General features: G+C 40.5%; 1 protein-coding gene and 1 pseudogene across 2 annotated transcripts; one reads left to right on the forward strand and one right to left on the reverse strand.

Annotated features, from left to right (window-relative positions):
• The first annotated feature begins 42,473 nt into the window (after positions 1-42,473).
• On the forward strand, positions 42,474-455,740 carry Syt4 (Synaptotagmin 4). Of its 2 annotated transcripts, none has more exons than XM_067137157.2 (8): positions 42,474-42,688; positions 374,510-374,781; positions 387,554-387,804; positions 403,185-403,401; positions 409,140-409,289; positions 420,523-420,670; positions 438,825-439,018; positions 450,373-455,740. In XM_067137157.2, the coding sequence occupies exons 1-8, from the start codon at positions 42,649-42,651 to the stop codon at positions 450,490-450,492; spliced, it is 1,392 nt and encodes a 463-aa protein (XP_066993258.1). In that variant the 5' UTR covers positions 42,474-42,648; the 3' UTR covers positions 450,493-455,740. The 2 variants fall into 2 exon arrangements, with proteins under 2 accessions (XP_066993258.1, XP_066993259.1); XM_067137158.2 differs by having other exon boundaries at positions 420,547-420,670.
• LOC136858826 (uncharacterized) lies at positions 244,653-246,847 on the reverse strand (annotated as a pseudogene).
• Positions 455,741-505,393: the final 49,653 nt, after the last annotated feature.

Consider the following 505,393-nt stretch of genomic DNA (forward strand, 5'->3'; position numbering starts at 1 on the left):
GACCAAATGGAAGTAACTTTCAAAGCAATCCTCTTGACAATATCTCTACCACAGCCGTACATTGCAGCGAATGGAAAATCTGCTCTGAATCTTTCACCTCAACTCCTTCATTAGGAAATCGTAACTACATGTTTCCCTCGTGGTCAATTGTATGCAGCTTGCGCCAGGATTGGAACTCCGAAGAATCGATATATTTACTCTCCCACCAGTGTGACACGTAATGTTGGTTATCTTGCGGCAATAGATTAATGATTAGAAAACATGTATCAAACTAGAAATGGATATCAATAATTCGTAATGAGTTCAAAACGTTGCCAGACTGGAGAAAAACAAATATAATTCCATTTCCATTTGTGATGTATTTTCAAGTGTTAGTTGATATAATATTACTTTCTATTACCACAACAGATAATGCGTATTATTCCATTACTTCGAAACTTTGCAATTTGCGACGTGATACATTGCGGGTGGATCCCACGATAACTGCTAGGTTTTATACTTCTGAGAGTGAATGTTAATAGCTTTGTTCGTAGTACAGTCACAAACTGTTGCCAACTATCAGACGCATGCGCACATTAAAATTCCCGTTCGTAGTAGCGATCATCAGAGTTGCTGACTACTGATGTGTTGTTCGTACAAGCATCAGCAAACCGTTGAAACAGTTTTTGATCCTGGACGAAAACTCTTTCAGTCATCGAGTCGGAATATGCGCGTGCATTCCCAGTGCCCTCTATGTTCGTTTCAGAAGTAACCTTCTGTATTTACTGTATGTCTTTCAACTAATATTATTTGGTCATTCACATTATCTTACCGTCTTCATCAATTTTTAAACTTGAAGTTGCGAATATAATACTAATTAATTTCTGAGGCTTACACAACACGTTGATTAAAAACAGCTGACGTCTCTAAACACTTCCGTTCGTAGTGGAAATTAGCTCGTCACGTTCCAAACCAGTTGCCAATCGCGCATGCGCATATGGACGATACATCGAACTATCACGGATTCGTTCTGCGAACAAACTTAGTATAATGCAAATCTGCTAAATTATAGGTTAATGAAATGGCGTATGGCTTTTAGTGCCGGGAGTGTTCGAGGACAAGTTCGACTCGCCAGGTGCAGGTCTTTTGATTTGACTCCCGTAGGCGACCTGCGCGTCGTGATGAGGTTGAAATTATGGTGAAGACGACACACACACCCAGCCCCCGTGCCAGCGAAATTAACCAATTATGGTTAAAATTCCTCACACTTCCAGGAATCGAACCCGGGACCCCTGGGACCAAAGGCCAGCACGCTAACCATTTAGCCATGGAGCCGGACTATAGGTTAATGTATCTGCAGATAAGTATTGTAAATGCAGTAAAGTATAAAAGAGGGCCTGGCGCTCTAACCTTGCCACTTGAAGGAATCCCAATTTTTTTAAAAATGACCATTGTGATTATTATTATTATTATTATTATTATTATTATTATTATTATTATTATTATTATTATTATTATTATTATTTAAGTGTTCCATTTTAAAACTCCTCGTAACCCTCTTCTTTAAGAGCAGAATGTTTCTGTACGATATTAGCTAAGTAATTACGAATTTTTCCATCTTAACATGTTGCTCACAGCTTATACCGGGTAAAGTCTGATGAAAACAAGACAAGAACAAAAAGCGCAGAACAAAGCCTTCTTCCCTCACACCTACTTTCTGCGGCTAATTACAGTATACGGACTCCTGTGAGTTTAGACAGTCCTTAAACCTTTTTGTTACTCGGCTCCTTTGTGGGATCGTGTTCGCAATATATAATGCAGTGAAGAGAAGGTTGTGAAATTGTTTTATATCGATCGTGACAAACATACACTAGACAGTTAGGTGGCAGCCAGGCAGCTTGTGGTCAGTGACAAAAGCAAAGGCTGAAATAATGCCAGATGACATGACATAGCTTGGCAAATAATGTCGTTCTGTAAAGAGTGAACACAATAACCTATCGCAATATGACAGTAGTAATAGTATAGTTCAGCCTGAAGCACGCGGGTTCAATTACCCGTCAGGAATTCTAATATTCAAACACGAGACTTCCAATTCTCAAGAGAGACGTGACCCTGGAGTTCACTCAGCTCGCATTACAAATATGAATCAGGTAAATTCTTGAGGAAAAGGACGGGGAGAGAGCTAATCAATATACGTTATACCACTTAATTCCGGTTACGGATAGTAGAAGCCTTTACCTTCCACTGTATGGTTTGAACGGAGATGGCTAGATCCTTCTTACTACTTGCCAAATTTTGTAGAGCATAATTTATATTTTCTCTCGAAATGGATCAATTTCAGAAATACAGTATTTGTCATTATTTCCGTATTGTGTCATATGTACAAATGTAGTGTAAAATTTTGCACTAACATGATCTTCGACCTGTGACGGCAGTCACCCTTGAGGTCCGGGCTTCAACTCTCTCGTCTGCACTGCAGAAATTGGCGACATACATATTAGGGCATGATCAGAAGCCACGGAGTTCAATTTAAGGACATCTACAGATATTTAACACAAAAAAATTACAACACATATTTCAGACCTCGAAGGAAGCAACCACTACGGGTGAATAATTCTGTTGCACTACAGGCCCTTTTTTTGTTTGAGAACTCACCTGCTGAGTGGACCCAAAAGTCATGTGTTATTAGGGAAACGCTATATACCACAGAAAAATTCATAATAATGCATGCCAGGAGAGGTAAGAACAGAGGTATAGTGCAGTTGTTTAAATCACCGAGTCTGAGTGCTCTGGAAGAGGTGGTGGTGGTGATTATTGTTTTAGGAGGAAGTACAACTGGGCAGCCATCCTCTATATAACATTAATCAGAGAGAAAAATGGAAGGGATCCGACGCTTCGAAAAATGAATGGCCAAAGAAAAACAAGGGCCACGAAGGGCGTGAAGACTCCCTAGGCCTCGAATGCTGTAATTCCGTCGGAGTCGGAAAAGGAGTTGACCAAGGGAGGTCAGATAGGATAGATGAAAGTGAGAAGCCTGGCACAAATAAGTGGAAGCAATGCAAGGACTCAGCTGAGGGACCCGTGGTCGTCAACTCACGTTCCTAGGTTAACAGCCCCTGTGGCCCCTTTCAGTCGCCTCTTACGACAGACAGAGGATGCCGTGGGTTTTACTCTACTGCCCCCATCCACAGGGGGAGTGCTCTGGAAGAATCACTGGCCCTGCGAGAGCCACCTTCCACAGCCAAACCTATATTTTACTCTGACCTGGACTAACGAAAAAAGGCAATTTTACTATTCAAGATATAGTAAAGGGTAACCAGGTTTCAAAACATTGGAAATCAAACAAAAAAGGCATTGTATAAAATTATCTTCATTTAAACATAAACAACGAAAAAACAACGGACCTGTTGTTTTACGTAAATTTCAATCTAAGACATTCAAATTAAAAGTTTCTTTCATACTGACGGCCACTATCCAGTGATCGTAAAATTATACACAAAAATCTGGTTTCAGTGCACATTCAGAAAAAATGTAAATAAATAACTTTTTTGGAGTGTCCTATACCACAATGGAAATGGTCATTGTTAGCATCCTTACTTGCTATAATTTTCTCGAATGCTGATGAGGCGACTCCGACACGGTTCAGTATGATAACGCATTTTTCATTTAAAATAATGTAGCGAAGTCAGTTTAATTATACATAGATCATTTCATTTTTTCGTTTGCATAGACCTCCATACGAACCACGACCGCAATGATGAGAAACCGGTCACGGTATAATTGATCAGTCGTGGTCAGCTTTGGAAGTGATAAGGAAAACCATCCAGTATAAAAAAAAGAAAGGTTGTATTTCTAAAACCCTATGGATATGGATGACCCCGATCTGTTTCGATTTCCTGCTTAGGAACATGATCGGTTATCACTAAACGTTGTACACTGACAGAAAATAAAATCCCAACACCAAAACAACATTAGTTTAGAGGAATGCAGCTTAGGTTAAGCATTTGCCTAGGTTACATATTTACCGGGCACGTTGGCCGTGCGGTTAGGTGCGCGCAGCTGTGAGCTTTTATGCTGGAGATAGTGGGTTCGAACCTCACAGTCGACAGCCCTGAAGGTCGTTTTCCATGGTTTCCCATTTTCACACCAGGTAAATGCTGGGGCTGTACCTTAAGGCCACGCCCGCTTCCTTCCCACTCCTAGGCCTTTCCTATCCCATCGTCGCCATGAGACCTAGCTGTGTCAGTGTGACGTAAAACAAATAATAATAACGAGCTCGATAGCTGCAGTCGCTTAAGTGCGGCCAGTGTCCAGTATTTGGGAGATAGTGGGTTCGAACCCCACTGTCGGCAGCCCTGAAGATGGGTTTCCGTGGTTTCCCATTTTCACACCAGGCAAATTCTGGGGCTGTACTTTAATTAAGGCCACGGCCGCTTCCTTCCTACTCCTATCCCCTTCCAGTCCCATCGTCGCCATAAGACCTATCTGTGTCAGTGCGACGTAAAGCAACTTGCAAAAAACAAAACAAAAAAAATAATAATAAAGGTAACATGTTTATTTGATTAAAGTTTTCAGGTTATAGAATGCCCGAGAAGATATGTGACATGGCGGTACATTAATAACCGCTGTAGTCGCCACGACATTGAATGCAAGCATGCAAACATTCATGCATTGTGTCGTACAGGTGCTTTATGTCATTTTATGGAATGGAGTTCCACGCCTGTTGCACTTGGTCTGTCAAATCAGCAACGGTGGTGGCGCTGGATTTGTCGTCCCATACGTACTCAATGGGCCAAAGGTCTGGTGATCTCGCCGGCCAAGGCAACTGGTTGACAGTCTGTAGAGCACGTCGGGTAACAGTAGCGATATGAGGACGAAAGTTATCCTGCTGGAAAACACTCCCTCTATTACTGCGAATAAATGTCGACATAATCTGTTCAGTCACCAGTTTGACGTACAAATCCACTGTCAAGATTCTTGGGATAATGACAAGTGTGCTCATGCTGTCAAAGGAAATCGCTCCCCAGACCATAACTTCTGGTGTAGGTCCAGTGTGTTGACGCTGCAGACAGCTTGATTACGAGCGCTCATCTGGCTTCCTTCTTACCAAACTATGGCAATCACTGGCACTAAGACAGAAAACGCTCTCATCTGTGAACACAACAGATCTCCACTCCGATCTCCAATGAGCTCTAGCTTGACACCACTGACGTCGCAGATGGCAGTGATTCGGAGTTAGTGGCATGAATACTACAGGATGTCTGGCTCGGAGCTGTCCCTCAAGTAATCGATTTGTTACAGTTCGCTGTGTCACTCTGGTGCCAACCGAAGCTCTAATAGCTGCTGCAGATGCAATACTATCCACCAAAACCAGGGGGCGAATACGGCGGTCTTCCCTCTCCGGTCTTCTTGAGAGAGTGCCCTCCCGTGACCATCGTCGCCATCAGCGATGCACTGTGAATACATCCCTGCCAAGTCTTTCTTCAACATCGCGGAGAGAACATCCACCTTCTCATAGCCCTATTACACAGCCTCGTTCAAACTCAATAAGCTGCCGTCAACACCGGACGATGACTAACGCTCACAAAGTGTACAACACGTATTTAAAGCAAACTTGTTTTGCAAGGTCATAGTGACGCTGCTAAGTCCACTCTTCGTCAACTACCGCGCAAATTTGAATAGACGTCATCTTTCGTATGTGCAAACACGCCTCCCGAGCAAAACTCCCTCTTGGTGTTGGGATTTCATTATCCACCACTGTATTATTTTCTGTCAATTTTCGTCATTGATAATCTCCGCGATTGTATCAAAAACATGAATGGAATATGGACAAAATTTCCATTTCATTGTAATTGCATCTGTCTTGCGAAACGCCCAAAGAATTTTTTTGAAGTTCTCATAAATCTATAGGCCTTTATGTCGTTATTGTTCCTATGAGACAACGTTCTAGAAAACATCTAGAAGCACCGTATGTAATCTATGGTGACAGAGTCTTAAATATGCTTGAATATCTGTGCCATCCATTTCTTAATGAAGGCTTTCTAAATGAGAGTAGGTTCACCGCACAGTGGAAAGAGAGTGCGTCATCGCAGCTTTTACATTACCAAGACAAACTGCACGTCACAACTCTCAGCCGCCCAGGTCTTGGGTTTTCTATTCCTCTCATAAGAAAGTACGGGCAATATATCTATATATATAAAATAAGAGTTTTGCCTGTACATTGCTCAGAATTTGAAAATAATGGTATTTCTGTATCGGTCATGTCCATAGTAACAAGAAAATGCACTTTTACTTTTCCGTAATTTCTGTCTGTCTGTCTGTCTGTCTGTCTGTCTGTCTGTCTGTCTGTCTGTCTGTCTGTCTGTCTGTCTGTCTGTCTGTCTGTCTGTCTGTCTGTCTGTCTGTCTGTCTGTCTGTACACGCATCACGAGAAAACGGTTGAAGAGAATTTAATGAAAATCGGTATGTGAAGTCGGGGGATGAGCCTCTACAATCTAGGCTATAAATCATTTTACTCACGCTGAGTGAAATGGTAGTTTAGGGGAAGGCCTAAAATTGAATTCTCAACTATTTATGTTATTAGTGGTCTAATGAAAATCGCTATGTGAAGTCGGGGGATGAGCCGCTACAATCTAGGCTATAAATCATTTTACTCACGCTGAGTGAAATGGTAGTTTAGGGGAAGGCCTAAAATTGAATTCTCAACTTTGTTATTCGTGGTCGTATTTTAAAGAAAATGGGTATGCAAAGTTGGAGAATAAATTGCTACAATCTAGGCTATCAATAATTGTATTCACGCTGAGAAAAATGGTAGTTTAGGGGAAGGCCTAAAATTTAACTTCTCAAATATTGTTGTTATTAGTAGTCATATCTTGATGATAATCGGTATGCAAAGTCAGGAAATAAGTCGCTATAATCTAGGCTGTAAATTATTTTATTCACGCTGAGTGAAATGGTAGTTTAAGGGAAAGCCTAAAATGTAATTCTCAAATATTTCTTATTAGAAGTGTAGTCGATGAATGCTAGATAACTAAGGTTAGTATTAAATTTCTTATTATTCATGTCTTATACACTGTTACCGTACTGGCTATGATCACCAAGATATTAATGAATTTGGATTTTTGTTACTAAGTCCATATCAGCGGCGAGTAACGAGAAAATCGGTAAACAGTATTTAATGAAAATCGGTATGTAAAGTCGGAGAATAAGAAACTACAGTTTACGGTATAAAATATTTTACAAATCACAGAGTCGAAAGAAAACTAAATGTGTAGGCCTACAATATAGAAAGCTCATAACATTGATCAACAATAACATTACATTGACCATTGTTTGTCGTGATGTGCTTTGTGTCTTCTGTTGCCCCTCATCTCCGGTAGATAAGATTACTGCTGCGTACAGAGTATTTTTTATTTGATTTCCGTCGCAACGACATAGATAGGTTTTAGGCGACGATGGGATAGGAAAGGACTAGGAGTGCCTTAGGCCTTAATTAAGGTATAGGCCCAGCATTTGACTGGTGTGAATGTGGAAAACCACGGAATACCATCTTCAGCGCTGCTGACAATGGGGTTCGTATCTACTATCTCTCGGATACAAGCTCAGAGCTGCGCACCGCTAACCACACGGTCAACTCGCCCAGTCGGACAGAGTGTAACAGCCTGCCTGAATAATGATGGGAAGTAGCTGGGGAGTTAGATAACTTTCTTCTTTAGCATGCCATTCCCCTGGTTTATAAATTTTCTGATACTACTGGTACGTAACACACTGGATCAGCATAGCATTGGGGCTATTCAATCCCTACTCTGAGGCAGTGATTCGAATGAACAGTGTGCATATTTAGCGGAATAATGACAGATGAGTGTTCATGGCAATCTGCGGCCTGGTCATTCCAGCTCTGGAACTTTGGACTATTAGACTGGCACCGCAATCTAACCGCAGCACTGTTCGTTAAAAGTGATAAAACGTGCGGCTTTCCATTTGATCAAATATTTTATATGATAGCATTGCTTTCAATCGCTATATTCATACTTACGTTTTTGTAATGACCTATGTTGATTTCAGTTCGGAAAACCACACAGTCAGTCTTTCTGAGAATCCCGTAGCGAAGCACGGGTACATCAGCTAGTCTTCTATAAGAACTAATTTCTACAGGTTAGAAAAGAAGAGGAGCTGTAATACTGTCTCGTTCATTATGGAAGTTTATTTGGAGCGTATGGTTGGTTAATTTTTTCCTTTATTTCTTTCTTTCTTTCTTTCTTTCTTTCTTTCTTTATTGCAATTATTTATTTATTTATTTATTTATTTATTTATTTATTTATTTAGTTAGTTAGTTATTGTCGATATTTAGAAATTTATACTAGTTTAGTAGCTTGTACAGTATAGTGTAATTGTGAGCTTGTATTCGGAAGATGGTTGGTTCAAATCTTATCGTCGGTAGCCCTAAAATGGTTTCCGTGGTTTCTCATTTTCACACGAGGCAAATGCTAAAGCTGTACCTTAATTAAAGACACGGCCACTAGCTTCCCTATCCTAGTCCTTCCTATCACTGTGTCGCCGAAAACCTCCGGTGGGTTAGTGCAATAATAAACCACTAGCACAAAAAAAGTTGTCACCGATCAGAGTGAGCGCACAAACCACCTTTGACGCGTCACCCTCACCGTGTCTTCAACGTTCACAATGTTGGTGCTACGTTACTTCGTATTAGAATGGTGACGTCCGGCTCATGGCTAAGTGGTTAGCATTCCAAGAGGTCCCGAATCCGACGATTCCCGGATCGGTTAGAGATTTTAACATTTATTGATTGATTCCTCGTGCTCGAGGATTCGTGTGATTGTCATTATTATTATTATTATTATTATTATTATTATTATTATTATTGTGCGATGGTGATCGTCCCCTGTGAAGTATGTGAGGCTTGAGCGTCCCAATGAAGCAGGTAACCGAGCCGCAAGTGCAACCATTTCGGATAGGTAACTGTCGAAAAACCATACTAACCTATGGTTCATCGAAAGGGCGGTAGCAGCCTTTCGAAATTTTCAATAATGGCATTCTGCATCATTGACTGATATATCCTTGTGGTAACACTTAACATGATTTAGTTATGTTGGTACTACTACACGCCTGAAAGCAACGGAAAACTACAGCCGTAACCAACACCCGAGGACATACAGCTCTCTCTGTATGAATGAATGATGTACTGACTGCTGCTCCCCGGGAAAAGAAAATATTCCGGAAGTAAAATGGTACCCCATTGGGATCTCCCGTGGAGACTACACGAGAGGGAGCAATGATCAGGAAGATGGTACCCCATTAGGATCTCTCGTGGAAACTACACGAGAGGGAGCAATGATCAGGAAGATGGTACCCATTAGGATCAAACTACACGAGAGGGAGCAGTGATCAGGAAGATGTACACAATTACGATCTCCCGTGGAGACTACACGAGAGGGAGCAATGATCAGGAAGATGGTACCCCATTGGGATCTCCCGTGGAGACTACACGAGAGGGAGCAATGGTCAGGAAGATGGTACACCATTACGATCTCCCGTGGAGACTACACGAGAGGGAGCAATGATCAGGAAGATGGTACACTATTAGGATCTCCCGTGGAGACTACACGAGAGGGAGCAATGATCAGGAAGATGGTACACTATTAGGATCTCCCGTGGAGATAACACGAGAGGGAGCAATGATCAGGAAGATGGTACCCCATTAGGATCTCTCGTGGAAACTACACGAGAGGGAGCAATGATCAGGAAGATGGTACCCATTAGGATCAAACTACACGAGAGGGAGCAGTGATCAGGAAGATGTACACAATTACGATCTCCCGTGGAGACTACACGAGAGGGAGCAATGGTCAGGAAGATGGTACACCATTACGATCTCCCGTGGAGACTACACGAGAGGGAGCAATGATCAGGAAGATGGTACACTATTAGGATCTCCCGTGGAGACTACACGAGAGGGAGCAATGATCAGGAAGATGGTACACTATTAGGATCTCCCGTGGAGACTACACGAGAGGGAGCAATGATCAGGAAGATGGTACACTATTAGGATCTCCCGTGGAGATAACACGAGAGGGAGCAATGATCAGGAAGATGGTACACTATTAGGATCTCCCGTGGAGACAACACGAGAGGGAGCAATGATCAGGAAGATGGTACACTATTAGGATCTCCCGTGGAGACAACACGAGAGGGAGCAATGATCAGGAAGATGGTACCCCATTAGGATCTCCGGGGGAGACTACACGAGAGGGAGCAATGATCAGAAAGATGGTACCCCATTTGGATCTCCCGTGGAGACTACACGAGAGGGAGCAATGGTCAGAAAAATGGTACCCCATTTGGATCTCCCATGGAGACTACACGAGAGGGAGCAATGATCAGAAAAATGGTACCCCATTTGGATCTCCCGTGGAGACTACACAAGAGGGAGCAATGATCAGGAAGATGAATACTGACATTTGCGTGTCGGAGCGTGGATGTTATAAATTCGAATGGTTGTGGTACGTTGGAGGGTCTGAAAATGGAAATGGATAGACTAAAGTTAGATATAGTTGGTATTAGTGAAGTACGTTGGTCAAGCGGCAACAAAATCAAACACCAAGCAAGTGGCTGTGCAGTGTGTGTCACGTAACTATCAGCTTGCATTCGGGAGGTGGTGGTTTCGATCCCCACTGTCGGCAGTTCTGAAGATGGTTTTCCATGGTTTCCCATTCTCGCTCCAGGCAAATACCTTAAGTAAGGCCACGGTCGCTTCCTTCCTACTCCTAGCCCTTTCCTATCCCGTCGTCGCCATAAGACCTATCTGTGTCGGTGCGACGTAAAACAGATCGCAAAAATTTAAAAAAAATCGAACATGGAAAATGCAGCCCAATATTTTGTTACACCATGTATAATCTAACCTCGTATCAATAGATTTACTTTGCACGTAAAGGAACTGAGGTTCAAATTCCGGTACTCTGCATTTCCAAAAACCGTAAAAGAATTAGTGGACATTTTATTATTATTATTATTATTATTATTATTATTATTATTATTATTATTATTATTATTATTATTATTATTATTATCTGCTCACGTTTCGCATGCAAACGCTCTGTTAATATTAAAGAAGTTCATTTCCAACACGAAATGATAATCAACCTCCAGCAAGTTAAAGTATGGCCTTAATTGTCATTTGAAAAGTCACCTGTTGGGTAGTTCATTAGTTGCCAAACTTAACTTGTATTTTGCTGATCCAGGTCGCTGCTGGGGTGCACACTAATTGGGCTGGAGCAATGAAGCATGAGACACCATTATTGTGCTGCCTGCCTGCCTTCTGGGAACCCTCGCTGCTTTGTGCGGCTCTCTACTCCGGTAGCTGAATAGCCATTTTATTACTCCAAAGATTATGAAGTGCAATGTATGGATACATTTATTTAATATTACCTTATTTCCGTAGTATACATTACTGGCAGAACTAGAGTCATATAAAGATGAATGTTGCTTCTGTGTGGCCAGTCAATACATGATATTCGGAAGTTTCCATTGCAAACACCCACAGCTTGAACAGGAGACTAAGTAGATAACGTTTTGAATAGGAACACGTGTCTAGAAAAGTGCCGTTTCCGTGCTACGTCTATATTAACTTCAAACCAAGTGTTTACATCTCCCTGTTCCGCTGGGTGGAAGAGAGATTACATCTGTGTACCTTATGTACCTGCTCTTGTATGCCAGTGGGTTGACAAAGTGCTAGGTGTTCAGGTTACGTCATTATAGTTGGACGATCACCTGATGTCTGCTTTGCTTCCGCATCGAATGGTACGCCTCATTAAGTTGTCACAGCGTCACCGATGAACGTGTTTGAATACACGTAATTTCCTTAGTCCTAACTAATTACATTACTATCGCTCCTTCTTCGCCCACAGAAGAGGGAGGTTTAACAACTCGTTTTGAAACCGTACCTGTCGCTCTGTACCGGTTTGGGTTCCTTATCAATTCAGTATCCTCTACACGGTGTATCGTTGATGATGTTACAAACTTTCACTGTTGATGGGGGGCGGCAGATAGATCAATTTCAGATAAGGAACCATACTTCGGAAACGATCGAGTCAAAAGTTCAGCAAAATTCTAATCATTTAAGTCCGTTTCCTGGACAAGTTTCACAAGCTGTTCCATTTACAACAAATGTTAGAAATGGCGTCCCCCTGCGTCAATGCAGGCATGGCATTGTCGCACAAAGTTCTGTCGTTCTAGTATCCCCGGTGTCGTTTGAACAGCGTCGCAGGCAGCGAGAAGTCTTGCCAAGAGATCCTCTTCAGTCTCAACAGGTGTCTCATTCTCATGGCCCCACAAGAAGAAATCAAGCGGGGTGAGATCAGGTGAAATTCTGTTAACAACGGACGGACGTTAAACAAATTCGATTATTAATAACTACGAATTACGGTTCCTTATCTCATATTGAACCATCATCCATGAAAGTTTTTAACATGACCACGGATACACCCTGTATAAGCCCAAGGAGTTCGTAATAGGAATTTCCGAACACCCAGCGTGTTGAAGTTCCTACTGGTAGACTGCATCACCAATCAGGAGGATCTCTGTCCCACTAGGAAATCTTACAAAGTCCTAGCCCTCTCAAAATACAGGAAAGTAGTCTATTTCGGTCACATCTTGCGAAACAAAAAAATACAACCTAACAAGACTGATCATAAAAGGCAAGACAGAAGTGGAACATAGACATGGGTGGAGAAGTTTGCACGGGGTATGGAACCTCTGGCAGTGGATCGACATCTACGATACAACAATTCTAATACGAGAAGCTGAAACTAGGAATAATACTTCATGATGACCACCAACCTTCTGGGAAAAGAAGATACAAGAAGGAGAAGAACTTTCTATCTCATATTTGCTAAGTTATTTCGTTTAACGGGAAAGTTTATAAATTGTACTTGTGAAGTTAATTTGCCAAATATCTCTGTTTTCATAAATCTGTAAGATTTATTCCAAATTAGTCCTCAGAACTCAACGACCACGCATGAGTTATGCTCGAATGAGGAGGCTTCACATGATATGAGAGTCTTGTTTGAAGGAGTTCCCCCTTAATTCAGGAGATGTCGGTGAATATGTATTGCCAATTATCTGGAGAGGGGATTTGTAGTGTGGAGCGCTTGACATTCAAACCGTAAGCCCCTTACCGTGAGAGAGAATACCTCTGTACATCGGTGAGTGTGGCGGTCGATTTCCCCTCGATTCCCTCGAACTGGGTGAATCCCTGTTCAGTGCAGCCAACTGGATGTAAGTACCAGAAGTGTCATTGACACTCCTTTAAACTAAAATTGAGTCGTTACTAATGGGCCAAGACAATCACCATAGCCGTGTATTTTCAACTATGTAATGAGAGAAAATCTTTGAGTGAATTATTTCCAAGTGTTACACCCAGTGTTAGGTTTTGCAGGATTCTTCGGGCATTACTACATCCCAATCTCAATTTATGACAACAGTTTCTTCTGTTACTATAAATCATTCCATATTGGTCGATAATAGTTTGCAGTGTTTCTTCAAACATTTTCCGTGTGGCCTTGTATGAATCCTAAAGAAAGGGAGCTTGTTGGCCGTTAATAGATCCAGTCATTGTCCAATAAGTGAGACAGGTTTTAGAAACGTCTGTTTGTCTGAGAACCTCAGATAGAGCTTAATGGACCTGAGAACAGAAAACCATAACAAAATGTAAATAACAACGTACACTGTGAAGAATACTTCACTTGCTCAAGGGTAACATATATATTAAGATTCTTCCCCTTCTATAACATAATGACTGAATTATCAAAAAATATTCAATGCGATAATAGTAATGTTAAAAATCGTATTTTTATTTTGTTATGGTGTTACAACCTTCCAGAGCAGATACATGTACTGCAATTGACAAACAAATGGTAACTGGTTACAACTTAGATAACAAGAAAATGAATTCTATTCCATATTTACTAAAGTGTTTTATTTTATTTAACTGTGTTAATTTGTTAGTTTTGGATTCCATTATAAAAACGCGCACTATCACTATTTTGAACACCCAGTGTACATTGAGGACTTAAAATAAAATTGTCTTTATTCAATGTTTATCAGCGCATTTGACATGAAACATTTAATCTTCGAGCACTCTTCGTCTCTGTAAACTAAGACTAGTGTTGGGACGTTTAATCTAAACTCTATCGACAATATTAATGTTTCCAACGATGTTACATGAGGACTTCCGAATACAAGGAACTGAATATATAATTTCGTTCATTTCTGCTAACACAAATACTGTAGGTACCCTTCCTTACGTTCTTGTCAGCGTCACTGGTAGCAGCATAACCCAAAAGAGCAAGCATGCATACGTTCTCAGTTTCATATAAGTTATTGGTAATGAGTATTCTTAATGCATCATAAAATCTATCGAGTTTAATGAATTTATATCTGGCAGATTTTTGTATAATTATTCAGAAAGGAAACATTGTGGGCCATGGATATTTCATTTCAAATCATTAAGCAAACTGATAATATATGTACTCAAGATTCATCAGTCAAGTCCGTTTTCCCCTTAATATAACAGATAAATAACAGCCATCGTTGTTTTACATTAATATTATGTTCTAAATGTAATTGCATTCTGCTGCCTCGGGACACGGAACTTTCGCTCTCCATCGATCTTTGCGCCATGTTCAACTGCAACGAATTTCCTGTCACTATCAGAAAAACTCATCAGCAAAGCTGTCATTAAAAGGTTTGTAACCTTACGTGAGGACAAATGACTTCAAATCCCTTTACACATCAATTTGAACATAAAATGACTAACGGTCCTCGCGATATTAGATACCGTCCGTACCATTTATTTGTGCGACTTCCAAATTGATCCTCGTTTGATTGATACCTGGCGCGTATAACACAGCATTCATCTCAAAGGTTCACACCAGGCAAATGTTGGAGCTGTACCTTAATTAAGGCCATGGCCGTTTCCTTCCCATCCCTAGTCTTTTCCTATCTCACCGTCGCCATAAGACCTATCTGTGTCGGTGCGACGTAAAACAAATTGTAAAAAAATGGGTCTTAATTTTGCGACTTTCCTTCCTATCACATTTATTTTTAACTACGATAAAAACGCTTCGTGGTCACTAATACTACCTATTACTTCAGTTTCTGTATAGAGATCATCTGGTTTTTTCCAGTACCACGTCCACAATATTCTTCCATCTAGTTGGTTCCATCAGTTTCTGATTCAGATTCTACGGTTGCAGGCTTTACTTGTGCAACCTTAGCTTAATGGTCACGAGCATTTGGAACCTCAACTAACCATTTACTTGTGTTATATTTCATATCGTCAAGGGTGATTATTTCACACAGTGTGTGTTGTGTTCTATTCGACGATGTCTACATTGTACCGTTATTGATTTCATACCAACGTAATTTTTTTTTTTTTGCTAGTGGCTTTACGTCGCACCAACACAGATAGGTCTTATGGCGACGATGGGATAGGAAAGGCCTAGGAGTTGGAAGGAAGCGGCCGTGGCCTTAATTAAGGTACAGCCCCAGCATTTGCCTGGTGTGAAAATGGGAAACCACGGAAAACCATCTTCAGGGCTGCCGACAGTGGGATTCGAACTCACTATCTCCCGCCTCTAACCGCACGGCCAACTCGCCCGGTAATTTTTGTAGCTAGGCCATGAGTTAAGTACTACAGCTAGTATAATTAACGAACGTTTTCAACAAACCACCATGTAGCTTAACATTAACCTGGATACAAATTTCCTGGAAAGCTCTTGAACAAAGTGTAAACCAGAGTAATTCCGGTTTCCATTTTAGGAGATTTTTGGAGACTGTATATATATTCAGTCCTCAGCCCGAAAGCTGGTTGGATCCTCAATAGCTCCACCATTAGCTGTCACAGATAGCCTAGGCATCACTTATTGTTAAATTAACTACCAGGAAGATTGTGACATAACAAATGAGCTCACGATGTGGAACTCTGGCTCCCGCAAGATATGTATAATATTGTTTTGTACAGGTTTAGTGAAGCTGACCATCACGTTGAGTCAGTGAATAACGGTCATATGTAACCATTTTTTACCCCACTGGCCAAAGGAGTCTGTTTTGTAATGTTGTTCATCCATGAGAATGGATTTGAGTTAAATCTTGCTCTTAGTCATTTTTACTTCTATAAATCTCAATTAATTTACGAAGTGTTTCATTTCAACTTATATTTAATTTTGTCTACCTGAAAATGCAAGAATAACAGAAAGATGCCTGAGATATACAAGAGTACGTACGTATTCAGCCCATCGACTGGATAACCGTGGAAGAAGTACTCCGAAGGGTAAGTACATTATTTCCGCATTCAATCCACAGATATCTGAGATGGACAGAGCGTCTCTACAATCATCTATGTGTAACCAATTCGGTGGCCTCTATAGCAGTATACTTCTTAGCTAGACATCATTAAACACTGTATAACCATCGTCTGCTAGGTCTCCCTCTACTTCTCCTAATCTTCTGGGTAGCCTGGCCTTCTCCAATCAATCAATCAATCAATCAATCAATCAATCTATCAATCAATCAATGATCTGCACGTAGGGTGGTTGCCCAGCTGGCAGATTTCCTATCAATATTTTACCTCATATTTACATTTATTTATAATTGTTCACCTGGGTTTTTGTTAAATATTTTCAACGAACTTGGACATTTATCGAACATCTTCCTTGATAATTTATTCCAATCCCTCACTCCTCGTTCTATAAATGAATATTTTCCCCAATCTGTCCTCTTGAATTCCAACTTTATCTTCATATTATGATCTTTCCTACTTTTAAAAGCTCCAAACCAAACCAAACCCCATGGCACTACAGCCCTTGAAGGGCCTTGGCCTACCAAGCGACCGCTGCTCAGCCCGAAGGCCTGCAGATTACGAGGTGTCGTGTGGTTAGCACGACGAATCCTCTCGGCCGTTATTCTTGGCTTTCTAGACCGGGGCCGCTATCTCACCGTCAGATAGCTCCTCAATTCTAATCACGTAGGCTGAGTGGACCTCGAACCAGCCCTCAGGTCCAGGTAAAAATCCCTGACCTGGCCGGGAATCGAACCCGGGGCCTCCGGGTGAGAGGCAGGTACGCTACCCCTACACCACGGGGCCGGCTTTAAAAGCTCCACTCAAGCAAATTTTTCTACTTATGCTATTCCACGCCAACTCTCCACTGACAGCTTGAAACATACCACATCGTCGAGCATCTCGTCTCCTTACTCCCAAGTCTTCCCAGCTCAAAGTTTGCAGCATTACAGTAACACTACTCCTTTGTTGGAAATCACCCAGAACAAATCATGCTGCTTTCCTTTGAGGTTTTTCCAGTTCTCTATCGAGTAGTGCTGGTGAGGATCTCATACACTGGAGCCTTACTCGAACTGTGGTCTTAACAGAGACTTACACGCCCTCTCCTTTACATTATTACTACAACTCCTAAATACTCTCATATTCATGTGAGGAGATCTGTAGCCTTTCTTAACTACTGTGTTAATAGGATTACTCCATTGAAGATCATTCCTTATATTAACACCTAGGTACTTATAGTGTTCCTCATGAGGTACTATCATCCTATAAACACAGCAATTAAAACTGAGAGGACTTCTCCTCTTTGTGAAACTTACAACTTGACTTTTCATCCCATTTACATTCATACCATTGCCTGTTGTTCATCTCACTACATTATTTATGTCCCTCCTGCAGTCGCTCATGATCCTGCAACTCATTTACTACTCTATACAGTATAGCATCATCCGCAAGTAGCCTTATCTATGATTCCAGATCTTTACTCATATCAATTATTCGCCATACTTGTCCCCACCATCGAAGTTCATGAACTCATCCAGCAAGTTAATTCCTAACGTTTCGTCCCATTGCCAATGCCCTCCTGCCTATAGTTCACACCTGTTCATATCGGCAACTATTCTCCCTGCATTCATGTATCTTAACTCCACCTTAAAATTAAGATATCCTGAGTCCATTCAGCTTTCACTACTATACAGTAAAGTCGATCTGAAAACCGAGGGATATGAGGATATTTTCGTCTTCGAAGTTACTTCTTTCTTGGAAAATATCATTGGCATATTTTCATTTATTTTATCAAAAATTATTATGTCCCTTTATCAGTAATGCCAACGGCCGTAGCCGTGTTGAAACACCGGATCCCGTGAGATCTCCGAAGTTAAGCAACATTGGGCGTGGTCAGGAGTTGGATGGGTTGCCACGCGCTGTTGGTGGGGGGTAAGGTAATGGAGGAGCGGAAAGGAACTGGCCACCCTACCGCACGTAAACTCCGGCTCAGGAACACCTCTGCGGAGGTTCGAACCTGCCTTCGGGCAGAATAACCCTTACCTACCTTTATCAATAATTTCTGTTTTTCTGTATACGCTATTTTATATTATACAGAAGTCGATAATTGGTACGGATCCATGCTTGTCTTACTTTCTTTTTTGACCTCATCTATAAATATCTGTTTATAATCTTATGAAACTCGGTATTTAGGTTGGAGAAAAGAGGAGTTGTAACTTGAGCACAGTTATAGTTGTAGAGTAGAAAAGGAGGAAAATGCTGTTCATGTAACACTAGAGGGAAAGAAATTGGAGCAAGTAAAATCGTTCACATATTTAGGGAGCTTGTTAACATGGAATAGAAGCAGAATATCTATAGGAACAGCTTTCGGAAATATGAGAGAGCTTTTGCCATCTAAAGCAATCCCTATTAATTCAAGTTTGCGATGTGTTTTGTGTGGAATTTGGTGTCATACGGAGCTTAAATATGGACATTAAGAAAGAAAGATGCAAAGTATTTGGAATCTTTTGAAATATGGTTGTGGAGAAGAATGGAAAAAGTGAAGTGGACAGATAAAGTGAGAAATGACGAGTTGCTAAGAAGAGCAGGAGAGAACAGAGACCTGATTGAAACGATAATTGTAGTACTGAGTGTAATTATAATCATTTGAACCAGCAATTTGAATGTGGTTTTCAGCAGTACACGTTCACTCCCTTCCCCTCCTTTTCAGTAGTGGAGTGGCCTTCAGTACTACCCGTTTACTCCCTTCCCCTCCTTTTCAGTACTCGAGTGGCCTTCAGCACTACATGTTCACTCCCTTCCCCTCCTTTTCAGTGCTGGAGTGAGGCTTGGTGGTTTGTTTATGTCGGGCCACCATTTCTGTGCATCCGTGTACTTCCCCACGTTGGTGTCTCAGGGGTGTGCAGTGTACTCGCCTACCGACGACAGGCTCCAGTTACCTGTTCTGGTCTACATGTAGTGGTTAAAACACGTCGAGTGGGAGCATAAACTGTAAACGGAAGACATCTTCCAAATACAACGAGGAATGCTTATTCCTTTCACGACAGTGCCTTGCATGTTAAAAATATATCATACGTGAGAAGTTTGAAGTCGGGAGGTGCTATGAAGTATGTCATTTTCGTGACTACAAGGGCGTCACAGGAGAGAACAGGAAACCCCTTTATAGCCGAACTATCAAGTGCTGTTGAATCAGCAGCGTATTTTCTTTTGTTTATGTCGTTTTAACACGTTGTTTTGCTACAGAAGTGTAGCGGCATATTATTAGGCATTATTTCGCTTCATGATTATTCATGGGAGAGGTGTGCATGTTAAGTTAGTAAAAAAAGGCCTTTAATTTGTTCTTTATTACTTATAGCCTTTACAATAATTAGTTTTTCCTACTACACAGTGATTACAAAGCATGTTATTTCGCACATGATATCTAAACGCCATGTTGAACTCATTTAACTATGCGTGTCCTTATATGAAATAATATATGCATGTAATGTACGGAGTAACGTAGTCATGAACATATAATGTACACCCACTTCACTATTTTCATCTTATTCTGAATAACCTCCACCACTTTACAAATTACGTCCACCTTGCCTTCCTTCTCATCTTCCTGGAGTCCATAAACAAATATGGATTTCGTCCTTTCCTGGTTGCATACTTCTGCTTCTTTCTTCAACTTCAGCACGCCCTCTTCTAGATATTTTATTTTCCACCTTAACAGATCTACTTCGTTTCTACACGTTTTGTTCATCGTCTCTTCTGTCTTTGCTTCCAGCCATTTCTTCAAATTCCCTATCTCATTTGACTGCTGGCGTCAAAGAGAAAGACCTGCACCTGGCGAGCCGAACCCGTCCTGGGATATCCCGGCACTAAAAGCCATACGACATTCCATTTCATTTGACTGCTCTTTCATCATTTCCTTCATCTGGTCCAAGGGCAGGTTTCTTGTATAACTTTCCCCACTATCACCTTGATTGCTACCAAGTCTTCCCAGCTGAAATTGTTGCTGGTATTCGGGCCAGGGTTTATTTCCACACACACACACACACACACACACACACCCAATGAACAGAAGCAAAGCTATCACTGCTGCCACCAGTACCGCTCCACCCATATTTCCCAACTTTTGTTTTCTCTCCACACCATTCTTAGAATTCTTCCCCTACTTCCACTTCCACCTCCCGATAGTGGCCCGGTACTGTTCAACTCCCACCATACTTCACGGCACGCACTACGCTACACGTCCTCTCTCTCCGCTTGCTCAAGCTAGACTGTGTGTAATGTACGCCCCTCCAGGCTTGCGCTAACTGATAACGTCCTGGGCTAGCGCTCGTAACAGCTGTTTCTCATGCACTCAAACCCGTCAGTCAGCTCGTGAATTTGGCATGCCTGAATGTAGAGAGTATAGGGTACGTCTTGAAAGCTGAGCGTCAGCATGGACAAGAGCACACTGCGCGAACGACTGCAGTGTTTCTCGTCTGTTGTGCCACATATCGGCATTTTTTTTTTTTTTTCAGTTTTGGCTTTCGGTCTTAACAACCATTTAGCCAGCTGTAATTTTGTATGTTTCCGATTACTCATTATGAATTGACATTTTTTTATGTTTCTGATTATATTAATTATGAATTGACTTTGATGAATTGAACTTTATACATTTAAGACGAACACAAACACCCGAGCCGGAGAAATTATAACCAGACGAAGTTAAAATCACCAACCCGGCCGGGAATCGTACCTGGGACCCCAGTGACTAAAGACCAGCACGCTAACCATTTAGCCATGGAGCCGGACCATATCGGCATTAAAAAGGCATCGTGAGAATTCAAGAACAACCTTGCCAAACGATTGTGTGTTTCTAAAAGTAATGCATAGTACTGTAGACCAGGGGTTTCCAAATGGCAGCCCGCGGGCCGCATGTGGCCCGCGAAGCCATTTTTGCGGCCCGCGAGAAATAATGTGAAGAAAAGTCAAAAAAATATTTTATTAGCTCGTTGGAAAACGTATTAATTTTTATATACCTTATAGACCCAAGACATAACTAATTATTCTTTAATACCAGTTCTTCTTTTCAAGCATTCACTTATTCTCAACATATTTTTGATTTTAAAACATTTAAAATCCAAATTTCAAGTAATAATGCCATTATTATTGCGTCCACTGATTACATTTGATGGTTTCCGGAGACGCTGAGGTGTCGAAATTTTGTCCCACAGGAGTTCTTTTACGTGCCAGTAAATCTACCGACACGAGGTTAATGTATTTGAGGACCTTGAAATACCAGCGGACTGAGTCAGAATCGAACCTGCCAAGCTGGGGTCAGAAGGCCAGCGCCTCAACCGTCTCAGCCACTCAGCCCGGCTCTAAATTTCACTCTTTTATGTAATTTTAAAATATTTTTAAGCAATTAAAATGATCAAACCCTCATTTCAATTGAACTATACATGTTATTTCATAATGGTGCTTCTGTACTATTTGCAGAATTTTACGAAAATTGGCCTATTCAAGTGCGGCCCGCGAACATGACTAAGGTTTCCAAAATGGCCCTCGAGCCCTTACAAATTGGAAACCCCTGCTGTAGACAGTACAAAGTGTCCGACTCGTTGGCTGAACGGTCAGCGTACTGGCATTCGGTTCAGAGGGTCCCGGGTTCGATTCCCGGCCGGGTCGGGGATTTTAACCTTAATTGGTTAATTCCTACGGCACGGGGGTTGGGTGTATGTGTTGTCTTCATCATCATTTCATCACGACGCGCAGGCCCCCTAAGGGAGTCAAATAGAAAGACCTGCACCTGGCGAGACGAACCCGTCCTGGGATATCCCGGCACTAAAAGCCATACGACATTTCATTTCAGTACAAAGTATGCTTAAAAACGAAGCGCCAGATGGACCGCGATAGCACGCTCAGAGACCAATGAAGGCGCTCCTACGTCTGCGGCACTTATGAATACCGACGACAATGATCCGATTGCTAAAGTGGAACGTTAAGAGGGCTTCATGGATCCTATTGTTATGAAACGATAGCTGTAAAATAGACCGCGATCAATTTAGATCTGATGGTCAAGTGTGCGACCACTCTCGCACTTTTTCAGTCCTCCTCCATTGGTGGGAGACTTTACTGTAGAAACTTTGGCATATATGCCATAATTCTCAAATCACATGCCTATCCTTCATAAGATTTGTAACTATTATTGTAAGTATTTTAACGTCACGACGGCTCCGATCTTTTGGCCGTGATGGGTGAGAATAGACCAGGACTGGGAAAGAATCTGCTGTGGTCTTAATTAAGTTTCAGCCCCAGCACCGACAGTGGGGCTCGAATTCAACACCTCCCGAATGAAAGCTCACGACCACATGACTAAAACCGTGCGACCAACTCACTCGGTGAAATGAGAAAACATGAGAAACTATCTTCAGGTCTGCCGACTATGGGGTTCGAACACACCATCTCCCGAATGCTAACAGTTACGTGACTCAAACTGCGCATCCAACTCACTCAATACTTTGTAAGTAGTGCTAAGTTAGAATCTCAATAAACGAAACAAAATAAACCGAAAACACTTCCGGTTGTATCCGATACAGCCTAACCCAGATCTTTATGTGTTTAAAGTAATAATTCCCCCTTGGGTGCTAAATTTCAGGAACGTGTGGCAATATTTACAATTTGAACTTGTGTTGTTATGCATTTCCTTTTCTAAACATCTCAGTATATCGCGGGCTAGATAGTCTACATACAGTGAGTGTATTTTGTTATCCAAATAACCTTATTGTCTGGGATTGGAGAAAAATCTCCTTCTCCTCCTGGTTGGTCTATTACTCCTTCTTATTCTTCTTATTCTTCTTCTTCATCTGTTTACCCTCCAGGGTCTGTTTTTCCCTCGGACTCAGCGAGGGATCCCACCTCTACCGCCTCAAGGGCAGTGTCCTGGAACTTCAGACTCTGGGTCGGGGATACAACTGGGGAGGATGAGCAGTAGCCTACCTCACCCAGGCGGCCTCACCTGCTATGCTGAACACGGGCCTTGCGGGGGATGGGAAGAGTGGAAGGGATAGATAAGGAAGAGGGAAGGAATTGGCCGTGGCCTTAAGTTAGGTTCCATCCCGGCATTTGCCTGGAGGAGAAGTGGGGAAACCACGGAAAACCACTTCCAGGATGGCTGAGGTAGGAATCGAACCCACCTCTACTCAGTTGACTTTCCAAGGCTGAGTGGACCCCGTTCCAGCCCTCGTACCACTTTGAAATTTCGTGGCAGAGCCGGAAATTGAAGCCGGGCCTCCGGGGGTGGCAGCTAATCATACTAACCACTACACCACAGAGGTGGACCTATTATATTTGCCTCGAAATAATAACACAAGGAACAATCGCGGTGGATAAAATGGGGAAAATAACGAAAAAAATTCTTAGTTCATTGAAAGTAATTGACATAAGCAGTTCCCACAATAAGCTAAAAGCGCGCGAGTATGACCCACTTTCAGACCCTTCTCAATTTTCCTTCACTCACACAATAGATCAATTTCTTGGCTGTAAGACGTGGCCTGCATTCTGTCGAGAAGTAAACATCAGTTTGCAGCACCGCAGATCAGCGTGCCCCAGGGGCCTGTATTAAACCCTCTTATATTTCAGCATGCCTGACCCATAGCAAATACAACTGGTGGGCTGCAGATCTTTCACATCTGTCACGGTTGCATTTGACGTGACCTACCTGAAGAACAAATGGACAAACGGATAAATTGAAATGGAATTTGTGTTCAGCGAGCAGATACGGTTTTTGAGCAAAATAGTCACGTACGAGGGGTGTGAACTTGTTGAAAACAATGGTTCTCACGTTTATCTGCAATGACTACCAATATTATTTAATGCTAGCACAATAACCATGTATGCGAAATGTATATCGATAACAGATGTGCTAGAAGTTCAGGATAGTTACAATTAACAAACATTTATATTTTAAAACTAAAATCACTTTCATTAGAGAGGAAACAAAGTCATGTCATAACAGCCGTAATGGGCCTTGGTCTACCAAGCAACCGCTGCTCAGCCCGATTATGAGGAGATGCGTGATCAACGCGACGAATCTCCTTGCCGAGCGAATTGGCCGTGCATGTGTGATCTTATATTCGGGAGAGTGGGACCGAATCCCACCATCGCCAGGCCTAAAGATGGTTTTCCGTGGTTTCCCATTTTCATAATAGGTACCTTAAATAAGAACACGGCCGCTATCTTCCCAAACTTAGCCCTTTCCTTCCGTTGGGAGATAGCGGCAAAGATCGAATAGAAAAAAGTTGCTACATCTGAATCTCACCCTCTGTATGATCACCAGACAGCTTGTCCACGTTTGACTTCAAGGTAAAATTTCCTCAGAATAACGGTGGCTCTCATAGGGACTGCACACCAAGCCCAAATTTGCAAAATGGCGAGGGACGTTCAAACGCTCAGACGAATGGCTGACTCCAGTCGAAGAACTAACTCCTGGTCAAGCAGAAGGTTGGATAACGCGGAAATCTTCCAATAGATTGCAATCAGGCGTTAAAAGATGCAAATCTAACCTGTTGGAGTGGGGTATTCGCGTAGACTCGCCGTTATGTGATTGTGGTTCTCCACAGACAACGCCCCATCTTTTCCAATGCAAACTGTGTCTAATTAGATGTACTATGGAAGACCTCATGCAAGCAACACCTGAATCCCTGAAAGTGGCTAACTACTGGTCAGCAACCATATAAGTTTGTTCTTCTGCCATGCTCTGTGACTTTTATACCCTTCCATTGTGGTTCGTCATTTCTAAAGACAGTCTACACATTAACGAATCAACGCAGCATCTACTTTTCCAAGCACCGTGCTCGACAGGAAGTCACCTATATAGTCCAGATCTATCACATTGGGATATTTTTAATGTTGTATGTATGTATGTTCAGTCTTCAGCCCTAAGGTTGGTTGGATCCTCAACAGCTCCGCCATCAGCTGTCATAGATGGCCTAGGCATCACTGAAGAGGCGTACTAGGGAAATGAGGAGTGAGGTAGTTTCCCGTTGCTTTCCTCACCGAGCCAGAAGTTGCTATTACATATCAGTTTGTCAAGCCCATTGAAATGCATGCACCAACCGACCCTATGAGCAACATTTTCACGCCATTCATAGCAGGGACTGGCTGCATAAGGAATGGCATTACTAGCATCGTTCATACCTCAGTCACTTTCATATTGTCAAAGCCAAGGATAAGACACAGATCAATGAAAGTAACAAAATTGCTCTAGCCCATACCAGAAGACATGGTGCACTGTAAACACTAGGTCCGGCCAGCAAAGGCAATTTTTAATGTTATGATTTCATGGTTCAGGGTACTTACAGGAGTTAGACAAGGCTGTAATCTTTCACCTTTGCTGTTCGTAGTTTACATGGATCATCTGCTGAAAGGTATAAAATGGCAGGGAGGGATTCAGTTAGGTGGAAATGTAGTAAGCAGTTTGGCCTATGCTGACGACTTGGTCTTAATGGCAGACTGTGCCGAAAGCCTGCAGTCTAATATCTTGGAACTTGAAAATAGGTGCAATGAGTATGGTATGAAAATTAGCCTCTCGAAGACTAAATTGTTGTCAGTAGGTAAGAAATTCAACAGAATTGAATGTCAGATTGGTGATACAAAACTAGAACAGGTCGATAATTTCAAGTATTTAGGTTGTGTGTTCTCCCAGGATGGTAATATAGTAAGTGAGATTGAATCGAGGTGTAGTAAAGCTAATGCAGTGAGCTCGCAGTTGCGATCAGCAGTATTCTGTAAGAAGGAAGTCAGCTCCCAGACGAAACTATCTTTACATCGGTCTGTTTTCAGACCAACTTTGCTTTACGGGAGTGAAAGCTGGGTGGACTCTGGATATCTTATTCATAAGTTAGAAGTAACAGACATGAAAGTAGCAAGAATGATTGGTGGTACAACCAGGTGGTAACAATGGCAGGAGGGTACTCGGAATGAGGAGATAAAGGCTAATTTAGGAATGAACTCGATGGATGAAGCTGTACGCATAAACCGGCTTCGGTGGTGGGGTCATGTGAGGCGAATGGAAGAGGATAGGTTACCTAGGAGAATAATGGACTCTGTTATGGAGGGTAAGAGAAGTAGAGGGAGACCAAGACGACGATGGTTAGACTCGGTTTCTAACGATTTAAAGATAAGAGGTATAGAACTAAATGAGGCCACAACACTAGTTGCAAATCGAGGATTGTGGCGACGTTTAGTAAATTCTCAGAGGCTTGCAGACTGAACGCTGAAAGGCATAACAGTCTATAATGATAATGTAATGTAATGTAATGTAATGTTATTTTGTTATATATTTGTCTTTTGGTTTTACAGTTTATATTTATATGTTAGTGCTTTTGATACGATAAATAAATTAATTAATAAATCCTTCCGTTGCCGAAAACATTCGATGTGTCACTGCGACCTTAAATAAGTGGCAAAAAAATGAATCTCATCAGCCGTTATATTTGACTTTCTAGGCCGCGGCCGCTATCTCACCATCGAAGGCTTGGACAGAATAGACTTCAAATCAGCCCCTGATCCAGGCAAAAATCCTTGACCTGGCCGGGAATCAACTTCGGGGTCTCCAGATAAAAGACAGGCTTGCTTCTGCTAGACTGCGGCCAGCCTAACGTAATCAATAGAACTGAAAGTCTATTAAAGGATTACCTATGAAATTTGTTTAACGAAGGCTCAACACCGTTCGAACTTTACTTTGGAACGGTGGAAAACTCGGTTTAGTTTAGGACTTGGCCGGGAGTTTGACTGGATTACCTTCCCGTCTCCGTGCGCTATCCTGTAGAAATCCCACCCAAAGTCACCAGGAATAGAACTCGGGACACTTGAGTTGGGAGCTGAGTAGCTATCCCGCTTAGTGATACCTGTATTATGAATGCATTTCGTAGGTCCGTGAAATTCCCCAATAAATAACCAAGAAATTATGTTTTGTTAATCAACTATCGGTACAGCTTCATTCTTGGAAAGAGCGCAGAATGCTCTTCTGTAGGAACAGAGATTTATCAACAATCTTTCACCTCCCACATACATCCTGGTCGACTCAGCTAGCTAATTAAATGGGTATCAGAAGAGTTTCCACCATTAGTAAATTGTCTCTGGAGCAGTGGCCGGTCCGGGCACTACGCTGACCAGTGACCTCTCCTTCTACACCGGAAATGAAACCTCACATTACACATAACTACAAGTCTTAAGATCACAAGAACCTTACGGCTGGCTCCGTAGCATAATTGGTTCACAAAGCTCAAGGCAGCCAGATCGAGTCAGATTCATTCGGTTGACTTTTCAATACAACTTCAGGAAGTACATTCACCTTTCAAGGTGAAAAGAAATTAAATTTGTATATTTACAATATTAAACTGGCATGAATTTTCACCTTCATATCTCTAAAAAAAAATTAGATACCTATACAAAATGAGCAGATTTTTTTTATTTTAAATGTCCTCCCATGTGTTCTGAGGTGGTGGGCATTTAAATCAACTCCAACCTGTCGTCTACATTTATGCTTGTTTTCTCGGAACCGTACCTTTTTAAACAATTTACACCATAACTTCTATAGTTTTGAAGGTAATTGCATGAAAATTTGCATGACTGCCCATCCCACTGTTGCCTACAAAACGTAGCACTAAGGTAGGAAGGAGAAGGAAAGCAAGCCAAGATGCCGGTAGCCAGCCCATGTTGTGTTGAGCTTGACCTGAACAGGAGTGGTTTTAATCTTTTCGTTTTTTGTTGTTGTTTTGTTTTTGTTTTTGCTATTTGCTATTTGCTTTACGTCGCACCGAGACACGCATAGGTCTTATGGCGACGATGGGATAGGAAAGGCCTAGGAGTGGGAAGGAAGCGGCCATGGCCTTAATTAAGGTACAGCCCCAACATTTGCCTGGTGCGAAAATGGGAAACCACGAGAAACCATGTTCAGGGCTGCGCGATCCTAACCGCTCAGCCAACTCGCCCGGTAGAACAGGAGTGTAGCAGCCTGTCTGTAGACTTCTGTTGTTCACGTACGACTAGCTTGTCTTGCCTCCTCTCCAGGCTGCTATTACTACTCAGTGGTTTTATTCCTCTCCTGAAGGGGAAGGCGACCCTCTCAGACGGTGACGCCGTCTCTCAGACCAGGAGATTCGCGGTGAAGGTGAGAGGGGTGGCGGCCGTGGTCTATGAAAAACCACGGGAAACTATTCTCAGGACAACCGACGATGGGAACCAGCCCATTTCCATCTCCCGAATGCAACCGCGGTCATCGCTCCTCTGCTCGGTTGGTCGGTCGGAGTGCAGAGCTTTTGGAGCACGGACCAGCCGTAGAGCAACCGCCGACGCTTCAGGCAAGCACAAGCAAATCAAAATTCTGCTCTCAACCTCACCTTGGCCGCGTGTTAATACAAGGAGCGTCTCCACATGTACCGGGTGTCCACAGTTAAACTGACAGTGTTCAGCGCTGTTAAAAGTATACTAGACAGGTTTGGATTCGGAAATTATTGGGAGAAGGACCTCGAGAGGTTGGAGGTATCTACGAGTAAACTAATCATTATACGACTTAGGGATATTCAAAGACAGTGGTTGATATCCGAATGTTGGAGCAAGGCGACCCTCTCAGAGTTCAATTGGATAAGGCAACTCTAACAGTATCCTCTAACAGTTGTAATGGAAACAACTACTTCACCAGATTAGGGTTAGCTGAGGAGCACGGTAGTTCAGTGGAACTATCACTATCATCAAAGTGACGTTGATTCGGATCTAGTCAGTGGATATAATATTTTGAAAATAAAATAGCGTAAATATTGTGAATGTAAAGAGAAGAGAAACCCGAGGCTTGATATGGTGAACGATGGGAATTTATAATAAGGGATGGATTAGTGGGAAGGATACAGTAAGATGCCTTCTTTGTAGTGAACATAGAGAAGAATTTCACATGCTGAAATCCTGTAAAGAAACCCTAGCGGTTAGAAGGAAATTTTCGAATAGCAAAGAACAACATACTGTATGATAAGTGAGGATGAGGATGGCTATATAATTATTAGGATGATATGCAAAGAATGGTATAAGCCTAGTAATCTCAGTAAGTTATTAATTGTAATTAGAAATGTATATAGAAGAAAGTTGCAAGATCCTGTAATGCGGGTAGGGCAGATTACGGATGGATGTTTGAGTTATGAACCGGTTAGTTAAGAATCTGTGAATAGTGGTAATTAGTATAGTGAGTATTAGTATCACTGTATTTTCATTGTTGTTGTTAGTACTCCATAATGTAATTGTTAAATTGCATGTAATGGGTCAGGGTCCAATAGATGGAATGCTTCTTCCTCAGCTGCTGGTGTTCCGTTGTTGTAGGATGAGAATATTCATTCACTCATTCACTCATTCAATCATTCAGTACCCCTATTCATTCACTCATTCATTACCCCATACATTCGCTCATTCATTCATTTATTCAATAATGAGGACTCTCTCCGCAGTTACTGGGAGTGAAGAGTTTCTTTGCTTTTCATGCATGCATGAGCATTTAATTATCCATTCATGCATTCATTCTAAATCCATTCATGCATTCATCCATCAACTCATTCAATTTGGAGTGCTCTCTCCTCAGTTGGTGATTATCCGTGACTGGGAGAGAAGTGTTTATTCATTGATGCATGCATGACAATTCAGACTCGAAGTTATTCATTAATTAATTCATGCATTCATGTAGCCATTCAGTTATTCAGTTCATGTATAGTGGTTGTTGAATTTGGAGGAGAACTCTGCACAGACTTATGACAAATAAATATTTGCCTTTAATCTCTTTACACTAGTTCTATGTGCTCTTCAGCATTTTACTAAGTGTAAATTACGTTGCAATAAGAAATATAAAATAAGGACGATAGGTGTTACTTTCTAGACATTTAAATAAAACGCCACACATGACGAATGAATGAAAGAAAGATGCAATTGGGTCCCAGTTCTATTACTGGAATTAAATATAGCTTCTGATGTAGCCTACTACGCATAGTTATTAAGCATTCTTGAAACCCTCAAGAATATTGACTCTAGAAAATATGATGACAGTAGACCCTATCATAAAAATGTATCCTTAGCACATAAATGTTGATTTGAGATACGTACGACTTTGGACATATCTGACGTTGTTATACCTTGTTGTGTCAGTCTTCCGTAGATGCAGAACGTGCTCATTACCCTTGAAAACTGCATATCATTATGATAACCTCCTTGTATCAGTATCCTCTAACAGTTGTAATGGAAACTACTACTTCACCAGATTGGGGTTAGCTGACAAAGGTGCCCATAGGAAAGTTTGTAGGGGGGGGGGGACCTAGACCTAGGGGTATATAGTAATTTTAATATTTTGGAAGATGAATGGCGACTTGTATTCCACGGTAGAATACCGCCCACGGTATCCCCTACCGCTCCTACGTAATACCGACTTTTAAATCATTTTCTTGAAAGAAAAACACCTGACTACATTAGATTTTTTCCTTTCCCTGAGAGCTAGGGGGAGGGGTGCGTCCCCCCCTTGCCCCCAGGTATTGGCGCCCTTGACAGCTAAGGAGCACGAAAGTTCAATGGAACTATCAGTATCATCAAAGTGACGTTCGTTCGGATCTAGTCAGTGAATATAATATTTTGAAAATAAAATCTGTCTCATTACAAAACAAACTACTCGTTGTGTATGCAGCCTATTATGGACCTTGACCTGCCAGGACGACTGCTGCCCAGCCATATATAATTGGCTACATTGCTTAATTTTCATCACTGCCGGGCTGAGTGGCTCAGACGGTTAAGGCGCTGGCCTTCTAACCCCAACTTGGCAGGTTCGATCCTGGCTCAGTCCGGTGGTATTTGAAGGTGCTCAAATACGACAGCCCCGTGTCGGTAGATTTACTGGCACGTTAAGGAACTCCTGCGGGACTAAATTCCGGCACCTCGGCGTCTCCTAATACCTTAAAAAGTAGTTAGTGGGACGTAAAGCAAATAACATTATTATTATTAATTTTCATCACTGGCTCCGCTGCCCCCAGGAGCTCGTCAGTTGGTCTTACGAACATGAGTAGATTTCGTTTCAGTCACTCCAGAAGCAAACCTTTACACAAGACAGGAATTTATCCGAGGGCTTTGTAGCAAAAAATAAAGCAGGCATCCTACTGCTACGCAATGGGGCTGTGTGTCCTTCTGATTCCAATTCTGATTTTTTTATCCAAAGCTTATTATCACAATATATGATTTGGCTATATTTCAGAGGATTAGGTGATTATAGTGTAGTTGTTTAGTTGCTAGCTTTCCACCCGGACAGCTGATGTTCGAATTTTAATGGATCCTGGCTTGAAATTTTAAGCTGAAAAATCACGGCCAGGCTGAGTGACTCGGGTGGTAGAGTGGCAGCTTGAACCTCACTCAGTCCGATGGTATTTGAAAGTGTTCGAATGTGTTAGAATCGTTTCGGAAGATATTCTAGCACATTTAAGAACACTCGTGGAACAAAATTTCAGGCACCTTGACGCTTGCAAAGACCGTGAAAAGAGTGGGATGTAGAAACAATAGCATTGTAATGAAGAATCATGTGGCGTCAGAAGAAGGCATTCGGCTTTGAACCTCCTGTCCAAGCCCAATATATATTAGTGGATTATGATTAGCGGTCACAGACTGTACACTTAGATAGCATACAGGATGAACAGAAGAAATAACGGAAAATCACTACAGTGGCCGAGTGAGAATTGTGTTCCCGAGTCGGGGTGCATTGGTCGAGCGCCTGCACTGTACTTTTAGATGTTAGGGTTAGATCAAATTAAACTCATGATTTTCCTTCTGAACTCAATATCTGAGCGAGATTTAAATGAAAAATCAGCACATCCTTTCAAAGGTCACTTTCACGAGAGAATAGTCGCATGTTGAACTTCACCTATATTACGTTGAAAGTTATTTAATTTAACATCATACGCCTGTCTTCTTCAGTAGATTTCACTGACATATTTCTAATAGCAGAGGCCGTTACAGCTGGACTCCCCAGAGATTATCGGAAATGGTCCCCAGCCCACTTTCCGCTTTCAGGCATGCTGCAAATAGACAAAAAGAATTTTACGAGACTAGCAAATTTTATTCGTAAGAAATGATCCTATCGACTCATCGTTCATTTTCAGTGCCAGCATGTTCAGTAGTGTGTATAAGTAGATATTAACTATTTTAGTGCATATTTCGATATTAATTCCCATTTCGACGGAACTATGAATGCACATCGAAACATCGTTTCTTTAAAATTTGAAGCGTTGTACCTGAAACTACCTACTTTCTCAAGAGAAATGGGTATGAACAAAGGATGCCCACAATTGACAGACGTGTTCTTCAGCAAGGGAGTAGCCTTGATGGGAAATTAATAGCTACTGTTTTCTGCTCCAAAAACATAGCAAGAATAAAATATAAATGTATCATTTTTTATTAGACATTAATAAGTATTGCCGATAGAATTCACTATCTAAATACGTAGTATACAGCATAGCGTTTTTGTCTGTATATTTAGAATTTTCAGCTAATTCATTGTTTTATCTCGGGTGAGAGACAAAAAATTTTCCACCTTCGTTTTAGGCCTATATACTATTTCTGCCCTTTTGTGGAAATATCAAGTGAGATAAACGGAAGCATTGACATGTATGTTGATATTTGTGTGGAACACATAGGCTAATGGAAAGAAAACTAGGACACAAATTAATACAGCATTGCTAAGTAGAGAGGAAGTGAGGTTAGAGGAAACCCTTCAGAATATTTCCAAAACGGTTACGAAAGTTACTGGAAAACGCCCTTTGAACATTATTGTACAGATCATTATCTGGTAGTACGAGCCATTCATGGTATATCTCTGGAAAACATTTCCTAATATTTCCTCACATTGGGAAATAATAATAATAATAATAATAATAATAATAATAATAATACGAAGAGAAGAAGAAGAAGTCAGTGATGCGGTTCTACTGAGTGTGGTTCTTTCCGGGAGTATTCCTCACTCATTAAGTTACCGGGCGCCGCGTATATCCTAGCCCTGTTAATTATAACCTTGGTGCATACACAACCCGGAGGTTCCCAGTTCGATTCTTGGCCAGTCGAGGAATTTAAATTCTGGACTGAACGGTGAAACGGAGCGCAGTCAGCCTCGAGAGACCAACTGCGGAGCTGTCTGATATGAGAAGCAGTGGAACCAGTAACGTGAGCCAAGCAATAAGGCTGGGGATGTCGTGACGCTGACCACGCGACATGCAATAATCAACATAATATCCAACTGGTCAGGTTTTGTTTGTTTGTTTGTTTGTTTTTTTGTTTACCAGGCGAGTTTGCTGCGTGATTCAGATCATATAGCAGTGAGTTTGCATCCGGGAGATGACGGATTTGAACCCCACCCTCGACAGCTCTGAAGATGTTTTTCCATGGTTTTCCATTTTCACACCGGGAAAATGCTGGTGGTGTACCTTAAATAAGGGCACGACCACTTCCTCCACAATCCTAGCCCTTTCCCATCCTTACGTGGCCGAAAACCTTCCATTCTTTGTGGGACGTTGAACACTAGGAAAATATAGTTTTTAAGGTAACTCGTTTGTTCTTTGCCTGTACATACATCGCATATCCACCGCTTGTCGGACACCCAGCAACACATTCAAAACAAGGAGTCACTTTTACAGAGCTCGATAGCTGCAGTTGCTTAAGTGCGGCCAGTATCCAGTATTCGGGAGATAGTAGGTTCGAACCCCACTATCGGCAGCCCTGAAAATGATTTTCCGTGGTTTCCCATTTTCACACCAGGCAAAAGCTGGGGTTGTACCTTAATTGAGGCCACGGCCGCTTCCTTACTACTCCTAGCCCCTTCCTGTCCCATCGTCGCCATAAGACCTATCTGTGTCGGTGCGACGTATGCGACGTAAAGCAACTAGCAAAAAAAAAAAAAAAAGAAGAAATCACTTTGCCCCTAGGCCCTGAACTAACATGAACAGCATCATCACACTGGATACTGTTAGTTGAGATGTGTTATGTCTCCTGGTGCCATTCATTTCCGCTAGACGGCATTGTACCGAGCTCGATAGCTGCAGTCGCTTAAGTGCGGTCAGTATTCAGTATTCGGGAGATAGTGGGTTCGAACTGCACTGTCGGCAACACTGAAGATGGTTTTCCGTGGTTTGCCATTTTCACACCACGCAAATGCTGGGGCTGTACCGTCATTAATGCCAGGGCCACTTCCTTTCCACTCCTAGCCCTTTCCTGCCCCATCGTCGCCATAAGCACTATCAGTGCGACGTAAAGCAACTTCTAAAAAAATAGATAGTATTGCTACTGAAATTGTAAAAAATATAACCTGTCTACGAAGGGTACAACTACTACTAGTTACCTAAAGAAGTTTATATTATTCTTGACATCTTCTATATAAACTGTAGGTCTTTATATATTTATGTACATTACTTTATCTGTTTACTTTCCAGGGTTGGTTTTTCCCTCGGACTTAGCGAGGGATCCCACCTCTACCGCCTCAAGGGCAGTGTCCTGGAGCTTGAGATATTGGGTCGGGGGAACTGGGGAGGATGACCAGTATCTCGCCCAACCGGCCTCGCATGCTATGTTGAACAGGGGCCTTAGTGGGGGATGGAAAGATTGGAAGGGATAGACAAGGAGGAGGGAAGGAAGAGGCCGTGGCCTTAAGTTAGGTACCATCCCGGCATTTGCCTCGAGGAAAAGTGGGAACCACGGAAAACCACTTCCAGGATAGCTGAGGTGGGAATCGAATCCACTCTACTCAGTCGACGTCCCGAGGCTGAGTGGACCCCATTCCAGCCCTCGTATCATTTTTCAAATTTCGTGGCAGAGCCGGGAATCGAACCCGGGCCTCCGGGGGTGGCAACTAATCACACTAACCGATACACCACAGAGGTGGACATGTACATTACTTACTGTTTGATTTTAATTTAATAACAACACAACCATCAGCACTGTTTTAACACAACGGCTTTGATATTTTATGATGATTATAATTCAAAATTATTTTTACACATTTTACCTGATAAGTCATTTATGTATTGAAATTGGTGTATATAACAATGTTGTTTAATATTATTATGTCCTGCTCCATGGCTAAATGGTTAGCGTGCTGGCCTTTGGGTCACAGGGTTCCCGGGTTCGACTCCCGGCAGGATCGGGAATTTTTACCACCATTGGTTAATTTCGCTGGCACAGGGGCTGGATGTATGTTTAGTCTTCATCATCATTTCATCTTCATCACGACGCGCAGGTCGCCTACGGCGTCAAATCAAAAGACTTGCAACTGACGAGCCGAACGTGTCCTCGAGCCCTCCCGGCTCGAAAAGCTATACGCCATTTCATTTCATTTTCATGATTGTTATTATTATTATTATTATTATTATTATTATTATTATTATTATTATTATTATTTTACTTTACGTACCACTAACTACGACGGTTTTCGGAGATACTGAGGTACTGAACTCTTTTCCCTCAGGAGTTATTTTACATCGTAGCGGTAAATCTACCGACATGAGGTTGGCGTATGCCAGTAGTTTCAAATACCATAGGACTTAACCGGGATCAAACTCGTTTATTTGAGTTAAGAAGACCACAATCTCAGCGTCCCTAATAAGATGAGTCATTGGAAGGACTGTGAAAACCATACTATTATTATTATTATTATTATTATTATTATTATTATTATTATTATTATTATTATTATTATTATCGACAGAAGGCTGACATTTGAGCACCTTCAAATTCGCGATCGAGCTCGTCAGTTTGGGCTCAGAAAGACAGCACTCTACTGTCTGATTCCTTAAACTGAGTATTCTCGGTCGTTCATTAATGTGGTTAACTTTGATATACCTAGCCTATAACAAGGATCAGGAGAGAAAGGGATCCAACACTCCTGCACAAAGAAGATGGCTGAGGAAACAGATCACCGGGGCTAATACGGCACTTGTTTGCTACCAACGTAAGGAAATAAATACCGCTCAAGTACATCCTGTCTTGACAACCACAGTTGTTACTTTCATAAAATAGAATTTTTCATGAAAGGAAGACTCTTCCGATAGTAAACCAGCAACATAGCAAAGTTCCTGGCATGTACATCAAAAGTACAGGATGACCCAAAAGTCAGTTAACATTTGACGAGGCAATACTTTACGAAATATTGGAAGTAGAAAGGTAATAGTTGACACACATGACTGGCATGACATGGGGTTTTATTGACACCAAAATAAAGTAAATAAAGCTTCATTAACAGTGCCTTTTCTGGTAACGTCAATGTGGCGTGATTGCAGGCGCTCTTAGGGAAGGTTTTCATTCCCCTCCCCGAAGGGGAGGGGCGGGTGACGCCTTCTCTCTGGCCAGGAGATTCGGCGGGTTTGGTGGATTGTTGGAGTCTGTGAGAGGGGGGATGGGGCTTTGATTCGGTGAAGGAGTGGTGGGGGGTATCGACCTCTTGGCTAAGTGCTTTCTTGAATTTCAAGTTTGTACAACTGAATTTCGGTTTACATGGTTTTGTGTTTTTACATTTGCCCTTACATGGTAGCAATATAGAGTTACTGTTGATCTTTTACAATTTACAGTTGATAGAGTATCCATAACCCCCTTTTATTTTCTTATCTTATTTTTTCCTAACTTTATTGGGCATTGTTCTGATGGATTGCATATCCATATGTGGCTGGGAGGCGTGACCAGTCTTAAGGAGAATAATCGATAGGAAGAGCTTTGTGGATTACAACCTTTTACCGGTGAAGCGACGATATTTACAATTTTCAAAGAGTACATTATTTACAATATTTGCATGGATTTAATTCTGGATATTTACAGTTTGTTTGGGTACGGATGATTCTGTGTGTTAATATTTATAATTTTTATGGTATACACGGGTATAGCTTTACAATATTTACCTAGTTATTTACATATTTACATAGTTTTGAGACTGGGTGTTAATAGTTTGTCTAGATACAATTGGTTCATAGATTATTTACCGTTTCTTGTATTTGTTTGGTTGTTGTGAACTGACTTCTGAAACATATGAGAATATGTTAGTACAATTGTTTTCATTGATATTGTTTGTTTGATGGAGGGGAAGAATTTGACGAGGGCTCACAGGGTCTTATGCCGTTGTTTGGGTGTCTTGCTGGGGGTGGGTTGGAGGTTGCGGTTTTCAGGGGATTATGGGAGTTGGGGTGGTGGGATTGGTGTCACAGCTTCTATCTATCCTGTGTGGCACCACCTACGGGTGGGGGGAGAGACCGGTAAAGGTGGAACGGTGTTTGGGTGAAGTGGGGTTGGTGGTAGGGGGAGGGGGAGGGGTCCGCGGAGGAGTTGGTTGAGTGATGGATTGTCGCGGTCTAGGGATCGGCTGTAGGATTGTTAGAATTGTGTAAGGATGTAGGAGTCAAGAGGTGGAAAGGGGAATATGTCGAGGAGGTCAGCCGTGGGGCAGCGGAAAGGGAGTCAGAGGACGTGGCGGACTGTGCGGCGTTCGATGGCGAGTAGGGAGTGGTACAAGTTCGGGTTAGAGTTGGCAACGGCCGCCCAGATGATGAGGCCGTAGATGATCGGGGGTCATACGAAGGATTTGTAGGTGTAAAGGAGGTGTAAGGATTTGAGACCCCACCGGGTCCCGGCTAGGCGGCGCACTAGTCGGGCTCGGGCGGCAGTCTTGGTTTTTTATGACGCTCTCTCTCACGGCAGCTCCTTTTATACCGTACACGGGTCTCATGCGGCATCATTGACGTGTTGCTGTCCAGAGCCATCCGTTGGCCTGTGTGTGCACTGATTGTTGGTGTCAATAATACCATGTCGTGTCAAGCATGTGTGGCCACTTGTACCTTACATCTTGCTGTCCAGCGCCATCTGTTGGTCATTTTGAGTACTTTATTTTGGTGTCAATGAAACCTCACGTCATTCCAATCATGTGTGTCAATTATTACCTCTCTACCTCCAATATTCCGTGAAGTATGGCCTCGTTAAATGTTAACGCACTTTTGGGTCACTCTGTACATCGCAATTATTTATATACTGGTAATCGTTCTATTACGAAAAGTTTTCTCGTCACTTCAACGTTCGCATTTTACTTTAATTTTCTTCTTGTAGATTAATACATGCTTGATTGTTGTAGATTATAGTGATATTCATAGTCTATAAGCTCAGACATTGCGTACGTTTACCAAGACTGTCGGTCTCGCATAACCTTATTCTGTCATACATTCCTTCCCGACCATGAATCCATTGCCCTAATGACAATGGAACAGGATCAAGGAAATCTAAGCACAAAATACACGGTTTTGTCTTTTAGACATATATACACTCATTTGTTCAAAGACGAGGAACTGAATCAAGTGCATACAGTACACACGTGTTCTCTCCCACTAGACCTACATGTGGTACTGGCGATTAATTTTTCAGTTTCTGAACGCGTTGATAATCGTAATAAACGCTCGCCCTATAAACACGTACCATTCAAACCATAGTACTTACGAAATTCTATCCCTATAATTAAAAAAAAAAATTCTTACGAAACAGAATAATATATCGTGTACGTTCACCACATAAAGACAACATATCATGTCATTGTAAGCTTGTAGGAACCATGACTCAAAGTAAATTGTTTCCTGCTATGAAACACAGAATTTTTTTGCTATTTGTTTTACGTCGCACCGATACAGATAGGTCTTATGGCGACGATGGGACAGGAAAGGCCTAGGAATGGGAAAGAAGTGACCGTGGCCTTAAGGTACAGCCCCAGCATTTGCCTGGTGTGAAAATGGGAAACCACGGGAAACCATCTTCAGGGCTGCCGACAGTGGGGTTCGAACCCACTATCTCCCGGATGCGAATTCACAGCTGCGCGCTCCTAACCGCACGGCCAATGAAACACAGATTTAAGGAGGGAAACGCTCAATACGGTTTGTATATTTCACAACATCATTTTTTAATTTCAGTACTAGGGAAAATTCAGGATGTAAGTTCCCCAAGAGGAAAAGTCCTCTCAGTTTTAATTACTGTGTTAACTGGGTGAAAAGACCTCATGGGATCACTGTCTATGTGAAATTCCAGTAGAAAGTCTTTTTCGCAACTATCGTATGTTAGTAATTTTTTAATTATAGCCAAGCTTCCCTTCCCCTCACATTTCGTCTCCGCGTGTGTAATTGACTCAGTGGAAGAAAATTCCCGTTTTCATTAGTTGCTTAGGTCCAAGTTTCCCGCTCCAAGTCGCTTTCGATATTCCATATTGAGTGTCGGGGGCTTGGTGTAGAGCAGTTTCGCTCACGCATGGTTACATCGCAAGCCGTGAAGGTCAATGACTGGCGAAGGTCTGCCAATCGGTGTCGATCACTGCGGCGATACCCGCGGATAGAGGAAAGTGAGAAGTCTGGCACAATAGTAAGTGGAACAAATGTCAGGACTCAGTTAAGGTGGTCGCCAATCCACGCTCACAACTTAAGAACCCGTGAGGCCTCTTTTAGTCGCCTCTTACGACAGGCAGGGAATTCTGTGATTGTCATTACCTTATCTAAGTTGTTACATCATTATTTCCAGAAAACTGCATCCTATGGCGAGATATTTAATCATATCTACTGTACGACTTGTTATTGTTTTTTATCACTCATTTTTATCCATTGACATTATTGGTAATCAAGCAAGTGTAGGCCTACTTGTATAGGCAATACAACATTGGTCCTAGACTAGTTTGTTATCTGTAAGCGGTGGTTGCTAGATTTTCTAGCTTCATCCAACCAAGCAACAATGTGACATGCCCCAGGAATGCTGTGCAATTGTATTTGAAGTTAGCGAATGTATCAGATACCTGCTTAAAACAGAGTCGTGGCTAAACTCCACAGAGCGGAAGAAATTTGTCCGATTGAGAACCACAGTCGACTCAAAAATGCTTATGGTATCAATACCGTTGAAATCAGTACAGTCAGAATCACAGACATGTTTATCTCTCCTAAAAGTTGGACCTCTTCCACTTTACCCTTATGATTATCAAGAGTGCTGGATAACCTCACAGCCACTACAACGGTGGTGCCGGTACATAAAACAGTATTTATTTCACATCTGGAAGATAAATAACCTATTTCTCCTGTACATATAAAAAATATGTCAAAGATCGACATACCCATTCGTCTCAAACATAACCTACTGTAGCTTACACTGTCTAACACAAAACTTGATCGACTGAAAATTTTTAAGTTCCAGGGTACAAACTTGACCGGAAATAAAGAGCACGTTATTAATTTCTTGTTTAGTTACAATAATAGACCTACTTAGAGTTTTGTCTATACTTAGCCAATAAGAGGGTGTATTTTTATGCTTTTAGAACGAATATAAATGATTGCCCTAACCACTTGTTAGTGTCCTAAATAAGAACTAAGCAAGTTTATTGTGTGAACTGTACAATAAATTATCACCATATCGCGTTCAGGCCCAGACTCAGTGAATCTCGCTTATTCTCGTCCGTCGTTAGTTTCCAATGGCAATCTAACTCAGGTCTTCATGTAGTCAGTCACTCCACCTTTTCCACATTTCCTCGGTCTACCGCAGGAAACAAAATCCATCAGGCTTACAGGAAAATGTATATTAATGATTATATATTAAATATTTCAGCCCGCCTGGTGGCCGTGATCGTTAAAGCGCCAAGTCTATATGATATGACACCATGGTTAGCCGGTTCGAGTCCATTGGTTGAAAAAAATCATCAGAATGTTGGCCGGCAGGGTAGCCGACGTGGTGGTATACCATTTCTAATCACTAGCTTGCGTGCCAAAAGCCAAGATTACGTTCCAAATCTCTCCGCAGTGCTCATATGGAGTGAGAGCATATGACGTTCGTGATGGTGATTCGTCTGTCGGATGGAGACGTAAAGCCTTGAGCAGACCCCTTGGTGCTATTCGACAGGAGTAGGCGATGTGCCGGTACGAGGTTTCATCCTCTCCCTTCCTACTATCATATATCACGCCATGCCGGGCTGAGTGGCTCAGACGGTTGAGTCGCTGGCCTTCTGATCCCAACTTGGCAGGTTCGATCCTGGCTCAGTCCGGTGGTATTTGAAGCCTCGTGTCAGTAGATTTAGAAGCACATAAAATAACTCCTACGGGACTACATTCCGGCACCTCGGCGTCTCTGGAAACCGTAGGAGTATTTAGGTGGACGTAAAGCCAATAACATTATTGTGATCACGTCATTAATTTCATCTCATTTAAATCTTCTGATGAGGTTGACGTAAGGAAGGGTTTCTCTAAGAGGTCGAGTATGAAGTAAGATGAATTTTTGGAGCGTTATGTTACGACCGGATGCCCTTCCTAACGTTAACCTCATGAGAGGAATTAATGGGATGAAATGAAAAATTTGATATATGACAGTAGGAAGAGAGAGGCTGGCGCGCGGTGCCGACACACAGCCTAGTGCTGTCGAATAGCAATAAGGGGTCTGTTGAAGGCTCGACGTTCCCATCCGACGGACGAATCACCATTAACAGTGGCATATGCCCTCACTCCATACGAAAATTGCTCAGTGGTTTGGAATTGACTCGAAGCTTTTGGCACGCAACCTAGTGATTAGAAATGGTAAAGCCTAAACACCTCCCCGACCCTGCCAGCCAACATTCTACTGAAAATGGAAGTTTTGTGAGATAAGTGAAAATTTCCCTAAAAAGGAGTGAATGAAGTCGGATTATAAAATATTTTAAATCAAATGCTTCATTTGTTTCATTATTATAAGAACGTGCGGTATACTGCGCATGTTTTCATGAAAACGGTTTGTGTGCTCCACGGGGTGCGCATATTAGGTATGTGCTCTGCTCAGCTGATGCTGTTACTTTAGAGTCATGCATTGGTAATGTCCTCTATAGTTCATATGCCCGAAGGACGGCTTGAGTGTGGTTACTTGAGGATCCGGTCGGCCGTGATTAGGGCAGAGATAGCAAGCACGGCCCCCTGAGGCTAGTCAGAGTGCACGATATTGGCTTTGACATGAGACGGCCTCCTGTGTCTACAGCCACTCAGCGCCGCTGTTTCCTCCAACGGCCCCCCGTAGTAAACCGTCAGCGAGAGACGAGCGGACAGGCAGGCGCGGGCGGCTACACCTGACGCGCCCCCCCAGTCGACTGCAGCACGCCGAGCTGACAGGATGCCACCGCGGAACGCTTGCTACACACTGTCGAGTACTATCCGAGTGTAACATTTCCTGCTTAAAGCATGCATCTTACGTCTCCGTCGAATGTTAGTGGCTCTCGTTAATTTAGTGACGTGATGGTCTGCATCATTTGAAAGTTCTTTCTGAAGTACTAATTCTCTATCATGGTGCTAGAAGTTCTTGCTAGTGTGTCACACTTTGCAGGTAAAGTATGTAATTCTATATAAATTGCTGGTAAAAATCATAACTATTCAATGGAAGGAAATATTAACAGACTCGTTAAGCAATTAGGTGCACTTTTTGCGTTGAAGCCTGAATAATCACATAAGTAAGTTTCATTCATTTACGTCTTCTAACTGCGATCTTGTGAGCGAAGAAGTAGCCAGACAATAGTTATTTACCTTTTGCTGGATCATATTACCAAGCACCTTGACTACAGTGATATAATTCACAGTTTATCGTAGAGGAATAAAAGTTGAAATATCAACATTTGCATTTTCAGATTAAAATCAATTCTTGACCACAGATTTTCCTTCTTTCTCCTTATGGAGAGGAAACAGTTTCTGATCAGATTCACAGGATTGTATCTCCTCTTCCCGATATTAAATTGTTCAAAATTTTTATCTGCGAAGAGAAATATGATACCTATAAATATCACAAAACTATAACTCGTTTTCTTGTCTGAGTACAGTAGTGACCATCGTGGAGATGCCATCGGCTACTATTTATCCTTCACCTTAACTGCTCGCCACTTCAGTCAGGAAATACTTTAAAATGTAACCAATGGTTGAAGTACTAGCGACATCATCATTCAGGATAACGGTTGAAAGAAATTACATGCCTCGATACTCGGTTAGGTCAGCAGTAAAATTTTGTTTCACAGAACCGTTTGCGAATGTTTCCACTGAACGTGTGCCACTAATCAACTTTCTTCATAAACTCCAGGAGTGGTCTTAACGATCTTTACCTATTTGTTTTGTTTGTCAGATAAAATTCGCAGGACTGTATCACCTCTTGTTGATGTTAATAATCCAATGGTTTTTTCTGTAGTCAGAAATACGACACACATAAATATTACAAAATTGTAACTCATATTCTGGATTGATTAGAGACCTGTATTATTTTGTCGCACAATCTACAGCTACTTATATCTTCTTTTTTCTCCTAGAGTTCTTCTTTCGTTTCTTTTCGGCTCACACAGCCTTATATCTCGCAGATGATCTGCCATTATTATCCTCAAAAGATCAAATAACACATCGCTGTGCAATATTCTATATCTCCTCGTAAGTATACTTTACAAGACACCTGCGATTGTATTTATTTAAAAAGACTTGCTGCTAAGCAGCTTACAAAATTCTAGATCCAGAGCCGTAATCCCCTGTCGAAGGCAGGCTTAGTCCACCGTTTGTAACGCAAAGGACGACATGACGAACAGGTGCAAAGGTTTCGTTCAGTATGTGGTTTTATGCTGAGTTATCTTGTATATATTTCAAATTCACTATGAAAATATTGCTGAAAGAATAATTTCAGGCCGAGGAAAGTGGCAGCCACGACATTGTTGCAGTCGGATGTGACGGTGCCAGGAACCACGTCGGTCTCTATGTTCCTATGCTTATTTCACTCGCTTCTCTCAGAAATGAGGAATAAGTTTTAGTTAAGACAGACTGTAGCATATCTGATCCGATTTCGTTTTCTATGCTCAAGATTGCGCGATCGAATTCCTGCACGGTCGGTTGACATTCAAGAGTGCTTGAATGTGAGAGACCCGTGTTAGTATATTTCATTATAATTTGAGGAGCATATTTTATGGCAGTTCCGATACTTCGGAGTGTTTTCAAAATGTAGTTGTTGAAAATATTTAGGCGCATAGCGTTATGTGTTTAATTTAGACTCTTGGAGCGTAGTAAAACATATTTCGTTAGTTTAATAACAGTTGTTCTTCAGTGCATGTAAATGAAGTTTTCAGAGTTTTCTATGCCAAATGGGAGCGGATAATCCTGTAACTCGGCTCCTTAGCTGAATAGTCAACATAGTAACATTTAGTTGTCTGGTTAATTCCTCTTGCTCAGGGACTCTGTGTTTTCATTTGTTTCAACATACGCCTTCATTTACATACAACACACGCTATAAACCATCATAGAAACATGTAGTGAAAACATCCCTCTTCATATGGTTGGCGCCAGGAAAGGCATTCGGCCATAAAACAGAACTGAATCTGTAAGATGTGCCAATCCCAGTTAATTAGTAAAGAATCCAGGAAGAAAAAGAATCTCGTAGATTTTCTATCCATTACTAGGACAGAAGTTCCTACCACCACCATCAATGTACAATTCACTACAAGCTCATGGAATTTTGTAGACACCAGTGTGCTTTGTCTAACTGACTTTTAGTTTGACCAGGAAATGTCTGGGTCTTACAGAAGTTATAATGATCATATCACATATTGTCACAAAAAGTCTTGAAAACGCCAAGTATTGCATCTGGTGATAAATAACAATAATAATCATATGAACTCAGCCACCCTATACAGGTATGTTTACTTGACACAATGATTTGGGCTGCATGCTTGCCAAATTCAGCGTTCCGTTATACCCTACTAGATGGCAAGGAAACTGCAAGTTTTTTGGCGACAGCTAACTGAGATCGGACTAATTAAACACCAGATGTGTCACCAGAGACATTATAAATGTTTACTTCATGTGGCTATTGCTAGACCAGTGCAGCCGTTGTAAGGCAGACCCTCCGATGAGTGTGGACGGCAACTGCCGTGAATGGGAAACTGCGTGTTTGTTTGGTGTGGGATTATGTGGTATGTGAGTTTCAGGGGATAGCAGACACCCTGTCTCTGGGCTAAGGGGATTCAACGTTTAAGATGTAAATCCCTCGATCCAGCCGGGAATCGAACCCGGCACCTCTAGGACTGAAGGCCAAGATGCTGACCACTCAGCCATGTAGCCGGACATTCACATGTTTACATCGTACGGCATACAAATATATTTTTTCACCCTTAAAATTTCGATTAGGAGGTATGAACCGGCGATATTCGCATCCGACAGACTGTACTCTACCCCTGATCTGCGCTAAGGGAAATATTCAAAAACTATGTTTCGTTTGACAGTACTCCTTCTAACAGCCCAACTTCATACGCTTATGGCTCAGCGTTCAATGTTATTAGCAGTGCTCTCTGATGATGCCAGGAGAACATCTCTTCTAGCAAACGAATTTATCTTCATCCAGCAGACAGTAAGTAAACAAGCTGCTCTAACTTCTTCCTTCCCCAAGTGCAAGTTTAACAGACTCCCACAACTCTTGCTCGGCTTGTCACGAACATGAGCTATTCGTTCATAGCGACGTACTGTCACTATTGATATCAAGGGTAACTCAAGTTAATGTAATGGCCTGTAAAACGTTGAACACACGTCACCATGGAGCAATAAAATCTGTGTTACATGTCATAAAGATACACTGAAGAACAACCTCTTGCAGTTTAACGTGTTCCTCTTTAATAACGGGCACAATGTCCGGCTCCATGGCTAAATGGTTAGCGTGCTGGCCTTTGGTCACAGGGGTACCGGGTTCGATTCCCGGTAGGGTCGGGAATTTTTAACATCGTTGGTTAACTCCGCTGGCGCGGGGGCTGGGTGTATGTGTAGTCTTCATCATCAATTATTCATCCTCATCACAATGCATGGGTCGCCTACGGGCGTCGAATCGAAAAAGACCTGCACCTGGCGAACCTAAGTCCTCGGACACATAACCCCCTCCCCCAGGGCACTACAGCCCTTGAAGAGCCTTGGCCTACCAAGCGACCGCTGTTCATCCCGAAAGCCTGCAGATTACGAGGTGTCGTGTGATCAGCTCTAACGAATCCTCTCGGCCATTATTTTTGGCTTTCTAGACCGGGGCCGCTATGTCACCGTTGGATAGCTCCTCAATTCTAATCACGTAGGCTGAGTGGACCTTGAACCAGCCCTCAATCCCCCTGTGGGTGGGGGGCAGTAGAATAACACCCACGGTGTCCCCTGCCTGTCGTAAGAGGCGACTAAAAGGGGCCCCAGGGGCTCTGAACTTTGGAGCGTAGGTTGGCAACCACGGGGCCCTTAGCTGAGTCCTGGCATTACTTCCACTTACTTGTGCCAGGCTCTTCACTTTCATCTGTCCTATCAGACCTCCCTTGGTCAACTCTTGTTCTTTTCTGACCCCGACGCTACAGTATTAGGTTTGCGAGGGCTACGGAGTCTTTCATTTTCACGCCCTTCGTGGCCCTTGTCTTCCTTTAGCCGATACCTTCATTTTTCGAAGTATCGGACCCCTTCCATATTTTCCCTCTGATTAGTGTTATATAGAGGATGGTTGCCTAGTTGTACTTCCTCTTAAAACAATAATCACCACCACCAGCAGCCCTCAGATACCAGTAAAAGTCCCTGATCTGGCCGGAAATCGAACCCGGAGCCTCCGAGTAAGAGGCAGGCACACTACCCGTACACCACAGGACCGGCCTTCGGACACATTCCGGCACTAAAAGCCATACGCCATTTCACTACGGGCACAATCGTTACCATGGCATGTTATTTCTTCTACAGTGACGGGTTCAAGCGTTTTCGTGTAAGTTTATTGGAGTTGAAAATGTGTTTCTATGACAACTATGTGACTTAGTATTTAATAAACCTAGTTTATCCTCCCTTTCCGATTTTCCTTCGACATTTCTTAGACAGCTAATACCCCGAGTACAAGAAACTAATCTAATTTGAGATGAAACGTTATCGTGGACTAATCATGTTAATTCTCTCTTCGAAAAGACAGTCCCAGCATATGACGTGAATTCGGTCCAGTTTCACGGGCGAATGCCCTTCTTGATGCCAACCCTATTGCGTGTTTCTGTGATGGTTTGTAGTGTAATGTGTTGTTGTGTGTATACGAAGAGAAGTATATTAAGCCAAACTCGAACACCCAGTCCTCGAGCAGAGGAATTAACCATACGCAGTTAAAATCCTCGACCCTACCGAGAAACGAAGTCGGGGCCTTCTGAACGGACGAGCAGTGCGCTGACCATTCAGACACGAATCGAGACAGTTAAGTTATTCAATATGTTATCATATTCCCTGTTTCTTCTCTGGACATTGACTGTTAAAACTTCTTCATCCTCGTCATCACCACCACCTTATTCATTCGTAAGAATAAGACAATCAAGAATGTGGTTCAGTGTAACAGAGGGTCAAGTTCGCTGATAAATGCATATTATTATTATTCCCTATTATTACTTTTATTATTATTATTATTATTATTATTATTATTATTATTATTATTATTATTATTATTATTATTATTATTATTATTATTTTAATTGCGTTTCCCCGATGTTCATGTGCATTACGCAGGGATTACTATCTAAGCCTCGTGAAGCACTATTGATCTCCTGAATATAGGTATTCATAGAAAGATGCTTCAAAACCCTATTCCACAATTTCCTCATAATGCTGCAGTTTTCTAATACCACAATCTTCTGCAGTTCAATGTATGCAGATGTTCTTGTTCAGCTTTATCTGGTGGGACATTTGTCCTAGTGTTCTCACTATTATTGGCAGCTCTATCCTGATGCCAGATTTCTCTTATTTCATTGGACAGACCCAGGTGGTTGCGGACGTTTCTCCTGACCTTCTTTGGATGTTCGCAGGAGCCGGGATTGCCAAGTCGATTAAATATATGACGTTTGATGCCTTGACTGTCAGTACAATATCAGGCTGCTTGTAACTGGCTTTTTCTGTTACTCTGTACTTTTCTGTTCCAGTACATTTTCCTTTCCTGGTTATCGTAAACCAGTTGCAGATAGTATCTATAGTAATGTGTATGATCGGTGATAGTATCTTTGCTCAAACATACCGGCTGATGAGTTACTTTGGTAACCACCGAGCTCGATAGCTGCAGTCGCTTAAGTGCGGCCAGTATCCAATATTCGGGTGATAGTAGGTTCGAACCCCACTGTCGGCAGCCCTGAAGATGGTTTTCCGTGGTTTCCCATTTTCACACCAGGCAAATGCTGGGGCTGTACCTTAATTAAGGCTACGGCCGCTTCCTTCCCACTCCTAGCCCTTCCCTGTCCCATCGTCGCCATAAGACCTATCTGTGTCGGTGCGACGTAAAGCAACTAGCAAAAAAAAAAAAAGAAAAGAAAAGAAAAAAATTAGTAACCTTGTCAAGTCGCTGGCTGTACTCAACAGGGGCTAGGGTAGAGCAGCCTCTTAGGATGTGCTCTATATTTTCTCTACCCGCGTTAGTCTTGGTCTGTATGGTGTACTTTCGGTAGTTTTTGTGACTACCACTTGACCACCATGAATGGTGAATCAAAATCAAAATATGGCTGGTTGAAGGAGGACGTTTCCTGTTTCACAGTGCCATTGTCGATCTTGCTAGTCTGAGGGGTGTAATGCACACAGCGACTTTACATGGTGCATTATGCAGTGTACTGTTCCTTCTTCGTTCACAGAAATACGTCCCCAGTGCACTGATTTGCCTGAGGTGGAGGGTGGCAATGTCAGTCACCCTTCTCCAATCGTGGAAGGTGAAATTCTTCCATAGTAGTCTTTGGATGATTCATCGGGTGTCTTTTAGCTCAAACCCTAAATTTGCAATGAATTTCGTCAAGTTTGGTACAAATTCATTTCAAGATCGAAAGGAGTAAGTTATTATTATTTGCTAGTTGCTTTACGTCGCACCGACACAGACAGGTCTTACGGCGACGATGGGACAGGAAAGGGCTAGGACTGGGAAGGAAGCGGCCGTGGCCTTAATTAAGGTACAGCCCGAGCATTTGCCTGCTGTGAAAATGGAAAACCACGGAAAACCATCTTCAGGGCTACCGAACCCACTATCTCCCGAATACTGGATACTGGCCGCACTTAAGCGACTGCAGCTATCTAGCTCGGTATTATTACTATTAAACTTACGTCAGTGTTTACCGCTAAGCCTTTAGGGCTGATAATTTCGTTGTTCTTTCGCCTCTGTTTTACATGTCTGTTGATATCGTGATCATAGCCGGGAACTTCGTAAAACGACTACCACTAAGCTCCGTTATTCATTATTTCACGTTCTGACTCGTAGCTTTTAAATATATATAGCTACCACCTATTGTTATGGAAGTTTCTGTGACAGCTTTGTCTGTAATTATAATTCCCATTGCCGCCATCATCTTCAAAAAAAAAAAAAAAATACAATATGAAGTCACACTTTCTAGCGGCAGTTTGAGTTTGTGATTCATTAGGAATTTTACAGAATAAGCAATTTAGCCAGTAACCGAAGTACGCTTTTAAGTTTTCAACTATAACACTTTCCACAAACTCTAATTAAAAATATAGATAAGTAATCATCGGTTTATCACAAATCACATTACAGCCATTAACAACTGTGTAATAGGCAATGAGTAGCAATTCAATTCGCACTTCCCATAAAAATATGTTGATTTCATAGATAAATTGATGCATCATTTTCAATCTCCTTGTTCTACATTTAAAATACTTACCAAGTATTCTGTTCACTCTACTTAATTCCTTTAATTCCATCAAGAACTCAAGTGCGACTTATTGAGTGGGCTATTCTTGAAACTTCTTCATTGCTAATTCACTTCACTCCCTGAACAGCAGTTTTTGCATTTACAATTTCTATTCCTCATAGATAAGCACAGTTCGCAAAGAAAGCTGAATTATCATGAACTAATCTTACTAGTCGCGTATTTCAATTTTGTACATAAAAAAACAGATATACTGCAAGGATTATCTGATAACTCATTTTCAGGGATTATCTGATAACTAATTTTCACCTTCGTAAATAAATGATGGGCCATACGGTAATTTAATAAACCGAAATCGTTCAGCCCTTTTGCATGTAGCTAAATTTATTTTCTTTAAAGTTTGAATTACCTATGGAAATAAGTCCAAAGGTAGAGTATTAGGTATATTACTTATATTACAAGCCTTCCGGATGAAGCTATACCGGCACAAGCGTCTATGGGCTCTGCATGAAGACAGCACTGACCGACATATCCAATAACATGTGAACGATACGTAATGCAGCACTGAACGTTTGAGAAGTGCGTCGATTCCTCGTTGTGAGCTTGAATATTTTCGCGAACCTTTCCTATAGGCCGACGTGTAAACTATTGCCCTTCGTGCGTGTATACCACTGCGCGGTTCATATTTCCTATTTTCGTTTCACTCAAATTTTCTAATTTTCATCCCGATTTATAAAGTTTATTCAGTTAAAATTCATTAAAAATATCAGATGTGCATTGAAATAACAGACCGGGCGAGTTGGCCGTGCGGTTAGGGTCGCGCAGCTGTGAGCTTGCATCCGGGAGATAGTGGGTTCGAACCCCACTGCCGTTAGCCCTGAAGATGGTTTTCCGTGGTTTCCCATTTTCACACCAGGAAAATGCTGGGGATGTACCTTAATTAAGGCCACGGCCGCTTCCTTCCCACTCCTATCTCTTTCCTATCCTATCGTCGCCATAAGACCTATCTGTGCCGGTGCGGCGTAAAGCAAACTAGCAGAAAGAATTGAAATAACAGTGGGCACATTTTTAACAGGATTATTATTTTGAGTGGAGTGCAGTATTGAGTACACTCACTTGTTAACCAATCTTTGTAAATAAGATCATCAGATCGTAGATAATCATTGAGCATTATCGTACTTTATAAACGTCTTAGTGTTTGATGTGGCAAAGGAATATCTCAATCGTACGCGGAGATACATTTCATATTTAAGGCAAATAGGTATACGCGCTCTTCTGAATGTTTATTTCAAGGGAAAGGTATGGCAAAGAATGCGTAGTTACCAATCCGCTATTTTGTATCAAAAATATTTTCCACATTTTATGCGAAGAGTAATTGTGGTTCGATATTCCGATTTTATAGAACCTCTGTAGAGATATTCTCATCGTTAAATGTATCTCACAGATATTGTATCTGAAAATTAATAGAAAGATTACCAGGAGTCTAAACATTGTATGCATTTAGCCCATACTTGCCTGTAATCCATGGAGCGATGTATTAACTGTTGAGTGTTTCTATAGTAACTTGCAGTGTGATGTGTTGTATTTAAATACAGATGTATATTGTGAGGAACACAAATGCCAAATCCCTGAGCTAGCGAAGTTAAACCAGACACAGCTAAAATACCAAAAGCTAAGGCCATTACGCTGACCTATCAGCCAAGATGCCAGACATACTATCTGAACTAATACATGCAATTAACTGGAATATTGTTGCCAACATAATATGACCCAAAATATGAAGTAAATTTCGTACCATTCAATCTAGTCCCCTGCCTTACTGACACGACTTAAATGTTTTAAATAATTAGTCTCATGTTATACACTTCACTTAACACTGCAGTATTTTAGACTACAAGTTTAGACAAATATTATTATTATTATTATTATTATTATTATTATTATTATTATTATTATTATTATTATTATTATTATTGTTACCGTGTTTTTGTGGTAGTTATGCATGAAAGAAGGTGCTGGGTGGTGAATAGGTCTCAAGCTACTAAAGTGAAATTTTAAAATTTAACAAGGTTATATTTTCTTTTCAAAATTAGGTAACAACAAATAGAACAGGTACTTAGTAGCCGAAACACGATTAAAAAAAATACATTTACATAGGTACCCCATTTGGGGCTTCAAAAGTCAGAAACATAATTCTTGGGCAATCAGCTCAGTTTTACCCCGAACACAATTTTAACAGAGGGGCAGAAAACCCCATTCATACCTAGGAGCCCTTGCTCCAAATTACACTGAAAAGCCTCCTCGAGGCATACAATATACAATTTTCAAAAGAGCCACTCGCTCTCAATTTTAAGCCTCTCCCAGGCCACACCAAACTCCACCTTTAAGCTGTCCTCAAAGGACATATACACAGGGGTAAAATACCCAACCTACTGAGGTCTATTAAATGACAAGAAGGTTAATACATGACCTCTAAAATACAATTTGAGGGGAGGCGAACTTGCACTCCTAATACACTTTGTTTAAGACCTACTTGGCCTTAGGCCGTTAGTGCAAGGGCTAATCCCATACTACAGAGGTGACTTAAGAAAATAACAATTTACATTACATTACGGAAGAATTGGTTGAGAAAATAAGTTCACCTCAAGACAATGTGAGTGGGAGCTCGAGAGGGTTAGCACTCTCTATTCCAGTATGTAGCTTTACAAGAGAATAGATGAAAAGAGAAGTTACATTTTAGGAAAAGGTTACATAGTGGAACGCTTAGAACCCGCCCCGAAAGTTAAACTGCTGAGCTAGCAAAGAAAGAATTTATTAATCGGCCATTACCTTGTTGTTGACCGCTGCCGAGGAAAGAGGCGCTTCCCGCCTCCTGCTAAGTACTTAATACACTGAAAGATGGAACAGAAGTGGCGCAGAGACCCAAAAATTAGCAGTTTAAATACTCTCGCGGAAGTTTCTAGGCGTTAGGGGAATGAAAACACCCTCCCACAAACACTTTATTGGGTAGGACACAGCAACATATTCAAGTTGGGGGAAGATACATCTGATTGGATAGAAATTAATTTAAGAAATTCGGGATTGGTTAGGTTCAACACAAGGGGAAAGAAGGGGTGAATATTGCCAACTTAAACAATGACTGAAAGAAATTTAACAAAGAACAAACTCTTGAAATTAAATTTTCTCCAAAAAACAGTTCTTTCACTTCGCACTAGAGTGCACCGTTGTTGATCTTCAGTAGTGTCCTCTAGAAGAGAAAGTTCACACTTCTAACTACAAATGAAACAAAAACACATCAAAAATGACACAGTTCAAAAACTCAAACTTTTCCACGTGGTGACATCTTCTGAGAAAGTAGAAAATTAATACCGTCAATAAAGTTCAGACTTCCTCCAGCAGAGGAGTTTCAATTGGCGCACATTTTAAATTAACGGCGTGGAGGTGTACCGCCTGGTACAATTATTATTATTATTCACCCCTTGTTATGCTCATCGAGACTCAAACCTTCCGACTTGCCTGAATATTATTTTTATATTTTCTGGATAGTACTCAATCACCCTCCCCTCAAATGTACGTATAGCCTACTTCAAAGCAAAGTTTGTCATTCGATCCTTTAACAGATTCTTTCCAATATTTTTGTACTTCTCTGTTCTCTTCTTTATTAAGAACTAATTTAATTCATTTCTAACTTGATTATAAAATATTATATTGATTGTAATCCATTAATGTTACTTCCTTAATGTCACTTCACCTGCTATAGCATTTTAAGAGGCGACGGTATGTCGGAATGTTGCCCTGTGGAAGTATTTTAAAGTGCCGGGACCAGGTAATAACATGGATATATCAGATTTAAACACCTCCAAATGCTACTGACCTCAGCCAGTTTCAAACCCATAATCCTGTGAATATAATGACGTTTAGCATACTGAACCACTAAAATTGGAAAGTTCGATGTATTCCTGCGGTGATATAACTTTTCTTTCACTTCCTGAATTTGACCGATATTATTCTTTTTAATTTCCCATTATTTAGAACCAAATTCTTTTGTTATTGCTGATTAATTCAAGATAGTTAGGACATAGTGATTATCAGCATGTCATGACTGACTGATAGCAAGTTTGGGGTCCAAATAGTGTGTTTATTTGCTATTGACTGAGGCCAGGCTTGTGAAGGAAACGGTCGTATCTTGTACTTCATGCATCATCCTGGCGTTCACTTGGAGATGAAGTATGGACTTAGGGAAAGGAACCATATAACAGAGCGGAAACAATTGCTTCGGGAAATGTTGGGTTCGAATCCCATAGTCGGCAGCCCTGAAGATGGTTTTCCGTGGCTTCTCATTTCTACACCAGGCAAATGCTAGGGCTGTACCTTAAATAAGGCCACTGCCACAACCTTCCCAATTCTATTCCTTTCCCATCCTTCCCTTGCCGAAAACGTTCAATGTGTTAGTCTGTCGCTGAACAGCTAACAAAAGAAAGAAAAAACAATTATTGTACTGCAATGAATATGTATCCCCGTTTACTTCTGGTACAAACGTCACAAGAGGAATTTGAAGATAAAAAGTAAAATAGCGAAAGAAACTGTAGATAACTCCTCGAAAATATGCGACAGAAGGAAGACTTAAAATATGGATACAAATTATTAGCCTAGAAGTGGCATTCAATTGGTCGTTGTTTATATTTTAGGCGTTTGGGGCGTAGTAATTAACATTTTCAAATACCCAGATGTGTTGTATATTCATGCCAGTTATTCTGATATTAGTTTCCAACATTATCTGACACTGATGAATAACAAGAAATGTCAGACGCATTAGCAGACTATGAGCCCTTCGTATCAGAGGGTCCCTAGTTCGATTCCTGCATGATCTGGAAATATTAGCCGTGTCTGGTTGATTCCTCTTGCTCGGGGACTGGGTGTTTGTGTTTGTCTCAATATACACTTCTTCACATACACACAGAACAACGCAGTACAGAGACACGCAATGGTGAATACATCCAGTTACATATGGCTGGCTTCAGGAAGGACATCCGGTCATAAAACTAGCCCAAACCATTATATAGTGCAACCTCAAATAATCGGGAAGAAGCCAGGAGAAGAGGGAGGTAAAGAAGGTGTAAGTATACTACTTTGAAGATGTACCTTTGTTTTCTCCCAGTATGAGGAAGATAAGAAGAAATTAAAGGAAAAGAATAGAAGAGGGAAAGCAACTGAAAAACAAACATGCTAACATTACCTAAGATGTTACACCAAAATAACTTCTAATCTATTGAAGATATCAATATTTTGTTTTAATATTCATAAATTGTATTAAGAGGCACCTAAAGCACTTAGCCACATTTTCCGTGGGATTTGATTTTTTAAATGGAACTGTATTAGTTTCTGCCTTTTGCAGAAAAGTTCAGACTTTTACAAATTCAGACATGTAATTAATTCATACATTACTTTTTGAAATAGCAATAATAATGTTCAGTGGCTGGGTTCTGGTCTTGTCTTATCAGACCGTTCATTGGCGCAAGGTCTTGTTGACACGTAATCTCATTCGTTGTTGTGATCCCAGCCACAGAACTGGTAATGTAGGTATGTACAGGGCAAGCATGTCTCGTATATACAATGTGATGTATCCCGTGGGTTTGCAACGTTTTCATGACAGGCGAACTGAAGTCAGGAACGGGAAGTTTGTGTTTTTAAAATAAATAAAATAATAGTGTTGGTTAGAAAGGAATGTATTAAAGCATTACTGTCTCTCTTTTGATACTACAATATATGTGAAATGAGGAATAAAGACAGCAAAATTGAGCCAAATATTTTTTTCGTGTTAAGGAAGTTCATGAATACGAAATGTTTATATGCTGGATGACTACTGTTAGGTAGTAGTTCATGGTATTGGAAATGTGGCGATTTCATGCAATCGCAGATCGTGTCGGATAACGCACGTCTTACACGTGGAAACGCAAGGACAAATCCAGAGGGTTTCAAACTCCGTATCATCGCAGCGTGTGCTGGATTATCTAGGGAAATTCTTCGGTCTGTGATATCATGCGTCGAGAAAAGGCTGCAAATGTCTGTTGATGTTGATGGTCAACATTTCGAGCACATAATAATATTGAAACATTTTGTATGAGGATCACTAATTCGTATATTATAACGCTGACTTTAGAATGTTAAATTAGTAGTATTTCATATAATACTTTCTGTCCATTGAATTGCTTGTTGTACTCTTGCTGTTGTTGTTTTGTTGTTGTTTAATTAACTTTACTTCATTATCACTTGTAATGCTAAGCTCAACCTATAGTATTGTAAGACGTAGTCTTAAGGACTGAAAATACTTAAGTTGTGTGCGAATTTGTATATGATGCTGGATTTAGAATGATAAATAAGTAGTATTTCTTGTAATATATTTTTCATAGAATTGCTTGTTGTACTTTTGTAGTTCTGTTGTTCTTGTTGTCGTTGTTGTTGGGTAATTATGTGTCAACTTTACCTTATTATCATACTACTGTAAGTGACCATTGCCACGGGATTTTTTCAATTGCGATGTATTTGTTAGTAATAATAATAAACTTGAGGAGCTCCTTCTTAAATGTCTCATGATTTAATTGTTTTTGTGATAATTACACCGACAGTCGAGTAACAATTGATCGCGAGAAGAGAATCAGTGTAGTGGCCTTGTCGCATAAATAGAAAAACTCGTGTACAAGTCTCTAAATGCAATCCGCATTAATGTCATAACAATTAAACAGACGATACTGTATTAGATAGCCGTGTACAGTCCCTGCCATCATTTTACCAATGCAGTCTAACTGGTTAATTTCTCTGCCTCAGAGACTGTGTGTGTGTGTGTGTGTGTGTGTGTGTGTGTGTGTGGGTGTGTGTGTGTGTGTGTGTGTGTGTGTGTGTGTCTCAACACATATGTGTTCAAATACACACAACACATCACACTACAAACCATCTCAAAAACACACAATAGTGAACACATTATTTAAGGATATGTTTAGTTTTTCTGTGTTAATTTCATTTCTCAATTCTCATGTGCCGTACAGTAATCTCAAAATAGAGGAAATAAAGCTTTACTTACGTTCCTTTGCATTTTAAACATAAGCCTCCCTTTCCACAGTTCTATTAAACTAACTTTGTAATGCTGACATTTAGTGATGACAGCCCGAAACTACGTAAAAGCCAACCGTTGCCTAGGCAACCAGTTCCGTCCATGAAAGCAGCCAATCGGCTTCTTGTTCCATCTAGCCCTCCTTTGCCCTTCTGTCTACAAACTTCAGCCGGCTCCGCTACACACGTTCCTACGCGCATCTGTCTGAACTATAAATTAGATTAATTCTTCTGTACTTTCCCTGTCATAAAATCGCTGTAAACCTAAGGGATACATCGTATATATATAAGGCATGCTTGTACTGTGTAGTACATACCTACAGTACATTTCTAGTTGTGCGGCTGAAACAGCTGGGCTCACAACAACCAAGCACCTTTACGTGTTAAAAGAGCTTGCGCCAGTAAAAGGTCTAGTACCCGCTCTCAAACACTAAAATCTCAAGTTGAATTATTATCGATACTTCAAAAAATAACTGCCTGATATATTAATTTCTTACATGTCTGAATTTGTAACAGTTTAGTTATTTATTATCCTGTCATAAAAATTCATAGTCCCATTTTAAAGAAACGAAGTTGATGTCAAAAATCCGTTATTGAGATTCCTTCAGAAAAAAGTCCCTAAAAGATATGAAAATAGAATATCGACATCTTCAGTTGATTAGAAGTCAATTCCATGTACCATCATAAGTGAATACCTCAGTATATGATAATTATTATGACGGTAGTTACAGACATTTTATAATATAGTTGATTATTGAAATGTATCCGGCTCTTTGGCTAAACCAGCGTCACGGTCTTCGGTTCAAAGTTTCCTGGGTTCCATTCTCGGCCGGGTCAAGGATTTTAGCCTCATCTAGTTAAATTCTCTGCCTCGGAGACTGGGTGTGTTTGTCTCAGCACATACCTCTTCACATACACACAACCCATCCCGCTACCAACCATCTCAAAAACACACAATAGGAAGGCCACCCGGCCATGAAACAGGGGCAAGTCTACACGTGCGCCACAGTTCGTACCCGTGACCACACCAAGGTGTGAGGAAAGTGTAGTTGTGTATTAAGTCTGTATATAACAGAAATATTAAAGATTTGATCTTCTTAACTATCAACACACAGTTGTAATAAATAACATACCAGAAACCTTGAATGTTCCCAAAGATGTATAATCTATCATATCTATCAGAGCTACAATTTACTGTTAGCTGGTGTGAATTTGACAAGACTAACACCACGCTAAGAACGATGGATCACACCAGGCAAATGCCTTAAGCCCACGGTCACTCCCTTCACACTTCTAGCCCTCTCCTAACCCATCGTCGCCATAAGGATTATCTGTATCGATGCAACGTAACGCAAATTGAAAGGAAAAGAAAGAACGGTGAATATTGTGACAAAACGAAAATAGGGAAAGTGGTAAAAAATTGGGTTTCTCTTTGTATGTCGTTTGGCAAGCGTGAACAAAATTAAACATTCCAGACTAAAGGAAATATCCTTTATGTTCAAACCACTCGCGCACAAAATTTAGTATCGCAACTTTTATTGATAACTCTCGTATTGAAAACCAACTGTGGCGTGGAAGTCACATTTCAGCTTCAAAGTGTTTGAAGCAAAAATAAAAAAAACCAACAGTATCGGCAGTATTCTCAAAGCCAAGTGATTTGATCAGATACATTGGTACAGAACGCAATAGACGGGAAAAATTGACAGTTGTTTTTGGAAAATTGTTCCACTGAATTGGCACTGTTCTCGTCGCTTTATTCCTTCTTAGTCAGACTATATCATTCCAGCACATTTGATTATTTTAGGAAGATATCATAAGGCAGTCTTCTCTAAAAAGATAGTCTACTCCCAGCACTGTATAGTAATTAAATTTCTACAACCAGTGTTGAGTTTAGCATTGAAGATCTGCAGAGGTGCTTCGAGAATTCAGAAAGGAATACCTAAATTGTATTAGAGTTAAGCATTACGACCATTAAACTCAGGTACTGAGTTATCAGATGGTAGAGCGCTGACTTTCTTAGTGGCAGTTCGATCCCAGTTCTGTCCGGTGGCATGTGAAGGTGCTGATAAATTTACCGGCACGTAAAAGAACTCTTGTTGCACACATTTCTGGCACCTCGACATCCCCGAAATCGTAAATGTACTTCATAGTACTTAAAACTAATTACAGTTTGGCCAGTACATCTTGCCGTTTTATGAATTCTAACCTATATACTTTGGCTTCGGAGTGCACTGATGGTTCTAGGTAAAAATTTCGCTTGAAACACTTCTGTTTACTCCGCATCAGTTACCTTAACCCATATCTTCCCGCCGTTCCATCTTTGGAATATTACTATACTTTATATTATAGATTTTATGGCGGATAAGTTCATTATTGGCCTGTTATGTTGGTACCGGAACACTAAATTTCATAAATCTTTCTTATATTTTCAATTAAATGTTTGTCATCCTTTTGAACCGAAGTATTCTAGACACGTTTCTCTTTGATAGTTAGGAAGATGTATGTACTTTGAAACGCAAAATATGTATTAACCTGGTTCTTACATTGAATATGATTTAGTTATGCGTATTTAATGACAATTTCGTCAACGTAAATGACCGAGCTCGATAGCTGCAGTCGCTTAAGTGCGGCCAGTATCCAGTATTCGGGAGATAGTAGGTTCGAACCCCACTGTCGGCAGCCCTGAAGATGGTTTTCCGTGGTTTCCCATTTTCACACCAGGCAAATGCTGGGGCTGTACCTTAATTGGGGCCACGGCCGCTTCCTTCCCAGTCCTAGCCCTTTCCTGTCCCATCGTCGCCATAAGACATATCTGTGTCGGTGCGACGTAAAGCCAATAGCAACGTAAATGATGTAGCGTTAAGAGGAAGGTGTTTTAATTCATTACTCTAAAACTCTCTTGTAAATTACTAGCAACACAGGGTGGTCGGAAACATCGTGTATATGAGCGTTGGAGGGTTGGTCATACTGATAAATAATTTGAAAAAATATAATTCTATATCTGGCGCCATTATCATTTTATTAGCTGCTAAAGTTAGCTAAACGGATGGCTTCGCGGGTGAATTGATGGGCTTTGAGAGGCAGTGTTGCTAAATCTGCACGTAGCTTAAGAACGGCATGAGAACACCAATCGAAGAAAAATCTTCGCCAAGCGTGGGATTTGAACACGGACCTCCGATCTGAGAAGATTTTTTTTTTTTTTGCTATTTTCTTTACGTCGCACCGACACAGATATGTCTTATGGCGACGATGGGATGGGAAAGGCCTAGGAAGTGGAAGGAAGCGGCCGTGGCCTTAATTAAGGTACAGCCCCAGCATTTGCCTGGTGTGAAAATGGGAAACCACGGAAAACCATCTTCAGGGCTGCCGACAGTGGGGCTCGAACCCACGATCTCCCGATTACTGGATACTGGCCGCGATTAAGCGACTGCAGCTATCGAGCTCGGTCTGAGAAGATTGAGGAACGGCGACACCGGCTGAGATCTACCGTTGTTTTCTCGCTACTGGAACTACTGGGTGATCGATCATTTACGGAACTACTCGTTAAATGGACGTGTGGCATGCGTACAGTGAACTTGGACTCTCACTGCAACGCACCCCTAGTCAGTGTCGACATCGCCGTCCAGTGTCGACGCCGGTTCCTCGAATGGTGCCCTCAGCCCGGTCTTAAGCCACATGCAGATTTAGCAACACTAACTTCCAAAGCCCATGCCCGTGGAGCGATCTGATTGGCTAACTGAAATAGCTGATAAAATGGTAACACCGACAGATATCGAATCATTTCTTTAAAATTGTCTATAAGAATGACCAACGCTCTAACGATCCTATACCCACTTCGCGTTGTTTCCGACCACTCTCTATGAAGGGTCAGGGGAGTGGGGGAGGGGAAGGTAAGTCAGCTTCCTTCAGAACTCAGAAAAAGGACATTTTAATTGCAGAACGTTACTAGATAATCTAGTTACAATAGGATATGCTTTGAATAACCGAAGTTTGAAATGTAGTCAACTGAATTAAGCCTGGTCCGATTCCGAGTATATCACCGGTAACTCGATCACGACGAAATGCTGACTACCTGTTCTTTTCCTCTGGTCCTTCATATATCGTTAAAAGCAGCGCTTTCCCATTGTTAAAATAAGAATGTTGTCGATAAACAAACAGTATTTTTAACATATACGTACCCGTCAGTCTCGTTTCTTGATACGGGGTTGGTGATGAGGTGGGTTTATATTTTATGGCACTGTTTTACGGCCAGAACCCCTACCTGATGTCAACCTCAGTTCAGGAGCTAATGAAGATGAAAATAATTATTGTGACAGAAATTGGGTAAGGAGATGTATGGAATCAGCTGTGGCCTATGAATAGGAACTGCTCCGGCATTTGCGTGGAAGTAAAAATGGGAAACACAGAAAAAACATTCTCTGGACAGGCAACGGTGGGGCTCCAATCCACTCGCCTCGCGAATGAAGAGCTTAGCTGCATACCCGTAGCGCGTTATCACGCGCGGACACACTGTTCAATATATAAATCGTATTTTTGTCTGTACTTTCTCAGTTGACCTGATACTTGGTTTTTACACCGTACGGGACAAATAATAGCCTAGGTCTGGCTCAGTTTAATATTTTTGTCTGGCTGTGTCCTATAATTCATTCAAAAATTCATTAGAGGGCGCTTTAAACATAAAACTCGACGTGTCTCTTTTTTACCGCTGGTTTTACTGAAAAATTTCTCATTACAAAAATTATTTACAATAGTATGTACAAGTTTTTTGTTCTATACCTTTAACCACTAACGGTAATATATAAGGAAATATCAGTGTCAGTCGTGTGAAAGGTTTAATTCTGTGCTGAATTGCTTTGGAAATCTTGCAACGTTTAGAGGCACATCTGTCTGTAGCCTACTTTAGTAATATTAACCTACGTGGGTTTTATACCAGAAGGGGTAGATCAAATGAATAGCTACAACACAAAAATGGGCCGCAGAGAACCAGGAAGGGATTAACCTACGTCACAAGCCACTGACAGCTGCATGTCTACCTACGTACCTGAGAAGATCAGGAGCAATTTGAGGGGTTGACAACAATTAAATCATGCCCACGCTAAGGGACTGTCCCATCAATTACAAGTACATCAACTAACATCACTTTCAGAGCATAATAATTTAAATTTAATTTTCAATTTATCCAAGTAAAGTGAGATGTAGAAAAGAAAACTTAAAATAGATCAAAGTTTCAGGCGGGGAATATCTTGGGCACATACTGTTGTATGCAAAGAAGCAGATTTGTACAACACAAAATGTTTATTGTTGAAGGTTTTCTTTTTAATCCATACAAAATAAAAGTTTCTCTAACTTGTTCCTAGTGCTGAATGTACATTAAATACGTAATCTGAATAAGCTTGAGGATGTCTTAGAAAAATGATACATATATACAAATCTAACCTAATATGCACAATAAGCTTCTCGTTGCCACAACACAACGCCAATCAATATCCCTAGAATTGACTGCCTAAGTTGATCACGAGAAGAGTTCTAGCAGAAGACTATATAAGTTTACAATCTTAATATGGCTGATGTCAGTAAAGAAAATGTATCAAGTGATAGTCATGCAAAGCAGATAGGATGAGACTAGAGAGCTAATCCTGAGGTGAAACCTCCCGGCTAAGGTTAGTCCACCGGTTCGATGCAATTATCAAGAGGCGTGACCTCCGTGCATGACTTACGGTGTACGCTTAGTCGTTGGACAGCTGCTAGCAGCTTGCCTGTCTCTTCCTTTTTTTCTCGGGGAGGCCCCGAAGCCCGCTCCCCCCGCGTAGCAATCGACTCTAATCTACATTGCCCGACATGCTATTAGTTTCTAAGGAGAAAAGAGATAGCAGGGAGGAGTGGAAAGTGGTACAAGGAGTATCTGCCTATTTCCGTGTTAAACACGCTACCAAGGCCAGAGTTTGTGTTGGGTAGGAATGGTGTTGAAGCGTGGTATTAAGGGTCAGGAAAAAACCACATAGGCGGAGAAAGAAAGAGTTTACATGTAAAAACTGACAAATTTTGATAGCACCCGCAAGGATGTGATTTCTGGATAGGTCCAGGTGATTGTGTTAATTGAGAAAAGATATAATGTACCAGTCATGAGCCATTTACTCGCCAGTCCAGTTATCAGGGATCAGTCCGTCTGGGCACTGCCGTGATTAGCGCGGGCATTGTCGGTTGCGGAGCCATGCGCGAATAGCCACTAGGGCCTGCCGCACCGCTACGCCTCCTTGGAGTCCCTCGTACCTAGTCTCCGATGAGGCCAAGCCCGCTAAGGCGGGGGCCTCCTGGATTGGGGTGGTACATGATGCCGGACCTCCTTCATCTCTGCCCGCGCCATGGCCCGGTAAACAGGGCAACTGCGATGAGAGGCTGAGTGGCCGCCCGCGCATCTGGCACACACCGGCGCCTCTTTAAGTGCCACGCAGGCCGTGTGGTGGTGAACACCCCCAGAACGGTTGCACCTCACTAAGATCCCACACCTATCCTGACGGTGGCCCCACCCCAGGCAGTGGAAACACTGCAAGAGCTGCCGAGGGGGACGTTTCGGTCTCACCTGACTGCCGCTACCCGCTGAGGTCCTCTTCTGATTGGTTCCTCGGTCGACTGCTGTCCTGGGAGCGGTCCTGAGCTGCGGCTGGGTGGCCCTCTCCTGGTGGGCGGGTGGCGTCTTCTTTCTGGTGCGGGGGCGGCAACTGCTTTTTAGCTGGTGTTGTATCTTCTCGGCTGGGGAAGAGGCCTCGTCCTGGTGGCCCTTCTCCCTGGCTGGTGACCCTGGGATAGCGGGTGACCCCGCTGCGGCGCCGGCTTCTCCCTCGTCCTGGCTGGTGGCGGCGACGGTGGCGGCGGCGTCATTTGTTGCCGACACCTGCTTGCGTTTCTTTTCCTGTGGGGCGCACGTCGATGTCTGCAACATGGTATACTCGCCGGGCCTCGGTGGCGGCCTCTGAAAGCCAGGGACCGTCCTCCACCGCTGTGCTGCCTTCCGCTGTGTGGAACGCCTTCCTGGATTGCGCCCTGGTAGTAGGCCCTTCCTGGTGGGCCTTGGTGTGCGTCCACCTCGCAGGGGTAGCCCTTGGGAGAGCCATCTGCGTCCACTTCGCAGAGCCGAGCCGCTCGGCCTGGGTCGCCCAGTCGTGGCGCCAGGGGGCGGCGTGCTCCACCTTCGTGGTGGCGTCGCTTGTCTCCGGCGTAGACGGAAAGACTAAGTCGGTATTAACCGCCTTATTCCTCGTCCATCTGTATTTCCCAACCATCACGCTGACGAGACTGTGACATCAGCCCGCCTGCCGTATAGGCCTATATATAGGGGAACAGCTGTGAGCTTGCATCCGGGAGATAGTGTGTTCGAACCTCACTGTTGGCAGCTATGAAGATGGTTTTCCGTGTTTTCCCATTTTCACACCAGGCAAATGTTGTGGCTGTGCCTTATATAAAACGACAGCCACTTCCATCCCATTCCTAGCCCTTTCCAAGCCCTTCTTCAGTATGAAATCTATCTGTATCGGCACGACGTAAAGCAAATTGTAAATAAAATGAGATTCAGGGGAGCGTGATAGCTGAGTGACATCACTCCTAGCTTCTCACCAAGATGGTCGTGTCGGTAGATTTATTGGCACGTTAAGGAACTCTTGCAGGACAAACTTCCGGCACCTCGGCGTCTCCGAAAACCGTAAAAGTAGTTAGTGGAACGGAAAATCAATAAAACTTATTAACGAGGTGGCTACGCTTGCAATGGGAGGTTTGAAATGAAAACTCACATCTCTGTGCATCGTACTCCTAAAATTGAAGGTCCCTCGGCTATGATCATAATATCAGTCAAGTAAAAGTGCAAGATTTTTCTACTACTTTCATTTGTCCTTATGAAGCAAAAAGTGGTACTTATTGTTTATGTTTTACTGTATAGAATACACTTTCACCTTTAATCTGGCAAAAAATTACATTATCTTCAATACTTTAAGACATGTTCGTAAATGTCCATGTAGGTCTATATCTTTGATATGTTCAACTCTGATATCTGTTTGTTCCTTATTAACCGCAACTTCCATTTTCATCATTCAAAAACCATTGAAAATGTTTCCATGAAATTTAGCATAGTACTGTTGTTTAAACAATATACTTTAGGCACTTTCCTATGACACAATAATGTTCTTCTTTAAACAATTACTGTAGGTAATTACTACACAGGCATGAAGGATGAGAGTTTTCCACCTAATCAATACTTTTTTACACAAAGTGTCTAATAATTTAAATACATTAAAACACAGTACCGGTTTCGACCTGCTAAATTCTTGTTTAATCTTAATAATGTTTTATTCTGTACAGTCGCTATTGAATAAGAAGGTTCATCAAACAGCTGGAGCATAACGTTCCCCGCATATTTGCGACCCAAAAATGCACTTTTTTCTGGCATTTCAGCATAAGATATTTGAACTTGACACAATAATATAAGTGACTCTTTAAACTCTAAGAATTGTTTCCTGTTTCGAACATTATAGCTTTTTTTTTTTTTTTTTTTTTGAATATGTGTCATTCGTGGGACTCCAGGAAGTTAAAGCCGTTTAACTTCAAAAACTGTACCATATGTATATATTTTGACATTAAGCATTACATTTTATTAGAATAGTGGCATTCTTGTTTAATCTTAGTAATGTTTTATTCTCTACATTCGCTATTGAATAAGCAGGTTCATCAACAGCTGACGATGACCTATTTAATAGGTCGAAACCGGTACTTTTTAATGTATTTAAATTATTAGACACTTGGTAAAATAAAGTATTGATTAGGTGGAAAACTCTGATCCTTCATACTTGTGTGGCCAAATTATCAATACGGACAATGAAGCTGACAGATTATAGGTAATTACTAATTAATATGAAAAGTGACGATTGTAAATATTATCTGAGGGAATATTTCAGACATGCTTTTTATATCAGTAAGAGTCGTGTAAGCATTCAGTGTGAATTGTGGTACTTAGAATGCAAACTCCATTTAGCTATAATAATAATTTCTAGCCGAGTGCAGCCCTTGTAAGGCAGATCCTCCGATGAGGGTGGGCGGTATCTGCCATATGTAGGTAACTGCGTGTTATTGTGGTGGAGGATATTGTTGTGTGTGGTGTGTGAGTTGCAGGAATGTTGGGGACAGCACAAACGCCCAGCCCCCGGGCCATTGGAATTAGTCATACGTACAGTAGGCTCTAATTGAAATTTTTGACCCGACCCGAGCACGAGGTCCTTTGAACCGAAGGGATGTAGGCTGACCAATGAGCTGGGCTTAGTGCAAAAGATTAACACATTTTATTTTCAAGATACCGGTAATTATTAAATAGAATGGAGGGTTCGGTGGAAGTCAGCAATGCTCATGATAGAGGATTATGCCGGCGCAACGGATACAATCTGTGAGGATTGGGCGGGGGGTAAATGCCGTCGAGAATAGTTGAAGCTCGCAATAAGGAAACTCCTTATGAAAAGCCGAAAGCTGTTTAACAGTGAAGCAGGCACTCAGAACTAAGTGGAAAAGGCGAGTCTTCTGCGGGCTTACATAAAGAGCGCAGTTGGCGATCGCCAGTCAATCTCAAGTGAGTCAGACGCGAGTGAATGCAAGCAGTTACTATACTGAAATTCAAGTCAAGAGCTTAGGAAAAGTATCCTTCCGCACGTGAGCACGTCCCCTGTTCCCCCTTCCCGTCACCGTTCTCCATCTCCGCCACAACCAGCTTATCATTAACGGCGTGCGTCTATCTGACAAGTACAGTACTTCATTCTGAAATAGTGAAGCATCAAACGAAATCACTTCCTTTCACATAGCTGTACTTTGATTACGTACCATACCTATTTATTCCTTTATTGGCCATGTCAAACCTACAGATTACTGACGAATACCGAGGCAAGAGAAGCAAGATTTATTTTTATTTCATAATGCAATTTGTGTGAGGCACATGGGGACTTACAACATAAGTATACGACTCTCCTCTCGTGCAACGATTGTCAGTGGCAGTTTCTCATAGTTCACAAAGCTGGAAAACCCACCCGTGACTGGGATTGCAAAATACAATGCTTCCAGGAATGTTATAAATATTGTAGTCTCGTCATTCGGATGGTAAAAACGAACTCATGATCCCCTCATGACAACATTTCTGCAGGTAGAGGGCGGTTACGAACATAAACCAAAGTACTTATTATTATTATTATTATTATTATTATTATTATTATTATTATTATTATTATTATTATTATTATTATTATTATTATTATCGAATACGCCAAGAATCCTATTCCCATACCGTGTTAAGGCCCATCCTGCTTTATTTACGGCGAGTGCTGAGCTGACACATCGACCTTTCTCTGGAAACTTGAATTTTCCGTGGAATTTAAATTCCACGCGAGCGGCGTAAACACTGTACACAGAAACGCCGGTCAGCTGCGCGGTCTTTTTCACGTCTTCCACAGTCAACAGCGGATTCTAATCTCGTAGGCTACTGTAAACATTTAAAACAATTTGGTTTAGATTTCCTACTTAATTTTTCTCCACTTTTGTTAGCTTTAAAGTATTTCACAGGGGACTCAAGCGTCACAGCATCACACATGCCTTGCTCACAGCTGGCAGCCATTATGAATACTGAACATGTTGTTGCAGCCAGTATTGCCAACAGTTTTCTTGGATCCATCTTCAACGTCGCACATATTATGCGAACTTATCAGCAATGGAATGAACTCGAACAAAGCTTACTAAATACAGTGCAGTAAGATATCAATATCATATTAAATAATTATTATTTTGCTACATACACCACTGAGAACAATAACTATTCATAGCCATCTACGTACGAAATATAAGATTTGGTAACGAACCCGAATAACATACAACCTGTGATATATTTTCCATATTATTTTATACAGGGCAAAAATGTTTAATTCGTCAAGTCAGTTCACCAGAATATCTAACCAAACTGAAGGAAGCTCCTGACTTCAGGAACAAGTAACAAACCTAGGGAACTATATGGCGCTGCGGAAGCCTTTTCACCGACCAGAAATCTAACATCAAAGAGACCGCTAAGGTCTTAAGTTGACTCTCAGTATAGACGGGCGCGAATCCTTGACGAGGAGTGAGTCAGCCATACGGGTACGCGGAATTCAGTGCAGCTTGTTAGAGTGAAGTGAACTCTTCTGGAGAGACATTACATTGTGGAAGTCACATTGCAAAGCAGAAGTTCAATACACCTTAGGACTGGGTGTACGAATATAATTATTGTGAATATAGACTGTGTCGAGTGGAAAACTTAAACACGAGTGAACTTGTAAACAATTATTAACAATAGTTCAATGAATGTAGTGGGTAGTAAAACAAGCAACTTCTCTGAATAGAGATTTTAGTTTTTAATGGTCCTGGTAACTCGCCACAGTATGTTAAGCATGTAAAATTTTATTTAAGTAACCTTTGACGTTGCTCAGTTATAAAAGTGTGAACTTTCATGAAATTTAAATTAGCGGAAGGTATACCTCCTCCCCAATCTAACTCAACTAGTGCGAAGGGATATCAGCTTTGACCCTTCGGACTGTTTAGTAGTTTTTTGTAGATTTTTGTCTAATTTGACGTTTACTTAGAAAACTTCTCATTTCGAAATCTTCGCAACATAGATGGCTACCAAGAGACTATACTCACGATAGTGAAGAAGTAACGTAAAACACTCTAACATGTCTTTCCACACACTTTAAAACTTATTTGTTTAGTTACGCATATTTGAGAAACTTTCAAAGTCAACAGACTTCAAGAACTTCCAAGCATTTAGCACAAATATGCTTCTTTAAACTGATCCGTTAAATGTCAAAATTAATTTGATTGATTGATTGATTGATTGATTGATTGATTGATTGATTGATTGATTGATTGATTGATTGATTGATTGATTGATTGATTGATTGATTGATTGATTGATTGATTGATTGATTGATTGATTGATTGATTGATTGATTGATTGATTGATTGATTGATTGATTGATTGATTGATTGATTGATTGATTGATTGATTGATTGATTGATTGATTGATTGATTGATTGATTGATTGATTATAATTATTACTGGGTGACTTTTAGAGTTTGAAATACAGACTTTAGCATTTTGATTTGAACATTCAGAATGTGTATCCTTTATACGTTTGTAATTGGAATTGCATTTGCATGGAGTTAATAGTAAAATAAGAATTCATAAAGTGCAAACATATGTGTATTTATTTTAAAGTGATACAGGCTAAAACATAATAGAAAAGAACATTTGTATTGATGCAAAATCGACATAATTGAATACTATACAATAATACTATACAATATTGATTTAAACTATGCTCATAAATCAGTGAATCTGTGGACGGAAATCATAGACATGCCTCAATGTTTTGTTCTTCAATTCGTGTTTTTCTATCACTTTCAGTTAAATGGTGCCCGACTCGTTGGCTGAATGGTCAGCGTACTGGTCAGAGGGTCCCGTGTTCTATTCCCGGCCGGGTCGGGAATTTTAACCTTCATTGGTTAATTCCAATGGCTCGGGGACTGGGTGTTTGTGCTGTTCTGTCCCCAGCATCCCTGCAACTCACACACCACCCATAACACTACCCGTCCACCACAATAACACGCAGTTACCTACACATGGCAGATGCCACCCACCCTCATCGGAGGGTCTGTCTTACAAGGGCTGCACCCGGCTAGAAATAGCCACACAAAATGAATTAGTTGAATGGTATTTACTGAAACATCTGTCAGCATGTAGAACCCCAAATATATTGCAGAGTTGCTTTGGCAAACTCTGGGTATCTGAGCTTAACAGCCAATAACATTTGCAGTCAGGGGAAGGATATACAAACTCTTCCGTTTACATTTCCAGAAGATTAAGAAACATAAAAATAAATCTGCATTTGAAGAAATCATCGGCTTCGCATTTATATCGCATTTTAGGTTAAATTTTACATGTAATCGCCTTTTCAAAACGCATTAAAAAGTGGTTTACAGGACATGAAAACAAGAAAATACAAATGTATGAATATTCCGTATAATATCGCTATTGAAAAATCACCACTTTAATTATTACCTATGTCAAGAATAAACAGTGATCAAATAATACTGAATGGTACTGGCACCACAGAACAGAACACGTGGTACTTACAGGGTTAAAATGCAGCTCAATAAGTCCAAGCCTTCTCCGAAAGATACACGTTGTTTGAGTGCTTTATCTCCTATTATTCATACCCTGCAACAGAGTGTTATCCGGGGGGAGCGAACAAAATTGTGAACAATAGACAACGGGAATAATCATCAAATGGAAACAAGAAATACGAGTGTCGGTATCGCTGGATGAAGCTCCTGTAGATTGGGATTAACAAGATATGAGAGCCGCCCAGCACAGCATACAGCTCATACAGGGATTATTTGAGCCGTATAGCTCATTGTGTTACAAGGCAGTGGCGCATCACGTAACTTTCCACTCAAAGTGCCCATTCCACTGACCACATCCTAAGTCGTAACGAGCAGCGCTTAGACTCGCCCGCACAACAGACATGGTGCCATGTAACCTATAGCACGAGTGTGATTAGGGAGAGGATTTTAAGGTGGAAAGTATGGTCAGAAAAGGGAAAAACAGGCTCTGAAAATACACAGAGAAAGGTGCAAAAAGAAGGTGATGAAATCAGTTTATTAAGGTTTTTAGGCTGCCAGTTACGTGAAATGAACTTCTTATAATGGATTATCTCAACATTTCAATGTTTTTGAATCAATTGTAATATTTAATTCACAGAGACACATTGAAGAAAGATACCATCCGTTTCGATACATTTCATCTCGAATTATTCAAAAAGTGCATACAACTTCTTCTTATCCTCTGGCGTGATTTTGTGTTGTGAAAAGATTGTTCTTGTGTGAAATAGTTTGCCCCATCAAATGTTAACGGACTTTTGGATTATCCTGCATATAGTCATGTAAAACTGCATGCTTTCTTTTTGGACATGCTTCTACTTAGGGACTTTGAAATTCACAGTCGATCACTTTTTGTGTCAGGAGGTATACATTCACAGTCTTCAGCAACAAACGCATTTTCTTCTCTCTGTATAAACGTATAATAAGTTACCAAAACAAAGTTGCCTTATCTGAACATTGAAGAATGTAGTGGCTGTATAGCAGCAGAGATCGTGTTACGAACTGTCACAAACTTAAATGAGCTCTATAATTCACACGCTACATCGCGATACCAGCGGCCACCTGGACAAGACACTGGCAAATATGAACTCCAAGGATCGATAACGTCTCTCCATTGCAAAACAAAGAGTCTGTAAAGCAATCAATTGCTACTTACTTCGAGATTTTGGTCTGTTCGCCAATAAAGACCGCCGGTGTGTGTGATATATCATTATTTCAACGCCATATAAGTTACAGGGATATTTACTGAGCTTTCCTAAGCCCCATAAATGAAACAATAAATTAAGTAACAACGTTATTGCAGTTTTGATTCTTGCGAACTTGATTATTAATCAGAAAGGTCATAAAGGTGTGTTCGGTTTACCAAGCCAAGAGAGGCGTGGTCTGATTCACCGCCAGGAAGTCGAGTAATTTAGAAACGAGGAAGTGAACAACACTGCGTCTGGATGCTATTAAAGGTGCTACTGATTGGGTCAACAGTGCTTGACTCAGAGATTAAAGTAATGGAAAAATACTTCAGTCCTCATCGTACAGTACTATGTGCGCCTCATTACGATCGCCATCCATTTTTGTGATGAAATGAAATGGCGTATGGCTTTTAGTGCCGGGAGTGTCCGAGGACATGTTCGGCTCACCAGATGCAGCTCTTTTGATCTGACTCCTGTAGGCGACCTGCGCATCGTGATGAGGGTGAAATGATGATGAAGACAGCACATACACCCAGCCCCCGTGCCAGAGAAATTAATCAATGATGTTTAAAATCCCAGACCCTGCCGGGAATCGAACCCGGGATCCTCTGAACCGAAGGCCAGTACGCTGACCATTCAGCCAACGAGTCGGACGATTTTTGTGATTAAGTCATTAGACCGGAGACAAGTTGTATTCTCAGTTGGTTTTACTGGAGGTAGCGCAGTTATAGGATTCGATCCTGGCTCAGTCTGCTGGTATTTTGCACCAGCTTGTTGGTAAATGAAATGGCGTATGGTTTTTAGTACCGGGAGTGTCCGAGGACATGTTCGGCTCACCAGGTGCAGGTCTTTTTTTATTTGGCGCCCTTAGGCAGCCCGTACGTCGTGATGAGGATGAAATGATTATGAAGGCGACACATACACCCAGCCCCTGTGGCAGCGAAATTAATCAATGATGGTTAAAATCCCAGACCCTGCCGGGAATCAAACCCGGGACCCCTGTGACCGAAGGCCAGCACGCTAACCCTTTAGCCATTGGGCCGTAAAGCTTACTGGTAGACTATCGGTACGTAATAAAACTCCTGCGGAACAAACCTCTGACCCAATCGGGAATCAAAGCCACACCTTTTGAAACGTAAGCCACTAGGCTGACAAAGGAGGCGAATAATTATTAAACATACAAATGTTGATGTTTAGCTGAAGATCTCAATGGAGTCCATGTAGAGTTGTTACAATGGCGTGATCGATCACTTGGCATATGAACTAACAGACGGCAACCCTCATCTGTATATTGTATATATTATAAGGCCGCCACTCCACTCTTAAATGATGCCTCGGCTATGTTCAGAGTTATATTCAGCGCTATTAATATTCCAGGCTTTCCCTGCAAGAGCGCGTGTTTGCCTCGAAATGGAATTTAAGATCATTTCTGTTTTCTAATGGAGATTTGGGTATAGAGCGAGTTATTTTTGGATTACATATTCTCTGTGCTCTCCATCTCACTCTCATTGATAAGTAAAACCAGCCCTGATAAATATAAAAGCTCGGAGTGGCCAACATGAACATGTGAGCTGCTGAAATGTCAAAGGTAGATAACGAAACTGCTAACGGCATTTTGCTCTCTGAAGAGAGGGCTTCGTGGGTTGGAGCTTAATGCTGGAATACCACAACGGGGTCTGAGAAACCCGACGCACCGTCCTTATTTTTAGCAGCGGAATTCGGGTTCATCCATTACAACTAGGTTGGCACCTCTCTGTGCGCTACAATTATTCCTTTCAATCTTTTTAACAAGTTTCTTTACGCCGCACCGACGCAGATAGGTCTTATGGCGACGATGGGACAGGAAAGGGCTAGGAGTGGGAAGGAAGCAGCCGTGGCCTTAATTAAGGTACACCCTGCTGTGAAAATGGAAAAGCACGGAAAACCATTTTCAGGGCTAACGACAGTGGGATTCGAACCCACTATCTCCCGAATATTGGATACTGGCTACACTGCAGCTACCGAGCTCGATCATCTCTCTCCATCTTTCTTTGATTGCCTTTCCGATCTTCCTCTAATGATGTTACATAATCTGTTGTTACACTTAGTTTTCTCCATTGTCTGTTTATTAACAAGAGTGTAACCATCATCTTAAATTCTATCTATATTTTCCATAAATTAAAACTATCTTGTGAACTTGTGATCACCGTTAAGTAAAAAGATCATGTATAGTAGATGATCCACGCAAGTCTAACTTCGAAGCATGGAGCTAAGAGGATGAAGAATAGAAATTGTACTATGGGATGCACTTAAAGAGAAGAGGGAAACTTGTAAAAAAGAAATGAAGTGAGCCGTACGTACATGATAAGGTAAGTATTACAGTTCAATTTTAGTGTAAGTCTAGCTGGCAATTCAATCAACGTCTTGCGTAGGACACGTTTTTTGTAGCAATGAAACGGCAGAGAAACACGTAAATGAAAATAATATTTATAACATTTTATTATCTGACTTCCCTCACTGCTTGTTTTTTGATTAACTTCCACTTATCCCAAGTTTCAGCTACTAAGGGATTAAGCTCGGGCGTTATTGTTTTAACATTAAATTACCGGGCGAGTTGGCCGTGCGGTTAGGGGCGCGCGGCAGAGAGCTTGCATCCAGGACATAGTGGGTTCGAGTCCCACTGTCCGCAGGCCTGAAGATGGTTTTCCGTGGTTTCCCATTTTCACCTGGGTACCTTAATTAAGGCCACGGCAGCTTCCTTCCCATTCCCAGCCCTTTCCTGTCCCATCGTTGCTGTAAGACCTGTCTGTGTCGGTGCGACGTAAGGCATCTTGTAAAAAATTATTTCCTACTTCTGCATTCCTTTATTTTAAAATAGATTAGCGATGTGTGTTTAACTCGCTACGTATATGGAGAAAATCTCTGCATTCGGAAGACGAGTGGTTCGAGCCACGCCGTCGGTTGTCCTGAGAATGGTTTTATGTGGTTTCCCATATTGACGTCAAGACAAATGCAAACGTCGGCTCAATTCCTATTCGTAGGCCATAGTTGATTTTTTCCACCTGTTTACCCTAGTTTAGTCACCAATAAATCATTAATTTCATCTTCATTAACTCCTCAACTGAGGTTGACGTTAGGAAGGGCATCCGGCCGTGAAATAGGGATACATAATTTCATCTCAACTCATTCCCAACCCTGTATCAGCAAACGGGACTGAGCGGTAGACATACATCTCAATAACTAAGTGATAACTCGCACGTAAGTCACTTACACACGTAAAGTAGTGTAACCTACCGAGCGAGTTGATAGCACCGGGCGAGTTGGTCGTGCGGTTAGAGGCGCGCGGCCATGAGCTTGCATCAGGGAGATAGTGGGTTCGAATCCCACTGTCGGCAGCTCTGAAGATGGTTTTCAATGATTTCCCATTTTCACACCTGGTAAATGCTGGGGCTGTACTTTAATTAAGGCCACGGCCATTTCCTTCCAACTCCTAGGCCTTTCCTATCCCATTGTCGCCATAAAACCTATCTGTGTCTGTGCGACGTAAAGCCAATAGCAAAAAAAAAGAAAAAAAAGAAAGAGTTGATAGCACGGTTCGGGCCCTCCAGCTCTTTGCTTGCATTTGGGAGATGACGGATTAGGACCCCGCTTTCAGTACAGCCCAAGAGATAGTTTTCTTTGGTTTCCCACTTTCACACCAGGAAAATGCTGGGACTGTACCTTCATTGAGACCGCTGTCGCTTCCTAGTTCTGTCCTATTCCATTGTCACCATAATACTTGTCTAAGCCAGTGAGACGTAAAAACAAGTACAAATTATACTAATCCAATATCTCCCGTGGAAAAAATTCATTTTGCGCACTAGTTGTTGTTGTTGTTAGTTTTTTTTTTATTTATTTTTTTTTTTTTTTTACAATTTGCTTTGCGTCGCACCGTCACAGATAGGGCTTATGGCGACGCTGGGACAGGAAAGGACTGGGAGTGAGAAGGAAGCGGCCGTGGCCTTAACTAAGGTACAGCCTCGGCATTTACCTGGTGCGAAAATGGGAAACCGCGGAAATCAACCTGCAGGGCTGCCGACAGTGGGGTTCAAACCGACTACCTCCCGAATGTAAACTCACAGCTACGTGAACCAAAACGTGCAGCCAGTTGCTCGATAGTAGTTGTATAAATAACTATTATAATGAGATGGAAATTCAATAAGAGAAACACAGTTTCTTCTTATATTTTAGCAAATATTGTACACTCATGTTCATAAAAGAATAGAACACCTTGAAAGAGTAGAGATAGGAAGTTCATATTCACAGGACATGTTCATTAGTATGTTCTGCAGAAACGATTAGCATTTCAGACACCTAGGATCATCATGTGTCCTGTTGCCTAGTAGACACTGGGTCCTCCATGGGCACTGATAACTTGTTCCATGCGTAATGGCATCGACGCGTATAAGGCGCGAATTGCGTCCTGGGGTATAGCCATCTATGTTGCATTCACCTGGTACCACAGTTCTGGTTTGGTGGTTAGCATTGGGTCACAGCGCCGCAGCCGTCCTTTCACCATATCGCACACATTTTCGATTGGCGACAAGTCCGGTGATCGGGCGGGCCAGGGCAACAGTCTAACATCCTGTGACAACAAGAAGGCATGTGTTCGTGCAACAATATGTGGTCGCGCATTGTCCTGCTGAAATTTGGCGTCTGCGGTGTCGTGCAGAAAGGGTATGGCTACGGGTCGCAGGATGTCATTCACGTAGGTCAAACTGGTCACAGTGCCGTGGACACGGACCAACTGTGATTTGTGGTTGTACCCAATATAACCCCCACACCATAAGGCCTTGAGTTGGCGCTGTACGTCTTGTGCCAATGCAGTCAATATGATGCCTCTCGCCCCGTCTGCGGCGATCCAAAATGCGGCCATCATTTTCAAACAAACAGAACCTGGATTCATCCGAAAACACTAGCTGCTGTCATTCGTGTCCCCAGTGACGTCCTTCCATACACCATTGCAGTGTAGCATGCTTATGCACATTAGTCAAAGGTAGGCGCAGAAGTGGATGACGCGCCGGTAACCCAAACTGTAATAAATGGCCACGGACTGTCACTCCTGATAGTGCATGATGTGTTACACTATTCCACTGATGCGCCAGAGCCGAGGAGGACGCAGATCTGTCCTGCGACGCCATTCGGATGACGAGTCGATCTTCTCGAGGGGTGGTCTTGGTGCTGCGACCAGACCCATCTCGTCGTGTTCTACGGCCTTCTATGAACCATTCTGTACACACCCGTTGCACTGCCGACACACTTCGTCCCACACGGGCAGCAATTTCCCGGATGGACGCATCACGTTCTCTCATGCCAATAAGGCGCCCCCTTTCAAACTCATTCATTTGACGGTACGGTTCTCACATACGTCTGCGAGGCATCCTGCACGTCTGCTCAAGTCGCACTGATCCATTACCTTCGTTTTATAACGACAACGAGAGCCGCAGGCACATTTTACCACTCGGTGGTGGTGCGCCTAGATATAAATGTGTACCTTGAACCTGAGAGCCGACATAGTTCAAATGCTAACCGTTTCTTCAGAACATACTAATGCATACGCCTTGTGAATACGAACTTCCTATGTCTAGTCTTTCAAGGTGTTCTGGTGTTTATGAACATGAGTGTATTTTTCCGCTGCATAAGATATTCTATTGTGTAACTGTTTCCAACACTTCGGGGATATGTTTGATTACTGGTTTCTACAAATTAGTGGCTTACAATGTTATCAAATAATGGCCTGTTACATAAGTAAGAAAATAGTCTATTATCCTAGACTGCCTATTGGTTTAAAATTAAATCTGGTTTAAGGGTGTATCTGGAACGGGATTTGCCCAATATTCACAACACTACCGAGTTGATGTTCGGGTTCAAATCTCATTCAGCCATCCTGAAAATGTTGACTCTGCTTCCCTGTTCTATTCCACCGAATGCTGGGATGATATATGATATGTTAACTACTGTCCTTCTCTTCAAAGTCATAATTACAAGTACACGAGCCCAGGCACTACAATTCTATAGCTATAGGAATATCACGCACACCAAGTCCACGAGACCGCCAACGATACAGGACGTAACAATAAGGCAAGGTATGGCCAAAGTTCCAGGACACATGCTTCACACGCAGAAGAACAAAATACTCATATCATATATGGGCATGGGTCCAGGAACACTTTGTGTATCTACACAGTACATTAACCAGAATTCAGATCTGTTCTTGGTATATGGAGTAAGTTTCATGTTTCAAGTTTCCGTGAGAGACTCAGCCAGTCGTTCCTGGAAATCTGCTACCGAATACCGAGTACCGGTTCTCATCTAAGCTGTACAACAAACTAGTCCACGTTTATCACAGAAAAACTCAAAACAACTATTCTATATTATTATTATTATTATTATTATTATTATTATTATTATTATTTCTATTTTCCTTTTTTCTTTTCCTTATACTTTCCTTCTTCACTAGTATAATTCTTAAACTGGTCTTCTTCTTCCTCTTCGTTCTCTTTGTTCTTCTCCTGCTCCTCATTGTTATCCTTTTTCGTATTACTATCCTCTTCTCCGACTTCTCCCTTATTTTCCTCTAATATTTCTTCTTATCCCTTGTCTTCTTCCTATTCTTCTTCTTCTTTGTGTACCTATCTTCTCTCCTCACCTCCGCCTTCTTCTTTCTTTATTTGTTATTCTCCTTCCTCTTTTATTTCTTCCTCCTCCTTCCTTAAATTACTTCAGATATTGAGAAAATGTCATACATTTCTACTGCTACACGTATTTTGTCTTTAGATATCAATTCCATGAAGTCCATATAGTCTCATCTCAATAAGGGCAGTGGTGAGCAGTTCAGTTGCACAGGCAATTCAGTCCAGTAATTCACTTCTGTAGGTCTCGTGTACTGATTTGATCTGCCCGCCATTAGGCAATGAGCCCAGTACGGGCCATTACCAGATTGGAGCATACAATCTGTGAGAGAACAAAGATATTCAGTGAGCTCTAGGTAATGTCTTGTTTTGAGTAAGATCTCCCGAGAAATGTATCTAATAATAGAGCTAGTCAATAATAAATGGCAAATCAGCAAAACCGTTCATATTATTGCTACATTTCATTTATTTTCTTATCGTAAAATTGTAGATGTAGTGCATTGAGAATAGGGATGCCTAACTGAGACAGCAAAGCCGCACTTGGTCCATAGAAAGGTTGTTGGATCGATTTCCGTTCAGGTCGAAAATGTCGAAACAGATCCATACTTTTGGCACGACACAGCCCTAGGCGTTCTTTTACGATACAGCATAGATGAATACTAGTTTAACTCCTGTGATCAAATTTGGTTAGACATAGAACTAACTGGGAGACGTGATAGCCGAGTGCCGTCGTCTCAGGCTTACCAGCGCAGCTACAGTTCAATACCGTATGTGTGCCTTATGAAAATGAAATGGCTCATGTATCTTGTTCAGATTCCGTGTAAAACTAGATATCTCATGGCTATGATCTCGATATCAACAGTCAGCTAGCATACAGCTGACAACCGTATCTCACCGAGAGTTGGCTTCGGAGTACGGGTCGGGTAGCTGTGAGCTTTAATTCGGGGGATGGTTTATGGTGTGTCCGAACTTCACCATCGAGAGCCCTGTAGATGCTTCTCCGTGATTTCTTTTTTCGCAAGTAAATGTCAACCCTGGACCTTGATTAACTCTTTCCTATTCCAGCGTTACCGAAGATCTACAACAATTTAACACATAACAAATAAAGAATATCTGCTAGTAAGGAAGTAGAGACATTAAAGAAAAAGTCATGCGATGGGCCTGGAAAACCTAAATACCGTCAATATAGGAATTATATAGGATGACTCAAAATAACACAGACAGCATGTTGTGAAGGAATGTAAACTAATGATTCTTCAAGAGGGAACCCATGCCCGGAAATGCATGGTTTGGGCGATTTAGGCTGGCAAAGTTTGGGATGTAGCAAAGGGTTTGCGTTCTACATTGTATCAAGAAACATCCAGCGACGCAACAAGTGCATCATATCGTGCATTAAATTTAAAAACGAAGTTGGAAGTGCTGACGCTCCGCAGCGCCCAAACCATGCATTTCTGGCCATGGGTTCACATTTGAAAAATGATCAATTTACCGCTCGTTGTTTTAAATCACCCTGTGTAAGAGCTGACCAAGGATGTTGTTCGAGTCATCAGTCCATAGACTGGTTTGATGCAGCTCTCCATGCCACCCTATCCTGTGCTAACCTTTTCATTTCTACGTAACTATTGCATCTTACATCTGCTCTAATCTGCTTGTCATATTCATACCTTGGTCTACCCCTACCGTTCTTACCACCTACACTTCCTTCAAAAACCAACTGAACTAGTCCTGGGTGTCTAAGATGTGTCCTATCATTCTATCTCTTCTTCTCATCAAATTTAGCCAAATCGATCTCCTCTCACAAATTCGATTCAGTATCTCTTCATTCGTGATTCGATCTATCCATCTCACCTTCAGCATTCTTCTGTAACACCACATTTCAAAAGCTTCTATTCTCTTTCTTTCTGAGCTAGTTATCGTCCATGTTTCACGTCCATACAATGCCACGCTCCACACCAAAGTCTTCAAAAACATCTTTCTAATTCCGATATCAATGTTTGAAGTGAGCAAATTTCTTTTCTTAAGAAAGCTCTTCCTTGCTTGTGCTAGTCTGCATTTTATGTCCTCCTTACTTCTGCCATCGTTAGTTATTTTACTACCCAAGTAACAATATTCATCTACTTCCTTTAAGACTTCATTTCCTAATCTAATATTTCCTGCATCACCTGCCTTCGTTCGACTGCACTCCATTACCTTTGTTTTGGACTTATTTATTTTCATCTTGTACTCCTTACCCAATACTTCATCCATACCATTCAGCAACTTCTCGAGATCTCCTGCAGTATCAGATAAAATAACAATATCATCGGCAAATCTCAAGGTTTTGATTTCCTCTCCTTGGACTGTGATTCCCTTTCCAAATTTCTCTTTGATTCCCTTTACTGCCTGTTCTATGTAAACATTGAAAAGGAGAGGGGACAAACTGCAGCCGTGCCTCCCTCCTTTCTGGACTGCTGCTTTTTTCAAAGCCCTCGATTCTTATCACTGCAGACTGACTTTTATACAGATTGTAGATAATTCTTCGTTCTCGGTATCTGATCCCTATCATCTTCAGAATCATAAATAGCTTGGTCCAATCAACATTATCGAATGCCTTTTCTAGATCTACGAATGCCATGTACGTGGGCTTGTCCTTCTTGATTCGATCCTCTAGGATCAGACGTAAAGTCAGGATTGCTTCACGTGTTCCTACATTTCTTCTGAAGCCAAACTGATCTTCTCCCAACTCAGCTTCAACTTGTTTTTCCATTCTTCTGTAAATAATACGTGTTAAAATTTTGCAGGCATGAGATACTATACTAATGGTGCGGTTGTTTTCACACCTGTCAGCACCGGCTTTCTTGGGAATAGTTATAACAACATTTTGCCGAAAATCGGATGGAACTTCTCCTGTTTCATACATCCTGCACACTAAATGAAATAACCTTACCATGCTGGTTTCTCCTAAGGCAGTCAGTAATTCAGAGGGAATGTCATCAATTCCAGGTGCCTTGTTCCTATTTAGGTCACTCACAGCTCTGTCAAACTCTGACCTCAAAATTGGGTCTCCCATTTCATCAGCATCAACAGCCTCTTCATGTTCCAAAACCAAATTATCTACATCGTTACCTTGATACAACTGTTGGATATGCTCCTGCCATCTTTCTGCTTTGTCTTCTTTCCCTAGAAGTGGCTTTCCATCTGAGCTCTTAATATTCATGCACCTAGATTTCCTTTCTCCAAAGGTTTCCTTGATTTTCCTGTATGCAGCATCTACCTTTCCCAGGACCATACAGCCTTCGACATCCTTGCACTTCTCCTTCAGCCATTCTTCCTTAGCTACCTTGCACTTTCTATCCACTTGATCCTTTAATCTCCTGTATTCTTTTCTGCCCTCTTCATTTCTAGCATTCTTGTATTTTCGTCGTTCATCAATCAGGTCTAGTATCTCCTGAGTTATCCACTGATTCTTAGTTGATCTTTTCTTCCTTCCTAACATTTCTTCAGCAGCCCTACTGACTTCATTTTTCATGACCCTCCACTCTTCCTCTATTGTGTTTCCTTCAGCCTTTTCATTTAGTCCTTGTGCAACATGTTCCTTGAAACAATCCCTCACACTCTTTTCTTTCAACTTGTCTAGATCCCATCTTTTTGCATTCTTTCCTTTCTTCAATTTCTTCAACTTCAGATGGCATTTCATGACCAACAAGTTGTGATCAGAGTCCACGTCTGCTCCTGGGAAAGTTTTGCAATCCAACACCTGGTTTCTGAATCTCTGCCTAATCATAATGAAGTCTATTTGATACCTTCCAGTGTCTCCAGGTCTCGTCCACGTATACAGCCGTCGTTTGTGGTGTTTGAACCAAGTATTGGCAAGGACTAAATTATGATCAGTGCAGAATTCAACGAGCCGACTTCCCCTTTCGTTCCTTTGTCCCAATCCAAATTCTCCTACTGTACTACCTTCTCTTCCTTGGCCTACCACTGTATTCCAGTCTCCCATCACAATTAGATTCTCGTCACCTTTTACATATTGTATTAAATCTTCTATCTCCTCATATATTCTTTCAATTTCTTCATCATCCGCTGAACTAGTAGGCATATAGACCTGCACTATTGTGGTGGGCATTGGTTTGGTGTCTATCTTGACGACAATAATTCTTTCCCTATGCTGGTCGTAGTAGCTTACCCGCTGTCCTATTTTCTTATTCATTATTAAACCAACTCCTGCATTTCCCCTGTTTGATTTTGTGTTGATAATTCGGTAGTCGCCTGACCAAAAATCTTGTTCTTCCTGCTAACGTACTTCACTTATACCAACTACATCTAACTTTAGCCTATCAATCTCTCTTTTCAGATTCTCTAACCTACCACAACGATTCAAACTTATAACATTCCACGCTCCGACTCGCAGAATGTCAGTATCCATCTTCCTGATGATCGCCCCCTCTCGTGTAGCCCCCACCCAGAGATCCGAATGGGGGACTAGTTTACCTCCGGAATATGTTACCCGGGAGGAAGCCATTATCAGTACATCATTCATAGAGATCTGCATGTCCTCGGGAGTTAGTTACGGCTGTAGTTTCCCGTTGCTTTCAGCCGTGTAGCAGTATCAACACAGCTAAGCCATGTTGAGTATTATTACAAGGCCGTATCAGTCAATCATCTAGACTGCCGCCCTTGCAACTACCGAAAGGCTGCTACCCCCCTTTCGATGAACCATTCGTTAGTATGGGCTCTCAACAGATACCCATCCGATATGGTTGCACCTGCGGCTCGGCTATCTGCATCATTGGGACACGCAAGCCTCCCCACCGCGGCAAGGTCACATGGTTCCCAGAGGAGGCTGACCAAGGATAGGAAAGACGAAAGTGAGAATCCTGGCACAAGTAAGCGGAAGTAATGTTAGAGTCAGGGAGGGGCTTGTGGCCTTGACTCTAACTTTACAATCTGTCAGCTAACCTCTGTTGTACTTCTGTTCCCAAGGTAACCGGTTCGACACTGGCTGAGTTAGTAGCATTTGAGAGTGTTAAAATGCCGTAACTCCCAATCATTGATTTCCGGCACCTTAAAGAACTCCAGTATAACGGATTCTCTTTAAATCGACAGCAATTGAAGCAATTGACAACGGTAAATAAATATTATTAAGGAATAATTCTACATTGGACAAACCGGTTATAGTTTTAAAAGAACGTACTCAGAGAGTACCAGGTCACTAAAAAATAAGGCAGTATATATACTTGCCAGTTAATAAGTTACTACACTCTGGACACGGAAATACAGACATCAACATAAGCATAGAATTTCTCAACATCACTGAGGGATATAGCCTACTCCTAACTCTCTCGAACGAGTGCCTGAAAACAGTTTTGCATGTTTTGCTACATGTATACGTACACTCAACCGGAAAAAAGTACCCGTTAAATAAATATTTAATTTTATACATCCTCGAAACGCGGGAATATTCATAAACTGTGGATAACCAGTGGCCAAAGAGATGATACTTGGAATCCTACCACCTGCAAAATATGTTCATCCTATTTCAAACAAAAGGATTTTGAAATAAAGTTTCTGCGACGGCCAGTTTTTGCGCGGAAGAGTGTACGTACCCGGACAAAAAATTAATCATCCCCTTGAAAGTGTACACTGGTCACTTTGGAGTGTCGCAGATGGTGTTGCACTGGTACCAGGTGGTCATGCGACCCTTCACCTCCGGCATATGTCCATGGCAATCAAGTGGTGACTTTGGGCCATTCGGTTGTATGAAAACAGCGTATCATGAATCAAACGTGACAGATCGACAAAAGAGGGCTACTGAGTTTGGACGTACCCATGACAACACAGCGAATGAAGTTGCCAGATTTGCTGATGAATGAACACGGACTGTCAAACCTGTCTACCGGCATGAAACATGGCGTACGAACTTTGGTCGTAGGAAGATGGTTACCGAATGGCACCGGACGCGACTGTCACTCCTTGTCAATGAAAATCGGTTTCAAACCCGACAGGAATTGCCTCTGTCAGTGAAATAAGGTCCATTCCAAGTGGCTCTTGGCGTATTTCAATGAATCTACGGGACAGCTCGTTAAATGTATCAGGCACGCGGAAAGAAAATCGGCAACAGCAATCCTCGGCACCCTATAATTAAGATTCCTTGCGAGTCCCCAGATGGATTTCTCCTTCTCGGACGATAGTGGAGGACGTTAAAAAGAGTTATCAGTGGCCCAGGTAGAACTGGAGCTACCCTGTTCAAATAGGGATGTAAGACTTCATCATAATGTGACTGCGGAGAGGAGGAAAAGACAATCTACCATATTGCATTTGAGTGCCCTTTATACTTGTGTTGGCTGCTGAGTAGGATTCGAAGCAGTGTTTCGGTTCATTCAACTGTCCGAGTGAATCGAATCACAGCAACAGCGAGTTCACGGCACACTATTCAGCGATACACACACAGTTCATTGTCGGAACACTGGACATTGGCGGCGAACCGAACTTCCGCTGCGGGCGAGACATGCAAAGACTGAAAGAATCGTACGCTATGACGGACTCTCGCTCTCAACTCATTTGAAAATAATACGCACTTGCATTCACTGTCCTCTTCTTACAGGAAGTTTTAAATAATAGTTGGATTTATTTACAGTGTTCAAAAGATAGTTAAAATATAATTCCAAAGTACCTGGTAAGGAGGTAGGCTATCAGGTTATTAGGTTTATTAGTTTAATTAATACCGAGCTCGATAGCTGTAGTCGCTTAAATGCGGCCAGTATCCAGTAATCGGGAGATTGTGGGTTCGAATCCCACAGTCGGCAGCCCTGAAGATGGTTTTCCGTGGTTTCCCATTTTCACACCAGGCAAATGCTGGGGCTGTACCTTAATTAAGGCCACGGCCGCTTTCTTCCCATTCCTCGGCCTTTCCTATCCTACCGTCGCCATAAGACCTATCTGTGTCGGTGCGACGTAAAGCAAATAGCAGTTTAATTAATCTTAGATTATTTGTTATTCGACAATTAATTTAACTCAGCTCTCTAGCCTCCCTGTGATCATGAGTCATGCTCACGACCTCTCAAAATTATATGTTTTATGTTGGAAAGAACCGCTCAGTATTCTCTGAGTTCGTATGTCGCGTCATTGCCCAAGACTTCAATCATCGAATCACAGGATCACTGGTGTACGTGGACAGTGAGTAAGTGAACCAACTGACGAAATAACTAAAAATGTGTTGAATCAGAAAACCGTGAATACAGTGAAAATTTGCCACCTGGGCGACAGCCCTAAATGCAGATCATGGTCCTAATACACATCTTCTTGTTCAGACAACACATCACACTACAAAACCATCATATAGAAATGCAATAGTGGGTACATTCCTCTACATAAAGTTGGTGTCACGAACGACATCCGGCCGTAAAACGGGGCTTAATCTACATGTAGTGGCGACCCCAAGTGCTAAAGTTGGAAAAGACTAAGGAATACAAGAATGTATGTGTCACTAACAACTTTTACAGTTTACGAGCACGCTGAGATCCCGGAAATATTTCCCAGAGGAGTGCTTTCCTGTGCTAGTAAATCTGCCAACATGAGGTTGGCGTACTTAAGCAAGTTTGATACAACCGGACTGACTGAGCGTATGAACCTGTCACAGAAAACCACCACATTACCTTCTGAGCCAGTCAGCTCGGCGGCGGAGCAGTCAGTAGCCTATTTACTGGATAAACAGGATCATTTATATGCGTCGGAAAATCTAGCAAATCGCGAATTTGTTGGAGGAAAAATAACACAGTTCGTTTCGAGAGACGGGACCTTTCCATGAATTTTTTCTCACTCAATTCTTTTAAAAGGTTACTCCTCTCAACTATCACCGTGTTGTCTGCCCGATTATCAATATACTCGAGGTATTGTAGATACAAACTCATCTTCAAAAATCGTTGCCTGCAAACTTTGCCGCCATTTTGAATTTCCGCTGCTTTTTTTGCTATTTGCTTTACGTCGCACCGACACAGATAGGTCTTATGGCGACGATGGGATAGGAAAGGCCTAGGAGTTGGAAGGAAGCGGCCGTGGCCTTAATTAAGGTACAGCCCCAGCATTTGCCTGGTGTAAAAATGGGAAAACTACGGAAAACAATTTTCAGGGCTGCCGATAGTGGGATTCGAACCTACTATCTCCCGGATGCAAGCTCACAGCCGCGCACCTCTACGCGCAGGGCCAACTCGAATTTCCGCTGCTAATCATTGTTTAGCATTCTTAAACGCACGAATTTGAACGATTAGATTTGAATTAGCGATTAAGGGCATAATCGGGGTAGATGCACCATAAGTGACAATTGTAAAGTTTAGTGCACTCGGCCATTAATGTTTTATTATTGGAATATGTATTGCACCCTTGCTTATCGATTGCCAACATCTGTCTCTGGCTCTTGCAAATGTAGGTTCTTCTATTCTCAGGGGGCCCGGGTTCTTCAGTCACTTGTTGACATGAATCGGTGAGTGGAATAGGGAAATCTAATTATTAATTGAAATACAATTCAAGAAGTGGGCTAAAATGGATTTATTATAAAAAATAGTGAATACTACGTCCAATATATATGAAGCATCGAATAAAAGAGATAACTGTATTAACGAAACAGCTGACAGAAAATTTGACACAAATGTAGATAAAAGTAAAGTCCTCAGAAAAAAATAGTATTATTGTTATTTAATTAAGTTAAACGTTAGTTGCCATTCCAGAATAGAGCCTGATACTTCTATCGAAATGCATGATCGTAACATGTTGTGTCACAACCAGACACCCAGAAATATCTTTATTTTTTAATTAATTATTTGAAACTATATATAGAATATTGTTCCACTGAACTGCAATATTATAAAATGTAATTTAAAGCTTGAGTTTACATTTAAGTTAACATACAAATAACTTTCAGGTTATGTTAGTTTATAATAGACCAATTTAAATTCAATAAACCAATAAGCACGCTGTTTATGAAAGGTACCAACAAAACTGAACTAAAAGAGTAACGTCAATGGACGGTGTCATAATAAGCATCGTCATGTCATCAGTAGTGGCTAACTTATTAAACAAATGGTCTTCATCAAAATGTGGAAAACATAGTTCATTACAATAGTCACGACCACTACTGTGGTATGAAACAAGGAGAAACGTTTCACTCATATAAAAGAACGATTTGATATTTATTTCAGTAATCACAACCATCATAATGACCATTGGAGAAATGTGCTACTCAAAATCTATGATCAGTACTATCATAAACAAATTCAATTTTGTCTCAAACATTTAACTTCAGTGATCAACAGCAATAAAATTTATCTAAAGCACTATCATCGCAGACTAAACTGATCATATAATGATTAACCACAAAATGTTAACTCTCACTGAAATAAACTAATCACAAGTCCTCGCAGACTGAGCTAACCATCTAACTTGGATAACGAACATTTAAAATAAAACGGGCACTGATCACTGCAGACTGAGCCAACCGTCTAATTGAACTAATGAATGTCACTAACACAACTATCATTATACACACAAAAAACTTTGTAAACTGGTGGCCTTTCCCGTGGTGGATGTTAATTCTTTGCTATTACAAGGTATGGAAATAATGACATGACAAAATCTTTTTCTGCATCGTTACGTCCTTTTAACTCTAAATATATTAACATTACTTACAACTATCCGTGTGGTCCACTAACCAACTAATAAAACTACGTATGAGTCTAGCCGCAATCACTGTTTTAACAGACCGCTGCTGTACTACTCAAACAACATGATGGTCCATCAGACAGCCAGAACTGATATCATGTAATAAGTAAACCACATATCCTAACTGTTGGTGCGTGACAGACAAGTACCGTCATGTACCTGTAACATTCGATATCTTCGCCACAACAAACACTAATAATTTACTGCCCCAACAAACTGTGTCAAGATTTCACGGTAACAATCTCTTCTACCTCTCAATAACCATCAATCCAGTATACAAAATATCGTGTCTATCATTCATGAGGTTTGCATAATATTACTATTTATTTTGACATTCTTAAATATTCCCAGTTGTCTGATAACGGGCTCGCAGTATTCTAAAAATATTATCCCTTCGGGCGAATGGCTTTCCAGTCCTAGCCGCATAACACTTTTCGTTTTTATACCTGCGGTAATTCCACATGGAAAGAATCACTTTGAAACAAGCCAAATTACAACACACTCATTTCAAATGAATTTATTTCTCATAACATCTAACTTTTGAGATCACGTAATTCCTTAAACCAAACGGTCTTCGGACCCTCGACATTGCAAATGCCTTTCATAACATTCTAACACATTATTTCCTCAGGCATCATCCCGGAACTCATTCACTATTATTTCATGCCGGAATTCAACTCTCACTTATTTAACACTGTCTGTACTGGTTCGTCTTTCCCTCATCATGGCTATTGGATTTATATTTTATCTCAGAGTAATTTCTTACACAATTTTATGTGGCCTATCTTGATCATATTTTATTGTATATTTCATTTTTATATTCTGGCTTATTTCACGGGTTCGTCGTCGTACTGAAATTACATAAACTACTGGAACGAACTTCGAATAAATATCATTCAAATCACAGGATTATCACGCCTACCTTGACTTAATTTAGACATTACGATATCTCTATCCAATACCTACAAAATAAAATTTACCAACACTCAACTGCATGCATACATTATAATTTGGCACGAAAGCTTGACACACTAATTCTTTAACGTCAAACTGGCATAGAACTTATATTTACCCGATACCTCCTTTAATCCGATTTGAAGTAATAGTCTGAAATTTGAGATTTTAACGCAAACTTCTCATTACTGACCACACGCGAAACATCTCTGTGCCACACAGCACGTAATATTTGCACAAAAGCAAAGAAAAACAACAAGCTATCGGCCTGAAACTTCGGCCCTTATTTACACAGAACATAACGATGCAGAATACACTTTAGAAAATACAAATCATTTCACCCTCCTGGATTTCTGCTGAGCAGCGGCATGTTATCAGACATTTCCGTTCGCCGAACGCTCAATTATGGATTAACGCACCATGTTGACACACATTATGTACATTTCACACATTTCTTCTCGGAGATTCTTAATTAACAATATTATTCAATTTGACTTCTTACATTCTACACACTGAAAATTTTAATACTTAATATTGAAGATTCACATATATATTTTTTCACACGTTCCTTCTTGGATTTTCTTACCTTCTTTTCTTACATAAAACACTACACTTATAACATATAATTCATTATCAATTCACTTAATATTCCTACTATAATATTTACACCATCCGATACATTTAACAGGCAGAAGGAATGTATTGAATGTATTGAAATTAGCGTGCCGAGAAATGCCGTTGATTTTATACTTCTCCCTCGCTAAACACGGGCAAATTTTATATTCACGCGAATAGGAGTTTTATTTCATTTCACACTCCACCAGTTCTTACCATACTACTGGTAGGCTGGTATTCACTCATACCCTGACTAATCTTGAGTATCCGACACCATCCGCACATAAATAAGTGACCTAGAGGAAAACAGGTCTCGACATCCGAACTGCAAATGATAGACTGCTCCGGGCCTCAGTCGTCCATCCTAGTATACCTGCCTTTTAGCGCGAGAAAGTGATATAAAGATCGCACCACATTAAACAATTCTATTATCCCACGGGTCTCATCTTTGTTGTTGATGTCCATGATGTTCAGAAAAATTCGAGGATTATGAATCTCACGATTTTATAATTTTAATTTTCTTCTAAACGGTCTAAAATACTGAAGCGTGGATTGGATAAATAATTTTCTCCCACTATGACGACATCCACGTGTGACTTCGAATCTTCCCACTGTCTAGCACAATCTTTCCATCATTGTCCAGAAGAGATTTGATAACATGATAATTCCTTCCAATTTACTTTGCGTTCCACTCTACCAAACAAAGTTTTAATTTACATCTGAATAATCATCGTATTTTAGAAATTAGCACGAGTATACTCGAATCCATCCGAAATTCTCCTCTAGGATCTTATAAATCTGGATTCCTTTCCTGCCCAAACAGATCAGAGTTCAACCTCAACGCTCTTGTCTCGCGGGTACTAAACATGTAAAAGACACAGGGTGCTCCTCAAGTAATGATGCACAAATTGATACTCCTTTCCCAAGCACGTATCTCGCGGCTAGGTGGCGAGTAAGTTTAAGGTCCCTTTTGATGACTGTGAATGATGGGTTTAATATGGGATAGTTGGTCTGCGTATATATTTCGTGTAAAACGATTCCCTTAGAAGCAGTATGTTTCCAAGATATATCAGTAAAATTTCTCATAATAACTCGGAAAATGTTAAGTATCAGGAAGGCTGTGACTGAGCAAGAGGTAAAACTATCTTTGTAGTATTATATTAGAGCAGTATATTGCAGTAACACCACCCCCCCCCCCCCGTGTCGTGATAGCTGACCAAGTGCGTTTCTGTTTTAACACAGATATGATCTTGGGCTTGGCGACTATCTAGAATTAACGTGGACAGTTTTGCGTCCAAAAGTTTTGGACACCACGGTAATCATGGCAACCAGTGTACGTCATCTATGTATACTAGGAGAGAAGAATATTTCCCCATGCTTCTCCGTCTAGCGGAGGAGCATAGATAAAATGTTTGTTTTGTCATATCGCTTCTTTAATCTATTTGTTCCTTACCGATCAAAGGCATTTAAAGTAAGACAGACTCTCACGCGGCGCTAGTGCACGGTCCTCAACTTGAAGCGGAGTCAGTTGCATGTGGGTTGTACTTGGTTACTGCGAAAAGTAAAGAGAAGGCAAGAGCATGAGTGGGCGCCGAGAATCTCTCATGAATGTGTACAACAGTAATAGATTTAAATGGTGTAGCCTCCGCCATTTTTGGCTTTTATAATTTGTTCAAAGTAAGGACATCACATTCCAACCCTCAAAAATGTAAGTATAGCATTGTTTTATCGGAGATAATTAGATTTACGAAGAAAATGCATTACTTTCTGGTGGCAAATGAAATTTTAATTACACCTGCTTTGTTCCAGTGTTTAGTAGGTCTAACCGTTCAGGCAGCTTATTCACTTTTAAGGGTCCCAGGCGTACTTTTTCCTCAGACTTGCTTTACATCTTCATTCGCTTCACGGCCCGCTTAAAAAACAGTGTGATAGTAAAACACAGAAAATTGTTTCTGGAATACCGGTACTGTTAGAATTACGAAGAAAATGCTTAGAAACTTCTTTCTAGGAAATCAAATTTTAAGTACACTCGCTGACTCCATTATTTAATAGATATAAACTGTTAAGATTCCCACGCGAATATTTTCCTATGACTTGCTTCACATGATATTCCCCTGTATGGCCCTCTTAAGATACACTGTAATAGTAAGTAGCCTATATGTTAACCAAAGGTTCCAGTTGTATGCTTACCAAATTTGAACCCAATCTCTCAATTAGTTTCAACGTAAAGGAAACTAAGACAAAAAGACAAACGATAAATAATGCGCCAAAACACAGCAAAACATGTTTTTCTCGAAAAGTAGGGCCTATTAGAGATACGAAGAAAATTCATATAAGCATTTTTCTGAGAAATAGAATTGCAAGTGCGCTTGGTGTGCTCCATTTTGTCCCATTGTTCAATAGCGGCTTATTCAATTTTAAGGGTCTCAAGGGTCCTCTGACTTGCTTCACATTTCCTTTCGCTTCGTAGCTCACTTAAAAGACAGAGTGATAGTAAGCAGCCTATGTTTTAATCAAAGGTACCAGCCATAGGCTTGAGAAATTTGAGCTCCATCAGTGAAGTAGTTTTTACGTGAAAAACACAGACCGACAAACATACAAATTTTCGGATTTATTATTGCTGCTATTGTTTCCTACAATTATGGTTCTCGCGGGAACATTTAATATTCCTGGATGATGCATAGCCTGCGTAAACCGGAAATATATTATCTTTCAAACGGTGGAAGAAATTTCAAAATCGATCCAGTAGTTTCTGAGATTACCCATTACATAAAACCAAACTGCCTCTCTTTATATATTAGTGTAAATTATTATTATTATTATTATTATTATTATTATTATTATTATTATTACCCCGTGAACCTCAGTGGGGTTTGTGGGTTTCGCATTCGTGACTGACCACTCTGGTGAACTCGTAATCTCTTCTTCACCTGACAGTATTACGAAGTACAGTAGCATTACGTAACCTAGAGACATAGAGAATCATTTTCTAGTCTTTTTCACCCCTTCCCTATATTTTTCCGTCTAGCGGAGAAAAATATATGAGCGCTTTTCTCCATCTTCATTCTTCGAAAGTTCATGACTCCTTCAGTTTTCCTCCGGATCAGTATTAAGAGAGGCTGGTTGCTCAGTTGTACTTCTTCAAAGTTGCAGCCCCACACTCTCTATCGTTACGGTAAATGACATTTTCCTCTCCTTTTGTCAATGTTAAGGAGACCTGATAATCTCGTTCCTTTGTTTCCTCCGACATCTCCACCTGCCAGCTCGTTACAGTTATAAGATACACTGCTAATCCCACATGCAGTGATCGCGGAGCCCAATATACCTCCTTACTGGGGAACAAAACGCGAACGCTGCCTCTATTATGGAAATGAAGTCGGAATTCCTCAAGTTCCGAGACAGCAGAGCTGAAATATTACACCGAGCAATCAAAATGCTCTCACACAGTCGGTATTTGCATTAAAATGTTCATTAGAAGTGACTAGCAAGAGCATTCAGACCCACTAACCATAGAGAATTATATATCCTTCAAAATAAGAGCACGGGATTTCTCTCCTGCTAACTTATATAAAAACGCCATGTGAACAAAGACCTGGATAAACTTGCCCATTTATTAAACCTAAATTACTCAAATATACTCCATTCTGCATTCGCATTGCAAATGAGATCATTACCAGAAAAAGTTGTATCATCGTGGGGTGTCATTCTCCTTAAAGAGCTTTATTCCCATTCTGAAATGAATTCCAGGAAGGCGACTACAGGAAGTAGCTGCGCGAGTGGTTGAATGGTAGGCTATCTTCTTTTATTTATGCTCGCGGGGTCGATCCTGGTCAGGATTAGGACAAGCTTGAAGACGGGAATAATAATAATAATAATAATAATAATAACGATAATACGTCCTACTAATTATCTTACGGTTCTCAGAGACGTCGAGATGTCGGTTGTCCCAAAGGAGTCCTTTCACACGCTGGTGCCGCGAAAAATTGCGTTCGACAGATGGTGGGTTCGAAGCCTACCATCGGAAGCTCTGAAGATGCTTTTCCATGGTTTCCTAGTCTTTCCTATCCCAACGTCGGACAGTTAGAGGGTGCATTTAAAATACTTGCAAAACAAATTCTAGTTCTTTCTTATCCCATTCTCATTGAAAACATATCTGGGTTAACGTGACGTTAAACTGCTAAAAGGAAAAGCCTCGTATCGGTAGATTTACCTGTATGTAAAAGTACGTCTCCTGGAAATAAACCCTGCACCTCCGGACTCCGAATCCGTCCGTTACGGGAGGCACGAAACCAATAACAATATTATTATCTATACAAAACCAAACTTAAGCTTTTAAACCGGATGGAATTAAAAGACGCGGGTTTTACCAAAATCTTCCAAATCGTCTCTATAGTACAGGAAAAATCTTGCATTTCTTCAAACGTCAACGGAAACATATTTATTTCATATAATTAACTGGCATATGCGCCTGTTATTCGCACGATAATTGGTACTGGATTTCACGATTCCTTGATGAATTTCTGCGAAGTTACATCCCTGTAGTCAACCGTTTAATACGACAAGTTAAACTGGTATTCTTTTACGAAAGCACGTGGGAATAGCGTGAAGTACGATAAAGCTGAACAAAGTGGAGACAGAATGGGGTCGATCAGAGTTTATTGAACGATACTGTACCGGTTGGTACACCTATACGCCGCACATTTGAATTTTCCGCCTTAAAGTACTCCTCTACAGCTGAAACTCTGAACTTTAAAACTTAATTAATTCAACCGTTTTCCTGCGAAGGCCCGGTAGATTGGGTACGAGATACCCCTGTCCCATTATAAGTTGTGCCTACATGGCAGTTAAGTGTAAAGTCTGTTATTGCCTTTAATAGGCTTGAAGGATTGAGAGCGGTCAGCTCTTTATGGTGTTTTGTAAGGTGCCTCTAGGAGGCTTGACATTACTAGATATGAGCAAGTGCTCCATATAATGAGGGATTTTCTGCCCTTTGGTAATTTGTGGTCGTGAGCTGAGAGCTCAGAGATTGTAAAAGGTGGGGCTTGAAGCCCAGATCATTAATTTGTCTCTAAATCCTTGCTTTTCTGGTCTTGTACCTGATTATTGGATAGCTGTTGACTTGTTGTACTCGTTAAGTTTTCAAATTCTATGCAATTTATTTTAAAAAATTTTGTTGTCTATTGAAAATATAACCTTTATTTATTTTTTTATTTTTTTTGTATTCATCTTTCGGACTTGTAGTTAGACCCATTCCAGCCCGCACCTTCTTTCACATCTGCTGTTCCACTAGATACCTCGGAACAGATACAATTACTGGTCCGAAGTTGTGCGTAATTCTCCCCATTTCTCGGTTACACATTGTTGTTCATCTGAAACCGCGAGTGGCTCTGTGACTGAAGATTCATGAAACCAATCGTTGACCGTAAACTCCCTTATTATCTGTTCTATCGAAAAGAGTAAAAGGGCTCTTTAGTTAAACTATTTAACCCAACTTGAAATGACGTGACATCCTGTAAAACAGTCCGTTAATTATATCCCCTTGTTATCCTCCTGTCGATAAGGTGCACATGAAAAAGAACATTTTAGGAATGTATTTCCCTTAAGGCTGGTAGTTCTCCATTAAAGCTGGTCTTGTATATTTTGTGGGAGAGTAAAATCACTGTTTCTACTTCCAATTAACCCCCAAAGCAATCCGGGATTTAGAAATAATATTAACCCTAATACCTATCCAAGGACAGATATAAAGTTTGGTAGACATATATACAGCAGTTTACCACTTATAAGAACTCAACAAACGGACGAACAGACAAATCAACAAAAAAAAAAGCTTAAAAAATAGTCCGCTCGAAGTTAAACTGAAGAACGGTCCGTTAAATGATATCTCCCTTATTAATCCTCGTATCGAAATGATGCACATGAGAAAAAGTATTAGAAACTGATTTCCATTAAGGCAGGTAGGTTTCCATTAAGTTTGGTTGTCCATATTTTGTGGGAGTACAAAATCACAGTTTCGGTTTCGTATAAACACCCAGTCAATTCGGGGATTTAGAAACAATATTGTTGCTTGAGTCATCAGTCCACAGACTGGTTTGATGCAGCTCTCCATGCCACCCTATCCTGTGCTAACCTTTTCATTTCTAAGTAACTATTGCATCCTACATCTGCTCTAATCTGCTTGTCATATTCACACCTTGGTCTACCCCTACCGTTCTTACCACATACACTTCCTTCAAAAACCAACTGAACAAGTCCTGGATGTCTTAAGATGTGTTCTATTATTCTATAGCTTCTTCTTGTCAAATTTAACCAAATCGATCTCCCTCACCAATTCCATTCAGTATCTCTTCATTTGTGATTCGATATATCCATCTCGCCTTCAGAATTCTTCTGTAACCCCACATTTCGAAACCTTATATTCTCTTTCTTTCTGAGCTAGTTATCGTCCATGTTTCACTTCCATACAATGCCACGCTCCACACAAATGTCTTCAAAAACATATTTCTAATTCCTATATCAAGCGAGCAAATTTCTTTTCTTAAGAAAGCTCTTCCTTGCTTGTGCTAGTCTTCATTTTACGTCCTCCTTACTTCTGCCATCGCTAGTTATTTTACTACCCAAGTAACAATATTCATCTACTTCCTTTTTAGACTTCATTTCCTAATCTAATTTTACTTGCATCACCTGCTTTCGTTCGACTGCACTCCATTACTTTTGTTTTGGACTTATTTATTTTCATCTTGTACTCCTTACACAAGACTTCGTCCATACCATTCAGCAACTTCTCGAGATCTTCTCCAGTTTCGGATAAAATAACAATGTCATCGGCAAATCTCAAGGTTTTGATATTCTCTCCTTGGACTGTGATTCCATTTCCAAATTCCTATTTGATTTCCTTTACTGCCTGTTCTATGTAAACACTGAAAAGGATGGGGACAAATTGCAGCCTTGCCTCACTCCTTTCTGGATTGCTGCTTTTCAAAGCCCTGGATTCTTATTACTGCAGACTGATTTTTATACAGATTGTAGATATTTATTCGTTCTCGGTATCGTATCCCAATCAACCTTCAGAATGTAAAATAGCTTGCTCCAATCAACATCATCGAATGCCTTTTCTAGATCTACGAACTCCATGTAGGTGGGACTGTCCTTCTTAATTCGACCGGTAACATCAGACGTAAAGACAAGATTGCTTCACGTGTTCCTACATTTCTTATGAAGCCAAATTGATCTTCTCCTAACTCAGCTTCAGCTTGTCTTTCCATTCTTCTGTAAATAACACGTGTTAAAAGTTTGCAGGCATGAGATACTAAACTAATGGTGCGGTAGTTTTCACACTTGTCAGCACCGGCTTTCTTGAGAATAGGTATAACAACATTCTGCCAAAAATAGGATGGCACTTCTCCTGTCTCATGCGTCTTACACACTAGATGGAATAATCTCGCCATGCTGGTTTCTCCTAAGGCAGTCAGCAATTCAGAGGATATGTCATCAATTCCAGGTGCTTTGTTCTTATTTAGGTCTCTCACAGCTCTGTCAAACTCTGACCTCAAAATTGGGTCTCCCTTTTCATCAGCATCAATAGCCTCTTCTTGTTCCAGAACCAAATCATCTACGTCTTTACCTTGATACAACTGTTGAATATGTTCCTGCCATCTTTCTGCTTTGTCTTGTGAATAACCAGCAATGATAGTTTAAACCCTGCAATATTTAAAAGACAATTCCACACAAAGTATCCACACCATCGACTTTTTTAAGTGTCACAAGCAACAAGCGAAAGAAAATATCAAATTTCTAGAAAACCATAAACTCACTGACAAAAAAAAATCATTTGAAATGCTACAGTTACCAAGAAAGCACTAAGAGCATCCATAAAGGTATCTTACTTAATTTGCTAAATGTATGATACGCAGTTATTGGTGATAAATTACTTCTTCTTCCAGTCATAAACAGCGCACGATCGTACATGGAAAAGAAGAATGGCGAGAGTCTTAACGCTGATAGTAGATACAGTGGCTAAGCGTACTGATGTAATGTCCTCAGCTGAAAAAATACGAGCATTAACAAGCCTTCATGGCAGTCCAAAATGTGTCTTGCAAATTGACGGAAGCATGGGGGTTGTAAATCTTGCCCAACTTCTTGTACTTATTCACTACTGCCGGGAAGACATCCACAACGATTTTTTATTGTATGAAGCTCTAAAAGGAAAACTACAGGAGAAGATAATTTATCTCTTGTGAATTTTTTTTCACGGACAATCTCTCATGGACTAATTGCATTGGCATATTTACAAATGAGGCACCGACATTTACTCCAACTAAAAGGGATTCAGAGCAAGAGTCAGTGCTGTTAATTCAACCGTAATATTCAAATTCACAAAATTTTCAATTTCAAATGTTGAAAATATTCTAACTGAACTAATACTAAAGGGAAACGCAGATGTGGGTTTGTAAAAAAATATTTAGTGACAACGTTCCTGAAGTAAACTGGGCCAGCTTTTTCATCCCTAGATCATTGTACATCCAACCATTAATATTTCCGAATTACAATAGTTGTAACATTGAAGCTTCAGTGCCGTCTTTAAATAATTATAATACAGAATTCTTTTCTACAAAGATATTGAAATTCCGTGTGCTTTAATCATACTATTTAATTTTGGTGCAAGTGAAGTTTCTGAATTTGTCCTTTCCTTCGACGAATGCTTTATTTTATGATCACATTGAACGTGCAAGCTTACGTTAAATATGTTTATCAGTCTATTATTTTTCAAAAAATTAACTAGCATCATTTGCAGTCACAGGTATTATTATTATTATTATTATTATTATTATTATTATTATTATTATTATTATTATTATTATGAACAGAAGTTCTCGTGAGCCGGATTTTTGTGCAATGTAGTGAGTAGTCAGAGGGAAGAGGAGATGAAGAAAGTTAAGAGTAAAGGAGGGGCTGCAATAAACTGTATACTCCAAAACAGGGGCACAATATAAAAAATTTAGATTATAACAAACAAAAGGAAATATTCCCTTTTTCGTATCGGTATATTGGTATACAATGATGAGAAATGAATTAGAGATAGCTTCAGTTTTGGCAAAATGGCGCTGTGGTCAACCTGGCAATGTAACAGCACGGCGTGGCACTTGAGACCGAAATGTCGTGTCCTTGTGAGTAGTAGGTGAGAACAGAGCGGGTAAAACACGAGATCTCAGCACATTTGATCGTGGCCATATTGTCGGTGCCGTGCATATGGGTCGTTCCATCTCCGCAGTAGAACAGGCACCGGAATTTCCACGGTCCATCGTTTCAGGAGGGTATGGTGTGTATGTGGACTCGGGCAAAACCACCGGCGGCAAGGACAACCGCCTTGGCGTACAACGTGTGATCTCTGCCGTCTAGCTCGGATGTTAAGTGCACCAAATCACCCCCAAAATCTGTATCGGATAGAAACTAAGATAAAAAGACTCATATAAGCAAAGGAGCATCATTATTGGACTCCCGAAGCATAGAAAAAGGTCGCGGTTGCGGTTCCAGATCATACACGCCGAGGGCAAGGTACAAGTGCATCACCAAATACAGGAAGCAATGACTACTCCCTCTTGCCACCAAGGTGTCGTTTCAGGCTGGTAGTGGTGGTGGTGGTGGTGGTGGTGGTGGTGGTGGTGGTGGTATTTTCGTGTGGAGACTGTTCACACGGGATGAATTAGAATTTACTTATCTGCCAACGTCCTGAACGATACAGATATTTGCTGTCAGATAATGTCTTTCCATTACTTGTCCTCCAGACACTGCAGGAGATCTGTATCTATAGCAGAAAAGAAAACTGGTCCATCGCTTCCAAATTGTGGCCAGTGGTGTGATGTACACTCCATGGACGTGAGGATGCTTGTTGGCCCCCAAGGTCACCCGAACTCAGTCCTATTGAGAACATCTAGAATGCTGTGAGGAGGGATATGTGCAGCCTGAATTCTGTTCTGACCAGTTTTATGACCATTGTTCCCAGTTTCGTACGCCAGAGTCAGTGGAATATATACTTTATACCTGATTGTTTTTACGATCTGAGTTGACACTTCATTAAATACTCCTACTTCGCTGACCTAAAACACCTGCAACGCAGTAACTGCTTCCTTCTCAGGGATATTCTGCTGCAGAGTGTATGACAATGAAGAAAGGAAAGCGGTATTATCACGAAGAGTATGTATACCAAAAAACACACTAGCGAACAACCCACACTCTATATGAATGTTCTTATTTATCGCGTTGTGTGTAATGACTTGAGGTAAGTGTAGGGCTCACAGCATTGCATATAGTATTATACACGCCGGACCCTGGAGCAGAAAATGCATTTCAATTCCTGGAAGGCGAGCTTAGTCGACTGAACAGATGGAGGTGAGCGTCTGCGGTTAAGTCTCGCGCAGAACTACCGAAGTGAAGGGTTGTGGTCAGCCCCAGGGAGCTACGGAGAGTAAGAAAATGTGCCACCTTCAAGTTGCAAGCTGTGCAGAATGAATGGGACTGTTTATCCTCATTAATAGTCTGTACCGGACACATGCGGTATTAGTAGTTAATTCCTTCCGCAACACTTGAGTTATTACAGCTGGTGATAAATCGACTAGAGCATTTTCAAGGAAACTCCTTCTAGTATTTAGGCGGAGTAATTTGTGACACACTACACCGTCATAAAATTAAAATCAGAAACATCTTGCAAGTACACTATCTGATGAAAAGTATCCGGACACGTTCCTCAAACTGAAGACCGAATTAGCTAACAACATACTTAGTAACAGTCGATATTAATATGATGTTGGTATGCCTTTTGCCTTTAACATAGCCCTGAAACTTGCTATCCTGGTGTCGGAACGTTTCCATGAGAATGGCATCCTCTTCTTCCCGTAGCCAGAGAATATTTTGATGTTGGGTTTAGGTCGGGACTCTGGGCGGGCGACTCCAGTTGTAGAATATTTTTGTCATTAAACCATTGGCTCAGAAAGCCCATTTTATCTCGGAGCGTTGGTGTCCGGCTCTGTAGCTAAATGGTTAACGTGCTGGCCTTTGGTCACAGGGGTCCCAGGTTCGATTCCCGGCAGGGTCAGGAATTTTAACCATGAATGGTTAATTTCGCTGGCACGGGGGCTGGGTGTATGTGTCGTCATTATCATCATTTCATCCTAATCAAAACTCGCAGGTCGCCTACGGGAGTCAAATCAAAGACCTGCATCTGGTGACCCGACAGAGCAAATGCAACACCAAGAAGGAGTGGTCAGAACTTTATGCCAATTGCAGGGTAGACTGACGTCACTGAGGTATGCGCACGTAGCGAACTATAAATGGCGAATGGCCCACTTCGTACCGTGATTTCTCAGCCGACAGTCATTGTAGAACGTGTTGTCGTGTGCCACAGGACACGTGTATAGCTAAGAATGCCAGGCCGTCGTCAACGGAGGCATTTCCAGCAGACAGACGACTTTACGAAGGGTATGGTGATCGGGCTGAGAAGGGCAGGTTGGTCGCTTCGTCAAATCGCAGCCGATACCCATACGAATGTGTCCACGGTGCAGCGCCTGTGGCGCAGATGGTTGGCGCAGGGACATGTGGCACGTGCGAGGGGTCCAGGCGCAGCCCGAGTGACGTCAGCACGCGAGGATCGGCGCATCCGCCGCCAAGCGGTGGCAGCCCCGCACGCCACGTCAACCGCCATTCTTCAGCATGTGCAAGACACCCTGGCTGTTCCAATATCGACCAGAACAATTTACAATTTCCCGTCGATTGGTTGAAGGAGGCCTGCACTCCCGGCGTCCGCTCAGAAGACTACCATTGACTCCACAGCATAGACGTGCACGCCTGGCATGGTGCCGGGCTAGAGCGACTTGGATGAGGGAATGGCGGAACGTCGTGTTCTCCGATGAGTCACGCTTCTGTTCTGTCAGTGATAGTCACCGCAGACGAGTGTGGCGTCGGCGTGGAGAAAGGTCAAATCCGGCAGTAACTGTGGAGCGCCCTACCGCTAGACAACGCGGCATCATGGTTTGGGGCGCTATTGCGTATGATTCCACGTCACCTCTAGTGCGTATTCAAGGCACGTTAAATGCCCACCGCTACGTGCAGCATGTGCTGCGGCCGGTGGCACTCCCGTACATTCAGGGGCTGCCCAATGCTCTGTTTCAGCAGGATAATGCCCGCCCACACACTGCTCGCATCTCCCAACAGGCTCTACGAGGTATACAGATGCTTCCGTGGTCAGCGTACTCTCCGGATCTCTCACCAATCGAACACGTGTGGGATCTCATTGGACGCCGTTTGCAAACTCTGCCCCAGCCTCGTACGGACGACCAAGTGTGGCAAATGGTTGACAGAGAATGGAGAACCATCCCTCAGGACACCATCCGCACTCTTATTGACTCTGTACCTCGACGTGTTTCTGCGTGCATCGCCGCTCGCGGTGGTCCTACATCCTACTGAGTCGATGCCGTGCGCATTGTGTAACCTGCATATCGGTTTGAAATAAACATCAATTATTCGTCCGTGCCGTCTCTGTTTTTTCCCCAACTTTCATCCCTTTCGAACCACTCCTCCTTGGTGTTGCATTTGCTCTGTCAGTCAGTGTATTTTGATATGGTTAACTTCTTACCCGTTATCTAGGCTTTTATCAGAAAGACAGACAATCAGTTACCCTGGGGGAAAAACTAGAATTAGGAATAAAATGTATACGGGCATTTTTGCAGGAAATTTCAATCTCAATCCTGCATGTTTGTTCCTTTCTTGATGGGACTTGCAGTTTATTTGTTATTTTGTTTTGTTTTTATAGGATAAAGCATACACCAAAGCACAAAAAGGCGTTGTTATGGAAAACTGTTAGCGTTAGAAAGAAAATTCACATGAACTTTTATTTTTCTCTAGAAAAAGTAAACTTGGTGAATTTCATTCTTGATAGCACTAACATTTCAGGCACAGTATGCACTTTCAAGGGTCCCAGACGCACAATTGTTCCGACTTCTACTTTTTTAAACCACTTGTTCCCCTATAAGCTATAATGATTATATATCGTCTATAATAATATGGAAAAAATATTCTTTCTAAGAGTGAGAGAATGACCTAAATCTGCTGAGTGGTTCCGGAGATTAGCCTCTACATAACAACTCGCGAAATTACTATCTTTATATTATTGTGACAATACTTCGACCACTGCTGAGATATAGACGGGCTGAGTGGCTCAGACGGTTGATCTCAACTTGGCAGGTTCGATATTTAATCTCTTTCCTCAGCCTCCACGTCAATTAGCACGTCAGTTCCCGTAATCGGCTGCATAGGTTGCTTCTGGAAGAATTACTGTTTTATAGTGCCGTAATTTTGCAGCTATCGAAATGCTTTTCTTGTTGCAGAGAGCCCACGTTAGTTTGTAGGCCTTCTGTAGATTGGTGATTCTTTGTTCATTGACGATCCAGTTGAGTCTCGAGGACTGTATAGTTTCACCAAGGTATTTAAAATGACTTACTTGTGCGATTTTACCGTATTGTGTGATTAAAGGGGATTATTTATTTATTTATTTATGTATTTATTTATTTAATTATTTAATTATTTATTTAATTATTTATTTAATTATTTAATTTATTTATTTATTTATTTATTTATTTATTTATTTATTTATTTATTTACATGATTGTTCGACTTAAGGAGAGCGATTGAACTCGAATACATAATGTCATCTTCGGGCGTTTTTCCTCTTATATTCCCAAAATCTCGTCATCCTCTCTGAATGCTTCCTCATCCGCTCCTCTGTCCACTTTTTCCCAGGTTATCGTGATATTCTTGACCCAAATTTTACCTTTGTGATTTTATTTCGGCACTCGTGCGTTCCTCGAGATTGGCTATGTTGATCTGTTGTAGATCGCTCTAAACCTCTTTTAAACATTCCGTACCGCATTTACTCTTTGTTACGATGTTGAATAGTTGCTTTGCCGTTCTGGAGTTCTCCATTCTGTAAACGTATGTGTAAAACTTTGCTTGGCGTTTCCTTATTACGTCCCTAATGGTGTTTATCTTTTCATAGAGGTCGTTCTGCGGTCTCTTCATCAAGATGTCATTTGTATTGACTGCCCCATAAATCTTCCGAGGAATTATTCTTTTCTGTTTTTCTATGTCCTTAATTTTAGAATGACCATCGATTACCATTGTTTCGGCTGCATAGGTTGCATCTGGAAGAATTACTGTTTTATAGTGCCGTAACTTTGCATCTATTGAATTATTTTCTTGTTGTAGTGCGCCTACGTTGGTTTGTATGCCTACTTAGCTTCGTGATTCTTTGTTCATCGGCTATCCGGTTTAGTCCCGAGGACTGTATAGTTTCACTAAGGTACCGTATTTAAAATGCCTTACTTGTGCGACTTTACCGTGTTGTGTGATTAAAGGGGATTATTTATTTTCTGGCCGTCTTTACATATACTGGGTTTTCTCATAAGAGATTTGTACTCCGGTTTCATGCGCAATTTCATGTAGTTTTCCTGCGTGTATCGTTTCAGTTCTGTTGTCTGTAATAAAGGCAATGTCGTCCGCGAAAGCGAGACACTTCACTATAATTCGATTATCACTTTTTATGCCTAGTTGGATGCCCTTTACATGAGTTTCCCATTCTCTAATGATCTTTTCTAGGACAATATTGAAAAATATAAGGGATAGTCCGTCCCCCTGTCGGATTCCGTTTTTATTTCAAAGGGCTCCGATATTTCACCCATGAATTTCACTTTGGACACTGTTCCTGTAAGTCTCTGTTCAATGATGTTTCGAGTCTTTCTGTCTATCCCGAATTCATCCATGATTTTGAAGAGGGTTTCACAGTCTACTGAGTCATATCGCTTTCTGAAGTTGATAAATGTAATTACTGTATTTCTGCATTTCCTCATTTGTAGTATCGTGTTCAAGCTCCAAATCTGTTCAGCACATGATCGCCCTTTTCTGAATCCGGCTTGGTAATCACCAGTTAGTGGATTCGTTTGCGGTTCTATCTTGTTTAAAAGTGCTTTGAAGAGGATTTTGTAAGCAACCAAGAGCAAGGAGATTCCTTTGTAATTGCTGATGTCCGCATCATTACCCTTTTTGTGTAGGGGGTGAATTAGAGTACATTTCCAGTCTTCTGGTAAACGCTCTGTCGTCCATAAGCCCGAAATGATGTTATGAAGTTTCTTCCATAGTGTAGAGTCGTTTAGTTTCCAAAGTTCAGCAACGATCCCATCTTCTCCTGGTGCTTTGTTGATGATCTCTTCAATTTCTTCGAGGTCGGGGGCTTGTGAGTCCGCGTGTCTGAACACCGGACGGTTGAAGACAAGTTTTTCTTGGGGTGGTTCGCAGTTAAGAAGGGAGTTGAAGTATTGCGCTAAGGTTTTGCAGTTATTGTTTATGTTGGTTTCTAATGATCCGTCGGGATTTTTGAAGCACAGGCTGGGCACTTCATATCCCTGTAGATTCTCTTTAAAGGTCTTGTAGAAATATCTGTATTGTTTTTAGGTGATATCCTGCTGAATCTCGCGGAGTGGGTTGTTATATCCTCGTTTTTATTTCCTAATTATTTTTGAGGCATGTTTCTGTATTTCAGGAAAGTTGTCCCAGTTTTGTCGGTCTTTTGACTGCTTAATATCTTCCACGCGGTTATGCGGTTGTCAATTGCCTAACCGCAAATTGCGTTCCACCAGCATGTTTCCTGGTGCGAGGGGTTGTCCTAGTTTCATGACTTCCCGAATTTCCTTTCTTATTTTCTGCCAGTCTGTTTATTTCTCCTGATTAATTTGCATTAAGATTTCTTCTTTGTTGAGTTTCAAGTACTCTGGATCCGTTTTAATAATTTTAGGTGGGCCATTTGGTCGTCTATCGCGTTGGAACTTCATCTTTATTTGGAGAAGATAATGGTCCGATTCAAAGGGTCCTTTGCGAGCTCTAGCGTTAAGAATTTATTTTGTGTTTTTCTTTGAAATAGCGATATGGTCAATTTATTATTCACCCTATCGAAGACTGGGTGATCTCCATGTTGTTAATTTTTGTGAAGGTTTCTGAAATTGGATACTCATGATTTTAAGTTCAAAGTTCCTGCAAAAGTCAATTTTTTCACCATTCTTGTTGGTATGCGTGTGCTTGGTATGGGGCCCTGCGGTATGTCGGAATTTTCTTTCTTTACCTAGCTTTACGTTAAAATCGCCTAATAACATTTTCACATGGTGCCTTGGTATGTTGTTGGTTGTTTCTTCTAGAGCAGGGCCTCTCAAACGCCGAAAATCTCATGCGTGCAAACTGAGGGGCAGAGTTCCTGTGCACAGTGCATCGCTCCCACTCGGCTCGGCTCGGACCAACACTTCGTCTCTGGGCCACTGGGCTAAGCTCGGCTCAACTCGGTTCGGATTTGGAGCGCTATGGAGCAAGTGAGGAAGAGGGAGATTTTTTTATTTATTTTTTGCTAGTTGCTTTACGTCGCACCGACACAGATAGGTCTTATTGGCGACAATGGGACAGGAAAGGGCTAGGAGTGGGAAGGAAGCGGCCGTGGCCTTAATTAAGGTACAGCCCCGGGATTTGCCTGGTGTGAAAATGGAAAACCACGGAAAACCATTTTCAGGGCTGCCGACAGTGGGATACGAACCTAAGAGGGAGACAGGCGGAACGAGCGAGACAGGCGTGGGGGAAGAGAGAGACAGCGCTATTGCTCCAAATCGAGGAGTGGCGGTCTGCATTCTGGTCAACCAAGGCGAAGTCGTCTTTTGCACCGTGCACAGTGCACCCTGAGAGGCCCTGTTGTAGAGTTTTCCAGAAATTTTCCACAGTTTCAGGGTCAGTCTTGTTGTGCTGATTTGTGGGAGCGTGCACGTGGATCAATGTGTAAGCTTTATTAGCTATTTTAACGGAAAGCAGAGAGACTCTTTCGTTGGGAGAAGTAAAGTCATTGACTGAGTCTAGTACGGAATGGTGTATGCCGAATACGGATCCCAGGAGAGGTAGTTTCTCTTTCATGGGAGGTTTGCTCTTTCAGATTCTGAAATTCTCTGTATCAAAGTGCCCTTCATTATTATTACTATTATTATTAGACATGGACATCGACATCACATCATCGCAATAAGACCTATCTGTGCCGATGTGATGTAAATCCAATTGTAAAAAAGAATACAGTTCCCACACACAAAATGTTCATGAGGCTGATAACCGATGTGTTTTTTACTTTTTAATATTTGCTAGTGGTTTAACGTCGCACTAACACAGCGAAGGTTTTCGGTGACGCAAGAATGGGAAAGGACTAGGATTTGGAAAGTAATGGCCGTGGCCTCAAATAAGGTACAGTCCTAGCATTTGCCTGGTGTGAGAATGGGGAAACAATGGAAAACCATCTTCAGGACTGCCGACGGTGGGATTCGAACCCACCATTTCCCGAATTCAAGCTCACAGCTACGCGACACTAAACGCACGGCCAACTTGCTCGGTGAATTTCATTATCCATCAAGATACCGGAAATCCAGAAAGGCTGGCTAGTGCGAATATTAACCGAGGTCTTAAATGGACGAAACTATTATGATAATGATGATGATGATTTTCTTTAGTTCGTACGGTAAAGGGATACAAGTTTACAAACAATGATAAAAATGATTTACATGAATATTCATACTGTAGTCTCAAAACGTATAGAATGAGACTTAGATCGCATGATGTAGAATGAGTTGAATGTTCATCATGCTACCGGGTGAGTTGGCCGTGCGGTTAGGAGCGCGCAGCTGTGAGTTCGTATCCGGGAGATAGTGGGTTCGAACCCCACTGTCGGCAGCCCTGAAGATGCTTTTACGTGGTTTCCCATTTTCACACCAGGCAAATGCTCAGGCTGTACCATAATTAAGGCGAGGGCCGCTTCCTTCCCATTCCTAGCCCCTTCCTGCCCCATCGTGACCATAAGACCTATCTGTGTCGGTGCGACAGCTTCATCAGTAGCCTCATGGATGTCATGCATTGTTCCGTTGAACTTCCGGAGTGGGCAATCCATAGCGATATGTTGGAGAGTCTGGGGCACGTCTGCACAGTCGCAGTAAGGGTTCTCAATTACCTTCACTTCCGTAGGTTTAACCTTAAATTACCCTACACGTGATCTCCGGGTGGTGCTAACAACATTGTCTGCTGGACCTAAAACTCTGCTTTTGGATATCCCAGCAATTTGATGATTCACTAGTATGAGTACTACGATTATGAACATGATGACGATGATGAAGATCGTAATGAATTAAATCTTTTCAACTGCCATCGCTTCTTATGAGATAGAGAAACTCTTGTCACGAAAATTGGTTTTTTAACGTAATATACGTCTTCCGTATCGTACATCCAGTACACTTTGATCCTACAACGTCGAGCAGTGTACGCAAGCACCGACCACCAATGGAATTAACTGCGTTGCTTGGCGGATCAAACTTCAGTAACAACATACACTTTTGTTCCGAATAATGAACGAAAGGAGCAATTTTCTCCACTGTTGTAATTCTGTTTCCAGGTTTATTAAAACAGGATTTAATGGGAAACATAAGGTAATAAAATAAGAGAAAGGACAGAGAAATAATTCTAGTTGGAATAGCGGGCTCGTGCTGTCGAACTGTGTGTAGCCTTATGCAGCCCAGGGGACTACGATAAGAACAAATAAGAACAAGTTACTGCTTTTACTAGACTATTCTTATATATTTATTTATACGATTGTAGTTTCCTTTCTGAAAAGATGAGCAATAAACGTTTTCGCGTTGGGAAGCTTTAGGAGTAATATTGATGAAGTTCCATAACTTCAGCGAGCGAAGAGAATAAGAAAGCAATTCCATGCTTTGAAACTTCGTGTATTTCATGCATATTGTAGTAGTTTGTGTTCGACTGTCGTCTACAGGGCGCTGTACAACTCTTTATGAGAGAGGTATTAGTGGAGAGATAATGAAGTGAGGGAGTAAAGTTCACTAGGGGCTCAGTTATCTTTGGTCTACATTAGCCCCGTACACTTGATACTCTATTGTCTGCTTAAAACCAGGTATTGTGGGATATGTGACGGTATATGAACTGATGCAATAAGGCCACACAAAAATCGTGGGATCAAGAAAGAAGACGTAGGAAACTAAAGTGTTCAGAATCAGCATTGCAGGTTTTGAAAATATTCACCGTTCGTTTCGAGACAGATGTTGCAATGTTTCTAAAATACGTAATTATGCTTCTAAAATTTTGGATATAACTTTTCTTATATTTTTCTCTAGTTCCCCCCCATTTTCATGGATTTAATGGTACCTCCAGAGCCCCCGTGTCACAGGCGACTGTGTTTCATGGTTCAAATCACGGTCACTGCATGTGAGATTTGTGCTAGACAACGCGGAGACGAGACAGTATTTTCTCCGGGTACTCCGGACTACCCTGTCATCTTTCATTCTAGCAACACTCTGCAATATCATTTCATCTGTCAGTCATTAATCATTGTCCCAGAGGAGTGCGACAGGCTTCGGCAGCTGCCACAATTGCTATCGTCACCGCTAGATGGGAGCTTCATTCAATCCATTCCTGACCCGGTCGAATGACTGGAAACAGGCTACGGATTTTCAATGGTACCTGCACTGTGGTGGTGAGGGACTGTCCGAGGAGAAACTAAACTGAAGAACTAGACTGATATATATAAAGCCGGAGGATAAAGGAATACTAGATAAAGAGAAAAGATCTTGAGAAATTGAAATAAATTATGCAATCACAGCGCGTAGACGACTCAGAAGAAGACGACACCAGACTACGAACAATGGACTTTCTTGGCTGTAATTACTAACCCTCCTGCGAGCTTCATGTCTTGTACAGAAATGGTTTATTTTTCTGTTACGTTGCATTGTTACTGAGGATTAAGAAGTGGTTTTTTTTGGACACTTCTAATTTTGGCTGCAATACCATATTCTTGTAGGTGCTCTCGAAGGTTCTGTTCCCATAATATGATCCTGTTGGTAAGTTTACATAAGCGACGGGAGTATAACATTTTGGTGGTGCTGGTGGTGCAAAACGCACACTGATAGTCTCCCAGCTGCCTTTCTGCAAAGGTATCGAGTCTCCTTCGAAAAGATCGTGAAGGCCACACACTGAGTAGTGAGACTCCTCGGTAGTTGCTGCGCATCGTCTTGTCGCCGTTCTTGTAAATAAGGGCTGAGCTTCATTCTCTCAGCATCTCCTCGCTCTCCCATACAGATCGGATCCGGGCGTGCATGCTATCTACAAGCTCGTCTACCGCTCTGCAGGTAGGCCGTCCTTTCCTGGCGCTCTCTTATTTCGTACCTGTGATTAGTACCACTGTAGGAGGAACACCATGGTTCTGTTTCACTAGTGATTAGTACCTTCGTGAGAGACCGGTGACCTGGATTTTGGACCCCTTTGGATCCCTTTCACGATCATTTTCTCATCACCATTCGTTTCAGATTTTAGTCAATGGATGCATTTCAAAGTTTTAATTTGCATTTCGTTACACCTCGTACCATTAGGGGCCGATGACCTAGTTGTTAGGCCCCTTTAAACAACAACATAATCATCTCCTCCTTGACCCCATTCCTCGTCACTTCGGGGACTGGCTCATGCTCGTTGTCTGTAGATGAGTGTCCAGCCGCCACCTGATAAGGTATCCTTCTCTCCACCTCGTCTGTGTTCAGAGGTTCTTCGAAATGCTGCACCCATCGTGACAGGTTCTCCTTCTCTTCAACCAAAAGACCCCTGTTGTCCTTGTAGTATGATGTTCCGGGCTTGAATCCATTCTTTATCTATTTACAGCTCTTCGTTTGCCTCGAGCTTCTACTTCTCTGCCCGTCTTTTCTTCCTCTTTGCTTCCAACCTCGACGCATAGTACTCTTCTTTTGTTGACCTTGTCCCTTACTTTGGTCCTCCTTTAGATGACCACTCGGATCTTACACGTGGTTCTTGTAACCTACAGATTCTGTCAGCGTGTACGTGATGGCTTTCTGGATTGTTTTCCATAGATCTTCTGCGGTGGTGCCTTCTTGTCTTTTCCTCTGATCTGCAAACTTTGCTCAGACCACCTCCCTGTACCCATCGTTGGTGGCGGTATTATTCTTCAAGGCTCCGACATCGAGCCTCCTCGGCTTCTTGACGTGAGTTTTTCTGATGCTCGCTATGCGAGTAGTGATCCAAGTAGTGATTCTCACCTCTCACCGTCCTCATATTCATAATATCCGATCTATGCTTCTGTTCGATGAGGACGTTGTCGATCTGGTTCTGTCTCTCGCCATTGGGGGACTTCCATGTTACTGTATGGATCCTCTTGTGCGGAGAGGACTGCTGTTAATGCTTATTTGATGGTCGATGGCAAAGTCCACTAGTCTGAGGCCGTTGTCATTGCACTCTCCTGCTCAATAGCTGGCCTTGTCGCCAAGAATGATCTTTACGTCGTGGTGCGTGGCAACAGAGTACTCTCGGTCAAGGGGAGCGTAGAAGACGTCCTGTTTTTCTTCAGGGGTATCTTCACTTGGTGCATGCGCGCTAAACACTGTCACATAGAACAGGGAGTGATTCAGTCTCAACGAACGCTATCTCGCGTTCACGGGCTTGAACTCCAGTTCTACCGGTTTGAGTCTCTTGGCAACCATGAATCCCATGCCAACTTTGCTACTCGCTCCTCCACTGTAGAAGATGGTATAATTTCGTGAGTCCATGATGTCAGCGCCCTTCCATCGAATTTCATGCAATGCGACCACAGAAATGTTCTAGCTTTTGAGAACTTCCTTCAGGTTAGTGAAGGCTCCTACTCTGAGGATACTCCGTACATTTCAGGTGGCAAACACAACATTTCCTTTTCCATGCTTAGTCGTCATCATTAAATCCATACGGCTTTTACTATTGTTCTGTCTCGTAACAAGGGATTTTTGCATGATTAGGTCGTTTGCACAGCGCACAACCATCCGGGACAGCGGGGAGGGCTGCTCCCTTTCAGACCTTAGAATGGCTGCCCATTCTGTCTGGGAAGTCCCATTGCCTTTGTGGATCCCTCCACATCCCAAAAGGCAGCAGATCCCTCTGCTTGTACTCCCTGCTCCACCTAATTCACGGTCTCAATCGCCCTCATATCTATAAAACCAGATAATATCCGATCCATACCTCCAGTCGATGAGGACATGATCGAGTTTGTTCTGTCTCTCGCCATTAGACTCCCATGTTACCTCTTGCGCGGAAAGTAGGTTCTGCTAATGCTCATCTGGTGGTCGAGTCCCGTATTCTCCTAGGTAGCCTATCCTCCTCCGCTCACTTCATTTGATCCCACCGCCTAAGAAGCTTTATATCCTCTTTCATTCATCGAGTTCATTCCTAACTGTACTGTTCATTGCGTGTACCCTCCTGCCATTCTTTCCACCTGTTTGTCGCAGCTGTCATTCTCACCACCTTCATGTTTGGCACTTCCAGATTTTTTATAAGATAGCCTATCTGTCTACCTAGTTTTCACTACCGTACAGAATAGTCGGTCTGAAATCAGGCCGGTGTAAATATTAATTCGTCTGAGATCAGTTCTTCCTAACAGAATACCCTTAATCGCAACTGCGAGTTCACTGCATTTGACTTACACTAACATCCTACGAAACTTCATACACTAAGTCGGTAATATTGAAGAGATACCACTGGTGATAAGCCTTTAGATTCCGTCATTCTGTTTTCACCATCAACTAACAGCGATTCAGAGAACCCTGGCTTAACAAGTGTTAAGACTGAGGATGAGGGCTCCAAGTCTTCCGTCTTTCACGATAGGGAAAGCAATTAATTATCTTATCCTTCACAATTCCAACAAACTTGACAGTAATCAAATCCAAAATCTTGGCAGTATGAAACAGACAGGCTTATCAGAACTACTTCTTCTGCATCTTCTGTGAATCTGTCTTGATACAGGTATTAACTAGACATCCTCCATGATTCTCTGTCCTGAGCATCTTGCTTCAGTTGTTCATAGCTTCTCCCTTGTTTGACATCTGTTAACATTCCAAACCTTCTTCCTTTTCCTTTTCTTCCGTCTATTTTTCCCTCCATCACTCTCTGTTGAAGACAACTACGTAGTATGTGATCATACCACGATATTTTTCTCTTCCTTGTCGTTTTCATCAGGTGTCTCTTCTCTCCGACTTTTCTTAGCACTTCGTAATTTCTCACTTTATCCATCCACTTCACTTTTTCCATTCTTCTCCACAACAATACTTCATAACTTTGCAAATACTTTGTTTCTTTCTTCCTTAATGTCCATGTTTCAACTCCATATGACACTACACTCCACACAAAACACTTCGCAAACCTCTTTCTTAAACCAATAGGGATTGCCTTAGATGTCAAAGCCCTCTCACCTTTACGAAAGCTTCTTTTCCCACTTTTATTCAGTCCTTCTTAGATAAGTTCCGACAGTTTCATTCTTCAGTTTTGTTACGTCCCACTTCCTTCCAGGGTGTTTACTTCTGATATGTTGCAGTCGTGTTCTTACGTCTGCCACTAGCAAGTTGTGGTCTTTATTTGAATCTGCCCCAGGGAATGTTTTAGCCATTTTGATGCTGTTTATGTACCTTTGATTGAATATAATAAAATCTATCTGATATCTGGCTGTATCACCAGGATTCTTCCATTTATACAGCCTCCGTTTTTGGTTCATATACCAGGTGTTAGCAATCCAAATGTCAGGCTCTTGCAGAAGCTTTTCTCCTCTTTTATTTCTTCTCCCTAATCCATAATGTCCGACCACATTACTCTGTCTTCCACTTCCTACTACACTATTCCAATCTTAGCATTACAGTTCTTATTGGATATTTTCCATTCTCCTCAAACAACTCCTATATCTGCTCATGAATCCGGCCTACCTCTTCCTCCTCCGCATCCGTTGTAGGCATATACACTTGAATGATCAGTGCATCAACAGTACCGTATCACTTAAAAGCATCACCTTAATTATACATCTATCTAGAACTTCTCTATACAATAGTCCTCTACCTCCTTGCCTGTGCTCTCCTCACTTATAAATCATCTTGTAATCTCCAGATACAAGCTCTCCTTCTCCTTCCCATCGCACTTCACGTAATCCCAAAATACTGATGTTGTATTTCTCCATTTCCTCCTTCACATTCTCCAGTTTAACTTTCTCATTCATCGTTCTGACATTCCAAGTACCAATTCTCAACAATCCAGATGTCTTCTTCTTCCCATTCCATTCAATCTTCATAACGCATGGTTGTCGGGATACAGGCCCACCCGGAGATCCGAAAGTGGGCGTATTACTCCTGAATTGAATTTCTTCTCAGGAGCAGCCGTATAAATAGTATTTGTCCAGTGGGACTAGGGATGCTACAAGAGTCTTTAATGTGGTGGTTTCCCCTTGCCTTCCGCATCCTATGCTGTTGACCTCCAGTAAGTTCATCTACCTCTAGGGGTGATTTCTCACTCCGAGGATAAGAGGGTGCCCTTTCCTCCACCCGTTCATCCACCCTCATAAGAAGCTGTTGGCCCTTTGTAGAGGGGGACCACTTACAGCGGTGGTCGCCGGGTTCCTTTAAACTGTACCCGAGTCAAAGGTTGCCTCTTCCGCCATCCACCGTACCGAAGTCCACCTTCTCCGCCGCAGATGTCGTTGAGTTCTTCACTCGTAACCCTGAGCTGGGGCCCATACCACATGTTACACGCCGGGTCAGTATGCTCTGGGACTCTCATAGGCAGAGGCGCCACTCTCTGGGTAGAGCTGCCTCCAAAGAGGGTCCCTACCTGCTACCTATACCGAAAAAAGTATTAGGGATGCTCTTCGTGTTATGTTAACGATGGTGCAATCGGCGGGGAAAAAATCCTTTTCGAGAGAATGAGGTTATTTCGGGCGCGTAATTAAAACGGAAGAACTTGCCGTATTTGCTATGCCAGAGAGCCTGTTGCTGTGTGTCAGTGGGAAGGGAAGGGAGGGGAAGTGCACAAGTTTCTCGTTCGTTTCGTATAGTCGCTCCCCAGTCCCAATAGGCAGTGTATATTTCTTTCTGCACAAATTAACTACTATGCGAAGAAAGAGAAGATAAACTTGTACCAAGTACACAGGTCGTTTGCGATACACTACACATCTATTGTAATCAAACCATTGGGCGTATTTTTTCCTTCGTTCAGCACTTCATTCCATTTACAATGTTGTGAGTGAAAGAGTAAACAACTGTGCGGCGGCTGCGTTGCATCTTCCAACATGTTAAATAGTAAGGAACGTTACCACGACCAACAGATGAGTGGAGAAGCGGTCTGGTGCATTCCTTGACTGACAAATGTGTCTTCATCACAGTGCGTTCTTGTGCTGTGTGTGCAGTTACGGCTGTTTAATAAGCGAACTGTGGATATTGCCCGTAAGAGACTAGGACAATTCCGTACGAGTCGAACGAGGAAACTTGTGCATACGTGCGGAGCATTATCTCTGTCTCCACCATATGCCCCACATCCCCTCCCTCCCAATCTCCTTCCTTGTGCTCTGGCATAGCAACTATGGCAAGTTCGTCAATTTGAATCGCACGCCCGGAAATAAGAAAGTAACCTCATTATCTCTAAAAGAAAATAGTTCTCCGTCAATCCCATTACATCATCGTTCTTAACATAAAAAGAAGAGCATGCCTGAGTTTTTTGTTACTTTAGTTCTGATACACTATATATATAGACGAATTATTTCTTGTGCTTTAAAATCATTTGAAGTGACATTATTGTATGTACCTGTGACCTGTTTCTGTATTTAAAATAGCCTGCTGTTCGCTAGCCACATCAAACAACTGGACCATCATTAAATCTCCAGGTCAAAGCGCCACGCAGCATGTAGTATTTCACTTTACTCTGTGTTGGACTTTCTTGCTGCCCTTAGGGCCAGTTCAAACACAGAGCAGGCATGCAGTAGACTAGTCCAGGGTGAAGTACATTTACACAGTGAATACCTAATTCAAGCACGGAACTGAGGACATTCCTTTATCTGCGGAACTCGTGCACATTATTGCATGCTGTGATACGCCTGGTTTTATAACCATTTTTATAATATGGTAGTTGGTTGTCGGTTCAATTCCAAATGCAGATGGTTGGCATGTTCCAGAGCGAGACAGACGTGTTTGTAGCTTTGTTGAATCCGAACCATAAGAACGTTACTTTAAATTCCTAAATTCCCACATGCATTGCCCAAGATTCGATTCGCGATCACCTTGTTGTTGAGACCAGTGACATTACTATTCGGTTAATACGCTCTTCCGCCCACACCTAGGCTTTCTTATAACTTGTCTTCCCGATCAAGTCTCAAAAATACTTCTGTTGGAATAGGTTAAGTTTAATTATGTTTAGCACAGGATTGACCATGCAACTTTCATGTGTATTTTCTAGCTGTTTAAAATTAATTGAGGACAAATAATGGTAGTTAACTTTGATTTGTGCTGATTCAAATATCGCTTCCAAAGTGCCCGTCCGTAGCCTACCCCAAACACGACACCTTTGACTTTCAATTGGTCATGGAACAAATTTTTTGCGAAGAACGTGACATTTCCACTCGTAGACTGAATCGTTGAACATATAAGAGATGCCAGGAATTATTATTATTATTATTATTATTATTATTATTATTATTATTATTATTATTATTATTATTATTATTATTATTATTATTATTATTGGATAAATATGGAAAGAGATCGTTAGAAGTTCCAGTGCACAGAGCGAGCAGGCTGCTTGGTATGGACCGCGTAATTGTAAGCTTGCAGAACCCCACCATCGGCAACTCTGAATATGGTTTTCCGTAGTTTCTCATTTTCACACCAGGAAAATACAGGGAATATACCTAAAGGCCATGGCCTATTTCTATCAGGTCTAGCCCCTTCCTATCGTATCGTCACCCAAAACTTGTGACTTAAACCTTTAGCAAACAAAGAATAGGCCTACTAATGCCAATGTTTCGAATTCCCAAAAAATTGTATTGCAAGAACAAGAAGATATTACCCGAATCCTTACTACAAGAAATAGGGACAACACCATAATTAATCTGAAGCCGGGCTGAATAGCTCAGACGGTACAGCGCTGGCGTTTGGAGCTCAAATAGTTGGGTTTGATCCCGGCTCAAACTGCTGGTATCAGAAGGTGCTCATTTGCGTCCGTCTCGTGTCAGTAGATTTACTGGCACATATCATAACTCCTGCTGGGAAAAGTGCCGCATCTCGGCGTCTCCGAAAACCGTTTAAGTACTTAGTTGGACGTAAAACCAATAACATTTAAAAATTATTACTGAATTTGAAATATTAAATACAAAAATATATTAAAATGTTCATTCAATTGTGACATATTATGTATTCCTTTTAGTACTGAATTGTATTTATACTTAAGTGAATATCTAGACTTAGAGGTAAAATACCAGGTCATCCAATTAGCTGATGACTAGGCGGCCACGTGGGCTGTGTCGGGCGAAACCCCTGCACTTAGGCCAGCCGCAGAACGCGATGTAAGAGGGGTTGACGAAGGGGAAACCATAGGATTTTAGTCTTCTGTCACTCAGCCAGTGTCGCTTAGTGCTGGGAAAGGAGCGGTAGGAGCGGAGCAGTTGTTCGCGCAACATGAATCGGTATCTCCGATTACCTCCGTTGCCTCCGCTTCCTCCGATAAAACCGTTATGCAAGGAAAGGAGCGGTAGTACCGGAGTAGTTTGTTTTAGTATGACCTATTTTAAGTAGAGTGTCAACGCGGCCAAGCCGTTGGACTGTTACGTATGGTACCGTTTTTAAGCAACAGATGTAGTAGTGTTGTTTTGAATGACGAAACTACCGTATACTATATAATACCGATACATCATTTAATGTAAAAATAATTCATAATTTTTGGTATATTAAAGAGAAGTATGTTATAAAAAGGCAACCTCATAATAAATACACAAAATTACTTCGGAGCCACAGACATACACCAAACAAAGACATAAATGAATAAATAAATAAACAAATAAATAAACAAGTAAATAAATAAATAAATAAACAAATAAATAAATAAATAAATAAATAAATGTTTCAGTCAAGAAGAAACGAAGTTCAAGGCTACATACGTTACTTGAAGAAATATTTAGTTTCCATGTAAGAAAAGCAAAGTGTTTGCTCGTTCTGGCGATAAAGCATTTATTTTTGCTATGATTATTTGCCCGGCAGCAGAAAACATTCTCTCAGCTGGGACAGAGGTAGCTTGAATATAAAGGTAGTATCCAGCTATTTCATGAAGCAGATTAGATTGGTTCGCCATTTGAGCCCAGTACTTGACAGGGTCAGTCAACCTATGCTCTGGCTCTAATTCCACGTAGTGCCTTAGTAGTATCGTGGTATTCGACGTAAGCGTCGCAGCACGTCGCTTCTGGGCCAGCTTTGCATCCAAAAACGCTAAGAGATTACGTCTGCCTTCGTTTCTTCCTGCCGCAGGCTTTTCTTCCAACGATGTAGAACTTTCTGCTGCTGCTTATAGCCTATCACGCCTTTGGATCGTAGTCCTTAGCTCGACTTCAACCTGAAAAATTGTCATATGCTTGGTTTTGAGAAAGGGATAAGCTATATAGACTGCCAGTTCGATTTTCAGATTATTGCGTACTTCGTCGTGTATTTCGCCTAGAATTCCCAAAGAAAAATTTAATATAACATAGGTATCGATCACAGAAATAGCTGGCAATTAATTGTAATATTGTACAATAAATGGTGCAATATGAGGTTATTTTCCACCTACCTCAGACAGAGTTCGGCGACATGGTAGTTCATACCTCGGATTTAAAACGTTAACAAACTTCCTGAAGCTTTCATCCCGGACAATTTCGGGCGGTTGCATACCTATAGAAACAAACATAGCCACACTCCGATTCAAGCGCTTATGCCCTTGACTGCCTGGGGCGTACACCTCGCTACTTTGCTCAGTTGTTGGTTCCAAACACTGCTTATGACTCATCTTTAACTGATCAAATAAATTAGATGTGCCGCTTCCCGTTGAAAAACTACGTGCACATAATTTGCACTTGGCAGATTTCTTCTGATCGCCTTCTGCATCGAAAAACTTCCGAACAACTGATGGTTCTCTTGGCATTAGCTATACAGTGAAGGTAACGGTGCCAGAAAGTTCACCCGTCACACGCAGCAACTGAGAGGAAGGAGTATTTTGTCTGAATGAGCAGAGCACGTTCGCTCCGTTTCCTCCGCTACCCTCCGTATACCTCCGCAATTCTCCGCAGTAGTACCGGAGAATACCGGTGGAGCGCTTCACTTGCTACAACCGATTCAATCACTCGGAGGACTGCCTCCTCTCCCAGCACTAGTGTCGCTTGAACAGTGAACGAAATAACACGGGCCACGTCCTTGAGCAAAGCCTACTAAGAATTTGAAAATAGCAAATAATAGACCTAAATATTATTTCGAACCCACTATCTCCCAAATGCAAGAGCCTCTCCCTCGATTCCTTAGAGACTGATCACCTCGGACAGTCGACTTGACAAAGAATATACAACCTAGTTCGAAAGAAGAATGCATATTTAAAATAATCCAAAATTAATTACATCTGCCTTCACTTGTTTGCCGTTGCGTTCATTTTTTATATGATTTATGTGAAAGACGATATAAAAATAATTATAAAACTCCGAGAATATGAACTGCGGGAGGAGCTAATGTAATGAAAATAATGTGCCACTTTACGGAGCTGAATGCTGAAGTAATTCGATTGAGAATTAATTTACTAATGCTGTTCACAATAATCCGATAGCTAATGTAAATTGATTAACCTCAAGGCGCGTGTTTACTATTAGCAGCTTCACTATCCCTCTATATCATCATTATTAGAGATCCACCTCAGCTTTGCATGTGAACAATTTTAAATTTATGGTGAAAGGTTTTAAAACTTTTTCTTGTAGACAACATTAGTTGTTTTCTTCCTGTTTATTTTGGTGCCAGAAGTGTCCGAGGATATGCTCGGCTCACCGGTTCTGCAGCTGAGGTTCCCGGCGCTACATCTACCTCTGTGTCAGGATGTTATCTGTGGGTGTGGTGTAATTGTATGGGAAGGGAATAGGAAGGAAGCGGCCGTGGCCTTGAGAATGGTTACCATTCCGGAATTTGCCGGCAGTTCAAATGGGAAACGACGGAAAACCATATTGAGAATGGCCGACGGGAATTCGAGCTCACCTGTCCCGAGTACAGAGCTAGCAGCGATAACTTATTCGGTGATTCCCCTCATGTAACTTATGTTCGGTACGTAGGTGAATGCGGTGTTTTACTAAGCTCCTTCTGGCTGTCTGCCTCTCAAATAACGTACTTCTCCGCATGCGATTTTTTCCATTCCTGTACCTTCACGGTTACTCCTAAATCGTACATACAAATTACTTACGGTAAGGGGTATCTTAAGATTATTGACGTGAATAAGCAATGTATTTCGATAAGTATTACGTGATTAATCTCACAATATAATTTCTCATTTTACGTTTGATTTTTCACTGCAACTACATGAAATATGCCAGCCCCGTGGTGTAGGGGTAGCGTGCTTGCCTCTTACTCGGAGGCCCCGGGTTCGATTCCCGGCCAGGTTGGGGATTTTTTCCTGGACCTGAGGGCTGGCTCGAGGTCCACTCAGCGTATGTGATTAGAATTGAGGAGCTATATGATGGTGAGATAGCGGCCACGGTCTAGAAAGCCAAGAATAACGGCCGAGAGGCCGAGACCACACGACATCTCGTAATCTGCAGGCCTTTGGGCTGAGCAGTGATCGCTTGTTAGGCCAAGACCCTTCAAGGGCTGTAGTGCCATGTGTTATGGGGTATAAATAAAATATAAAATCGGTAAGTCAGGGCTACCTTTTACAGATATGTATTTACCGTCACGGACTCTTTTGTACGAGTTCTTTAAGTAATAAATTTGTTATTTTTTATTTCCTCTTTAGATACCTGCTCAACATTTTTATTCTTCATTGAAGAAACGCGGAATTTAAATTTCACTTTCCGACATTGACGACCAATACTGATTTTAACGATACTCCTCCATCAAACCAATTATTATTCAACTCTGGACTTATTTCTAGTAAAATCAGCACTAATTTTAATCACAGCAAGACTGGACAATGACAAATATTTTAAACAATTTAGTTTTTATTTTAAACTGAAAAAATCTTTATTATTAGTTTTATTCCTATGTAGTCTAGTGCTGCTTTATATGTGTGTCTTATTTCCTGTACATCAAGTTGAAGATGACCTTAAAATAAGCCGAAATATGTCCTTTAGACATAAGTTTTAGACAGACCATTTAAGTGGTAATATTTCGTTACATTGATCAGGTGGGCAATATATATCAATTCTTAGAAAGATTGTTTTAATATATGAGTTCTTTATACTCAAAAATTCTTCTACACATAGCTGAGGCCTATCGCTAACGATTTAGGCACCATAAAGCAAAGAAAGGCTCGGATGGCCGTTTAATTTTTTGAATGCATTAATTAAAATCGCTATTGCTCGTCCCCCTTTTGCTATAGATGACTGTTTGAAACACTCAGACCTTCGTCAGTAAATGCTGTATATAATGGTTAAAATCCATTCGGTACCGGTAGTTCTCGAGATTAATCCGTAGAAACACAGACACCGACGGGGGGACAATTTTATAATGTACTGTATATAGATATGCATTTGGTATTTAAATGTAGCATTTTTGTACATATTATTATTATTATTATTATTATTATTATTATTATTATTATTATTATTATTATTATTATTATTATTATTATTATTATTATTATTATTATTATTCTACCAGTGCTCATTGAACGATCCATAAAACTCGTTGTTCTTCGCGAAGATCGAATCGTAGCGGTCGATATTTGTGTACTTCCTACGAGTAGCGTGGGTGAGAGCACCCGAATTCTATCCAGAATTTCCATCGCTTACAGTTGAAAAGTGCATTATGATGCAATAAGAACTATTGTCCAAACTTCAGATGTCACTTACAGTAGGCCATCATGCCCTGGACCATGTGTTTTTGGAGTAGGGCCTACATAGATCATGACTATGGTCCGGATTCTTATGTAATTACATATTTCATTCCTTTACTAGTACACAACTGAAAATGAAACATGTCGGGGAATTGTGGTTCTGATATGGTTATACCTGTGTTTCTTCTTCTTTCGTTTCAACTTCTTTGAGGTACGTTGAATTAGTTCTTTCTCTGTGTGCTGTTTTTTTTTTCTTAGTGCCCAGTATTTCATCATTCTTTCTGATCTTCGTTTCCTCTCGTCTTACGAAATAATGGGTTTGACTTTTAATGTAGATTTATTTTGGAATCTTGTATTTTGCTTCATTTCACATATTTTTTCATATTCTTAGTAATAGTACATATTTTTACATATGATATAAAGAATGTAACGTTCTTGTGCATATCTCGGTAATTATTTAAAAAACTGACAATTGTATCAGCTCGTTTAATTTTTAGATAATAATAAAATAACTGGCGAATTTCATCTCATATAGAATATACTCCAATTGCTAAAGCTGGATTTGAAATTCCTTTGAAATTCTGATTTCTAACCCTTTTCCTGTGTGAGTGCCTCAACTGCATACAACAGCACTAAACCATTCTCAGTATCGGGGATGGTTAGGTGTCACCCATTGGTCAGAGCTTCTAACAAACTCTATGCAGTCTTCAAACGAAATATAGGTTATTCAAGCTGTTTGCAAGATCATTAGTGGCGAAGAGGAAGAGCCCCTGGAATATATCTCATCCAGCTAGTTTTATTTTTTTAAATATGCGCCGATGACTTCCTGCGATGTTAAACGGTCCTTCCAAGCCTAGAAGATAATTTTATTGGATCAGCAACAAAATATCGTAATGAAAACCACGGAGAAGTACTTGGTGACATACGGCGCATCGCGATAAAAAATGTGTCCATACTATTAGTTTAAAGATATAGGCCTACTAGTGCACCCGCCCTGCTCCACAGCATTTGTTATAAATAGTTCAGATAACTCGTCTTGATATGCCTGCCGTAGTCACATTGTTTGCCTGCCCTTTTTAGTAGTATTATAAACATGTAATACCGGTATATAATAATTGATTCATTCGTAATGTAGTTTATAACACTTCTTTCCGTACGATATTCACTGTGCTTTGACTATTCGGGCGTATCTGGAACTTAACATTTTACGGCGATCTTGCCCGAGAGAGTGCAACATACGATTGGTTGTGACTGGATACTGGTTCAGGTAAGTAGACGCCCACTTTTTTCAAGAGTTAGTCCCTGCGCTTTATTGATGGTCATACAGAAGGCTAAACAACTTGATAACTTCCCGTCTGTGCGTACGTCAACTGTCGTCTCTTAGCAGCATGTAAGTTATTAGGAACATTCTGCCATATATCGAGTATATTTAGAAGCTGGGGAAGGGCAGAGAATCAAAGAGTATATAACAGAGAATAGTACTCTTCAATGATCAAAGGAAGTGTATACTCTCTGTCTTGACAGGTAGTAATCAAATATGGCTGCATGCAGTGGCATTACTAAGAATGAAAATCAATATATATAATAGCAAGTCGGTCCGGAGCGATGTATATATAAATATTTAAAAATGAAAAAAAAAAAGTGAATTAATGAGCCACTTCCAGAAATCTCAGAAATTTGAAACTTGGTACGGGAGAGGCTGATGTCCCCAGGATCCCTAGAAAAATCGAAAATTCTCAAAATTCCCTCAAGGGGGCACGCTGGGGGGCCTCAAATTTTGGGCTCAGCATAAGAACGCAATCGTCTAATTTATCCAAAACGACAACCTATAGGTTTCGTGGGCTTAAAAATGTTCGGGAATTTCCTAATTTTTATCCCCCGTCCTCCCAAATCAAAATGGCGGCACAGCCTGCCAGACGAGGTAGAAAATTGAAATTCGGTGAAAATTATAGCTTTTGGTCCCTACCCGACGGAAAAATTCCAAGATTTGCAAATTTTTCACTTTTTACCCCCCCACCCCAATGATATCGAAATATGGAGGCAATTTTAATGACTGTGCAGACATTCCTTTTGAGCTGTTTGTTGGCTAAACGGTAAGTCGTATCACAAAACGGATGGCACAATCTCCATTCAATTCGGAGTGATCTACAACTTTGGTCCTATGACATTTTGTCCTATCTCTCTGCCTTATACGTTAGATTTGGCCGTATTTCTGGATTCTTCGTAAATTTGGTGATTTTTACAAGTATATTTCATTGTTTGACACACTTATATGAACGATAGGATCATCAAGGTGGGTTCGCTCATTGGCACAATTAAGGGCCATATGTGGACCAAATTTCATGATTCTAACTTATACATAATTAGGCAAAAAGTAATGTAAAACGTTACAAATGTACCCAAATTTCACCCTATTCAAATTTTGAACTCAATTTACCCACTAAATAAGGGCAATACGAGGAAATGGTATAGAAAGCAACATGTAGAGCGATAAATGAGGCGCCTGATGGCGCAAACCGTTTGTTAATAGCATGCACCGTTTAGGAGTTATGAATCTCGATGTGGAAGTCTGAACTTTTCAACGTGCTCATGCTTATCCCTCATCTATATATATAAAAGCAAGTCGGTCTGGAGCGATGTATATATAAATATTTAAAAATGAAAAGTGAATTAACGAGGCACTTGCAGAAATCTCAGAAATTTGAAACTTGGTACGGGAGAAGCTGATGACCCCAGGATCCCTAGAAAAATCGAAAATTCTCAAAATTCCCTCAAGGGGGCACGCTGGGGGGCCTCAAATTTTGGGCTCAGCATAAGAACGCAGTCGTCTAATTTATCCAAAACGACAACCTATAGGTTTCGTGGGCTTAAAAATTTTCGGGAATTTCCTAATTTTTATCCCCCGTCCCCCAAATCAAGATGGCGGCACAACCTGCCAGACGAGGTAGAAAATTGAAATTTGGTAAAAATTATAGCTTTTGGTCCCTACCCGACGGAAAAATTCCAAGATGTGCAAATTTTTCACTTTTTACCCCCCAAAGATATCGAAATATGGAGGCAATTTTAATGACTGTGCAGACATTCCTTTTGAGCTATTTGTTGGCTAAACGGTAAGTCGTATCACAAAACGGATGGCACAATCTCCATTCAATTCGGAGTGATCTACAACTTTGGTCCTATGACATTTTGTCCTATCTCTCTGCCTTATACGTTAGATTTGGCCGTATTTCTGGATTCTTCGTAAATTTGGTGATTTTTACAAGTATATTTCATTGTTTGACACACTTATATGAACGATAGGATCATCAAGTTGGGTTCGCTCACTGGCACAATCAAGGGCCATATGTGGACCAAATTTCATGATTCTAGCTTATATATAATTAGGCAAAAAGTAATGTAAAACGTTACAAATGTACCCAAATTTCACCCTATTCAAATTTTGAACTCAATTTACCCACTAAATAGGGGCAATACGAGGAAATGGTATAGAAAGCAACATGTAGAGCGATAAATGAGGCGCCTGATGGCGCAAACCGTTTCTTAATGTCATGCACCGTTTAGGAGTTATGAATCTCGAAGGGGAAGTCTGCACTTTTCAACGTGCTCATGCTTATCTGTCATCTATATATATAAAAGCAAGTCGGGCTGGAGCGATGTATATATAAATATTAAAAAATGAAAAAAGACGTGAATTAATGAGGCACTACGAGAAATCTCAGAAATTTGAAACTTGTACGGGAGTAGCTGATGACCCAAGATATGGCCAGAAAGTGCGTCTTATCGTACAATCCGTTTTTCATTTTGATGTACCGTTTAGCAGCAGTTATTCTGTAAATGATGGTTAACATCCTTATACTTCCGTATGACGGCTATATTCTTTCATTGACGTCGATTTGTAGCAATCTAGAAAGGGTTTGTCTGCCATTGGTATTAAACACATTCCAAATCGATAGTGACTGTCAGAAGGAGGGCTTCTGCTATTGTTTTCAGTCCTCCCCACATCGACTTTGACTGGCAGTAAGAATGGGGTCGTCCTCCATCTCTTTTGCACTATTTTAATGCAAAATTCCCTTCTCGATTCGACTAGCAGAACTCTAGGGAGCGTGCAATTTTTTTTCAAAACTATTTTACCCGATCCTGTTTGTGAGTAGGCAAGGGTGTCTTCCATTATAAACAAATTGACCCATCTAAAATGTGACTGACGATAGGCATAGTGGCCTGCTATTATAATGGAATCTCACCAACTTGGTGTGACTGGCAGGAAGCTGACTGTCATTAGAAAATGCGTCTGCCATTATAAAGATAAGAACGCAACTCACTTTTACCTGGCAGTAAGGAAAGTCCTTGCAAATATAATAAAAGTTCCTCAACTGTAATCTATCTGAAAATAGGAATTGGGGTCTTCCATTGTAATGAAACCTCCCCAAATCGATTTTGGCCGCGCACTAGGCAATGGGGTCTGCCGTTAAATGAAAACTACCTTCTTCGTTGTGAATTGCAGTAAACAAGTTGACTTGCCGTTATCATCGCAATTCCGCAAATCACACTTTCATTGGAAACAACGTCTGTGGATTTCACAATACTGATTCTCGGATAAAGCCAAGACAAACCCAATTTAAAAATCTTATTCACTTCATGTGCACTAATTTACTTCGATATCCGTATACAATGTAGAGTACTGTAGCGAAGCAAGGGTACATTTGCTAGTTACATCTATAAGAATATTAATGAAAGTGTTAGTCGCTTAGCAACGTGCTAAGTACAGAATGTATTACGGGTTATGGTAAGCCTTCACCTCACATTATTGGAGTGATCATTTAATGACTTTATTTCATTATTACTCAAAGTTGGCTGAACTTACAGAGCTATCAATGTCTCATGAATCACCGGCAGGTGATTCCGGAGAGAATAAAACAAGAATGCAGCAAATCGGTCGATTAGAACAGACGTACAGAATAACCAGAGATGTTATTAGCTCTTCCACTCCCACTTCCGAGTTAACTCGGGAACCTGTGTTACTTCTGCTGTCCCAACTACGAGTTAACTCGTATTTCAAATTTCACGCTCTCTCCCAGTCCCGTTTTTAGTCTCTTCTTCTTTGACAGCTGCCTTTAGTCGAGCAAGATGGCTGCATCCACTAGTAAGCAGAGTTAAATGGAAGATGATGTTTTAGGTAACGATGATGATTCGGACTATAACGAGGACAGTGAAGGTTATATATCAGTGAATGATTCTGTAGAAAGTTATAGTAGGAGTGATTTATCTCTAGGTGAGGAGGAGGAGGAGGAGGAGGAGGAGGAGGAAGCGAACAATCAACCTGTTCATATGGAGTAACCCGAGCATTGAAATAGTCGTGAAATTTAGATGAAAATTGAACAGATAATGTTTTAATGTCATATTCGTCCTAAAATCTTGTAAATAGGTGTAAATATCAGCCTATTTCATCTAGTGTCAAAATATCTGAAATAACCTGGGATAGAACATATATCAACAGGGAAGGTACCTGGGAGTGAAAAGGTTAGTAACCTCTTTTAATATTTACGTAGTTCCTATATCAACTTCATCTATTAACTTTTATTTATTTTATGTTCAGGGCATGAGGCAACAAGAAATTTGCTACAATAATACGATGTGTAATATACTCCGCGATTTAAAGTCCAAAACATTATTTTTTAAATTTGAAATATTTTGATTATGCCTTTAATTTTATTATGTAATACTGTCAAAATTAGAAAGTAGTTCTGAAATATAGAACCAGTATTCCAACTCTTACTGCAAAAATTGTATGTCAGCTGAGTCACTCATCTCCTTTACAGTCCAAGGTATTCATGGTAATGAGCATCCATGAACTCGGAAGCCTGGTTGACTTCAGTTGCCCACGACCCTCTATGGCTTCATATTTCTACTGTATAAATGATTGTAATCCGTGATTCTTCAAGCTAAGGCAGACATTTTTCCAAGCCTAGTTCCAGGTAAGAAATACAAAACCTCCAGGACAGAAATCATACGAACGCAGGCTGTGAGACCATCCACAGGACTGGTGAATTTCTTTTATAGTTGGCAGCAACATAAAATTATGAAAATCTAAAAGTTCGAATAGAACGTTTCCCATAGAGAAATTAATACTAAATTGATTTAATATTATAAAAAAGACGCATGGCAAAACATAGGTCCTTTGGTCATAAGTATACTAGTTAATCATATGGCAATCAGAACGTTTTCCGAAGTGATAAACAGCCATAGTTACTTTGTATAAATAGGTGTAGTTAACAAGTACAAAATTAAAACACCAACATATTTTATTACGCTACTGCACAATTCCACAGTTCTTAGGTGTCAACACTGTTCGAACAGCATTATACTTTAAGCGGATCGTAATTGACATACAGATAGGCCTACAAGCACACGTGGAAATGATCTAATCCAAGACGACTGCGCGAAGGATAATAAACATCAGTTCGCTAAGGAGCAGTGTTTACGCCATCTGATTTTCCTATCGGACTTCCCCAAGGAGACATCTCCCATTGACCGCTCCAGATGGCAGGTTAGTCTGAGTCGAGTTTTATTCTTTGTTTAACTTAAGAAGTTTGTGCACCTGCTCGTCAGACGTTAGTTTGCTTTTCTCTCGTCTAACGGCAGAAAAAACTGTGAAATGGGTCTCACAAACAGAAAGAACTCCCTCAGCTCGTCACCACACGTCAATAGTTATAGAAGATTCTCTTTGTGTCAGTAACTTTAAATTCCAAAAATCATGACTTCTTTGTTTAAGTAAGATTCACCTTAATGTTATGAAAGGCGGACTCCATTTGAAGCTGGAAAAAAGGTGGAACTATTCTTGAAAATTCCTCAAGTAGCACTAAATTCGATCCAGCGCACTGTCAATATCAGTGAGATCTAAGGAAAGAAGAAACTAGAATTGACGGAGTCAATTAGTAGCATCTGTCCTGATTACAGTACTGATTTAATATGAAGTACAAGTGGAGATTCATCCTATTTTAAAACTAGTCACATGAAAAAAGAGAGATTGCAGTTATCAGTAAGAGGAACTAAAGGGTAACAAAATACGTGAAAATGAAAGTGTCTAGGCCTCGTAAAGCTAATATCGTTGAGGTCGGAAGAGAACTATAGTTGTCCAAGGAATGTCAGATAGGAAAGATCAAAGTGAGGAGCCTGGCAGAAGTAAGTGGAATGCAATAACAGACTCAGCTAGGGACCTAATCCACGCTCCCAAGATGAGAGCCCGTTGAGATAGGGTGGAAGAGGTTGAATATCATTAGGCCTTCTAAGCAAAGTTTGGAGTAAGATAGTCTCTCAGAAAAACTGAACGACAACATACAGAGCTCGTGAATCATCTAGTTACATGGATAGGATTAGGTGGTAGCAGAATTAGAACTAGAACTATCTCATTTTGCTCATCATATGAAAGAGTACATTTGGAATAGGTTGTCATGTTTTAATGAGTCATTGAATTATGAACTTGTGAGAGTCTGTATTAAATATAATAGACAGCTGAGTGTAATAGGATTGGAAATAGAAGAGTACGAAAACGCATTACGTAAATATGGGGAATATTTGGAAGCTATCGAGAAGGAAAAAAGTCTTCTTGAGTTTTGAACTAGTATGAGATTAATAATTGTAAATTCACTTTCTAAGCATAAGGCTTTTCAACGTTGCAGTTAAGAAATTAGTAAGTAAGATACTGGAATGCTGGATACTGGAAGATGCTCATTGTGTTCAGTATTGAAGTCTTACAGCATGTAAGTACCGCAACATAATTCTGTATAGATTAGAGCTGAGTGTCCATGGGAATGAAACGAAGGCATCACCAACAAGAAGATCCTTGTGTTCTAGAGCAACATTTCACAAAGTTGATATTTTAATGGTAAGAGACACTTGTAGTGGACGGCATAACTTATTAGCATTTTAGACAAATGAATCTGGGCAAAACGAGGTGTGTCACACACTTGACAATAGGTTGTAACGTTGACAAGAAGCTAGAATGTGGAACAGGTTCCCAAGTATGTAGTGCAACATCGAATTTCGAAGCAATAATACCGCGTTAGTTGAATTATTTTCCAATATATGGATTTTCAATATGACACAGCATTACATGCCAGAAAGCCGTTATTGAAGTACACGATTATGGTAACTGAGAAAAACATTTACGGTGTATTTTAAATACGAGTAGTTTGCTAATCTTCTTCTTTTTCTATCGCTTTTCCTACATCTGTGTGGTCACGGTCATGAACTATATCGACATGTGGATTTGGCCCTGTTTTACGGTCGGATGCCTTTCCTGACGCCAACCTTATATGGACGGATGTAATAACTATTGCGTGTTTCTGCGGTGATTGGTAGTATAGTGTGTTGCCTGAATGTGAAGATGAGAGTATTGTGACAAACACAAACACCCAGTCCCCGAGCCATAAGAATTAATCAGACATGGTTAAAATCACCGACCGGCCAGGAAATGAACCCAAACCCTCTAAACCGAAGCTTACAACACTGACCATTCAGCCAAAGAATCGGACATTTGTTTGCTAATGATTTAAAAATCTGAAGCATCACAAAATACGTTGCCTAATTAACGTTGTACTTGCGTACTGCGTTTATTTGTATAAAGTTGCTAAGATTGGCCATTTAATATATTAGAAAATGTTCTGATATCATACGTTTAGCTGGTGTACCTACGATCCAAAGGGTTTATGATCTGGCATGCGTCTTTTTCATACCATTACGACGCTGGAACACATTTTATTCAAATTTAAGATTTTCATGATTTTATTGCGGGTAAATTATGGAAGAAATTCATTATGTTAGCCCATCAACGCCAGTACGCCTGTCCTGAAAAATTTGTTTGCTTATACCAAAGTAGGCGCAAAGTAGAGTACGTGCTTTTGAACTACAGTATATGTTTGTTGAGTGCATGGTGTTCATCAGCTGTCATAAATAGCGTAGGAATCACTGAAGAGATATACAAGGGAACCTGGGAGTGAGGTAGCTTCCAGTTGCTTTTCTCGCCGGGCCAGACGATGCAGTTACAAAGCCCACAGAAATGTATACAACTAACCGATCATATGAGCAAAATTACACACCATTCATCATCGGCACTGGTTGCACAAGGAATAGTGTTACTAATAATAATCATACCGCAGTCGCCGAGCGAGTTGGCTCTTAGTTTGCATTTGGGAGATTTTCTTTAAATCGTGTGGCTATTTCTAGCCGAGTGCAGCCCTTGTAAGGCAGACCCTTCGATGAGGGTGGGCGGCATCTGCCATGTGTAGGTAACTGAGTGTTATTGTGGTGGAAGATAATGTTATGTGTGGTGTGTGAGTTGCTGGGATGTTGGGGACAGCACAAACACCCAGCCTCGAGCCATTCGAATTAGCCAATGAAGGTTAAAATCCCCAACCTGGCCAGGAATCGAACCCGGGACCATTCAGCCAACGAGTCGGACATTTGGGAGATAGTAGGCTCGAACGAGACTGTCGGCAGCCCTATAGATGGTTTTCCGTGGTTTTCCAATGTTGCAACAGGCAACCAACTGCTGGAGATACCTTAATTAAGGCCACGGTCGCTTCCTTCCCAGTCCTAGCCCTAGTCGCCAAAGAACCTGCCTGTGTGGTTGCAACGTAAAACAAACTACATACCTCAGTCACTTTCAGATCAACAGTACCAAGGATGAGACTGAGACAACAAACTTGATCTAGCCGATACCAGGAGAGACAGTGTATCCCATCAGAGATGGATGAGGGGTATTATAAAAGCATTCACAGCAGTTAGAAAATATCACAAGAGATTAAATGAAAGTCGTAATTAAATAAATGTGTTATAAGTTATAACGTATACTTCGTTAACTCATTGCTTATGTTATCAACGGTTTGACTAACGGTAAGAGGAAAGTGTACAAAGGGCACTAAGAAAATTTTGCTATGTGAGTGAACGATTTAGATTTTTTCAAAATAATTTCCACCACACTCAATACACTTCTCCATACGTCGAAACCAGTCACTGAACCAACTCTGCCACTTTTCTTCGGTTACATTTTTACACTCTTGATCGCATGCTGCCAGAAGCTCCTCGTCGGATGCAAAACGCCGCCCTTTCAGCTTCATCTTCACTTCTGAGAAGAGTGCGAAGTCACATGGGGCAAGATCAGGACTGTATGGAGGGTGATCAACCATAGTCAACCCTGATCTGGCAAAAAAATCCATTGTTACATTAGCACGATGTGCTGGAGCATTGTCGTGATGGAAGTGTCAAGTGTTAAGCCGTGGCCTTGGACGGAATTGCTTGAGAGCCTGCATGACCTGAGGCAGACAAGTCTCACTGTACCACTTCGCAGTAACTGTCCTTTGTGTTTCTAGCACAACCCGAGTCAGGATGCCCCGTTTAGTGAAGAATACTGCAATCACCCTTTTTTCACTGACCTTGACTTTCACACAGTCACAGGAGCACCCGCATATTCAAACAGCCACACCTTGTTCTGGGATTTTGTTGGGACATCGTAATAATAAAGCCAAGTTTCGTCACCTGTAACAATGCTATTGACGTTACGCAAAGTCTCATTTTCAAATTGTTTTAGCATTCCTCGGCACCATTTCACTCTGAAAGTGAATGGAGCACCCAAAGGGAACAAACCTTTCTAACATGGAGATGGTCGAGTAGAATTGAATGAATAGCTGGTGCAGGGATGTGGAGGGTCTCTTCTACCTGCCGATGTGTCAACCGCCTCTCTTGCTGCAACATTTTCCTCACAGCTTCAATGTTTTCCTCAGTCATTGATTCAGACGGTCGCCAGAACAAGGATCGTCTTCAACCCCAAAAGTTCCCCTCTGGAACTCTTTGTACCAGCGGAAAATTGTTGTCCGATGTGGACAGTCTTTCCCCAGCACAGGAGTCATTTCCTCCAAGCACTGGTCAACAGTTAATCGACGAGCAAAATTGTAGCGGATAATTGCGCGATATTCAACTTTAGACCACACTGACATCTTAACTTGCTTTCAGTCCCACTGCTTGGTAACAACTGGTGTGAAGGTCGCGCCTTGCTGTCTTCTAGACCGGTTTTCACCCCTCTTTTCATCCTAAAACTTTCCTAGTGACCTTTGTATTGTTTTCCTTTTCACATTCTCATTACTAGTTACGGAATTTTATTTTTAAACGTCCGGCTCCTTGGCTGAATGGTCAGTCCAGCGCTCTTGGGTTCACAGGGCCCTCGGGTTGGAGTACGGAGTGGGACGGAAATTTTAACCTTAAATGGTTAATTCCCTTGACTCGGGGACTGGGTGCTTTTGCCGTCCCCAACATCCCTGCAACTCACACACAACACTACCCTCCATCACAATCACACGCAGTTACCTACGCACGACAAATGCTGCGCACCCTCGTCGGAGGGTCTGCCTTACAAAAGCTCCACCCGGCTAGAAATAGCCACCGACCTCGATAGCTGCAGTGGCTTAAGTGCGGGCAGTATCCAGTATTCGGGAGATAGTGGGTTCTACCCCCACTGTGGGCAGCCCTGAAGATGGTTTTCCGTGGTTTCCCATTTCCACACCAGGCAAATACTGGGACTGTACCTTAATTAAGGCCACGGTCATTTCCTACTGCTAGTCCTCTCCTGCCCATCTTCGCCATGAGACCTACCTGTGTCGGAGCTACGTAAAACAACTTGTAAGAAAAGAAAGTAGCCACAAAAATTTGTATTGTTATTGTTATTATTATTATTATTATTATTATTATTTAAAATCCCACCATTACCAATATTTTAAGTCATTTTTGACCTGAAACCACGGAAAACTATCTTCAGGGCAACCGAGAGTGGGGTTTGAACCCACCATCTCCCGAATGCAAGCTGATAGCTACATGACCCAAACCGCACACGCACTTGCTCGGTAGCACCTTATAACCGAATATGATACTTACTGGCTTCAAGAAGATCGTGGATCGAATTCCGGGCAATGTAAGTGGCATTTTTGAAATGTAAAGTTACTTTCCCACGGATCGGATTCCACGTGAATCTGTATGTAATAGCAATGTAATAGATTTGTGACCCGCTCGACTGAAGGGTCTAATTTCAAAATAACGTTTGTATGATATCTTGATTTCATTCACAAGTTAGTTTTTAATGTATCATTTTAGTGTCCTCAAGTTATATATATCGGTGATTATGATGATGGTGATTCTTGTTTCAAGGGGCTTAACATCCAGGTCATCGGACCCTGTCTTGAAATGAGTTTTCATGGCTTTCCCAATAGAATGTTATACTGAGAAGAAGAAGAAAATCTTCCTTGAAATGATTGTTCTTGAAATGTATTTTCATGACTTTCCCCAATTTAACTGTGTGAACAATAATAGGCTGTAATACCCCCATGGCACCAGAGCCCTTGAAGGCCCTTCGCCTACCAAGCGACTGCCTGCTCAGCCCGAAGGCCTGAAAATTGCGAGGTGCCGTGTGGTCAGCACGACGAATCCTCTCGGCCTTTATTCTTGGCTTTCTAGACCGCGGCCGCTATCTCACCGTCAGATAGCTCCTCAATTCTAATCACGTAGGCTGAGTGGACCTCGAACGAGCCCTCAGGTCCAGGTAAAAATCCCTGACCTGGCCGGGAATGGAACCAGGGGCCTCCGGGTAAGAGGCAGACACGCTACCCCTACACCACGGGGTCGGCAATAGGCTCTAATAATGATAATAAAAAATAAAAAATTAAGTTCACAGACAGGAAATCCAAACCAAACCCCATAGCACTACAGCCCTTGAAGGGCCTTGGCCTACCAAGCGACCGCCTGCTCAGCCCGAAGGCCTGCAGATTGCGAGGTGCCGTGTGGTCAGCACGACGAATCCTCTCGGCCGTTATTCTTGGCTTTCTAGACCGGGGACGCTATCTCACCGTCAGATAGCTCCTCAATTCTAATCACGTAGGCTGAGTGAACTTCGAACCAGCCCTCAGGTCCAGGTAAAAATCCCTGACCTGGCCGGGAATCGAACCCGGGGCCTCCGGGTAAAAGGCAGGCACGCTACTCCTACACCCCGGGGCCGGCTCACAGACAGGAAACATAATTAAATGTTTACCGATTACGAATCTTAAAGTATTCAAGCTCTTTAGGTCTCATCAATCGTGAAATTACCAGCATTTCGCCCTTTGTAAGGTAGACCCGGCCATGCACGTGGGTGGCATCTGCCACCTATTTGTTCTATTTGTTTTAAGTTTAATCAATACAGGCAGGTCTTACGGCGACGATAAGATAGGAAAGAGCTAGTACTGGGAAGGAAATGACTGTGGCCTTACTTAAGATACATATGTCTGGTTAGAAAATGGGAAAACACGGAAAACCATTTTCAAGGCCGCCGGCAGTGGGGTTTGAACGCACTGTCTCCCGAATGCAAACTTATAGGTACGTGACGCAAACCATGTATCCAGCTCAATCGGTGGCAAATTGCGTCCTGGTATGTTGGAGGATAGCGTTGTGTGTGGTGTATGAGTACAGGAATTTTGGTAACAATACATATACGCAGCCAACGAATTCCCAATTTCAGATTTAATGCTCTGAAATTGAATCCACGTTCTTATGAACCGAATACCTCACGTTAACCATTCTGCCGAGGAGCCTGACGCCGGAGCGCCTGAAAAGAATAAATGAACTACACGCTGTTTTCGATATGTATTTAACGTAGCTCTAGGCTATGGTGGGGAAAAAAGTGGAATATGGGATGGTAGAAGTCGTAACCTGAAGACCCAGTCAGAAGTGAAAATTAGAAAATCACTGAAAAGCTATCTTCAGGCTGTCAACGGTGGAGTTCGAACCTCCCATCGCCCGAATGCTTCCTTAAAGCTACAAGATCCGCACCGTGTAGTTACAGTAACTCTCTTGATACTAAAATTTTTATTGCACTACATTTCTACTCAGGGGAATATTTTTGAGGCATGTAGTAAAACATAATATTGGAAAAATCATTGAAAGCTACCATTAGTAAACTACTAGAGATAAGCTCTGAGTTCCATAGGTTAAAGGACGATCATTAAAGTTACTTCAGTTTCTGACGCATTCTATTGTTAATAAACAGAATAACACGGCTCTACAGCCTTTCTAAGCCTTAAGTGACCTCTACCTGCAGATTACGAGGTGTCGCTGGTCAGCGTGATTAACCCTCTCGGTCGTTATTCTCCGATTTGTCGACGGAGGCCGCTCTCTCACTGTCAGGTAGTTATTCGATTGTTCTTATATAGGTTGAAGATGACCGTGAATCACTCCCCAGATCCAGGTTGAAATTCTTCACCTACCCGGCAGTCGAACCCGGGGCCACCAGATGAGAGGCAGGCTCCTTAGCCCTAAACCGCTGGGTCGGCATTCCTTTTAACAGCCGAAATTAATTTCAGCCCGAAGGCTGGTTGGATCCCCAACAGGTCCACCATTAGCTGTCATAGATGCCTAGGTGTCACTGAAGAGGCGTACTAGTGAAATAAGGAGTGAGGTAGTTACCCGTTGCTTTCCTCACTAGGCCAGAAGTTGCTACTGCATATCAGTCAGCCAAGCCTACTGAAATTCGCGCACTAAACGACCCTATAAGAGACATTTTCACACCATTCATAGCAGGGACTGGCTGCATAAGGAATGGTATTACTAGCATCGCTCATACCTCAGTCACTTTCATATTGTCAAAGCCAAGGATAAGACTTAGACAGGTCATGAAAGTAACAAATTTATTCTAGCTTATACCAGAAGACATAGTGCATTGTAAACACTACATCTTGCCAGCAAAGGCACGTTAATTGTAAGAAGAAGAAGAAGAAGAAGAAGAAGAAGAAGAAGAAGAAGAAGAAGAAGAAAGCATGATCGTTAAGGCGTTAAAGTCTAAACAGTCTGACACCGTGGTTAGCCGGTTCGAGTGCCGTTGGTCGAAAAAAATGTTACCATCTGAATGTTGGCCGGCTGGATAGGGGAGGTGGTGCTATACATTTTCTAATCACTAGATTGCCTGCCAAAAGCGTGGATTAAATTCCAAACCTCTCCATAGTGCTCAGATGGAGTGAGAGCATATGACGCTGTTGATGGTGATTCGTCCGTCAGATGGGGAGGTTAAGCCGTGAGCAGACCCCTTGGTGCTATTCGAAGGAGTAGGCTATGTGCCGGTACCGGGTTTCATCCTCTCCCTTCTTACTATAATACATCACGTCATTCATATCATCTCATTAACTCCTCTCATGATGTTGACGCCAGGAAGGGCATCCGTTCATAAAAGCCCGCCACGACAGATTTATCTCACCTCATAACTGACCCCATAGATAAACGGGACAAGAGCTGGACAAACAACAAAGCAACAGAGAAACTGTCTATCTTGGCAGCGAATATTAGAAAACGAAGATTGAGATTGTATGGACGCGTTCAAAGACTCCCAACAACAAGACTTGCACACAAGATCATGAGATACAGCAGAAAATTGAAGAGTCTACCATGGATCCAAGAAGTCAAAAAAGGACCTGGAGAAAGCCCAGATATATATATTAGAAATATTAAACAGAACTATTCCGTAAAAAAGTAAAAAGATGTGTTGTAAAGACAGAGAATGAAGTTCGAAGGAAACCAAGAACCAAGTGGACAGAAGAAATGAAGAGAGCCCACGGAGAAAAAATAAAAGCCAAACGGAAGAACAGAAAGCCGAATCATAGAAGCACTGTGTGATTCAACAGGGTCCATATGCAAATAATAATAATAATATAATGGCGTGTGGCCTCTGGAGGCTTAGTGCATGTCTTCCAAGTTGACACCGTATAGGTGAGCTGCACGTCTGTGAGGATCGAGCCCTACCCAATATGAATTCTAATGCTGAAGAACACTCGCCCCCCACACACACCCAGCCAGAGGAATTAACTAATCACAATTAAAATCTGCAACTGGGCTGGGAATCGAACCCGGGACCGCTTGGACTAGTGATCAGCATACTAATCGTTTAGCCATGGAGCCGGACGGAGTAATTGAGTTTAAAATCCTGGGAGGGTTTATATTGCTTTAATTTTGGGTGTAAACTGCAAAATTGAGTAACATCCCTGTAGCTTCTCTATCACTTGAAGTTCAAATACGTCGGCGTGTCATCCTAATGTATTCCCTCTTCTGTGAGCGAATCAACCTAAGTGAATTCTTCTGTCAGCTCTCTGAAAGTTACTAAACTTGAAAAGATGCATATTACTTATGCAGCTCTTGGATTACTCAGAAGATTGATTACCACCCCTCAGCCAACGTTCAAGCCCATTTAGCAAAAATTGATGACATATTCATCTTGCTTAGGGTAACAAAGAAAGCCCTTCTATAACCAAACTTTGCTCCAGGTTCCCAGTTTGTTATTGAGTATATAAAAGCCAGGTTTCGCATGAGATATTGAAGATAAATGTTAGAACTTTGCTTCTGTTGACTAAACTTGCTCTAAATAAGGACTCAGTATACGAGATAAATTGAAGTTTCTTCAAGCTTTAACAATTCTCCAATACCGAACCATTCATAGATCAATAGTATATACCATTGGGCTATGGATTAGAATACTAGGTCCGCTCCCTCGTGTATGAAGTCTGCTTGACCATCTGTTTCAAAGTAGTGCCTGTACTGCTACGTGTATTTATTTATTGATAACTTCCTGTTATGGTACGTAATTACAATAGTCTATAAATTGAACAAATTCATAGACTAAAAGCAAAATAATAATTAAAGCGAAAATAAGGCCCAAGGTAAGAGATGAGGTCCTATCTATGTATGTATGTATGTATGTCTATTATACGTGGTGCGCTGGCTTTCTGAGCCCAAGTTGGTGAGTTCAATCCTTGCTCAGTCCACTGATATTTGAAGGTATTCTAATACGCCAGCCTCATGTTCGTCTCGCTAATTCTTCTCACTAACGAAAAATAACCGTAAACATGTAGTTAGTGAAACGTGAAACTAATAACACTGTTATTGCCTTTGAATGAAGCCACTGTCCGGCCCCATGGCTAAATGGTTAGCGTACTGGCCCTTGGTCGCAGGGGTCCCGGGTTAGATTCCCGGCAGGGTCGGGAATGTTAACCTTAATTGGTTAATTTCGCTTCCACGGGGGCTGGGTGTATGTGTCGTCTTCAATCCTAGAGGCCTAGAGGTACTTTTACATTTAACTAGAATCATGAGAAGGAAATAAAGAGTATATATTAGGCATAACTACGACATTCACTTCGTGTTCAAGTGGAAAAAAATTCTAAAATTGCCGAAAGTGAGATGTGAGCCCAGTTCTCTTCTCAGTTGAGTTATGAGAGGCTGATAACTAGAGCTCTAAAAAGTTGGAAAACAGTAACCACCTCAAAAACAATGAAAATAGAACCTACCTAGAAAAACAGATGTATCTCACACATTTTTAAAATTATTTGAAAACTGCACGCTTTTCCAAATGTCTCCCCTCTTCAAAATTGAATTTTAGTCAGTACTGGGAAGTTTCGTAAAGTTCATCTACACAAGCCGAGCGAGTTGGCTACACGATTGAGGTGGCCTAACTATGAGCTGACGTTCATGAGATGGTTTGTTCGAATCCCACCCTCAGCAACCTTGAAGATGATTTTCCACGGTTCCTCATTTTCACACCACACAAATACCGGGGCTGTACTTTATGAAAGCCACATCCACGTCCTTCCTAATCCTAGCTCTATCCCATCTTTGCGTCCATCAAAACCCGTGAATGTGTTAGTGAGAAAAATTGTCACCAAAAAAATAATCTGCACAATTTTTGTTCTGTTAATACTCGGATAATATTTCACTGAACGCATTAAATAAATATTACACAATGATTAAATGTCACATTGAATTGCTGTGGCAAATCGCATACGTTTTAAGGTGTTCAAATGAAAAATGTTCTGTTTCCAGTCCTGTCTCCTCCCTGAAATCGGTCTTAAATTAGTATCAAGTCATAACCCCAAATCGAACCCGGTTCCACTGAATCAGAAGTGTGAAGAAGAATGGAGACATTTCTGGAGAGAAGATATGGAATAAGTTTCCGAAGTTACCCACTGGAAGTCACTACAACCCAGGATCGAACCATTCAGCCTGGCTCGCTAGTCTCTACATAAGTTAGTCTACACCATGGTATTTCTTTCACTGAGGCCAAATGTTGGTGACGAATTTCGCACGTGTTACCTCAGCCACAACTATCAGAGTTGACCTTTGAGAGAGTTGAGCTCACGACGTGACTCCAGCTTCCTAGTCATTACAGACGCGTGACTTGTCGAATATTTCCTCTCTCCCTAAATCTGCTACATTAATTATCTATTGAATCTTTCTTAAATAATATATATATTCCATTAAAATGAATCACAAATTGACTTTAAATTAGCTTTGTTATTTCAACATACTGTATATTAAGAATAACTTCTGCAACATCCTGGTGCATTCTTCCTTCATCTAAATGGGAAGCAGAGAACTAGATCACACCAACCATAACCGTGGCTCGAACGGTTAAAAACAATACAGTAACTGATAGAAAAATGTGTACAGCACTCATTCTCATTGTACCTCCCACATTCAGTGCTGAATATGATTCCGAGATAATATTTTTCCACACAGTCACAAATAAACCAACACAGTTGTATATAAAATCGAAATTATTTAAAAGCCACATATTTCGGTGTTATAAGCCATCAGCGGATGAACCGGTTAGTCTTCGACTTTTCACCCTTGTGTGTAGGATTCTAATCCCGGTGACTCCTTGTGAAATTTGTGCTGGGGGAAGTGGAGACAAGAGCAGTTTTTTTTTCTAGGGGCTTTACGTCGCATCGACACAGATAGGTCTTATGGCGACTGTGGGATAGGAAAGGCCTAGGAGTTGGAAGGAAGCGGCCGTGGCCTTAATTAAGGTACAGCCCCAGCATTTGCCTGGTGTGAAAATGGGGAAACCACGGAAAACCATCTTCAGGGCTGCCGATAGTGGGATTCGAACCTATTATCTACCGGATGCAAGCTCACAGCCGCGCTCCTCTACGCGCACGGCCAACTCGCCCGGTAGAGCAGATTTCTCCGTGATTCTCAGCTTCCTCTATCAGTTAAATTCTGGTGTTCTGTTTTGCTTTTCCTGATCGAGATGGTACGGACCTGTTTGGTTGACCTGGAAAAATATTGCTTTTGTTCTGGTTCAAGAAGTCTGTCTGTTAGGTCATAAGCCCAGAGGCTGGTTGGATCCTCAAATAGCACCACCAAAGGTTATGCGGTTATAAGGGAACCCCAAAAACCAATGGCAGCACCAAAATGAGGCGTACTAGGCAAGATGAGGAGTGAGGTAGTTTTCCATTACTTTCCTCACTGGGTCAGAAAGTACTATTGCAGCACGACTGACCCTATGAGCAGCACCTTTCATAACACTCAGATGCACTAGTCATGCTCTGAATGTCATTACTCAGCACTACCCATACCCCAGCAACTTCCATATTGTCACAGCCATGGATGTTGACTGGGACTTCGGTGGAAGCTACACTTTACTCTGGCCTGTGCCAAGAGATGGGTGCAAAAGTACTGTATCCATTAGGAAATGACAGCAGGCAGTTCAAGTCGTAACATTTAGAAACGAGATTATCCCACTTCTGCAAAGGCACATAAACCTGACATCCACGGTGTCCCCTGTCTGTCGTAAAAGGCGACTAGGAGAGCTCTAACGGGCTCTTAACTTGGAAGCGTGGATTGTCGACCATGGGGCCTTTAGCTGAGCCTTGGCATAGCTTCCACTCACCATGTGTCAGGCTCCTCACTTACATCTATCCTAACCGACTTCACTTGGTCAACTCTCGTTCTTTTCCTATCCCGAAGGTATTACGTATGGAGGCCCAGGGAGCCTTTCATTTTCACGTCCTTGTGGCCCTCGTCTTTCTTTGACAGACACCTTCATTTTTCGAAGTGTCAGACCCCTTCCATTTTTCCCTCTGATTAGTGTTACCGGACTGCGGCCTACAAGTGGCAACGGCTGGACTGTGGTCCGACAGCTCTGCACTACGTCCGACCAACCGTGCTGGCCACGGCTCTACCGTGGCTCTACACCTCTACATTCGGGAGACGGAAAGGGGAGACCACCGTCGGCTGTCCAGGCTGTCCTGAGGATGGTTTTCCGTGGTTTTCCATTCACCTGCACTAAGACGAATGTCGCGACAGTTCCTGGTATAGGCCACAGCCGCCCATCCCCTCCCCTTCTCCACACATTCCCTTCAGGGGAGGAGTGAAAAACAAATCATTATTATTATTATTATTATTATTATTATTATTATTATTATTATTATTATTATTATTATTATTATTATTATTATTATTAATAGCAGCAGCAGCAGTGGTGGTGTTAGTGGCAGTCTATATGGGAGCACTTGAGCAAACAGAATCTTCAGGATATTGAGAATGTAAAGAAAATGCTGTGCGTGCCTAATCTCACCCAATCCAGGCCATGCTATTAGGCGCCAATGACCTAGATGTTACGCCCCTTTAAATAAAAAGGGTTATCATTATCAGGCTGTGCTATGTACTAACAAGAGAATTATACAATAAATAGGAACTCTGCTAGGGACTTTGTTCTCTACTACTGCAAGTAACCAGCTGCAAGCAGAACTACAAAACGAAAGAAGAGAAATATGAGAAGTTTTCTACACAACGGAAGCGATGGAGTAAGGCAGATTTTGAGCTACGACATCTAGTGACCAGGATGGCAACCTACGATTTAATCGTTTCTGCCAAGACCAAAATGTTTAGCATTCCAAACGTAGAGAGAGAGAGAGAGAGAGGGGTGTGTGTTTTTGTTTGTTTGTTTGTTTGTTTGTTTGTTTGTTTGTTTGTTTGTTTGTTTGTTTGTTTGTTTGTTTGTTTTCGTTTTTTATGCGGGAAAACTTGCCGAAGGTACCATGTTGTAAATTGCTCCGTGCGAATGGCTTCACTGACCCTTTTCTGTAAAAAGTAAATCTCTTTTGGTAATATTTGCACTTAATATTTGCATTTCCACTTTAAAAATTTATGTAATCGGAGCATTTGTGAAACGTGACATAAAATAAGAATTCATAATAGAAGGCCGCGGTGGTTGTAAGGCATTTGATATTGGTTTAATTACTGCACCCAAGTCGTGAAGTGCACAACAATCACATTTATTTGCTCCTTTTGTTAATTGAAATGTCTTTAATAGACAAGTTATCGGGTTCCATCTTCATCTTTATTAAAGTTCACTGGATGCGTTTCCATTCATGAACGATATATCGTCGGCCTCGGTTCTCACAAGAATGCACGTACGGACCCGGCACTCCATGTCGTACGATATCTGAATCTAAAATATATCTGGTGATACCAGTAGCGGCTCGCTCTAAAGGGCAGAGGGGCACGTGACCCTCCAGCTAATTAACTGTTAATGCATGGTTTTACAAGTACTGGCAACTTGAATGTTGATACATTCAGCTTTTGATATTAGGCGCCGCATGCAGCTAGTGCGTCAATGTTTTCATCAGACACGTACTTTGCTTTCTCCGGCGGGCTCTTCGCTGGCCGGTCATATTGGCCCTGTGCCCTTAGCTGTTGACTCTTTCTTAGGTAATTTTCCTTCTCGCATGCATAGAACTATTTTTTAACATGCACTGAATGGGAGATTAGGTCATTGCCGAAGTCAGCCATCAACGATTCCGAAAATACGCGAAGATTTATCGCACCGAATAGACCATCCGTTTCATATTCGTGTTTCAAGTCTGTCAACTGGGGTCTGATAAACGTGCTTTACTGGCTAATGAAATTAATTAGCCAGTATCCTATCTCGTAATATTCAGTGTGGTATCCTTAAAAGTAAATCTGTCGCGTGTTGTGTGCGGATATATAGAATACCTATGAAGAGTCGCATAAGGTACATCAACGATTAACCTGTAGGCTACGTACAATGAATTATGTGAGTAATATTTTGAGTAGGCCTTTTCCTCAACTGTCCCTAACAGAAAAGGCGGAGGAAAGACACTCGGTCGACCAACACCTCATTTACAACTAGAACAAGTCGGACAATATAAAGGGCGCGAATATCGACGTAGATTTCAGCCAGGGGTGTATACAGAATGCGAGTGGTTGTGTGGCTGTGATTCAAGGAATGCATTTTTCCGTGCATATTATTCGGACATGACCTGACGTGGACGGAAACCGGAGTAACAGATCTCAAACACTCAAAAAAGAATTAAAAGCACGAAAGTTTCTTCCAACATATCAATTCATGCATGGAATTATCTGTGCTAGGGTAAGTTAATATAGTAACTCAACTGGATTCTGCTTATCGCCAATCCATTAACAGGTTTTGCGTGGTTTCCCATTTTCACACCAGGCAAATGCTGGGGCTGTACCTTAATTAAGGCCACGGCCACTTCCTTCCAACTCCTAGGCCTTTCCTATCCCATCGTCGCCATAAGACCTATCTGTGTCGGTGCGACGTAAAGCCCCTAGCAAAAAAATCCATTAACAAACACAATGATCAGGTTAGGAAAAATAGGCACTTTTTACGCAGAATTATTCGGTGCATAAAATTCTGTGGCGTATTTGAAGTGGCACTCCGTGAGACAGAAAATTCTCTAAATCCTGGAATTTTCAAAGGTCTCATTAATTTTACAGCTGAAATAGACGTTGCTATGAAAGTACCTGTCCAAAGCATCTGTATTTAAAGGTACGTCAAAAACCATTCAGAACGAGCTTTTCGGCGTATGTTGAATGTATGTAGGGAACACATTTCTTCAGAAATTGAGGAATCCCAATTCGTTGCAATAGAAGCAGATGAAACAACGGATGTTTCATACAAATGCCAATTGCTACTTGTTTTTCGATATATATTAGAGAATCGCGTTCATGGAAGGTTTTGGAGGTTCATGAATCCAACCGACATGGCAGCGGATGGATTGATTCAATGTATGTTAGAGCAAATTAATCCCTATTAAGGGGCACACCACATAAACTTATTTGTCAAAATTATGACTGAGCCAGCGTAATGAACGGAAGTACAGAGGGTGTGCAGGCAAAATTGAAAGTAGACCTACACTACCCCAATGCACATTTCATTCATTGCTATGGACACCAACTAAATTTGACAGTGCAGAAAGCTTGTTCGTACAATCCCCAAATTAAATTATTTTTCTGTAATCTGTCCACAATCCCAACTTTTTTTTTCAACTCGTCTCACAGAAGTGACCTCTTGAATGAAATAATGAAGACTAGACTCCCTCGGACAATCACCGCTCGCTTAAACTACAACATCGGTACGGTGAATGTAGTTTACGAGAATAGAGAGAAATTGCGTGTTTTCATAGAATAGAAGAAGAGGGGAAAAAGTCTGTTAGCGTAAATGAAGCCAGTGGACTGCGCTGTGTTCTTGAGGATACCATATTCACTTTCTGGTTGTCTGTTTTTCACAAATTAATGCCGCATGTTGACATACTCTATAATCAGTCATTAAAACGCTAAGCAGATTCATTCCAAATAAAAAAGGCTATTTCTGACTTCGCAAAGTGTGTAACACAACAACACGAAGAAATAGACACAATTTCATGTGATCTCACGGACTATGATTTATAAACGAACAGATTTCAGACAAGTCAAAGGAGCTCTACCACTTATCACTTTTATTTTAGAAAATAATCTCAAATCAATGTTCAAAGAAACGCTAAAGCTTCTCAGGATAATTGTGACAACGCCCATGTCTACAGCCGAAGCAGAGCGCTGTTTTTTTGCCACTGGTTCGTATTAAGACATTTCTACGCAACACAACGACCGAAGAACGATTGTCTGCAATGGCAATGATTTCTATTGTGAAATACCTCATTTACGATATGCCTGACTTTGACGACAAAATAATTTCTAAGTTTGTGGATTTACGGCATAGAAGAATGGAATTCATGTTTAAATAAAGGAACAACACTTCCATTGTCGAACAATTCACAGGCCCTTCATCTGTATGGCCAAAGCGAGCAGACTGTACTTCGATGATGATGATGATGATGATGATGATGATGATGATGATGATTTTTGTTGTTTAAAGGGGCCTAACAGCTAGGTCATCGGCCGTAAGACTGTACTTCGTTCGTCTTCTAGACTCAGTAGTAGGTCTATCAGCGCTACAGTAATTTTAATGGACTTAAGGATTACGCGGCCATCCAACGGTAGTTCGATAATGTATATAGTGCTGTGAACATATTTCGGATAGACTTCAGTGACAATAGGTGCATTTAAATAGTTCAAGGTACTTTAGTGTCAGTAGTTACTGTACATGTAAACAATTCAATATACTTGGATGAGGTAAGAGTCTGAATCGCCGCCTTCTTTGAATGGACTAACTGACAGTGAAGTAGGTGAATAATGAACAAGTATTTAACATTGTATGATGTATATCCGGGTATGCATTTGTTTATTTTGTGTGTTTAGCAAGAACGTAATGAACCCTTTGGTCCATATTGAGGGATACCTACCTTCCTTACCTATCAGCAAAGTTCATGAGATCTGTCTCTTGGGTCGTATCGGGTTCTTCGTCACTTGCTGAGGTGAAGGTAGGGTTCAGTAATTCTAATCTATCTACTGGAATGAAAGGTCTATTTAAAAGATTCCTATTTATTCAGGAAAATTCTGAAACATTCTATGTCAACGGTATCATAGAAGTCAATTGTGTCCACTGGACACCACAATCATTTTACATAAACGTCAGAACACTGGTGTGAGACTTTAACGTAACTGCCTGACGGGCATTCATACTAGAAACCATTGTCTCAATTATTAATCATTTAAGAAAGGAAAGTCTGGAAATCCTTAAATTCGGCTTCCATGTGAGACCACATGTACCATCATAGTGATTCATTATGGTCCAGCCCTCGTAACACGAACTCTGGACTCTGGGTATAATTAAGGCCGTCCAATCGGTGTGTGCCACACAGTGGTTCTACGGCATGGACCCTTAATTGAATCGATGTGACCTGCGTCTATGTCATGGACCGACATCTAATCTTCTAAGTTACTTTAAAGTCATTGTGGATGATGACCGCAAGGAAATGATGCTACAATGGCATATGGCCCTAATCTAAGTCACTGAGGTTGATGACCCCTGACCATCCAAGTTTCTAGGCTGAAGGCTAAACACAATTAAGTTACATCGGTTGATGACCTAAGTTTCCACTTTACTATCCCCAGCACATTCACTGCTCAATCAATCAAAGTTCAATCATTACAACAATAGCAATGCTCACAAACTTTGTGGCAGTAAAATCCATTTCCTTCGGATATGTCCTTTTGATCGTTACTTTATTTTTTAATATTCCCCAGAAAACAAACTAAAATTTCCAGAATGCATCTCCAAGTTATTCGCTTGATTAAAGTTATTTCAAAATGCGGTTTCACTGAATTTAATAATTAAATAAATTTAAATGATTTTAACGAAATGTTAAAGATCAGTAAATTTTATCTCCGCGGACTCTGGTTTCTTCACAAATTCCTACGCAGCTGTGATGTAAGTTCAATATTGCGATGTTTATCTGGCTGGAAAAGAATTGTTACATAATTCATGTCCAGTTATATATCTTGTCTCCTGATCTCGCACTTTTAAAATCTAATCTAGTCCTAACCGTTATTAACACTTGGATTACCGAGCTCGATAGCTGCAGTCGCTTAAGTGCGGCCAGTATCCAGTATTCGGGAGATAGTAGGTTCGAACCCCACTGTCGGCAGCCCTGAAGATGATTTTCCGTGGTTTCCCATTTTCACACCAGGCAAATGCTGGGGCTGTACCTTAATTAAGGCCACGGCCGCTTCCTTCCAACTCCTAGCTCTTCCCTGTCCCATCGTCGCCATAAGACCTATCCGTGTCGGTGCGACGTAAAACAACTAGCAAAAAAAAAAAACTTGGATATCCTAATAATCTACGTACAAACCAAACAACTCGCCATATAATTACGATGCCATATCTCGTCATTACCATTTATGAATTTTGCACACCCCTCACAGACAAACCGATCATCATGGGTCGTATCTATATTTTGGACAACCCTGAATTTGGTTACTCTGTTCCTTATACTCAAAGTTCGTGATTTCAAATGTTCATTACGTCCCCAATTACAGTATTTCACAATACTCAGATCATTACCGGCTATGAATTTCAACTAAATCCAGCATTTTAACGTTTTCCCTGGCCGAGAAATACAGTACAATCTCAATTCCACGCCTGTCCCGTTATATCCCCGCTGTTTTCCCCCTATCAGCTGAGGCCTCTCACCCCAAGTTCGCTTGGCAGTTACATGAAACACCTGGTTTATTCACAGTTGACTGGCTTCTCAAAATGCTCTCTTTAAACTCTGCCGACAAAATTTAAACAAATACGATATTCTGACCAACAAAATGCACAGATTATGCTTCAAGATGCCCACACTAATTATACGCGTCGCCAATTAATATCGCTATGGATTTCTATGAATTTCTTTCCATTCCCAACATAAAACATTCCTCGGGCTTCCATGTCCCGGCTTCAATGACAGGACTCTAACCTGATTCGCACATCTCACCTCAACTCATATAAAACATTCCTCGGGCCTCCATGTCCCGGCTTCAATGACAGGACTCTAACCTGATTCACAAATCTCATATCAACAAAACTAACCTCCGTTTCCCAGCTCCACAATTATCATCGACAAAGAACTGGAATAAAATCCTTACTAGAAATCTCGACGTCTAATATGGCACAATGCATTACTCATGAATAACTTCGCATAAATGATATCGTATTTAATAACTTGATGTTTACGAGAAATGACTGAAACATTCTACTAGATCTTTTTATTGTCAGTCAGACACAGTTTAAAATGGGCATAGAAAAACGTTTCTCTCCGTGACCAAATTCATCACCCTAGGTTCTCACCCGACAGCGCGCTTCCACTCGATTGAAAATGAGTGACCATGGATTATTATTATTAACGTCAAATTGCAGACAGAAAAATTTTACGTCGAATGAACATCTTAATTTGGCATCACAAAATATAGGCAGTACACTTCACACGGATGACGATCTACATTGGACGTGATATCACTTCGGAACCCTATTCAATAACTTTTTACAACATTATACGGCACTCGCAAGACTTCAAAATTTTATCCAAGTGGAAAATAAAACAAATGACTCTTTTAGTCGTATTCTCACATTTACAAAACTTAGTAGGGATGACCACTGCGTCGTATATCCCCATTCAAATACACTTTTAGAGATCACGAGACAAGATATAAGAGGTAGTAAGATGGAAAGTCACCTACCTCATGTCGTCACGCCAGTGTTCGTCATAGGGCTCACCTGCGACCCTGGCATTTTATTTAGCCATTTTTACATTCATGGCTTTACAAACCATTTTTAATATCTTCAGGTTTCCTGGAATAAAGCATAAAAAAAGAAAATACCCTTCACTTGTTTGCTGAGTGCACACGATGGACTATAATTATTTCCGCACACGAATTCTTAATCACATTAGAATTTATTCAGTACTTTGACCGTCCTATCTGGTACAATTATTTCACTCAAGAAAACTATCTCCTCATGGAGTCAAGACCTAGCCGCAATGGCTAAAATCTGCAGTTGAACTCAGTCTACATTCGTTGTTTGATTTCGCAGAGCAGCTCAACAATTTTTCGTCCGCTTTGTATCACAAATGCCGGAGAAGGAGACTTCGTCATGGCGTCCCTTCATATTTTCGGATCTCTCCCTTTGCCGCCAAGAAAATTTCTATAAATTTTCTGACTTACCTAAACTGTAATTTCAAGAGTTTTGAAAGTGACTACATGCTTGCTACATTTCTGGCGGTAGTGTTCATGGACATTTAAAATTTTTACGGGTTCGATTTGCGAGATGATTGACCTCCTTTGATAGGCACTATATGTTTTTGACTTGGCTTGGATCACGCCATGTACACGCGCTTTGAAATAGTTCACAAAAATGACTTGAGATTCTTCCGCCGTTGACACGTGTGGCTGACGTCACGTACCCCAGAGCGTGGGACCGAAGGTAATCACCTCCTCGTCACGTGTCAAATCCATGCTATCAAGAATCCAACTTTTAAATGATTGTCGATTTATGCATAATGTTCTTAGGGCACAAAGGTCAAGGGTTCAGTAAATTTGTGAAAAAGTAGTGCCCCTCCGCCAGTTCCCCTCAGCAGCCGTTGCTGGGTGATACACTCAGTGCTCTTGCCTACAAATAGATTAGTAGTTTCTCTGAAAGGAAAACGAAATGTCAAAATTGACACGATGGCAACTCAAATGGCATCGAATCAAAATGCCTGAACGCTCTGAGTTATTATTATTATTATTATTATTATTATTATTATTATTATTATTATTATTATTATTATTATTATTATTATTATTATTATTATTGTATGTATATCTCACTGGGGTGGATTTTTATTTCTGTTGTAAAATATTTCGAGTGTGTTTAACTGTGCTATATTCATTATTAATTACGGTAGTGTTGACTTTGATTCTATGTACTGCACCCATAAGCGAATTTGCCTAATTTAATTCAAATTAAATTGTATATTTCACATATGAGATACCACAGTGAGGCTGTGAAACTCGCAGTCACAAAGGAACTTTCTGGCGCCAGCCTGACGGCGAGAGAATCCATGAAACTCTTCTCTAGACACGACCAAATTGTAAAGCACCCTTCCAATAAATTTTATGACACCGCCGGGGAGTGGTCACTTGTTGTCCGCTCTCACGAGAAAAGCACGCGGTGAAGCCTGACCTATTTAGCTAGGACAATAGAGGACCAACGACAGTAACCGCCAATTCGTGGGAGGAAGCGGATGCACCACGTTTTGGAAGAGCGCGAAAGTCTCAACCAATCAGAATATTCTAAATTTGAATGAGCTGTCATACCGGGAGATCTATAATCAGTATCTCGCGACCTGAAGCCCGAGGTGGTAGTAAAAACCAGTGTCCTAACTGCTTTATAATATTTGGTGAATTATCAGTGCCAATCTGTGGTTAATCAGTGCCTAATTAATAAAATTCAACTTCGAACGGAGGAGTAATAGAACCCAGAATAAGGAGCCATCATGGCTGAACGAGGCCATCCACCGGAAGAAAATAACACCAGTGACGCGCATCATCGTGTGGATTATTCTATGATCATTTCCCGCGGCGCAACATCACATGTGAGTCGGACAGAATTTAGGAAGTTTTGAGTATAATTTGTGGAAACTATAACCTACGGATGTACGAGAAAGCGCTCCCGTGGACTAGATTATTACGCCACATCCCTTCCACGGAACTATTTTCCAGGTGGTGGGAGAAATTTCATAAAACCAGCTACCACAGGGTCGAACTGTCAGTCTCAGTTACTCTCAGTTACTTCACAGTGTTTTGAGTGTCTCAGTCGTTCACAGTGTTTTACTCTCAGTCACTTCTCAGTATTTTCTAGAGTTCTCAGTGTTTCTTGAATTGGCAGTCATTCCAAGTTCTAAGTTCACAGTTGTTTTGAATACTCTCAGTTATTTGTCTGGAGTACACTTTAGTGATACTTCAGTATTCTTAGTGAATCTACGTTTTGACAGAGTGACAGAGTGTATTAGAAAATGCATTTTTTTAGTCAGTTTTATTTTGGCTGGTAAGAAGGCGGTTAGACACTTGTAGGCATTTAGAAAGCCTTGTTGTATTTACGTGAGAGAATAGCATTTCAGGAAATGAACACTTTCACAGACTTTTACTGGAAATGCAGGGAGTGTAGGGAAGAATTACACTTTCAACTTAAATGAACTCACATTACTAGTCGAGGGAAACAAGTCCATGTTTCCAGCAGGTTTACATAAAAACATTTCTAACCAGCGGGGAGTGTTACATGTGAGATCAGTATAAGATTTTCTCCACAACATAAATTGCATTTTTAGCTTGTTTCTACCATTCTACAAACTGTTTGGCAAGCGAGATGTTTATGGGCAGAGACTAGTAATACAGACGGGAAGGTGATTGACTTTATTCAATGGATGCCGCAATGGCAAACCTTGAGGGGAAAGTTATGTCCCAGTAAGGTGAACGTACTATAAGCTGAAGGTAAACAAAGCTGAGGGAGCGAAGGAAGGCCAGCAGGGTTTGCAGGTATAGAGCGAGGCGACCTTCATCTACACAGCAAGCAGGAGGCTGCAGCGGCATCTTCTAAACTTTCACGGGAGTGAGAGAAATGCGAGTGTTTTTATGCTAATATAATCGTGTGTCACGGCATGGCAAGAATGTGTCAAATTTGCGTGTGTAATAAAAATCTGGAATACCACATCAACCTGAAGATGGAATTCTAATTTCCACCATGACGGGGGCCGGTGGGTGAACTGACCTGCTTCCACCATACAGGTATGAGCATAATTAAATCATGTAAATAATCTGTAGGACCGTGGCAAAATCGATGATCAGTGTAGTTTAGAGTACTAGGTAGAGTTGTAAATAATTCACAGTTTATAATACTACTAGGAATAATAATAATAATAATAATAATAATAATAATAATAATAATAATAATGTTTATGTTGCACTTTCAGATAGGCTTATTTTGTGCACTTTGTCTAAGTAGATGTTTGTTTGCGCGTATTTTATGGTTGATTTTTGTAGTATGTCATTTGGACAGTTAGGCAGATATGATTTTGATCTACGAGTGTAATGTCAGTTTATTATTATTTTTTCTTCATGATTTTTTTAGATCGATGGTTTTTGAGTCATACTTTCTTTTGTTGGAGTTTTGATCGTGCGGACGCCATCGCGATGTTTTCAATGTTTATTTTTGTGTTGCGCATTTCAGTTGTTTTATGTTGCGGAATCATCCTTTAGATGACCGGTTTCGATTTGTTTCTTATCCCGCGTATTTTGCGACGATCTTGGGTAGACGCGAGTATTTATTTTGTGTAGTTGCGGCTACGCACGTTTCAACATTTGTGTTTTGAGAGGCAATCTCGTCATTTTCTTTTATAGTAACAATGAGCGCCATTGATGAGTCAGCTCTGTGATGTTTGTGATGTGTTGACAGTGAATGATCGAAAGATTGAGCTAGATAATTAATATCCCTGATGATCTACGTTGATGATGGAAATATGAGATTTGAACCATGTCTTAAATTTTACATGAGAAGTCGTAATGTGCACGACAGAGATATTTTTGCCCGCCGGGTACGAGCGAGGCTGTATTGTGAGAATAATGAGTAATAATGACGTCGCGAATTAATGAGGAAATAGAAGTGTGAAATGAAGAATTTAACCACGTGCGTTAAATGTGTTACGACATGGGTATGATACTACAGGCAGGAGCCTGTCTTTGTTAAATAATTCCAGGGAGAATAGATGCTCGACAAATAATGCTAGCCAGTGTACTATGTGAACAGAGAGATGAATCAATGTGTTTTGAATATTTATGTAGAGTCACGGATAACGTGAAATAACAGTAATTTTTCCATCAAGGTTAAATAATATTATGTCCAGACATTTGTCGTCTGAAATTTGAGATTGCCGTCAAATTCGCAATATTTTGCTACTCGCAGCGGGGTATATTTTTCTGGTAACTCCGAGTTTGTTTTGCGCATTTCTATCTTTATTAATTTCCAGTAGGCCGCGATGGTGGGATCCAGTTTGTTTATTTTGTTTCTTTTCTGTGTGCACTGTTACCGTTATTTGTAGGACGCAAGCGTATGTGAATTATTTATATTTGTTGTTGTAAATAGATAAGTGCAGCTAGGCTAGTTTGTTTTGATTTCTGTATTTTATCGGAGCAGTGTTTCTCCGTTAAGTAACGTAATGATGTAAATACCATTTCAGATATTAGGTTTATTGGGTCATCGATTATGTCACCGTCGAAATAGTAGTGGTATGCTCATACCAGGCATATAAGTAATTACCAAGCTTTCTTTTAAAATCCACTACATTTTTATTTTGGAATGAAGCGATCTTTAAATAAACCAATTGTATAAAACTGCCGCAATAAATGGTAAATAAGATGGTACCTGCCTCCATCCAGTGGTGATACCACAAATATGAATTTATAATGAAATGCAGTTAGCGGCAAAGTCAATAGAAATTTTAATGTACAAAGATCGCTGTCATTCGATAATGTTAACATCAGGCAGTTGGCCTAATTTTGTTTTATTTTAAGAGTCCAGTCTATCACAGGCAAGCAAGTGGAGTCTAACGTAGATGAGTGGTTGGATACACTCAGAGTGATGTTTCGATAATTGATTTGTTTAATCATGAGGTGTTGTATGAGACAACGGTTATGTAGGATATGAAAGTGATGTTCATGGTTGTTTTGTTCTGTTTTCTAAGAATTATTTCCTTAAGTGTTACACTTGCTTAGGGCAGTCCAAGTTTATTTAAATTTGGGTATTTTTTTTCCCAAATGAGCAACATGTGTTAAACATTTATAACTCTGATAGGTCAGTGGATTGATCGACGTAACAGAATTTAGTTTACTTTATTGTGAGTCAATTTATTAATTTGGATATTTGAGAGATTGTTTCTCTATTATTTATTTTTGTATTTCAAGAAGGTGGTTTTTCTGACCAGAGTTTTAATGGAGTCATTTTACTTAACTTGAATACAATGTCAAGATAGTCTGGAATATGTAGTTCAGGTGTTTTGACCTTCAGTCAGGTTATTTAGGCAGTTATATTTTGTTTTGGAAGGCAGACCTTCAATCTTTAATATTTATTAGTTTCATTTATTTCATTTGTCTACATTTTTCACTAGTTCAATCTACGTCCATTTTAGCACTTTGCATTTTATTTGAATAAATTAGTCTTTTATTTAAACTTTAATTCAGTCTTGGGTACCGTCATTTTAGTTAGTTTACCCCTTCTTTTCATTCCCTCACTCCTGATATCGACGTGTGGCCTCTCTCCGGGGATATCGAACGGGCACGACTGAGAAGAAGAGTCTACATGCAGCGGTGAGTATGATTTATCTGTCATTTATTACAGGAGCAGCCGGCGCAAAGAAGAAAGAAGAGATCACCGCAGTTGGTGCCTTAAAGGGCACAGGGGCCGGAGTGAGGAGTGAAAAGCGTGGCGCCCACCTTTGGGGCTAGTTTTGCTTATCCCCGGGACTTTGCACTTAACATTTTATTTATTTTGTACCCAGACTGACAGCCATGAACATAGATTTACTGAATGTTGATAAATATGAATGCTGTGATAGTACTGTTTGACAAGTAGTGGTATTAATTATAAAATGATATGTTTTGTATAATTTTATCCAAGTTTAGGATAAAATTGTTTTGTATTGGTAATTACTGTGTCTTGCATGTGTTGGAAGTATGTTGGGGAACCTGAAGGTCTCAGTCGTATTCTCTCAGCACATAGAATGTCGATTAGCCAGGAGCAGTGGGACAGGTTGATTAAAACCATTAACGATTTAAGTGTAACAACTAGTGAGTTGAAATCAAGTCAGGCCGAACTATCGAATAAGATAGAAACTAGCCAAACAGAATTAGCTACTGAACTTGTAAACAAGGTAGAAAGTAGCCAGGCCGAATTAGCTAACGAGTTAAAAAACACACAAGGCGAATTAAAATCCAGCCAGGTAGAACTTGTAAATAAGATTGAGAGTAGCCAAGCCGAACTTGCGAATAAAGTAGAGGCAGTACACGGACAGGTCTTGGAAGAATTTAAACAGTATGAGATAAAACTCGAGGAGAAATTCATAAAAAGCCAGGTCGAACTGAAAAAGGAGTTACGGGAAAACCAGGATAAACTCATGCAGGCGTGTAATGCAAACAGGCAGGAGACGATGGAAGAAATAAAGAAGTTAGCCGATGCACAAGCACAGATACAAGAGCAGTTAGACAGCCACAGCGCGACTGTTGAGGAAAGCATGAGGGAAACTAGGGAAATGGTGCAAGACCAAGGCAAGGACTTAGCTCGAGGTTTGATACTCTTGGAGGAACGGATAGATAAAATTGAGGACGAGAATAGGAAAGAAATGGATAAAGTATGCGTACAGGTTGTAGAGACCCAGGAGAAAACGAGCCACGAAATCATGACCTTAAAGTCGGAGACCCAGGATATTACCAAGAGGTTAACCGAACTGACAGAAAAGATAACAGAGACTGAGGGTGCGATTACACTCAGCGAGCAGTCAGTAAGACAGGAAGTTAACGAGGTCATAGAGGGAAAAATCCAGGCAATTAAGACCCAGAGCGAAAACTTGTCGACCTTGGTCAAGATGTTAGTTGACAAACAAGCCGAGTCCCAAGTAGCCAGAGAAAGTAGGATACAGCAGCACGAGCCGACACAGACCGAGCCGATAACCCAAATATTTAACATGGAGAGGACAATGCCCGAAAGTACGCAAAGAACTGAAGCTTCCACGCAAATCATAAACATCGTGCGTACGAATGACGACCAACCGAAAAAATTCAGTGGAACGTCACAAATAACACCAAAAGTCTATCTTAGGGAATTGAAACAATATTTCCAAGACATTAAAGCCCCTGAAGAAAAGAAACTACGCATAGTAGAAAAATATCTCGAAGGACAGGCGAAGACCTGGTACTACGGTTTCGTAGATACTTTTAAGACGTTCGCAGATTTCGAGAAGGCTTTCCTCGAAAGGTACTGGTCCTTATCCACACAACAAGCACTCAGAATGGACTTGTACACTCGGAAGTACATGTCGACACAGCCCACACGATACTTAGACTTCTTCCTAACACAGCTCGTCAAACTTAGGCAATTAGATTCTCCAGTGTCAGACGCAGAGATCGTTCAGACGATAATCAAACAATTTCCGTCGGACGTGCAGAGAATGCTCATTACAGCGAGGGTCGTAGATCCAGCCCAAGTTGAGGCTATATTAAGGGAGCTAGATGCTACATCCACTAATAACGTACCGCAGAGAATGACCAGGCAAACGCAGGAACATAGGGCTTACCTAGCTAATGCCACAAATGAAAATGCACGAGGCAATGTGCAGGTAAACGGTCCGAATTCAGGTGCTGTACCGCGGCGAGATACGAACACGAGACGCCAGGAGGAAGAAATCCAACGTCCGTGGTTTAGAAAACCTAACTACCCAGACAGGCGACCGCGCTACCAAGACAGGCAGCCGTACCAAAGGAGGTACCTCTCACGTGACAGAAGGCGATGGGAAGAGCGAGGAAGAGATAGACCTTACTATCGCAACCCTGAAAGGAGATGGAATGAGAGAAGGAATTACCAGCGAGATAGGAACTCGGACCCGAGGTATCAAGAGGGGCGCCGATACATCAATGACCTGTGTAACAAACAGCAACGCGATCCATGGAAGCAGGCAATCGAATCCCAAGACATGAACCCGGATATCACAGGAGCCGAAAGCCTCGAATTCCAGCAAACAAGAAGGAGAGGAAGCGAGGACCGCAGACCGCTCAATCCGAATGCACCGACGTACGAGGGGACCGGTGCTAGGAAAAAAAAAACTTCAATTTCGAATTAGTAGCTCCATTAGACACTGACTCAGCCACAAATTTTACCATTGAGAATGAAGAGTGGGAAGTAGCTAAGGTAGACTCATGGATAGCGCAGCCTGAGGACTTATTAAGTGATGAATTCAAGCAGGAGAGCCCACAAATTTTACCTCTACCTGTGATTAAAGTCAAAATTAATGAAACAAGCATTTTAGGACTTTTAGATACTGGTGCGAGTATCAGCATTATTTCGAGGAATCTGTTTAATGATTTGAAAGAGAAAATGAGCCTACCTGAGATCCCGGTCTCGACAGTAAAAATAAAAGGAATCGTGCCAGACAGGGTGACTACCTGTAAGTCCCAGACATACCTGGAGATGACAATAGGGAGCTCAACCTACAGTCATACATTTATAATAATGGCCAGAGTTAATTACAACGTAATTCTTGGAGCTGATTTTCTAAGGGATACACATGCCGTCATTGACCTTGCAGGGGGCGTGGTTAGATTCCGAAGGAATGGAGGTCACGACAAGGTGGCAATAAATCCGGAAACTGATGAGGACGAAGCAGATGACAGTACTGACGGAGACTTCCACGATATCTTAAGAGCCGAGCATGCGGATGAACAGTTAAATATTTTGGACCATGAGGGGATTTTTACCGACATTTTATTGGTGGATACTGCAGAAGATATTGAAAATTTAATCAATGACAAAGTTGCAGAGTTTAAAGGAACGAAAGAACAGAAAGATCAATTAAGAGCCTTTTTAATTGAACATCAGGCCGTATTCGATTCCAAAGTAGGCCTTATCCCTAATTTTACATATGCTTTCAATGTTTTGGACTGGGAACCATACAAACGTAAGCCGTATCCAGTGCCGGAGAAATACCACGAGGAGGTCAAGCAAATTATCAAACAAATGGAAGAAAACGGGATCATCTCGAAGCGACCTACTCCGTACGTGAACAGCCTTGTCATAGTAAAGAAAGCCGACAATTCCCTGAGGCTGTGCCTCGACGCGCGTCAATTAAACTCCAAATTAATCCCGGAGAATGATCAAGCCATGCCTATTAAGGACGCAATTCGTCGATTTAGAGACATGGAAGTTTTCACAGGTGTAGACCTGACCAGTTCTTTTCACCATATCCTTCTGCATGATAAGTCGAAATTACTAACAGGGTTTATGTTTGATCAACAGACCTATGTCTTTGAAAGACTTCCGTTCGGAACACGCAACTCTTCCAGCGCTCTCATACGGGCACTTGACAGGAACCTAACAGACGAAGTAAAAGCAGTTACTACTTTGTACATCGATGACATGATAATTGGAACTAAAACCTTTGAAGAAAACCTCCAAAATTTAAGTAAACTGTTTAAAAACCTTATAGAAACTGGATTCAAGGTGAATATCAAGAAATCACACTTCTGTCAGCCGGAAATCCTATTCCTAGGACACGTGATAGACGGCAAGGGAATCCGACCGAATCCAGTAAAGTTAGAAGCCATAAGTAACTTCCCTAGACCTACCAAGGTGAAACATATTCGACAATTCCTTGGTATGTGTCAATTCTTTAGAGAACACTGTAAAAATTTCACCGAAGTCGTAGCACCTCTACAAGACCTGCTCTGTAAGAATAACAGATGGAAATGGACACAGGAAGCAGAGACAGCGTTCTCAAGTACTAAAGAACTGTTAGCCAGGAGCATACAATTAGCGTATCCTGATTTTAGCAGACCATTTATCCTTCAGACAGACGCATCTAAAGTGGGCATAGGTGCAGTCTTATTCCAGGAACAGGACAATGAGTGTATAACCAAGGACTATTTAGGCTTTTATAGTAGAAAATTGAGGTCGCACGAACGGAACTACACAACTACAGAGCTGGAAATGCTAGCCATAGTCCAAGCCCTACAGCACTGGCGGAAAGTTATTTATGGGTTTCCAATCGTCATAAGAACTGACCATAAAGCTTTAACGTTCATGTTAAAATCAGCTGTTTCATCTGACAGAATTACTAGATGGTCACTGTTCGTGCAGCAATTTAATTTTACCATTGAACACTGTACCGGCAAGGCAAACATTCTAGCAGACGCCTTGAGCAGGAACCCAAATAAACGTGAAGAGCAGGTAAATTATGTGGACTTAACACAGGAAGACCGAAATGTACTGCTCCGACTGAGCCAGTTACCAACCTTTCAACAGGCTGATCCAATCTTACAGCCGGTTATCCAGTATTTCCAAGGAGCAATTCAACAAGGAGACCCTCGTTATGACGAAATTCACAAGGCCGCACAAGAATACAGACTGTTAAATAATCAATTGTTAAAATATGCAGATAAGGATCATACTAAATTAAAGATTGTTGTCCCGAAAGAATTACAAGAAGAGCTAATATGGCATGTACACCGTGTTATTGGGCATGGAGGTATTGATAAGACCGTCGCCACAATTCAGGAAACTTTCACCTGGAAAGACCTAAGGAAAACTGTCAGGGATGCAATAATTACATGCGACACTTGCCAGCGTGTCAAGGCGAACTCCTACCTTTTAAAACAGAAACCAATTCCCATTCTACCGTCAAAGCCCCGTGAGTTATTCGCGATGGATATTTATGGAAAAATCCCGAAATCACGGAGAGGCAACCAGTTCATATTAGTCACCATGGATGTATTTTCCAAATTTACAAACCTTTCTCCAATGCAAAAGGCCAATACTAGGTCAGTTTTAAGATGCATCAATAGAGAAATAATTCCGGCCATGGGAAAACCGGAGAAATTATTGACAGATCACGGAACACAGTTCACCTCCGCTGAGTTCAAAACAGGTTTAAGGCAATTAGGAATACAGCATGTTCTGAGTTCAACACGTCACCCAGAGTCGAACCCGGCAGAAAGAGTAATGAAAGTCATCGCAAAATTCAGCAGAATTTATATCCCAGAACAACATTGGCGATGGGTCGATATTCTCCCATTGATCACTGACTGCATAAATAATACTGTCCATGAAGCAACAGCGAAAATCCCAGCCACAGTGCATAATGGCTTACAACCGGCCAGAACGTGGAGCCCAGTCGTCAATTGTCCGCCTGAACCCCAATTATCTCCGGAACTATGTATACAGCAGGTACGGCAGCACTTAAGAGAGCAAGCTGACCGCAGGCTAAGGAGAGTTCGTAGAAAAAAATTCCACAAGCCATTAAGGGAAGGTGAAATGGTATTGATCCGTAGACCAGCCATCTCCGATCCTGAAAGGAAGTATTACGCAAAATTCGCACCATTGTACATCGGTCCTTACCGCATTGTCCAGGATATGCAAAACAATGCGTATAAAATTAGAAGTTTAGACGGGGATAATGAAATGATTATGAATGCAGCGAATCTTAAAGAATACAGAATAGCACCAGGCGCAGCTCAAGTGAATATCGTGGAAAAACCAAGGAGCTCAAACGCAGGAGAAGACGCAAGTTCCGGCACGGAAGAAGAAGATGAGGAGGATGACCCGTGTACCGAAGCAGAAGAAGAAGAGGATGATGACCCGTGTACCGAAGCAGAAGAAGAAGATGACCAGGAAACCCGATCAACGAACCCAGGAGACGACAGTCATTTCGAGATTGAAACAGATCAACAGACAGAAGAGAATTGTCCGGAATGCGAACAGAACTCAGCCGAGATACTAGCGGTCATGAAACAGATTGCAGATGACCTCGAGAAAGAGAACAAACTTTTAGAGAGAGAAATCAGAGAAAAACTCAGACATAAGCAGAGGTATACCTCCTAAGTTAGGAGTATACATTCGCTTATGGCTGCAAGTATGTCTAGAATATTATTGGTTGAATTGAGAAATCTTCCACTTTCGCGTAAGATTTCTAACGGCGTAAGGGGGCATTGCACCCATAAGCGAATTTGCCTAATTTAATTCAAATTAAATTGTATATTTCACATATGAGATACCACAGTGAGGCTGTGAAACTCGCAGTCACAAAGGAACTTTCTGGCGCCAGCCTGACGGCGAGAGAATCCATGAAACTCTTCTCTAGACACGACCAAATTGTAAAGCACCCTTCCAATAAATTTTATGACACCGCCGGGGAGTGGTCACTTGTTGTCCGCTCTCACGAGAAAAGCACGCGGTGAAGCCTGACCTATTTAGCTAGGACAATAGAGGACCAACGACAGTAACCGCCAATTCGTGGGAGGAAGCGGATGCACCACGTTTTGGAAGAGCGCGAAAGTCTCAACCAATCAGAATATTCTAAATTTGAATGAGCTGTCATACCGGGAGATCTATAATCAGTATCTCGCGACCTGAAGCCCGAGGTGGTAGTAAAAACCAGTGTCCTAACTGCTTTATAATATTTGGTGAATTATCAGTGCCAATCTGTGGTTAATCAGTGCCTAATTAATAAAATTCAACTTCGAACGGAGGAGTAATAGAACCCAGAATAAGGAGCCATCATGGCTGAACGAGGCCATCCACCGGAAGAAAATAACACCAGTGACGCGCATCATCGTGTGGATTATTCTATGATCATTTCCCGCGGCGCAACATCACATGTGAGTCGGACAGAATTTAGGAAGTTTTGAGTATAATTTGTGGAAACTATAACCTACGGATGTACGAGAAAGCGCTCCCGTGGACTAGATTATTACGCCACATCCCTTCCACGGAACTATTTTCCAGGTGGTGGGAGAAATTTCATAAAACCAGCTACCACAGGGTCGAACTGTCAGTCTCAGTTACTCTCAGTTACTTCACAGTGTTTTGAGTGTCTCAGTCGTTCACAGTGTTTTACTCTCAGTCACTTCTCAGTATTTTCTAGAGTTCTCAGTGTTTCTTGAATTGGCAGTCATTCCAAGTTCTAAGTTCACAGTTGTTTTGAATACTCTCAGTTATTTGTCTGGAGTACACTTTAGTGATACTTCAGTATTCTTAGTGAATCTACGTTTTGACAGAGTGACAGAGTGTATTAGAAAATGCATTTTTTTAGTCAGTTTTATTTTGGCTGGTAAGAAGGCGGTTAGACACTTGTAGGCATTTAGAAAGCCTTGTTGTATTTACGTGAGAGAATAGCATTTCAGGAAATGAACACTTTCACATACTTTTACTGGAAATGCAGGGAGTGTAGGGAAGAATTACACTTTCAACTTAAATGAACTCACATTACTAGTCGAGGGAAACAAGTCCATGTTTCCAGCAGGTTTACATAAAAACATTTCTAACCAGCGGGGAGTGTTACATGTGAGATCAGTATAAGATTTTCTCCACAACATAAATTGCATTTTTAGCTTGATTCTACCATTCTACAAACTGTTTGGCAAGCGAGATGTTTATGGGCAGAGACTAGTAATACAGACGGGAAGGTGATTGACTTTATTCAATGGATGCCGCAATGGCAAACCTTGAGGGGAAAGTTATGTCCCAGTAAGGTGAACGTACTATAAGCTGAAGGTAAACAAAGCTGAGGGAGCGAAGGAAGGCCAGCAGGGTTTGCAGGTATAGAGCGAGGCGACCTTCATCTACACAGCAAGCAGGAGGCTGCAGCGGCATCTTCTAAACTTTCACGGGAGTGAGAGAAATGCGAGTGTTTTTATGCTAATATAATCGTGTGTCACGGCATGGCAAGAATGTGTCAAATTTGCGTGTGTAATAAAAATCTGGAATACCACATCAACCTGAAGATGGAATTCTAATTTCCACCATGACGGGGGCCGGTGGGTGAACTGACCTGCTTCCACCATACAGGTATGAGCATAATTAAATCATGTAAATAATCTGTAGGACCGTGGCAAAATCGATGATCAGTGTAGTTTAGAGTACTAGGTAGAGTTGTAAATAATTCACAGTTTATAATACTACTAGGAATAATAATAATAATAATAATAATAATAATAATAATAATAATAATAATAATAATAATAATGTTTATGTTGCACTTTCAGATAGGCTTATTTTGTGCACTTTGTCTAAGTAGATGTTTGTTTGCGCGTATTTTATGGTTGATTTTTGTAGTATGTCATTTGGACAGTTAGGCAGATATGATTTTGATCTACGAGTGTAATGTCAGTTTATTATTATTTTTTCTTCATGATTTTTTTAGATCGATGGTTTTTGAGTCATACTTTCTTTTGTTGGAGTTTTGATCGTGCGGACGCCATCGCGATGTTTTCAATGTTTATTTTTGTGTTGCGCATTTCAGTTGTTTTATGTTGCGGAATCATCCTTTAGATGACCGGTTTCGATTTGTTTCTTATCCCGCGTATTTTGCGACGATCTTGGGTAGACGCGAGTATTTATTTTGTGTAGTTGCGGCTACGCACGTTTCAACATTTGTGTTTTGAGAGGCAATCTCGTCATTTTCTTTTATAGTAACAATGAGCGCCATTGATGAGTCAGCTCTGTGATGTTTGTGATGTGTTGACAGTGAATGATCGAAAGATTGAGCTAGATAATTAATATCCCTGATGATCTACGTTGATGATGGAAATATGAGATTTGAACCATGTCTTAAATTTTACATGAGAAGTCGTAATGTGCACGACAGAGATATTTTTGCCCGCCGGGTACGAGCGAGGCTGTATTGTGAGAATAATGAGTAATAATGACGTCGCGAATTAATGAGGAAATAGAAGTGTGAAATGAAGAATTTAACCACGTGCGTTAAATGTGTTACGACATGGGTATGATACTACAGGCAGGAGCCTGTCTTTGTTAAATAATTCCAGGGAGAATAGATGCTCGACAAATAATGCTAGCCAGTGTACTATGTGAACAGAGAGATGAATCAATGTGTTTTGAATATTTATGTAGAGTCACGGATAACGTGAAATAACAGTAATTTTTCCATCAAGGTTAAATAATATTATGTCCAGACATTTGTCGTCTGAAATTTGAGATTGCCGTCAAATTCGCAATATTTTGCTACTCGCAGCGGGGTATATTTTTCTGGTAACTCCGAGTTTGTTTTGCGCATTTCTATCTTTATTAATTTCCAGTAGGCCGCGATGGTGGGATCCAGTTTGTTTATTTTGTTTCTTTTCTGTGTGCACTGTTACCGTTATTTGTAGGACGCAAGCGTATGTGAATTATTTATATTTGTTGTTGTAAATAGATAAGTGCAGCTAGGCTAGTTTGTTTTGATTTCTGTATTTTATCGGAGCAGTGTTTCTCCGTTAAGTAACGTAATGATGTAAATACCATTTCAGATATTAGGTTTATTGGGTCATCGATTATGTCACCGTCGAAATAGTAGTGGTATGCTCATACCAGGCATATAAGTAATTACCAAGCTTTCTTTTAAAATCCACTACATTTTTATTTTGGAATGAAGCGATCTTTAAATAAACCAATTGTATAAAACTGCCGCAATAAATGGTAAATAAGATGGTACCTGCCTCCATCCAGTGGTGATACCACAAATATGAATTTATAATGAAATGCAGTTAGCGGCAAAGTCAATAGAAATTTTAATGTACAAAGATCGCTGTCATTCGATAATGTTAACATCAGGCAGTTGGCCTAATTTTGTTTTATTTTAAGAGTCCAGTCTATCACAGGCAAGCAAGTGGAGTCTAACGTAGATGAGTGGTTGGATACACTCAGAGTGATGTTTCGATAATTGATTTGTTTAATCATGAGGTGTTGTATGAGACAACGGTTATGTAGGATATGAAAGTGATGTTCATGGTTGTTTTGTTCTGTTTTCTAAGAATTATTTCCTTAAGTGTTACACTTGCTTAGGGCAGTCCAAGTTTATTTAAATTTGGGTATTTTTTTTCCCAAATGAGCAACATGTGTTAAACATTTATAACTCTGATAGGTCAGTGGATTGATCGACGTAACAGAATTTAGTTTACTTTATTGTGAGTCAATTTATTAATTTGGATATTTGAGAGATTGTTTCTCTATTATTTATTTTTGTATTTCAAGAAGGTGGTTTTTCTGACCAGAGTTTTAATGGAGTCATTTTACTTAACTTGAATACAATGTCAAGATAGTCTGGAATATGTAGTTCAGGTGTTTTGACCTTCAGTCAGGTTATTTAGGCAGTTATATTTTGTTTTGGAAGGCAGACCTTCAATCTTTAATATTTATTAGTTTCATTTATTTCATTTGTCTACATTTTTCACTAGTTCAATCTACGTCCATTTTAGCACTTTGCATTTTATTTGAATAAATTAGTCTTTTATTTAAACTTTAATTCAGTCTTGGGTACCGTCATTTTAGTTAGTTTACCCCTTCTTTTCATTCCCTCACTCCTGATATCGACGTGTGGCCTCTCTCCGGGGATATCGAACGGGCACGACTGAGAAGAAGAGTCTACATGCAGCGGTGAGTATGATTTATCTGTCATTTATTACAGGAGCAGCCGGCGCAAAGAAGAAAGAAGAGATCACCGCAGTTGGTGCCTTAAAGGGCACAGTACAATAATTGGTTTAGTGTAAGAGAAGGCCTAACGGTCTTAATACACTAATAAAGACATTTATCTATCTAATCAACATACAGCCCCAGCATTTTTTTTTGTGTGAAAATGAGAAACAATGGAGAAACATCTTCAGGGATGCCGACAGTGTGGTTCGAACCCACTATCTCCATGCAAAGCTGACAGTAGCTACGTGACCCAAGCCGCACAGCCACTTGCACGGCTTTACCAGTCCCAACTTATAGAATGTCTCTAATATCTTTGTTCGGGTTGAATATGTATAGTTAAACGATGTGGAGGAAGGGACTCCATCAGAATGATTGGAATTGGATTGGATGCAATTTATTTAAATACTGTATTAATTTTCAAACAAACGGTTTACGTAGACAACAGAACATTGCAAGGACAATGCGATCAGCCGGATAGAAATATGTCATCATCATCATCATCATCATCTGTTTACCCTCCAGGTTCGGTTTTTCCCGCGGACTTGGCGAGGGATCCCACCTCTACCGCCTCAAGGGCAGTGTCCTGGAGCTTCAGACTCTTGGTCGGGGGATACAACTGGGGAGTATGACCAGTACCTCGCCCAGGCGGCCTCACCTGCTATGCTGAACAGGGGCCTTGTGGAGGGATGGGAAGATTGGAAGGGATAGGCAGGGAAGAGGGAAGGAAGCGGCCGTGGCCTTAAGTTAGGTACCATCCCGGCATTCGCCTGGAGGAGAAGTGGGAAACCACGGAAAACCACTTCCAGGATGGCTGAGGTGGGAATCGAACCCTCCTCTACTCAGTTGACCTCCCGAGGCTGAGTGGACCCCGTTCCAGCCCTCGTACCACTTTTCAAATTTCGTGGCAGAGCCGGGAATCGAACCCGGGCCTCCGGGGGTGGCAGCTAATCACGCTAACCACTACACCACAGAGGCGGACATAGAAATATGTACTAAGAAAATTAAATCGCATTTCGCCAGCATTTCATCTCACTGTGTGATGTATGGGAAAGAAATTATTTTCTCTCAACTCGTGCTTTCTAATAAAGATAAGAGCTCGATGTAAAATAAGAACGATGACAGTTATATATATGGTAGTGAAACAGGGCATTGCTGAAGTGATGTAACTCTATACAGGGACATTTCCCGATTCATCTTAGAATTGGTTACCTTGTTACTATTACCGCCTTCGACGTGCAGCTATTGACGTCATCTTTAAATAATCACTTCTAAAACTCGGTGCTAATCTAGGTGACTCGGTCGGCTGGTTGTTATCCTTCAGTTTCTAAGATGGAGGGTTCGACATCGACTGAGGTAGGTGATTCTCAGGTTGTTAAAATGCAACAATCCTGTATCGTTAGCTTCCAGCGCGGCAAGGAACTCCTGTGGGTCTAAATTCTGACATCCTGGCGTCTCATAAAATTTGTAGGTATGGAATGTTGAGCAAACAATATAAAATAGCATTACTAACTCGAAACTCTTGTATAGTAGACCGATTATTTTTATTTGATATAGCAAAGATAGGTAAAATTCAAGGTCAAAGGTCGAATTCAGCTCAATGGTTCTGGAATTTTTTTAAAGAAAAACTATATCGTGTGATACCGATTCTACGCATATTCAACTTACTTGGATATCAACAGTCAGTCCATGGTATAGGGGTAGCGTGTCTGCTTCTTATCCAGAAGGTAAGTCCAAGGAATTCAATCCTGGACTGATTGTGAGAGCTTGAATGAAGTTCACTCAGCCTCGTGAGAACAAGTGAGTAGTTATCTAATACGAGAGAAGCAGGCCCGGTCACGAAAGCCTAGCAATAGGCTGAGAATTTCATCACGCTGATCAAGTAACGCTCCAGTATTTGCAGGCAGTTTGGCTGGGCAGCAGTCTTCTTGCAAGGCCATGTCCGCTCTGTGTGCCTCACCCGTTATTTTTTATATCAATAGCCTCATTGAACTACATGAGCTTTTGATTTCAGTTTTTAAAAAATCCTTCGGTCTTTTCAACCGTAAAGCGAGCCTCTGTTTGTACTTCGACACATGTTGAAACCCATTTCGTCTTTAAAAATTGGTTGTACAAAATACGATGTAACGAACTTATATTCAAGACACACACCCAGTCCTCTCCAAAGAAATTAATCAGATGGGGATAAAATCATCGACCAGGCCTGGAATCGAATCTAAGGCCCACCGAACCGAAGATCGCTATGCCGACCATTCATCCAAGACACCGGACAACTATGAGCTCACTGGCCTCTTTCTGCCTGCATATTTTTAGTTATGTTCGTTTCACATAATTTAAAATTATCCCTCAAGAAGTTGCAGCTGTTCTGCCCAACTGATTTCCGACAAAAGAGTATTGTTACATAAATATTGCAAACTTTGAGCTGGGAAGACCTGGGAATAAGGAGACGAACTGCTCGACTAAGCGGTATGTTCCGACCTGTTAGAGAAGAAATGGCGTGGAATGACACTAGAAGACGCATGAGGTGGAGTGGAGCTTTTAAAGGTACGAACAGAAATGTAGGTGAAATTGGAATTCAAGAAGACAAACTGAGACAAGTAATATTAGGTTATAGATACTGGAATAATTTACCAAGGAAAATGTTAGAAAAATGTCCAGTTCTTCGAAATTATTTAAGATTAGGTACACAAGTGATGGAGAATTCGCCACCTGGGTGAGAGCACTAAATACAGACCAATGATTCACTGAGTGTCCGCCTCTGTGGTGTAATGGTTAGTGTGATTAGCTGCCATCCCCGGAGGCCCGGGTTCGATTCCCGGTCCTGCCACAAAATTTGAAAAGTGGTACGAGGGCTGGAACGGGGTCCACTCAGCCTCGGGAGGTCAACTGAGTAGAGGTGGGTTCGATTCCCACCTCAGCTATCCTAGAAGTGATGTTCCGTGGTTTCCCCCTTCTCCTCCAGGCAAATGCCGGGATGGTACCTAACTTAAGGCCACGGCCGCTTCCTTGTCTATCCCTTCCAATCTTCCCATCCCCCGCAAGGCTCCTGTTCAGCATAGCAGGTGGGGTACTGGTCATCCTCCCCAGTTTTATCCCCGACCCAGGGTCTGAAGCTCCAGGACACTGCCCTTGAGGCGGTAGAGGTGGGATTCCTCGCTGAGTCCGAGGGAAAAAACCCGACCCTGGAAGGTTAACAGATAAAGAAGAAGAAGAAGATTCACTGAATATAACTTACGTATAAGTGTTCTAAAAGATAAATGTGTACAGTTTCATGTTCGGGATATTCTATTTTCCTTTCGTGGTAATTATTTTACAATTCGGAGATAATTTACTCCCCACGCTGTCAACACATTCAGGGAAATTATTATTCCATCTCCCTGATAATTTCAGCTTCGGACTTGTTAACATTTACATTCAAATATGTTTTCCCATTCCCCAGTTAATTTGAGCTCCAGACCATGAATAGCTAAACATGGACAAGTATTTTCCCATTCCCCCGATAATTTTCGTGGAAACTGTTAACACTGGGCTACCCAGACAGGTAGAATGGGCTAAAATTCTGGAGGTGGGCTGTCCACTGAGACAGCAGCAGCAGTTGTCCTCGCTAACATCTGTACACCCTCACTAATGATCTAGACGGGGATACCTGCACGATAGCGAAGAGCTCGCACGGAGAAGTTAATACTCGCCGCATTACCCCAACTTCAATTAGAACATTCCTTTTGTAGTGTTGTGTTTTAATAGCGTGGACATTTTACTCTGCTCGCATTTAAAGCGAACACAGTATAATGGAGAGCAATATTGTTCCCACAGAACAAGGCCGCATTTTAATGAACCTATTACGAAGAGCTGGGTTGAATCTTGCGCAACAATGGGGTTAATGGAGCGAGGTAAGATTTTGTATGATGTTCTATTTCTGAGATTTCATTAGCTCGATGGATTGCGAATCGGAATTTGAAATGGTGATTTCGTCAGTCTTCTCGAGTAGAGATTTATCCTGCCTACTGGCTCTTCTAGGAAAACTGAGCGATTGTTTATCTACCATTCCTAAACCACAAAATTGTATCCCATGTACTTCCTCCTCTCCACGTCATACAGAGCACAATTCCTTATTTCTCCAAAAACATCGTCAAAACCCACTCACGTGAAAAAGACGAACTGAAGATATATTGCCAATGGCCGATCAACGAGGGATTTTATTCTACGAACTCTGAACTTAGAACACATCCTCCTGACGTTGTGTTCCCAAGATGGCGAGTTAGATCCTTGCTGGGGTGGGTGGAATTTTGAGTGTGTCTAAATACGTTCGATATATTCAAAACCTACTGTGGGAAAATTGGCGTCTCTAAAAATCTATAGCAACTGGAAGGAATTTAAACAAATAATAATTGTACTACAATCATCGCCATCATCATCAGCATCATAAATAGCTCCCTCTGTAGCTCGGTGGTATAGTGTAAGCTTCCAGATTCTTAGATCTCGGGTTCAAACTCGGTAGAGGTAGTCGAATTTCTGGATGTTTGAAGCGTGGAAAAATATCCATTCGACACTCCATGTCGTACGATGTCGACATGTCAAAGATCTCTGGTGAAATATTTGGTGTTTACCCAACAAAATTCTTTGAAAATCAACCATAACTCCCAAGGTTTACACTGTCATCTGGTAGAGTAAACCGGAACGTCGAAATGACGCGCAAGCAGCCTAGATGGCATCCACCACACGCTAACTGACTACATACGGTTATTATTATTATTATTATTATTATTATTATTATTATTATTATTATTATTATTATTATTATTATTATTATTAGCGTCTGGTACATGATAGCCAAATGACTTTATCACTGGCTCCTTACTAAGGCGACCGCAGTTTGAATCGCACTGAATATGAGGAAGTTTGAAAAGAATAATAACTGTCACCATTTCACCACCTGATGATGGAGCACTGTATTCGAAACACGTTATGAAGCGAATTATTTAATCAAACTTCAAAGTGACTAGTAAGAGTGTATTTATTTATTTATTTATTTATTTATTTATTTATTTATTTATTTATTTATTTATTTATTTATTTAATTTTCCTTAAATTGTACATGTACAATCAAGGGATGGTAGATGCAGAAAAGGTTCTTTTTTTTTTTTGCTAGGGGCTTAACGTCGCACCGACACAGATGGGTCTTATGGCGACGATGGGATAGGAAAGGACTAGGAGTTGGAAGGAAGCGGCCGTGGCCTTAATTAAGGTACAGCCCCAGCATTTGCCTGGTGTGAAAATGGGAAACCACGGAAAACCATTTTCAGGGCTGCCGATAGTGGGATTCGAACCTACTATCTCCCGGATGCAAGCTCACAGCCGCGCGCCGCAGAAAAGTTAAGTGGCTCCATGTGCACATGCATATTTACATAAACTCTACTGAATATTTGCATATGTGTAGACAATTTTAAATTTACATATTTACACTCCAAACACCGGTACTATTAGAACAATATTATCTTGGTTTATGCTACACATATTATAGTAACAAGACCCAGCCAGATTCACAATGAAGTATTTATTTATTTTCCACCTAGTCGATACAATGATTGCCTAAGGCAATTTTTATTGGTCAAAAGTGGTACATGTTTCGTATATTATCAACATCTTCAGCCACATAACACAGTTTAGATGAAAAATATAAAATTGACAAAGTAATGCTTTAGAGGAAGTGTCCTTGAAATTAACATAAGATTGACAAGATTAAAACAAACAAATAACTCAAGAGAAAATATATAAATTATTTCTACAATAGAAAGCAGTCGTCAAGGAAACACTTGTACAATATTCCATAGAGAAATTGTCCTAATAAATATTCTTTTCTTAATAATCCATGAAAAAAGATCAATTTATAAATTAAAAATTATACATTTTATAAGTAATTATCGAAATGAAGAAATCCTGATATCACAGTGCGGCTCTTATTATTAATGTAGAAGAAAATATAACTAATCCCTAGTTGACAAATCTTATTAAGCCTACTTTCCTTTGGAACAGTAACTCCTGTCATTCCTTCACAGTTTTGCGCCGGGTGTAATATTGATGATGCGTTCTTCCTTGTTCTTGCACCTGAGGAGGAGGAGGAGGAGCGGGGGATATAGGTGTGTCAAGAACTTCCTTGCTGTCACCTATAGCTTCAACTGAGGAGGAACAAGTTGTAGGGCTATCTGTAGGTGGAGAAATTCCAATTCTTTTTTCTTGATCCTTCTCAAGCATTTTCAAATATACTAGAATTTGATAATATAATGGATTCTTATATTCTACAGCCTCATTAAGGTTATCATTTTTCTTTACAAGTTGGTCTAGATGAATGTACAGGTCTTCATATGTGTTCATTAAGCAGCCCTTTTTTAACTTTTTTATGATGGTCAGGTCTTGTTCTATGTTTGTAAATTTATGACCTGTGGCAGTCATGTGTGATCCCATTGCTGAGAATCTTCTATGTTTTTCAGCATTCACATGTTCCAAATATCTAACTTTAAAATTGCGGCCAGATTGTCCTATGTATGTGTTCTTACATTCAAAGCATGTGAGTTTATATATACCGGAATCAAAAAATTTATCTTTTTCCGAGAGATTTATTGTATCATGGTTGAAAATACTATGTTTCATGTTGTTATTGGTGGAAAATGCAATTTTGAAATTTTTTCTTTTAAATAAATTTGTTATTACATGAATGTTTGGATTATTATATGTGAACTTGATATATTTTTCAGTTTTACTAGGTTCGACTGCTAATTTAGATTGTTGCTTCTCCGAAAATTTATTAATTATTTTATCAATCATGTTATTGTTGAAACCATTCAAGAGGGCTTGTTGTCGGATAAACAACAGTTCTTTATTCCTTTCAGATTTGGATAAAGGAATACTAAACGCTCTGTTAATGTAACTATAATATGCTGATCTTTTCTGTGCCTCAGGGTGTAACGAGTTGTTCTTGATAGTGGTCAGTGTGAAAGTGGATTTTCTGTGTATTTTGAAAGAAAATCCTTTTTCTTCTCTTGTTGTGACTATGTCCAGAAAATTCAGTGATTTTTCAACTTCTTCTTCTAAAGTGAATTTTATATTGGAATCCAAATTATTCAATATATTTAAAACTTTATTGCTATCGGTGAGTCTGTTATCTATTATAGCGTAAACATCGTCCACATAACGTGTCCAAAAATCCAAACCCTCTATTTGATTAATAATTTTCGTGTGTTCCAAATAGTCTAAGTATATATTAGCCAATATTCCAGATGCTGGGGCTCCCATTGAAAGTCCTTTTTGTTGGTAAATTTTATTATTAAAAAAGGACTTTCAATGGGAGCCCCAGCATCTGGAATATTGGCTAATATATACTTAGACTATTTGGAACACACGAAAATTATTAATCAAATAGAGGGTTTGGATTTTTGGACACGTTATGTGGACGATGTTTACGCTATAATAGATAACAGACTCACCGATAGCAATAAAGTTTTAAATATATTGAATAATTTGGATTCCAATATAAAATTCACTTTAGAAGAAGAAGTTGAAAAATCACTGAATTTTCTGGACATAGTCACAACAAGAGAAGAAAAAGGATTTTCTTTCAAAATACACAGAAAATCCACTTTCACACTGACCACTATCAAGAACAACTCGTTACACCCTGAGGCACAGAAAAGATCAGCATATTATAGTTACATTAACAGAGCGTTTAGTATTCCTTTATCCAAATCTGAAAGGAATAAAGAACTGTTGTTTATCCGACAACAAGCCCTCTTGAATGGTTTCAACAATAACATGATTGATAAAATAATTAATAAATTTTCGGAGAAGCAACAATCTAAATTAGCAGTCGAACCTAGTAAAACTGAAAAATATATCAAGTTCACATATAATAATCCAAACATTCATGTAATAACAAATTTATTTAAAAGAAAAAATTTCAAAATTGCATTTTCCACCAATAACAACATGAAACATAGTATTTTCAACCATGATACAATAAATCTCTCGGAAAAAGATAAATTTTTTGATTCCGGTATATATAAACTCACATGCTTTGAATGTAAGAACACATACATAGGACAATCTGGCCGCAATTTTAAAGTTAGATATTTGGAACATGTGAATGCTGAAAAACATAGAAGATTCTCAGCAATGGGATCACACATGACTGCCACAGGTCATAAATTTACAAACATAGAACAAGACCTGACCATCATAAAAAAGTTAAAAAAGGGCTGCTTAATGAACACATATGAAGACCTGTACATTCATCTAGACCAACTTGTAAAGAAAAATGATAACCTTAATGAGGCTGTAGAATATAAGAATCCATTATATTATCAAATTCTAGTATATTTGAAAATGCTTGAGAAGGATCAAGAAAAAAGAATTGGAATTTCTCCACCTACAGATAGCCCTACAACTTGTTCCTCCTCAGTTGAAGCTATAGGTGACAGCAAGGAAGTTCTTGACACACCTATATCCCCCGCTCCTCCTCCTCCTCCTCAGGTGCAAGAACAAGGAAGAACGCATCATCAATATTACACCCGGCGCAAAACTGTGAAGGAATGACAGGAGTTACTGTTCCAAAGGAAAGTAGGCTTAATAAGATTTGTCAACTAGGGATTAGTTATATTTTCTTCTACATTAATAATAAGAGCCGCACTGTGATATCAGGATTTCTTCATTTCGATAATTACTTATAAAATGTATAATTTTTAATTTATAAATTGATCTTTTTTCATGGATTATTAAGAAAAGAATATTTATTAGGACAATTTCTCTATGGAATATTGTACAAGTGTTTCCTTGACGACTGCTTTCTATTGTAGAAATAATTTATATATTTTCTCTTGAGTTATTTGTTTGTTTTAATCTTGTCAATCTTATGTTAATTTCAAGGACACTTCCTCTAAAGCATTACTTTGTCAATTTTATATTTTTCATCTAAACTGTGTTATGTGGCTGAAGATGTTGATAATATACGAAACATGTACCACTTTTGACCAATAAAAATTGCCTTAGGCAATCATTGTATCGACTAGGTGGAAAATAAATAAATACTTCATTGTGAATCTATTGAAGTGCGATACGGACCATGAAGCTGATTTTATGTAAGACCCAGCCATTTATACCCTTACTCATACCTCCGTATACACACTCATTCACAACCACTCCCACACGCGCACGCATACACACTCGCCCACATTCAACTGTACTCACACACATTATTCTTGAAATTCTAATTTCTACAAGTTATATACATCACATATGGGTTTCTTTTTACATATACATTGTCTTTACTGAGTGGAAAAAGTGAGGAAGAGGAAGCAGTTTTACTTCAGATGGTAGAAGATTCCAGAAGCGAGCAGACCGTGCGTAAAATCCATTTAAAATGAGGTGGTTCTGGCGAGGAGTGGAACAAGAGTAACTCCTTGGTCTCTTTTAACGGAGCGGTAATTAAGTTGCAGGCGGTGGAAAGAGGACAGGTGTGTATTGTTTGGCAGGGATTTCTTAAGGAAGGCTTACGTCTATCTGTTTACATAACGAGTTCACTGGTGGCAATGGCCTGGTTGTGTTTAGAGGGATGTGTTTGTTAATCATACGTTCTGCTCGTCACTGGACACCTAGTTTCCTCATATTTTCTGTTGTCGTTGGGTGCAAGGAAGGAAGATAATGTAATAGTATGGACCGTACCAGGGAAATATAAGCCGTTCGTGCGGCTTTTCTTCTTCCTCCCGAGAGACATCTACGGACAAAACCTAGTGCTCTGCATGCCTTACACCTCACCTCCTCCATGTGCGTATTCCATTTTAGATTTCCGTAATATGAATACCGAGCAGTTTGATTATACCAGTCTGATATTGGTAAAAGCATCGAAGATTAAAAGAGTAAAACGTGAATACTTACCAAGGGTTTTGAGTAGTTGTGATAGGCCTAGTCAATGTGTTTAGATGGTCCTGATCGACTGCTTGTTGGTTCGTTGAGATAAGCACTGATCTGTGCAGTCTGCTGTTTCGTTACGTAGTGGGGGCATATAGTTAGGCTTCAGTCGTAACACCTGTGATTAGCACGTTAAAATGGGTAAGAAACACATGCCGTATACCGGTACTTTGAATATCAGTAAATATCAAACACATCCAGATGCATAACAAACAACTGTTTGCACGTTGTGAAGGTTTGTACGTACTTAAGAAGAAGAAGAAGAAGAAGAAGAAGAAGAAGAAGAAGAAGAATAAGAATAAGAAGAAGAATTGTTACGGGGAAGCCGTGGTTTACAGAGGTGAAAGAAGGTGCGGGCATGAATGGGTGGATATACGAAAATCGAAAGCTTGATTTAAAACTCTAAAAATTGGCAGTTTTATTTCTTTCCTTGACCTTTCCTTTTTTTTTCTTTTCATATCTTAAATATTTATACTTTGCTGAACAAATAACAATAGACCAGAAACGAGGCTAGTTCGTAATTTTGCGAGACAAAATTAGAAAAACCAACAACAATTTACAACATGAGCTTGAAGTTCCCAAATTACAAACTTTACAGTACATGAGCACAACTGTTCCCTTTTAATCAATAATCAAGGAGATGGATCTCCCAATTGCTTTTACACCATTAGTAAGAGCATCTTTGCTCCAAAAATGTATATAGGAAGCTAATCTCCAAACATTATACCATTTCAGCCTCCCAAAAGCACCATACAACCTTTACATCAATACCTTTACAATTACCAGGGAGAGCGTCCTTGCTCTATGAATTTACACTTAAAAATCCATTTACGAAAATTCACACTTTCGAGGCCTGTCAAAGGCACACCCTATATTTAACAAAATTTCTCTCTCTTCCAACTGCTCAACAGTCTGATTCCTCTAACATGAAATAAATGGAGTTAAACAGGGGTAACAAGTACCCATTCTAAAAGGTCTATGGTTAAAACTAAAGGTTAAATTACTGGCCCAAAAACCAAAATGGTAAGGAGTCGAACTCTTGCACTCCTAGAAATTTACAATTGAATGCATAAAATCCTATTTGGGCTTATGGCCCGACGTTACAGAGGCTATGCCTATACTACGGAGGTGACTAGATGGAGAAAATTATAAGTTACAGGATTTACAAGACAGAAAAGGTTACAAAATCATAGTCACCTCACAATCAAGTAGAGAGGGCACACAAGAGGGTACCTCACTCTCTATTCCCTGCTTTTGGTTAAGTTCTTTCGGCTTGTTTGAAACTTACATTTAGAGTTTGAAATGTATACTTTTAGAAAATGAAGTTACATTACTAAAGACTTGAAACCTTCCCCTCGAGCTAGCTTTGAAAGACTTCAGGATCTGCCATTATCTTGAGCTGGTGGACCTCTCGAAGATGGACGAGACATCTCCGCCTCCTTTATAAACGCACTCTAGACTGGAGCGATCACTAAGACAACCTGGTCCGAAAATGTGCCGGCTATTATAGTAGAGGGGAAGATTCCACAAACCTCAGGGCTAAGACTCGACATGCCCCCAATTCTCATTGGATAATCAAATAACTACCAGAAAATTTTGATTGGTAGAAAAATAAATAATTGTTTTCATTGGCCCACATCATAAGTTGGCAGGAAGAGACAGAAGTATTGTAAACTTTTGAAAATTAAAAAACGCTAAACATTCTAGTTTAGGAAACCTTTGAATACAAAATTACTCCAGGATTTTAACAGTTCATCTTCACACCAGAGGGCACAACATGAGTTTATAGTAGCGACATCTGTTGAGAAATGTTCAAACTTCTTGCATTAGTTGTTGCAAGTTTTATATTTTAGATGGCATTCTCCAAGGCGCTTAATTTAAATGCGCGGGGTGGGTGTATTATTATTATTATTATTATTATTATTATTATTATTATTATTATTATTATTATTATTATTATTATTATTATTATTTACCGGGAGGTACATCTCAACTCCGCTCATTCAAAAGAAGCGCCTTAAAGAATGCTGTCTGTCTTACAAATCTTGAAACAGCTACGGCATTAAGTTAGGACATTGACCAGAAGATGTTACCATTGAATTATTTTGTAATGTGTTATTCTGAAGTTGCCTAAACTTACTGGATTTATTGGTTTTGTGTTTGTTTTCTTCAAGAAATTTGAACTTTTCTCCATAGATGTCCTTACAAATTTGTCGTCATGCACTCTGGTGCAAGGTAAAAGAATTAGTGATTTAAAGAAGTTTCGGGTTCTTATGTTTTCCCAACTAAATTAACTTTCATTTATTTTGTTATTTCAAGGTTTGCAACACTTCTTTCTCATTCTGCCAGTTTTTGAATCTGGCCAATCACTAATTTTCTGTAAATATTGTTCAGCCAATCTCTGGCTTCTTGTAGGTTTTTGGTGTACCCAATAAAACTGAAAGGGTGTGTCCGGATTTAGTCCAGAACCCTCTTGAACCGTCCCCTTGGGGATGTAAGCTGCGGGCTTTTCAGCCTACCATGTCCTTTGATCGCTGAATTTCTCTTTCTCTCTCTCTCTCTCTCTCTCTCTCTCTCTCTCTCTCTCTCTCTCTCTCTCTCTCTCTCTCTCTCTCTCTGTGTGTGTGTGTGTGTGTGTGTGTGTGTGTGTGTGTGTGTGTGTGTGTGTGTGTGTGTGTGTGTGTGTGTGTGTGTGTTTTAAGACAGGAGGCGGGGCGCGTCATTCTTCGCCAGGGAGTTCAACAGTCAAGGTAATGGCCACAAGTCATAGCTCTCTGTAGCTACCTCCGCAGACTTACACGAGGGGAAGGTTCGAATTTCTAACTATGTAACCACCTGTTTTCTAAAATGTAAATTTTCCTTCCGCTAATGTACAATTTCATAAAGTCTTAAACTGTAAATCGGGGATAGAGATTGCGTTACCCTCTCGAGTTCCCCTTCAATTTAGTTTGAGGTGACTACGATTTTGTAACTGCTTCTCTTTCTGTAAAGCGTTTAATTAACCTTCATTCTAGTCACCTCAGTAGCTCGGGATTAGCCTCTGCATCATCGAGCCGAGAGCCCAATTAGGGTTTTATATTTAATTTTCAAGGAGCGCAAGTGTACGCCTCCATTCATTTTGTGTTCGGGTCAGTAATTTAACCTGTTCTTCTTTCCACGAAGGCCCAGTAGTTTGGGTACTAGTTACCCCTGTGTACTAAATTGTAAAATTGTAAGGTGGGCCTAGAGAGGCCAGAAATTTGTAAGATTTTTGTAAGAAATTGGGAGCCCAGTCTCCTTGGTTAATGTTGGAGATCATGTAAGCTCTATTCTGAGATTGCTGTAACATTGAGGGTGCCTTTGGAAGGCCGTATTTGTAACCTGTGGAGCAAGGTGCTCCTATTTTGGGAGATTTCTCCTTGTCTATGTAAACGCTAATTGGCGATATTGTAAAGGTGGAAATCAGGGGTTGAAGCCGAAATCGGTGAAATTCCCTATTCTTGGGTTTTCCAATTCTTGTATCAAGATTGTCATTGTACCTGATCTTTCTTTTCTTCACCTAGTGAAGAAGCTTGTTAAGTTTGAAATTTGAAAAGAAATATAACCTTCATTTTTAAAGTGCTAAGTTAATCTTTGATATAGTAGATAGACCCATTCCACCCAGCACCTTCATTCACCTCTTTCTGCTCCACGGAAACTCCGTAATAATAATAATAATAATAATAATAATAATAATAATAATAATAATAATAATAATAATAATAATAATAATAATTGATTCCTGCACATTGCGGGCTTGCTGTGCTATGCTTTGGGCGAATAAATGCTATGTTGTATCAGAGATGGATAATTGTTGAGAATATAATAATATCTATGCGAGTCTTACACGGACTAATATTTATTTCTAGGGCAATCATGGGAGGAATTTGGAGGTACATTTGAACAGCACGACAATTCCATCCACACTAAGTGTCGAAAGACGTTTCGTCATTAAAGTAGATAGTTCTTCCTCATCGTTCCAACTTACGCAGTGACATAAAATATATTTGGTTAATCAGGACTAATCCACAGTAAGCGTTGTTGTCTGGTTATCATAGCACTCGAGAATACATGCACACGACATTTATTCGTGCTCGATGTGTTTGTGAAGGCATAAAAACAAATGAAAAGGCACTAGGACTTTCCACTAATAACTAAAAATTTATTTTCCTTATTTAATATTCAGGATAATTTTTTCTTCGACTCGGTACGGCTAGGCTCACTAGTGTGACCTATTTCATTAACTTTTACTCTGGATTTTTTTTTTAGCTAGGGGCTTTATGCCTTTGCTGGCAGGACGTAGTGTTTACGGTGCACTGTGTCTTCTGGTATGGGCTAGAGCAATATTGTTACTTTCATTGATCTGTCTCTGTCTTATCCTTGGCTTTGACAAGATGAAAGTGACTGAGGTATGAGTGATGCTAGTAATGCCATTCCTTATGCAGCCAGTCCCTGCTATGAATGGTGTGAAACTGTTGCTCATAGGGTCAGTTGGTGCATGCATTTCAGTGGGCTTGGCAGACTGATATGTAATAGCAACTTCTGGCTCGGTGAGGAAAGCAACGGGAAACTACCTCACTCCTCATTTCCCTAGTACGCCTCTTCAGTGATGCCTAGGCCATTTATAGCTGATGGCAGAGCTGTTGAGGATCCAACCAGCCTTCGAGCTGAAGACTAAACATACATACAGGGGCTTTATATCGCACCGACACAGATAGGTCTTATGGCGACGATTGGATAGGAAAGGCCTAGGAGTTGGAAGGAAGCGGCCGTGGCCTTAATTAAGGTACAGCCCCAGCATTTGCCTGGTGTGAAAATGGAAAACCACGGAAAACCATCTTCAGGGTTGCCGACAGTGGGATTCGAACCCACTATCTCCCGGATGCAAGCTCGCAGCCGCGCGCCTCTACGCGCACAGCCAACTCGCCCGGTACTCTGGAATCTCTCTCTCTGTAATCTATATTCCATCGCGGCATTTTATACCGGTATTGGATGCATTTTACCTGCAATAATAAAGTTTTACAGTATTACGGTTATTGTATCCGTGATGATGTTACAAACATTCAGTGATGATGCAGGACGGAAAATGGATCAATTTGAGATAAGGAACCGTAGTCTGGAAACGTTCGAATCAAACGTTATTAATAATCCAAGTTGTATAACGTCCGTCCGTTCTTAACAGACGCCGGGGTGTCGGAGTTTCGTCCTGCATTAGTTCTTCAACGTGGCGGAAGCCAACGGCATGGGGTTGTTAACCTTTAAACGGCATTAAATAGCCACTGACCTCAGTCGGGTTTGAACCCGTAACTTGGGATTATTAGACTAGCGCCATATCCACTACACCACTGCGGCCGGCACTCAAAAGTTAAAGCAAAAATCAGTCTCTGGCTGTACTGTGCACTACATGTGCTAAGAGTACAATAGGGGAGACAACCCCGACGAGTAGAAAAGGCTAGGATAGTAACTCTACGACTCCAATGCAGGTGGCTTAACTTTTGACTCGATCGTTTCCAGACTACGGTTCCTTATCTCAAATTGATCCATTTGCCGTCCTCCATCATTCCTGAAAGTTTGTAACGCCATCACCGATACACACTGTATATGGGCGCGTGTATCGTTTAATACTGGTACTCTATCGAAACCTAAATTATTCCGGTATTCGGTATCTGTTTTAAATCATTCGTTGTAGAATCTGTCACGTTGTTTTTTCTTATCTCACTCTTACAACAACCGAGTTTAATTTACTACACTTGGTTGCAAGCTAATTTTGTTAGTTCTTTATTGTTAAATTTATTAAAGCCTGGCATTACATATAATGCCGACTAATGTTCCCAACCGTTACAGTTCTCCTCCAGATACCGCATTTGCACTGTTGTTAGTGAATTCTACAAATTAAAAAGAAATTATCTGCTGTGATTTCATGAACTATTCTATTGTATGATATCAATAAAATGATTCCAATTTGCTCAAAAATTGTCAGGTTAACACTTGTGCAATGCTCTTCAGGACTTTGCAGACAGCATGAATACGCGCCAAACATGTCTTGTGTAATTCTTTCTTTCTTTCTTTCTTTCTTTTTCTTCTTTCTTAATCCGTTTACTCCCCAGGGTTGGTTTTCCCCTCGCACTCAGGAGAGATCCCACCTCTACCACCTCAAGGGCAGTGTCCTGAAGCGTGGTCAGAGGGATACAACTCGTGAGGAGGACCAGTACCTCGCCCAGGTCGCCTCCCTTCTATGCTGAAGAGGGTACTTGTGGGTGGATGAGATGATCGGAAGGGTTAGACAAGGAAGAGGCAAGGAAACGGCCGTGCCCTTAAGTTATGTACTATCCCGGCATTTGCCTGGAGGAGAAATGGGAAACCACGGAAAAGCACTTCGAGGATGGCTGAGATGGAAATATAATCTCCCTTCTACTCAGTTGACCTCCCGAGGCTGAGTGTACCCCGTTTTATTATGTAATACCGCTCGTATTTACTGTTCACATTCGCCAGTCTGTGTTCGCGATATGAAAGTTGTCTTATAACCCTATAAATAGAAGGATTACTACATTCTTACTCTAATTTTGTTGTGAGAGTTGTGACTTGCTGACTGACTATAATTATTTAGTGATTCGGTGGGAGTGTGTATCGCTGAGCTTCTTTAATACATAAGGTAAGTTCCTGTATTGTTGACTTTTCTGTCTACTTTCAGCTAGTGTGAACACCGAGCTCATTTGTCCACGGGACACCGCTGCTCTATTTGCAATTTCTGTAGTGCTTCCTTGTATGGTACGTGGTATGGATGTGTATTCAGGCGCTCACAAACACCCAGGCCCCAAGCTAGAGGAATACGATGTGTACCTCGCCGAGGTGGTTGGTTAGTAGTTTCAAGAATCCTCCGTACGTTGAGTACATCTAGTCCTTGGACGACCTCTATCCACTAGTTGTATACGAAAAATTACCTGTGTTCCGAAGGTGAAGCTCCAGACGACGAAAAGCATTCATATTGAGATGACGCCTTTGAGGATATCGAGCAGCTACAGCAACCTGATTATGCGATGCACCCAACGCTAAAAGCATATCTACGTATTCATTGTGTGTGTGTGTGTGTGTGTGTGTGTGTGTGTGTGTGTGTGTGTGTGTGTGTGTGTGTGTGTGTGTGTGTGTGTGTGTGTGTGTCAACACCAGCATCCAGAAGACCGCATTCGACAAGTACAGTTTTGTGAATGGTTTCGGCAACAAGTAGGAGCTTATGAAAATTTTATGGACTGACGTTACAGCCACTATTGGTCTGAATATAACTCGCATGTCACCCGAGAACGTGGCTGCCAAACTCGTTTTGGCATAAACTTGTGGGCTGTAGTCGTGTGTATAGTACTTCTGGGCCGCTACTTATTGTCGGACATGTTGAAGTTCCACTTCATTGTGTGTTTCTTTGCATCAATTTGCCTGACACACTCGAAAACGTGCCATTTAATGTTCGGCGACGACTACAGTTTCAACATGATGGTGCATCCCCGCACTTAGGAATGAATTTGCGCAGATATTTAAATTGAGCCTTTCCAGGTAAATGGATTGGTCGTAGACGTCAAATATTCTGGTCTCCACGTTCCCCGGACCTTATTCCGCGTAGGGACACTTTAAGGAGCACGTGTATGCTACTCCGCCTATGAATGTACAAGACCTAGTAGATCACCTACATGCTGCTTCGGCAGTGCTGGATGCAGATGTGTTGAGCAAAATCCAGCAAAGTATGATCCAACGACAGGCCAAATGTTTGGAAATGCAGGGTGGTCGCTTAGAACATCTTCTCTGAAGACGCCGTTACCCGTAATTATATGTACTGTCTCCGGTATTCGGTATCTGTATTGTGCAGCAAGTTTCCGTCTGTGCAATCTACTGTAGCCTACCTACTGTATTTCATATTTGACCTCATTTCAAACATCTTATGTTACTGTATCCTCTATTCTCCATTTCATTTATTTGTGCTATGAAGTAACATGTGTGTTTTTTACGTCTGTTACCGTTTGATTTTATGATTCAATATTGAAATAAAGGTAGCAGTAAAAGTACGAAATATAAAAATACTGCATTGTACAAAATGAAATTACACATTACCTGAAGGAAATAAAGAACGACGAAAAGCAGACGTGCGAGCGAGTCTCGAACACCGGCGTTTGTGTTTAATGCTTTTCCGCGTCCATCTCGAGCTAATCAAACAGCTGTGGTATAGACTTGTGTACATGATAGGGTAAGGTGGCGAATTGTCGATGAAAATTTAATTAATCGTGCACTCACACTTCATTTGCGGTACTACCAACATTATTTTATATCCACAATGAAGTAGACTCATTAAATCGATTACTATGTGGTCTATTTGATTAAGGGTGCTACCATCTGGTGAACACCAAGAGGCTTTCCGGATATTCTTCCTCTGGAACCATGTACCCTTCACCACCATCGAGTTTCCTATAGCAAAATCAGTCAGCCTCTGTCCATTATCATTTGACAAATCATGTAAGCTTTCATTCCCAACTGTCTCCCTATAGGCTTCTTCTTTGCCTACCTTAGCAATTAAATCTCCAAGTACGATTTTTACATCTTGTCTTGGGATGCATTCCATTTCATGTTCCAATTGTCCATAGTACATATCTTTCTCTTCATCCTCAGCATCTTCTGTAGGTGCATACACACACACAAAGGTGATATTGAAAACTGGGCCTTCATCCTTAGAGTACATATTCTTTCATTTACAGGTTTAAAATTCAAAACCACTGACTTACATCTGTAACCCACAAGAAATCCTATGCCACCTATTGTAACTCTAGCTACTCCACTAGGTAGAACTGTATATTTACCACCTCTGAAAACACCACTCCCTTTCCATATGACTTCCTGAATTTCTGCTATTCCAATATTGTATTTCTCAATTTCTTGTTTCAGACTGTTCAGATCTCCTGGTTTATTCAAGGTTCGTACATTCCAAGTTGCTACATACATATATTTCCGTTTGCATCTTCCATTTCCTTGCACGGATCGTTTACCATTATCATCAGTCCGCCTCTTCTTGTCTTTGAGTTTCGTAACGATGTGTTTTTCCGATATGGAGCTGTTAGCCCCATGATCAACCCCCAGCCTGGAGGTCCAGGGTATCTCTGTTAGTCTGGCCTATCATCTCTGACCTGTCCGGCTTGGGAGACCTGCAGGAGCTTACGCTCCCACTGGCATAGCTCTCAGGATCACTTAGGCACGCAAGCTCCCACATTGCGGCAAGATGAAGATACCAGCGTGGGAAGGATCCACCAACTAGTTACAGAGAAATGCAATAAATAACTGCTTGCAGTATCATACTCCCGTCGTGAGGTTCGTAGAGATACGGCGTTATTATAAATAGCACTTTAGACTTCAAGGAAAGGTCCCAGAGCTTAGCTAAGACAGCTTCAAGTTTATAACAACGTGAAATGCAGCGAAGCATCGCTCACCTTGCAATGTAAAACGGGCAGTTTCTTGCAAACTAATAGAAAGAGAGGTATTATAATTCACATTCACAAAGAAGCAGCTTCACTCTTCCCAGCACACGTCAGTGGTAGTAACATTGAAGAATGAAATACAGCGGGTTTTCTAAGTTTGATCGGAATTATACTTGTATCAAAATTGTACCACTCTACTGTACTCGTTCTTAGCCACAGAACATGCAGTTACAGTGTTGCCAGGACCTCCTTTGTAAATTCCTCTTCTATTAAACTTATGGGCCAGACAAAATGTTGCTAACCACCTGTGTTTTACAGAGTGGGATACAACCTTATGGCGTACTCCGACTGTCACTTTTTATTCACCCTGTATATATTTTAATAGAGCAACACTGTTTTGTAGCATGTGTATTGCTCGCAATATGTATGGAAATGTTCTCAAATATCAGAAATGGGAGGGACTTTAATTGAATTGTACTTCGTAATTGATTGCCAAAATTGTTGCAATAAATAGAGTTCTGTTAGAGAAGGACCACTATTTCGTACTTATCTCATACCCAGATATATGCCTTAAAAAGCTCTCCCCAAGGTAACATAAATGTGTCCGCTTAATCTACATGAGAACAATGGTCTCTAGCGTGAAGTAAGAAACACTGCTGTGTCCTACTAACTCACGAGTAAACCACGAGATATGAGAAATTTCCCAAGCTTACAGTAATCCTGGCGGTCACTTTGTCTCAGTGTATTGTCGTGCTCTTGGTGTGGCACTCGGGAGATTTCGTGAACGTATGAAACACGTCATCCAAGAGAAAATATCTCCAGAAAATCTCAGTCGAATAAACAAAAGTAACAATGTAACAAAAATGTAAAAATGTAACAAAAGTTTTGCATTCTTCTTACTTGTTGCCTTATAAAACACTTCGCAGGTTTTTATACTCATTTACAACATTGTGGTATACATCACTAGCTCTATCCCCATTATTAACCCTTCAATTCATAATTTAAATAGCCATCAGCTCTCTCCAAAATGATCAGGTTCTAAAGGCTTCGCTTAGGGGCATCCAGTCTCTTCCATTTCACGCTGTTATTCGTAACCCTTCATATCTTAGAACCCTATAATGTTCTTCACCTCATCCACCTCATCGGCCGCCTTTCCCCTCTCTTCCCGGCAATTTTCCTCTCTATGATGTTCAGAGGAAAATTGCTTTGCCGTATTGTGTGGCCAATGAATTTTATTATTTTATGTCTGTCCATCACACTTAGCAGTGTTCGGTCTGCTCTGAGGACCTGTGACTTTATTCTTTTCTCTTGTGGTTCTAATATGGTTATACCTGAGTTTCATTTTACATATTTTTACATATTTTGCTAATATTAGATATTTTTACATATTATATGAAAAATGCCAACATTTTTTACATTCAAAAAAGGTAATTATTCAAAAAGTTTAAAAATCGTGTCAGCTCGTTTAATTTTCAGACTACAGAAGAATATCAGATCAGCGGCAAAACATCACAAGCAGGCCCTACTTGGTGACTCACTACGCATCACTTAACAGGGGTATTTAAAGACAGACTCTATATTAAGTTTCTCTATATTAAGTTTAGACGTGATAATAATATTTTGGCCTTTTGCCGTGTCGGAAGACAAGGTGAAATTTCGTACGTTTCGCAGAGAAGTCTTGCTTGTGAACAGATGAGATTTTCTTATGAAGATGCGGAGAAAACTTCTCTGCGAAACGTAAAGAATTTCACCTTGTTTTCTGGCACGGCAAAAGCTTATATCGTGTCTACAATTTCGGTCTGTGAAAGTATCAATCTAAAGATCTTAACTTTATTTAGTAACATTTATTTGTTTTATTTTCAGGGCACGAGGGAAACAAGAAATTAGCTATAACAAGACATTATACAATATACTCGGCGATTTACAGCGCTTAACATTATTTTTAATATATTTGAAGTATTTTGATTATGCCTGTAAGTTGATTATTTAATACTGTCAACATTAGAAAGCAGTAGGATATTTAAATTATCTAAAGCTAGGGGCGCGCAGGTATGAGCTTGCATTCGGGAGATAGTGGGTTCGAACCACACTGTGGGCAGCCCTGAAGATGGTTTTCCGTGGTTTCCCATTTTCACACCAGGCAAATGCTGGGGTTGTACCTTAATTCAGTCCACGGCCACTTACTTCCTACCCCAAGGCCTTTCCCATCCCATCGTCGCCATAAGACATATCTGTGTCGGTGTGACGTAAAACAAATTATTAAAAAAATCTAATATCACAAAGATCACGACATAATACAAATATGCCCCTTCTAGTAGGCCTCGCTGGCGAGACCTAGCGTTCATATTGTACTGTCTCTTCTGGATAGGCAGTGTTGCCAGGTCTCCCCAAATTTCAGGATATCTCCCGATATTTTTTGTAGCACTACAGAAAAACCAAAAGGGAAAACTTCCGAAATTTCGTTTTATCCAAATTTCAGGAAAATAATAATGAATAGTGGTGCATAATATATTTGTGCCGAAAACCTCTTTCCTCGTCTCACTGCGTGACGTTTTATTGATAACATCAGTCGTTAGGTACTTCCCCGAATTCATTTTAGCCTCAAATTACGTGATCTCCTCCCTCTAACTGAACTCAAAACTCGCGCTTGACTTCATCATTCGAAGGGAAATCACCGACCCGTATATAGAATATAAAATCTGCATCCTGATACGACTTCAAAATTGGCATACAAGAAAAGAAGAAGAATAGACTAGCCAGAGAGTACGGGTGAGTGAAATTATATATTCTTCGTATAAAAACTTCAAATGACTATTGCATTCTTTAATTTAGTTACATTATAACTCTTCAGTGCTCGAGAAACTACCGAAATTTTCATAAAATGTTTACGTACAATTTACCAACTTTTTATACCTGCAACACTGTGTATAGGTTAGAAAAAATTTGTTACTTTAGTGACCTGTCTGTCTCATCCTTGACTTTGACAACATGAAAGTGACTGAGGTGTGAGCGGTACTAGTAATGCTATTCCTTGTGCAGCTTGTCCTTATTATGAATGATGCGAAGACATCGCTCAAAGGGTCGGTTTTTGCGTGCATTTCAATGGATGTGGAAGACTTATATGTATAGGCAACTTCTGGCTCGGTGAGGAAAGCAACGGGATACTACCTCACTCCTCATATCCCTTGTACGCCTCTTCAGTGATGCCTAGGGGCCACCTGTCACAGCTGATGCTGGAGCTGTTGAGGTTCCAACCAGCCTCCGCTCTGCCTGAACAACGTATTTGTAGGCTCTATGCCGTAACTCGCGAATCAAGAGGCCTTCGTATTTCTCACCTGCAGTATTTCATATGTCCACTTGTACTCTACAGAAAAATGGTGAATATGAAATACAATGTGTTATTTCTTGCTAAATGCAAAATACACATTTTTTGTGTTTGACGTTCCTTCACTTACTATTAAACTTTACATACTTCTGAGTGTCGAAACTTCGCCATTTCGTGCAATTTTTTTTTAATGGAAAAAGGAAATGAAATGTCGTATGGCTTTTAGTGCCGGGATATCCCAGGACGGGTTCGACTCGCCAGATGCAGCGTCGTGATAAGGATGAAATGATGATGGAGACAACACATGCACCCAACCCCTGTGCCATTGGAATTAACCAATTAAGGTTAAAATCCCCGACCCGGCCGGGAATCGAACCCGGGACCCTCTGAACCGAAGGCCAGTACGCTGATCGTTCAGCCAACGAGTCGGACATTTTTTTTTTATACTGTTCTTTCAATGTTGACTCGACGCCGAAATTCGATCTAATATAACTTACAGAGTTGCACAGCCAGTTGGATGCAAATAAACCAGTTACGACAGAGAATTTGTGGTGAGTGTATGATAGTTCTGAAACTATCGCTCGTTCGTTATTGCTGATGTATTGACTTTCAAAATTGAAACAATACATATTTGAACGGTCATGTCCTACAACCTTGTGCAGCTAGCTTGTCAAGTACACACACCCGCGTGCAGAGAACGAGCGCTGTCAGACCCAAGCACAGTACACATTGTTACCGTCCTCGCCTAAGGAAATTAACTGATACATAATTTGTAGCGACCAGGACCCGCTTTAGTGAGAAACTTTAAACATCATTGTGTCCATATCTTGATCTTGCAGGCCCTGAATACTCAATATATAATGCACGAGTCACTTTCTGAAGTACGTTAGTGTTTATGAAGGCAGAACACAGTGACAGATTGGTTATAAGCGTCGTATATTCACATGATAGACTATCAGGGGTCCCGGGTTCGATTCCCGGCAGGGTCTGGAATTTTAACCATAATTGGTCAATTTCGCTGGCACGGGGGCTGGGTGTATGTGTCGTTTCCATCATCATTTCATCCTCATCACGACGCGCAGGTCGCCTACGGGTGTCAAATCAAAAGACCTGCATCTGGCGAGCCGAACTTGTCCTCGGACACTCCCGGCACTAAAAAAGCCATACGCCATTTCATTTCATTTCATTTCATGATAGACTATATCATTCACATAGTGATGAATTAATTATTGGCATTCCCTTGTCACACTCGTCAATTCTTCTTCTTCTTCTTCTTCTTCTTCTTCTTCTTCTTCTTCTTCTTGCAAGTTTGATGGCCACCATGGCGTAATTTTTCCTATTTTTTGCTTCCTATAACAAAGTACTGGTCAAATGTGTAGATAAATAATATTAGCGCGTGGTAGCTAACAGATGTCATCACTGGTACTTTATCAGGGCGTCCGTGGTTCAAATTCTACCAATTATTAAGAAATACATTGGAATTAAAATTCACTATCTTACGGTTCGAGTTCGACGTTAAACTGGAAGTCCTGTGACTTTGATCACAACATCAGCAAATGTAAAACTGGAGATTCTGAGACAATGATGAAATCAACTGTCACGTAATAATGGAGTAACATTGCTATGTTCATGACATTACAATCGCGTAAAAATGAAGGTCTCATGGCTATGATCATGATATCAATATCGTGTACATTTACAGCCGTCCTTCCTTTCTTGCAGAAATATGCTTTGTGTACTTAGACCCTGACTTGTACAACGTGAGAAACGTACAGTATATGGACAACAAACTAAATAATATTTTAGTGATACCTTGAGCAACAATTACACGCTCAATATTTACTCATATACAAACTTCATCAACATTTTATGACAACAAATCGTTACTTGATCCTGTCACACACATTTATAATTCGACAATACCGTATTTACGCGAATAATCCCCGCACAATTTTTAAAAATTTGAGGCACAAAATTTGCGTCAAGGTTGGCAACACGCTCCTGCTCGCCTAGTTTTCGATGTTGGGTATATAGTTATGCATTGTGGCGAAGTGTGTTTCATAGGGGCTACGTTCGAGTGAAATCGTAATTCTTTTGTATTCAGCGTGTTAAGGAATGCCACAATATCACATAACAGGCAGTGTGCGGAGAAGCAGAATCCGCGAACACTGGCGATGCCGACAGTTGGTGAAAAAGCGTGGCTCATAATACTAATCAATTCGTACGCACCGAACAATATTGGCAATGCCAATGAAACTGCATTGTTTTTTATGCCTAGCCCAAACGGACTTTTTTTTTATAGGAGACGGGGCCGCTGTACCGTGTTGCAATGCAGACGGAAGCGAAAGACTTCCTCCCCTCGTCATAGGAAAGTTCGATAAGCCACGAAGATTAAGGGTGTCGGGTACTTCCCGTGCAAGTACAAATGCAAACAGTACAGTAATCCAAAAAATAAAGCACTTGCACAGGGGAGCCAGCATAATTTGTCCTCGTCTTTCAATCGTGTTTTTTTTTTCTTTCGTCGCACGAGTTTATGTTTGTCAGTGAGATATCCAGGTGCATTATTTGAATAATGTAAATGCACCTTGTTGGATACAATTTAGAAATAGTTCTTTTCAAAGACATTTAAAAGGTATAAACTGTGAATCAATGTTAATTGCATGGAGTAATGGGTCTTAGAATATTTTGTGATGAGGCAAGTGTTGGCATTCCTGAAGTACGAGTTGGCGATTAATTCGAAATCATTTAATTTGAAGTCCGATTTTTGCGTCCCAACGACTTTGATTTAACGAGGTTTTACTGTATCGCAAAGCACAAAATGTAAGCCTATACATACATACATACCACTAGCCGCTGATAACATAAAAGATTTGCAAAACGGAATGGAGCTTGTCACGCAATGGGCGGATGACAACGAGCTAAGGATGAATCTAAAGAAGACAGAATTAATGGTATTCAGGAGAGGCGGACACTTATCGAAAGGTGACTACATTGTATGTGGGGGACACACATTAACACCGATAAACCAGTTCACGTATCTAGGGATCACACTACAAGTCTCAGGGATGACCTTCTCAGTACACATAAAGAAGAGATCAGCTGCTGCACTTAGAAGCATAAGTGAAATCAAACATCTGCAACCGAGCTCGATAGCTGCAGTCGCTTAAGTGCGGCCAGTATCCAGTATTCGGGAGATAGTAGGTTCGAACCCCACTATCGGCAGCCCTGAAAATGGTTTTCCGTGGTTTCCCATTTTCACACCAGGCAAATGCTGGGGCTGTACCTTAATGAAGGCCACGGCCGCTTCCTTCCCACTCCTAGCCCTTCCTGTCCCATCGTCGCCATAAGACCTATCTGTGTCGGTGCGACGTAAAGCAACTAGCAAAAAAAAAAAAAGAAATCTGCAAAGAATATCACTGGAGACGGCCATGAAACTTTTCCAATTCAAAGTGCTACCAACGCTCACATACGGATTAGAAGTAATATGGGAGTACCTATCATGTAAACAGTTACGAGAACTGGAAAGCATGAAACCGAGATACCTTAAGAGGGTCCTAGGGGTATCTAAATTCACCCGTTCCCGGTACGCATATGTCTTAGCACGGGAAACCTTCTTGATAGAGGATTGCCTCTACAGCAAACTCCGGCATACGAGGAGCTGTTACGAGAACTACGAGAGGAAAGGGACTCGATCGAGGAAAGCTTTTACAGTACAGAGGCACTGATAAATAAGGATTGGATGAAAGAGGAATATGAGTTGAGACATTTGGTGACACGCTTTGCAATACACGGCTTTCATCACCGTATCTGTGCCAAAAAGTCCTACCACCGGGTCAGCCAGGAATGTGTATGTTACTGTGCAATGAACAGTGTGATACATATCACGTAATGAAGTACAAGAAGAGAACAGTCTCTCTGAAGCAATTTTGCTCTGAACAAAGTGCTCCTTGAGTGAATTGTAATTTACTTGATGTAATATGTAAATTTTGCACATTGTGCGCAATAAAATTTATTATTAAAACTAACATCCGAGTTCGCCGGTGTGTCTGTTTCAAGTGTTTACATTGCACGAAAGGTATTATCCACCATCGGTCGTGTTCATATCCGACTAATGAGGGACCACGTGCGAAAAGTGTTTTAGACGTGGAGTGGGACCAATTTGTAAGTAATTGAAGGGGAGATTCTAGTGATGCAAGAGACAACGAATCTTCCGATCTACAGAGAATCCAGCCTATTGCAAGTTCATATTAATGAAATCCTAGGCCTACTTGCTAATTTTCATGGCAAATATATTTGATATCAGTGATAATGTACTTCTATCATCTCAAATATGTTCAAGCAAAGCAGCTATATCCGTAAATTTACACGTTCAATTTACGTAAAGACCACATGGACCTCGCGCAGTGTTATGAAATGTTTGTTTGTGCCTACCTACGTCACTCTTTCGATGGAAGGAATTTTACTTCATTTCGCTTTTTTTTTTTTCAAAATGATTCTTCCTAAAATTAGAGTTCGGGGATTATTCGGCGGTGGGGATTATTCGCGTAAATACGGTAATCCGATGTTTTAGCCGATCATTGCTGAAAACGTCTTATCCTTTATGGATGTAACAATGGTTACCGACATCTGCGGCCTACCATTGCCCATGGGCGCCCATATGACAGTTTCTAGAGGGGGGCCCAGACCTGGGGGTACGTAGTAATTTTAATGTTTTGGAAGATAAATGGCGATTTGTATTCCGCGGTAGAATAACCCACGGTATCCCCTGCCTGTTGGTGGTGGACGGTACTACCGCTTTTACATAGTACTGACTTTTAAATCATTTTCTTGAAAGGAAAACTCCTGACTACACTAGATTCTTGCCTTTCCCGGAGAGCTAGAGGGGGCCGGGGCCCCACCTTGCCCCCGGGTATGGGCGCCCTTGCCATTGCCTAGCACAAAATATGGCCTTTGAGCTACCCTGAAAAAGTAAAAACATTTAGAAGTGATCGGTACATAAGATACATAAGATTAGATTTTTTTTTCTCGCTGCCCTGGCGCTGCAACTCCAAGCAGCCTGTTGTATCATGTTCGGAAAGAGTACCGCTATGTGATGCGCGTTTGTTTTCGTTTCTCGGAACGTCCAGTAGGGTTCAGCATTGATTTGATCCCTTATTACTTAAGGGTTCCACTCATGTGTAAGTGCTGACTATGAATTCGGCCCTAAATGATGCTTGTAATGATTTCTCCAGGGGTGAGTAAATTTTCGTCCGGTGAGCATATGTACTAGGTATCGCCAGGAATGAATATGGGATAACATGTCAGTTAGGGAACACGTTATATTTATGAATGCTTAACCTATCATACCTGTGTAAATAACGGATCCTTTTTCACTCGGCATCACAGTTGGTCGCAATTAAAGAGGGAGGGATTGTGAAATATGTCATATATGATAACTATTCTGTCATTACTTTCACATTCGTTTGAGAAGTGTTACGTGCTGTAATTACTGACGAGAGGACGAGCTCATTATCTTGACGGTTCTGTGATGTGTTGGAATTCGGATGAGCGCTCGCTAGTAATGAGATATAATTGTTCGATGACTGTGGAATTCAATTTTAGCTTCCTTCCTATTGCTATTGGAGTTTTTGTCAAATCAAAGGGATGGCATCCGCTATTTCAAACGCCAGTGATTTGCTCACTCTACGTTTGGCTTTCTAATTCTATAGAAATATTTTATAGACGCATATTGGGAGCGAAGCGCTCCTGTGTCGGACAATATGAGCGTGAAACAGATTAAGGTATTCAATAAATTTGGAAACATTGTAATAAGTTACGTATCTCCTACAAACGTACATAGTACACACCGAGTGACTTGGCTGCGCGGTTAGCATCGTGTAGCTCTTAGCTTATATTCGAGAGATGGTGAGTTCGAACTCTTCCGTCGCTAGTTCTGAAGAGAGTTTTCCATGAATTCCCATTTTTTCATATCAGAAAAATGCTGAAGATGTACATTATGTAAGGCCCCGACCGCTTTCTTCCCAGTCCTAACTCTATCCCATCGTTGTTAAAAAAAATATCTGAGCTAGTGTGGCGTTAAAACACCAGTACCGGGCGAGTTGGCCGTGCGGTTAGAGTCGCGCAGCTGTGAGATTGCATCCGGGAGATAGTGGGTTCGAACCCCACTGTCAGCAGTCCTGAAGATGGTTTTCCGTGGTTTCTCATTTTTACACCAGGCAACTGCAGGGACTGTACCTTAATTAAGGCCACGGTTAGTTCCTTACCACTCCTAGGCCTTTCCTGTCCCATCGTCGCCATAAGACCTATCTGTGTCGGTGCGACGTAAAGCAGGTTGTAAAAAAGAGAGAGAGAGAGCATTCCTCACGAAAAAGTAGGAAGAAAATTGTCCTCCTCATAATTTGGCTCAAGGAGATGCGAAGTTTTTAAGTACATATATATTTACCTCAATGTACTGACGTACTGGCATTGCATACTTGAATATTTAACACAATTCTAGTCATTATTTCCATAATTTAACAATTACAAAAGCCTTTTGATCATCATAAACAAACCTAAACGCTTGACACTGAAGGCTGTAAACTCTTGTGCAAAGCAAAGAGCAAGGTCATCGCCGTACAGAACATGAAGGCCCTTGGAGGTGTGGAAGGTACCTCTACTATCAGCAACCTCGGCACTTGATCGGGTAGAGAGGTTAGCTCTAAGCCCGGCCACCTTTATCCCAGAAATTAACTTGGTACTCATCTTTGTGTAGGCTGAGTAAACCTCAGGGCCATGTGAACCTCCAGAAATGTTTCCACTTCCTGACGGGTAATCGAACACAGAATGCCTTCCGAGTGACACACTCTTATCGTGTCGGCCAGACGACCCCTATAAACTCTGGTGACTCCAGCTAATTTGTACCTCTGGAACTGTGCTTTGGCACGAGACAGCGAAGTGACCATCATTTCATATCAAAGAAAACCATTTTCCCAACAGCTGATACACACATGTACACACAGTTATTGTTTTTGCTAGGATTCAATTTTTTAAAATAAGTGTCCTCTTAAAAGGACGCTAGATCTCAGGAGGATAGACGATGGAGTGTGATGGCTCTGTGACATCGTCACTGGCCTTTGACCAAGGCGGCTGTTGATCGAAACTCAGCCATTGCACACAAGAGTTGTGAAAAGCAAGGTCCCGTCCTTTTTCTTCCAAGTAAAACTTAAGGTAAAGGATCTATGATCACGAAGTAAACATTTATATAAAAGTACAGCATGATTGCTTTTCGGCGCAGACGAAATCAGAGTCAGTCAGCTAAGGCTAATCGGTACAGGATCGTGCAGTTTTAATCACTGTGAGACAAAATGTTACCTACAATTACTGCAAGATTTCAAAGGAATAGCTCTTGCACAATCCATTATCTTAATTTTATTTTAAAATATAGAGAACGAAGAAATATATTTCGCTTGTAGTTAATATAGTCTCTCTTTTCCTATAGCGAGTTTGATCTCGGTGGTATTTGAGGGCGTTGAAACCGAGCGAGTTGGCTACGCGATTTTTGTCACATGGCTTTCAATTTGCCTTAGGTAAACAGTGGGTTCGAACCTTACTGTCAGCAGCCGTGAAGAGGGTTTTCCGTGGTTTCCCATGTTCACACAAGCCAAACGCTGGGACTGTACTTCAATTAAGGCGACGAGCCAGTCACTTCCTTACAATTCCCAGCTCTTCCCTATCTTATTGTCGCTATAAGACCTGTCTGTGTTGGAGCGACGTAAAAAAATAAGATAGAGAAATAAAAAAGAGGGTGCTGAAATGCGAAAAATACTCTGACATAATAAGTAACGCCTACAATACAAAGTTCCAACAGCCTGTATCTTTAAAGTGAGGAGTCGTTAAACAACAACAACAACTACTACTACTACTACTACTACTACTACTACTTACTATTTAGTTTTTATTCCTTACGGCTTCTTCCTATTTAGTTGGAGTCGATACCACATATATATGTTGAACAGCTTTACGACCGGATCCCCTTCCTGACGGCAAACTTATGAAGAGGGATATACAGTATAACTACTGTGTCTGTGGTCGTTGATAGTGTGAATGAAGATGCGTGTGTTAAGAAGAACGCAAATTCCTATCCCCCGGACCATGAAATTCCCCAGACGCAGCTATATTACCCGGCTCGGCCAGATAACTCTGAACTACTTGAACCAAAGGCCACTATTCCGACCGTTCATCCATGGAGTCGGACAAGAAAACAGTACCGCTTATTCTCACAAAAACTATTATATTTTCGATCATATTTAACGCCGCTTTTCTTACCTTCCTCCTGTATGTTTAAAATAATTCCTGAATTAACATAAGGTTCAACCTGACCTATGATTTAAAAGCAAGCATAATAGGCGCAACATTCACACTGCAGTATGAGTGAGAGCTTAACCAACAATATACGTACCATACCTCTGTAAGTTTGTATTCGTCTTAAACATAGTGGCACCGAGCTCGATAGCTGCAGTCGCTTAAGTGCGGCCAGTATCCAGTAATCGGGAGATAGTGGGTTCGAGCCCCACTGTCGGTAGCCCTGAAGATGGTTTTCCATGGTTTCCCAATTTCACACCAGGCAAATGCCGGGGCTGTACCTTAATTAAGGCCACGGCCGCTTCCTTCCAATTCCTAGGCCGTTCCTATCCCGTCGTCGCCATAAGACATATCTGTGTTGGTGCGACGTAAAGCAAAAAAAAACATAGTGGTAAGATGTCATAAAATGCTAATTTCATCACCGGTTCCAGAAGATCACTTTCTACGACATTAAAGTGGAATAGTGGCCCACCTAATGTCGTACATCTAAAAAGTAGCATATTATTATTGAAAAGGTTTCATATCTCATCGCCTTCTACTTCTTTTCCAGACTTGGAGTATTTTATCCTACAGGTTGGAGGATCATCGTCCATATTATCATAAAAGTTTTGCAAAGATAAGCACGAAATAAGGACCCTTAGGGTAGAACGCTCTTCATCTACGTTGCCTAGGGACATGGCTTATCGAGCACACTGTAGATGATGAGCGGCTGGCTGATAACCAGGTATTGTGTAACGAGTGATCACCCAGCTCTTATCAGTTCATTATACCGTAGAGACCTATCTAGTGTACATCACGTAGTGTGTCACTGACAGTAGCACGACCTAAATTATATAGAAAACTGCGAGCATTTCTCACCTTGAAAATGTACTCAAAATAATTTCTATACTTCTCTAATATAGTATCGTGTGTTTAACCATCTTATGGGGTAGTTTGTAATTTAGCCCGCCAGGTAGTCTTGATCGTTAAAGCGTTACATTTACAGTATATGGTCTAACACTATGGTTAGCCGGTTCGAGTCCCGTACATCGAAAAATGTTCACATCCAGAATGTTAGCCGGCAGGGTAGGAGAGGTGGTTGTATAATCACTAGATTGCATGCCAAAAGCCTGGATTCAATTCCAAACCTCTCCTCAGTGTCCATGGAATATGACGTCCGTCGGATGGAGACGTTAAACCTTGAGCAGACCCCTTGGTGCTATTCGACTGGAGTAGACCATGTGTTGGCACCAGGTTTCGCCCTCCATCTTCCTACTATCAACATTCATTCATCTCATTAACTTCTCTGCTGCGGTTGACGTCAGGAAGGGCATCCGGTAGTAAAATATCGTTAAGAAGTTTCATGCCCGACCTCGTAGATAAACGGGACAAGAGTTGGTCACACAATAATTCTGTAATTTCTGTAAGATTCATCACTATAACTAAATTGTCCTTTTCAATGAAAGATAATGGTACGGTACTTACAAATAACTTTCCTTTTCTCCCACATTGGAGTGTCTCAGGTGTGATATGTTTTACACATAGGGATCTGGCCCTGTTTTACGGCCGATTGCCCCAACTAATTCCAATCATATGTGTAGGAATGTATTAACTGTTATGTGTTTCTCTCGTGGTTGGAAGTGTGGTGTGTTGCGTGTGAGTGAAGAGGGAGTGCATTAAGACTAACGCAAACACACAGTTCCTAGCCAGAGGAAATAACCAAAAAAGGTTAAAATCTTTGACCCAGACGGTTATTGAACCCAGAATCCTCTGTAAGAAGCCCTCAAATACCATTCAGGTATGAAAAAATGAAACAGCGTATGGCTTTTAGTGCCGAAAGTGTGCGAGGACAAGTTCCGCTCGCCAGATGCAGGTCTTTCGATTTGATTCCCCAACGACCTGCGCGTCGTGATGAGGATGAAATGATAATGAAAACGACACATACGCCCAGCCCCCGTGCCAGCGAAATTAGCCAATTATGGTTAAAATTTCCGACCCTGCCGGGAATCGAATCCGGGACCTCTGTGACCGAAGGCCAGCACGCTAACCATTTAGCCAAGGAGTCGTACACCATTTAGGTTAAATATAACAAAAATACTGTTAAACAGTTTGTCCTACTCGCTACCGAACCCGAAATTCCCTAAATAATGCCAATACCAATGTTGTAAGGCATGTGAAGACATCACAACATGTCCTGAAAGTGGCCACCATTTGCGTCTAGACAGATTTGAACCAAATTCTAAAAATTCTTTGCCATTACGTCCGCTATCACTGCCTGCATTTATCGACACGTTTAGATGATCTCCTGGAATGGTTTTTCGATAAAGACCCCTTGATTTCCTGTTTTTCGACAAGGACCAAGTAGTGCATTCGCTCGATGGATGTCAGCCTCCAAAATTTTCCAGAATTTGCTGATGACATGACTTCATCGACTATGTTTCTCAGTAACTGTAGACAACAAACACACTCTTACCCAGGGTGTAGCGGTTCATTTTCCAACTATCTTGTATGAACTCACGTGCACCCTGCACTGCATTAACACTCAGAAATAACAACCATCTGTTCGGTATTGTGTAAGTGCCACAGCAAAATGACAGAGAACAGCAGTGAAGCAGGCTGGCAACAATCAAGGTGATTGGCTGGCGGTTAATCCCTGTCGCAACAATTAGGCGCTTCTTCTTCAAATTAAGTGCTAGACACATTTCTCTCTCGCCGAAAGTGTTCTTGTTCACAGTTCGTTGCAGTTTCTTCATTGGTGTTAGAATTATTAAATATAACAACATCGTTTAGCACAACGAATTACAGGTGCAAATTACATATATTTGAAAGCTCAGGCATAACCCATCCTGTGTGTTTACATGTTAAGTTATTTTTGAATAAAAATGTGTTGAATACCACAAAGTGTGACTGAGAGTTGTTTTAAATATATTAAAACGCTAATCTTGAATTCTGTCCCTTCTTCATAATTGAAGCCAGCAAGTCATGCAGAATGTCACCAATTTTTAAGGAACACAATATCCTGCTGTGGTCTTATCGCAAACACGTGCAGATATCGTTGATCTCACGTGTACAAAACGAGTGATACCTCACAATACATTCTATGAGGTCTCAGATTCAATTAACCGCACGCTCAGAGCTCCGATTTCACCACAAAATGACGGATGCGTGAGCCACTCACTAGTGCACCATCTAACCTTGAAAGATTTTTTGGTAGGTTTTTGGACCTTCCTGTCTTCATGTTGGATTTTTTCAAGCTTTCATAGTTTGTAACTGTTGAAGAAAGTCTTGTTGACACTTTTCTGGGAGACACGAATTTTTACTGACGGTCTCAGTACTGGAACAAAATTATAGACACATTACAGATAAAAAATATCGGCACCTCAGTGGCTCCGAAAGTCGTAAAAGTAGTGAGTGGGATGAAAATCCATTATTATTATTATTATTATTATTATTATTATTATTATTATTATTATTATTATTATTATTATTATTACTTCTATCACGTTAAATAATATCTGTAGGATGAAATTCCGGAACTCTGGCATCTATTTAGACTTGTTAGTATAATGAAAAGAGGTATTCTAGCGTACAGTTATACAAACCACTTCGTAGCTTGTCCTCTAGCATAAAGTCAAATTCTGATAGATATATACCGGTTGATTCAGAAGCTTGTACAAAAACTGAAATAGCCCGTGGAACAGGCGTAAATACACCATATTTCGAATAGGAGCGAATAGTCTAGGACGAAACACTCTGCCTAAATTGAATGCGACAGTTCAAACCGTTTTTGTAAACAAAATTAGTGTCCAATGTCTAACTTCACTGTGTGCACAGGTGACTATCACTTCATTGATTGTCAGTTCTGAATTTTAGGAATTTCGATCATTTTTGGACAATAAATCATAAAAATTGTTCCCTGACATACCCACAAAATATTGGTCTTCTCTTTTCCGTACCGATACCTCTTCGAACATTTCGTAAAGTTCTTTGCTTCACCTCATGTGGAATGTGACAACACCTTGAGGAGTTCTAAGTCCCAGAATTCTGCCTGGGAACTTCCTTTTCTTCTAATCTCCAAAATATATGGCTAAGGTTTATGCTGTGTACGGACACTCTGGTTTGACTGCTGTATTGTTGTGTCTGTACTTGACCTAATAGCAGAGGGATCTTAATTTGTATGCGTTAAGGCAAAACTTTCACCATTAAGTTTTTCATTTCACACATTTATTATTATTATTATTATTATTATTATTATTATTATTATTATTATTATTATTATTAAAAATAATTAATAAAATGTTATTTCTTGTATGTCCCACTACCACTTTTACGATTTTCGGAGACGCCGAGGTGCCGGAACTTAGTCCCACACGAGTTCTTTTACGTGCAAGTGAATCTACAGACACGAGGTTGACGTATTTGATTACCTTCAAATACCCCCAGACTGAGCCAGGATTGAACCTGCCAAGCCGGGGTCAGAAGACCAGTGCCTCAATAGTCTGAGCCACTCAGTCCGGCTTTATTATTATTAGACTATTATTATTATTATTATTATTATTATTATTATTATTATTATTATTATTATTATTATTATTATTATTATTATTATTATTATTACTTGATTGAAACAGATTTAGGAAAGCTTTATTCAGCATTCTCATACATACAGCCTACTCGAGATGCGAACTTGGATGAAAGGCGGCTATCTAAATGTCTGAGCTGTGAATGTCCATTTACTCAAAAGGTGCCTAAACCAAACCTCTCCCTGGACAATTCAATTTTCGACCTCTTGTTACATGCAGCCACACAATGACCTACTTTACTCTCCACAAATGCCGTCACGAACAAGTATAACCCTGCATGATATTATTTTCCCATACTTGATCAATATCGCCGTGGCGTTTTAACCGTGCTACTCACAGACTGGAAAATATCGTATTGCGAACGCCAAGAACTATATCGAGTTCTCTAAGAGAATGACAATATTGACCTCAAAGCTCGAGGGAAACTACGTCATACAAATATATCTAGTACCACAAACTTAGGACTTCTGTTCCCAAGATAGCAGATTCAATCCTTACTGAGGTAGCAAGGTGTTTAAATGTAACAAATCCGCGTCATTGCCTTCCAGATCGTTAAAGAACTCCTGCGAGACAAAACTAGTAGAGTTAAGATCCTTAGCAGTTAGAACGGACATTACAACTATTATTATTATTATTATTATTATTATTATTATTATTATTATTATTATTATTATTATTATTATTATTATTATTATTATTATTATTACCCTTACTCGGATGATGTAGGATAAGAAAATACTGACAAAAATAGATTCCAAATATAGAAAAATTTTACGCTTGAAACAATTAACAATCAACTACTAACAACATTTGAAACCTTCGTAAAGGATTCTTTACGCTGTTGAGAAGATACTTTCCACTTCGCATGACGTTTTTTTTTTTTTTTTAATTTTTTTTTTTTTTTTTTGCTTTACGTCGCACCGACCCAGATGGGTCTTATGGCGATGATGGGATAGAAAAGGCCTAGGAATGGGAAGGAAGCAGCCGTGGCCTTAATTAAGGTACAGCCCCAGCATTTGCCTGGTGTGAAAATGGCAAACCACGGAAAACCAACTTCAGAGCTGCCGACAGTGGGATTCGAACCCACTATCTGCCGGATGCGAGCTTACAGCTGCGCGCCCCTAACCGCAAGGCCAAATCGCCCGGTGACGTAATTCTTATATTGTGAAAAGTTACATTCTAAACCGGCTTAATATTTGATGGAATTCATGTAACATTACTTTGAAGTATTATCTTGCTCTGACTACTAAACGGGAAAATATAATAACAGTTTGTAATAGCCCCTTAATTTTTGTCTATACCTTCTGGATGAGCTCGACCCTCACACCACGCTGCTGCCGTGCCCGGCGTGCAAGGCATTATTTTTTATTTAATTGACCTTTGTTGGAACAATATTTGGTCATCCTCCATGTAACACTCACAGGACATATTCAAAAATATACATTGTCAGTGCAAAGTGCATATAAGAAATGAAAATCAAATCGTCCACATTCTTCAAGCACATAACACCACACTGAATCTCTCTTCCGGGAGGAGAGGGGGAGAACAAACAAACTACTGGCAACAATGCGACGAACACAGAGTCAACAGAGTCAAATTCTTACATCCGCGGTTTTCGAAAAGTCCATCACAGCATTCAGAACTGAATTGTTTTCACCTTGCAACTCCAATGCAGCGTTGGTCGGGAACGGCACTTGTAGATAACATAGTTCAGATAGAAAGCGGCTTCGAGAAACATGAGAAGTATCATAAGGCCACACTTAAACAAAATGTGGTTAAGATCTCCATCCTCCGCATACTGACATCGACAGCGCGGTGAATCCAAAGCCCTATGCGATAGAGATGTGAAGGGTATGATCGCGTGCAAGGCAGGAGCAGGCCGGAGCGTTGCTTGGCCACGCCTGGATTACTTTCTATTTAACCTTCGCAAGGGGAACGTGGCATATTTGTGGAGTGTGCGGCATTAAACTGGTAACCCGTTCTTATCGCCTGTATGCAATGAAGATACGCAAGCATTTGTAGTTCAGCTGCTGGCAGATTACTTTTACAAATGTAGGTATTTGTCCGAACAGCCTGCATCATTTAACTCACCTTTAAAGTACTGCTTCGAACCTGATCTCTTCAAAGCACACGAACATGAAGACTCTTTCCACACTGGCATTTGTTTCTTAAAAGAGACGTTGGAGGTTCTCATAGAGAATAAGGAAGAAATTTTTTTTTTTTTTTTTTTTTTTGCTAATGACGACGTAGTTCTCTGCTACTTGGCATTGCACCGATACCGCTAACAGGCATGATGCTCCTGAGCGAGCCTGCACCGATACCGCCTGCAATACATCGCTTATGCTAATGGGCATAATGCTCCTGAACGACCCTGCGCTGATTCCACCCGCAATACATCGCTGATGCTAAAGGGCATGATGCTCCTGAACGACCCTGCGCTGATTCCACCCGCAATACATCGCTGATGCTAATGGGCATAATGCTCCTGAACGACCCTGCGCTGATTCCACCCGCAATACATCGCTGATGCTAAAGGGCATGATGCTCCTGAACGACCCTGCTCCGATTCCACCCGCAATACATCGCTGATGCTAACGTGCACGAGTGACCCTGCGCCGATACCGCTCTCAATATGTCGCTTGATGCTAACGAGCATGCTGCTCCTGAGCGACCCCGCGCTGATACCACCCGCAATGCATTACATGATGCTGACAGGCAGTTTGCTCCTTAGCGGCCGCAAGCCGACACCGCCCGCAGTGCATCGATTACCACGTCGAACGAGCGACTTGTACAGTAGTGCGTCTCGCCTTCTATAGGTAAATATGCAATAAAAATCTGGGAATAGGATCGGTGAGTATATTTGAACACCAAAATCCATTAAAGCAGCAACTACGATCCATGAAACGGTAGCCTTGCACTAGACCTCATCCTGAAAGAATTCCGCATTTAAATGATCAAAGAGGAACACAAATAGTAGTTATTTTTCCACAGTTCAGCTTTAGTGACTTAGAACGTTGCAATAATCATCCATTACATTGTATACTAGCAGCATGTGTGAATGTCGTCAGACAACCAGCATTATGTTTATTGAGGTTTGTCTGCACGTTTGTCTGCCATCATAAGTGGTAGGATTTCTGCTGAAGGCCTATGTTCAACTCCAGATCTCCTTCCCCTCCCCAATGACGAACAAGAAGTAAACGGTTATGTTAAAAGTGTATTGGTATTCAAGATATTCAAACTAATAAATTCTGTTTTATAAAATGCATCTACTTGTTAGCCGCCCCTACTAGGGAATCGAAATTATCGCCTTTCTAACCAGTACTATACTATGTTATTTGATATGTAATTTAGATGCAAGCGGGGTTTGAGTTTTGACTCAAAATTGAAATTTCAAGTATCAAACGGACTTATTTATTGGAGAAAAAAAGAAAATCCAATACACGGCACTTCAGACTATGGAGTACAGATTGTGTCTAACAATCCCCAGGGAATTGTTCAGCTATGTCTGGATGATGATGTCCGGGATTGTTCATTCTTAGGAAGGCCAGCGTCTCCTTAGGAACTGTCCCTCCAGCGCCAATCATAATTCCAATGTCATGTTATTTTTCAGTCTCATTCTTTTTTCCGATATCCTCAATGCATGGTTCCTCCTAGTGCTCTAGACGATGCTGCTAGTCATATTTCTCTAATCTTATAGTAGGATTAACCAGCTTGCCCGTATCTTTTGCCCGGTCAATGCCAACAATATAAGACGCATACAACTTCCTCAAAGACCTCAATTTTTGTTGTTGTTTACGGGGGCTTCCATTAATCAATGTGCGAACTTTATTGTGCAGATTGATTCTCATCAGCTCTTCTTTACGACAGAACCCTAACACATAACGTACCGTAAGTGTTTCGAACTCATCGCAACTTCTACAATGGAATACATTAAGGCTCCTTCCAGGGAGATAATGAACTGGGATGACCCATGGCACTATAGCCCTGCCAAGCGACCGCTGTTCATTCCGATGGCCTGCAGATTATGAGGTTACGCTTGGTCATTGCGACGAATCCCCTCGGCCGGTATTATTCTTATTTTTCTATACCTGATAATTCGTGTAAACCACCTCCAAATAGTTACACAAACATACGATCGTATTCGAATATGAATAAATTAAAGTATAATAATTATAATTTCGTGTGGCTATTTCTAGCTGAGTGCAGCCCTTGTAAGGCAGACCCTCCGATGAGGGTGGGCGGCATCTGCCATGTGTAGGTAACTGCGTGTTATTGTGGTGGAGGATAGTGTTATGTGTGGTGTGTGAATTGCAGGGATGTTGGGGACAGCACAAACACCCATCCCCCGGGCCACTGGAATTAACCAATGAAGGTTAAAATCCCCGACCCGGCCGGGAATCGAACCCAGGACCCTCTGAACCGAGGGCCAGTACGCTGACCATTAAGCCAACGAGTCCTTGGGAAAATGTCGATGTGTTTTCACATTTTCTCGTAAAACCCACTGTAAATCGATTTAAACTTTTTAGACTTAAGTAATTGCTTGCTGATAATACCCACTACTCGATATTACGAGAGTATAGCACTTGCACCAATCAGTTCACATGTGAGGAAATATCCCCGATGGCGACAATTTAAAAATTGAGGAAAAACGTGTACTTTGGTAGGATATTTTAGCATTTAAAATATTTCGCTCCATGAGCTATGCAAAATAACTCATACTCTATTCTCACGTCTAATAGAAATTTTATTCCTTTTTCTACTCTAAAGTAATAACTAATATATTCTCGCAGCCCGTTTTCAAGTTTCCTCGAACAGTTTACCGAGCAAGTTGGCTGCGCGGGGTGCGGGTCGTGTAGTTTTTAGTATGCATTTGAAGACGACGGTTCGAATGCCAACGTCGTCAGCCCTTAAGATGGTTTTGCGTGGTTTACATCTGAATTAATGCCTACCGGGCGGTCAGGCTGTGCGGTTATTGGCTTGCATCCGGGATATAGTGGGTTTGAACCCCGATGTCGGCAGTCCTGAAGATGGTTTTCCGGGTTTCCCATTTCCACACCAGACAAATGCTGGGGATGTAGCGTAACTAAAGCCACGGTTGTTTCCTTCCCACTCCTACGCCTTTCCTATTCCATCTCCGCCATAAAACCTGTCTGTGTCGGTGTGACATAAAGCAAGTTGTAAAAAAAAGGAATAATGCCACAGCCACTAACGTGTTATGTTAGTAAGATGTAGGAAAAAACATAGGAGTCCAAAATAAGAGAACTTATAGCTTAGTGTGTGCTGTGCATTGCACCAACTTATCAGGTCACCTTGTTGACAACTCGACAGTCATGTTGTTCCACAACTTTGAAATGTGTGCAAATTCAAGCGAAGAATTAAAAGTTACGAGTATTGCAGCAACTTAATTGGCATATCCCCTGTTATGAGAATTTAAATAGATCAATATCTCGTTTGTCCGGGTTATAAAGTCTACAAACAAGTATGTATTGCGACAGTAGATAATGAATATCGTTGTATATGTTGTGTTCATATGAATATTGATTGCGCATGGCGAGAGTTAATCGCAGAAAGGAAATGTGACGGACAATGTAAACAGTAATTACTCTGGTGGAGACACAATGGGGTCGCTGGCTTCCTGTGTCAACAATGTGTGTGCATTAACACGCTGCTCACCGGCCGACAGCGTAACTCTGACTGCTGCACCAGCCCCGACAGAATCTTCTCAAACCATCCTTTCTACGAGACAAGAGAAATCTGTTTCGTATTGTACGTTATGAATTCTTATTCATGGAATAGTAATGTCTTTGTTTTGTGATTTAAAGACAAAAATTCTAACAAATAATCAAGACAGTGTCTGGCCTTCTAAGCCCAAGTTGGCGGGTTCAATATCGGCTCAACACGGTGGTACGTAAACTTGCTCAAACAAGTGTTTGTAGATTTACTGACATGGGACGAAATTTTGGCACCTTGAAATCTCCGGAAACGTGGGACTTAGGGCTGAAATTGAGGTTTTGCGTACGAGTAGGGATGTTCAAAATTTCGAGGCGAATGCGTGAAACAATTTTGCTCGTGCAACGTAATATATGATGTAACATACTATTGAATTTATCTATTGTTATTTAAATAATATTAAGATTTTAAAATACAAAGATCGAACCAGGAACTCTATAAATATAGTATTAAACACATTCTGTCCATGCACTTTACATATTTAAATTTTATGAGAACACAGTGCTTTTCCTGCAGTCCATTGTCTGATACCTTGAACAGGTCATGCCATAGAGGCGACAGATATACCTTTCGTCCGGAACATGGAATCTGGAGTTTACGCGTATCCTTCCATGGAATTCGTGGACACGAAATCTTGCGAGGACGTGGCGTAGCCTGATCCTCTCCATTCGTTGCTTCTCATTATTTCTGTTACACAGAATCCTTCAGGGGTCTTCTGGGCTTTCTGCCGTCTTTCTTCCACGGCAACTATCGATGTGGCAATGTCAGGAAGCCCAAAAGCGAGTTTTATATCTTCTAAGAAGAAAGAAACCATCGAAAAATTTACGACGACGGTGAGGAAAAGGAAACTGACCTCTTATGGACACAAATAAGCTAGAAAGGCTGGCCAACAAAATACTCCTTCTGCAAGTGGAAAAGCAGCGTGGATGGCTTACAAGGATGCACAAGAACCTAGCTGAGGTAGGTGTCAAGGAGGAAGAGATAGACGGACAGTACAGCATTTACAAAAGTGTTTGTCTGAATGAGGAATGCAGCCGAAAAGGCACTGACCAAGCCATAGAAGAGCGAGAAAGGAGAAACTGAAGACTTAAGGATCTTTGGCGAGAGTGGAAACAGAAGAGCTTGAAGCGCAGGTAGATTGAATACAGGTGAGTCACAGACGGTGTTATCGATGGATGAATGAATGAATGAATGAATGAATGAATGAATGAATGAATGAATGAATGAATGAATGAATGAATGAATGACGATGAACACATTATGCTCACTTCAGGGTCCAATTTCCAAACAGCCAACGTCATCCATAAAAAGTATATAATTCAAGAATTAGTCGACGGATATATTGCATTCACTCGCTCACATAACGAAGTGTATCCATCTGGTAGTATCTACTGTAAGTAACTGTTTTACATTAATTGAAATCTAGTGGTATTTTTTTTATGTTGGTAGAAGTTGGGTGCGGTAAGCAACTGAAATGTCATAAAGTTTCACTTTTATGGATTATTTTCAAGACCGCATAAATATATGAAATTTGACATAGAATGGAGTTAATACAACAACAATAATATTATTATTACGAAGGCTGGAAAGGAAACAGCGGCTACACTGTCGTCACTTTGGCCAGAAACAATTGAGGATGATGCTGTTGGCAGTCCATAAAATGCCAGTCACCTTTTTCTCACCGATGTCGTAATTTTGTTGATGGTTTTGTAGAGTTCTGGAGAGTTGGACCTACGCAACACATCTTTTTGCGCTGCAGACGAACAAGTGCGAAGCCGTCAATTTTGCAGTGTCAAAACGGGCCGTCCCAAAGTAATGTTTTCGATGGAGGAACAATAAAGATCGAGGTGGCACGTGGAAGGTTACCTGATCATCTTCATCCTGCACTGCGCAGGAAACGGTCCCAGTTCCAAATGCATCCGCTCACCGGGCGAGCTGGCCGTGCGGTTAGGGGCACGCGTCTGTGAGCTTGCATCCGGGAGATAGTGGGTTCGAATCCCACTGTCGGCAGCTCTGAAGATGGTTTTCCGTGGTTTCCCATTTTCACACCAGGCAAATGCTGGGGCTGTACCTTACTTAAGGCCATGGCCGGTTCCTTCCAACTGCTAGGCCTTTCCTACCCCATCGTCGCCAAAAGACCTATCTGTGTCAGTGCGACGTAAACCCACTAGCAAAGAAAATACATCCGCCCATTGTGGAGAAGTGAAAATCTAGTTTTCTAATGTTCGACTTTCTGATAGTAAATTGAACCTACGTTATTCCACGTGAACCGGACACGTATTTACCGCCCGTGTTTAGTCTTAAGTGACATTACAATCCGATTGTCTTTTATTCATTCTTCTAGAACATCCCGTTGTGTTTGCTACATTAGAGTGTAGTATTGTAAGTGCGCTTCGTGTCCGACTCGTTGGCTGAATGGTCAGGGTACTGGCCTTCGGTTCAGAGGGTCACGGGTTCGATTCCCGGCCGGGTCGGGGACTTTAACCTTCATTGGTTAATTCGAGTGGCTCGGTGGATGGGTGTTTGTGCTGTCCCCAACATCGCTGCAACTCACACACCACACACAACACTATCCTCCACCACAATAACACGCAGTTACCTACACATGGCAGATGCTTCCCACCCTCATCGGAGGGTCTGCCTTACAAGGGCTGCACCCAGCTAGAAATAGCCATACGAAATTATTATAGTGCGCTTCGTTCCACGCTGCAATATTAAATTAGACTTGTATAATTCATGGATGAATGGAGCACGCGTTTGGTTGTACGATATTAAGCCAAACCCTTTTAGACGATAATGTACTGTACAGTATCGAGCAATGAGCTTGTGCGTGACTCCTCATCTCGCTGATAACATCTGGAGCCACGGAGACGCACGCTATTCTCCCACTCGCCCCCGGGATCTGGACGGTGTTTTTGGAAAAGGTTAAGTAGTGACAATTCTAATGGAATTCTATAAAACAAGAGAAAGCAACAAATATTACTATCAACTTTCCAGCTCATAACAGCCTCGTCAGGCTAAAGGACTTTCCTCCAGATCTAATTGTTTTGAGATTCACCCGTCTATTGTGGAAACAGGAAAATGAACCAGATACCCTTTCATGTCCGTCCGTTTTCAACGGAACGTTTGGTAATTTACGATGACCGAACGAGGTTTCTACGTCGTATGGACCCCGTCCTATCAGAAGATGAAGGGATCGAACCCCACAATCGACAGACCTGAAACTGATTTTAATTCCTTGCAAATTTTGGAACTATGCCTTAATTCAGACCATGGGCACTATCATATGCAAGCACAGTGTTTTCAAAAGCTACTGTGTTAGTGTAACGTCAAACAGCTACCAACCAAAAATTGCCTTGAAAATGAAATTGGTGATGGAAAATTTTCCGAGAATGAATTCAAAAGAAGTACGTGATAACTGCGTGATATCATCAATCGCTTCTTACCAAGTAAGCTGTGGTTCGAATACCGGTCAATGATTGTGCAAGTTTTCTAATTTTCAGTTAAAATCCACATAGAACTAGAGGTCCTGAAGATCAAAAATTAAGAGTCTTACAAAACTTCCTGCTAGGTTTCTTGGCTTCTAAATTGTATGACTTGTTTAAATCGCTGAAAAAATCACGCCTGGGTACAACAGCGTAAGCTTTCAGGACCGGCATCTTGATTAAAATAGAAGGAATTTTGAAGGTTTGTAGACGTTTCACCAGAAACTGTTCCCGGTGTTATCTCTCACTCTCATGGTCAGTAGTAGGCTGTACAGCTCCGTGGATAACTGGTTAGAATGCTGGTCTTTGATGTAAGGGTCCCGGGTTTGATTCCCGGCCGGTTCAGAGATTTTAACCTTCACTGACCAATTCCTCTGCTCAGGGGCTGGATGTTTGTGCTGTCTTTACCATTAGATTGTCCGGCTCCATGGCTAAATGGTTAGCGTGCTGGCCTTTGGCCACAGGGGTCCCGGGTTCGATTCCCGGCAGGGTCGGGAATTTTAACCTTAATTCGTTAAATTCGCTGGCCCGGGGGCTGGGTGTATGTGTTGTCTTCATCATCATTTCATCCTCATCATGACGCGCAGGTCGCCTACGGGGGTCAAATCAACAGACCTGCATCTGGCGAGCCGAACTTGTCCTTGGACACTCCCGGCACTAAAAGCCATACGCCATAGATTGCATTATAAGTAGGACCCTATCTCTGCAGGAGTGTAGGTCGCCAACGGGCGTCATCTGGAAAAACCTGAGCCAATTCACCCCGGAGGCCATACGCCATTATATACGAGGGTTGTAAATAAAGTAGTGGCAATATTGATAGAACACAGTATTTAATGAACTAAAAGGTACAATTACATTACATTTCTTCAATGTAGTCATCCGTAAAGTTTATTACCAAATGTCGGGAAGCCGTTGGGGAGCGTTGGCAAGGCGTTTTCTGTTGATGACAGCGGTGGAGCGCAGTACAGATGCCACGTCAGGAAATCGGCGGCCTCAGAGCGGTCCCTTCAACTTCGGAAACAGGACCCATGTCTGGCGAGTACGGAGGGTGGTCCAAGACCTCCCAATGCCACCGTTGCAATAAGAGTTTGTCATTGTTTGCGACATGACAACGTGCGTTGACATGCAACAAGATAGGGCGATCATCTCTCAATAAATGTGGATGTCTGCACCCATAACCGGTCGCAGATGTCGCTCCAGAAATCGGCAATAGTAGTCACTGTAGTAGTCAGCAGAAGCTTCAACCGACTGGGTTCCTGTTGAAACTTCTGTGGACGTTGCGATCGTGGGCGACGTAATTATTCGATTGACACTTTAATTCAGGGTCGTGCCTACGTCTCATCAATGGCGACAATACGCTGCAGTCTCCTTCGTTGCGGTATCTGCCCAGGTGCATACCAGTGTCATTTCTGTACGTCGCTGGGTTGATGTGGAACCCACCGAGACGTAATTTTCCTCGTGTTAAGACATTTCGTCTGTATACACCGCACCGTTTGATGACTGAGACCAGCCTGTACGGATAATTCCCGGACAGTCCATACCGATGGTCTACGAAAGAGACCACTCACGATGTCAACTGATCTTAAGGAATGGACGGCCAACCTGTGCAGTGCAAATCCAGTCTCTTTCCGACCCGCACTAAACGCCTTGACCCATCGTGCTACCGTCCTGTATCGTAATGCATTCTCCCCACAAGTCCATGTACTTCTCGATAATATTCTGATGCACTTTTGCCACGGGAAACCTCGATTTTATTCCACGAACGGTGATCATTTTTTTAAATACTTTCGAGAGGTGAAATCGACACTCTTCACTTCAACGTCACACAGCATCCCAACTGGATGCCCATCATCGATAACAGCGCCACCTGACCGCTCCCATATCCTATCTGCGCATGCCAGATCTCCTGCGAGAATCTCGACTACGTTGCCACAACTTTTTGTAAAATTCTGAGATTTTTATATTTTTTCCACCTTTGTGGTTCCAACTTATTCTTCCTGTCCGTAAAAATATACTTACGTGCATAAAATGTTTTATCAAGATCAGGAATGAGAGGCAAAACCTAAAATCGGGCAGTAAGCTAAGGTGAATCTCCGCATCACCATCCCTTTGCACAGCATTGCCAAGAATGCTACGGTGATACCGCCTTATTAAAGTTGTGTGCAACATGTTATAAATTTACTAAAATTCAGAAAACTCGAAAATAACTGTCAGACTGGCACAGGCGATACAAGTGTTAGCCTTCTGACCCCAACTTGGTAGGTTTGATCCCAGCTTAGTGCAGTAGTATTTGAAGGTGCTCAAATAAGCCAACTTCGTGTCGGTAAATTTCCAGCATGTTAAGTACTCCTGCAGGACAAAATTCCGGCACTTGATCGTCTCTGAAAACCGTTTAAGTAGTTAGTGAAACGTAAACCTATTATTATTATTATTATTATTATTATTATTATTATTATTATTATTATTATTATTATTATTATTATTATTATTATTATTATTATTAAAACGGTAGCCTATTCGCCGCAAGAAAGTATACATCGACGACCGAGAACGAAAGGGTTACAATTCAAAACCCATGGTTTTTCAGAAGAAAAGTTTGAAGTTTCAGCAGTTTACATCATTGCCTCTCAAAAATACACCTGTTACACATTTTTTAATGATAATAGGTGTGTACGTAGTTCTTTCCTGGCCGTTGTATGTACCCACTCCCGAGCTCGCTCAGTGTTGGCACGTCTGACTCGGAGGGAGTATGTCCTACGTTCTTGCATCAGACCTAATAGTACTTTACTTTTCCTTAAGGCAGGATAGTTCTTACATCATTTATTATAATCTGGATTAGAGTTAGAACTCAAAATGACCCTTTCGAATTAAGTAAAGTGACTGTCAGAGTCAAACTCTGTGGTGTAGTGGTTAGTGTGATTAGCTGCCCCCCCCCCAAGGTCCGGGTTCGATTCCTGGCTCTGCCACGAAATTTGAAAAGTGGTAGGAGGGCTGGAACGGGGTTCACTCAGCCTAGGGGGGTCAACTGAGTAGAGGTGGGTTCGATTCCCATCTTAGCCATCCTGGAAGTGGTTTTTCGTGGTTTCCCACTTCTCCTCCAGGCAAATGCTGGGATGGTACCTAACTTAAGGCCATGGCCTCTTCCTTGTCTCTCCCCTCCAATCTTCCCATCCCCCACCAAGGCCCTGTTCAGCATAGCAGGTGAGGCCGCCTGGGCGAGGCACTGGTCATCCTCCCCAGTTTCATCCCCGACCCAATTTCTCACGCTCCAGGACACTGCCCTTGAGGCGGTAGAGGAGGGATCCTTCGCTGAGTCCGAGGGAAAAAGCCAACCCTGGAGGATAAACAGATTGAGAAGAAGAAGACTAATGTCAGAACATTTAAAACCGACAAAGTGATTCCTAGCATGAATACATTAGATTTTTGTTTTAACACTTTCGGAGGTTGTAGAGGTCCAAATAGCCTATACATTGATGGCAAAATCTCAAAAATTGCATTTTTTTTTCCTAGTTGTAATCTTTTCATTCTCAGCCTTAGAAATATACTTTTAACACCAAAATATGCATACACACTGTACAGAAGGGCCCAATAAAATGTATACACTCTTTATTCGTCAATAACTTCAGAACAAAATGAAATAAAATTATCATTTTAGGGAAATGTGTAGCTTAGTTAGTTAGTTGGCAGTGAGCACATGAGTGCGCACAGGTTTAGTGTTTTGTTTGTAAATCAAAACGTGGATGCAAGGTTGTCGTTCGAACAACGGAAGGCGGTTTTGAAGAGCATCGTATGAAAACATTAGTGAGCTACGGCGAGAATGGCGGAACGAGTTTCGAACAGAACTACCGACACACGTCTAACAATTGCAGGTATTCGGGACAAATTCGAAGCCGACTGTATTGTTAGAGGCGTAGACAAAGGACGTTCCTTGCGACCTGTAACAATAACAATTGTAACTACTTCTGCAGCTGTGTTACAACGCTCAATACACAAGTCGAAGTCTGTGACAGTATCCACGTGAAGACACCGCAGATTCGGTGACCATAAAGAGTCTCCACAGGATGGCACGTTGTGCAACTCGTCATGTGTAGATGCTCTAATGAACATTGTCCCCATTGTGGTCGTCTATTCACTGGTGCTCGTGGGGTTAAGCAAGGCTCATCCTTCCATACATCTCCATATCTCACCTGCCTTCACCTCGCTGCTGACAATATCTTGAATGATCCTAGTGAGAAGACTACATCCAATATGGTTGTCACTTTCTTCGAGACCAAGACCATCTAACCGTAATAGGCTTTGCGAATGATATAGTTTATTATTATCAACAATACTGAGCCTGCTCTATTGCTCGCTAGTAATGGTATTCAAGAATTTTCCGAAAATTGTCGTAAAATAAATAGCAATAATAGTTTTTTAATTTGTTTTACGTCGCACCGACACAGATAGGTCTTCTGGCGACGATAGCAGCAAGAGTCTTGCGTGATATTTGTTTTGAGAAAATTTGTCTGATAGAAAAGAACTTTATGGTCTCTCTCAAAAGTGAAATAAATTATGTGAAAGAGGTAGGAACCATTTGTTATCGAGGTGCAAATTTCTCAGATTAAATTAACTTCGACTCTGACCTTGAACACTTTAAAGAACGCTTTTGACCTGCTCATATCATCGCCTCTTTTACAGGCGAATCAATAATTTGTAATCATGAATGCTTCCATATTTTCTAACTTACTACACTCTTTTCAGACAGAACACCAAACTAAAATAACACGTAAATGTGTATATGGCGCTGATATTATGACAAGAGAAGCACTTGAGGAATTACTACAGCTTTCGTCTGATATACCTAATGATATGCTTTACGCGACTTGAGTACGTCCTTCTCTAAATGGGTGGTGCATTTGCAGCATATTAATTCTTGTTGGATTTTGCTGTAATCTTACCACCCGTTCTTGAATTCTTCAAATTGACATTCGGATTTTATCAAGCCTGATTGATCTGAATGTGATAGAAAACGCGGCGATTCATGATAGAAGAAGTGAAAAGGACACACCCGAGGAATGTCAAGAGTTTAAAACCTTCCGACAGCCCTGAAGATGGTTTTCCGTGGTTTCCCATTTTCACACCAGGCAAATGCTGGGGCTGTACCTTAATTAAGGCCACGGCCGCTTCCTTCCAACTCCTAGGCCTTTCCCATCCCATCGTCGCCATAAGACCTACCTGTGTCGGTGCGACGTAAAGCCCCTAGCAAAAAAAAAAAAAAAAACCTTCCGAGAACTGGAGTAAGAAAGAGCACGGAGATCACCTGAGGGGTGCTAGTGTTGTAGTCCACTCCAGCCAACAAATGTATTGAGAACACTAGGGCATGGCATACAATGATGGAGAGAAACATTACAATAACCATGAATGTGTCAGCTCTTAGTAATATACCAGGCAGAGAGCAAAATGACAACCCCTGTAGGCACTACTACAGAGAGATTGAAACACTTGTCTATATTCTGGGAGCCTATCCACATGGTGAACGTTTACAGCCAGATCTTGTAACGCCAATGAATTGGTAGAGAAAGGGTTTAAAGTACATGAAGAGGCGCCTGATCTATCCACAGATGTCAACAACAGACGTTATGACATCACTGCTTTTCAGCCACGTTCTCCCCATGGTTGCATTATAGATTCCATCATCGGAGTCGAGACTCATGATTGCCAACCTGAAAAAGTTGACAGAGAAAAGATCCGTATCTATGAACCTAACCATACTTTCGAGAAAAATATTTCGAGTATATGACTGCCATTGGTTTAATAATAGGAACAGGTGGGACTGCCCCTATTTTTTTGCAGAAAGTTCGGCCTCACCAAACAGTTCACTGCAACACTTGCTTTACTTACACTCAGAGGTTGTATTTAGTAAACACACTTTTGCTCCTTAAGAGCACTGTTCCGTGAGTCTTTAGTACCACATTTAATAATCTATTCTATTTCTTTCGCAATATTTACTTCCACTTATTTGATTTATTTTTCTTGGATTCGGTACTCTTTACAACCAATAAATACTGCAGAAAGGTTTTGAAATAGTGTCTCTAGATCAAATTACTTTTAGTCTTCCAAAGAAAACAGAATTTGTCCTGTTGGTCCCAGAAATTTCCACATTTAAGGGTTCTTTCTATCTTATTTCGATTTTCTGCAAGATCTAGGCCTATTTGCATTATTTTTGAGGACATGTTATGGCGTCCAGGTCTCCTTGTTTCGACAAGTTTTCTTCGTATCTCATGGTTACGGTTTGATTGTTTAGTTGGTGTTCAGACATATGGAACTTAACCATTCAGCAAGGAAGAAAAATGAACACTTAAGCCCTACGACGAATGAGGATATTAAAAGTAGGAAAATTAGACATTCATATCCTTTAATTGGCACAGTGTCGGGGTTGCAAAAGTATAAGGTGTGAATAACGAACGCTACATGCCAGTACATTCACGAATATGTGAAAAAATGCAGTATAGTCTTGACTCGTTATCGTTTGAACGTGGAAAGTCGAGTTAATCTCTGTCCAAGTTATGCGATCGCTTCTAACTCAAATTTGCATTACTTTAAAATTTGGGAGTTTTTTGTCGACATTATTGTCTGATTTCCTTATAGCCTATTCGCTGACGAACAGAGAATGGAACGAAGAATCAAAACGCACCATGATATGGCTATTTTCTGTAAGAAAACTTAACTTGAAAGAGGACCATTCCTCACGCTAATCGAGCTCTCTAAATACAAGGATGTTTTTAGATGCTCGTAGCAGTTGCAAGCATCTTCTTGCTGATCCTCACGTTCCACGGCGGGTTTATTTCCAACACAGCAGACCACACTCAAAGCCCTAATTCTCAGTGTAAGCCCTACAAGGGCGTGCACGTGATATCTCAACTCTCATTTTACATGCAAAGCTTGTTGCTAGCCTTTTCCACTTGCCGCGGCGATTCAGCTCAACTACCTTTAAGATATTTTAACACTGTCGCGTTCAGATACTAACCATAAAATGTATACATACATACATGCTACGGGCTCTCAACAACCTGGTCAAAGTTTTAATAGTTCTTCTTGTTAATGTTTCTAGGTTTGGAATAGCACAGGAGCCGTGAAAATACCCATAACAATTTGTATTTCATTATTTATAACAATTGTGTAATTTTCTTTGGTTGAATGGTCAGTGTAGTGATTTTTGGTTCAGAGGGTCCTGGGTTCGGTTCCCAACATGACTGTAGATTTTAAAAGTGTCTGGTTAATTCCTCCAGCTCCGGGACTATGTGTTTGTCTTAATTCATGTCTCTTAACTCTGACAAAGCACACTATATTACCAACCAACATAGGAACATGTAATAGTGAATACATCCTTCCCCTGCGGGTGGCGGGCAGTAGAATAACACCACGCTGTCGTCGTAAGAGGCAACTAAAAGGGGACCCAGGGGCTCTAGGCTTTAGAGTGTGTGGGTTGGCGACCGCGGAGCCGTTAGCTGAGTCCTGTCATTACTTCCACTTGCTTCTGTCAGCTTCCTCACTTTCATCTATCCTATACGACCTTGTTTGGTCTTCTCTCGTTTTTGATCCCAACGATATTACGTATGGAGGGCTAGCGAGTCTTTCAGTTTCACGCCCTTAGTGGTCCTTGTTTTTCTTTGGCCAATACCTTCATTTTTCGAGGTGTTGGATATTTTCTATTACTTCCCCTCAGATGAATGTTAATAGAGGATGGTTACTCAGTTTTAATTCCTCTTAAAACAATAATCACTACCGCCACAGGGAGACATCAGGAAGGACATCCTGCCGTAAAACTGGGTCAGGTTCGCACGTTAATCATAAATCGCTCCAGCGACCCTAACAGGTGAAGGTAAATGACAGAAGATGAATTCTGAAACTGTAGATAACATAGGTATAAAGAATAGAAAGAGTTTGGTAGCTCCTGCTTACTTAATATAGTTCAAAATATCTTTGAGAAGTATCGGTATTGTTGTTTGCCTTTTTAGGTGAATCGTGTGATTTGATGTTTGTAATAACTGGATCATTTTTTCACAAGGAAGTTACCAGCCATGTTCTTTCTCTTTTCAGGTCAGTACTCCCTCTAAGTACAAGGCTGGAATTCTTCACTGACGTAAGTAATTAGAAATAAGAAATATCCGTTCACTTTGTTCATATTTTAGGTTTGTCGTTGACGTATATTCGCAGATCGTACACAAATAATCTTCCCAGCATGTGTCTTCTGGTAAACAGCATTGGAGAAGAGCACCACCCCTGTCCGTTCGGATGTAGTTAGTCCTCTCAATTTATTGTTCTATTTTCTAGCTACAGTCTTTGTATAATTCAGTCTGCATCCTTTATTTTGAAAATAGTATTCATGAAATAGACTTCGTCTCCTTTTTCTTGGTCTTTTCCCACTTACCTGAAGTCGATACGAATTCATCCAGTTTTACGTCCGGATGCCTTTCGTGATGCCCACCCGATGTCGTAAAAGTTTTCATTCCTCACCCTGAAGGGGTGGGGCGGGCCACCTAGAGGATAACGCCCTCTCTCTGCCCAAGAGATGCGGGCGGGTTGGGGAGATGTGACGGAAGAAGAAGGTGGGTAAAGGATGTGAAGATATAGGAGATGGGAGAGGAATTGTGCTTATGCCTAAGTATTGTAGTTCGTTGAGTGAGTTTATTAGCATTGATGGTTACAAAGTAGTGCAAAAGATATTACACAGATTTAGGGGTATGTAGTAGGATGATATAACGGCTGTAGGACGGAGAAGGGGTTAGTGCTAGAGGTAAGGGAAAGGGCTAAGATGTGAAAGACACAGGAGAAGTTATGCACGGAAGTGAATAAGGTTTGGAGGGTATTTGTTGGGGGTGATATTGGAGGAGAAAAACCGGGGCCCACCAAATGTGCGTGTTCCTGTTGTTGTTTGTAGTGTGATGTATTGTGTGTAGGTGTGTTTTGAGACAAGTACCTACACCCTACCACTGATACACAGGGTAAGTTGTTTTTAGTTTACTTTTCATAATTCTGAACCATCAATCTCACTCTGAAAATCAGGAGTTTAATAGGATTCCGCCTAGTCAATACTATACACTCGTAAACAAAACACTTTGTTACATTTCTCTACTCGCACGTGTTTCGAGAAAATAGTCCAATCTCTTCAGCAGCGAAAATAATTCCCTAAAAATCATTGATGACTTGATTAAAATTGCACAATAAATTTCCCTCCCCCCGCCAAAACAGGTACATCTGTTTGAGACTCGCAGTTAGCTATATGTATTGAGTTTTCCATCAAGCAGCGACACCTATACTCGAAGAATTTTATTTTCAAACTGGCTCGAATTTTAAGAACTTCATCCCACACAAGAAGAATAAGTCATTGGAACCGAGCAGTGATTTTTTTAACAAGATTTGATATGCATACAGTTTTATTTTTAGGAGGAATTGTGTAGAGTACGCACGATACTTTATTAATAATAAAGAACAGCAGTTTTTAAAAATAAATTTGATTTTAAAATTGGAAAACAGATTATATCTATCAACTCAAGTTTTATTTATAATCCCGTAGAGGGACCGAGACAGTTTTTATTAGAAGAAGAATTGTCATAACAGTCATAATTGTAATAATTAGGTGTAGTGATTTGAAATCATAAATTGACCATTTTGATTTGTACATCTAGCATATTGCAGCATTTATGTATTATTGTAATTTAGCGATTTATAGCGTTTTGAAGAAAAAATAGAATTTGAGTAAATTCTGAAAAAAAGTTACTATTTTATTAAAACCATCTAATTTGGGTTAATGTATTTTGTTTGAAAACATAAAATTTGGGTTACTCCTGACAAATAGTTAATGTATTTTGTTTAAAACATAGAATTTTAGTTAATTTTAATAAATAATTAAAAACATAGAATTTAAGTTAATTCTTATCAATAGTTAATGTATTGAAAATATTAACATCAAATAAAAATCGCGTTTGCATTAGGCTAATAGTAAAATAAAAACTCAGAAAATATAGGCCTAATAGAGTTGTATTTTAAATTGATGTAGGCTAAATCGTAAAAGAAAATATGTATATTGTTGTAAAATCAGAATAATGAAAAAGAAAATTCAAAAAAAAAAACCTTGTCATGTTTGTGAATCAGTGAGATTTTGAAGAAAATCATAGAACACACTTAATCATTTTCTTCTCTGATTCGTGTTCTCCCATCACTTATAGTTAAATTTATTTGTTCAAACATCTTCCAGTCTGTTCAATCGTGGTAGGACCCCAACTACTATGGGTATCTGAGCCTAACAGCCAACAGCATATTCAGACTGTCCAGGTGTGCACAAACACCTCGGTTTAAGTTTCCAGTTTAAAAAATATATCGTTATGGCGTCAAGTCTATATGATCTGGCACCATGGTTGGCCGGTTCGAGTCCCGCTGGTGGAAAACATTTTTTACCATCAGAATGTTGGCTGGTAGGGTGATGTACAATGTCTAATCACTAGATTGCGTGTAAAAAGACTGGATTCAGTTCCGAACACCCCCGCATGGATAGTGACGGCATATGATGCTGTTGATCGTGATTTGGTTGTCGGATGGAGACGTTAAACCTTGAGTATACCCTTTGGTGCTATTCGACAGGAGTAAGCAATATGATTACACCCTCTCTCATTACCATCATCTCGCATCCAAGTGCGCAGGTCGCCCTACTAATCTGTAGTTTAGTCTGTTCTTGGTTGTCAACATCCATTCCTCGGCTGGTCCACGACATTTCAAGAACGTTTTCTTTATTATTTCGCGACAGTGTCAGATCGTCAGTTTTCTGTTTAAAAACTATTGTACCGAGCTCGATAGCTGTAGTCGCTTAAGTGCGGCCAGTATCCAGTATTCGGGAGATAGTAGGTTCGAGCCCCACTGTCGGCAGCCCTGAAAATGGTTTTCCGTGGTTTCCCATTTTCACACCAGGCAAATGCTGGGGCTGTACCTTAATTAAGGCCACGGCCGCTTCCTTCCCACTCCTAGCTCTTTCCTGTCCCATCGTCGCCGTAAGACCTATCTGTGTCGGTGCGACGTAAAACAACTAGCAAAAAAAAAAACCTATTGTAATTTTGGGGCTGTTTTCATATGCAGTTGTGAAAATTGTGTAAATAAGTTATTCCATCCTCAGAGCATCCTTGTTGTCAAGATACGTTCATAAACAGTAGCAGTGGCAGCGACGGTCACCGGTAAACAACTCTGTTGCTATGACCACGATGAGTGTTGCCGGATGAGATCGATATCCCCCTCCTCCACATATCGACAGATGCTTCGTGCATATGGGAATTGACCGGATTACCTTGCAGTCATTTCCGAAACATCTTCATAAACATTCCCCTAATTATTTTGTTGCCAGTACAGTTTGGTTGTTAATTCCGTTCATAATACTGTTGTAGCGCGAACTTTGTAGTACTTGGAACAGGGTGAGATAGCCGTGCGGTTAGGGTCACGCAGCTGTGAGCTTGCGTACGGGATATAGTGGGTTCAAACCCCACTGTCGGCAGCCCTGAATATAGTTTTCCGTGGTTTCCCATTTTCACACCAAGCTGTACCTTAAGGTACGGTCGCTTCCTTCCCACTCCTAGCCCTTTCCTATCCCATCATCACCATAAGACCTAACTGTGTCTGTGCAACGTGAAGCAAATAGCAAAAGGAAAAAAGTCCTAAAACTAAAATTTGAATAGCACTACTGTTCTTCAGTATCACTGCACAACACTTGGTCTACTATGAACCATGAGGATTCGCCTTGGTGTCATTTATCCACAGCGATAAACAAACACTACCGCCTCTTCGTCCCAGTGCCATCGAATTTACTTCTTTTGCTTATTATTCTTATTAGTTTATTTATTGGGCTTCGCTTCTGCGTTCTACCCAGCCACCAATCGTTCCTTCACTTGGATCCAAATCTATGCAAAATGTAATGTAATTGGAAGTAAAAGATATAAGCCGTGAAATAAGATACACATGGATAACATATACTGTACCGAGAAAAGAAAACAAAGCGAAGAAGACAAAACGCTAGGGATTACAATACACAGGGACACAAGGTTCTAATCTTCACGCCAGTGTGATCCATCACGATGACTATCTACAGCAATAAAATAAGATCGGATCAGCATATGGAGAATGAGGCCTTAAATTCTATCATTAGCTTCTGACAAACACACAGAGAGAGATTCAGCAATGTGAGGTATAGGGTCCATTACCAGTCAAGAGATTTGAGTAGGAAGAAGGAATTTTTACCTATGAGTGGATTTAGTATAGTTTGCAAATCGCTTCGAACAAGGAACATTGAAAAATAATGTGATTAATCGTACCTATTTCTGTTCGGCATTTATATAGTTTGACTCCACCATTTTTACTCGAAACAAGTGAGACGGGGTGCACATGTGATTTAATCTCATGCGTATCAGACGGGTGATTTGACGTCTAGTGTAATAGTGAAATTAAAAAAAAGGTTCCTTTCGGAATCGCTGGTAGTGTCTTAAACAAGTGACGACCGTTCTCCATCGCATGTCTACTCCAATCCGATAGCCAAATCTTCCAAATATGCAATTTACAATAGTCGTAAAAATCAGTGTATGGTAAAGCCAAGTTAAAGGTTAGCCCGTGTCAATTAGCTGCTAGGATAGCTGAGGTATCGGCTTGACAATTACCTGTGATGTTTGAATGACCGGGGACCCAAATTAATTTTACAGTAGATCCTAATAAGTGGATATCAAAGCAAATCTTTCGTCCGTTCCGAATATACCAGTTTGAATGTGTAATATCACAAACATTCTCAATGCATCCAACCACTGCACAGCCAATATCAAAGATATTCTGTTATCATAGAGTGCATGGGAGGCACCCACATTATTTTCTACAACCAGGTTGAATACATGCTACGCCATACATTTAAGGATTAAGTTCTATGGCAAATAGAGAGATGTTAAACAAAACAAAATAACCTTGTGGAGTTTATTTTACTAATGGTTTGACGTCGGACAACTCAGGTCTTTAGGCGCCGATGAGATAGGAAAAGGCTAGGACTAGGAAAGAAACGACTGCGGCCTTAATTAAACCATACATGTATCAAAATAATTTGGATTGCAATAAATGATTATTCTGTCCCCAGTTCCTGGCGATCCGGAACTAGGGGATGACAGTATTCTATTCTATTCTATTCTATTCTATTCTATTCTGAATGTGTATGAAGAACAGAGTGTTAGGGAAATCCCAAACGTACAGTTCCCGAGTCAAAGGAATTAACCAATCACGATTAAAATACAAAACCAACCGTGAATTGAACCCGGGACCCTCTCAACCAAATACCTCAACGCTGACCATTCTTTCAAGTAGCATGATGATGATGATGATAATGATGATTATGATGATGATACGTTATAATAATAATAATAATAATAATAATAATAATAATAATAATAATAATAATAATAATAATTGTTACGGGGTTACCCGTGGAATGCAGAGGTGAAAGAAGGTGCGGGCTGGAATGGGTCTAACTACAATGCTGAGAAATGAATCAACATTTTATTAAAGGTTATATTTTCAAAAAAAGCTTTTAACAAATAACAAGTCAACAACAAGCCAATAATCAGGTACAAGGTATAATTTTACCAACGAAACACAAGTTTCGGGGTCTTTACAAGGTCTGGGCTTCGAGCCCCAATTTTACAATCCTTGAGTTACTAGCCCAACTTTACCAAGGCACACATTTGATCAAAAGGCAGAAACCCCCTTCATTCAAGGAGCATTAGCTCCAACAACCATATCGAGCCTCCTGGAGGCACTTTTACCACATCAGAAAGAGCTGACCCGCTCTCAATTTTCTGAGCCTATCAAAGGCCACAACAAACTTTACTATCAACTGCCCTCAAGGCACACTGGGCCTTCGTTGAAAAAGAATAGGTTAAGAAAATGGCCCAAAATGCAAAACAGAATGGAGGCGTGAATTTGCACTCCTGCATGAAACTTCTTAAAACCTAAGAGACGCAAAGCCAATGAAACAGGGGTTATTCCCAGACTATGGAGGTGACTCGTACACAGAATAATTTTAACACATTAAGGAAGATTTAAAATTGCGACGTAAAGGTGTACCACCCGGTATAATAATAATAATAATAATAATAATAATAATAATAATAATAATAATAATAATAATAATAATAATAATAATAATAATAATAATAAGTATTAGCAGTACAACTACAGTCTTCAAGCCTCTATGAATAAACTAAAAAAGCAAAACAAAGTCATCTCCGTACAGGCCATGAAGGCCCTTGGAGGGGTGGAAGGTAAAGGCTCCCACTATCCGTAACCTCGGCACGTGATGGGGTAGAGTGGTTAGCTCTACGCCCGGCCGCCTTTGCCCCCAGGAATTAACCTGGTACTCATTTTGGTGTAGGCTGAGTGAACCTCAGGGCCATGTGCACCTCCGGAAGTGCATATTAAGTCCTGAGTTGAAATTTCTGGTACAGGTGTCCGTTCGTGTTGTAATAGATTGTCCGTATTCCTTACAATGATTAAGTTGATTGTAGTATGTGGCATAGGAGTGTTGTGTGTAGGGAAAGTTTACAGGATACTCATATTACATGACGTAGCCTTGTTTATAAGCTGCCGACATTCGGCATTGCTTGTTTCCAGTTTCTTAAATTTTACGACTTCCTGGCAGGGATTCGAACCCACGTCCTTCCGGGTGAACCGAGCACGCCTTTACCGCCTCGCTACAATACATGTGCCGGGCGATGCACATGAGGTTAAGTTGGCACTCACTTCTACTATGGTTCCTACAAACAATCGTATCTCTCTACTCGAAATTTTCAGCTCATCAAATTGAACTACTTCAGCTTCGATGTTCTTGGTTTAGGACGGACCAGATCACGGGCACATTCTCCCGAACTGAGGTGCTATAGAAAAACCTGCCACATCGTTCAGTCTACCGTGATGTCTGTGTAGTGTACAAACTACCTACGATTGGACATTTCGAGGACATAGAGAACGTATCGTTAAGAGTTCTTCCACAATACGGACATGTAATTGTCATGGGTGCCTAATACAGACACTGGAAACAAGCAATGCCGAATGTCGGTAGCTTATAAACAAGGCTACGTCATGTAATATGAGTATCCTGTAAACTTTCCCTACACACCACACCCCTATGCCACATAATACAATCAACTTAATCATTGTAAAGTATACGGACAATCTATTACAACACGAATGGACATGTGTACCATAAATTTCAGCTCAGGACTTAATATGCATGTCCTGTTCCTTAAAAACCGGAAAGACTAAAGCAAGGACTATCACATTCAGAGATCCTTCAACAATTGACTGCACTATGTTTACTGAAGACGCTCTAGCTGTTCCATGACGTCATGTACTGGCAGTTGGCGGCATTGTCATTAAAGTAAAAAAAATAACGAATATCTGACCGCGCTGTATGATGACACGCCCCGTTGAAAATAATACGGGCAACACGCATCCCAGCACCGTGGCTAAACTCGGAGCATAAAAAATTATGAAAAGACGAGATGCTGCACACAGGAAGTTTAAGCAACCAACGCAAGACAATTTTGAAGCATTTAAACAAATATAAAATAAGACATCGCAAGTGACCCGCAACGCTAGAATCTGACATGCACATAGCCTCTTAAAACACAATACTGGACCTGCTATGGCATGGCAAGAACTAAGAGGAGCAAGTAAACAAAGAGACGACCATCCTATTGACGATTGTGGTGGTGATTATTGTTGTACCTATGGACTCGTTCAATACATAGTTCACCATCTTGGACGTACAATTGTCGAAGAGAGAAGAAACATGGAACGCTACATAGCAATAAAAAATCCCCTCCACCTGACAGAGAAAAATTCGACTTTTTCATGTGACTCCCTCGCAAGTTAAACAAGTCATATTTAGAACAAAATAAAAATCCAAAGTGACAGACAACATCGAAATAGAAAAGAGAATAACTATCATAATTTTATGTACTATAACTCACATATTTAGTAATTCACAAATGACTGGCACGTATCCCTCCGTATGAAAAGCTGCCATTGTTGTGTAGCTCTCTAAAAATCCTCACCTGAAGACATAACTGACTACGGACCGGTGAGTATATTATCGACTCTTTCAAAAGACTTAGAATATGGTGTACACAAACAAATTTCCAACTACTTAAAACACACGATTTCTTGGCGAATATCAGTCTGGTTTTCGACGCACTACTTAAGGTTACAGATGACATTCGTAATGCAATGGACAAGACAACTTAAAATCCTAGCTCTTCTTGAATTATCTAAGGCTTTTGACTCAGTTTACATAGACATATTACTTTCCACACGATTTAAGCTCTATTGTTCAACAAACAAGCTCCAGTGGATGAACTCATACCTGTTGGGTCGTCAGCAGACATTCAATAAATAACAATAACGTGTCATCCTCGCAATCCATATAGGTTGGTATCCCACAGGAGTCTGTCCTAGGACCACTTCTATTTTCAGTCTATATCAACGATATTACATCATCGATTAACAACTACAGACACCACATGAACACTAACGATATACAATTATTCTTGAACTAGGAACCGGCGATATGAACTGATGAAATTAAGTACAAGAAATACAAGTACGAGAAGTACAAGAAATTTGTAACTGGACTGGCACGCATAGACTTCCATTAAATAACGTAAAATCTCAAGTTATAATAATTTCTGACCCACGATTTCGTTCAAAAAGCATAAGCAATTTCTCTTTACCAAACTCTACCAGTTGATTTCAGTGAATCGGCTAAAGTTCTCGGTGTTATCATAGACGAACATAATTCATGGAATCAGTAGATTATCAGCGTTTCTAGAAACGTGCTGGCGACATGTAACTCACTTAGAAGATTCAGCAACATATTTTCTCAAGTATTACATGAAAATCTCATTTTCACTCTGGTATTACCTCATTTTGATTATTGTGACGCCGCCTACAACGACCGGACTGCTACTGTTAATGGCAAACTATTGTACAACACGCGCAAAACGCCTGTGTTCACTACATATGTGAACATTACTGTGACCAAGTTACATTTGCCTACGATGAACTTGGTTGGCTGAAACTCAAACAGCGCCGTAATTTTCATGCTTTATTATGCCTTTTCCATCGAATATTCCCTTCACGTTTACCTTCTTACCCAATCACAGTTTCAAAACACGGTATAAAACTGATACCGGTACGATCATTTCGATACCACCTCATTGCACCACGAGGTACACAACCTCGTCCGTTATTTCTTTAGCACGATAGGAGAAAACACTGTTAGAGGGGCCTCATCTGCTAGCTTCAGGCAATATCTACTAGGTAAAAGATGAAGTTATTGTTGTTATTGCATTTCTCCAAGCTGTACACTGTATATAAACAAACTGGTATTATTAAGGATAATTACTAAGGATTTATTTCTTTCTAGTTGTTTTACGTCGCACCGACAAAGATAGGTCTTACGGCGACGATGGGACAGGAAAGGGCTAGGAGTGGGAAAGAAGCGGCCATGGCCTTAATTAAGGTACAGTCCCAGCATTCGCCTGGTGTGAAAATGGGAAACCACGGAAAACCATTTTCTGGGCTGCCGGCAATGGGGTTCGAACCTACTATCTCCCGAATACTGGATACTGGCCGCACTTATGGATTTCTTTTAGATAGAAATTGGGCAAGTTAATATTCTGTGAATACTGTATTCATGTTATAATTGTGTGCATAATTATTTATTTCTTATTTCTTTCGTCTTTTTTTTACTTGTTCAGAGGTTGTAAGATGTTTCATGTGTAGTCTACTTTATTTTAATTCTGTAATGTACATATTGTACTTTCTGGTTAGATGGAAGAGAAGGCCTGATGGACTTATTCTCGCCAGACAAAATAAATCTATTCTATTCTACTGCAGACCTTAAGAGTGTTAACAGAATTTACGAGCAGTGTGCTGGTTACGAACTCTTATGGTTGTTAGCAGAGAATTTGCCATGGTGCTTCACGCCACTGCACTTTCCTTTATCACTTCTTCCTTCCCTGTCAAGCAAGGGTCCTGAATATCTGTCAAGCCCACACTTTCCTTCAAGAATATATTAACATTTGCTAGTTGCTTTACGTCGCACCGACACAGATAGGTATTATGGTGGCGATGGGATGGGGAAGGCCTAGGAGTGGGAAGGAAGCGGCCGTGGCCTTAATTAAGGTACAGCCGCAGCATTTGCCTGGCGTGAAAATGGGGAAACCACGGAAAACCACCTTCAGGGCTGCCGACAGTGGGATTCGAACCCACTATCTCCCGGATGCAAGCTTACAGCCGCGACCGCACGGCCAACTCGCCCGGTGAACATATTAACATTGCGCCCACCAGTATGGGAATGAAATATTGCAACTAAGACGTTCTTAACTGGAGTGTTAAGTTTGCCCGATGGTGCGGAAGTACAATGTTTGGTTTACTGTCGCGTCACAGTTATCTGTATCAGGTTCAACGCGCCTCCACAATCCTCTACTTGCAACAAGTTCCATAACCTAATTTAGGTCCACACGTCTTACCTTTAAATCGTTAAAGACCGTGTTTAACTATTACCTTTTTGGGCTCCCTTTGCTTCTCTTGCCGTTCATCGCTACGTGCATCGCTTTCCTTGTTTTCTATTCACTTTACATGACCCCCACCATCGAAGCTGGTACATAGGCCTACATCAAGTTTCTTCTTAACTTCATCCTTATGTCTTCATTCCAAGTATCCTCTTGCCATTGTTCCAGCAGTCAACCTTGTTACTTCCCTGACTATTTTTTTCTATCTTCTGAATTATATCCTGAGTCCACCCAGATTTCACTCTCTTACAACAAAGTTAATCTGATAACAGATCGATGCACATTTCGTACAAGAGCTCATTTCTATCGTACAGAAAACCGTTGATCGCAACTGCAACCTCACGGTATTAGCTTTGCTACACCTTGACTTATAACTCTGCTTTCCTAGGAGAATCCATATCGTAAGTAGTAGAAATGATCAGCTTGTTCTAGTTCTGTATTCCCTACCTGACATTCAATCCTCTTGGGTTTCTTCCCAACTTCACTTTACTGTAATATCATTCTTCTTTATGTCCCATGTCCGTAAGCAGACGTTGGCAATCTTGTAAGCTAAGTCATCTTATTGATGGCTGATCTGAAGAGAGCAGTTAAGAGAACCCCGAACCACTGACACAGCTTTCCCAGCCATCAGATCCTTCTTCTGCCCGGGCCGCGTCTTCCGCATTCTTTATTTGCAGGATGAGATAGAACAGACAGTACTTCTCAGGGTGTCGCACCACATGATCGAAGTAAGAGATTTTCCGGGTCTTGGTGGTGTTTGATAACCTCCTATTCCTTTCCCATCCGTGTCAGAAGGTCTTTGTTTTGAATCCGATGTACCGACCTAATCCGGAGCATACAACGGTAGCACCACATCTCAAATTGCTCTATTTTTCAAAACATTTTCTGTTATTGTCCATGATTCTGCTCCTTAAAGAAAGACCGAAAAGATATTTAGCAACGGATAACACGTACTCTGAACTCCAGGCTGAGGTCGCTGCCTTTGAGGACTGTCTGGAGATTGAGGAATGTGGTTCTCGCCTTCTTAATGCCGCACTTTCATGGATTGATTCCAATTCTCACTGACTGAAGACCTAAAGTAGGTCATCTTTATAGGTCTCTTGAGAGGTCTTCTTGCCACTGACATGCCTCGATCTGCCACTTACTGCTTGGCTACGATCATGTATTTGGTCTTGTTGACATTCAGCATTAACCCGAATTCCTTACACGCCCTCAAAACACGATCCAGTAGCCTCTGTAGTCCTACCTGGCTATCTGCAATCGGCACGATGTCATCTACATATCGAATGTTACTCATGAGCACTCCGTTGATGTTGATGCCGTATTTGATACCATCGAGTGCTGTTCGGAAGATGTGCTCGGTATATCAATTGAAGGTCGAAAGTGACAGTATACACCCTTGTCTCACTCCCCTCATGTTTTGCCTCTTCTGTCGTGCGATTACAAACTGTGGCATTGTCTCTCGGCTGCTAGTGGAACTTGGCTATACTCTTAGAAATGTTCATTTTCATACCATATTCGCTGTAGTGAAGCAGCCCATTTACGACAACACATAGTACTTGAAGGCGTTTGCTTGTATTCCTTTGTGCCCTTATTTCTTTCATTCTTCTGCTGTGGACTTCTTTTCTCTCTTTGGTCCAAGTTGTCCGTGTCGTTCCCTATGGTTTGTCCTCTTCGTCAACTTACCATTTGTGAATTTTGGATCTAAAGATCTCCCTGTTTTGAATGTCCTCTTGACTTATTCCTGCCAATGTAAGATCGATCCTTACTTCATAGGTTCATTTCAGAGTGTCTGTTTTGGCCTTACTCCGGTTTTCATAAAATTCAACTACAGTAAAACTACAATTATCCGGATTAATGAGTGCCGGACGTAACCCGGATGCGCAGAAATCCGGATAATTGCATTATTCATTAAATTAAAACAATGCCTTCAAATAAAATGCAAACTTTACTCCTAAATCCATTTTCTAAATTGTTTTTGCAAAAATACAGTGAACAGGGATCATGTTATAATACTGTAGTAAAAAGAACTGTAAAAATTATAGTACTGCACAAACATTGAACAATTAGCTGTAGTCACACACAACATGTCCAGCAAAGTTAATTGTTTTAACGAAGAAACTCGTTTACGAGCAGCGAGGTTCCGCATACACTTGACGCTGAGAAGTTGTAGGTACTGCGTAATCGTACTGGGGCTGTCTCTATCCACTCGATAGCTGCAGTCGCTTAAGTGCGGCCAGTATCCAGTATTCGGGAGATAGTAGGTTCGAACCCCACTGTCGGCAGCCCTGAAGATGGTTTTCCGTGGTTTCCCATTTTCACACCAGGCAAATGCTGGGGCTGTACCTTAATTAAGGCCACGGCCGCTTCGTTCCACTTCCTAGCCCTTCCCTGTCCCATCGTCGCCATAAGACCTATCTGAGTCGGTGCGACGTAAAGCAACTAGCAAAAAATCTATCCACTTTAAGGCACTGTCAAAACAAGCGAATGCCTCCCAAGCCTTGGGAGCGTGACACATTTTCCGATATTGACCCGGTTATTTGGCGATCTGGATGATCGGAGTTCGGATAAATGGAGTTCTATTATATTTTTTGTAATCCTGTTAGATTTCGTCCGTGTGTTTGTTAATCTACCTTTTCTAATGTCGCTGTGAATGTCTGTGTATTGTTTGTTTCTGAGTTTGTATTGTTCACCTGTGAGTTTGGGGCCCATGCGTTCTCTTCTCCCGATGTTTCCGATGTCTGCTCTTCTGTTCAACATTACTGTTTTCTGTCTATAGAGATATTCTGGTTTAATGACTGTATTGTAACATCTTAGGTTCATGTGCTTGAAAATGCATTTTGCGGGAGTCGATATGCCGTTTTAATTTCCTGGCTTTTTGTTTCGGTATAGTTTTCTTGAATTGTGTCGTGAAGGTATTTAAATAATTGTACTGCGTACTTTGTTCCCAGGTATTTAAGGGCTTATTTGTCACGGATAATGTATTCTGGGGTTTTCTCTTAATGATACCTGGATGCTGACATCCTATGATGTTTCTGGGGTCTCATAAATTCGGACCTAAGCACCCCTATTATGTACTGCTTCCAGGGAAGTGAAAAGAGTAATGGAGTAACCCCTCACCATAGCTAGCCTGTTGAGAAAGTGGGGCCACTTCGCATGATGGGGAAGCCCTTGAGGCCACGCCCATTAGGCACGCCCGTGCGCTACTCAATGAGGGATAATGTGGTTAAAACTGTGTTTTCTTCCTATTCAAGCACAATGCACCTAATTATAATATATTACACTATACACAAAATAAACATATATAAAAATGTACTTTTGATCAAACTAAAGCCACTCCCTAACCACAAATTGGCAAGAACAAGCATTGCAATCACAGTACAACTGTGAGTATTACTGTCCTTTGAACTGCGTAAGTTTGGTGAAATGTTATCTAAATTTTGTTCCTTAGATCGTTTCATTTTGCATTCTGAATATGTGTCTTAGTTGAACGCCTTAAATATCAGTATGCTGAATAGCGCACTGATTTTTAACTGAACTTTTCGATTTCAAGTCGTGAAATAAAGTTTTCAAAGTTGTCGCTTTCTTTTTTCACCCTATACCTCTAATATCTAAATATGAACTCTGACAGTTAGGGCTGGAGGGAGGAGCATTGCACGTGCCATTCCACGATGTTTCCAAGTTCTAGCATTCCTTTCTGCTACCCCTTGCTTCTGGCTCACTTGTTCCCTCGTTTCAGGCCGCTGTGTTCTGTTGTTGACACCTGGCCCGACTGTGACTGACTTGGACTCATGTTCCGTTATCTTTAACAGAGGCCAGACAGATAAGCTCAGACAGTAGAGCGCTGGCCTTTTGAGCCCAAGTTAGCAGGTTCGATCCTGATTCAGTCCGGTGGTATTTGAAGGTGCTCAAATACGTCAGCATCGTGTCGTTCCCTTGTGAGAGTCATCGGTCCAGCTCTTATTTCTGGTATGGCCAGCATTGACCCATGTCTCGTCTAGCCACACAATAGACATTAGATCTCGCCTTCGAATCTTTTGCAGGAACGTACTCCTTAGAGCTACTACATCACCTCTCTCCAACAGCAGCTTCCTACTGTTAATAGTTTTATATTTAAAACCAAGGTTATGAACCACTTCAGTAAGGAAGAGTAACTGCATTTAAAAAAGTCGTTCGAAAGTGTAAATAGCAGTTTTTGAATTCTTGGATGTTCCCTCCTGGAGTAGTAGGAATATATATGATGGCGAATAGCTTCCTCCTTAAACGGATCAACTTTGTAATTCTGGAAGTTCTAGGCCGCTTCTTACCAGGCGTGGACAGTTTAGATGGCCCCTCTTCTGAGTTCTTATGTGTCTCCATCGTAACTATTGTCACAGCACTTTTGCTAACTCTAAGAGCTTTCCTGGACTCTCTGGAATGGAATTAAGGGAGCATTCCTTTCCGAAAAACTTGTAGCCTCCTCTTCAAATAATTCCCTTGCGGCACATATCATTTCTCTTCCTTGGTGATGAATTGTCACACCTCGGCCGGCGGTATTTTTTCGCGAGGTGGACGAGTCCTGGGCCTTCCTCTCTCTCCCGAGGAGTATTCATCGTACTCGAAATATATATTAAAACTAGCGAATGTACCCGTGCTTCGCTACGGTATTCTACATTGTATTCGAATATCGAAGTAAATAGTGTACATGCAGTAAATTTTTAAAATTGCATGTCTCTTAGCGTTATCCGAGAAAGAGCATGGGGAGGTCCCCGTACGTTGTTTCCAATGTAAAGTGTTTGTTACGCATTTGTGATATAACGGCAGGCTCGCTTGCCTACTGGCATTCACAATCGAGTTGGGAAGTTTACATTATCATTGCAGGCCCCATTGCCTACTACGGGGACAGAATCGATTTGGGGAGTTTTCGTTAAAATGGCAGCCCCCCTTTCCTACTTCTAGACAGATTACAGTTGAGGAGTTTCTATTATAATGGCAGGCAATTACCCTACTATCACTCGATATTGAGTTGTGCAGTTATCATTATAATGCCAGGCCCATTTTCCTACTGCCAGCCAGGTTACTGCCAGTCACACCAAGTTGGTGAGTTTCCATCAAAATAGCAGGCCACTATGCCTAATGCCAGTCACATTTTAGATGAGGACATTTCTTTATAATGGCGGGCACCCTTGCCTACTGCCAAACACAATCGGGTAGGGGAGGTTTAAACAAAACTGCATGCTCACTTGCCTTCTGCAAGTCAAATCGAGAAGGGAACTATTCATTACAATTGTAGGCCTTCCTTACTAATGACAGTTACACAGGAGTTGGAGAAGGAACCCTTTCCTACTGCCAGTGAAAGTCGGTGTGGGGAGTACTGATTACAATAGCAGACCCACCCTTTCTCGATCGCTAAAAATCGACATCAGTGAATATATATAGATCGACATACGAAAGTATATGCGTGTTTACAATATTGAAGACCTTCATTTACAGATTAACTGCTACTAAACGTACGTCATATCGACAAAGGATTATACCATAAGACACGCCGGATTTAGTGGCCTAAATGGCTGGCCCTATGATATGTCATCTATTCTTGGGTCAGATTGAGTTAGAAACGTGGAACAGGGTAAAGGTTTTGTAAGATTATCTCACATTACATTACTTTTCGGATAATTATGTGACAGCTACATACATAGCATTTGGCTCACATATTGCTACTGGGAGGGCCAATTTTCGTGAAGAGTTTGATGATTCTGTATTTCATATAAGTAATTGAAAGTATGAATTATGCAAGTGAAAATTCCAAATTGACTTAACATCGATTAATAGAGAAAAATCAAACGTAAAAGGGATACAGATACGGCAAAAAGTCATAAGACCAAGGTTGTAGATCATTCCAAATTGAACGGAGATTGTATTGTGCAATCCGGTATGTGATAGGAATTTCCGAAGGTCTGCACCATCATTAAAATTGACTGCATATTTCGATATTCTTCGGGCATAAAAAGTGAAAAATTTAATGATCTAGGATGTTTTCCGTTCGTTACAGGCTAAAACGTATAATTTTGTCAAATTTCAATCATCTTCTTTTTCTTCTGGCAGATTATGCCGCAATCTGGATTTTGGGCGAGGCGGGAAAAATTAGGACTTTCAGGAAACTAAACCAAAAATTATGGAGATGGTCATTATTACCCCTTAAATGGAAAGCTGTACGAAAATTTCGCCAAAATAGTCAGTGTAGAGGCACATAGTCGTTACGATTTGATTTATATAGATAAGGAATCTGCTCCATGTAAAACACCTTTTGGGCTATGTCCGCTGGACTTAACCTGCAAAAGTGACCATTCATGATATCTCCATTATTAAACCTCCTGACGAAAAAATGCACATGAAAAAAAAAGATTTAGAGTTGGAATTCCATCACGTTTGGTCGATTTCCAGTCAGATTGGTCTTGTTCTGTATATATTGTGGAACAGTAAAATCACCATTTCGGTTCCCTATAAACCGCCAGTCCATTCCGGAACATGAAATGTTATTTACGTTTAAAACCTATCTTTGGACAGGTGGATGCTAAATATAAATTTTGGTTCGAATGTCTTCAGTAGTTTTCAAGTTGTAAGGAATACGCTTTACACGCACCCGCTCGTGAGTTAAGTCCGATAGGACTTGTACAGAAAAACGGTCCGTTAATGATATCTCCCTTATTAATCCTCGTATCGAAATGAAGCACATGAGAAAAAAGGTTTAGAAATTAATTTCTACCAAGGTAGGTAGATTTCCATTAAGTTTGGTTGTGTATATTTTGTGGAAGTGCAAAATCACTGTTTCGGTTTCGTATAAACCCCCAGTCAGTTCAGGGATTTAGAAATATTATTTGCCCTAAAACCTATCAAGGACAGGTGTATTCTAAATATGAGTCTTGGTGGAAATACATCCAGTAGTTTGTAGCACTCGCGTACACACGGCGTAATTAAGGAAGAAAATAATACAGTTAAGAAAGTTGAAAGTAATAGAAAATGGATTATAACTGAGGACAGCCGGATAACGACAAATATGTAAATGCCAAGTGAATGTATTGGAAAATCAAATGCCCCTCAATAAATTATGCTAGTGTGAGTTATGGATATAATAAAGCGGTAACAGAGGAGAAATTTAGGTCCAGTGATTCTCACGTAAAAAAGTAATAAGAAGATGACTAATGGTGTTATTACTTAATCTATTCGAGGGCGGTTATAACATCCAACAATATTCCGCCAATATCCCGCAGATAGGCCGATTGACGCCACTCTTGCATTCTACCCAAGGAACAACCACGAATTTAAAAGCATGATGAGGAAAATGGCAATACGTTACTTCCCTGCTGGCATGCGGTCAGAGACGTTGCCATGGTAACCTGTAGGTTCGTTGTCGGTCTGTCGGTCACTCAATGCAGAGCATGATACCAGCGGAAAATTGTAAATTTCTCCGTCATGTAAAGAGTAAGGTAAATTATGAACATAACGAAAGTTGTTTATAATGAAGAGACGTTTCACGTACGGTCCACGGAGTTTACAGAAAATCAATAGGATAAGAGAAAATCGAGGAAAACCATTTTGGTTTTCCTATAAACACCCCGTCTATTCAAAGATTTTAAAATAATATGCATATCGAAACCTTCCCCGGGATGAGTATACTCTAAATATGAAGTTTGGTTGAGATCTATCCAGCCGTTTCGAAGTGATGGTGGAAAAACCATTCAAGTTTTCCTATAAACCCCCGTCTATTCAAAGATTTTAAAATGATATGCATATCGAAACCTTCCCCGGGATGAGTGTACTCTAAATATGAAGTTTGGTTGTGATCTATCCAGCCGTTTCGACGTGATGGTGGAAAAACCATTCTGGTTTTCCTAATAAACACCCTGTGTATTCAAGGATTTTAAAATGATATACATATCGAAACCTTCCCCTCGATCAGTAAACTCTAAATATGAAGTTTGGTTGAGATCTATCCAGCCGTTTCGACGTGATGGTGGAAAAACCATTCTGGTTTTCCTATAAACCCCCCGTGTATTCAAAGATTTTAAAACGATATGCATATAGAAACCTTCCCCGGGATGAGTATACTCTAAATATGAAGTTTGGATGAGATCTATCCAGCCGTTTCGACGTGATTGTGGAACAGACAAACAGACAGACACGAAACGTAAAAACCACCGATTCGGTCTTGAGTTGACCTAAAACGGATAAATATCTGAAAAATTGGCAAAACAAAAGAAATTACAGACAGCGGACCCCCTACAATTTTATTTATATAGATACAACAATTGTACGTAATTAGTATTTAAAATACCGTTAGCTACTTCACAAAACAGAAACAGAATGTCACTCACACTGAACTGCTTGCGACATCTAACTCAGAAGTGAGAGGTTTGGCAACTCCAAGCAAGACGAGCTGGCCAGAAGATTTATCTCCATGGCAACCGCAGTCGCCCCACACTCGTTTCCAGGGCAATCATACCCCCCACTCCCTTTATCCCACCCCGGCAGGTAGTAAACGGACCTCCCTCTATGAACTGTCAGAATGCATCTTTAGATATTAGAGGTATATCATTCCTTCTTCGTAAATGGTAAATGATCATTCTCGCGCGTCTCAATGAAGCCCTCATTTTCCTAACTTATCAATTTCAGTTTCCCTTCTTTCATTTGACACTGTTCATGTACAAAGTTTTCTCCATTGTCCTCGCCCGAATAAGACCCTGAATAAACAAACGAGAATATTATTAGTTAAAATGGGGACTACCGAACTATGAAAGGAGTATATTGTGTTCAAAGCTCTTCCTGTAAGAAAATAGGAAATGTTCTCACCTTTTGCACCTGAACGGTATTAATGACACTGATAGGCCCCTTCAGTACGATATTACTTGGCTCGAGCGTGTCAACATCCGTCGATTGTGGTTCTTTCCTTTCCTGCAAACCATTATTATTTAGAATTTCATCCAAACGGAACAATGAAGCATATCAGCCACTATCTTAAGTCCTCAAGTGATAATTACCTTAAGCGCTGATGGCCGTAAGTAGATGGGATAGGCAGGTAATACGTTCGGGAAGGCATTCTCTCTCTGTCTCGGCCCGGATAAGTATATAGGCTATCATTAATTTGGCCAGGCCTAAAGTGCCCCGTACAAATAACACTATGAACACTGCCTTTGTCCACAGGGCCCGACGGTCTGGGTTCTTAGGCAACCTACACCAATCTATATTTTAAAATAATGACGTTGTTGTCCATGAAAAAAATAAACATGCGTGTCTACGTTTGAAACACTTATCGATGAAAAGCAATGCCGGGTTGTCTGTTCCTATCACTTCTATTATTTCACCCATACACACAACAAAAACCCATGATAAACAACCGTTACTTTAGGCAACTTGTCACAGGTAACTCACTGGGTGAATACAAACTTACGACTAGCAACTAGCTCACACTGCTCCCCAGCCGGCCTTGGTGCCGAACAATATGGCTGCCGCTTACAAGGAGTAGTCCCGTTTGACCTGGCTAAGGGCCACTCCACTCTTCTCACTTGCCTGATTGCCCCCAACGATCACATGGATTCGTCCCCGGGATTTCTTTCCCATTCCCCTTTTTTTTTGCTAGTGGTTTTACGTCGCATCGACACAGATAGGTCTTATTGCGACGATGGGATAGGAAAGGCCTATGAGTTGGAAGGAAGCGGCCGTGGCCTTAATTACAGTAAGGTACAGCCTCAGCATTTGCCTGGTGTGAAAATGGGAAACCACGGAAAACCATCTTCAGGGCTGCCGACAGTGGGATTCGAACCCACTATCTCCCGGATGCAAGCTAACAGCGGCGCGCTCCTAACCGCACGGCCAACTCGCCCGGTCACTCCCATTTTAACACATTGTCCAGGTAAAAACCTATTCCCATTTCAAACAGACTTAGGACTGTCAGCACTGACACTGCTAGTATGGTTTAAAATGTTGGGTGTCATGACATTCCGATTGCCCTGATGTTACTTTGTCCAGTGGAATAATTTGACAGGTAGGCTTATATTCCAAACAATTCATATAAAATAGAATGTATAAAATATGGTGCTAAAAGGAGTTTTGAAAGTTTTTAAGGAATATTTACTTAATACTCTGTCAGAAGTTCATCTTAATCTCGGGAGAAGTTCAGAAACTACTCTTCTCACGAAATCACATTTCATTATCGTACACCCCTACTCGGTGACATCACTCGCGGCTGGGGCCAGACTGGATCGCTCACCCTTAGGCTGTCCGTATAAAATGCCGAACAGTTATGATTGTTTAATCTTGGCTCCATCCGATTGGCCTGGGTTTGATTTCCGGTTCTGCCAAGAAATTTTTTATAATGTTTACTTTACATCGTACCGACTTTACGTCTTGTGGCGACGATGGAATAGAAAAGGGCTAGGAGTGGGAAGGAAACGGTCGTGGCCTTAATTAAGGTACAGCCCCAGCATTTGCCTGGTGTGAAAATGGGAAACAATAGTAAAACATCTTCAGGGCTGCCGTCAGAGGGATTCGAACCCACTATCCCCCGAATGCAAGCTCACAGCTAGGTGACCCTACCGCACGGCCAACTCGCTCGGTATGAATTTAACTTTGGACTTGGAGTCTGTTAGAGTCCGTTTTATAATTACAGTGATTTTGAGGTCTAAATATTATTATTTCAGTACATGGATCAGTGATGGCTATTATTATTATTATTATTATTATTATTATTATTATTATTATTATTATTATTATTATTATTATTATTATTATTATTACCGTGTTTTGTGGTAGTTATGCGTGAAAGAAGGTGCGGGCGTGAACGGGTCTCAAACTACGGAATCAAAGTTAATGTAAAATTTAACAAGGTTATATTTTCTTTTCAAAAACAAAGAACTAACAAGCATGGCAGGTACAAAGTAGCAAGTCAAAGGGTAGTTACAATATTTACAGGATTTGGGCTTCGAGCCCTGAAAACACAATGCCTGGGCAATCAGCTCAGTTTTACCTCCAAACACAAGTTTCAACAGAGGGGCAGAAAACCCCATTCATGCCTAGGAGCCCTAGCTCCAAATTACACTGAAAAGCCTCCACGAGGCATACAACACTCAATTTTCAAAAGAGCCACTCGCTCTCAAATTTAAGCCTCTCCCAGGCCACACCAAACTCCACCTTCAAGTTGTCCTCACTGGACATAGACACAGGGGTAAAATACCCAACCTACTGAGGTCTATTAAATGAAAAGGGGCAATTACATGACCTCTAAAATAACAATTTGAGAGGAGGCGATCTTGCACTCCTAATACACTTGTTTTTAAAACCTAATCTGGCTCTAGGCCACTAATGCAAGGGCTAATCCCATACTACAGAGGTGACTTTAGAAAAGAGCAGTTGGTTTTACATTAACGAAGAATAGGTTGAGAAAATAAGTTCACCTCAAAACAATGTGAGTGGGAGCTCGAGAGGGTTAGCACTCTCTATCCCAATATGCAGCTTAAAAGAGAATAGATGAAAAGATTGGTTACATTTTAGGAAAAGGTTACATGGTGGAAACGCTTCGAACCCGCTCCGAGAGTTAAACTGCCAACCTAGCAAGAAAAGAAGTTATTAAGAGGCCATTACCTGGTGGTGAACAGCCGGAGAAGAAAGAGGCGCTACCCGCCCCCTGCTATGTACTTTACACACTGAAAGATGGAACAGAAGTGGCCCGGAGACCCAAAAATCAGCAGTTTATATCCTCTCGCAGAAGTTTCGAGGCGTTAGGGGAATGAAAACACCCTCCCGCAAATTCTTTATTGGCTAGGGTACAGAAACATATCCAAGTTGGGGGAAGATACATCGGATTGGTCGGAAATAACTCAAAGAAATTTCGGGATTGGATAAATCTAAAACAAGGGGAAAAAGAGGGGTATACAGCCAACTTAAACAATAACAGAAGGAAATTTAGCAAAGAACAAACATTTGAAATAGAAATTTCTCCAACAAAATAGTTCTTTGACTCCGCACTAGGTTGCACTATTGGTGATCTTCAGTAGTGTCCTCTAGAAGAGAAAGTTCACACTTCTTACTTCAAGCGAAACAAAAACACATCAAAAATGACACAGTTCAAAAACTCAAAGTTTTCCATGTGGTGACATCTTCAGAGAAAGTAGAGAGTTAGTAGCGTAGATAAAGTTCAGACTTCCTCCAACAGAGGAGTTTCAACAGGCGCACATTTTAAATTAGCGGAGTGGAGGTGTACCGCCCGGTACAATTATTATTATTATTATTATTATTATTATTATTATTATTATTATTATTATTATTATTATTATTATTATTATTATTTCAGCCCCAGGCACTATCAATTACGAAAGTACGAGTTCAGAAGTAACACAATACAATACAACACAACGCAGTTTGTCTGTAAGTACATGGCACTGTTGACCACAATGTTTCACATGAAACGATAGCAACATGTCCACAGTTCAGGTTTTGTTGTGTGACGGTCAGGATGTGTATGTACACTCTCTAATGTTTTTGATACCCATGACTAGATGGAAATCCAAGCAAACCCCCGTGGATAAATATTTTAACAGAAGCCACATCACAGTGGATCTCTCTGAGGACATTCCACAGAGAACATTTTTATTTTCGTCATCCCTCTCTGACGTTAAGCCTCTTTCAAAGAAGGCCGCGTGAACACACAAAATCCCTGAGGAATGGCCCGTGTTTCCATGGCTCACACACATTTCAACTCTCTGTGAACAAACACTGAATGGGCAACCACTTGTTTTGAATACGAACAATACAGCTTCATCAGGTACGAAACATTGTCCATCGTTGAGCCCAGTGCGACTATTATTACAAATAGTACAGTTAGTAGTAGTAGTAGTAGTAGTAGTAGTAGTAGAAGAAGAAGAAATGGCTTTGAATAAAATATAAAAAATAACAAACCGAGTTAGTTGGCCACGCGGTTTAAGTCACATAGTTGTGAACTTGCATTCGGGAGATGGTGGGTTCGAATCAGACGATTCACGGTCCCTAAGGTGGTTTGCGTGGTTTCTCATTTACATACTGGCCAAATGCTGGAGCTACGGCCATTACCTTTACAATTCTAGCCTTTTCCCATCCACACACATCAGTGTATGCCTTAGCTTTGACCACAGCTCTATTTGCTTCCTTCTATACTAAATTGCATTCCCCTCTGGCCTTTTCTCCTTGCATATCCCATTTCTTCATAACTGTTCGCCGCTTTATACGGACGGCTTAAGGGTGAGCGATCCAGTCTGGCCACAGCCGCGAGTGATGTCACCGACTTGGGGTGTCGTCACTCACCATACAGCGAACCAATCAGGAGAGAGAGCCGGGCGCACATTGGCCAGCCTGCCTCCCACCACTGATGTCTTCACCCTGTTACCTGACTGTAGGCGTCCGGCAATGTGAGAAGGATCTGGACAGTACTCCCAGAGCATTCGCTTTCGAGAAGACACAGGAGGCGCCTCTATTCCCGAAGCTTCAGGAAGGGCCTGCCTCACTATTTAAGGCAGAGTAGATTGGTTTCAGTTGGATCGAATGGAGAGTTCAGTGTGAGTGAGTGCCGCTGTGGACAGTGACAACCTGAATTGAGGAGGCAGTCTGTGCAGTGCTCTCTCCGAGGAATTGAATGTTGGTTCTGCTTGTCTGTCGTCAAGGAGTTCAGTCTCTCGGTCCAGCTGCTGTGGAGTAAACGTTGTGTCTGGAGCAGCGTGGGAAATATCGACTGGGCATCGGCATGGATCACTGAACGAAGTCGGTACAGACAGTGTATGTCAAAAGGGGCTGTGTGACTGTCGTGCGCGGGCTGTGAACTGTGCCATTGTGATAGCGACAGCGAGAATGACTCTAAGTGTAACATCATTCTTAAAAAATAGCAACTGTGATAGCTCGATAGCTGCAGTCGCTTAAGTGCGGCCAGTAACCAGTATTCTGGAGATAGTGGGTTCGAGCCCCACTGTCGGCAGCCCTGAAGATGGCTTCCCGTGGTTTCCCATTTTCACACCAGGCAAATGCCGGGGCTGTACCTTAATAAATGCCACGGCCGCTTCCTTCTGACTCCTAGCCCTTTCCTGTCTCATCGTCGCCATAAGACCTATCTGTGTCGGTGCGACGTAAAGTAAATAGCAAGGAAAACAACAATGGTAATAAGTAGAAGTTGAATTATATTGATATTTCGGTATCCTTGTGGGTGTATGTGTTGATGATTATACGAGGGATGCTTCTAGTATAAGGGGGACTGGTCGATTTTCAAATGCCTCAATAGGGAACATGCGTAAAAAAAAATTGAAAATTACACCAATGATATATTATGTAAGAATATTAAATTTCTACCATTAAAAATAGATTTAAAATTATCTTTCCGCAAGGCGAGTAAAACGTCCACTGACGTAAACGGCGGGCTGTGACGTCACGATCCAGAGCCGCATGCAGCTCTACCAACCATTGTGCATCAACTATTGCTAAAAGCCGATTGTTTATTATTCGTGATCGCAGATAACTTCAAAATAACAGAAGAAGGATTCAAAAAAGCACAGTTAGACAGTCTACCACGTGGGGATGCCAACATAGTAATGTCATTCTTGAAAAATAGCAACTATTTTGTGGCCGCAGAAATTCGCGGATCAAAAGCAAATTGGTAAGTGGCATCTTTTATATATATGCAATGTATTGTAACTCATAGTATTAGGAAAACAATGAATATGGACAAAATCACTTAAATCAAATTTGCCATTTACTTCTAGATTGATTCCAATATTAGAGAATAACATTACATTTTCGGGCTTTCACCGTTACTAAAGTAGCAAATCGGACTTCAACACTAACGTAAAAATGTAGCTAGTATTATAGTACTATAGTTCTATAACCTATCATTCCTGAAAAATATAGATTTATGGTTTCGGCAACTGGCCTCCCACTTCCGGGGCCCAAGAAAGACAAACATGAAATATATTTAGCTCATTTTTTGTACACCTACCGTAATACTGAAAAGTAAACTACATTCATGTTACAGTCCTGGCAGATAAAATTATGGTGACAGTATAATAGGTTATGTTCAAATGAAGCGACAAAGTAGGAAATGTATAGTAAAATGCAAAATATGCCCTGAGCACAAGGTCAGATCCAAAGGTTATACAGTCACACTAATTTTGGATGAGGAACAGTGCTACATAGACAGTGTAGAATGTCATAACTGTGCTGCATATTCTGGTGAGTAAATAACCTTAGCAAACACTATAGGCCTAAAACTGTTTAAGTCTTTTGCTAATGAGTAGACCCTGTGGAGGAAACAAGTTAAATATGACAAAGAAACATATAAATATGACTTCATTTAGTTTTTCACAAGCTGATCATATCAAGCAAGTGACCTTTTGACATTTTAGTCACTCAATATTGGAATGTCTTTGGGCGCTGTGATTTTTACCCTTCGATTTATTGATTTAGCATGTATAACCTAAAACTTAGGCTAAGTTTGGATGATATTTCAAACACCAGCATCACTATTATTTGTACTACCAGTAATGTATTTCCACTGTTGTGTGAAATTATGTTATTTATTTCATTAATATTATGATAATAATTGAGCATAGTTAAATTGTAAGACTGTCACCACTCCAACTGACAAACATTGGTTTTGCAGAGATATACATTTGTTAAATTCGCGTTGTTTTCTTTCATGATGTACGCGCCTACATTTTTATGTTATAGAGTACTCATATTTAGCTATAGCCTAATTTGTTTACAAATGTAAGCTCTTCAATAAAGAAACAAATAACTGTCGCATGCCAAGGTAAACTGGTGTAATTAGAGCTGCCAGTTTGTTCATAAACCCTTTGATTTATTACTTCGACATGGATCACCCAAAACTTGGGTTAACTTTGCAGAATATTTTAATAATCAATTAATTTATGCACTGTTTATTACTTTCGTATTCCAAGATGTAATTGAAGCATTTTATTAAAGCATCGTATATTAAAATCTAAACTTTTACCACTAGAACAGCTGACATGGAAAAGCGACTGAAAATTCAAACATATTCAACAAATTCAAGAAGAAAATCAGCATCTTCTTCCCGTTCCGCTTCTTTCAATAACAAATCCAATTTTCTTTTTCAACAGCCAACAGTTCAACTTCTTGTGTTTTCTTTTGTTTTTTAACACGTGAAGACGAACACGAAGATTTGCTTCGTGGCATGGACTCTTCACTTTGTGGTAACGGTGACTGTATTATTTCATGTTCAGTAGAGTCTTCGGATATTCCTTCCTGACTTCTGTCAGGTTCTGATCCTTCTTTTAGACTTGATTCGACTTTGTCAGAAGTTGAAAACATCTTTAATGAAGAGCATCGCGTCAAAATATTGACACGATCATCGGCTCCTGCGCGAGATCTCAGATGATTCAGTTTCTTGCACTCACATTGGAAGTAATCTCTAAAATATTTCCATTTGGCTTTCACGCTTTTAACTGAAATATAAACAAAGAATATATCTGAATGAGAAAATAAGTCGTTCGTACTGACTTTTCAAATTATACAATATATTATGAAAGAATGTGACTTACAGATTTATCTAACTTTATTTACTACATTTTAAACAACTATTTATAATTAAATGAACCTGTTTGCTATTTCTTTCTGATATCTTGCTACTGGAGAGTCATTTCATTCTTCGGCGTTTAACTTTCGATTGGGCGTGTCGACAGTTCATCATATTATTAAACGGACTTGTATAGTAATATAGACTGTTTGACGGGCGACATACCTTCCAACCCCTACAATTGAAATGTTGCGAAAATAACTGAAAATTAATGGGAGAAATGGAATTTTCCCAATTGTCTGGGAGCGTTGGACGGCAAAAACGTAGAAATTAAATGTCCGGCTAAATCCGGCTCTTTATATTATAATTATAAAGATTACTTTACAATATTGTTACAAGCTCTTGTTGATGCAGATTGCAAGCTGTTGGTTGTTGATTTTGGGGCGGTTGAACGCCAAAATGATGGAGGAAATTTTAGAACTACCTCTTTATACAAATTATTGGAAAATAATACCCTAAATGTTCCACCTGCACGAGAACTCCCACAGACTCAGGATGTCGCTTCTTTTGTCATTATTGGTAATGAAGCATACCCTCGTTGACAGTACTTGATGAGGCCATATCCCCAAAGAATTTTAGACAATCGAAAACGTTTGTAATTATCGACTCTCAAGGGCAAGAAGAAATGTAGAATGTGCCTTTGGTATTATGTGCAGTAAGTGGCGGGTTTTACTGAAAGCAATAGAAACTGATGTTTCCAATGCAAGTAATGTCTGACTCGTTGGCTGAATGGTCAGCGTACTGACCTTCGGTTCAGAGAGTCTCGGGTTCGATTCCCGGCCGGGTCGGGGATTTTAACCTTCATTGGTTAACCCCAATGTCTGTCCCCAACATCCCTGCAACTCACACACCACACATAACACTATCCTCCACCACAATAACACGCAATTACCTACGCATGGCAGATGCCGCCTACCCTCATCGGAGGGTCTGCCTTATAAGGGCTGCACTCGGCTAGAAATAGCCACACGAAATTAGTATTATTAATGCAAGTAATATTGTGAAAGCTATTTTCGTCCTTCACAACTTCATTTTAATCCACGAACCTCTCCAGACGGTAGGTGGTCAGAACCTGATTGCTCACGTCGGTAATTCATTACGGACTAACACACCAACACAATGTTGTTTCTAGTACGGAGTTAAAAACATCCGAGGTACTTTCTACGATTTATTTAATAGCACTGGATGTGTAGCCTGGCAGAATAATTACATTTAACATATACATATTACTACCGATACCAAAGTGGAGGAAATTTATGACAATTATTATCGTTCATAAATAGAAATATTTACTTCCAAGCCCACTATTAGCCTGCAGAGCGATATAATTCTTCATGTTACCACCTGCCGTCAGTAAAATTATAAACCGATATGACAGAGTCTGGGACATTCTATGCACTATGTGACAAAGTTACCCATCCTGTCACAATGTTAATCCCAGTTTAAAGTGTCAGAATATTACTGTATATGTTTACTATTGGAATACAATAAAACTTGCCCGTTTATGCCAACTTTGTAGATACTTCAATCCACTTCTTTTGCAAAACAGTTATATTTTAATAGTTTTTGTGTCTTGGGTTCCATATTTCTTCTCTTTGAAACACTGCATGAATAATTTCTTATTCCATAGCTTCAGGAAAAGCGACGTAATGCTAAGCAATTAACCAACACTGCTCGTTATCTGGAGCTTCGCTTAGCTGTAAGAGCGTGCATGTTGTGAACACCTGGCTTAGCACTGGTTATGCTTAGCGTTGAGCAACACGCGACACACTATGCGAAGCGCGCTCGGTGTGCACGCAGCCTAAGAGCGTGCATGTTGTGAACACCTGGCTTAGCACTGGTTATGCTTAGCGTTGAGCAACACGCGACACACTATGCGAAGCGCGCTCGGTGTGCACGCAGCCTAAGAGCGTGCATGTTGTGAACACCTGGCTTAGCACTGGTTATGCTTAGCGTTGAGCAACACGCGACACACTATGCGAAGCGCGCTCGGTGTGCACGTAGCATAAGAGCGTGCATGTTGTGAACACCTGGCTTAGCACTGGTTATGCTTAGTGTTCAGCAACACGCGACACACTATGCGAAGCGCGCTCGGTGTGCACGCAGCCTAAGAGCGTGCATGTTGTGAACACCTGGCTTAGCACTGATTATGCTTAGCGTTGAGCAACACGCGACACACTATGCGAAGCGCGCTCGGTGTGCACGCAGCCTAAGAGCGTGCATGTTGTGAACACCTGGCTTAGCACTGGTTATGCTTAGCGTTGAGCAACACGCGACACACTATGCGAAGCGCGCTGGGTATGCACGCGGCCTAAGCAGTTAACCAACACTGCTCGTTATCTGGAGCTTCGCTTACCTGTAAGAGCGTGCATGTTGTGAACGCCTGGCTTAGCACTGGTTATGCTTAGCGTTGAGCAACACGCGACACACTATGCGAAGCGCGTTCGGTGTGCACGTAGCATAAGAGCGTGCATGTTGTGAACACCTGGCTTAGCACTGGTTATGCTTAGCGTTGAGCAGCACGCGACACACTATGCGAAGCGCGCTGGGTATGCACGCGGCCTAAGCAGTTAACCAACACTGCTCGTTATCTGGAGCTTCGCTTAGCTGTAAGAGCGTGCATGTTGTGAACGCCTGGCTTAGCACTGGTTATGCTTAGCGTTGAGCAACACGCGACACACTATGCGAATCGCGCTCGGTGTGCACGCGGCCTTAGTGTTTGATGCCGTTCTCGGCATAACTCTCAAGCCAGTCTTAAGTTACGTGCAGATCTAGCAACACCGCCTGGCAAAGTCCATTTGAAATCGCCCGCGAAGCGATGTGATTGGCTAACTTCTGTAGCTGATAAAATGACAACGGCGCCAGATATCAGACTAAATTGTTTCAAATTACTTATCAGTATGGCCAAACCTCTTACGCTCATATACCCGACCGCCCTGCACAGCCCGAGCACGCACTCCGTATCACTCCATACCTGTCGGTGTCTGTGCTGAAACCTCTGCCGTAAATGTCCTAAGCTTACTGCAATGGTTTCGTTACGTCGGACAAAAAATATTCAACGATAAAGGCATCAGGGGTCGGAATTTACAGTCAAAAGTTGATATGAAGCAAATTATTTATCATATTTTCTTCTTTATTTCTTTCTTTCTTTCTTAATCCGATTACCGCCCAGGATTGGTTCTTCCCTCGGACTCAGCGAGGGATCCCACCTCTACCGCCTCAAGGGCAGTGTCCTGGAGTGCGAGAATTTGAGTCGGGCGTGTACAACTGGGCAAGAGGACCATTACCTCTCCCAGGCGCCCTCACCTTCTTTACTGAACAGGAGCCTTGTGAGGATATGGGGAGATTGTAAGGAGATAGACAAGGAAGAGGGAAGGAAGCGACTGTGGCCTTACGTTAGGTACCATCCCGATATTTGCCTGGAGGAGAAGTGGAGAAACCACGTAAAACCACTTCGAGGATAGCTGAGGTGAGAAATGAAAGCCCCCTCTACTCAGTTGACCTCCCGAGGCTGAGAGGACCCCGTTCCAGCCCTCGTAACACTTTAAAAATTTCGTAGCAGATCCGGGAATGGAACTTGGGCCGCCGGCGGTGGCAGATAATCACACTAACCACTACACCACAGAGGCGGACTTCTCATATTTTCCACCACATATAACTTGATCCTTAGGATCGTAGGCAGGTGTTGTGTTACCATTGTATCGGGCGCAGAATCAGCTTTCTAAGAATATCCCACGTAGAGTGAAGGGAAAAGAGGGGGAGGGGGGAGGGAATTGATATTTCGACTTTTAAGTTACTAAATCGCTTATTTGGCTTGTCAAGTTTAAAGAAAACGGTTTTCGTTATAGAATCATTGTGTGTGCTGTTATTTATGTTCGTTCTTTTTGTTGGTTATTTTAATAGTTACAGTATTCTGTTCGTTTGCGAACAAAGTGACACCAGAATTGCTCCGATCGGATCGGCCATTCGCTCGTTGCAATGGTTCGAAGCGTATTGAGTCATTCGAAACCACAGGTTCGCGGAGTAGATTCCCCGGCGACCTGATGCCATCTGTGGAATGTGTATCCCAAGGACTCGAGAATGAAATTTCGTGACGCTAGCTTTCCAAACATGAGTGGCTGACTTGTAAGACGCCGTCACGTCAAAACTGGATCTCGATTAGTCAACCTATTGCTGATTTTTAATATTTTCAGAAAAACGTAGAATGTGTCGTCAGAAATCATTTTCATGTCGTTATCGTATGACATGAATTGTCGAATGGACATGTTTTCTCCTAATCAGAAATACCAGTACTTATATCTGCCGGATTTGAACCCTGGGAGGCTGATACTCGACCATTGAATCACAGAGAAAACTATTATAATAATAATAATAATAATAATAATAATAATAATAATAATAATAATAATAATAATAATATGAGTTAGGAAGAAAACAGAATAATATCAACGTTACTTTGCTGATGATCTGGCAATCCTCTCCGGAGATGAGGAGACGGCACTTCACTAGATTGAAGTCCTCAAAGAATGTGCTGGGGAAGTTGGTTTACAAATCTCCTTCACAAAAACTGCATTCATGGCTACAAAACACATTGAACCACAAACGTTGATAACAAAATACGGCACAGTAAACAAGGTTAATCATTTCAAATACTTAGGTGAAATCACTGGACTTGCAGGTACAGAAATAATAGCACAAAAAACACGTGACCTCAAAATACGGAAAGCGTATGGGAAAACCGCGAACATCTACAACAAGAAACGCATGAGTATTAACACAAAAATTCGACATTACACGACGGTCGTCAAACCTGAAACACTCTATGCCAGTGAAACCTTAAACTTCAATTACAAAGGGAATCTGTAAAATATCAAGAAAGCTGAAAGGAAAAATCATCCGAAAAATCCTTGGCCCAAAACTTGCAGATGAAGGATATCGTCTACAATCACACAAGGTCACAGACAAATACTCAAACATTGAAACAGACTTCCGTAAACGACGATTGAAATTTGATGGACACATTTGCGGCTAGATGGCGACCGACTAACAAAGAAAATATTGATGTAATCAGTCTAATCACAAACAATAAAGACGAAAACGGTTTGGATCAAACTAGTCCAAACTGATCTCAATAACGCCAACATCACACCTACAGATATGGAAGACCGCAGAACTTTCAGACATAAGATCTACACTTGAGAAATTGCTTCAGAAGATAAGCCCAGCAGATCTAGGAGAAAATGGCCTGACGAATGTCCAGCTAAACATAGCGACATATGAAAGAATTCTGGAAGAATAAGAAAAATTACAAGAAGTCATAATTTACTTTATGTGATCCTTTATGGGTCGAAACAAACTAAATTAAATAAGAAATATGAGTTTAATTTCCATTAATCAAATCGTTTAGAGTGTCATAGAAGTCCTGTAAATTTGCTCTGAAAGGGTTCTTTTACGTGCCATAAAATATAGCCTACTGACGAAGATTCCCACGTTTACGAGGTCTTCAAATTCATTGCAAAGCGCCAGACTTGGACATAGAAGACTAACTCCTAACCAAGTGTGGTACTCGGTCGATCTCATACACATTACTGTTCGTTGAAGCCATTGAAGGTTCTCCCGAAGTAACCATCTTCTAGAATTAAGTATAACTTGCTAATAAGGTTTGGAGAGTAAAGAGGCGGCAGACATGAAAGTGAAGCCTGCCTTCTCGCTAATAACATCAAGATTTGGGGAGAACAAAGGTTTAATAATCTAATGAAAGCCTGGAGACCTCGCCCCACTCCTCTAGAGCAAAGCGCCTCGTTCTGCACGACTCTTAATGTCCGCGTGAGAATAATTTAAAACTCTCTTATATTTATAGACCGTTTAGAACGTGAACTCTTTTCACCAGTGTTCCAAAATTAAACTCAGTTTAATAAAGGACGGCATTAAAGAACGTTCAATCGTTCCATTATCGGTCTACTGCAGATACCGTACTATGAGTAAATTCCACACTTCGGGAGCTTTATACTATTCCCTGAGTTATATTTCGAAGACAGAGACATTATGAACTTTTTTCATGGTTATTCGCTGAATTTTTTAAACTATTAGGGCATTTTTGCTGTTATATTTGGTAGATGAGAAGTTCTAACTGCAGCGTCTGTAGTTATGAAGATTGGTTTTAATAATTCCCATTTTCACACAAGGAAAATAAAAACTACGGTCGCTATCACCCCAAACCTAGCCCTTGCCTATCCTTTAAGCCCCCAAAACGTCTATGTGTTTATATGATGTTAAACTGGTGGCAAGCAGGTGATACGATGAATTTGTAAAGTTAATGTCCAAGAAGGACATGAATATATCAAAATTTTAGGGTTTTAATTTTTCTGTATAGTTCATGATATATATATTTTTTTATTTTTTATGTTTTGCAAGTTGCTTTACGTCGCACCGACACAGATAGGTCTTATTGCGACGATGGGATAGGAAAGGGCTAGGCGTGAGAAGGAAGCGACTGTGGCCTTAACTAAGGTACAGCCCCAGCATTTGCCTGGTGTGAAAATGGGAAACCACGGAAAACCATCTTCAGGGCTGCCGACAGTGGGGTTCGAACCCACTATCTCCCGAATACTGGATACTGGCCGCACTTAAGCGACTGCAGCTATCGAGCTCGGTATATGATAGAATCTAAAATACTGTAAGCTTATTATGTAGTATGAAATCTTGGTCATCTATATATAAACACGCATGCTATTAATATAGCACATACGAGTAAACGGGCTAATTTCTGTTCAAAATCACTCCATGTAGATTGGAGTGGTAAAATACATCCACAGTAACCAGGAGCTCTGAACGTGTGAGAGTAGGCATTGCTTCCACTTACTTATGTTAGGCTCCTCGCTTTCATATTTCCTAAATGACCTCTTGTTCTCTTACGATCACAACGGTGTTGGGTTTGTGAGCCCGAATGAGTTAATTTTCACGCTCTTCGTGTCCGTTCTTTTTCTTTTGCCGATACCTTCATTCTTGGAAATGTCTGACCTCTTCCCTTTCTAACCTCTGATTACTGTTAAGAGAGGATGGTTACCTAGTTGTACTCCTTTTTAAAACAATAATTACCACCATCACCACTGTTCAGATGTTCTGGTGGCTTAATTGATTATTTCAATCGGTCTGGCCCAAACCAAACAGTTCCCATTAGTTTTATACTTATTTTAACGAAGGTTATCTATATATTTTAAAAAGTTTACTAAGAACAGCTTTAGCAAATCCGTCCGTCCGTCCAATCGTTCCACTGGACCGGTTTACTTCATTATTTTTTTATTCTCTCCGAAATAACTGACGGCGAATCATCAGACATTGATAGGTCCCTAAGTTCACTCAATGTTGAGTAATTCTAAAATCGAATCAATAAATGACCACTCCAGTAATTGCAGGCGAAGGCTTACCCTAACCCGCAATACATTCGGCACTTAGCAGTTGACCGGGTGAGTTGGCCGTGCGTGTAGAGGCGCGCGGCTGTGAGCTTGCATCCGGGAGATAATAGGTTCGAATCCCACTATCGGCAGCCCTGAAAGTGGTTTTCCGTGGTTTCCCATTTTCACACCAGGCAAATGCTGGGGCTGTACCTTAATTAAGACCACGGCTGCTTCCTTCCAACTCCTAGGCCTTTCCTATCCCATCGTCGCCATAAGACCTATCTGTGTCGGCGCGACGTAAAGCAAATAGCAAAAAAAAAAAACTTAGCGGTTGCTAAGCGACTAACACTTTCATTAATATTCTTATAGATGTAATTTTCATCCTTAGTAATGTGATTCATTGCGTGCAGCCATATTTGATTACTACCTGTCAAGCCAGAGGGTATTCACTTCCTCTGATCATGGAAGAATACTATCCCCTGCTAGATACTCTGATTCTCTGACCTTCCCCAGCTTCTGAATATACTCAACAGATGGCAGAACGTTCCTGATAACTTACATGTTGCTAAGAGAAAGCAGTCGACGTACGTACAGACGGAAAGGTATCAAGTCGACTGGCCGTTTGTATGACCATTAATAGAGCATAGGGACAAACTCTTGAAAAAGTGGGTGTCTACTTCCCCGTACCAGTATCCAGTCAGGCCAATTGTATGTCGCACACTTTCGGGCAAGTTCGTTTGAAAATGTTAAGTTCCAGATATGCCCGACTGATCGAAGCACAGTGAACATTGCATGGAAAGAAGTGTCAAAAACTGCATTACGGATGATTCAGTTATTATTTACCGGGAATAAATGTTCATAAAACTATTCAAAAGGGCGTGCAAGACAATACCACTACGATAGGCATGTCAAGACGAGTTATCTGACCAATTTACAACGAATACTGCGAAGCAGCACTGATCCACTAGTTGTTTATTAAAGCATTTTCCATCAATGGAATGCTATGAGTCTCGCCTGCAGCTCAGTTCTAGGGTATAATAAGATCGCGCTTCAAAAAATCCCAGTACACGATCGTGGATCGGAGTTAAACACGCCAGGCCGAGCACAAAGCATTCACTACAGCCCATGTTATTCACTGTCATTTAGTTTTCATGAAGCATGACAATGGATGTCCCCGGGCAAGCTACAAAGGGTGAAGACTGTCAAGAACGTGGCGCATAATGCTCTGACAACACGTACTATGGCAGCGAGTCTCGTGCAATGTGGCCAGCGTGGTACTGCGATTACCTAGTAGTTTCCTGGATTGTTGTCTTGGGTTGAATTACCCGCTCACTAGACCCTTTGTAGGCTAATTACTAACATAGCAGCTTCCCACCGATTGAGTTGGCTGCACATTTCGGATTACGTGACTGTGAGCTTGCATTCGGGGGTTCAAACCCGCCACTGTCGACAGCCCTGAAGATATTTTTCCGTGGATCCCGATTTTCACATAAGGCATGATGTGGCTCTACCTTAATTAAAGCCACGGTCGCTGTTTTCCCAGTCCTAGCCCTGTCATACCCCGTCGTCGCCATAAGAACTGTCTGAGTCTGTGCGATGTGGAACCAATAGCAGCAAACATGGCTTCCTATAGGTTGACCTGGGTATGCATCCTCCCTCAATGGACTAATGGTCATTATAGTGACTTTCTGCACAGTTGACCTGAGTTTAAATCCCCGCTCAGTAGTACCGTATTTACGCGAATAATCCCCTCCGCCGAATAATCCCCACACCGTAATTTTAAGAAGGATCATTTTGAAAAGAAATGAACTAAAATTCCTTTCATCGAAGGAGTAAAGTTGGCATAAACAAACATTTCATAACACTCCGCGAGGTCCACGTGGTCTTTATGCAAATATGATCGTGTACATTTACGGATATAGCTGCTTTGCCTGAACATTTTGAGATGATAAAAATACATTATCACTGCTATAAAATATATCTGCCATGAAAATTAACAAGTAGACCTACGTATTTCATTAATCTGAACTTGCAATAGTATCGATTCCCTGTAGATCGGAAGATTCGTTGTCTCTTGAATCACTGTGGGGTCACAGGTGCGAATTGCGTCGCACATCTGGATTTGGCCCTGTTTTACGGCAGGATGCTCTTCCTGGCGCGAAACCTCTATGGAGGGATGTAATCAATATTGTGTGTTTCTGGGGGTGGTTGGTAAACTGGTGAGTTAAAATATCGTCTTAAAACTATATTCTGTAGTTAGTGCTTGCATTTTATGTTCAAACTGATGATAATGTATGTTGAGGTTGTTGGCTGAAATAATCCAGCACTGGGGTCTCACCAACCTGTCCAAGAATTACTTTTAAAAATTATTTTTCATTATGACAAGCCCTCTAACACTCACACACCCGGTTCACGTTAGTATTTCTTGAAAGTAGCATGTATTTATGTTAAGAATACACCAGCACGGTTAACAAATTGCATTGAAATATCGCCAGTTGTATCCGAATTGCGGCAGAACAAACCTGCAGACAAACATCGACAGGTTTATTTTACCTAGAGATGATAATTATTTTCTCACTTCACGTAAATGGTTTTCGAATGAAAGAGCATGTTAAGTATCGAGTGCACTCGTTCATTCTTCTTCAGTTTTTCATAAAGTGTCATACGATGTGGCATGTGTCGAGGATGATAGATTTCTATGTGCTTACTGGTATTATCAATTCCTAGAGATTCTTATTGTTATACTGTGGCGTGGGAGGCCTCCGCTACGTCATTTTGTAATAAAGCCTGCGTGGAGCAAATCAGCCTGGCTGCAAAGGCGAGTGAATCGCCGAGTTACAGCCGCCACCCTCTCGTTCCTACAGACAACCAGTCAGAGACGAGACGGGCGCGCAGTGGCTATCCCACTACCGTTCTATTGCTGCCGTTCCAGCGGGGAGAACCTGAACCCAGAGCTTTCCTTTTCCAGAGATTTCCACGGGTTTCTGTAACCCGAAGTATCTCAAAGATCCAGCCTGGCCTGTATCAGGAATGCGAGATTTGCCCGAGTAGTTCAGTGTGTGAACTGAGTAAGCGGTTGAGAGCAAGTGGTTCAGTTCTGTGAGTGACAGCGCTGGGAAGTTAAAGCTTTGGGGCACATGAGCACTGCGTGTGAACCGAACGACGAGGGAGGACAGTGCCGAGCGAAAAGGAATAACGGAAGCAGACTGAAGACTTTGTACCACGTACAAACTTGTGTGACTGTGTAGCGGCCGCTTACTCGCGAACTGCCCTAGGGCTCGAGTGACAGCCACAGATGTAATCGTAGTGTTAATGTGTTAGCTTGTGCCTAGGCAACTACTTATGTGATTGGACATTGAGAACAAAGGAAGAGCGCTAACTGGAGTGATTGTGTACTTGTGCGATGGTATAACCGTGAGTGATAATTAATAAATCGTAGAGTAGACTCTACCAGTAGACTATTTATTTATCTACTACACCGTCGTCACGTTACAGTATATAGGATCAGTCTAGTTGGAAGCACAGTGAAATAGATTTCATATCACTCAACATTAATAATAATAATAATAATAATAATAATAATAATAATAATAATAATAATAATAATATCTACTAAGCAGTAAGTACATAAACATAGGAACAAGGAAGGAACTTTGTCTGGGGTGTACTTACATATCGATGTGAAAATTGGACACTGAAGAAACGTCAACGACAGAGATCGGAAACAGCACAGATTTGGATGTGGAGAAGAATGACCCGAACAAGTATATAATTATAATAATAATAATAATAATAATAATAATAATAATAATAATAATAATAATAATAATAATAATAATAATAATAATAATAATAGTTAGATACATTGAAAACCTTGAGGACAGCCCAATAGTAACAATAGATTCTATAGATGACGAACTTTACTCCAAAGTTGCAGAGATCCTTTATCATGACGGAGCAGTCCACGGTGATAACTTGTGGCTTACTGAACACTTGCCGAACTCGGAGTAAACTCCTTGGGTATTCTACACGTTTCTTGAAGCTTGTCGTAATCGGCGGTACGCTGTCGTAAGCAGGTGGTGGAACAGTTCTCAAACTTGTACAAGTGTGCCCGCAGAAGACTTTTGTATTGTGAATGTTAGCCTGAGTCACTTAATACATGTTGGATATCAATCACTGTAAGAATAGTACCGTTACAAAGCCTTGTCACTATTCATAAATATTTTGTTTCCTAGTATTATTCGGAAAACAGCGGCTAATCATATAATGGTTTCAACTACTTTAATGTCGTAAAATATATATACAGCTCGATTTGTTTTGGGTGATTTCTGGCAAAAGCGTAACATTACAAAAATGTTTAAAAGTTTGAGCTAGGAAGACTTGGGAGAAAGGAGACGAGCTGCTCAAGTACGTGATATGTTTCGAACTGTCAGTGGAGAGATGGCGTGGAATGACATTAGCGGACGAATAAGTTTGAGTGGTGTTTGTAATAGTAGAAAAGATCAAAATGTGAAGATAAGATTAGAATTCAAGAGAACAAATTGGGGAAAATATTCGTTTGTAGGTAGGGCAGATGGGGATTAGAATAATTTACAAATGGAAAAAATGAAAATCCACGACCTGTTTTCAGTCATTCGACCAGGTCAGGAACGGAATGAATGAAGCCCCCATCTAGCGGCAAGGATGGGAATTGTGCTGGCTGCCGAAGCCTGTCGCACTCCTCTGGGGCAATGATTAATGAATGACAGATGAAATGAAATTATATTGGAGAGTGTTGCTGGAACGAAATATGACAGGGAAAACCGGAGTACACGGAGAAAAACTGTCCCGCGTGCGCTTTGTCCAGCACAAATCTCACATGGAGTGACCGGGATTTGAACCACGGAATCCAGTGGTGAGAGCCAGTGCGCTGCCGTCTGAGCCACGGAGGCTCTTACCAAGGGAGATGTTCAATAAATTTCCAAATTCTTTGTAATAATTTTAAAAAAGACTAGGAAAACAAATAGGGAATCTGCCACGTGGGTGATTGCCATAAATGCAGATCAAGATTGATTGATTGATTGATTGATTGATTGATTGATTGATTGATTGATTGATTGATTGATTGATTGATTGATTGATTGATTGATTGATTGATTGATTGATTGATTGATTGATTGATTGATTTTTGTAGGAAAATTGTAGTGGTTGCCATCGTTGTTTTAAGAGCCAGACTCTGACGCTCCTGAACTCTGAATGTGAAAACGTGAAAAAGATTGGAAGCAGCAGAGATATGGGTTTGTATGTAAAGAAGAATGATCCAAACAAATTCGACACAAAATGAAAGTAACACCCAGCTTATCCAAATAATAGACGAAAAAGTTGACTCCACGGAGACCGGACTCTGTTCGATAACATTTGAAGGGTTTCTAAATGCTACAGCTCCGTGACATTGTTTTCCAGCACGTTAAAGAACTCCTGGAGATGGAACTTCCGACAGAAATATTATAATAATAATAATAATAATAATAATAATAATAATAATAATAATAATAATAATAATGGCCTCCACTACCCTGTGCAGATATTTTAATCTGACGCCATTTAAGTTGCTTGCGTTGTCCATGTCGACGTTTACTCTACCAGATGGCTGAGTACACCAGATCTCTGTTGGGTGAACTAGCGCTGAGTAATCATTCATTCTTTCATTTGTCGATTAATCATCAAATGTGTCACCAGAGACCTTTTACATGCCGACACCGTACGACATTGAGAGTCAAATGGAAATGTTTATGGGCCTCAAAAATCAGACTACCTCTGCCAAGATTGAACCCACGATCTTGCGATCAGGAGGTTAATACCCTATCACTGATCCACAGAAGGGTCTTTTTGTGAAAGTGCAGTTGTTTTTAAGCGGAGAGGACTGAAAGCTATTATGTTGACTCTAATCTTCCTAAAGTCCAAAACCTGTCGGTATGGAACATTTTCAACCTGTACTCGTGACACGGTTCTACAAGTATGTCTCCAGGTAAATGAGGATAGGGAGCACTACAGCCACTACATGGCACGTCCCACGTACTCTCAACGTACGGCCAAAATCCAGTATTCGGGGGATAGTGGGTTCGAACCCCACTGTCGGCAGCCCTGAAGATGGTTTACCGTGGTTTCCCACTTTCACACCAGGTAAATGCTGGGGCTGTACTTTAATTAAGGCCACGGCCACTTCCTTCTCACTCCTAACCCTTCCCTGTCCCATCGTCGCCATAAAACCTATCTGTGTCGATGGGACGTAAAGCAACTAACAAAAAAAAAAAAAAAAAAATAGATACTCTCAACAAGAACTCTAAAGGAGGAGGAACGATGACGTGTAGCTTGAAATAAAAGTCAAATTCTCAATGTCGAATTCAACCGCTCGTTGTGTACTCTTAATTAATGGGATGCCGCTTCTGTGCAACTATGTGGCATCTCACAGCCTCCGAATTTCAATAAACAGTAGAAGTCTGTACTGAAAGAGAGCATGATTACCTAGTTCTTATTCATTTTGAAACAATAATCATCATCACATCACCATATCTATCAAACTGAAAGCAATTTGGAGATCACTAATAATACTTTCTTTAGGCTGTTGCTAGCTTGGTGCAGCCCTTGTAAGACAGACCCCCCGACGAGGGTGGGTAGCATCTGCCATGTATGGGAAATTGAATGTTTCTTTGTGGTGGAGGATAGTGTTGTGGGTAGTGTGTGAGTTGGGCCGGCCGCGTGGTGTAGGGATAGCGTGCCTGCCTCTTACCCGGAGGCCCCGGGTTCGGTTCCCGGCCAGGTCAGGGATTTTTACCTGGACCTGAGGGCTGGTTCGAGGTCCACTCAGCCTGCGTGATTAGAATTGAGGAGCCATCTGACGGTGAGATGGCGGCCCCGATATAGAAAGCCACAAATAACGGCCGAGAGGATTCGTCGTGCTGACCACACGACACCTCGTAATCTGCAGGCCTTCGGGCTGAGCAGCGGTCGCTTTGTAGGCCAAGGCCCTACAAGGCCTGTAGTGTCATGGGGTTTGCTTGGTTTTGGTGTGAGTTGGATAGAGGAGTTGGGGACAGCACAAAAATTAACCATTTAAGGTTAAAACGCCAGTCTCGGCCGGAAATCGAACCCGGAGCCCTCTGAACCGAAGGCCACTACGTTGATTATTGAGTCAAGAAGCCGGACTGGAGATAATTTATAGGATTGTTGTTGTTGTTGTTGTTGTTGTTCTTATGTTGGATAACGTTGTTCTTCAGCGTGTTCGTTTACACGTGTATCGAAAATGACAGGTCCAACGACGCCTCTGCATGAAACATCTGCACTACGTTGATTCAACCGTTCCTCAATTGTAAAATGAAGATTTTTCTGTGAAGAAGTAGGCAGACTTGAGCCTGTTAACGGCGTCTAACAGTTTACTTCGACGGACCATTAATGCCATCACCTTCTCGTTCTTCATTTGGCATTGCCTCGCAGAATTTTGACGAAAATCGGAATCCTCTTCTAATCTGTACACTAATCTTGGCCGATACACCTTCAAGCCTAAACGTTATAACAGATGACCCAAGGATCTACGTTCAATGTCCAACTCGCTGGACGCTCTTCCTTTTTTATTCTTTTTTGGTTTTGGATAAATGCCTGAACAACTAGCATCTCATTGTCCGGAGTAGTAACGTTGACTAGTCGACCACTCTTTGGCGCACTGCAGATGAACCCAGATTGTCACGTAGCCTGTAAATTGTTAGTCTAGATCAGGGGCTCTCAGAGTGCATGCACTGTGCACGGTGCAAAAGACGACTTCGCTTGGTTGACCAGAGTACAGACCCACTCCTCGATTTGCAGCAATAGCGCTGTCTCTCTCTTTCCCCACGCCTGTCTCGCTCGCTCCCCCTTTCTCACTCTTCCTCACTTGCTCCGCAGCGCTCCAAATCCGAGCCGAGTTGAGCCGAGCTTAGCCGAGTAGCCCAGAGACGAAGCTTTGGTCCGAGCCGAGCCGAGTGGGACCGATGTACTATCACGGGAACTCTGCGCCACTGTTTGCACGCGTGAGATTTTGGGCGTTTGTGAGGCCGTGGTCTAGATGAAGGAAAGGTACCAAATGCCCCATGTCATTCCTCTCGAACTCTTTCAGCATTCTGTTTTCCAGACATCCGTTTCCATTGGTCGCCGGTTAAATTACCGGCGATGACACAGAAATCGCTGCAGAAAACAACCACAATGGAAAGCCATAGACCTACTTTCCTACCGCTCTGTATAGTGGCTCTCTCCCTAATGACATTTAATGTTTGCTGAATATCCAAAATCAGTATTTTTTCTACTGTTCTGATGTTGCCTTAACGCATTGAAGGTTTTCGACGACGCAGGAATGGAAAATGAGTAGGACTGGGAAGGTAGCGGCCGTGGCATTAATTAAGGTACAGCCCCAACATTTTCCTGGTGTGAAAATGGGAAACCACAGAATATCATCTTCAGGGCTACCGACGGTGAACTATCTCCCTATGCAAGCTCACTGCTATGCTACCTAACTGCGTGGCCAACACGCTCGGTAATTATTATTATTATTATTATTATTATTATTATTATTATTATTATTATTATTATTATTATTATTATTATTATTATTATTAGCGTATTCTCCCAATAATGGAAGACGTTAATCAAACAACTCAATCAAGCTTTCTTTGGGTTCTTCTTGTTCTTCCAATAGGCTTTCATTCTCTCTGAGAAGGCTTGTTTACGTTCTTCCGACCATTTCGGTCTGCACTGTTTTTGCTTTGGTTGCTCTGATGTAACTTCCCACGTGTTGACTTTGTGTCTGAAGGTGTCTCTTTCTAAAATGTCTGTTGCACATATGTTTGCGTTTTTGAGGTCCTTTCGAAGTTCGTTCAGCCAAGGTGTTGAATTCTTAAGTGAGCTAACATAATTTAATATTCTTTTTGACAGTCGATTTTCTGGTAATCTTGTTGTTATTATTATTATTATTATTATTATTATTATTATTATTATTATTATTATTATTATTAATATAGAATACGTCTTTCGGAGAACCTGATTGGTCAAAAGCGACACAAGGAACAGGGTTGACAATTGTCGTATAGTGCATGCGAGTACTGCGCGTGATCATAGTTACCATAAACCATTGTTAAATATACATTTAGAGTGTCAAAAATAAGCGTATTGGTATATTATATGTTCCGTTTATCTATTTATGTCCCAGTCACTTATATTAATAAACCGAGTGAGCTGGCCGTGCGGTTAGGAGTGCGCAGCCGTGAGCTTGCATTCAGGAGATAGTGGGTGCGGACCCCACTGTCGGCAGCCCTGAATGTGGTTTTCCGTGGTTTCTCATTTTCACACCAGGCGATTGCCGGGGATGTCCCTTAATTAAGGCCACGTCCGCTTTCTTCCCATTCCTAGCCCTTTCCTATCCCACCGTCACCATAAAACCTATCTGTGTCGATGCGACGTAAAGCAACTTGCAAAAGATTGTATATTAATAGGCCTATAATTAATAAAACAAAACGTCCGAGCGTAATCCCCTGGCAGTTGAAACTTCGGATAAGTGAGAGTTCCTATAAAAAAGAGTGAGTGAAGTCGGATATTATAAATAAAATTTATTTAAATTGTTCACTTCTACAAATGATCTGTTCATGAAAACTGTTTTAAAATTGTATTTTATTATACTTTTTTCGTGCCAGTACATCTACCGGCACGAGGCTGTTGTATCTGAGCACCTATAAATACCATCGGACTGGGCCCGGGTGAACCCACCATATTTCTGTATTTATAATGATTTATAGTGTTTCCTTGAATAATAATAATAATAATAATAATAATAATAATAATAATAATAATAATAATAATAATAATAAAGTGGAATGAAACATGTGACAAGGCCATAAACTATTATTATTATTATTATTATAATATAGAGCCTGTTACAATTGGAATTAAATTCCTATAAAACTGAACAAAATTGGCATAATTTCACCAAAATCTGGTAATAAACTTCAAAAATCATTAGGTCTGTAAAACGTAAATTTCATCAGTATAGACTGGCAGAAATTGAACAAGATTTTACAAACACAACACACAGAAATTCTATAAAACAATCAGAGAAGAATTATCAAATTATCAGGCACCTAGTCTTTGTTTCAAACGTCCCGATGGAACTCTAGAAAGGAATAATCAAGGAAACTGACGCCTTGCAAATTACATCAAGGGACTTTTAAACTGTGAATCGCCCATAGATCAACTTACCAGTGAAAACCCCATTCCGAATCTAGATTCAGAGCCTACCACATGGGAAGAAATCAAACAAATAATCCGTGAAATTAAAAAAATTACAAATCCCCAGGAGAGGATAATATAACTACCAAAATGTTGAAGATGGGAGGCAAAAGCCTTGCCCAAAACATTCATTAAATTCTTAAGAATATCTGGATCACGGTAGAAATGCTTGGAGAATGGAAGTGTGCACTAATCCATCCTCTGCACAACAAAGGGAATAAAACAGACATCATTAAATACAGATGGATTTCCTTGAATCCAGTTACTTACAAAAATTCTCTCCAAAGCCTTGCTCTCAAGGCAGACTGGTCATCAAATAAGTGAATATCAGGCAAGTCTCAGAAAGAGCAGGTCCTGTACTGAACAAATTCTGAATCTCAAAACTTCAAAATGCGTAAAACCAGACGAACAGTGATCACTTTTGTTGATTTCAGGAAGGCGTATGCCTCTATACACAGATGTACACTTTTCAGTATACCAGTAGAATTCAAACTAGACAGGAAAATAAAAGGACTCATCAGACAAATATTAACTGACACAACTTCGAAAGTTAAAATCCTAGATGAAAAGATCTGAGCCTTTTACTATTAACACAGGGGTCCGCCAAGGAAATGGACTATCCCCTCTCCTATTCAATATTGTACTTCAAAAACTAATCAGATCCTGGGGAAAGGAAATTGAAGCAGTGACCCCTGGCAGACTACTGAAGGATAGAATTCAAGTGTTGCCTGGCCTTTACAGATGAATTAGCAATTATTTGCAATAATAGGCAAGAAGCAATTCATTCACTTTAAAAAAATCCATAAAATTGCCGGCAAAACAGGACTTCAGATCTCGTACGAGAAAACTCAGTACATGGAAGGAGCCCCACAATATTTAGATGGACAACCTTTGATAACTAAATTCGGCAAAATTTCTGAAATAAATAAGTTTAAATACATAGGAGAAGTTGTTCAACCCTCCGGGTTAAATTGTGAGGCAAATAAAGAGAGAATATTTAAATTACACAAATCATACCCAATCACCTGGAATTCATATAACAAAAAATCAAATCTAGGTAAGCAAGACAAGGCATTATAATACAGTAATTAAACCAGAAGCATGGGCTTCGTAAACATTAATCATGTGTGGTAGATCATTAATCAGATATAGAAAAGCAAGAAAGGAAAATTCTGCGGAAAATCTCCGGCCCTATTTGTAGAGATATATATCAAATTTGACATTCCGTATTTCTTTACCAGATGAGAGAAAAACAGTTCCCTGTTGGGCGACCCGCGGCTGAGTTTTAATTCATTTTGCCGGGTAAACACTAAATGTGTTGCCAGAGACCTTGCTACATGCTTAAATAGTGTGACATGGAGTGTCGAATGGACTTTCTTCCACCCTTCGAAAATCCGTTTACCTCTGTCGGGTTTGAACCCGCGATTCTGGGATGCAGAGGCGGACACTCTACAACTCATATAAAACATACCAATTAACCAGCAATGTTTTTACGAGTAAGGAAAAGTCTCAGCGCAGCATCATAATTATCTCGTGGAACCAGATAAAGGGGTTAAAAGTGTGGAAACATACAGCTGTCTGTGCTCCAGTAGAGGCGACACTTGTTATTGATTGGTTCTGCATGGCTGTGGCCCCTGACGAAATAAAACAAGAAGAAAGCTATACTGTACTTTTAATGGTTGCCGTCAATCAAACCAGCCTGCATTATGGTCCCCAGAGTTAGTGTCCGCAATGTTCACGACCGTTTATCGCCATATTTTATGACTGGACAACATGTCAAAATGACAGGATATTTTTTAAAACATGAAACAGAAAACACAAGTACGACACACAGAAAGTAAAATTCTATACCGGTATATGGAAGTAGGTGGAACAGAACAAATGTATTGTTTTGTCCCTGCTACTCATGTTTAATTCCTTGCCCATGGTCTCAGAGGTGGGTATCACCAAGGATGTTGTATGTCGTTGTAGCAAGGATTTTACCAACACAGAGAAGAAAATCTCTAAGAGAACAGGAAGGATTGCAACAACTATCGGGGTATCTCATTGATTAGTATACCAGCAAAGTATTCACTGGCATCTTGGAAGGGAGGGTGCGATCAGTGGTTGAGAGGAATATGGGTGAATACCAGTGTAGTTTCATACCACAGAGGGGCTGTCAGGATCAGATTTTCAGTATGCCCCAGGTAACTGATAAATGCTACGAGAGGAATATGCAGTTATTTTTATGTTTCGTAGACCTAGAGAAAGCATATGACAGGGTATAGAGTGGAAAGATGTTCGTCATACTGGAGGACACTGAGATTTAGGGTAGATTATTAAAATCAATCAAAAGCATTTATGTTGTCAGTTGGACTGCAGTGAGAATTAGTGGTAGAATGTTTTCTAGGTTCAAGTACTTACAGGGGTTAGACAAGGCTGTAATTGTTCACCTTTGTTGTTCGTAGTTCACGTGGATCGTCTACTGAAAGGTATTAAGTGGCAGGGAGTTAAGTAGAAATGTAGTAAGCAGTCTGGCCTATGCTGACGACTTGGTCTTAATGCCGGATTGTGCCGAAAGCCTGCAGTCTAATATCTTGCAACTTGGAAATAGGTGCAATGAGTATGGTATGAAAATTAGCCCTTCGAAGACTAAATTAATGTAAGAGGTAAGAAATACAAGAGAACTGAATATCATATTCGTGATACAAAGTTGGAACATGTAGATAATTTCAAGTATTTAGGATGTGTGCTCTCCCAGGATGGCGATATAGCAAGTGAGATTGAATCAAGGTGCAGTAAAGCTAATGCAGTGAGCTCGCAGTTGCGATCAACAATATTCTGCAGTAAGGAAGGCAGCTCCCGAATGAAACTATCTTTACAAAGGTCTGTTTTTAAAACCAACTTTGCTTTACGGGAGTAAAAGCTGGGTGGACTCAGGATATCTTATTCTTAAGTTAGAAGTAACAGACATGAAAGTTGGGAGAATGACTGCTGGTACAAACAGGTGGGAAAAATGGCAGGAGGGTACTTGGAATGAGGAGAGAAAGGCTACGTTAGGAATGAACTCGATGGATGAAGTTGTACTCTTAAACCGGCTTCGGTGGTGGGGTCATGTGAGGCGAATAGAGGAGGATAGGTTACCTAGGAGAATAATGGACTCTGATGTGGAGGGTAAGAGAAGTAGAGGTAGACCAAGACGACGATGGTTAGACTCAGTTTCTAACGATTTAAAGATAACAGGTGTAGAACTAAATGAGGCCACAGCACTAGTTGTAAATAGAGGATTGTGGCGACGTTTAGTAAATTCACAGAGGCTTGCAGACTGAACGCTGAAAGGCATAACGGTCTATAATGATGTATACATGTATGTTGTTATTATTATTATTATTATTATTATTATTATTATTATTATTATTATTGGTATTTATTTACGTCGCCGCGACTCCGAGAGATCTTAGGGCTACGATGGGATAGGAAAGGGCTAGAACTGGGAAGAAAACGACTGTGGCCTTAATTAAGGTACAGCCCTAGCATTTGCCTGGTGTGAAAACGGGAAACTATCTACACGAATGCCGTCGTAGGGATTCGAACCCACTATCACCCGAATACAGGCTCACAGCTGGGCGACCGTAACCGTACGGCCAGCTCGCTCGGTAGAGCCTTTAGTCCAAAATGGACAAGGGAGGAGGGGGGAGAACACCGTCGTTATGAGAAAAAATGGTTAGGCCTATGTTGTATTTAGGGATGAATTACATCTGCAGCATATCCAAGTATGCAGCTGTATTTACAGTATCGTCAAAAATGTGCTGTCCGATGATGGCGTGACTGGATATGGCTACCCATACACTCACTCCTCGCAGATTTACATCCAGCTCAAAAATAGCATGTCTTTGGACCAATCAACACAATTGTGACGATTGATATATCCATTCAGCTCGCCTTGGTCACGACCTCTACAACCCCCCGCCCCCCAACACACTCACACGTACAAAATATTTGGATAATCGTGAATCCCATCACTAACAATTTCTGCAAATTCCATCTTGAATTCATTCTGGACTAATCCCCTTTTTATTAATCGCTAAATTATTTTATCTGCTCAAGATACGAGCCACGTTTCTCTCTCCTAACGTGACTTCAGTGTGTCAGCCAATGGACCAGGATGTTTAGGAAGCATTGAGGAAGAGATACAGATGAAAACTTCTTCTCTTGTCTTAGCCGTGGAGGAAGTGTGAGACATTATCAATAAACTATAGAAAATAGACATGTTGGGCGTACTAGGGTGGATATCTGAACCTCGGAATGAAATCGAGTATACATGTCTTGTTCATTCCTGGAGAACGTTGCTCGACCATTCAAGAAACGAGTTTCAAGAAAGCAGGAAAGGGACAGAAAATTGTGAAAGAGTGGACTTATTAAAGAAAATTCCAGGCTACGAAGATGTTACTGGTGGTGATGTTGGAGAATGGTTGGAACAGGATGAAAACGGTGAAGGTTTATTTGGTGGAATAGTCGTACTAGTGAAAAAGAACTAAGGTAAAAATGAAAATGAATCAGAAGACGAAGAGATGGAAGACAACGGAAAATGTCTTCAGTTTTTATCCAAGTTTACTTTTTTTAATTTTTAACAATTATTTCAGAATATGTTGTACTTTTCGGTTTCCTGTATTCTTCTAGAACTTTGATTAGAGTAATATGCAGTGTTATGAGTTGTGAATAACCCACCCCTTATTCCGAAAACCTCGACATTTCGGAAACTCGACACTCTCTCAGTCCACATTAAATTGAGTTTGTGGGACTCTACCGTACTACAAACACCAAACCGGTACCTAAAAAAAAAGTTTAAGACCACCAGCGAAAATCAATTAATGAACTCCTGCTCCTACATTCATTGTACGAATTTATCTTGCAAAATATTGTGTGGCTTATTCGTACTGATATACACATTATGGGAAAAAACGTTGAAATGTCGGAGTTTAAGAGTTATAATTTTCCGAACATTTCGAGAACTTGTAAAATAAACCACTTTTGAGTGTGAAGACCATCCTGTTCGCTAAACTACAGAATGTATATGGCTACTTTACTGTTTTCTAAATAACTATCCAGTGGACTGTATATTGGCATAAATGCCGATAGATGGAAGTAACATAGGGTCTTTTATCTTTTTTTTTTATTTTGCATTTAAATAATAACTAACACCGTATTTAGGAATGCTTGAAAAATCTTTGGAATTAGCTACCGTCACCAAATTTGCACTCCTCACGTACCACATATCGCAGGGAACGATACATGTTGTATGTTGGGTATTCAGCCCGAAGGCTGGTTTGATACTCCACAGCTCCACCATTAGCCTAGGCGTCACTGAAGAGGCGTACTAGGGATATGAAGAGTGAGATAGTTTCCCCGTTGCTTTTCTCACTGAGCCAGAAGTTGCTATTACATATCAGTGTACCAAGCCTACTGAAATGCATGCACCAACCTACCCTATGAGCGATATCTGCACACCATTCATAACAGGGACTGGCTGCATTACTAGCATCACTCACTTTCATATTGTCAAAGCCAAGGATGAGACTCAGACATGTCAATGAAAGTAACAAATGTATTCTAGCCCGTAAACACTACATCTCGCCAGCAAAGGCATCGATACACGTTCCAGATTGTGAATCATCGTTGACTGGCGTCTTATCTTTGAGGTCACAGTCACCGTCCGAACTGGGAAGTGAGTGTCGTGAAAAACGCAGAAAATCTGACCCTGTGACACTTCCATATTACGGTTTTTACGGAAATATACTCGCTAATGGAAAGTTATTTAGAAAAAATTAATTATCCATAATACCTTCTGTAGTTTAGTGCACAGTGTGGGCTCTACACCCAGAAGTGGGGTTCGTTAATAGGTTCTCAGAATGTTTCAAAAATTATAACTCATAAACTTCATTCGTTATTCCAACAGTTCTTTTTCATAAGTTGTATATCAACACGAGTAAGCTAAAATATATTTGCAGACCAGTCCGTACCATAGATACTGTATAGAACCAGAAGTTATCTCGTGGTCTTGAACTTTTGTGACAGTAGGTACTGTAGTGTTGCCACCCCTTGGCACCGTTCTGTCAGTTATTTGCAGTGTTGCCACCTCTATGTTTCAATTCAACATTCTTTATACAAGTGGAAAAGGTAGATTTACCCTTGTTATAACTAATATTAGCAATATCCCTCTAGAGCAGGACCTCTCAGGGTGCATGCGCCTGCTGTATACACTGTGCACGGTGCAAAAGAAGACTTCGCTTGGTTGACCGGAGTGCAGACCCCTACTCCTGTCTCTCTCTTTCCCCACGCCTGTCTCGCTCACTCCCTGTCTCCCTCTTCCTCACTTGCTCCGCAGCGCTCCAAATCCAAGCCGAGTTGAGCCGAGTTGCCCAGAGATGAAGCGTTGGTCCGAACTGAGCCGAGGCGAGCGGGACCGATGCACTGTGCACAGGAACTCTGCACCGCTGTTTGCACGCGTGAGATTTTGGGCGTTTGAGAGGCCCTGCTCTAGAGTACGATTTAAAGAAGTCTAACGATCATTATGTTAAAACCTGCTCAAAGCTAGGATCTAGCCATTAATAATAGTAACAGACGTATTGTTTTCATGACGTTTAAACCATGGCAGAAGAGCAGAATGATCACTAATCCCACCATAGAGTGGTCAGACGGATGGAGTAGACAATCATTTACGAGCAGATCATTCCTTATTGTAATTACAGGAACGTTCTTCATAGATACACGAGGATCAGTTGCACTAGTTCTACATAAGTCGAGGCTATGCTATTATAGCCTTAAGAGGATCTAGGATGAGAAGAACCACACTTACAGTAGGTGATTATATTAAGATGATTGTGACGTTAGGTAAGGGTTTATTATTTTAAGATGCCTTTAGTTTATCAAACTTTTGTTGCGATTCCCCCGGAAAATGTAATTATACCTAGGTAATTGTGAGTTTATTTTGTCTATTCTCTAATTAGCGTCATGATAATTTTCGATAATTTAATGTAATTGTTCTTTAATTTGCATGTTATTGTTGATCGTCTCCAAGTCTTCATCATCAGCAGCTAATTCTTGTATACTTCGTGGTATGACAGATCTTCAATGAGGAAAGTTGAACAAATAAAAACTGGAATGTCATAATTTCGTATGTATGAGATAGAGTTTAGCACAGAATAAAGCAGCTTGGATAGATGCATCAGACTAGTCAATAGACTGATAATCCCCAGAAACAACATTATGTACAGTCGGGAATTGAAGGCCAGGTGAGAGGACGGAATATCGACACAGTGACTTCTTTAATATTATCGGAACTGGTAGAGTTGTAGGTTTCCCTGGAAATAAGCTGTCATGTATGCATCATTCAGTCGGCATTAACATGTACATTCTTCCCACTATTACTATAGATGAAGTGACGTAGGTTACAATGGCAGTAAATATCACAAGATTCTTTACTTTTTTTTTGCTAGTGGTTTGATATCACACTAACTCAAGCAGGAAAGAGCTAGGACTGGGAAGGAAGTGATTGTGGCCTTACTTAAGATGCAGCCCCATCACTTTCCTGGTGTGAATATGGGTAAACCCCGGAAAACCATCCTCAGGGCTACCGATATTGATCTTGACACTTGATGCTATTTGCTTTACGTCGCACCGACACATATAGGTCTTATGGCGACGATTTGCCCACCATCTCCCAAATGCAAGTTAACAGCACGTGGCCTAAACCACTCATCCAACTCGCTCGGTAAGAAAATTCACTGTAGCGAATTGACTGGGAATTAATATTTTTAAAAAGGAAACGTAAAAGCTGGAGAAATATACAAGAAACATTTACAAGTAAGTTAAATTCTACCACGAATTTCTAAGATTCAGCTAAGTCTGATTACCAGTAATGAACGACGATCTTTTTCGTCTTTCAAGTACTTGACGAGAGAGCCGCAGTGTTAGTGCAATTGCTTGTCACTTGAGGTCGGGCGTGGTCCGAACCAAGATCGAACTCCGGAAGGCTCTTGCTCCCTAGGAAGCGAGACATTGATTTATGTTCCACCCTCCCTACTTCACATATCGGAGATGAAAGCTGGCCTCCTTCAACACAGATTAGCTCAGCGAGATGCAGTGGTACTTGATGTGCCACCTGACGTTAACCGGCCTGTCGCAGTGCTTAAGTAGCAGCCGCGTTTCCATCACAGTTTTCGTAGAATATTGAACGTTCTTATTCAAATATTGTGCTGGAAGGAGCCAGAGTCGTTTTAAATACGGTTTCAAAGCTCTTTGATGAATACAACCAATATGAATTCGTAATTTCCCGAGTAAATCACCAGGTATTGGTTGGTCTCGTGGAGAAATATACATAAAGTATTTCTATACAAAGGAAGTTATTACCATATCTATTATTTATTAATTTAAATGAGTTTCAGTTGAATATTACCACGATTGTGGAGCAGGGACGAAGAAGAGGCATCTTGTAACGTTATTAGAAATCTACACTCAGTGGCAAAAGAAGAATCTCAACAAGTAGGAGTGGAGGAAATGAAATTAAACTATACATTTTTTAAAGATCATGTAAAAGTATTGTTAATACCTATTTTGTCTGTAGGCTGACATTAGAAATGTCCAGGCGTGAGCTGGTGGACCCTGGCAGGAGTACTCGCCAAATCGCGACGGTGGTAGAAATGTCCTACGAACATTACAAGAAGACCTCGAGACATCCGTATAATGTGCAGCGTGTTCAGCACCTACCGAAGACACATTATGCGCCGCGCATGGCCTTCTATGAATGGGTCCATCATCAAGCTGAAGACTTCGTGCCAGATAGGTCTTATGGCGACGATGGGATAGGAAAAGCCTAGGAGTTGGAAGGAAGCGGTTGTGGCCTTAATTAAGGTACAGCCCCAGCATTTGCATGGTGTGAAAACGGGAAACCACGGTAAACCATCTTCAGGGCTGCCGACAGTGGGATTGGAATCCACTGCCTCCCGGATGCAAGCTCACAGCCGCGCGCCCCTAATTGCACGGCCAACTCGTCCGGTTGTTCATGGATTTGGCCTCGTTTACGAGGAGTGGCATCTTCAATTTTCACAACACACATTTATGGTCGGAGAATAATCCTCATGCTAAGAGACGTTCCTACCACCAGGTTCGCTATTCCATTAATGTTCAGACAGGGATTTGGAAGGCATTATCATAGGACCTGTGGTATTAGCTCATAGACTGACTAGCGTATCTTATCTACGCTTTTTGGAAGACACTCTACCACTAGTAATACAGGATGTTCCACTGAATACCCGACGGCACATGAGGTTTCAACATGATGGAGCACCCTCGCACATTACCAACGCAGTGCGCCGCCACCTGGACGCCACTTATCCGCAGCGATAGAACGGGCGTTTGGACCGTATCAGCTGACCGGCAAGAAGTCCCATTCTAAACCTTTTATTTTACTTCTTCGGGGGGGCACATGAAATCTAAGGCGTATCGCGGAGAAGAGCTCCACGAACGTGCCTTGGAAGTTGCTCAGGACATGAATCAAAACCACGAGATACTACGGTAGGTTCAAGTATATTTTCGTCGAAGGTGTCAAGCATGTGTTATCGCTAATGGTTAAACATTTCGAACACCTGCTGCAGAAATGCACACCATATCCCAAGACCGATCTAATCGAGTGTGTAACTCTCTAAAACTTACATACGCGTTTTGCCGTTGTATTCTCATTTTTCTATTAAAAAGGTAAACTACTCTTAGAGTTTTACGTCACTTTTACTTTAGGTCCATTTGTATGTGGTATCCGACCCATAAGAGCTGAGATTTCCTTTCGTAAATCCCACATGCATTGGCCGGGAATCAAACTTGCGAGCAGCGATGCCATAGGGATTGTTTCCATTGCAGAACATTGTATCTCGTTTTCCCTGCGGGTTCGTGGATTGTAGGATATTTGACAGAATTTTACGTCCGGATGCCCTTCTTGACCCAGCCATTAGAGGAGAAATGCGGTCTGTTAATAGGGTGGTGGTGAGTGTCGTTCCCTGTTGTTATTGCGTATGTCTTGAAGATGACAGAAATACCCAGTCCCTGAACCATAGGAATGCACTTGGCCCTGACAGGAATGGAACCCGGGGCCTCAAGGACGGAAAGCCAGTACGCTAACCATTCAACTATGCAGCCGGATGGTTGTTCTCAGTATGGTATTATTTATTAACGTTGTGGCCAATCCGAGCAGCATGGCGCACAGTTGTCAGCGGCACGGTATTCCGGCTAGTTTCCTGGAATCAGATAGTGAGTGCTTTGAATCCTAATGCCGACCGTCTTGAAAATAGTGTTCCGTGGTGTCAGTATTCATAGTGAGAGAAATAGAGCAAGAGGTAGGACCATCACGTGTAGTGAAGCACAAAAGAGGGAAAACCGCTCAGAAGTGACCATAGGCAGTGCATTGTGAATGTGTTCAATAAACTAAGTGAACAGAATCCAGGTTTAGGCATTTATTCAGAAGTTCAGATCTTCGCACTGTTGTCGTATGCTATGCGCAGCCCTGTACGTCCGAACACAAGACGTTGACGGGGTGGAGGTCGGTACTACACGCTCAGCGAATCACAACTCTTTCTTTGACGGAGGCGTGGACATTCCATGTTTACATCAGGATTAAACTCTCGTGAAAAGACATATAGTGCTAGTCAGTCCTCTGGAAAGACGATATGCATGTTGTTATTGTTCTTGATAACAGCGGACGCTCGACCTTAAAGATTCAACAGAGGCCGCAACCGATTTGAACACTTGAGTACGTACTCCGCCAGCCTTATCAGTAGCTACCACCAGCCGCTTTTCATTTCTTGTAGTTTCCAAAGCACGACTTTCCTCAAGAATGGTACAAACTACAAACCTGAAATATGTGACATTGTGATCCTCTTCCCAAGATCTTTTACTCGTGTTACTTTGGTGCATCAGTTACCTTCCACCCCGTATATTGTCAGTTCTCAATCTTTCTCTGAAGTGTGACTGGAGTCTGTCCAGGATCAAGCCCATTCCACCCACTTCGTAATTCATTTTTGCCAGCACACCTGTCTAGTATTTAGCAACGTTAAGTTACGCGTCTATAACTGTTTGGGTTTAATGTATCTCCTTCCTTCTTATAGATTGCTCAAATCACTGCCCTGGCCAAGATATTGTAAATTTACCCCCTTCAGTTACTTTATAAAATAATGTGACAAGCTTTCTATGATATACCTTTTCTTCACCACTTGCTTCCAAAATTCTTTAGTGATACCCGAAATAATTCCTGCTTTCCCTTTCTATATGACCTTTCTTAATTCTTCTATCAATATTTCCTTATCTAATGTAGGCACAGTGCATCCCAATCATATAGATACTTCACTCCCTTTATTTTAGGTTCCACCTGCCTTCACCAACTAATCATTTCCTGTAGTACGCCACCTAGTTTCAGCTTGCTGAGCAGCTTTCTGCTCACCACATAAACGATTGATTGTACTCCACACTTTCCTACTTTCAGTATGTCTGCCATTCAAATTTTATTATATACAACAGTTATCTTTATTCTTTTTAGTGCAGAATTCTATTCTTTGATCGTCTCCTCCAAGTTTTCTGTATAGCTTTAATTACCTCAGTACTTCGTTCTTTCTTTTATGGCTTTCTTATATTCCTCTTCGCCTCCTTTACCCACTTTCTTTCTCCCGACACTTTAATAATGTTTTCATTCTCTTTTTTTTTTGCTATTTGCTTTACGTCGCATCGACACAGATAGGTCTTATGGCGACGATGGGATAGGAAAGGCCTGGGAACTGGAAGGAAGCGGCCGTGGCCTTAATTAAGGTACAGCCCCGGCATTTGCCTGGTGTGAAAATGGAAAACCACGGAAAACCATCTTCAGGGCTGCCGACAGTGGGGCTTGAACCCACTATCTTCCGATTACTGGATACTGGCCACACTTAAGTGACTGCAGCTATCGAGCTCGGTAATAGTGTTTTCTAACAGTTTTACTGCCCAATGGATTTTTTTTATTCTCAATCATTGAACATATTCCAATATTCACTATTTGACATGTTTTTTCCTTCATAACAATTGTTTAAAAATCCCTAGCTCCTCTTTCCACTCGTATTTAGCCGCCGACCTCTCTTTTTAAATTTCCTCGTGCGGTTTGTTGAGGCACTTCTCTCCCAATAGTCTATTCTAATGATAGTTGGTAAATGATGTGACTCTCCCCAGTCCTCCACCTTCATGATACTAATCATAGACAACACATTCATTGAACATAGCACCAAATGTATGACACAACCCCCATGCATCTGTTATGTGCCAATTTCCCCATTTCATCCCCAAACAACCACCCATTCAAATATATAGTTCTTCAGTACCACACAACTCTAACAGTTTTTCACGATTTTTGTTACATGCCTTATATTGACTTACTCTCTTTCGAAGAAATATTTCCTCTGCGTCTTTGACATACAACGGTCTCTGGTCCGCAACCTTCGCATTGAAGTCTCCCAATATCACAATGCCTGTCCCCAATCTGATTAATTTCTAATAGGCTACTAAATTATCGAAAAAATTTATTTTACGCAAATGGAGAGACCTCCGGAGGGTTGTAGATACCGATCACTCTCCTCATACAATTTTCTTTTTTTAATCCAATCACTTCCTCTGTTTCCGATGCAATATGCCCTATATTAACCTTCCTACATTCTCCCTCACCAGAGCCATTATTCCACCCGGATATCTCCCTCTACATACTCTTTCTTTTGCCTTGGAATAGATTGCAAATTCTTGTACTTGTATCTTACTTCGTACAATCCAACGCTCTACACAAGCGAGGGCATGCAAGCTTCCCAAAGTTCTTTAATTCCCTAATTTACTCGCGAAACCTCAATATTGAGACAACCTACTGTTATATCTAGTTATGCTTTTCCTGCGTTTCACTCTGACTGCCAGTATTACTCCTAGTAATCGTAGTTATTCTCATTTCAACACAGCTATCATCTATCGAGCTAACACTTTCCCTATCAATAACTTCCTCCTTTGGTTTACTTTTCTCCTGACAGAAGTTCTTCAAGCTCGAGCGCAAGTGCCTGCGTCTGAAAGTTAAGACCTTCCTCACAGTATCCGTGCTGCTCTCCTTGCTGACGGAATCCGAATCAGCATGCTCGGTTCGCGCACTGAGGTCAGCCGGACCATACTTTCGCATTCCTCATCGGCCATCGTCCTCTCGACGCTGCCCATCTCCTTCGACAGGTCTACTGACGATGAGTGTCTCCACTTCTCATCACCCACCACTGATAAATTGGTTTCCCATTATGTAGGTGATGAGTCCAGAACGTGTGCAAATGAAATCGAAGCATTTTTCTGATTGCTAATGTATTTTCTCTCAATTTCCTGCTTAATTCGTACTTTCCCGCCTTTCAAGTTGCGTATACTGTCCAAGTTCTCACTTTCACTGGTCGCTTATTAACCTCTCCAGCCCATCGATCTTGTCCATGTAAGCTTTCCTACAGCTAATCTCAAACTTTCATTATCAGTTCCATTACTTTAGTTCCTAGGTCTTCATTGGCGTCCTCCGGTAACCCATATATAAAGTTGTTTTTCTTGCGGGTTTCCTGCTGGAGCTTTCTCTCTTTCTTTATCTCCGCTTCCAGTTGCTTCACCTTGTCCTTCAAACTTGCTAATTCTTTGTTGTTCTGAAACACTATTTCTGTTACAGTTGAGCTCCTCTGCGATGCAATGCTTTAAAGGGCCTGTACTACGACTGTCAGATAAACAGCCAGATACGTAGGCTGCAGTTTTGCAAACTAGAAGTTAAATATTTTCTTGCATACTACCAACGGATATTAACGACGGTATTGTTATGCGGAAGATGCCGTAATATTTTTATTCCATTGGTAATAAGGTTACTGAAAATATAGTGAAATTTAGCGCGGTGGTATATGCGTTCCCTGGTGTTTTCATTTGTTTAGCGCTATTCCTTTTTGAAATTGTAATATTAGAGTGGAAGTTCAGGTAAAATCAGAATTAGGACTGAAATCTACACATACGAAAAATGTTAAAATTAATTAACTATATAACAAAACTCAGAAATTGTTGTAGAAAATAAAAAGACTGAAGATATAACCTGGACGCAAAAGTTAAGATTGAGGTTATGTATGTTATAAAATAATTCCTACCCTACGGTATAATTTTGTTTTTGTCTACTTCTATTAACGAGGATGTGCGTTACGGTGAAGTAAAGTTTATATTCGTAATTAGTGCCACTCTGTACGGCGTAGGATTATTAATTGTATTATTAATTCAATTTATTGTTGCTAATTTAGTAAGTAGTTAGTTTCTTTTTCTCCAAGACAATGTTAGAATAGTAACTGACAAGCATTTTTCTGGCTTGAGTGTAAATACTTAGTAACAAGATGTTATGAAGTCAAAGAAATATAACCTCCTTAACGTCCTCATTCTTTTTTCCTTCTTTCTTAATCTGTTTACCCTCCAGGGTTGGTTTCTACCCCGGACTCGGCGAGGGATCTCACCTCTACCACCTCAAGGGCAGTGTCCTGAAGCGTGAGACGCATTGGGTTGGGGGATACAACTGGGGGAAGACCAGTACCTTGCCCAGGTGGCCTCACCTGCTATGCTGAACAGGGGCCTTCTAGGGGGATGGAAGAGGGAAGGAAGCGGCCGTGGCCTTATGTTAGGTACCATCCCGGCATTTGCCTGGAGTAGAAGCCACATCGAGGATGGCTGAGGCGAGAATCGAACCTACCTCTTCTCAGTTGACCTCCCGGGGCTGAGTGGACCCCGTTCCATCCCTCGTACGCAAAACCGGGAATCAAACCCGGGCCTCTGAGGGTGGCAGATAATCACGCTAACCAATACACCGCAGATGCAGACAACGTCCTCATTCGACGGACGAATCACCGTGAACAACGTCGTATACCTTTACTCCATACGTGAGTCGCGGATAGATATGGAATAGAACCCAAGCTTTTGACACGCACTCTAATGATTAGGAAATGTGTACTATCACCTCTAGTACCCTACCAACTAACATGTAAAAGGTATAAAAGTGTTGGATTATTGGGACTCGAACCGATAAATAACTGCGTAGCATCATCAAACGATGTTGCCGTAACGACTACGGCTACATAGAAAGCATGCTGTGGAATTGCTTGAGTGCGACTCATATAATCAGTTGCAACAACTTTCTAGCTTGAGAAATCTTTAAAAATTCTGTGATAGCTGGACAGGAAGATTGATACATATTATAAATATATATATACATAGATTACAGTCTTACCTAGACAGTTAGCAGGAGTAGACGTGCTGAGTCGGGTGTGCCGGTACAGCGGGAGTGGAGTGCGAGCGGTGCGTGGAAGAAGGAAGACGGGAGTGAAGAGGAAGATGATTGGTGTCGATCAGTATCGGGCAGTTATCGGAAGTTGGCAGGGGCGAGGGAAGAAGAAAACAGCCAGGAGTGAAGGAGATAAAATAGAATCAAGATTGAAGGGTGAGATCATATTGGTGGCAACGTTGATTATGCTACTGCTAGTCAAAGGGGGGTGTGGAAGTAAACTCCGGACCGACCCCCAATGGCAACATGAGCTGGGAAGATGTGGAGGTAATAAGGAGGGTGGTTAGGGAGGTTGTGGAAGAAGTATGCCCATTTGAGCAAATTATGATGAAGGAACAAGTGAAAGAACTTGAGAATATGAGGCGATGGATACAGGGAAAAACAGACGAAACAAGGACCAAAGTAGGAATCAACGAGAGAGAAATTGCGTCACTCAAGGAGAAAATAAGGGACATGGAGGAAGAGGTGGTGAAGCTGAAGGCTGATATAGAAAGCAGCTGCCAAGAACGCAGGAAGAAATGCTTATTTATATATGGAGTGCCGGATGAAAAAGGAGAGGACAAAGTGTTGACGATCTACAAGTTTGTGGATCTCATCCAAAAAAGGATGAAAATTAACTTCAGTGAAGTTGACATAGACGATGTAGAGAGAATAGTTAAAGCACGGGGCTACAGGCCGATAAAAGTGAAGTTGTTTCCACCCTGATGGCGGAAATAGTGATAAGAGGTGCGGATAATCTACGGAGCACAAAAATCTGGATTAAAAGAGACATGAGAAGAGAAGGGATGAGGAATATAAATACCCTAAGAAAATATTTAGTCCGGGCCAGACTTCATGGGTTAAGAGCTTACATTAAGGGTCAACAACTAGTGGTAACCAATGGCCGTTGGACCAGGTTTTAGACAGTGACGAAACTACGGGATTTGGAAGAGAATATGAAAAGAGAAGAAGAAATGGGGAAGAGAGAGGAAGAAAATCAAGTTATGGCCAGTAGCGTTAGAGAAGACGGACACGGTGATAAAGAAATAACTAAAGGAAATAGGAAGTTAAGCGAGGAAAGACAGGGAGATGAGCATAGTGAAAGTGCGATCGTACATAGTGAAAAGGAAAGTGCAGTCGACAACGGAGTAGGGATACAGCTATGGACATAATCAGAGAAGAGGAAAGTCGGAGAGGCGAATGCAATGAAGGAAGGGATGTGCAGAATGAAGAGGAAAGAGCAGCGGAAACCCGGCAGAGAATAGAGCTGTATATGAGGAAAGGAAGAAGCAGGAGCTTAAGAGACATATGGGGAATTAAGAAAAATGAAGAGGGTAGAGTTACAAGAAGTAAAAACTCTAACAAGTTAGTAAATAAGGGAATGGTGGCTGAATACATGGTGGTAGTATAGGGAAAGATAATAAAGTAGTTTTAGATCGTATGTGTCTGTATTTTAGGGTTTGGTTGGTGAAGAATGATGAAATTATAGTGGAGTGAGGTTTTGATATATTCGAGATAAAAGTAGGAAACAAATATAAGTTGGAAAATGTCGGAGTGAGGTTGTTTTGGTATAAGAGGTAGATTTGTTGGTATGTGTCGGTATTTTGACTGGGTTTTCTTTTGCCAAGTATAAAGGCAAACAGTATTAGTAAGTAAGCTAGGTGATACGAGGAGGTGGTAGAATGTGTGTATTGATTGTATGTGAGCTAAGAGAGAGAAAGCCATTGAATTGTAATTTAATGTGGAGTTTAGATTGGTGTAATTGGATTGTTATTCATAAGGGATTGATTTGGTGATACAGTATGTGAGAGTGATTATGGTAAGTGGTAGAGTCTTTATGTTAGTTGTATAAGAGGAAGTAAATTTATGGTGGAAATGTATTGTCATTTGAAAAAGATAGATTTGTAGTTGAGATAAGAGTGATTAAATTATAGAGATGGTATGGTAATTATTCTAGGAGTAAGAGGAGGTGGTATAATTGAATGTGGAGGATGATTAAGAGTTGGTGTTAGTGGAGCGTAAAGAATGATGATATTTAAGGAAAGGTGAAGAGGATATAGTTGGAAGTTGAGTGGAGTTTGGTTGTTAAAGTGCTGAAGGTGGAGAGATTTGGTGATATGTATGTTTATAGTGAGCAACGAGAGGTAACGAGAAAGTTGAAAGTTTGAGATAATGGAGTGATTGTTATTAAGGAAAGATGGTTCGGTTGTTAAGAAGGAGGAAGTTATAGAGGCTGTGATATTATAGTTAAGTATATGTGAACGGTAATATGGTAAGAAGTTACATAATGAGGATATAGCGAGTAACAGTGATGATGATAAAGTGATTTAATGTGTAATCTAATGTGGAGTTTGGGTCATTGCGGATTAGAGGTGTTACCGGTTTGCTAAGAGTGATAGATGTATCTAAATGATAGTAGAAGTTTGGAGTAAGAGTGATAAGAGTTGTGTTTGTGAACTGACAAGAGAAAGCAAGATAATGGTGGATGTAGTGTTATTTGTAAGGAGTTGATTTGGTAGTTTGTGAAAGTGATTATTTATGAAGTATGGTGTTATAATGAAGGGCGGCGGCAAGGTGGTTGGAAGTTGGTCTGTCAGTGGTTAGAGGTACTGTTAAGAAGCCAATTTAGGTAGGTAGTGGAGTGTGTTTGTTAATTGTATTTGAGTAAAGAGTGAATAAGTTATTTAGTGTGAAATTTAATATGGAGTTTGAGTCATTACGGCCTGGAAGTGTTTCCGGTTTGATAAGAGTTAATAATTGAGCTAATTGGTAAAACGTTGGAGGTTGAGGTCATAAGGAATAACGAGAGGTAACTTAAAGTAGAATAGTGCATATGTTGTTGCATAGGTAGGCACAGCTCAGCAGATTGAGCAAGAGGTAAGTTGGTGTCAGCTAGCCTGGGTCAGTGAGGAAGCAGATTTCTGGGTTTTGCTGACATCACAGGATGAGGAAAGGCATTAGCCTTCCATGGTATGCCGGTGTGCGATTCTTATTTTGTTCCGTCTTACCGGAAGGTATTTTACACTTATGCCGAGTTGCCAGCTACTGTTAAATCAGAGCTTAATTTTGTTTGTTTTGCCATTGCTTAATTACTGTTTTATTTTCGTTGCCATGTAATTTTGTAATATACTTTTTAAAATTTTGTTTTGATACGTTGGTTGGTGACGTGTTGCCATGGCGATCAGATCTCCATTAGGAGCTGGCCAGGGGCTACCTTGCCGTGGTGACGATTAATTATCCTAATTTATCTTATTTTGTTAGCTCGCTTATTTAATTTAATATAATTTACTTTCTTCTTAGTTTTACCGAGATATCGCTTAGGTTAGAGTTAATTAATGTTATTTCATTTATTTTATGAGAATCTATTATATGTGTATGTTAGTATAAAAGCCTGTCTAGGTTGGGCTTATTATTTTTGTCCATTATTGGATCAATAAGGTAGCAATACTGTAGACCTGGAGGAAAATAAATAAAGATGATAAATAAATAAAGATGATACATAGATTATATTATAAAAACTTATTTTTCGTATAACATCATGCAGATGTAGATTCATCTTGCATGTGCAGTCATCTTGATTCTTACAGTAGCGTTCCCAATAGGAGCGAAGTCCCAAATAAGAGCGTTAACTGACTCTCCAACTTCGGCATAGCTAAACTCGAGAATATTCTTCCAGACTGCACATAAATGAAAGTCGTAGTACGCGTTTTCAATCGAACTTTTATCTGGCTGTCGTAGCACAGCCCTTACGTCTCTTCACTCATTAACTTGCTCCCGTAGATGATCTCTGGTCTGTTCTGCTTGGAAAACCTACTTGTATCTTTTCCAGTTCGTCCCATCCCACGGCGCCATTAGGACCGGGTCTAGGGTTTATTTCTGAGCCTCCGAAGAGCAGCAACACCGCCACCACCGAGGCTGCCATCGGAATTGTGGTGAGCCCCGCTTGCTGCCCAATACTGAATTCTGTAGCACGCTGGGCGAGCCTTCCTCACCCCTGTCAACAACCTATCCCTGCTCGGTACTTCTGAATAGTGATCCCCATGTCAGCATTCGCTTACTATAACTTTCCTTTTCGCTTGCACGGTTACAACTGAGAGTGAAAATGATTTTCCGGGGTGAATCGCCCGTAAAAGAATCTCCTCGGGACAAAATTCTGACACCTCGGCGTCTCCGAAAACCATAAACGTAGTTAGTAAACCAATAACATTATAATGCTCTTCTTGATACAACTGTATGTTGAGGAATATATTCTATTATTGCGTGTTTCTGTAGTAGTTGACAGTGTACTGCGATATGTTGAAAATGAAAATGAAAACCTACAACCTGTTTTCCAGTCATTGACCAGGTCAGGGATGTAATGAATGAATCAGATATAGGCTATTATTACGATGGGGTCGCCACTCCCAAAGTGATTTACATTAATGAGTGATAGATGCTATGAAATGAGAATGGAGAGTGTTGCTGGAATGAAAGATGACAGGGAAAACCGGAGTACCCGGAGAAAAACCTGTCCCACCTCCGCTTTGTCCAGCACAAATCTCACATGGAGTGACCGGGACTTGAACCACGGTATCCAGCGGTGAGAGGCCGACGCGCTGCCGTCTGAGCCACGGAGGCTCACTGCGATATGTTGTGTGTATTTTAAAAAAAAACAGTCCCAGAGTCACAAGAGTTAACCAAACACGGCTAGAATCTCTGACTTAACCTGACCAGGAATCAACCACGGGACTCTTTGAACCGAAGGCCACTATGCTAACCATTCAGGTAATGAGCAGGGCAAACAACAGAACAAACGAGAAACGAGATTTCCACTTCCGGAGGTGCGTATGGCCCTGAGGCTCACTCAGCCTACACCAAAAATAAGTACCAGGTTAATATCTGGGGGCAAAGGCGGCCGGGCGTAGAGCTAACCACTCTACCCCATCATGTGTCGAGGTTAACAATGATGGAAGCCTTTACCTTCCACTCCTCCAAGGGCCTGCATGGCCTGTACGGAGGTGACTTTGCTTTGCATTTCCATTGTATACAAGTATCTCCCAGTATCTGCCTCCTACACCATTTCAGGATCATATATTTTCCAACTTAATGAAAGGCGGGACAGAAGCAGCTCTATCGGAACGTACTAACAACTCATTTTGAGATATCGTTGACAAACTAAATGTGACATTAACAAATGCATATAACTACATTATGCATCTAAATTCAATACAAGGATGTCATAAGAGTAGCAAGGTGATCTAAAGGTACACACGCCGAGCGAGTTGGCTCCGCGGTTCGAATAACGTACGTAGCTGTGAGCTTGCATTCGGGATATGGTGGATTCGAACCCAATGTCGGCAGCTCCGAAGATTGTTTTCCGTGGTTACCCATTTCCACGCCAGACAAGTACTGGGACTGTACCTTTATTAAGGCTTAGGCCTTTTCCTACCTAACTTGCTTCGCCAGAAATTTTACACGTGTTAGTGCGAAATTAAACCACTAGCAGAAAAATTAACGAGCTCATTTAATATTTATCAGAACTTAATTTTAATTATTATCGAAAGATAATTCACCTCGCATGTGCATACAAACCTGTGGATACCTGCGACAAACATTAAATTTTTAGGCTTGTTTGTTTCTCAGAAAAGTGTACCTACGAGCAGTGTTGCCAACTTAGCAGATTTTCCGCTAAATTTGGCGGAATTAGAAGACTATCGGCGGAGAAATATATCATTTAGCGGACAGCGGAATATTTGGCGGAATTCTAGATTTATTACAGCGGAATTTAGTGTTTTATCCATTTTACGTTCTTTCTTAATTTGTACTCCAGTCTGTCTCCGAGCTGTTCTGCATTTCTTGTCAGGAGCTAGCAGTCACATGAGGAAAACATGTTATTTGGATTTGATGTTATGAGATCATGGAATCATAAACTTCTAATGCGTGGGGAAAGGGTTCTTATCTCTTAGTTGACGAATGACGACAGATAATGAAACTGTGAGAGCAGCATTTATATTTATGCTACGAAGGAAGACCGTTTAATGAACTGGCCTGTTTTGTGTGTGGCCCTTGAGGTAGGGGATTCACCTAGTTTGCACCCGGCAGTGAAACGCCTACAAGTTTTAGCTCGCCGGCTCGCAGGCAGGGGGTTAATCCCATTGAAACTCACAGGTCAGGTGAGTGCAGACATTTACTTGTATTATTATTATTATTATTATTATTATTATTATTATTATTATTATTATTATTATTATTATTATTATTATTATTATTTCATGTCGGATTTCCTGGCGAAATTTTAGCGGATTTTAAGTAGTATTTAGCGGATCTTAAAAATATAAGTTGGCAACACTGCCTACGAGGAACATATATAATACTGTGGTCTCGTTCTGTTTTTCAGTGATGTTTTATATCTCAGAGATAACATATCAGAAATATGGAACGGTAACTTCAGGAATCTTTTGACTAAAACTGTGATTGAATTAGAGTGACCACTTTACTTTCATATCTATATCTTCCCTCTTTTATGCGTATAATTTTTGGCATCATCGCCTCAAAACCAAGAGTCATTAACTAAGATATTTCTCCCCTTTAATAATAATAATAATAATAATAATAATAATAATAATAATAATAATAATAATAATAATTGTACCGGGCGGTACACCTCTACGACGCAAGTTCAAATCTTGCGCCAATTGAAACTCCTCTACAGGAGAAACTCTGAACTTTAAAAACGGAATCAACTCAACTGTTTATCAGAAGATGTCACTGTGTGCATTTAGATTTGTTTTTAATTTCTCATTTGATCAGCAAGTGTGGACATTCTCTTATAGATGTCACTGCTTAAAAACTATGATCATGCACCCTGGTGTGAAGTGAAGGAACTTTTGGAAGAATTTTTGTTTTCATAAGTTTGTTCTTTATTAAATTTCGTTTTTTCATTTGTGGGTTGGCAATATTAACCCTTTCTTCTGCCTATTTTGAAGCTAGCCAATCAATAATTTATGTATTTAATTCCCCACCTATCACAGGTTTCTTCTTCATTTTTTACGTGTAAATTTTAACCGACCAATAAAAGGTTGTGGGTGTGGCTGTTTCATTCAGGAAAGGTCTCGAATCTTCCACGAGGGTTTAAAAACTGCTGATTTTCTTGTCTCCGGGCCAATTCAATAACATCTAGCTTTGCGTGTGGATATGTAGCAGGGGGCGGGAAGCGCCTCTTTCTTCGGGCAACAGATCTTCAACAAGGTAATGGCCATTTAACATATTTTATTGCTAGCTCAGCAGTTTAACTCGCGGGGAGGGTTCGAAACCTTTAATATGTAACCAACCTTTTTAAAATGCAAATCCTATTTCAGTCTATGTAAAAACTACAAATCTCTAACTGTAAAGTGGGGATAGAGAGTGCTTTACCCTCTTGAGTTCCCCTCCATTTTGAAGTTGAGGTGACGACGTTTTCATAACCGTTTCTTCTCTTCCTTAATGTATTCAAGTTTTCTCATACGAGTCACCTCCCTAGCTTGGGATTAGCCCCTGTGTAATCGGCCTAGCGCCACTTAGGTTTTAAAATGTGTATTTAGGAGTGCTTATTCACGCCTCCATTCCTTTTACGTTTTGGGCCATTTAAATTAACCTAGTATTTGTCCACTAAGGCCCAGTAGATTGGGTACGAGATACCCCTGTTTCTTTATAAGTTGTGCCTTGATGGCAGTTTAGTGTAATAGTCTGTTGTTGCCTTTAATAGGCTTGAAAGATTGAGAGCGGGTCAGCTCTTTATGGTGTTGTGGTAAAAGTGCCTTAGAGAGGCTTGAAATGTGAAGTCGGGAGCAAGTGCTCCATGTAATGAGGGGTTTTCTGGCCTTTGGTAATTTGTGGTTGTGAGCTGAGAGCTCAGAAATTGTTAAAATTTGGGGCTCGTAGCCCAGAATTTGTAAAATTTTCTTAACTTGTGCTTTCGTTTGTAAAGTTGCATTGTACCTGATTTTTCTTTGTTATTTCACCTAGTGATAATTGTTAAATCTTGTTATCAATTGAAAATATAACCTTTATTTAAATTTTAAAAATCATCTTTCGGACTTGTAGTTAGACCCATTCCAGCCCGCAGCTTCTTTCACCTCTGCTGATCCACCAAAACACGGTAACAATAATAGCAATAATAATAATAATAATAATAATAATAATAATAATAATAATAATAATAATAATAATAATAATAATGTCGGGCTGAGTGGCTCGGCGCTGGCCTTCTGACCCCAACTTGACAGGTTCGATCCTGGCTCAGTTCGGTGGTATTGGAAGGTGTACATATAGCCTACGTCAGCCTCGTCTCGGTAGATTTACTGGTACGGTACGTAAAAGAACTACGGGACAAAATTCTGGCACATCGGCGTCTTCGAAAACCATCAAAATTAGTTAGTGAGACCTAAAAACAATGTCGTGTGTCCTCCGAGAGGCCTGGTGCAGGTCGTTTGATTTGACTCTCGTAGGGGACCTGCGCGTCGTGATGAGGATGAAGTGATGATGAAGACGGCACATACACCCAGTCCCCGTGCCAGGAGAATTAACCAATTATGGTTAAAATTCCCGACCCTGCCTGGAATCGAACCCGGGACCCCTGTGACCAAAGGCCAGCACGCCAGCCATTTAGGCATGGAGCCGGACGTAACAACAATAAATAATAATAATAATAATAATAATAATAATAATAATAATAATAATAATAATGTGTGGCCTGGGCTGCCGAATTTGAATACCGGTAGAAGTTTACACGAATGAATACCTTATCTGTTCACGAGGATTTTTCTAATACAGTCGACACCGTTGGAATCGAATCTGCGGTCCTGAGTATGAGACGTATGCTAACCACCAATGCAGTACGCACGATACCAAACAGCAGTGTGATTGTCGTAGCTACTACTGCAGTGCGAGCTTGTAGATCTACCAGTAGCTCGTCCAAGTGGAAACTCGAAGAGATATTTTATTTCACTTCGTTCCTCGCTCTTTTTCAATTACAGCCACATTTCTTCTCCGATATCGGCGTTAAAAGCTCATTTTAGAAGAAAAATACCAGCAATAAGACAAAGAGATATATGTGAGAACGAAAGTCGTAATGAAAGTAACGCCAGCTGGCGAAAATGTGTACGACTCATCAGTTCTTCAAGATAAGGCCGCTGTTTTCACTACTTTGTAACGTGGTAATGAATGTAACCACTAACGTCTTGCACATTGATGAGGAGACCTCTGCAGACCATCGTAGGCCGGCGTCTTCCATCATTAGTTACCCTAGTTGAGTATCCACGGGCCCAAGTTTGTGGGTTCGATGCCGACTGTGGTAGCCTATTGTTAAAGGACGGTTAAAAATCTAGGCACTCCATGTTCCGATTATTGATATGTTTAAGATCTCTAGTTGAGCACTCTGCACCCAGTTGACTCAGACTGAGGAACCTTCCAGTAGGGATCAGTGATAAATAATGTTACCGGACGAGTTAGCCGTGTGGTTAGAGAGCGCAGCTATGAGCTTGCATCCGGAAGATTATGGCTTCGAACCCCACTGTCGGCAGCCCTAAAGATGGCTTTCCGTGGTTTCCCATTTTCACACCAGGCAAATGCTGGGACTGTACCTTAATTAAGGCTACAGCCACTTCCTTCCCATTCCTAGGCTTTTCCTATCCCATCATCGCCATAAAACCTATGTCGGTTCGACATTAAACAATCGTAAAAGAATAATGTTATTCGTTTTTCGGAGACGCCAAGGTGTCAGAATTTTGTCTCGCAGAAGTCATATTACGTGTCAGTAAATCTACTGACACAACGCTGGCTTATGCACTTTCAAATACCACCGGACTGAGTCGGAATCGAACCCGCCAAGTTAGGCCAGCGCTCAATCGTCTGAGCTACTCAGCTCGGCAGTAGAGATCAGCTTCGCTGACATATGTCAGCAAATTACTTCTTCTTCTTCTTCTTCCTCTTCTTCTTCTTCTTCTTCTTCTTCTTCTTCTTCTACAACGAGCTTGATAGCTACAGTCGCTTAAGTGCGGCCAGTATCAGTATTCGGGAAATAGTGGTTTCGAACCCCACTTCCGGCAGCCCTGAATATGGTTTTCCGTGGTTTCCCATTTTCACGCCAGGCAAATGCTGGAGCTTTACCTTAATTTTTTTTTCTATTTGTTTCACGTCGCACCGACACAGATAGGTCTTATGGCGACGATGGGATAGGAACGGCATAGGAATAGGAAGGAAGCGGCCGTGGCCTTAATTAAGGTACAGCCCCAGCATTTGCCTGGTGTGAAAATGGGGAAACCACGGAAAACCATCTTCAGGGCTGCCGACAGTGGGGTTCGTACCCACTATATCCCGAATACTGGATACTGGCCGCACTTAAGCGACTGCAGCTATCGAGCTCGGTTTACCTTAAGGCCACGGCCGTTCCCTTTACACTTTTAGCCCTTTCCTGTCCCATCATCGCCAGTGGGGTTCGAACCCACTATCTCCCAGATGCAAACTCACAGCTGCGCGCCCCTAATCGCACGGCCAACTTGCCCGGTATAAAGTTGAAAGCTATCCATACTGCCCTTATTGCTTTCTGAATATTTGTTTTGCTTTTCATATGGCACTATTATTTTTTCCCAACTACGAAGAGTAGTCGGTTAGGTGTTCATCTTCTACTTTCTAGGTTGTGAGAACAGATCCGACCACAGGTGGTTGTCATGTTGAGGTCTTCATTCGTAGGGTTACGTGGCAAATGTTGTTATGTGATGCACATTCTGGCGTGGACCGCGTCAATTTATTTGAACTGCCAGACGTTTCGCCCTTACTATGATGCCAATGGGGTGAAAGTTCCTTTTGGGGATCACTGTAAGTAGGTCTCAATATAAGGAAAGATCTTCATTGGGGCAATCACATAAATGGGGTTGGAAATAAAGGGTACAGATCTCTTCACATGGTTATGATAGTGTTTAGGGGTTGTAGTAAGGATGTAAAAGAGAGTGCATATAAGTCTCTGGTAAGACCCCAACTAGTGTATGGTTCCAGTGTATGGGACCCTCACCAGGATTACTTGATTCAAGAACAGGAAAAAATCCCCAAAAAAAGGCCGCTCGATTTGTTCTGGGTTATTTCCGACAAAAGAGTAGCGTTACAAAATTGTTGCAAAGTTTGGGCTAGGAAGAACTGAGAGAAAGAAGACGAGCTGCTCGACTAAGTGGTATGTTCCGAGCTGTCAGCGGAGAGATGGCGTGGAATGACATTAGTAGACGAATAAGTTTGAGTGGCGTCTTTAAAAGTAGGAAAGATCACAATATGAAGATAAAGTTGGAATTCAAGAGGACAAATTGGGGCAAATATTCATTTATTGGAAGGAGAGTTAGGGATTGGAATAACTTACCAAGGGAGATGTTCAATAAATTTCTAATTTCTTTGCAATCATTTATGAAAAGGCCAGGAAAACAACAGATATGGAATCTGCCACCTGGTTCTAAAATGCGGTGGACCCTGCCGATTACTATTCTTAGAAAGATACGGGTGAGGCAGAGGAGGACTATGTCCACCTCCGTAGCGTAACGGTTAGTGTTATTAGTTGCGTCCTCGGGGGCCCGGATTCAATTCCCGGTACTGCCAGAAATGTAAGAATGGCAGGAGGGCTGCTATGTGGTTGAAATGGTACATGCAGCTCACCTCCAGTGGGGGTGTGCCTGAAAAGAGCTGCACCACCTCGGGACGAGGACACGAGTATACTTTACTAGAGGAGGTCTGTGCCGCTGTATTTCCGTGACAACGTGACTCTACGTAAGTTTTGACTTAGAATGAAATAAAAGACACGTTAAATAGTCAATTCAGTATTTATAAGTGGCTGATGATAACTGCAGTGAGACCAATGGCACCGCAGTGGGCAATTATCAGGTCAACATACAAATGAAATAAAAAATATATTAATTTTATCTTTACGGCTCTTGTGTTATTATATTATTTATTGCGAACTAACTTATCTTCATGGACGCCTAACAACAGGGATTGCTAATATTATATAGCAAGAGCATACGTTTCAGTACATTTGTTGACTCAAATTTTCGTACACCATGTAACGTCTGCCCTAATTGTCCTGAGTCTCCCGCAATGTACTGCAATCTCCTGTACAGAAATAAGATGAAGGAGTTAGTGTTTGGACAAACGGTACGACTATTAGGAGAGTTCTCCATAAACATTTCCAGCGACATCATCGAGGCATCAGACTTTGTGAGAGCTCTGCGAAGTCGATCCAGAAAACTGCGTCCTACCTCACCGCGTCTTCACTGTGCACGACAGGCTTTTGGTTTTCGTGAACTGGACACTTGTTCACATGTGTTCGTACGTCATGATGCAGTCCGTAGGACATTGCAATATCCATACGGTGGCCCGTTCAATCCAAGTCGTTCTGCGAATCCCTACGATTTTGAAATCCGTAGTACGCGAGTAACTGTTTCCATTGATCGGCTACTACAAAAAATTTTCATTCCTCCCCTGAAGGGGGAGGCGGGCCTCCTAGACGGTGACGCAGTCTTTCAGGCCGGGAGATTTGTTTTCGGAAAAGGAGATGTGCGGAGAAGATGAGAGGGTGGATGGTCGTGAGCTATAATAAGGCATTCGCCTTAGTGCAGGAGAATAGAAAACCACGGAAAACCCTTCTCAGACAGCCGGCGGTGGGAACTAATCCCTCTCCGTCTCCCAAATACGGAAACGTAGAGCCACGGTGGAGCCGTGGCCATCCCTTCTCTGCTCGATTGGCCGGTTAGAGTGCAGAGCTGCCGGATCACGGACCAGCGGTGGCCACTTTTGGGCCGAGACCCATTGATCAATCAATCAAGGAAATTCTCCTCCTATCAGCTGAAACCGACCTTTATTACAGACCCAGATGATTCTACGACACAGAGCACCTCAACAATTCCTGCTACACTACAAGAAAAAACCGACAGATCCTACACCTCACACGACATCACCTCCAACTGTGACAACCCGCTATGGAAGACGTGTTCATTTTAATAAGAAGTATAGTTGAACACTCGTGGGGGAGAAATGTGGTGTTCATCACCGTGACGCAATGTTCACAGCGCCAACCGGCACCATCTACTCAATTACGAACTACCTTGCCATTTATTATTTTTCTAGATTACGATAAACAATTATTCCAGCTCCATTGTCTTTATAGACGTAGTGTTAATGTAACCTAATAAAGAAATACATATTATGTCCGTACTGGATACTACAGTACCATTATTTTGGGCGTAACACACTATTCAATGTTACACACATCAATGGTCAGAATTTGCATTCAGAAGTCGATATGAAGCAAATTAAGAAATTCTACATATTCTAACCCGAACAACTTTGTCCCTGCGGGTGTATCATCTCTGGCTCAAAGAGAACTTTCTAATATCAGAGGTCAGAATTGATATTTAGACGGTCAAATCTCTGAATTTTGAACATTTTTGTTGCAAATTTTTAATTTTCATTATATTTGTTGGTCTGTCTCTTCACACTGATACAAGCTTTTCAATCGGTCTACACGTTCACTCACCACAGCGCAGCGCTCCGAAACGTACTCAGTGCACGTAATGAGCGCTGGTAGCATGAGACCCCCATGGTTAGAGGTTGCATCATTGAGCTAAACAGTGTTGCCAACTTAGCGGATTTTCCGCTAAATTTGGCGGAATTAGAAGACTGTCGGCGGAGAAAAATATCATTTAGCGGACAGCGGATTTTTTGGCGGCATTCTAGATTTATTATAGCGGAATTTAGTGTTTTATCAATTTTACGTCGTTTTTTTTTTTTACTCCAGTCTCTCTCCGAGCTATTCTGTATTTCTTATCAGGAGCTAGCAGTGACATGAGGAAAACGTGTTATTGGGATTTGATGTTATGAGATCATATAGTCCGACTCGTTGGCTGAACGGTCAGCGTACTGGCCTTCGCTTCAGAGGGTCCCGGGTTCGATTCCCGGCCGGGTCGGGGATTTTAACCTTAATTGGTTAATTCTAATGGCACGGGGGCTGGGGGTATGTGTTGTCTTCATCATCATTTCATCCTCATCAAGACGCGCAGGTCGCCTACGGGTGTCAAATAGAAAGACCTGCACCTGGCGAGCCGAACCCGTCCTGGGATATCCCGACACTAAAAGCGATACGACATTTCATTTCATGGTATCGTAAATTCGTAACGAGTGGGGAAAGGGTACTTATCTCTTAGTTGGCGAATGACGACAGATAATGAAACTGTGAGAGAGTAGCATTTGTATTTATGCTATGAAGGAATACCGTTAAATTAACTGGTCTGTTGTGTGTGTGGACCTCGAGGTAGGGGATTCACCTGGTTTGCACCCGGCACTAAAACGCCTACAAGTTTTAGCTCGCCGGCTCCCAGGCAGGGGGTTAATCCCAGTGGAACTCACAGATCAGGTGAGTGCAGACATTTATTATTATTATTATTATTATTATTATTATTATTATTATTATTATTATTATTATTATTATTATTATTATTATTATTGCTCATTATTTGAGATCGGATTTCTTGGCGGAATTTTAGCGAATTTTAGTAGTATTTAGCGGATCTTGAAAATACAAGATGGCAACACTGGAGCTAAATTTGTTGTTCTGCCATTTATCTGGGGCTTTGAATTTCCTAGCGATATCAGAATATCGAACGTATCACCTATAGTTTGTTAAAAAGGAAGCCATATATTTCCAGTGTCGGCTAAGTTAATAACAATTTTAAGTATGTCGAAACACCAATTATAGCACTATAACACACCTTACACACTAATGAACAAATAATGAGATGTTTCGTTCTACAAGAACATCCTCAGATTCTATCAAATCACTTTTTGCCATTATACTGCATGTACAATATTGTTTATGTTGCGTAAACTTGTCAATGATTGTGAATTGGTGATTTTATGAACAAGTGAGGCAAAGTTTTGAATGCAGGAAATGCAAGAGTCCTCCACTGTCGCCTTACTAAAATTTGAGAGGTTTTTTTCTGCTTATCTTAAACAGGTAACTGTCCGTTATCACCAAGTCAAACTACTGCATTACGGAACCTAAAACTATATTGTACATATAGAATATAAAAATCAAAGTCATCTCCGTACAGGCCATGGAGACCCTGGAAGGAGTGGAAGGTAAAGGCTTCCACCACCCGTAACAACGGCACATGGTGCGATAGAGTTAGCTCTACTACGTCCGGCCGCCTTCCCGCGTAGGAAATAACCTGGTACTCATTTTGGTGTAGGCTGAGTGAACCTCAGGGCCATGTGCACCTCCGGAAGTGGAAATCTTGTTTCTTAAATTTTTCGAATTCCTGACGAGCAATCGAACCCACGTCCTCCCGGGTGAACCGAGCATGCCTTTACCGCCTCAGACAGGCAGCCCCTATATAGTATACATATAGTTAAAATTTTATATGACAGAATCTGAAGTTGTTCTTGTAGAACGAAACATCTCATTTTTGTCCATTGGTGTGTTATTTTTACAGATATGTTACAGTGTTATACTGTAATTGGTGTTTCGACAGACTAAAAAGTTTAACAGTTCTATCACTTTGGTACAAAAAGACTGTCATAAACAGGCTGATTTTGTTAACGCCGTTACGTCAAAAAAAAAGTTTTATGTAGCTGTTGACTTCATGATCATAGCCATGGGATCTCCAGTTTATGTGGAATTCGAACCACAGGGATGTAATATTTCATTTCAAAAATCCCACTTTCATTGGCCGGAATTCGAATCGCGTCCGCCTTGATGAGAAGCCTATGGCGTTACAACTTTGCTAACGCGAAAGCATTCCACTCCCCGACCTCCCAGAACCGTAATTCGTTTCCTGCATTAAATAATATTCTCGTGAAAAATTAGTTGTTGAGCATAAGTACTGCATGTTGAGTCATCAACCGGAAGGCTGTTTGGATCCCCATCATCTCCACCATCAACAGTCATCCACTGAAGAAGTGTTCTAGGAAAGTGAGGAGTGATGTAGTTTCCGTTGCTTTCCTCGCTGAGCCGAGCGTCGCTATTACATATCAGTCTGCAAAGCCTATCAGTGACACGTTCACACTATTCATAACGCCATACCTCAGTCACGTTCACATTGTCATAACCAAGCATGAAGTTCAGATAGATCAATGAAAGTAACAAAATTATTTGTTCTAGCCCATACCAGAAGACTGTAAACAATACGTGTCACGAGAAATGAATCTGGGCTAATAATATGACTGTCCTCCTCTGAAGCTCCCTACATGCTGCCCGCTTCGCGAACGATCAAAGTAGAGCTCACAGTATTCACTTGAGCGAGCTCACTGTTCATTTCAAACAGCGCTTTGTTGAACTCGCAATACATTACGGTATTTGGGATTATCACGGCCGCACTCTCCGCCCGGCCTTCTGCGAGTTGGCTGATCGATAGGTACACTATCACACCCATCTCCCTGCAGTAAAAGAAACTAATTTCAAACCACAAGCTCTAACCGAGCGAAACCCAGGCGCGGTACCAGGCAACGGCCATGACCGCATAGCTGCTATGTCACCCACTAGCATGCTACCTTCTCTCCTATTCCATTTAATTCAAACGTCCATGTTACAAACACAACAGCTGCTTTAATTCAAAGTGCTAATTTAATACTATGTAAAGAAGTCGATCTTTAGACATAAAAATCGTTTATTTCTAGTACTGAGCTGCTCCGTAAAAGAAAAGTCCGTGCATTGCAAAAAAAAGTATGCACCAGACTTCTTTGACGAATTTCAAAACTATAAAGAAAAAACCTAAACAGACCTCTTTGCACTATAGCCTTGAAGTGCCTTGGCCTACCAAGGAACCGCTGCGCATCCCAACGGCCTGTTGACTACGAGGTGACACATGGTCAACGAGACGAATTCTTCCAACCATTATTCTTGGCATTTTACACGGGAGCTGCTATCTCTCCGTCAGATAACTCCTCAGTTGTTCTCATGTAGGCTGAATGACCTCGAAACAGTCCTCACATCCAGGTAAAGATAATCTTTAACCTGGGCGGGAATCGAACCCAGGACTTCCGGGTAAGAGACAGGCTCGCTATCCCAAAACTTTCTTCTTTTAATTTTTACGATGTGCTTTACGTCGCACTGACACAGATAGGTCTTATGCCGATGATGGGATAGGAAGCGGCCGTGTGAAACATGGGAAACCATATTCAGGGCTGCCGACAGTGGGGTTCCACCCACTATCTCCCGAATGCAAATTCACAGCTGCGCGACCCTAACCGCATGACCACTTGCTCGGTATATCGCAAGACCGTGGGGCCATTTCATAATAATAAAAAATATAGTAACCGACTTGAAAAGAGAAAGTTCCAAAGACTCTATGCAAGTATCTTTCAAGTTCAGATGGCGCGCGGCACGTGCACCCACCCTTTTGTGGTGTAAAATAACGTGTAACTCGCGAAAGCGAGGTGCCACTCATTTCATCTACGCGAGAACTATCGATATCTGTATGTGAGAAAACTTCCTAGCTGTGTCAAGAAATGAAGGTTCCAGGGGAAGAACATGCTAAATCGCATTTTACTCATTTTACTAGAGAGCATTATTAAAACTTTGTAACACCATGTTGTCTGGCTCCGTGCTAAATGGTTAGCGTGCTGGCCTTTGGTCCTGGGAGTCCCAGGTTCGATTCCCGGCAGGGTTGGGGATTTTAACCTTTATTGGTTAATTCCGATGTTTCACGGGCTTCATCATTGGAATTCGTCACAGATAGGGCCCCATCCTCATAGACGCGCAGGTCGCCTATAGGGAATCAACTTGAAAGACCTGCACCAGGCTTCTCCGGAGGCCACACGCCATTAAAAATGAACATCATGTTCTTCCCTGTTTATGGTTTATAAAATCGCTCAAATCTAGGAACTTAACAGGTTACTTCCCTTTATAGGCCAGAGGAATTAAACTAGATTATTAGAGCCACAAGATGGCAGTAATATCGGAAAAAATTAAAACGTGGACTTAGCATGTTCTTTGAGAATTTTGTGAAAATTTCTCAAACGTCGCAATATCTTAATTTAACGAAAAAACATGAAAAGAATGAAACAGAGAAAATAGAACAAACCCATGATGACCGAGGTTGGGCGTAAGAGAGCCTTGCACAGGCGGTTAGAAAAATAATGTGTAAATTTTATAAGTTCCTCGCATTTTTATAAGCTATAAATGTCATTATTGTTCCGTATTGAAGTGCAATTATAAAAATAAATTGACAAGTGGGTCCACCTTTTCAATACGATATATCAAGTAAATAATACTACATCCAGTCTTGGATATTCAACCAATTCCGATGAACCTCAAAATCTGTATACCATGTGTACTATGTATACCATGTTTACATATCATGTGGCTGTGATTTTCGTGTGAATTACGCGCATGTTCTTTCGTTGATCAAAGAGCATAATGTTTTGGAGTGTTGTTGCATCAATTTCTTGTGTGAAAATACTTATCATACCTTCTTACCGGTCGAAAGATTTTGAGGTTCATCGAAATTGGTTGGCTATTATTTACTTCCTATTATTTACTTCATATATTATGTTGAAAAGGTGTCTCTTGTTAATTTACTTCTTATAAGTTCGTCGCAGGTACACTTTTCTCAGTAACAATTGATCCCATAGCCTACATATAATCTTTGTTATGGGTATCCACAAGGGAAGTAGCCTATATTTCTCATAATAATTAATTAAGAACAGCCAGCCTGGCGGCCATGAACGTTAAGGCGTCAAATTTATGTGGTCTGACACCGTGGTTAGCTGGTTCGAGTCCCGTTGGTAGAAAAATATTTTCTCCGTCAGAATGTTGGCTGGCAGATAGTATAAAATCACTAGATTGTGTGCGAAAAGCCTGGATTCAGTTCTAAACCTCTCCGCAAAGTTCATATGAAATGATGGCATATGACGCCGTTGGTAATTTGTCCATCGGATGGGGACGTTAAGTCTTGAACAGACACTTTGATGCTGTTCGAAAGGAGTAGGCTATCTGCCCGCACTCTCCCCCTTCCTTCTATCGTGTATCACATCATTAATTTCATCTCATGAACTCCGCTAATGAGGAGGATGTCAGGAAGGGCATGCGTTCGTACAAGGTCGCTACGAAGATCCATCTTACTTCATACTCGATCCCGTAGAGAAACGGGACAAGGGTTGGACACATACTATAATTAAAATTAAGTGTGATAAAAAATTAAATGACCCCCTGTGAGTGGGGGACGCAGACGAAGAATAAACCCACGGTATCCCCTGCCTGTCGTAAGAGCCGACTAAATGGGACGCCCAAGGGATGATTGCATTAGAACCATAAAACTACTTGTGATTAGTACCACCACGCAGGGAACAACATGGGTCGCTTTTACTTGCGCGTAGTACCACTATGTTGGGTACCAAATAGGTTTGTAATTAGTAGCAAACGAGAGCGCGGCGGCTTTTACAGTACCTGTGATTAGTACCACTTTAGGAGCGACACCGCGGTTCTGGCTTGACTACGTATGATTAGTACCCACTATATGAGGAACACCACGGGATAGCGTGAGTCCCTGTGGTTGGTACACTTATGTGATGAACACCATAGGTTTACGTTGCCTGTAAATGGCGCCGCAATGTGCGAAACACAGTAGGTCTGTATGACATGTGCGAATTTCATTACCTGTGAGTAGTGCCATAATGTGTGGAACACCGCGAGTCTGCGCTACTTTTGATTCGTACTGCAACATGACAAATACCATGGTTCTACTTTCCTAGCGATAAGTACCATTATGAAGGGCGATGACTTGGATTTTGGACCTCTTTAGACTACAAGCATCATCGATTCAGTATCGTGCTATAGGAGCAGTCCCTCGGTCAGTAATACTATTGTTCTACGCCAGTTTCTGTGGGTCGTTTCCACTGATTGTTTTAAATTCATATCCATGCATCCATTCATTCTTCGTCCTCACGTTTTAAATTCTGGTCAGTAGAGGATTTTGAACTTTTAATTTTTCATTTCAATTCGTACCATTAGGAGCCGATGTCCTAGATGTTAGGCCCCTTTAAACAACAAGCATCATCATCATCAAAAATTAAATGCGATGAACATAACACCATGCGCTCATGTTTTTCAAGGTAAGAAAGTCGGGGTGTCGGAGCGCCGCGAGCCGCAGTCGAGTAGGTCTTTAACTTACCGCTCCCGTCTAAGCCTAAGGAGACATGTAAAACCGGAAACACCCATTAAACGTAAGGGGGTCGATGAAGATTGGAGAGTCCAGTCAGAAAGGAAAATCTCTAAGCCTTAACTCTGAGCTTTCACTTGTTTCTAACACCCATGTGACGTATCCAACGCCCAAAAGACCTTCACCAAAGACCCCGCACATTGTTTACGTGTAACGATGCTCTGCCGTTGTGGTCGAAGTTTAACATTGTATCTTCCTGCAGAGTTGGATGCTAAAATCGATTCCCGACTCTGCTACGAATTTAAGACTAGTCTGTGTTACTGGAGCAGGATGCTGTCGGCTTCAGGTGGCAATAGAAAATGAGGTGGCGTAATAGCCAGTAGCACTATCACTGGTTTCTCACCAGGCGGCCGAGATGCGAACACCGGTCAATGCAAGATTCCCTATCAGCTGGTACCTAGTATTAGTTAAATTATTTCAAAGAAGTTGGAAAATTATCAAACATCCCCACTGGACAATTATTTCAGTCCCTAATTCCTCTTCCTATAATGAGAATTTTCCCCAATTTGTCCTCTTGAATTCCAACTTTATCTGTTTCTCTGTATGTACCTCCCTATAACTCTTCTAAACAAGCCTATCTTACACTACCACTGCGGTTTAAGTGAAGGCCTTCTGAGCACAGATCCCTATCTCGTACCCGCCTATTAGGATCTACTACTCACACTCCCAGTTTCCCACATACCCACTCCATATTCTCATTTAAATCCCCTATCAGTTTACTGTCGGTATCCCTGCTACAGAGTATCCCACTGATAACCATCTCCGTTCCCTTAAACTTATTCTGCACTTAATTAACCAGAACTCACATAATCCTCTACTAGGCTGATACCTATTCTTGCTTGCCTTACATTGTTGATGCTAGCCAACGTGAAAGTCTACTAATTTCTCGCTATCCTCCTCGTTTCCTTCGACTTTCGTCAATATCTACCTTAACCTAATTCCTGGATAACACTGTACCCTGGTTCTCTTTCCTCACATACTTTCCCCGCGTGTCTAACAGTAGAGTGATATCCCCCCCCCCCACCTCCTCATATGACCGGAACCTTAACTTCTCCCTCCGCATTAGACTCCCTCCCCTCCTGGTCTCTCTTTTCTTCCCTGATGGCTAAAGAACCTACTACCTCCTCCCTTGTCTCACACTCATGAAGCTGTTCTACCTCCTCCTTCCTATCCGCTAATGGGCCCTTCCCTTCCCAGTCCTCTCACCGCCACTCTCCTCTGTTACACTTCGCTGTTCTTCCTCTTCTCCCAGCTGTTCTACCTGCAGTGACTCATATCGATTCCTTACAGAGACCTCCCCTGAACCACAGTCTGTGCCTGAACACTGCCTGAGTAGATTCCTTGGCCCTCAGTCTCCTTTGCCTTGAAACTTTAGCCCACCTGTCTTCCACAACTTCTCCCCTGCCTTCCAGTACCTCTTGAATATCTATAATATCCTTTACATCGCTGGAGGCAGACCTACTTCACACCCGTCCCCCGATAGAATCCTAACTATTTTCGTCAAACTCTCGAATTCTTCCGTCACACTCCTTAATGCCTGCTCACAGTTCTTGCACCTGCATTATTTAGCCATTCTGTAATCTTCTTTACGAAAATGACTTTTCAATCAACAAGAGTTTAAGAAAAACGTATTCTGTGAATAAAAAATCAAACGAAGGAAGTGCTGTATACGAGGGTTGTAAATAAACTACTGGCAACGTAGTCCAGACACTCGCAGGCGATCGGGCATGCGCAAACAGGATATGAGAGCGGTCAGGTGGCGCTGTTGTCGATGTGTAGCGTGCATTTTGACCGGCATCCAGTTGGGAGTGTTGTTTCTGGGTGGTGATGGTGTTGGTGGTTATTGTTTTAAGAGGAAGTACAACTAGGCAACCATCCTCTATATAACACTAATCAAAGGGAAAAATGGAAGGGATCCGACACTTCGAAAAATGAAGGTGTCGGCCAAAGAAAGACAAGGGCCACGAAGGGCGTGAAAATGAAAGACTCCCTAGCCCTCGCAAACCTAATAGCGTCGGGGTCGGAAAATAACAAGAATTGACCAAGAGAGGTCAGATAGGATAGATGAAAGTGAGGAGCCTGGCACAAGTGGAAACAATGCCAGTACTCAGCTAAAGGCCCCGTGGTCGCCAACACAGCTCCAAAGTTCAGGGCCCCTGGGTGATATTCTACCACCCCCACCCACAGGGGGATTTCTGTGTGGCATTGAAGTGAAGAGTGTCGATTTCATCGCTCTAAAGCATGTTTTCAAAAGGTGATCAGCGTTCGTGGATTAAAATCGAGGTTGCTCGTTGCAAAAATACATCAGAATGTTATCGAGGATTACGTGAATCCTGTTGAGAGAATGCATTACCGTGAGGATGGTTGCACGATGGGTCAAGGCGTTTCGTGCGGGTTGGAATGAGACTGTAGATTTTTACCGCAAAGGTCGGCCGTCCATTCCTCAAAATCAGACTGACATCATTAGTGATCTCATTTCCCTATACCATCGATGAAGGAACCCCTCCAAGCCTGTCGATTTCCTGACGTGGCATCTGCAGTCCACGCAGTAGGACCCTTCGTCGCTGTCGTTAACAGAGAACGCCTTACTAACTTTCCCCTACGATTTCCCATTTGGCAAAAGGTAGTAGACTTTGCGGGAGCCTCCGTGGCTCAGGTGGCAGCGCGCCGGCCTCTCACTCGGCCACTCCATATGAGATTTCTGCTGGACAAAGCGGAGACGGGAAATGCTTTTCTTCGGGTACTCCGCTTTTTCCCTGTCATCTTTCATTCCAGCACCGCTCTCCACTATTATTTCATTTCATCTGTCAGTCATTAATCATTGCCCCAGAGGAGTGCGACAGGCCTCGGTAGCCGGCAAAATTCCTATCCTCGCCGCTAGATGGGGCTTCATTCATTCATTCATTCCATTCCATTCCATTCCTTACCTGGTCAATTGACTGGAAACAGGCTGTGAATTTTCAGTAGACTTTGCGGATGATTACATTAAAGGAATGTAATAATAATAATAATAATAATAATAATAATAATAATAATAATAATAATAATATACCAAAACCCACTTCACTTCTAACATCATACATGCACCGCCACATCTTCTGATCTACCCACAGTAGAATCTTGAAAGTGGAGAGATTCACGTAGGCTACCTTGGTGAATGGGTTGTATCCAATAATTCTGAGAAGTTCTCCGTCTTAACACGTGTCATAAAGTTTGAAACAGCCTTCCGACTCACTCAAAACATATACCGTATAGAAAAATGCGAAAAAAAGGACATTATCAAACTGTAATTTTAGACTTGAAGCCTTATATGCAGCAGAATGTTTAACCCTTAGAACACATAGCCTGCTTGAAAAACTGGCGATTAAGGAAAGGAGGATTATCCGAAAAATTCTTGCTCCCAGTCTCAAAGATGGTGTTTACAGACTTAGAAATGTACACCCACACTGAAAAGATATCAAGCGTAATCCGGAAAATGGTAAGAGTTTACGCTCACCTCTTCAGATTGCCAGCTGAAAGAATCTGTAAATGTTTGTTATCCTGCTTCAGAAGTCTCAAAACGATTCATCCTTTGTTGCTGGAGATCGATAAAGATCTTTTAAAGTATGGAATCTCAGAAACAGGCATTCAACTCCGAGCATCACTCTAACACAAACTTTGACAGGTTCACCAAGAAGTAGTCCCAACTCGACTGAAGCATGTACATTCTGATACTTGGAAGAAAGCACACTCCGAAAGGATGATAATCTGGTGGGCTCGCAAGAAGACAAACAGTTGAGATATCACGGTCCTTAGTGGCCCTAACGATGAATAATAATAATAATAATAATAATAATAATAATAATAATAATAATAATAATAATAACTCCTACGCCCTAAGATAAATGAAAATTGCCGTTAAAATTTGATATATGGAAAGAATCATACAAGAATCACACAGCAATTAAGCAGAAAAGACCGTATCTAATGAAATAACTACACTACTAGTTTTCTAAACTGTTCTTAAGAGTAACACGTTAACAGACGCAATAGAAATGTAGTTTAAACTAAATACTTTAGTAATTCAACGAGGTGGTATAAACTGCACTGAAAATACTATGGACTTATGTTTGCAAAAGATCTTAATGGTGTGTAGAAGGGGGTAATAAATGATGCTGTTCTGTGCGATTTCTTTAACATGTTCACTGTCGTCTTAATTAAACGTATAAATTTCCCCTTGGAGCCGATATGTTTTCCTTTCTATTAGTTAGAAGGTAGTAATTGTAGTTTTAACAGTACACGCGAAGTTTTTACACATACACATCGATGACGGACCGACACTGAAGAACGATATAATATCCTAGGTGCAGGTAGGCGCACATATGCGTCATCCATGTGCAGCATATGTAGCATTTCATTAGAACAAATGATGTTGACATTGTTATGTAATAATCTTCCACACTAAGAATATCCTTCAGTAATTGGTTTTTCATGTAGTAGTAAAAAGAAATGGCTTCTAGTGCCGGGAGTGTCCGAGGACACGTTCGGCTTGCCAAATGTAGGTCTTTTGAGTTGACACCTGTAGGCGACCTGCGCATCGTGATGAGAATGAAATGAAGATGAGGACTACACATACACCCAGCCCCCGTGCCAGCGGAATTAACCAATTATGGTTAAAATTCCCGACCCTGCCGGGAATCGAACCCGGGACCCCTGTGACCAAAGGCCAGCACGCTAACCATTACTGCACACACTATCATGTATAGCACTAGTGGTAAATCCTAAAGCAAGTCTCTAAGCAATGTGCAGGATTTTCAAGGAACTGAAGGTAATAATAGTCTGCCTTCCACCTCTGTGGTGTAGTGGTTAGTGTGATTAGCTGCAACCCCCGGAGGCCCGGGTTCGATTCCCGGCTCTGCCACGAAATTTGAAAAGTGGTACGAGGACTGGAACGGGGTCCACTCAGCCTCGGGAGGTCAACTGAGTAGAGATGGGTTCGATTCCCACCTCATCGATCCTGGAAGTGGTTGTCCGTGGTTTCCCACTTCTCCTCCAGGCATATGCCGGGATGGTACCTAACTTAAAGGCCACGCCCGCTTCCTTCCATCATCCTTGTCTATCCCTTCCAATCTTCCCATCTCCCCGCAAGACCCCTGTTCAGCATAGCAGGTGAGGCCGCCTGGGCGAGGTACTGGTCATCCTCCCCAGTTTTATGCACGACCCAGAGTCTGAAGCTCCAGGACACTGCCCTTGAGGCGGTAGAGGTGGGATCCCTCGCTGAGTCCGAGGGAAAAACCGACGTTGGAGGGTAAACAGATAAAGAAGAAGAGGATAGTAATATATGGAGTCAGTTCTTTTCTCCTTTCCCTGGCACAAGTTACTGTACATCGCCTTCTCATTTATTTGCCTTTTGCATTTACTTTTTTTGTTGCAATTTGAAGGACCGGTAGAATTGTCCCTGCCACTTTCATACACAATTGCACCACGTTTGAAAGCAAAGGTCACGAACCAATAACCCGAACACATAACTCGAACCTCAGTTTGAGTGCCGTTACAGAAGAACAAAGCCGGCGTGAGTGGCTCAGGCGGTTCAGGCGCTGGCCTTCTAACCCCGACTTCGCAGGTTCGATCCTGGCTCAGTCCGGTGGTATTTGAAGGTGCTCAAATACGTCAGTCTCGTGTCGGTAGATTTGCTGGCAAGTTAAAGAACTCCTGCGGGACTAAATTCAGGCACCTCGGAGTCTCAGAAAAGTCAGTGGGACGTAAATCAAGTAAATTAACATTAATAGAATAACAAAGCGTAATCACAGTGACGGCCAGTAATACAATGAGGCACATGGGCGACAAAAAACGTGTTAAATATTTAACACAAAGTTACTATTTAACAAACTTATTAATGAGAGCACACATGTAATGAATTCAATATGGCGGCTCAACAATTAATGACCAAGATGTCTTCAGTAACGTGTAACCTTTTCAACATGGACCATTGTAGAGTTGGTGCCGCTGAGGAATTACCATGACAAGCTACGTCTGAACAAGGATCATTATTCTTTTCCACGTCACTTCCTTTCCTCGACATTTCCGACGGAGTCCCTAAATGGCTTATGTCTTGCCGCTTGACTTTCTCTACGTTTCGTTCATTCGCTGGTCTCTTGTTAGTTAACAGGCGGACAACTAACTCTCCAACAGTCCATTGCAGGAAAGCAAATTACGATGAACGATACCTACTACACTGCCACCACTGTAAGATGAGGATGCAATTCCAAGACAGGAGCTGTTAATCCTCACAGTAATAATTCATGATATATCGCCAGTGCCTTTCCGAATATCTATATTATTCAAAATATCTGTTTTTCTTGAAATGTCTGTAGAAAAACAAGAGATGACCCAGAGAGGTCATCAGGAAAGATGGGATGGAACCTGGCTCGTGTAAGTGAAAGCTGGAACTCAAGACATAACGGCGTTGAGGAAAATCTGTGACAGATGAAGACACCCAGTGAAAATGATAGGTCTCCGAGACGGTCAACTGTAGAGAATTAAAGGCAGTGAGCGACTCGACAAACCTTCTAGGACCGGATATTTTTAAGAAGAATGCGCCTAAACGGTCCAACATCTTACCAGGTGGGGTGATGAAAAGGACTAAGGCATATTTTGTATTTTAAAAATCAAGCACATAGGTTGTAATTAAGATTTCTATGGGATTTGTTCCCGCTATATTTACACACAACAAATCATACTGACGACCAGTATAGAAACACAAGCTAATTGAATACATACCTCTTCATGGGTTAGCATCAGAAAGGGATGTAAAATAGCACCAAACAAATGAATAAAAAGTAAATAAATATAAATATAGGTCGTGATAACCGAGTGATATAGTCACTGGCTTCTTATCGAGTTGGCCGCGTGATTAGGCTCGTGTAGCTGTGAGCTTGCATTCGGGAGATGGTGGGTTCGAATCCCACCGTCGGCAGCCCTGAGGAAATTGTCTGTGGTTTCCCATGTTCACACCAGGCAAAATCTTGGAGCTGTAACTTAAGGCCTTTCCCATCCTCGTGTCGCCTTCAATGTGTTAGTAAGACTTTAAACCGCCAGCAAAAGAGGCTCACTTTTCCTTGAGGTGGTGCAGCTCTTTTCATGATCACCACGAATGGTGGTGAGCTACGTGTACCTCTTCAAACGCATATCATCCTCGCAGTCAATCTTAAATCTCTGTCAGGGCTAGGAATCGAACCCAGGCCTCTAAGTACGACAGTTAATAGCGCTGTTATAGTGCAGTGGTGGCATTCATGATAATTTAGGTCTACAATGTAATTAAAGGAGTGTTTGTTTGATTTGTTGTTTTTTCTCCTCAATCAGTCACTACTGATCTGCATTTAGGGCAGTCGCCCAGGTGGCAGATTCCTTATCTGTTGTTTTCCTAGCCTTTTCTTAAACGATTTCGAAGAAATTGGAAATTTATTGAACATCGCCCTTGGAACTTATTCCAATCCCTAACTCCCCTTCCTATAAATGAATATTTGCCCCAATTTGTCCTCTTGAATTCCAGCTTTATCTTCATATTGTGATCTTTCCTACTTTTAAAGACGCCACTCAAACTTATTCGTCTACTAATGTTATTCCACGCCATCTCTTCGCTGACAGCTCGGAACATACCACTTAGTCGAGCAGCTCGTCTTCTTTCATGAACTCTTTTTTTCTTTTCTTTTCTTTTTTTTTCTTTTTTTGCTAGTTGCTTTACGTCGCATCGACACAGATAGGTCTTATGGCGACGATGGGACAGGAAAGGGCTAGAAGTGGGAAGGAAGCGGCCGTGGCCTTGATTAAGGTACAGCCCCAGCATTTGCCTGGTGTGAAAATGGGAAACCACGGAAAACCATCTTCAGGGCTGCCGACAGTCGGGTTCGAACCCACCATCTCCCGAATACCGGATACTGGCCGCATTTAAGCGACTGCAGCTATCGAGCTCGGTCATGAACTCTAACTCAGGTTACGTTTAACTCGGACAATTCTTAGAACCATTGCATGTTCATATTCGAGTACATTCGTGTGGCTCTTTGGCTGAATGATCAGCGTACGGTCATAGATATACTATTGTATTTTAGCCTTTGTATTTTTGTCTGGCTCGGGGATTGAGTGTTTATTTATTTTAATATTCATCTATTCATTTACATACAACATACCACACTGCCAATCACCAGACAAATATGTAACAGTCAAATATATCCTTCCCATAGAGTTAGCATCGGAAAGGTCATACAGTCGTAAAACTCGGTCAAGTTCAATCACATCCACGACCCCGCCAGGCTGTGAGAATAATGTTATTGATCTTGCTGTATGTCCCACTAACTTTTACGGTTTTCTGGAAAGTCCATGTGCCGGAATTGTCTCGTAGGAATTGTTTTACGTGCTGGTAACTTGGTCTCCGTCTCAGCCACCCAGCCTGGCGTGTGTAAAAGTGGCAGAAGAGAAATGAATATGATTTTTAAATATATGAGGATGAATTCAAACAAATCATCTTTATTCTTAGGGCAGGTTGGCAACCATATTTTGTTACCCTCTCACTTTCTGTCCAGAAGTGGGATCTACTGACCACTTAAGCCTATTAATACCATGTGATGTACTGTGGTGTCAGAAAATGAGTTTCAAAATTGATCACTACTCATTTGACTCTATTACTGATGTAGCTTGGAACTATTATTGGCATTTACTACTTTAATCAAAGGGGTAAAATTAGCTAAGCCACTCGTTTTTCACCCTGACAGATGATGTTCGAATCGTGGTGGATCCTAGATTGGAATTTTCACTCGAAACATAACATGGCATCCTGCCTTGAACACTGTCCGAAATCCAGAATGATCCAGAAATCCAGAAATACCTGGGATAAGCTGATCAAAGCCTTGTACAACGGAGCAATTAAGTAATTCGGAAAAGTATGTAGAGTTCATACATTTTTTCCGAAATATTTAACAATAAGTACCAAGCGCTGTTGATAATTAAAAAAATACTTCAAGTTTTTTCATTTGACGTTATTTCTTCACTTTCGTAAGTAATGGGGCATGGAACATCAATTTTCAAAAAGTGTAGTGGTAGTTTTACAACCTATGCGGTTAGGAGAATATCACATTCCTATTGGGTATTGGAATGGTCTCATGCTGCGTTCTCCAGGAGCAAAACTGGAAAGTGTTTGACGAATAGATAGCTGTTCGCTGTGATTTACGCTTCATGAACGGTAAATCAAAGCAGTATCTTGTCACCAGCCGACGTGTGGCAGCTAGTTCAGATTTAGCTCCCTAGATAACAACACTCTCTGCATTCACGCCCCAAGATTAACGACTTTGATTACCGCCGGTAATTGCTGTTATTTTTCATTGCCAGTTTAATCTGGCTTTATTGATGCCAGTATGATTCACGAATAGTTTATGGTCTAACATGGATTATTAATTCATTTTATCATATATTTGGTAATCAATACGTGATATGCCTAATAAGTTACCAATCCACGGGGCCATACATTTCACTAGACCCTTGCTGTCAGGTGGGAATCCTCACCCAGGCGCACCGATTTTGGGTAATTAGTGGTGGGCCATGATTAACAAGAACACAGGCATGCAAAATGATATGCAACTATTAATGCAAACAGTACTATATATTCACGAACAAACAGAAAAGAACAGAACAATAATATCGCTTGTTTCTCAAACTCATCTTTGAACGAGTTCTATGTACGGGGTTTTCAATAATATTTGCAGGTAAACAGTAAAAAAAAAAAAAGAACTTGATCCATAATGAAATATTTTGAAGGAATGTCTTAAGTACGACGCTATCAAACATGATCACAAGTTATAAAAAGTAGTAAATACATTTTCTGAATAAATGTCCTGTTACTGTATATTGTTCGTTTCATGATACGAAATGTAAAATTCCAGATTTGATTTTTTTTTTTTTTTTTTTTTTGCTATTTGCTTTACGTCGCACCGACACAGATAGGTCTTATGGCGACGATGGGATAGCAAAGGCCTATGAATGGGAAGGAAGCGACCGTGGCCTTAAGTAAGGTACAGCCCCAGCATTTGCCTGGTGTGAAAATGGGAAACCACGGAAAATCATCTTCAGGGCTGCCGACAGTGGGATTCGAACCCACTATCTCCCGGATGCGAGCTCACAGCTGCGCGCCCCTAACCGCATGGCCAACTTACCCGGTTTATCCAGATTTCAAACTTTAGCAGCCTCCTTGAATAGTCCTATATGCAGAAGGCTGTTGAATTTTATCTCTACTATCCTGTACTTGTATGGAAATAAGCCTAAAGCCTACTGCCTGAAAAAAACCTCTCAGCTGTTGAAGTTGTTTTCATTGTCATCACTAGTTTTATAAACTTGAACAATTCCGAGAGCAAATCCCTAAGATAATAATGGCGTATGGCCTCCGGAGAGGCGTGGTGGAGTTCCTTTTCTAGTAGACGGCCTATAGGCGACTAGCATGTCTGAGGATCGGGCCCTACCTAAGATAATTTCTAATTATGAAGGCGGAACACATGCCCAATTCCCGAGCCAGTCAAATTAAGAAAATAAGGTTAAAATCCCCGACCGGGCCTAGAATCGAACCCGGTACTCTGGACCAAAGAGCAATATGCTAACCATCTAGCCATTGAGCCGGACATCCTTAAGATGAACCATTTTCCTGAAGTGATCGGTAATGTCCTCACCAATTATTTTTCCTCCATTCAGCAACGACTCATAAAACATTTCTCTGTAAAGCAAAAGACGATCAGAGTCCACCATCTTAATGTATTGTATGTTTGCAAAACTCCCCAGTAGAAACTGCTCGAATTCAAGTAAGAATTTGTAAGATGATGTGTCAAGACGGTAAGCCAAGCAAGTAACATTGGTATCTATGATTGCAGTCCGGCTCTGTCGTGTAGTGGTTAGTGTGATTAGCTGCCCCCCCCCCCGGAGGCCCGAGTTCGATTCCCAGCTCTGCCAAGAAATTTCAAAAGTGGTACGAGAACTGAAACGGGGTCCACTCAGCCTCGGGAGGTCAGTTGAGTAGAGGTGGGGAGGAACGGTTGGATTCCCACCTCAGCCATCACCGAAGTTGTTTTCCGCTGTTTCCCACTTCTCCCCAGGCAAATGCCAGGAAGGTACCTTCCCTCTTCCTTTCCAATATTTCCATCCCCCACAAGGTCCCTGTTCAATATAGCAGGTGAGGCCGCCTGAACGAGGAACTGGTCTCCTTTCCAGTTGTATCCCCGACCAAATGTCTCCCGCTCCAGGACACTGCCCTTGAGGTGGCAGAAGTGGTATCCCTCGCTGAATACGGGGGGGGGGGGGCAGGAACCAACCCTGGAGGGTAAACCGATAAAATAAAATAAATATGATTGCAAAGAATGGACACCTGTACATTTGTTCAACCTAATCAAACTGTTCTGCTGAATTATCTTCAGAATCGTCGTACTGTTTGGGAATCTTTCTCCTTCTAGGCAGAGTGGCTGGATGAACTTCTGCAACTTCAATGGCTGTTCACATAACTCGTCACGCACCTTTCTTTTTACACTGTTCCACATGAAATCTCGATTGTTCGTACTTCATGGTTCGTGATTGTGAGACCCACATAAGAAAAAGTTGCCTGGAGAAGAAGTGGGAAACTACGGAAAACCATTTCAAGGATTGCTGAGCTGCGAATTGAACCATTGAACATGTCTTGCTCGAATACTTCCACTTCAGACAGCATGATGTTAACTCACACTTATGAAACATATTTTCCTGTATGTTCAACCCACAGTCCGAAGGCTGGTTGGATCCTCAACAGCTCCACCATTAGCTGTCATAGATGGTGTAGGCATCACTGAAGAGGCGTACTAGTGAAGTAAGGGAGAAAATTTCGCGTTGCTTTCCCTGGGAAGCTAGAAGTTATTACATATCAGTATGCCAAGCCCACTGAAATGCATGCACCAACCGACCCTATGAGCAACATTTTCACACCATTGATAACAGGGACTGGCTATTAAGGATTGGCATTACTAGCATCGCTCATACCTTGGTCACTTTCATATTGTCAAAGCCAAGGATAAGACTGAGACAGAGTAACAAAATTCTTCTAACCCACACCAGAAGGCAGAGTGCACTGTAAACACAAAGTCTCAACAGCAAAATCTCGCAATTCGGAACCTCTTTCGACTGCATATAGATACATGCTAATTACACTAGTTAGTTCTACGGAATGTTGGGGATGTACTTTAATTACGGCCACAGCCGCTTCCTTCGCACTCCCAGGCCTTTTCTATATCATTGTCGCCATAAGACCTACCTATGTCGTTATGACGTAAAGAAAATTGCAAAAAAGTGCCGAGCGAGTCTGACCGCGTGGTTTGAGTCACATAGCCGTAAGCTTACATTCGGAAGAGACTGGGTTCGAACTCCACTGTCAGCAGCTGTGAAGATAGTTTTCCGTGGTTTCCCACTTTACAGCAGGCCTTAATTAAAGCCACGGTCGCTTCCTTCCCGCTCCTAGCCCTTCCTTGTCCCATCGTCGCCATAATACCACAATGGGACTGCCAGTATCACGTTTTCAGTATGCGCCAGTTAATTGAGAAATTCTACTAGAGGAACAGTCAGTTATGTTCATGTTTCGTAGATCTAGAGAAGGCTTACGACAGAGTACCGAGGGAAAAGATAGTCGCCGTACTGAGATTAAGGGTAGATTATCATAACCAATCAAAGGCATTTATGTTGACAATAGTCCGACTCGTTGGCTGAATGGTCAGCGTACTGGCCTTCTGTCCAGAGGGTCCCGGATTCGATTCCCGGCCAGGTCGGGGATTTTAATCATCAATGGTTAATTCCAGTGGCCCAGGGGCTGGGTGTTTGTGCTGTCCCCAACATCCCTGCAACTCACACACCACACATAACACTATCCTCCACCACAATAACACGCAGTTACCTACACATGGCAGATGCCGCCCACCCTCATCGGAGGGTCTGCCTTACTTACAAGGGCTGCACTCGGCTAGAAATAGCCACACGAAATTATTATTATTATTATTATTATTATTATTATTATTATTATTATTATTATTATTATTATTATTATTATTATTATTATTATTATTATTGTACCGGGCGGTACACCTCTACACCGTTTATTTAAAAGTTGCGCCAGTTGAAACTCCTCTTCTGGAGGAAGGTTGAACTTTATCTATTCTATTAATTCTCTACTTTCTCAGAAGATGTCACCACATGGAAAATTTTGAGTTTTTGAACTGTGTCACTTTTGATGTGTTTTTGTTTCGCTTGAAGTAAGAAGTGTGAACTTTCTCTTCTAGAGGACACTACTGAAGATCAACAATAGCGCACCCTAGTGCGGAGTCAAAGAACTATTTTGTTGGAGAAATTTTTATTTCAAAAGTTTGTTTCTTGTTAAATTTCTTTCTGTTATTGTTTAAGTTGGCTGTATACCCCTCTTTTTCCCCTTGTTTTAGATTTATCCAATCCCGAATTTCTTTTAGTAATTTCTGACCAATCTGGGGTATCTTCCCCCAACTTGTATCTGTTGCGGGGTCCTATCCAATAAAAACATTGTGGGCGGGTGTTTTCATTCCCCTAACGCCTAGAAACTTCCGCGAGAGTATATAAACTGCTGATTTTGGGGTCTCCGGGCCACTTCTGTTCCATCTTTCAGTGTATTAAGTACATAGCAGGAGGCGGGAAGCGCCTCTTTCTTCTTCAGCCGTTCAACACCAGGTAATGGCCTATTAATAACTTCCTTTCTTGCTAGGTCGGCAGTTTAACACTCGCGGCGGGTTCGAAGCATTTCCATCATGTAACCGTTTCCTAAAATGTAATTACTCTTTTCATCTTTTTCTTGTAAAGCTACATATTGGGATAGAGAGTGCTAACCCTCTCGAGCTCCCACTCACATTTGTTTTGAGGTGAACTTATTTTCTCAAACTATTCTTCGTTTATGTAATGTAAAGTGTTCTTCTCTAAGTCACCTCTGTAGTATGGGATTAGCCCTTGCGTTAGCGGCCCAGAGCCAGATTAGGCTTTAAAAACAAAGTGTATTAGGAGTGCAAGATCGCCTCCTCTCAAATTGTTATTTTAGAGGTCATGTAATCAACCTTCTTTTCATGTAATAGACCTCAGTAGGTTGGGTATTTTACCCCTGTGAATACGTCCTTAGAGGACAGCTTGAAGGTAGAGTTTGGTGTGGCCTTGTGATAGGCTTACAATTTTGAGAGCGGATCGCTCTTTGAAATTTGTTTCTGTATGCCTCGTGCAGGCTTTATGTGTAATGTTTGGAGCCAGTGCTCCTGGGCATGAATGGGGTTTTCTGCCCCTTGGCTAATTTTTTTTTTGGAGTAAGGCGGGGCTGATTGCCCAAGAGTTATGAAGTAAGGGCACTGATCCCGAATCCAGTAATATTGTACCTACTTTTTTGCTACTCTGTACCTGTTATGATTGTTATCTCTTGTTTTTGAAAAGAAAATATAACCTAGTTAAATTTTAAATTAATTTTACATTGCACGTTAATTTCGTAGCTTGAAACCCATTCACACCCGCACCTTCTTTCACCTCTACCTACCACGGATATCTCCGTAACAAGTGGTGGCAGAGCGTGGTTGAATGGGTCTCAATTTAGCCCCTTTTGACGGCTAAACATTGCTTTGATTCGAACTCTAACAATTTTCTCAGTTGCTGGAATTTTTTGAGTTTTTCAAAATTGTTCTGTCATCATGCCCGGCCCTCGCGATGTTCTCCTCCTTAACTACTTGCGCAAAGAGGAGTTGATATACGAGTTAACTATCAGAAATGTGCAATCTGGAGGCACGGTTGCAATCGACACCAACAAGCTTAGAGAGTCCCTTGATTTGCCCATTTCCATCCCCAATTTGGGAGAGAAAGAAATTGATGACTCTCTTTCCACGATCGTCGAGAATATTACTGGGCTAGCATCTGTAGTCAGCTTTTTTGATGAAAACGATCCGTCTCCTAATCAAATTAAGCGTGTGCAAGGCAGGCTGTATCACTTTGCAAATAGAGTTAATGATCTGTTGTCTCTAAAGGTGAATGACGTTCAGAGGAAGGACGCTAATACGCTCCTTGAAACTATTTCTGAATTGTCTAATAAGGTCACTCAATTGATAACCGGCGAAGTTCCTCCCAAAACTGATCAACCCGCCACGGTGAATGTAGGTAACGAGGAAGAGCCTCCTCAGGGAGAAGTCAATAGGATAACCGTTGCTGCTCAAACTATCTCTGCCCCATCGAACAACGAATCTGAACGCCGTGCGTCATTGGGTAACATCCGCTCTGAATTAACTTCTTTGCCATTGAAACCTTTAACGACTATGTCACCTGGGTTCAGTAGCTTGCCTCATCCATTGGCAATGTTGCTTAGAGGTATCTCTAAGTTTTCCGTCAACACCACCAGTGATGTAATTTCATTTTTAAGATTTCTAGTGGAATTTCAGGATCATGCTCTTGTTTTTTCTCTTTCGCCATGTCAAATTTTGCAAATTATCTATCCGTATGCTATTGGTATTCTCTCTGATAAAATCGTAAGAGCCATTGCCGAGCAATCATCTATTGAGGATTTCCATGCCCATTTGCTAGCTAACTTCATCCCGGCTAGGGCCAGGTCTTCCCTGATTCAGAAGTACTATTACCGTGTACAGCGCTTGGATGAAAACTTGGCTGATTTCATTCAAGATATCAAATTCTACACTAGGGTGTTTGCTCTGCACTTTCCTGAAGATCAGATTGTGCAGGCTATTGTAGAAGGTATTTCGCCATCCTACAGGTCATATTTGTGTTTCGCGGCGTGTCCGCAAACCTTCTCTGAACTTGAAGCATTGGCCGTCTCAGCGGAAGGAGTTAGATACGCCGATTCTTTGCGTGTCGCGAAAGAACCCCCGCCTTCCTTTAGTAACACTCGGCCTCCACCTCGCCGACCAGTCAATCCCCGTAAATGTTATGCTTGCGGGTCGCCTGACCATCTGCGGAATAAGTGTCCTCTGATCAAGTCAAGTGGGACAAGGAATGGAGCAGGGTCATCACAAGGCTGTTTTAAGTGTGGGGCCTTCTCACATATCGCCAAGAATTGCCCAAACTCAAATAGCACCCCCTCCTGCTCAACTTCTGGTGCAAATTCCAGCTATGCCAATAATAAAAAGTGACTAGTGGCGTCGGCTGAGCCGACTAATCCATCTTCCCGAGACTTAGCCCCTAGTAAACAGGTTGTAAATACAGAGAACGACCAGCCTTCAAATTCATCTTTTGAATGCCCTAAAGAGTGTCTCAGGATTGCGGCGGATACCCCCGCACCTGTTCCTTTTCTTAAGATTGAGTTAAATAACGAGCCTATAACAGCTCTCTTAGATTCAGGCAGTGTTTGTTCCATTATTTCGGCTGATTGGTATTCTAAATTGAAATCTGTTTGTAAACTCCCTGACTATGACTCATCTCCTGTTAAATATGTTTCGGCTAATTCATCTCCATTAGAAATTCTAGGTTCCTTACATGTCAAAATTCGGGTTTTTAAATTTACATGGAAGATCAAATTGTTTGTGGCCAAGCGTTTGTCTTGCCCCATCATATTGGGAGCGGACTTCATTTCTCACACTGGTCTTGTGCTCGATCTCCAGAGTAGGTCGTGCACATTCAAATTTGCGTCCAATTGTAGAATTCCCTTGTTAAAGTGTAATTCTGTATCATGTTCATCTATTTCGCCTACCCAGGATGAGATGTTGTTAGACCTTAGACATCTACCTGAGGAGCAGGCTGATAGTATTCGGAAACTGTGTCAGTCGTTTCCCGAGGTGTTCTCTGATACTCTTGGTGTTACTGACCTTATTGAATACAAAATTGAGGTCACGGATTCGATTCCTGTCCGTTTTCCACCGTATAGGCTATCTCCACCTAAAATGAAGGCTCTGAAAGAAATCATCGATCAGATGTTGAAGGATGGTATTATTAGGCCCTCTAAGTCAGCGTATTCTTCGCCTATTTTTCTAGTCCCGAAACCCCAAGGAGGCTTCAGGCCTGTCATTGATTACAGGGCTCTCAATCGGAAGGTGGTGTTGCAATCTGTGCCCCTTCCCGACCTTCATTCTTGTTTTTCATGGTTTCGTAAGGCCAAGTTCTTCACGATCTTGGATTTGAATCAGGCCTACAACCAAATTCCCCTTGCCGAAGAGTCTAAACATCTTACAGCGTTTGCCACGGACTGGAATTTATATGAATACAACCGCGTGCCTTTCGGGCTCCCCACGGGGGCAGCTGTGCTCACTAGGCTACTAGATAGGGTCTTCTCCGACATCAAATTTGAGTACTTATATCACTACTTGGATGATGTCGTATTTTCCGAAACCTTTGAAGAACATCTAGATCATCTGCGAGAAGTTCTCAATCGCCTTCGTAAGGCTGGGTTAACTGTTAAGTTGTCCAAGGTTGCCTTTGCTAAGCCCTCTATGTCATTCCTAGGGCATATTGTGTCACCTGATGGTGTAGCAGTCGATCATTCTAGAACACAGGCCATCCGTGATTTTAAACCTCCCAAGGACATTAAAGGTATCGCCAGGTTCATTGGCATGGTGAATTTCTTCAGGAAGTTCATTCCTAATTTTGCTAATAGAGCGGCGCCCTTAAACCTTCTCCGTAGGAAAGGCATCAAATTCGAGTGGGGACCGTCTCAACAAGCCGCTTTTGAAGACCTTAAATTAGCTCTCTGTAATGCCCCTGTACTTGCTATGCCTGATTTCTCGAAGAAATTCATCGTCCAAACCGACGCGTCGTCGTCGGCGGTAGCTGCAGTCCTTCTTCAAGAGACTGAACTAGGGAGGCGCCCCATCGCCTATGCATCTAGGACTCTCTCGGCTCAAGAAGCAAAGTACTCCATATATGAGCTTGAAGGTTTGGCAGTTTTATTTGCCTTAGAAAAGTTCCGTCTCTATCTGGAACATGTCAAATTCGACTTGGAGACAGATAATCAAGTCTTAAGCTGGGTCTTAGGTAGGCCGCGTCGTACTGGTCGTATAGCCCGTTGGGCCATCCGTATTTCTGCCTTCCAATTCGATGTACGACATATCAGAGGTACTGAAAATGTTGTTGCTGATGGACTCAGCCGTATGTTTTCTAACGACGTCGAGACCCATGAACCTGTCGACAGTTCATCACCTTCCGAGTCCATACTATCTGAGGTTAATGCCATCCTAACAGATGCTCCCATGCTCTTTAGGGATATCGAGAAATACCAACGTGAAGATCCGACGCTGGGTCCGATAATGGAAACCCTTTCTTCTGGGGAACATGTCGTCCCTTATGTTCTGAGGAATGGTGTTTTATGTTGCCCATCGAGGCATGATAAGATGATGAAGGTTGTCGTGCCAGCGGTTCTTGTGCCTATGATCTTCAAGTATTATCATGAGACCCCATTAGGAGGGCATCTTGGAATCTTTAAAACCCGTGAAAAAATTCGTGAAATGTTCATTTGGAAAGGTATGGACGGTGAAATCCGTGAACTTGTAAAAGCTTGTAAATCTTGTTTGCTTAGTAAACCCACCATGTCCACCAAGGTAGGCCTTTTGTCTTCGCATCAAGCGTCGCGCCCCATGGAACGCCTGTATATCGATTATGTAGGACCCTTCCCCCAGTCAAAGGGTAATGCTAACAAGTTCATCTTTGTGTGCGTAGATGGCTTTACTAGATTTTCTTGGTTATTTCCGACTAAGCTGGCTACCGCTCAGTCCACCATTACTTGCCTAAATTCTATTTTTGCTTCTTTTGGTCCGTGCCAATACATTGTATCTGATAATGCTAAAGCTTTTACATCAAATCTGTTTCGTAAATTCTGTTTTGACTTGTCCATCTCTCATGTAACTACATCTGCTTATTACCCTCAACCATCTCTGGCTGAACGGGTTAACCGTAATCTCAGGTCCGCACTTATTGCCTATCATCATGAAGATCATTCTAGGTGGGACACGTCCCTGCATTGGTTAGCTTTTGCTTTGAATTCGGCGGTTCATGAATCACACAAATTTACTCCAGCTTCTTTGATGTTTAAGTTCGTTCCCAACACGCCGCTCTCTAACCTCTGGTCTCTGAATGACATTCTGCCCGAGACAATAGATCCGGATAACATTAAAGATCTTTGGAAGAAGGCTAAAGCCAATCTTAAAGTATCTCATGAAAAGGTTAGGGAAAGGTATGATCGTGGACGGAGACCCACCACTTTGAAGGTAGGTGACCAGGTTATGGTCAAAAATTTTGTTCCCGCGGGCAAGCTTGCCCCCAGATTTCATGGGCCTTGTATCATTCTCGATTTTCTTACGCCGGTTACCTTATTGCTAAGTAATCCAGCCACCGAGAGGATATTTAGAGTTCACCTGTCCCAGGTGAAACCGGTGTAATTTCTGTGTTAACTTGCTTCATATTATTTTGAAAGGATATGAAGGTTATATTTTTATTTTTTTTTTTGAGTTTCACTTTTAAGGCATTCTGCCCCTTCTGTAATATTTTGGTTTTAGATGTAAGCCTTGTGTAAAACCTGCCCCGACCCGTTAAACTGCCATCCTGTTCTTGCCACGGCCATTACCACGCTCCCGTCTCCTGCTCCACCTTACACTGTGGCTTCATAATAGTAAATGCCATGGATATCTACACGCCGCTGGCCCCTCAACCTCTCCACAAGCCTGTACCCTCAAAGAAGATGATAGTCCAACACAATTCTGCCGCCTAGCTTTAATGTTTCAGCGCCCCCGCAGCCGCGCAGCGCCGTGCAGCGACTGGGGAGGGGGATGGGCCCCCTCCTCTCCAGCGAGGACGACATGTGCACGGCGAGCCGGAGCTCTCCTCCCGGCCAAGGCTGATGTGCGGCGCACGACCTGCTACATGCCCGCAGCCTGTATCTGTTCACCGCGGGCGCGGCGTACTTCAACACCTCTGCTCCCCTCATAGTGCGGGCGAGCGGTATCTCAGGGTACTTGAGGGGTCCGAGCGGCCTCCGTTGGACGCAAGCTGCAACAGCCGGTCTGGCCATCCGACTCAATCTACATCAACTACATGGACAGTCACCATAAGCAATAACTACACTTGGGAATTCAACAACAATATTTGGTGGACATTGCAAAATTTTTCTTCACCTTTAAGTATTAAAAGTTTATCTTCAGAAATTCAAATTCTACAAACATAAAGACTTTCATTCACCTGCAACAACAACATTTTGAAACTGAATTAAGAAAGCTTCTGCTATCTATCTTCGTATCAACATCATTACTTGGACTTTGTTTCAAACTGATTTCATGTGTCACCCCTGGAGGAACTTTTGGGGGGGGAGGTCTGTACCGGGCGGTACACCTCTACACCGTTTATTTAAAAGTTGCGCCAGTTGAAACTCCTCTTCTGGAGGAAGGTTGAACTTTATCTATTCTATTAATTCTCTACTTTCTCAGAAGATGTCACCACGTGGAAAATTTTGAGTTTTTGAACTGTGTCACTTTTGATGTGTTTTTGTTTCGCTTGAAGTAAGAAGTGTGAACTTTCTCTTCTAGAGGACACTACTGAATATCAACAATAGCGCACCCTAGTGCGGAGTCAAAGAACTATTTTGTTGGAGAAATTTTTATTTCAAAAGTTTGTTTCTTGTTAAATTTCTTTCTGTTATTGTTTAAGTTGGCTGTATACCCCTCTTTTTCCCCTTGTTTTAGATTTATCCAATCCCGAATTTCTTTTAGTAATTTCTGACCAATCTGGGGTATCTTTCCCCAACTTGTATCTGTTGCGGGGTCCTATCCAATAAAAACATTGTGGGCGGGTGTTTTCATTCCCCTAACGCCTAGAAACTTCCGCGAGAGTATATAAACTGCTGATTTTGGGGTCTCCGGGCCACTTCTGTTCCATCTTTCAGTGTATTAAGTACATAGCAGGAGGCGGGAAGCGCCTCTTTCTTCTTCAGCCGTTCAACACCAGGTAATGGCCTATTAATAACTTCCTTTCTTGCTAGGTCGGCAGTTTAACACTCGCGGCGGGTTCGAAGCATTTCCATCATGTAACCGTTTCCTAAAATGTAATTACTCTTTTCATCTTTTTCTTGTAAAGCTACATATTGGGATAGAGAGTGCTAACCCTCTCGAGCTCCCACTCACATTTGTTTTGAGGTGAACTTATTTTCTCAAACTATTCTTCGTTTATGTAATGTAAAGTGTTCTTCTCTAAGTCACCTCTGTAGTATGGGATTAGCCCTTGCGTTAGCGGCCCAGAGCCAGATTAGGCTTTAAAAACAAAGTGTATTAGGAGTGCAAGATCGCCTCCTCTCAAATTGTTATTTTAGAGGTCATGTAATCAACCTTCTTTTCATGTAATAGACCTCAGTAGGTTGGGTATTTTACCCCTGTGAATACGTCCTTAGAGGACAGCTTGAAGGTAGAGTTTGGTGTGGCCTTGTGATAGGCTTACAATTTTGAGAGCGGATCGCTCTTTGAAATTTGTTTCTGTATGCCTCGTGCAGGCTTTATGTGTAATGTTTGGAGCCAGTGCTCCTGGGCATGAATGGGGTTTTCTGCCCCTTGGCTAATTTTTTTTTTGGAGTAAGGCGGGGCTGATTGCCCAAGAGTTATGAAGTAAGGGCACTGATCCCGAATCCAGTAATATTGTACCTACTTTTTTGCTACTCTGTACCTGTTATGATTGTTATCTCTTGTTTTTGAAAAGAAAATATAACCTAGTTAAATTTTAAATTAATTTTACATTGCACGTTAATTTCGTAGCTTGAAACCCATTCACACCCGCACCTTCTTTCACCTCTACCTACCACGGATATCTCCGTAACAATTATTATTATTATTATTATTATTATTATGTTGACATTTGGGTTGCAGTGAGAATTGATGCTAGAATAAGAATGAGGAGATAAAGGATAAGTTAGGAATAAACTCGATGCATGAAGCTATACGAATAAACCGGCTTCGGTGGTGGGGATATATGGAGCGAATGGAGGAGGATAGGTTGCCTAGGAGAATAATGACTCTGTGATGGAGGGTAAGAGAAGTAGAGGGAGATCAAGACAACGATGGTTAGACTCTGCTTCTAAAGATTTAAACATAAGAGGTATAGAACTAACCGAGGTCACAGAACTAGTTACAAATAGAAGATTGTGGCGGCAGTCAGTAAATTCACAGAGGCTTGCAGACTGAACGCTGAAAGGCATAACAGTCTATAATGAAGGGTGGGTGTGTGTACCCTTTAGTCCCGTTTCAAAAGCACGTAAATGAAAACTGAATCAAATGTTATCGTCATTACCAGAACTGACCCGGCATACTTTATTGTTCAAGGTGTGATAGAGAAAATTTAGTTCAAAATCTGAATAACGAAACACAAGAGGAATAATTGAGCGCAACTTATTTTAAACTCCGAAAGTAACGAGTTTTCTAAAGTACACAGTTTAAAAAATTAGGGGAATATGTTTTTGAACCTATGTCATGCTCCACAAAACAATACCTCACACCCAGGTATATTACCAACTAAACCTTCATTCTTTACCGTTGAAGTATACAAAAGAACATCGATGAATTCGCGTTCATTTTCAGAACACAAACAGAAATGTCCAAATAGGGGCGAAAACAAAGTGATAACAGTCCTTCAGGGTGGATTTTATTCACAGTTGGAGAGCTTCAGTATGGTGAATGTCCTCCACGAGCATTTGTCACAGTTTGGCACCTACGTGGCATGCTCCGTATAAGTCGACGGAGGTCACGTTGCGCTATCAGGTCCCATTCTTCAATCAGAGCCTGTTCGAGGTCTTGGAGAGTCTGTGGTGGAACAGGACGCCCACGAACACTTCTGGCAAGCCTATCCCACACATGCTCCATGGAATTAAGGTCGGGACTCACCGCTGCCCATTCCATCTTTTGAATGTCCAATTCTCGCAAGACAGCTCTGGTGATGCGCGCTACATGAGCCCTGGCATTGTCATGCATGAGTACGAATTCAGGACCTACACCGTATGCAGCATCCAACACATGCTGTAGCAGTATCTGCTCGATGTACCCCGCAGCGCTAAGATTACCACAGACGACGACAAGATCCGTACGGCCATCAATACTGATGCCACCCCACACAGAACCTTGTCCGAATCGATCGTCTTCCTGGACAACATTTGGCATGTACTGCTCACCACGGTGTCTCCATACACGTTGACGTCCATCACGCTGTGTCAGGGGAAATCTGGACTCATCTGTGAACAACGCAGGTCTCCATTGGCGAAGTTGCCAGTTGGCGTGGGTACGGGCAAACAGAAGGCGAGCTGCGCGATATTGCTGCGTTAAACGGGGCACTCGAACAGGACGTCTGGGTCGTAAGAACACTTCTCTACCTGTCCCTTACTGTTTGGTCAGACATCGTTACTCCAGTGGCCCTCCTGAGGTCTTGTTGCAGTTCTCGGGCAGTTGCTGAACGACGCCGCAACGCAAAGATGGTCAGATACTGGTCATCCTGTGGGGTTGTCATGCGTCCACGACCTTGTCCAACCCTCCTTGTGAACTGGCCTGTCTCACTGTAGCAAGCGTTGAACATCAGACAGAGAGACATTGATATCCATAGCAACACGACGAAAAGTCCATCCTTCTTCGATCAAAGTGACGGCCCTTGCTACTTGAACCTCGATAGGATGTCTCATGGGATGTGCTGGTTTACGTAAAACGTGCTCAAATGACCACAGTAGTCTGTGTACCTCACAACGACACACGGACGCACCGCTATTCACTTTGTTTTGAGGGGTCACCTGACAATTTAATGTATGGCTACGCCTACAGATGGAGTACTTCGATTTGACATACCCTGAGTAGCTAAGGTCTCAATGTATGCTGTACGACCACTGGAACCCCATCTACCAAACAAATGTTGACATACCAGACGTTACAAAACATGTTCTCCTATTTTTTTACTGTATATATGCATAAACATAGAAACGGTAAATTTGCCAGTTTAATGTTATATAACTAGCCTCCTTATTATCAGCATCAATGCCGTCACGCTGAATTTTACTGACAAAGCGCATACGAGTAGACACTCCCATTGCTTCTAAAATCCTTGCTAGAACTGACTGCAATGCTATAGTGAGTCCCTCTTTGGCTTCCTTTTTTATGAACTTCGTCACTTAGTGAATTATCTCCCTCGCTTTTGCATGCAGCGCCTTGATTTTTACTTTTGGGTTCACAGGTGGCATTATCTTAAATGTAACTACTACCGCAGACACTAAATATATCTAGGCCTACAGAACCTACACTAAATGACTTTCCTGCTCACACGATCACTCATTGTAACATAAGATAAGAACGTCATAGTTTGTCCAGGTTCGCTATAAATAGGTGTATTTAACATTGTTTGGTAAATACTAAATACAGCCTACCTATTTTTTCTTCGGCTACAAATTAACCTTCGTTTATATTACCAGCAAAGCAGCATAAACAAATTTCAACTCTTCATCTCCTCGGGAAACAAGTCGCTTCAACAAGGCTACAACTACCAGGCACTGTGAAGTCGTTTGTTTGTCAACAAGCGCTGGCTCATTCTGGGATAGAATTCTGCTGTGATATGAGAACGATGGCATAGGCGTACTGAAGAAGAAAAGATTGTAACGGAGGTGCTTGGCTATTCCACGTATTCGCATAATCTTTATTCCATCAGTTGTCTCTCTCGCCCAATATTCATTTCAGTAGCTCGCTCGTCGCCGTGAAGTAACAATAGACAACTTTTTATGCGACAGTGTTAGGCAGGAAGTATCCTCAGTCCCCGCTCAGTATGCACTCCGATAATATGTAACGACCAAATCGTGATGCAGTCTAAGATTATGATGCACAAAGTATGAAGGACGAAACGAATACAGTACATCACACGTGCTACGATTGCATGGAGCGATCTCGTATATTATTGAATGAGTTGGTCGCGCAATTAAGCCATTAGTAGATGGTTCCATTAACGTCCATTACCTTCTTGTTGTTGTTGTTGTTGTTGTTGTTGTTGTTGTTGTTGTTGTTCCAGGATGAGTACCTCAGGCGCTTGAACGCTTGTCTTCTAATCCCAACTTGACAGGTTCGATCCTGGCTCAGTTTGTTGGTATTTGAAGGTGCTCAAATTCGTTACTGGCACGTAAAAGAATCACTCCGAGACAAAATTCTGGCACCTCAGCGCCTTCTAAAAACATAAAAAATAACTTAATGGTCGTAAAGCCAGTAATAGTAGTAGTATTAAAATAATAATACTAATAATAATAATAATAATAATAATAATAATTTAGTGCTAATGGAACTGATGTAGTAGTAATAACTATAACGTGCCACATGCCACGGGTTTTCCGCGTTGATGCCGGTATTACAGTCCGTAACCTTCAATGCTGAAAACGAATACCGAACCCAGATATTTTCCCCACGCGAGTTCTTTTACGTGCAAGTAAATCTACCAACACGAGAGTGAGGTATCAATTAACACTGGACGAGCTGGGTTAAACCCGCCAACTTCAGCTCATAAGGCCAGCGCTCTATCGTCCGAGTGACTCAGCTAGGCCCGAGTATACTTATAGTCTCTTTTTTATAGCAGCAGTCTCTGGGAATCAATGGTAGTGTGTCCGACTACTAATCCTAAATCCGATCAAAATTCTGACCAACAGAGATCACAGAAACCTGAAATATGAAATTGTCTAAAAGAGGGCATGGACACACCCACTCGGATATCTCGGGAGAGCGGTGGTACATCATGATTAGTCAAGATGAGAGACTCAAGCAGTGTATGGACGAACGCAACGTTAGATTCTGGAGCAGTGGAAATAGGTTCTGTGCAGTGATGAGACGAGGTTCAAAGTATTTCCGTCCGTTGGATATAAGTTATGTAAGTCTGGCGATTACCCAGCGAACCTCTTCTAGTAGAGTGTATACCAAAAAACTAAAACCAAACCCCACGGCACTTAACGCCCTTGAAAGGGCCTTGGCCTGCCCAGCGACCGCCGCTCAGCCCGAAGGCCTGCAGATTACGAGGGGAGTTGGTCAGCACGACGCATCCTCTCGGCCATTATTCTGGGCTTTCGAGACCGGGGCCAGCATCTCAACGTCAGATAGCTCCTCACTTCTAGTTACGTAGGCTGAGTGAACCTCAAACCAGCCCTCAGGTCGAGAGAAAAATCCCTGACCTGACCGGGAATCGAACCCGCGGCCTCCGGGCGAGAGGGAGGCACGCTCCCCTACACCACGGGGCCGGCAGCAGTGTGTGCAGTAATCCCCAAGAAATATGATGGTAGTTGCGTGATGTTGCGGGGGTGCTTTTCATACCCTGGAGATTATTCGCGACAGCATAAATTCACTACTGTAAAATATCGTACAAAAAATGCTTCCAAAATTGTGGAGGTTTTACGGAACGGATCTAGGTTGCAGCAGCTACTATGCTGTGGTATGTAGAGAGCGATGATCACAAATTGGACTGGTTCCCACACTGTCCTGATCTCAGTTTCACTGAACAACTTTTGTTCGAATTCGCCCGGCAGTGAAGTCTCGGGAGATACAAATTCCACTGCCCAACTGCCTGATATGCTCCACGAGGAATCATGATCATTCCGGTGGACGTACAGTGCATTCTAGTCGAGATCATGCCCGACGTGATTTGTCTTATAGCAGCAACAGGTGGTTCCACGAGATTCTGGCTGAGCAAAGGCAACCAATTTAAACAAACACGAAATACTTTTGGTAAGGTAAGGGTGTATTCTGCCAGAAGGCAGGTCTGAGCCTCCGCAGAAGTGTGCCTGAGCCGGAGTTTACGTACGGTAGCGTGGCCAGTTCCTTTCCGCTCCTCCATTACCTTACCCCCCCACCAACAGCGCGTTAGCAACCCATCCAAATCTTGACCACGCCCAATGTTGCTTAACTTCGGATATCTCACGGGATACGGTATTTCAACGCGGCTACGGCCGTTGGCATACTTTTGGTAGATAGCGTATAATTGTGCAAAAGACAAAGACACCTCCGTACAAGCCATGAAGGCCCTTGGAGGAGTGGAAGGTAAAGGCTTCCACCATTCTTAACCACGGCACGTGATGGGGTAGAGTGGTAAGCTCTACGCCCTGCCGCCTTTGCCCCCAGGAATTAACCTGGTACTCATTTCTGGTGTAGGCTGAGTGAACCTCAGGGCCATATGCACCTCCGGAATTGGAAATCTCGTTTCTTAAATTTTACGACTTCCTGACGGGGATTCGAACCCACGTCCTTCCGCCTCGGCCAGGCAGCCCTGTATAATTGTGCATATAATGAAAACGTAAAGAGAAGGAACATATATCAGTTCTTCGTGGAACTCGAAGTTCATATTTAACTAATTAATAATCTCGATGGCACGAGCCTACCATATTTTTAGCCAGGGCAGTATGAGACTGTGACCTTGTTAGTCGGAGGCAGAATTCGAGCATGTCTATTAAAATGGTTATCGCCCTCTAATTTTGTTATGGTACATGACAAAGTTGATGCGCTAGCCACAACATGAATGTATCAATAAAGTGTGCTCGCCTTTGATGTGAAGTGAAGCGCTCCTCTGTTTGTGAGATGGGCCACTAACTCGATAGAGAAGCAATCTCCCTCACTACCTACATCCCCGCACTGGAACAACACAATTTCTTTGTTCTAGCTCACAGCCTCTGCTCTGTGACGACACTGTAGTTTATATTTATCATTTCACCTCAGACCTCACTCCCAACACGATATGGTGATCAAACTTGTCTCAAAATTAAACAACTCTGGTAGCACTGCACTGATGGAGAAAAGGGGATCACAACCAAGCACATTCCGGTCATGTTTGCCCTGACTTTATATCCAGAGCTCCAACAACGATATATGATAAAATATCCGACGAAACTTTGAGTGAGACTGAAGTGAGAATTTGTAAAATATTCAGGTGGCAATGCATGAATTTCATAGGAAAAACAATCTTCTAACCTAAACAAGTATTTCAGAAAATTGCACACAAATAGAAGGGTTGCCGAATGTCGTTGAAACCAACGTGAGTGATATCAGTGATGAGATTGGTCAAGATATTAAAGAGATGGAGAATCGTTACAAGGGTTTCTGGAACGCGTCCAAATTTGCAGGCCACGTTTGTCTGCTATGTCATACGTTTAAGAAACCCTGATTCTTCTCCAGAAAAGACGTCCCTGTTAGCCTGAGGACCAAAGTAAGATCACCTTGATATTATGAAGCCATATACACTGAGGACTTCATACGCTTCTCCTATTATTCCACGATCTCTAGTTAACTGCCCTATGGATTCCACTTCTCTTCTCAAGTCTCATCAAAACGGGAGTTCAATCCACTGTCATTTCAGTCTAACAACTCTATCGACGATGCTTACGGATGTCCTCCGACCGAGTCATTTTACCTGAGGCTGGTGCCTAGCATTCGTATCTCCATGGCACGCTGTGTACGCTGTAGCTTACAAGTGCAAGTCTTCATCAAAGGCATAGTGCCTAGACTTAAGTCGTGATCACCAGAACACGTACGTCACCCTAGCAAGCCACCTCGTAAATATACAATCTGATATTGTAACGCCATGTTCTTGAATAAATGGCCAGAGTCGTTGCATTCTGTTTGGAGGATACTGGAATCGATTCCCGGCCAGACTTGGGATTTTAACTATGTCTTGGCTCAGGGACTTGGTATTTTCCCAATACATCTCTTTATCCACACACAACACTCTACGCTACGAACTACTAAGTCTGAAAGGGCATCCGGCCACAAATCAGGGTCAATTCCGTACGTGCAACACAATTATCAACCGCGATCTCACCAAGGTGAGGGAAAATCGGCAGAAGATGCAGATACTTAACGGGATTCGGTATGGTGGAAAATGATGAAATTTATCATTTTATTTTTATTTATTTATTTTGTGGTTATTGGTCTTTGGAATGTCTTCTTTAATTTGGTGCATAATACATACATTTTTTAAACCTAGAAATCCTCTAAATAAACGATTTAATAGAAATTAGTGCGGGCGTGGCAGTCTTCGCAGCGTTACTTCAACTGATTATTCATCGAACCACGGACTCTGCCCCAAAGGAACTGATACATGGTGTAAGTACAACAAAGCACAAGCAGGTGGCCAAACATTTGTACACAAGGATGTTTTACCATACGCTGTCATAGAGAAACTTATGCCTATTTTCAGGGACCTATATGATGTACAGTTACTAAAAAAGTGTTTACATGGTCGTACCTAAAATCAGAATGAGTGCATCAACAGTGTTATTTGGTCAAGAATTCCAAAAACAGCTTTTGTGTCAATTAATGCTCTTCATTTTGGTGTTTACGAGGCTGTATGACTTTTAACAATGACAACTTACCAAGATGTGAGGCACTGAAGAGACTTAGTATTAGCGTTGGGTATCACACCATACGAACCATGCACAAGCTTGAAAAAGTAAGGGTTAGAGATTCAGAGAAAGCATTCAAGGAAGTGGAAATTAAGGCATATTAGAGAAGAAAACTAAAGAAAAGGCTGGAAGAAACCTATCAGGACGATCCAAATGACTCAAGTTATGGTTATGGAATGCACTGAAACTTTGACAGCAGTTTCTCGTAAGTTTGTTTTTTGAAAGATTTAGTGTACCTTTTCTCAAAAACTACCCTCATGAACTTCCTGAAACTTTTACAGCCTTAAAGTACGTTTTTGTGAGTATTTTAACACAGGTATATTGTATTGTACCTCATAGTGTGTGAATTTTTGACTGTAGAGCACCTCCAAACGTGCAGAAACTGAAGTATTAAAAAAATTAATTCTTCCAAGCAAAACGGTACTTTTGGAAATTCCGGTATTACAGTGTTATAAAACCATCATAGGTTCACATTTTTTTCAGACATGTACAGTACCTTAATTAGTTGTTGAGAAAAGTTGCAATGCCGATTGTAAAAAAAGCCATGGGAAAGATACCATATCGGAGCCCCCTTAACGCGGTGGGAGTTACCATCAGGCCGATAGAATGAGCCGGGTTAGAAGCTGGGAATTTCTCACTACTTGAGCTGAGAATGGGTCTCTATTACGTTGGCTTCTCAATATAACTCCTTATCGCACTCTTCTAGGAAACGTCAAGTTTTCTATTCTCTCATTCATCTCTTCAAATCCTTTCACAGGACTCTAACTTTCTGCATCAATAAATAACACATTTTTCTAATTTTATCGTTCGCTCGCCTGGTCTGGCTTCGCTGCTGATCAAACTTGTACCTTATGAATAAATGATCGGCAGTTTGCAGGCGCCAATGAAAAAGATATGGGTGCACTGTATTGAGAGGAAATAGATTAACCGCCTGCCTGCGCTCGAAATATTCGTGTGTTCTGTATAATGAATACATATAATTATTTTCCATGTCAAACTCTATTGTTGTTTGGTAGCGTTGTTTGTCATCGCAGCGTCAGCTGTTGCTGTGGAATAAGTTTGATCGGTTGGCAGGAAATATGGCACATAATGTTGTCCTGTTTCTCCGCGCCATAGTAAAATGTCCACAATATGATCGAATATCAAACTATACATTTGAGTAACTGCTAACTGAAGCTGTATCTGTGAATCATAAGAGAGTCTCCGGCTCTTGATCTTAATTTCACGGGTTCGATCCCGGCCGAAAAAGTCGAAGGGTGTAAAATAATCTTAACTCAATATCATAGTTGGTGTGTCAAAAACGTATTATGGTGCACTCGTCGATAACCCGACGGATATTTTCCATGTTGAAACTGATATACAGCCGACTTAATGGGACCGCTTCACGTCAACACCCTGAGGTTGCCGAAGCCATAAAAATATTATTCCTAATCAGTCTTCAGTTTTTGGGTCGAAAATTTACAGTGAGAAAAGTTCGTTAGCGAGACCCGAAAGTGAATACCAAGTCTGTCTTTTTTTTACTGCTGTTTTTGCAGTCCCTTACGGTTTATATAAAGACAGCTGCCCTGTGAGATGGCTTGTAGATACTGGAATGTCACGTGATCAATGTGACCACTTCCTCGGTCGTATTAATAATTAGGGGTACTATGATGGGTTTTTCTCCCTCTCATATAATACAGATCCATAGTTCACCTCATGAGACTGCCTTAAGTCGAGGATCAAAGCCTTTGGACGATCCAAATGAGAAGCAGAGTCATCCTGATTACCCTGATTATATCATGAGGATGGTCTTCTTACATTTAAGTACCTTCAGATACTAGCAGCCAGCCCAATAATGTAGGGGTAGCCTGCCTGCCTCTTATCTAGAAGCTTCGGGTTCGATTCTCGACCAGTCCGGAGATTTTGTTCTGGATTGAGGGTTGTAACGGACTTCACTTAACCTCGAAAGACCAACTGAGGAGTTGTCTGATGTGAAAGGTAGGGAACGCACTCATGAAAGCTAAGCAATATGTCGCCTTGTTAAACATGAGACAACCAACAAAGTTAGCAGGCCATTAAGCCCTGAATGGATTCTTCACATTCTAATTGGAATTGAATCCTTCAGTCATAGGCACAGGTCACAGCATCGTCCGTCCTGTAGCACTCTATGGTACCGAAGTTTGAATTGCTTCGAACGAGGCAAGACGTCAACTAAGCGTCATAGAAACTGAGATGCTGAGAGGATCAGCTGACGTCTCTATATTTAAGTTGTGTTTCGAATGTAGAAAGCAATTTAGCATTTGCTCCGATCCAGGAAGAAAATGTGCGAAAAAATGACTACGGTGGTTTGGGCATGTCGTGCGGAAAGAAGCAAATTCAATTACAAAGCTGTTGCTATCCACTGAAAGTGGTCGGGAGATAGTAGGTTCGAATCCCACTATCGGCAGCCCTGAAAATGGTTTTCCGTGGTTTCCCATTTTCACACCAGGCAAATGCTGGGGCTGTACCTTATTTAAGGCCACGGCCGCTTCCTTCCAACTCCTAGGCCTTTCCTATCCCATCGTCGCCATAAGACCTATCTGTGTCGGTGCGACGTAAAGCCCCTAGCAAAAAAAAAAAAAAAAAAGAAAGAAAGAAAGTGGTCGGAAAGAAGCACAAAAAATCAATCCCTAGAAAAACAAATATAGTAGAGTAGACCTAAGAAATACCTATCACTGCTACCAACTTGAATAGTTAGTAACGATAATCACCGAATATTATCAAACCAAACCGTAACCTATCTCAGTGAAAGTATCAATAATGGAGATTTACTTAAATGAATAGTGTTCATAAAACTTACGATATAATACTACGCCAGATAGGTTACTAAATACATTAATGTACATGTCACTATTATACTTACCGTATATTATCTTAATAGCCTTACAGTTATAAAGACGATGCGACAAAGTGAATGTTGGTTAATATATTGGAACTCCTCAAAAATCAACATGCAAGTTAAAAGATAATTGCAAGATAATTTAACAGTACTTGCTGTTCAATTGTTATAACCTTTTTGTTTGATTGGTATAGGTTTGGCCATTAAAATTTTTGTCGCAAAGGACCTTGAAAGATGTTTGTAATCTTTACAATCCCTACTTTGTTTTTGATCTTAGGTTGAGGGTATCAACCTGAGCGGTTACAAGCTGGGGTATATTTATTGTTTTATACTTTATTGGCTTCTCTTAGAATCTCTTCACTATATGAGCGCCAACACAGAATGCAACCCTACACTTAGCTTATAAACAGCTTGTTTTAGTACTAACGGGGGATACATTATAAGGGACCAACGTTAGGTCCTAAAATCGAATGAAATGGAAACAACAGCGCAACATAGGAGTCTCTGCAAAAGGTGGGATTAACGATGAATACGTAACAGTATGGACCTGGGGGAAAGATTTTTTTGCCAGTTCCCCCCAGGGGAAGTTTGGTTTCCCCTACCATTGCGATTTTTGTGCTCCTCTGTCGGGACTATTAAGAAAATAAAGTATAATAATAATAATAATAATAATAATAATAATAATAATAATAATAATAATAATTGTTAAGTAGTTTCCGTGGCTCACAGACGAATAAGAAAGCGCCTGGGTTAAATGGCTGGACAAGGAATTAACTAGAGCAAAATTTAACATAAAAAATTTGGAAATTGTATTTCTTTCCTTTTCTAAAATTGAGAATGAATGAATAACAAACAATATTAATGTGCTTGTCAGCTCTAACAATATCGGGGACTTAGAAGTCCGAACATCAGGTACAAAACTTGAGACAATTACAATACAGTTAATTTTACATAATTGCTCCACAAAGGTACAATATTTTACAAGAGCAAACCTTGCTCCTACAAGTTACATTACACAGGAGTCAGAGCTCCAAAATTCCCTGGTCTAGCCTCGCAGAGGCACTCAGTTTCATTAAAAGCACTGCAATTAAACTAGGCAACCCATCGGGTGACCCAACTTTAAAGCGTTCATCAACTGCTCCACAATAACAATAATTTTAAGCACTGTTCCAAAGGGAACCAAAACTCAGAAACAGTTATAGAATAAACAGTGCCATAAATGCCCATACTACGTGGTCATAAAAGTAAAAAGAAAGGGCTTTACATAATCGGCCATAAACAAAATACAAAAAGGTGAAACACCTGATGGAAATTGCTAAAACCCTAAATGGGCTAATGGTCCACAGAAGCTAACCCTATACTACAATGTGTGACTAAAAGGGAAATATTTAACGCCGAGACAAGATTTACAAAATTTTGAGGTTGAAAACTTTATTCGCCCATTGCAAGGTCGAATGAAAAACAGCAGAGTGTCATGATTCTTGTTCCCTTATATTACATATTTCCCAGTAGGGAGTACAATTATAGTCCTAAGATTTCGCCGATAATTCTACATTAAAACCACCAGTTTACAAAATTACATTAAAAGAAAACTGTTGAAACTAGCCGCAGGCGCTATCACATGTCTAGGTAAATTCTGCCATTACCTTATGTCGCTGGATCTTCCTCACGCAGGCCTCGCCCCTGCCTCCCGGGCTCATGTCAAGTCGCACTCGCAACCGCTGGAGCAATTCAGACACGATGGCCCTAAAGTGCCCTGCTTTTATACGAATTTCCATAAGGGGAAGCTTCCAGAACACTTAGCTGATAGGCTGGATTTCTGTACATATCCCCGGTATTGATAGGCTAGAGAACCTATTTACAAGCCTCTGATAGGCGGATTACAATAGAGGTGGAACCAGCAAAAGTGTTGACAACTCCAGCACACTAAATAAAAAACAATCCTCAGAAAAAGGTTTACCAATAACAAAAATTGAATTTCCTAAGCTCTAGGTTAGTTTTTAGTCCATGAGAGTACACTAATAAATCGATGGTAGAGCCATCTAACAGGAGAAGATGCAATTTCTTGGGAGTTTGCAAGTTCAAGTCAGTTGGCATAGATAGCCGTAGAGAAGACGTGCAATTTAAATAGCCGGGAAAGGTATACCCCTGGTAAAATAATAATAATAATAATAATAATACCAAGCTCGACAACTGCAGTCGATTAAGTGCGGTCAGTATCCCGTATTCGGGAGATAGTGGGTTCAAACCCCACTGTCGGCATTCCTGAAAATGGTTTTCCGTGGTTTCCCATTTTCATACCAGGCAAATGCTGGGGCTGTACCCTAATTCAGACCACGGCCGCTTCCTTCCCATTCCTAGCCCTTTCCTATCCCATCGTCGCCAGAAGACATATCTGTGTCGATGCGACGTAAAGCAACTTGCAATAAATAATAATAATAATAATAATAATAATAATAATAATAATAATAATAATAATAATAATAATAATAATACATTTAGTAACTCTATTAGGAAGTTCTCAGAGTAGGGTGGTTTTTTTTTAGCACGCCTCTGTTCTACCACACGGTGGTTTGACTGTATGAGTACGGCTGACAATAATTTTGAATTTAATAATACTCTGATGAAGATGTTCGAATTTGAATTTTAAAATTAGTAATTTGTTCTAGAATGAGACGTGTTTAATTTTGGTCGAGGTTTATTTGCAGATGTAGTAAAAACGGTTCTTGTCTTTTGAGGGTTGAGAAATGTAAGAGTTGCTTTAATGATTTAGAATCTGTTACTGGAAGTGGATATGTCATTTGGAAGTGGGCTTATAGGGCAATGGAGTGGGAGGGGGAGGGGGATCGAACCCTGGTGTGGCGTGTGATGACAGTCGAGGTTTCGCAGTACGTCCTTGAACAGGAAGATGTATTTAGACAGACGATTTCGTTTGTCCCATCTATCTGGGTCGTACTGGCCGAATGCTCTAATTAATGGGCTCTCGTAGCGCTGTGCCTTGTTGTTTGTTAAAAACGACTTATAGTGCTATTAAAACAATGTGCGTGTTCTGACAGCTCTCAGCGTGGTAGTAGGAGGTGGCAGTTACTATGGCAACCGGTACACGCCTCCCGTTTCAGCCAATCCCAGCTCGGCATGCACTCTCCCTTTTCCTACCCCCGCTGTCAGAAAGCTTCGTGAGGCGATCGGTCCGAGTTCCACGTTGCCAATATAGTATACCGTAACACATGTGGCTGGGCTAACAATGTCTACTTTGAGAGATATCATTATCTGTATAGTGTGTTTTTTAAATCAACTAAATATTATAGTGCTATTGTGTTCGTGTTAATAAGTGTATCGTTATCGAGGCTGGCATTCTAGTGTAGTGTAAATTATAGTATTGTGTAGTATAGTGTAATTTTAACACCGTCTCATTTACTGAATTCAAAATGTTGCAACCCGTTCATAGCGCAGCTAAACACCGAGGGCGACCTAGAATTCATTCACCTAGAAAAAAGGCAAGCGTAATGGAGAGGCATGGTTTCGTTATACGTGGTCAAGTTCGCGATATGGTATGTGCCTTACGGGAATATTTTGAGGCTGAAGGGAAAAATGGAGGCCCACTGATAGACGTTAACAAAGTTGTAGAAAGAACAGCAGCAGCCTTAAAATTTCTCAAGCTACAGTAATTAGAATAGGGAAAGAAAAAGAAAAGAAAGAAAAGGAGCCTTGGGAAGAAGGTGAAGGGGAAAGAGAGGGAGTGGATGTAATTGGACCATCACATGACAGGTTATCAACACCGGGAAAAACTCAACTCATTAAAGCCTATGAGGAAGGCGAATGAGGAGTTTGTCTTACGATATTTGAGCTGATAAAATTACTGCTGAGCCATCTTGGAATAATAGCAACGATATTTAACGTTTTTCTAACTCTTTCATGATCGCCGTTAATGGATAGACTATTATTTTCCGCAGAGCCTAGCGCAGAACGAGAGCTGTTGACTGTGATGTAGTAACTCATGCCGTATCATGTGGCAACACAGCGCTCCCACTCCTTTGTTCGGCGCCACGTGCTGCGAACTGTCAGAACACGCACATTGTTTTAATAGCACTATAGTTAACGTAACTTTAGTGTTTCGACATACTGAAAATCATTAAATTATAACACATATAATACTATAACATAACTGTAAAAAATACGCACTATTAAACAAAGAATTACATGTTTCGTTCTACGAGAACATTCGCAGATTCTGTCAAATCACTTCAAATCATGTGTGTATTTGTACCGTACGCGCACCTTTTAGCGATACATAGACACCCTAGTGATGAATAGGTCGACCTCGGGTATCTTCGAGATTCGTATTGACAAACTTTGAAACACAAACTATGAATCGCTTATGCATTGCTGTGTGACATCTGGCGTGCACTTTACGTACTAGTACTGTTGTTGTTTACACAGCATAGCCAAACTATAGAATTCATGCTGGGAACAAGATTCGCATCGAGAAATGTTATATAAAGTGTGTATGACACAGTTGTTGGCTTAAGATAATAAAGGTTTAGAAATTCATATCGATCAATCATATCGATTCAATTCAGATTTCATTTTCATTCAGTTGGCAGTATTACCGGAACCGTGAGAGCTCCCTCCTTACTCCACCTCCCGTACAAAGAAATGTCGCTAAAAGGTGCGCGGACTATACATGTACAATATTGCTTACGTTGCGTAAACTTGTCAGTTATTGAGTGTTGTTCATATTATGAACAAGTAATAACAAATAATGATTGTAATAGAATTCAACCGTCACCTTATTAAAAATGTTTGTGCTTATCTAAACTGTTACAGAGTATCCCATTGCTTTCAAACACCGCTTCCTGACTGGACTGGAAAGTAGTGATAGCTGGTAAATAACGTAAGGAGTATTTTTAACAAGTACGCCCTTGTAACGGTTACAGGAGATATCCAGTTACTGAAATAACTGCAACTCGACAATAGTCGAGTAAACTCGGGTAACACCGGCAACGCGTGGCCGTACTCGCTAGCAGAAACCGCCTCTATTAACCAGTAGTTTACTCTTACTGTGTATTTTACTGACCAGTATTGAGTGTAACCATGCATTTATATCGTCAACGTTATGAAGAGAGCAAAGATGAGCTTACAAGCTTTATGTGGTCATATTTTTCCGTAATAGATAGCGAGTTCGCGAAATGTTCTATGTCATCATCATCATCATCATCATCATCTGTTTACCCTCCAGGGTCGGCTTCTCCCTCGGACACAGCGAGAGATCCCACCTCGACCGCCTCAAGGGCAGTGTCCTGGAGCTTCAGACTCTTGGTCGGGGATACAACTGGGGAGAATGACCAGTACCTCGCCCAGGCGGCCTCACCTGCTATGCTGAACAGGGGCCTTGTGGAGGGATGGGAAGATTGGAAGGGATAGGCAAGGAAGAGGGAAGGAAGCGGCCGTGGCCTTATGTTAGGTACCATCCCGGCATTCGCCTGGAGGAGAAGTGGGAAACCACGGAAAACCACTTCCAGGATGGCTGAGGTGGGAATCGAACCCACCTCTACTCAGTTGACCTCCCGAGGCTGAGTGGACCCCGTTCCAGCCCTCATACCACTTTTCAAATTTCGTGGCAGAGCCGGGAATCGAACCCGGGCCTCCGGGGGTGGCAGCTAATCACGCTAATGTTCTATGTGCGGGAAGAAATGCTCTCACAAGTCTTCCATATCAAATTTAAAAAAGCACGTGGAAAGGATTCATCCAACAATTAATTTAAAAACAGCAGTGCCAGCAGTCGAAATAAGTATTTTTTAAGTACTGTAAAGCAATTTTGTGTTCATACTCTTTAATGTAAGCAGGCACGGTAAAAGAGGGGCAAGTACATAAGTGTTATGTAGGTTTTGTATCTTTCTCCCTCTCTTTGCTCAGTGTTGCGGGATCCAATTTAAGAGACTCGTGCCAGTAAATTAAAGAAATGAACCTCTTTTCAAGATGAAATACCGCAACCTCAGTGTTTCTCAAAATCCTATAACAGTTGAAGAAAGATTAGAACATAGAATTATTATTATTATTATTATTATTATTATTATTATTATTATTATTATTATTATTATTATTATTATTATTATTATTATCATCATCTGCTTACAGTACCTGTAAATATCGAAACTCTCATTAAGTCGTCTGATGAGTTTGACGCCAGGAAGGGCATCCGATCGTAAAATTTGCTACGAAGCTTTATCTCACTTCATACCTGACCCTACCGGGCGAGCTGACCGTATGGTTAGGGGCGCGCAGCTGTGAGCTTGCATCATCCGGAAGTTAGTGGGTTCGAGCCCCACTGTCGGCAGCCCTGAAAATGGTTTTGCGTGGTTTCCCATTTTCACGTCAGACAAATGCTGAAGCTGCACATTAAGGCGACGGCCGCTTCCTTCCCGCTTTTAGCCCTTTCCTATCCCATCGTCGCCGTAAGACCTATCCGTGTCGGTGGGACGTAAACCAAAATTGTATTGTTTCTCTGAATATTTACTTACTGTAAGCTCGTATTTTGCATTCATTTACCTCTTATATTATTTAGGGTAACATTCTGTTGTATTTTTTAATTATTGTAATTAACGTATTGTTAAAACATCAAGTTCCTATTCAGCACTTGCCTCAGCTTTTCTCTTTACAGTACAGTTCCCTGTTATTAAGTAGGATTTTTTTTTTTCTTCAGTTTCGTTCTTTTTTTAAATGATCGACTTTATATATTTCTCCATTGATGTCGGTTGTACAATGGAGACGGAGAAAATAGTACGTAAGAGGAAATTACTAAGCTTACCCTACTTGCGTCTACCTTGCAGACGTTACAGACAGGAAGTGATATTTCCATTAAAATTGTGGCTGGTAAATAACATAACAAGATTCTTTTACCAGTACGCGCTTGGAGCTTGTAACGATTACAGGAGATACTCAGTTACTGAAATAACAGCCGTTCGCCAATTCTCGTTGTGTCCTCTGTTAACGAGGCCAGTGCGCGGACGAAGTCGTTACCAGTAACTGCTTCCCGTAACTAGTATTTTTACTAACCAGTGTCCGGCTCCATGGCTAAATGGTTAGCGTGCTGGCCTTTGGTCAGAGGGGTCCCGGGTTCGATTCCCGGCAGGGCCAGGAATTTTAATCATCATTGGTTAATTTCGCTGGAAATGTGTTGTCTTCATCATCATTTCATCGTCATCATGACACGCAGGACTCAAAAGCCCTGCACCTAGCGAGCCGAACTTGTCCTCGGACACTCCCGACACTAAAAGCCATACACCATTTCATTTCGTTACTAAATAGTATTATAATATCCAGTTAATGAAAGCGGCTCGGCCATACTCGTGTGTACTCGGTTATCGAGGGCACCGCGCGGTCCTGCACGCTACCAGTAAGCATATCAAATAATCAGTACTGACTCGTAGACGTGTTTAAGAGTTACGGGAATTATGAAGTTGGCAAAGCCGTGCGGCCGTACTCGCTAACAGTTTCAATCACAGTAATCAGAATTTATACAAGTTATTTCAGCTTGTAATTAACAGTATTCTTAAATGATGATGGATTAAATGTTTGTTGTGTTCCTTGTTCATGCTCCTGTTAAACACTTGCCGTGGCTTTTGTATAAAGTTATTTAAGCATGTATTTTACATTCATTTACAGTATCCTTCTGTCCGGCTCCATGGCTGAATGGTTAGCGTGCTGGCGTTTGGTCACAGGGGTACCGGGTTCGATTCCCGGCAGGGTCAGGAATTTAAATCATCATTGGTTAATTTCGCTGGAATGGGGGCTGGGTGTATGTGTTGTCTTCATCATCACTTCATCCTCATCATGACGCGCAGGTCGCCTACGGGAGTAAACTCAAAAGACCAGCACCTAGCGAGCCGAACACTCCCGGCACTAAAAGCCGTACACGATTCCATTTTGCACAGTATCCTTCTGCTATTTGGAGGTAATTTTTTGTCATTCTTAAACTGATCAACTTCATGTATTTTTCCGTGGGTGAAGTAGGCCTATCTGCGGTAGAATATTTACATAAAAGGGAATTATGGCTGCTTGTGCTCCTTACGTCAACCTTGCAGTTGGTACACATGTTATACTTTCCTAATGCTTCCTGCTTCGAGGGCATTTGGCCTACTAAGCGACCCCTCCTCACCCGAATGTGTGCAGATTATGAGGCGACGCGTGGTCAACGTAACGAATCCTCCCAGTCGATATTCTCGGCTTTCTTGACCGAGGCCGTCATCACCGTCAGATAGCTTCTCAAATGTATAAACACGTGGACGTCTCGAAGCAGCCCTCAGATGCAGTTGAAAATCGCTGTCCAGGCCGGCACGCTACTGCCACCATATTTCCTTTGTGCAGCGAATATTAGGTACCCCTCTTGTACTAGAGATAATAATAATAATAATAATAATAATAATAATAATAATAATAATAATAATAATAATAATAATAGTTGTATTGGCTTTACGTCCCACTAACTACTTATACGGGTTTCGGAGAAGACGAGGTGTCGGAATTTAGTCCCGCAGGAGTTCTTTTACGTGCTAGTAAATCTCCGACACGAGACTGACGTATTCAAATACTACCGGACTGAGCCAGGCTCGAACTTGCTAAATTGGGTCAGAAGGCCTGCGCCTCAATCGTCTCAGCCACTCATTTCGGCACTAGAGGTTATTTTTAACCGTTAACATTAACGGGTATTTTGGGTAACCGCTCTAGTTATAACCGTTAATCAAAAATAACTGCTATGCTCATCCCTAGTGGAAAGTTTATGTGGGTGTTGAACTCTGTTCCGTGGTGCGGAGAGGGGAAGTAGGGGAGTAAGGGGAGTGTCGTGGACCCTGCCTTCTGTCCATTGAAGAGGAGAGAGGGCTATGTTGCTTCGTCATGTTATAACGTCTTTTATGTATTAGGGATTGAATGCAATTTACTGATTTTGATTAATTATAGTATGGAATTGAATTAGAGAGTATCTTATAATTGTTATTTTTAGTGATAAATAATATCCTAAAAACCCGTCTCGACTGACGAAAGAAGTTGCATAAATTCACAGAATTTACTACCACCCACATTCCAGACATTTAAGTCAGAGATTTCCTCTTGTGGGATTTATTAAGCGCTAATGCATTGAGTTAATGAAGTAGTGGGAAAACAGGGGGATTTTTTACATGTATGATAATTTCGGTTGGCTTGGTTAACTTTTTGCCTAACAAATTTCGGTTGTTCCTTCAATATTGAAAGGTTTACTTTTATTATCAACTCTGCTCCGTATGGAGGGGAGGGGAAGTAGGTGAGTGAGGGAATTTTTGTGGGCTATGGTTCTGTTCTTTAGAAAGAGGAGAGGAATATGTTGCTTCTTCATGTTCTGATATGTTTTTGTGTAATAGGGAGTAATGCTTATGATTTCATTAAATAAACGTATGGAATTAAATTAGGGAGTATCCTGTAAGATGTTATTTTTAGTGATAAATAATATCCTAAAAACCATCTCGAGTGCCGAAAGACATGCTTGAAAGCAACAGACTAATCTGTGACAGCTTAGATAAGTACAAAAGCATTTCTATAAGTTAATAAGGTGATAGTTAAATACTGCTACATTCATTATTTGTTACTGAAAAAAATGAAAATCCACAGCCTGTTTACAGTCATTCGACCGGGTCAGGAAGAGAATGAATGAAGCCTCCATCTAGCGGCGAGGATTCGAACTGTGCCGCTGCCGAAGCCTGTTGCACTCCTCTGGAGCAGTGGTTAATGACTGACAGGTGAAATGAAATCTTATTGGAGAATGTTGCTGGAATGAAGGATGTCGGGGAAAACCGGAGTACCCGGAAAAAAATGCCCCGCCCGCACTTTGTCCAGCACAAATCTCACACAGAATGACCGGGATTTAAACCAAGGAACCCAGCGTGAGAGGCTGGCGTGCTGCCGCCTAATCCATGGAGGCTCGTATTATTTGTTATTACTTGTTCATATCACCAGCTCTCAATCATTGACAAGTTTATGCAACGTAAACATTATTGTATATGTATACACATGATTTAAAGTGATTTGATACAATCTGAGGATGTTCTTGTAGACCGAAACATGCCATTCTTTGTTTAATAGTGTTTACCTTTCTTACAGGTATTTCGTAGTGTTGTATGTATTATAATTAGTGTTTTCAATAGACTAAAGTTACCTTAAAGTTACGTGCCTGTTATTGGCTTTACGCCCCACTAACTACTTTTACGGTTTTCGGAAACGCCGAGGTGGCGGAATTTAGTCCCGCAGAAGTTCTTTTACGTGGCAGTAAATCTACCGACACGAAGCTGACGTATTTGAGCACCTTCGAATACCACCGGACTGAGACACGATCGAGCCTGCCAAGTTGGGGTCAGAAGGCCAGCGCCTCGACCATCTGAGCCACTCAGCCCGGCCCTGATTGTATTAAGCTGATGGTCAGTTTTAGGGCTTAGTCTAATACTCAGAGGATTTCCAAAATTTGGTGGAGCGAACGATCGGCATGTATATTTCTTGACGGCCTGGTGTAGCACCTAGTTTTGTATACGCTGGATTTTTGCAGTGTTGCTCTGGATAGGAAGCCTACGGCCGGTCGTATAGATGTGCAGATAAGCTGATATTTTTTATCTTTACGTGATAGTGTGCTACATGTGTGGATTAGTGGATAGAATCTAAGTATTAGTGATTTGCCCTGTGGATGGTTTGTTGTACGTGCTCCTGTAGGCTTAACTGAGCATAGAGTGTGATCCCCAGATATTTATGTCTGGTGACACACTCCATGTTGTGATTGAACACTACCTCACAGGGAATCCAACCCGCATCCTTACGATCGAAACATGTTTACCTTCAGTGCCACAGCTAGGTCTTCCTTGTCCCAGTTTCAAATAATTACACACGCGCGCGCGCGGCCAGACTGAGTGACGCAGACGGTAGAGTGCTGGTATTCAGTGCACAAGTTGGTGGTTCGATCCCGCCTCAGTCCAGTGGTACTTGAAGGTGCTCTAATACAGCAGTCTCGTGTCAATAGATCAGTAGGTTTACAGGCACGTAAAAGAACTGCTGAGGGACAAAATTGCGAGTGAAGTGTGCTGTGAACCAATGGGTTATAGGCACAGGAGCTGGCTTCGGTCTACAGTGAAGACTACCATGTGGCGGGGTTCATTGCAAGTTAGGCGAGACCTCGTCATTTACCCCCTGTGGCTGGGGGCGGTAGAATAACACCCATGGTATCCCCTGCCTGTCGTAAGAGGCGACTAAAAGGGGCCTCAGGGGCTCTGAATTTGGAGCATGGGTTGGCCACCAAGGGGCCCTCAGCTGAGTCCTGGTATTGCTCCCACTTACTTGTGCCAGACTCCTCACTTTCATCTATCCTATCCGACCTCCCTTGGTCAACTCTTTTTCTTTCCAGACCCCGACGGTATTACGTATGGAGGCCTAGGGAGTCTTTCATTTTCATGCCCTTCGTGGCCCTTGTCTTCCTTTGACCGATACCTTCATTTCTTGAAGTGTCGGACCCCTTCTAATTTTTCTCTCTGATTAGTGTTATATAGAGGATGGTTGCCTAGTTGTACTTCCTCTTAAAACAATAATCAGCACCACCTCGTCATTTATTTGTTTTTTCTACGTCATTTCTGAAAACAGCAATGTTACCATGGCTACTAGTGAGAAACATTCCCTAATCGATACAAATGCTGCACTTGCATAATAACATTTGTGTCTTCCTATTATCTCATTTACCGGGCGAGTTGGCCGTGCGCGTAGATGCGCGCGGCTGTGAGCTTGCATCCGGGAGATAGTAGGTTCGAATCCCACTATCGGCAGCCCTGAAGATGGTTTTCCGTGGTTTCCCATTTTCACACCAGGCTGTACCTTAATTAAGGCAACGGCTGCTTCCTTCCAACTCCTAGGCCTTTCCTATCCCATCGTCGCCATAAGACCTATCTGTGTCGGTACAACGTAAAGCCCCTAGCAAAAAAAAAAAAAAATCTCATTTATGACAGTTAATCAGTTGTTATCTGGCCATTAATGCTTCTCGCCCAAAACGCCATATGCTCAAGAACCGAGCTCCTACAATCAATATGCCGGGCTGAGCAGTTCAGTTCGGATGATAGCGTTCTGAACCAGTTGGCATTTTCGATCCTAGAACAGTCTGGTGAAGTTTGAATATGCTCCAATATACCAGAAGCCTCGTGACGTTAGATTTTCCGGCACGTAAAGTAACACCTGTGAGAGAACTTTCCAGTACCTTGATGTGTCCCCGAAAGTGGTGTCTAAAAAAGTAGTAGTTAGTGGAACATTATTATTATTATTATTATTATTATTATTATTATTATTATTATTATTATTATTATTATTATTATTATACCCTTTCAGACCGAGTACGCACAATTGTGCGGGTTCGTATTTTGTTTATTCCTGACCGTATTTGATGTTTTTTCGGCGTTAGACCGGACTGCAGTGATTGTGCGGGACACGTGGCGTCTATTTCAATTGTTTTTAGTATGTGCTTGACCGCCAGGGCGAAGGAATAAGAGTTTAAAAAGCACAGTTGATCGGCGAGATGGCGAGAAGCAGTAGTGCCAAAAGTAAGTATTTATTTATTGCTTTTATATTAATCTAGAAGCTTTACTGAATACCGGAATATATTCAATGAAGTGTGTACATTGGTTAGTGAACGTAAATTTTGAAGATGCATCATCGTATGTGATACAACGAGGTTTTGAATTTTGATACGCACAATTGTGTGGGTCCTTTTTTTCGAATGTTAGTTTTTATTTTGTAAAATAAACTATCAATATGTGTATTGAGGAGCATTTTAGTCAGTTTTTGACATACAAACAAAAATTCACGCCTCCAGTTTTCTTTCAGGTCTGAAAGGGTTATTATTATTATTATTATTATTATTATTATTATTATTATTATTATTATTATTATTATTATTATTATACAATAAACATGTCCTTAAAATTACAATATACAATCGCTTTTAAGAACGGTAGCCTGGTGTGGAGAAGGATAGGTTACCTCGGAGAACAAGGGAAGGTAGGAGGAATAGAGGAAGAGAAAAGCGAAGATGGTTAGACGATGCAAGGATAAGAGGTGTTGGGACCTTCCGTGTCAAAGTTTCAAATTATTACATACATACGCGCGTAGTCAGACTGAGTGATCCATGGTAGAGTGTTGGTCTTCTGAGTCCAAGTTGGTAGGTTCGATTCCGGCTCAGTCCAGTGACATATGAAGGCGCTCGAATACATCAATCTCGTACCATTCGAGTTGAGAGACAAAATTCCGGCACATAGATGTCTCCTAAAACCGTAAAGGTAGTTAATCTGTTGTAAAACCAATAGCATTATTACAAAATACACTGCACGCGAGTTGGCAGGCTGATATGATACGCCCTGAAGTCCACACCCGGAGTAATAAATCGCTCAAATGAAGCACGGGTTATCTCCCTTGTGAGAAGGACGAAATATCACTGACCATTAGTATCGATCTCGCTAAATGATGTGAGCTTCTAATGCCCTTCCGGCATGTTTCTGTAGCTAATGGCAGCGACCGCAGGGCGTTGAAAGGGATCGATTCGTTGAAATCGATAAAGAGCGTGGTTTCATGTTCACGTGACTATCGCTCTGTTGTCCACTGGAGGATAAATCTAAAATGAAGCTAAGAACTTAATTTTCGCTTTTCACATGGTCACATTTATCCACTACTGTTTCATTTCATTGAACAGATTAGCTTTGTCCCAGTAGAGAGGTATTAACTTAATTGGAAACAGAATTATAGCAATACGACGGCACAAAGCACAGTAATGCTATCTCGTGGAGACCAGACTGTTTGAAACAAAGTCTACGATCACAATACTCGTCCATATAAAGGGGGGAAAACAGACAAGTCTGGCTTCATCCGTAGAGTTAAAATACTAATCCCCTGGAACACTTTACCTGCTACCTCCGCATAACGTTACAGCTAGTACAACACCCACCTCGGTAGCGGTAAAGACAGCTCCCCGACAGGAATAAAAAGCTGCGTGGTTGGGAAATCGGAAGTTCGAATTCCGAGAATGACGGCAGCTATACTAAGTGCAATTTTAGGACGTGATTACCGAGTGACTTTGTCACTGGCTTCTCTTCACGGTGAACGGAGTTCGTATCCTGACCAATGCATGTAGGTTTACTGAAATGAGAACTCATATACCTGTGGTTTGGGATCCACATAAAAATGATCACGGCATCAGCAGTTACCCGGGATGTTCTGTGTGTTTTGTTTGCCTGACTCAGTTCGGTGGTATTTGAAGGTGCTCAAATATTCAGCCCCACGTCGATAGACATACCGGCACGTAAAAGAAATCGTGTGGGATAAACCTCCGGCACCTTGACGTCTCCGAAAACCGTAAAAGCCAGTGAAATATAAAAACCAATAACATTATTATTATTATTATTATTATTATTATTATTATTATTATTATTATTATTATTATTATTATTATTGCCCGATCCTCGACTGAATGGTCAGCCTTGAGCCCTTCGGTTCAGAGCGTCCCGGGTTCGATTCTCAGCCGGGTCGGGGATTTTAATCACGTCTGATTAGTTCTAGCTCAGGGACTGGGTGTATGTGTTTGTCCCAATAATTTACACACAACACACCACACTGCCAACCACAACAGAAACACGCAATAGTGATTACATCCCTACAGATAGGTTACGTCAGGAAGGGCATCCGGCCGTAAAACAGGACCAAATCCCCCTGTGCGCGACATTTCGTACCCGGGACCCCACAGCCACGGGAAAAGTGGCAGATTATTATTATTATTATTATTATTATTATTATTATTATTATTATTATTATTATTATTATTATTATTATTATTATTATTATTATTAGGAATGTAATCTTCTTAAGTTTATTTGAGCCAACTGTCGCATAGAGAATGAAGCCTCAGCTAGCGCCAAGGTGCAGAAGCAGGCGAGATCAGTCACACATCCCACCGGGTCCTGTAGATGATAGATTTATCGAATGGGTAGCTTGGAGCAACCACACAAATATATGGGTCTAATTTTGTATACGTAACAGCCAAACCAGCGGCTGGTCTCCATAACTTAGTGGTCAACATTCAGGTCAAGTATGAAGAGATGATGTGTGTCTGATAGGAGCTGCAGTTTGAAACAGTTCCAAATGGACTCACTGCTAACGGTTAGCCACTATCACCGCAAACTTAGAGAGGACTCGGCGTTCCAACTGAAGGTACTTCAGCTAGACAATATCATAGTTTAACTAATCAGGAAGAAACCTGAACCCACTCCGTAAACGGGTCCACAGCAAATTAATTTCGTGTACAAGAGTCGCTATCCATATTATAACGAATAAATGTGCACATACGTGCAGATATATAAATGTGAGTCTTCTCTGCAGGGTGCGAAATCGCAGGGGGAAGGGAGGGTTTTCCCCCCATCGATGATTTTATCTCAAATTGCCCAGGGGGCATTCTTTCATTATAAAATGAGGAAATTGTAGCACATATATTACTAAAATCAATGTATTTTACTGTGTATATTTTCATAAAAACATCAACAATAATACAGATAAGATAGAAATAATAGGATGACTGCCAGACCTTTAACAGTAAAGCAACGCAGCGGTGGCAACTCCGCACATGCAGTTTATTTTTCATATTTCATTGTGGCAAGTCCATCTGAAACCCGGGAATAATTTTCCATTGATCATCATTCTTTTTATAACAACAGAATTCAAACAAAAACGTTTAAATTTACATTTCTAAGGGGGAGGGGGTAATTTACTTAGAAGGGAAGTATATACCCCTATATACTGTTTGAAATAAACACTAGTAGTTAAGCACTACGATCCTTCTGCCCCACACCATTTTTTTCCGATTTCGCACCCTGCTTCTCCGCTGTGTACATTCATGCCCTTCTTATGTAAAATTCCAAGTATTATTGCTCACATTTGCGCCCAGACAACGAACAGACACAATCTTATGCTGCTCGGTTGAAGCCAGTTTTTAAGCAAATTTTATATTATCTATAAGATTCTACGGTTGTTCGGGGGTTCTCCCAGTTTCAACTGAGTATAGAAGGTCGTTCGGGATCTCGGGGAACGACGTTTGATGGGTAACAACAATAACTTATTGCAGCCAAATGGACATTAAACTATTATAAGTAAGCATCACACCGCTAACATTAATTTACGTTTTACAGTAGTCCATAAGGGAATTTCCTCGTTTAGTGCATTTGTTGAAATGGTAGCGCTCGCAACGGCATTCACACAGCTTACAAACGTCCTGCTCAGACGGGTCATGATAGCCCTGCCGAGTACATAGCTTATGATGAAAACTACCTATTGCCAACCTATTTAGAGCACTCATTGTTTGATCCAGACCAGCTACGGTTGAGTATGGCATCTGTCGAGTGAAATTCCAGGTTGATGTCCTCTCGTTTCTTCTGTCTAATTTGAAGAAGCTCTTGTTCCTGTTTGGTAGATGGAAGCTGCATTCTGATTCGTATATCTTCCAGTAAATATGTCTCAGAGGTTAGTATGTATGTCAATCTTGAGGGTGACGTCTTGGAGATTCCCAGTGTTCACTTCAGAAATCTAGTTTTGACATTTTCAATGGCTCGGAGATCAGATATTGTTAGGTATTCCCAGATGAGAGCCCATATGTTAGAACTAGAAGTACTTTAGCATAAAATAAACTCATGGCCATGCTTAAGGATAGTCTCGTGGGATACGAAATATCGTAAATGCTTCTGATGGTTGCCGAAGTACTCTCTCTTACATGACATTTGAAAGAATTAGTTGAAGATTGAAGTGTGATACCCAAATATTTAAATGAGCTCACGACCTCCAAGTCCTTCTTTCCACACTGTAGTCTATCATTCGCCGCGATTCCCCCCCCCCCCTTTTCTAAATACCATCTGGACTGACATAGTCTTCTAGTTTATCCATTGTATGTTCAATCTTCAACCCTAAGGCTGGTTAGATCCTCAACAGCTCTGCCATCAGCTGTCATAGATGGCTTAGGCATCACTGAAGAGGCGTACTAGGGAAACGAGGAGTGAGGTAGTTTCCCGTTGCTTTCCTCACCGAGCCAGAAGTTGCTATTACATATCAGTCTGCCAGACCCACTGAAATGCACGCATCAACCGACCCTACGAGGAACATTTTCACACCATTCATAGCAGGGACTGGCTGCACAAGGAATGGCATTACTGGCATCGCTCATACCTCAGTCACTTTCATATTGTCAAAGCCAAGGATAAGACAGAGACAGATCAAGGGAAGTAACAAAATTGCTCTAGCCTATACCAGAATACATAGTGCACTGTAAACAGCAGCAAAGGCATAGTTTATCCATTACATTGTGTAATTCTTCCCTGTTGTTTGACCCTATAATCATGCCGTCAGCGTATAAATGCATTGTAACGGAGGTTTCGTAAGTGATCATTGCGATGTCTGCCAAGGCAATGCTGAATAAGATGGGGTTTAGAGGATCACCGTGGAGAACTCCGTTACTCTGCGTTATATTTGCTGAATATATCTTGCTGTCATGAACTGTCACTCGGTTATGTACCAGGATGTTGTTTACTGCTATAGTCAGTGGGTTGCCTTTTCCTATCATATCGGCTACTTTTAAAAGGAGCATATTTCTGTTCAGCAGATCAAATGCCTTCCTGAAGATTACATAGAATTTTCCTTTTGGATGCCTAATGTTTCCTTAATACTGTCAATGAGATTTTTACAGCATTTAGAGTTCCTCTTTCTTTCATAAATCCGAACTGTAGATCAGGGACCATTGTTCCAGCCGATGCGACAAGTCTGTTCTCCAGTATTTTTTTTTTTTTTTTTGCAAAAGACCTTGTAGATGTTATTTTGAAGGGCTATGCCCCTGTATGAATCTGGGTCACTTCTATCTCAATCAATTAATCAGTCAATCAATCAATCAATCAATCAATCAATACTGATCTGCATTTGGGGCAGTCGCCCAAGTGGCATATTCCCTATCTGTTGTTTTCCTAGCCTTTTCTTAAATGAAATTGGATATTTACTGAACATCTCCCTTGGTAAGTTATTCCAATCCCTAACTCCCCTTCCTATAAATGAATACTTGCCCCAATTTGTCCTCTTGAATTCCAACTTTATCTTCATATTGTGATCTATCCTACTTTTAAAGACGCCACTCAAACTTGTTCGTCTACTAATGTCATTCCACGGCATCTCTCCGCTGAGAGCTCGGAACATGCCACTTAGGCGAGCAGCTCGTCTTCTTTCTCCCAATTCTTCACAACCCAAACACTGCAACATTTTTGTAACACTACTCTTTTGTCGGAAATCACCCAAAACAAATCGAGCTGGAACCATACTCTAGTTAGGGTCTTACCAGAGACGTATATGCGCTCTCCTTTACATCCTTACTACAACCCCTAAACACCCTCATAACCATGTGCAAAGAACTGTACCCTTTATTAACAATCCCATTTATGTGATTACCCTAATGAAGATCTTTCCTTATATAAGTTAAACACCTAGATACTTAAAATGATTCCCAAAAGGAACTTTCCCCCCATCAACGCGGTAATTAAAACTGAGAGGACTTTTCCTATTTGTGAAACTCACAACCTGACTTTTAACCCCGTTTATCATCATGCCATTGCGTACTGTCCATCTCACAACATTACTGAGGTCGTGCTGCAGTTGCTCACAATCTTGTAACTTATTTATTACTCTATACACAATAACATCATCCGCAAAAAGCCATGCCTCTCATTCTACTTCTTTACTCATATCATTTATGTGTATAAGAAAACATAAAGGTCCAATAATACTGCCTTGAGGAATTCCCCTCTTAATTATTACAGGGTCAGATAAAGCTTCGCCTTCTCTAATTCTCTGAGATCGATTTTCTAGAAATATAGCAACCCATTCAGTCACTCTTTTGTCTAGTCCAATTGCACTCATTTTTTCCAGTAGTCTCCCATGATCCACCCTATCAAATGCTTTAGGCAGGTCATTCGCGGTACAGTCCATTTGACCTCCTGAATCCTAGATATCTCCCTTTGTATATCATCTTTATGGCAGATTGTCTCCATCCATCTGGGAATTCTCCTGTTGCATAACATTTGTTGAATAAGGTGGTCCATGTGTCAAGCAGTGTGCCACAGGTGTCTTTCAAGTTTTCGTTGAAACTCTCATCAGGCCCAACTGCTTTTTTGTCTTTAGTGCCGAGAATAACAGTTTTGACTTCCTCCTGTCTATCGGATCTGTTATTGAGACAACATTTCTTCGTAGCGGGAGAGCAATTTTAAGATTTTGCTTGTTTAGAATTTTTGAGAAGTGATTTTCCCGTGTTATTGGGAGTTATGGAGTGTAGCATGTTTTTCGCGTCTTGAGTGTAATGAATGGATCACCTAGGACTTCTTGAGCTTGCGTTTGTGCCAGATCTTCAAAGTAGTTTGCTTTCCTTTGCTGTAACAGTTTTTGTACGCTTTCCTCTTCAGTGCATAAGCTGTTAGCGTGCAATGGTCATTTGATTGTCGCACCTTATGGAGAAGGTCCGGGGTCTCTTGTCTAATTTTGTAACATTCGGACTCAAACCAAATCTTGGCGATTCTTGGTGGCTTCCGGATTTGCGATTCCTTGATAATGTTCAGCGTTGTGTCAAGTGCAGAATCTAGAAGACCTTCTCCAAGTACCTGCAATATATTTTGCAGCTCGTCTTTTATCATTTCAAGAGCATCAGTTGATACCTTTCTCGTGACAATCCACTCCTTCTTATTTCTTATTTCTTCTGTAACAGTTCTTGAAAGGACATGTATGTGTTTTCTTAGAGCGGCAACCGAGTCCGAATGTAGGCTTTCTTGATTTTATATTTTTAGCCAGTCCCCGTTCACAAAAGTTAAGTCTATGGTGCTTTTCCTATAAGGAGCTATATAAGTTACAGCTTCTGGCCTATTTAACAGAATGTATCACTCTTTGTATAGGAAATGTAGTAAGAGTCTTGTCTTGTAATCGGGTCTGTCGTTTCGAGAGTTGAGGTCGCCTCCAAGAATTACATTTCTGTCATCTCTCACTGTTGTAATGGCTCTTACAATGTGCTCTACGGCATCATCTAATTTCTTTGTGGGGCTGATGTATAGACCTATGATCGTTAATTTAACTGTTCGAATAATTACCCTATTCTCTTCTATAAGTGTTTCCTTCACTTTTCCTATGCAATCTTTATAGAAGATGCTAACTCCTCCTTCTGGTCTTCCTTTGTCTTTTGGGGTGGCTAGGGCATGCTTGCTATATAGGTATGGCAAGCTTATATGTTCCGTTAAGAATGTTTCTGTGGTTATGATTACATCGAAGCGCTACCAAAAGAAATCTGAAATTAACGAGATAATTGACTTCAACCCTTCAACGTTCCAGAGTAGAATGTCCAGAATTCCTGATTTTTTTCTTTGTTTGTGTCGACCTATAATCCGGATTATAAGGACGCACTTGTTCTTTGTCTCCGAAAAAGAAAGGGGCGCACTATAATTTCCTTTGGCCAGAAATTGGGATCTTGTAGATGTCAAGAAATCTGAAGTCTACACCTAGTTTGAAAGCTTTACTGGTTCCTTTAGTTGGCAGCATCTCACACTCAATATCCCCCTCTATTCTGTTTGTTTGGAGGAAGTCAATTATATCTTCCGATTTCGTTCTACTATGCAGTCTACCTATGTAAATCCATGTCTTTTTTGGAGCTGCCTGCAATCGTGAGTCAGTATTCTGGCTGCAGACGATCACTGTGTTCCCTCGTGTACGATTATTTCTAGTTTATTTTGCTTTAGATCTTCTTCCTTGATAATTAGTCCATGGTCCTGCGTTGTCTCGAGGGTCTTATCCCTGTTGCATTCTTCCACGCATTCTCCTTTTGATACTGGACCTAGAATAGAGTTATTTTCACCCTTCTTAGATAATTTTGTGTTGTTTCCTTGTTGTGTTTCCCGTTGTTTTGTTGGGGGATCCCGTGGTTTCACATTGTCGGGAGGAACTGGGGCTTAGCATTTATCTACCGTCAAGCGATCTATTGGCTTCTCTTCGATTACGGATTTCCAGGGTAATCCACGAACTAATTCTTTCTTTAGTTTGGTTTGTATTTCTTCTCGTATTCTCCTTTCGAGACCATTTTCCAAGAATTCTAGTACTTTTTGTATTTCATCCTTCAAAGACTCTAGATACTTTTCATTTGAAGTTTTCTTTTTCAATAACTGGGGTTTGCATTCACTACAAAGCCAAGTTAATTTGCAATACTTTCGCTTAAATATACCAAATTCATTTCCGGTAATTCCATAACAGCCAATACAATGCCATCTGTTTGCGGCCTTCACATTCAACAGCGTCCCTGTCACTGCTAACCTCCTAGTGACAGATGCCATAAGTGTAAACACATTGACTGTGAAGTTCTCCTTCTGCACCTATAATCTCTTTCCCTTTGCTGCCCGACATTGTCGTATATTCACGTTGCTTGACGAAGGTTAAAATCTCGCGTGCCTTACCGGAATGTCAAAAGGAATTGCACGGATTCCAGTTTCCATCTCCATTCTCTCTAAGAATAGACGAGTCGAACAAAAGATATGGCTGATGCTTTATCTAGATGTACTCACACCTGTTTTTACGCCCTCCCGTACAGTGCTGGAATATCTGTGTTGTAAATGGGTGTGAAAACCTCTTGCTGATAGTATGTAGAGTTCACCTTCACATTATTAGCGACACGGCGAATGGTTAACTTGTCATTGTAGCAATATCCAGCGATGATCATGAAACCCTTTGGAAAACATTCCTGGCATTCTTTATGCAGTGTTTCATAATTTGTTTGGTCTGTAGGGCGGTAGTAAATCCATCGGGTCACTAAGGTACACATATGCTTCGTTTAATGTTACCACATTTTTCCATCTGTCGCCTACCAGATAGCCCTTACACCGGTACAGCTTTCTTGCGTTAAAGGGACCTTCCGAAATGTGACGAGGCAACAGCTTGTGAACTCGGCGCTTATGCCGCTTTTCTAATAATTGCAGGTCCTTGTCGATTGTGGTGTTAACTGTTGAAACAGACATCCCCACCTTACGTTCGATAGTCGTTTGGGGCACATAGTTACCACCTGAGACGAGGACCTTCATTTTCCTCACCACTTCTGGTATACGGCTGGTTCCTGCTTTTCCCCTCTGGAATTAAACCCAGTCGGCCTTTGCCTTATTTAATTCAATACAGCCCTGATCCCATTGTTTGATATCAATAAATCACGCTTCTGGCACATTCCTTGCATTGGGGAATAGCTATATTTAGCATCGTAAAGGGCTGTTATGTACTCTTCCCAGTAAGGATCAATTCGCTTCAGGTTCGTTACAGCTAATGTCTTCACACACGTTCTCGGTACTGACAAGAATCATCATTCCCCTTTTTACGTGCTCGAGTTGATAACAGCGCCGCCGGAGCCTTCAAACTTGTCACCAGAGATCCCGAACGACCTTCCGTAGTGTTTCAATGGAATGAATTCCAGTTCATCTCGCTGTGTTTTCTTTGTTTCTCTGCCAGAACTTCGTCGAAGCTGATCGATAGATTCAGTGAGCAGATATTTCGATTCCTTTCGTCGACTTTGCTTGAAATAAGATGATGAAATGAAATGGCGTATGGCTTTTAGTGCCGGGAGTGTCCGAGGACATGTTCGTCTCGCCAGGTGCAGGTCTTTCGATTTGACTCCCGAAAGCGACCTGCGCGTCATGATGAAGATGAAATGTTGATGAAGACGACACATGCGCCCAGTCCCCGTGCCAGAGAAATTAACCAATGATGGTTAAAATTCCCGACCCTACCGGGAATTGAACCCGGGACCCCTGTGACCAAAGACCAGCTCGCTAACCATTTAGCCATGCAGCCGGACAATAAGAACATATCATGCAATGATGCCCGGCTACGGTCACTCCCTGTCCATATCCTTCTGTTAATCTGGGTAGCAGACAATTACCTAAAACCACATTAGTAATTATGAAACATCAGAGATCCCACATATGAACTAGTAGTACTGTCACATTCTCTTAGCTTCAACGAAAAAGAATTATCTCAATTTTTTCTAATTAGTCGGTTATTTATGGAGGAAGATATTGAATGACGATGTGGATTTAAGCACTGTCTCGTGTACTGTATCACAACTTCTCATATTTCGAGTCATGACACTATGCAGAACATCCTCAAACATTGTGGAACTAAAGAAAGAGGAACAGCTATTCGTTGAGTAGGGTTTCTGAACTGCAAACTCACGTCCTTCAAATCTGAAATGAACATAAAACTAGATCCCATAGCTCATTCTCACACAAACTGAAGGCTTCATTGGTTATAAACCAATAATTATTAGAGCAATGTCTGGCGTCGCGGAAAACTGTAAAAGGAGTTAGCGGGACGTAAAACCAATATTTTTTAAATTATTATTATTATGTCCGACTCGCTGGCTGAACGGTCAGCGTACTGGCCTTCGGTTCAGAGGGTCCCGGGTTCGATTCCCGCCCGGGTCGGGGATTTTAACCTTAATTGGTTAATTCCAATGGCACGGGGGCTGGGTGTATGTGTTGTCTTCATCATCATTTCATCCTCATCACGACGCGCAGGTCGCCTACGGGAGTCAAATAGAAAGACCTGCACCTGGCGAGCCGGCACTGAAAGCCATACGACATTTCATTTTTTTAATTATTATTATGATTATTATTATTATTATTATTATTATTAGAACAATGCCTCGTGTACCTGTGTGTATAGAGGATGTATTATTGTGAGACCTGTGTAATTGTATTATTTCGGAGTAGTATTGCAAATGAATTTCCGGCTCCTTGAGCGTACTGGCATTCGTTTCAAAGGACCCTGTATTCGATTTCCGGCCGGGCCGAGGATTTACACTGCTTATGGCTAATTCCTCTGGCTTGGGGACTGAATATTCCTGTTCGTATTAATTGACTTTCTCTTCATCTACGCACAATCAAACAACACAGAAACATGTAATAGTGAATACGTCGCCTCAATTAGGGTTGGAGCCAGTAAGGGCATCTGACCGTAAAACTGGGCCAATCCACTTTAAGTGCCGACCTCAACAAATTGGGGCAAAGGTCAGGAAGGATAAAAAGAATTAGAAATGCGCGCTATAACTTGAAATAAAGACGGGATTATTTTCCATATATTTTTCCTGGGGTGAGAAGAGCGGGGATGGTAACCTGAAGGAAAACAACACCCTACTGGGTCTGCAGCGTAGTCTGTCTGGTGCTCGCCCCATGTGCTCAAGACTACGCATCGAATTCCGCCACAGTTGGTTACTATTCAATAATGCTTAAATGCTTAATTAAAAAATACAGTACCGGGCTGAATGGCTCAGAGGGTTGAGGCGCTGGCCTTCTGACCGCAATTTGGCAGGTTCGATCCTGGCTCACTCCGGTGGTATCTGAAGGTGCTCAAATGCGTCAACCTCGTGTCCGTAGATTTACTGACACGTAAAAGATCTCCTGCGGGACTAAGTTCCGATACCTCGGCGTCCCCGAAAACTGTAAAAGTACTTAGTGGGATGTAAAGCAAGTAACATTGTACCGCGAGGGTACACCCGCCCCGTTCATTCAAATAAAGCGCCTTGAAATACTCTATCTTCAATATAAAATTGCAACAACTTGTATAAAATGTTTGGACTTTTCTCTACAGATGTTTCTACTAAAGAAACTGATGTTATGCCCTCTAGCGTGAAGAGGAGTAAAGTAATTTGTTATTTTAAGGTTTCCTAAACTGAGTTGATTTGTCTTTGTTCTTTTGTGTATCACAGTTGTCAACACTTCGGTCTCTTTCAGCCAACTTCAAAATTGACCAAAAGGAAATGCTGCGTATTTAATTTTCAACCAATCATCGTTTACTTGTACATATTTAATTATCCAATAAAAATTGGACGTGTGTCGGCCCTTAGCCCAGAACTCTCTAGAACCTTCCCCTCGGGTATAAAAGCTGGCAATTTTCGAGCCACCTTGTCTTCTTGATCGTCTAGTTTACTGAAATTTACTGAGTGTGTGCTAATAGTGGAGGCGGGGGCGTCTCACCCTTCACCGAGTTTTACAGGAGATTAAGGTAATGGCAGCTATTTAATAACTATGTGATAGCCTCTGGAAGCTAGCTCGAGGGGAAGGTTTCCTATTTTAATAAGGTAACCTCAAATTTCCAATCTTCTAAAATGTAAATTTCAACAAGCCGAAAAGCACTTAGCTTAAATTCGGGAATAGAGGGTGTGACACCCTCTCGAGTTCCCTTGTATTTGAGGTGACTATGTTTTTGTAACCGTTTTCCGTCTGTAGCTTGTAACTCAAATTTTCTCCATCTAGTCACCTTAATAGTATAGGATTAGTCCCTGTAACTTCGGGCCAGAAGCCCAAATAGGGTTTTAATCTTTTGTGCAAATTTCAAGGAGTGCAAATGTCTGCGTCCGCATCATTTTGATTTTTGGACCAGTAACTTTAACCTGTGTTGTTTCTTCCCACAAAGGCCCGGTAGAATGAGTATTCGATACTCCTGTAAAATTCTATCATTTATGTTAGACTGTTGAGTGTTTAAGACAGTGAATTCTATTTGAATTGTAAAATGTAGGTTGTGCCTTGAAAGTGTAAATTTTCGTGAGCAAAGATGCTCGGGTTGTAAATGTGGAAGGTTGCCTTGAGGAGGCAATAAGAGTATAAGGTTCGAAGCGCAGTCTCCTAGATAATTCATAGAGCATTGACGCGCTTTCTATTTTGTAGAGGTGTTAGTAAAACTCTGTAAATGAAAGTGGGAGACCTGTCTCCTTGACTCTTGAGTGGATGGAGCCATGGTGCTCAAGTAACATTTGTAAAATTCGGAGCTTCAAGCTGATTAATTGACAAATTTTGTTGATTTTCTGATTTCTCCTACTTTGTATTTAAACTAATCTACCTGAAATCTCTTTCCGGCGCTGAGCGACTTGCTTTGTTATAATTTAGCTTCTGGAAAAAAATACAGCTCAAAAGAAATATAACTCTTTGATTGTAGTAGATAGACCCATTCATGCCCGCACCTTCTTTCACCTCTGTCCACCACGGAATCTCCGTAACAAACATTATTATTCATATTTAAAGGGTTTATAATTCACACTTCACCTTGCTTTAATTGTCATCGTCATCGTACTATATTTATAATTCGTGAGTCTATATTTTTAATATTGTTGGTTTAGTATTCACATTTAATAAGTATTGTACCAGGAATTGTTCCAGCCCGGTACATTATCTTAAAATTCCCGGAATATTTGGAAAAGGGACGGCAATAATATATGTTCGTATCCCCAACATCTTGGGAGAGCGCGATACGAAGTTCCTCGTGGCGAGCTGAACACGTCACGAGCAATGAACCTGTCGGTGACGTCACTGCCACATATTGTACGCCTTTCTCTCGAATGTACTGGAAGAAAAATTTCTAACTTTTAATCCGATAAAGACACAGAAATGAGACATACATCATCGCGTAGCTCATGTTCTGAACGTAAACATATGTTAATTTCAATAAAATCCATCAGGACATTCAAGAGATATAAGCGAGGAAAGAAGCACACTTCCCCCCAGTGACGTGGCAAGCAGCCTTGGGTCGTACGGAATATAAGCAACGGACCAGACCGTAGCAACCCACGCAGATCACTTCTCGACAACACGCCTTCGTCGTCTGTCTATACAGTGGACTGTCTTCTCCATTACCTCATCCCAAACTATTTTTGATTCGGCCGGGTGACGCAGCAACTCTAACATCGCACCCGGCCGACCCAACAAAGCATATCGGCCAGACACCAAGTTGGAAGTCGGCCTTCCCGCCATGTATTATACCTGTATAGTCCGTGATGTTGACCTTGCGATCTCCGACGAGGCCATCCAGACCGATTTGCGCATCCTCGGCGTCCATAGTGCCGCACGACTCTACGACGGCCACGCACCATCACCGGATGTACTTCTGTATATCGACTCTGCAGATGCCTACTTCAACATTCACGACAATGGTGTGTTCATCCAACATCGCCTTCATCGTGTGGAATCTACTCCTTCCAACGTCTTCGTGCAGCTCATGGACAACGCGCCTGCTACAGCCGCTTCGCCCATCGCAACCCCTCCATACCCGTCTCCACCAGCACACACGTCCTCTAGTTACACCACCCCCGTTACTACCATTACTACTACCACTACCACCTCTGCGCACACGCCACTCAATACTCCTATTACCACCACAATGATGTCCCATATTTTCCCCCTTATGATGTCTTCTCTCCCCATCCCTCCCTTCCCTGATCTATCACATCCCCAGAGCACATCTCTTCAGCCACCTGCCGAGAGAACTATTACTCCTGATACTCCTGGAGTATGTTACGTCCACCATCGACGCCACCGCCTTCAGACCGTAATATTCTGTATAGCTGCGTCGTTCGCCGTGTGGAACCAAGTATACCAGCTGACGTTATCACCCAGGAACTCCGCCAGTCAGGACTGCCCGTGCGAAGAGCGTTTCGCTTCCACAACGTCGACGGTCCGACCTTCTTAGTCAGACTCCATCTTCCAACTTCCGAAGACGTTCAACGCCTCATCGACAACGGGATAAACCTCTATAGCCGCCACCATCGAGTTGAACCATCTCGCTCGCCTCCCCAAACCTCGCCCCGACGTACCACACCTCGTCGCCGTCCCCGGCCTGCCCCTCCTCCTCAACCACCTAGTCCACATCTCCGACCTTATCCACCCCCACCCCGTTACTTTTCGCCACCATCGCAGACCTCTCACCTCCTTAGCCTCCTACTCACTTCTCTTGTTAACTTCTCTTCCTTCTATCACATCCTTGCACCTCATCTTGTCCCTTACACCTTGGTTAAACCTTCCCTCCTTGGCTTCTCTCCTATACAAGTATTTGTAAATCTGTCCACAAAGTACTAAATAACCTACACATCCGTTATTCTCATCTCCTTAACTTCTTCATACCGCATTACCCACCTTCCTCATTTCTCACACCTCCCAGTTCTCTTCGCATCTCCCCGCCCGAGCGAGAGCGTCACTCTCTAAGGGGCCCGCCCCACCCCCTTCAGGGTGGGGAATGAAAACGTGATAACGCAAAGTAACCGTAGCAATTCAGTTCGCATTCTTCACAGCTGACTCGCATGTCATGCTGCACGCGACGAGTCGAACTCAGTGTTCATCCTGTCGGAACATTGTAATACTTATATAACTTCGACTGCAAGTTGACACTTATTTTCTGTGGATACTAGAGAATAACTTATAAATTGTTGGATTTGCAATTCGTCAGACGTTCAAACCTAGGAAATTAACGTGTGTCATAAGACTTGTAATATTTCGCCAATATTTGGACTTGACAACAATCTCAAATTTTCGTGTGAATGACTTGAACAAACTCAAAGTTAGCACGGCTATTTTAAATTGTAATGATCTTGAACTATTTCTACTTAGAACATCGTGAGTGCAGGTTGCAACACGTTGACTATTTTGAGTATTATCAGAGCCTAGAACACTTTAATTCGTGCCGAAAGACTGTTCGCGTATCATCGTAACAGACTGTACCATTTGAAACAGCCCGTGTGGATAGACTGTATAATAAACTTCGTAATTCAGTGATATTGTGAAGTATAAAATTCATATATGAATACTTGTAAAACTGTGATAGTGAAAGGAACATTACGAGATATTACGAGAGAGAGCTAAGTCTTTGTTGTGAAAGTGAGCCTTGATAGACTGTGCTTCGAATAAAAGTTGTTCTTGACAATACGAACAGTGTACAGTAAGCGTCAAAATAAACTATTTTCTTATTTTTCAATCGTCGTAATTTATGATAATAGACAGTGCTTCGACATATTTCTCATCCAGTGAATGGTCATTATTTATGAGACAATCATAATCAGTTCTAACAGTGCAAATCAAATGGTGCACATTTCAGCCTGGTCAGTTGGACTTTCTCGTGGTTAAGCCACTCTTTTATTTTATTTTATTAATGTGAGAAATCCTGACTCGAGACAACGGAGATCGACGGAGATTTGATGCCGATCAACGTGGACTTGGTACTACGAGGGACAGTACCAGGAACGTGGTACTATGGAACATTGTATTGTGGTGATAGCTGTTAGCTGAGTTCCAGATTGCTGCTTGCAGAGCAGTATTCAACTGTTTGAGCTTAACAAGAAGGCGTATGTCAGGTGATATCAGTGCTTTCTTTTTCCATTCAAAAACATAATTCTAACTTTGAACCGAACTTTTACAAACAGTGTCATTACTGACAAAAAAAATAATCAAAAGTTCATTTATTTCATAAACTTGGAAAATTAACGTTTTACAACTCTTAAGTAAAGACAGACTTTCAAATAACAGTGTGCTCTCGTCGCATATTCTCATTTATTGGAACTTCAAAATATCAACTGAGTGCTTCATTCATAGTGGAAGTGTATCATAAACTCTAAATTTACAATATTGACGTAAAGTGTACAAGTTAAAAAAATAGGACAATACTCAGAACTTTATACTAGAAGAACAGACTTCTTTTTTTTTTTTTTTTTTTTTGCTAGTTGCTTTACGTCGCACCGACAGATAGGTCTTATGGCGACGATGGGACAGGAAAGGGCTAGGAGTTGGAAGGAAGCGGCCATGGCCTTAATTAAGGTACAGCCCCAGCATTTGCCTGATGTGAAAATGGGAAACCACGGAAAACCATTTTCAGGGCTGCCGACAGTGGGGTTCGAATCTACTATCTCCCGAATACTGGATACTGGCCGCATTTAAGCGACTGCAGCTATCGAGCTCGGTAAGATCAGATTTAATTTCAAGTGTTTCATATTTGAGTTTGATGTGTTCACAAGAAGGAATTACCAAATTTGCTTTATTTAATTTATGTAGAAAGCGTAATCTGAAATCGCAAGTGCCAATAGAAAAGACTTTAGGATTTCTTAATTACTTATTATCTGCGCACTTTTTATCGATAGATTTGTGTACGGGTTTGAGGAGTAAGGAGGGAGCAATTCCGGTTCCAGTAGTACTGCCAACTGAATGGAAATGAAATCAGAATTGAATCGATAATATGATCGATCGATATGAATTTTGCTAAACCTTTATCTTAAGCCAACAACTGTGTATCACACACACATTATATAACATTATATAACATTTCTCGATGCGAATCTTATTCCTAGAATGAATTCTATAGTTTGGCTTTGCTGCGTAAATAACAACAGTACTAGTACGTAAAGGGTACGCCAAAGGTCGCACAGCGATGCATAAGCGATTCATAGTTTGTGTTTCAAAGGTTGCCAGTACGAATCTAGGAGATTGCCGAGGTCGATCAATTCAGCACTAGGGTGTAAATCTATCCAGTAAAGGTGCGCAGATAATACAACATGCTTTATTATTAATTTATGCCATGAAAGTTATGATGGACATAACTGATTGAGAAAGACATTATTCAGTTGAATTTTACTTGATCAACTTGATTTTTCGATATTCTGATGTTGAAATTGGGATTTATTTTCTAGTAAATGTCTATGATTTGGCGATTTAATAGGGTGACCTCCCAGAGATTGAATAATGGAAAGAAAGATATAATATCTATTATTTCGCCTTGCGATCCTCCCTCTCTGTACCATCTCCTAAGGACTAGGCACCCTTCAGAAAGACCTCATGCTCTTGAATTAACTTTTCCTGGTACAGTATAGACTTCACATTTCATTTTACGTAGTCTTAGAATTCACATCTCTTAGATATTATTCCTTACAGTCTCCCAGTTTTTATTTGTAGTAAAATCTTTTCTAATATTTTATTGTGAGACGTGGTGTGATGGACACGGACCCCGAGCTGAGTCCGGCAGTGGTGCCACTCAGTTGTGCCAGGCTCCTCCTCTAATCTTTCCTTTGCGACCTCCCTTCGCCAACTCTTATGCTTTTCCGAACCCTACGGTATTAGAGGATTCGAGGCCTAAAGAAGCTTTTATTTTCCGGCCGTTCATGCCCCTTTTCTTTGCCGATACCTTCATTTGTCGAGGCTTTGGACCTGCTTTCTAATCTTCCTCCTTCAAGTTGTTTAATTATTCATAATCATCATCATCATCATCATTCATAATCAAGACTTTCGTGTGGAGCGTGGCATTGTATGGAAGTGAAATATGGACGATAACTAGCTCAGAAAGAAAGAGAATAGAAGCTTTGAAATGTGGTGTTACAGAAGAATGCTGAAGGTGAGATGGATAGATCGAATCACGAATGAAGAGATACTGAATCGAATTGGTGAGAGGAGATCGATTTGGCTAAATTTGACGAGAAGAAGAGATAGAATGATAGGACACATCTTAAGACACCCAGGACTTGTTCAGTTGGTTTTTGAAGGAAGTGTAGGTGGTAAGAACGGTAAGGGTAGACCAAGGTATGAATATGTCAAGCAGATTAGAGCAGATGTAGGATGCAATAGTTACGTAGAAATGAAAAGGTTAGTACATGATAGGGTGGCATGGAGAGCTGCATCAAACCAGTCTATGGACTGATGACTCAAACAACAACAACAACAACAACAACAACAATCATCATTAACAAGGGACAGATTTCACCTTTAACTGTTCTTCCCTTTTCTTTTGCCGATACCATCAGACTTGCCATTCAACTTAACAAGATTGCAGCTCCCGGTCAGATTGGCCTTTGCAATGTCAATAAACAAGTCGCAAGTTTGGTCACTGAAGGTAGCAGGACTGCATCTAGAGAACCAGTGCTTCAGTCATGACCAGCTTTACGTGGCGTGCTAATCGGGTGTCGAGTGGGCATAACCTATATATTAATGTACCCGATGAGATCGTAAATATTGTCTACAGGATCGTGTTGTAAGACACACATATAGTACTTCAGGGCCACCTTAATTTAACTACTTTTATCCTTACTAATAAATCCAGCGAAGAACGGGTACTTTAGCTAGATTCCGAGAAGAATCTGAAATAAACCCACCAATACAATACATTGGCTTTTGGCTGTAAAAGAAATATCACTTCAAGATTAAACAAATAGTTCAGAAGAAGAAAATATAAGCAGAAAAAGTAATGAAAAAATATCTCTGAAATACTGAATTATTGGAAGGTATACATTTGTCTCTGAAGCAAGAGGTGTTGATTTCTGCTGATTGATTGCATGAACTTCTCTCACGAGTAATTCATGTTTTCTTCCTTCTGTTTGTCGGAAGCCATACTTTCATAGAAAGCACGAAAATGTGTTTTTGTGCTACGGATCCCGCTTTTCAAAAGAGAATAAGAGAGCATACAGAATTTAGACATACAGCCGCTCAAAAAACAGGAATGGGCGCATGGCACTGTTAAAGTTCCCCCAGGTATATTAACTCAGAAAAAAATTGAACCTGTCGATGTATTGTTGGGGATATCCAAAGAGTGAGTATCTGCATGGGAAATGAATTATAATTTGATAACAATTAAGACTGATAAAATACCATGTGTTGCTTTTTTGAGTGACTATATAGGTTAATGATGATGATCTGGATTTTGAAATGTTGAGTGATTGTGGCACGGACTTAGAACAATAGCCTATTGTAGATGGAAGGGAAGCAGAATATGATTAAGTAACTACTGAAGATGATCAATGTGTAAACTAATGGCAGAAGAAAATGTTTCGTAAGACAGAATATAACGCTCGATAAGAGCCCGAACTTCCATTTAATGTTGAAATGAGGTCAAATCACCTCCACTCGACTCTTCTCTGTCGCTCCCGAAACGCTGGAGAAATTTAATGAAGGAAGGAAAGTGTTCGCTTCCTGGAGTTGAGATGGTACTTGAACATCAGGTTCCGGGATGTCAATATTCTCTCCGCATTTGCTCCTTCACAATATATCGGAAGAAACATACAGCCTCTGACATTACATCACCAGAAGTTTCCCCTCATCCTTTACCGTTCCTTCCCGTACGCTTGAAACTACGTGTTCTTGTCGTAGTAATAATAATAAACAAGAAGTCGTCGTCGATTATCGTCCACCCAACTACTATCGTTCTCCAAAGTCCCGTAGCTTTGGTTCTTAAACGTGTCAGTAAACCTGCTGACACGAATCCCACACGATAAAGCTTCCTTTGAGTGCCAAGTGATTGTATCGGGAACTACTGCACGGATGAAAATTATTCGACACCTTTTGTTATTTCATAATGGGCTTGATTTATTGTCTTTAAGGGCCACAAAAGCCGGCCCCGTGGTGTAGGGGTAGCGTGCCTGCCTCTTACCCGGAGGTCCCGGGTTCGATTCCCGGCCAGGTCAGGAATTTTTACCTGCATCTGAGGGCTGGTTCGAGGTCCACTCAACCTACGTGATTAAAATTGAGGAGCTATCTGACGGTGAGATGGCGGCCCCGGTCTTGAAAGCCAAGCATAACGGCCGAGAGGATCCGTCATGCTGACCACACGACACCTCGTAATCTGCAGGCCTTCGGGGCTGTTGCGCCGTGGGGTTTGGTTTGGTTTGGAAGGGCCACAAAAATACTTAGTGAGGTGGAAGACTGCCGTGCTGAGTAGCTCGGATAGTAGAGCACTGGCTTCCTTGAGCTCAATTTGGCGGATTCGATCCATGGATGGATGGATGTTTCTTACCCGGAGTCTCTGGATTCGATTCCCGACCAGTCCACCGACTTTCATTCTGAGCTCAGAGCTGGAAGGGGCTTCACGAGAACTCACGAGGCTGACTGAGGACTTGTCTGATACGATAGGCAGCAAACGCGGTCAATAAAGCCAAGTAATAGACTGAGGATGACGTTACGGTGATTACATAACATTCCAGTATCTGCAGGGCTTCTGGCTGAGCCCAAGGCCGTAAAGAGCTTTTGTTTATTTGTTATCGTAGCAATGCCATGTACTTCATAGATGACGAAAAAACAATGCTATAAATGATACTAGGTCTAGCAACTCTGTCAGTGCTGCTCTTTAAAATGTTCCCCGCATTTGTATTCACGGAAAGTGAGTCGAATAGTAAATACCTGTTCCCTAATCATGTGATCCAAATCGTCGGATGGGCTTGCGAGCTATCACAGTCCCCTTCATTGAGTTGGTGAGCTGAATAAGCTGAACGTTGGATTGGATGCGCATGTAATTGATGCATGTTTAAATATTCTCTTTGAAGTCGCTCAATATTTTGTGTATATTTTGATATTTCATCATTTACGACTTTAGTTTCACGTTAATGGATATTACCGTGTTCTGCTCGGTGTTTATACCAAGCACATTAATTCACTGCCTACTGTCGTTATGTACTATAAAAATATATGGCCATGATCGTTAAGGCTTGAATTATTTATGGTCTGACATGGAGCATAACTGCTCCAGTCCCGGTGGTGAAAAAAATTCATCATTAGAATGTTGGCCGGAAGGGTAGGAGAGGTGATGGTATAAGTTACAATGTCTAATCTCTAGACTGCCTGCCAAAAGCCTGTATTCAATTCCAAACATATCCGCAGCGATCATATGCAATGAGGGCATATGACGCTGTTGATTATGATTCGTTCGTCGGATGGCGACGTTAAGCCTTGAACAGACCCGTTTGTGTTATTCTACAGGAGTAGACGATGTGCCTCTCCCTACCTCATTATCTCACATGCAGACGAGCAGGTCACCGATGGACGTCAAATAGAAAGACCTGAGAGACGAACATGTCCTCGAACACTCCCGGCACTAACGGCCATACGATAAAAAATCAGAAAGCTGACTTCGGAATATCAGAGAAACAATAATGTACATTGGAAGTGGAGAAGTGAGATTAATGAACCATAGGTGGATATGAACGTTTATTATTTTTAATCTCCACAGAATATGGCTCGGAAGAAGTCCTTGCCCTTATCCCCCCTTTCCTATGTGGTTGAGAGTCTGAATGTACGGACGATGATATTAGATTTTAGGCTACATATCTATTTCTTCTCGAGGGATAAATTAACACTAGTTAAATATCTTCTCGTTTTATATATTGATAGACATTTTACGGTGCTTAAAATGCCTATTTTGCTCATTGTGACCTTTTAAAATTTGGAGCCTAAAAATGCCTACCGGTATTTCTATTTAGTTAATGAGGGGTTTTTCCAGCAGTGGAATGGAAAGTTCTGAATAATACCTTGTAACAATCTGATTATAGGGAGGAGGAGCTGCCTCTGTGGATCAGCGGTAGAGTGTCGGCCTCCGGATCCCAAGATAGCGGGTTCAAACCCGGCAGAGGTAGTCGGATTTTTGAAGGGCGGAAAAAAGTCCATTCGACACTCCATGTCGTACGATGTCGGCATGTAAAAGATCTCTGGTGACACATTTGGTGTTTACCCGACAAAATTCATTAAATCTCAGCCATAGACGCCCATGAGAGTTTCGGTTTACTCGGTCTGCCATCTAGTGGGGGCCTGGAGTAAAACGGAACGTCGAAATTGACGAGCAGACAGCCAGATGGCGTCAAATTGAAATGTCTGCACACGGTAGCTGAGGCCATACGATTATTATTATTATTATTATTATTATAGGGAGGAGGAAATTATAATTGAAGGGCATGGTAAAAACAAAGTGGTACAAGTTACATTACAAACATCTGTACAAAAATCAATATAAGTCTGTATATGGTACTGTTTTTAATTATAATTATTCCACTTGTTTACATACATATCTCCAGTACGAAAGTTTTATCGCATTTAGATAAGAAATCACTTACTGTATGTCACATTTCTTCATTTTTTCACTTATACCCAGTGGCGGTTTCGGTGGCAATACCGCCGTACCATGGCCGTATGGTGTAAATTAAGACGCAAACATCGTCGTCAGACTTTTCCTTCAATTCAATTCGAATAGCCCGCCAAACGCATCTGTCTGGTAAAGCTATTAAATAAATATCATTTGCTTTTACGTCGCACCGACACAGATAGGTCTTATGGCGACGATGACGGAGGAAGGGGCTAGGAGTGGGAAGGAAGCGGCCGTTAATACCTTAATTAAGGTATAGCCCCAGCATTTGCCTGGTGTGAAAATGGGAAACCACGGAAAACCATCTTCAGGGCTGCCGACAGTGGGGTTCGAACCCACAATCTCCCGAATACTGGATACTGGCCGCACTTAAGCGACTGCAGCTATCGAGCTCGGTGTCTGGTAAAGCCATTTGCCTCGGTTTCAGCCTTACTTCAGAAACTCGAAACTGTGCCAAGTGTTGGTTGAAACGGTTGGGGCCTAACTTGATCCAATAGAATATCAGTAGAAGAACATTCTATGTGAAATGCGGCCATTAGACGGCCTTTGGTGCAGCTCTTTTCAGGCACACCCCCAATGGAGGTGAGCTGCATATGCCCCCCTGCCATTCTTAAATTTCTGGCAGTACCTGGAATCGAACTGAAACCTCTGAGTACGGCAGCAAATAGAGCTAACCGTTGCATTACGGATGAAGACATAAGTCTAGTAATAACTGGCCAGTGGGGGTAGTGAGTTTTAGACTTTTGAAATAACATGTAGCGTTTTTGCACTTGTAATTTAGCGTTGTATAGCATGTTGAAGAAAAATATAAAGTTTGAATGAATTTTAAGAAATAGACCAATGTGACGTCTCTTCATAATATTCACGTGAAATTAAGATTAAATTTGCATAGAGCTAATAGTAAAATTAAAGTACACTCATTGTAAAAAAATCATTTAATTTAAATGAATATTAGCTAAAGCATAACAAATTAAAGAAATAATATTGATTAAAAATCAAAAAACAAAAACTCAAATATAATTTCATGTTCATAAATCAGTGACACTGTTAAAGTAAACCATAGATCATACGTAAACATTTTGTTCTATGATTCGTGTTCTACTACCACTTACAATTAAATCTACTGAAATATTTTTCAGTAACCTGTGTAATAATCTTGGTAGAACCACAAACATAATGCAAACTGGCTATTTGAGATTAACAGTCAACAGCATTTACAGGCAGTCCAAGGATGCACAACCTCCTCTGTTTAAATTTCCAGAAGAACAATAAAAGCACAAGTAAACTTTTATATGAAAACAAATACGATATGGTTTCACATATCTTATTTTATTATAAATTTCACATTTTATCGCATTTTCCAAATACATCAAAGAGTGATTTCCAAGTCATCAATCGATCTGTCACCACAGATCTGCATTTAGGGCAGACGCCCAAGTGGCAGTTTCCCTATCTGTTGTCTACCTAGCCTTTTCCTAAATACCTTCAGATAATTTAAAAATGTATCAAATATCATTTTTAATGTCTTTTTCATTTTCAGGTTTTTTCGTAGTCAAGATACTTTTAGGTCATTTTTCTTTATTTTGCATTTTGCACAGTCATTTTCGGATCGGATCAGTCCATTATAATTGCAGCTTTGTATGAAACTACGTCGAAGAGCTCAACATTTAGTTGCGGAACTAAGAATATCTTTGTACATCCCTAGTTGTATGTAATTATGAGGTGTGTATTAAGACAAACACAAATACCTAGTTCCCGAGCCAGAAGAACTAACCAGACACGACTAAAATAAATGACCCTGCCGCGAATAGCGAGCGTCGGACAGAAGGCCACTACGTTGACTATTCAGGCATCGAGCCCGACATTATTATTATTATTATTATTATTATTATTATTATTGTTGTTGTTGTTGTTATTATTATTATTATTATTATTATTATTATTATTATTATTATTTCCACAGCCTGATTCCTGTCATTCGACTGGGTCAGGAATGGAATGAATGAGTAAGCCCCATCTAGCGGCGAGGATAGGAATTGTGCCGGCTGCCGAAGCCTGTCGCACTTCTCTGGGGTAATGATTAATGACTGGCAGATGAAATGCAATGATATTGGAGAGTGTAGCTGGAATGAAAGATGACAGGAAACCCGGAGAAAATCCTGCCTCGCTCCGCTTTGTCCAGCTCAAATCTCACATGGAGTGACCGGGATTTGAACCACGGAACCCAACGGTGAGAGGCCGACGCGCTGCCGCCTGAGCCACGGAAGCTCCATTATTATTATTATTATTATTATTATTATTATTATTATTATTATTATTATTATTATTATTATTATTATTATTATTATTATTAGTGTGAAATGTGGTAAGTACTCCCCTATTGTCTTCAAAGATTAAAATTGGAATAACTTAGCATTTCTTCACAGAATCCATCAGATGGCTGGTAGATTTTAGTCCCGCAATTAACGGGACAGTAATGATAGAAGGTGCCAAATGCGGTGCGCTGGGTAATGGAGCGATAAAACCATTGTTCGCCTTTCTTCCCACATCAGCCACTAATGTGCTAATCAATTGCCATCCCTGTTGTATGGATCCCCAGGGAACAAGGTGTTCGTTTCGCGATGTTGTACTCGCAGCGGTATGGTGCTGTGTATAAGTTACAAGATTGCTACAGGCTCGTATACACCAGAAAACCCTCTCAATGGTTCATGCCCTCACGAGAAAATGCCAGTGCTATTGTTCTGAGCAGGCTATGAATGTAAATTCGTTGTCTTGAATCCTTGCTTGTTTAAATCCGGATAATCCGGAATACTTACCATAGACTATATCGCAATGATGATAATAATAATAATAATAATAATAATAATAATAATAATAATAATAATAATAATAATGTCCGGCTAAGTGCCAGATATGAACATATTTTGATACTAGGAGACTTTAACACCAACATGCTAAAATGCACCAATGAGATCTCGCAACTGACCAACAATTTTACATCTTACAACATGACGATATTTCCCTTAGGACCGACGTATCGCATCAGTAAAACCCACATTTTAATTGATTTTATAGTAACAAACAATCCCGACAAGATCATAGCACTGGACAACTTTCCATTTCTAGAATTTCCCATCATGACGCTGTAAGTTATATGTTGTGTATTCGTTAAAAATCTGTAAATATAACCAGAAAACTGTCACTTTCAGATATTTTAAAAACATTAAGATTGGTGCCTTTATTGAGAATGCTCTTTCTACGCTATGGCACACTGCTCAGCGCCTGAATGATGCTCCTTACTTTAACTTTTGTTTTCACTGTACGACAGACACGCCGCACTGGACCAATACATTTGTGAACAGATGACTCTGAGAGATAAGGGCTATAAAACCTACCGTAAAGATAGTTCAAATGTAAATTTTGAGTCTTACAAAAGACTAAGGAACAAAGTAAGACAAATGATTCGTAACGCTAACATTCGCTTCGCCCACTCTCGGCTTAACGACACAGCTAAGCTGTGGAGATCAGTTACAGATATGTTTAGGTAAGGCTCCTGAAAGGACCGAACTAATTAATAGCATATATATTGAGGAGCTCAGCAGCCACTTTGCGACAAGACCAAGTCCGATAGAAGAACAAAGTAAAAAAAAAAAATATTTTAATTAAATTAAATGTGATCAGAAACCAAATATTGAACTATATTTCTCTCATGCCACACCCACTCAAGTGAAGCAAGTATTCCTGTCTATCAGCTCGCGCTACCAGTACTGGCTGTGATAGTATTAGTTTTAAGGTGTTGAATAATATAGCCTACTAGATATTATCCTTCTTACCTTACTCGCATAATAAATATATCCCGTATGACTGGCATGTTTCCTTCGCAGTGGAAAAAAGCTATTGTTATCCCGATCCCAACAATCAAACTTTAGCTGACGATTTACGACCTGTAAGCGATACCGTATTATCTTTTCTGTCAAAATTCTTGAACGATTGGTTCATAAGCAAATTATGACGGACGTAGATAAGAACAATTTACAGTATTCAATAAATATCAGTCAGGATTTCGCCCTAGCCACAGTACTACAACTGCTGTGGTGAAAGTAATTACCGGTAATGATACAGAATGTGCTATGGATAATGGCCATCTAACAGTTTTAATACTATTAGATCTGACTAAAGCCTTCGACTGCGAGGATAAGATTTACTTCTGGCAAAATTAGAATCGTTGAACTTTTCATCCAATGTAAAAACGTGGATAAAATATTTTCTGTCAAATCGTAGTCAATGTGTTTACATCGCGGAAAGAACACCCTCCTGGAAGCAGGTTGAGACAGGGACGCCTCAGGGTTCTGTAATTTCTCCTCTTCTCGTTTCCCTTGATATTAACGATATTTCACCAAATATTGAAAACTATAAGTATCATCTATACGCAGATGATTTTCAGGTCTATGCTCACACAAAAGTAACCGGTATTCACGAAGCTACGCTATATGTAAAATTAATCAAGATCTTGCGCGTGTCAATATGTGGACTAAACTAAACTGACTCAGAATGAACCCCGTGAAATCTCAGACTATAATAATAGGTACATACAAGATATATTATCACTTAACGAACGTAGATATACCCCCAATAACGTCAATAATAATAATAATAATAATAATAATAATAATAATAATAATAATAATAATAATAATAATAATAATAATAATAATAATAATAATTTCGTGTGGCTATTTGTAGCCGAGTGCAGCCCTTGTAAGGCAGACCCTCCGATGAGGGTGGGCGGCATCTGCCATGTGTAGGTAACTGCGTGTTATTGTGGTGGAGGATAGTGTTATGTGTGGTGTCTGAGTTGCAGGGATGTTGGGGACAGCACAAACACCCAGTCCCGGGCCATTGGAATTAACCAATGAAGGTTAAAATCCCCGACCTGGCCGGGAATCGAACCCGGGACCCTCTGAACCGAAGGCCAGTACGCTGACCATTCAGCCAATGAGTCGGACCCCCAATAACGTTGAATGGCATCATTATCCCTTTTGTAAACAAAGTTAAAAATTTAGAATTAATACTGGACAAAAACCTTGACTGGACAGAACACACAACAGCTATATGCCAATGAGTATTTCTCCCTTCACTCGCTTAAAAGAATGAAAAATTTACTTCCTTTCAAGGTCAGAAATCTGTTGGTTCACCAGCTAATAATGCCCCGGTTTGACTACTGTGACGCCGTGTGCAACAGACTCCCTAATACTCTCACACTCTCTAACAGATTTCAGAGAGCTCAGAATGCTAGAGTCCGCTTTATAATGAACATTCCAAAATTTCATCACATAACTCCTGCATTCCATGAGCTAGATTCGGTTAAACTAAACTAAACGAGTGTTGTAGCTATCATTCGTTGCTTCTACTCCACAACATAATATACAGTAGGTACAAGAGACACCCTCTTATCTAACAGATTATTTCCAGTTGCTCTCAACCATTCATAACATCCCAACCAGAGCTGCAGCTAACCCATCCGTCAAAATACCAAATCGCAGATCCACCCTCAACAATAATTCTTTTGTTGTGAGTACAATTCCAACGTGGAATTTGTTGCCCAATGACCTAAGGGACACTCTATCTGAACCGGTATTTAAAAAGAAATGTTGGCAGCGGTACTTGGACAAATCAAGTTGAGTGTTGATACAATACGAATTCTGCTTCCCTGTTTTGTTATTTCATTCGGTGTGTCTCTTTCATCAAAATTAAGGCCATTTTAGAGTTAGCTTTACCAAACTTTGTACACACACACCAGTACATGGGTGTCAGAGGAATGTTTTCTACAAATATAAAAATATAATAGTTAATTTTTCAAATTTTGAAAATTCTGTCATAATGTAAGGAAAATGTACTCAAAAACTGTCTTTGCTATGAACTTGAATTTTTGTATATACCTATATGGTACTAAGAAATCACTTGAAAATTTCTGCAGAACAGAATTTGTCTAAACATTTTTGTTTTTAAGAAATTATATTTCCAATTGAAGAAAAAATTGACCTTTTTATAGGTACCATACCTATATAAATGCATGATTGGTTTCCAAATGTATTTAGGAAAAAATTGTCAGATGCTATTATATACTTAGTTATTTAAATTAATTGCACCAAAATTTCAGTCGAATAGCCCTAGTAGTTTAGGAGAAAATGTTCCTTACATGTTGAAATATGTAATTTATGGGAAATGAAGAAAGAAAATTTGACATGTGATTTACTAGAAACAAATAATTGATGCTGGCCATAATCATATTCCTCTTCTTGTGACTCTTATAAACCTCTCCTTTTAACCTGTTTCATTTGCCTGGTCTCTTTGATGAGCATTTCCCCTGATAGTTCTGAAGCAGCAATGCATTGGTTGTCTATCTTTCTCAGGATTGTCAATGTGTAAGTACCATCATCAAAACCAAGCCTTTTGAGGACCTTGATTCTTCTGTTATTTCCATCATTGAACACCAAACATGCATCATTTGCAGCAATGTTAACATCAGAAGCAGCAAATTTTGTTTTTGGACACCTTTGCCATAGTAACTGGTTGTAACTCTTAATCGCGTTTGAAATTGGAGTGTGCTAGAATCCGAAATGTGGGCTTGATAGCATTCATCACAACTTCATGTTTATATGTTTATGTTTATATGATCTTCCTTCTGCTTGTTCTTGTTTAAATTTGCATCAATTTATACTGGAAAGAGTATGCTTTGCATGTAGAGTGCTTGTGGAAAAATATTGCCCGCACTGCTTTCTGCATGGCTTTGACATCTCCAACATTGTCTCTTATGGCCTTGCCATAGTAAACCTGCATACTGTGTATTTCTTTATCTGTGATCCTGTGTAAGCCATCAAGTGGTTTACCATTTTCAAGCTTTTTGCCTTTCAGTTCATGCTTTAACTTCAGCAGTCTATTGTCAATCCTATTCTGAATGTGCCCTACACATTCAAGTTTCTTGATTGGAGCCTCTGAACCATAAGGTTCACTTTTAAAGACAGATTTGAAAGAGGAGGAATCTCCATCTCTTAAATATCTTGTGTATCTTACGTTGTGACGTGTCTGGCTCCAAAGTAAAATTAGTTTAATTCCAGCTGGTTCCTTTCCACCACTCGTACCTCAATGTCTGACTGTTTTGGGCCCAAAACATGTCATGTTTCTCCAACCACCTTTCTCCTTCCATCTTCAGATGGTTTCCTCAAGGCACATGCACTGCTGTATTTACTCATTACCTGCAGATCAAGAATTTTCAAGTATCTTTGCTTATTGCAGAGGTGGCATACTGAAGGGAGGTGTAGCCAAGCTTCATCCAAGTGTCATCACATGAAATGTCCAGATCAGTAGTAGGACAATCATTATCTACAAGTTCCCTGTTCAAACTACCTCCTTAACTGCACATGCCTTACTCTCTTTACTTTCTATTTCTAGGGCACCAAGAAAGTGATTTTTGAGTGTAGTGAACCTGCTTGATGGTGGTGGCATGCTCATCAAACCACAAAAGAAATTTGTGCCTTCCCTCCCCACCCACACGAGCATACAGCGGAAGTTGTCATGGCCTTCTTGATCATGCAGCAAGACTTGCCTCAACTTTTGCCCATCCAATGGACAAATAGTTCAGTTTTATGTCATGATGACTGCCACAAAGGGGGCATGATCTTGTGCACATCCAAACAAAATATTAGTTTGTAGACTGAATACCATCACGAAACTTTGGGAATATATTGTCAAAGTATCTAACTAAATAATAACACTGTTTTCAAAAAATTGCATTTATGACCCAACATCGCATGTGTCCCCCCTTATTGACTGTGTTAGCACTTTATATTTCTGCAACTTCATTTGCTAAGTTGCCTGAATTCTTGAACTACTTCGTGGCACATGCATGATGTATAATGTTACCAATAAGATTGCTCTTTCCTTGTAGTCTGTGGATACCAGTACTGAACATCCAGTTGTTGTACGTCTCACTAATTATTATTATTATTATTATTATTATTATTATTATTATTATTATTATTATTATTATTATTATTATTATTATTTATTCCAGTGACGACACCGGCATTGGTGGGCATCTGCCTGGGTGCTACCCTCTTCCTAGTGACCGTAGCGGCTGTCACATGCTTTTGTTACCGACGACACACGCGCCTGGTGGGCGGCAAGAAGGGACTCCGAGGAATGGGTCCAGAGAAGCCTCTGGCCTTACACCAGTACCGCAGGCCAACAGCAGTGAAGAGCCCTGCTGGCATGGGGGTGGGGACAGGCACTCACTACCTCAAGAAGAGCCCCAGTCCTACCGGTGGGACACGCTCTCCTCCAGCAGTGAGTATACTGACACAGTTATTATTTAAATAAAGGAACAAATGAGCTGTTTCGAAATGGAGTCCTTCAAAACTGGCTACTATTATTACCTATTCAAACAAATTGGTGATGTCTATTTTTACTTCCTTCTGGTATTTAGGACTGATCATCATTATCCCTCTGTTCATAATGTCATACAAATTATAAAAATAAAGTTCCCGGTGAGATCTGTGTTTGTGAGAACTAATGTAGAGAACCATGGATTAAAGTTTGATGAGCTTTTTGCTTTGTATAGAGCATTTATTGAGGACTCTTTAGGTGTATTAAATATTAACCTACAACAAAGATAGCCAAACAATTGTGATTTTAGAGAAGGAAGTCAAAGGAAATCTGGCCATCCAAGTGCTTTCTTGGCTTGCACTGCCTAAACTGTCAATGAGTGATCCCAAGTATGTGTGGAATAATTGGAAAGCTCTACAAAAGAAACTTGGTGATGACATATAAGCCTACCCATCTAAAAAGGAGCCTTCAATAAGCATTTATATGTTAAATCATATTTTGAGATTAATCACGTAATCCTTATCAAAATAAATTACTTGTTCACCTCTATAATAAAAAGTATCCGTTACAGTATATAATTTGCATGAATGGTTTAGAAGTTATCATTATTGTAGTGAAAGTGCAGGAATGGTTTAAATATCAAATGGGAAGAAAGGAGTGAGCCAACAGACAGGTGACTGGAAGGGCCCTGGAAAAAAGTCACCAGAAAATCTTGTAAAGCCATCACCATAAATTCAAAATTGTACCCGAACGAAAACTGCAGGGGCGTATTCTCCTTGAATGCAAGGCATTCATTGCATGCATTATGATAACACAAAGAACTGTCTGATTTACAATTTTAGGTTGTTTCAGGTCAAATATTAACGATTTCATCTCTCAGAAGTTCAAAAGGTCCGCGCAACTGTACTAGTTCCGTTGCTTGATTACGTGTGGTGCTGGTGTAGTCTCGCCGTCGACTCCACTCTCGGAAGAAAGAGACAGCAAATGTAGGAGTTACGGACGTAAGGCATTCGATCTTAAAATTGCATTCAGTGGCAGACGTAGTTCTGAAACCCTCCGGACGATTTCGCTGCAATTGAAACTTGGTCAGAATTTGTCACCCCATACCCGTGCTACCCTCTGCCATCTGTTAGCAACTTCGAGAAGTCGACATGTTTACAGCGAACGGAACACACAGATTACCCCCCAGCGAGAACCCAAGGTGACGAAACTGACCAATGCCACTGGTATTAACGATGGATGAGTCTAAAACGGATATAATTGTAAATCAGTTTGAAAAGCCATTTACTGGCCGTTCATTTGATGAAAAGATGCAAATAGTTAAAGCCGCGAGACCTCTACCTTCCTTCGTAAATTTCTTCTTCTTCTTCTTAATCTGCTTACCCTCCAGGGTCGGCTTTTCCCTCGGACTCAGCGAGGGATCCCTCCTCTAACGCCTCAAGGGCAGTGTCCTGGAGCTTCAGACTCTGAGTTGGGGATACAACTGGGGAGGATGACCAGTACCTCGCCCAGGCTGCCTCACCTGCTATGCTGAACAGGGGCCTTGCGGGGATGGGAAGATTGGAAGGGATAGACAAGGAAGAGGGAAGGAAGCGGCCGTGGCCTGAAGTTAGGTACCATCGCGGCATTTGCCTAGAGGAGAAGTGGGAAACCACGGAAAACCACTTCGAGGATGGCTGAGGTGGGAATCGAACCCACCTCTACTCAGTTGATCTCCCGAGGCTGAGTGGACCCCGTTCCAGCCCTCGTACCACTTTTCAAATTTCGTGGCAGAGCCGGGAAGCGAACCCGGACCTCCGGGGGTGGCAGCTAATTACACTAACTACTACACCACAGAGGCGGACCCTCGTAAATTTAAAAACAGAAAACAAGAATTGTGTACGCACGTTCAATCCAGAAACTTACAGTAAAACTGTTTGGCTCGAGTTCACCTACATGTAATTGGGGTGAGTAGAATTGAAATTTACTTAATACATTGTGTTAACTGCATGGTTACTAGTTGCATGCCTCAGTGGAGATTCCAGGATACGCCACTGGAAAACTGACTCATGGTGGGATTCGAACTAACCAGTCTCGTGAGTCCTTGGATAGTGAACATCGTTGTGCACCCTATTAGTTATTCTAGTCAACTAATCCACTGAAAGAAGAGGCATTTGTTATCAATGAAATTAGTTTAGGTTCCAATCTTAAATTATTCTACATATGCCCTCAGTATGTTTGACAGCTATATATAAATTATAGCTATGTATTGAATAGGTGGAAAACTTTTCTGTTTATAATTTATATGTAATCCCAGTTCAATACGGACCAACAACATGAAGTTCGTAACCCTTGATATTTGGACAACTTTCAAGTTGGTGACCTTACACTATGCTGAGACTGTAAAGAATCAATTGTTTGTCATGCATCCACAATCGTCGGTAGTTTTTGGCTCTCATGAGTTTGACCGTGTCTTCTCTAGTTACACTTTTGATTAAAATAAGTCAGATTACTTCACAGATAACCTTCAGTCAGATATGACAGAACTAAAACTGTCTCTTTCCTACTTCCCTAGAGACCAGCATTATTAACACTGTTGAGTATAATAACTTATGTTCCTTCTAGCGTTGTGCATCATCCAGTTTAAATTTTCTTTGAATATTTTGTCATTCTTTTGTATTAGATTTTCGGGTAATCAATAGTCTATACATGAAATGTCAGATTGATGCTTTTAAGCTCAGTATAATAGACACAGTATATTTTGGGATTTTTGCCATGTGAAAAGTACTGTATATTAGAATATTAGAACAGTTGTGGTCAGTCAAGAAAGAGGAACAGTCTCAAGAAACGTAAAGTTCTGCCACCACTGTATGACACGGAGTGCCAAATTGAAAGATTTTGTTACCTCTGCCAGACTTGAACCCTGGATCTTGAAATCCAGAGGCTGCTACTCTAGAGCTGTTCAGCAGAGGAGACTGATAAACTGTACATTTTTAACACGGATATGTTTTGGGCTGGGGGTCTGTCTGGAATCAGCATCAATTTAGCATAGACAGAAAACCGACATCATGGTAACTAGGAAACCACTGTTCATCATCTGTCTACACTAAGTTTTCATCATATTCTTCCTCACGTTATTGCCATGTGCCAGAACTCTGCCTTCTACAGTATGGTATATACAGAAGGTACAAATCAGTAGCATAGGCCGGATTGGCCGATGTCGGGGGTGGGTTTAGAGCTACAAAATGATGATAGAATACAATTAAGGTGCATGCATGACTTTTCATTATAAGGAAACTGATACAAGTGAATTATGTTCATGTTCAGATTACAGTGCATTACAAAATCTTACATTAAAACACACAACAACAAGAATAAGATCAAGGACAACAGTGTTACTGGTGTGCGAATATTTATGGCCATAAAATTGTGTGCTAAATCACCAACCATTTTGTTGGACGTAGAGCTTGATAGGTGGGCTACAGTGACAGTCCGTTTGACCGCCGTGTTCATCCCAACCAGTCCAACAGCTGATTGTATTGTATCATGGCAAGGGCAGGGGCAAAGGAAGGGAAGAAAATATGAATTAATTCAAGTGAAGAATGCTGAATTTCATAATTTCTATTACATATGTATTGCTTAATAAAAAAGGAAAATAATGACACTAGCAGACATACAGTATGTAAGTAACATCCAAGTTCTCTATTAGATTGACAGCATAGTGTTTACACAGATTTCATGAGCTTGTAACTGATTCTACTGTAGGCTATATACTGTGCATGTACAGTACGTAAGTTATGTTTTATTTAGAATAGATGACAGCGCTAGTTCACAAGTTATTCGATGCCATATAACACTGAATGGAAAGAAGTCTCTCGGACATCTGGCTAATTATATAAATGATTTCTTTCTATCCCTACCATCAGTAGCAGCGACTAAGGGGGGCGAGGTGGGGAAGTTACCCCACCCGCCCCCTCTCACTTTCTGGAAAAACATTACATTTTTATTCCATTTTAGCCGGCTGAAACTAGGAATTACTGGAATTATTTTTAAAAAATTACGAGCCCTGTTATCTTGTCAGCTTCTTTCTTTAATTCTTTCTTTCTTTCTTTCTTTCTTTCTTTCTTTCTTTAATTATTAGCGGAAATACGCACAAAATGTCGTTCGTCACAGCTAACCGATTTGCATAGCACCTCATTAAGTAGTGGAGACGTTGCATGTGCTATGAAAAAGGGTAGCAGGGGTATGTCTTTAGCCGAGATCAAGGACACTGAGGTATGATTCACCGATAGTCGCGCGCATTCATCCGTCTGGCAGTCTCTCTATTATCTGTTTGTTTCTATGTATGTAGTCAAACACTAAATGATTTTTAATTGTATAATCACGCCATACTTCTATTTAATTGTAATACATATGTATATAGGGTTCCTTTGGTGAAAGTTTTATTCTGTAGTCTAGTATTGAATCAACATCTCAAAAACTGTTATTACCACACTTAAATTGGTAAAACCTGTACCTCTCTGTGGAAATTCACCGAGAGAGCATGAAAAATGTACCACTTTGTAGCTTTTCTTCCAGTTTACATGCATATACCCCCCCGCTAAATCACACTTTTTGTTGTCCATAATTTTTTTCGACCCCCCACTTTTAACTCCCAATTGCCGCTACTGTCTACCATACAAACTTGAAAACGCTAATAAATCAGATGTATTACCAAAACTCCCAACCTTTGTGCAAAACTCTATGCAATTAACTCCAGTAACAGAATTGGAAGTTCTTAAATTCATACAATCTTCGAAGACCGGGCGAGTTGGTCGTGCGCGTAGAGGCGCAATTGCAATGAGTTGATACTCATGACCATAGTAACCCCAAAAAAACAAGATAACTGTACTATTGTTTATAAATTTGCACTTTTAAGGTACAAAACAATTTCTTATAAAGATAAAATTACATACATACATTCACAAGGAATAAACAAAGGTAAACAACGCTTTCAGATGACATTTAGAAGTGATGACCTAGGAGCAACAATGAACAGTTTAGCCAACTGTTATTTTTGTCAAAAAATAAGTGTTGAAACAAATGATAGTCAGAAAAATGCATTTCAGGTTAGAATCACAAGTTTTCCCTTTCTGGAAAGAAAAATGTGCATAGATTGGAGGGAAATTTGAAAATTGAAATTTTAAAAATATATAATATATAAATAAGCTTCAATAACATTTTTCCTCAGTTTTGACCATAGTCACCCCTGGGACCGTTGTCACCCCGGCTGACCACTAGAAAATGACTCACTGATGAGGTAAGTTAAAGGCTGTACCAGATAAGGAGCACATTTTTTAATGAGTTTTGTGGGAATTTCATCTACACCTGTAGAAGTTTTATTCTTCAAAAATTTTTTTTTTTGCTAGTTGCTTTACGTCGCACCGACACAGATAGGTCTTATGGCGATGATGGAACAGGAAAAGCCTAGGAGTTGGAAGGAAGCAGCCGTGGCCTTAATTAAGGTACAGCCCCAGCATTTGCCTGGTGTGAAAATGGGAAACCACGGAAAACCATCTTCAGGGCTGCCGACAATGGAATTCGAACCCACTATCTTTTGGATGCAAGCTCACAGCCACGCGCCTCTAACCGCATGGCCAACTCACCCGGTGTACTGCCTGCCTGGTGACCATGATGATTAAGGAGTGAAGTCTATATGGTCTGACATCATGGTTAGTCGGTTCGAGTCCTGTTGGTCAAAATAACTTTCACCATCAGAATGTTGGCCAGCAGGGTAGCGGAGGTTGTTTTGTACCTTAAAAGTGCAAATTTATAAACAATAGTACAGTTATCTTGTTTTTTGGGGTTACTATGGTCATGAGTATCAACTCATTGCAATTGTCTTATGGGTTATATTAGATTACTCTTGTTAAATATTGTATACAATTAATATATTTATATTTTATTATTCACTTGTTTCTTTCATACTTTATGTTTGTGTCCTTTTTATTTCAGTGTTAGTGGCAAAATGGTGAGGTCTGTCCTAGAAACTGACAGTAATTCTTCAGTTGTTAGTGACATTGCTGATTCAGTTTTAAATAAGTTTCTTGGAAGAAATGCATTATTCAAAGTAAAGAAATGGCCCCAAAAGAAAGAAGAGATGTTTTGTTGAGCCAGGAAAAAGTGCCCCTTTGGAGGATATTGAACCTTGTCCACCTCTTCAAGATCAGTTTCAAGCAGGAACAAGTGGTGAAACATCAGTGCTACCAGTCTTCAGAAAGAAGCAGAAAAGGCATATAAAGAAGATTCATCAGACTCTGAAAATGATGTTGAAATTCATTTAAATGGAAGTGATGAAGGAAGTTGGGAAGAGATTAAAGTATGAAGAAGAAGATAATGATGAATGCTGCAGGAGACTATGTTCTGGTTGAGTTTAGTACCAAAAAAACAAAACTGGATTACATAGTAAAGTGATAGATAATGATGGTACTTGTCAAGAAGATGAAGTGAATGTTACATTTCTTAGAAGATGTCATGAATATTTTGTGTGACCAAAGGAAGCATACATTTCTGTTATCAAATTGAAATTCGTAAAATACTACCACCTCCAGTTGAGAAGAGGTGGGGGTAAGCTAAGCTTCTATATAAAATTTACTGGCTTCAACTTGAAATGAGACAATTATAAATGAAAAGGACAAATTAAACACATTTTGAAAATTTTTCTTTAATGTTTGTCATAATTGTAATTTTTTAGCTTTAGACTATAGTTAAATATAAGATTTCTTACATCAATATGCTTGTAAAAACATGTTCTGTTTGACCATTGTCACCCCCTACTAATTCCTGCATATTTAGTAACAATTCTTGAGTGATTTTAATATATGACCATAGTGTCCCCACCCCATGGGGTTACTATGGTCACTACATTTTCAGATGTGAGACAATTACTGGATGTTCGAAAAATTTATCTTAGTAAGGAGATGATACCCAACACTTTATACTAAATCATATTTCATTTTTACATGGATATCTCATAAAATGTGCAAGATATTCACAAAAAATTGAAAAAAGTGACCATAGTAACCCCAGTCGATGGTGGTCATTTTCCTAATCTCTTAAAAATAGCTAAAGTTATCCCAGTCTTTAAAAGTGGAAACTTACACAGTTTACAGAATTACAGACCGATATCAATACTTACTGTTATTTCAAATATATTTGAATGTGCTTTGAAAGATGGGCTTACTAAATTTTTAATTAAATATAACTTGTTAAGTAATGCACAAGATGGGTTCGGAGCTGGCGGAAGTACTTTGTCTGCTTTATCACATGTTTACGTGGTTGCTCGTAAATGCACTTGATAATGATGGAACTGTGATAGGACTATTTCTTGACCTTTCAAAGGCATTTGATACTGTTGATCACGAAATATTGTTGCACAAATTATATCAGACTGGGTTTAGAGGAATTGTTAACAACTGGTTTACATCATACCTGGATGAACGAGCCCAGTTTGTTGAAATTACACATTGTAACAGTAGGAGGCATAATGAGACATACCACTCTCAGGTGAAAAACATAGACTTAGGTATTCGGCAGGGTAGTATTTTGGAGCCTATTCTTTTCTTGATCTGTGTGAACAATCTTCCTCACAATAATCAAGTAGAAACTGCAGTTCTGTATGCTGATGATTCAAACATAATTATCAATAATCCTAACCCTATGTCTATATAAATTGCAGCAAATGCAGTCCTATCTAGGTTAGAATCATGGTTCAGGAAAAACAAATTAACACTGAACCTAGAAAAAACCCAACACATGGAATTCAAGGCATCTACCTACCATGACAAAACTGCAAAGAAACACACAACCTTATATTAAATGCAAATACAATTGAAAATACATTGACCACACCATTTTTAGGTGTCCATATAGATGAAAAATTAAGATGGAATTGTCATATTTAAAAAAATAGGGAAATCTCTGAGTTCTGATTGCTTTGCCTTAAGGATTTTGTCTAATAGTTGTAGTGAAGAATATGTTAGAATAGCATATTTTGGGTATTTCCATTCAGTCAACTGTTATGCAATTGGTCTCTGGAGCTGCTACAAATAAAATCTTGATGTTATTTTTTGAATACAGAAACGAGCTATCAGAATTATATCGAGACGTAACAGGTTAGATCATTGCAGATCGTTATTTAGGAGACTAAGGATACTCCCAGTGCCAAGCAAATACATCATGCAATGTATTCTACACATGAAAAAAAAAAAAAAAAAATTGATCACTTCAGAAAGAATTTTGACAATCACAATTATCAGACGCAAACAAGAAATAATATTTTTATCAAGCACAAGAGTAAAACCATTGCCTTGAGACATGTAGACTCTATTGGAATCAGATTATATAATAAGCTTCCAAATAAGATTAAAGATATTAGTCCCTTCAGTTCAATTACCACAGCTTTAAAAAATCTCCTGTTGAGTATATGCTACTATGGTACAGAAGAAACATGATGAAGTGCTGGTAATGATGCTACTAATTATTACCTTGTAAACATTCTTAATATCTATATATATAAAATAACATGTCCTGACTGACTGACTGACTGACTGACTGACTGACTGACTGACTGACTGACTGACTGACTGACTGACTGACTGACTCATCGCTGAGTTTAAACTACTGGACATAAAGAAATGAAATTTTGGGGATACATTTATATTAGGGTGTAGATGCTCACTAAGGGAGAATTTTCAGATATTCCAGCACTAAAGGGGTGAAAAGGGGGGTGAATTTTTAAAATGAGGATGTCTATATCTCAAAAACTTAAAATTTTACAGACGTAAAAATTGGTACTTGGAATCTCCTTTAAAAATAAAGAAACACGTATATCTTTGTTTTAGGAAAATCTCATTAAGGGGCTGAAAAATGGGGGAAAAGGAGTTGAACACCTTTTATGTGGAGACTTGTATCTCAAAAACTGAACATGTTACAGACATGAAAATTGGTATTTAGAATCTCCTTTGAAAATAAAGAAACAAGTATTTTTGTGTTTTTGGATAATCTGATGAATAGGGGGAGAACAAGAGTGACAAACAGGATGAATTTTTAAAATGACTATGTCTGCAAATTATCTCGAACAGGTCATATATTACAGATTTGAAAACTGGTATTTGGAATTTCCTGTAAATGTAAAGAAACATTTTTTTTTTTTTAATCCTCTTAAGGGGAACTGAAAAGGGGGTGAATTTTTATAATTAGCATATCTGCAGTATATCTAAAAAACTTAACATGTTGCAGACGTGAAAATTGGTATTTGGTATCTCCTTTAAAAATAAGGAAACACGTATTCTTTTGTTTTTGGAAAGATCCTTAATGGAGGTGGGGGTGAAAAAACTGAAAAATTAGTCAGATTATTTGTACGAATATATATACCAAAAAATCTAAAGTTGTTACAAACGTGAAAACTGGTATTTGGAATCTCCTTAAAAACTAAAGAAACGCATTTTTGGGGGGTCAACTTGGTAGGGGGCAATGAAAACGGAGATGAATTCCTTTGACGAGGATACATATATCTCAAAAACTGAAGATGTTACAGTCGTGATAATTCATATTTGGAAGCTCTTTTAAAGAAACGGGTACTGTTTATTTTCGGAAAATTCACTTAAGTGAAGAGTTGAAAGGAAGTGAAAAAAATTGAATTCTTTTTCTGGAGAAACTTATATACAAAACTGAAGGTTACAGACGTGGAAATTGGTATTTTGAATCTCCTTGAAAAATAAAGAAACATGCATTTTCTGGGTGGGGTGAAACCAACTTAACGGGCGGGGGTGGAGTGAGAAAGGAATTGAATTCTCTTCACGAGGATACTTATATCTCAAAAACTGAAATTGTTACAGACATGAACATTTGTATTTGGAATCTTCTTTCAAAGTAAAGAAACACGTGTTCTTTTGCCTTCAGAAAATCCACTTAATGAGGGTGAATGAATTGAAAAATTAGTTGAATTCTTTGTATGAGGATATATCTTAAAAACTAAATATGTTAAAGACGTGAAAATCGGTATTTGGAATCTCCTTGAAAAATAAAGAAACACACACTTTTGGGGAGAGGGATTCAACTTCACAGGTACGAAGGGGAGTGGGTAAAAATTGAGTTGAATTACGTTTATCAGGATACTTATTTCTTAAAAAATCAAGATGTTACAGACGTGAAAACTAGTATTTGGAATCTCCTTTAAAAATAAAGAAACATGCGTTTGTTTTTAGGGAAATCAATGTACAGGGTGTGGGGTTGAAAATAAGTAAATAAGTTGAAATATGTTTATGAGGATACATTATGTTAAAAACTCAAGCTGTTAAAGATGTAAAACTTGGTATTTTGAATTTCCTTTCAAAATAAAGAAACACGTTTTGTTTTTGTTTTTTTGTTTTTTTTGGAAAGGCCACTTAAGGCGGGAGAGGGGTGGAAAGAAGAAGAAGAAGAAGAAGAATTTTTATGAATATATATTTTTCTCAAAAACTGAAGGTGTTACAGATGTACAGACATGAAAACTGGTATTTGGAATCCCCTTTAAAAATAATGAAACACGTATTTTTTTTTTTTTTTTTTTTTTTCCAAAAAATCCAGTTAAGGGGCTGATAGGAATTGGAAAAGCGGATGAATTATTAAAATGAGTACTGGTATAACTACATTATATAGAGACAAGAAATTTGGTATTTGGGAAGTCCTTTAAAAATACAGGAACATGTACCTTTTTGTTTTCGGAGAAGGCACAATGGGGGGTGAAAAATGAAAAATAATTATTTTTTTTGGAGGATAATTATATATCTTAAAAACTGAAGATGTTACAGACATGAAAATTGATATTTGGAATCTCCTTTAAAACTAAAGAAACATGTATTTTTGTTATAGGAAAATACACTTAAAGGAGGGTGGGGGTGGGGGAAGGACTGATCAAGGGGTTGAATTCTTTTTATGGGGATACTTATGTATATCTCAAAAACTGAAGATGTTACAGATGTGGGATTAGGTATTCAGAATCTCTTTTAAAAATAAAGAAACATATATTTATTTTTTCAACTTAAGAGAAGACTGTTTCTCACATGTACAGTTCTATGTTGCATGGTCGTCTTAGATATTTAGAGCACTTTAACAAGTACCAAAGATTTTTGGCAATGAGTATCCATATGAGGGAAACAAGTCATACTACCATAGAGCAGGATTTAACTATTTTAAAGAGATTTAAAAAGGGTAAGTTAATGAACAAGTACTAAAATATCTATATTTACATTGATCGCCTTAACAACCGAGATAGCAACTTGAATAATATCATCGAGTTATGTAGTCCCCTCTACGGACTGCTTCCACATTTTCTAAATAAATTTAAATTAAGAGAGATTTCTTCTCAAATCACAGATAAACCCTCTCTGACATCAATGCTGTCCACCAACAGGCCTCCTCCTGGTGACTACCATAGTTCCCTCCCTCCACATTCCTCCCTATCCTTCTTCAGCATACCCGCCTGCACACAGCAGATACAATACCAGATGCACAGCCTCGACCACGGCCAGATCAACACACTGCAGCACCTAGGCTGTCAGCAGCAAAGTATGGGCAACAAGTGGGTAAGCCTAATGCTAATTGACAGTCTTCCATCATATTCCCCCCCCACATATATTCGCCTAGAGCTTATAACAAATGTATTTCCCTTTTCCCCTTTTCTTCGTTTCAGACTATTCTCCTACCACAACCCGAAATTCTTTTGCACAAAACATAATATCCAGCCACAGGAAGAACTTTCTCTAGAAGTCCCCTCTTCGTCTTCAAGATGCACACAAATCAAGCCCAACTATCATCATTTTAAATAGCCACAATTACGGTCTTAATCAGCAGTAGCACTTTTATCCCAGGAAGAAACAAGTTTTAAGAATATAAATACAAGTGTACCTGAGTGCTTGCAAATATTAACTGCCATACTTGACCAACGTTATTTTAATGACTCGACACACGTTAATCCCACTCATGTACTTATTTTATCTAAACAAGTGTGATTTTGTGATAGCTCTTTTAAATTATAAGCCACTTTACGTATCATTTTAAGTTAGCCTTAAGTCATGTCTACCTCTTTAATTTTAACTTTAATCTAAAGGATAGCATGGCTGAAGATGCCTATAATATCATAGGTGAAACATGTCATGTTATTTTAGCATGTAACTTCTATTTTGATTTTTAACAAAGTGTATTGAAAAGGTGAACACAACAATTCTTTCATGAGCTTATACGTAGTTCAATATGGACCCCAATATGAATTTTATAACTTACTTTTTTAATTAAGTATCATGGACTAATATTTATTTATTTATTTATTTATTTATTTATTTATTTATTTATTTATTTATTTATTTATTTATTTAATTCTAAATAAAATAAACCTATTATTTTGATTCATAAAACAATAATCACCAAAGGGACCTGTAAGCAGTGTTACTGTAATCAATATTATGACTGCTATTATAAACTGCATAGCTGTAAGCTTGCATTCAGGAAATGGTGGGTTTGAAGAAGGTTTTCCATGTTTTCCCATGCTGAACAAATGCTGGGGCTGTACCTTTACTAAGGCCACAATCGCTACCCTCCCAGTCACAGTCTTTTCCCGTCCTTGCATCACCAAAAACCTTTGATGTGTTATTAGTGCAGCATTAAACCACTAGCAAAAAACAATCTGCTTTCAAATCAAAGATGTCCAAGTGACTTAATATTTTGTGTGTTACAGCCCAGTGGCTCAGGGACTCCCAGTCCCACATCAGGACAAATATTAACACCACAGTCTGCCAACAGTCCAGTTCAGGAATCCCCACAGCAGATAGAACCCAGTGAGAAGGAAACTACAGTGTACCATACAGAGAATGAGATAGTGGACAAACCTACCACTCCATCCAAAGAGGAGCTTGAGACGAATGAAAAGAACCTCACAGCTAGTGAGGGTGGTGGAGGCAAACTAGGGAAGCTGTTCTTCAGACTCAGGTGAGTGTTCAACAATAGAAGAACTTTCTAGTTAGTGATAGTGGTGTAGCTAAACTAGGGAAGGATGTTCTTCAGACTGAGGCAAGGGTTCAGTGCAGCAGAACCTTGCTGATAGTCAGGGACAAACTAGATCAGTTTCTCTTAAGACTCAGGGAAGTGTTCAGCATAACGGACAATGTAGGTTTTACAGGAAGTTAGTACAAAAAGAAAAGAAAATATGTAAACAAAATAAAACACTACTTGTGCTTTTTCATCTGTTAGTACTGTAATAATTATGTTCAGTTGACTTGTAGCTAATATTACATTAATAAAGAAAACACCAGGGAAAATAACAAAATTATAAGTGCCAATAACATAAATGATCATTAGTAGTCTAACAATATGATATTGCTGAGAATTACCTACATGGAATAAAAAATTATATGCTATAAAATATACATCATGAATTCATTGTTATAACACATTGCAACATTATACAACATAATTAAGAATGCTAAATATCATAAGAATCAGATGAAAGCATAACTTGAACATGAAAGGCATGACAGGAGAGATAAATAATAGAGACTGTCAAGAAGAGGTCAAACTAATACCAGTCTAACTCGTGGTCCATGAACAATTTCCTAGTCATATGCACCTCAAGCATTTATATGTTCTCAAAAATGTTCAGGATATTTTAGTATCATCTAACATTTCTGTAACCCTTCACCAACCATGACTTCAAATTATGCATAGGGTACCTCTCATAGGTATGTAGTTAGATGAGAGAGAGAGAGAGTGTGTGTGTAAATATATTTTCTCTCCCCACCATAAATTTCAGAGACTCACAAAGCTGAATCAAGAATTTTCAATTTGACTTGAATTTCAATTTTGTGAAACTAGTGGTGTTAAAAGGAGAGACTAAAGCTGTGGCAAGACATAAATGAATTGGTTGCAATTTCCACTTGCACTTGTACACGTCATAAGAAAAAAATATATTAAACTATATTGCAAAAATTGTACTTTATAACATGCCTACATTGATTTGCTATCACCTAACATTTTATATACAGTATATAAAGCCAGAAGGTGATTAACATTAAAGATTTCCCACTTCCAAATGAGCTAAAAACTTGAAATTTGACAAATGCAGGACAGCTAAGGGAGAATTACTGAAAGACAAGTGCAAGGATGTTGAAGGTTGCATGGTCCTAGGAAAAGTAGATGCTGCACCCAGGAAAATCAAGGAAACCTTTGGAGAAAGGAAAACTAGGTGTATGAATATTAAGAGCTCAGATGGAAAACCACTTCTAGGCAAAAAGACAAGACAGAAAGATGGCAGGAACATACCAACAGTTGTATTAAGGTAAGGACGTAGATGACTACTACTAAAACGTTTTCATTACTGCCCGGATGGAAGATGCTCGGAGAAGATGAGGGAGTTGGCGGCTGTGGCCTATACTAGGAACTGTCCCGGCATTCACCTTAGTGCAGGAGAATGGAAAACCATTCTCAGGACAGCCAACGGTTGGGGCCAGCTGTGAGGTCCAGCCCTGTCCCATGTCCCGAATGCAGAGGCGTAGAGCCACAGTAGAGCTGTGGCCACCCCTCCTCTGCTCGGTTGGCCGGTCGAAGTGCAGAGCTGTTGGACCACAGACCAATCATGGCCACTTACGGGCTGAGACCCACTCTGCATCTACCGACCCACGTAGATGATATGGTTCTGGAACAAGAAGACGCTGTTGATGCTGATGAAATGGGAGAGCCAATTTTGCGTTCAGAATTTGATAGTGCTTTGAGAGACCTAACTAGCAACAAGGCACCTGAAATTGATGACATACTCTCAGAATTACTGACTGCCTTAGGAGAAACCAGTATGGCAAGGTTACTCCATTTAGTGTGTAAGATGTATGATACAGGAGAAATGACATCTGATTTTTGGCAGAATGTTGTTATACCTATTTCCAAGAAAGCCAGTGCTGACAAATGTGAAAACTGCTGCACCATTAGTTTAGTATCTCATGCTTACAAAATTTTAACTCGTTTTATTTACAGAAGAATGGAAAGACAAGTTTTAACTGAATTGGGAGAAGATCAATTTGGTTTCAGAAGAAATATATGAACATGTGAAGCAATCCTGACTTTACATCTGATCTTAGAGGATCAAATTACGAGGTGAGTTGGTCATGCAGTTAGGGTCACACAGCTGTGAGCTTGCATCTGGGAGACGGTGGGTTCGAACCCCACTGTCAGCAGCCCTAAAAATGGTTTTCCATGGTTTCCCATTTTCACACCAGGCAAATGCTGGGGCTGTACCTTACTTAAGGCCATGGCTGCTTCCTTCCCCCTCATAGCCCTTTCCTATCCCATTGTCACCATAAGACCTACCTGTGTCGGTGCAACATAAAGAGGATCAAATTGCAAAGCCCATGTATATGGTGTTTGTAGATCTAGAAAAGGCATTTGGAATCTGAAGTATCGGGATCAGATACTGAGAACAAAGTACTATCTACAATCTGTATAAAAAGTCAGTCTGCAGTAATAAGAATCGAGGGTTTTTAAAAAGAAGCAGCAATCCAGAAAGGAGGGAGGCAAGGCTGCACTTTGTCTCCCCTCTTTTTTTCAACGTTCATATAGAACAGGCAATAAAGGAATCAAAGAGGAATTTGGAAAGGGAATCACAATCCAAGGAGAGGAAATCATAACCCTGAGATTTGCCGATCATATTGTTATTTTATCTGAGACTACAGAAGATCTCGAGAAGTTGCTGAATGGTATGGATGAAGTCTTGGGTAAGGAGTACAAGATGAAAATAAATAAGAGCAAACAAAAGTAATGGAGTGCAGTCGAATAAAGTCAGGTGATGCAGGAAATATTAGATTAGGAAATGAAATCCTAAAGGAAGTGTATTAATATGGTTATATGTGTAGTATAATAACTATAGGAGGACATAAAATGCAGACTAGCACAAGTGAGGAAGGCCTTTTTTAAGAAAAGAAATTTGCTCACTTTGAACATTTGATGTAGAAATAAGAAAGACAATTTTGAAGACTTGTGTCTGGAGGATGTCATTTTATGGAAGTGAAACATGAATGATAACTAACTCAGGAAAAAAAAGAACAAAAACTCTTGAAATGTGGTGTTACAGAAGAATGCTGGAGGCAAGATGGCTAGATCAAATCACGAATGATGAGATATTGAATCAAATTGGTGAGAGAACAATTTGACGAAATTTGACCAGAAGAAGGGACGGAATGATAGGACACATCTTAAGACACCCAGGACTTGTTCAGTTACTTTTTCAGGGAAGTGTAGGCAGTAAAAATGGCAGGGGAAGACCAAGATATGAAACTGACAAACAGATTAGAGCAGATGTAGGATGTAGTAGTTACATAGAAGTAAAAGGTTTAGCACAGGGTAGTGTGGCATGGAAGCTGCATTGAACCAGTCTGTGGACTGATGACTCAAAAAACAACAACAACAATGACAACAACAACAATAACAACATTCTTTTCTGCCCTCCTAATTTTTTGTATTCTTGTATTATTGCCATTCATTAGTCAGGTCTAATATCTCCTGAGTTATCCACTGATTCTTATTAGATCTTACCTTTCTTCCTAACTTTTCTTCGCCGAGCTCGATAGCTGCAGTCACTAAAGTGTGGCCAGTATCCAGTATTTGGGAGATAATGGGTTCAAGTCCCACTGTCGGCAACCCTGAAGATGGTTTTCCCTGGTTTCTCATTTTCACACCAGGCAAATGCTGGGGCTCTACCTTAATTAAGGCCACGGCCACTTCCTTCCCACTCCTAGCCCTTTCCTGTCTCATCATCTCCATAACATCTATCTGTGTCGAAGCAACGTAAGCAACTTGTAAAAAAAAAAAAAAACTATTTTTCAACAGCCTTACTGAACTCATTCTTCATGACTGTCCAGTCTTCATCTATTGTGTTTCATTCATCCTTTCCATTTAGTCCTTAGCTGCCTCTGTGGATCAGCGGTAGAGTGTCAGCCTCCGGATCCCAAGATAGCGGGTTCAAACCCGGCAGAGGTAGTGGGATTTTTGAAGGGCGGAAAAAAGTCCATTCGACACTCCATGTCATACGATATTGGCATGTAAAAGATCTCTGGTGACACATTTGGTGTTTACCTGACAAAATTCATTAAATCTCAGCCATAGACGCCCAAGAGAGTTTCGGTTTACTCGGTCTGCCATCTAGTGGGGGCCTAGAGTAAAACGGAACGTCGAAATTGACGAGCAGACAGCCAGATGGCGTCAAATTTAAATGTCTGCACACGGTAGCTGAGGCCATACGATTATTATTATTATTATTATTATTATTATTATTATTATTATTATTATTATTATTATTATTATTATTATTATTATTATTATTATTATTATTATTATTATTATTATTATTATTGTTTTATTTAGTCCTTGTACAATATGTTCCTTGAAACAATCCCTCACATTCTTTTCTTTCATCTTATCTAGATCCCATCTTCTTACATTCCTTCCTTTCTTCAACTTCAGATGACATTTCATGATCATCACATTGTGGTCAGGGTCCACGTCTGCTCCTGGGAAAGTCTTTCAATCGGACACCTGGTTTCTGAATCTCTGTCTAATCATAATGAAGTCTATTTGATATCTTTGTGTGTCTCCAGGTCTTGTCCATGTGTATAGACTTTGTTTCTGGTGCTTGAACTATTAACAAGGACAAAATTATAATCAGTGCAGAATTCCTTCGTCCCTGTTCAAATTCTCCTATGGCATTACCTGTCACATATTTAATGTTCAAAAATTGTAATAATATTCCTGAACGTATCAAACTAACTAAAAGTCTGATTACATTTAAGGGCAAAACAAAATATTTTTGGGATAAAACTACCTAACAGATAAATAATGTTTACGAACTAGTATAGCCTACAAATGTTACTACATTACTATTAGTATGTTATTTCATGTTTAGTTTTTATTCTGTAATATAATTGTGAAATGTATTGTCAATTTATTTATTAATCAGGATCTCAATGAGCTAGAAGCTCACACTGAGGGGCAGAACAAATTATTTTGTAACATCATCATCATCCCTGCATAACTGAGTATGAAGACCACAGATTAAGTGAAATAGTCTGATGGCCAGCTATATCAGCAAACCACCAAATATTTCTACGAAGCAGTACCATTCACTACAATGGAGTATGTAAGATCCAATCGAGTCTGTTTTTATTTGATCCTTTTTTCTGCCTGTGTTAAATATATCCCTTCATGTAGTTCCTTTGTTTTTGTAGAACTGTATCACCACCACCAATGACTACAATAACAACAACATAATCACACAGTAGAGTGTTTTCTTTTGTTTTAATTCCTTTCATGAGTGAGATAATTTTTTCCAATTATTATACACCAGTCATCTATATAAATAAAATCGTAACGACCGTGTGTGTGTACATTGATTATTTTGGCGAAATTTCCGTACAGTTATCCGTTTCAGGTGTAATAATGACCATCTGCATCATTTTTAGCTTTGGTGTCTGTCTGTGTGTCCTTCTATAACTTGAAAACTACTGGATATATTTCCACCAAACTTCATATTTAGAATCCACCTGTCCTTGGGTAGGTTTTAGTGCAAATATCGTTTCTAAATCCCTGAAATGAGTGGGGATTTTACGAAACCGAAACCGTGATTTTGCACTCCCTCAAAGTATACACAACCGAACTTAATGGAAATCTACCTGCCTTAATGAAAATTAATTACTAAACCTTTTTTTCTCATGTGCATCATTTCGATAACAGGATTTAATAAGGGAGATATCATTAACAGACCGTTTTTCGGTACAAATCCCAGCGGACTTAACGCAAGAGCGGGTGCGTGTAAAGCGTATTTCTTACAACTTGAAAACTACTGAAGATATTTGAACCAAACTTTATATATAGCATCCATCTGTCCAAGGGTAGGTTTCCTTGGTGTCTGTTAGTTAGTTAGTTAGTTAGTTAGTTTGTTTGTTTTTTTATTTGTCTGTTGGTCTGTTTGTCTTTCTATAACTTGAAAACTACTGGATATATTTCCACCAAACTTCATATTTAGAATCCACCTGTCCTTGGGTAGGTTTTAGGGCAAATATTGTTTCTAAATTCCTGAACTAGTTGGGGGTTTATACGAAACTGAAACCGTGATTTTGCACTCCCTTAAAATATACACAACCAAACTTAATGGAAATCTACCTGCCTTAATGGAAATTAATTTCTAAACCTTTTTTTCTCGTGTGCTTCATTTCGATACCAGTATTAATAACGGAGATATCATTAACGGACCGGTTTTCGGTACAAGTCCCACCGGACTTAACGCAAGAGCGGGTGTGCGTAAAGTGTATTTCTTACAACTTGAAAACTACTGAGATATTTGAAAGAAACTTTATATTTAGCATCCACCACTCCAAGGGTAGGTTTTAAGGTTTATACCATTTCAAATTCCCAGAATGGACTGGGGTTTTATAGGGGACCGAAATGGTGATTTTTACTCTCCCACAATATATAAAGTACAAGACCAACCTGACTGGAAATCGATCAAACTGTTTGGAAATCCAATTCGAATTTCTTTTCCTCATATGCATTTTTCAACTGGAGGATTAATAAAGGAGATAACATTTAAGTTCGGTTTTAAGGCTAAGTCTAGCAGACATAGCCCAAAAGGAGTTATACGTGGAGCAGATTCCTTATCTATCTAGATAAATCATATCGTAACGACCGTGTGTCTGTGCATTGACTATTTTGGCAAAATATTCGTACAGCTTTCCGTTTAAGGGGTAATAATGACCCCCTGCATATGTTTTAGCTATAGTTTCCTGGAAGTCCTAAATTTTACACCCCCCCCCTCCCTCCCTTGCCCAAAATCAAGATTGCCTCACAATCTGCCACACGAGCTGAATAAATGAAATTAAGTGAATTTATACGTTTTAGCCAGTAACCTATGGAAAACTTCCAAGATCCTTAAATATTTCACTTTTTATGCCGAATAATATCGAAATATAGGCAATTTAATGACGGTGCAGACCTTCGTTTCAAGGTATTTCGCGGCTAAACGGTAAGTCCAATCGCAAAACGGATGGCACAATCTCCGTTTAATTTCGAGTGATCTACAACTTTGGTCCTGTGATATTTTGTCGTCTCTCTCTCTCTCTCTCTCTCTCTCTCTCTCCCCCCCCCCCCCCCCCTATAGGGTAGATTTGGCTATATATTTCGATGGTTCGTAAATTTTGTGCTTTTTACACGTGTATTACTTAGTTTGACACACTTATAGGAAAGGTAGAGTCATCGAATTTGGCACACACATTGACACGACTAATGGCTATATGCAAACCCAATTTCATGATTCTAGCTTTCACATAAGTATGTGAAAAATAATGTAAAATGATGAAAATGTACCCAAATTTCACCCCATTCAAATATCGTACCTCAATCAAACCCATAAATATGTGAGATACGAGAAAATGTTTTAACACCAAACATGTAGAGCGATAAAAGGGACGTCTGAGGGTGCAAACCGTTTGTTGGTATGATGTACCGTTTAGGAGCAGTAAATCTCGAAATGAAGGTTTGCACTTTCAAACGTGCCCATGCTTATCTGTCATCTATATAAATATAATCGCAATGACCGTCTGTCTATACATTGGCTATTTTGGTGGAACTTCTGTACAGTTATCCGTTTAAGTTGTAATAATGACCATCTGCATATTTCTTAACTTTGGTGTCTGTTTGTCGAGTTGATTGATTGAGTTTTTTATAACTTGAAAACTACTGAATATATTTCTACCAAACTTGATATTTAGAATCCACCTGTCCTTGTGTAGGTTTTAGGGCCAATATTACTTCTGAATATCTAAATTTACTGGAGAATTATCCGAAACCGGAACCATGATTTTGTACTTCCTCAAAATATGCACATTCGAAATTAATCGAAATCTACAATCCTTAATGGAAATCCATTTCTAAAACTTTTGTTCTCATGTGAATTTTTCGACAGGAGGATTAATAAGTGAGATATCATGAACGGTTGGTTTTGCAGTTTAAGTCCAGCGGACGTAGCCAAAATGTGTTGTACGTGGAGCAGATTCCTTATCTATCTATATAAATAAAATCGTAACGACTGTGTGTGCTGTACATTGACTATTTTGGTGAAGTTTTCGTACAGATAACCGTTTGGGGGGTAATAATGATCGTCTGCATATTTTTTTTTTAATTTCCTAAAAGTCATAATTTTTACCCCCTCACCCAAAATCCAGATTGCAGAATAATCTGCCAGACAAGCAAGAAAATTGAAATTTGGCAAAATTATACGTTTCAGCCTGTAACGAATGAAAAACTTCACAGATCTTTAATTTTTTCATATTTTATCCCCGAAGAATATCGACATATGGAAGCAATTTTAATGATGGTGCAGACCTTCGTTTCGGGGTATTTCGTGGGATAAACGGGAAGTCCTATCATATAACAGATGGCACAATCTTCGTTGAATTAGGAGTGATCTTCAACCTTGGTCTTATGACTTTTTGTAGTATCTGTATCGCTTGTACGTTAGATTCGTCTCTATTTCTCGATTTTAAGTAAATTTGGACTCCTTACCTATATAATTCATACTTTCAATCACTTACAGTAAATATAGTATGATCAAACTCTACACGAACATTGGCCCACCCAGTAGCCATATGTGAGCCAAATGATATGTCACATAATTATCCGAAAAGTAATGCAATGTAAGATAATCTTACACAAATTTCAACCTATTCAATGTTTCTGACTCAATCTGACCCATGAATAGATGAGATGCGAGAAAATATCATAGGACCAGCCATTTAGATCACTAAATACTGTGCCTTACGGTACAATCCTTTGTCAATATAACGTACCATTTAGCACCAATTAATCTGTAAATGAAGCTCTGCAATATTGTAAACATGCATATACTTTCGTATGTCCATCTATATATATTCATTGATGTTGATTTGTAGCGATCGTGAAAGGGTGTGTCTGCTATTGTAATCAGTACTCCCTACACCGACTTTGACTGCTGGCAGTAGGAATGGGGTCCTTCCCCAACTCCTGTGTAAGTGGCATTAGTAAGGAAGGCTTACCATTTTAATGAATAATTCACTTCTCGATTTGTCTTGCAGAAGGCAAGGGATCATGCAGTTTTGTTCGAAAGTCCCCTACCCTATTGTGTTTGGCTCTAGGCCAGGGTGCCCGCCATTATAAACAAATGTTCCAATCTAAAATTTGACTAGCATTAGGCATAGTGGCCTGCTATTTTCATGGAAACTCACTAATTCTGTGTGACTGGCAGTAAGCTGGCTGGCAGCAGTAAAAAGGGCCTGTCATTATAATGATAACTGCACAACTCAATTTTGACTGGTGGTAGGGAAGTTGCCTGCTATTATAATAAAAACTCCTCAACTGTAATCTGTCTGAAAGTAGGAAATGGGTCTACCATTGTAACTAAAACTTCCCAAATCGATTGTGACCACGCAGTAGGCAATGGGGCCTGCAATTATAATGTAAACTTGCCAACTCGATTGTGAATGTCAGTAGGCAAGTGAGCCGGCCGTTATCATCACAACTCCGCAACCCTCACTTTACATTGGAAACAACGTATGGGGACCTCCCCATGCTATTTCTCGGATAAGGCTAAGAGACATGCAATTTTAAAACAATCTCATTTTCTGCACGCACAGTATTTACGTCGATATCCGTATACAATGTAGAATACCGTAGCGAAGCACGGGTACATTTGCTAGTTAATTAATACAATTATTTTAGTTAACATAATGAAATATAAGAAGTAAATTATTTAAATCATTAAGAACAAAAGATCCCTCTGGTTATAACAGGGGCTATAACAGGAGACTAAAAAGAACAATGGTCGAAGCACTTGTTCTGTCTTATTTGTATTACTGTGATGTTGTGAACAAGGATGCAGGTGTGATCCTACTAAATCAAGTACAACAAGGACAGTACTTATGTGTACACTACATAAGCAATCTAAGGAACTTCGACCATGTATTGCCATTATTTACACACTTATCTTGGCCACGTCTGAGCATGCGACGTACTTACCACTCCCTAAGCATCCGTCATAAAATATTAGGTTTTTCACAACCCACCTACCTAAGAAATTCCATCAATTACCTCTTCTCTCACCATAATAGTGAGCATGAAACACCATCCTTCTTGCATTGCTGACCCACGCAATTACCATGTTCACCAACTACTTCACAATTTTTGCATCTTGCAAATGGAACAAAGTTCCTGATAATATCAGGGCTATAAAAAGTGAAAATGCATTCAAAGCAGCTGTTTGGGATGTCTTGTGTAACTGAATGACTAATTATTAATTGTACTAATCAATTTCTTTTTTTTTATATCCTCCTAATGTAACTTGCTGACTCTTGTTAAATCAATTATTTCTATTTTACACTCACATATATATATTTGTATAATGATTAAATCCATACTTAGTCAAAACTCAAATAGCTTTATTTATTTTTTGTAACTTTTTAATTTAGGTACAAATAATTTGGTTATTAATTACTTACTAAATAATTACATATATTACTATTTTACTACTTTGTCATACATAATCGTTTTAAATTATTTAGTAGGTAAGACACAATATTCATTTCTGTTTATAGTCTATATAAATGTTATTTTAATAATTTCAGTCAGTATGTAGGTTTAATGTAGGGATGTACATATACAAGGGTCGAGTCATAAGTCATCGCAACTTCTTTTTTTATTTTTTTTTTTTATTTTTATTTTTGCAAATAGGTGACAACATGGAAAAATCTAAGATATGCATTTGGAAACATAGGGCATGTACTTATGTCTAGTGCCTGAAGACAAATTCTGACTTCACGAGATTCTCGTAGGAAAGTGACAGAACACAGGCCATTGGTAAACATTGTTGTATTATGGTATAGACAGCAAATGCACAAGACTGCATACAAAGGACAAGTCTCCACTGGTTACAGACCTTTGAAATAATCACCCAAGGCTTCAACTGTGTGTTGCCAGCAGTGGGGCAGGAGCTGAATACCATTTGCTGCATGTGTTGCACCCGTCATGCCGGGCTCAGCTCGGCTGGTGAGCGAAGATCTCCAGGGTGCAGATCGTTCGCTTATCGGCTGTGCGAAAATTTTAAAGTGCAGGGATAGATAATGAACTAGTGGCAAATGAGAGAAAGCTAAATAGGTTTTAGACATTTATTACAACTACTGCTCTTCATAAATTATACAATAATTAACAAAATCTAGGTATTCTGTTTATATGATTGTCTTCTTTTATGTTGTAGTCACATAGATACTTCATCGGTAAACGAAACAGGAAATGCCTGTATCTGCAAATATAATATTCATATTTTTAGTGGAAAATTAATTAAATAATTAGTAATAATTAATTTGAGATGATCTCTCTCTTTGATAATTTAATAATTTGAAAATAAACTTCCTTCCTTCATGGATTTGATTTTAAACAAATTTGAAAATGATCATTTTCATTTCTCTTTGAAAATTAAATAAAAATTTTTCTCTTATAAAATTATAGTTAAGCCGTCTTCTTTGACCTTTAAATTAATTAATAAACTCAACTTTATAATTATTTAGCAGTTGCTTTTCACATAATAGCTCGGAACTTGACCTCATGTCAATTTACATTTATCCGTTACTCGAAACAATTAATTAAATTATTCTTACAATTTTCGACTTTGTGAGTTCAATCCACTGACATGGCCTATACTTATTCATGTGTATTCGTTAAATAAGATCCTATTCCTCCTTAAAAACGAATAAAATTTACTAAAGGTTTGAATTCATTCAAATGGTGAACCACTAAAGTTGGCGTAAATTAGGCCGAGAATTCCACAAAATAATGAAGAGCATCATCACAAATATGGATTATAAACTTACATTAAGCAAAACACAGTCAAATCATACATACTACACTCACACAAGGATACACGGAAATATTATATACATATTTACACGAACGCTAGCCCTTGATTATTAAATTTTATGTTTAGACAAAGTTAGGAAAATTATTCTCACGATGACACTATCGTGGTGACCTCCTCTCATCAACTGGGAAATGTGACAGAGCAAGGATTATCACTTAATTATAGAACACAGTTATACGACAACGTTTAGAGAAAATTTACGAACACAAAATCATCCAAAAAATCATCGATAAATCGCTTACACATAGGCCAGAACAAACATTCCGCGCACGCGGTTCATGTGCTACGACATTTATTTTTACTTCTCCACTATAATTGTGATTCTCGATCAATCTGCACTCATAACGAAGACATTACATCAAGTAACATATTTATTCCATCATTGACTCATTAATGGATGCACAGCTCGACTGCTGGATTCAATAATATCCATCAATCAATCAACTAATCATCACAGCACAGCAAATATATAACAAATTGTATCGGTCAGATACTGCCATTTCCCAGGCCTAAATTACAATAATGAGCGCACATCAACCATTTTCAATAATAACTAATATTATGCTCATGACCTTAGGTGTTCTTTTACGCGATAATTTAGTTAAATTATTTTTAATATTATTATTATTATTATTACTGGCCGCGCAAGATCATACGTGCGGAAGCTACTACACAATGATATTTCAGATGACTCTATTGCACACAAAACTCAACCATATGTCGCATAATTGAAGAATGAACTCTGACATGATAGTATCCACGGAATTTCTGTCCCATTTGATCTCATTAAAAGTCAAAAATATTCAAATAGTCCAAGTTTAACGTTGGGGTCAATTTACACTTATTTCTCCTGCCACAACGAACTCGGGACAGTTGAAACACTTCTCGAAGACATCCACTCAAAGCAAACTAATAGGTTCAAATACTCACTCATTCTCAATCTACCATCACCAAGAAAGAAGAGATGGGAAAATTCTAACTAATAGAAAATGTCTAAATAAATAAGTAGAGGCTATGTCATTACAATTACTTTACAAAAGGAAAGAAAGAATAACAAAGTTTAAATATTACTTGGTGGTGACTGTCGGTTGTAGAACTCGGGCTGATGACCTAGTGCATTATCACCTTACGCACCATCGATCCTCGTCACGCCCGTCTGGACTGCCTTACATTTTACTCGTGCATTGGAGACATGCTGGCGCGCTGGAAATCACACCGTTCACGAAGAAAGAAGACTGACATCCTGACTCGAACTCGAACCGGTGACCTCTTCTGTGGAAATCTTGTGAGGCTGAAACTAAAAATCACGTCTAAGACAAGGTCCAAAACTCACACCGATGTCTGATAAGATGACAAGAAAACTTAACTTTTAAATTCTGCTGAATTATAGGTGGAATCCGCAAACATCTGAACTGCAGTTGTAACCAGTTGTAGGCTCTGACTGACGAAGTTCCCTGGCAAGCGAAGTGCGTCTTCTTCTGCCCGTAGTCGAAGCTAGAGTAATTCTTCTCAGTAAGCGAAATACGTCTTCTTCCGTCCGCTGTTGAAGCTAGAGTAATCCTCCACAAGACGTGTTCAGAGGTAGAAATTTTTGTGTAAATTTTCCCTAGGAAAATCCATTATTCACTGTCTTAAGACAGGGGTGCGTCTTTTCCTCATAAGCGATTGGTTAATTTATTAACTTAGCACCAAATTAATCGCTTGATTGGCTGCCATAGTCAGACGTCATGCACCTTCACAATTATCGATCGAGCACTTGACACACATTCAGCCTGGTCACGTGTCATTCACGGCTGATTCCAAGGTTATTTGGCTAGCTGTCTCTGCGTTCTCCCCTCGCCTGGCCTTGAGTGGAATTCCCAGCCACCTGGCATATCTCGCTCAGTCAACTCGACGTGATAAAACTCCCTTCCTTGTTCATAAAATAATATTTTAACACACAGTAGAAATAAATGCTTTCCAATAAATGATTTTGCCAATTTTGAAGGGGACAGTGTATCACAAATGTGTGACACCTCTCTCCAAAATGCTGTTACGATGTCACCTTTGTTAGCAAACCGTTGTCCACGTAATGGCTTCTTGACTTTGGGGATTAGATCATAGTCACATGGGCTCAGATTAGGCAAATAAGGCAGGTGTGGAAGAAACTCCCATCCCCATCGTTGTAAGCGACAATCGTTGCTCCTGCTTGTTGACTTCCATTTTGTGACGCTCTCATGCACACACTGAAATTGGGGGCATGCTTAGACCCACACTGTTGTTTACATACACCATCTAGTGGCATCATATGCACGTACATAACGTACATTTCCAAATGCATATCTTAGATTTTCCTTGATGTCTCCTGTTCGTGAGAAAAAAAATTAGTTGCCATGATTTATGACTCGACCTATGTGTAATCAAGAACAACTTTGTAAACAGTGCATTAAACTGCTTAGATGTAAGAGAAGGCCACCTGGCCTTAATCTTGCCAGGATCAATCGATCCGATCCGATCGATCAATCAATCAATCAATCAATCAATCAATCAATCAATCAATCAATCAGGAGTAACAAGTTAGGAAAGGCAAATTCCTATGGATACAGTCTGTATTGTCGTGTAAGTACCAGTACCACCCACGTTAGGAAAAATTACAATTTTACAGCAGAAGGAAAGAAACATATACAATTGTAAAAATTATCTAGAAGTCTTATCATGACATACTAATTTGTAACTAATGAAAGAAACATAATTTCTGTACATATTTTTTCATGTTAATTACATGATGACTGCATGCTGTTTTCTGTTAGCTACATGGTGTTGTTTGTTAACTGATGGTATGCTAAGGGGCAAGGCTGGTCCACTACAAAAGGTTTGACCCAGTAGAACCATCACATTATGTTTGCTGACCATTCAAAATCAAACAGAGTCTAAACCACTACATGCAGGCTGCTAATTTAAACATGTCTTTTACTGTAATGACTGGAGCCTCCGTGGCTCAGATGGCAGCACGTTTGCCTCTCACCGCTGGATACCGTGGTTCAAATTCCGGTCACTGCATATGAGTTTTGTGCTGGACAAAGCAGAGGCGGGACAGGTTTTTCTCTGGGTACTCCGGTTTTCCCTGTCATCTTTCATTCCAGCAACACACTCCATTATCATTTCATAACATTTATCAGTCATTAATAAAAATCACCTTGGGAGTGGTGACCCCATTATAATAATAGTCTATATATGGTTCATTCATTACATCCCTGACCCAGTCAAAGACTGGAAAACAGATTGTAGGTTTTCATTCATTTTCCTGTAATGATTATTTTACCAAATGGTCTAGTTACTAGGTAAACCATCATAATATCCAATATTTCTCATCAATGAACCACTTAAATATTACTGATTCTTTTGTATCTAGGTACAAGAGAGAGAAGAGTGCTCTAGTGGTAACAGTGGTGAAGTGCCAGGATCTTCCAGCCAAAGACCCCAACCTGGGCAGCAGTGATCCCTATGTAAAGCTACAGCTGCTACCAGACAAGCAGCACAAGGTGAAGACCAGAGTCCTGCGCAAGACACGTAACCCTGTGTATGATGAGGACTTCACCTTCTATGGCATAACTGTTGGACAACTTGAAGTAAGTTCAGACTTGAAACATAATTCTTTAGAACATTTTAAATTCTGTATTTTCCATTCTTTTTAAAATTGCATTTCCATGCACTCAGTTACTTATATGGTAATGGGTACAAATGTATTCCACTTTCTTCAAAACTGACACACCTTTAGTCTTCATACCATTACCATCAACAATACTGGATAACAAATGTTTAATTTCTCTCTCTCTTAAATGGAATAAAATACACAATTCTTCTGCTAATTTTCCAACCAGTTACAAGTTTGTTTAACAGATCTTTTCTACTGAGCACAAATTATTTGTGATACACGTTTTTGTAGTAATGAATTAACTTTATATTAGAAAAAGTGAAAAACTTTATTAAATATTATATAAACTGACTTAAAGTGGTTTGTTAAATGACTTTTTTGGTATAAGATACTTAGCTTGAGAAATCTCTCTCTTGAGAATCTAGGAGTTACTAGCAAACATTCTTGGGCTTCATTTTCCTTGATAACAGTTTTCTATGGTAAATATTTCCTGAGTGAAGTGTTTTCCATTTTCATTTTTCACATTGCCAACATTGGTGGAGAGAAAGTCCAAATCTGAGTCAAAGAAATTAGTTTTAAAAAATAACATTTTCATTATCTGTAGCTCTCAATTAGGTCACTAACCAGCTGTCTGCCTTATGGCTTCACAGGAAGTTATCTACATCAACTTCATGCAGCTGCCTCATTTGATTGTATAGCAATAATTTTACTCTGTACTTGTAACAAAAACAGAATACACTGTCGTAAATTTCAGATTAACTGTATAAATAAACTGTAATTTCAACTGTCTGTCTGTCTGTCTGTCTGTCTGTCTGTCTGTCTGTCTGTCTGTCTGTCTGTCTGTCTGTCTGTCTGTCTGTCTGTCTGTCTGTCTGTCTGTCTGTCTGTCTGTCTGTCTAATTTCTTTTTAGGTTTTTCAGTAATTTATACTTTACAGACTTCTTCCTCTCCCGTGACCCTTATCCAGGGAGCTCCTGGGTCGGACAGTGGATCATATTGACCTCCATCCACTTTTCACACCTCTCTGGAGACACAAGAGATGCACTTTGCTTCTGCAGTTCTCCTTAGCTCTTTTTTGTGATCCGTTTTGAAGCTGCTTTTTTTTTTTTTTTTTTTTGCTACTTGCTTTACGTCGCACCGACACAGATAGGTCTTATGGCGACGATGGGACAGGAGAGGACCAGGAGTGGGAAGGAAGCGGCCATGGCCTTAATTAAGGTACAGCCCCAGCATTTGCCTGGTGTGAAAATGGGAAACCACAGAAAACCATTTTCAGGGCTGCCGACAGTGGGGTTCGAACCTACTATCTCCCGAAAACTGGACACTGGCCGCACTTAAGCGACTGCAGCTATCAAGCTCGGTTGAAGCTTCATATAGGGTATTATAATGATGAGCTCCCCACACCCAAAGGCATTTTACAACTAACTGCCAGGTTTCGATGAAACCGCCCGTACCCTGGAGAACCGATGCTGCCACCTGGATTTCAGTGGTATTTCTTCCACAGGAAAAGCAGCACCTAAGTAAAAGGGCTCCTTTGCTCAAAGCCATTGGCTCCTTTAGGGATGAGGGTTATTTGTCGCCACCCAACACTCAGCATTGAATCGCTGGCGATTCAGTCTACTCAGACTAGCTTACTGGGGATAAATGACAGATCTAGTCATGCCTGTTAAATAATCATGCAAAGGCTACTGAAGATACGTTCATGATGCATAGTATTCAGACTAAGAAAAACTATGACTGAAGTACAAGATCCAGCAGTTTCCTTCAAAATTTGAATCCAAACATGTAATATTCTGATAGAATGTTAGACAAATGAAGAATTGTTAAGAAATCAGAGCTGTAAAATCTATGCCACTCATGCAATCATTTACACAAACTTTAACCCCACTCCTCTGAAAATTTCACATCTCTTTTTTTTTTTCCCCCAATTGAAACAAAACAATTTACGGAGGCTGTGTCAAAAAAATTTCACCAGAGCGTGAGAAAAAATGTATTTGTAAAACAATCACAACTTTTCAAAATACTCTCCATCGGCACATATACAATTTTCCATTCTCTGAAACCACTTAGAAAATGTCTCAGTCCAAGCTTCTTTCGGGATGTCACTTAGTACACTCTCGTACTCAGCAACGGCCTCTTCATCTGACAAAAACCAATTTTTTTCCTTGGTCTTAGGGAACAGAAAGAAGTCACATGGGACCAGGTCAGATAAATAGGGGGATGAGGTAACACTCGCACTTTTCCTTTCCAAAAAGTCCATTGTTCTGGCAGCCCTGTACTCAGATGCATTGTCATGATGCAGCAGAAGGTACCCACTCTTGGACTTGGGGTGCTGTGACCTCCGTGTGGCAAGGACTTTGGGAAGACAATCATTCACGTACCATTCATCATTGACTGTACGACATGTGCCCAAGGTCACAGAGGTGAGATGCCCCATTTTTTGTAAAAAAAAAAAAAAAAAAAAAAAAAAAAAAAAAAAAAAGTTGCCACCATCTTCTTTCCAGAGCCGACTTCGTCAAACTTTTGTGGGTGGTTATTCCCCTGGAAAGCACTACACAGAAGACAGTCTCTTCATTTCAGAGTCTTAATGGTAGACCCATGTTTCATCACCCGTGATGCTGTTGTAGGTGTCTTGGGACTGCCCTCCATTGAATTTTTTTAGCATGAAACAACACCAGTCCACTCTCGCCTCCTTTTGGCTTTCTGTCAGAGAATGTGGCACCCAATGGGCACATCTCTTGCTAAGGCCTTAATAATTGTGAATGATGGTCTGCACTGCTATTAACCCAATATTTAGTGTATTTTAAATGTGACATGAAGAAACTGATGGTGTTTTTCTGTTCTTAAGACTCTGGTCATTAGTTCTGAGCATCAGTTTTTATTTCAATTGTATTCAGTGCACGCTTCTTAAGTTTTAGAAATTTTACATTTTTTTGACTATTCTGTATTATCTGTTTAATGTCTGTTATGTCTACTTTAATCTAAACTATTAACAAGCAGCTGAAGAAGCCTCTCATGAGATGAAACATGTACTGTTAATTTTGATAATGTAATTTAATTGCCAAGTATGATTAGAATTGTAATGAAAAGGTGGAAATTCTCAAGTCTTTTATTCTAGAAGAAGAATGGTCTGTAAAGTTTCTGCAATGACATTACAAAGAAAAAGTACACCTTATGTGAATGACACTCGCATTTGATGAATTCAAGAGAATTTTCAGTACCCCACACGTGACAACTATGTCTGTCGACTTTGCCATTTGTATGGAATGTTGCTTCATCACTAAAGAGTATGTAATTCATAAAGTCATCATCATCTTCCATCCATTGTTGCATTTGGATACAAAACTCATAATGCTGTTTGGAAGACAATGTGTTGTACATGGTACTTGCAGCTCACAGGACGCTCTACGAACTGTGAGTATACAAGTCCGTCAACACTCTCACACCTCAATCAAGCACAGCGATTTATTATCACTTGAAAAAGTGTTTAGACAGGTGGATATAGCTGAGTTCAAAGAGAGGTTTCATCTGAGGACTCTACACAGTGATATAGTAAATTATTTAATACTCTTGCCTGACCCAGGTTCACCCGGGTGCGGATAGGGTCGTGCAGCTGTGAGCTTACATTCGGGAGATATTGGGTTCGAACCCCACTGTCAGCAGCCTGAAGATGGTTTTCCATGGTTTCCCATTTTCACACCAGGCAAATGCTGGGGCTGTACCTTAATGAAGGCCACGGCCGCTACCTTCCCAATCTCCCACCCTTCCGTTGTCGAAAACCTTTGATGTGTTAGTGCGACGTTAAACAAATAGCAAAAAAGAAAAAAAGTTCATCCAGGACAGTCGAGATCTCCACATCATAGACAATTTCTCCACCGGAGGTCTCATCTAAAGAGGATATATCTATCCTTTCAGCCTAGTAGAGTGAAGTGTGAATCAGACTAACTATATTGCAATGTACCACATCGCCACCAGCATCACAGTCACCATCATCATTGCATCAGCAGTTATCGATGTAGCCACTGTAGTGCACCATGCAGCAGTGTGACAATTTCCTCCTCTTCCTCCTCCTCGTTATGAATAAACTAGTAGAACATATGCTACCCGTCAATGACGGGTCAATGTTTGGTGATATTACAGACCCAGTGTTAACATGTAAACCAATATTTTTAAGTCACTAGTAACAAAATGATATTTGTTAACAATTCTGTGAAATAATTTCCAAAGGCCTCATTATACAAGATATCAGTGGTCAATTCTGGGACAAAAACCCAGTTGACTGGCACTCAGTCATTGGTTGCTCTGCATGTGTGCTTTGACATGAAAAGTGTTTCAAGATCTTTGCCATCACAGAGCATCTTCTCTCCACTGTGCATGCCCATCCAAGTACTTGTTACATCACTTACGGTATGTAAGACCTTACTCCCCTCTGCACTTGGTCGTACTATATCTGATCATCTTTCACAGAGAGTGTGGCAGAGTGGTTACGGTAGAAGATTCCTTGCCTTCATGGGATCTTTATTAAAAATTGTTGACTTGGGCAGTGCAAGCCTTGCATGCAAGGGATGTCTTTTAGATCTTTACTACTTTCTTTTCTAGCAGGGTTTCATTCCATATCTTGAGTGTAATGCTCTCTCTCAGGCCAAGGAGATGTAGAGGAAGGTGAGGGGGCAGTGGCCATGGCCTGTACACATAGGTATCAGCAGATTAGAGTAGATGCAGGTTATAGTAACTACATGGAATGAAGAAGTTAGCACAGGGTAGGGTAGGATAGGACAGGATTAGATCTGCATCAGACCAGTGTACTAACTAATGTCCCAAACAACAATAACAACTACCACATTATCATCATCATCATCATTCTAAACATTGGTTGGGAGTGGTTCTTATCACATATATAATGGTGGTTGTATCAGTGCTCCTCATCCCTATATATCAGCAATTTAAACAGAAAATATGACTGGAACAACCCGGAAAATTAAGTCCGAACAATGTTCAGCTCAACTCAGTGATTACCATTGATTCCTGACTACAATAGTGTCAAACTAAATCCTTGCTCTATCTGCCCACTGAACTCCATTATATTTAGCGATTTTCCAAATCCAGTACTATACTATCAGTGTGTGTTTGTTTGTTTGTTTGTTTGTTTGTTTGTTTGTTTGTTTGTTTGTTTGTTTGTTTGTTTGTTTGTTTGTTTGTTTGTTTGTTTGTTTGTCTGTGTGTTTGTTTGTTTGTTTGTTTGTTTGTTTGTTTGTTTGTTTGTTTGTTTGTTTGAGGCATATGTGAAATTATAAATCATGGAAAACTATTTTTAATGTGAGACTGCCTATAAAAAAAAATCAGCTGGTTAATCCTATACTACTATATTATATGAAAATTGAACCATATTCAGTTCCTGGTGATCCTTCTGGTTAATACCACAGGTAATCAAGATCAGATCAGATCATACCGAAATATGAGGTAATATAGAACCATGTCTCAGTCTATTCCTCTGAAAATGACTGTATTTGATACATATACAGGTAACATATCAGGATATCACATTCGTTAAAGAAAGAATTTTGAAAAACAACTTCAGTCCTCTTGAAAATGCGATGTATAAATACTATAAAGATGTTCTGTTGAAAATAGGGTTTTAAAATTGATTTTGACAAATAACAGCTGCAATAAACTATAACCATACTTCTCAGTAAAATCTGGTACAACTTTCAGGACATCATCCTTCACTTTGTGGTGCTGAGTTTTGACCGCTACTCAAGAGATGACATCATCGGCGAAGTGTTCTCATCAGTGAACCTCTCCCTTCTAGGGGACAATCAACAGAAGACCATATGCCGACAAATTCATCCACGCAGTCTCAAGGTGACAGTGAACTTCTGTATTTTACTTTTAAAGTGATAAATGGTAGCTGCATTTACATTATCTATCTATCTATCTATCTATCTATCTATCTATCTATCTATCTATCTATCTATCTATCTATCTATCTATCTATCTATCTATCTATCTATCTATCTATCTATCTATCTATCTATCTATCTATCTATCTATCTATCTATCTATCTATCTATCTATCTATCTATCTATCTATCTATCTATCTATCTATCTATCTATCTATCTATCTGTTTCTTATATTCAGGATATAGAGTTGAAATGCATAACACTCAAAAAATTGTCATAGTTAAACTACATTGATTTCATTTGATTTGGTTTTATGTAACCTACTCCCAAAGTTGAAATTTTGAGGCAATATTTAGGGAGAAATACTTGTACTTACTGGAGAGAAATGCTTTCATAAGAAAGGTAAGTTACACTGAAGTTCTTTTGTTTTGTTTTTTCAATGCTGTGAAACCTGTCTGTATCAGATCCACAATTAAGCTGATATGTGTCTATCGCAGGGCGCCCAAAATCTCATGAGTGCAAACCGAGGTTCATAGGCTCTGTGCATCGGTCTGACTTGGCTCAACTCAGCTTGACTCAGATGGTGTAGTGCGCTGAGAGCAACAAAGCATTCGGTGATAGATGGCTTGTTTATCAATGAAATAGACAAGCACAAGACAACAACATGATAATGGAGCAATCTGTTTCGAAGAAAGCATTCTGAAAGTCCATATTTCGATCGAACTGGGAACTTACGTATTTGTTTTTTGTCAGTCGTGACAATAAAGCCAAATGCTTAATCTGATGGACAATAGTTACGTGATCATCAAAATGATTTATTTTTCAATACAAAGACTTTGCTCAAATTCTACCAGAATTTGTCAAAGGAAGATTTCCCTAAGCTGCATCGAGAAGCAGCTAAGATTATTTCTATGTTTGGTTCCACATGCATATGTGAAGGTTTTTTTTGTTTTTTTTGTTGTTTTTGACCTGCACCAAAACTAGACTGTGTGCAAGTATTTCTGATCGTAATTTAAAGAACGCTCTCAGGATTGCTGTCAGCTGATCCCTTGTTCCAGACATTATCGGTTATAATGGCAAAGAAAAAGGAAAAGAAGGGCTAAAGAAGATAAGTTGTCTGCTCGAACCAAATTGAAGGAAGAGATTTTTAACACCGGTAACCTTGTCCCATACAAATGAGTGTCTCTGCTTACCACTCGTAAATATTTCGCAGTGAGGGCAGAAACAGCAGGGAAGGTGAGAAAGGTGGAGACAGGCTGAAAGGGTGAGACAGATGTAGGGGAAGAGGAGTAGGGGTTTTCACTCTGGTCAACTTAGTGAAGTCGACTCTTGCACCTTGCGCTGTGCAGTGCACTGGTGCATGCCCCCTGAGAGGCCCTGGTCTATGGTATTAAATTTGCCCAGTACCTTTTGCAACCAATGCTGAATTAAATAGAAACCACCAAAAACTGAAACCGGAACCAACGTATGTCCTGAGAACTTAGATCAGAGTTTCTCAAACTTTTTGTGGCTGAGTCCCCCTTAGCATATCGCATTCATGTCGAAGGACCCCCTCACCACAGAACATAATACTGAATTCAGTGAACAAAAAACACAATTTTGTAATGTTACCATGTTTGTTTGTATTCATATAATTTAGGACTAATACTCATTTTAGTCTGGCCCAGTGGTGTAGGGGGCAATGTGTCTGCCTGTCACCTGGTGGCCCCGGGTTCGATTCCCGGCCGGGTCAAGGGTTTTCAATTGAATCCTCTCGATTCAAAACCCCCTAAAGACCATATTTTTTTAAATTGAGATAAACATAGCAGTGGATTTCCAAGGATGAGTTCGATTGGTTCGTGAACCTCTGAGTCTCAAAACTCGCTAAGTTACTTAGAACGAGCTACTTGAAAATCACTGTTAAATTCAAAATCCTCTATATCCACCACCAGTTACGTTCAAAAGCCTGTATGTGTATCAACCAGTGAGAAATTTCAGATGTACTGAGGAATAAGAATGACGTCACTTGTTTAGCAGTGCAGCCAACTCTTGCGATCTTCTCTTAACTACAGATTTTCGTATATTAATGGACCCGAATGAAGCCAAAACAGTACGATTGTCAGAGGATAATTTGAACGTATTCACGGTGATTTTGATTAAAGTAAGCAGTTTAATCACTGGAGAAAGGACAAGTTGCCCGTTCTTTCTACCACGGACAGGAGAATTCTAAAGCAGTATGTTGGCAATATGCGTTACTCTGATAGTAGGGGGCTTCCTAGTGCATTAAGGAGAAAGCAATTTATTGTCCATTTCCTTGGCATCATTTATTGAAAAATGAGGGACGAAACTTTTCTTGTTGCTAAAGCAACTCTACGAAGAGGGTGAAAAAGTTTGCGGCAGGTGGATACTTTGAAAAGGTTTAGGCAAAAGCGAGAAAGGTGAATAATGTTTAGCGATTCAAGTATTATTGAAGTGCTTAAAGTTACATTGTTGACTGTGATTTATAAGTTCGTATTCATGATTACTAGGCCAAGAATGCAAAACAGTTGTATAAAATGTGATTCAGTGATCTTATATTGTTTAACATCATTTTCGTGACAACAGCTGAAGTAAAGTGAGTTAGTTTCAAAATGCTCCACATCCAGTAGTATTCATGATTATGACTTTCAAAATCCCCTATGTTAGTATTTGAGATTCAAAACCCCCTACGTTCATATTTAACACTGATTTTACTGCATATTAATATCTCTTAATGTATTTTATATAACTTACAACTGCTTCTGGATCCTCTTTGAATGTTTAGATAACACAAATTGTCCAATACCATTTCAAGAATAACCTGTCAAAGAAAAAGTCACATCCTGAACAATTTATACAAGTGGATATAGAGGATTTGGAATCTAGAGGATTCAATTATAATGATTAATATCACTGGCCTGGAGAATGTGTGTTTGTGACGTCCTTAATCTTCCTTTCCTCACACACAACATTCCATACTACTGCCATTCCAATTAGATGCAGCATCATATAATATGGTGCCAGTAGGGGCAAAAGATCACATGGGTCGATGCCCCGAACAAATAGCATTTAAAAAAAAGAAAAAATTTTCATTTTCCTTTCAATTTAATTGTAACTTCATTTACATAAAGATACTTGATATATGCAGAGAAATTGTAAAATATTATGACATTGGGGATTTAAATGGGACTATGGAATGGCTATGTGGGAAACTGGGAGTGAAATTTCTAGATCCTAATGGGTGGGTAGGAGATAGGGATCTGCACTCAGATGGCCTTCACTTAAAGTGCAGTGGTACATATAAGTTAAGAAATTTGTTTGGAAGGGTAATAGGGAGGTACATTCAGGGAAACAGGGTTGTCTAGGGAGCGATTATAAAGGTACAGAGATCTGGAAGTGAAGTGGGGATGACATAAAAACATAGTGTTGAACTGTAGAAGTATTGTAAAGAAAGGGATAGAATTAATTTAACAGATATATATATACCAGATATTGTAACAGGAGTTGAATCATGGCTGAGAAATGGTATAATAGATGCAGAAATTTTCTCACGGAACTGGAGTGTGTATCATAGAGATAGGATAGGAATGGTGGGAGGGGGAGTATTCATTCTGGTGAAAGAAGAATTTGTAAGCTACGAAAAAGTTAAAGATGGAAAACATGAAATATTAGGTGTAAGGCTCATTTATAAAGATAATAGGCAACTTGATATCTTTGGAGTGTACAGACTGAGAAATGGTAGTTCTGACACTGATTCAGAATTATTTGATAAGATAATCAGCTATGTGGGCAACAACATGGAAAGGAATGTGATTGTAGTGGGTGATCTCAATTTACCAGATGTCAATTGGGAAGGAAATGTGAATGACAGGAAGCATGACCAACAAATGGCAAATAAGTTAATATGGAAAGGACAGCTGATTCAGAAAGTGATTGAACCAAATAGAGGGAAAAATATCCTGGATGTGGTGCTGATAAAACCAGATGAGCTCCGTAGAGAAACCGAAGTAATAGATGGTATTAGTGATCATGAAGCAGTTTTTGTCATAGTTAAAAATAAATGTGATAGAAAGGAAGGTCTTAAAAGTAGGACTGTTAGGCAGTACCATATGGCTGATAAAGCAGGCATGAGGCAGTTTCTAAAAAGTAACTATGACCGGTGGATAACGGTAAATAAAAATGTAAACAGACTCTGGGATGGGTTTAAAGCAATTGTTGAGGAATATGAAAACAGATTTGTACCTTTAAAGGTGGGAAGGCATGGTAACCACCCACCTTATTATCATAGAGATATAAAGAGATTAAGAAGGAGGTGCAGATTGGAAAGAAATAGTTAGAAATGACTGTGGAAGTAAGGAGAAAAATTGAAAGACTTTATTAGGAAATTGAATGGAGCAAAGAAGGCAGCTAAGGATAACATGATGGCAAGCATAATTGGTAGTCATACAAAGTTTAGTGAAAAAATGGAAGGGTACGTATAGGTATTTTAAAGCAGAAACTGGTTCCAAGAAGGACATTCCAGGCATAATTAATGTACAAGGGGAGTGTGTATGTGAGGATCTTCAAAAGGCAGCAGCATGCAAAGATTGTTGGTTGCAAGGATAATGTCCAAATAGAGGAGGAGCCTAATGCTAAGAAGTATTAAAATTTGTCTATGATAACAATGACATTTACAATAAGATACAAAAGTTGAAAACTAGAAAAGTGGCTGGAATTGATAAGATTTCTGGGGATATACTAAAGACAATGGGTTGGAATATAGTACCATACCTGAAGTACTTACTTGATTATTGTTTGGTTAAAGGAGCTATACCAAATGAATGGAGAGTTGTTATAGTAGCCCCTGTGTATAAAGGAAAGGGTGATAGACATAAAGCTGAAAATTACAGGCCATTAAGTTTGACATGTGTTGCATATAAGCTTTGGGAAGGCATTCTTTCTGATTATATTAGACATGTTTGCAAAATTAATAACTGGTTCAATAGAAGACAGTTCGGTTTTGGGAAAGGTTATTCCGCTGAAGTTCAACTTGTAGGATTCCAGCAAGACATAGCAGATATCTTGGACTCAGGAGGTCAAATGGACTGTGTCATGACATGTCTAAAGCATTTGATAGGGTGAATCATGGGAGACTCCTGGCAAAAATGAGTGCAATTGGGCTAGACAAAAGAGTGACTGAATGGGTTGCTATATTTCTAAAAAATAGTTCTCAGAGAATGAGAGTAGGCAAAGCTTTATCTGACCCTGTAATAATTAAGAGGGGAATTCCTCAAGGCAGTATTATTGGACCTACATGTTTTCTTATATATATATGTATATATACAGGGTGAAGCTTAATTCGTGCACTCAGGCGTCACAGCGCGACTCCTCACATGCCAGCAATAAAAAAATGTCTCTTACAAATTTTCGTCTTGCGAGTATATCCGGTAGAAAACGGACGTTGAAGAGTAGCAATCTACCATATGTAGGGTAACTACCGCTGTCAGCACATTCTCGTCGTGCTGTACCGTTGGTGCAGTGGATAGAGTTTTTGGTTGGCATGCAGGAGGTCGATGGTTCGATCCTGGGTTGAGGCGCATTTTTTATTTGCTAATTTCCATCTGACATTACCTACTGTAATACAGTAAGACACCGTTTTTGAGGTCACATGTATCCTACATTTACAACATTTTGTAACGCTGAAACAACAAATACCTGATTAGACTAATAAGAAATAGACAGCTGAAACAAATGACCAGTCATAGGACAGATTAACTACACAAACAATATCACTTTCGATATACTAAAGATGATAGCACAGTACAATAACACAACATCTACTTGTCATTTACATACTGCATGTATAATAATAATAATGTTATTTGTTTCACTTACCACGAACTACTTTTTAAGGTTTTCAGAGATGCCACCATACTGCATGTAACATGATCGCGCAGATGTAGCACATTAGCACTAATACTGTCCATATTAATGAACGCATGACCTTCACAACAGAATACGTTGTCCTCAGAACAACAGATGCTCAAAGTGACCTCCCTGCACGTCCAAACATTGCGCAACCCACCGGATCATACAGCTCTGGACCCTTCGCAGCATAGCTGTGTCCACAGTAACAAAAGCAGCATGAACACGCGCTACCAATTCTTCCACATTTGTTGGCGGAGTAGAGTACAAGTGCTCCTTCAGGTGTCCCCACAGGAAGAAATCCAGGGGAGTTAGGTCAGGGGAACGCGGTGGCCATACATGTGGACCTCCACATCCGAGCCATTTACCTGGAAATGTTCTGTCTAAATACTGTAGCACATTACTTCCAGAGTGTGGAGGCGCACCATCATGCTGGAACCATATCCTCTGCCGAACATGTAGTGGAACATCTTCCAGCGCATCAGCCAGATAGTTTGAGAGGAATGCATGATACCTCCGTGCAGTGAACCGGTAAGGCAACATGTAGGGGCCCAGACACCTGTCGCCCAATATTCCTGCCCAGACGTTGATACCAAAGCGAACTTGATATCCACGGTCGCGAGTGACGTGCGGGTTAACCTCACACCAATGGTGGGCATTGTGCAAATTGAAGACACCCTCACGAGTGAATGCTGCTTCATCCGACCATAGTACCGTGCTTACAAAGTCATCGTTGGCTTCCTGTTGTTGTTGGAACCATTCAAAGAATTGTACCCGCTGAATGCGATCTGCAGGATGCAGGTGTTGCGTGCAAGAATAATGATAGGGGTGCAGCCCATGCTCGTGCAGCAGGTTAACGATCATGCGTTGCGAGACACGCAGCTGCCTTCCTACGCTACATGTACTTCGCTGAGGTTCGTGGTGTATGACCTCCAGATGAGCTTCCTCAGTAGCTGGAGTACGGTGAGTCCGTGGACGACCTCTGTCACGTGATGGTAGGAGAGAACCTGACTCCCGAAGGCGCACCTCCAGACGACGAAACACATTTTTATCTGGATGGCGTCGACGAGGATATCTAGCAGCATATTCACGAGCGGCAACACCACCCCGGTTATCAGATGCACCAAGGACCAGAAGCATATCCACATATTCATCGTTTGTGTATGCCATACGTCTGCCACAGTGGTTTAGAAGTTTATAAGACGGACATTCAATACGTGTACGCATATACATTGGAGTATGTCACGGGCGCGTTACTCCGCTCGCCACTAGTCCTGTCTGATGGACAGCGCATACACTATGTACTAAACACGCCGTCAGTCCTGCGCGCTGTTCCACCTAACGCGCATTACCTCTCTGGCAGATATTGTTCTGTACGATTCATCCCGAAATGGTGAAATGGTCGGTTTCGAATTACACTGTTTCCCTAACAGTAATAGACACAATGTTTCCACAATCCCATCGATGTAATAATAATAATAATAATAATAATAATAATAATAATAATAATAATAATAATAATTATAATAATAATAATAATAATAATAATAATAATCATCATCATGTTTACCCTCCAAGGTCGGCTTTTTCCCTCGGACACAGCGAGGGATCCCACCTCTACCGCCTCAAGGGCAGTGTCCTGGAGCTTCAGACTCTTGGTTGGGGAGAATGACCAGTACCTCGCCCAGGCAGCCTCACCTGCTATGCTGAACAGGGGCCTTGTGGAGGGATGGGAAGATTGGAAGGGATAGGCAAGGAAGAGGGAAGGAAGTGGCCGTGGCCTTATGTTAGGTACCATCCTGGCATTCGCCTGGAGGAGAAGTGGGAAACCACAGAAAACCACTTCCAGGATGGCTGAGGTGGGAATCGAACCCACCTCTACTCAGTTGACCTCCCGAGGCTGAGTGGACCCCGTTCCAGCCCTCATACCACTTTTCAAATTATCGTGGCAGAGCCGGGAATCGAACCCAGGCCTCCGGGGGTGGCAGCTAATCACGCTAACCACTACACCACAGAGACGTACTAATAATAATAATAATAGTAATAATAATAATAATAATAATAATAATAATAATAATAATAATAATAATAATAATAATAATGCATTGAGATAGTACTAAACAGCATGCGGTTACCAGACGCAGTGTTGAAAGGTAGAATTATTGGGACCATGGTGATAACACATACAAATTGTAACTGAGTTTGGACATTATTCGCAGAGCACGTTGCTAGGCCTACTGGTAACGTAAGGCCCTAACGAAATGTAATGGACCTGAACGAGGCAAGAATAATAGTCGGTACTAATCTATGGGACCATTGGAGGAGGGTACAAAGAAAACAGGTTTCACTTCTAGTAGATGAAGTGGTGCGAATAAATTCATGCCCACGACGTGGAAAGGGCGCCTTTCAAAGCTGACCAATGAACACGATTGTTCGTCCATTTCTAGGATCGTAGTATGTAAGTGCAAATGGTTTCTAGAGGACCCACTGCAATCGCTGTTGACGATTAAGATGCCAGATACCATACCACCTGGACTACATTTACGAAATAAAAAACGTACGCCTCAACCGAGGATCGACCACTCAACCTCCTGCATGCTCACCCAAAACTCTATCCACTGCACCAACTGTACAGTGCGACTAACTTCTGCTGACAGAGGTAGTTACCCTACATGTGGTTACAGTGTTGCCAGATTGCTACTCTTCAACGTCGTTTTTCTGCCGGATATACTCGCAAGACGAAAATTTGTAAGAGACATTTTTTTATTGCTGGCATGTGAGGAGTCGCGCTGCGACGCCCGAGTGCGCGAATTACGCTTCACCCTGTATATATAAATGATATGAGTAATGGAGCGGAATCAGAGGTAAGGCTTTTTGCGGATGATGTTATTCTATATAGAGTAATAAATAAGTTACAAGATTGTGAGCAACTGCAAAATGACCTCGATAATGTTGTGAGATGGACAGTAGGCAACGGTATGATGATAAACTGGGTTAAAAGTTAGGTTGTGAGTTTCACAAATAGGAAACGTCCTCTCAGTTTTAATTACTGTGTTGATGGGGTGAAAGTTCCTGTTGGGGATCATTATAAATATCTGGGTGTTAATATAAGGAAAGATCTTCATTGGGTAATCACATAAATAAGATTGTAAATAAAGGATACAGATCTCTACACATGGTTATGAGGGTGTTTGGGGGTTGTAGTAAGGATGTAAAGGAGAGGGCATATAAGTCTCTGGTAGGACTCCAACTAGAGTTTGGTTCCAGTGTATGGGACCCTCACCAGCATTGCTTGATTCAAGAACTAGAAACAATCCAAAGAAAAGCAGCTCGATTTGTTCCAGTTGATTTCCAACAAAAGAGTAGCCTTACAAAAATGTTGCAAAGTTTGGGCTGGTAAGAACTGGGAGAAAGAAGACGAGCTGCTCAACTAAGTGGTAATACCAATATAATGGTCCGTTATTGGACATGTGCATCAACATCTATATCATAAGTGGTATGTTTCAAGCTGTCAGGGGAGAAATGGCATGGAATGACATCAGCAGATGAATAAGTTTGAGTGGCGTCTTTAAAAGTAGGAAAGTTGGAATTCAAGAGGACAAATTAGGGCAAATATTCATTTATGGAAGGGGAGTTAGGGATTGAAATAACTTACCAAGGGTGATGTTCAATAAATTTCCAATGTCATTGAAATCATTTAAGAAAAGGTTAGGAAAACAACAGATAGGGAATCTGCCACCTGGGTGACTGCCCTAATTGCAGATCAGGGTGGGTGGGTGGGTTGGTTGGTTGGTTGGTTGGTTGGTTGGTTGGTTGGTTCAGGAAACTTACTTCAGAAAATTCACTTGGTACAATTGTTGGATTAATGGTGCATTTTTCCTAAGATCAAGCATAGTCACCCGAACCGGAGATTAGCCTAAACATTACTTCCAGTTCTGTACTTCGTTTTCATTTGTGTGAGAGTAGAAAAGGTACACTCACATAGATATGTTGTCATGAAAAGCATTAAATGCAGTATTAATTTGCTAGACATTGTAAGATATAGGGGATGTCATGGAGACAAAAATCGATCAGAAGCGTGGAGGTGATACAAGTTCTTCACAAGATACTGCCAACTTGTACCATTTATTGACCAAGAATTACATATACTGTATCTTATACAACAGTGAAGACATTAATTTAGAATAATGGTCTGTGAATTGTGTGTGTACAATAAAATTTTGCTCCTTAAATACTTACAACTTATATTGTTATTGCAGACCCCTTGGATTATAGTCGTGGCCCCCCCAGGGGTCTGTGGACCACAGTTTGGAAATGGTTGCCATAGATCTTAGATCTTAAGAAAGTTCAGTAGTACCACAGATTTTTTTTTTTAAACATTAAAATTTAATAATTTAAGTATCCTAAATATCCTACATAATCTAGCTCCTACATATATCCCTTGACTGACTACCTCAAAGATAGAGAGCTGTAAATCATTCTTGAACTTGACTGACTGGTCTCCAATAGTTGTTGCAATGTCTTCAATGATGAAAGTCACGCCTGATCTTGAAATGAGTTAAGGTAATCAATGTAAGCAAGCACGATAAAAGTTTTGATCAAGTGGATGATTATATTCTACGTTGGAAAAATCTCACTTCTTTTTATATTGCTATTAATGTATCATGAACAATTCAGCCAAACCCTTTCACAATTCTCTCATTTAAAATTGAATTGTCTCCCTTATCCCTTACCAGGATTTCTACTACTTGCTCAAATTCTGCTTATTGTGCTGTTAGTACCATCAAGATGTGGGTGTTCCAGCATTTGAAATGTTGTCAGTTGACTTTTCTTTTTCTCATTTCTCATGATATTTTTTTCTTTCTCCTCATTTACTCCCGTATTTCTGCTCAAGTTGCTTAAAACTACAAATTATCTAAAGTTTGTATGTTCAATATTTCTGTCTTACATAAGGCAGCATTATATTTACAACACCTATTTCTTATATTTTATAATTTCTCTCATTCATTACATATGTTTTCTGTATAGATAAATTTAGATTTACTATTACAGCAGTGAAGGAGATGGGTCCAACATTACACCAAATGACTTCCAAATGTGCAGAAATATTTATTCCTCAAATTACAGGCTTCAAAGACTGCTCTGATTATTAAACATATTTAACTTCAGGATCAATTTTCTAATGAAAAATGAAAGGATATGGAATAGTTAACACAAATTTTTAGTTCTACAAGTGCATTTTGCGACCCATCTGCCTTCCTGAAGTGAGTGTTCTGCCATTTCGTCCTCTAGACAAAGCTTCTGTGGTTAATGCAGATCAAAGCAATGGGACGAGGTGAACTGCTGGTCTCCCTCTGCTGGCAGCCTGCTGCTAACCGCCTCACCGTCGTGGTTCTCAAAGCCCGCAACCTGCCAAAGATGGATGTTACTGGACTAGCAGGCAAGTTACAAGAAATTCAGAAGGAATTAATTTTAACTCATATATTTTTGTACATAAACATACAAAAAATCCCTCAAAAATATATTCATCCAACTAGTAATAAAAGAGATATTACTCTAATATTTAACATTTATTAATGAGAAATAAATGAATGATAGACTTGGTTATAATATCTATCATGTGTAGGAGTTTATACAAGATACAAAATCAGATGGAAAGTAGTAACCTACCCAGTAAGACTTCTTGTTGTGCTTCCTGGCCTCTTTTTCAACTTCTTGGTGTAAGCATATGATTTAGATTTTTTCCCAGTTTTATGGCCAGATGCCCTTTCCGATTCCAACCCTATGTAGAGGGATGTATTCATTATTCACATGTGTTTCTATGGAGTTTGGTAGTAGGATTTGTTGTGTGTAGATGAAAAGAAGGTATTAAGATGAACACAAACACTCAGTCCTCAAGCCAGAGGAATTGACCACATGCAGTTAAAATACCTGGCCAGGAAATGAACCTGGGGCCCTCTGAACTGAAAGTGAAACTGAAACTGACTGTTCAGCCAACAACTAGGAGATGAAATATCATCGTCGTCATCATCATCATCATCATCATTATTTTCTCCTATTCAGGTCCTGCTGGGTTGGGGCATTTATGTTACTTCTCCACCTTCCCCTTTCCTTCCACCATTCTTCTGTTCCATTCCAGGTTATTTTTTCTTATACAGGTCTTGATCATCCTTCTTACTCTAGATCTCCCTCGTGCTCACTTCTTGCATCCTGTTGCTACTGAAATCTCTATAGGTATCAGTATCATGCCTTGCATTTTGCATTAGTTAGCTTCTTGGGTATTTGAAACTGTCCACTATTTTAAGGTTCTGACTACCAGGATTTACGATTCATTCCCCTACTCTGTCACCTCTTATTATCATCATCTTGCTCCTCTCCACACTGAATTTCATACCATATTTCACAATTTTCTCATTCAATGTATCCAGTTGTTCTTGTACTTTCTTAATGTCCATTTCCCACACCACAATTCCATCAACAAATGGGGAAATTGAAAAATGTGTTCAATTATTTGTATGAGGATACTATTATCTCAGACGTGAAAATTGGTATATGGAATCTGCTTTAAAATTAAAGAAACACGTATTCTCGGTAAATCCAATGAAGGGGGGGGGGGGGGTGTGAAAGAATTGAAAAATTAATTGAATTAATTGTATGAGTATACTTACATCTAATAAAAGCTAAAGTTGTTACAGACGTGAAAATTGGTGTTTGGATCTCCTTTAAAAACAAAGAAAAAAGCGTTTTGGGGGGAAATCATCTTGGGGGGGCAGTGGTGAAAAGGAGTTGAATTCCTTTTATGAGAACACATATCTCAAAAACTGAAGATGTTAGAGTCATGATAATTGGTATTTAGATCCTTTACTATTAAAGAAACAAATATTTTTTGCTGGAAAATTCCCTTGGGGGGTAGAGGTGAAAGGAAGTGAAAAAAGTTAATTCTTTTTATGGGGATACTTATATCTCAGAACTGTAGGTAACAGATGTGAACATTGGTATTTGGAATCTCCTTTAAACATTAAGAAATACACCTTCTTTTTGGAGGGGGGGTAAATCAATTTAACAGTGGTGGGGTGAAAAAGGAGTTCAGACCAATTGATTTTACTGTTCATAATGTACGTATTATAATCATAAACTGATCATTTTTAATCTTTCCTGGGTTTGTTTTCAAGAGCCATCTTTTCCTTTGTAGAACATAAAGTTAGATTACAGTAGATTCTCCTGGCATATAAATAAAAATTTAAACATGTTTGAAATAAGCGATAGGAATGATATTGACCGTACAATTGTTTACCTCTATAAGAAGGTCAATAATGCATGGAAGTATATCATTCGTGTTGGCAGAAATCTCGCACACTTGCCTACACGCGACGATGGTGCTGGTCACATTGTCAGCAATGACAATGGCGGCAGATGTAATTTACTGCCATGTAGCAGTCTTGCATCTTGCTGTGGGGTCCAGAACACCAATAATAATAATAATAATAATAATAATAATAATAATAATAATAATAATAATAATAATAACCTAAATTCAACTAATATCACCCACCTTAATAATAATAATGTTCTGGACTGTCGTCATAATGTGCAGACCGCGCTGGAAATGGGTCCTAGCCGGGTAATGACTACGATTGCAGTCCGGCCGCGGGTTCAGTACCGCCAAGGTACCCAAGACAACACCACGTCGGATCTCCTCAAGGATTTGATCCATATAAAAAATGCTTATAGGAAAAGATGGCAAAGATTTAGGAACCTCACTGACCGGGTGGAATACCTGGACCTAGCCCAGGAAGTACGAAATTGATTGCTGGAAAGTAAGATTGAAAAATGGGAGGAACTTTGCCGTAATCTCTCAGAAAACGAGACAGATCACAAATTTTGGTGGATTCTCTCAGAAAATGAGTCAGATCATGGATTTCGGAGGATTATATATAAAATATTAAGCATTCAATTATAAATTTCATTATAATACTGTAGCGAAGCACGGGTGTCTTGCTAGTTTCTATATAATAGTTTTATTGTCAAATCTTTTAGCTGAAGATGTTCCATAATCAGAACAAAACATGTCCTAGAGATTAAGCTGGTTTATATCATGTAATTAATAAAATGATTATATAGAAATTAATAAGTATTGGAAGGTGGGAACCTACTTATAACTTAACCTTAGTTTTGTTGAGCCAATACGGGATAAAATATGAGATTTATGAGCTGTAAATGAGTTATTGCCGACGTTGCCGGGGAGGAGCAGTGGAACTGCAGTAGTTATACTTGTCGACTAGCTGAGTTATATCAAATGATATCCATCTCTTCAGCCTCCATATTCTGTCTACAGGAATCTCACCGGGCGAGTTGGCCGTGCGCGTAGAGGCGCGCGGCTGTGAGCTTGCATCCGGGAGATCGTGGGTTCGAGCCCCACGGTCGGCAGCCCTGAAGATGGTTTTCCGTGGTTTCCCATTTTCACACCAGGCAAATGCTGGGGCTGTACCTTAATTAAGGCCACGGCCGCTTCCTTCCAACTCCTAGGCCTTTCCTGTCCCATCGTCGCCATAAGACCTATCTGTGTCGGTGCGACGTAAAGCAACTAGCAAAAAAAAAAAAAAAAAAAAAAAAAAAAATACAGGAATCTCACTTGAGACCTGGACACAACATGACTATGAGAGGATATTGTCTTTATCTAAAGACGGAGCAACTGTGAATGGCGTGGCGACTGGGGGCATTTGTACCCTAGTCCGCTCTGACATTTTCAGTAATGAAGTGCCGCTCCATACTCAGCTGGACGCAGTTGCAGTTTGTGCTCCATTGCCAGTAATGACAATGGTGTGCAACGTGTACTTTCCACTGGACTACGATCTCCACATGCCTGAACTCCAAGATTTAATTGCTTGGTAAAAAATGAAACGGAGTATGGCTTTTAGTGCTTGGAGTGTCTGAGCAGAAGTTCGGCTCGCCAGATGCAGGTCTTTTGATTTGATGGCTGTAGGCGACCTGCGCATCATAATGATTATGAAATGACGATGAAGATGGCACACACATCCAGCCCTCGTGCCAGTGAAATTAACCAATTAAGGTTAAAATTCCTGACCCTGTCGGGAATCAAACCCGGGACCCCTGTGACCAAAGGCCAGCACACTAACCATTTAGCCATGGTTACCTCGGTTACCTCCTCCCTTTCTCTTGCTGGGAGATATGAACACCCGTAACACCTTTTGGGATTCTCCAAATCCTGCGCTAATGGGAGGATTTTTGAGCAGTTAATCAACCAGTTTGATCTTTGTGGCCTCTTTGTTGTCTGTTCTTTCTTTCCTATCTGGGTCTGATTATTGTTCCATAGCGTAAATATTTGTTTCCTGCGCAATGTGGGAAAACAATGGGTCCATAAACTCCAAAAGTACAGACAACTGCAATACAGAATTATCTAAATATTTGTCTCTCAGTTCTCATGACACCCTTGTAGAGCCTGTAAAGTGATTACTAACCCACACCCAGTCACTATGTTTTGCTTTCGCACATGGGGCTTTAGGTTTGATTTTATAGTCATTCGTATTAGATGAACTGACGAAGAGGCCAGTATCAACAACTCACTGCAGTTGAACGAGGCCATATAATAGGACTATGTGAAGCTGGATTTTCCTTCCACGCTGTTGCAGAATGACTTGGCAGGAATGTTTCCACTGTGCATGCATGTTGGCAGCAGTTGTCATGAGAAGGTACACTCGCAAGAAGACTGGGCTCCGGACATCTCTGTGGCACCACCGAGAGGGAGGACCACCGTATTCAGCGTATGGCTGAGACGCAGCAGACTGCATCTGCAGCAGCAAATTGAGTGGCAGTTGGCACCACAGTGACACAACTAACTGTTCAAAATTGGTTACTAGAAGGACAGCTCCGAGCCAGAAACCCTGCGACATGCATTCCACTTACCCCAAACCACCACCGTCTACGACATCAGTGGTGTCAAGCAAGAGCTCATTGGAGGATAGAATGGAGGTCAATTGTGTTTTCCGATGAAAGCTGGTTTTGCCTTGGTGCCAGTGATGGCTGTGTGTTGGTTAGGAGGAGGCCACGTGAGCGTCTGCATTCCACCTGTTTGCGGTGTTGACACACTGGACCTACACCAGGAATTCTAACCTGGGGATCAATATCCTATGACAGCAGGAGCACTCTCGTGGTTATCCTATACACCCTGACTGTAGATGTGTACATCTGTCTGGTGATTCGACCTGTTGTGCTGTCATTCCTGAACAGCATTCCCAGGAGGTTTTTTCCAACAGGATAATGCACACCACCATGCTGCTGTTGTAACCCAACGTGCTCTACAGAATATTGACATGCTTCCTTGGCCTGCTTGTTTCCCTGATCTGTCCCCAGTCGAGCACGTATGGAACATCATTGGACGACAACTCCAGTGTCATCCACAACCGGCATTAATCATCCCTGTATTGACCGACCAAGTGCAACAGCCATGGAACTCCATCCTGCAAAGTTACAACTGGCACCTGTATGACACAATGCGTGAAAGTTTTCATGCCCGCATTCAACAGTCAGGCAATTACACCAGTTATTAATGGACGAGCACAGCATATTTGCAATGACTTTTCTCAGGTGGATATTAACCTGTAATCTTGTACCGTTAATCAATTAAATATGTTACCTCGACAAACATATTGACAAAATTTCCATATCCTACAGTCCTTATTTCATGGTGTTTGGATATTTTTCTCCGCCAGTGTAGTTGCCTTCGCTGATGATGTCATGGCTTGGGGAGAAACAGAAGACAAGGTGCAGGAAAGGCTTTATATGTGGAAGGCCAGGTTTCAGGAATTCAACCTAGAGTTCAGCAAAACTAAGATAGCAGTGAACAGACATAGCTGATAACCAAGCAGTAAAGTAACAGACCACCACTCAGATAGTGTAAAGTGTGAATGATTTCACCTAGCTTGGCAATATAGTCTCCAAAGACAACTTAGCCACAACGGAGATCACCAAAAGGTGTTCCCTCTTCTACCAACAAATGAGAACCCTTATTTGGGATGTTAAGATTCCAAAGAAAGCATAATTAGTGATGCTCAGCAGCTACTTCATACTGATCCTGACATATGGTATCAAAACATGCACCCTCACAAAAAAGAGATTCATCAAGACTGGAGGCATCAGAGATGAAGTTCCTAAGGTTCACTACCTGAAGACCAGGATGGGCAAGTTAAGAATTGAGGAGGTTAGGTAGGAAGGTGGGATTAAAACATCTCTACTAGATAGATTCAGGCCATTCAGACTACTGTGGATTGGGACACATGGAAAAGATGAAGCCTAAAAGCATCCTGAGTGCACTTGAAAAGAGAGGTAGAAGAAAAATACCAGTTGGAAGACCTAGAACTGACTATTCTTGATGGATGTGGTCAAGGCTGACTTTGAAGACAATAGATGATGTCAAGAAGAAGAGGACATTCATGAATAGAGGAGAGTGGAAGAGCCTTATCAACAGTATTCATAGAACTGGAACTGTAAACCGATGATGATGACAATGACAAAAAACCTCAAATCGTCAACAAAAACCCAGAATGAGTCAGGGTGATTACATCATTATCATCTTGAACCATCTCCAGTTGCCTACTGTCAACCAAAATATTATGTGCACTCGAGTTTTGAAATTGTTTATGAAATAACCAATAGGCCCACTGAAAATCCAATAACAGAATCATTTTCCTTGTTTCATTTCACATTGGTTCATGTATGTTTCAATTTTTTATTTATAAAGTATTATTTTTTATCGCAAGTGGAACGCAGAAATTGCTCGTTTTTAAGTGTGTTTCAACCATGCGTCAAATTTAAGACATCATTTCTCCAAAACCTGTCATCTGATCAAATCCAAATTTTAACACAATGTACATTGCAATGTTCTAAATATATTTTATAAATTTCAGAGTTTTGTGTTTCCAAGAAAAGAGGTATTATCAATTTCCTAAGGCAAATTTTTCTCAGCTTGGGCTGGTTGAAAAATTGCATTCTTGGTCGTGTTGTAATCTTTATGTATCCAATAGTGACGCTGTATGACTGTGAAACACGTAAATTATTTCACCTTTTTAATATCTGTCTGTATTTGTAGTGGGTAGGACGACATAAATACGAAGCTGTCTTGAGCTGGGAAGACCCTGCAACATTGTCGCGATAATGCGACACCGCGCCATGCCATGCCGTGCTGGAAGTTGTGTCTACAGATTACAGTTGCATGTACAGTGACATTTGGTTCACCATATGCTTAAAACATTCCTCCAGAATTTAATAATTACCTGGAATTAGCATTGAAGCAAATGGCATTATGAGGTAATGAAAAACATTTCCCATAAAGTTTTCTCATAGGAAATAGTAAGCTCGCGTCCTCATCCCGAGGTGATGCAGCTCTTTTCAGGCACACCCCCAATGGAGGTGAGCTGCATCTACCATTCTATAATAGCCTTCCTGCCATTCTTAAATCTCTGGTATTACCAGTAATCGAGCCCAGGTATCCCAAGGATGGCAGCAAGTAATGCGGACAGCTATTCTTTTTACAGTTGACGAATGCAAGGTCACAGCTGCGCGATCCTAATCACACGGCCAACTCGTTTGGTGGAGAGATTTTCTCGTCAGGACATTGGACCTCCAACGCAACTTTAAAAATGTATTATTTTTGTTTTTGTGTTGTTTATGCATTTTACATTTTTTAATTTTTAAAGTTTTTGGTATTTGTGTACCAGCCTGACTTCTCTCATGCTACCTGGCCTTTCCTCCTATGAGTCACTGGAATTCTACCCACAATAAACACATTTGACTGACCAAAGTTATATTCCAAGGCAATCAGCTGTTCGTTGATGAATAGGAAACTGCTTTTCCATCTTCGTATTCACTAACTTCAGGTCAGTCCTGTTCAGTTGGTTTGCGAGTGCATATTCCTATAAGATTCCTCCAAGACCTAGTTCACTAAATTTGAGGTTTGTATGATAGTGAGTGCTGTTTGTTTGTTTTTTTTACCTTAGAGAGCAAGAAGCTAGGTGAAAAGCAGTTTCCTATTCATCAACGAAGAGCTGATTGCCTTGGAATATCATTTTCATCTGTCAAATACACAGTGAAGAAGATTAAAGAAAATAGCAACAAGGAAAACAATGAAGGTACTCCCACGCCCATTAAGAGAAGTGACTGTCAGCAGGACGACCGTGCATTGTAATAGATCAGTTCACTATTGAAGTTATCAGGCGTACCACTCACAGCTGCTTATTTTATTTTTTATTTTTTTCTGAGAAGGCTTTCCTGATAATTTTAAAATTAAAAGACCGGGCGAGTTGGCCATGTGGTCAGGGGCACGAGGCTGTGAGCTTGCATCTGGGAGATAGTGGGTTCGAATCCCACTGTCAGCAGCCCTGAAGATTGTTTTCTGTGGTTTACCATTTTCACACCAGGCAAATGCTGGGGCTGTACCTTAATTGAGGCCATGGCTGATTCCTTCAGACTCCTAGGCCTTTCCTATCCCATCATCGCCATAAGACATATCTGTGTCGGTGCGACGTAAAGCCACTAGCAAAACAAAATAATTAAAAGAGAGGTTTCAACATTCAGTGACCGACTTTCCAGAAATATCCCTTGATAACCTTAGGCAAATTGTTCACAGTATCAGATTTTGCTGTAAAAATCTGAACAAAAGGCATGTTTTTATGGAATCATTATAGGTCGTAGCCTCAAGACTTCGGGAAACAGGCTAATAGATTTTCTACACAGATGAAGCTTGGTGTGCCCAAAACCACATGACGACGTATACGTGACAAGAAAAGTTAATGAAGTTCTGAAGAGACATGATAATTATGACCTTTCACACCAGGCAAATGCTGGGGCTGTACCTTAATTAAGGCCACAGCTGCTTCCTTCCAACTGCTAGGCCTTTCCTTTCCCATCGTCGCCATAAGACCTATCTGTGTCAGTGCGACGTAAAGCAACCAGCAAAAAAAGAAAAACATAATAATTATGATCAATACCAATGCCACCTGCGGGAAATATACGGATGGAGGGGAGGTTTTAAAACTCCGACAGGAGCTCGACAGCATGTCATAATACTACACATTGACAGTGAACAGGGATTTCTCAAGGAGCTGAGCTCTGCTTTGCGGGAAAGAAAGGAACAGGTGATTATCACCAGGAAATGAATTCATTCCAGTTTGAAAAATGGTTCAGGAAGGTTTTAAGCCTACTCCCTCCAAAATCTGCTGTAGTGATAGACCAAGCTCCTTACCACACACCCAGAAACTAAGAACCCTACCAAGTCATGGTTAAAAGCCAATATTATTGCGTGTATTGAGAAAAGAAACATCCCACTGCTGCCTGATGCAATTGATTTAAATTCCTTAACAGAACTACTCCACCATGCAAAACCCTACTTCAGAATGCCTCAAAAGGAAATTGAATGAATCACTACAGAATTAAGAAAAGATGTTTAACTTATCTGGCTGCCAGTAGCTCACTGTGAAATGAATGCTATACAATTGATTTGGGCCTTTGTGAAGAATAAAATTGAAAAATAAACCTTGCGAACACTGAAGAGAAGGGACGAAGCATAAATGTGACGAGAGACCTATGCCAAGAAACCTTATATTCCGTAACGTCTGAACTCTGTTAAAATTGTATAAAACATGCCATAGAAATAGAAAAATATTATTGGGAAAAGACCACCTTCCTGACGAGATTCAAATACAATCAGTTGTAGTCAGTCTTGAAAGTTCTGATTCCAAAAGCGATTAGAATGAATTATAAAATGATGGTGATAAACTGTAAGCTAAATCAAACCAATGAACATATACTGTATATTGTAAATACTTAGATATACTTAAATAAAACTGTCAAAGGAATTTAAAAATAATATATAAAAATCAAATAACATAAAAAGTATTAAAAAAGCATTTTAAAGCTGCCACTGGAGGTCCAAAGTCCTCATGAGTAAAGCTGATAGGAAATGTTTTTCATTACTTCATAAAGCCAATTGCTTCAAAGTTGATTCTAGGTAATTATTAAATACCGGAGGAACGTTTTAAGCATACAGCAAACCAAATGCCACTGTACATGCAACTGTAAACAGTAGGCTCAACTTCCAGCATAGCGTGGCATGGCGCGGTATCTGGCACTAAAAAGTTGCAGGGACTTTCCAGTACAAGCCAGCTTGGCATTTATGTTGTCCTGCCCCTACAAAAACAAACTGATATTTTAAAAAGTGAAATCATTTACATATTTCACAGTCATACAGCATCACTATTGGATATGTAAAGATTACAACACAACCAAGAATGTAATTTTTCAACCAGCCCGAGCTGAGAAAAAGTTACCTTAGAAAATTGGTGACAACTTTTTTTCTTGGAAACATAAAATTCTGAAATTTGTAAACTATATTTAAAACATCCTAATGTATATTGTGTTAAAATTTGGATTTGATCAAAGACGGGTTTTGAAGAAACGATGTGTTAAACTTGATGCATGGCTGAAACACACTTAAAAAAGGGCACTTCTTGCGTTCCACTTGCGAAAAAAACTGTTACAAGATAAATTTAAAATTTGAAACCTACATGACCTAATGTGAAATGAAACAAGGAAAACAATGATGTTATTGGATTTTCAGTGGATTTATTGATTATTTCATAAACAACCTCCAAACTCAAGTGCACATAATATTTTAGTCGACAGAAGGTGTTGTAAATAAGTCCTCTCCATCTATCCTGTCCTTGTACCATACTTCTTCCACTAACTTGTCCCAATCATGACCTTTCTGCAGCACGTCATTCTTGACTAGATCTATCCACTTATTTCGTGGCCTTCCACACAGGTCATCTTTCCTTTATCATTCTGTCAAATTCCTTTTTTGTAGTTTTGTTTGCTGGCATCCCCTTCATGTGACCAAATTACTTCATTCTTGACACCTGGATCTTATTGAGGAGAGAATTGTCTTATCTTACTTCTTCTTTCATTCCAATCATCAATCAATCAATGCTGATCTGCATTTAGAGCAGTCTCCCAGGTGGCAGATTCCCTATCTGTTATTTTCCTAGCCTTTTCTTAAACGATTTCAAAGAAATAGGAAATTTATTGAACATCTTCCTTGGTAAGTTATTCCAATCCCTAACTCCCCGTCCTATAAATGAATACTGGCCCCAGTTTGTCCTCTTGAATTCCAACTTTATCTTCATATCTTTCCTACTTTTAAAGACACCACTTAAACTTATTCGTCTACTAATGTCATTCCACACCATCTCTCCACTGACAGCCCAGATATACCACTTAGTCGAGCAGCTCATCTTCCTTCTCCCAATTCTTCCCAGCCCAAACTTGGCAACATTTTTGTAACGCTACTCTTTTGTTGGAAATCACCCAGAACAAATCAAGCTGCTTTTCTTTGGATTTTTTCCAGTTCCTTAATCAAGTAATCCTCGTGAGGTACGCATACACTGGAACCATACTCTAGTTGGGGTCTTACCAGAGACTTATATGCCCTCTCCTTTACATCCTTACTACAACCCCTAAACACTCTCATCACCATGTGCAGAGATATGTACCAATTCCATTTATGTGATTACCCCAATGAAGATCTTTCCTTATATTAATACCTAAATACTTACAATGATCCCCCCCATCAACACAGTAATTAAAACTGAGAGGAGATTTCCTATTTGTGAAACTCACAACCTGACTTTTAACCCCCTTTATCAACATACCATTGCCTGCTGTCCATCTCACAACATTATCGAGGTCACGTTGCAGTTGCTCACAATCTTGTAATTTATTACTCTATACACAATAACATCATACACAATACCTCTGATTCCACTCCTTACTCATAGCATTTATACATATAAAAAAACATAAAGGTCCAATAATATTGCCTTGAGTAATTCCCCTCTTAATTATTACAGGGTCAGATAAAGCTTTGCCTACTCTAATTCTCTGAGAACTATTTTCTAGAAATATAGCAACCCATTCAGTCACTCTTTTGTCTAGTCCAATTGTGCTCATTTTTGCCAGTAGTCTCCCATGATCAACCCTATCAAATGCCTTAGACAGATCATTCACAATACAGTCCATTTGACCTCCTGAATCCAAGATATCTGCTATATCTTGCTGGAATCCTACAAGTTGAGCTTCAATGGAATAACCTTTCCTAAAACCGAACTGCCTTCTATCGAACCAGTTATTAATTTTGCAAACATGTCTAATATAATCAGAAAGAATGCTTTCCAAAAGCTTACATGCAACACATGTCAAACTTACTGGCCTGTAATTTTCAGCTTTATGTCTATCACCCTTTCCTTTATATACAGCAACTATAGCAACTCTCCATTCATTTGGTATAGCTCCTTCAACCAAACAATAAACAAATAAGTACTTCAAGTATGGTACTATATCGCAACCCATTGTTTTTAGTATATCCCCAGAAATCTTATCAATTCCAGCCACTTTTCTAGTTTTCAACTTTTGTATCTTATTGTGAATGGCACTGTTATCATAGACAAATTTTAATACTTTAGCATTAGGCTCCTCCTCTATTTGGAGATTATCCTTGCAACCAACAATCTTTGCATACTGTTGACTGAATACTTCTACCTTTTGAAGATCCTCACATACACACTCCCCTTGTACATTAATTATGCCTGGAATGTCCTTCTTGGAACCAGTTTCTGCCTTAATGTACCTATACATACCCTTCCATTTTTCACTAAAATTTGTATGACTGCCAATTATGCTTGCCATCATGTTATCCTTAGCTGCTTTCTTTGCTCCATTCAATTTCCTAGTAAGGTCCTTCAATGTTTCTCCTTACTTCCACAGCCATCTCTAACTCTATTTCTTTCCAATATGCACCTCCTTCTTAATCTCTTTATTTCTCTATGATAATAAGGTGGGTCCTTACCATTCCTTACCACCTTTAAAGGTACAAACCTGTTTTCACATTCCTCAACAATTGCTTTAAACCCATCCCAGAGTCTGCTTACATTTTTATTTACCGCTGTCCACCAGTCATAGTTACTTTTTAGAAACTGCCTCATGCCTGCTTTATCAGCCATATGGTACTGCCTAACAGTCCTACTTTTAAGACCTTCCTTTCTATCACATTTATTTTTAACTATGACAAAAACTGCTTCTTCACTAATACCATTTATTACTTCGGTTTCTCTACAGAGCTCATCTGGTTTTACCAGCACCACATCCAGGATATTTTTCCCTCTATTTGGTTCCATCACTTTCTGAATATGCTGTCCTTTCCACATTAACTTATTTGCCATTTGTTGGTCATGCTTCCTGTCATTCACATTTCCTTGCCAATTGACATCTGGTAAATTGAGATCACCCACTACAATCACATTCCTTTCCATGTTGTTGCCCACATAGCTGATTATCTTATCAAATAATTCTGAATCAGTGTCAGAACTACCATTTCTCAGTCTGTACACTCCAAAGATATCAAGTTGCCTATTATCTTTATAAATGAGCCTTACACCTAATATTTCATGTTTTCCATCTTTAACTTTTTCGTAGCTTACAAATTCTTCTTTCACCAGAATGAATACTCCCCCTCCCACCATTCCTATCCTATCTCTACGATACACACTCCAGTTCTGTGAGAAAATTTCTGCATCCATTATATCATTTTTCAGCCATGATTCAACTCCTGTTACAATATCTGGCGAGTATATATCTATTAAATTACTGTTAATCTATTAAATTACTAGGTCTATCATCTGTAGAGGTAAAAACATTCTATAGTGAGGTGAGAGAGTTTTACAACACGTAATCCTTATCTGAAAAAAGTGGATGACACCTTTGAATCTTTCCAATTTTAATTGGATGCTGCTAGATTCTGTATTCTGCAATGGAGTAGAGCAAACTGTTGTGTTATGTTCCTGCATGCTAAGGGGCAATCAACTGATGACACTCTCCTTTGATCAGTTCTCTCATTTAAAGAAGTATGGGAGAACCATCTTCGAATTGTTCTACAAGGGAAAGACACTTGCCCACTAGATGACTGTAAAATCTATCTCAGAATTTTAGAGGATACAGAACTATTCACAGCTGAGGAGGTGGAAACAGAAATAATTTGTGTTACTGGAAATTTATTTCCCATTATTCTTCTGCTTTTATCTTCTCTGTGATTGGATGTCACAAGTTGGTTTTAAAGCTTTACCTCGCCCTTGTGCGCTTCTCTCATATTTCATCTATGGATGTCTTCGACTCTGCTCTTCTTCTTAGTGCTGTTCCCCTGTGGCAGCGAGTCTAACTTTGTTTGCTCAGACCAATGAGCATGCGGCTTCTTGCTAGCTGTCTAATGGTAACATGGAGTGAGAAGGAGCCTGCCATTCTGTCTTGAGTCACCATGTAGTCAACTGGTGGAATGGAACGTGGTGGCTTGCGGGCTTGGCCTGTAACGATGGAAACGAGATAAGCATCTTTGTGTAGGGTGTGATCACCCTAGATTCTTTCTCAGATCATCTTCATTTAGTTTTTAATCATCTTTTGTGGTTTATCATATTTAAGTATAACTTCAGATATGTTCGTCTGAGTGGTCTGTGTCTTGCAGGAGTGACCGGCACATCCTAATGCAGAGCAAATGACAATCGACCTGATTGTTGTTGTTGATTGAGGAAGCCGGCATGGCTGTTTTTCTGTGGAAGTACTTAATGTTTGTGGTGTATTTTACTTTAATTCTTCTATTCTAAGTGATTTATGCACACTTTCTTTGCTTCTTTGTGCTAAAATTTTTCTGGTTTATTTATATTTTATCTAACATTTAAAATCCAACTAGTGGAATGATTCGGAGATATGCCTTGTGGAAACTTGGTGGGACCTTTGATACCAACAAAATTTAATAGAAAATTGAGAATTGTTTAAGAAAGAAGTCGAGAATGTATTTACTGGGAATTTGTTAAAAGTATGGAGATGAAGATGTCCCTGAAATTATTATTTTAAGTAAACATTATGATAATAGGTTTAGTGTTTCAACTATTTTCATTTTGCGTCAGCATTTCAAATAGAGTTAGTCCCTTGGTTGTTAATCTTGTTCTCATTTAAAGAATTGTTATTATTTATACCTTTTTGGATTTTCTAATTGATGATGACCTGAATTTACTTTCTATTAATTTAATTTTAAACTTTAATTTGCTTTCTGTTAATTTAATTTCAAACCTTAATTTTGCTCTCTGTCAATTTAATCCTAAAACTTAATCTTTCAATAAGTACATTTTGTTTGGCTTTAAAAGGTGGTTTTCTTTTGATATTAGTGTTCATACCGTATTGGGATGTTTCCTTCTCCACTCCTTCCATATCTCACCTCTGGGTTTTAAGGTAAGTTGTGTCCTCTGTCTTCTTTTGAGTCCTGTGTTTTAATCCTGTTATTATAATCATAATATGTTTTTACTTGTGTCTGCTCATTTCAGTACCATGGCAGCGCAGAACGTACGCAGCAGCCATAATTCAAACATGATGTTCACAATTGTGTGATAATAGAAAAATGTTTCCCTACAGAACTAATATAAACTAATTGGTATAAATTGTGGCTAATAGACAGTAGAAGCATACAACACAGTTATAGGCAGATCAAGTATATTCTATCACAGCACTAGCAGGACAAATTCCTGTTCGAGTACATTTGATCGCAGCACTGGCGGACCATTTCAGGCAGCTCAAGTATATTCGATCGCAGCAGTGAAATGGTTAAACAAAGAATAGTATCAATGACATTCTGCACAGGAAATGGGCCCATTAAAACAGCAAGTAGCTTCAAGTATCTGGGTGTCATGTTTCAGACCTTTGGCACTCTATTTACACTACATTAGAGACTGATTTAATGCAGCAATCAAGGCAATGAAAGTTATCAGGCATCTGAATGGACTATTCCTTAACACAGCAATAACACTGTTTCATCAAAAGATAACACCCATAGTAACATACTGTCTGGAGATAATATGGCCATATCTAAAGAAGAAGCACTAGGCAATGTTTGGAAAAGTTAAAGCAACTTACCTGAAGAAGGTTCTGTGTGTTTAAAAGTACACACTTTTAATGACTGACCTATGAATTGATAACTATTTTATTAGAGGAACTTTGGTTCTGATTACCTCTTCCATCCACACCAAGATATGAACAACTTTTACACGAATTAAAATCAAAGGAGAGTGACATATGGAGAGATTTTGTTGCCATCGATGCAATGGTTTATAGTGACTGGATAAGGAGTTTGATCTAAGACACATAGTCACTCGATTGGCTGTACATGTTTTCCACTATGGACTGTGTGTAACAAAATTGTTACATCAGCCAGGTCCAGATTGTGTATGCAGTTGCTGTGGAAATCACTGTGACTGTTACAATATAATGTACTGTTAACTCAGCGGTAAATCTTTAACAAAATTATGTTGTGATGAATTCTAGATTGCACTGTGATGTAGTGTATCATTATTTATTTATTTATTCTGTATATACAATGGCCATTGGCTGCATTAAATGCTCTATTCGAAAAGATAATTCTAACCACATCTGCATTTTAAATGTAGGGTTTCTACAAAAATATGAAGGTTCAAATTGATATTTCAGGGAAAGACACGGTTGACAACAACAACAAAATTCTAATTAAAGTTTCAGGGTGGGTTTCCGGTCACTCCTGTTTCCTGTGATAGTCACAGTATTTTGTAAAATAATTCACCATCCAAAAATATACTTACAGAATTCTGGTATATTCCAGCTTTCACCAAGTCAGTAGGCAGCACGGTTTGGGTCACATAACTGACAGATTAATTTTGGGAGATGGTGAATATGAATCCCACTTCTGGCAGCTCTAAGATGGTTTTTTATTGTTTCCTATGGATGTTAAACCATTATCAAAAAGGAAATCCCAGCTTTATCCTGTCAACTAAAGGATTTAATGAAATAGAACTCTTCCTCAATCTTCAGTTGGTAGAGCCACTTTATTTCTTTTATCTTTCCTTTTGATTTTGTTATAAGCCATGTCTGTCTGTTAGGTCATCAGCTCACAGGCTGGTTGGATCCTCAAATAGCACCACCAAAGGCTATGCCGTTATAGGAAAACCACAAAAACCAATGGCAACACCAAAATGAGGCATACCAGGCAAGATGAGGAGTGAGTTAGTTTTCCATTGCTTTCTTCACTGGGCCAGACAGTGCTAATGGAGCATGACTAACCCTATGAACAACACCTTTCATAACACTGAGACGTAGAATAGCATTACTCAGCACCACACATACCTCAGCAGCTTCCATATTGCCACAGCCATGGATAAGAATTGGGACTACAGTGGAAGCTACCCTTTGCTCTGGCCTGCGCCAAGAGATGGATGCAAAAGTACTATATCCATCAAGAAATGACAGCAGGTAGTATAGGCCATATAAGGGTGTAAATTTACTTTCTTCATACCGTGTTGTATATCGCTGTAGGTCGTCTCTTTCCAACAACGTCCAGTGTATAACCCATCTTTGCCATTATTTCAGCTCCTTCCCACAACACATGTCCACACCATTGATTTCATGCATTTTTCTTCTGGATCAGCACAACACCAAATTGCTTTCTTATGCAGTCATTGTAAACATGATCCAATCTAAAACATGGTTTTACCAGGCGAGTTGGCCGTGCGGTTAGGGCCACGCAACTGTGAGCTTGCATCCGGAAGGTAGTGGGTTCGAACCCCACTGTCGGCAGCTCTGAAGATGGTTTTCCGTGGTTTCCCATTTTCACACGTTAAGTAAGTACACGGCCACTTCCTTCCCCACTCCTAGGCCTTTCCTCTCCCATCGTCGCCGCAAGACCTATCTGTGTCGATGCGACATAAACCAAATTGTAATGTAAAACATGGTTTATACTTGTAATTTATACTTTTCTCTCCCCTCGTTTTCCTCTTTCCTGGGGATCACAATATTCTACGAGAATCTTTGTGAAAGACCTTGATACTGTTCTTTCTTGTTCTTTCCTGTCTGCATGGCCAGTGACACACTTGATTGCATACCAAGTGAATTGGCTACACAGTTTGAGGTGAGCTTACATTCAGGAGATGGTGGGTTCAAACTCCACCATTGGCAGCCCCAAAGACTTCGATGTCCTAGCCTCGTCCTATCCCATCGTCACCACAAGCAAGACCTCTCCAAGTCAGTGCAATGTAAAAAATTTATTTAAAAAGGATAGAAAAAGAAAACAATTCTTGATTGTATCACTCCATTGTAATAAAATTCTTCCTTTGGGATCTTCTTTCAGGAATCTGGCCAAAGATCATAAGGTCCTCCATACTTTCTTCTCCTCTAAAGGCAACATGACCAAATAACTGCAGTATGCATGGAGATATTAGACAGACATAAAGTATTGTAAGCTAAAGCCATACACTTAAAAATATTCTGCAAAACTTATTTATTAACATTTGCTTAAGAAAAAAAAGAGAATTATACCTACAGGCCCAATACCAGTTCCTTTGACTAGATTCATTCTTCAATTTATTCTAGTGTGGGTTCTGTAGATCTTTGTTCTCACTTTCTATCTTGAATGTGTTGAATGTTTTCTTCATGACATCATCCAATTTTATGTTATTTTTCAGATCCATATGTGAAGATGTACTTGCTGTACAATAACCAGCGAATAGCCAAAAAGAAAACCCATGTGAAGAGGAGGACTCTGAACCCAGTGTTCAATGAATCCTTTGTGTTTACCATTCCTGCTGGAGCAGAGGGCCTCGACAACGTTAGCTTAGAGTTCTTGCTGTTGGACTGGGACAGAGTTACCAAGAATGAGGTAAGTGAAAATCAAAAATTATTTAATTTTCTATATTTTTCATTTATTAATACACATCTATTTAATTTTAAATTTAAAACTGATAGCAGTTAGGAAGATGCTGAAGAAATTGTAAACAAGAAAAGTGTAAACAAACAGGAGCAAGTAAATTATGTAATTTAATTACATGGTGCATTCTTCCAGGACTGGACAACAAAGAGGAAAATGCAATGTGGATATAATAAAACTATTGCTAACTTCACAGTTGTGATCCTGTATTTCTCAATTAGATAGTTACTTTCTAGACCACATTATTTCAATATCATTTAATATTCAGACTTTATCTGTTGTACAGGAGTAAAAATTATGAGGATTCAGCATATTTCAAACATCAGCTGGCAGAAATAGATGTGAGCATAGTGAGTAAGAATGTTGGTAGAAACTCAGGACAATGTCAGGAGGTTATAGGTAATAGAGAAATTAATATCAAACTGTAAATAAACACAGTAGATAAACCTGGATGTATGGTACAGTTGAGGTGATACCCACAAATCGATGAGGAGAAAGTACCCAGACAACTAATAAACTGAGTTACAGAGGGTTGAGAAGTAGTTGTAGATGTACTGTACAGGGTTGTGTTTTGATAAAAGATATACAACTAGATGAGATCACAATACTAGAATGAACAGATGATAAAGACTTGCAAATGGAATGAATAATACAGGAATGTTATAGTAAAAACTACAAGAGAATGTATTTGGAAGAACACCTCATAAAACTGGAAGAAATAATTTATCCTAGTGGAAAGATGCAGCCAAGGCAGCACATGAATCTAAAGAGAAGACACATCAACAGCAAACTCCATCAAAAAATTCTATAAATAGGAAACACTACATGGATAACAGATATAGAACATAACAAGTAATCATAGAGTCATCAATTAATCACCATTGATGTGTATTTAGGACAGTCGCCCAGGTGGCAGATTCCTTATCTGTTGTTTACTTAGACTTTTCTTTAAATAATTTCATAAAATTTGAAAATTCATTTAACTTCTCCATTGGTAAATTAATACAATTCATATCTCCTCTTCCTGTAAATGAATATTTGCCCCAATTTGTCCTTTGAATTTTTTCCAGTTCTCAAATCAAATAATCCTGGTGAGGGTCCCATACACTGGAACCATACTCTAATTGTGGTCTTACTAGAGTCTTGTAAGCCCTTTATTTTTACTACAACCCCTTAATACCCTCATAACCATGTGATATTTGTAACCAGAATTTACAATCCCATTCATGTGATTACCCCAATTATGATCTTTCCTTATTAACACCTTGATATTTACAGTGATCCCCATAAGGAACTTTCACCTCATCAACACAGTAATTAAAATTGAGAGGTCTTTTCCTCTTTGTGAAATTCACAATTTAACTTTTCACCCTGTTTATCATCATACCGGTACCATTGTGTGCTGTCCATCTCACAACATTCTTGAGATCTTCTTGCAATCGCTCATAATCTCCTTTATTATGCATACAGTACAGTATAACATCAACCACAAAAAGCATTATTTCTGTTTCCAGTTCTTTACTCATATCATTTACATATATAAGAAAATATAAAGGTCCAATAATACAGTCCTGAGGAATTCCTCTCTTAAGCCAGGTCTCCACTGATTATAAACAAAAACATGTTAAAAATAGCATGTTGAAATTGACATGTATACAAACATTAGGTTCATAGTTGACTTAACATGTTAACTTGATATGTTGAAGTTAACATATTTAACATCCTGGCATGTTTTCCAGTGGGAAACATGTTAAATCAATTCATTGTTAGTGTGGTATCGGCATGGCTTTGGCAAAGTTTGTATAGATAAACTACATTCAATCATGCTCAGACATTCTCAGAAAGTTTTTAAATCCAAACCTGTCTTCTACTTTAAGCTCATTCAGAATTTCATCCACATTGTGCCGTCTATTCAGACATTGTCATACCCACACTCTCTTTTCCTTCATTCTCAAGATGTTAGGCCCCTTTAAACAACAACAATCATCATCATCATCATCATCATCATCATCATCCTTCTCAAAATCATGTAAGAAGCAACATAGGCAATAACAAAGGACAAATCTGCATCTGAGTCCATTGTCTTTGTTTGAAAATGCAGTACACCACCTGAGTTTATTAACACAAACTGATATGATGAACTAACTGTGTATAAACAAAGGAAGTCAGGTTTAACATGTTTATAAGTGTGAACAAAATGTTAAATGAAACTGTATTTAACATTTAATAGTTAATATGTTGGTGGTGTCACCAATTAACATTTAACAGTTTTAACATTTTAACATCCTTGCCAGGGTTTCCCTTCTGCAAACTTTTATGAAAAGAACAGGAATGTGGCTTGCTTACAGCTTTCCTTCTAAGAACTTATACTGTAATTTATTTCCCGATTGTAGCCACAGAAAGCACAAGCATTTCATCAGGTGTCAGTCAGTCTCCTAGCCATGGCTCTATGCATAGTAAAGGCCATTGACAGCAATCAGAGGACAGTGATGGCAATTATGATAATATTGAAGAAGAGATTTCAAGTGAAAGTGACAGTTCATCTGATACGAATGATTGTAAAATCGAACCTAAAGCCCCATGTACGAAAGCAAAACACAGTGACTGGGTGTGGGTTAGTAATCACTTTACAGGCTCTACAAGGGTGTCATGAGAACTGAGAGACAAATATTTAGATAATTCTGTATTGGAGTTGTCTGTACTTTTGGAGTTTATGGACCCATTGTTTTCCCACATTGCGCAGGAAACAAATATTTGCGCTACAGAACAATAATCGGACCCAGATAGGAAAGAAAGAACAGATGATGGCTAGAGCCCTGCACAGATGCAGATGTCCACGGATTGATATCTGTGAAGTTATTGTTTTGGTGGATGCAAACTGTATTGCAGTGCAGATAATTTTACTGATAATTTCTAAATAATGTTTATTGATATTCACTCAGGTATACTCTTATTTTTGCTTGTGGTTAGGTAACCCTTAGCAGTGGTATGGAAGAATGGTGAGACCATAAAGCCTTAAATCTGACCTAAGCTCCCACCCGCAATTAATGTAAGAAAGGAACAAAGGTCAATACGTCAGTAGTTTTTGCAAGAGAAAATCCCTCATAAACCTGTGACTGTAGTGGTTCTGGTGTCAGGTTTCAAGCCTGTTGTACTGTGTTAACAGAGTGAAATATTTACAATATCCATGGATAACCATTTGTGGATGCGGGTGCAGATGAAGTAAGTGCTGATGTGGATAATATTTTGTATATCCGCGTAGGGATCTAACGATGGCAAAAAATTTGGCACAATTGAGGATGAAATTAAGGCCTACTTTGCTCTCTGAATTCTGATATCTCAGGTTCTTAAGCCTCACATCCAATTATATTGGAGTAAAGATAAATGTATTGAGACCCCAAAAAGGTGAAGCGCCTCTACATATACCCGAATGGTTCGAGGAGATTTACTACACAAATTCTTTGTTCTGATGTGATTATTGGTTGAATACAATTATTTTGAATGTATCACTGAACATTGTGTATGAAAATTCTGGCTGTTGTTCCATTTCTGGCATTTATTTTATAGCGGTGCACAGCAGTTATTAAAGTTGAGGGCGATTTAAATTTATTGATGGTAGAATGAGTTCTTGGTTCAGGGTACTTACAGGGGTTAGACAAGGCTGTAATCTTTCACCTTTGCTGTTCGTAGTTTACATGGATCATCTGCTGAAGGGTGTAAAATGGCAGGGAGGGATTCAGTTAGGTGGAAATGTAATAAGCGGTCTGGCCTATGCTGACGACTTGGTCTTAATGGCAGATTGTGCCGAAAGCCTGCAGTGTAATATCTTGGAACCTGAAAATAGGTGCAATGAGTATAGTATGAAAATTAGCATTTCCAAGACTAAATTGATGTCAGTAGGTAAGAAATCTGAGAGTATTGAATATCAGATTGAGGAGAGAAAGCTGGAACAGGTAGATAATTTCAAGTATTTAGGTTGTGTGTTCTCCCAGGATAGTAATATAGTAAGTGAGACTGAATCAAGGTGCAGTAAAACTAATGCAGTGAGCCTACAGTTGTGATCAACAGTGTTCTGTAAGAAGGACATCAGCTCCTGGACAAAACTCTTTACATCAGTCTGTTTTCAGGCCAACTTTGCTTTACGGGAGTGAAAACTGGGTGGACTCAGGATATTTTGTTCATAAGTTAGAAGTAACAGACATGAAAGTAGCAAGAATGATTGCTAGTACAAACAGGTGGGAAAAATGGCAGGAGGGTACTTGGATTAAGAGGATAAAGGATAAGTTAGGAATGAACTCAATGGATGAAGTTGTACGCATAAATTGTCTTCAGTGGTGAGGTGATGTGAGGCGACCAGAGGAAGATAGGTTACCTAGGAGAATAATGGACTCTGTTATGGAGAGTAAGAGTAGAGGGAGACCAAGTTGATGATGATGGTTAGACTCAGTTTCTAATGATTTAAAGATAATAAATAAGTACAGTACAGAACTAAACAAGGGTACAGAACTAGTTACAAATAGGATTGTGGCGGCATTTAGTAAATTCAGACAGACTTGCAAACTGAACACTGAAAGGCATAGTGGTCTATAATGAAGAGTGAGTGAGTGAGTGAGTGAGTGAGTGAGTGAGTGAGTGAGTGAGTGAGTGAGTGAGTGAGTGAGTGAGTGAGTGAGTGAGTGAGTGAGTGAGTGAGTGAGTGAGTGAGTGAGTGAGTGAGTGAGTGAGTGAGTGAGTGAGTGAGTGAGTGAGTGAGTGAGTGAGTGAGTGAGTGAGTGAGTGAGTGAGTGAGTGAGTGAGTGAGTGAGTGAGTGAGTGAGTGAGTGAGTGAGTGAGTGAGTGAGTGAGTGAGTGAGTGAGTGAGTGAGTGAGTGAGTGAGTGAGTGAGTGAGTGAGTGAGTGAGTGAGTGAGTGAGTGAGTGAGTGAGTGAGTGAGTGAGTGAGTGAGTGAGTGAGTGAGTGAGTGAGTGAGTGAGTGAGTGAGTGAGTGAGTGAGTGAGTGAGTGAGTGAGTGAGTGAGTGAGTGAGTGAGTGAGTGAGTGAGTGAGTGAGTGAGTGAGTGAGTGAGTGAGTGAGTGAGTGAGTGAGTGAGTGAGTGAGTGAGTGAGTGAGTGAGTGAGTGAGTGAGTGAGTGAGTGAGTGAGTGAGTGAGTGAGTGAGTGAGTGAGTGAGTGAGTGAGTGAGTGAGTGAGTGAGTGAGTGAGTGAGTGAGTGAGTGAGTGAGTGAGTGAGTGAGTGAGTGAGTGAGTGAGTGAGTGAGTGAGTGAGTGAGTGAGTGAGTGAGTGAGTGAGTGAGTGAGTGAGTGAGTGAGTGAGTGAGTGAGTGAGTGAGTGAGTGAGTGAGTGAGTGAGTGAGTGAGTGAGTGAGTGAGTGAGTGAGTGAGTGAGTGAGTGAGTGAGTGAGTGAGTGAGTGAGTGAGTGAGTGAGTGAGTGAGTGAGTGAGTGAGTGAGTGAGTGAGTGAGTGAGTGAGTGAGTGAGTGAGTGAGTGAGTGAGTGAGTGAGTGAGTGAGTGAGTGAGTGAGTGAGTGAGTGAGTGAGTGAGTGAGTGAGTGAGTGAGTGAGTGAGTGAGTGAGTGAGTGAGTGAGTGAGTGAGTGAGTGAGTGAGTGAGTGAGTGAGTGAGTGAGTGAGTGAGTGAGTGAGTGAGTGAGTGAGTGAGTGAGTGAGTGAGTGAGTGAGTGAGTGAGTGAGTGAGTGAGTGAGTGAGTGAGTGAGTGAGTGAGTGAGTGAGTGAGTGAGTGAGTGAGTGAGTGAGTGAGTGAGTGAGTGAGTGAGTGAGTGAGTGAGTGAGTGAGTGAGTGAGTGAGTGAGTGAGTGAGTGAGTGAGTGAGTGAGTGAGTGAGTGAGTGAGTGAGTGAGTGAGTGAGTGAGTGAGTGAGTGAGTGAGTGAGTGAGTGAGTGAGTGAGTGAGTGAGTGAGTGAGTGAGTGAGTGAGTGAGTGAGTGAGTGAGTGAGTGAGTGAGTGAGTGAGTGAGTGAGTGAGTGAGTGAGTGAGTGAGTGAGTGAGTGAGTGAGTGAGTGAGTGAGTGAGTGAGTGAGTGAGTGAGTGAGTGAGTGAGTGAGTGAGTGAGTGAGTGAGTGAGTGAGTGAGTGAGTGAGTGAGTGAGTGAGTGAGTGAGTGAGTGAGTGAGTGAGTGAGTGAGTGAGTGAGTGAGTGAGTGAGTGAGTGAGTGAGTGAGTGAGTGAGTGAGTGAGTGAGTGAGTGAGTGAGTGAGTGAGTGAGTGAGTGAGTGAGTGAGTGAGTGAGTGAGTGAGTGAGTGAGTGAGTGAGTGAGTGAGTGAGTGAGTGAGTGAGTGAGTGAGTGAGTGAGTGAGTGAGTGAGTGAGTGAGTGAGTGAGTGAGTGAGTGAGTGAGTGAGTGAGTGAGTGAGTGAGTGAGTGAGTGAGTGAGTGAGTGAGTGAGTGAGTGAGTGAGTGAGTGAGTGAGTGAGTGAGTGAGTGAGTGAGTGAGTGAGTGAGTGAGTGAGTGAGTGAGTGAGTGAGTGAGTGAGTGAGTGAGTGAGTGAGTGAGTGAGTGAGTGAGTGAGTGAGTGAGTGAGTGAGTGAGTGAGTGAGTGAGTGAGTGAGTGAGTGAGTGAGTGAGTGAGTGAGTGAGTGAGTGAGTGAGTGAGTGAGTGAGTGAGTGAGTGAGTGAGTGAGTGAGTGAGTGAGTGAGTGAGTGAGTGAGTGAGTGAGTGAGTGAGTGAGTGAGTGAGTGAGTGAGTGAGTGAGTGAGTGAGTGAGTGAGTGAGTGAGTGAGTGAGTGAGTGAGTGAGTGAGTGAGTGAGTGAGTGAGTGAGTGAGTGAGTGAGTGAGTGAGTGAGTGAGTGAGTGAGTGAGTGAGTGAGTGAGTGAGTGAGTGAGTGAGTGAGTGAGTGAGTGAGTGAGTGAGTGAGTGAGTGAGTGAGTGAGTGAGTGAGTGAGTGAGTGAGTGAGTGAGTGAGTGAGTGAGTGAGTGAGTGAGTGAGTGAGTGAGTGAGTGAGTGAGTGAGTGAGTGAGTGAGTGAGTGAGTGAGTGAGTGAGTGAGTGAGTGAGTGAGTGAGTGAGTGAGTGAGTGAGTGAGTGAGTGAGTGAGTGAGTGAGTGAGTGAGTGAGTGAGTGAGTGAGTGAGTGAGTGAGTGAGTGAGTGAGTGAGTGAGTGAGTGAGTGAGTGAGTGAGTGAGTGAGTGAGTGAGTGAGTGAGTGAGTGAGTGAGTGAGTGAGTGAGTGAGTGAGTGAGTGAGTGAGTGAGTGAGTGAGTGAGTGAGTGAGTGAGTGAGTGAGTGAGTTTTTTTTTTTAACTAACAGTTACTAACAATAACAATACTCAGGCAATAATTGATAAGAGAAATTATCCTCTAAAGCCTTTCCTAAGATTCTGAAACAAATTAGGCAATTTCTGATGAGGGTGGCAGAGCATTTTGGGATATTATTGAACAGATTTATGGTTATTTACTGTTTGATCTGCCTAGGTATCTACACTGTCTGATCCAAAGTATCCAGACACCTCTCTGTACCGGTACATCTAAGACTAGAGCCTAGATATCTCTGACAACCATTGCTATTATAAGAAGCATTTACAGGTACGATGTTGGTCAATGCTATGAGATACCTATAAGATGGGCAGGCAAAGGGAGCTTAAGTACTTTGAATGTAGAATGGTTATTGGATGCCACATCAGTAAGAAATTACTCAGGGCCATTTCCACCCTTCTCAAGTTGACAAAGTCAATAGAACGCATGACTGGGAAGAGCAAATAAGAAGAGTACTGAAGAAGGTGGTACAGGAAAATAGCATGATACTGTGTAATACCATCACCCATGAATAGAGGTACCTGTTTAGGATACATTTTTTGACTAATTTCATCAGTTTAAAAAGTTATTTTGATATTTTTTCTATTTTTATTATATTTTGTCAATAATTTTGCTAAATTTGATTTCCATTTTTCACCAATGAAAGCTAAGCCAAAATATAGCTGATAACATATTTGCAGTAAAACATATTTTATTTTTACACACACGCACGCACGCGTGCGCGCGCACACACACACACACACACACAAAAGAAACATGAGAGTTATGCTTCTGCTGAAAATGCATATTACGAGGGCAAATCAAATATAATTTTTTTTAACATTAATTTATTGAAAAACAAAAGGCAATTACAATTTACTTTTCCACTTAGTTTCCCGCTTTAGAAATACATTCTTCCCAGTGAGAAGGAAAGTTTTTTTTAATCACAGCATCATAGAATGAATCTGGTTGCATCAGGAGCCAACTGCGCACGAATTCCTCCATAAGGAGGATGATCAAGTTGAGTCCAGTGCATTTCTTGTAGTTTGGAGACCATTAGAGCTGCAGTATGGGGCCTGACACTGTTGTGGAGAAGGATCACCTGTCGAATTGGTTGATCTCGTCTTTTGCAGCGATATGCCTCCCTCACCTTGTTCAACAGCTCACAGTAGTAAGCAGCATTGATTGTGCATCATTCATGCAAACAATCGATGAGCAAAATACTTCGCCGGTTGAAAAAAACGGTTCAAAGAACCTTGTCAGCTGAAAACTGAGTCTTGGCATTCACTGGGGCTGCCTCCCATTTCCTCTGCCACTCCTTACTGGCTTGTTTGGATTCAGGAGTGTAGTGGTGGACCCACATTTCATTGCAGGTAATGATCCAACTCAAAAATGTATCACCTTCTTTTGCAAACCTTGCTGTAAGCCTCTGACAAACCTGATTTTTGGTCAAAAGACGACGGACCCATCTGGAACACACTTCACGAAACTGTAAGTTAGATCATTTGTGATGTTCACTTGACAGCTCCCATAACTTATCCCAACCTGTTTTATTAAATCTGACACTCTCACCCATCAATCGTCATCAAGAATATCTTGAACTGCACAAATGTTTTCGTCCATAATGCTGGTCCGAGGACGGCGATCGTATTCCTGATTTTCCACACATTCTTGTCCTTCCTTGAACTCTTTATGCCAGGCAAACACACGCATCCTTGACAATGTTTGATCACCGAACTCTGCAGTCAATCTCTGGAAATTTTCCATCGCTTGAATTCCTTCACGAGCAACAAATTTTATAATTATGCGTTGTGCAGTGGAGGGATGCACCTGTTGCTCCCGTCACTAATGAAGTGGAACGGTTGGAAGTACATAAAATTGTCGGCTCTCCCCACTCCTAATGGCCCCACCCAAGTGTACTAGAAGCTTTTTTCTTTTTTTACAAGTTGTTTTAAGTCGCGCTGACACAGATAGGTTTTATGGCGATGATGGGATAGGAAAGGCCTAGGAGTGGGAAGGAAGTAGCCGTGGCCTTAATTAAGGTACAGCCCCAGCATTTTCCTGGTGTGAAAATGGGAAACCATGGAAAACCATCTTCAGGGCTGCCGACAGTGGGGCTCGAACCCACTATCTCCCGAATGCAAGCTCACAGCTGCGCACCGCTAACCACATGGCCAACTCTTCTGGTTTACTAGAAGTGCAGGTCAAGACCTACCAACTGATGCTCAGGAACAAAAAAATCCTGTTTCTGTTTGATTGACCTACGTACATATATCTAAGCAAGGATCTTTGGAAAAATTTCATCCTGCCACTTTAACAAGTAGGGCCTAGCCTACATACATAATTTATACATCAGTCTGTAAATGACAGAAATACCATGAGCTCCATATTACTGGGAGTCAGAGCTGTTCTCTTCTCGGACTTTATATTACAATGATCTCTCAACATCAACTTTGCTGACTGGGACCCATAAAGCCTTCAACTACAGCTCCCAAAAAAATGCCATATTCTGATTTCAAGGAATGAATAATGGCAATCACATGGCTTTAGATGGACAACAAACTAGATCCCTAAACACTGTGTATGGTTCAAGATATTCTGATTTTGAAAGTTCTCGTAAGATGGGAATTTCCTTTAGTAGATGAGAGACATCATTTTTCTAAATCACATTTCGTTATGCTTCTTGGATCAAGAGTGATTCCACACAATTTTGTCAGTTATTTTAGGATTTTCTTTAAGGTAAATAGTTGTGCATACTGAGCGACATTTGTAAACTTTTGCAACATTTGTGTGATTTCACTCTTTGCGAAAAACTGGTGCCTCTACCCATGAATTCTGCAGGGTCACTATGGCTGCGCACCAGGAAATACAAGGACTGGGATTTAAGGCGTTTGTCTGTAAATCACACATTTCACCTGTGAACATTATGTGCTGAGTATGGTGGTGTAAAGAACACTGCCTTTGGTCTGTAGAAAACTGAAGATGCACATTAATGTTCACTATTAAGCAGCAAATTAGAAAAACACTTACAGGACTGTTTGAAGTATGTGTTAGGATACCATACTTTTGCCCCCTCTAGTGACACCAAGACCTTGACATTGGTGTGGGGGCTTGTGTGCTTGTTGATCCCAAGGGCTGTGACAGTTCAGGGTTACCCTTGCTGGATTGGCCTCGGTGTAGGGCCAGACTAACAAGGTGTCCCCCAAGTTGCCTAAGAGGTGTCTGTGCTCTTTATTCTTCATTACTACCGAGCTCGATAGCTGCAGTCACTTAAGTGCGGCCAGTTTCCAGTATTCGGGAGATAGTGGGTTCAAATCCCACTGTCAGCAGCCCTGAAGATGGTTTTCCCTGGTTTCCCATTTTCTCACCAAGCAAATGCTGGGACTGTACCTTAAATTTCATTTCTCCTCTTGCCTAGCCAACCTCCCTTCCTCGGGTTCCCCCTGTGTGTGGGGGCGGTAGAATAACGCTCACTGTATCCCCTGCCTGTCGTAAGAGGCGATTAAAAGGGGCCCCAGTGGCTCTTAACTTGGGAGCATGGGTTGGCGATCATGGGGCCCTCAGCAGAGTCCTGGCATTGCTTCCACTTGTGCCAGGCTCCTCACAGTCATCTATCCTATCCGACCTCCCTTGGTCAACACTTGTTCTTTTCCAACCCCAATGGCATTAGAGCACTCGAGGCCTAGGGAGTCTTTCATTTTCATGCCCTTCGTGGCCCAGGTCTTCCTTTGGCTGATACCTTCATTTTTGAAGTGTTGGATCCCTTCCATTTTTTCTCTCTGATTAGTGTCATATAGAGGATGGTTGCCTAGTTGTACTTCCTCTTAAAACAATAATCACCACCACCACCATCGTACTTTTGATCAGATAGTGTATTTTAACATTAAAGAGTTGAATGTGACTCTCCCAATGTGACAATTATCTTGGCAAGAATCAGTTAATTCATTCATATGAAGGATTGGAGATTCTGATTTGTCTCCTGTAAGCTCCTTTATCATGTACAATGTAATTTGTATTGACAAAACATAGTAACTCTGATTATACATATACTTTACAGGTAATTGGACGATTGGAGTTGGGTTCAGCTAAGAGTACGGGTTCTGCACTTCATCACTGGAATGAAGTATGCAACTCACCACGCCGTCAAATTGCAGACTGGCACAAGCTGGAAGAGTAAAGGATGGACAAGAAATGTGGTTAAAAGATAACACTTTGGAGAGCGAGAGACTTCTTTACTTGCTGTTCTTACCATTCAAGGAGAGGGAAACTATTTGTATCTACAGATTCTATTCTAATGTCCCCAGAGTAGACAATGTTAGAATCATTGAAGTACCTTACTGAATTTGTTACACACCAAATGCTTCTGCTTAACATAGTGTGGACACAACATTGATTGTAGGAAAACTTCAGCACTTTTATTAAGGAAAAGGAAAGGTAAAATTAAGCAGAGGCATATTAACTTTGAAAGTTGAAAATATCTGAGATGATGTTGACTGTGCGTGTGTTTGTAATGATTCTCTCTGTCTCCAATTTGCTATTTATGTTTCCACAGTTCATATATAGAAGAGATTAAACTTTCTAAGTGATGATCAACAAGACAGATACTGTAAATATAACTATCTTCTGGGTGTATGCCATGCACATTTCCTTCATTTTCCTAATAAAAGACAGTTTTTGGAGCACTTGCCATCACCAGAAAGTTTTTATTTCTCATTTAAGTTCATTGTTTATTATTTTAAGAGATTTGTATTTCTCCCTTCTTATTTACTTCTTAGTTTTGTATAAAACTGTCATCACAAAAGATTTTACCAAGTTTGAATTACTTAGAATACTTTCTACTTTTATACTCCTACACAGATAACACACAGAGTATTTGTTGACAACTCAGTTGTCAGAGTATGCAAACAGAGTGTCTGCTCTCATTTAGACACTAGCCAGGGAAAAGTAAATCAATTTAGCTGCACAGGCCTTGGGCATCATTAGGAAGTTCTCTGAAACAATGAAATACTCAGCAAGTAAGGAATGGGTGTGGTTATTTATAAGTAATGAGTGTATCTGTGAATAAAATATTTGATACTTTATGTTAAATTTGAAATATAACTTATAATGAATATTTTGTTAATTAACATAAGTATATTAATTATATCATGTCTTACTGATCCCCTTAACACACTAGTAAATCTTGCACCTATTTTTACTCTTGTGTAAAAGATTATGCTGGTAATAATGAACAACTTTTTACAGCTTTCTATGTGTTGGTTTGCATTCGGTGAAATGCTAGACATATTTCGATCTATTCCCAACACATCCCATATCTTTAGCCCTGTTTCTTATCGTCCATCCATCACCACATGTCACTGCAAAGCATCATGGCTTTTCTGGTCAACAGTATCAACCAAAAGTTGTTTGTTGTAACATCTAATCCAGAGGGAAAGGCTAATGAAATACTTTGCCTGTGAGAGAGTTACACCTTCAGATAATCTGGGAAAAAATTTATATCTCTTTTTCATGTTACTGTAGGTTGTTTATTCTGTTTTTGTAAGTACTTCAACTGAGGGATGAATTAAGATATTTGGTACCAACAAAATTAATATCTGTCCCAAGTACAATAATGCTTATCAAGTTTTAAATTTTTACAGTTAAATGACACTGTTAAAGTTAACTATTAACAAGAATTCTGAAATGTACAATGCTCTTAGAAGCTCAGGCACAGACTGAGGAATAAACAAGGCATTTTAAAGGCAGAATATGATTATGGTAATTTCTTTTCAAACTTGGTTCACATGAACCTGAAAGTTCCACATCCCATATCCAGTACTTAGTAAAAGACAAAAAATATATTTTGCCAAAAATTAGGGAAGGTTAACAATTAATAATAAGTTGCATACTTTGTGGAAATGTGTCGGTGATTTAATGACCATTACATTTAATACATCAGTCATCAAGCAACTAGACCAACTTAATAACACTCTTGGATAAGTACTCATTAGAACTGAATTCTGATGCAGAAGGTTGACATTTGCTAGTCAACTGATTTACTGACATGTTGAAGAACAATAGTCCAAAAAACAGGAAAAGACAAGATCTGTAATAAAATTGTACATCTACAGGCCTAATTAAACAGTCACTAAATGAAACCTTATCAATGGCCAGGTTAAGGCGGTTTAGCCACCGAATAGTTGGAACCATGAAGAACTGCGAGAAATTATGGCTGAAAGCAAGAGATCCAGGGGTAGACTAAGAAAAAAATGGCTTGGTCAGATCGAGCCAGATGTGGAGGAATAAGGCTGGAATGGAAGCAGATCAAACAGGAAGAGACCTATCTATACAGCCACTTATGAAGAGCACACTTGTTACCAAGAAAGTGGAGATGATTTATGAGGATGATGATGATGATTGAAGACTTCCTATAGAGGAAACATTCTGACACTCTGGTATCTATTAAAAAAAAGAAAGAAATGGTTAACAACTATCATCATCACATGAAGATGATGATGATGATGATGATGATGATTATTATTATTATTATTATTATTATTATTATTATTATTATTATTATTATTATTATTATTATTATTATTATTTTAAAATTTGTTATGCCCAACTAAGGAGCACGTTTGAACTTAATTAGCACATTGTTTCTTTATGTCTTTCCAAAATCTCTTCATCCTTTCCCTGTGCTTCTTTTTGCATTCTTTCATCCATCCTGTTGCTTATCTTTTAGGTTGATCAACAAATTTGTGTTAGCTTATGGGGTTTCTGAATTTTTTTCTGTCTTGCATGATTTCTTCATTCATACCAATTTCCTGAAGATCTTTGTTTATTTCTGTAAGCCAGTTGTTGTGATTTTATAGAGATACTGCAAGATTGTGTATTTTCTTTGTTACCCTATTGTTATCCATCCTGATCAGGTGACCATAGAATTTTAATCTTCTTTTTCTAATGGTGTCTATTCAATATCCACTTTGTTTAGCAATCTTGACATTCATTCAATTGGCCCATTGAATGCATAGTTAGTTCTATGCCAATTTGTAGACAATGTATGATTAAACCTTGTGCATCTGTCTGATACGTGTAAGTTAATTTTTTTCTAGGAATTGTGGGCAATTCACCAAGGAATGGAGCAAATTTAAAATGAAAAATGTATCTAGGAATTTATGGCATTGTAACTGACTATGCAGATTTAAAGACTGTTGTAGGGCTGTATACAGTAGTCAACATTATTATATAGGAAGCCTGCTCCAAATTAATATAAACAAAGAAATTTATCTTGTACTGAATCTAAATCTAATCCAGTCATATTGTGGAGCATGTCAACATGCAGGTGATTATTTTTGGTCAACTGTTAAAAACCAAACCCCAAAACCCATGGCGCAACAGAGAGGTAACATGTTTTTCTATCAACTAAATACATTAACCTAAAATTTACAATTATTTGAGTTATCTTCTCAGCACAGTTCATACTTGCGAACGTAATCGAACACCCAGCCCTCCAGCACATTGAACTCCTGCTCTCCAATACTTGCTCACACAGCGCAGCCTCGTTTCCAGAGCAGTTCACTACTCAGCTCGTCGCACTTCTTGTAATCACAAATGACTCATTCCAAATGACTCTGCACTGACTCGTGACTATCTTGTAAATCAGTCACAGCTGACTCAAGACTGACAGACTTTGCTCTTTATATAGACTAGTGGAAGATTCTTACAGTTTCCAGTTCCACATCACTCTGGACGCTTTCAATGTTAGCCAGATTCCAGCTTCTTCTAAGGAGCTTCCTTATCACATGCCTTAACGATTCACTGGGGTATTGTTTCATTTACTACCGACCCCTCACGTATTGTTGCTGTTGTACCGGCATTGTCGCCTCTCGTCAGTATTGTAGGCTTCCACTGGTCCCCCTGCATTCCTGACCTTCATTGTCACAATATTATTACATAATCTATTATATGTAATGTAAAATAAAACTTTCTTGTTATTTTCTCAAACTATAAGACAAAGCTCAGGTCAACTAGCAACCTCCCTGAGTGTAGTCCTTACCTAGGAATTCCCATACTCCCCAAGCAAGTGGTAGGTCTGTACCGTGGGTGAAATCTCAGGGTACTTATACCTGTTCTACATCCAAATAATCGCAGATAAACACACTTCTGCAAGCATAATAACACAGTGTTGAGAGTTTTCATGCCTGCTCATATAGTAGGTGACCTAAGTCCCTAATCCCTAATGAAAGGAATTACTGACATCAATAACAACTAATATAACTACTGCATCCATGTATATCAAAGTTCATAATTGCAAAAACTACTAATTATTAACATTTACAACAAGATGTTCATATATCTTAGATACGACAAATCAGTTTCCTGCCTCTCTCACACTCCAGCTAGACTAGAGAAGATCATGGTGTGAACTAAAAATCAGAAGTCAGCCCCAGATGAAAGATGTCCAAAACTAATTCAAGGATTGCTTATTGAAATCACATTACATTACCGGTATAAATAAAACCAATGGAAATATCTCCCAAGAAATCATGTATTTATTCAAAATTGGTTAGTTTAACTCATAAGGATAATTCTTGAAAAAGCATAAAATTAATTTTTGAGAATCTTTATATTATCTGAAGGACAAAGTTCTCTGTCAGCAGATATACAGCTTTTTAAGGTATGAAGCAAACTCCACATCAAAAAATGGTCCATTAATACCATAAAGTATTATTAGTGAATAGCCAAGGAGACATTTATCATGAATGTAGAAACCAATTCTATTGAAATATCTGGTTAGGTGAGGGCCAATGACCTACATGTTAGGCCCCTTTGAACAACAAACATCATTGCCAACAAACAAAACATCTGGTTAGGTGAGGTATGAAGACTAAATTTTTCTGAACAAAAATTAAGAACAGGTCATTTGTTAACATACAATTACCACACCATTCATCTGGATATTCATATTTTGCTTTGTTCCTTGAACAGGATGGTATTGTGCTTCTTTCAGTTTCTTCCATTTCCTTTTCAGTTTCATGATCATCATTCATGGCATTTTAATTGTTTTAAATCATATCTTTGAAAGATATTACTTTCATACTTGTGTATTTTACATGTATGTATGTATGTATGTATGTATGTATGCTTGTATGTATGAATTTACTGTAAGGAATGAAGAAACAAATGTAAATATACTAAATAAAGAAATTCTATCCCTACATGTTTGCTTTCAAAGATGAGTTAGGTCCAATGTGGACATGCATACTGCAAGTTCTAGATGTAAACGTTGTTTATATCAGTCCTCCTACACATCACTTTGCAGAAGTCTAGGGTACAGCTGATCACAATCATTCAGCCTTACTGTACTATTGTGATAAACATTATGTTACATGTATAGGAAGAAACATTCTATGTAAACATTCAGATTAAATAAATAAATACTCTGTGAGAGAAACAGTTTCCTATATTCTATTGGTACTGACCCCAAGAACCACTGTATGACCCTATGTAGAGTTTAGTTTTGCAGATCTTTTAAGTTGATGTCGTATAGGCGACCTGCACGTCTGTGAGGATGGAGACCTACCTATGATGAATTCTAGTGATAAAGATGACACAAACACCCAGCATCTGAGCCAATGGAATTATACAATGAAGATTAAATTCCCCAACCTGGCCAAGAATCAAACCTGAGACCCCTTGGACCAAAGGCCTGCACACTAACCATTTAGCCATGGAGCCAGACTTTGCAAAGATTTATGTTGTATACAAAAATGTGAAGAAAGTATGTTTATCCTATTCCTTTTCATGTTCCTTTCTATACACATAGGTCATGCTTTTTAAGTCATTCATTCATTTATTTAGCTTCCATACTCTGTACCCAGAGAGAATCTGGAAAAGGGAATGGATGAAGAAGAAAGAAGAAGAAAGACTGTACAATTAGATATTTTGAAATATACCAAGAGTATAGGAATTGTCAAGTGATTTCTTAATACTAACAATAATATATGCACAATAATTAATAATAATAAAAAAGAAAAAAAAGAGCACCAAATACCTCAATGTTAGGACAGCACATCCTAATTTTTAAAAATAATAAATAATGTTAATAATCAATATTTACAAAACAAAATAAGAATCTATGTGTGTGGTGTTAACAATATGTACATAATCAATGTGATATCAACATATTTTTAACGCTATATACTGTACTAGATATAAAGAACGTTTACATGTTAATAAGTAATAGTATCATTACCAGCACTTCATCAAGTATTCTTCTGTACTATAGAAGGAGCTATTCAGCAGGAGATTTTTTAGAGCTGTGGTAAATGAACTGAAGGAACTGATATCTTTAATCTTATTTGGAAGCTTATTATATAATCTGATTCCAACAGAGTATACATGTCTCAAGGCAATGGTTTTACTCTTGTGCTCGATTAAAATATTATTTCTTGTTCGCGTCTGGTAATAGTGATTGTCAAAATTCTTTCTGAAGTGATCAATTTTTTTTTCACGTGTAAAATGCATTGCATGATGTATATGCTTGGTACTGGGAGTATTTTAGTCTCTTAAATAATGGTTGCAATGATCTAACCTGTTACATCTCGATATAATTCTGGTAGCTTGTTTCTGTATTCAAAAAATAACATCAAGATTTTATTTGTAGCAGCCCCAGAGACCAATAGCATAACAGATGACTGAATGAAATATCCAAAATATGTTATTGTAATATATTCTTCACTACAACTATCATACAAAATCCTTAAGGCAAAGGAAACAGAACTCAGAGACTTCCGTATTTTTTTTTTTTTTAACACAACAATCCCATCTTAAGTTTTCATCTATATGGACAACTAAAAATTTTGTGATCAACGTATTTTCAATTGCATTTGCATTTGGTATAAGGCTTATTTTTTTGCAGTTTTATCATGGTAGTTAGATGCCTTGAATTCCATGTATTGGGTCTGTATCATCAGCATACAGAACTGCAGTTTCTACTTGATTATTGTAAGGAAGATCATTCACATAGATCAAGAAAAGAACAGGCCCCAAAATACTACCCTGCGGAATACCTAAGTCTATCAATTTTCTGAACATGCAGCAGCACAGTAAGGCTGGTATAATGCTGGAAACCTTGCATCACGTGCTACCGGAGGCCATCAACAGATCATGTCTGTAGGCACAGGTGGCTAGGTACCAGCATCTGATACAGTCAATGTAAGTCTGGTCATACTCCAAGATGGATGTAAGTAACGTGGACCAGCCATATGTAAAAATTGCAGTTCTCCATCCAGAAATCTATTAGTGTCATGCAGAACTATGAGAAGCTGTTGTCATTCTCAGTGTGATTTTATTTAGTGTAAACAAATATCACACGAGGTAAATTCACTTCTTGGTTGTAAAACCACATTGTCACTGAGTCTATTCCTTAACAACACACAATTCCCACTCAGTTTGCTTAACAAATACACAATCATAAACAATTATAATCAACAATGCAACACTATTAAGGGAAACACACTGAAGCAGTTTATAGTAGACTAGCAAGATACCCATGCTTCGCTGCTGCTGTAAACTGAAAATTATTATTCAAAGTTTTACATTTTGGAGAGTCCACTGTCAGTTAAGCCTGTAAAATACACCCTCAGTTTTTACGTCAAAGGTTTTTGGGGGAATGATTATTTATTTTCTGATCTAACACAAATTTTAACCATATATGGAAGAATTAGAATGTTTTAAACCCTATCTTATTTCAAATCTGGGATGTAAAAGCGACTCACCTGTGAAATTTTGATTTTGGACGTCGAACAGTAATGGAGGAATGAATACTTTCTAAGGTGTGAATGTTTTTAAATATTTATTAACATCTAGAGTATAGAAGACCAACTCTAACAAAAAAATAAGCCAGTGCCTGAAAGGGTTTCGGAAGAATGGATATTGTGTTTTTGTGGGTCAACCACCATCTAAACGCTTAGGGGAGAAATATTTTGAAATATATGATATTTTACACCTAGGACATAAAAGAACACACTTCTTGTAAAATTACAACTTTGTACGTCAAACAGTTTTGGACGGATGAATAATTTTGTTTATGGAGCTAACCTCATTTAATGCTTGAGGGTTGGAAAGTTAAAAGATATTTCCAATTTCACTCCTAGGATTTGGAATTGGAATTTTGTCTTTGCTCGATAACCGTTTTGGGGAAAGGAATGAATATATTTGTTTTCGGATCTTAACCCCCATTGTACTCTCTGAGCAGTTAAATTTGTTTCAAACCTTCTGTTATTTAATGCCTAGGATATCATTTGAAATTTTAACTTCATAATTCAAACGGTTTCATATAAATGCATATTTTTGTCATCATTCCTCACCACCCAGACAAACCCCATCTTAGGGGTGTATTGTTTTAAGTCCACTTCTTATTTGTATCCTCATAAAAATAAATCAAATCCTTTTACACCCCCTTCAGTTGATTCCAGCCCCCCTCCCCGGCCACAAAATATGCTTGTCTATTTTGAAAGGAGATTCCAAATACCAATTTTCTTGTCCGTAACATTGCCTGTTTTCAAGATATAAGTATCCACAAACAAAGAATCTAACTCATTTTTCAATTCATTTATTCCCCTCCCCCCACTTGGATTTTTCGAAAACAAAAGAATATGTGTTTCTTTTTTTTAAAGGAGATTCCAAATGCAAAATTTTATATCTGTGTCATCTTCAGTAATTGAGATATAAGTATCCTCATAAAAAGAAATCTTACAATCTCCACCCCTTAAGTGTTTTTATTTTTTGAAACAAAAATATGTGTTACTTTATTTTTTTTAAATTAAAAATACCAATTTTCATGTTTCTAATATTTGGTAAGTTTTTTTATATACTGTAGATATGCTCATTTTAAAAATTCACCCCCTTTAACACTTCCCATTAAGTGGATTTTCAGAAAACAAATTTTGGGTGTTCCTTTACTTTTACAGGAGATCTAAATACCAATTTTCATGTCTGTAATATCTTCAGTATTTGATATATAAGTATCCTCATAAAAATAATTCAACACTTTCTTCAGTTCTTTTCACCCACCCCATCCCCTTAAGTGGATTTTCCAAAAACAAAGAAATATTTGTTTCTTTATTTTTAAAGAAGATTCCAAATACAATTTATATGTCTGTAATATCTTCAATTTTGGAGATATCAGCATCATAATAAAAATAATTTAAACTTTTTCAGTCATTTTACACACACACACACACACACACACACACACACACACACACCCTCCCCCCCCCCAAGTGTTTTTTCTGAAAACAAAAAATACATGTTACTTTGTTTTTAAAAGTGTTCGAAAATATGTGGTAAAGTTTTTTTTATATACTGTGATATGCTTATTTTAAAAATTCACTCCCTTTAACACATCCCCTTAAGTGGATTTTCAGAAAACAAACTATGCATGTTCCTTTACTTTTACAGGAGATCCAAATACCAATTTTCACGTCTGTAACATCTTCAGTAAACTTATTTGATATATAAGTATCCTCATAAACATAATTCAGCACTTTCTTTAGTTCTTTTCACTCACCCCACCCCTTTAAGTGGATTTTCCAAAAGCAAAAGAATATGTGTTTCTTTATTTTTAAAGAAGATTCCAAATACAAATTTTCATGTCTGTAACATCTTCAGTTTTTGAGATATAAGTATCCTCATAAATAAGAGTTCAACTCAATTTTCAGCCCTTCTTACAACCCCCTTAAGTGAATTTTCCGGGAAAAAAATAACTGTTTCTTTATTTTTAAAGGAGATTCCAAATACAAATTTTCACGTCTGTAATATGTTCTGTTTTGGAGTTACCAGTATCCTAACTAAAATAATTCAACCCTATTTTCAGTCATATTAACACCCCCCTTAACTGTTTTCTTCCAAAAACAAAAAATACGTGTCTCTTCATTTTTAAAGGAGATTCCAAATACCAATTTTCATGTCTGTAATATGTTAAGTTTTTGAGATATACTACAGATTGCTCATTTTAAAAATTCACCCCCTTTAACACTTCCTCTTAAGTGGATTTTCAGAAAACAAATTATGCATGTTCCTTTACTTTTACAGGAGATTCCAAATACCAATTTTCACATCTGTAACATGTTACGTTTTTGAGATATATAGTAGATATTCTCATTTTAAAAATTCCCCCCCTTTGTGACTCCTATTTAACCCCTCTCAAGAAAATTTTCCAAAAAACAAAACAATAAGTGTTTCTTTATTTTTAAAGATGATTTCAAATACCCAACTTCAAGACTATAACATTTTCAGTTTTTCAGATATAAGTATCCTCATAAAAGGTAGGTACTCAACCCATGTTTCACCTTTTTTTCACACCCCTTAAGAGGATTTTCCAAAAACAAAAAAATACATATTTCCTTATTTTTTAAAAGAATCCTAATAACAATTTTTAAACTGTTAGGTTTTTGAGATATAGATAAAATTTTTAAAATTTACCGCCCTTTTCACCCCCTTAACAATGGAATGTCAAAAAGCCTTCGCTTGGTGAGCACCTGCAGTGTAATATAAATGTATCCTCAAAATTTCATTTCTTTATGTTCAGTAGTTTTGGCTCGGCGATGATGAATCAGTCAGTTAGTCGGTCAGTCATTCAGTCAGGCAGTCAGTCAGTCAGGACACGTTATTTTATATACATAGATTCTGACAAATACAGATATCAACAAGATATCAATCAATATCAATCAATCAACTAATCTGCAATTAGGGCAGTCATCCAGGTGACAGATTCCTTATCTGTTGTTTTCCTAAACTTCTCTTTATTTCAAAGAAACTGGAAATTTATTGAACATCTCCCTTGGTAAGTAACTCCAATCCCTAACTCCCCTTCCTATAAATGAATATTTGCCCCAATTTGTCCTCTTGAATTCCAACTTTATCTTCATATTGTGATCTTTCCTACTGTTAAAGACACCACTCAAACTTATTCGTCTACTAATGTCATTCCACGCCATCTCTCCGCTGACAGCTCAGAACATACCACTTACAGGTCATTAATCTCATGAATACTGTTATTAGCAACAATTATAATAAGAAATTATTTATTGCTCACCTATTCAATGCTATCCACCTTTAGGTGGTTACAGTTTCATACAATTATACATCTTTATGGGACATGTTTCGCTCACTTAATGAGCAGCCTAAACTTAATCTTAAAATGATGACCTTGAAAAATAGTGAACATATTAAAAAAATCAATTGTCAGTATTAAAATTACATCATATTCTCTAAAACTATTTTACATTATATCTAAAAGACACCACTAAACACTTTTTGAAAATGTGACAACTTGAGTGATTAAAATTATCACATTGTCAATCGAAAGTCTTGTGTCTGAAACTAATGATAGATCTTCATCTTACAGACAGTAGTAAGCTTTTTATAATCCTAAACAGCTCCAAGGTGAACTCCAATCTTATAGAAACGAAACTGAATACAAAACTTACATGACGTAGTGTATCTGAGATATGTGTATTAAAATAGAGTGTAATCAAGTTGTATTGTGAATACATTAGAATTCATAATGCCTTAAGATACAACAGGCAGAACGCAGAATATGTGCGGAAGCCAAAAGTAGGACCCAGTTGAAGTTGCTATCAAATTTATTTTCAATGTAGATAATAGGTTGTGTTACGCAGTTTACGAAGTATAAAGCTTTGTGCTTGACCTTCGACTAAGTTAAACAGATTGTGGGATCTGTAACGAAAAAAGAAAACTTAATGTTGATACATGTGAGTTCTCCTTACTGACCAAATTTTAATAGGTACTTACTTGTTATTCAAGATGTTAGGTATATCCTATCAGTCCGGAGTTGTTAACGTGTCTGCCAGTGCGGCTCCTAGTATTGTATCTGTGTGGTAGAGGTGGTGGGGATCCTGGAGAGGGAGAGGAGGTAAGTGGACCCTTTTGCATCCCTACTCACTTCCTAAACTTTGTCCTGAGTTTGTCAGAATCTGACACTTCCACCACGACAGAACGTGTGAAGTTCAGAGATCCCTTCATGACACATGGCATATGACATAAGAATATGTTCCACAAGCATATCTTTAATCTACAATGCAGATGCACTCAAATACATGTTTATTTAAATGTGTTTTACATAACCTGTTGGCATAAATTTTATCATATTGATTTTCATTTCACTCCCTGCAAAATATCGTAGATGACCTTAATTTACGTCCATCCTACTCAAGTTCTCACCTGTGAAAATCAGCGATTGAATGGGGTGGAAAATAATTTCTTTGAATTGTCGGTATAGGAGGGGCATTCTTACAAGTGACAGAGCATGCTTAATGTTTGGAGGACTTAAACATCTGTTGGGTTCCTTTCTGATTACACTCTATTTCAATACACATTTCTCTGGTACACTACATCATATAAGTTTTGTATTCATTTTCTTTTCCGTAAGATTGGAGTTCACCTTAGAGCTGTTTGAAAATATAAAAAGCTTACTACTGTCTATAAGATGAAGATCTATTATTAGTTTCAGACACAAGACTTTGGATTGACAATGTGATAATTTTAATCACTCAAGTTGTCACATTTTTAAGAAGTGTTTAGTGGTGTCTTTTAGATATAATGTAAATTAGTTTTAGAGATTATGATGTAATTTTAACACTGACAATTGATTTTTTAATGTGTTCACTATTGTTTAAGATTAAGTTAAGACTGAGGAGGCTCATTAAGTGAGTGAAACATGTCCCATAAAGAGAGATAATTGTGCGAAACTGTAACCACCTAAAGGTGGATAGTATTGAATAAGTGGACAATAAATAATTTCCTATTATAATTGTTGCTACATACCAATTTAAACATATTAAACATAATAATTGAACGTTCTACAAGGTTTAAGTTACGTGTAAGATGGTATACATACAACATTGTAAGTGACAGGATGTTGCCATATTAAAACTGTTGCACATTGAGTGGAGGCCTTCTAATGAGGACGCAGAGCAACTGAGGACTGGGTGAACAGTGGACATCTGGTGTCTGCCCATACAGGCATGTTCGGCACCATTTCAAACAGTGCTTAACAGAAGACCAGTGTTGGACTGTGCAAGAATTATCCACACGTCTGAGTCAACAGTGTTCCACGTTTTATGACTGGACTTGCAGGTGCAAAACAAGTGTTCAAGGAGGTGCCACATCAGTTAATCGAGACCTGCCAACATGGTCTCTGCGATGATTTCAGTGCAAAGGAAACAACATGCATAATTGCAATTGACAAAACCAGAAACCAGACCTGAAGCATCTATAAGCTAAATGGTTTCATCTGGCATCACCATGATGACTTCTGGCTCCATGGCTAAATGGTTAGTGTGCTGACCTTTGGTCACAGGGGTCCCAGATTCAATTCCCAGCAGGGTCGGGAATTTTAACCATAATTGGTTAATTTCGCTGGACTGACTGAGGGTTGAAACTTAAAATATCAGATAATGGATTCTGTAACACCTTGCATCATCATGGTAAAAAAAAAAAATGAAATGCCGTATGGCTTTTAGTGCCAGGAGTGTCCGAGGACAAGTTCAGCTCACCAGATACAGGTCTTTTGATTTGACGCCGATAGGCGACCTGTGTGTCGTGATGAGGATGAAATGATGAAGACGACACATCCCCAGTAATGACTTTCTGCAGCCCATACTTCTTGAACAACATTTTTTTTTTTTTTTAAGCACTGGACTGAGCCAGGATTGAACCTGTCAAATTGGACTCAGAAGGCCAGCACTCTACCCCCTGAGCTACTCAGCCTGGCTTTACGTAAATGTCTCAATTAATTCACTTAATTGTTCTTCAGGCTGGATGTGGGGCTGTGATTAACTCAATGGCTTAGATGCTGGCTTCCTACCTCGAAGTCTGAGGTTTGAATTCTGGTCAATCCTGGGTTGGGATTTTAATTTCAAAAATCATGTGTTTTAGGAAGGGTATCAGCCTTAAAACCCCAGCCAAAACCAAAATGAGCCTGGACAATTCCTGTGATCCCTGAAACAACTGGGATAAGCTGAAGAAAGTTACTAGTCTTATAGGATTATATAGAGCATATACAGGAGAAGCAGCATGGGGAGAAATCCGTGAGAGGCTTCAGTTGGAAAATAATTATATCGGCAGGACTGACCACAAATATAAAATTAGAAGGAATTTTAGCAGAAGTGATGGGGGTCAATTTTCATTCATTGGGAAGGGTGTGAAGGAGTGGAACAGTTGGTAGTGTTTGATCCTTTTCCAAAATCTGTACAGATATTCAAAAAGAGAATAAACAGCAACAGAGAAAATAAATGAAATGTTAGAGGCCATTCGACCAGTGCAGGTTAATGTAAATCAAAAATGTGTGTGAATAAATTAATTCCATCCCCTGGTCTAAGGAGTTTGGACAGCCAAAGTAGGGGACTGCCTGTAGGGGTGTAGTACAGTGGGGACTTCGAGGGCCCTGGGACCGCTACGGTAGCTGTGAAGGCCCTTCAGGAACTCTGAAAATTGGTGGTAAAAGGGGCTCTGGTTAAGACGCAGCAGGTTGTTATGCTACTTAGGTTCCAGAATGGGTAAAGAAAAGAAAAAGTAAATAAATGCAATGTAAATTTTAATCTTATACCAGTTGTACAGTATCAATTGAAGTAATTCCACATACTGTATATCAGTTGATTATATTTGTAAGTAGTACAGGAGATATTATAAGTAGAATTTTGTAAACAATGTAAATTTATTAAGGATGAGCTGTGTGTTTAATAGAAAAATTGTTAGCGTAAATTATATAATATTGTATTTTAGGAAAATTTTATTATCTTGTTAATATAATATTTAGTGCTTGACAATAATGTATTTTAGTGTACCATTTGCCACCGAGGTAGACACCTCATTTGCAAATAAAGAAGTTTTGATTTTGATCTTTCTTCACTAAATGTGAATTCATACCTAAGACAGTTTTTATTATACAATCTTCTTTTAGCAGATGTTTTCACATGAAATACAACAGTAACTGAATTACTAAAAGATACTATCAGAACAGTGAGGTTGGCATCAGGAGGGGAATCTGGGGAACCTCTTTGACATTTTGAAATGGGTACTTTTTTCCACATGTATGCCTAATATTCGTCATACACATGTTCGTGAAACATTCATACGTGCAGAAACTCGCCCTATGCTGATAGTAGGACTAGGCTGCACCATTTCAACAATCTGTTGCTATTCCTGCACAGAAGAAAAATGGGAACTTGGAAGAATACCTGTTTCATGCGATGTGGTGAAAACTCTGATAAACACCCTACGATCAGGAATCTGACTTGTTGGAAAACGCTTACAATATTCCTCGACAGCAGCAGGAGCACCACCATCGCAGAAGCCATAAACAAACAGCATATTCTTCATTAATGTAGATGTGTGGCATTTTACCCAGTGCATGTACAAACACAGTTAACTGATGCTTCTCTCTCGCTTGTCTCTCGCACCACTTCACTCACAACACACCATGGACAACCGTGCGTTCAATGGGCTAGCTTAATGGCAGAAAGACCTCCTGAGCAGAGAGGTTGAAAGCAATGATGTAGGTTGTGTTAGAATAAAACTTCAAAGAGGCTGGGTGGGTAAGACACATACGTGCGCACCACTAGCATGTGTTCTATCTAGAAAACCATTCGGAATAGGGCATATGTCCATCTGAAGTTCTTTTACTTCAAATGATCGTTCCTGTCATATTCCTGAATATTGACCATTCCTCTGGCTCAGGCGGCAGCGTGTCGGCCTCTCACCACTGTGTTCCGTGGTTCAAATCCCAGTCACGCCATGTGAGATTTGTATTGGACAAAGTCGAGGTGGGACAGGTTTTTCTCCGGGTACTCCAGTTTTCCCTGTCATCTTTCATTCCAGCAACACTCTCCAATATCATTTCATTTCATCTGTCAGTCATTAATCATTGCCCCAGAGGAGTGCGACAGGCCTAGGCAGCTGGCACAATTCCTATCCTTGCCGTAAGATGGGGGCTTCATTAATTCCATCCCTGACGCGGTCATTGACTACAGGTTGTAGGTTTTCATTTTCATTGACCATTCCTCCTGGGACACCCTGTATAGGTATAACCCACTTGTAAATACCTCATGTCCCCCAGGAGGGTACACACCCCAGTTTGGAAATCATCATGCTGGACTGAGGGGCTGCCTGGCCGAGGCGGTAAAGGCGTTCCCCGGTCGCCCGGAAGGACGTGGGTTCGAATCCCCGTCAGGAAGTCGTAAAATTTAAGAAACGAGATTTCCACTTCTGTAGGTGCATATGGCCCTGAGGTTCACTCAGCCTACACCAGAAATGAGTACCAGGTTAATTTCTGGGGGCAAAGGCGGCCGGGCGTAGAGCTGACCACTCTACCCCATCACGTGCCGGGGTTAACAATGGTGGAAGCCTTTACCATCCACTCCTCCAAGGGCCTTCATGGCCTGTAGGTGACTTTGCTTTGCTTTGCTTTGCTTTGCTTTGCGTGTTGGACTGACTATTAATATATTTGTCTATAGAGGAAATCAATAAATAGGTATAACCACCTTGTAAATATCTCATGTCCCCCAGGGTGATGTGCCCCCCCCCCCCAGTTGGGAACCATTGTATTAGACTGACTACTAATATACTGACCTATAGAGGAAATCAAATAATAGGTATAAACCTTGTAAAATCTCATGTCAACCAGGCAGATGTGCCCTTCAGTTTTGGGAACCATTCTGTCAGAGTTACCACCGAGCTCGATAGCTGCAATCGCTTAAGTGCAGCCAGTATCATGTACTCAAGAGATAACGGGTTTAAAAACCCACTGTCGGCAGTCCTGAAGAGGTTTTTCCCTGGTTTCCCATTTTTACACCAGACAAATGCTGGGACTGTACCTTAACTATGGCCATGGCTACTTCCTTCCCAATCCTAGCCCTTCCCTGTCCCATTGTCGCCATAAGACCTATCAGTGTTAATACAACGTAAAGCAACTTGTAAAAAAAAAAGAAAATGTTAGATTGACCGTTGATAAATTGGCATATAGAAGAAGTCATTAAGTAGGTTATAAACCCCTTGTAAATACTTCCTCAAGGGGAACATGCCTCCAGTTTGGGGCCCATTGTGTTGGACTGACTACTGATATATTGGCCTATAGAGGAAATCAATAAATAGTCCGACTTTTTGTCTGAATGGTCAGCATACTGGCCTTTGCTTCAGAGGGTCCCAGATTTGATTCCCGGCTGTGTCAGGGATTTTAATCATTTCTAATTAATTCTTCTGGCTTGGAGACTGGGTGTTTGTGTCCGTCCCAACACTCTTCTCTTCATATGCAGACAACATACCACACTAACAAAAACCACAGAAACACGAAATAGTGATTACATCCCTCCAGATAGGGTTGGCATCAGGAAGGGCATCCGGCTGTAAAACAGGGCCAAATCCACATGTGCAACACAGTTCTCACCCGTGACCCCACAGGTGTGGGAAAAGTGGTAGGAAAAAAGAAGAAGAGGAAATCAATAAATAGGAATAACACCTTTCAAATCTTTCATGCCCCCCCTGGGGTATGTATCCCTCTGTCCCAGAACCATTGTATTAGACTGAGTACTGACGAAATCAATAAATGTCCCACATCCTCCAGGGTGATGTGCCCATCAGTTTTTGTACCATTTTGTCAGACTCTCTTTCTCCTTGCATTATTCCTGCACAATCGCAACATTTTCATATTAACAGTGCCATTGCCATTTGTTGCTGTCAAATACATCTTCAGTTGTGACATTGGCTTTTTCCATGTCTTCCCTAACCCTGTCTAATCAGTGCTTCCTGGGTCTTCCAAGAGGCTATCTTCCAACAGGGTCTAATCTCAAAGATATATTACTGATTGAAACACCTCCTGTGGGTGGGGGACACAGATGAAGAATACACGCATGGTATTCCCTGCCTGTCCTAAGAGGCGACTAAAAGGGACGACCAAGTGATGATGGGTTAGGAACCATGAGATTACCTGTGATTAGTACCATTATGTGAGGAGCACCATGGGTCTGGGCATTGCGTATGATTAGTGCCACTATGTGAGGAATACCATGGGTCTGGGCATTGCGTGTTATTAGTGCCGCTATGTGAGGAACACCATGGGTTGACATTACCTGCGATTAGTACCATTAAGTAAGGAACACCATGGGTCTGGGCGTTGGATGTGAGTAGTACCATTATGTGAGAACACTATGCATCTATATTACGTCCTATGATTTGTATCACTATATGAGGAACATCATGGATCTACGTTACCTGTGATTACTACCACTATGTGAAGAACACCACGGGTCTGTGTTATCTGTGACTAGTACAATTATATGAGAAACACCATAGGTCTACATTACCTGTGATTTGTATCACTATGTGAGGATGTAACGACCGCTCACCTAATTACAGCTGCTGTCATCAAGAACTCCACATGTCTTGCCCTACTTCCTGCTATCAACACTCATGTAATCGACCTTGTACGTTCTCTGTGGCCTCGCTTAGTGCCCGACCTGCTGGACAGCTCATGACACACTGATCTACCACTGGGTTACGTCACTCGCTGCGTTGCTATCTGATGTTTCTAGAACCCATGTGCGCTTCTTTCACGAACTTTCTGTGGTGGTATAAATTCGTCCCCCGATCCCTCGGTCTTCAGTCCAGCGCTGATACCGAGTGAGGTTGGAGGGTCGTCCAAGGGGTTCCCAGTATTCTGCTGGGAAACTCTGTTTATTTTCTACTGCATTGGGTGAGCAACAGAGTGTTTTATTTATTATTATCATTATTGTTTGCCTAATGGATTTTGGCAGCCAGGGCCTTGAACTTACCTTTGTTTCTATGGCTGATTTTCAGTTTTACATGAGTGTTTCTTTCCAACAAAATATGACCTCCAATTAATCAATAGACTCAAGAGTTTTTGAATGATTGAACACAAGGTCTGGACTCAATAACCTTTACTATGAACTGACTTTGTACTCTGCATCTCAAAGTGCTTAGGCGACTCCCACTCTTGTGATCCCGTACTCGCCCCTCCCTACTGCCTTCTTTCTCTTCTTGTTTATTTTGGAAACTGTGTTCATTTATTCCGTTACACTGAGGCTTGCAGTTTGCTACGTCCTTTTGAATTGCCTCATTTTATACAAAATTTTGTAAATGGTCTAGGGATTTCTTGTAAATACATATTTCAGAATGATTGTTTTATTAATGTACCATGTTATGGAATGCTAAGTTGTGTTTTGGGTTATCTTTCAATTAGAAAGAATATATGGTCTTGGTTAAACTATATTATTATTATTATTATTATTATTATTATTATTATTATTATTATTATTATTATTATTATTATTATTATTATTATTATTATTCCTTCCACTAACCTCTCATTGGTCCCAGTCTCTTTCTTATTGGATAGCCTGCCCACGAATTATTACGTCATATGATTTGCTGTCTTCTATGAATCGCTGCATATTGAAACATGTTTGTTTCCATATACACTCTCAATCGTAACAACGAACACCAGGAGTTTTTTTTACCTGTGATCAGTACCACTATATGAGGAACACCATGGGTCTACTGTATTTTACCAGTGATTAGTACCAGAAGGTGCCAGTGACCTGGATTTCAGATCCCTTTGGACAACATTATAGCAAGCATAATTGGCAGTCATACAAATTTTAGTGAAAAATGGAAGGGTATGTATAGGTACTTTAAGGCAGAAACAGGTACCAAGAAGGACATTCCAGGAACATTAATGAACAAGGGAAGTATGTATGCGAGGATCTTCAAAAGGCAAAAGTATTCAGTCAGCAGTATGTAAAGATTGATGGTTACAAGGGTAATGTCCAGATAGAGGAGGTGACTAATACTAAAGAAATATTAAAATTTACCTATGATAATGACATTTACAATAAGATACAAAAGTTGAAAACTAGAAAAGCAGCTGGAATTGATAAGATTTCTGGGGATATACTAAAGACAATGACAAAGACTAAAGACAATAAGTATCTGAAGTACTTATTTGATTATTAGTTGCATGAAGGAGCTGTACCAAATGAATGGAGAATTGCTATAGCAGCCACTGTGTATAAAGGAAAGGGTGATAAACATACAGCTGAAAATTAGAGGCCAGTCAGTTTGGCATGCATTGCACATAAACTTTGGGAAAGCATTCTTTCTGATTATATTAGACATGTTTGCAAAATTAATAACTGGTTCGATAGAAGGCAGTTCAGGTTTAAGAAAGGTTATTCCACTGAAGCTCAACTTGTAGGATTCCAGCAAGATATAACAGATATCTTGGATTCAGGAGGTCAAATGGACTGTACCACGATTGACCTAGCCTATCTAAGACATTTGAGTGGATAGATCATGGGAGACTACTGGCAAAAATGAGTGCAATTGAACTAGACAAAATGGTGTATGAATGAGTGGCTATATCTCTAGAAAATAGAACTCAGAGGGTGGCAACCCCATTGTAATAATAGCCTATATCTGCTTCATTCATTACATCCCTGGCCCAGTCAAAGATTGGAACACAGGTTGTAGGTAGGTTCTTCAGAACTCAGAGAATTAGTGTAGGTGAAGCTTTATCTGTTTTGGTAATCATTAAGGGGAGTATGAATGGCCTATCCCGCTAATGTTAAATTTGCTATTTTCATGACCCATTTTCTCAAGAACTACTTGATGAAAGATAATGAAACTTTCAAAAATTATTTATATGTGCTTTATGTACACATTCCTCAAGTTTCATTGAAGTATATATTTTAGAAGTTGGGATATAAATTTTTTTTCTCTGTTACATTTTTTACATCTTTTTTGTCACATGTTTGTGAAGTTTTCTTCAAATATACAAGTTATCTCCACAATTCTAGAGGTGTGGTATTACAAGAGTATTATACATGAACAGTGAAAACATCAAAAGTCTATCTTCTATAGATCCAGAGATAACGGGTCATTTGTCTGAAAAAAAATATTTTTCAGAAATTGCAATTAAAAATTAATTTAGATTGTAACTCATTTTCAATGGAAACAACAGTAAAAAATCACTGACTGTGTAGTCTTCATCATCTCCTACATTGTCCGAGTGTCTCTTCTTCCTCTTCAAAGATCTTGCCTCCTTGGACATTTTTAGGCCTGTAGCTCTGCTTTGTCGACTCGCTCCTTGTCCAGTTCCTTCAGTATGGCTCGTGTATTCCAACCAGTCTTCACATCCAGCTCCTCCAAGACTTTCAGTCTACCAGTATTACCATCATTAAATGTGATGACAGCATCATACACACCAAGCTGCAATGTACGGTACCCCACAAATATATTTTTAGGTATTCTTGTCCACACTACATCGATGAATGACACATTTACGCTTTGTGTTTTCCCAAATCTCTATAAACTAGCTTTATAGCCAACATAACACCCTCAGGTATAGAGTTCTTGTGGGTAAACTTATCTAAAGTTCCAGCCGCTTCAGCTTTTTTGTATTTACACCACTTGCCAGAACAAAAGTTGTGGATTGGCTTGTCATCTGTTGATATTTTATGGAAAAAGATTGCCCACACAGCCTTTTCATATCATCTAGGTTAGTTTCGTTGCTTCTGATTGCTTGACCATAGTATTCTGATAGTTGATTTATGGCATTGTCTAGCAGACGACCCCTTCTGCTCTTGTCATGATCAAATGTACTCAAGATCAATATAAGATTAGCACAGCAGCACAAAGAATGAAAAAAAAAATCCACGTTATACCAAGAATTTAATGCGCACAACATAAACAATAAATCCAATTGTTATGCCAGTCCCACCAACTTATGCAGCAACGTTTCCACTAGAATTTAAATCAAACCACAGCCTTCTAGACCTTATGGTTGTTGAGATATTAAGTGTTTCCTGAAAAATGGTTTATGAAATCCTGAAAATGCCCTGCGCAACTAATTAAATTAAATTAATTTAAATATACTTCTATTCAAGCAAATTTAATAAATCACACACCAAATTAATCAGCAAATTCCAAATAATGTTTTGGCATAAAAATCAAAAAATGTGTTGTTTTTTTTTCAACAAAATGGTCATTTATTCTCCCCTTAAGAGGGGAATTCCTCACAGCTGTATTATTGGACTTTTATATTTTCCTATATGTATATACTGTAAATGGCTGCCTGGCCGAGGCGGTAAAGGCGTCCTCGGTTTGCCCGGAAGGACGTGGGTTTGAATCCCCATCAGGAAGTCGTAAAATTTACGAACCAAGATTTCCACTTCCAGAGATGCATATGGCCCTGAGGTTCACTCAGCCTACACCAAAATTGAGTACCAGGTTAATTCCTGGGGGCAAAGGCAGCCAGGCGTAGAGCTAACCACTCTACCCCATCACGTGCCGCTCTTATCAAGGGTGGAAGCCTTTACCTTCCACTCCTCCAAGGGCCTTCATGGCCTGTACGGAGATGACTTTGTCTTTATATACTGTAAATGATATGAGTAAAGAACTGGAATCAGAGATAAGGCTTTCTGTGGATGATGTTGTTCTATATAGACTAATAAATTAGTTACAAGATTGTGAGAAACTGCAAAATGACCTTGATAATGTTGTGAGATGGACAGTAAAAGTCAGATTGTGAGTTTCACAAATAGGAAAAGTCCTCTCAGTTTTAATTACTGTGTTAATGGGGTGCAAGTTCCATATGGGGATCACTGTAAGCACCCAGGTGTTAATATAAGGAAAGAGCTTCATAGTCGTATTCACATAAATAGGATTGTAAATAAAGGGTACAGATTTCTGCACATGGTTATGAGGGTATTTAGGGGTTATAGTAAGGATGTAAAGGAGAGGGCATATAAGTTTCTAGTAAGACCCGAACTAGAGTGTGGTTCCAGTGTATGGGACCCTCACTAGGATTACTTGATTCAAGAACTGGAAAAATCCAGAGAAAAGCAGCTCAATCAACCAACCGACCGACCGACCAACCAACCAACCACTGATCTGCATTAAGAGTTGTCGCCCAGCAGCCAGATTTCTTATCAGTTGTTTTCCTACTCTTTTCTTAAATAAATTCAAGAAAGTTGGAAATTTATCAGACCTCCCTTAGTAAATTATTCCAATCCCTAACTCCTTTTCCTATAAATATTTGCCCTAGTATGTTCTCTAGAATTTCAACTTTATCTCCATAATTGTGATCTTTCCTATTTTTAAAACCTGCGTTCCTTCAACCTTAATTGTCTACTAAAGTCATTTCACATCATCCCTCCATTGATAGCTCATGACATAATGCTAAGTCGAGCTGCTAGCCTCCTTACTCCCAAATTTTCCCTGCCTAAAGTTTGTAACATTTTTGTAACACTACTCTTTTGTCAGAAATCACCCAGCACAAATTGTGCTGCTTTCCTTTGAATCTCTTCCAGTTCTCAAAACGAGTTATCCTGGTGAGGGTCCCATAAACTGGAACCTTACTCTAATTTGGTCTTAAGTGACTTGTATGCTCTCTCCTTTACATTTTACTACAAAGCTGAATACCCGCATAACCATATGAAGAAGTCTGTAACCTTTATTATACAGTCCTATTTATGTGGTTACGCCAATGAAGATCTTTCCTTATATTAACACCTAGGTACTTACATAATCTCTATGAGGTACTTTCACCCCATCAATACAGTAATTAAAACTGAGAGGACTTTCCCGCTTGGTGAGACTTACAACATAACTTTTTAACCTCTTTACCATCATAGTGACGTAAGATAGGACATGAAAAAATAAAACATCAATAAAATACAACTCAACTTTATTAACAAATGGATCAAAATAAAATGAAAGATTTCAAAACTTAGCCATGAATGCTCTACAATTCGAAAATAAACTGAAAAAAATATTATATGAGTTAATTTGCTTCTACATACACACTTTCAAATTATTAATTCACTTATTGCTAGAAGATACTAATTTTCTTTACAAAATTTATTACAACTCTTGTGTCCATTTGTATCATTCATATTGTTCAAAATGTTTCATAATTTGTATAAAATATAGTAAATTTGTCTTATCACTGCTTTGATTATTCCAGACAAAATTGTAATAATAAATCATAATAAATCATAATAAATAATAAATAATTTTAAATACCTTGAAAACATGAGAACTTTCAATGTATGACTTCAAAGTTCAAGAATTCTTCAAATAAGCTTTGATAAATTTTTAAGATATAATTCTCATGAGAATTAATTATTGATTTTAAATCAAATGTCTTCGTGCTGAATTGTACAACCTTTATATTGAAAATTTTAAAAATCTCCAATTTAACACATTTGAAATTAATTGCACATTCAGATTAAATTAATTCATCAATAATGTTATTTGCTTTACGTCCCACTAACTTCTTTTACAGTTTTCGGAGACACTGAGGTGCCAGAATTTTGTTCCGTAGGAGTTTTTTTATGGGCCAGTAGATGTGCTGACACGAGACTGATGTATTTGAGCACCTTCAAATACCACTGGACTGAGCCAGGATCGAATCTTCCAAGTTGGGGTCAGAAGGCCAGCGCCTCAACCATCGAAATTAATTAATTAAACAGATTGAATTAATCACAATGAAGTTAAGCAGTTATCATTTAAACAGTTTTAAATATAGCAATTTTAAATTAATCAAGATTAAATAAAACATTTTTTGATCCATCAGTTTTAAATTAAACAATTTTAAATCTTCTCATCGAATGAAATACAAGGCTACAATCTTGTCTTTATTCTGGAAAACATTTAAGTATTGTAAAATAAACCTCTCCATTTCCAAAAAATAATTCCTGTGCAATGATGAGAAAATATTCACACAATAAGAATCGTCAACCAAGTTCATCACTGCACAAACAATGATCACATCAAGAAGATACAATCTACAATCATAACCATCTACAAAAACATACCACAAATACTACAAAATATGATACACGTTATTTACAAGTTTATTATTATTATTCAAATCTGAGTTGGCAGTACCATACAAAAAGGTTCATGAATGTGAGAGTCTTCTTCAAAGATCGTCCTATTATTCCATTAGCATGACCCAATTATTTGTGCCTGAAACTTAGGAATAGTCACTTGTAAAATTCATCTCATTTATTATTAAATCACACTTGTAATTCTATCATAAAACATAGGAAACATTATCATAAGTCGATAAAAAAATCATTCAAAAATCAAAGAAAATGTACGAGACTCAGAATTCATAAACATGAATAAATAATGAGCTAATATAACATCGAAGAACTGGGCAGAGAAATATTCCATTTCCACCTTACTAAGTTTTAGAGTGCATAAAATCTATCATTTGTGCTTGAAATAAATGAATCACAATACACCTAAATTTTGTCCACATCATCAAGATATGATGGCCTATCCTGTGTTTGCTACCAGAAAATGACAAATAATACTATAGAGTACACACAAAACTAAAACAATTTGCACTCTACCTGAGGTATATTAATGTCATAATTATTAATTAATTTCCTTAATAACATTTATTAATTAATTATTATTATGTTTCTATTATCTGCCCTGCCTGAACACGTCTCATGAGTCTGAGAAAATACCTAGAATGAATGACTCAGTCAAAGACTAAATCCCAATAAAGATGAATTCACATATATATCACTCACAATATCCATTTAAATTAATACATTTAATGTATGGGTCAATGATTTTTAGTTTGTGATTATTTAACTATCACAACCCTAGTTTTTAAAAGTATTATAAAAAACTTCAGTTGTATTACATGGCTCTATAGTCGTGCACATCACCAAATAATTACCACATGCACAATACTAAGGAAGTTTGAAATGGAAAGTCATCTAAAAATTCACTACAATTATTACCATAACCACTACAAACAGAATTTTGAAGGTGAGATGGTAACTAGTTCACATTGTACTCATTCCTACTCATGGTCCCCTTCTGGTCTCCTTAAGTTCTATTCTGCTGTTCCCGGGCGTCATCCCTGAAGTCAGGATTTCACACACATGCTTAGCAACTCTTCATGCTGCATTCTGTATTTGAAGCACAATATGGTCCCATTCTTGATGAAATAATGTGGAAATCCATGAGTACGGCAACGATTTTTGTAGATTTAAACAGTCTCCACCTGTAACTAAAATAAATAATCATCTAACTACTTGCACAGATTATCAATTCTAATGATGACTTTCAGTGGTAAATTACTTAACTTGCATCATTGATGTCTGACAAATTAATGAGAGTAGGAATTGTAAGAAATAAATTGACAAGAGAGTCCAAATTTTCAATACAATATATTAAGTAAATAGTATTACATTAGGCCGGTCCTATGGTGTAGAGGTAGCTTGCCTGCCTCTTACCCGGAGGCTCTGAGATTGAATCCCGTCCAGGTCAGGGATTTTTACCTGGACCTGAGGGCTGGTTCGAGGTCCACTCAGCCTACGTGATTAGAATCGAGGAGCTATCTGACAGTGAGACAGCGGCCCCGGTCTAGAAAGCCAAGAATAATGGCCGAGAGGCTTCGTCGCACGACACCTCCTAATCTGCAGACCTTCGGGCTGAGCAGCAGTCGCTTGGTAGGCCAAGGCCTTCCAAGGGCTGTAGTGCCATGGAGTTTGGTTTGGTATTACATTAGCCTTGGGACTAGTTTCAGCCACTTAGTGGCTATCATCATCCAAAATAAAAATTAAGAAGATCATGTGATAACTAAAACATGTATATAAGAGAAAGACAATATTATAGGAACAAAAAAATAAAACCAAAATACATATAACAACAAAAATTATCTGCTTTGATTTTCCTAATTCAGTTGAAAGACAGAATCATATTATGACACGAAAGTCACACCCATAATTTTTGTTGTTATATGTACTTTGATGTTATAATCGATCTTGCAACCAACAGTGGTGACTGGGGAGGCGAGGGGGAAGACAGTAGCCCCCACACTTTGCATAGAAAAAAATACACTTTAATTTCATTTTAGCCACCTGACTTTTAAGTTTCTACAGACTGAAGAACCTAAGAGTTGCTAAAAAATGCCTGAAACTATAAATTATAAAAAAGAAACATTTGTAGAATCCCTTTTGTTATTTTAGCTAATTCCTTACTTTAATTTATTTAATTATTAAGAAAACTACTTGAAATATGCAAAAAATGTCATTCGTTGTGGCTAATTGATTCATACAATGTAGCAGCATGTAGTATGTACTGTGAGGAAGGGCAGCAGGGGTATAATTTTTACCAAGGTCATGGACACCCAGGTATAATTCACCCGCTTGCCGTGTGCATTTGTCATTCCGGCAGTCTCACTTTTACTGTTACTTCGTTAGTAAGTAGTCAAATACCGAAAAACATTTTAATTGTATAATCACGCTGAATTTCTATTTCGTTGTAATACATGTGTAATAATTGTCCTTTTGGTGAAAGTTTCTTTGTATAGTATTACCACACTAAAATTGGTAGACTCAACTTTTACGCCACTGTAGAAATTTACTCAGACAGCATTAAAATTCCATTTTGTAGGTTTTTTTTTTTTTTCCTCAATTTTTATGTACTCCATCAATCACTACTGAACCACATTTAAGGCAGTTACCCAGGTGGAAGACACCATATCTGTTGTTTTCCTAGCCATTTCTTAAATGATTGCAAAGAAATTGGAAATTTATTGAAATCCTCTTTTGTAAGTTATTCCAATCCCTAACTCCCCTTCCTATAAATGAATATTTGCCCCAATTTATCCTCTTGAATTCCAGCTTTATCTTCATATTGTGATCTTTCCTACTTTTAAAGACACCACTCAAACTTATTCATCTACTAATGTCATTCCACGCCATCTGTCCACTGACAGCATGGAACATACCACTTAAATTAAGGAATAGCTTTAGGTTTAATGGTCCACTTAATCAATACATAAAACCTAACACTAGATCTTAATTTAAACCGTATCAATACAGATCTATATGATGAAGTTCGTAAATTGTGACATACCACATAGTCGAGCAGCTTGTCTCCTTTCTCCATAGCCTTCCCAGCCCAAAACATTGCAACATTTTCGTAACACTACTCTTTTGTCGGAAATCACCCAGAACAAATTGAGCTGCTTTTCTTTGGATTTTTTCCAGTTCTCGAATCAAGTAATCCTGATGAGGGTACCATACACTGGAACCATATTGTAGTTGGGGTCTTACCAGAGATTTATATGCCGTCTCTTTACATCCTTACTACAACCCCTGAACACCCTCATAACCATGTGCAGAGATCTGTACCCTTTATTTACAATCCTATTTATGTGATTATCCCAATTAATATCTTTCCTTTTATTAACACCTAGGTACTTACAAAGTTTCCCATAAGGAACTTTCACCCCATCAACACAGTAGTTAAAACTGAGAGGACTTTTCCTATTTGTGAAACTCACAACCTCACTTTTAACCCCATTTATCAACATACCATTGCCTACTGTCCATCTCACAACATTATCGAGGTCATTTTGTAGTTGCTCACAATCTTGTAACATATTTTATTACTCTGTACAGAATAACATCATCTGCAAAAAGCATTTTCTCTGATTCCACTTCTTTACTCAAACCATTTATATATGTACTAGCTGATGTACCCGTGCTTCGCTACGGGATCCTCAGAAAGACTGACTTGGTGGTTTTCCTAACTGAATTCAACATAGGTCATTACAAAAATGTCAGTAGGAATGTAGCGATTGAAAGCAATGTTATGATATAAAACACTCGATCAAATGAAAAACTGCACACTTTCTCACTTTCAACGAACAGTACTACGGTGCCGATCTAAGAGTCCAAAGTTCCAGAGGTGGAATAACCAGGTCACAGACCGCCGTGAACACTCCTCTGTCATTATTCCGTTAAATATGCACACTACTCATTCCAATCAGTGGCTCAGAGTAGGGATTGTATAGCTCGAATACTATTATGAACCAGTGTGTTACGTACCAGATATATCAGAAAATGTATGAACCAGAGGAATGGCATGCTAAAGAAGAAAGTTATCTTACACCCCAGCTACTTCCCACCAATATACAGGCAGGCTGTTACAGTCGGTACGACCAAGTGAGTTGGCCGTGTGGTTAGGGGCGCACAGCTGTGAGATTGCATCCGGGAGATAGTGGATTCGAACCCCATTGCCGGCAACCATGAAGATGGTATTCGGGAGATGGTGGGTTCAAGCCCCACTGTCGGCAGCCCTGACGATGGTTCTCCGTGGTTTCCCATTTTCACACCAGGCAAATGCCGGGACTGTACCTTAATTAAAGCCACAGCCGCTTCCTTCCACTTCGTAGACCTTTCCTATCCCATCCTCGCATAAGACACATCTGTGTCGGTACGACGTTAAAAAAAAAAATATGGTATTCCGTGGTTTCCCATTTTCACACCAGTCACACCAGGTTGTACCTTAAAGCCAAGGCCGCTTCCTTCACACCACTATTCATTTCCTATCCCATCGTCTCCATAAGACCTACCTGTGTCGGTGTGACGTCAAGCAAATTAAAAAACCTCGGTACGCTGCAGTAATCCTATCTTTCAGGGATGAGAGGAAAGAGAAGACAAAAAGCACATCACAACAAACAATGGTCAATGTAGTGTTATTGTTGATAAAGTTTATGAGCTTTCTATATTGCAGGCCTTCACATTAGTTTTCTTTCGACTCTATGATATTAGAGTGTCTTACAAAATTATTTATATCGTAGACTGTAGTTCCTTATTCTCAGACTTTACATACCGATTTTCACTAAATTCTGTTTACCCATTTTCTCGTGACTCGGCGCTGATATGTACTTAGTAACAAAAATCCAAATTCATGAATATCTCCGATTATATATGGTACGGTAACAATGTATAAGACATAAGTGATCGGAAATTTAATAACTTCTTACATAACTACTACTAACTTACGACTTACCAAAGTTAAGTTAGTTATGTAGTATTTATCGATACGACCACTAATAAGATAAATAACTTATTTGAGAATTACATTTCAGACCTTCCCCTAAACTACCATTTCACTCAGCGTGAATAAAATAATTTGTAGCCTAGACTGCAGTGGTTCATCACCCGTCATTACATACCGATTTTTATTAAATTCTCTTCAACCGTTTTATCGTGATGCGTGGACAGACAGACAGACAGACAGACAGACAGACAGACAGACAGACAGACAGACATTATGGAAAAGTAAAACCATGTGGTATATTTTGTACTTCAGATGTAGTTGCACTCTTCTGTTGCTGAGTATGCCTGTGACTTCCTCCATCTCATCCATGCTGCCTTCGTCCTACTTCACACTTAATCATCTAACCCACCATCAGGCAGTAGGCGAGATCCTAGATACCTGAAGCTTACGGCCTTCATTGAAGTTTCTCCATCAACTTGAATGGACCCATTGCTTGGGATGGTTTCCAGGTATTTTCAGTCTTCATTTTGTTCAGTCTAAGGCCATATTGTGAGAGACGTCTTCAACTTGATGCTGCATCCTCTTCTGGTGGTATCAGCAGGTGCAACATGATCCGCATATAAGAGAGTCCAAGGGACACTACTCTGCAGGTACCCTGTGATTGTGTCCATGACAAGGAAAAAAGAGCAATGGGGACAGTGTGGAGCTTTGGTGTACACCAAATTTCACTGGGAAGCTTTCTGAGATGCCAGCAGTGCAACATTTATGACTTGTGCTGTTCATGTACAACATCTTGACCCAACTGATAAGCATTTCTGGTACTCCATGGCTACGAAGTGCATACCAGATCACATGATGTGGAACATGGTCGGAAGCCTTTTCAAGATCAAGGAAGGCAATATGCAGTGGCTGTTGTTTCTCTGAGTGCTTTTCAAAGAGCATTCCAGCAGTGAAGACTGCATCAGTTGTTCCAGCACCCTTGATGAAGCCGGTGTGACAGGAGGCAAATTGGATGGTGATTTGCAAATTCTGCTCGATCACCTTTTCTTTTGCTTAACTCTTTCCGGTCTAACTGTGAGCTACTTACGTTCACGCCGCTCTGCGAGCATAGCCTGTAGTAAGGTTCGACAATTCGCTAAAAATTGAGAACGAGCTATGCACACATTCTGTCAACTACATCGGGTTTCTTCATGTGTTACTTACAAGAGTATTTCAACAGATGGCAGCATTGTCTAAGTCAGAGAATTAATGATATAATTGACGAGTGTGCATTAGTAGGTGTTGTCACTCAATGTGCTCTAAATCATGGCATTTCACGGCAAGCAAGTGCTTGATAGAAGTTATATTTTTGATATTTTATGTAATCGTAATCCCTCACATCTAGAAAAACAGAAAACTTTACTAATATGTAGATATTCTTATGTATTCACGCAGTTATGAAACACGCGGGAACATATGGTAAACTTTAAAATGAATTCCAATCATAATGAAATGTAAGATGTTATTTTGAATTCCTATTTGAATTCCATATTTCCATTTGTGAATAAAATTACAATTACATGCCTTCAATATCATCTTCGCTAACATCACCTTCCAAGCCAGTATCCTCACATAAAAATATATAAATAAAATATCATAGGAGCTCCCATTTTTGTTGTTATTACTGTTGTTGTTGTTGTTATTATTATTATTATTATTATTATTATTATTATTATTATTATTATTATTATTATTATTATTATTATTATTATTATTATTATTATTATTGAACAGTTATTCTTTTGTATCATTTTCATTATTGTTGCTGTTTTGTAATTACAATGCACATTTTACATGATCAGTCTAGGGAAAATATAACAGTATTTCAGAAAACTGTACTTACTTAATAATCCATCAGACTTTTTTTTCATTCGCAAAATATGGTATAATATATCAATAATTTCAAAATCTCCAGTGATAGCTGATGTGAAACACAACATTTTAAAAAACTAGATGCTCAAGCAAGCACAAAGAAAAAAGAATCATGCAAATATCTCCTAGAAGTACAGAGATATAATCTGTTTCAAATCCTTTGAAATGCCCAGTCCAGAACGTTTGTTAGGGATATTCAGACCCAGAGCGGAATGGGTTAAAGATAGGCATGGTGATGCTTGTAGCCCAATCACAGGGAACAGAGCTGGAGTCAACTACGGCATTGAAAAGTTGGTCAGCCAGTTAATTGTGGGTTTTTAAAATTCCTGCAACTTCCAGAAGTCTGCCAAAATGTCATCTGGTCTTGGCACTGTTTCATACTTCATACTCTTGATGGTGCTCGTGACTTCCTCTGACGTGATGTGTAATGTAGGACCTACCATTGGTTTACCTTCTGGAATAAGAGGATGTGGGAACTCATTGCTGCAAATCTCTTCAGAGTGTTGTTCCCAACATTTGAGAATGTCCTGTTTGTACTGTAATCGCTGACCATCTTTACCTTTTATGCACACATAGTACTCAATATCCTGTGCTGACCTTGTTTTAGCTTTGGTCGGCTAGAAGATAATTTTCTTTGCTTCCTTTGAATCCACTGTTGTATACAGCTCAATACTGGGACTGCACCTGGTTTCAGCGTCAATTTTCTAAGCTCACATTTGAATATAATGTATCTTTCCCTGTTCTCTGGAGTCTTTTGTAAAACGCAGTTTCTATATGCCTTCTTTTCATGCACTTTTTCTTGGACTTGGACTATCCATAACCACTTTTGATTGTCAATATGGTGGGAACCAGGTTTTGTTGTATCCAAGATTGCTATGGCAGTCACAGTGACAGATTTCCAGAATGTGGTCCATGTGTTGTCCATCGCATTCTGCTCGATGGGAGGAGAATTTATACTGCCTGTTAGGGTACGACATAAGCAGTGATAATGCCATTAGACTAATCAATTTCACTACATCCACAAACATGAATGTGCGGAGTACCACTTTCCCACAGAAACAAATACATAAGGGAGCATGGTATTCGTGTGACGGTAAGACTGCCAGTCAGATAGATCATGTACTAATTAATAACAGGTGTAGAAGCTCCATAACTGATATCAGAGTTTACAGAGGAGCTGAGATAGGATCTGATCACAATATGATAATTGCTTCTGTGAAAGTTAAATTGAAAAACTCTTGTAAGCCACAGACTGAGGAAATATGCAAAGCTGACACTGAGAAACTGAAGCAGAAGGATGAAAGATTAAAGTGCAATGTGGAAATTGCAAACAGATTTGATATTCTAGAAGAAGATCCTACAGAAGACATTGATGGAACAAATGACGAAGTTTGTGAACGAATGTGGAATAACGCAAAACAAATCATGACAACAGTAGCAATGAAAGTGATACCAAAAGGTGTTAGTAAGAAAAAGAAATGGTATGATGAGGCATGTCGAGATGCAGTTAATGAAGTGGCAATATGGCATAATAAGTAGCTGCATCTAATAAGATGTTGAGGAACTATACAGGGAAAAGCAGAAATAATGTAGTAAGTTAATTCGTAGAAAGATGAAAACCTACCTGAAACAACGAACAGAATCAATCCAAGATGACTACAAAAACAGGAACAACCACAAGATGTATGGAACTGTCAACACAGGTATAAAAGCATTTCAACCAAGATGAAGTATTATAGGAGATGAGTCTGGAAATTTAATTGCTGATCAGAACAAATGATTAAATTACTGTAAGCAATACTTCAATTCCTTGCTGAATTGTGATGATCCAGAAACCTGTATTAGTAAACAATCTAGTTCCCCGTCAGAAGAACAAATACCAGAGCCATCATATCAAGAGTTATTATAAGTTTAAAAATCAATAAAGCTTCAGGTAGTGACAACATTCCTGCTGAGCTTATTAAATACAGTGGAGAAAGGTTACATAAATACATATATAAGGTTATTCTAAGGATATGGCACAAGGAAGTTATTCCAAAAGAATGGCAGGAATCACTTATCGTCCCAATTCATAAAGAAGGGGATAAGGAAGAACTTCAAAATTATCATGGCATATCTCTTGTAAACACAGCCTACAAAATTCTGTCTTTTATAGTCTTTAAAACCATTTGCTAAAAATGTTATTAGGGACTATCAGAATGGTTTCCATAGTAACAGATCCACTACAGACAACATATTTGCAATTAAGTCTATTAATGATAAGGTGTGGGAACACAAGGAGTCAGTTCATTCTCTCTTTATAGATTTCTTCGAGGCATATGACTGAATCCATGAAAAAGGGCTGTGGAACATCATGATGGAGTTTGGCCTTTCCATAAAATTAATTAACATGTGCAAACTGTGTATGGATGGTAATGTTAGCTGTGTTTTTATCAAGGGCAGAAAATCAAGTTCCTTCCAGAATAAAACTGGTCCGAGACTAGGGGATGCACTATCTCCTCTTCTATTCAACATTGCACTGGAGAAGATTATCAGGAAATTAGCTCTTATACATGCTGGCATCACATTGGGAAGACAACATAAAGTCCTTGCATGTGCGGATGATATTGTTCTTATTGGCCACAATGAATTAAAAATTAGACAGTTATTTGTGGAAATACAGGAAATGGCAGCAAAAATTGGCTTATGGGTAAATGATAAAAAGACGCATAACATGGTTGTACAGATACCAAATCATGAGTAGGTTGACAGATTGCTTTTGAAGATTGGGAAATATATATTTAAAAGAGTAGAGGAGTTTAAATTCCTTGGTGTATTAATCGATGAGTAAAACCGAAGGCAACAGGAACACCAAGCTAGAAATAAGAATGCAAATAAGGCATTTTACTCTATGAGCCCTATATTAGGCTCCAAGGTTTTAACAAGGAACGCAAAAATGATTATCTACAATACAATAATTTGACCAGTACTTCTGTATGGTTCCCAGACATGTATAACCAAGAAAGAGCAGCAACAGTTGCAAGTCTTTGAGAATAAAGTTTATAGAAAAATATTTGACCCATGGTTTGATCCTATCTCTTAAAGCTGGCAGTAAAGATCTAATTATGAGATTTACACCCTCCATCAACAACACACTATAATGGGTGTGATAGAATCCAACAGACTGTGCTGGGCTGGACATGTACTGAGGATGCAGGATAACAGAGCTCCAGTAGATCTATACAAGGGATCTCTTAATGGGAAAAAACCTTCAGGAAGACCCCGAAGCACCTGGAAGAAGGAGATTAACAAGGTAGACTGGACCCTCCAAACTGATAACTGGGAAGAGCAGGCTCAAGATTGAAAAGGATGGAAGAGGATTGTGAGATCAGCACAGGAACTTCACGTCCCTCAGAAGCCTACGGTGTGAGTGACGGGCATTCATCCCTCCACCTCTATGATGTTTGAAGATCCTTAAGTGAGCAGCCTATGTTGACAGACTATACAGTCATATGATATGACCATATCTGATGCTAGTTGGAGATCACAGCATCAAACAAGGATAAAGTCAATTTGGCTGCTATATTTACCAGTGGTATAGGTAATGAGTTGGCTGGTGCACTTTTTGAAAAACGTATTACCAATAAACATTTGCTTTGGTGAAACCCAAAATTTGAGTTCCATCATCATTTTGGATACCGTAGCCATTACCGCCATGGCAGCTATAATCATCCTTGGTGTGGTTAACATGTCCATTAAGATCACCACAGAGAAATGGAAATTCATCTTGAAGACATGCTGAAACATGATCTTGTAGCTCCTGCCAAAACTGTTCCTTTTGTGTGTCATCACTACCAGACTATAGCACATATGCATAGAATACACAAAGTCAAGAGGATCTATTGTCAATTGTAATTGATTTAAGGCAGTCTGAATAGCCCTGAATCTCAGCAACTCTATCTTGTATGCTGGCGCAAACGATGATGGCAACACCATTCCTGTTGCCTATACCATACTTAATCAGTTTAAAGCCATCTTCGATGTCACAAGATATTTTGCCTTTCCGACGTGTTTCTTGCACACATGAAATGTCCACTTTTCATACTTTAAACATCGCTGCGAGTTCACGGCTGTGTCCAGTAAGAGTCCCAATGTTGAGTGCGGCAATACGTAAATGCAGTGGCGGCCGGTCAGTACGTGCTACCGGGCTCCAGCACATAGCTTGGAACTGTAAGGAATATTATTTATATACAGTACAATTATCCTGGTGCCTTTTCGTTGTTTTGAGTACGATATGAATTTGTGTTTTGTGAAAATCAGGACGAGATCTGTCGAACACCTAGCGCCATTCTCCCGGGGAACAAGGCTCGTGCTCATGTGAAGTGAGCCCTTGCCTGTAGCCTGAAGGAAGCAATACGCAGGCACAGCCAAGCTTGCAACACTCCCCCTAGCCGGCGGAGTATACCGTAAACCGGGATCAACTTTCACTGATCCCGTTTATAGTTACTTCCTCTCCCGCAAGGGGGTAGAATTACTCGATGTCTCCTGCTACCCGGAGCGCAGCGAGGGATCCAGTCGGCCGTGCTTATGTTGAACGTGGTAAGCGAATCTGCCACTAGAGAGTAGCATCGTCTGGGTTCGAAAGTAAAGCGTAAGTGGAGGCAATCTATCTCACACATGCTTATTAAAATATCCATCTTCCTTTTGTGTCAAAAATAAGGAATTCGCAGGTGAGTCAAAGAATCTTTGACTGACCCTAAATGTTATCCCGCATTACAATGTAATTTACTCTGGTGAAATGAAATAGCGTATGGCTTTTAGTGCCGGAAGTATCCGAGGACATGTTCGACTCGCCAGATGCAGATCTTTTGATTTGACACCCGTAGGCGACCTGCGAGTCGTGATGAGGATGAAATGATGATGACAACAACACGTACACCCAATGATGGTTAAAATTCCAGACCCTGCCGGGAATCGAACCCGGGATCCCTGTGACCAAAAAGGCCAGCGCGCTAACCATTTAGCCATGGAGCCGGACATTTACTCTGGTAACCTAATAGGGGAGGTCTCAATGAATCAGTTGGCAGCTCTTTCAGTTGCTTTGTGCAGTTTTTAATCTCGCGGTTATATTACTGGTGCGTGTTTTTCCTGTCATTGTGTTAGTGCTAAAGTTTATACGAAGATTTATCAAATTATTTATCCACTGCAGTGTATATAAAGTGAAATTAAATTAGTGTTCTTAGTGGGGATCTATATTCCCACGATTCTATTTGCACTGATGTAAGTTGCGCCATTAGGTTAGTAAAAACAATATTTCTTCAATGAATTATTTATCTCGTAGACAGTTGTCAAAGAATTCATCTGCTTCCAAATTAATGTTGTTTTTGTTTGTTCTGAGTAATAAATTGCGAGAAAAGTTGTATTATTATTATTATTATTATTATTATTATTACTACTTCTATTATGATTATTAGTAGTAGTAGTATTATTACCAAGTTTGAAGTATGCGTTGTTCATCATGGCAATATGCAGATTTAAAACAGCGTATTTAGCTTGTTTTTTGTAACACGTAGGACGATTTTTTCACGAGCCGCCACTGCGTAAATGTTAACTACGTTGGGATAGGTTCTTTAACTGGTTTCACTCTTGAACCAGTAGCCCTTGTTTGTTTTTTGCGGTGGTCAGGCGAGGCCAACATGTGTCGCATTATTCGACAAAACTGACGTAGACATGATCCATGGGTTGCGACGGAGTTACCGACTGGCATGTCGATGCAGCCTGGCGTCGGACATTTTATAGCTACTGCCAGCAGGAATTTAGGCTGCTCCTAACATGGAGAACGGATGCTAAATCTGATATATGGCCATAGTTATGGTCAAATACCTTTCACTCTTACTAATCCTGAGTAGTAGGATGCCGTTTCTGCCAGCCTCACTATTTCAAGTTTCAGCTTCTGCACCGTAGACTGCTTGTGGACTGTAACAATATAAAAGAGATAACATTCGCTTTTTTAACTCTTATCAGAAGAGAAAAGAAGGAAGATGTCAGACCCTTTCTAGAATGAGGTATCAGCAAAAGAAAGGGATGGACCATAAAGAGCTTCAAAATTGAAGACATCCAGGCCTTGCAAATCTAGTACTGTCACGGTCAGAAGAGAACAATGTTGACCAAGGGAGGTTGGATACAAAAGATGAAAGTGAGAAGCCAGTTTTAGTCATATGGTACTTCAGCAAGAGAGACAGACAGAGAGAGAGAGAGTGACAAGTGACTTTAGATTCACTATTGAAATGGACATTTGTTTAAAAAAATCAAAAGAAATCAAATAAAACTTGAGCATGCCACGAAATAACAGTAGAACCTGATATTTCAGACAATCCCCACAGAATCCATGATAGAGGAAAAATGTAAAATCCCACTTAGAATGTACAGAAAGAATCATAGTACTGTAACTGAAATCTTGCAGTTGCCTACTGACATCCCAGATTGCATGTTACATTCTGACAGAAAACCTGAAGATCTAGATCTCTTCAAAGCATCGAAAGAAGCAGCGCTCCAACACATCAATGTTTGCAATGTTCTAATCATACATTTATGCTGGTCAGGAGCCATTACAGGAAATTTTCAACTTGTCTACATTCTTTGAACATAGCTAATGATGATAGAATTATTAATCAACATAATAGTCTTCATGATACAAGGAAAAATGTCAGGAACTTTGAGAGTGAGAAATGACTGGTACCCTTTACCTCACAAAGGTATAGGGTTGAACTTTATAAGGAGAACATGCCTGCCAAAAGTTGGATGAAACACCATAAAGGCCTCTCCTGTAGTGAATGGCAGGATGCAATTAAAATGACGGCTAATATCACAGCAGTAAGAACTGTGCCGGGTAGATTTCTGGATGGTAAACTCTGTTGGCGTTGTCGCAGAGAGAAAGAACACTGGCCCACTCCATGGGATCATGCCCATATAGTGATGTACTGAGAAATCATCGGCACCATCGAGTAAGATCTTTAATAGCAGATGAACTTCGGAAGAAAGGTTTTACCGTTTATGAATAAGTCCTTGGCATATCATCAGATGGCAGCACTAGATGCAGAGATGTGATTGTTCTTGGCCAACCAGAAGAAGTAGACACTGAGAAAAAGAACATTTACATTCTGACAATCCCCTTCTACAAAGTTTTTTCTTCTTGTTTTAGGACTGCATAGGATCACTTTAGTCAGTCCATCATTCAGGTCTCTTTGAAGGGATTGTTTGAGCTTTGCGGTCCTCCCAGTACTTCTTCAGATACTCCGATCTTCGTGCCCTTTCCTTGGTTGAAAATGTGTGTGTTGTTGGCTTGTTTCGCTTAAGGGTAAAGCGGAGGTTGTATTCTTGAGTTTTGTATTCGATTTTATCTTATTTGTGGTGTCTTCCATTGTAAGGCTTATTTCCTTCACATCTTCTCTTACTTCTCTGATTCATTTACATCCTGTTGTGGTATTTTTTGAAATGAGATTGTGTTGTACTAAAAGGTGTACAACTTTGCTTCCGCCGTTTTGTCCCCAACATTGGAGGCTTTAATGAAACAGATCACTTAACACATGTATCGTTCAAAGTAGTGTCCATCACTGGCCATGACTTTTTCCCATCTTTCGGGCAGTGTTCGAATCCCGTGTCGAAAAAATTGTTCATCTTTTGAAGCGATCCATGAATTGATCCAATTTGTGACTTCTTCATGAGATCGGAAGTGTCGGTCAGCCAGGCCATGCGCCATTGATCCAAACAGGTGATAATCAGAAGGAGCAATGTCTGGAGAATACAGCAGGTGGGGTAGGACATCCCATTTTAACATTCCTAGGTATGTTTTGACCTCTTTTGCAACGTGGGGTCGAGCGTTGTCATGTTGCAAAATCACTTTATTGTGCCTTTCGCTGTATTGCGGCCGTTTGTCTTTCAATGCTCTGCTCAAATGCATTAATTGCGTTCAATAACGAGCACCTGTGACTGTTTCACCATGGTTTTAACACCTCATAGTACATGACGCTGAGCTGGTCCCACCAAATGCAGAGCATGATCTTGGAGCCGTGAATATTCGGTTTTGCCGTCGACGTTGAAGCATGGCCGGGACCTCCCCATGATTTTTTGCGTTTAGGGTTATCGTAATGAACCCATTTTTCGTCACCGTTCAACGTCTCTCGGTTTCAACTCGTACGGGAGCCAAATTCCTTCTTTCTGAATCATGCCCATGGTCTTGAGACGTTTTGAAATGGCTTGCTGTGTCACTCCCACTGATCGTGCCAATTCTTCTTGAGTTTGACGCGAGTCTTCACTCAGCAATGTCTCCAATTCTGCATCTTCGAAAACTATCTCTCTTCCACCACTATGCCGGTCTTCAACGTTAAAATCACCGTTCTTGAAGTGTTGAAACCAATCACGACACGTTCTTTCACTAATAGTGTCCTCACCATATGTACGTGAGAGCATTCGATGAGACTCAGCCGTTGTTTTTTTCATATTGAAACAAAACAGTAACACCTCCCGCAAATGCCAATAATTTGGCTCGTACACTGCCATGCTCAATCGAGAACAACTTTATGATGCAGACACACATCGACTAAGTTTGAATGGGGTTATGTTGAACGAGGTCCAAGCTAACTGCCTGACGTCTGCGATCTGTTTCGTTCGACTGCTATGTACCGTTGTCGCCATCCATCGGCAAACGGCGGAAGCAAAGTTGTACACCTTGTACTTGTTTCAGAAGTCTCGAATCCTGCATCCTCATGATATGTCCAAAGAATACCAGTCTCCTCTTATGCATAGTATCTGTAATGGGTTCTAGCACTTTGTACACGGCTTTGTTAGGTATTATCCGCCACTGCCCATCTTTCTGGTATTTTCTGTTGATGAAGGTTCTTTCATTCCTCCTTCCAATTTTCTAAAGTCTGTCAGTCTTTGATTGTTTATTCAAGTGAAAAAGTGTTTCTGCTGCATGTGTAGCTTCCGGTTTTATAACTGTATTGTAATGTTTTATTTTTGCATTTATTAATAGACATTTCTTTTTTTAGATGTCCCATGTTAATTTTTGTCCTTTAGCTAATCTAATTGTTCTTGTTTGGATTGAGATTTTTCTTATTTAGGTTATGTGTTATTACTTCTCCAAGATATTTAAATTAAGTTACTATATTGATTTTATTACCATTTATGGTAACTTCTTTTAGTTTTGTTGGTTTTGGGGGCATAATTTCTGTTTTTTCCTGGAATACAGGACATTGTGCTTAATGTAATCTGTAATTCATTGGGAATCGTAAAATCCCACCTCTACAGTTCCAAACAAAGCAGTACATGAGGGCCATCTGGAAAGTAGTACCCGTTAGCGCCGCATGAAGCGCTGACGGCTCAGGTAGCCGCTGGGCAAGGTCAGCTATCTAGAAATCTCTAACTTTAGTAAAGCTCTCGTGCACGTAAGGAGTCTACAAAAATTCACTGCCAAATGGAATTTGCCTGAACTATACAAATATTTATGCCAGGTTAAGGAATCCGTCGAGAAAACTTCAATCCACCGCAACACCAAGCAGGTGAAGATAACTGACTTTTGGAGCTCCAGCAACAAGAAATAAATTTGTGTGTATTGACAAATAGTTTTGTAGTAGCCTTAGATTGTTCCTTTGTAATTTAATGTGGTTATTACACTTTAAGTGTTTTAAAGCATTTACTAAATTTGTGCCGTGAATTGGAATTACATCAAGATTCACTGATGGATAAGACACTAGAGGCTCTTTGTAACGTAAGTACAGTTGCCTAGTGTGAAAGTTTTTACACAATGTATAGCATGCCTTTCACTTTTAAGACTTTTCAGATAATAGCAGTGTATAATAAACAATGCCACATTAAATACTGTATTTGATTTACCTGAATTATACGGAAACCTATCCGAATCTGAAAAAATGTTGGAATCTGACCACTTCCATCTTGAACAGGTTTCACTGTTTTAGGTTAATATTTTTCTTTTTAAATAGAGACAGATCTACTTACAAAGAGTTTCAAACATGGCAGGAACGATCTCCATAGTGTTATTAGACGCTCATGTGACTGCCACTGATATGGGCTTATGGCCCGAACTTGCAGAGGCTAAGCCCATACTGCAGAGGGTTGACTAAACGGAAAATATTAAATGCTGGAAGTGTGTTAAGAATTTAGAGGCTTAGAAATTTTTAGTTACCCCATACCAAGTTGAATGGGAATCAACAGAGGGTGAACACTCTTTGTTCCCTTAATTTACATGTTTCCCTGCAGGGGTTTTAACAGAGTCCTTAGACTTGCCAAACATTTACATTTAAACTATGATTTTATAACTTTACATTCAGAAAAAAATTTGGAACCTTCCCCTCAAGCTATCTGCCTGGTGCTATCACATGTTAAGAAATTTCTGCCATTACCTTGAGTTTACAAAACAATGAATTAGATTGTACAAGATCCACCTTTTCAATAAAAGATGTGTTGTTGGTTAAAATTACAACCTCATTTATTTATGGTACTGGTTTCAACATCCATGGACATCACCATCAGCCAAGTAGGGTAATTATACAAAGATACATAGTAAAGTTTGAACACACAAGATTGACCCTCATAATTAAAACTGTCTATAACAAGTTAAAATACAAAGCATAATAATGCTAAATGTCCAGGCTTGAATACAAAATTTGTACAAGTTTGACAACTTGTTAGTTACAAATTTTAAAAAATTGAAGCTGAGGAGTCTGACACACTTACATTTTTTTATAGATTTGGGTCCTTTGTGCAGCATTGGTAGCCACAACACATGCAGAGGACTATATGCTGAGTGCAATGTGGTAATAGGTTATAAGAGTAGTTTGTATTCCTCTGAGAGTATAAAAGCGTCACTAAGTCAATTGGTAATATATATGAAAACTATCTTCACAAAATACAATGTTATATTGTACTATACCGGAGCGAGTGGATCTTGTGGTTGGAACTGTATAAAAGCAAAGGTTCTCGATCCAATGTGGGCCTGTAGTATGAAAGATAAAAACGAGTTAAACTCGGATAGTGGAAATGGGGCAAGAGAGTAAAACTCTATAAAGGGACTCACCTCTGTGGCTGGTTGCGTGTGCTGGGGAGTTGAAGAGGAACTGGCTAGGAAGTCGCGTGGACCGGCTAGGGAAGGAAGGGGAGAGGGAAGGAGTGTGTTAGGGAGGAACAGCTCACTGATTGACCCATACTGTCTTGTCCTATTCCTTCAATTGCTTTGTTTTGTGGGGTCAGACCCACTTGGTGCTAGTCGAGTTGACCTCACGCCAGGTTTCTACACACGTGTGGGAGACCTCTGGCAACACGTCACCGCACTTTCAGTCATTTCTACAGAGTAGTTGATATCTTGCTTTATCTACCTCATCCGTAAGTTTTGCACAGCAGTGTGTATACAGGGTTATTCACCTAACATGTTGCACGGAAATAACTTCTAAACCATTAAAAATATCGGCATTCTGTTTTCATATTCTTAAATAGTATCTAGGATCTCGTAAAATAACGTGCTACTTAGTCTCAAGGGGTGATTAATACCCGAGATATTGATACTAACTCCATATTTTTAATGGAATGGCACAAATTTGTACACCTGGCCAAAAAGTTCAACTGTGTACAAGTTCAAATATGTAAGTATTTTCAAAATCGGACAATTACTTTTTGAGATATAAATAAGAACAGCATGCGCAGTTTTGCATGCCACGTCTGACGGCGTGAAGTCGGGCAAGGACATATTGAAGCGCAAGTAGTTTCCTGAGAAAGAGTTCAACCACAGAACGGATACCAAGCATGTACTGTAAACATAATGTGATGTACCGTAACATACCCTGGGTGTGCAAAGTTATTGTATGACTGGCAAACACACAATTGGGAAGGGAGATTAAAGTTGTTCTGCTTTGCTTTGTTTTGTTTTGTTTTGACATTCATGTGTAACAGGCTGCGCTCCATTTTCTGCAAACGAAATAATAGAAAGCTTGAAGAATATTAATCCATTTTCACGGGAAAGTAGAAGTTACGCGAATTTGAGGAATTACTATCATCTCAACTGCAGTAAATAGAATAACAGCAGCTTGAAAATTCCTTTTGTGTGTGTTTATGTGAGTGCATCATGAACGATCCTCCTGACACGGGTCAGGTAATTAACGCTGCCTTACAAGCATGCTACAGCAACTCTCCATCGATGATTCCAGACTTTACTTTAAATGCTAAAATTCCTCCGAATCCACATCAACTTCTGTCGACTCAACAACCTGTCAACACCTACTCAACAGAGATGCAAGGAGCATCTGCCGCATTACTTCAAAGAGGTCAGGTACCAGTATCCATTGCATCAGCACAACCAGCCAACAAATCAGGTAATTCTGACTCTGAATTTTTAAGTGAATTCAATCCCCAGTGCAAAAAAATGTGTCCTAGTGGAAGTGAACCCCGTCCTACTATCACTCTTCCTCGTTTAATTTATTCTTCCTTCTAAAAAAAAAAAAAAACCCAAGACCTTCATTTCGGCCTCTTTCAAATTTTAATTCTTGACTTGCACCAACTTCGACTACTTCAATCATAACCTAAAAATTTTTCATTTAAAAATAGCGCACTGTGCATATAAGTTTTCATTTGTTTTCCGATATTGCGCTTTTTACTACATTTTTTCTTCTCTCTACAATTGTTTTTTCAAGTCAACTGTTTTCCAAGAACTTAGCAGGAGTACAAGTACTCACTCAATTATTCTGATTTGCGTCGTATATTTTTATATACGTACTTAACTTCCCGCAACCGTGACGTTTGACTGCAGCGCATGACCTTGAATGTGCCGCGCTGATCACCAGGAGTTAGCGGCTTTCTACTACAAATCTATTCGTCTGCGACTTCTAGTTTTTTGATCTTCGTATATTAGTTGAGTGTTGTGACTTTGTGCATACAGAATGTGGTGTCGTGTCTTTGTGCCTATCAAAGTGTGAAACTGACTTCCAACATTCATTAACATTGTACATCTTTTTACGGCTGATGATGACCTGGACTAAGGTCGAAACCGGTCCCATTTAAATAGGAATGTGATTACTGCATTTCCTTCTTTTAAGTATTGAATAGGTTGAACCTCCTTTTCAATTATTTAATTTTTAACATCAATAATTTCAATACGGAACAATGAAGTTTTTATCTTTAAATGATCCTTGATGTCACAAACAGTTCCGGTTCAACTCATACCACGAATAGTTCTAATGGTGCAGATGTGGGAGAAATAAATACTTTATCCTCATCTGTAAATCAGCCCAACACTAATCAAAGAGTTATATATCGCAATAGTAGCGAAAATAGATACAATCCCAATGATCATGGCCCTTTTGTTGTTATCGTTGAAAATGTAAACAAAGACGTAGGTAGTCTCCATCCAATGGCGCTTGGTAGGCTTTTATTTAACGAGCAGGTCGTTAGCCGTCAAAACATCCTGGACATAAAACCCATAGGGCGAAACAGACTTCGAGTTGAAACCACTTCAGGAGCAGTGGCGAATCAACTAGTGGAAACAGAATTTTTTCGTAAACAAAAACTAGAAGCTTACATTCCGTCTAGTGTTATTCAAAGACAAGGTTTAATTAAAAATGTCGACCCCTCACTTAGTGAAGATGAAATATTACGGGAGATACAAACCCCGTTACCAGTTGTTCGTGTAAAGCGCTTCAGTAAGGTTATTCGCGGGGAGAGAAGGCCTATCCCAGTTTGTCTGTTAACTTTTTGGGCACAACAACTGCCAGCATATATCCACTTACTCGGAACTAGGTGCCCAGTGCAACCATTTGTGATGTCTGTGCGATTATGTGAACGATGCCTCAGATTCAATCACTCTAGCCTGCAATGCCGAAGTGCTCAACGCTGTAGCCGTTGCTTGGGGCCTCACGATATTAGTCAGTGTTCAGATTTAATTACTCCCTGTTGTGTTCACTGCAAAGGAGCTCATCTCTCCACTGATAAAAACTGCACAGAATATAAAAAGTGGATTTCTGTTCGGGAACTTATGGCATTTAACAATATCTCTCAAGTGGCTGAGCTTGATATTTATAACAACAGAGCGTACGCGGACTCAGCGGCACGCCCACCAGTTAATTATCAAAATCAGGTGGAATTTTCCCAGCTACCTAATATTTCTGCAACCTCTAACATGTCAACAGCAAGAAACTTTCCAAAACAACATGAGCCCTTGACACCAAGTGTTACAGCAGAGCCACCAATGAAGGAAGATACCCCATGGAATATCACACAACAGATCTCTCCCCATTCAACATTTAACCAACAACTCGACCATCCACTCGCCTCTCAGCGTAAAATTTCAGTTCCTGTAAACTCCTCAAGACGTCCGGTACAACCTTTCAAACCCCATTTCCCACCAATTTCTCAACTGGCCTATATTCCTCCACATTTACCTGTTACTCCGATTACTCACAATCCCTACCCTCCCCAACCCCATCGCGTAACATCAAATCCTGCTCAAAACAACGAACAACTCATTGAGCATATATTCAATATTATTATGCTCATCGTAGGTCAGCTCCAATCTTCAGCATCCAGCAACATTCATCCAACAACAATCCGCGACATGATTACCAATATTTTCGCCTCTGAAAATGGCCTTTAAAATCTTACAGTGGAACGGCCGGTCGGTGATCTCGAACAGAGGTGTTCTACAGCGTGAGATTCAAAGCCAAAATGCATCCATAATCGCACTATCTGGGACATGGCTACTTACTTTACTGATCCAACTATTTTCGTCTCAACCATCTGACTCTCTACAACCCATGGCGATCAAGTATATTCTGCGACAGATTTTCCAAGCTCATAATGGCATTTAAAATTCTTCAATGGAATGCACGATCGGCTATTTCAAACAAAGAGAGTCTAGATAATACATTTCACAATATAAACCCTCACGTTGTTGTCCTGTCAGAAACATGGTTCAAACCTCAAAGATATATACATTTTCGCAACTATACCATTTTAAGGGAAGACCATGATGATGGATATGGTGGCGTTGCTATTCTGGTACACACGACATTATCTTACAGACAGCTAACTATCCAACGACCATCGCCATTTCAACTGATTGCAGCTAGTATACAACTACCTTCTAGAACTCTTATGATAGCATCTGGATATTGCCCACCGAGAACAGCAGTCACCTTGGATATTTGGCAAGAAATCATGTCGCAACTTCCTCCCCCACAGATCATCTGTGGAGACTTCAACGCTCACTCCACAGCATGGGGTTGTCCAACCACCGATCGCTACGGCAATGATATAGTCAATATGGTCGAACATTATAATTTAGTCATCCTGAATGATCATTCCCCTACATTGGTTCCTTCACCGAATCGGCAGAAATCGGCAGTTGACCTCACTATTGCCAACCCATCTTTATCCTTGTCCACCAACTGGTCCGTCCTTACTGATTCTGGGGGTTCCAACCACTTTCCCATTTTGATCACAATAGAGACTTCTCCTCCACCTCATCAGCAGAAAGTGTCAACAGGAAAATGGAACTGCTCTAAAGCAAATTGGCCAGTATTTACAGCCAATATGGATGAAGAGATATTACGCCTTCCACTGCAAAATCCTAGTGGTGTCAGCTACAACCTCTTTTTTTCGCATTGTAAACAAGTGTCATGGTGGCGTAATTTGCGGCTCATAATTCCAGGTGTTTTGAAGGTGTATAGTACTCTTAGTACGGTCCTGTGTGCAAGCATTGATTTAGTGAAGTGAAAGTGACCTGTGAATGTGTTAGTGCAGTGTATCTCATTGTGGAAATATAGCATTTATTTCTTTTAAATCCATAAGTTTCGAAGTTAGGTTAGGTATGGCTGGAAGTAAGAAAAACAGAAGAAATGTGGCACGATCTTCAGCTGTCCAGGGTCAGGGAGCAGCTACGACTCCCACATCACGCTTGTCAACTGTTACCAGACAGCGTTCACAAACACGGTCAACCCTCCACCCTTCTGCTACTCTACCTTCGGCTGAACGCAAGCGCTCTCCCTCGGAGACTGACGGGACCACCACCACCTCGCAGGAAGCAGCGCCATCCCTTCAATCTGGCTCGACCCGGGCCTCACGATCGTCAGCTGTAAGTGAGCAGCTCTCCCTCACAACACCAACTAGCGGCAACACCAACATGCCGAACACAGAGCCCTCCTACATCACAGGTAACACTAATTTAACTGAAGATAAGATTGTGACCCTGATGCAAGATATAGTGGGGAACTTATTACAAAATAGCGACTTCCTTCAACCCTTGGTAACAGTTCTCGCACAAAAAGTTTGTGAAGAACTGAAAGAAACAATAGACTTCAATTCTAAAGTTATCAGCGATTTAAGAAATGAGTTAAAAGCTCGTGAAAATGAAATTCTGGAATTAAAGTCTTTATTGAATTATAAAATGGACGAAATTGAACAATACCAAAGGCGAAACAGTATTCGAATTTTTGGGTTGCCCGAAGAATCTGGTGAGGATACAACTCACTTAGTGCTCAATGTGGCCCAAAAATTGAAAGTCCCCTTAAGCGCTGAAGATATTGACCGCTCGCATAGGGTTGGTGCCCCTGGGTCTGGGAAGTCAAGGGCTATCATATGTAAATTTGTCTCCTACACCAAGAGATCGGCAGTTTTCCGTGCGAAGAGGCTGTTACGTGGATCCAAGGTGACGATTCGTGAAGATCTTACCTCTACCAGACATCATCTGTTGAAACAGGCAATTTCCATCTTTGGCGAAAAGCAGGTGTGGACTTCTGATGGCACAATTATCGTACTACAAGGGGGTGTTAAACACCGTGTGAGAAATACTGTCGAACTTAAAAAGATCTCTCCTCGCTGAAATTAAATTAGTATGTTCTATTCAGTATTCTCTTCTCTACTTTGCTTCAGGTAATCTAAAACTGTATGTAATTTTATTAGGACCTATAACTGAATATTAATTTTCTGGAATTTTGCAACCAGCCAAATTCAAGTATGTCTTCTAAACTTAAGTGTTCTGAAATTCACAAAATCATTGAAGATCTATCAGAAACCTATCCCTCTGATTTGAAAATAATTCACTTAAATGCTCAGTCATTAGTTGATAAGGTACATTTCGATGAGTTTTTTGACTGCTTTGTTGATTCAAATATTAACGTTATTGCTGTAAGTGAGACATTTTTCAAGGGGTCCATTCCGGACTCAGAGATTAACATTCCTGGCTTTAATCTATATAGAAATGATAGATTGGGCAAGAGAGGAGGAGGGGTGGCTGTGTACGTGAGGAGCAATATAAAATGTAAAATAGTTCACACCTCCCCTGCAGAATATTGTCCTAAGCCAGAGTATATTTTCCTAGAACTTGAATTACCTATAGGTAAAGTATTATTTTCATGCATATACCGTCCTCCCAAAATTGGTTTCATGGATTCGTTTGTAGAGGCTATGTATAATTACGTTTTTCATTATAAATATGTTATACTTGCAGGTGATATGAATGGGCATTTTGGATCAGGGTCCTCGGAAACTGTAGTAATCGATGATGCACTTGACTCATGCAATTTAACTAGAATACCATTTGATGACACATACCATACTGCATATTGTCATTCTAATCTCGATACCATAGCTTCAAATTGTAATGATACCCTTCTTAAATTTGGGCAGACCCCAGCGAGTGGATTTTCTGGACATGATATGCTATATGCTGTCTTCTCTATATCGACACCCAAATATGAAAGAAAATGGATCACATTTAGGGATTTCCGCAGTTTTAATCCTGAAGATTTTCGAAAAGACGTAATTTCCGCTCCCTGGTATGAAGTATTTTCTCAGCGTAATATCGATGATAAAGTCATCAAATTTAATTGTTTAATTTCCGCGTTGTACGACAAGCATGCCCCATTAAAACTAATTCGAGCCAAACACCCACCTAACCCGTGGATAACGTCTACAATAAAGAAATTAATCTCTGCGCGGGACAAGGCAAAAAGAAAGCACATCAAAACCAGGAAACCTGAAGACTTTGAAACCTTTCGCATCTTGCGTAATAAAACCAAACTCGCGATCCGTGATGCTAAAGTCAAACACATGCATTCTTTGTTCAGTAAGAGAACAACTCCGTCTGCTCTCTGGGGAACTATAAAATCACTAGGTATTGCTAAGAAAAATTCGGAACATACTTCCTCATTCATATCTGCAGAATTGCAAAATGATTATTTCTTAAAGATCTCACCAGTGAACAATTCTCACAGAATATCCGAAATTATTCATAGTTACATGAACACAAATGAACCTCAACATGATCTCTTTCACTTTTCGTACATTTACCCAGAGGATATAGTCAAGGTATTTAAGAGCATGAATACCAAGGCTGTTGGACCAGATGATATCTCACATCCCCTCCTAATGAACTGTTTGGATATAATCACTCCGGTTATAGCTCACCTGTATAATTTCTGTTTACAATCAGGAGTATTTCCAGCTGTATGGAAAATGGCCAATATAAGACCTGTTCCTAAAGTTCCTTCTCCTCAAAAATTTGATGATTTCAGGCCAATCAGTATTTTGTCAATATTAGGTAAAGGATTAGAAAGGATTGTTTACCAACAACTCACTTCGTATTTAAATACTCATTCTATACTTAACACATTTCAGTCTGGTTTTCGAACAGGCCATAGCACTACGACGGCACTTCTCAAAGTCACCGATGATATCAAGTTTGCAATGGACAGAAAGGAACTAACGCTTCTGGTATTATTCGATTTAAGCAAGGCATTTGATAGAGTTCATCATGACCTCCTTCTGACTAAATCACGTACAATGGGCATATCTCTATCAGCTCTCTTGGTTTGAATCGTTCTTGAAAGGGAGATCTCAGCGTGTAGTATTTGACAAACAAAATTTTTCTAAGGGGTCTAGTGTGCATTCTGGCGTCCCTCAGGGTTCCGTGTTGGGTCCCGTTTTGTTTTCGCTGTATATAAACGATCTGCCTGGAGTTTTACGCTACACGAGACATCATATGTATGCCGATGATTTACAGATCTATTACCATTTTCCTGTGAATCGTGTTGTCGAAAGTATTAGTAAAATAAATCTAGATATAGAAAGACTACATCAATATACACTAAGTCATAATTTACTATTAAATGAAAACAAAACTTTAGCCATTTTTCTAGGATATCGAAGAAACTTATCAAATCTTTTCAACAGGGACATTCCTCCAGTAATTGTAAACGGTTCTGTAGTCAAGTATCAGGAATGTGTTAAGAATTTAGGTATTCTAATGGATAACACTCTGTCCTGGACCTTTCATGCCAAGCACTTGGTCAAGAAAGTGTCTGGCATATTGCATCAGTTTCGACGAAACTTGCCGTATCTTCCTTTCTCGGTGAGAAAGATGCTGATCCAAACTATGGTATTTCCTATTTTAGATTACGGCGCTGTAATTTACAGCGATATCTCTGAGAAATATAATAGCAAACTCCAACGTATTCAGAATGCCTGTGTTCGATTCGTCTTCAATATTCGTAAAGACTGTCACGTAACATCTTACTACAAAGCCGCAGAGTGGTTGAAACTCAGGGATAGACGATCATACTCAGCTGCTTGTTTACTTCTGAGAACTTTAAAATCTAATGCTCCCTCATATTTGACCAAGTCCTTTGTCCAGATGAGTCAAGTGCACGACCGGGACAATAGGTTTACAGCTAACACCCTTCAGGTTCCACAGCATCGTACGGTAAAGTGCAGTAAGTCGTTCATTGTCACTGCCTCTCAATTATACAACGATCTTAAACTATATGAAATTCAGCAAAGTAGTGTTGGAACTCAGAAAAAATATCTTAAATACCGCTACCTTTCCACTTATTAAGCCATGTAAATGAATTTTCACCAAATTAATTAAATAGTACAAAATATCATAATCCCCTAGATACATTTTAGATGCTCAGTTTTACTCTTAATTCATCCTCGGCTTTAAAATTCTTAGGTTTATGTTTCGTCTTCTGTTCCTTGTTAGTATAGTGTATGTTTATGAAATGTTAAAGTATTATTGTAACCTCCTAGATGTTTAGTTTTTAATCTTATCCTTATATCCTCTGTAGGAAAATGTATCTTACGCTTTTTATGCATTCTTTCATTAGATTTTGTATGTTAGGTGATACATTTAAGTTAAAGTGGCAGTTAGTTACAGCCAAAGGGACCTCTGGTCCTACTTGTAATTAACTTTAAATAATTAACTTTAAATAAAAAACTTTAAATATATCTCCGCTATGGAGAAAGCTGCATCCGAGTCGATTCCCCTGAAGAAAGTTGGATCTATACACACGGGAAAACCAGCTGTCTGGTGGACCCCAGACTGCTCTCGAGCTGTTGCACGACGACGGACAGCGCTTCGGCAATACCGGGAACAACCCACTTTTGAGAGGTACCAGCAATGTCTGCACACTACAGCTCAAGTAAGGAGATTTTTGAAAGAAAGGAAAAGACACAGCTGGAAGGAATTCTGTGCATCATTAGATAGGAATGCCAACATCTTCGACGTCTGGAACAAAATCAAAGCCTTCCACCACAAAGATCACAGTCCACGATCCCATACGATCTCACCAGCCTGTATAGAGGGATATTTTGACAAAATAGCTCCACCGTTTGTTGATTCTCAACCCCTTCAGTTCAACACGAACCCGAGTACTCATTTTTTATGCTCTCCCTTCACATTGGCTAAGCTGCAAAATGCAATAAAACAGTCCTCCAGTACTGCACCAGGTTTTGATAATATTTGTTACCCGATGCTGGCCCATTTATCAATCCATGCTCTACAGTGGCTGCTTCAGATCATAAACGAAATATGGTCTCAAGGAGAATTTCCATTATCCTGGCTAACACAGATTGTGATACCCATCTTCAAATTCGGAAAGGAACCAGAGGATCCGAACGCTTACCGTCCTATCGCCTTGTCTTCATGTATACTGAAAACCCTCGAGCGTATGATTGAACTTCGACTCGAATGGTGGCTAGAATTTCACAATCTTCTACCACGAACTCAGAATGGTTTTCGAAAAGGAAGAAGTACCTATGATAGTCATGCACTGCTCACTACGGACATATATAAGACATTTGCTTCGAACAGTTATATGCTTGCCCTTTTTCTGGATATTTCTGCTGCATACGACAATGTTGATATCTCAAGATTATTATCTAAATTGATGGACCTCGGCCTTCCTCATCCGCTCATCAAGGGCATTTACAATCTTCTACACACCAGATGGATATATGTGCGTTATCATGACAAACTACTTGGCCCACGGAAAGTCTCACAAGGTCTGCCTCAAGGTGCTGTGCTTAGTCCCCTGCTCTACACCATTTACACCAGTGATCTAGAGACCATATTTTCACCCATGATTAAAATATTACAATATGCTGACGATGTGTGTGTATATACTAGTGCAAGCTCTCTCCAGACTGTAGAAGCCCACATGGCTTTAGCTGTATATCAATTAGACCATTGGCTCCTTGAAAATAATTTATCCCTATCGCCTTCCAAGTCTCAAGTAGTGATATTTACGCGAAAATACCTGAGAGTCCTACCCTTAACCTTGAACTTGGGTCCATACAACATCAGAGTCAAACCTCAGGCAAGGTTTTTAGGTCTCACATATGACACTCGACTGACATGGTCGCCACATATATCTGAGCTTACACCAAAACTGGAAAGATCTATGAATATTCTTCGTGCTCTCACCCGAACATGGTGGGGGGCTGATCCCTGTGTTCTCCTATATCGCAGTTTGATCCGATCCAAAATGGATTATGGGAGTATGTTTTATCATAACGGAAGCAAAATCGCTTTGCGCAAGCTGGACAGAATACAATATAGCTGTGTCAGAACCTGCATTGCAGCAATGGCTTCGACCCCAACAAATGCGTTGTTACTACAGTGCGTCGAACCTCCTCTTGCTGTACGTCGACAATATTTAGCAGACAAATTTGTATTATCCAGGATGTACAACAATGAACCACCAATCTGCAGCAGTCTGGATGATTTAGAAACAGTTATGAGAGAACACGGACACCGAAAATGGATGAAAAATATATGCCTTCTGAACAGTCTTCAGTTTCTACGCCCCATACTGCCATCGTCAACACCCCACAAGTCTTGCCTTGCTTTTGAGATTCCGTACTCCTACTTATTGTTTTCTGTTCCAATACATCTTTTTACAACAGACTTACTTCCTCTAACCACAGTTCAGTCTTACTTTGTGGAATATACTCAAAGACAGTGGCCCAATGCTCTTCAAATCTTCACTGATGGCTCAAAAATACCCTCACCACCTGCAGTGGGATGCGCTTTTTACTGTCCCGCAACTGAAGAATGTCGTTTATTCACTTTACCAAATGACTGGTCTATTTTTACAGCAGAAGCTGTCGCTATTTCCGAAGCTCTAGCATACAGTTTAAGAGTTAAACCTTCTGCAGTTCTTATAATTACTGACTCTCTCAGTGTCTTGAAGACTTTACAGTCACCTGCTACATACAAACTAACGGTTCATCAAATTCAGATCATTCAGAGAATTCGACAACTTACTCGTCTCAATATTGCTGTACACTTTCTTTGGATACCTAGTCATAAAGGTATCAAACACAACGAGTATGTTGACCGGCTCGCTAGAGCAGCAATGCATTTGGGCGAACGGCTAGATTCACCAGTGTCTATTCGAGACTACGTGCCACGTATCAAGCAGCGTTCCTGGACGCAAATTGAAGAAGAATGGTATATTACAAAAGGGCAACGGGGAAAACAATACGCTGCAGTCCAACCATACCCTCCTCACTCACCTTGGTTCTCCAAATGGAATGCTTGTCGCCGATACATCACTTCTCTTATTCACATGAGGTTCAACCACGGCAGTTTTGCAAATCATCTCTATCAGATAGGAGTCCTAAACTCGCCCTACTGTTCCTGTGACCACCAAGCAATCGCTGACCTCAACCACATCTTCTTCTTGTGCCATCTTTATAATGTACAGCAGGAAAAATTTATAACAACTTTACTTTCATTGAACTTCCAACTACCACTCAACATCCAGTGCATTTTATCATCCCAACAACCAGAAGCGTATAATGCAATCGCCATATTCTTAAAAGACACCGATTTAAGATTATAAAGTTTGATGTGATACTACTTCAGAAAAACTACGTAAACATACTACAGTTGCAGTGTCCCAATTTGTTCTTTTGTTTTTTTTTCTCTTCGTATG

This window comes from Anabrus simplex, chromosome 1 (genome assembly GCF_040414725.1).
Source record: "Anabrus simplex isolate iqAnaSimp1 chromosome 1, ASM4041472v1, whole genome shotgun sequence".
NCBI lineage: Eukaryota > Metazoa > Arthropoda > Insecta > Orthoptera > Tettigoniidae > Anabrus > Anabrus simplex.

What these genes read in the sequence shown, in the direction of transcription:
- Syt4 (XM_067137157.2), top strand. Translation starts at nt 42,649, where the DNA reads ATGGTGCTAGAAGTTCTTGCTAGTGTGTCACACTTTGCAG. An exon ending in TAACTGTTGGACAACTTGAA is followed by an intron (nt 403,402 to 409,139) that starts GTAAGTTCAGAC and finishes TACAACTTTCAG; the next exon opens with GACATCATCCTTCACTTTGT. An exon ending in ACAGAGTTACCAAGAATGAG is followed by an intron (nt 439,019 to 450,372) that starts GTAAGTGAAAAT and finishes TATACTTTACAG; the next exon opens with GTAATTGGACGATTGGAGTT.